This window comes from Xiphias gladius, chromosome 19, assembly GCF_016859285.1.
Source record: "Xiphias gladius isolate SHS-SW01 ecotype Sanya breed wild chromosome 19, ASM1685928v1, whole genome shotgun sequence".
In the NCBI taxonomy this organism is placed as follows: Eukaryota; Metazoa; Chordata; class Actinopteri; order Istiophoriformes; family Xiphiidae; genus Xiphias; species Xiphias gladius.
This window is the reverse complement of record NC_053418.1, coordinates 2,239,098-2,675,020: the sequence shown is the minus strand read 5'-3', so window position 1 is coordinate 2,675,020 and position 435,923 is coordinate 2,239,098. Positions and strand designations below refer to the sequence as shown.

Sequence of the window (435,923 nt, the reverse complement as noted above, 5' to 3'; positions counted from 1 at the left end):
AAAAAACCTGAACTTTGAGTAGCAGAATTTTTTTCTTGTTCCCTACTTTCTTGTTCCCTACTCCGATAATCATTTCACAACCTGTTGCATTCATCTTGCGATCTCTTGTGGGAGTTCTGACCTCCTGCTTGGTGACCACTGCTCTCTGATGCGCACACTCAAATAATGTTGTCTTAAAGAGGAAAATATAAAAACCGATTCGGTGTCTTTTGCAGTAGGGGATCGTCCACTGTACCTTCCTCACCGCCGCCTGTCATTTTGAATTTGAGCATGATCTGAAAAGGTCATGCCATCGCCATTGTGACTGCAGACATTACCACTCGCTTGGACTTTATTAGGCATCAAATGGGCACGGCTACCATTCACAGTGATTCATAAGTCATCCCAACAAGAACGTTTTACGTTTGTGTGTACTGCATTTAATTGAGCCAGGACTGCGTTGTGTTCGCGGTTTTGCGTCGACACCAGGAAGTGATTTTGGGGCCCCATCTGACAGACATCTGTCACGTGCTCATTACGATGATAACGGAGGCCGCGAGTAGTCTGAGGAGAGAAAGAAGAAAGAAAAAAAAAACATCCTCCCGAAATCACTGACAAGGCCGTAGTGGAAGTCGTCAATGCAGCTGATGAAATTAGATAACACAAGTGTAATTTTATAATGAAAAACAAAAACGCTGATGTGCATTTGATGCAGCAATTAGGGGGCTGCCTAATGATGATAATTTGAATTTTAATTCTGAAACCACTAGTGACTGGCAGAGTCTATCAATTACTGCATTAAAACAGGCCCCAGCTGCAGCAGCCACGGCAGCCGCCTCCCAAATTGTCGTCTGAACTCCTGTCGTCTCCTCTTCCATCGCTCGCCGGCGTAATTGCAGTTTAACCAGTTCATCATAATCACACAACAGTTTCCCCTCCCGATAGAACGAGGATGTGATTTTCCCTTCGGAGTGTGTGGCACGGTGTGTTTGTGTGTGCAGATGGCTGTCTCGAGATGTATACAGATGTGTGCGGGTGTGTGTGTCTGTGTGTGTGTGTGTTTCTCTGTTTCTTTGCGTGTGTATTACAGGCTAATAGAGTGTTTAATTTAGATGGTTAAAGCTAAACTAGTTTTAGGTCCAATGTTGTTCACCGTTTCCTTTCACCGTGATTTACGAACACGTGTTATGTCCTTCATGAGGTTCCACAAAAAGCAGAGTTTATTGTATGTCATCAGAGTTGGGACAGTAAAATATTAAACTCTGAGCCGACATCAGCTTCTGCTTTATAGAGTTGTGAACTGGGAGGATGCGCTGGTGCCAAAAGTTATTTTCACCACTGCAGATTTCAAAGTTTTCTTTTTTTGTGGCCGGATTTTATATTTCTTTTAGCCTCCTCCACCTTTTCAACGTGCACCGGGCGTAGGTGACACGATGATGCAGTATGACCACGCGCACACGTCAGCATATACTGTGCGCTGTGTCTCCCCCACACCAAACGGTGCGCCGCTAATTTTTTCCAACCTAATTCCTGCCCTGGTGACATTCTCTTGCCATTTTACCCCACCCTCACCGCAACCCGCCATACTACAACCTCAAAGTCAAATTAGAAAATACCTGGGGTATTACAGAGAAAGGTAGAAGAAAGTAAATAAATCAAATACAGCTCTGAATCTGTTTTGTCCCATTGCCCATTCTACGCACTGTACATGCACACAGAACCATGGTAAAATTCAGAGGAGAAAAAAAAAAGACCATTTCAGAGCTTTCTTTTGATAATATCCTTGATCTTCCTCAACAAAGAAACACAGACACCCCCTCAGTTATTTGACAGTACTATAGGTTTATGTTATGGAAATCACAATTTATCTTCATTTCTGAGAAGTAAAGTTTTTGTTATGGCGGATGGCTCAAAAATACTGCGAATGCCCATGAGCCCGACCTGCTGTTGCTGTGAAAAAGAAGCCGCACGGAGGTGCGAATCTGGGCTGTAGCAAATTCAGAGAACGTTGCTTTGCAGCTTAGAATTCATCCAAAGCTGACCCCACATCTAAAACTCCAGTGAACTGCTGAATGTTTTATCAGGTTTCTACAAAGTGCGAACTTGAGCTTCGGCTCGTCGTCAGCAGTGCATGCAGCTGGATTTAAAGCTTTGCAGTTGGATGTTTCTTGCCAAAATGCACCTTGTACAAAGTAAACCTCCCCAACAACATTTATATGTGACATTTTTATTATTGTGCCTTTTACTTTGTATCAAAGAACCAGATATTTTCCATCGCAGTTGCTCATTTTTCGGACTAATAATTCAACCAGGAAATACTTGTTCCATCCACGATTTGGAAGTGGTCCAACACTCAGTCACCAAGCAACGTTTGTGAAGAAAAATGAATGGGACTTTTACTTCTGGAAACCCGGAGACAGGAAATAACTGCTTCCACTTCACAACGCTATTTGAATGAGTTAAACTGAGCGCAGACCTAATAGGAAAGACTCCGGTGATTGTTTAGAGAGGGTACCCAATGGGGACCAAGTCTGGCTGTGGTGCATCTTTTAGACTGTGTAAAAATATTACCCACTTGTAACCAGTGTGCATGTACAGTATACATCTTGACAAGTATGCAAATAGAGAAGAGTTTAAAATCTAAAAATAGGGCTTCTGGATCTCCTCATTTGGAAAAACTCACTCTCCTCCCTCGTCTAATTTTTTCCTCTTGGAAAGAGCAAAAGCAAATTTCAAGGTAGAACAATTCAAGCATGTATATCTGCATCTCAGCCACATGCCACTTGGCATGATCAGCATTTCCACCGCGGGCCGCAAGCAGGAAGACAAACAGGGAGAGGGTGTCACGCCGAATACCAACCAGGGCGAGCGTGGGCAAGCACTCCTCACTTACTGGCCACTGGTGGCGTTGGCGATCTGTAGGATGAAGCTCATACTGCTGTTTCAGGCTCTGTAAATCGCTGCGGATAGGAGCATCAGCTGAATGCCCGCGGTGCCAGAATGCCTCTGTTCAGCTGAGAGGGAAAATATCCACGAAGTCTAGTCAGTGTGCACACCACGGTAGCAATTCATTGATGATACGCAATGGGATGAAAAGAGAAAGAAAAGATGGATCCCGTTTTACATCCTGCGATGCGTCCTCCATTCGTGGAGAGACTAAAGGACCGACTGGAATTTTCAAGATGATCCCGAGAGATTGTTTGAGCGGTGCTACGTCTATCGAAAAAAATATTGAGAAATTACTATGCTTCCTGTGGTGAAATGATACTATTGCTCAGAGGACTGTCAGCCTCTAGTGGCCTCCATTTGGAGGGAAATACGCTGGATAACTCTATAGCACAAGATAGGTGGAGGGCACTTTCAAAATGAGCAGAGCTGTATTCTGGATTGTTTCCTCCGTCAAAAGAGAAAACATATTTGCCTGCTGTGTCTTGTTAGCTGGCAAGCTAGCCACCGACACATTAGCTAACTGTTGGTGTAAAGTGTGTCATTTTTAAAAAAATCCAATTTAATGTAAAATAGTGGCCAGCTTCTTCATTTAAAAGCCCGGATTTCTGCACAGAACCAGGTCTTATTTCTAGCAAGATCCTATAAGCGACAGGATTATATTTCAAATTTTCATTTTTTCTGATCTGCCCCTGTTTTAACTTGATGTTTTCCACTTTTTGCTGTTGATGCAAACTCATCACTTGATCTGTCTGTTGTCTTGATAATTGGCATTTCCGCAGCACTTACGGCAGACAACCGAAATCACGCCATATTCACGGCTCTGCTGCTCTGAGCTTCTCCTTTCGATAGAACTACTGATTTTATTCGCTAATTACTTCCAGTCACTTTCACTTCGCTCTTTTTTCGATCACTGTTAAGTGCACACTTTCCTGCACAGATGTTTCACATTTGAAGCCCTCTAGCAGCTTAAACCTTTGTTTTACACAGCTCTCATTGGCGAACAGCCTTAATTTGTTGATTCCCAAATGAAAACGAGACAGCCTTGGAGTTGTTAGAAGGCACCTGTAATGCAGCTAGACTAGTTGCCTTTTCCAGGCTTTGTGCTAAGCTAACGAAACATTACCCCGAGCTACCTGTTTTAATGAAATCACAGAGATGAAATTGATTTTGATACTCTGATTTGTCTTTCTGCAAGAAAGAGCACAGCGTCAGAGTGTTCCTTTAAATACATGCACTCAAGCACTTGCGGTATGAACACACACACCATCCTAACCCTTAACTCAGTGTGTCATTAGTCCTCCATAATCATAGTTTTTTTTTTAAATCACACCACATTTCTCTCTCTCCCTCTCCAGCAGACATGTGTGTTGCGCTCGCTTCCAAAAGTTTCCAGAAGAGCAGACGAAGAAAGAAGTCGGGAGGCTGGATCAGCTGGCCTGTGATCTCCTGTGCGAGCCAAGCTGTCTGATTGGCTGGAGGGCTGGAGGGCCATCTTGCCTCCCTGGCAGGCAAGTGGCTCAAGCAGTTTGGTTGGTTAAGGAGGTGTGTGTGTGTGTGTGTGTGTGTGTGTGTGTATGGGGGTGAGAGGGGGGTAAGAACTTGGAAAAATAGAGGGTGAAAATGTGTGGGTGTTGGAGTGTTGGGAGGGGAGGGATTTATGACTGAGAACTGTGAAGATGAAGAAGGGATGGCTTTTCAGTGTGTGTGTGTGTGTGTGTGTGTGTGTGTGTGTGTGTTTGCATGTGTGCATTGTAGCATATGCGTGTTTGACAGTACGCGTGTGTGTGTGTGTGTGTTTTTGAGTACATGCAGAGAAGGGAATCTGCAGGCCCTTCAAAATCAGAATCTGTAATAGGCCAATTGAAGGCTTTAAAAATAGTCCAAATTTGTACTTTTTTCACATTGTAATGGCAGAATTAAGACAGAATGGGTTACAAGTACAATCTGTAGTGTGTTTACTGGACTCACAATTACTTGCTTTGCCTTTTTGTGGTTGTGCCACTTTCATATGGTTGCATAAGCAAAACTGGCCTCAGAAATGTTGTATCTTTTTCTGGTTTTGTCTCCATACTTTGGCCTTTCAAGTTGGCCTGAAGCTAAACTCCAGAACTTTCAGATACCTCCATGTAAAAAAAAAAAACGACTGCAGGCATGTCGGTTTAAGTTTCCTTTGATTTACTCCTTCTTAAAGAGTGACATATTAAATGGTGGGAGCAGCACAATCTGCACACGCGAGCGGGCTTGCTTGTGAGAAGTGAGAAAACCAGATCATCTCATCATCATCATAAAACTGAATGTTTCAAATGCCTACTGCTTCATCTGAATAGAGTCAAAAAAACCAAAAAACTATGAGATTGTGTTTTATAATTTGCTATTGATAGTGCTTGCGTGTACATATGTCTACCTGTGGTTTGGTGCAGGCAGACGTGTGTATGGACCTTCCTACACTCTAACATGCACAAACATGTACTTGATGTGAAAAACCGGTTACACTCTCGTTTACACTCTTGTTTTTAAAAATGCTTTTAGGAATTTAGTCAATTTTCCCGCTTATTTACCCTTTTCCTTTACACCGTCAAAAGTATGTGGACAGGGATTTGCTCTCCCGTTCAGCTACAGGGGCTGGAGTGTTGGACTGGGTTGCAGGTCGGCACTCCCGGCTCATCCCGACTGGGTTGGATGGGGTTGAGGTCAGGGCTCTGCGCAGGCCAACCGTTTCTCTGTGGACCTGGATTTGCGCACGGGGGGGGGGGCGGGGGCTGTCAGGTTGAAACAGGAATGGGCCATATGCTGCAACCATGCAATATCAGGGAAACACACACCGTTATTCCATCATTTGTTCACGCATAATTTCAAGCTAGTGATCCCTAGTGCTAACCTTGTAGTCTCACCAGATAAGAAGCCTAAATCAGCTACTTTTGTTGTGTCACGTATTTATAGCCGTCATTTGTAACCAAGTGAAACCAGATCCACACAGTGATTAGCTTCTATAAAATGAAATGAAATGATTTCTTTAGCGTCAACTAGTGGAATTTATTTCGATGCGACTGCCAGCAGTGGCGCTTTTGCAGCCATTCCGCCAGCAGTTTGTTGACACGTCTGTAGCATCACGGTATCATCACTGTCAGGAATTCCCAGTGTCTCCGATTCAGGATCAAGTCACGGGCTGATGTGAACGGTTCTACCCTCTTGACTGCTTGAAATTAGGGTTTAAACGATGCGACGTGAACACAGCAGTATCACAGTAATCTTAAATATCATTGAATGCTCTGCTATTATGATTTCCCTTTATTGGAACTGAGGGATCCAAGCGAATGCCGCCCACCTCCCTCTATTTGTATCCTATCTTACATTACAATTGAAAACTAAATGTGAAATTGCATAAAATGAATTTAATCCTATACATAGGTCTACATCTTTTGCTCTTTATATAGAAAATAAAAGTGCAGCTTTATATGGAAATCACTTTACAAACCACCCATGGAGAAGCATTTGTTTGTGGACGGCGAAATATTTGTGGATCATGGTGTATTTTTGTGGACTGCGTGCATGTGCAGCAAACCCGTTTCCAAACCTCAGATGGTGAAGCAGAGCCTGTGGATGGGCGGGTCAGAGCGTAGCAGCAGGCCAGCGTTGGCTGTGCTCTGGGCTGTAGCAGGGACACAGCACAGACTGAAATGTTAAACCAAGGTCCTTTGTGTTATTGCTGACATTATGTTTCATTCCCTAATTCCCCCCCGGCGTGCACTTTTGATGATCGTACAGCACACACAGACACAGACACTGAGTGGGCGTAGTGCAGTAGGACAGATAATGACTAGTACTTGTTCCGTAATAGCCGCTAACGCCAGAGCAGCGGGGGCTTTTGACCCTCCTTCTTCAGCTTTCCTCATCTTGAAAGACATCACTATCCTTACCTCAGTCATTTCATAGTGCCTGTGAAACGTACTTTTACTTTTTCAGAGTTCTGTTATTTTAAAAATACAGACTTTACAGTGTCATTAGTAGCCTAGCAAGGCAGTTTGAGCTATCAAAGATGCTAAAAATTAGAATATGGATGGAAAGACACTGGAATAAGAGTAAAACTGAACGTTCTCTGTGTTAGTCCCTCTGTGGAACTTGTGTTTCATACTTTACAAGAATGAATGACAGTAAGTGGCTCACTTGGATACTGGCAACTCCAACTCCTCAGAGAAAAAAAGCTGCAGTTACAAGGACGAGGGAAGAGCATTCTGTCAAAATGAAATGAAATGAGCCAGTGCTTTAAAATCCCAGCGTGAGAAAGAAAAAGAAAAAAGAAAAAAAAACGGAAATCTAAGTTTCCAAGAGACGTCAAGCCAACCTTACAGAAGGCGAGCTAACATTTGACGTGCTGTATGCTCTGCGCCTGTGCGACACTAATGACAGTACAGACTGTATTAGTAAAGCCAGAGACACTGCAGACTCACCAAGAAAACCAAGCTGACGTATCACATTACTCACCATACACTTTGAATCTTCCCGGGTGGTCTGATTGCCCTGTACGCTCGGACACCAACTTGAACGTGTCTGACGAAATGTTGAAGCTGCGGCTGTAAAGTTGTCAGTCCGGGCGAGGACATTGTGCGACGAGCCCAGTGGCCGACTGTCACAATGGTCTGTCATTTATCCAGGACGGACACAGCTACACACAGGTGATGGTTTGACACCAAACTCTGATGACCCGCCATTTTTTTTTTGGTAACTATGACCAAAACTTTAATCCTCAACTTCACCCACGTCGTGTCAGAATACCTTAACGTAAGAATGACTGACTACTAATTAACGTAACATTAAGCCCATGAACAAAAGCCGGATGCCACCCAGATGTCGGCTAACTTTATAGTGTGATCAACAAAGGTGAGCGTTTACGTTCCATTCATTCGATGTGTTGTGTCTTTTTAAACCAAGAAAAGTGCACGAATGGACTGAACTGAAGCCTTCACTGTAACTATTGGTAAGTTACCTTTGCGTAAACAGAGAAACTTCAGTTCTGCTCAAAGCGGCTGTCCGCACTCGCTACCCACCGGCTTTGCACTTTACGCCCATGACGGCGATGCGGGGAGCGACTTTCAAGGCTTCGGGTATACGTTCCCCTGACTCAGATATTCAAGTCTGCAACTGTTCATTAGAACAAGCGCCGTCAGAGTCCACAGTGGTCCTGAGAAGTACGGACACCGATGCTGAGGTGCTGCTTTCGTGACATGGACAAAGGCGTAAGACCCACAGCGGGTGGCACACGTTAACGCGAACGGCTGCACATTATATTTCGGTCCAAGACAACAACGATACAAACGACAAAAGTGACCTCAGAGTTGTACAAGTTCCGTCAGAATCGTTACGGCTAATCACAATTTAAAACTGAACCGCAGACCCGCTAACTTAACCTTTCACAGTCTCCAGTGGCAGTGGTGTCAGTCCCTGTGGTTATGTGGCTGCGTGTGTGTGTGTGTGTGTGTGTGTGTGTGTGTGTGTGTGTGTGTGTGTGTGTGTGTGTGTGTGTGTGTGTGTGGTATGACATCATCCAGTGTGGGGCTTTGTTGCCGTGACACCCATGGCCTTCTGGAGCCCAGACACCCCCCGTGGAGACCTGAGAGACGTGTCACCTTGATCACTGTGTCCCCAGGAGACTGCCACCATGCACACACACACACACACACACACACACACGCACACACAGACACATACGTACACAGTGAAATTTAAATTACTATGGGGACCACTGACTACATTCATTCTATAATTGTGATTAGATATGTTACTAATAATAACTCTAATATAAACCTTAAACCTAAGTAACTTATAGTACCATAGCTTTGGAAGAGTTTCCTCAGCTTTCCATCCTTGTGAGGACAATTGGTCCATGTAAATGCAGGAAAAACACACCCACATTATGTCATTATGTTTTCTGCACATTCACTCACCTCAAAAAAGTTAAAACAATTTCAAATACTTTTTAAAGTGTAAAACAGGAAAAAATAAAAGTTCTTCTAATATTTGTCTGCTCAAGTTTTTCTAGTCATTAAAATATACTTAAGTAAACCTTGGGGATTTTCCACCTATTTTAGTAAATATCAAGATAATTTTACAGATCATTTTGGCCAAGATGACTACACTGTAAATACTGACACAGATTAGATTATAAACCCTGTGAGGACATTTTGTCACGGCAGCAGTACGAATGAAAAGGATTCTGGGTGCAAAGCATTAAAATGATATAACAAAACAGAGGAAAACAGTGGAACAAATTGTCTGTTATAAGCACGAGCGGTCTGGCTATTTAAGTCACCTACTGTACATTGCGTCCAGTGGATATTTACACATATGAATGGATATATGAAAAGGCATCTTCTGGCTTTGCATGATCAAGATGATTTCACGGTCCTCAAATCAATTAGGAGCCAGGAGACAATATGGACGTTGGCTGGTCAGCGGCTGCAGCCTCCCAGTGGGGAAATCTTCGTCTTCTCTTTCCAAGCACGACTTCCAAGGACGGGTGTGATGTCTCGCAAGTGAAGGGACGGAGGGTGGGAGGGTGGCGGGGGTTGGGGTGGTGGTGACGGCGGCGGGGTGCAGTGCTCTCCAGAGCAGCCGGTGTCTCTCTTGTGACAGGTGTTAAAGTTTGAAATGCCAACCCAGTGCACTCCAGGCGCAGGTGTGGAGAATATGTCCAGGAATAGTCAGATCCCCTGTTCACAAGTCTCTTGGCACCGCTGCGACAAATATCGCCCCTGCTGAACAACTGGAGACAATGATACGTGTCACCTTGGGTTCTGTTTTTGTCTTTTGTGTGTGTGTGCTTCCTACCGCTGAACTTGTTTGGATGGTTGCTTCAGGCTAGTGGTGATTTTTTTTTTTTTTTTTTTACCACAAGAAAATCAAAGGTGAACAACTGCCTCATCTAAGAGGTGGTTGATAGTGTCATTAAGAAAAGGACAGAGGCTTACTGGTGCCTGTATTGTCATTGTAACAGACCAATCCCTAATTCCCAGCATTTTCTGCTCCTCCAAAGATTTTCCCTCGTGTCAGGCTGAGAAAGAGCTCTAAAACATAGACCACGTTGCTCTGGGGTTGAAGCCCTTTGTGGCAGATTGAAGCGATGCAAACCGAAAACGGAGCAGAATCATGAAAATGAGGTGACCAGAGGTGGATGAGACTGACCAGTGCCAGCGCAGTGCGTGGATTTAGCTTTTACTTGAAGCATGGCCACGATGTAAACATCACTGTGCTCACAATGTTCTAAAATCATGGTGAATAATAATAACAATGCGTTTCCTTTTATATAAGCTGCTGCAAAAATTGCTCACTGAGTCTGTCCTTAGCATGATGGCGATTGCAAATGGTACATAAGGCATTTGGAGCATTGACCAGGTGAAAACATGAGGCTCGGCTAGAGAGAGATATCTGCCTTCCTGCGCCATAATTCGCCACCTGACCCGACTCTACACCTGTTAAACAGAGTTCAGTTTTAGCTGAGTCTGAGCTTTGACGTTGCTCCATGTTAAGGAACAATCTCCATATACATATATATATATATATGTATATTGGTAGACAGGGGCAGATCTCCATTTTAATTGGCTTGTTCTATTTCAGTAACATCATAATGGATCTAACTAAAGCCTAAGCGGTTTCCTGATGTTCAGGCAGACAATGTTACACTCTAGACCCCAATAAATTCATCGTAGTACGCCGTTCCTTGTAGTTTCTGACAGCTGTTGTTACAGCAGCTCATTTTACCGTTTACCCCGATGCCTTACTATCCTCACATTAGCCTCCTGACCACAGTCTCAGTGAGGCGACAGGGGCCTCAAGATGTTTTCAAATCTCTGCTGCTAATGTCTTGCTGGGGGTGGCCATCTGTTTCTGCATCTCCCACCGTAGCCGCGCCGAGGATGGGCTCCTGGCTCCAGCCTTCACTCGGCTTCTGTTGGGGGTAATAATGTGTGCCGGTTCTGGGAGCCCAACTGGTGTCCACGAGTTTGTCCTTTACCGCCACTCATCCTTGTCCCAGTCACGCCACAGCGAGGGCAGAGAGCCATGCCGTGATGGAGTGGACTTCAGGGGGCTGCTTTTCATCGCTGAGAGAGGGATTCTGGGCAGCCGGAGCGGAGTCGCTCTCTCCACGCTGCAGCATCTCTCCTCAGCATCGTGTTGTTGGAGTTTTGTCATCTTACATTTTAATTGAACATTTTAGGCTCGTGTCATTACACTCTTATCCGGAGGGACATATTCAGACCATGAGCACAGAGTCTATTAAGGTTTGGGGGTATTAACACAGTGAACACTGTTTTGGTGTGAGTTGCAGGTGTAAACGTCCCCGATTAGATTCACTTTTAAAACCGAAGGGGGTTTTCCTGTTTTTAGAATGTGTTCAGCTACTGTATTAACATCTTTTGTGAGTAACGTCTCCCACGTGTGGAAGTCACCTTTACTGTAACCAGTGAAGCGTAACGGGAAACGTAGCTGCAACACGCGTAGACATACGGCGTACAAGACGTTTTCAACAAAATGTAGCCCCGTTTCAACCACTGATGTCGTTTCAGTTCCAAATCGCAATAACTCTGTTCCCTGTCACGTAACTAGATTAATAGTTGAAGGAGTTAGTTGTTGCTCAATAGCATAATGGCATAATACCGTTATATAGCTGCAGGGTGTTAGTGGGGTTAGAGGGTGACTTAACATTTAGCCGACATGTCTCCGGAGATTTCCACACCTCACGTTATAATCTGGTCTGCACTTCTGGAACAAAACCATTAATCCTCTGGATTTTGAGCAGTCGGCGCAGAATTTGGCGAGCATTTTTTATTAACTTGATGTACTTCCTGTTTAGGTGGCATGTCGTGGTGGGATACAACGCAGGGAGACGTCCTTCAAAAGTGTAAACTCAAAGAGCAACGAGAGACAGCGATGTGATCGGAGGGGGGAAAGTCAGAGGGGCGGGATTGCTCGGGATCGCCCCGGTAACCGGTGCAGGCAAACATCCCTGTGATCTTAAATTGCAATTTCTGGTGGAGCGGTGTAAAATGAGATGGGAGAAATAACCAGAAAAATAGAGTAGAAAAGAATTAGTTTGATATAAGACGGTAACAGAGACTTGCCGGAGGAAGAACCAATGAAGATATCCAGGTTTTTATCTGGTTGTCCACTTTTTTATGGTTTTATTAACCTCAATCAGTCTATTGCATTGGGCTATTATCACAAATATTATGACGTCTGTAAAGGAGCCTGTAGAGACTAATCTTTTTTGCAGCCTCCATTAAGTTTTATGCAGCCTGGTTATTTGTTTTGCTCTTAACCTCTAGTTCCTCTGGCCGGTCGAGGAACGAAAAAGTTGGTCCCGAATCAATCCAGCCATCAATGGAGCAAAGTCACGACTCCGTCTACGGCCCCCGCTCCTGCAAATGTGCTGATTTTGACACGGAGCGGTTCAAGAGGTGACTCAAGCCATAGATCAGGGTAATTGTGGCATTAGGAAGCAAATTGGACCTAAAATAACCAGATGCAGGGGCAGATAGCCCCGTCCCACTCCAGCAACGGTTGTCCCAAGTTCAAGGAGAGTTCAAGAGAAGATACCGTAACCCCACCAGGTCTGACTCCTCCAGAAATTATCTTCACAAATATACGATTTCCGAAGGGTGTAATTGTCTTCACGCTTATGGTCATTCGTGCCTCATTTCATTTTCCATAAGTCTTTATTTTCCTTAGCCTATTACAGCGGCATGTTACGCCTACGGTCTTTTTTTTCCCCCCTTTTCCTTCAGTTTAGGAAGCTTTCCCCTGAAAACTCCTGTCAATATGTATTGTAAGAGATGGCGGTCATGTCGGCTTTTACGATGGCAATAAAGAGCCGCGGCGCCGCCCACCATCGACCCCCCGCCTCCTCCCTCCTCCCGTCCAATCCCACAATCCCTCCAGCCCAGCCCTCACGGAGAGAAGCGTGGGATCTGACACTGGCCATTAGGAGGCCACTGTCCAACGGTTTTCACCTCCGACATCAATCTTCACCATTTGCTGGTGTTTACTGATGTTTTTTAAACACGGCCCCTGACAGGAAATCACTGTAACATGTATTCCAGCGTGTCACTGTCATGTTGAGGACTCAGACTCTTAATAATGGAGGCGATATATTTATTATATTTTGCCTGATGTTACATGTACAAAAAAAAAAAAATGAACAAGTTAAAAAGTACAGTAGAGGAAAACATTTTTCTTTCATTTTTACCTCAACGTTAGGTGTTGACAGTTATCCAAGCTCATGCAATACTATCACTTTACAATCAGAATTTTTCATTTTCTTTTTTTTAACAACTGACGGAATGAAAGATGTGGATTCAAATTCAGGAAAATCTTTATTTTTACGAGTATACAGTAGTATACGTCGTAGAAATAAGTATTTTGTCAACCAGTATACTAATTACCTTTGATATTATCCATTAAAACTATCCTAATTTGTTTTCATTTTCTGCTTGATTTCATTTCATTCTTTCTTTTATTTAATGGTGGATGCATCAGTTTTGCAAGAAATCCTGTAAGCTGCGTCGTCTTCTTAAACGGCACGTAATTAGTGTTATTCATATAAACTATCTGGTGCTACAAACTGCTGGATTACTTTTAAGACAATTGCAAAGAATCATCCTTTCAATTGCATCACTTCATTAGCTCCTACAATGGGACAATGAGTCCAATTACCCAGAATCCCCATTCCCGCTCTCTACGGCTCCATCTCTGACCGTCTGCGGGGGCTGGCTCGGTGCCAGGGTGCATTCAGCGTGCTCTGATTCGCCGTAATTATCTAAAATGTTCATTATTTTGCTATTTATTCAGACAGTGTGACAGCATTTAAGTTTTGCCCAGTTTTCATAAATTCAGACAAGGCCAGAGGGAGAACGGCTAAATAAACGGTCCTACAGATCCGTTACTATGGAAATGTGTCTGCAATAAAGAAAAAAAATATATATTTTTTATGGCAGTTTGAATTAAAATATTTGAACATATCATTTTCCCCACTACAAGACTAAAAAAAAAAAAAAAATCTAGTTTCCCACCTGACAAACAAGATGTGTAGCCATCAAAATATTAGTCATCCTGTCATTAGTCACTTTGACAAAAGGTCCAGAGAGGAAACCAAGCTTGACGGAGCTTTTAACATGAGAGTAGGGAGGAGTGGGTTAGAGGGGTCAGGGTGAGGAGGGCACGGGGAGGTGGGTGGGGGGCCGGGGGTCCGTGGCTTTAGGCAATGACTAAAAATCTCCTCCCGCCGCGGCCCACAGCCTCCTGCTAATTAAAGTGATACAACATCTCACAGGCCAGTGCGCACATCTAATGGGCTGGGTGAGGCCCTCCTGCCTCATATACTCTCACTCTATAGCTATGATCGCACACACACACACACACACAGCTATCCTCCTGCCTCCAAAGATCATGAACCCAGCATGGTAGCACCAATCAAAGCTCCTAATCCTGACTCCAACATCTAATGGGTTTCTGACCTTAAACAGGGGCCTTTTCATGTCTTTGGGCTCAAATCAGTCTGTTACACTGATACAGAGACAGATACGGGGAACAGGGCAGGACCAGTACACATGCCGCTGTCTGGCCGGACGGAGTAGTACGTGGCGTAAAAAACAACAGAAATAACCAAGAAAAAGAAAGGATCAAGAGCAAGACCTAAAACATTCAGGTTTATAATGTTTGTAAACCCGAATCTGAGTTTCATCTCATCCAGCACAGGAGGAAGAGCTTGTAAACATTTAGCTGAGGTTAAAATGCAAAAATCATCTGAGTTTGAATGATGAGGCTTTTAACACACTACAACAGTGACTGCAGTGTTAAGTCATTGTGTATATGGGCCGTTCAGGATCACATGTGAAATACTCACTGAAAAAGGGACGAAAAGCAGAGAAGACCAAAGCAACACTTCTCCAAAAAAAAAGACAGATATAGAAAGAAATATAAGTTTTAAAAAGTTCAAATTAAAACAACAACAAAAAGAAAAGAGGAAGACAAAAATAGTAAGAGACACAGGATCGAAAGAAAGAAAATATAAGGCAAGAAAAGGAAGGACAGACACTGCAAAGACAGGGAAGGAAGCCAAGCACAATGGCCATAGTGTTATTACTCCGTTTGGGTATGGATGGCCAGGATCAAAATACTATGAAGAAAAGAAAGGAAAGAAAGAAGAGTATTCAGACAAAAATACATACAAAAATACAAAGACTGAGAAACAAAGAGTAAAAAGACAAAAAAAAAGACAAAAACTGAGAAAGAAAGAACGAAGGAAGGAAAGAAAGAATATAAAAACAGCAAGAAAGCAGACAGTAAGGGTGGACTATAAAGAAAGAGAAAGACATTCACTAAGGACAGAAGGACATCGCAAAGAGAAAAGTAAGATCTTAAACTAAAGAGACATAGAAATACAGTGCGTCCTAAAGGAAAAGAAAAACAGGCAGCCAGCAGAAAGACAGGCGTACAAATATCAATACAAAGAAAAGAAGAAAGAAAGAGAATGAAAGATAAACAGAGAAACAATAATGGACTTCTGAGATAGAGACGGAGAGAAAACAAAGAAGAGGCGAAGCAAACGCTCATCAAACAGCCTGTGTTTGGTCATTTGGAAACTCTTCTTCTTCTTGGATGATGTTCCCTTGAACCCAGTGTGTGTGCCCGCGCGTGTCCGTGCACGCACGCACACACGTTGGCTGCCACGCCTCGCGTTTCGTCTGCCAACCTCAAAAATGAAGTGGTCAGCGGACAGCTTGGCTTGTCACAGGAAGCAGTAGGCAGCCATGCCACATGTAGCTCAGAGGACAGGCCAAGGAGGGGCGGTGGGGAGGACCGGGGGGGGGGGTGTCTGGGAGGAAAATAAAGGGGATCGGGCCGCAAGGAAGCGTCTTCGAACACCCCGTAACCTGATCTCATCACGCCACATCTGTTCCGCAGTGAACCTGTGAGGCGCAGGTGCTCGTGGGTCGGTGTCGTCATCCATATTTGATGAGTGTTGCAGGTTTTCTGTGTTAAACTTGAATTTTACACTGGTTTTTTTTAACTACAAGGCTTCCTCCAGCTCCCTCTCCCCCCTACGTCAATAATTAACACTGAGCTTGTGCTTTCTCAGTCTATGGACTGGGACGTAATGCGGTAACGCTTTACAGAGGGCAGCACTCCGGTGTAGTAACTCAAGCCGTAGACGCCAAGGCCGATTCTCCGAGTGTATAACCACCAGATGCTTGTTCTAAAGCCGTCAGTATGCTTCAAACGAGGCGCGTGTCGGACGGTCGGACAGCGTCCACGCCTTTCGTCACTTCACTTTGAAATGAACATAATTCTATAATCACACCGACTTTACACAGCGCTTGACCCAGTGTGACGGGGTGTGAAAGGGTTTGAACTTCCCTCTCAAGCTCTCTTTTTTTTTGTTGCTGCTTCTGTCTGGCTTTTTGTGCACACGACAACTCCATGAATGCCTTCGAGGAGAGATTGAGTCGAATCTTTCCCATTTCTTAGTCACACATCTATCCCTCTATTAAGACTATTAAGGCTTCTCGCTAGCGAAACAAGATTTTGGAATGGACGTGACTGCAGCTTGATTTCAAAGGCTAACCTGCTATTAAATCAGCTGGTGGGGGAATGTTCTCCCACTCAATCGTCCAAGATCACACGAGAGAGTGAAAAGGTGTTAAAACCAAGGGTTTGTTGTGTCGTTTCGGCATTCCCCTTTTAAAAAGTGAGGGAATCGTAGCGACCATGCATTAACCACCCCACCCCCGCTGTGGTATGACATTACAAAATGCTTCATTCTCGACCATAATTATTTGGAACATGGGTGGTTCATAGTCTCAGTCTCAGTTAGTAATGCCTCAAACCGCCTGAGCTCTTTGTGACACAGAGAACATAAACAGTTCGCTCAAGTGCTGCAGGATTTCCTGTCGGACGCCAGAATGAGGTTTTTCCCATGTGGGTCCACGTTGACACTGGTGATGTCGGACGATGCTCTTCCCGCATTCATCTGGCGTCTACTTCTCATATTACCACACTCACCACTACATGCAAATGGAAAAACAGGGAGCAGATAAGGGTGTGGCCTGCAGACTGGATGCAGGGGGAAGCCCCTAGCCTGACTCCAAGAGCACCTCTATGGCTCACAGATTAGCATGTCGGGCCTTGTTTGTTGGGCCGTGCACAAACAGACGTAAAAACGACAATTTGTCGTTTAAGGGAGATAAACATAGCGGCGCTACCGTTTCTCAACGGACACTTCATCAGTTTGCCCTGTACTTCTGGGCAGTGTCGTCGCTGGTTGCCCGGCAACCTCTCTGTGATGACAAGACTCTGGGAAGTCACTGCATCTGGCTTTTGTCCACCAAGAAACAGCTGCAGCACGTGACTCCCCCTTTTCACTACCGGTTGTGTACAGGTTAAACAAACAAGCTTCAACGGTGTCGGTAAGTGTGTTCTTGTACTTCGGACAGAGCCAGTCTTTATGCTAAGCTAAGCTATTCGCCTCCTGGCTCCACCTGCGTACTTATCGATGAGTGGTATCAATCCTCTCGCCTAACCCTTGGCAGGAGAACAAATAAGTGTCTTTCCCAAAATGTTCAACTATTCCTTGAATTCAGTCTAAACAGTTAAATCTGGACGTTGATGTTGCAGAAGTGCAGCAGATATTGCGTAAAAGAGGCTCCATCTGCACCAGACTCTGGCATTACTGTATATTATTATCTCTTCTGACTGCTGTAACAGCAGGAGCACAGCAGCCTGCCCCCGTCTGTACGTTGAGGTGGCATTCAGACTCAGAGGGCTCCTGTAATTGGGGAGACAAAGAAAGAAGAGCTAGCGCGGTTTTAACAATCCCACGTCAGCAAGGCCCAATCAGCCGTGAAACAAAAGGGACCCGGTGATTTATCCAGCAGTGGGGGGTAGGGTGGGGTGGGGTGGGTTGGTGGGAGGGGGTTTGGGGGGGGCAGCAAGGAATTATCCGGAAAGGTCATCCTCAATTTCTGTCCAGAAATGATCTTTTCCCACTATGTAATAAACATTTATCTGATCCCTTTATTGGCTTTATTAGATCTGACAGTTTAGTTAAGCCATTTCCAGTCGCTGCCGCGGGTCGTGACAGTTAACGTTGCGCAAAAAGTTCCACTGCCTAGGTTTGTATTCACTGGGCCGAAAGGGGCAAGGACAGTAGGTCTGGTCCTGGCATTATTACCACTGTGAAACGAAGGCTCTGCAGACCTGCTCATGCACATTTAGGTGCCCATAAATATCCCTCCGGCACATGGCAGAGCAGAACATCCAGACACCGGAGCAGACTGGGTGTGGCGTTTAAGCCGAACATCTGAATATCAGTTGTGATTATCGTACAGGCCGCACTTGTGTAAGACGTAACTGGGTTAGACAAAATAATGTCAACACCTCATGGCGAAAAGACCTTCAAAGTGATTTAAGCTACATGCAGTTCTAAACACGGCATCAGATGCGGATGGTATTTGGTGAGTGGCAACTTCAGTGGGCCGCCACGAAGGAGCAAAATCCAACAGAGCTTTCAAGATGCTTCCAAAATGAAACTGTTCATTAAAACCGACACATGTTTAATCTGCATTCTGGATCTGGATTAAAAAAAAATACCTAAGGTGAAAGGCAATTCAAGTAAGGCAAGAGCAGTAATTCAAGAGATTGTTAACACAGAACTTTTTTCTTTAAGTCGCGTCTCACCGTGTTAAATTCCTGTCACACCGGTTTGTTTTCACTACCTCCTGTGTGTGTAAGAAATAAAAAAACAAATGAAATAGAATCGAAGCAGTGGTTTATCGTGGTGGATGTAACTAAAATGTCCCGGGTCTGATTCTGACATCAGCGTATGTCTACGATCCGCCGGCGTGTCGTTGAAACGCACAGACCGTGTCTGAATGCACAGCGTACACAGCCCGGTACGCGGGTGGAGGCAGCGAAAGCATCCCGCCGTGGAGTGATTGGCAGAGTCTTCACGAACGCCGATGAAGGCTGCTCTAAGACGCTCTGCTGTCCTTCTGTAAAGACAGCCAATCCCGCCGCTGATGCTCGCATCAGTATGCAGCGATAATGGTGCGGTTGCAGAAGCAGTTGGGGTTGTAAACAACGTCTGTCATTCAGTTTAATAGACTTTGGGGCATTGTAATGGCTTTGTACCGCTTTCACATTCCCTGCACTGAATGCGTAGCGCAAAGTGTCGGAAGATCATTTTACCTTGAAAATAGATTAAATAAACCTTTCATCTCTTTCATAGCTCTATCTTCAAGGACACCCCCCACCCCCCACACACACACACTGAAACTGCAGAATATATTCTGTCTCTATTTCAATCATTTGTGCAGGCAAATGACAAAAGCCCTTTGAACTTAATTCTTATTTGTCTATTTGAATGTCTTGGCATTTACTCAGCTGTCGGCGGGTGAAATGCAGTGCATCTCCGCCACATTACCGGCCGCCTCCTTCCCCTGCCTGACTGATAAGAACACCACATACGGTATTTTCAAACCTCTCCCAAATAATGACCAGCCTGTGCGCCCACGTTCCTAATATTTTAGAAGGTGCTTCTTATTAGCGAGATTTATGATGCTTCCACTTCGCCACTCTTGCGGTGGACCAGCCACCTCAGAATTAGTCATCGGCATCCCAAGGTTAATTAGGTTGATCATGTCTTTAAATAGCCGGATCATCATTGCTCTTCTCTCCCGCCCGGCTCTCAACTCCCCCTGGTTCCCTCTGCCGGAGCGCAGCAAGACCGCTCATCGGCTGGGCTCCGATTCAGGAGCTGTCAGGTTTTTTTTTTTTTTCTTTTCTTTCTCTCTTTTTCTTTTTTACCAAATCCTGGCTGCCAATGTGGGGCAGGCGGGCTAAGTTAGCGCGAAAGTGAAGTTGTCACTCAGAGACAGAGGAGGTGCGGTGCGGTGTGGGCCGGAGGAGCTAACGGTTTGCCTGCGCCTCGCCTCCAATCCAGACCATCTGTGGCCCCAGCTGGAGTGCCAGCGATGGTCTGGCACTTGTACCGCGCCATATTTACAGATCTAAACACAAATGGCTACTGCCTGATTGTTTCACGATTCATTAGTCAGACAAGCTCGGCTCTCGCGCCAGCCCAGCTGTTACAGAGTAAACCTTTGTCACTTAATAGGGCTGCTTATTGCCTCCCCATCAAACGTATTGATCTGTGGCCCTCCCCCTTTAAGGTGAGGTGACTGGGAGCACGGGGACAGACAGGAGGAGGAGACAGTGACATGGTGGGGTCAAGATGACATACAGAGGGTCCATTAAAACACGATCCACCAGGAGACATGTGGATGAGAACAAAAAAAAATTCAACAATTGATTTTAAGCAGCTTTTTCGTGTCACATGATGAAAAGCTCTGAGGACCTTGAAACCACTGGAGGTTCCCTGAAGCCATTTACGTGGTCTCTGAGGAACTTCTTCACACTTCACCGTGAACCAGATTTTACTTTTAACCAAACACACAGTTTTTTTTGTTTTTTTGTTTTGTTTTGTTTTGTTTTTTGCGAGTGAGGCTTACCTGCCAACTTTGAAACCTTGAAAAAACCTCACGAGAGGCTAATGCTAAGACTAATACTACAGAAAAGGTCCACTGGTTTGCACCGCTTTCCGCCAGGTTTTGCTCTAAAAGTAAAAAAAAAAAAAAAATCAAGAAATTACCCCAAATATGCTGACCTCTGCGGAGCCGATCCCAGCTGACACTGGACGAGAGGCGGGGTACACATCCTGGAAAGGTCGACAGTCTGTCACAGGCCTGACACTGAGAGACAAAACAACCAGTCACGCTCACGTTCACACCTACCGGCAACTTAGAGTCGCCGGTTAACCCAACCTGCCTGTCCTCGGACTGTGGGAGGCCCGAAGAGAACACGCAAACTCCACACAGAGACTTCTATTAAGTCAACTTAGCACATTGGACAAAAGTATGCGGACAACCCTTCACAGAAAACTTTGGTATGTTGGTCTGGGACTGTTTTCCATGGTATGGGCCTCTGGTTCGAACTGAGGGAATTCTCAATGCCACAGCACTCACTGATATTTTAGACTGAGAGTATGCTTCCAACTTGATGGCAGCAGTTTTGGGGAAGGCCCTTTCCCGTTTCTACATGAAAACGCTGCCGTGCATAAAGCCTGACTGGGCCGCACAGCGCAGTGATCGCAACCCCAGTCCGACACCTGCGGGTTGAACCGTAACGCTGACTGTGAGCCGGGCCTTATCACTCGACGTCAGTGTTGGACGTCAGTAATGCGTCCCGTGGTTGAATGCGAGCAAATCCCTGCGGACGGGTTCCAAAATCTGATCCTTTCCAGAAAGGTGGAGGCTGTTGTGGCCACAAAGCCACGATGTTGCAGTGAACATTTCTACCAGTGGGACGCTACTAATGTTCAGCAATCACACAAGGGCGTAATGTTCAGGTGTCCAGATACTTCTGTGTATTTGTGTGGCCATTAAGTTTATCCACACTTTAAAAAATTGACTTCTAATGCACTTTGGCCTGAATTCTACTTTTCACAAACTAGTCTTTTGTTTTCTGTTTCTGATGTGAAAGTCGGGTGGTGGTCCGGGCTGTATCGCTGAAGTGAGGTTGAGCCCAGAATGGCCAACGCCAAGGCCCTGCAGTGTCTTATACAGAAAGAAAAGCAGCCCCAGCGGCATGTGCGAGTGGCCCCCCAAAAATGAAAGCTGTCCTCAAACTTACGGAGCCATTCCTTAGAAGACAAAGAGAGGGGCAAAAAACAAAAGAGTCAATCCTCAGGTCAAGCGTTAAACGCCGGTTGTTGGAGGAGGGTGTATTGATTTCACATTAAGAGCACGGGGACGGCCTCAGCACCATCAAAGTAATTCACTGATCTGGACCTCAAAGACAAGCTCAGCTATTGGCTTTCTGCCATTTTCCATCGCGCTCAGTGGAATCTATGAACGCCGGCTGAGCGTGAGGCGTATGGCGGCCTAAACGGCAACATTGATCCGGAGGCATTTTTGTGCCAATTTGTCACAGCGGCCGATCACAAGGGCGAAGAAATGAGACTGGTTAAAGGTGGAGGTGGGCGCGTTCAGGGGTCAGGTGGAGGTGGATAACAATAGTGCAGAGAGGGAATTCCCAGTGGAGCGATGAGGACCGGATTTACCCGAACACCGGGACATTTGTATCGACTTGCTGTCATCTCTGCTACCACGTCTGTCTCTCTACAGTAAATGACACGTGTGCGGTAGAACAATCATTACACGTCTCAGAACTTTAAATACCTGATTTAATTAACATGTTATTAGCTAATTAGTGCATGTTGATTAATGCTCTATTAATTCTCCTCAGACCCAATTGAATCCTCAGTGGCTATATTGTACATTAAAGTGGCGAACGGTGTAATTAGTAGCCCAGGCTCTGGCGGGTTTGCAGCTGTGCAGAGTTAAAATCATTTAAAATCAAACCCAAATTTCTTATTGTGATGTTAGTCTGGTTCTAAACGTTGTCTAACAACAGTATTGTCCTGTGTAAATTGTGTCTGCAGGCATTTGTGTGCCTTCTTGGGAGCTCTCTGTGTGTTTGTACATGCTTCATTTTTTTTTTTCAGCAGTAGTGGAAGAAGTATTTAAATCATATACTTAAGCAACAATAACAGTGTCACAAATAGTACTCTATTACAAGTAAATGTCCTGGATTACAAATGCTCTTTCAGCAAAAGTGCATGAGTAGTGGCAGCGAAATGTGCCTGAATTTCTGAAAAGTACTGATTATGCAGAGCCACATTTTTCAGTGTTACATTATCATATTATTGAATCACCACCATGTATGCGTTAACATGAAGGCAGTGCAACAATATTTTGTAGCTGTTTGAGAAAGAGCTCAATTTAACCATTTAGTTAGCGAATGATCATATTTGATGAATTAACCTCAATCTGCAAAATTAGCAGGAACTACGGTCGTGTGAGTATGTGTATAAGACAAGGTGTCCATGCAAATGTGGGTTTGCATATGGGCAGGTGTTGAGGGCGCGCATGGCTGTGTGTGTGTGTGTGTGTGTGTTTTTCTATGTACGTGTGCGTCGCTTTTCTGCTCACACACACACACACACACACAGCTCAGGCTTTGTACAGCTGCCGACCCTCAGAGAGGCGTTCTGGGGGCAGCCCGAGCCTCCAGTGCATCTATCATCAGGCTGACAGGGCTGCCGTCCCCTCACACTGTTCAGAGTGAGATATTCAGTATGGCTGCTTAGGAAATAATTGATGGCGTGCTTCCTGGTTTTTAAGGAGAGCAGCGGTTAGACGGCAGGCCAGCGACGAGCACTTTTAACGTGACCCATAAAGCCATATGGAATAACAAAGCGCCCGGCTCCCGTTTGGGTCTTTATTCAGAGTTTCAGAGAGTTACCCCTGGAGTTGCCTTTTTTTTATTTTTATCTTTTTATATCAAGCAATGACGCCTCGCCCCTGACTACCGAATTGTTTAATTTTTCAGAAGCTGAAATTTATCGGACAAGCATCTGTGCAACGCTGGCATTTCTGCTACTGGACGCTTCTGGTATTTTTGAGCCATAACTACTGCAGTTTGCTTCAGTACTGCTGGGAAAGGCGGAGACCGACAAACCTTCCAAGTTAACTGTTAACTGTCATTGCAATTCCATGCTTGTTGATCAGAAAGATCATTAATAAAACAAACAGTAAACCAACACAAGCTTTACACAGGCTGCCAATGTCCTTCAGGACAGTCCTCCTAACTACTTCCAAGAGGACAGATGGGAGTCCTAAACAGATTTCATTAGTCCAAAATGAAATTAAAAAACCTTGAGGGCGGCAGGGTTGGAAAATGTTACAAGTGGAGCAGCTATTACTTTCTTTGTCTGTAGGTGGCATCGTTGGCATGTCTGCGTTTGTAGGTCTAAACTGCTTCTGCCAATAATTTTAATTTCCCATAGGGGGTGCAGGTTAACGGTTTTAGAAATGATGTTCCCCTTGTGGAGAATTTTAACTCCACTAAATATGAGTGAGTGAGTAACAAGCAGTTTCATGAGCTGCTTTGCGTCTTTTTTTTTTTTTTTTGTTGCTTCAGCACAGATGAAAGGATAACTTCTGCTGAAATGGAATCACTGTCACTGGATAAGACACAAGAGTGTGTTTTATTGATCATGAATTTAACTTTTCATTTGTGAGAAGAGGAATGTGCTATTTCTAACTTTAAGAGTTACGTAGCCTCGCTTTGAACGTCGGCGCCGAGCTAGGAGGAATTTTGTGGCTTTTGGGACACTAATGGGTCGAGCAGTGCTGCTGCTGACCAGCGGATCAGCCCCCGCACAAAACGGGACGTACGACGTTAAAGTCCTCACCGGTGAGAAAATCAGTAGATCTAAACCTGTCACGCGCTGCAACATGCAGTACCAAAAAAGTTCTTTGTGTTCTGTCCCAGAAAAAAAACCAAAGAAGAAATCGTCTTGGCCGGACTTCTGTATCGACAGAACATAGTGAACAGTAAAGTGCGACGCCTTCAGCGTCTGCGCACCGTCTCTCCACTTCCTGTTATTGTCCAGCATGTTTGAATGGCGTCTGGAGCCCACTGCACCTTCCCAGCAGATGGACTGCAAATATGGCCTCTGATTTATCTGGCCACTGATTAACTGTGAGAAAACAACACTCCACCAAATGTGTATGTGTATGCGTATGTGCGGTGGGTGCCGTTGGCGAGGAGGACGCTAATATATTCATGAAAATGTATTCATAAAAAATGATAATTGTGATCGAAGCCCCTCCGTGGCTCCGAGGATGAGTCAATAAAAAGCAGGCAAAATTGATAGGCGCCTGTTATATGGACAGCACTTGCAATAACAGATGGGGGGGCAGGGGGGGATGGACTGTGCACGGGCACCTGATTGATCACACCAAAGTGGGTGAGTGTTAAAATGTTACGCAACGAGGTTTTATTTCCCTGTCTAGCACGGCCTCATTATGCACGGTTGTTCTATGGTGAGAGGACTATTTTGTTACATCTATTTTGAGAATGCCGCACATCAAATCTTAACACTCTCCATCGTCATTTGCTTGTTATCTTGGGCAATTAAGTCGTTTAGGGTTCGTCTGAGGTAATGCCGCTCACTATAGGCGGCGACGTCGGCTCGCAGTGTGAATGTAAAGGTGTTTAACCTGACACAGGTTCCTACTTTGAGATGAGTTTGCAGTCTCTTTCCTCCACAAAGTTGTTTTTTTTTGTTTTGTTTTGTTTTGTTTTGTTTTTTTACTTGTCAGACTTCAGCTCCCTGGTTGTGTGAGCGTTTAGCGGCGAATTGGACAAGACTCAGACATAGATGAATGTCAGCCATTATCGCGGGCGGCCATTTGTGCTGGTATTTGACTCACTAATGATCGTCTTCCAGGCGGGGTTCATCAGCTTCACTGCAGAGACAGACACACACACACACACACACACACACACGCTCAGAGTCGGACTCAAACTTGGGGCCAATTTGTCCCTCTAGTTTATCATTTCACCATAGCAATCAGCTCATCCACAAATGCACACCCTCCCACTTTGCCTTTCTCATGGACTCAGTCAGTACATGTCTCTTATGTGTTTTGTGAAAGGGGTTTTGGCAACTGGTTTTACGGTGTTGCAGGTATGATATCAGGCCTGGTCCGCGTCAGCCTCGCGCGGTGGCAGGCCCACCTGGACCCAGCACCTGCTTCTGTCGCCGGACACGGCAGGGTGGTGAGTGCCGGGAGGAGGGTGCTTGTTTATTTGTGCGAAACCGTGGGAATAAATCACCAGCAACTGAGGCTGCACTGGGATAATAAAACTGTCTTAGTAAGCAAATGCCACAAACTTTTAGTCGGCCAGACTTTATTATTTTTCAGAGGCAAGACTGCTGTGGAGCCAAAAAACAAAAACAAAACCCTCATTGTTGGTGTTAGGTTTGGGTGGTCAGAGCCGAATAACCAAACAATTTCAGAGAACAACTGAACTAATTGACCAGTAACTGTCAGAAAAGGAGCTCTGGTAAAAATCTGAAAATTGAAATATACAGAAGAATGTGTTTTCAACTGTAGCATTCAAGGTTAGCATGCCACCTGCTGTGGCTAGCATACCTGGGTAGCTGCCGGTAGGTACGGCTAGCTAGAGCTTGGCAACGTAGTAGCCTCACAAAGCCAGTCTGAACAAAAAAGCAGCCGTAGCTGATTTGATTTTGGCCACTCGGGAGCAACAGAACGAGCTGAGAACACAACGCTGACACATTATCACCTCATATAAGTGATATGTCCTCCAACCTAAGCGACCATATAGGTCGTTTGTCCCTACCCTCAGATACGACCCGTAGGAGCGAACCAGCGCCAGGCGTACCAGCCCTTTTGTCGTCATGGTAACAACAATAAACATAAACACAAACAAGGGTTGTCGCAGTTTGTTCAGGTTTAGGCACAAAAACTACCTGGTTAAGTTTAGGAAAAGATGATGGTTTGGGATAAAATGAGAACTTCTTTAAGGTTAGAGGACATCTGTCGTCATGGTTACCATAATAAACACACGGTTAGGGTCATGGGTAAAAGAAATGACGTTGACTATCGGTTTGACATGGGACACAAAGTGAAGGTCCTGTGTTTCGTCGACCCATCCGTCCACTGCAGCCTCCTCCTAGCGCGAACTTTGTCGCTCTCTATTCTACGTCACCTGACTTCCTCTTTTGCTCCCGTCATGATTACCACGGCCACTAGAGGACGCCCAACAATAAAAGGGGATTATGGGTCATAATGCTGTTTGCACAGACGACCCACGGGGTCATTTTCTGCAGGACGACAGCCTCAGCAAAAGTGCTAGCAAACAGCTGCCCGTGTAAACATCCAGCCGACATGGAACAACACCAGCATCCATTTGGAGCTGTATGTCTAGCCACCTGGCGATTGTACTGTAAGTCAGATATTCACTCTCCTCGTAAGCTCTGAAAACACACGGTGTGCTATATATTGCCTTTGAACTGACCGCCAGCTCAGCATTTCTCGACTCCCAAACCTCGTGAACAAATACTCGGCGTTTAGTGTCTGAAGTACAGCAAGCCTCAGGTGCTCGGCCCCTCTTCGTGATGACATTTATTCAGAAACCAATTCCGTTTTATAGTCAAGTCAGGTCAAGGGAAAATGTATTCCAAGTCCCAAATTTGTCTCAGATGGCTTTATAATCTGTACCCTCTGTCCTGACGGGGGAAGGTGGAAACTCTGACAACATGTTTTAACAGTCATAACACCTGAAACAAACGGTGACACGCTTATCCAATCAGTTGCACATGTTTCAGTGACCGTCAGTCATTCCTTGTTTTGGTTACTTGCTGATCCAATCTATTGCTAGCGAATTTTTAGGGCACACCCACTGATGACACCATGACCAAAAGTGTCAGATGTGTTTGGTTTTCATGGCATAGTTTGACTTTAGGGCATCGTAAGTCACGAGGAGGTAGGAAGAGCTTCTTGCTTAGTTGAATTTTCACCTTTGTTTTGGGGTTTTTAGGCCCCGTCCGCTGGGGTCTATCCAAACTGGTCGAGGTTCTGTATCCAGAGGAGCTCTCTTGAGTTACTTCTCAGCTGCTTTTTCAGTGGCCGATCAAAGAAACCTCAGGACATCACTGATATCCAAATTCCCCTCACCCTTTTAACCATTGTATGTCAAAAACCAAATGAAGCAGCAGATCACAGCAAAGTCTGAGGCTACTTTCAAATTCAGGCTTTAGGAAATTTTTTGACCGGTAGCTGTAGCATTGCATTCAATAGTAAATCGCTATGTTGCCGCGTGTGACCATCAAACACATGTTTGGTGGGAGGGGAGTGTGTGGGGCACAGAGAGCGAGAGAGAGAGAGAGAGGGCTGGCAGCGCTGCCTGAGCCCTTCAGTAAGGTCAGCTCGCTCGCCCCACTCCAAAATATCCCTGTGAGAGAGACGGGGGAAGTACATTATACCTAATGATTCCTCGCCAAGAGTTGCTGAGTGCTGGGCATCAGGCGAGAGAACAGGGGGAGATATATGGCCAGGACCCAGGAGGAGAGAAGGGGGTGGGGTTGGTGGGTCGGACTGTGAGGGCTCTATGGAAGTCCCTGGTCAGTGAGTGGTCAGTCTTATATGAAAATGACTTTAGCTTTTGTATGAATGTTTTTGCATCAAAGCCACTGCCAATAATTTTTTTTGGAAAAACAGATGGAGCACCCGGGAAGCCAAATGGCTAACCTCAACGTCCCCGATTCGATTCCAGTCCAGACCCCTGTTGCATGTCATCTCCCTCTTTCTCCCACATCGCTTCCTGTCAGCCTCTTCGCAGTGGACCATCCTTCGCCGAATCCAGAATAAACCGAAATTTTTGCATTTCTGAAAATGTGTGATTAGAGCCATAATATGAATAAATATCTAAGCGTGTTCTGACAGAATTTTGACATTGAGATATCATGGTTCGCAGGCCGGTGTCTCAATGTTTCAAAGGTCCGCTTCTGAGCTGTCAGAGCCCCCTACCACTTCTCGTGGGTCTGGCTCAGGTGCGATCACATGAGATTGGATCGAGGCATTCGATGCAGCAACCCAGGAGTCTTTGTTTCGCAGGTGGGTTTAACCACTGATGTGATAAAAGTGGACATGGAGAATTTGATGCTTGTCACGGTGGAAGAAACTCTCTGAAGACCGTAATGGCATCCTGAAACTGTGGGGTATTTATTTACAAAAAATCAGAGAAGCTATTTAGGCTCTTTTTCAACTGCTGCGACCTTTGATATTAAACAAAAGGCCAGTTTCAGGTTGATGTATATTTGTTAAACACTTATACTGCGTATGTAACTTACAGTACAGGCAGGCACCCAGAGGAACACAGTCAGCTGTACCCTCCAGGCCCTTCACGTGAAACAAACAAATGCATTGGTCGTAACTGCTTCCTGGAGCGTTTCCTGATCTGACGCCTCTGTCAGCGGGATGACATTGTTTGCCAGCGTCTTCAAAAACCGCTGAAAGTCACTGTTTTTTTTTTTCATCCGACATCGCTACGGCTAAAGCAGGGTAGGTTTAAGCACAGAAATGACTCGGTCAGGGCCAGGTTAAGGTTGCGGTCACGGCTGAAAGAAATCAGTGTTGACTGCTGCTCTATGATAATGCTACGCTGTTCGCTCCTTTGCCCCTGACGGACACCAGAATTCCCGCGGCCACAAGAGGGCTTAATCCCTCCGGCGTAAAACACACAGTTTGTTGTTTTCGGGCATTTGCTGAAATGGCCGACGCTGTCGTTTTTCTTGGGAGTGCAGTCTCGCACACGCTCATACACGCACATATCCACAGCTTGCCTGAGAGCAGCTCAGCGGCACTCCAGCACAATGGAGCTACATGAACAAATATGAATATTTAATATTTAAGTGTTGATATTAATTATTCATATAACCGGCACTTTGCAAATGGATTAAATTAATTATGTTGATAGAATTAGACTAGATTTGGAGGTTAATATAATAATGTTTGTATTATATTTGCGGTAATGGATTCAGAGCCATCTCCTATTAATTGGATTGATGACAGTTCAAAACCGCCAGGGTCATTTGTGCATCACCAAGGCTTTACATTAGTCAGGCTGGATCAAGTGTCTGCATGACTTCTATAAGAGGAGATGCCAGATAGAGTCTCCTTCTTCTGTAGCCTCGAGCGTGACCCGGTGAATGAAAGGAGAGCACGTAACAGCAATTCGACTGCGTTTCTCGTTAAATACCATGGATTGGATTAACACCGTCCTTCAGCATTACACGGTAAAACCAAATTAGTTTTATAAGGTGTTACCAGACAAGTCAAATACTGTGTGTAACCAAATATAACTGAACTTTTACCGACTACCGCTGGTTTTGGCTCCATAAAGATGAGCCATCACAACTGAAGCGCAGCAGCTAAGCCTGTTTTACCTCATTCAAAAGGAGAGTGAAACCAGGAAGGTGCCATATCAGCCCAATTGTGCAATCTGTGCTTGACTGCTCATGAAAGTTTTGGCTTTAGAACGGCGGCGTCCGGGGCGGTCCTGCCCAGAAACTTTACACCAGTGGGACTACGCAGCGAGAGACTGTTGGCTGAGGGGACTGTGAGTAAAAGTCGTCCCACCTTGGACACCGGTGTTGTCGGCATGGCTGTGAAGAGTTAAGAACAGGAAACAAATGTCATTGAAACGTGGGGCCATCCGGGTGGCCCAGGGGTCTAAGACTGTAATCGCAACGTCCCTGCTTGGGTCTGGCTGCTGACCTCGTTTCTTCCAACCTCTCTACCATTTGCTATCAACTCAACACAAAAAGGCCCCCCCCCGACAAGGAAGAGGTCACATTTTTTTGCGCCCGTGCGTTCGCTTTCGTGATGTAAGGACGTAGTGACGTCCTCGGAGCTGTGGTTCTCGCTGTGAGCTCCTGACCCTTCAGGGAGGGGGAGGGGGAAACCCGGGAACAGCCTCTGCATTAATTAGCCAATTCGACACCTTCTTCAACTGAACAACAGCAAATTGCCTCCCCATACCCACATTTTCTGCTCTTCAAAAATGCCCGCTCCTCCTGTCGGGGTCCCTGGCGGTTGACCTTTGACCTCTCAAGGCAGTTAGGCAAGATGGTAGGGAGACACATTGGAGAGTAAAGATGTTTTATTATTTATTTTTGGATATTTTACAATTTCAGAGCGGCAACATTTTTCTCAGATTTGTCTTATTCCATATTTTGAACTCTGTATTGTCAATTTGGCCCAGCATAGATTTTTGCACCTGCTGCCTCACTTTTATACCGTTAACATTTGAATTCATATTATTCCAACTCCGCTGATGTTTTGAAACCTTCTTTTGTTCTTTATTTTCCTTTTGTGCACTGCTCTCAGGAGGCTATAGACTTAATCGTTGTGCTCGTACAATGACCATAAGAGGAAAAACTTAAATAAAGTCTTGGAAGGTTATATTCATTTGCTGACAAATGAGGGTGATATTGGCTGCTCAATGAACATCAGCCAGTCACTGCCTCCTGCCTCTAAAAGATGATGAAGGTTCTTCTGTGACTAAAGGTTCGTAAATACTTTTAAGTTTTTAGTTTCAATCTATTTGTTTTCAAAATTGTTTGATGAGGTTTCTGTAGAAAATACATTTTTTTAAACAAACCCAGTCATGGGACCCAGAGTTGGGGTTTAGGAGGTTTTCGATATTCCTTTTCAGTATATGCCACTAAATTGGTCAAATTTGAAAAATGCAGAGTATCACAAGAAAGTACCAGCGATCACCAGCTTCAATCCAAAGACATCAGCACTTAAAAACCCTCATCAGTCAAACTCTAGTCTCAAGTGGTCCTGTCCCTCCTTCCAGCGCTGAACCAACACACTTCCTCGCCTTTAAAATCATATTACATCTGCCGAGGACCGCGTATAAATTTTCCCTGCGTCTCATCGGGGCCCCCCGCTCAGTGCGGCCTCTACTCTGACTGATATTGGCTCATCATACTTAATCTAGAGTGAAATTTCCTAGTCTGTGCTAAATGACTTGCAGCCTTCACAAGAGAGGAGATATTTATTTTTCTCAGGGCTAATGACCTGTCCCCCGGACCCACCCACTGATGGTTATTTACTAGGGCCCAGATGCTTGGGCTCAAAATGAGTGGTAATGTCAGCGGGCGCCATCCTTCATCGGGCCGCCCCTGATTGAATCCGAGTGATCCCATTGACATTGACTCTGTGACTTTTAAGGCCATTACCTTCCACCGCCCACGATGATCACCTCATCATTGCTTCCGAGCTGACAGCTGATTAGCAACAAATTACTGACAGGAGAAGGCTCTGACACTGGGTGAAAGAGGTTGGAGTGTGTGTGTGTGTGTGTGTGTGTGTGTGTGTAGAGTGAGAGGTGGAGAGGGGGTTGCCAAGGAGTCAGGGGCCTCCTCCTCCTCCTACTCCTCCTCATCACACATACACACACAGAGTTAGACACCCTGAATGCACTCAAAGTAATAGCCGTGCCTTTACCGCTAAGCTCATGGTAATGTAATAAGCGTGGAGGGAAAACGCCAGGGCTCATACGGTTATGCCTTCCTGCGACGAGGACACAAGCAGCTGCTCCTCATTGGTGGAGAGGGACCGCACTTCCACTTTCCGGCGCTTAAATATTCCAGAAAACTGCCCTCAGTTGGAACTTTACAGAAGCGGAATTAGGGTTGTATAACTCTCTGTGGCGGTGTTCCTCAAGGAACCGTCTGTGTTTCAATGTGTTTCAAACTCTTTCACATTTAAAGGGTGTAGCAAGCGAGTTCATTAAATTATAAAAGGTCACACTCAAGCAGCTTTATCTAAAAAAACAGTTACCATGAAAAGTGGGTCATGAAAAGTGGAACAAAAACTCAGAAACTTTGTTGGCAATGTAATTTAGTTAGTACTCCTGCAAAAATCCGAAATGCACAGCCTTGTGGGTTTATTTACAAGTTCATGCCCATGAACCAAAGTTGCATATTCATCTTGTATTTATAAAATGTATTGACTGATTGATTTTATTTCATAACTGTCTGACCGCATGTGCAAAGAGAAAAACAAAAACAGCTGAAAAAAATCCCATTAGAAAAGCAAAAGCTCTTTATATAACACCTTTCAAAACATCAGCGCAAAGTGCTCTACAGAGCGGGAAAGAGGAAAGAGGAAATAAGAGACACACAAGGCAAAATGTAAAATCAAAAACACAAAGATCGAACCACAAAACACATTAAAAGTCACGAAAAAATAACATGACAAGTAATCAGTTGGTGCTGAGTAAATTTGGTGGAATTCCCCTTTAAAAGTTGAGCGTAGTAAATGTTGACCGAGTGCGACCACAGAGCATTCTTTACCTTGTAATGGTCAAAGGCTCCTTTGGGACACCCAGGGCCACATTGGGGTCTCAATACGAGGTAGCACAGGTGCTGTGATATTTATTATTAGCAATTCTCTTACCTCTTCGCTCTTATTTTCCTACTATAAACCTGAGGCAAGACTACGCAACTTCCGCAGAACAGCGGTCGCCGCGGCGGCGAGCTGCGATCACAGGACATGTGCATCTTTTGCACAGCACTAACAATTGTCTTGATTCTACCTCCTCTATACTATAATACTATTAATATTTTTTAAAACAAAATTTGTGTTAACAAGCAACCTGTCATTTTTGGGCTGCTGTTTCTCAATATTCTGACTTAATTCCTTCAGGGATTCCCCCGCCTCCCCCCCCAAAAAAAGGCTCCAGCCGGTCATAGACATCCACCTCCTCCTGAGGCACAAACAAATCTCCCCCGCCTCCTGGAGGAGCATCTGTCTGGGCCTCCAGCCCTCACGGACCAGAAAAGATGGCGGCAGATGAGCAGGGCGATGCTCCATTTGCTGCCAACAGGATCCATTTTTAATGCTTGGGGGCAATTTAAAGCCCCCTTTTAATTACACGTAGATCTAAGTGTACCAGGAGTCATGGATGGAGGGAATGAGGAGTGTTTGAGGGTTCAGTTGCCTCGTAGGTGCTTTTGGTTCTGGTCTGGGAACCACAGTGAGATTTTGGAGTTGACGGCTGACCTCGGCACTGCGAGTTCTTACAAAAGTTTAAAGTCCCAGAAGTGCCGGGGAGAGGATGAAGTGGTCTCCACTTACGTCGCTCGGGGACAGATACGGGACTGAACTGGCTGGAAAAGCACTTTCCTGCAATTACAGAGGCAGAACGTCTCACATCGTCCCACCGGTGGATCGCCATGATGGGTCAGGGCAGGTGATGTTAAGAGATACTGACACGGGCGGCCGTTTACCTCCCAGGTGCTCACCTGAAGGCTTCAGGCTGCCGTGAAGTCACATACAGTAGGGGACCAGCCGAAGACTTCGGAATTAGTCCTGCAACTAACAATTGTTTCCATTATCGAGTCATTTGCAGATAATTTCATTGATTAATCAGTCAGCTGTTGGGTCCACAAAATGTTGTAAAATGGCAAAAAAAATCTGTTTCCCAGAGCCCGAGGTGACACCTTCCCACACTGGGGGAGTCTGAACAAGCTCGGCTTCGGCATTCGTTGCTTGAAAAATGACTGGTGATGATCGATTATCAAAGTAGCTGGCGCTTAATTTCCTGTCCCTTGACTAATCGATTCATCAACTAATCGTTTCAGCTCGATCTAAAACTAACACCTCCGCGTGTCGGAGACGTGTTAGAGGCAGTGGTAGGTTTAGAACCAACTTGAGGGCGAGTGAAAAACACTCTTTCTTCCCTCAGAAACAGACTTCTGATGAGCTATGATCACATATAGTTTGCCTTTGCTTTCTGCTCTCAGTGGTACCCAGCCATGCGTATAGATTTGGATTATTTTATAATCTGTCTGATATCTGTCTCTCAAGTTTCTGCTTCCACCCTAACACAGTGGAAGTGTATTGAATTTAATGTGCATTGTTCACAGCATTTAATAATTCAAAAGTCTTTCTTCTCAGTTTGAGCCGGAGTCAATCACATATGTGTAACTACACGCTGGGGGATTTGGATTATCTGTGTGCTTAAGAGTACACTGGCTTTTTACTTTGGGTTTGTTGATGCACACAGAGTGTTGCGTCAAAGACAAGGAATTTCAACTAGTAACTTTTTCAGTAATGACTTTCTCTGTGAATAATTGCTAATCGTTCTCAAAAACAAAAAGGTTTGAAGACAAATCTAAGAAGAAAGCCCCACAGGTTGTAAAATGGCTGAATTTACCAAAACAGAATTGAGGGCCAGAGAATTCCCGTGTGTGAAGAGACCTTTGAGTGCAGTGTCTGTTCGGAAACGTTATGCTAGACGCCATCCTCTGCATTACAGTGTCTCTCTGTCTGTCCGCTCCCTCCGTCCCAGCCTGCTGTAGCTGAACTGTCGCCGCCGCGTTGCATCATGGTCACTGTTTGATCAGCAAGCGGGCCGCAGGCTGAGGTTAGCCGGGGCTTACACCCGGTCTTCTCAGTCTCTGGCCTCCGAGAACGTCAGGGCATTTAAGACAGTGATGAAGCCTTCCCTCTGGTGGACTGGGTCACACTGGCGTGTCTGTCACTTAGCCCTGGCTGACTCTCCCCTCTCTGTATCTCGCTCTCTGTCTGCCTGTCAGGATGGCAGATGACAGCAGGGGCCACCGGGGAACCGCCGGCTCCCGGTGAAGCTCCATTTGCTGCCCTCCGTGGAGAATCCCCCCAACCCCCCACCGGCTGTATTTCAAGACCGTCGCACTGCTGTCAGGACAAAGACGCCAGCAACAAGGCGAGGCCTCTCCCATAAAACATCAAAAGTGTCGGCTGCAATGAAAACACAAGTCAGGAGGGCCTTGTCAATCCTTAGAGCCCTGTAGCCCACCGTCGCTATACACAGCTTCCACGCTATTCATTCATTTTTCATGCTGCACAGTCGGTGATCCAAAATGTGCCATCTATTCCGCGGCTGACATGTCCAAACGTCTGAGTTACCGTATAACGCTGCACATAACGGAGCTGTCTGAGAAAAGTTTTATGGTATGGAAATGTGTTAAGAGCCTCTGTGATGAAAAGAGATTACGGGGCCAGAAATGACGCTAACACGAGCTCAGCGCGTGCTTTGTTGTGGACATTCAAAGCCTGTTTTACACGACACTAATATTGAAGTGACGTGCTCTCGTGTTTCTATACGTGAAATGCATCTTTAATTGCTGTGCCAAACATCTGAAACCCATCTGCAAGTAAGTGTGTGTAGCGAGGCTTCGTTGTTGAGCTTTTCATTTTTCAGGTCCAACACATTTCCTAGTTTACAACATTGAATCATTAAAGTGTAGTTCATAGGGTTTAGCAGCGGGGCATGTTTAAGTGTCCATACAGAGGTGCATTTTCAGGTGTTTTAACATAGCAGCAAACCAGCGCAGGTGTGATACCGAGCACAGTCGTATGGTTCAGTGTGGGTTTGGATCGGCTCACCATGAGGGCAAATTCAATTTCATATTTGACTTGAATTACAGTACGTGCGGAGACTGGGGCAGTGACCACTACCTAGGGCAACTGAATCTGCATCTCACGACTTTCATTTAAAGGTACCCTTTGGAGCTTTTCTGTAATCAGATATTTTCCCATTTAGTTTCTCTCACCAAAGCAACACACTGTCTAACAACCGATTCAACAGATTTGTTGAAAATGTGCATTTCTTTCCTCATAAACCATTTATTAGGCCATGAGATACAAACAAAACAGGGACCTTTTCATAAAAAACGTGCTCTATAGCACTTATAGTGGTCAAAAACTTCCCAGACTACCTGTAAGTCTCTGGTGAAGCACAGGTACAGAAATCTCTGTTGCTGTCCTGAACCATGACCAGGACAAAAATAACCTTTTATCGCTTTTTGTCATGTCTCCCGTTTCAGAAAGACGTCTTATTTCTGAGAGACTGCGCTACCAGGTAAAACAACAATCTTGTTCGGTCGTTTGTACTAACGCTGGATACAACGTGCTGTAGGCTGATGGCAGGTGACATCCAGGGGCCATCCTCTGTCTGTATTAAAGTCAGAAGTAGCGTGGCGTTGTCATTCCGCCTCAACAAGTCTTACAGAGGTTGTTACGGGCAGGTTGGATGGACAAAGTGTGTGACTTGAATCGTGGTTTGTGTCCTGTCTCCTATCCAAAGTCAACCCTGGTTTCTTTTAACCTCAATCATATTTTTTTATTTGCCTAAAACTTAACCAGAAAATTCGTATTTGCCATGACCAAATGCGTCCCCTTATCTTCCCTTAGTTTTACAGGTCTGTGTGTCTTCGTCCTGGGTTTGAGGACTTGTTGATTTTTGGGTACAGAGACCTTAACACGCGTACACGCACGCGGTCCAGTACTCACCATCAAGGACAACTTTTATTCCGTAAATTCTAATCCTGACCTTAAGGGCCCCATGAAATGACATCTGTGCTGTACATCCATCATGCGATGTCAATCAGTGTTTAAACAGGATGTTGGGTCAGTACGTAACAGCGAGGGGATCAGCCTGATCGGCTCCACTGGTTGGCATTGTTTAGGCACACTGAGCTCTTATTTTCCATCGTTCACCGACATTTTCCCATGATGTTAAACTCTCCAGTTGAAGCGGTCTTTAAACATCGACACCACATCAGCACTACATCCGCCAATCGATAACCCTAAACCCAAGTCTTGACCCTAAAAGAGCCCCGTAAGGAAGTGAGGACCATCCACAATATCTTCTTGAAGCAAAAATGTCTTCACTATAAAAGGTCTACAAGTCACCCTGGCTCTCACAGAGATAGAAGTACAGGAACACACACACACACACACACACACACACCACCCCCACGGAGATGAATCCTGTATGCATTATGTCCAGACTGACACGTCAAGAGGCCCTAGATTAACTGCTCCCCCCTCCAGACTTCCTTTTATCCCCTCTGTTCCAGGGGCCACGCTCATTTACATAAACAGATAATCCTTGATAAAAATTTCCATTAGACAAAGGTGAAATGGATCAATTTCTGCTGCCAAGATAAATCTCACGTTTTACACCGACAGGGTCATTACACAAGCCACATTTCAGGAATAATGTATTTAAAAAGTCCGCCGATAGCGGCCATTTCCCGCTTTCCAATTACCTTTAAGAAAAGCTTATTCTGTGGACAATAAAGCACATTACGGCACAATATGATACAGTCCATAAAGATCAGCGTGTTTGATGAGAGGTTAGCGAAAGCTCAGCATATTTCGGGGGGGATGTCACAACCCCGTGGTTATCGCTGACACCTCGCTGTGCTCGCCATGCAAATGTCCTATTACGCCCAGTCCAAATAGATTAAGAGGCCTGTTCAGAAATAAACAGTTTTTTTCCTGTTTTTTTTCCCCTCTCTGCAGTGAAGGTGGAAAGAGAGAAAGATGGGGGGGGGGGTAAGGTTGGTTGGTTGGTTGGTTGGTTGGTGAGGAGGGGGGAGGTGGATTGACAGGACAGTGAGGTGATGCCACTGGTCCGGGGCAGGGAGGGAACGGAAAAACTCATTAGTTTGCTACCACCCCAATTCGCCGCTCCGCCTCTGACCTTGAGACTTCCACTCCCCTCCATGCCCTGCCCACTCACCCCCACCATCCACTCCCCCAACCTCAACCCCCGCCTCCTATTTTAGGTGAATCACAGGCCAGGGTTTGGGCGGACAGGGAGTCAGACGGGGGGGGGGGGGTCACTGGATGACGGGTGGCAGCCAAAGGTTTTAGCCGCACCATAGAATATTTCAACCGGTTTCCTACAGAAATCAACTTGTTTCAAGAATTTTCTAGAAATTATTGCCTGTATCCTGAACGGAACTAATGATACTTGAAACAAGTTCATTTGCATTTGCAACAGGCTGAAATACTGTATCCAAAGGTTCATTGTCGACCCGAAAATGGCAGTTTGACAGAAACGTACTTGGTTTTTCTGGAAGCTTTCCGCCACATGCATGGCCTTCCTCGGCTGATGGCATTTGCTCCGTTGACGTGGATGGTGTACCTGACATGTGGCCACCTGTTATCACATGAACTTGCGGGCAAATTCCCTCTCCACTTGGGCACGGAGTCTACTCATTTCTAGCAGAATGCCTTTGTTACAAATGGGAGACGTGGATTTTGAAAGACACGGGCATTTACCAGGCAGGGAGGGTGCTGTCTAGTCGCTTAATGGAAAATGTAGGATCCAGAGTTTTGCGGTCTGACCCATACTAGGGAAAAATCCGAATATTTGAGCCTCTGCTGCTTCGATTTTGACCTTTTTGTCTCATGTAAGTCCATCAAATTTGTACAAGTACAAGACTAAATCACTGGAGTTCCTCTCTAAGCAGAATGTGTTCTTCATACTCTTCTTCATACTCTTCATACTCCGCTCAAGTACAGTTGTGATTGCAGGACTGTTCATTTCCGTGGACCACAGTTACAACGCGGCGTTTGTGCTTTTATGCACCGTGAGTACTGCTGTTTGGTTTTTTTTGTCTAATCTGAGTGAGCAACAAAAACCATGTGAAGCACATGTTTAATCTCTGACCTGCGTTATATTGAATTAATATGGCTGCCATGATCACACATGGGTACAAAAACTAGATCCAGAAAGGCACTCAGCCTACACGTGCATGGTACTAGAAGATTCAAATCCTGTCAGCGTCTCAGGACATGACAGAGAGAAGAAAGATGTTTGACAGCAAAGATGGAACCTAACTTAAGTACATTGACTTCTTCACTGTACTTACATAAGTAACATTTTTAGATACTTTCGCATGAGAATTTTCTTTCCTGATTTTCAACTTCACACTCCTGCTGCATTTCAGGATAAAGTATCCTTTTCATTCCGCTAAATGTGTTTGTAGTCACTAGTTACTTCTCAGATTGAGTATTTAAGCCCGCAGCAAATCCGCACCTGATGCATTACTTTATGTTTCACCACCTAGAACATGTAGTAGTAGTAGCATATGAGCTGTGGGTCTTTATCTGCACCACCTACTGCAGACTAGCCGCAACATTAACATAGTGCTTACAGGTCAATGCGTCCATAATTGATAACAGGTTGAAAGGGGTCAATCTGCATGATGAGCACTTCTCACTTTTCTGCTAATGGCTTTGTCCTTTTTCTAAATAAAATTTTGCTTTTACTGCTGATGGGGGTAATTTTACATGTTCATATTCAGTTCAGTCGAAACCTGAAGCCAAATACCGTAACAGGACTGAGTTAAAAACAAACGAAATGAGTAGCGTGTAAAAGTGAATTTAATGTCATTTTGACATCACCGTCCCTTTATATCGTGACAGTTTAAATCCTGGAATAAAGAGCCAAAATCAAAGTCAGATATGACCACAAATTTGGAAGTGATGATGGATGTGTTTGTGCCTGTAAGAGATCCAACGTGACCACTCCTGAGGTGTCAGGTTGAGGGCTAACCACCCCCTCTATCGCTCTGTCTGTGTCTGTTTTTCTCCCTTTCTCTCCATTGCAGAGGCAGAAAAAATCCCTCTGCCATGAACAAAGTGTCTCTCTTTCGTCCTGGCTGCCTCGCTGGCTGGAAACCCAAAAATCTCCTCTCCGCCCCCGACCCGAGGACGCACCCTTAACGTCTGAGGTATTCATTTTGCATTGCGATGCGCTGTAATTTTCCCTGCGCGGCAGCATGTGCTGTCGACTCACAGGGTCGAAAATGCCCGCAGAGATGTGGGAGGAAACAAAAGGAATCATCAGCAGAGAGATCTCCTCTGTCCCTCCAACCAACCCCCCCACAACACCAGGAGACATGAAACCTATTATCTTGATGGGATCAGGCAGCATCCATCTTAATACTGGACTGCATATGATGACAATGATGACCCTCAGAGCAACATGCCACCAGCTCGAGAGCTCCCTGGCCGCAGGTTTGGAGCAAACGCTTAAAGTCTTCTTCTTTTTTTTTTTTAAAGCCCTACTTATAAATAGGCTCATGTTGTATCTCAATTTGGTTTAATCCAACTGTGAATTATTTATCAAACGGGATCTATCTGCTTGTGCGTCTGTCCATCCACACATCCATTTTTTATCATCCGCAGGCCCCAATCCTGTCATTTCCTTAATCATAACTTCGATTATTGCCCTGATCTAATGCACCAACTTTTAATAAATCATACCAGTGGAAGCAGCCCCCAATTGGTGTGTTATTTATTGTTGGCCTGATGCGGGAGCCGGTTTTCCGGGGTCTCATACACTCAAGTTCATGCAGGGAGTTGGTCTGGCTATGGAGGCCCGAGACAGAGATACCATAGCACCACCTGCTGTCTTGAGAGGAGAGCAGGGGCTTCATTTTCCTCTCAGTCTCGTCCCTGATTCATTGCTCCGCAGCTGTGAGTCTTTTGTTGCAGCCACACGCTGAAACAGCAAGTAACAACAACTGTGACTCACCAAGGTGTGTGTTGTGTGGTTCCGGTGTTATTTGTGTTCGCTTCTGCATGTGAAAGAGGAACAGAACGAGTCAAAAGTAAAAACACAGAACAGAGGGAATCCATGTGGCCCAGGGGTTTAATATGCTGACCGTGTAATTGTAATATCTCCAGTCTGAGTCTGGCCACATTTGTTACACGTCATTCCCCTTTTCTCTCTCAGCTCTCAACTGTTATGCTGTCGTACATTAAAAGAAATTAAGAAAAAAAAAAAAATCCCCTCCACAATCTAAATAAGAAAGTAAAAAAAAATAACAATTTCAAATAAAATCAAATTTAAAATACATGCAAAATCACTAATGCTTGCATGAAACATTTTGGTTTTGATTTTTAAATATTTTTAATGATTGGTTACAGATTTAATACCTGAGGAGGTGAAGAACTAAATTGAATGAGCAGAAATACTTTGAAATATTAATTCTAATGATGACAATATTTATCATTGCAGCACAGTCAGCAGTGACAGACACATCGGATTCCTCGGTCTCATGTTGTTTTATCCGAAGCGGCTCGCGTTCAAGTGTGTGGCCGTCCACAGCGGGTGCAGAGTGACCTCCGCAGGACGCACAGCGAACTGCAGCCTGACGCCTGTCACTGAACGATCACCAGTGATTTCCAACAGCGGCTCAACTTCATTTATTTTTACTTTCTAGTTACCGAGGCAAGGGCCGATACGGGGGGAAATATCTGGTGCATCTGATGGATACGATGGAGTGGCACTGAATGGGAGTCTGTTAAGATGAACAAGTTTTTTTCTCTTTACTTTCAACTGATCCATCAGTTTTATTTTATTTCCAAGTTAGATTTATGCAGCAATTAACATCCACGAGTTGGATAGATTTCACTGAAGAGGCTGGTCTTTATTACCCACACTCAGAAAGTTAGATTCTCATATTCACAAGTAATATCTGGATTAATTCTCTCTCCAGCAGACGAGGAATATATAAGAGACGTCACAAATGACTGCAGTATTTTCCCGCGCACCGTCTCGTATAATTTGCCTGAAAGACCAAAGAATGAAGATCCTGTTTGTTTTTTACAGTGCAGGTGATGGAGCTGAAATGCACTGACGTGGTGACACGGAACACGTTTACGTGAGATTGGCTCACTGCTGGATTTAACCTAGAGGCCGGGTGTTGCTTTTTGACTCCTGCGCCACATGCCAACAAGCTCGGCACGGTGACAAGCATTCGTCTGGTAGCATCTCTAAAAACCTAAAATTAGGATATAAAGAATAACCCAACCCCGGGGCCGTGGCCAGGATTTTAGACATGCTGAGACCACGAGTCCAGATTCTCCCCAAATCCCAAAGACAGGTTTGATTAGCTGCCATAAAGCTCCGTAAAACCTTCCGATAATCTCTATGTGTTTTTATCACTTTTAAATTATTCATTTCACTTTTTGATTAAATGCCTGTATATATTGTTTTTGTACCAGAAGTCTAGATCCAAAGCCTCTCAGCCGATAAACTGTTTCTAAAAACAGCCAAATTTGAAGACAATAGGTCTGAGACGGAGAGAAAGATTTTTTTTTTTTGGGATCTCACGCACCTGAAAAGAAATTAATCCTAAAAAAAAAAATATCAGCCTTCAAAACTAGCATGAGTACTTTGTGAAAAATTGCAGAATTTAAATGTAACAGCCTCACTTTTCCAAAAACAATACTAAGGTTGTTTTTCCCTACCTACTCCTGTAAACCAGCAGGGACTTTCACATCTTCTGTAGATCCAAATGTCACTGCACAAAGTCAACTGACACATAACAGTTTCAGATTTGTTGTACTGATATTTTTTATTTTGTAAATTGATTAAATATACATGCTATAAGATAATCTGTGTAGGAAGGAAGCTGTGCATTTATTTAGCAGTTTTTGTTTATTTTGCTCTCGGAAGAATTTATATACAAAATCATGACAAAAATCATCACACGCTTAAACACTAATAAAAAAAGAAAACAAAACGTAAATCGGATTAAAAATATCAGTGAGCACAAGATTAAAGTCCTTCAGGGGAATGAGTATCTCTATCATTCCATTAGTGAGGTGCATAGTACTGGAAACAAGTCTTTCCCAGTTCACAGGTGGTGTGAGCCAGTTTTACAGCTCACCTAACCTGTGATTTGGTGTCATGGTTGTTTACTTTGAACTCAACGAAGGATGTTAAATAACGTACTGCGTTTTTCTCTGCTGCCCGTGTCTCAACAAGGTACCAGGAGTACGAAAAACTGCATGTCTGCGAAAAAACATTAAACAACAAAAATCTTAGCATTTCAGTTTTTTCCACATCATGACAGACACCTGCCGCTGCAGCATTTGAGCTGCAGCACTTACGTGGCCCCCGACCCGAAGCAAGTTGGTTCCGGTGAATTGTTATTGTAAAGGTGGAGAGGTAGATGAGTGCAAGTAACAATCATAAAAAGCTTTTTTGGTCACAGGGAATACACAATTATATCGTTTTTTAATCTCAATCTTCTTTGTAAAACTCAAGAAAACCAATCTGCATCCCATGTAACCCTGCAGAAAGAGGATAACTGCAGCAGCGCATATGTAGGTCTAATCTACAGTCAGTTTTATAATAAAGGGCTTATTCTGGTATTGTTCCGGAAAATAAAAAAAATTAAATAAAATATCCCGCATACATACTCTTTGTGTCAAAAAGCTTTAACAGTTTGTCTGAGTGATGGGGATGGGCTTACCATTTCTGATCCATTAAGGATTACCAGCAAGTTTTGTCCAGCTGCAAAAAGTGCAGCACATCGCAGCAGTTGTTGCTGTTGGAGGGAAGTAATCTCATTCCCAACAGCAGCTAAATGTCCTAAAACAACCGCCCCGTCCTCCTCCTTAATCCCTCCACTGTTGTAAAAATTGTTTTCGCTTTTCTTTGGAATCCTGGGCAGGAATTACAAGACAGGGAACCAGATGTATCTCCTAAGACTAAAAAAAAAAAGTAAAAGGAAGCCCAGAGATTAAGACTAATGCCTTTCAATATTGTTATACAGCTGAAACTTTTCACAAAAAAAACAAAACAAAACAAAACAAAGTACAGGGAAAATAAGCATCAGTGCCATTAAATTCCCAGAAAGAGCTCAGTGGCCCAGCTGCTACAAGGATAGATTCAGATTCACTGCTGGAACATTTATTGATGCAACATTTCATTTTTACCCCCCCCCCCCCAATTTGTGATGTACTGCTCCACATTTGGCCTCCAAGCAGAAAAATGCATAATGGTTTGCATCATTTTTGTATGATGTTTCTTGCCTAATAGCAGCTTGGTTTTTATTTGATTGAACTGTTTACTCTTTGATTATTTATGTGGATGAAACATTTTGGGAAACATGAGTCTAAGTGTTTCGGGGTTCAGCTCAGCGGCTCATTTCCACCCATAGTTTCAACACAACTAAAAACCAGCAAAACAGAGAAGGATATTCAGAAACAAAACTGATGTTTTTAATGTTCTGATTATCTTAAATAAACAATACAATCAACCAGTTATTAAATACTTAATACCAATTAGGTAGAATGCCCTCATTTGAGACTTACATGGTTACAAGTCCTTTTTTATATTGCCAACATTCAAATGTCAACTGAATCGATACTGTGGTACTGTTGGTACTTTCAGCAAGAACTCTGTAACCTTGTTTAAAGTCCAGTATACATACTGTATATTCTGTGTGTCTTTGTAGCTTCATTTAAGTTCATTTGATGAGCCTCTATGGGCATTTTCTTCGGACAGAAGCTATTTTAAAAAGACAATGCAAATCGACAAATGTCCATTTTTCTAAAAATGTTGGAAGTGTTTTCAAATTTCTCCTGAACTGCCACCAAACGTAGTTTCTGGATACCGGCAAATTTAAATTGAGAAATAAGCCTTGCAATTATGGAATCAGGGTTAGAAGTTTAGGGAGGCGGTGAGTCGCATTATCATCCAGATCATCCACCGAAATAAACCTGAAGCTAGAAACATCATGCAGAGGTAAAAGCATGCTTACTTTTATGTATCACCCAAGTTAACACCAGTCCAACAGTTCTCTGTTTTCCCAAATATTTCCACACTTGAAAATTCTAGTGAAAGCGTAATGGTGATGTAGTGTTTTTTCTGAGAGGCTACATTCACACATTTTTTTAGGTTGTTTAGCTCGGTGGTTAGAGGTTGGGATTGAGGGTCATTTTCTCTACACACACAGTTAGTTTTCTCCCACAAACTGTCACCGGTAAGAACCAAAACAACCCGACAGCAAATGCTGAACTTTTTCCGACGGATCAGCGTAGTCGCGAACAGAAGAATCTTACGTAACGTCGTCGTTTCATGGATGAGCTTTTATAGCGCTATGAGAACCTCATGAAGGGGTTCCTCAGGGAGCCTAACTAGGCTCCATTGCAGTTATGATCGGAAACAATAAGGTTCCTTCCCATTAAGCATTCATGTTGTGATTTAGTGGTCTTTACATCTAGGTTACAACTGGGTTTTTTTTTTTTAGACATCTAGGTTACATAAAACCTTTGTTTCAAAAGCTAAAATGAAGCAGGTCCCAACCACATGTTGAAATACAGACACTGAAATGCTGTCATGTGCATTTTTAAAGATGTAAAAATACTTTAATTTTCAGCCAATTTTGGTCAGTTTTAACGTAGTCGAGACTGAATAGACCTCTTAAATCGCAAATTGCCAAATCACTACTTACTGGGTCCGCGGTAATACAAATATTACATGTACTGTCACCAATCTTTTTTCTTGATTTTTGGTTCTGGTTCATCATGCAGTGCCCCTGTTTATAACGGAGGCTTTCTCAGGTTGGTTCTTTTCAGGAACATGTACACAGAATATTTTCACACTCCCTCCCTCTGCGGCAGTCTGATTTCACCCCCAGCTCTGTGGGAAGAGCAAAGAGCTGTCCCCGGCACTTTGTGTCAAGGCCTGAAGCACGGTCAGCCAGAGACATCCAGACATCCTCGATGTGAGGAGAAGAGAATGGGAGAGGAAGAGAAACTCAGTGTGACACAGAGGGGGATGCGGAGATGGAGGGGTGGGGGGAGGAAAAGGCGAGGCCGCATCAGACAACTGCCGAGCTGCATCCAAGTGTCAGTGTCCCAAAATAGTGGCGAGCAACGACCAGACTGAAGACACCAAACAAACAACAGCTCTCAGATCAAGTAAACATCGGCTAACGCACAGGACACGACAAACTGTGAAGCCTCCCTCTGTCTTCCGGTCTCGTTAATCAGAGCTGCGGAGAAAGCAATCTGAGGGGACACCCGTCCTATTAGAGGAGGTTGCAGCCGTCTCTCCCCTCCTCTGACCGAGGTCCTAGCAAACACTTTGCCTTCGAAAAAACATTGACAAGCTCCCTCTGTGCGGTGCTGTGTGGACACAGAGGACAGAGTCTCGTCTCCAGCAGATGTCTTGTGGCGCCGACTATAAATAAAGCCAATGAGACCAGCCGGCCGCTGACGAGCACAAGCCGCCGCGAGGCCGTGTTAGCTTTGCAAAGGGCCTGTCTAGTCTTGGCAAGGCAGCGGAGCTAACATTTGGCGGGCCCTGCACTGAAGCCCGTGATGCCTGTGAACTTTGTGCTCAGGGTTTGAAAAGAAAATAAAGATCTTAGCCCCGAGATGTGAGGTTTTGTCAAAGCTGTTTTCCAGGTAGGGGCAGGTGGGAGAGAAAATTGTGGAAGCTGAGGTGCAAAGAAGCTTGGTAGGAAGGCGCCCAAAGAAAACATTAACATGGATGCAGTGGAAAACATTTCATGCATTGTTAATTTCTCCTTGTTGCAGTAACATATAGTCAATTTAGTATGTGTTTAACATCAGCGAGAAGAAGTATAACATCTAAATGTATTTACCATAACGTAATGTGCCACTAAATGCGGGGCAACAGCCAGAGAGGAGCTCACCAGTGTAGCCTTGTGTTTCCTTGATGACCCTGACAATCCCAAAGGACATTGCTAGCCCGGAGGCCTGTCTGTCTCTATTTAAACCAGTCTAACAGCGCCTTGTTTGGAAAGGAGAGACTTTCACTTGCCAAGACAGTGTAGGCAGCCTCAATTAAGATGTAATGCAGTGCCATTTTATTGCACATTTCATAGCAGGATGCACCCACAGTTAGTGCTTTAGTAAGAAAATATCCCAAGTCGGCCATAACATGGAACACTTACTGTATCTCTGCAATAATCATCACAAATGTGATACTTCGACACTGATAAAACGGCCGATTCACAAATCACAGCCTGCTTCTACAAGAAACATTCAGAGTATAAGTAGGAGTGCTTTAATTTCATGTTCCATTACGCGCCACCTAAGCGCACAATTACATCAAGGCGCATTTCTCTACGTTAGGCCTGACAGAAAAATGGAGGACAGAAATCAAAGCCAAAGATTCAGAACAAAAAAAAAAAAAGGCTGACGACAGATTGTCACAGTGAATCAGTGAGGAGTCAGGAAGAAGGTGCTGGGGCGGGAGAAGGGGAGTCGTCCTTATGAAAACCCTCCGTCAGAGTCCGCCGAGCACAGTGCGTGTGAGAGGTGCGTCCTCTATCATGAATGCGCCAGGGTCTGATCCTTAATCCTTTTTAGATGAACAGCTGGAGTGATGGCTCCACCATCCTAAAGGAAACACCCCCAAACCCAAGGAACTCTCACAGCAACAGTCTGACCTCTGTAAAAACGACACTGTAAAAACACTAGATGTTTTACTGATATGCTGTGGGAGGCACTAATTGTGCGTGATATATATATATATTTTTTAACATGTCGTGTCTCATTTGTTTATTCAGGACGCAAACAGAGTTGTAAAAACAGTTTATGGTGTTACAGGGGAATCACGGGGTGCAGTGACTTCCCTGATTCTTCAGCGATGAGCCCCGGGAAGACGGATAACCTATTGTCAAGAAATACCTCCAGCACTTAACCCCCTCTAAAACTAGAAATTGCCATTTTAACATTCCTGTTGGTGCACAGATTTAAACAAACGAGATACAGCGTGTTAGGTGGGGAGCTGTAGGTCGGTTTTTTAAAATCTGGACAGAACCAAGCTAGCCGTTTCCCCCTGCTTCCACTCTTCAACGACATCCTGACTCCAGCTTCACGTTTAATGCAAAAATATGAAAGTGGTATCAATGGAAGAAAATGAAACAGTGTACCCCCCCCCCCCAAAAAGAAAACCAATTCCTTTAAATACAGAGGCAATACATTCTTTGTATGAAGACATTAAGGTCTTAATATTCAAAAGAAAGGTTCCAAACTTGGGTCTTGCTTTCGTGGTTGAGGCCATCGCTTCTGTCACTAAATAATAAAACTGTAATCACCGAGTAAATGGATGAGATCTGGGAGCGAGGTGACGCTGCTGGAAAAGAAGTCTGCCGGAAATTTTCAACAAACCCCTCGGGTTAGCGGAACTTATGCTGACGAGAGAACCAACAGTAAATTTTGTTTTCCCAGACTGTTGTAAACATCCATCAGGGTTTACGGTTTGCCATACGTACCGTGGTGGTGTGAGGAAATGAAGCATTTTGAGGCCGCTCACTTTAAGCTTTATTTCCAAAAATCTGGCTCAGCTGTTGGTTTGTTTACAGCCTCTTTGATTGTCTGTTCGTGTTTCTTGTTCCGTGAGACTTCATTTTTTAGCGATGTCACTGTTGTCCCAGATCTCAGCATTTATTTTGGTGATGTTATCATAACTGATAGAAACGATGGAAAAAAAGCTACAAAAATAAGTTGTAATAAACTGGAATTAAAATAATAATAGTGTATTTTGTTGGTCGTGTTGGGGATTCTGAGAATCGCTGTCCCAGTTAGAGGATGTTAAGATTGTTTCAAGGCATATTTGTTTGATTTGCAGGGATCACAGCCTGTGTAAGACAGTTAAAGTGGGCGCTGCTTCTTTGTTCCATTGACAACATTTGGATTTCGTGCCTTCTTGTTAACTGGAAAAAAACTGGCAGCAAGAAGAAAAAGCCAAACTCCAGGTTTTACAACATCTCCTAAGAAACTTTTTAAATTTCTGCTTGTTTTTCCATTTCCAACAACTGAAGTCAAATGATTAATTCGGGGAAAAGAATACAGAGGGAAAAGACATACTGTACATTTTGCTCTATGTGTGTTGCTTAGTTGTAAACAGTCTTCCTGTCACATTCATTTGTAGGAAATTACTGCCAACTGCGAGCCCACAAAATCAATTAATAACTCGAGCAGCGACTGCAGCAGCAGGAGATTCTTGTTGTTTGCCCTTGCATGCACGAGTTACTATCTTAACGTGGCAGCTGACACTTTGCCAGAGTGGATGTGCTGAGAGGTGTATTAGAAGTGATAATGAAGAACACACTTCCACTTGAGAATGAGGCAATTAAAGTGGGGTGTAAACAGCAGAGGGAGGACTGAGTGTGACTTCACTCCTGAGGGAATCCTCTAACATCTCTCACACCTGAGAGGTTTACGGCGAGCGCCCGTGATGAGGATTCCTGATGACAGTTAGCGACAGGAGGATGTAACACAGTGGCACGGAGCGGCGGGATGACAGCCAGGAGACTGAGCGCTGCACCCAACGGCCTGCATTTAACATGGGCCACGCTTGCGTACTCCAGCATGCATTTCGGTCTCTGCTGTTTCAATCATGTGACATTTCCGAGGTGCCCAGGGGGCTACGTTACACGAACACACTCCTTGAGTGACCGGTGGCGGGTTGGGAGATGCTGATATGTGAGTACAACGTCCTCAGTTCAAGTCTGACCGGGGACTTGCCGTCAGAAAGGCAAAAATCTCCAAACAAACACTTCGAAAAAGTAGTAGTCTGGAGAAAAAGTCATGGGTCACAATTAGTGATAATGTTACTTCAGCAACAATGATGGTAGCACTGCACTGTGCATGTGTAGCACGTTCTACCCCAAGGGTTACACGCTGAGAGACATTTCTGGAGGCCCTTTTATGACTTGATGTAGCCAGTCAAACTTAGTCAAACTACAGAGAGAAATCCTTATGAGCAAGGAAGAGAAAAAGAGGAACAGACCTACCGGCACACTCGAATCCTTATCGCGGCGAGTGTCTCTGTTGCTGGTCTGACACTCAGGGATGCAGGCAAATCTTGTATACCACAGTAAAATGATATCAAATTATTATTAACTGACTATTAATAACTGACAGAGGAAGCCACCAACCAGTGTGGACATTAAGATGCCGAAAAAGACAGTCCAGGGAACTTGTTTCAAGCCATAAAGTTTACATTGTTACTTGTACTCATTACGAGATTAGTTTTGTTTGTTTGTTTTTTTTCATGCTAAACAACTCCTTTGAATCATTTAAGTAGGACAATATCCTTTTTTTTTGGGACACTCAAATATTAACAGAAATAACTCTTGAGCTACTGAAAATTATGTGAATATTTTCTTCCTCGCCCTAAAATCCAAATGTAAAAATGTGAAGCATGGCAATGTAGGATTAATATTGAATTTTGTTTTTGCTTTATTTGCCGTGTTCGTGAATGGTCGTTCAGTAAAATTCAATACCGGAAAGAACGTGTTAATTTAATTGCTAATCTTGGAAACTTTAATTCAACAAGAAAACTATCAAGTCAAGGTCCACTTGACTAACGATGTCCGGGGCTTTCAGCTGCATCCCGGTCTTCGTCAGCGGAGTTGACTCAGCTGACACGGGTCTGGCTTTGGGTCTGTTGTTTTTACTCAGGCAGTCTTTGGACGCACTGGGGAGGGGGGGGGTCCATCATTGATGACGTCTCTGGTGATTTGGAAGATGTTGCAGCCGAAACTTGATAAACACTGCGTTGTTTTTTTAAATCAGTTTTAACATATGTTTACAAATGCGTAGCTCGTATTATAAGCCTAAAAATGGCACAAACTGCACATATACCAAATTAAAAGGTGGGTTTATTGTTAATTTAACGGCTCTAAACAAAGCGGCTTGTTAGCCTCTATTAACGTTAGCCTGTTTAGAAAGACTCGAGCTGTAGTTAGCGACTAGCTACCAAACCGCTCTGGAAATTTTGTTATTTTGAGATTGACTTAGGTCTACGACTGTATTATTTACCCGATACGACTTAATTTAAAATGGTTTCTAGTTCAGTCGGTGCTGTGGACAAATTCGTCTTATAGCAATTTACAAAGCAAGCACGTTGTATCAGTAAATTAAAAAGTTTTAACGTCGGCGAGCCAGTGCTCACCATTGTAACACGGTAACAGTGTATAGTTGCAGTGTAACAGTGAGTTTAGCCAATATTGGTAGACAAAGACTGGGAGTGGGATTATTTCTAGAAATTTATATTTAATTGATAAGTGCTTCTTGGCCTACAGGTTGCTTAGTGAATTAAAGTTTGGATGCCAAGACTTCTTAAAGAAGTCTTGAGCCATGTTCTCGGGGTGTTAGTACGTAAGGCCGAAATTTGTTATTTTAGTGAACGGCGTTTGGCAGTAGTTTTTCTCCATACAGTTTCAGCCGAACGGATAAGGTGGAGATAGGTAACGTAGGTGACATGAGATTACATGCAAGATAAGTCGGTGGCAGCACCTTTTAAAGTAGCCAAGTAATGCTAGCTAGCACACAAATAACATGGAGAGTATCGTTTTTACCTTGACGTTATGCCATGTTCTTCACTTGTTGTACTCAATTATCACTGAAAATACAGTAAATTCAGTAGATTGGTCTCTAATTCTTGCTCCAGTGGACATTAGGAACTCTTGTATCTGCCGCAGTGGCTGTTAGATCTGTCACACTTACAAGCCACAGACAAAATGTATCAGCATTAATTGGTCAACCGTGCTATAATGTTTGATTAGACTTGTTATGTAAGTCGGAGCCGAATTTGGAACTGATCTGGATCTGACTTCTCAGCTTCAGGTCAGATTAAAGCAGCCTCTGCAGGCCCAGCCATGCCTCAGAAACTCCAGAAGAGCGCCCAGACAGCACACTACATCGAGCTGGGAGGTTATCAGTACTGGCCTGTGCTGGTGCCCCGAGGTATCAGGCTGTACACCTACGAACAGATCCCAGTGTTTCTAAGAGAGAACCCTTACATCACAGATGGATACAGAGCCTACCTGCCCTCCAGACTGTGCATCAAAAGGTGAAAAGCTTCACTAACTAGTGACTTTCTTAATGAATTAGTGACTTTATTATTTATCTTGTCATACTTTATTATTCCCCAAAGGAGAACTTCCGTTTTCTCTTGCCCACTCCTAAGGGAAGTCAAAGTGCAGAGTCAACTGTTGTGATCAGCTAAGGGATTTTCAAATCAGCTGTTCCTTGCATATTCCACGCAGTGCTTCACTGCGTTATTAAAATTTAGATCAGCACTTTCATTCCCCCCCGAACCACAGTAAAACTGCAGAACACTGTTGATTTGATAATACAATAGAAGAGGAAGATGATTTCCTTACAACAGTTTTCTTTGTTTGGGTTCCTCTGTTGTACTAGTTTGCTTTCTTTATAAATACTTCCTAAAAGAGATTGATACACTCAAAGATGGGGTTTCCATTTGCCTTCTTAAGAACAATAGTTAACAACTGATAAAGTCAGCGACTTAGTTGGATTTTGATTGTGAAGCAACAGAAGTTTGTCAATTTTAGAAGCTAATTACACTGAATTTTATTCTTGATCCGTGACAGAGCAGAGGGATTGACTTTCTGCACGTTAGCACAGCGTGGAGATGTTTGGATTTAAATACTGTGGACTTTGCGGCTGAGATTGCTGAGATTGCTGATCTCAGTCTGTGGTAAAAGATGAGTTTCGGAAAAGGAGAACTGACGTATTTTATCTGATTTTTAACAGTTGTAAATTCTCTGTGCAGCCTCTTCATTATGTCCAATGAGACGGTGAATATCTGGAGCCACCTGTTGGGCTTCCTGCTCTTCTTCTGTCTCGGGGTGTACAACATGGCCTCAGTGCTGCCGGCCTTCGGTGCCTCCAGAGAGGATTACGTCATCTACTCCATTGGGCTCTTCTGCTTCCAGGTACAGGACTGAGTTTTCCAGTTTACTTCAGCCATGACGGTGGTTAGAATGTCATGTCACGTCCTCCGTTTCGCCGGGTTGGCGGTTGTAAAACCTATTAGATTACTTGGCTGATATTTCATTAAGGTTGTGCTGTGGTTAAGATTAAAGCTGGCATACATTTATTGTTAATTAATGACTCTGTATGGTGGACTATTATGAATACAAAAACCCGCACAGTAATTGTTCCTGTACTTAGTCAGCCATTCTCAAATGTTGATAAACTTGTTGGGTAAGATCTGTGCCCCTAATTATGCCAATTAATAAAGTCTGTTGAATATAGAGACAAGAAAACGGCAGTGACTGAGCCACTGGTGTCAGTATCATGTCGATACTTGAGTTTTTCACAGTGTTGCAGTGGATTCTGCAAATTAAGAGGCAGATTCAACAAGACTTTTCCTCTTTGATGTGATTTAAAAAAAACGTATTGAATACCTCTCATTTATAAAAAAAAAAAAAAAAAAAAAAAGGAGAAAAAAAAAGAAGGATTAATGGCAAAGGATATTTCAGGTCTGTTTCTGTCATCTTCACATTTAACCAGGTTTACTTAATGTTATGTTTATTTTATGTTGTGTTGTCCGTTCCAGGCTCAGTTACAACAAGGTGTCTCCTTGTGTTGAGCAATGTGGTGATTTCAAATTAGCCAGATATCTTGTGAAACAGTTGTGTGGCGTTACCTTTATCTGAGAGGTTACAGAATAACAGCAAACCTTGCTCGAAATATTGGCAGATAATCTTAGCAAATTAAAAATAAACATGGCCTGACAACCAGAGTCCTCACGTCCAATGATCTTGCTTTGCATATCACATCCTCTGCTGCCGTAATGCCTGACTGTCTCCTTGTTGTCTAACGTGGATGTTACATTACTCAGGTGTGTATGCTGTGTTCGGTGGGTTACCACCTGTTCTGCTGTCATCGCTCAGAGAAGACCAGCCGCCGCTGGATGGCGCTGGATTATGCCGGTGTCTCCATCGGCATCCTGGGCTGCTATGTCCCCGGAGTCTTCTACACGTTCTACTGTAATAATGTAAGTTCATCTCCAGCCTGCAGTTCACTTCTGTGATTCGTCAGCCTCCAATATTTGCACGCTAATCTAGTTTTCTTTTTTATTTCATCTTTATGTTGACAGTTAATCAGATAATTCACCAGCTACTTCACCCCTCAACGCTAAAACTCAGGAAAGATAAACTTTGTTGATCCCACACAGGGAAATACAAGTGTCACAGCAGCGGAAGTACAACAGCAGGAGTACAGTATAATGTAGACGAGTAATTAAAATATTCTAATAAGCAAACGGTTAACCCGCGTACCACATAACCACAACGTCCCCGGTTTGATCCCAGCCAGGGGCCCTTGTTGCATGTCATACCCGTCTCTCTTGTCTCTTGTCTCCTATCAAATAAGAGCAAAAGAGCCAAAAAAAAACATCTCAGAAGACACAAAATGGAGCATGAAAAAATTAGAAATCAAAGGTACTAAACACTACATACACATGTATATAACTATACTACAAAGCCTATTAAGACAAAAATAGTCAGAAATAAAATGATACGAGGAAGTTGAAATAAATAATTAAATATAGAACCTGCTCTTGACGGAGTCAAATTGGATAGCAGATGTCTTGTGTCTACATAATATCAGTATTTGCTCGAAGGTTAGTGCTGTCTATTGAACAAAATGTCAGATTCTACTGAGCAAAAAATTGCCTGATTAAGACTTCACACTAGTGAAAGTCGCACTGTTTCTTGCTGTCAGTACATTTGCAAAAATGATTAAATTTACTCAGGGATTCAACAGAAAAAGCATTAGGCTTTAAATTCATAAGCAAGGTCAGAGTTAAACACCCCTGATGGATTAGTCACAAGCTTTGTCATACAAACCTTATTTTTTTTATTTGCTTCTTTTCCCTACCTCCAAAATCTCAGGAAAAACTATCAGGCTGCTCTGACTGTGTCATTGTTCACCACGAATGATTTTTTTTGATATCTTTCAATACTAATGCAAAAACGGTCCCCGGGTTTTGGTACTAGCATCAAATAATATGTTTTTAAAATGCCTTTACTTTGAGAAATATAAACGTTATTCTACATAACCCCTTTCTTCAGTTTAACAAAATAGCCAAGTCCTCAAATGTCAGTCTGTGTAAATACATCCAGACGTAACAGATATTTTCCTTCATAAAATGGTGCAAAACCGACAAACTTCTGCAACTTCTTCTCTTATCACATGGTCCCCCTGCTTCCCCTCATAATCAGACTGAATACAGCCTGACACGGTATTTTCTTGAGCCAATTTCTCGTTGAAAGGGGGGATGTTTTGTTATAATTTGCCTCGTGTAAACAACAGTGGTTACAGTATCCCTCCTGCCAGTGTAATTTTTTTTTTTTTTTTTTTTAAGTCAACATGGAAGCTGTGATATCAGTTGCTTGCTCTTTCCGATGATAATTACTTTTCAGACTGCGATTTCCTAGGGCAAGAGTAAACTTTAAATGAAAAAATTACAATATAAATTGGGAATGATCTGATCGGAAAATGATATTTTGGTACTTCAGTCTTGACTGGTACCAAAAAATTCAGTGAGATTGGATACCCAGCACTATTTGCTGCTCATATCAGTGGCGATCAGGGAATTGAGGCTTATTTTACTGTTACACCTACTGCAGTTAGATGCATATTATAGATAATGTAAATATGGTCATGTGTGAGAGCATTTCACATCTAACCATCTAACCACAGTCTTCCCCGGAGACTTTTTAGCTCAACATCCTCGGCCTTTGAGAAGCAGTAATTGAATAAAACTGAAGTGGAGCTCACAGTCTGGCTCTGCTGATTGACTCATTGTTCCTGGTGAACAAGCGACACGACACCTTCGCCGCGCTCGCCGTTTGGAAAACAGCTTCTGATGACACAAGCCAGTTTCAGCTCCTTATTCCAGCCGCCCACCACCATGTTTTTTTTCTCTTCCGTTTTTTTTTTTTGTACTCCTGAAGTGTTTGGCTGTGCTCCTTACTGTTCGCTTTCCCCCGCATATTGGAAGCGGCGGGTTAATTTGCCCCCAGAATGCAGCTGAAATCTGCTCCAGCCCAAACCAGATGGCTGCGTTCACGGAGCGGTCCGTCACTCCTGTTCCCCACCATATGACGTTCGCAAGTCTGGGAGCCGTCTCAGCGAAGAGGCCCCCCCCCCCGTCCTTGCCAAGACTGGGGCTCCGCTTCTGGGTGGCTCCACTCCTGTGGCAAGCCAAGTCAAAGAAAAACTGATTTTTATATTTAGCCAGTCAAACTCTTGTCTCGTCGGAGTGTTTTAGAAATGTAGCTTTGGAGGAGAGAACACGGTGTTTGTTAAAAAATTTGGCTGGAGCCGAGCGGGGCCTTGTTCCTGGTGCAAATTTATTCACTGTGAAATTCAGCAGGACTCACCACATGAGGACGTGTGACTGGACGGAGGCCTAAATCCACACTAATGGACAGAAGGGACTGAGACAAGGCTGTCCAGACTTTACACAGTTACTTATAGAAGTTTAAATATCGAAGGCAGATCTGAGGACTCGCTGCAGGTTTGCTTCATATTTTGATGTATATGATAACAACAGAAACAGTAGTAGGGTTTTTTTTATTTATTTAAAAAAATTTTTTTGGCATAGATCTACACTGTTTTTTCGAGGAAGTTTTTTTTATATCATCATATGCCTATGCAAGTAAAATAAACACCTACATGAAATGGCCTAAGGCGTAAATTAAAAAGAGAGACAGAGAGAGAGACAGACAAATTTAAAGGAATCTTTAAGCTATTTGAATCACAGAAAGCAGCCCAGGGTTGCAAAAAACCATTATTTTGATTCATGATTATTTGAAGATATAGTGAAAAATGTTCATCACCAGTTCCCAAAAGCCAAAGATATAAAATTTCCTATGATATAAAACTGAGAAAGAGCAAAATCTCACATTTGGCATTTTTTCTGGATAAATGGAGAAATTACTTTCTGACAATGGATTCATTGACAAATGGTTTGAGCACTTAAAAAAAAAGAAGCTGAAATCAATATTCTGTGCAGAGGAGAAAAGCACCGAAGTAATGACATGTATTTTAAAACACAAGGTGTTCATGAGTAGATTGCAGAGTCAAAAAAAAAATGCCATGATTGTGTAAATCCCAAGGTTTTAAAAACCGAGTGTTAAATTCAACCAATGGAAGTCTTATTTTTCTAATCATGTAATAGTGGCTTTCTTTGTGCTGCACGTTCACTCACAAGTTTTTTTCTTTATTTCCTCCCGCAGCCTGTTTCTACTTTGAACGTGTTCATTGGCTGTTTCGTGTATTCTGACCATGGTAACTGTTGTACTGTATTAAACTACGACGTAATATATAAAACCGTCACACAGTAGCCTACCGTGGTGAGTGAAGCTACGCTAAACTATGGGACACTCAATAAAGAAAATGGTCTTTAATGATAAATAGTACAATGTTGGATAAAATACTTTTTACCTGCCTTTTTATTTGATTGTTTAGAATAATAAATCATTCCCTCCTCTATCTCCTTCACTCTTTTTTTCTATCCAGTTTTCTTCACCTCCTTCCTCTCCACTCTTCCTACAGGGATTAAAGCAAAAAAAAAAAAAAAAAAAAATTCTCCTGATTGATTTTTTTAAATTTATTTATTTAAAAAAAAAAAAAAAAAAAATTTCCCCCCTCAGACCAATTCGTATTCCCCACCTACAATTTGTAAAACATTCCCCCTAGACGCCTGCTGAACAAATAGCAGGTCGAATATGTTTGATCAAAAAGGATGCATTGTATCTGTAGATGGCATGGAAGTCTACATCCAAGTAGACTGCATGCCTACAAATCAGCCACCTATCACCTGCTGGTACGGTTCCGAAGTCACCTAACCCCACCCCCCCAGGTCCGACCCTGGGTTACCGCCCGGCTTTAAAAGACGTTTGTGGCGATGTTGTGGATTCACTTGACGCTTGCTAGTGTCTGGTCGAGTTTTGCGCAGCAGTTTTCACTAAAACTAGGCGAGCAAGGGGTTAGTTGTGGAAGAGGAGTGATACGAAGCTGCTATAGCGAGCAGCCAGCCCCCTCTGTTGGCCAAAACGAGCGCAACGGCAGACGTCTGCCCGTCTGCTCTGCTGCTTGGTCTTTCTTTCCCGTCTGTTTTCAATCCATAGTTAAAAACTGGGAAATTCTCTGGGACAGGCCAACAAAAAACGGGGACTCTCCCCGGAAAACGGGGACATCTGGTCACCGTCTTTTAGTTTGACTGACACAGTGTAGGTGTGTGTGTTTAGATTATTTTGTGTTTCACTCCAGCAACTGTTTGAGTGTGCTTTTCAAGAACTCGTTAAAACTCTTAAATTGAGCCTGCAGGAACCCGCAAGATGTAGCTGGTGTGAGTTGACCCTTCGACCTTCCTGTCCCTGCAGTACTGGCGGCAGGTGTACCTGGTGACGGTCCTGGCCATGATCCTGGCCGTCTTTTTCGCTCAGATCCACCCCCATTACCTCAGCAAGCAGTGGAAGCAGCTGCGCTCGCTCATCTTCTGCTCGGTGGCCGGGTACGGCCTCGTCCCCACCGTCCACTGGATCTGCATCACAGGAGGCTTCTCCTCCGAACTCGTCCAGGTGAGCACCGCCCGCCTTGCCACAATATACCAGTAACTTACTGTTGATTGGTCTCTAAAAAATAAGCAACTCTTGCCAACATTTCAACTCACCATTTTTCTGGAGTAATTGTCTTTATGTTATTTAACCTGGTAGCTCATTCAGCAGGGCTGAGAGTCATCGCTTGACGTTGTGGATGTTTTGTCAGTTTTGTCCACACACTGGTTAAATAAATATTTCTTTCCTTCAGGCTTTTGTTCCTCGTGTCCTGGGGATGTACTTCATCGCAGCATTAGCTCTCATTTTCTACGTTTCTAAAGTTCCTGAACGCTACTTCCCAGGTGAGACGGCCGTTTGATTTCCTCTGCTGTTCAGAGCGACTTTTTTCTCAGTCACTCCGTTCTTCGCTCGTAATTTTGGGATGATCGGGACTGTTTGGAACAACTTATTGCTCCATAGTTGATCTGAAATGATCAATATTAAATCAACTAGTGACATTTTTGGAGGGAAATCTAAAACAGCTTTGAGCTTGTTAAGCAATGTTAAAGATTTTGTTTCAAGTCACTCGAAATCTAAGTTTCAAGCATAAACATCTCCCTCTTGTCACATCTGAAACATTTTTAGTGTTGCAAGGTTTGTGTGCGGATCATGTGAAGGATGATGTAGCGCAAGTCTTGAATTCAGTTATGAAATCTAAGTCTGTATAAGTAAAATTTTACAAAAGATAAATGTTAAAGAACCCTTTTCAAACTGCCTGTACATACAGTACTGTATTACATTATATTCCAAATCACAAATGATCTTTCGGTCTGTGTCGGGACTTTGCAGCCAAATTAAAACTGTCAGCCTCTGGTTTTATTTGCTCCTCCTGTGGTGTTGCTGCAGGTCAGCTGAACTACCTGGGCTCCAGTCACCAGGTGTGGCACATGCTGCTGGTGCTGATGTTTTACTGGTGGCACCAGTCGTCAGGCTTCATCATGGCGTACAGGCACAGCCAGCCCTGCCCCGACGCCCCCCAGCACGCCTAGGATGCTGCCAAGCACCCTGGGAGTCCCGACGCTTTGAAACGGTAAGCAGCAGCTCCACCATCACTGCACTCAACTTAGTAGCTATGAGGAGATATTTTACAGTGTAGCTTTCATCAGGCTTTACTGTTTATCAAGTACTCAGGGACAAACCGTCTAAATATTATAGTTACCTCCAGTATAGTGTGAAATCGGGCTGGAAGGTGGAAGCGCAACTATTGTCATTCAGCGATCACAGTGACTGAATGAGAGCATGAGCCTCCAGTCGTTGTCTGGGCTGTGTAGATTGAAATAAGAGCGATTAAAACTGAGAGGTTTCAAACCATCAGTTTGGGTAAAGTCACTGTGGAAATGTCAGAAACTAACATGGAGATGAATGTAAAATGTAATAAAAAAGAACAGAATTCACTCTACAATTATGCTTAAATGTTTTGTTTCGTCTAAGAGCCACAGCGGCTGTGGATTTAAAACTTTTTATAACTCTGATTTAAAGTTCACATTTAGAGTTTGAAGATGTGAAATACTGTTCAATCGGGCGTCACTTTCTTTGGCCACAGCAGCGGAACCAGCTGTTAGGATTAATGTTGGAATTATTTCAGTATCAGCGCCGATACGAGCTTCTGTAAAACCCTTTTTATCATTTCACAAATGAAGCCAGAAGATGAGTTTCTTAAGCAGTTGTATGAGCTCTTTGCCTAAATAAAACGTAGCGTACGAAGATTTAAATCAGGAACTATCTGGTCAAAGCTTCGATAAACAAGACGACTAATCTGACCCGACATTCATTCACTTCCAACACATACCTGACCGTTCTCCTTAAATGCTCTGCCTTACAGACACAGCTTAATTACCAAAGTAGTACTGAAGCGCAACACCTGCCCCCTTGTAATGTTTTTAATTGTTGATTCTCTCGTGGTTTGAGCCAGTTGTTCCCTCTCTTCAGGTTGGTGAGTGGCTGCGGCGTATCAGTTCAATCCATCCCAGTGTTTCCACAGATGGACACGTTCTTACCTGTGAGTCTCTGTGAGAAGGGGGGGGGGGCTGCGAACAGGAAGCAGACCTGCGACCTCCAGGATGTGAAGAGCGACATGTGTCGAGTTCATATTTTTCAAGATAAAACGGGACCTGTGAGTGATTGTAACAAGTCACAGCGGCTAAAACAGTTTGTTTCCAGGTTGTCGCCGATAAAACACTGAAACTCTGCAGTCAAAGTACAGAATCCGGACGCTGTTGCGCTGCGTTCAAATTTACGTCGGTTTAAAACCAGTTAAGGCTCAACAACTGTGCTTTTTCTGCATTTGTCTGCTTTTCACAGACAAAGGTACAAAAAGCGAGATTCAGGGTTGGCAGGTTTAGTCAAGTAGCATTTTCTTGTTTTGTTTTGTTTATAGGAGATCCCACATATTTCTGTAAGTGCCTGTAAATAAAAACATCATGTAGCTCTTGATAAATTAAATTAACTCCCAGAATGCCCAGGTCCCGATTGTATAACATTTTTTTTTTTTAAACTGATTTTTAAAGGTTTGTAAACCAGTGCTTCTTAATCTGAGAAGTGTTTCCCCCAAGAAATCAGTTTTGAATTCAGTTCCATTATAATTTTAAAACAGCGTTTTCTTTGATAATTAGGCTTAACAGCCTTTAAGCTTCCTTCAGTAATGAATCACACAAAATGTCCTTAAAGGGGAAAATGAAATGTTTTAGCAGTTACACTAAAAGAATGGGTGGATGTGAGTGAGCAGATCAGTTTTTAGGTTGTTGTGAGCTTAAATGGTTGAGATATGTTGAGTTTAACTCGACCCAAATCATTTCTACTGGATTTGTTTTATTCCCGAACTATTAAAATCTGTTTGTAGCAGCCTCATAGTGAAACCGTGAGGTACTTTCTTAATGAGAACAAGCAAAAACTGATCAGTGTCTTTCACTTTCATTATTAAGACAGAAAAACCAAAGACTCAGAAAAGCTCAACATTTTGTCTTCATCGGTTTCCTACATTTAGGTTTTTTTCATTTTGTCCTGAAGTGCGAACAGTGTTGATGTCTCTGTTTTCTTCCCGCTGAGTGAGACAAACAACAGATTGTTTTAGTCCCAGGACGCTGAAATGTCGTACTTTGAATACAGGTACTACAAAGACTCGTGATCTGGAGAAATGCGAGTAACTGACGCTTCAGAATTGAATGTTTTTTCTATGTTCTTTTGTGTTGGGCCACGTCGCCTCTATGTTCACTAGCGGAATCTTTTCTGTCTGAGAACATTTTAAGTACAGTTCGATTAATAGAAAAAAAGAAGAACTGTACTGAATCCACAGTCACCTGACAGATAAAACTGCTGTTCCGTTGGAAATTCTCGCCCTCACATCTCCAGCCCTGACCAGCCACAGTAGAGTCGAGTGGACAGTTTTTCTTTTTTTGGGTGTCAAGGATCAGCTCAGCTAATGTAAACTAATACACATGTCTACACTACTCAGCAGTTTGTACAAAGAGTGTGTTAATTCCTTGTACACTAAAAGACACACATACGCAACCAGAAAGCAGAGAAATTATATTCTACAGACGCCACATTGTGCAGACATTTCAGGGTTTTTTTTTTTGGTGTATTAGTTCTGAAGCTGGGAGGAAACCGACCTCGTAGGTCTATTTGTACTTTGATTGTATGAAATGATACGAGGTGTGCGATGTCGGGAAACGAAAAAACCTGGGAAACAAACTTCTGCCAATTTCAAATTTCAATTGTTTTGAGCATTTATTGTGTTTCCTTTCAAGGATTTTCCACATCCTGTTTCGTCTCGTGATGTACCGTCACCATGAACAACCGTCAACTTCTTTTTTTTTTTTTTTTTTAACAACAGAAAGAGCCGCTCCATTTCGAGAGTTTCCCTCATCACTGTGCTCAAAAATCAATCGATGTATTCTGCATGTGGGCATTTTGAAGTCTACGAACTGTCAAGTTAAAATTAGTTTGAAATCGGGACAGTTTTGTTTTTAAAGATTCAAGCACTGATTTCACATTTTAAAAACCTATATCTGTACGCGTTGCAGTTTGTATTGCAACTGCACTTTTTCTCTGTACTGTGCAGCCGTTATCTACTGTAGATTCATATGACTTCACTCTGTGTTAAAATAGTTACGACATTAGACTTTGTTTTTGAAAAGTGCTTTTTCTGCCTGAACCGATGAGAATCTTCCGCTCAAGGTCAACTCAAAAAGTGTTTTCAGTCATAATAACAAGTACGTTTTCTCCAGCTTATTTAGGGTGATGTGCAATGTTAAAGGTCAACTTATTTTGTGTGTGTGTGTGTGTGTGTGTGTGTGTGTGTGTGTGAAATGGTTTCATTCTGCAATGCAAGGCATCCATGTTGGGGAAAAAAGCCAACGTAGCTAAACTGCTCGAAAATTTTTGTAAAGAGTCTTAATGCTTAAAACATGAATGCATATCACATTAGCATTACTATTTGTCGTCATTTAATAACCATTGGTGTCCGGTTGGATGTTTGCCGTCTCCTTTTGGAATGAAAGTCCTGTGTTTTCTGTGCGATATTTAATGTTTTTAAGGTTTAGACCGAGACAAATGTTCTCTGGGGTTCATTATGAATCCGCTCTGTGCTGTCTGTAAAGATTTCTCTAAATAATTGTCTTTGATAAGCTCTTGTGTGTCTGAGACTCACTTTGTAGCAGCGAAAATTTTGTATCTTGACTTTTCATACCTGAGCCATCAAAACGTCTGAATTTGACTCTAAATAAAATGAACCGTGTGCTGTTTAAAAAGTGTAAAACCCCATTTGTTTTAAATTCCACTTTATAGCATCCACCTCAAGCTGCACTGAGATGAATCTTATTTATTGCATCAAACAGCAGGATAGCATGATAAATACAAGATTTACCCTGGTGAGAAAAAAAAAAGAAAAAAAGATGGAAAGTACTTGTATCAAATGGTTCCACTGGTGAAAACACAGCAACCTGCAGGTTCAATTCAAACAAATGTGCCGATGGTTGTGTAGGTAAATGCAGTGCTTAAGGCCGTCGATGTAGAGCACACAGAGCTAGTTCATGGAAGAATGAAAAGTGCAATCATGAAGACAGATGACCTGAATGTTACATCACAGATTTCTCAGTCGATCCTAAATGTTTTGTTTTTTTCCCCTTTATGAAAATGCCAATTTACCTCATTCTGCAGAGGAGAGACCTCCGTTAAAAGAGTAAGTCTGCTGATATTCCACATTTTTTTTCCGTCAACAAATCCCATGAAAAGGCCAAAACCATTAACATATTGATCTTACTAACAATTATTTCGTTGCATCCAAGGCATCATGAAAGGATTTGACTCCACTGTCCAAAAAACCGCCCCACATATCCCGTCCTGCTGCTGGAGATACTCACGAGAGCAACAAATGTGGCTTAATCCGCCACTGAATACAGTCCCTACCAGATGCACCATTTCCTCCCGCTGGAGTAATGTTGGCTAAAAATCACAGTTCCCAGCTGTTTTAGGAGATTACCGAGCCTTTTTTCGAAATAAAACTACATATTAGTGAGTTGTTTATAATTTGACATTTTGGGGGAAAAAGGACTTTCTTGCTCAGACTTACATGAGAAGATTGATACCACTCTCACATATGTACTTTTAATATGAAGCTAGAGCCAGAAGCCAGTCCAGCGTAGCATAAAGACTGGAGATAGGGGGAGACAGCGAGCCTGACCCGGTCTGAAAATAAAATTAAAAGAAGTCCACCTAACAAAACCTAGGTATGATAGGGGTACCTACCTTTTCAACTAACTCTCAGCAAGAAAGCGAATAAGCATATTTCACAAAAAAGGTCAAGCTGTGAGCCACAGACTGGGTAGTGAAGTCAGTAAGTGTCGAGAGACGGCCTAACACATTAACGTAACTTTGTTGTCTTTGGTCTTTTTAAGGGTATTTGTTGACAGAAACAAAATATATAGAATACCACCGGCCTTGTCCTTTAACTGACGGTGCAATACCCATTTATCCTTACGAAATCTGATGTTTGCAGCACTTACATTGCTGAGAAAATAGCAGTAGAGCTTGAGAGTTTCTATAGCGGTCAGAGTTCTTAAAACACAAACCTAGACTAGTGATCTAATGTGGATTTATGTTTTATTTCTTCCTTATTACTAACAGAATGTGATGAGTTGTAACTTAATAAAAAATTAACAGTACTTACATACAAGTTTACTGCTAAAAAAAAAAAAACAGTTAAGAGCCTAAATTTAAACTTGTCTCAATTAACAGATCAAAGTTTTTAAGGAAGTACAATAAATCGATCCCTTCTAGTATTCCAGGTGTAATGCAACACAAGTCAAGTCTACTGTGAAATTATGCATAGAGAGAGGTCTAATGAGGATAAAACAAAGTGGTTAAGGTCATCTCTCAAATGATTCCGACACCAAAGGCCGACGCCGACCAACTGTGTCGTATTTTCCGAGGTACTGTGCAGCAAGGCAGAGCCGAGCTCAGGTAAGGCTTTCTGGTGCTAAAAAAAAAACAAAACCATATTGGTAGATCAGAAGGCAGGCGATAACAAGCTTTTTGCAGCGAGTCAAGCGGTCAAACGTTGCGCTTATAATCACAGTTTGATTTTTTTTTTGAGTGGACTTTCTGTCTCTTCCGGTTCAAACGTCTTTGTAAGCATTAAGATTCAGCATAAAAGGCCTCTCAGCAAACAGGTACAGCTGAAAGATATGTGGAAACATCACTCACACTCCACAGGATTTAGGTTTTTGTTATTGAAACCGAGAGCTGTAACAAAATGTTCTCAAAAAAAAAAAAAGAAGCGTTAGGACATCATTAGCTTGTGTTTCCATGACTGGTTTAAAATGATCCCAAACCAAAAAAGCTCAGGGTTTATTTAACAGCAAATGGCAGAGTGGGAAGACGCAAGAGAAGTCACTGTTTCGAGGGAAAGGGTGCAGCTCCGAACGGGTCGAGCTCCACCGGCTGTGAGGGCGCCGGCTGCTGCTGAGGTCCACTGTGGATTACCAGTTCTGTGAAGGGCACCGCCCCAAAATCATCCATGATTCGGCCTTCTCCAAGAGCACTGTGAAAAGAACCCGTCCAGGACTTGCCATTGGCTGTGCCCATGTCACCCTTACTGTCGCCGAGGCCTTGAAACTGGCTGTTCCGGCATCCATCCTGAGGGTGGAAAGGTTTGGCGCCGAACGGGTCTAAAAGGGCTTCGTCTACTGGCAGAGAATCTCCTTTGTCTTTCCCTTCAGCCATGGTTACATCAACACTGATGTTCTCTTTAGAGTCAGAGGTGCTAAGGAACTCGTTGCTGCTCTGCGAGTCTCTCCGGCCGACCTTCTTGTGTCTACGGACTCGCTCAGGTGTGCGGTAAGTCGGCTTGTTGGTCTTGCGCCCCCCAGTGGGCGTGCCGTGGTGCCGTTTGCCGTTGCTGCCGCCCGCTGTGGCCTCTTGCTTGGTTTTCCTCTGGCGCGAGGACAGCTTCTGGAGGCTGCGCTGCTTCAGCCTCTGTTGCTGAGGACTCGCCGACTCCTCAGCAGACGGCCGAAAGAGATCGTCTGCGCTTCTAGAGGTGATGGGAGGCGGCGCGGTGGGGCCCGGCTGGAAGGGAGAGAAGCCAAAGATGTCAATGCCCTCGGGGGAAACGGGTGGCGTTTGACCCATGGGAACATCACTGCCACTCTTTCCAGACTTGGAGAGGTTCCGGTTGAATGGCGCTTTGGTAAAAACATCGAAGTCATCTGTAGCTTGCTGCTCGTGGCTCACTTGCCTGAAAGGCGCTTTGGCAAAGATGTCCGTGCTCTCTGGGGGTCTGACCGGCGAGGATCCTCCAAGGAAGGGAACAGCACCGAAAACATCCACAGCTTCCACAGATTCCACAGCTGGGGCAGCTCTTGCTCCGCTGGGCGACTCGGGAGGGGTGACCAGCGTCATGGCAGAATCTCCTTGAGGATTCCTCCTGGCAGCAGCAGAAGCCACTTTACCAGCCGGAGCTTTCTTTGAGCGACTCTTGACTCTGCTGGGGTCATAGTCAGAGTCAGAGCTGTGCTTGTCATAATCCTCCTCGCCCTCTTCCTCAGAGTCCATAAGCAGAGGCCTCTGCCCTAGATTCTCTGGCTCAGTGTCTTCACCGTGCTCACTGTTCAGTGCCTCGTCCTCCTCTGGCTCTTCGTCCTCGCTGCTTTTCGGTGAAGGAGGGTCAGACTCAAAGTCACTGTCGGACTCTTCTCCTGGTCTACAGTTACTCTTTCTGCCGGATTTGTGCTCCTTGGCTGCTGGCGGCTGCAGATCTTCAGCAGCGGTTGAGATGGGGGCCGGTACGCTGACTTCCTCATGGGTCTGCTCAGTCTTTATCACATTGGTACCTGCAAAAAAACCACACACGAGTATGAGAGTTAAAGACGTTGCCAGTTTTCTTGTATTCGTAATAGACTGGATTTACTGGAATTTGCATTTCAGGTTTTGACCTCAGACCATTGCAGATGTTTTTGATTTTGGATTATGAAAGTTTTAAATAAAAAGGATGCGTGAGAAGGAGAATCTCGACGCCAGAAGGCTTCATTGGCTTCTTTGACTTATGTAAGATGTGGCATTACTGAAATCAGGATTACTTGGCTTCCATTTCGATTTCTCCAAGTCCACAAATACAAATCCCAACAGTTTGTCTAATAATGAAGCAGAAGGAGCAACGAAGAAGAATCACAAAACTCAATATGGTCTAAAAGCTGCTCTGACTTCTCTACTCTGACCCTGCAGTAAGAAGTGCAGGCTTACAGGGCGAAGAAATAAGATGCCTGGCTTTTCAAGATTCACAAAATTGCTTTTAAATTCAAATCTCTTGGTAAAACGATTTAAGCTGTCAGTCACTTCCTTCAGACTTAAAAAAACAAAGCTTTGTTCTGTAATTACCACTCCTCCTGCATTTCTATAAATTCTTACACATATTTGGCATTTGATGAAAAATTTCTGCCTTTATTTCCAAGAGATCTGCATAATGGTAACTTAGAAATTAGTCTAATTAGCAAGTGGATAGTCTCCAATTATATTGAAAATAAATTGTGCCGTGCACAATGAGCCAATTTATTGTTCCCTACTCGTGGAAGTTCTACATTAGAAAACAGAGAAAGGACCCCTGCTGTGAACACGAAAATGGAAACCTCTCCATGTCTTGAGCCATCCAAACTGGCAGGACGTGATGACAGATTAGCCAAGAGCTTTGTCGTTGACGCATGAAACAAGGCAGCAAGAAAAGATAAAAAGTCCCTGGAATAAAATATAATTACCCGTGCAACCCAACTGGACCCAGATGATAACTTTTAATCACGTTCACCTCTCTAGACTCGGGCGAAATCACAGAACAATAGAAACATCTTTAATCGTGAGAGAAGATGTCAGACAGACACACAGATTTGTTGGGGGGATTACACGCCGCATCTGATCTCTTAAACATACAAATAAAGGGGGAAAACTTGCGTGTGATTGTTCACTTGTCTCAGGGAAGATGAAATCCGTTAGAAAACGTCTGACAGCGGGGCAGAGGCTTAGAGAGGCCTCTTCTCTCACGGCACATCTATTCCTGGACCCAGATTGATTTGATGAAGGATGCTGAGGAGCCAACATTTACCAGACTGGGTGACCCTGAACCAGAAGCTTACTGAAAACAAATAGACCGCACATTGTACCAAGTAAAAACCAGTCTTGTTCAGAGCAAACTGGGGATGATGGCGTTGACTGCCTAAAACACTGGGAGGACAAAGCTCCCAGTAAGGCTCAAAAATATTGAATTACACAAGTCCTTAAAAAAAAATCAGCCCACATATCTGGGTAATGTTTAAGTCATTAATCAAGCAGTAAATGCAAAATGTCCCCTGCTTCTAGCTTCCCTACGGTGAGAACTTCCCGTCTTTCGTTTTTATATCATTGTAATCACATTTTTGTGTGAGCCGGACCATCAAAACAAAACAAGCTATTTGAAGATATCACTTCAGGGGCTTTTATTTTGTGTATAACACTTTTCCTAATCACAACCACATCGAGTGCAGATTAGAGGTTTGAGTCCCACAAAGTGCTCCCTCTGTTCTGCTTCAGACGCTACAAGGGAGAATCTCATTCCCACAATTTTATTCCAGCAACTCCGTCGCCACATAAGTAACTTTCCAGATTTGAGGTTAACGTCTTTCCACTTTTGACACAGAGGAGGATTCATCGTGTCTTCGAGGAGGAATATTTAAGTGTTAAAGGACGATGTGTAAAACTGAAGATGGCCTCGGTCACTTTAAGTAAAAATACTGGACCTATAACCGGGTCCAAATAGTTTGTTATTATGGCTTTAGCTAAACTGAATCTCTGCCTGTTCAGGCTTGAATGACGGGATTAGATGGACTAAAATATCAATAAGCAAAGCAAAGGACTTATCAGGGTCAAATATGATTGGAGCTGATGTATCCTTCTGCAGAACGTTTGGTAAAGGAGAGAAATATTCCAAAACCCCAGGTCACCGTAAAGTGCATCATAAAATAGCTGCTCTGTGTACTTAATCAAATAACAGCCGGTTAATGTGATTGTCATGCTCAGGGCGAATCAGTTTCAGAATGAGAATGTAAATTATTTACGTAACCTGCTTCAAACCTTTTTTGAAATATAGATTTTTTTGGCCTGATTGGTCTTTTTTTTTTTTTTTTTTCCAGTCTCAAAAACGCATTCTGATGCTTCTGCCAGAGTTGATCCGTCTTTAACGGTGCGTTTCACACAAATTTGCACAAGTGAAATAATACTATAGACGGAAGGAAACAATGAAGGGGGTAAACATGAGGAAATTTAGGTCATCAAAATAAGGTCATGGAACCTGTATCTGGGCCCGTCTTAAAGCGTAGTTGGAGGGGGGGGGGGGAGAAAAACAAAACCAATCAAATTTTGGCAGAACAATGTTAAAACTTAAACGTACGGCACTGAACTTGTTTATCACCATCGGGGCTTTAACACGAACAATCTCAGTGTAAGCTGCTTATGTGTTAATGTTTCACACAACCGTCTTTTTTCCCCCCAGGACAAACACGGTCAGCGTTCCTGTGCGTTCACATTTGTTTTGACCGTCACCTTGCCTGCCGTGTGGGGAGTTTTGTTTGATTGGACAACAGAGAGCTCACATAAGAGACAGCCATGTCAACATCAGGAACATCTTGCTCGCGGTGTAGTGGTGGAGAGACGCTAAACTTTTCAATACTTTAAAGAGCTATAAAAAAGGAACCAAAGTGAATATTGATTTTGAATGTTTTTTATTTATCTGTAACATTCTATAAAGAAATACATTCACACTCACAGTATGATACAGGACCTTTTACATAGTCTGCTGCAAAAAACAAAGATATGTATAAGACAACTTATTGATCTATTGGTTTTATTCTTTCTGCAGGAGAGGTACCAGGAGCTGCTGATATCTAGTACAACTAAAACTGAAGAGCTGTGACATTTTTCAACACGTCTACTGAGAATTAATTGAAAGAATAAAAGTTCCCAAACGTTTAGTGATCTGGGGCCTCTAATTCCTCAGCAGAATGTAAAGCTGTCAAAAACAAATGCTTAGAAAAGGGGGAAACCCCGAGACAGAGAGGAAGAAGCACAGAAAACTTGCAGATGTAAACAATATATAACATCATATTCAATGTCTAGGTTTGCTTATTCATCCCACAAAGCCTGGGACAATGGTTCATGTTTCCTCGCACTTCAAGAAAGGGAAAATAAAGTGCAGTTAATGGCTCTGGTCGTCCCTACATTTTCTTTTTGGCTTTGATGGTTCACCTGTCCAAACTAGAAAATCCATCCACCAATACACATGAACAAGATGTTTCTGAGTATGGCTGTCTCACTAAATGACAAAATGAAAAGAAACAACTCAAATAATAAAACAATTCAACTGAAATGAAGCCGAGTTTTTTTTTTCCACAAAGGCCCGAAAAAAGCAAAAAGCAAGCGGTGATATGAGCGGAAACATGTAGTGGAACAGAGCCATCGGGCAACATTAACTCTTATCTTTAAACTTACCTTCGGCTAAGTACATTAATGTGTATGATTCATGTCTGCGTGGACGACTAAGATGGGTCGCTCTCAACTGCTGCTCAAAGACGGAATAACGGCAGCACAATGAGGATTAACAAACATACAGCCCTTTAGGATTGTATGGATTAAGTCGAACGAAAAAAAAATCCAAACGTTCACCAATTTGTCGGATATTATCAGCAGGCCCTCATCAAGCATTCCCCTCAGCACAGGCTAACGTTTGCACTGCAGAATGCGCCATCAGCCAGTTGTGTTTAACATAAAAAAATAAAACAATAATAAGAAGCACAGCTGTGTACTCTACGCACGGTTTAGAGTAGCGGGTTGTTTCAGTTCTCATGAAAGCTCTGTTGAGCTGATCTACACTATGTCAGAACAATGCTTCTCACATCATCAGGTACAGGGCAGGGGAGTAACCCGTTCCTCCAAACTCTGGTATTTTACCAGCCAACACACTGTCTGGTGAGAACTCTGAGACTCTTGGCTGATCAGGAATTCTACTCTCATCGGTGCCAGATGAAGGGAACGGTCATTTGGCCGAATACTGGCTTTCTAACTTCTCTCCTTTAAGCAAAACTCTGAGAGCTGAGGAAAAGCAAACTGCTGCTCAGTTCCATTACATACCATCAACTCTTTCACTGAATATCATCTTGAGACAAAAACGCGACTCTTTTGTAATCACCATGGGAAAAAAAAAGCTCTGTCAGCTTTGTAGGCAAGGTAAATAAGAATGCCACACAAAGGCACTTTGTATCTACAAATGGAAACCTAAGCGACTTCCACTATGAAAGAAACCACTAGTTTTCTTTAAAAAAAGGCTAAATGCTTGATAACTGTGACAGAACAAACGGAGGACTCGATTTCAAATGTGCAGTCACACCACCAGCAACTTCACTGCTGTCATACCGTTGGTTGACAACTGACCTGCCGCTGCCAAAAGAAAAAACAGCCCAGAGGTTTTTAAAGGGACTGGCGTGTAGGAATCTGTCGGCAGAACGTGAGACCATCCTGTCAAACTTGGCGCAGTCTCCGGGCCTTCGTTACCGCCCGACACGGCCGCCGGGAGTCACCGAAGTCAGACATCGTTGAACCCGGAGCCGCTCAGAGGCACCGCTCCCCCGCACTGGCTGAGTTAACTCCCGGCGGGCGAAGCCAAGGAAATGCCAGGGAACCGTGCCGGTCGAAGGCCCGTCGTCCGATGCCAGGTCTGACGACACCTTGCGCACCATCCGTGCAAGACTGTACAATGTCAATGTGACGCACGTCAGATGGCGGGAAAACAACTGCATTGGACATCACCGGCGCCGTTATTTCTCTTTAACTCTTATTTTACTCAAAAATGGCCCTCGCAATGTCGCATCGGCCGAAGTATTCTGTGTCATAGCAGCGTTCTCACTGCGAGAACTTCGCCCGTCAGAAAACTGACACGTGGCCGCGTTTGGTCGCCAGAGCTCCGCGTCGGCTGTCGGGAGGCCTCGCCGCACAGCGAGGTCCGGGACCACCGATGCTTGACTGACGGGCAGAGACTTCACCACCTCTCTCTCAAAACTCTGCGAAAGTGTCCAGGACCCTGCGGTAGTTTATAGACGATCGAGTGGTTCGAGAGGATGGAGGCGAAATTATGAAACTAAAGCTCCAGTTACAGCAGCTCTGCCCGTGAGAAGTTCCTGGAAGTAAAACACAAACATCGAGAGCCGATCGAACACCAGCGTTGCGACCGAAGTTCGACCAAGTCAGGACACGGAGACGCCACCGGAGACAATAAAACCTGACTGCTGTATATTAACGACGGGGTGGTTTAAAGTTGCTGGCAGTGTGTTTGCATACTAAGGGGGGATGTTGAACAGCCACATAAATCACTGATGGCGCAAACACAGGAAGCTAAGAGGCTGGTCCAAAACTAGTCGTGAATTCTTTCATGCCAGCCTGTAGGAATGAGATCCAGTCCCAACAAAGTGGGTTCATTTGATCTTTCAGCACAAAAAAAGTCCCTTCAATCTGTTTGCTTTTTCCTTTGATCCAATTTGAACTCAAATAGAATTTTATATTCACTAAGTCATGTGAAGACGATAAAATAATTTCACACTTACATTCAAGTGCTTAGAGGGTTATATTGCATCGTTGTCTTGTCTTATTCTACTCTAAACGGTAGCCACTGGACTTGCATTAAGCCTGCATGGTAAAGGACACAAGATGAATTCACTGTAGAAAGGACAAAAAAAAAAAAAAAAAACTACTCTCGCTCTCCTCTAGAAAATACCTAAGCGTTTTAGCGTTGATACCGTTTATCATTAAATATATTCTATGAGTAACAAACAGCGTTTCTAAACGGCCTATCAAAACAGTAACCAATTCACATTTAAGGAGCAGGAAGAGTTACAGAGGCACAGAAGCTTATTGCTGCCACCGATGCAATGTATGTAGAAATACTGCACTTTGATATTCACATTGTTATAGCAAGGCTAGGATCTGTGTCGGGGTTGAACCACATGCGGGCCGACTGGTTGGTTAAGCCAAATGAGAACTGCTTTTCAAGTTATGTAAGAGCGGATGTCAACATCGGCCTCCACAGTAAAGTGCACGGTCCACACGAGAACATTTGAGGCTTCATCTCAACATTTTGCAATTACTTGAGGAAACCTTGCATCGCGGTTTCAAGGGCCGAAGAGGGTCAACGGTATTTTAATGTAAACAATGGCAAAGAGCCACAACTTTGGAAGTTCAAGTGTTGTCTTTTTTACCCCGGTCGGGGTTCATTAGTACCAGGGTGTCCCCGTAGTGACGTCTGGGTTAAATTGGTATTGGTCAGACACTCTGGAAGTGTGTGACATCGAGACGTGAGAGTGGAATTTTTGTTTTTTTGTTTTTAAACCAAATTAATTAGGACGTGCTATGAGTGACTTAAAATGACTGAAAAAGCCTGAGGAGGAAGGGAGGGGCTTTGACAGCTTTCCTGTGAGATGCCAGGATAATTAGACCGGCTCAGTTCCAGACACAGGAGTTTGCAGGAATCACCCGACAGTCATTTCATATGCAGGAGTCGTCTCAGTCGGATGGAGTCACAGCCCCCGTTCGTCCAACTCAGAGCTCAGTCATTAGAGCATCCGAAGAAGAATCAACATGGGCAGAGAGTGAGCAACAGGTAGTTGACAGGAAAAGTGTTTACTGCTGGAGGAGCAGCATTAGGGGCAGAATTTAAGGAGGGAGAGAGAGAAAAAAAAACAGGATCGGGCATAAACCTTATACCCAAAGCGACATCCACCAATTTTATCCACCTGTGTTCCTTGTTGGACGCAGTGAGTTGGAAGTTTTTGTCACCAAAGTTTTTTTATGTACTGGGGAAAAGGGAAAAAAAAAAAAAAAAAAGTAATTTAATGCAAAGTTCCTCACCACGAGGGTATGCCTTTTATAGCCTGCGTAGCTAGACCTCTGCGTCTTAGTACCTTGCTCCGGCCATTTGATCTAGACAGGGAATGTAACCCCAAACCCAGGCAGAGTCGGCGCCGCGCTCCACCCGGTGAGCTGTACGGGAGACTAACGCTTCTTCCGGCTTGCATAAAGGTTCGTTACAGCCGGGCAATTAAAAGTGGTCACCACCAAGCCCAGTATTAGAAGTCGGAGCTGATCGCAAGTGAATTCAGGAAGTGGTTTTACCAATTAACTGATGCACGTGCAATGCCTGCTTTTCTTCCTAACTTAGTCACAAGAGAGCACCTTTTCATTATATTTTATACCGACAACAGAAGCACGTCTAATCTGCTGACTGACAATGGGAAACAAGACAAAAATCTGACTGATCATTGGTTTTCTTAACGCCCCACTGTGGGGTCCGTGTGGCAAAGGAGCTCCTGACTGGAGGTCAGGTGAGAACAGAAGAGCTGGACAGGGGGCAGGAGAGGGCAGAGAGGGGGCAGGTGGCTCCACAGTGTTGGGTCCTCATGGTAGAGACTCCTCTAAGACTTGCCTGCGCTGGCCACAAACGGGACCGAGCCGAACAGGTCCTCTGGTGGGAGAGGCTTGGCGGTGGAGGCGGCCGGCTGCGGTCGGTCCGTTTCCACACTGGCCGTTCTCTCCAGTGGCTTGTCTGCGTGTAGAAGGTCACAGGGAGAAGATACTTAGATCATCCACAGCGGTGACACCTGGATTAAGTTTTTTTAACAACGCGGCTCTCTGAATCCATAAACATAAAATCACTTGTAAATATGAAATTGATTCATTTCTTTTCCATTTAGACAATTTCAAATCATTAATAAAATATGCTGTATCCTATTGTGGTTGTCTTCAAATACCTAGTTTTTGGTTCCGGTACAAACTCACAGTTTTGACGATATACGCAGAAAAGCATTCCTAGAATGCAAACCTGCAAATTTTGTTATTTTACCAATAGCATATCTTAAGATATGTACAATCTGCAGCTGGATATGGAGCAAAAGACAGCGCCTTCTTTTTTTCATTCAAGTTTTGTAGACTTGATTCCACCTAGGCCACTGCTTAACAGACAATCTATAAAACACCGGCACTGTACTGAAAACTTAATCTCACTCGGTGGTCGTGAGGGGGAAAAGTAAATCAGCTTATTTGTTCGAAGGTGTATCCGGTGTAAACATGTCCCTCTTTAAAGAGCAAAAGTTGAGGAGTAAATGGGTCACTTGCTTGCTCTGAGCATGTCGAACTCCCGGTCAATCAGCTCCTCCTCGGTCAATTCGGAGAAGTTGTCCTCTCCGAAGGGGTTCCAGCCCGACATGTCGGGGGGGTTACTGACCGTGCTGTTGCAGCTCCGAGAGGGCGTGGTGATCCCGTCGGAGGCAAGGAGAGGGTTTCTACTGCGGAGGGTGGACAATGAAACACCATGTTATGGCCGGTATCGACCTGCTGCACACAGCTTTGTCACAAGAGCGACACCGGATTATACTTAAAACCAAAACCCGGAAGGTTAAGAGATTTCTGCTCTCTAGAGAAAAGTCCTGGGCATGAGGAGGTTTGTCTGGGAAAAGTTTCAAAAAAAAAAACAAATCAAAATTTATGCAATAGGCAAAGTGTTGTCTTTCTTTGATTAAATTTGCTTTTATATTATATTCCTGTTTTTGTTTTAAATAATAAAAAGGTCAGTAAAAACAAAGATGTTACAACGTTACAGTTTCTTACATAAGGGAGAACTAAGACCTGCATTGTTTCTGCAAGTTCTTTAAAAAAAAATAATCCTGAAACACTGTAGGAGAGATGGTATCACAATTACAAATCGTGGTTCCGTGATTCGGAAACCATGGGGTCGACTAACTTAATAAAACAAGAAAGGCCACAAAATGTGACTAAATGCTCCAACAACTTTCCAGTATGTGGAGCTTGTGCCAAGAATTTTGACAAAAAGAAATACTTCAGTGCGGTTTCGTCATCTTACATCAACGAGACAATTTCTCAGCTTCGGTGGAATTCTATATTTTTCTTTTCATTCTCAGTACGACTGGCACTTGAAAGGAAATATTTCACCATGACCTAATGCAGTAGTTAATTTGTGAAAACTGAAATCAGGACGTGGAATGTAGAGGAAAAACGGGCTACTCATCCAAAACAAAACAAAAACAAACGTCTAAAAATTTCACATCTGGCCTAACATGAACTTGAAATCAGTTAAACTGACTTTCATACTGACTTACGTATTACTGGTTCTATGGGCATAGGAAGATGTTTAACACCTTAGAAGTAAATAAAACTGAAACCTGAGCATTCTGTGACCATGTTCAATTGAACATTTTTTGGTTTTATTTGGAAGTTCCACTGATCTGGTTTACGGCCACGGTATTTAACAAGGCTAACCGGTAAAGAACAGGATCAAACATAATGCCAATACTGGACTAGGTTTCATTTTGAACACTTCACCCTTGAGCCAACACAATGAGCTCAGGGGACGTTACCTGGGGTTAGTGTACGAGGGATCCACAGGTGATAGCCCCCCCATCCCCCCCCAGCAGCAGGTGTGTGTGTGGTGGTGGAAAGGAGGGGAATCTGGGGGGAAGAGGAGAGGGGATGGGAGGGAGGGGGCTGCTAGGGGATGCTGCTGCTGCTGCTGCTGATGATGATGTTGGTGATGCTGCTGTTGTTGCTGCTGCTGCTGCTGCTGCTGCTGGACAAAAGCCTGTTGGTACTGGTGCAGCTGTTAGGGAAGGGAGAGAGGGAGAAAAGGGGGAAGGGAATGAGGGACGGACCTTTGATTTCATGGCGCACAATGATGGCAACAAGATGATGAAATGTTGTTAGAAACCAGTTCTGGATTTGGAAAGCTGGGGACACAGTGGAGGGAAGAGATGAGGGAATGAAAGTCAAACAGCACGTAGGACACCGACACCGAACAATCGAACCAATTTCCAAATGCAACAAGGTTCACCTCAAACACTGGCTGACAAGTCTAAAGCTACTTTTTTGGCCACATGGAGGCAACGAAAACGAAATGTTATGCCTCTAACTTCTATTCCCTGGTGTACCGAGGAGCACGGTTGCAGTTTTAAAGGGAGGGTCACACCAAGTATTGATTTGATTTAGATTTTTTTTTTTTTTTGCTTACTGCACAAACAACATGTTTGCAAAAACTGCCTATTTACACATCAGGCCAACATGGATCAGCATTATCTGGACCATACAGTAGCTGTACCATAAACCAAAAACAGTGAGCTAAAAGAGGCCAAATAGCCGAGTAGCACTGCACAGGTCTGTGGTCCATCTCTAAAACTGACCCCCTTTCACATCACAAAGAGAAATTCAATTCATGTTCAATTTATAGATATAAAACACAAGTGCATTTCGGGTTGCGCTTTGTTTTTGCTGACCTCTGTACTTTGAATGCAGCAACTTCTTACTGGCCAATGACTGAACAACACTTTAGTGCGCAGATCTGTTCCTTTATGGACGAAACCAGCAGAGACATAACACTGATAAATGGATCCTCCCTACGTAACATTTTCCCCCTGATAGATCTCGATCTGACTTTGTCAAAGAGGCTCCTTCTCCATTAGAGAATTCATATTAAAATCTTTCTAATTTCAAAAATCTGCAGCCGGAACAAAACCCATCATCAACCATCTGTCTTAACTTGGGACCAGCAGGGGCACTGAGGACTCTAGCAGCCTCAGATATACAGTAGAGCAGCACCATGCAGGCCTTTGAATATAACAAGGATTTCTATGTGAATTCTCTAATGAAGATTACGGGAGTCCCAAGTTGAAACTCACACTATTTTACATGTTTTTCATCATTTTAATGCTTCTGACCATGTTCTTAATTTTTTTGTTGTTGCTGCATCCTGTACCACCCATTTCCTTGTTTGTTTTTTTTAACATGGAAAAAGAAAACACGTCACTGTTGTGCTGTTAAAGAACTGCACAAACAAAGTTGATCTGATGTTATCAAAACTTCATATTACAAGTTTCCTTTCACTTAGCAAAGCTTTGTCATCACAATAAGGAGCGGGTTTAAGATCACAAAGAAAATGCTGCTTTTTCAACACTTAGCAGGTTTCTTGGGAATAAGAACAGTAATTTTGAGAGGTGCTCTCTTCCCCCGTCTGCGAACCGCCTCATATGTCAGGATGCAACACAGAGGAAACTGCTGAATTTCACCCTCTGTTCAATCCCCTCGTGGCTTTGCTCAGACCAGATTGCCACTGAAATAAAACAGATGGTACACATTCGGTGGGAAACAGACTAAAAATTGCACCGCCCCAACAGTGTGCATTTGGAGGACCTGTGTTTGTGTGTTTGACTCAGTAGTTGTGTAAATACTAGTTTTCTGAATATTTGGACAGAGTCAGAAGGAAGTTTGAGCGTCTGCTTCCAATGCTGCTTGGCACAGACGTGAAGCGATGGGACCGAAGAGGACTGGCTGCCAGTGTTTGGAACAGAGAGAGCAATTTTAGGCCATTCTGACATTAAATGAAATATTCAGCTCCGTGTTATTTCATGCTGCGTCTCCATGTGTTTCACTGTCATTTGCTCAAACTATTTATTGCAGTTTTGGATAAAATCTTCTGTTCTGAAATTCTGTCGTGATTTTGAGTTAGAAACATCCTCGAATGCTTGAATGGGCTTCAACGCTAGCAAAAGCAAATTCAATTTGATGGATGTCTATTTTAGCACGGACAGCAAACCAAAAAATTCAATCCTTGACAGGTTTGGTACCGGGGTCAGACCTCTGACCGAACTCACCATGGCCGCGTACTGAGCCTGGGCCTGGGCCTGAGCCACCTGCTGCTGGTACATCGGCTGCATCATCATCTGCTGTTGCTGCTGGAGCAGGGCCTGCTGCTGCTGCTGAAGCTGGAGGGACTGCTGCACAGCCTGTTGGTACTGAGGAGGGTTGTAAGGAGATTAAAAACCTGAACACTTCCTCTCAATGACAGTTCCGGGATTCAACCGACAGAAAAGCGGTGGAGCACCGACTTTGACTACAACAGGGAAATGTTGTGTGTTTGTGGGAGTGGTGGATGTACCTGGAGGTATTGGAGTTGCTGTGCATTTGCATGTTGTTGCTGCACTGCTTGTTGTTGTTGTTGTTGTTGTTGGTGGTGATGTTGCTGTAGCTGCTGTAGACGCAGGTCGCCGGGCTGTAACTGCTGCAGGACTCGGTGCTGCTGACTGCTGGGCTGGGGCTGCATGGACGGCTGCCCTGAGCCAGGGGTGGGAGCTGAGTGGACGAGTTGGATTGATGGATTTATTACTTTGAACATCACATCAAGCACGAAAGCCAACAGAGGTAAACTGCAAACTCAAAGCCTGTCATCACAGTCATCGTAAAAATTCAAAGCATAAAAATAGATGGACAACGAGTGTATGGACATCACATCTGCAATACTTGAGAATACAATCCATGAAAAGTCTTTTAGGTTCTGACACCTGTAAATAGTAGTGAGTGAAAGTACCATTTAAAAACTGCCATTTCTTGAACTTTGTTTGTCAAAAAGTTACCAGACCCTTAAACAAACTTTTGCATTTGGTTTTCTCTACTACATACTCACATATCTTCCTGTGGTAAAACAGGTTTTAGTTTTCTGACCTTATGTGCATCATATCCAGTCATTTCTCACTTTTTCCATTCATTTTCTTTCCCAGTTTTTGTGAAGAGATAAGAACATACCCTCAACACAATGGAAACTTGTACAGATAAAAAAAATATCAGTCCCTCGTGTTCAACAAACCTTTCTGGCCGTTGCTCACGGGTGCTGAGGGCACGGTCATCTTGACAGGGGTGACAGTGTTGGCAAGGGGCAGGACGTTACTGTTTGCTGCCTTTGGCCTCTGTCTGGGAGCTATTGATGTTTCCGTGGGCCCGACCGAATCCGTTATCCTGGAAAGAAGGATTCAGAGGTTGCGGTTTTGTTTTTCCTTGACCGATACCAATGAAGTGTGTCCCTCAGTGTCTGATGTGTGTCCTGCAAGGTTTGCAATTTCTTTCGTGCTGATGTCTAATGTGTTGTCTTGCCCGGGTATGTGTTACATTAAACACCAAACAGTGATTTTTAATTTATTCCTTTTCATTAGCCTAAAAAATGATTCTTTAGAGTAGACAAATGCTCTTCATCAGCCTTGGGTTTCCTTTTTTATTCTGTTTCGTACAATTCATTTATCAGTGCCAGTGCTTGTTTGTATATCATAAGAAAACTAAAATAAGCAGTACCTGGCTTTTGTCATACTCTTCTTAGCAGCGACCTCGCTGGCCGTTAGAGGCTCTGGGAGCGACGTTGGGATGGGAGAGTTCTGGGGAAAAGAGCAGGAGAATTACGTTAACAAGAAAATGACTGCAAAGGCTAAAGCCACGCTGACTGCTTCATTCCAGTGACTTACAAAGAGATTTGGCACTGGACAGTCTTTTCCAGCTAACTTGAAGGCAAAGTAGGACACTTGGTAAATGTCTGGTCTCTTTTCCTGGTCTGGTTCGAGCATATATCCTGGAAAAGACAGAGAGGTCATTTCGTACAGCACGCTGTGCCAAACAAGACTGGCCACTTAATTCTAGTTAATGTGCATCTTCACGCTTTTGCCACTTGGTGGAGCTGTTGGTCAAACAATTAAAAAAAAGAAGCTCCATCACAAGGGAAGTGAAATATGTCCATGCCTGGTTCAAACAGGCCAAGTTGTGTAAATGCATAATAACAAAACTAAAGACAGTTAGAGAGCGCTCTGTGAGCCGAAACAGAATATTGTCAAGGTAAAAAAGCAAAACAAGAGTGTTTGGAAAATTACAATCTAGCTCATGACAGAAAATACACAAAATGGAAAAAAAAAAGAAAAGAAAAGAAAGAAAAAAAAGCAAGCTCCTTCTGGAAAACCTGACGGTACAAATTCTCAAACTTGTGTGGTGCATTCTGTGCAGCTGTATTCGAAACTTTACTTCGACATGGTCAAGCCCACAGTAAAGTTCCAGTCTGTGGCCCAATGTGTGTCTAACAAATTCATAAATGAACTGTTTTCACAATATGCAAAGAAGAAAGCTGCCCTCCTCAAACATGCCTTTTCTACAACTGTCTTTCATAACAGTATAAACTAGTGATTCACTAGAGCAGTGACTGAAAGTAATTCTGAGGTAGTAACCAACCACTCATTAGAATACACATCCGGAAATCAGTAATCTATGTTAAACCACCCCAACTTACTGATTAAGCAGTGCAACTTGAAGGAGAATTTGGAGTTATCTGGAACAATAAAGGTTCCGTCACATATGGCAACTTGACTCTCCCCAAATGGAAGTGCGAAGAAACACAGCTTGTACAACAAGCATCCAAGTGCCTGTGGAGAAAACAGAAAAACATTCTTGAAAAAAAAACACCTGGATCCAGTGAGTTTTAGTGGTGAGTATCACTTGAAATTTTCAATGCCCGTGCCCGAGTTTTGTTACCAAATCATATTACCCCATAAACGTTTTTCAATATCTTTGACAATTTAAAACATGTTATTTCTCACAAAAAAAGCCAAACCTCTCACATGCGTCACGGCTTAAATTTTGTCTCAATACACGTTATATTTTGTTTGGTACTAAGAAGGTATTGGGTTTCGATATTCAGTCCTAGTAGATACAGTTGAACAGTTGAAAAAATACACATTGTAAAAACAGAAACTAGAGCTGACAACCCAGACAAGACTTGGGTTGTCAGCTCCCACACTGGTGAGAACTTAAGGTACTTCCCTGACTACACTGAGACTGAAGATCAGACCCTGAAACCTTTTTTTTTTTTTGGGGGGGGGCGTGACATGTTAGTTACTAAAAATTAATGCGGTTTCTGCTCTTACAACTATTGCCCTCCTTCCTGATCCAAGGAAACCATTTTCAAACATAAAATACTATTTATACTATGGCTTGGCTGAATATTTGGTTATAATTTAAGTAGAACTGAGTAGGATCTTACCCATGTATCATCATATCTACACGAATCACACAAATAACCTATTTTGGATTCAAAAGGGCAACTGTCACCAAGAGGCAACAAGTTTGCCGGTGTGGAAGATACAGCCTCTAGGGAACAATTTTAACGGATGAATTATTACTGGTTTCAAACGGCTGGTTTCTAATGTTCAAGTTGTTTTGAATCAAAGGAGAAAAAAGATCGTAAATCAAATTTCGCTCTCCCTTCACCAACAGAAGACATAGGGAGTCTATACACCGATGAGCCAAAACACTATGACAACTCACAGGTGAAGCGAATGATATTGATCATTTCGTAACAACAGCGCAGGTACAACGACCCGATTGGCTTCGACAAAGGCCAAACTTTTATGGCCAGACAACTGGGTTGGAGCATGCGCGAAACAGCGAGGTTACTCCTGGTCAGCAGTGGTGACGAACCAGCATCGAGGTGTATTGGAACAAGTCCAGTCCACAGCGGCTCCACCTCGCTACTTACTGGACTTCAAGGGTCTATTTCTTAAGTCTTGGTGCTAGATATCACAGAGCCCCTTCAGAGGTCTTGTAGAGTCAAGGCCTCAGCGGGTCGGAGCTGTTTTGGCGGAACACGGAGGACTAACGACGTATTAGACCGGGTTGGTCGTAATGTTTTGGTTCGTCATTGTATATGTGACAGAGGCAAAAGATACAAGAAGTAACTAGCACGTTATTCTTGTCTTACAGTATACAATATGTGCTTTTTCAAAGCTAGAGGGAGACTTAGCTGCGGTACTCTTTAATACTCACCATATGTACAGGAAATGCATATGAAAAAATAGACCTCTACAGCCACTTAACATGTCAAGTACAGTCTGTCCTAGAGGGGAGGGGAGTCCCGACCCTGGCAATGTTGGTGCCTTTATAACCCACTGAGCTGGACAGGACTGCTTAGCAAAGAATTAATGTTCCTTATGTCACTGGCTAAAAAGCTGCTTTAAAAAAAAAAAAAAAAAAAAAAACAGGCACAGAGCGTGCTCCCCTGGCAATATGGCTGTCCAAACAAATCCACATGCAGAAGTGCTCTGCTCCGAAATCATATTCAGTTGGCACTATATTTGGCTCGGGCATCTTTTTGCTGATGATGCAGCTGGAGATGAAAGAGACTTTGGAATTAGCCACAGCGTTTAGGGAATGTTTTCCTTTAAGCTCTCTAATCTGAAGACAGATATTCTTCACAGCCCTCTACTCAACAAGCTAATCCACTCTGATATTAAACTCCTAATCTGAGTCGAACAGCATTTCCACCAGCAACCCCAAAATGTCTGAATAAATGCATATGACATTTGTGCGAAGCGCAATGTACCAAACGGCAGATTTTCAAACATGTGGCTAAACATAGAACAGGAAGTCAGATCACAGAGGGTAGCTAACAGGAAGCTGTCATCCTACGACCAGAGGCCTATTTAAAGTTTCCATCGGTTCATTTTCAAATGTGTACATGTACATAACTGTAAGTGCAGACTGATAAATTGAACCAATGTAGCAGGAGCATTGGAGTAAATAACAAAAGACCAGTTTCCAACAGTCGTTGGGTGGCAGCTAGACAATTAACCAGAGCCACAATTATCAATTTTTAAGAAACTTATTTGGTAGCAAAATAATAAACGATGCATCTTGCACACTTGCAAGATGCATTCCTGCACACTGTCGGCACACAATTTATTAAAGAAGAGGCTGCATCTCAGTCATAAGTTATTAAAATTAATCTTTTGAAATTAATCAGATGCCCACAATGACCAAAAGATCGATCGACTGATAATTTTAGAAAATTTTGCATTGTTTGCTATACTCAAGGGTAAAATTAAATCAAATCTTTTTGGAGGTCTCATCATTGTGTGAAAAGTGCCATTCAGCTGACCTACTCCAAAGTTATGGCTTGCGTGCTTAATTGTAAGTTTTGACATTTTTAAAAACATAGCGATAATTCAGACAAATCCAGATCCTGTTTGTGTGCATGCGTATATGTGTGTGTGTGTGTGTGTGTGCGTATGAGGACAATAGCTGTGAAGAGCAAAAACCACATGAAATAGTTTTAGCTAACATCATCACCGCCCAATTGGTTTTCACCCTTGATGAGTTTGCAGGTCTGACCTTCATAGTCTCAAGGTAGTGAGTAAAGCACCGTACGTTCTGACCCCAGTCTTGTTTCCTTTCTCTTTCTCTTTACAATGCGCATCTTTTCAGCTGTTGGATACTGTATTTGCTAGGGCTGAATGCTGAAACTCAATACTTTTTCAGTACCAATCAGTTGTGCTGTGCTGTGCGTTGTGTGTGTGTGTGTGTGTGTGTGTGTGTGTGTGTGTGTGTGTATTTCTCTTGATCATCTTTGAGATATTTCTACACTTTGATCTGTTGTAAATTCAACTGATTTGACATGTTTTGGAAAGGCACACACCTGTCTATATACGGTCTCACAGCTGACAATGCATATCAGAGCATAAACTGCCTGCAGAGCTCAGAGACGGGACTATGTCGAGTCACAGATCTGGGGAAGGCTACACAAAACAATTCTGCTGCATTGAACATTCCCAAGAGCACAGTGGACTCCATAATTCTTAAATGGATGAAGTTTGGAACAACCAGGACTCTTCCTAGAGCCGGCAGCCCGGCCAAACTGAGCAATCAGGGGAGAAGGGCCGTGGTAACAAAGGTGACAAAGAACCCTATGGTCACGCTGGCTGAGCTCCAGAGATCCTGTGTGGTGATGCAAGAGACTTCCAGAAGGATAACCACCACTGCAACACTCCAAAAATCGGGGCTTTTTGGCGGACAGAAGCCTCTCCTCAGTGAAACTTTGCAAAAAGAGCACCTAAAGGACTCTCGGCTGTCAGAAACAAGATTCTCTGGTCTGTTGAAACCATCCAATATAAATACATCTGCATCATTTCAGCTGTACTTGTATTTTTAGATCTTGATTCAAAGTTGTAAAACAACGGAAAATGGAAAAGTCCAAGCAAAGTGCAAACTTTTATATGCACAAGGTGTCCCATCAACAGCTGTCTTTATACGTTGGCTGTTTAAACTCCCTGGGTTTGCAGTGCATCAATTTACACTGCTCCTCAAAATGGCTGCTGTCCAAGCCATTCTTGCCACCTCTCTACCTCACACCTTCAAATCAGCAAAGGCCCATTTCACACAAGCTTATTGAGGCCCTCAAGTAATCCTAATTATCTCAAACGGAGAGAAAACATTGGTGAACATGCAGCAGGGAGGGAGGAAAAGGATGAGACGGAGTCCTGGCTCTGTTGTGAATGATGTTGCTCAACGTTTTATGAGGGAAAAAACACTGTTCGAAAGCTGGTGGAGGCAAACAGCCTAGAGCGAGCCAGGGAAAGAGACATAGGGCAAGAGCGAGAGAGATGAGGACCCCATCGAGGCAGAATGACGCCCGGTACACTGCCAGGACAAAGCAGCCCTGCAGCCCTATGTATAACACACATAACACAAATACTGTACACACATGCAAAGTAGTATCTTACCCATATATCAGCTTTAGTGGTGATGGCTTTCCCTGCGTACAAGTTAATCATCTCCGGGGCCCGATATGACAGGGTTGTGTACCTGTGAGATACAGCAACAAGAAGTGGTCAATGCCAGCTCAGTGTTCAAATGACTAAGCACCAGTGGAGCAAAGTAACTGAGTATATTTACTCATGTTTTGTACTTGAGCACAATTTTTACGTACTGGTTTCTCATTTAATACTATTTTATACTTGTACAAAAATCACACTTTAAAGAGAAATATTGTATCTTTTACTCTGTACATTAATCCTTTATTCTCTCTCTTTCAACTCTGTTTTTGGTCTCTACCAACTCCCAAGGGAAATATCTGGCTCTTTAGCTGCTAAATGTTCCACTATGTTCACCAGCTGGGAACTGCCTTTGTTGTTGAGCAGATAGTGTACAGTGGGTTTTGTTGGAGCTCTTTGCTGTAAACATCTGCCTACTGCGGCTGAAAACAACACTATGAGAGCAGTGAGAGTGAACCAAAACAGTAAAGTCGCGAGCCGGATAGCTAAAAAATGAGCTGAAACTCATAACGAAACTGTAACGTCAGCATAGCAGCTTTAATATTGATCCAATAACACTATATAACATACACTGCAATTTCCCTTCGGGATTAATAAAGTACTATATCTAATAAGCATTCTGAAATGGGACATTGTGCATTATTAAATATTTCTACACTTGATATTTTGCTACCACTTCTGTAGTTTTGCTGCAGTAAAACTTTAACATGTAATGGAGTATTTTTCTTTTTTGATTTTGCTACTTTGACTTGAGTAAAGATTATTAGTTTATCATCATTACTGCTGAGCACACTTTTCTTTGATAAAGCAATATGTGCTTCTGTTTACTGACATATATATATTAAAAAAAAAAAAGAAAAAAAAAAGACCATAATCTGTCAGCAAAGTTTGGCCTGTTCACTTCAACATTTAAGTCATTCTGATAATGATCAAAGCAGCTGGTTGTTTTTTGGAATAAAGACAGCTAAGCTATGAAAATATAAAGATCGAGACCACAGTTCAGAGGCCTGACGGTTTCTGTATGAACACTGTCATGAAGGAGGAGAGTTTACACTCAAGCATATACTGCCGATAAGCACCACACATTGCACTTTATTGCAGCTGTAAATGTGGGAAAGTTGACAGGCCAGATCTCACCGGACTGCTGTGATTTGAAACTGCACAAATAGAATACATACACTGCTACTACACAAAACATTCCCATAGCCAACGTGCAGGGTGAACACAAAGTTCCGTCACGTTTACCACCCCCCAATACTCCATCATCTGCAACAGATCAACAACGGTATGATTGTTTGCAGTAGTGTGTATATTTTTGGTTTACTTGAGTAGAGTTATGCGAGTGTATGGTAGTGCAGCTCCATATTTGCTGAACTGAGGTAATCTGATCTGCTCCCAGAGTGACTTTCAAACTTACTCTTTTACAAATAAACAGACCCAGAACTGCAGCATGTTGCGTGCAGCACCCTTTTTTGACAGCATTGAGGCATCTTGCCAAATTTGGTTTCATAAGGAGTATTCTGCTGGCCATTATGAGTTAAGTGTGAATATGGCAGGCTGATTTGTTGGCCTTGGACAGGGCACATTATAAGATTACCCGGTTAAGATAAAGGTAACACTTTTGCTTTCAAGGAACTGAGGAGACCCATCAACTAAATTAAACTGTAAAATTATTTCGGGCTTTCCTGTTTGCGTTTCCATTGCATTTTGAGAAGCGTGAAGTTGAGGCACATAAAACCAATATTTTGTTACAAGGCAGTATCTTTTGCACATGGCACAATGCATGGGGGTTGTATTGTTCTTCTTAGTTTGGTAGTTTGGTGTTGGTGTTACTGTTGGTGTGATGTTTGGAGGAATGCTGGAAAGGAGATGTGCAGAGTCGGCAATGGAGTGAAAACACCAGAGAAGCTGAAGGTTTTTTGAGTGTTTTATGGTTAGATTTCATACTTTGAAAGTAACTGCATTAAAACTGTCAGAAAATAAGTTTAGGCATAATTTCTCCAAATCGCCTGCTCTCTTTCATGAGAACAGTCTCTGTTGTTGTCTCACTTTTTTTGGACTAGTTGAGAAATCAGCTCTGCAACCCAGTTAACTCATATTAAACACGTTTGTAATAAAACGTCCCAAGAAATTTCCACCAAACAACCCATGTTATAGTAAGCTGGAGGCATTAATTTGACTAGTCATTGGCATTTGGTAGTGTAAACTCTCCCTCGATGGATCCTGGGCCATTTACTATCTCCAAACTATCTCAGTAGCAGAGACTATTTGGGGGGTCAGGAACTAAACCTGAAAGCATGTTCCTGCAGGTGAAAAGCAGGCAAAGTTCCTGAGTTTCTTCAGGTTCAGGTGCCTGTTGTGCAAATGGACCATTATATGGTGGTCATTTTTGGTAATTGGACAGCGTCAGCTTTACACGCCACTTTGACGGAACACTTCTGTGGTCTGGCTGCTGGAACAACACAGAAGCATGTAAATATTATGGTTTAACCAACTACTGCCTTGAGTGAAATGACTAACATGTCTTTCAAAGACAAAACAAGAACAAAAAAAAACAAAACAAAAAAAAACCTTACTTCTTGATCTCGTCCTCCACAGCAGTAACTCCATCTTTATGTGGCAGCAAAACCTTGTGAGTGGCACTACCAAAGTCACACAGCACATAATTTCCCTGGTCGTTCAGCAGGATGTTTTCAACCTGGTAACGGATCAGACAAAGATTTCGGTTTTTGTTTTTTTTTTTTAAATGGAAAAAAAAACATTAACAAAACATATCAGGACAACACTAGAAAGTCAATTATAAAAATCAACATAGACCAACAACATAGACTTTGTCTCGACTAGCTGATTTGGAGACAGTGTCACTGATGTGAAGCACCTAAAACCTGTCCCAACTAATATCGTCCAATAGAAGAGCTGCAGCCCAGCACTTTTGGACCTGCATTTGTAGTCTAACCTACATCACCTATGGGAAAGTAGCAGTAGATGTTAAGCACTGAAGATGCAGACATGTCAGTATGCCAGGAAAGGAAAGTTACAACTACAACTTTTAGGTGTTATAAAGCTGTGATTGAGGTTTCAAATTTTACATTTTAAACTTGCTCAGACAGTCATCCTGTGTCCTCTGGTCTCTGTGATTGTCCTCCAGGTTTACCTTACAGACCTAACCCGCTTTTACTTGACCAAAGAAAAAATGTTTTGGGGTTTAGGGGAGTAAAAAAAGGAAAGTAGAAGTATTCATTAATTATTTACTGCTAATGCTGGTACAAGTGTCTTATGTTTAATGTCAATTCTCAAAAACACAAAGAAAACAATATATATTGAAACAAAAGAGGAAATGTCAGCTATAACTTTCTTTGTTGTTCTCCGCAAGTTTAAACTGCTCCTGCTATTTATTTGTTTTACTCTAGTTTCCCTTTAATTTTTCATGTGCAGAATTGGTCTGCCAATGGCCAAATGGGCTCCCCCTATGGAAAATCTGCATCCTGTATAGTTTAGCAAAAGCTGCGGTCGTGATTGAGACACATCATTCCAAAGTTTCATCAAAAACACATCAGCTGTGACTCTGACAAAGTTTGTGACAGACAGATGAGCAAACAAACAAGCTGAAGCTCATCCCCAATTACATCATTATGGGCATGGATGACAATTAGTGGATAAAATCACTTTTAAAAACTCACAAATCCCACTCCCACACACAAAACTGATTTAATACACAGTGACTGAGCAGAGAGACAAGCCCTCATTATAGTAATTCTGCCACGGGAGTCTCATCATAGCTGATCTGTGTCCCAGGAGACAGGAGGCAAATTTCAATAACAAGTCAGCCTGAAAACAGATGTTTATTATTCGTATATCATCAGAAGTGTTTCTTTTCGGGGATTTCAGGCCACGCTTTTTAGTTAAAACTTTTATTGTAGCGCCAGAGCAGAGAGATTCCAAGCGTGATTAATAACTAAAAATACCAGAAAAGAAGTTTATAAGCAATGACTGAGTAATTGACAGAAAGAAATTAATGCAGGTTGAGGAAAGTTGGGAAACAAGTAGGAAAGAAAGAAGGAGAAACAGAGAGAAAACAAACACAAAGGAAGGGCAAACAGACGAGACTGGCTGAAAGTGCAACAAGGTTATAAGATGTAAAATGTAAAAAGTGAACAGCTGAAAATAGAAAGCCAGTAAACTATTTTGTAAGGGATGTGACACAGAAGAGACCAAAAAGAGGATCCAGAGAAAAAGATGGGTGAACTGTCCAAGGGAAAACTGAGCTAATGAAAGCAACACAGAGTGTCTCAATACTGTTGACAGCTCAGGGTTAAGGGGATTTTTTTTTGCACTCTCACTTTCCCTTGCTATGCGTGACTGGGCCTCCATGGTCTTTTGTGTCCCTGCAATGTTATGTAAGCCACGTAGGATGAACAGATACACAGCGAACAGAGGACAGGCCTGTGGAGCTGAAGGAACCACTCTGTTTAGAGGCTTGTCCAACTGGACAGAGTACAGCAGCCCACAGTTGGGGCACTGAGAATTCAACCGGAGTGGGAAATTACCACCGGCTTCCAAGCATCACCCAAATGAGGGTAAATCTGGCTTGTAGCCAGCCTTGATTTGAAAATCTACCCTAAAAATCAAGTCAGCTAAAAGTTAGTGAGGAATTACAAGATGTACCGGCTACGGTGGCCTGTACAAAGAGTAAGTTTGGTGCTCTGGCAGGAGTAGGTAGGTGTAGGAGAAAGAGGAAAAGGAGGTGAATGAGCAAAGAACAGTGAGGTATCAGACAAGAGGAAGGAGAGGAAATAAGAGAACAAGCTGGCAAAGGAAGCGGGGGAGCATAAGAGGAAGCAGAGGAGTTAGAACAAGCAGTGAAGTGAAACCAAAGCGTTCTTTCTTCTGCTGACCATGCGGATTTAAATACGTGAACTTTTTGAACATCATCTGACATAAAATTTAATAAACAACTGTTCAAGTGCAAATCTACAAGTTACTTTATGATTTTGTCAACATGTTTGGGAATCCATTACTGTTCTGTTTGTGCAGTGCACCACACTTCAAAACTTGTCAAACAGTATGGGGAATTTTGAAACATCTTTTCTTTTAGGAACGGATCTTTTGACAAAGTTTGTCTGTTAAGAACAGTGAATACAGCAATTTACTAACCCTACCAAAATTAACATCTACAAGGTATTACCATTACATTTTATGTTTAGATTTTGGCCTGAGGCACTCAAAGTAAGCTAGCAGCTTGGGTTTTAGTGTTTTCATTGAAATTATCATAGGGAGTTATGATTACTAAAGATTTTTGTCAAAGGTTAGAGTTAATTCCTAAACAGTTAGTGGATTATTCGATTAGTCACTCAGCAGATTATTTGACAGCAATAAATGATTTAAGTCATTTATCAACCAGAAATTCAAATTCTTTGGTTCGTGCTTCTAAAAAGTCGAGGACTTTGTGCTTTTCTCTGTTAAATATCTCCTTAAATTGAGATTCCTTGGGTTTTGAATTGTTGTCCTGACAAAACAAGCAATCTGAAGATGTCGCCTTATGCTCTGGGGCATTGTGATGAGTATTTTCTGACATTTTATAAACTAAACTAGAAGTTCCATCTAACCAGTAGATGTCCTCTTGATAGGACAGAAGAAGGAATGAGGGAGGAAAGAAGATAATTCCCTTCACCTTTAGGTCTCTGTGGATGACGGGCGTCTTGCATTGATGCAGGCGGGCCACGGCCTCACAGGTGTCACAGAAGATGTGAAGGACCTCGACCTCACTGAAGCCCACATTCAACCGCTGGTTCATCTGCCTCACCACCTGACCCGCTGCATCGGAGGGGTTGAAGGACAGCTTTAGGACTCAACACAGGTGATCAGTTCAGGCTGGGAAACAAACAGCAGCTAGCATGTTTGCTGTTTTGACCCAGTATTTTCCAACTGCGTGAGTTTTCAGTTTTCCTGTATAAGTATTTTTACATTCAGGCTCTCAAGCGGAACTTAATCTGATTAAAATTCATTATTTACACTAGAGCACATAGTACCTAAACGCTTAAGTCTCTTGCTATCATCACTGTAAGTCAGCCAAAGCCATATTTTGTGTAACCTTAACAACAGGTCACAACAAACATTTAAAAAAAAAAAAAGGAAATGTCATGTGTTGTGTACATGACAGTATCTTCTGCTTTTAGCTTAGTAGCATGTTTCAAGGAGAAAAACGTGTGCCCGAAAATTAAAGCAAAATGCAACGGCAAAAACTAAATACATTATCATGTAAAAGCTTCATCTAACCATCTGATTATTATCAGTAACCAGACTAATGTTTGAATCTAACCTTGTCCAATGAGGGTAAAACCTCTCAAAATAACCTTCAAAGAAGACAAGCTATGCCAGCAAGCTGCCATGATCAATAGAGAGGCCACACAAAGGACAGAGGCAGCAACAAAGCATTAATTATTAGAAATGTTAAAAAATACCATACCAATCCATGATCCACTTCAAACTCGATAAACTAAATGTGGATAGTTGGCGAATGCTAGAATGTATTACCTGATGTGCACAATATAAAGTTGGCTTTCATTTGGCAGGAATTGCTTTCGCTTGCAATGAACACGTAAACACAAAAATGCATACAACTCAAATTTGCCGGAAAATTAAAAAAAACAAAACAATTTGGTATATTTGCCCCAGTAACCTTAACGAACCCTGACCCAAATGAAAATCAGAAGTCATAGGTAATAAAACAGAAACCACAACTTCAATGAAGCTGAAATGTGAATAATAGAAAACGTGTTGGTCATGTTATGGCTGCAGAACGTGTGCATTTACAAACAGAGAGACCGTACCTTTACAGTACTCCATGAGGATCAGGACCTCCCAGATGCTGTCTGACACAGCACTAATTGTGGAGTCCAGGTAGCCGACAATGTTCTTATGGCCTGACAGCTCCTTCTGCAAACGGGATGAAAAGATTGGAGTTATCAGGACAGAAAAGGTACGGAGGTATTCAAAAAGCACTGAACAGGAAGAAAGGAAGACCCTACTTAATACAGAAGCTGTGCATCTCTAGAATTTAATTGCCAATAACCTACCAGGGCGGACAGCAAGAAAGAATAAAGAATAAAGGCTTAAATTTTGCCTTGCGAGTCCCTATGACATTTGTTTACAATTCCTCCTGCAGGGTTTTTCACAAGGTTTCTGTAGGGCTTAGGGGCTATGGTGGCTTCCATGGGGCTGGGGCTGGCGAGTTGGGCATTGTGCACTGTGAAAATATTCTTTTTCACATAATTTTGGACCATTACCAATTCAATATTTATAAAAACACAACACGGGTTGTCTTTCACAGTACTCTCAGGCATTAGCAAGAAGAAAAGGGAATGTGCTCAATGATGAAGTGAGCGCTATGTGCTGAAGTAATACTTCGAATTTTGTGAATGATTGTACTGTGCGTCATACAAAATAACTTACAGGGAATGGACCTGAACTACAATTTTCTCTTCCTACGATAGCCATCTGACAATGTGACCGCGTTTGGCTGCTTACCAAAATGTTTGTTCAGTTGGACGTCTGTAGACAGCTCACTTTCCCAGTGGCCACTAGTCAGCTGACTGACTGACTATAGCAGCTTGATTCTTCTCTCACTCTCATTCCTCTTGCATAAATATTTTTCTCTGACAGTTAACATTTTTCAGACTGTCTTTTTGAGCAGAAATAAACCAGAGAGAAAATCTGTCGCTGTGGTTTATTTTTGCAGTGAAGACGTCAGAAGACGTTAAGACCAAGTTTTCACTCATCATGAATTTATTTCATCTGTAGCAGCAGAACATGGTACACCAGCCTTCAGAAACTCCTGCAGGTTAAACTGGACTAACCAAACACTTTTAAGACTGATTAACTCTGAGAGACTCGCTCTAGTCTGTGTTGAAAACACTCAATAGCCTAGCAGCATAATGAGGCTTCAAATAACCCACATAATGCAACGCTCTGTGAAAGACCGTTGTAATCTGTTGTAATGAATGAACACTTAATTATCTAGTCCTGAAATATAGGACAGCCCCCACTTTTTTATACCTAAGGTTCAGAAAAAAAAAAGAAAAAAAAAGGTTTTTCCATTCATTCGGTTTAGGCGCTGTATAAAAATGCTTAAGCACTGCACTTAAGTTTTATAATGGCAAGAAAATCCTGTCCTAGTTTTACTCTGTATGAGCTAAGGAAAGTTAATCTAAGGAAACTCCGTCCAAATAATCAAAAGACCAAGGAAGAAATACTGCTGGTGACTGCATCCTTAGAGAACACATCCCGAAAAGTTCACCATCCAGCTGAATTCAGTCCAGCCTCGTCTTTGCAGTCAAGCTACTGTGTGGCAAGAATGCTTTTTGTATTCTTTCATGCTCTTACACCATGCTGATCTCTTAACTCCATTAATATTTCTCAACTTGATTAATTCACTGCATTAAAGCATCAGTGTTTGTGTTTGTTGGGTGTACAATCCCAGCACGAGAAGAGAAACTGCAGTGTGCTGTGGAAACCGACACACCTAAGGCAATGTCCCAAAAGGCCAGAACTGTGTCAATGTCTAAGGTCAGCAGTGTGTGTGGGTCTGTGTGGGTGAGTATCACACATTGTTCCAGCTGATGAGGCAGTCAACAGACACACAAAGCTGGCCAAAGAGCTCAGAGTGAGCTGTTCACTGACACACTGGGGTCAAACGTTCAAGACGAGAAACCTGCTGTTGCCCGAGTCTTCCATGTCTGGCAGGTTACAGAATAAATGAGAATATTTAACTTTGAATGACATAAAAACACCTTGAATAATCTGCTGTAATCACGAGTACCATGTCTGTGCGATAACTCAAACGTATTTGTCAGCGGACCGGGTGCATTAATACAGTGTCACCCAACACATAGCCAAAAGATTTTTGCTCTTTCCGGCGTGGGAATGCTAGAAAGAGGATGGGTTACAGAGATTGAATGATGACATTTATATGCACCTTGCTTTGTGAGAGCATGTGTCTTCATGAGGGCTTGTGTCCCATCTGATAAAGGAATTATTTGCTTAAATTAAATGACTGAAAACCGATAATGCCCTCATGAAATTTTCAGATTATTAGCACAGCGTCTTCGAGATCAAATTAAGTCCTCTGTGCACAAAAAGTGAGAGGAATCCGTTTTCCAGCCAAGAAAAGATTGGAAGGAACAGTGGAATATAATAGTTAAGCACAGGTAATAATATATCTTAATTTCCTGTTCCATGATTTTATTAGTGTCAATAAAAACTAATGTGCAATGAGCATATTCAAAATAAAGATTTTACAATAAAGACAAGCGGGAAGACTTCAGCTGAGCTGAGAGATGACATCTCTAACCACAGCGACCAAACACTGTGATGCTGCTCTAACCATGATAGTGATCTCTCTCTTGTAGACATTCAGGTCCGGGACGTTGTTGACATACATCCTTTTGAGAGCGCAGCGGACGCCGCTGTGCGTACGAGCCAGAAACACCACTGAGAAGCCTCCTGGAAAAACAGAGTGACAAGTTAGCACTACATCAGCATACTTAAGTCTTTCAAAAATGGGAATTACTTCACAAAGGTAATGGTTCTGAGGCTTCAGAACATGACATAATATGTGGGAGAAACTTTTTATTGACAATTGAGAGTAAATTTGGCAATGGTCACATAGGATTTGCTTCTTTGCCTTGCATGAAAAATAATCTTTGGGTCATGTTATTTGTCTAATCTAACTAAATTAGTCTAATCTAACCATGTACTTTACTTGTACATGGTTAGATTACACTAACCAATTTCCCGACATCATCTCATTTCCCCACACAGATTTCTGTTGAGCTCCCAATGAATATTTTCATGCACAAGCGCTCCAGTTGTGCTGCTCAGTGGAAAACAGACATACGCAGAATTTTCAAAAGCTGAAATATTAACATCAGCTAACTACCATCTCATGGGCAATAGTCTACGCTCATTTAGCTTGCATTGGCCTAACTCCAACTGGGTCTAATCCTGGAATAAATGAAGCTGTCTGCTTTATAAAATAAAGAAAGGTTTTAAAAGAATGAGATATGAAGCTGAAACTGCCCGGGTGAGTGGATTTTTGGTCTTACATGGGGTTTCTGGTGTAGGGGTAGACTGTGTTGACAAAGACAAAGGTGTTTAGCTGGGTGCCAGTAGCTCTTGTCACCGTCCTGTGTCCGTCTCTGGGTGAAAGGACACTAGCACTGTGACGGAACAGTCCTGTGTCTCATTAGAAGGGGTTCACTGAGTCACTGAATGGTGGGCATCAAAGTCCACCGATCAGAGAGGAGAAAGAAAAGATCTACAATGGCAGGCTTGTTCTCTAACAAGTTACTTTAAGTCATCTGAAAAACAGCATGGGTTTGGATTGGGAATGAGCAGAAGGGGCGGGTCGTTAAAGTGACCAGTGGGCACAAAGGCCTTCATTGAAGAGTCCATCAACGCTACGTTTAAACAAATCTCAGAAGTTGTGTTGTTATGGGGGAAGTGCAAAATAAACTCAAGTACAAAATAATTCATGCAGGCTAAACCTGTGTGTTCCCATGGGGACAGTAAACAGAAGATAGTGGACCTGAAAGTCAGGCAAAGCAAACATAAACAAACTGAAGCATAGTGTTTGCTTGTATGTTGTCACAACAGTGAGAGTTAGTGAAGCACACATTATCAGATTAGAAGGGGTGACTGACGCTATTCTGCAGTACAGAGGAATGAACAGGAAGCTAATGAGACAAAAGACAAACTGCTATAGCAGAGCTGCAAGTGGCAATAAAGCGAGGAAGACTATTCGATAGTGTAAATGAGAAACCACCATGAACCATCCAAGTGACAGTTCATTTTGACTGGGTCTGGTGTAGTCTGTTCTGTCTCGTCTAGTTTTTTGCCACTGGGGTCTTAGATTAGCAATTCAACTGCTGACAGTCACAAGGTCATATAGAAAAACAATAAAAACTGAACAAAGTCAATAAAAATACTACTACTGATTGGACAACACATCAAGCAGCTTATAAACAATATGCTGATGCTGCTGAAATGGGTAAAATACACAGAAAGATATCAAAAACTCATTGCAAAGGACACGAAAACACAGGAACAGAAATGTGTGTGAATTAACTGATAATAACTGATAATAAATTTAAATATCTTTGATGCAGGTGGGAAAAATGAATTAAAATTAGTCAAAATAATGTAACAGAAAGACAAGACAAGGTTTGCTGCATGTATGAATGGAGCTCCATAGCAGTTATATCCCCAAGATATAATGGAGACAGAGATTCTTCCAAGACAAAGTACAAGAGCCAAAGCTGTTTACACCTACTGGATGCTGTTCATTGATTTGCATTGGTCGGCGCTGTGCACTAAGGTCAGCTTGATGGTCACTCCAAACTGATGTACTGGACTTAAACTGATTTCCTGTAACAAGGCAGTTGAGTACAGAGCCATCCAGCGACTTGGGGATGGGTGGGAGTGAACTTTAAGCAGAAAACGGAATCAAATGACACAGTCTTGTTAAAGAACTGCTTTTAAAACAGCAGGATGCTGACACTCAGTCATATGTGATGCAAACTCTGCTTTATGACCCTGACGTATAAAGGAAAAATGTATTGTGTGTCATCTTATGCAAATCTTAAGCTTTATGTGCTTCTTTGACACAAAGATGTAGGATGCAGACGTAGTAAAGATCAAACTTAAGGCAACAATGTAGGCAAGATGATGTGGGGGTTGCTTAGACCGGATACCAGATTTCACAAGCCAAAATCCATTTGCTCGGGCAAAGAGCCAGGAGGCTGAAAAGAGCAGGCTGTTTAAGAATGCATGGACAAGAGATAAGGGAGCAGCTAGCCTTCACTGAAAAACAAAAAAAATGAACAAACTGGGGAGCTACACTTAAGATCCTAACAGCAAAATCCACTTCCACTGTGTTGCCCTAAACCCAGTGCAGACTACAAGACATTTTTTGTCAGACTGTTCTCACGCTCACTTGGAAGTGCCGAAATGACTCAAGTGATCTCAGATAAGGTGTACTGATTACAAGATTATGCCTCTCCAAGAGATCTAACAGTGACACAAGTAATCCGCTCATTTCTTGTCTTGGATGCATCTCCATGGTGCTCCAACTAAAACTATCTTGTTTGTCTACAATAACCTACCAAACTCTCCGTCATTAGCATCTGGGACGCCCACAACAGGGTCAAGATGTGTTTTAGAACCGCTTGAACTAGATGACCCAACATGACAGATACAAGCAAAGATTCTGTGCCAACTCAAGCTGTTTGTGACAAAAGTCACGTAATGTTCATTAGACTTCACAGAATATAGGCACATCCTCAAACTGAATTCTTGACAATCCTTCCAGTGATTCCCTGTCTCTAGGGGTTATCTGTCTGTCGTTAGAAACTGACTAATTCACCGACCCTGGCATCCTGTGTTGTGTTTCCGGAGGGGAGGTGGCTTTTGGAACTTTAAGAGAAGACAGAGGCCTCAGCCCAGGCCATCCTACCAAATGCTTCATGTCTGCCTGCTGGACTGCTCTTGGACTGACTGGGGCCATATGTTTCAAGATCAGGCTCTCACTAAATCCCCACCTTGGGCCTTTTGTTGCGTCCCACAACTATGCCAGCCACGGAAGTTGTACGCTATTGAGTGTATTATCTTCTTGAGTGGCTCTTGATGGGATGATTTGTTGTAGAAGGTTTGTGCCGAGCATACCAACTTGCTGGACAAATGAGGGACCCCTAAACAACACAAAATGTCCCTCACTGTACAGGCAACTGGCTTCAACCAATGACAATAACAAAGCTGTCTGCAACTAACTGACACTGGATGGATGCAAACATTTACAAAAAAAAAAAAAAAAGACGTGCATGAGTGGGGAATGGAAATACCATCATATGTACAGACTCAAAAAAGAAAAAAAAACAAAAAACAAACTGGGCTAGGCAAGAGCAATGACTGGGATGCTCATGTACCCACAGAACTGTTTTTTCTAATGGCAATGGTGTATCAGAAATAACACAACAAGGCTTGACATCAACGACTTATGAAAACTGAAACTGTGTTTCATAAACACAGTCTACAAAAACACCAGATGGGGGATCTCATCCCAGTGATCGATCAGATCACTTACCCAGGTGTCTTCCTAAATGTTTTCTCAAAACCAAATCTTGTTTTTTTCCAGAAACTACTCTTGTCAGTGCAGGACAAATGGTTCTCAGCCTGCTTGGCTTACAAATCTGTGTTGATGTGACACCTACATACAACTATGTATATCTGATTGACAGTTGCAGCATGGTGAACTCTGATAACAAATTATTATTTTTAGTATCTCTTTGGATGCTGTATTGAAAATTAATTCTTTTATACAAATAAAAATTAGGGTTGGGCGATGTCTACTGACATGGCATATGACGATGTGTACAGTGAAACATGGCAATGGACAATTAGTCACATCTCACTGTTATTGTACCTCACCTCCAGCTTGTCTGTTAGCTGGCTGCAATGTGGAGAGGGGAAAAGAAGCACTTCACCATAGGGACAGGGTCAGTTGTCAGTGACAGTTGGGAGTAAAACCCCAGATTCAATAGGCCAAGAAGAAAGGAGACGGATACTGACATTAAAGCCTGGTACTGAGCAAGGGCTGTAATTACTGGAGAATTTTTCCCCAGCCCTGCATCCAGCGCTAGGGACCCTGACATCACTGCAAAGTCTGACTAACTAGGACAGTCACAGGCAGCCTACATGACAGCCTGTGGAAGAGGCTTGAAAGTGGATCTCAACAGCCTATGCAAAACAGATACTCAGCATGCCTTGTAATATAGCCAAGAAAAAAAAAAACTTCAGAAGTGGTAGTGGGATGCTTAAATGAGGGAGGATTAGAGGATTAAGTAATAGTTTATAGATTCTGCTCAGGCAAAAGGCACAGATGTTCTCCCTCTGAAGCATGATGTCATCTGCGATAACAGACCATTCTCTCATCGACTGTCTTTTTCTGTTGACCTTTCTCACTCCGTCTCTTTCACTCTGCCTCTTACTAAAATATAAAGCTGTGGGTTAAAAAGTAAGCTTGATGTCTTAGCTTGTTAAAAAGCTACAAACTAAGAGTATAGTTCAATTGGAAGTGCCTCCTTCAGCCTTAGATGTGCTTTTAAGAGGGGAAACTGCCATTTCTTTTTGGGAACATTTGAAGCAGTGTGAGGTATTTCCTCCTGGAGGCCCCCATCCCCTAACATGAACCTACAACACTTCCCCTACAAGTCCTCATAGTTGTTATGCTTGAAGATAAGTTTAAGTATCTTTAACTAAAGCTGCATGTGGTTGCACTGAATTACAGAAAGTGTGAAGGATTTCTCACCTTCATTTTAACAGGCAAAAAAATTCAAATAAGTAAAATTGGTTATCTGAATAGTGGTATGACCTTTCTGTTATGTGAATTATAACATTTTTCTACTTGAAATGATTAAAATGAAAAATCAGGTGAGAAGTACAGGTTGTGCTTTGCGGAGCTATTCGCTGTTTTCCGTGCCTCCTTCACCTTCAAGTCTTCTCTTTGTCTTCTTCCCCAACTTCCCCTCAAGTGAGGCTTATTTCTGAGGAATTAAACTTGGAAAGGGATCCCCTTTTGGGTAAACTCTCAAAAGGAACCCTGCGGAAAGTGTATAATTATCGAAATATGTTCTTTTCCATCTAAAGCTAAAACAACAGATCAGAACTCTGCACTAATTACTGTTGATCATTTGAATTCAACGCAACGTTGGCCTGAGGATTTAGGCTGCTAGTGTTGTAATCATCAGCCACTCTGAAAAGAAACTTAATATGCATTGACAGTAATAAACCCTTTCTGAAGTACCGTTCATACACAGATCAAATATACTTCACAATAAAGATGATACATTAACTTGGATAAAGTCACATCCAAGACAAACCACACTTTGCTAGTGGCCAGCTTGGAAATGGCTTGGAATTGACTGCTGGTTAACATGTCTTAATGGGCCATGTTTCAGTCACTATTTCACACTTGTTCTCTTGTCTCTGACAACAGAGACAGAAAAACATGTACATGAGAACAGCTTTCTTGGGAATCCAGCTGTGTTAAATTACTGTATATGTGAGCACAGTCAGTAGGAGAGAGGCAAACAGATAAACAGCTGGAAACCGGCTGACACTACGCAGAATGCAAAAATGACGCATTGACATCATGAATATGCTTGTTAGCGTATTACGTTATCTAGCTACATTTAGCAACTTTTTGAGCAAGCTTTAGCTACTTTCCATTTAAAAGTAGTTGTTTACAGTAGTTCCATAACAGTTTTAAACTATGTTCTCAATTTCACACATTGACAATACATAGTCTGGCCATATACTAGGTTTTTACCTAGTCTTGTTGATGTGGAAATGCATTCTTCTTGTGGACTAATGGGTGCCATTTTTCCACAGTAAATGTAGGAAATGGCTTTCCATTTACAGGTTTCGAGGTCTTTGCCAGTTTGCCGTGCTGTGCCAGCTGCTCCTGCTAATTACCAATAATGACTTTTTGATCCCCAGCGCTTACGCAAATCCTTTGAGATTTGGTATTATACAGTCTAATGCGGGAAGGACTTTTGTTCTTCGGCTGATTAATGTAGCGGCCAAACATGCCATTTGGTAAGTGTGAAACTTAAGTTGCATGAAACCTGCATATGTCAAGGCAGCTGCATGCATATGTTTCAAAATGTAAGAGCAAAATATCTGTCCGTTTCATACTATGAATCAATATGATGGTTAGGATGTCTTATTTTCATCTACAGCCCAAACACAGACCATCCAACCTGAGATTTTACACGCCGTGCAAGCACTGACAGACATCAGTTTGCAAACATCAAGCCCTTGTAACCCACTTTAGGCTAGTGACTGTTAAGAACACTGCTTAATCTGTTTCACTTGAGTCCTCAAAAGTTACACTATAGCAACACTCAAAAGCATCAGTGGCATAGGTTGTGGGCCTAAAAATAGACATGCACTCGCTTTTAGCAAGCGGTTGAGAGATTCTGCACTCTGTGAGCTTCTTCCTCAAAGAACACCACACCACCTTGTCAATTCTTCTGGACCTTTCAAGGTAGAAAACCTGCCTTGGCTTTTTTTTTTTGACAGATAAAGATCTCCTTTGAAAATGGACAGATTCTGACTCTAAATTTATTGCTAATTAATTCTTTAACGTGTCATGTTTTTTGCATTAAACAAAAGCACAGATTACATTGCAGTCTGCGTAACTAACACTTGTTAGCTATCATCAATTTACTATAGTGGAAACTGGAAATGCTACAAAAACTCTCTCACTTAAGTTTGCTCTTTCAGCAAAGTCTAGTATGCATGGCCATGGTAAGGAGATAACCAAGGTTGATTCAGGTCAGATATTTTTAAACACTGAGAGGTGAAGGTGGCCATCTGCCTAAACACAGAGGAGGTAGTGGGATGCTGCAAGCACACTGGACTAAAATGACTGCATTCAGAAGGGTGAAAACAGCTGATAACCTCAATCTGGCAAATGCTCCAAATCCCGGGACTGTCACTTGGTCATAAGCAGCCTGAGCGTGCTGATCGCCCTTCAATGCTTTAGAGTTTTCGAAGACACAAATTTCACTATAACTGTGTAGAGTCCAGAATTTTTCTTAAATATGGATCAATATGTCCTTATCAGTACGAGACTGATGAAAAAATCCTTCCAAAGTTTTTATTCAAATCTTCACTGAAAGAGATAGTTTTAAGGAATCAAAATTATTAGGGATTCATGGATTATGATAGTATCTTATGAAGCTCTGTTCTGTGAAACCTTTCAAATCACCTTTCAGGAACACCTACTCTTGTAAGGACACTCAGTTCTTAAAACATCCACTAAACAAAACAAAGGTTTTAAATATAATCTCTGATTCTCTTCATCACAATTACAGGTATATCTGCTCTGAATTCAGCACCACACTGCTCTCCCTCACAATGAAGAGGTCACTTTCAGCCCGCAAGTGGCTTATACATCTGTTCAGTACCAGTGCAGAGTCTGAGCAGGACAGCATTGCACGAACAACCGCTGCCACACTATTTCTTTCCTGTTATGAAGTATTGTCAAAAATATGTAAATCTGTTTGGCCGCAGCTTGGTGGTCACAGGGGCAGGAATATAAGGGGATTCTTCATTAGGTAGCTTTGCAAATTTCAAAATAGTTTCATTGCAATATACCTTGTACATTATGCAGTATTATGCATAAATGTGGTCATTTGACTTGTATCTTGGACTGAGTTGTGGTACCAACACCAACACTCTACTTTTATCAACACTTAACCTTAAAGGTGCTTTAGGTGTGATTTTGTTATCGCTACATAGCCAAAGTTAGCATTATCAGCTGAGCACTAACCAGTCTAGAAGAAATGGTGACAGTTCAGCATCAAACTTTACTCCTTTACGAGCTACTTCTTCATCCTCTCATGGTGGACTGAAGGCAGGCTGGATGGTACAGTGACTCACTATCACAGAGTGGTATTCGGAGACAGGACAGGCCAGGGCTAGCTGGTTAGCATGCTAACTTCCGTAGAAGAAAAGAAGTAATAGAAACAGAAGCAAGAAACAAGAGTTAAAATTGGTGTTGCTTTCCACCGCTGGAGACAGCGCTTGGCGAGTAAAGGAATGAAGTTTGATACTGAACTAACAAAGTTTCTTCTAGTACTGGTAATTAAACAGCTGTTCCTGCTATCATTGGCTAGTTAGCGATAGCAAAAACGTACATATAGCACCTTTAAGGAATATAAGCATTTTGTACAAAAGCCTTTTTCTCATTCAAAACACAAAATCCAAACTTCTCAAATGTTAAATATGGTCTAAGTTGTACGAGAACTTTGTATACATAAATTACAGTGTAAGTGGCAAAATTTGGATCAGAAACTGTCTGATTTTTGAGTATGCAAACAAGATTACAAATCTGACCAGACATTTAATGTCAGCTTTCAGTACATGACTACTCTGGGCTGCTACCGACACACGCCAGTCAGTAACAGAAAAAGTAAAACCCAGCCCTAGATTGTACAGAAGTGAAAATTTTCGCCTGCTACAAAAACGGTCGGAGGGTCACATCCTCTGAGGCTCAATGATAAACAAAAAGCAAATTTCATGGAAATCTGGCAATGGGTTTTTGAGATACCTTGTCATTTACCAAGTGTTGGTCAAGTGGAATTTGGTGCTAGATGAAAGGCTGAGAGTCAAGGTTGGTCAAAACCAGCCACTGGTTCAGATATGTGGGTGACACGTCGGTCAAAATTACGACCCAGGACACAAGAGGATGGCGGGAACAACAGCTTTTTTAGACTGTGCCGTACACTCTGTAGGGACAGGAGCCTCCACATTGGAGTATACAGGAAACCCATACATACAGACTAATACTCTACCTGAAGGATAAGGAACGCCAGGTTTTTTGAAAGAAGAGTGAAGAACGCTATCTACATAACAGTATAGAAACCATCCCTCCAAGGAGGAGGAGGTCTACAACACCACTTATCATCCCCCACCTACAATGCTGTCCTTTCATCCCTTCCCAGGAGATTTAGCAACCATGCATACTTGGCCTCAGGTGATTCCAACGACTCTAAGGACTGTTGATAAAACACCCAGGAGCACTAACAACAAACCAAGTGACAACAATGGCCTTGATAATAACCTCAAAGAATAAACATGGTTAGTATTAAAATCTACTAACAATCCTGTCTGTTAAAAAAAAAAAGCATATTTAGATGAGCCACAATAATAATCAAACAGCAAAGCAGCAGTGGCAGTGAAGGAAATATTAGTTGGGAATACAAGCCGAAAGAAGAACTTTGAGTAAAGCCTTGTCGGTTTTATTTTAACTACCACAAATCTAACTGACCCATCTCCCTCATCACGCACACCTTAATTCTGGTGTACGCAGTAACTCCTGCCTGGCAAGTGGCAACCGCGAACACCACTGCAGAGTGTTTGTGGTATGCCTCACAAAACTGCCACAAAACAGTCAACCTGGACTTCAATTCCTCCTCCTTATGCAGTTTTCATCCTTCCACTCTGGCCTGTTTGCATAGCACAGGAGCAATTAATTTCATTTCGACTCTGATTCAGTTGAAAAACGCACAGCACTTTAAAAAGACAGCAAGCGTGTCAAGAAGTCTTTCTAAGAAACAAGTCTATATAAGGTAATATGAGGAGGTGCGGCAATGACTACGTTTTTTCATTCTGGGCTTAGTGAGCTGGAAGGTTCTGGCAGTCGGCTCTCATACATCTTACCTCAACAGTGTTTACAACTGAAACGACAGACACAAGTGGCTGTGCTTTGGCAGCTCTAAGATGAAATTGGGAACGAGACAGAGGTGCTGCTGAAGGACAAGGATATATGAGGGTAAAAATCTTACAACAACACGGGCAGTTGTGAGAAAAAAAAGTTCAAATTCAACACCATCCTGACATACAAATGAAAATACAAGAGGAAGAGGGAGGAGGGAAATGGGTGCCTTCTTTTTCTCCTTTGTTTTCGGATGCTGTGTTCGAAATCTCTTGCCAATGATAAATATCCATTTTAAAAAAGAAAAAAAAACCCAAAACAATTCTTGTGACGTGTGTGTAGCATTTAGGAACAGTAATTTTATGACATAGTTGTGTTTTGAATTAAATGTCTTAGAAAGCAAGTTTTCAACAAGGAGAATGATGGAAGATAAACACAGTGTCCATCAGGTTGGGGGAAAGAGCAGTGAAAAGGTCAGAAAGGTGGAAAGGATCAAGGTACAGGTGCGTCTTTGGAAACAGTGAGAAAAATGCAGAAAAATAAACAGCATGTGCAATCGACTCTACCTTTCTTTATGACCGTAGGAAACAGCAGAAGCCTAAAGTAGTAGAATACCCCCAGACTGCAATGACAAACTGTTGTAATTTTTGTCAATATGACTCTACACTCAAGCAAAAATTAAAGAAAGGCAGGTGTCAATCCAGGTGAAACCACAAAATGTTATGGTTGTGATGGTGTAGTCAAGAAATGGAGTAAGCCCTGCGCCCAGAGTTTACATGAACCTCTTCGGTTTTGCAAAGATGCTAAGCAAACGTCACAAAAACCTGATTAGCCTGCTTGGGCCAATTTGCAGTTCCTTCTATGTATTTCATGTGCTAGTTTAGTGAAATTAACGGAGCAGGTTGCACAACCTACTTTCCAGGCAAATTAGCTCTTCCTAAACTTAAAATGCAGTCGCCAGTTTGCACCACCAACATTGCCCAACCTGACCTTCAAGTAACATATTAACAGCTTGTTAACATACTGTCAATTAATGCAAGTTTTAACCACATCCCTTTGTATCAAAAAGTATAAAGAACTGAGTGAACACTGCCAAAAAAAAAAATGTTGTTGTGATGTTGAGAAAGTCAACAGGTAAAGCCTATGTGGCACCATAAATTAGTCACCCTAGCTACTGTACAGCAACACATTAAACCAGAGGTACAATTTTAAGCTTTAGATAAGGTTTTCTTCTTTTGCTTTATGTGAGTCAGTCTACTTACAGTCTACTTAGTCTATTTAGACTTAAACTTTGTATCTTACAGACCAGATATGGCTTGTTAACTGACACACCTGGTCTGAATCATACAGGAAACGACTCAGACGACGCCGGACGCTGACCATCTTTAAGGATACGTCAAAAATGTATCACAAATGTAAACAGAAATCTAGCCTCAAACGCAGCATTCATCATCTCTGTTTGTTGCTCAGTCGCACCAAGCCTTGGATAGAAAGAGCTGAAAACAACTGTGCAAGTGACTTGATCAAACTGCAGAATCCCACAGGAGCAGCAATAAAACATGCATAGCATTACATAACCTACGTTATGTTATTGTATTCCAGTGTACGCCACCCAAAAAGCGCACAAATCAGCTTCAAAGCAAAGCCTCAAATCCCAGCCGTCTAAACTGAAAACCCAGAGCCAGACAGCCTTAAGTCAAGTGTTTCCCTCATTCTTTTATTTGATTATCAGAAGATGCCTTTGCATTCTTTTCCATAAGTGTTTATAAAGGAGGACTAGAAGAATAAACCACTCCTGTATTGGACAAATGTTTTTCGGGTTCCATATACCCCACAGCAAAACCAGAATGACATGTTGGCACCAACTTGTCAACAGTGCTCACAGCCTCGGTCATTAAGACTGAGGCAATCACTCATCAAACCCGACTTGTCATCCAATCGCGTGTAGTCATGCACGAGTCACTGTCATGCAGTCAAGTGTGCTCGCACAAGCCTGTGATCAGTTTCAAACCTGTACTTAGTCTCTGTGGAAAAACTGACCTTGTCTAGGAGCAGGCCAGGACAACATGTTTTTTTATTTTTTTTATTTCTAGCCACGAGTCATGGAGGCTTAGTGACAGGTCTGAGCAATATATTGGCATTTATAATTTAGCATCTAAGACAAATAATATCTATTGCAGTTATCAGAATATTAATTTCAATGCTGACATCAAAACGACAAATTTGCTAGCTCTCTGATGACAACCTCCGACTGACAATTTACCCAAATTCCAAACCCACATTTGGCTCGATGCCCTCCTCAGATCAGGCGCTGATGAATTGGTAGAAAATCATTCATTTGCAGTTTCACAAAGAGGGGAGGGGCGGCAATGCAGAGAGGCAGATACAGAAGGCCTCAATGAGCAAGCACAAAGGCACCGATACCCATCACGGGACCAAGCTCTGCATCGTACCAGCATTCTTTCTAGGGTGCTAGAATAAGACAACAAAGGGGCACAATGTGCCTATTCATCACCAGTACAGTATGCTAATAATGTAGATGGGATGCATTCTCGCTGCCCTCCCCTGGCAGAGAGGGTAGATCAAATAGGTCATTCAAAAAAACATTATCAAGAGGAACGCTCTGACTTGCAGTGCAATGATTGATGAAGCCTCTCTTAAGCCAAAAGAAAAGACAAGCAAAGCAAGACCTTGACTTTTTTTTTTTTTTTTTTTTTTTTTTTTTTTAAATCAAATTACAGCGTTTTGTGTGTAAATAACTATAATCAAATAAAAAGCATTTGATGTTTGCAAAAGGCATTTCTCCTCCGCAGGGCTTTGTGATAATCTTTTTTTTTTTTCCCGCTCATTCATATTCATTCTTCTCAATATTCAGTCATTGTTATCGTTTCACAAAATGTAGTTGTCCAAGCAAAGCATAATAAGAAAACTAAAAAAAAAAAAAAAATGAGCCATTCAATTCATTGGTTTACACAAGATGAAATGAATGCCGCATTATTTTTTTCATTTGAGCCTCAATTTGATCACTGTACATTATTTTCAATAAATTTGTTAAGGCAGGAAAAACCTGAGAAACAGAGTGAAGGAACATAATTGCAGATGCTTCCTTACGGAGTTTTGTGTTGAGCTGTGTTCAGACAACAACACTGTTTAAAAAAAATAAAAAAAAAAATAAAAAAAAAGCAGCCTCCTTCTTTGAATAACAATAAAAAAATAAATAAATCAATAAAAACACAAGGTCATCCAGCAAAAAAGCTGACTCTAGCTCAACTTTGACACCATGCAATGTGATGTCATCCAGCGAGGCACTGCGTTGGCCAATCAAATGCGTGCAATAGGAAACAACTGTGGCTTTCCAGAGTTATAAAATCTTATCTTGTGCTGTTCCAACACAGTTCACCAGTGCCCTCAACCATCACTGTAAAAACACCCAACTGAGGGAATATGGTCTTCAATCACTCCATCTTGGAAAAATATTATTAATATCATGATACTGATATCAACCATATCACTCAGTAAGCCACCGAACTGTGTCAGACCGCAGTAGATATCTTAAGTATATTTACTTAACATTTGGCTTTAGCTTTTATTTATTATATTCTCAACGCAAACACAGCTGAAGAAATTCAAAACACAGAGCTTATCAAATGCACTTCACAAATTCTTTTGGCAAATCACGTAAGAAAAGTGAACTGTAACCGTTATTTGTTCTGATAAAGTTGTTCTGCAAATTTCTAGCAGTGCAGAGGCCAGAAGCCTGTTTGGTGAATGCATGGCATCTGTCCAGATCACAAGTGGCAAAGGACAAGGTGAAAAAGCCACGTGTTCACTGTGAACACAGCAGCTGTTTGCATGGAAACAGTGTTTGCGTTTCTCCTGTTTACATGATCTGTGGCTTGTCGTGGTCAGGGAGTCCCAACAACCGAGGCTGAAGATCTTACACCGCACTCATCTCTTCAGCCCGCGACCTTACAGAGCACCATTATACAACCCAGTGTAAACATTTCAAGATTTCGCTGAGAGCAAGCAATTGGGTGAATTTCTGTGAAGTCAGCGTGTTGAGAGAAAAAGTTCTCGGTGCTTTGTTTTGTGACAGGCACGTGTTACATAAAATGCAAAGACACTTCTCAAGAGGACCAGTCAGCTGAGAGTCAGGCCAACTTTGAGGCTTTCACTATGAAGAAGGTTGAAAAGATGCATAAAGTCCACAATCTCTGATGCTTAGAAGATGGTTGTGATCCTAATGAGATGAGGCAGTGAGGGATTACAACCTTGCTGTTAATTTGCTTGTAAAACTGCAAACGAGGGAAAGGAAACCACTGAGCAAAGGTCTTCCTGTTAATTAGAAAGAAGCAGTTAACCAAGAGTTTACCGACAGATGCAAACGTGAACCGTTTGTCTTGTACCTACAGTGTGAGGCAGTTACAGCAGTCACGTAGCAGTCGTGGTCTGGTGAATAAATGACATAAGGGCAATTATGCACGTTAAGCTGACAACAAGACATGTTCCAGAGACAGTTATCTGTTAAATGCTTACCGGCTGCTCAGCAAATATCCCGAGGATATATTCCGAAATATTCACGGGTTGGTGAACTAACGTGTATATGAGAAGTGGGAGCATGTGAGAGCAGGGTCCCCTCATATTAACTATTTTAAAATTCTAAAATTTTACACTTTTCCAGACTGTGTTTATTCATCAGGAATAATTTAAAATTATTCTTCACAACAAGAGGTGTGCGTAATGACAGAGGCTCAGGAAATAACAGTTCTAGCATGTGTCTAGTGTGACATCTCAAAACTCTGTTAGGCTTTCTGTGCAAGTACTAAACCTTTCCAAACCCATAATTTATCAAATTTATTTCTAGACATTCCCAGAATTTCCAAGCCCTGACAAGAAACCCCGTACAATAAGAGTTTGTGGATAAAGGGTGACATGCTCACAGATGCATCCTGTTCCTACATGTCATTTCTGTGTTCCTCTTGGAGACGGCATCAGATAGAGCTCAAGAAAAACCACAGAGGCTAAAGGGGAGTGGAGGGAAATAACTATGTTCCTATTCAATGTGAGAACTGTCCAGCACTGCAGATATATCACCGGAAAAAACAGCTAACCATATGGTGTCAGGAGAACTTTTGAGCTTGAGGCAAGTTTCATTTTGAATATATTGGTTAGAGATTGTGATTTTTGCACTGCTTTGAACAGGGGTACCTGTTCATTTCAGTGTGTTTTCGTTGGTTTCTCTTCTCCGGCAAACTTTAGTCGTGGGTCTGGCTTTAAGTGAATCGCATGCTTTTCATTAAACTGGCACAGCTGCTGGGTAAAAGCTGAATAAGGGAGTGGGACATCACATGATTCATTCAGTACCTAGACATCAGTCGCACAAGTGACCCCATGCCACACACTGTCCAGCAGCAGGTTTGTCGGCCTGATAAAGCCTATGCACACCGATTGACCAGCCTGGATGTCCTTTATGAAAAAGACAAAATGGATCCCGGAAACTAAATGATGCAGAACACAGGAAGAAATAGTTCAATATCAGCATCAGTTTATACTGTGGTTTTGACTTGAATCATTTTGTCATGCAAAACTTCCTGAGGAGGAATTACTCCTGTTGACACAGCACCAGTTTCACTTTACACATAAAACTTCACCTTATGTTAGATTTCTGCAGCTGATTCAGATTTTTTTTTTTTGCATTTCTGCTTTATTATGACTGGGATAGTAGAGACAGACAGGAAAGGCAGGTGAGATTCAAACCCGGGACGCTGCGGTAAAGACTTAACACGTGGTACATGCTTAACCTGGCGAGCTTACTAACTGTATGTGTGAGTTCAAATGTCACTGTTCTCTCCTGGGCAAAAAGAAAACCTGAATAACACTCCAAAGTTTGACGCCTGATCCACAGTTACATGGTGGTCCCTTGGCCACAGTAACAGGGAAAATCCCAAATTTATTCCTACGCTTTCGCCCCCTTACCAACCAAGCAGGTCTTTAAATAGAACGAGACCTCCAAATGATGGCTGGTTACCCAAAACCTCAGCGAAGAACCAGCAGCAGTTGGGTGGTGGTTAGAGGGCCTGTGATGCTGAATGGGCAGCACATGGGACCAGCGCTGACAGAGCACAGGGCTCCACTCCCTATGCATTCGTGACACCATCAAGTGCTACATTTATATGAAATCCTCCTCGAGGTTTTCATGTAAGTGTGTCTTTACATCATGAATGTGAGTGCAGCTGTGGTGGTTTGGAAGAAACTAAATGATTTAGTGTGGTTACTGTAACTGAGTAGCTTGTAGCTTGTTCTTGCATTTTCTAGACTATTCTTCTTGGCAGTCCTTTGATTTCTGCTTAAGCAAGTTCTTACTGAAGTATTGCACTTGTGTTGTACACCCATTAGAGTACAAATGCTGTGTAAGTGGGTCTCTAACACTGAACTAACTTGCTGCACTTTATTCCACTTTAAAAATACAGTTTGAAATCCAGCCCTTTCCCTCTTTTGTTGCTAATAAACAGTTAGATTCACTCTGATTACATTTTCAATTCATTTTCCAAAGGCTGTTTACTCTCTAAGATTTTACACCTCCCACTTTCACTTCTACAAAGGTTTCAGTAAAGTAACAGTTCATCTGCTCCTGTAGGACATCTCCATTTCTGAATGCAGCAGACGCTGTATGTCAAATGAAATATACTATTATATGATTAACTGTGCAGCCAGGACGGGCCCAGACAGGCTCAGGCACCCGGCTCTTACCTTGGGGCAGAAAGACGAGCAAAGGTCACAATGTAACCTTGTGTTCGTGGTAGCAAAACCAGCCACAGTCACTTCACATGATTCTAGGATGACACAGACGCATGACTGCTTGCAGGAAGCGTTGTTTCGTTTTGTTCTGGTTTTTATTTTTGTTGTTTTGGGTGAGTGAGATCAGGTTTACATTCTGACACTACAGCATCCTTGCAGTGTTGTGTTACTTGAACGGACATGCTTGTCACGTCTGAAAGGTTTAGTTCGCGTTTTTTACTTAATACGACTTACAAGGAATGATTATGGTTTCTGTAATGAGATTAGTATGCGGGCAAAACATTTTTTTTTTTCTCTTCCTATGACCATGGTTTCCCTTTTACCCACCTGAACTCCTACAAGTTTATATTACTTGAGCTGACCTTGACTCACTAAATACTCAAACAGAAGAGACTGAATTTAAGTAAGCAATTTGTTGCAAAATGCAAAAAACTGCTAAACTGTCTTTCTAGCACTGTCATCCCTTCAAAGAAGAGCCCAGTACCGCAGAGCGATCTTTTGAAATCTGTTGCTCACTACAGACTAAAAGATATTTGTGAATATTATTTTGAAGAGTGAAATTTGACAACATGTTTCTAGTAATGTCTCATCAGTATTACCTTATTCTGTAATGAAGAGCATAAACATATGACTAGTTCATAGTAAACAAGAGACCCTAACGACTAACTGGCTGAGCTGGTTTATCTGGGTCAGCTCTACAAATCAAAGGATTTTTCCAGTTAATACACTGTGATGCCACTGAACCATTTGTGAAAGAACAGCTGTTTTGTGAGGCGTGTTTGTTTCCACACTTCCTCATTTTCTGCTTGTCTGACTGTGCACAGAGGAGATTCTCGTTTCTACATTTTTGACCACAGGGCTTTTTCTTACACTAAGCCATGAAGGAAATTTCTAATGTTTCCAGGAAGCCTGTCGACATCATCAAGGGCTGTAGCCACAGCCATTGCATAAGTCATCCTTTACTTCTTTATCCAGCAAGCGCTGTTGTTACTTGTTTTAATGTTGCAATCTAATCAAATTTGTATTCGTTATCACAAAACTACAGTATTTCTCAACAGGCCTAGGAGAAATCAGTCTTCATCATTTCAACGGTAGTAAGAACAAAACTTTTTACATTGACAAAAAAACAAAAAAAAAATCCTCAAGGGACAAAAGCAGACTGCGGAAGAACTTGAGTGAACATGTTGGACAAAGTGTATTTTAATGGCTGGATCTTTACATGCTGTATGTTGACACAGGAGGCTTGGACCTTTGTTTTGAACACCCCCACCCACCCCCGGAACAGCTGAAGCAGGATGTAAACTAAAGCTGTATGGGGGGGAAAAGTTGCAAGTTAAAATTCCAGCCATGTACCCAAATCCCCGGTGTCCCAGTTTAAGTACCAAAGCGCTCAAAGCCTGGAAGAGGGGAGCGACCCATTTCAGCCACTCTTCAGATCATTTTCTGGGGAAATAAGCAGATGTTTGGGGAAAAAACCGAGTCTTTACTGTGGAGTGCAAACCAATTACCGACCCATAAAAGGAACAAAGCTGGAAGAGATGCTTCACGGCTGTGTCGGTCACAGTTAGTCCCTCCAAACGGGGGATGACGGGTGTGTCCCAGAAAGTACAAGGGTGTTTTGTGCGAGGAAGGTCCGACAGCACAATCGCTGAAATGTTTAGCTACTGTACGTACCTTCTGCAATGAGCTCCTCCACGGTGACCTGATACCGGCCGACCGCAAACACTTTCCCGAAGTAGCTGCTGACTCCGGAGCTGGAGCCGGACCCGGACGCCCCTCCGAGCCCGCCGCTTTCGGACTTTGGCATTCTGGAAAACTTCTTCATCCTTTACTCTCTCTTTCAGTCCGCCCACCAAAATGCAATCCCCCCGCTTGGTGTTAAATTAACCGCAGAGTCCAATTTAACTCGGTTGTGTCCGACGTCCCCTATCTACTTATCTGAAATATTTTCTTCTCCTGCATGCTCCGCGTCTGGTTCTTCTGGAGGGACTACTTGCTGTCGGGTGACACGACATGAAAGTACAGTTGATATGCAGGCGTCACGGTGGGATGAACCCCGTCGGTATCCCAAAGCTCGTACCACTGACAGCATCCACTCACAAACGGTCAGAAACAAAATGTGTGATAGGTTCGTTAGCTTATGTGACACATCACGCTAGCTGGATGCAGCCGTCGCTAGCGTGCGAGGGCTCAGCGGTGTGCAGTCAGGACGCTCCGCCAACAATGAAAAAAGGGGCAGCGGAGAAGCACAACAATGCAGCTGGCAGCGGCGTTGCTAACACCTCCTCCGGCGGCAAAAAAAAAAAAAAAAATCCTCAAGGGACAAAAGCAGACTGCGGAAGAACTTGAGTGAACATGTTGGACAAAGTGTATTTTAATGGCTGGATCTTTACATGCTGTATGTTGACACAGGAGGCTTGGACCTTTGTTTTGAACACCCCCACCCACCCCCGGAACAGCTGAAGCCGGATGTAAACTAAAGCTGTATGGGGGGGAAAAGTTGCAAGTTAAAATTCCAGCCATGTACCCAAATCCCCGGTGTCCCAGTTTAAGTACCAAAGCGCTCAAAGCCTGGAAGAGGGGAGCGACCCATTTCAGCCACTCTTCAGATCATTTTCTGGGGAAATAAGCAGATGTTTGGGGAAAAAACCGAGTCTTTACTGTGGAGTGCAAACCAATTACCGACCCATAAAAGGAACAAAGCTGGAAGAGATGCTTCACGGCTGTGTCGGTCACAGTTAGTCCCTCCAAACGGGGGATGACGGGTGTGTCCCAGAAAGTACAAGGGTGTTTTGTGCGAGGAAGGTCCGACAGCACAATCGCTGAAATGTTTAGCTACTGTACGTACCTTCTGCAATGAGCTCCTCCACGGTGACCTGATACCGGCCGACCGCAAACACTTTCCCGAAGTAGCTGCTGACTCCGGAGCTGGAGCCGGACCCGGACGCCCCTCCGAGCCCGCCGCTTTCGGACTTTGGCATTCTGGAAAACTTCTTCATCCTTTACTCTCTCTTTCAGTCCGCCCACCAAAATGCAATCCCCCCGCTTGGTGTTAAATTAACCGCAGAGTCCAATTTAACTCGGTTGTGTCCGACGTCCCCTATCTACTTATCTGAAATATTTTCTTCTCCTGCATGCTCCGCGTCTGGTTCTTCTGGAGGGACTACTTGCTGTCGGGTGACACGACATGAAAGTACAGTTGATATGCAGGCGTCACGGTGGGATGAACCCCGTCGGTATCCCAAAGCTCGTACCACTGACAGCATCCACTCACAAACGGTCAGAAACAAAATGTGTGATAGGTTCGTTAGCTTATGTGACACATCACGCTAGCTGGATGCAGCCGTCGCTAGCGTGCGAGGGCTCAGCGGTGTGCAGTCAGGACGCTCCGCCAACAATGAAAAAAGGGGCAGCGGAGAAGCACAACAATGCAGCTGGCAGCGGCGTTGCTAACACCTCCTCCGGCGGCAAAAAAAAAAAAAAAATCCCTCCCGGGAACACACCCAGCCCGATAGCCCTCCGAAAGTAGCCTCCGAGTTGTTAGCTTCACCGTGACTTGTTCGCTTCACTCGGGCGAAGCGGCTAGTTAGCTCGATAGCTGGATAGCCGGATAGCCGGATAGCTGGCTGCGGTACTTAGCGGCTAGCGAGCTTCGCTAACAGCCACAGCGGTTGCTCTACCCCGGGCGCAGGTGGGCTAACAAAGTGGGAGCCCGAGCCTGATGCAAGTAGGCGTCCGTTGCTTGTCAGAAATCCTCCGGCCAAGTCGTTTTCGTCACGCTCCTCTCTGTCACCTCCACTTCCCCTGTGTCATTTTCGTTAAACTTCTCGTGACTCCCTAACCGTAGACTACAAAATAAGTGGGCGGTTTGTTATTTACCCAATGAGAGTGACAACCTAACCTGACGTGGCCCCGCCCCCCTCTATTGTTGTGATTGGTGTAAGTGGAGGATGTATGGACGCCCATGGATGCCAGGAAGAGAGAAAAATAAATGAATGAAGTTATCCCTGAATTTAAATTTCAAAAACAAAAAAACACTCGTGATCAGTCAAAATTCTGAGATACTAAATGGAAATTATGAGATGAATTATGAGATGCTCATTTACATAGTAAAAATTTGGCTAAGTCAAAACGTCAATCTAATATCTTGAAATTTTGACTCATTAATAGCTCATTATTTTGACTTGGAAAGTCAAAATAATAAGATAGTATTATAATAGTATGTTGACTTACTAAGTCAAATAATAAGACAGTAATCTGTTGATTTAGTAAATCAAAACAATTATCAGTACTCTAAAGCTGAAATTGGCAAAACTAATTGGCAAACATTTTGACGACTGATTCATCGTCTGAGGCATTATTTTGCTAGTTTCCCCACTTGTCTATGATAGCAAACTCAACCTCTTTGGGTTATTATTTTGACCTACCAAGTCTTACTATTTTGCCTTGGTAGGTCAAAATAGTGCCACTGTTCCTCGCAGTTCTCATAGTATCTCCATAGCCAGCATAGAACCAACATACAGTTACTTTTTTAAGGAGGCATTCATCACCCGTGGTGTAGCTATGGCCCTTACGTCCATAATGTACTGCCTCAAATCCTTGATTTTATAGTAAGTCAAAAAAATAAGACATACTGACACAAAATCTTGACTTAGTGAGGCCAACTTTTCATGGTTTGTTTTGGTATTTTTTGATTTTTTTTTGGTTTCACTTCTTGGTGGAAATGGGCTTCCATACCAGGCACCCAGACAATGCTCATCTATAATGGGGCAGCGTCAGTGACAGACAGACTGAGCAGTTTGGTTGAGGAAGGAGAACACAAAACAGGCTGGAAAGATGCAGTGCATCGAAAAAATAAACAAACCTCGGGCCGGTCTGGAGCAATGTGTTATACTGATCCACATTTATAATTCTGCTCATTTTTAAAAATCATTATCAAAGCCCCGTCTTCTGTAGCCCCATCTGTATCTCTGCTCTTCCTGTAAATCACTGCTGGTCCTTTTTAAGGCAGGGGTCACAGCTGTTACTTCCTCAGTAATGCGTGAATTGATCTCTCGACACCCCCTTCAATTTTAATGATCATCCGCAGTGGAAAAAACAATCAAATTTTTCACCAGACAGGGCAAATGAGGAAGTGGTGTGACAGCTGCCTGCAGGCTTTGTGAACAAAGGCATGTGTGTGGGCTGGAAAATCCACCACAGTATTCTGCAGGCTTTTCGTTCCTCCACAGTCTTACTTGTGCAACATCAGCCAAAGTCACCTCTGTCGTCTATACATCGGTTGCTAGAGGTGGAAAACGTCCTCTTCTGTGGGTAAGTGGTCACGATTGGCACATTCAGGTCAGTGGTCATAGGGGGGAGCACATGGCTGAGATGGGGATTACATAAGAGATGAGGAGGAGCACAGCGGGATCACGTGACTGCATAAACCCCCATGTCTGGACACATCCTGCCTAATGCAGGGGGGAATCTTTCCTCTCTGACACACTTATCGTTGTCTCGCTGTCTGTGAATTGTATGCTGCCACCTGTTGGGTGCCTGAACACCCAGGAACGTACAGACAGATCATCATTCGGCAAGTGGACCGGTTGGCGGGCCATCCACCCCCGCGGGAGCGCCTTTGAGCAGAAAACCTCTACCGGTTTCCCGGGCTGACCTCTGACCTCCTGGAAGTTTAGAGCACAGGCCGCGGGGAAGTCTCCCGGTGGGCGTTTAATTCAAAACAAACCAACAAAACTCGCAAAATAATGCTCTGCCTTATTTTAAAGGCCCTAAAAATGTATTTTCTCACTATGAGTGATCAGGTCGTTTTCTGCCAAACATTTTGGTTATCTCACGTAAGAGCTTCCTGTATTTGTGCTCTTGACTGAGCTCTTCTCACTGGTTTGCAGTACATATTTGTACAGATCACAATTTAGCAACATGCGCTGTAAATCGGAATCTGACAGTAGCCGGTGGGTTGTCTGGTCGCTCTCGGTCAAATCCTGTCAAATCACAACCCCACAGTCCTGACGAAGAGTGTCAGCTAAGCTTTTTGATCATTAGTAAACACCTTCAGATGGGTTTTTTTTGTTTTTGGTTTGTTTGTTCTAAACTTTGATGTTGTTTACTTGGCTTCACGAATATTAGAAAAAACACTTAAGATTTGAAGCCTGGTTTTCAAGGGCTTCAATGATGTTTTGATGCCGATGATAGTTTAAGAGCGATGAACGGATCTGAAATCACTTGAGCCGAGCTGAAGCGAACTGACCGGAGACACCAGGTGAGAAACGGTGGGTTCAGGTTTCCTGGACCGAAGGAGAAAGTTTGTCTCGAATAAACCGCTCACATAGCAAATATAACAATATCTATATATATATACATATATATAGACTAACAAGCTATTTGCTACAACCTCTTTTGGCTCCCAATCTGTGGGTCAGGACCCCGCAAGTTCTCCTGAGATCAATCTTAGATGACTACAGGGGCGAAAAAGAAAAGCTTGTTACAAAATTATGTTTATTATTCGTACTTCTTCTCGTCCTACTGGCTTCATTCACCTCGCTGGGCCTCTAAAAATCTTTCCGATTTGAAGAGTGTCAGAGGGGAAAAAAAAAAAAAATCACTCAGACCGTAACCCATGTATGATAAAGGGGTCACAAGTCACGGCTGTAAACGGCTCACAAGCCTCAAGGGTCAGAGACCACCGACTTAAAACCTGCATGCTGATCCGTCTTTACAAACTTATGTTGTGCCCACAAGTGTTTAAATCTTCATTAAACTTCATCCATACTAATTACGTCTTGCTGAATTTTGAGGAATTGCTGGCAAAGCCCTGGGTCCTCAGTAGTCCCTAGGATCAGCCTGGCACGCAGTCTCCCTTCATCCTCGCACACAGTGAACCAGTAAAGTGCTTCACTGTACCGACCGTGGTGCTGGTCTGCACTGTACTTCTGAATGGCAGGCCGGTTTATAAACGGAGACTTTCTCCCGTGAATAAAATTGCGGAAATCCGCAAACAAGCTCACATTTCCTGGATTCGTGTCAGGAGGGATAAAAGCTCTGCTCCCGAATTCTGGTCTGTTACACTTCACACTTGGCACCACGCACCAGTTTGGAGTCCGGAGCGCAGCGAGCGTGGATGAACTTGGCCTGCATTTCCCCGCGTTCCCCCCCGTGTGTTTCGTTTCCCTCCCGCTGCAGCGCCACGCGCGTTGTCACAGAAGATACGGTCAGGCGTTACAGGCGTCAAGCAGCTACAGCGGTGCCTTAACACAAGGCCTCCCCAGTGTCGTAACAAAGCTACCGGTCCCCGTGGCAGGAAAATGAACAAGGGTGTTGTTGAGTACCACAGAAAAAGCATGAGCTCCAACGGCGATACTATAGGAATGTGACAGAAAAAGTAAAGACACTCACACATGAGAGAAGTACATTATGAACTCAGTGGTATGAACAGAGATACCAGTATTTGAGCTCCAGCATAATAGGATTAATTTCAGAAAAACAAAATAGTTGTTTTTAAAAACGAAAAAGAAAAGAGGTTTTACCATAATATTTTCATTTCTTAGAAAGAAAATGATAATTTCTTATAGAATACATGGTAGTAAAGCAGTAGGCTGTAATAAGATAACTGAAAACTGCAGGGTCACCTATCAGCATGCGTTTAAGAGTTTATAAGTATTTGCTCATTACTCATCGAGAGGAGCACTGCAAACCCTGTGAAACAGGTGTATGATGTTTTCTGCGGTCCTGAAAATGTGAGACCCTGCTAATGTCGTCAAGGTTAGATCAGCGCGTGCTCTGATTCTACAAATTTAAAAAAACAAAGCCTGCGTTTGTGGGGGGGTGAGGGAGGGGGTGCAGTTGGAACGACGAAGGCATTCGCCAGACAGGCCGGGTCTAACAAAAACACGCTGTCAGGTTGAACTGTGGTAAGTGTAGGATCCAACGTTTTTAGAACCTGACCCATAATAGGGACTAGGTCCCAGAGTCCCTAAGTCAGGAGATATATCATGACTTTTATATGTCAGTAAAGTAAATAAATCAATAAATGCCTTTTTTTTCCTCACAGAACAGACTTTATACATATTCTATTGAAAACAAAAGGGTTTCGAACCAGGGTTTCTCTTAGCTGCAGGAGGTGAATAAGAAATAAAGCAGTGTGGTCGTGGTCCCCCCAGATCGAGATCCAGTCAGGGTTTTTTTTTTTTTGCTTCACTCTCTCTGTGTGTGGTTTCACAAGAGTGAGGCGGTCACTGATGTTCTGCAACGCACAACCAAACACCGCTGAAACATATTTTAGTAAAACCGAGATTGAAGCACAGTAAGCCTGCGCTTTAAGCGAAGGATCCCTTTGGTTGGTGCACATCCTATTCCAACCATGTTTGTCGGGCTCTTTAACTGAAAAAGTATAAAGTAACATTTAGTGGAAATACTCAAGTAAAGTTCCTTTATCTCAAAATTCTATCCACCCAAAGTAAAGAGTACGTGTACTTAGTTACAGTCCGCGAGACATCAATGCGTGAGTAATGGGGTTTTTGTAAAAGTGAAAAACAACATCTTATTAATCACTGTTCCGTCTGCAATGTAACAACTCATCACTAGTCTGAAAATAATGAATGCACCATTTTCTAAGTTTGCCTTATTGTGCGTGGAGTGGAACCGAAACACCTTCTAAACCCGTCAGGGACAGTATGAGAATACCGTGTCATACTATAGCCTGCCACAAAGTGGGTCACGAAGATGGCATGTCTTAGCCCAAGTGTCTCAAAAGGGGTTTTTTTTGTGCCGATAACGCCTCCGACCCCCTGTTTTCGCTATCGTACTGAGCACAGACACGGAGGCCTGGGACGTGTGCGCGCGAGCTGTCGGAAGATGAAGACGTATAGCTGCCGGCCCGCGGCCTTGCTTCCTGTTTTCCCTCGGCGGAGATAAAGACGGAGGGGGTAGGGGTTACTTCGGCTTTAATGAGGAAAATGTCTTCGCCTCAGGGCTGTTATCCCCCTCAGTAGACTGTGAGCGCGTCCGGCCTGAGTTTTACGGTCGGATGTGAAGACGGGAGGTGCCGCAGAAGGACGGCGAGTAAGTCGCGACCAGAGGCTGCAGCTCACGCGTTTCACAGCATAAATAAAACATCCAGGAATCTATGAAACATAATATTTCCTCTCTAGACGTGAGCGGGCGACCTGGTTTTTCTCAGCACTTTGGTTCAGTTTTGTCCTTGAGAAAAGCCACCGAAGGTCCACTCACACAATTGTTCCGGAGCTTTCGACCGTATTACATGGTCTCTCGGCAGGTCAAGTTTGCTTAATTGTCAAGAAACTAGGTTCAAACCTTGGGCCTTGGTTGACTGGCCACTGCCATTGACCCTTGTGTATTTCAACTCTTCCCTTATATTATCATATCTGTTTTTAATTTAGATTATTTTCATGTGTGTGAATGAACCGTTCATGTGCATTTGTGTTTTCAAACTCGCTCGCCTGACATCCCCCTTTCAGGGACTAATCAAGTGTGTTTTCAATTGAACCGAGTTTTCGGAATTGGAAACAGCGACTGACAAAGCAGTCTCAAGGTTCGCTACCTACTCACTGTTTTGTCATTTAAATATGAGAACTTGCAGGAGACGTCGGCAACAAGCTCTTACCGGCAAGCGAATGTCTCGCCAGACGTGGGAAGAAAACTCAAGATACAGCATCGCTGCGTTTCGTCCACATCCACATCATGAAGTTATTTGTTAAAAAAAGGACAGAGTCACACAATAGTCAGGTTAGAACAAATCAGACTAACATTCAGGTTATTTATGATTATGTACGGAGGTATATTTTTGAGTTATAACATTTTGTAATACTGTGTTAAGTCACATTTTACTGCATATTCCTTTTGTAAAGTCTACTTCACTTTACTACGCTTTTCTTCTTTAGGAAGAATCAGAATGTTTTTCTGTCTTTTCAGGAAATATATGAGAAATTAAATCATAGTTTACAACAATAATAACTTTGTTATATCATTTAGCTTATTATGTCATGTATACGTGTTTAAAAATTGCCTCCACTGGGTTTTAGAGTTTAGTGAAAGAGGAGACAAATGTCCACTTTTTGACATCTGCGCTCCCTTGTTGCTTCTGCTCGACGAAACACGTTTTCTGGCAACAAGGCTTCTTAAACTCATTTTGGGGGGAAACATCTTAATTTCATCATTTTAAGTGAAAGTTCATCGTCTTGAGTTTAATCATTTAAAGGATACGTCCTCTACATGTGTTCCCATCTTGGCGCCAAACAAGAACCAAGTTAAGTTCTTTGTTCTAAAAAGGAACCAGACATTGTTTTCCTCCATTACTAGTTTTCAGAGCTGATGTCACAGTTTTCAGCAGCTGAAAGTGTCACTTTGCAACAAAGCTCAGATTCTCAAAGAGGAAAACAAGCTGCGTTTGGTTCCCGCAGCCCCAGACTCCCCTCGGGCTCCTGTCATCCTGCTCGACGTTTCCAGTAGGAACTTTTCTGTGAGGGTTCCGTGGGAATTAAACTGTGTCGTTGATGGGTTTTATTGTGGACTGGAAACATCTTAAAACCTTGATTGAATCAAACTGAAATTAAATCATGTCTGAGCAGGAGTGACACCTTGTAATTTATTGTGGTGACTGAGCCTCTTCACATTTCGCACAGCTAAATGTGGCTCTGCTGTTTTCATCTTCAGACAGACTTAGCTTCTGTGCCTCGTTTTGTTCCTTCCCCTCCACAAGGCCGTCCTGCATCACTAAACCCAAGGCTGCCGCAAATGAGACGCATTGATTTTGTCCTCCCACCTGTTCTTCCTTAATGGATTGATTGAGCGTGCTTCAGTATTGTCCTTTAGCCATTTGCAAATCAATTATACTGCTTAGGTGAGCTGAGCAAAGGAATGATAGCAACGCTGAGGTCATCGACGTTCAGCATTTCATTCTTATTATAGATTATTTAGCTGCATCTACTGTCAGGAAACCAAAGCTCTGACCTCTGACCCAATAACTTTTGGCTACTTTCCATGTACTTTTATATTAACTATGTATTTATTCTTCCCAGTCAGTTGTGTGATTTGTGGAATTTGATAACACCTAAAAAAGTGAAATAAAATGGGGATTCATGAGGGAAAAGTTGTGTGGGTCTCCCCACAAATCAAATTTTTTAATACCTTAAAGGAATTTACCCTTATTGATAGATGATATGAGTATCATATAGTTTTTTTTTCTTTTTTTTTCTGTATGACAAACAGCCGTTTTATCTCATTCTTATAAACAAATGACGACTACGCTAACGTTGCATTATTCAGAAGTTTGGATTAGCAGCTCGTTCGAAACTATATTTTACATCGTTATTACAACAATCAGGAGATGTGGCTGTGGGGAAATCTGATCACTGGACACAGCAGGGAAGAGGGAAATTATGATGTATGAATAAGACGAACAACATAGAGCAGGAAACGGCAGAAACGAGATCGATACCCATGTGACCGAAGGCAATAATAAATGATAAAACGCTGAGAATATTTGAAAAGCGTGAAATTTGAGCAGTTTATAAATGATTATACACTATTAAGATACAACACAGTGTGTGTATGTAATACATATGAGCATAAATTGGCCCAGTGTTTCTAGTGTTTAAAAATGACTTATTGAAACATGAACAGAGTCGTGAGTTTACGTTTAAAATTTAACAACATATATAAAAATAACAATTCAGGCACATGATTCCTGAAATACACAGAAGAGGACAGTTTAATTTTGGGATTGTGTATGTTCGTTGGTCGACTGAATTTTGTGTGTTTGTTACAGGCTATTACGCTGTGTCGCAGCAAGTTTTTTTGAGCGATTATTTTGAACATCGATCCACCTGCTGAGAGCCCACGGTAACGTCTTAAAATGTGTTGTTTGGTCCGGTGTGCTGATGGAAAACAGAGAAAAGGCAAATATTCACAACTGAGAAGCTATAACTAGGGATTCTTCAGCTTTTTAACTTGAAATAAAAACACTAAACATTTATGTGCATCTCCTATGATGATCAAGTTGGGTAAAAATCTTCCACGGATCTCCAAAGCTCAGATTTTCCCCACATATGGCCTCCGTAAGCCTCTTGGAGCCCCCCTGGGGTCCTCAGACCAACAGACCATCTAAGGAGCTTTGAAACCTGCCGCTGAGGCAGTGGTGCCACCCGCTGGCGACTGCGATGAACTGCCAGACAGTCAGTATGTCAGTGTGTCATTGAGAGCAGACAATGAGCAAAAAAACAAACAAACATTATCACCAGCAGGGTTTCATAACGTGGTTTATTGATTATGGAAGTTAAAATTATATCAGAGCAGAACAGTAAAGAGATGGATAAGCAGGTAACAAAGAGGAATAGTGACACAGCAACATCAAATAGGTTCATTTATGGAGTTGGATTTCCTGGAAGTTTAATGTAAGGAACTATGTGAAATGGTCCTCACTGACTAGTACGAATGAATTTCCTCGAAAGAAAAAGCTCCAGTTAAACTTATTAAATTGTTATTTATTCTGAACTGCTTTGCACTACAAATTGTATTAGCAAGTAATTGGAATTATATAAATCAAGTTAGTGTAACTTGTATAAAATTACACAGTGCTTTGTAGGAAACCTCCCGGGAAATGATTAGTACATTATTCAAAAACAGATTATTAAAAATTAATAATCCCTTAATTCGGTTTTATGTCAAAATTTTGAAAAAGCTATTTATATATAAATGTTGAGTAACTGTTGCGTGAACAACCAAACCGATGACTGATTGATTTGTTTATTGTATTTACAAATTAGTTGGATTTAGCCATTTAGTTAAAGAATGATCACAAAGTTATGAAAAAAAAAAACCCAAACCCTCATCAAATTGCCATCAATTACTTTCCATCCATTTATGAATATATTTTATAATAATTTAAGTAACTTTCTGATTCAAATTAAAAGTTACAGAGATTTAACGTCACATTAAACAAACTGGACAGAGCTGGACAAGCTTATCTCATATAATGAAGACCTTCAGCACAGACTAACTCATTATTATTGTATAGAATTAAACAGAATTCCCTCTTCAGTGTGTACTGGCTGCAGTACTACTGTACAGCAGCACTTTAGCTGTAACATCTTCTACATTTGGCCAGTTTATGAACAGGCAGAGGAAAAAATAACCCCACGAAAATGCAAATAAAGCTACGAAAAAAAGTTGGTCTTTTGGTGGTGGCTTCTCTTCACGACAAATAAAGTCCCTGTGCAAGTTTACAAGTCGTTTCCTCTTGTATTTTGTACGAAGATGAGCGGAGAAAGCGGACACTCAAGGTGAAGGGTTAAAATACGGGAAAACTGAAGGAGAGCGAAAGCGAGGAAAAGGACAACATGTTGATGTTAGGACCCGTAATCTCCTCCGCAAGCGTTTAGCCTTTTCACCAGCGCCACCTCAATCAGACCGAAACACGACAGTACGACTTCAGCCAGCGCTGGCTGTTTTCATGTTGAAAGATCCATTTTTAATGGTTACATGTAAGTTCCAACAGCTGTCTGTTGCCCTGAGATTACAAAGTAGTTGCCAGTAGTTTGAAGAAGAAACACACAGGCAGAGTAGAAGTGAAAGACCGGAGGCCTGGGGTGTGAGTCCCAAGCAGGTTTCCTCTTGGCCTCCGGTGGAGAGTGAGCTAGTCGTCTCCTCCACAGATGGCCTTCACACAGTCACCGTGGTCTCCCGACAGATCGGACTGGGGGACACAACACAAACGGGGAGAAAAGCGTCTAGCTGTCACACTCACCGCCACGTCCCGCATTTTACAAAGTCAGCTTAGTTCAACTAGCTTTCAATTCTCAGTGGGTTTTTTTTGCTAGAGAAGGTTGTTTGATTAGTTTTACTAAATGTGACGCTGTTGTTTTTGTCCTTATAATGAGCTAAATGTGTGTTTCGAGTTCTCTGCTTGAGCTGTTTTTAGGTTTTTATGTCCAAGTGAAGTTTCAAGTCTGTCAGGGAAAGTCTCGAGTCATTTAGGACGTCAAGCCTTCATCGGGAAGTTGGGAGTCTCTGAAGTCGTTCAGAACTGAACTAACAGTATTCTTACATAGCTAAGAGCTTGTTCTCCAGCAGTGGCCAGGTCTTTCCTCATTGTTCTGGGATTTTACCTGGTTTCTTAGCTTGAGACTTACAGGTTTTTGCTTCTGAATCTCAAGTCAAATCTCAGGTAAATCAATTCTCACAGCGTCCAAGTCCAACTCTAGTCTCAAGTCCTTGTTTTTGTGATTTAACACTGCATCGATTCAAAGTCTCTACTCTAAATGTCTGGTGCAATATTGGATTGCTTTGTTAACATTCAACAACTACAGCTCCCATGAGTCTTAGCCATAGCTGCCACTGTCAAAACCTCAAGTGACTGTAGTTGTTGAAAGATAACAAAATTGTTTTACTTCTGTTAAAAGGACAAAGTGCTTAGATTTTACTGTGTGGTACTGAAGTACAGCTTTGTACCTGGCTAACCCATGAGCTACAAGAACGTATATGGTAGTAGAGGAATCCTTGTCTTCACAATTTCACCTCCTCTTAATTTCCCCTGGGCTTCATTATTCCTGTACATAGCCAAAAAACAAACAAAAAACAAACAAACTGATGTTCTTATCCTAACTCGGGGACCTTAATTGAGCCAGTAACACTTTCTTATGCTTCCAGAGCAGCTCTCCCTCTACGATATGTGGATAGACACCTGTCAGAGCGGCTACAACGGAATACAAACTTCCCCCTACAGCTAAAATTAACAAATGACTGGCTGTTTGCTTCAGCTGCTGATTCACTGCCCCAGTTGTCTTTCAGTTTGCCTCTAGGGTGTCTTTTGTTAACTCTCTGATGAGTTTGATCAAGACTGGAGACCCAAACTACCTGAGCAACCAGACGATGCAAAATAAAGGACACAACCTTTAACACATAGAGTGTTGTTTACGGAATCTTTTTCATCCTTCGCCTATGAGAAGTTTTTTCGATTTAATGAAATCGCATCGAGTCTCATTTAAAACGTTCGGAACAGATTATTTTTGTGTTCGTATGAAGAGTCGTTCCGGCCTCTTTCCATCTCACACAGCTCCAGTTATCCAGCAGACTAGTCATTTTGTCTCAGTACAGTCTCCGCGTGTTTCAGAGGACCCTCGGGCTCCTGCATTATTCAAGAGTATTTGGCTTCACAGACATCGGAGTGGCTCGCCCAAGAAAATCAAGCTGCTGTCAATTCAGGTCAGTGGGATCGTACTTCGTGTTCTACTGATGGATCGATCCTCACAGACGCCAGCACATTGGCGGAGCAGGCTCAGTCAAATTGGAGCTCCAGAGACCAGTACAACCCTCTGCTCACACTGGATTTGTAGTGAATTTGCAGTGGGTTGTCGCAAAGCGCGTGCAGACAAGATTTATGGGTGGATGCTGTAGCCGAAATGTACCGGGATGCACCCTGTGCCGCCTGGTTACTACAGCAGCGTATGACTTAATTCAAACTTTGATTTACTGAGTAAGGATTCGGAGGACGAATACCAGTCAATCAAAACTAAAACAGACCCTGGTGCATGTGACAAAAGGAGGGGTTCCTCACCTCGATGGCTGAGTGCAGTGAGTAGCTGTAGAGCCTCTTGAACTCCGCCTTAATGTCCCGCAGATCGGTCTCAGACCGACTCACCATGATCCGGTTCAGAGTCGCCTCGTCCGTTCCGCCGCCCTGAAAGCGGGATTGGTAGAGCAGCACCACATTCTCACACTCGTTTTCGCTCCCTTTCCCCAGGCTACTACATCCCAACTCTAAAGTCTCAAACAACCATTTACCAGAATTTGTAACTTCGAGTGCTGCAGATGACAGGAGGAGCAAACTTCAATTTATTTATGTATTTATCATCATCATCATCATCATCATCAGTAAAGTTACATAGCTGCTACAGTAGAGACATGTTATGTCGAATTTTTTCTGGTGTACAGCTACACAACATTAAACCAGTTACTGATTTTAATGCTGTGGCTGATGGGTGTATATACTTTCTGTACTCTCTTTGTATAGAAGGAAATATTTTCTTGATTGAACACAGCTTTGATGCTATGGACTGGACGCCGTACATTCTTTTTACAGCGATCGGCAACTGAAAAAGTGCGATAAAAACAGTGTGTTCACCTTCATGCTCTCATACAGGCGTTCTGCAAAGTAGGCCGGTACGCTCTTCACACATTTCACTGGAGGAGTGACAAAAGTTGCAAACACCACCAGGATATAAGCGACATTTTTTACATAGATGAAAGGTGAATGTTTCTCTTTTTTTTTTCCCTCATTTTGTCCACATACTTTTGGCCATACAGCATAAGTGCTATAGAGCATATCAATAAAAAGACTGGTTTACCTATAGCCAGCAGCAGTTCCTCCAGCTCTCCTGACATCTCCCCTTCGATGCTTTGTTGCAGGGTCTTTCCACTGATGTTCCTGTACTCAACAAGAGCTGCACAATAAAAGGGCAGAAAGAGGGTCTCACTGTGCATTTCCAGACACTGCAAGTCCAACATTTTTTGTGAAAACACAATATGATTCAAATATGTCACACTTTGTCTGAGTTGAGGTACGCTTCTTTGGCAGAGGATGTCGATAAATTTAGATTCGTCTGTGCCCCACTTTTTCTCCCCAGCATCGTAAAGAGCCTGGGTGGGTAGAGAGAAAAAAATAAATAAAAAACAAACGGTTAAAGATGGAATCAACACAGAGAGAGACAATCAGCGTTTGTATAAAAACATTTTCTCTACGAAGACGAGTTAAAACACGCATCATACTGCACCTTGGCGTCTACTTTTGCCGTCTCTGTATTCACAGTGGCGCTCTCATCCCTCTTACCCTGGAAAAAACAAAACTTGAACTTAGGTTACATCAGGGAGCGTCAGGGAGTAAAAGGAGAGGGTTTTCTAAATTCACCCAATTTTAAGCCTTTTATATCCCTCTTTCAAAACACTGAGACTGTAAAGTAAGCCACTGGTGGATCCGCGGTTACAAACTCCGAGCAGCCACATTGTGTTGAGTATTTGCGATGATTGCTGAACCTCATTATTATAGTCATGTTTTCTCCTGTTTGTCATTTGTGACACTCTTTTCTTTCTTAACTATCATTTTCATTTTATCTTACACATTTACATATATCATATTTAAGTACTGTTTTTTTTTTCCTTTTCTTAATTTCTCTTGGGGGAAGAAAACATGATGCGTAATACGGAAATATGACCCGATTCCTACAAAATAAAATTACATATATAAAAAAAACGTGTTCACTTAAACCAGACTGTGAGGTACAGTATGTTTTACTTTTTAAATCACTCAATTTTTGCACACCCATTTCTCCACACTGTCTTGCACACTACGGGTCTCATGTTAGCTAGATAAGACGTAATTCTGAAAATGGATGCACTGTTCACAGTTTGCCTTTATATTGCAACGACAAACCTCGGCCAGGAGGAGCAGTGCCTTGGAGAAGTCTCCGGAAACTTCCCCCCTCAGGTCAAGGGTCAACTGCTTCTCCGTCTCTGTGGAGGAAAAACATCCAGGATACAACAGGAGATTGTGACATTTTAGAACGTAACAAGACATTCATCATTTCAGCAAGTTTTTCAGTCTAATGCTTTTGGATGGTTCGCCACAGAATTTGTTACAGACATTCATTCTCCGACATTGACAATATTTAGTCTTTCTGTATGAAAAACACTAACTTAAAAAAAAATATCTACAAAAGAACAGTTCCACTATAATTGTGCAAATAAATTTTACTGCTCTAACCATTTTTATTAGGATCTTTAGAATGAAGGCTGCTGACAGTCTTTACCTTTCAAATAGACGTCGCAGAGAGCTTGGATTTGTTGGTTGGATCTGGATGCAAAGATTTCAATCAAGATGCCGTCTTTAGTTCCAGCTCCCTACGATAACACATTGCGTTACTTTCCCACATGGAGCTAACTGTCTAAACTGCATTTACTTCAAGAACAACAACGAGTTAAAGGCAGACTAAGATTTAAGATCACTGGCTTTAGTCTCTCAAAACAACATGTCCACGGTTTGAAAAAAGGCTGAATGAAAATCATTGGATTCTCATATTCTACTAGTAGTTAGATTGTTTAAATTGTACATTTAAATGACTGTCGTTGTCCTGAATATAAACCTTATTTTCTGCAATGACGAACGTGACATTTTGGTTGTAATCAATCTATTGACTTCCTGTATGTTCTTACACATATCCCTTAAAAACCACCTAAAAAATAACTGAATTGCCTCTTGATCTGTGCATACATCTGGTTCATTGTACAGCTCAGCTTTCCTTCTCATTGCAGGTTGAGGGTCAGGCTGATTAAATAAACAATAACTTAAATTAACTAAACACTAATGCAGAGACAAACTGAGGAGGGTTGGAAAAATGTAGCGCTTAAATACAACTGTCGTAGCCCTTAAAGGTACTCTTTCCATGCACATTTAACTTTAACGTTAAAAATAAAAGTAAGGAATTGCTAGGGGGCACATTTAAAGGGTTATTTTACCTACCAGTTTGGTTATGTGGCTGTGTAAAAATCTTTTTCAGGAAAAAGGCCTCTATTCATTGGTAAAGCTATTAAATAAAACTTGAGGCAATGATAAAAGTAAGAAAAACTGACTCTCATGGCCCGCATCACTTCGTGGCAGTCGTACGCTGCCGGAGGGGTGACGAGTGCCACCAGCAGGTCCTCAAAGTCACCGTGGGTGTCGCCTTTCAGGTCCTCCAGGAGTGTCTATGACGTAAACGCAGCCCATCAGTTTTCAAAGAGAAGCCTACTCATATTTGTGCAACGCACAACCACACCCGTGCAAATACACACTGGCCTCTGGCCTTCAGCTACACGCAGGCTCATTACCAGAGCACACACAGAAACCGTGATTTTTTTTCTTCACGTCAGAGCTTCACAGGACTACACGTTAAAGTCTAATCTTTTGGAGCTTGAATCGAATCAAGTGAGCAGGAACAGATAGTAGCTCTGGCTGAACACATTTATTTCCCTAATATAAATGATTCATTTCAGATGTTTCAACTGCAACTGCAGAACCGAACTATCTGTTCTACTGAGTTAGGCCAGTCTTAGTTTTGCCTTTTAGACTAGTGTCAATATGAATTAGAGTTGAAATAAACAGAAACTGAGACTCATTATTCTCACAACTTAAGCAGCCACCCTAAATTCCGGCTGTCTGGCTAAAAGCCGCATTTGAATTACAACCGCCGGTGACACCTGCCACCAAAAATGAGGAAAAACTAGCTCATAATGCGCGGAACGCTAAAAATGCTGTGGAGTCAGCAGCGAGAGGAGAAAGGGTGTTGAGAGAACCTGTTCCATGCAGGTTCAGGTTAAAGCTTTTGTTACAGCTTAGCAGCCATGACTCATTCTGCTCAAACATGCATTTCCCACGAACACAGGCTCATGGCTCAACACAAAATAAGTGCAAATAGAGCAGCAAAGAAAAAAAACCCTCCTTTTCTGAGCTGGTGTGCGTTGCTGGTGCTGTCTTAAACACAAACACAATCTGTAACTCACGGTGGATAAAGGACAACAGGAGTGACATCTTACTCTGCCAGTGGCTTCCTGATAAGCTTCACAGATGAGCTGCCTCTGATCGTTGCTTCTCTGGGTCAAAATGTCAATCAGGATCTTCTCTTTTGTGCCTGCGACATTTTTAAAAAGGAACCAGAGGGAGGCACATCAATAAACGTGACAAAAATGAAATAATGAAAAGTTTATACACACACACACACTTGCAGCGTCGAGACCGTGATTAACACCAGGAAACCTGGATTACGGGTGTTGTGGGGAACATACATCTGTTAACCCAGTCACATGGTGGGGACTTGACTTCCTTGACTTTAGGGTGAAGACTTGGTTTGAGGTTATCGTAAGTTTAGGTTTAAGGTAGACGCACAGTTTGTTATTCCCCCTCCGCCAGGGGTCTCTCGATCAAAACAATAACAAAGACGTCGTGAAGTAGCGTGGGATCATGGGAGTCGTCGTCTTCACCACCGCTGCCAATGAAAATGTGACTCAGGCAGAACGCGTAAATCACAACTTATTAAATATTTAGTTTATAACCGGGCTAAGTTTGAACCGACGCACAGCTGGTGCAACAGGCTGACTTGTTAATTATGTGTAACGTATCCTGCATTTTAAGTCAGTGCCATAGACATGGTTTACACCAATAATTGCATGAGCACAAAACCACTGGAATAAACCACTGACGCCAACGTCATCCACACAGGACGCACCACTCGGTATTTAGAAAAGGAAGACTGTTGAATTGAACACAGATATTGCAAAATGGTTTCTGTACACTACATTAAGTGTAAGTAACGGCTAAAACACGATAGTCTATCATGTCCTTTCTGTCTCTCTAGTGCTTCTGTCGACACGTGCATACGTCACAGGGAGGCACCGAGAGATCCTCACTGGATGTCTCCGCGTCACCCATGAGACCATGAGACCTGAAAAGTTTGTCGCGTGGCGGTGCCGTTGGGGCGGGAAACCGTGCTGTCATCCCCAGCTGCCGTGTGCGCACAACACGAGATAAACACCCAGACCCACGTGGCCAGCACACCGGTCTCACAGTAGCAGCGTTATAATTACGGTTGGCTACTGCAGCCACCTCACTCCTGTTCCCTTCTTTAGATAGATGTTCCTTTTGGTAGAAATGAGTGATTGCAGTTATTTTGTACATTTTAAAATGATTAATAAATATTAAATAATTAAACTATTATTATTATTATTATTATATGTATTATATTGTTCCATAGTGCCTTATTCATAAAGGCACTGCATGTCACAATAATGGTGAGAGCAATTACAGACAGAATAAAACATTTTTTATAAACATTAGTAGACATTTATTTATATCTGAATCAAAAAATAAATATTGCTTCTGTGTAGAATTTGTGTTTTACATTGACTATTTACATTTTAAGACTTTGTTTTGTGTGTTGTGGTAGCAAATGTGCAGAAATAACAGTTTGGTGGATGAAGTGACCTAATAAATGAAAAACAAACAACAAGCAGTCCAGCTGGTTCAGTTGACCGGTGAGTTCAGAACACCGGGGTTCAGAAGAACGAGATTCTAGTTCAGCGCTCGTCTCTCGTGGTGTAGGGCTGGGCCCTGTGCGGTGAAAGACATTGCATTCAGATGAGCAGGAATAACTACAATTTCATCTCAGAAATGTACTGACTAAATGTACTGGCCATACCAGCAGTCAATCAGTCAGACTTAAAACACCACCACCATCTTTACTCTGCAGACTTTGCATGGCTACAGATCTCTCATTCTCCCAGAATTCCTTGATTGCTCCTAGGCGGTAGGAGTCTCGAATATTGAAGAAGGTGTCCTTCCCAACAGAGCCCATGTTCATGTAATTGTACATGGTTTGATATCTCGCAGTAGTTATTCCCAGACAGGAGCCTGTTTGCAGCCATCATCAAGTCCCCTGCCTGCATTCCGTATCTGAGTGTGGGCTGCGAGTCCCACGAACATATCTGGTGGCCAATGGAACATATCTGTAAGATACAGATGCAGTAAGCTAGTGATAGACATACAAACTAATAAGTCACATTCAGTCACATGTGTGGAATAAAGAGGCAGAATGGGCAAACCTCTGAATCAGAATCAGAACCAGAGACAACAGGCACAAGCAATTTGGCAAGCTGAGAAGCCCATTCTCAGTTTAAGACTCCTTGTCAGAGTTTAAAGGTCTTCTGCAAATCACCGTCTACAAGACAAAACCACCCCCACTCTATGGACAATGTTTGTCCTGCCAGTATTCTCAGTCTCGGACGGTACGCCTACGCACATTGGCAGTCACAGAACAGTACTTAATCCCGGAGCGAAGCAGCAGATGCCAGGGATTGACAGGATTTACATCTGGCTGCCTTTGAAAGCTCACAACCTGGTTCCTTGGATGTGAAAAATTTACTCGTTCAATAAACTCGATTCTGATTCTGACAAACCTTAGACAAATGGATGGGATGTAGTCCTCATCAGAAGTACTATCTTCACTGGCTGTTTCCCATGTGTCGTCATCATCTGGGTCTTTCCAGTCAATCCTGCAAAAAAAAAAAAAAAAAAACCAAAACAAACACTCAGTAACTCACTGGAGTACACACACACAGCTCAAGTGTAAAACAGTGCATCAGAATAATACTCACACTGTGTTTTGAAGATCAACACTCATCTTAGAGAAGCTAAACAAAACACAGAGAAAGAAAAATATTAGCTTATAACGGATGGATAACACTGGCCTGGTGGGGAAACGAGCATGCACCACGCCGGCCCTTCCTGGCTCGCGACGCCCACCCCTGGTGTCTATCTTGTAAGAAAGTACTGTATGCTACAGGAATTTAACACACAGCTTAGTGTTAGAATTTAAAACACTCAACACCACACTTCTTTAAATAGCACCACAGCTAGAAATCACCTTTCATGTAGGACCCGTTCTTCTATTTCTGCCATGGAAAGGTTTTCAGTTCCAGGCTCCAGAGACATTCAGATAGTTCAGCTTTCCTTACCTGCGTGATGGTGCCATGGCAGAGAGGCGGCGCACAGGCATCCTGGGTCTCTTGCTAGGAGTTGAAGCGGACGGTCCTCCTTTTTGGTAACTGTTCAATTTAAAAAAAAAATTTAAATAAAAAAAAACTATTTTTTCATGTGCCAGCAACTGATAATGCGTAACTATAACGACAACTGTAACTACATCGATATAACACGTCAAAACACATCTGACTTCACAGGTTAAGAAAACAAAAACAGTCAACTAATGTGTAGCACTCAGGAATAGTAAGGTCTATTTTTCCCACAAAGGAGGGCGGATTAGTAAAATGCTCTCTGAACATATTTTCTATCTGTATAATAATAATAATAATAATAATAATAATAATCTCTCTCTCTCGTGCTGAAAAACGAGTTAGCTGTCGGTATCATCCCACTGACGTTACTAACGGACAGCTAGCTAACGTTAGCTAACCCAGCAGACTGCCCTCAGTGCCCGTGTTTCGATCACGTCGGCCAAACGGGTGCTTACCTGTCTAGCAGGACACACGCGAGATCGGCGTCTCTCTGTAGCCCCAGCTTGTCGCGAAGCTCCCTCCACCTCGGAAACGCCACGCCAATATTTACCCGCGTCTTGGCCCGCTTCTTGTCCCATAACCTTCTCGGGTCGTTCGCCCGACCCGTGCGTTTGCGCGTCGCGCGAAGAGCCCCGGCGACCGAAAGCGCAGCCGACGGCAGCGAATAATCGTGATCCATCGACAACCAACCGAGGGGGAAAGGCAACGGAAAGGCAACAGGCAGGCAACAGGCAGGCAACAGGCAGGCAACAGGCTGGCTGGCTGGCTGGCTTCTTCTTGTTGTTGTTGTTGTTCTTGTTGTTGTTGTTGTTGTTGTTGTTGTTCTTGTTCTTCTTCCTCCTCCTGTTTTTCTTTTTTCCCGCACTCGCTGACGTTTGTTTACCGTGGGGTTTTTTTCCGGCACAGGGGCTATGACGCCATCGACTGGCGACCAAATGTAACGGACCGTTTGCCTTGATTATAAGTGGGGCTTTCTCTAGGTCCGAGAATTGTGGGAAACATTTGGGCTCATTGGGGTCAGTTTACTACTCGACAAAACTTTATAACATCGGTCTCGTCGCTTTTAGTCATTTTAATCCAGAAATGCTACATATTATACCTTCAGGGTTACAAGCGGTTACGGTTTTGGGTATTGAATGTAAGCCAGTGTCATGTTATCTGAAGTGATGGAATGTGTGTGTGTTTGTTTGAGAGAGTGTGTGTGTGTTTCTACCAATTCCTTCGATGGCCGTCCTCAGAGCCTCAGCGTCGTCCCCTGCATCAAGGTCCGCTTTGGGCCCGATGGTTCCTCTCTCTCCAGGCTGAGGAAAACGGTGACATTCACCAGCGTCAGTGTGTATTTCGTTTCCCGCGGTTTTCACCACGTGTGCAGTGACAGGTGTCAGTGTTGGACCTACTTTGGCTGAGGAGGAGGAGGAGGAGGAGGGAGAGTCCACGAGACTTTCCAAGTCATCCTGCGGAGTGTTGACACGGTTTTGTTTAAAATGTGGGATCAGTCAAAACCTCATCAAAAGATAGAAGCACAGAACTCGCCTTACCCATAAAGACGCCATGATGACTACAGAAAAGTTCCTCTGTAAAAAAAATAAATAAAGAAGACACATTCGGAGTTAAACTTTATTGTTATTTTGTGATTCATGGTGACAAGCTCTATGTTAGCACCTCCATTCTTGTCAAATGTGCTGCCAAACTACATTCATAAAACAGCGCATTTTCAACAAGCGTCAATATGCAGAAATTTCGCGCATTGTTTCTGGTACTCAACGCGGTTTACCATAGCAATTTACTGTTTTTTTAATTTAAACACGAAACACGTTTAAATAAAAAACATGAATGATACCAATTTTAATCCACTGCACCACAGTTAGCTTGAGCAGCGCCTCGCGCAATAATGTTATCATTGGACTTCAGTTTAACTTGAACGCGGATTAATCTCACAGGAAAAAAGGTCCAATCTCGAGAATAAAGCCAGAGTTCTGGCGTTGTTGTGTTGCCCCCAGGTCTGCAAACTGATTCCCAGACCACTGCTGATTTTTTTTCGAAAGTTATCTGTGCTGCTGGGACATTTAAGGACTTCGAGGCAGCCGCATCAAAACTGAAGTCTTTAATAACGATAAATAAATAAAAAAACAACAAGTATCATCAAGTCGAGTTTATTTGTGACACTTCTGTCAAAATTAAAAAAGTTAGTGTAATCACGACCTTAGAGTACTCTAGGGTACTTTTTTTTTTCCATAGGACGTGTGATATAGGATTTCTGTTTAGTACTGTCGTGTATCATCTGTCAAAGTGTTAAACATCCGTGTCGCGCTGGCTCATCTCCGGTAGGATGAGCTGCTCTGCCGAATAAAACAAAAACAAAAAAAAAACAAACCTTCCAGACTCAGTGAAGGAACGTTACACCACCGTGGAAATGTAACAGATCCAAAAAATAAATAAATAAAATTTACAACAGCAAAAATACTACTGGAAATAATATGATACGCTGATGCTACAGGAGACAAAACACTAATTCACGGTAAAATAAAACAACCACATATTCACGGTAACGCCCCCGAGAAACACGAACAGACGACTGGGTTTTTGTTTGGTGAAAAGACAGGAATTTTTTTAAAAATGAACTACGATTAAGATGCCGTCAACTTCGGAAGTATGCAGTACAGTTTTATGGGAACAGAACGAATACGCCGCGTTTTCCGCTCAGGCAACGCGGACTTCAGCTCGCTCTCAACCCGCAACTCTGCCACTCCGAAGATTCTTCCGGTCACCGCGAAACGCCAAACGAACAAGAAGTGGACTGACAGAGAACAAAAAAAAAAAAAAAGGGTTCGTTTGGGAAGAAACCACAGAAAACCTCACCTGGATGCGTGGTCTGAAGCGGACTCGTTTTTCCGCCACACCTGAAATCCACCTGAAGAGTCAGCTGGCCACGCCCATTCAGCACAGGCAGGTGCTGCCTTCAGGGACGGCTCGTAAACCTTACGTTTGACCTCTTAAACGCTTGCTATGGAGAAGAATTAAATCACTCTTGATATTAAGCACAATAACCGTCATTCTTTAATTACTCATCCTATTTCACTCTTGGTTTCGGTTTGGTTGCTGTTTTTTAAAATCTGCCACTTCCTCGTTATACTTGTTGTGTTTTTTGATCTTGGCATTTGCTTCTCTAAACTGTTTAAAGTTTTTCTAAACTTGATTTTTAATTAATATTAGAAAAACTTTAATTTTATTGGCTTTTTTACAGTTAATTCTACTTCACATTCATTTATTCATTATCTCCATAGTAAAATTCTGTGTGAAATACTAAATAAAATTTTGAAAAAAGGTTTTGACAGAAAATTACAAATAAAGAACTAATGTGAAAGCCTTTACCAAGAGGGTTTGAACAACTTCCTGAGATCCTGTAATCCTTTAAGAAACTCAAACCTGGAAATCAACTCTTTACTATAACTGAAGTCAACTAATTTTCAGTTTAATCCTCAGCTTTGATTTGTATCCCAAACATTTCTTCATCGTCTTAAAGACTCAAGATTACTTGAGGCATTTGATTTTAAAATTTAGAAATCCATCCTCAACAGTGAATAGAAACCAACTTTATCAAACTTTTTAAAGACAGCGTGACAGAGTGAAAAATGCTCAATAGGAAAATATTGCCTGTCACTTTCAGCACCAAGCGTTGACAGAATTCCTACTTTTTCTGTCCCCAAACGTCAAATCCCATTTTGTTGAGTTACATTAGCAAATTTCAAAACTACTCACATTTGACATTTACCCAGCAGAAGTTCACATTGTTAAAACATTCTTATAAAAACTTTGAAGAAAAAAGAAAGCGAGTGTCCTCTTCACCGCTGACAGAGTGCAGCTGAACAGAAAACAACTAGCCAAGGTAAACTTTAAATACAGGACAAAAGCGGGTTTCAGAATTCTTTTATTACTAAAAAAGGCACCAAATACAGGCATCATAATGATAGCATCGTAGTTATTTTCCACAAAATGATAGCACCAAAAATATAATGTCATTTCCCAGAATTCCCCGTTCCAATGTTGTCTGATAGGCACACAGTTGAAAGAAGACAGGAGGTGGGATCAAAGGGGACGAATGGAGAGAAAGACCTGTCAACAGCTCACATGAGAGTAAAGTTTTTTTCTTTTGCAGTGTTCTCCAACCAGTGTCATACACTTAAAAAATTAAAAATTACAGTGACCTTAACATCATGGGTACATCTGTAGCTGAGTGTAAGATAATACATCATAAGTGGGTAAGATAATAATATATAGACGAAGAAAAAAATATCTGAATGAGATGTGAGTGCGTGTAAATAAAAAAAATACACCTAAGTGAGAGAACTTGTGTCTTTGGGCGGAACAAAGGCAGGCAGACGCACATCTCTTACAAAATACATCATTTAAAAAGTGACTATTTTCATTAGAACAGTAGTAAGGCTAAAGCACTCAGTCATGTGGACGGGATCGAGACCTTTGTTGTCCAAGCGGTGGCGTCCGATTCGTTACAATCACGTGGACGTTTCCGACTTCTCGCTCTTGGAAAAGAAAACACTTTGGATGATTCGTTTTGAAATTCGTGAGGAAAATACTGCATGGCACTTAATATTGGCAGCTGTCAGAGTACAGTACAAACCAAAAAAAAAAGAAGACGAAGAAGAATTTGTGTTGAAACAAGAAGAATTATCCATTTGTTCAACGTGACAGTAAAATGTCTCTAATTAAGGCGTGAAATACACATTTTTTTTATGCAAACAAAGGTTCCTGCTCATGAGGGAAGGATTAACAAAAGGTTTATGGCATAATTGCACTTGAAAAGGTATCATTCGTTTTCGTTATTATTTACACTCTGCACTCATTCAGCCTCAGGCGATGGCAGCACAACGTACGTGCTTAATACTTTCACAGGAGTCAGAAGCAGCTGTAGCCGAAAATTAAACTTTTTGTTCCGTTTAGCTTTTAGAGTTACGGTAATTCATCTGCAGAAAGAGTGCACGATAGCTGACGGACAACGAAACAGAGGACTTCTACACTGGGCACCACCCCACAGTAGTGACATTAAGTAGCAGTGAAGGGACTCAATACAGCAGAGAAGCGATTTTGTCGAAACAGTCACCAGTGTCTGAGCTACCTGTCACCGTTTTGGTGCTAAAAAGGATGTAAATGTCAAGAGCAACAGTAATGAAAAGGACGACAGTTTCAGATGGAGTTTGGTTGATCAGACGCAGATGTTTTGGATGCTTCATGCAGCTCAGTGGTTCGTGGATTCCTGAGGTAGCCCAGTTGCGAAACGATTAAAACGCCGTGTAGCTTTCTGCACTTCACAATCTTCCCTTTTTCAAAGCAGTATAAAAATACATCAGCCAAACATCTCGTTCCTTAAGTACAAACTTTCTTTTAGAAAATACCTTTTTTAAACTTTACTTCCTCCTCCTCCTCCTCCTCCTCAGTCTTTCAGACCTCAGTGCCGTCGTTGAGGTTGTTGTGGAGCTTGACCTCCAGGTTGACCTGTTTGACCTTGGCCTTGCCGTTGGCCTCCTGGTTGCGGTTGAGGATGTTGATGTTCCTCACTGTGCAGTGTTTGGTGCTGAAGTTCTTCTCCACACACTTGTCCATGCACACCTCCACCTTGGTGTTGAGCGGATACTCCCCGTACATGTTCGGAGCCTTCTTGCTCTTCTTCTTGGCTGACCGCCGGCAGCGCCGGAACAGGAAGCAAAAGGCCAGCAGGACCAGGACCAGCAGGGTGACGGCAGCCACGCCCCCGCCCACCGAGCTGCCCATGTGGGCGTTAAAGGTGGCGGTGGGCCCGGCCTCCAGGTGGAGCGACTTCATGTTGGTGCCGTTCTTCACCTGGTCGCCCTCGTTGTCGTAGATGAGCGACTCGTCGAGCGTCAGGCGCCCGCTGCGGTCCACCAGGTCGCGTTTGGGGCGGCTCAGCTGATAGGTCGCTGAGCGCTGAATCCTGGGGCTGGACCGCGACTCTGGGCTGATCACGTAAATCACCTGCAGGTACCACTGGTGCCCCGCCTCCACCTGTCAATCAACAGAAAAAACAGAGCGAAGGCATTAGCTATCGAAGGACCCTGTCCCATTATTTCAGATGCCAATTCATTAAATTGGATCCCATGTGATGGATTTCCATTATTTTCTGGTTCATTTTCTTTAAAGGCCAAACAGAAAATCATCACATACACTGTAATTCTAAATTCAATTACCTGTTAAATGAACGAAATTAAAACATTACATTCTTAAATATGTCGCCGCATTAAACAAAGAATTTCCCCTTTCCCTTAAAAACCTACCCTTAAACCTTCTTTACCTGACTTTCTGGCCACTTAGGGACAAAGGAAACAAGCTATAAATACATCAACATGTTATCATCTTGTACGTTGATATGGAAAACTTGTTGGCAAAAGAGATGCAAAACAGATACTCATCCAGCAGTCACGGAGCAACATTAGCATTCCGTTGGAGTCTTGTTTGTGTCCATCTGATGAACGTTAGTCTAATAGTCAATCTCTTTTTCTTCAGATTTCCTCTCCTCCAACTCCCGAGGGGAATACCTGGCTCTTGGGCCGTCAAATTCCGCCACCTTTGCAGGTAGTGGACAGAGGGATTTTAGAGCTTCTTTGCTGAACAGGGGGGCCTGTTGCTGCTGACAACGACCCTGATGAGAGCGGTGACTGAATCGAGAGATAAAGTTGTGTACCGTGCAAACAAAACGATGAGCTAAAAGAGGCTCAAAGGCTCTGCAGAGTCGGGTGAAAGTTCTCTGTGGGTTCGTCACTATGAGCAACACCTACACAAAGTCATCTGATCCCATTCATAATATAAAAATAATGATGGCAGCAACTTTATATGTAGAGAGCTCATGCCTTGAAATCATACTACCCATTACAGTAAATCAGGGTAATATATATAAATATTCAAAGGTTTCCCTTCTTCCTCAAGGAGGTAACCTGGTTGGAACTGATGTACTGTATGTGCACTACTGTATGCTGAATTTTAAACTTTTAAATTTACTTTGTTCTGGCTGCCACGAACCGTAAACTTTAAATCCGGTAACAGCAAACTTGTGAGAAGCTAGCGATAAAAGGAACTCAACAATAAAACTGAAATCAGGTATGTAACATGAGCTCATGGTGAGCTGACCTCATACAATTAAGACGTTAAGTCTAGTTCCCTATGAAAAATATATACACGAGAACTTAAATTAAAAAAGAAAAGGTTTAAAGCAACATGACTCAGTATCCCTCAACAGGTGCAGAGGTCTGACTGTCCCACAACCCCGACTCGGTACTGTACTGCTCAATACAGATGCATCACAGGCGACTCCACACACCTTGTAGAGCGCATCGACCTTCATTGTGAAGCCGTCCACGCCCGGCATGGCTGTCATGGACTGCAGCTCCAGGATGTCTGAGGCGAAGTGAGCCTCGAAGGGGACATCGTGGAAATATCGGTCACATACGTCCGGCTGTTTGCGATCCTGCACAGGACACGTAAAGAGAGAAGGTGATCAGAGCTCTGAGCACCTGGAGCAGAGTTCAAGACCAGATGTCTGGAAAATTCAGCTCTGCACGCTTTTCTCTGGGCTGTGTTGTGAACATGAGACGTAGCGGTATGATTATTTTAAGTAATTTTAACTAAGTATTTGTGACATCACTTTCACAGTACACACTGTAACGTTGGTTCTATAGTGTAGTTTATTAGAAATCCAGCAATAGTCTGTACATGCAGGAAAAAGCCTGTTGGTTTGTTAATGACAGCCATCGGACACAAGAAAGAGGAAGGTCAGTGATTTCACTCAGGCTTTGAATATCTTTGAATATCAGGTGCCATCCCACTGAGGGGTGGGGCTGGTCAGACCGGTGTGGCAAGTAAAAACAAAAAAAGAAGAAAAAGAAAAGGGAAGAGATGTGTGTGTTGTCGGCTGAACAAAAGAAAACCTAAATATTTGTACCAGCAGTAGGAAGCGATGCTTGAGGTGCTTGTTGGGCTGGATGCAGCCGTACTGCGGCCCCTCATTGTACAGCGTCCCCGTGGGGTCAAAGAAAGGAACGTATCCGTCCCTGCCGGTGCAGAGGTAAACCTTCTCCAGCTGCAGTTTGTAGGCCGCGTTCAGGTTCTGCTCAGGGTTCCAGAGCACCCTGCCATACAGAGTCTGGCCTGCAGGGGGCAGCAGAGGGACAGGTTTTTCTTGTTATTTGCAGAGTTTATGCTGTAAAAAAAAAAAAAAAAACAGACCTTCCAGATCTGCCACTTATTATTATCTTGGTGTGCCCAGTTTTAATTACTTACATCATGGACTAAAAAAAGCTTTTCTTTGGCAGATGACACTGTGAATATAATGACTAATGTCCAATGAGAAAATAGAAATAACACTACAGAGAATTATGAAAATGGTGAGTAAGGTCAAAAAGGGACTCTTCTAAAATTCAGCTTGTTCATCAATAGAGCTCTTTAAATATCCGTTTGAGGAGGATTAGCTCCGTTTTAATTGAGGAAATACCCATGGAGAACGCTCCCTTGTAGTCCATCTCGGCCATAGAGACGTCAGCGGTGGCCGGGTCCATCATGAACACCTTCTCGTTGTTACACAACTGAAACTCCGTGTTGAGGGAGTAAACCACAGGAACGGGCCGGTTGGTCTGCTGGAAGGCGATCGGCACCAGAAACCTGAAAAACAGAATGGTTCAGGTTCAGGTTGCCAGCTGTTCTTTCACCTGCTGTCCCTGCTCAGACTAAGACCGAACTCAGGTTGGACGTCCGGACGTCTGAGAGTGACTGTATTAGAATTCTATGCAGCTGTATAACTGTGCAGGCTGCGTTGGGACATACTTCTCTGGCGCGTGAGCCGTGCAGGACAGAGGTTTGTCCCCGGGGTCGATCCAAGGCTGAGTGGGCTGGACGGTGCAGGGGACCAAGAAGACTGTGTACTCTCCAGAATAGTCCTTCCTGTTGAGGGATACGCATTAAGACAACACAGAAGGACTATTACCACAGTGACAGACACTGAAGAACAAAGGGGTTGAGCTAGAAGTCTTGTGAAATCCAAAAGTGCAGAGAGTCAGGAGTCAAATCTGTCGCCTGAGGATTTTGTAGGCTGTCCCTACATGTTCAACGATGAACGTATCATCAGTTTTCATGCTCCCTTTGTTAATATTAAGGGGTTTTACCCTCATGTAGAGTTCCTAGGCTCCCTGTAAATGTTATAAAGATACGTTTTGGGAGCAGATACCATCTCAAACCATCTTCTCAAGTTGTTTACAATCTGTCCATCACAATCCTTTGCTGGAGCAGAAATAGTTGGAAACGTTGACTCGATCTGAATAATTGAAAGATGTTATTTTCAGCCGATCTGAACGTCTCTCAAGGTTTCCAAAGGTTGTAAAGCAGCAATGCAGTAAAACGTCCGGCATATTCAGTTTGACTTGTTGTTTAACTTTCCAAGTCTGTAAATGTCAAACAAAATAAAAACTGAGGCAAAATTTAGAATTCTTACTCAGTTGAGCCGTAAAATTAGAAAAAGTCTCTGTGTCACCATTAAGGAAAGTTTTCAGCCAACATTCCCAACCCCGGGTTACGGCTGTGAGTGGATCTACTGACCTGCTGTAGGAACTGGTGGCCCTCCACAGCTGGTACGGAGAGTCGAAGGTCTGAGCGCTCCACAGGAGCTGCATGTCAAACTCGATGCCTCCGAGGTGGTCGGGGGCCATCAGGTGGGACTTGTGGCCCGGCAGGGTGTGGTGTTCAGGGACAAACTGACCTGGAGGAGGGAAACATGGAAGAAAAATATGAGATAGAATGACAATGTGTTTTTTTCTTCCACTTGAGTGGTACTGACTGGCTGAGTGTATTCATCTATGAAATTGGCTGTATTAATACAAGAAGAGATGCTTTCTAAATCAAAACCAGCTAAATAAGGACTCATCTCGGATGCTAACAGCTGGAATGCTATGGGTCATCTTGTGAACCGACCTCTGAACTTTGCATGGGTTTTGAACTCAATCACCAGTCGTCCATCTTCTCTGATGTAAATCCTGATGATCTGAAGTCTGGCTGAGAGGACGCTGTCCGTCTGGATGCCTGCGGACATTAAACACCAGCCAAGGAAGCCAGAGGTCAGGTCAAGATAAGAGCAGAGAGGCGCAACATCAACGGGATACTGAACATTTCACATCGGGTGTCAAAGGTTTGGAAACATGGGTCAAGTGCATTTCTAGATGATTCCATAAATGAAAGTTAAAAAAAGGAAACATGTCAATTATAAAGTTGTATATTTACATTTGCATCTCGTCTCCTGTCCCAAATCCAATATAACTACGGGAGACTGTACTCAGAGTGAGCAAAACCACAATATACTATATAAACTACAGAACGTAGATGTCGTACACGTGCAGTCACCATGTCAAGCCGAAACAGAAACCATCATTAAATGTGATGATGAAACCAGATTTCACATGGCGGAGTAAAATGACTGCAGCGTGTCGCGTGTAAACATGAAGCAACTGTACACATGTAGAAATCCCCATTCACTGAACCTCTTCCGATCAGGTTCCACAAAAACTGCCAGGAAACACGAAGAGACTTTTCTGTGTCTTTCAAAAGTTACAATAAATATGTGGTGGAGTCTCTAGATATAATGTTTTGGAATACACAGATTTGGCTAAACTGAAATAGGTAAATGTAGATCCAGAAGAAAAATGCACAATGGGAGACTCATGCTAACTTTATATTATGATTTGCTCATAAAGATTTTCCAGTTTCTCGGGTCTTTGCCGTGTTCAGTCCTGACCTGTCCTCCAGAGGACGGTGTCGTAGAAGAAAGAGAACTCCATCTCGGTGTGGTGCTCCAGAGACGCCCAGCCTCTTGGTGCCGTCACGTAGATATAGGACACATAGAGAGGAACCTGAACCGTCAGGAAGGACTGAGCCGAGTCCCGAACCTGGAAGAGCAATAGCACGCTTCAATGTTGGTTCTCAGCCGGAGGGATGGAGCCCCTCAGGGGGTCACATCAAGATTTGAGCCCTACTGTGAACGGGTACGTTTTCTCGTTGATTTTTTAGTCTTTCATTTGACTTTTCAACCATGATCTTACCTGTGATTGATGGTCACAAATAAAAATGTACAACTTATTTCTCCATATTTCTCCTACACTCACCACCGAGGACATTATACCTTTTGATCATTTGTTTTTCTTGTATGTCAGCAGTTTCTAGGAAACTGGAATTCTTTGAGAGAAGCCTGGCTTGACAGATGGGCCTTGAACGACATAACTTGACAGTTCATCCCGACCTTGGAAACAGCAGCTGGCAGAACGGTCTCTAACAGTCGAGAGCGAACTGTTAATCTCAACTTTTCAGCCAACGTGGACGAAAAGTCCTAAAAGTGCTCAGAGTAATGTAAGGTCTGAACATCCACTGTTCCATGACAATTGACCGAAGTTCCGCTGATGAGGACTGTGTGATATGATCAAATCATAGTACCCCCAAGTGAGTAGTGGACCACGTGTGGGGATGGTTTTGTAAACAACTGATTTCATTTTGGGGGTGATTCACACTTAGACTTTCACCTGAAGAAAATTATCATTCTAGCTTGAAATATAAGCACTACGCATCTTTAGGTTTAAGACCAGGTTGGAAAGCTACTCAGTTTAATTATCTCCATAGTTAAGTAGTACCAGCTGGTAATTTCGCCCATTTTAAACTGCAGGGACACAAAGATTTCCTCATATATCATATAGTCATGTCTGGCTGATATGCGGTGGTCACAGGGAGTACCTGGAAATCGGCGGTGACAGAGCCCCCACAGACGTCGATGAGCTCAGTCATGTCGTAGTAGGCGTCAAAGGTCCAGATGCAGCTCTTGAGGTTGAGGTGCTTGTAGAGCTGGATGCTCTTGGGCTCCCGGACGTTGGGGTTGAACTGGTAAGGGCGGTCGTAACCCGGCCCCAGGGAGATGCTGTCGTAGGACACATCATCCAGGAAGCCCGTCTCTGTGGGAGAATGTTGTCAAAGTTTGCATTGGCTGAAACAGATCTGAAAAATCTTTGTGTCACGGACAACAGAAAGTGAACATTTCTGATTTAAACAAGGATATGGTAAAAGTTTGATCGCAATTCTAACGGCACACAACAAGTACCATTGTAAGTAGCTGTATAAACAATATTCCTGCTAACTGCAGAATTACCTGAAGATAATTCTCCCTAAAACAGAGCTAAACATGAGTTATAGTAACTACAAACAAGCTACTCGGAGGAGGAAACACGTTCTTTAATCTGGTTTGGTTATTATTTTCATTTATCGGGACACATTGTGTGTATTATCACCTACATAAGTCCTCAGACTCTGTGGCTTAAACTAGCAAACCTTGTGAAAACCTGGCTGCCCATTTGTTTAAAACTTTAAATGTAAAACATCGTGTAAATGATGTAGCTTAATATTCTGCAGGTGTCTATGTTTCATTTCCTGTTTCAGTTCCCAGGGGGGCTTTGATGTTAAGTGGATTCAGAGGAAGTCCGTGACCGCGACTGACCGGAGAGACCCTGCAGGTCTTTGAGGGTGACCAGGTTGGAGCAGACGTGCTGCTGCCTGTAGATCGACTCGGACAGCAGGAAGTGCAGGTTGTGCAGAGGCATGGTGGACACCAGGGGGAGCATGCCATCCTGATGGGGAATCTGCACTGAGATATGGATACTAAACGGGGACATACAGAGCAGAGAAGAAAATGCATCAGCAAACAGTACATAAAGTTTGGTAAAAAAGCTCCAACCCTACTATCCAATTAAAAAACCCATCATCCACCCGTCCCTACTCACCGGTTGGGGTGCTCCTTGTGCTTGACATCCAGGTATTTGAGCGTGGCGATGAAGGACTGGGCCTGGAAGCCTCTGGCGGTTCCCGTGGTAACGGGCGTGTGGCAGATGGAGCCCTCTGTGCCGATGGTGGCGACGTTGCTCCTCAGCGGCGTTCCGAGGTGGCCAGCTTTATCCCTGGCCTGAGCCACGCAGCGAACGTGGAAACGCCGGCTGAAGTAAATACTGTCCAGGACCTGAAGGAGACAGGAGAGCAAGCAGAGTGGAGAAGCAGTTCAGAGGGGTGCACTGCCCAAAACGGGGCCTTTTCAGCACTTTCATGAGAGGATAAGAAAGGAATTACAGGAATTATTCTGGGTTTTTTTTTTACTGTCAACAAATCCACTGAAAAGACCAAAACCAACATCATGTTAGACCTTCTCTCAACACTCTCTGACCTCCGTACCCTGTCTGAGCTCTCTGCTACGAGCACATTGCTTCCTGCTGAAGACATAAAGCTCTAAAAATGACTCACAAATACATAGATACATTCTTCAAAATGCCTAGTGATTTTTTTCACGGTAATGAAGGAACATGTTACTCCGTGTAACAGCGCGGCTCGCTGATTAGCGTCATAATCCCCTTGCTGTAGTGCCGTCATTACATTTCTAAAACGGGTGCTGAGTGAATTTTACCCGACAACTTTATCGTAGAATATAACAAAACACTGGCAATGCATTTTTAAATCGATAATTTGATATTTATTATTTAAAATTCCATTTGGCAGAGTGATTATTTGACCCAAGTGATGGAAAAGGACAGAGTGACAGAGCTAATAGTATGCTAGTCACTAGCAGCACATGGTTAAACTAGTAACTGACAAATGCAGTTTAGAAATACTGTGTCTCAGTTCTATAAAGTCTTCACTATAAACTAATCTCCATTTTACACTTTTATACCACTATTGCCTATTAATCCTATGAAGCAATAAACAAATATTTCTTTAAAGATTTTATACTTTATTATTTGTTTTCCAAGATGTACCTGTTATACCTCCGTCCATGGCTCCGGCTAGCCCCTCCTTTTATGAATTGCGCACTGCATTGTGGGACGATAGTGTCCATCAGCAGCCCACTTAAAATAAACTGAATTTAGCATGCACTTTGACATCTTTCAGTAGAATTAATTAGTCACTTTTCTACATTTCCAGGGTCAACACACTGCATATTTAAAGTAGGAGCTCTAAACTAGCCCCGCAAGCCTACAGTTATCTTGCTAAGCTAGTTAAACTAGAGAGCTATCCTTCTGGCCTGTCACAATAATGAATGTCGTGATCACGAGCGAGTCATGAGAACACAAGTCACCGTTTCTTACCTTTTGGCCAACTCGAGCTCTGAGAAACATAGTCTCTGAGTTCGGTTCCAGCCAGTGAGAATATTTCTCGCTCTACATCAACTCACCATATGGTTGACGCTGGTATACGGGGTGGTGTCTGTGACTGTCTCGAAGGGGGACCGCGCGCCGTTGGTGTCGGTGGGTGCCGCCACTTCCCAGGAGAAGTGAACTTGGGTCTGGTTGATTCCCGCCTCTTCACAGTGCTCCTTCATCACAGAGTACTTGGGGTAGTGGGGGTCACAGGGGGTGACACAGACCAGAGGGTAACCTGGAGAGGGAGTCTTCTTACTGCCTTCCTTGGTCACCTCCTGGACGTGATCATAGTCAGCCAGCGAGACCACCTGAGGAGGAAGGAGGACGGTTAACGATGGAAACGAGACGGGGAGGAAAATTAATCCTGCAATCCAATTTTCTCTTCCTCTTTATTTCATTGTTGTTGTTGTCTTTTGAGAAGGCCCAGGGGGGCACACACAACACAGGAGATGGGATTCCTGCTGAGGTGCTAAAAGGCATTTTGGGGTAAAATCACCCGCCACTTAATGTTTCTACGGTACATGAACATAGCTGAACTGACGTATTTATTGGGAGTGCTTCTGGTTAAATGCATATGAAATTTAAAAGCTGTAAACAAACGCCTGAAGAAAAAAGCTGCCCGTGTTTTCTGCTGCTGTTTCGAAGTTACTGAATATGTATTAGGGGAGAGGCTTGATTTTGCTCAGAGTGGAGATGTTCCTTGTTTCTAGCGCTAAAATCACGTTGAGCTGTCAGTGCTGCAGGGAGCCAGACATAAGCATACGTCCGCTGCTGTAAACAAGCAGGCAAAGTCACTAAAGTCCTTCAAAGAACTGCTTACTAGACTCCCTGTTCTAGTTACTTCTACCGCTCCTGCTTTATACCTTTGTGTTGTTTTGTGAAAAAAAAGGATCCGGAGAATGTGAGTAGTGGTTTCCGGATGAATTAGCAATGTCGTGGCTTCCGTTATTTCATTTAAAGCACAGCAACAGCACAGAAGTTAGGTTGAAGTTTTCTCACAATAGGTGGAGCAGGGAGGATAAGGCTGCCTGCAGCCTCCTGGTCCAGAATGGTCACCGTTGCCATAGTGATCTCTCCGAGCACCGCCTCCACAGGGTCATCGGGGCCAAGGACCAGTGAGAAGGACTCATGCCACTCCCTGTCCTCATTGGACAGAATCTCCACTTTGAACAGGATATGGTCCATTCCTACGAAATGAAGAAATAGATTTTTGCTCCCAGTAAAAACTATCCCTCTCATACGGCTCCCCGCTAACATCCATACGAAATCTCAATCCGAGATGTACAAACATGCAAAGAATAGTCTCTTATTAATAATAAGTTGTCTGGAAATCAGCTGTTCTTCAGGTTTTGTCACATGCGGGTTTTCAGCACTGACCGGGGATGAATTTCAGCACCCGGCTCTTGGGATTGTAGTCGACTCCAGACTGGGCCGATCCGTCTCGTGTGCTGCAGCGGATCTTGGAGGTCCGGTCCAGATCCCCTCGTCGGATCACTTTGATGTTTAGCACCTCTATGCCGTCCGGACCAGGAGGCTCTCTGACCTGATAGGACGCCTGCTCGAACTCAATGGTGGGAGCTGGAGGAAAAGGAAAAGATGAAAAGTGACAGTGCTGCCCTCTGCTGGTTACTTCAGTAGTTGTCACTGACTGAATATTGTGCACATACGTGAGATAGACTCTGTAGCCACGTTATTTGTTACACTTAGCTGAACTGAAGTTTAGTACAGCAGTCTTACAATAACGGCTTCTCGTTTTCGAGGCTGAAATTTGCGCTGCTGTTGAGTGATGTTACACTGAAAGCTGTTTCCGATGATTTGTCCACCCCATTTTTATCAATAAGTGTGGACCTTGAGTGAAGTTGGCTGTTGGACTAGACTAAGATAGTTTTAGCTCGGTGTACTTACGGTAATAAACTAGCAACTGAATGTATATACAAGAGATGTGGGAAACCATAAGATACGAAGATACAAACAGAGATGTTTAAAAAATATCTTCATCAAGGGGTTAACATTGCTTATAAATAAACAAAACAATAAACAATAAAAGAAATGTGTGGCAAAAGCTAGGATTTAACCAAACCCAATGGTCAATCGGGATTACCACCATTAAATAAAGAATTAATTTACAAAAAACATTATTGAAAAGTTATGTTAATAAAAAACTTTTTACTACAAGTTTTTCTACTGTTTATACAAATGTAGTTAGGGAGGGACCTGCATCATATTTGCAGTGAACACCATCATATCTGACGTTAAAAAATATTGGCCAACACATAGGATTCTGTCAATATACTGCTAGGACATAATACATGCAGCAGACTTAAACTTACATAGTACAAAACTGATTCCTCTTCAAAAGTTCAGTGGATGCTCTAGTGTGGAATGTGCATGTTTCCCAAAAAAAAAAACCCCCCAGTAAACCAACACCACAAACTGGGTTTGTCCAGACAGTTTTTTTTCTACCGAACTAAATTAAAGTTTAGCATGAGCTCAGTGGCCAGTGATCATAGTGTATCTGCTCTCTGTGAATCATCAGGTGACCCAGCTCCTGCTTACCATCTTCAGCATTGGTGATGGTGATGGTGACGATGTCGCCCGTGCCCACCATGGCGCCACTCCAGTGGTCACCCAGCGGCGTACCCAGGTGCACCTGGAACTCCTCTTCAGGCTCGAAAACAGAGTCGTCATTGATGTGGACCGTGCAGTTCTTCACCTGGGCAACAAAAAAACAAAAAAAAAACACAATAAACTTTAATGGGCAAGTAACTGACCACAAAGATACAAGCAGACGAACTGACTTCTGACGGAAATTTTGGAAAAAATTCTACCTTCTCTCCCTTGAGGAACGTGATGCGTGACTCATCGGCGTTTGGCCTCTCCTCGAAGTCATCCATCACCATGGCAGACATGGTGCGGGTGAAACACCGCACTGACGACTTGAAGGATAGGTCGCCTGTACGGGTGATGGGGATGTGGAGGACGCTGTCCTTCTCCTTCACGGTGTAGGCACTCTTCTCAAACTGCATGCTGGGAACTGAGAGAGGGCAGGATTGCTGTGAGGAATATGACGGTAAATTCTAAATACTGGTCAATACTGAATTACCAAAGTGTGCGACTGGAAAAAATGAAATGCGTATTTGATTTCAAGTGGATGTTTTAAAGTCTGTGACACTTGTGTCGGTCTCTGTATACGGTCTTGGGTGTGAACGTACTGTCCTGGAACGTGTCAGTGATGACGACATGGGCTTCGTAGGGCTCCTGTAGGACAGCACCCTGCGGAGAACTGAGGAAGACCACAAAGGACTCGGATCCTTCGATGGACGGGTTCTGAATGTCGTCCATGATGGTCAGACTGCAGGTCTGTAAGGCCACAGTATTAGCAAGGTTTTTTATAAAGGTCTCCTTTGCAAACTCGGTGTACCCTATAATGTTCTCAGCTGGTATGGAGGAAGGAAAAATTCTTTATTTATTCATTGGTTATTTGGTTTCTGTCTCGAGTTTTGTTATGTTACTGTTATCTGTCAATCAACCAGATTCACTAATGACAGGTATGTATCGCAAAAGGTGTCACCAGGCTAAAAAGATCCTGGTATGCCTCTCATACTGCCTTTCACGGACTCCTTGGAGACCACCTTGAACATCTTTATCCAATCAAAAAATGTTATTCTTGAAGAATAAATGAAGACGCTGCCTCAGTTTTGCCGAATAACTACTTCTAGATACTTTTAAGTTAACATAAAATGTAACAGTCTGACGCTACGTTGCAGGGATTCTCTCCTCACCTCCTCGGTCTTCCCAGGTTTAAACTCCACCTTCTTGGAGCTGGGGATGTAGTCGATCCCCGGGCTGGCCGAGGGGGGGTCTGAAGGTCGAGTAGCGCACCACACTGACGTCAGCGAGGACAGATCGCTGCCGAGGCGCAGCACCGGTATTTCAATTGTGCCTGAAGTGTGGAGATAAACAATGAAAGGCAGATTTGAAGATTTGGAAAGACTTCGGATTTCCGTACTTTCAAACCATACATGTATCCTGAGTGGCATAGTGTAGCTGACTACAGTAGCCCGTTGTGCTAATTATCATAAGAAGCTGCCATCAATCCAGTGTCTTCGGCTTCAAAACATGTTCTCTTCCCCGAAGACAAAAAATCCCGTTCCTACAATTAACATGTAGATGTCCGGGGACCATGCCTACATTCTGTTTCTTCAGTAGGTATTTTTAGAGTGGGGGGGGTCCACCCTCTCCTAAAACTCTGCTGGCAAGAAATTAATGCTTACGCCCTTGGATGTAGCAATTATGAAAACTTCCCTTTCCAAAGACAGTTCTTGCTTTCAGTCTTCTTTGCTTCTTCCTAATTTCCCCACGGAAATCGTTACATTTTCACATTTCTCTAGCCATAGCAGCCCTGCGACATCTGAAAAGGCGGTCTAACTTCATTTTTTCAAAGCACTTCTCTCGGTGAGAGAGACAAACGGCAAAACTAGTTCAGGGCAAGTGCAGAGAGTTAAAGGGAATCATACGGTGGAGGTAAGGAAACGGCTCATACCAGCGTCTTCACTGAAAGTAAAGGTGGCGTTCCCGAGAGAAACAGTCGATGCGTCGTTGGGTCCGTCGATGACGACCTTGGCCACCGTCACGTCCCCCGTGCGGGCATTATCCGAGGTGTCTGACAGCACCAGCTCGAACTCCTCAGAGAGCTCGTACTCGCTGTCGTCGATGAGCTTAACGTCACAGGTGGACATGCTGACGCCGGGGCCGAAGACGACGCGGTTGTCGCTGGTCATGCCGCGGCTCTTGTAGTCGGAGCCGGACTCCAGAGCGTGGAGGCTGCTGCCCTGAGCCGACTTGGCTACAGTGTAGCAGAGAGCGGACACGGTGCTGGACGTGTCACCTGAGAGGAAATGAGGCAAAAGAGGGGGGGGGGGGGTTCACTGCTGGGCATATGTTGGCTTCCACATCTCTCCTGCACTTGACAAATACAGCTTTGCATCGCTCTGAAACGTGCGACTTTTAGAAGTGAACAGCAAAGCATACATTCAAAGGGAATTGCACCAGAGCAGCTTTTCTAACCATCTGTCGACTGATTAATCAACAACAATGAAGTCAAGTGGAGTCTTCGACAGCGGATGCAACTGTATCGCCATTTGGCATCTGACACTGAAAGCTGATGTGGCTCACACTCATGCAGACCGCACATTCCTTAAGCGTTTAACCGGGTGTTGTTTTCTTTAACCTTTAACCTTCTGAACTCTGAGGTGGTTCATCTTTACAAACTGAAGCCGACGGTTGTAGAAAATTCGCAGACCTTCCCTTTTAAATTCTAGTCAAGATCACAAAGATGCCAAACATGTGGGACTGAATCGCGAGTAAATTAGTAAAAAATGATGCACAAAATGTCTCGCATTGTTACCTTTAAATACCTCAAATATTCAAACAGGCATTCGGGCGTGAACACATCAGTCAGTGTAACCGTCATATAGCCTTAAAGAAGCAGATGTGGAATATATATGCAAATATGTCAAATATGTGAAAGCAACATATAGAGAAGTCTCTTTTGGTTAAAGAAAAAAGGGAAACTAAATGGGAATAGTCCAAGAGGCTGACATGGATGTGATTGCAGCTTGTGCCGTGTTCCTCACCTTTTCTCTCGATGGGGGCGTGGATGAATCCGCTGCTTTCATTAACATGGTAGGTCTTCTTATCAAACTGCAGCGTGGGTTCGTCCTCTGTGTCGTTGATGTTGACGACGGCGCGGGTGTTCCCGCCCAGCAGCGCGTACACAGGCATGCTCAGCTCCACGTGGAACCTCTCGGTTCCCTCAAACACCTTGTCATCGTTAATGACTATGGTGCACACCTTGGCGTCCTCACGCTCATCAAACTGTACCTGTGAATGGGGGCAAGAGCAGCGACGTCTTTCAGAATAAAATTCAATTATTGATTAATGGTAATGATACAGGGGGGAAAAAAAGAAAAGGCTAAAAGCAGGAGAAACAAAACTGCAAGGAAGCAGGAAAATGAGATTAATGAGCGTTGTCCAACCAAAATAATGGATGGCTGCTTTCTAAGGTGAAAAAACAACAACATTAATAAGACAATAAAAGATAATAAAAATCCAAGGTTACCTGTCCAGCATATTCTACATAGTCCTGCTGGCCTGGACGCGATCCGACGCTGCTAGTGGAGGTGGCGCTGCCCTGTTCCGTGCGGCAGAGCACGATGGCGTACTGGTTGAGGTTACCTGTTCGCTTCACCGTCACCGCCACCGTGCCGGCTTTCTCGCTCACATTGTAGCTGTGGAACCATCAGAGGAAGTGAGAGACGATTTTACTTTAACGAAAAAAAACCAAAAACAAGAGCAAGGACGCTGGACAGGTACGGACTGGTAGGACGTTTGGAAAATAAAGAACAGGCAGACGTTGGCTTTGGTAAACACCTCACACATAACACAGACCTTTTGTGCTCAAAGCTGATGAGGGACCACTGGATGTGGAAGACGTTGTCGCTGACCACGTTGGGTTTACTGTCCTGGACCAGAAACTTGAAATTGTCCATGGTTTCCTGAGCGTTCTCCTGACGCAGCACGTAGCGTATCAGACCCAGGTTGATATCAGCTAGAAAGGAACAAGCTCAGATTAATAATGATCAAACAGTGGATTCCTTTATTTCACTGATTCAGTTATAGTTTCTTCGCATCTTTTACACTCATTTCGGGTCATGAAAGGGGTGGGGGCCTGTCACGCATCACACGCCGGGTGTGAAGAGCATGAAGACACCCTGCTGTCGGTCACCAGTTTACTGCAGGATGGGAAAAGATATATGTCTGATATCAAGATAATGTTTTGCCGGAGAATGTCAGAGACATTCCAGCGGGCAAGTTAGGAGGCAGAGCCAGATTTTAAAAAACTGTCCTAAAAAACAATGAATGCTGATATTTACCCAAGGTGCCACTTTGACCTTACTGTGCGGTAAGAGAGAATGTATTTTCCCTGAAAGAATGACTCCATAATTTGCAACCTCCTGCCTTTTCTATTACTTGAGAGAAATAGAAAAAAAAAACCAGAAAATGAAGATGAAAGTCATCACCGGCTCACAATTTCTGCTCAATTATACTTTCCAACGGAGGTCGTAGCGAGAGGAAAATACTTTCTAATTGAGGGCTGAACGCTAAAAAAAAAAAAAAAGGTTGAGAGTCCCTGTGCTAGAAAGTTGTTCAAATGACCTTCAGGAAGTCGAGAATAAATGCTTACAGTAATTAACAGAAAACAGCACTAAATGGGACCAGACAGGTTAAAGAATTTATGCAATAATACCCAGAACAGCCATATCTCATAGCACATTTTCAGACTGAGTGCAAGCAATATGAGAGTAAATGTTAATGGCATAATGTAGACAGACAGTTTGTACAGGGGAATCCCACCCACTTTATTCCCATATTTTTCTCTCCCAGGTTAAAGGTTTATTTCAACCATTGGATTTGTTATCATTACGAAAATTATGTTTACAAGCTGCAAAATCGAGAATGCGACACGTCAAAGTGACTGTTTCGAGACGCTCCCGGGCCTAGAGGATCAGCACGCCACAAAAGCAGGCTGACGTTGCTCCCTGGCTGCAGCCCAGAGGTGAAGATCAGCAGAGGGGAAGATGAGGACACAACGTTACACCTATTTTACGCTCGCGACATGAAACACCGGGACCAGTAAGAAACCAAGCGGTGGGACCCCCGTACCTTGTGTGAACGTGGCGATGGGGCTGCCAGGCTTCAGCTTGCTCTCCAGGAAGCCGTGCTTCGGCTCAGTGGTGATTTCGTAAACCAGCTGTCCGTCATCTGTGTCTGGGTCCATGGTCAGCAGCTCCTTCTTGGTGATCAGGTTGGTGGCCTGAGGGACATTAAGCAGAAGTTCCTCCTATTACCTGCGCTCTAACCACATTTGGAACAAACATTATTATTATAGTTTTTACACCACAGACATTATCTACGGTCTAAAGGAAAATGAGCCCTTCATTAACTACATCTGACTCCTGTAAGGTAATAAAGTCCCTAACTGCTGCACTGGACCTGGATAATTAAGGGCAAAGAGAGATGCCATTCTAGATACCTTGACTGTCAGATGTGAACTCTCTGCTGCGCCACCCTTCAAGGGGTTTCGCAAACTGAATGCAGATTGAGATCCTGGCAAACGTGTTGTTTTTTTTTTTCAGAGCTCAAGTGGGTCGATGAGTAGAGAGACTGATCTTCAGCTGTCATTTTGGCTCAAGGGCCCTTGAGGCAGCATTTGCCACGGTCACACCCACCTGGAGCACTTCGTTTCACCAGAAGAGAAACTTTTGGTGAAAAGGGGGTGTTGCTATGCCAGTGTTAAAACCCCTTGGTTCTAACAGCAGACAAATATAAAGGGATTCAACTGTGTACTGAGCTTGTAAGTTCACCACGTACCGTGGCCGGCAAACATAATTCTTACATAAACCACAGGGGGTACGTTTTTTATTGTTGAGTATTACAAATAAGCTTCGGCTATAAATGCTGGAGTATGTGTTACTGGTGCATGCTGCTTACTTTCTCCCCATACAAACAAACATTAAATTCTTTAACAGCGAATTGGAGAACGTGTCGAGGGACTCCGGTGTGCGCCGCGACGTCTCACAAAAAGAGCTGACGCTCAAGCTGCGGCTGGACGGGGGCTGCCGCCACTGGAAAAGACTTTTTACTTCATGATTATGAAACCCCACAAAGTGTTTCGCTTCATTTTCAAGCTGTTAGAAGTGGACGCAAAAGTGTGACATTATGATCATTTGCCTCAGTGATAAATCACCCAGGACTCAATAACCTGCAGTGCAAACACAGCACAGGCTCAAGATAAATGAAGTGACATCTTTACAACATCCATAGAAATTAATGGGTTTCGTGTTGATGGGGTCTTTAAACCAGCAGGGGGAGCAAGTAAATTACACATTATGAACAAACAGTGATAGCACTTCCCTTTGCACTTCAGTCTGTCTCACAGTTAATAGGATACAGTGGGCTACAGAATATTCACAAAGAGCTGTGTGTGTTGGAATCATGTTTCTCAGGCGCTCTCCTAGAGTCACTTTTAAAAGCTTTATTTACTTCAGCCTGCAAGCCAGCCCTCACCTCATTCAGACCTTCTCAAATTGTCCAGTGAAACAGGTCTTCTACTGGTGAAAAGTTAAAGTTATTAAACGACAAAAAAACCCCTCCATCGCTGGGCCCAGTACTCCTTTTTACAGCTATTAAACCTCCCCATTAAAACAGAACAAAGTGTATTTGAAGATGTTTATGAAAAAATGCCACCCTGCAAAAGGAAGATTTGTACCTTGTTGTCCATGTACTCCAGCCACTGCAAGCCCAGGTTGGTGACAATACGCGGTGTGCCATCGTCAACCGGTAAAATATCGATCTTGAACTTCTGGGGAGCGGCCGTCACTATCTGGAAAACCAAAGAAGACATAAAAAATAAGCTCTCGAGGATGGTGGATATGCTTTTTGAGGGGAGTTTAATGGACGGCAAAAAGGTTTTGACTACTTAAGCCGTTTTACACCCAACACTCCCTTTAAAACGCCTGTCGAGCCAAACCATAGAAGGAATCGATCGTCTCTGGCCACGGAAATGGTTTTGGTTTTAATGGCCAAGGTTCTGAGATATCTGTCCCTCGGATTTCTGCCTAAATCTGCCTGAATAAAATGTCAAAATCTCTCCCCCCCAAAAAAAAAAAAAAATCAGCAGCAACATGTGATTGCAGAATGAATGTCCTGAATAATGTACAGACGTCACCTCCAACAGTTTTCGCTTGAGCTACTACCGAACAGAAAATGGAAAAGTTCTCATGAGCTGGATATAGGCTGAGTGTAACCACGTGAATGTGACAGAAACAACCTACGGGTCGTCACTTTATTTGATTTGTCCCCCATCAAACTCTGAGGACAGGCAAAACCAGATGAACTGCTCCGGTCTGACTGGTTACTACATTGTGTCCGAGGTGCATGAGGGAATATGGAGAGAGCCGCCTTTGACATTTGCCCTTTGAAAGATGCATTCATCCACACGGTTCATAGGAGCTCATGCATTATTTAATAACACCTCAAACACCGGCGGCGTTAATGCCACAAACTATCTTCTGAGCTGCGGAGCACGTGTGACCACCAAATGTCATCAGGCCTGAGAAGTGTGTGTGTGTGACTGGGGATATCAGTACTTGCCGGCTGTCATTCAGTTTAATCATACGGACTATCGGTGGTGACAGGTGGTAGAGGACGGCTGAGAGAGGTGACTAAATTGTCAAGCCGAGGAGTCAGTGCACCCTGAGGTCGCTCATAACTACTACCACCACAAAGCTGACATTAACGCGCACACACGTACAGTTTGTTCATACTGCTGTCACTGTGAGGACACTTATTCAATACATTTCCAGACCGGCGGCCCCTGGTCTGGCCCAAGAATGAACCACTGAACCACAAGGGTCTGCAAGATGATGCTAAGGGATTACAAGGTGATTACTGGGGTAAGAAACAGGAAAATAGAAAATGCTGCTGCGTAAGTTTTCCGACTTTTCTCTACTTCCGTGTTTCCCTTTTGTGAAACGGTGTGAAGTTTTAGCTCTTCGGGCTTCTAAGAATTATTCAAATGAAACAATCTGCGAGGATAAAAGTTGCGGTGCTTTGTGCACATTACGTTTTCATTAAGGACTACGAAGCAATAACGTCCTCCCTCTCCAAGAATATTATCCCTTTTTAAACATCCCCACATTTTCCAAAAACGTCCCCACTTTCCAAAAATGTCCTCGCTGACAAAAAAAAAAAGACTATTAGAATAGAATGTTCTCATTTTGCAAAAATACCCTGACTTTCCAGGAATGTTCCAGCTTTTCAAAAATGGCCTTAATCTCCAGCGCTATAACCAGGTCCTCACAAAGACACAAAGTATAGGCACACACACACACAAAATGCTGATTCACCCCCCCTGTCATAAAAAGGTCAGAGCAGCGTCTACTCACACACACACACACACACACACACACACACACACACACACACACACACACACACACACACACACACAGATACACACAAAACACTGACCTTCAAATACGAACACATACACACACGAAGACGTGCACCCACAAATGCCCTAAATCTGCTACTTTAATCATCTAGCTGTAATAAAAATGTCAGGACGCCGCCTCATACACACATTAATACACAGTCTAACTGCAAATTTGGCCTTCCTGCTGTGGTAAAAATGTCAGCGCGCACACACGCGCGCGCCACGCGCTCGCCGGTACCTCTTTGCCGCCCTCCTCCACCACGAAGAGCAGGTTGGTGCCGTCGGCCACAGTGAAGGTGAATCGGTCCTTCAGCGAGTTGGAGCCGTCGTGGTTGTAGCTGATGCGGTTCTGGTAGATGTCGTCCATGGTGAAGCTGCCGGTCTGTCGGTAGTGCTGGCCGTTGCTCGTGCGCTCGATGGCGCCGTGGCGAGGGGCCTGGACGACGGTGAAGACGACGGACTCCGCCTGGAGGAAGTTGTGTTTTGACAGAGTTAAACGGGGGGAAAGGAAAGGACGAGAGGTCAAAAAGGGAAATGGAAATCTTTTTAGTTTTAGGTGTCATACAGTTTATTATTTTGAATTAATGTTAAACAATCATAAAAATCTGGAAATCTGTTGAAGATGACCAACGGGTGGCATTTTTCCCAACCTGAAAAACCTCTCTTGCACTTCCTGTCCAGTTGCTGGCCCTATTGTTGCGTCTACCCACATGTAAATATAATCCGCAGTCGAATAATTTCAGTCCTTCGGCGGCTACTGAATCGCCTCCCTGGAGATGAAGAAACCCTCTAATTGCTGTTGAGTGGGCAAGCCGGGCTCTGAGAGGGGAGCCGCACTAATCAGAAAATAACTCCTGGAGAGCACTGTGTGGCGTAGATTGATGGGATTAACCGTGTAGGACTACGCTTTACGCAACAGAAAATAGTCTTTGGAAAGTGGCCGGAGAAAATCAATCTTTTGGAGAACAGCTGGCTGTTGGAACCACAGAGCCCAGCTTACACAGCTAAGCTGCAGATCACCGGCTATCATTTTGGAAGGCGACTAAATAAATAAAATAAAATAAAATGAATAAATAAATAATGACAGTTGCTTAAGATTTTCGGGGATTGGCGCTGCCAGTGTCCTACCTCGGTGTCTGCATCTGTGGCCTTCAGCTCAAACTCGGTGATGGTCTTCCTTACGCCCTCCTGGACCCTCATGCCCGGGACCTGGAGCAGAGGCAGGGAGTCGTCCACTGGTTTGATGGTAATGTAGAAGGTCTGGGCGACCTGGAGACAACAAAGACAGTACAATATGAATCCCTTTCGAAGCAAAATAGAAGCGGAACTCTTCCTCAGTAGTTTTCATATCACTTTTTTCCCCTAAGTTTTATGAGTTCTATCTCTCCAAGGCAACAAGGGCTCATTTTATTTCCCACTTGTGCTTCAAAGATTTACAGTGTGTTTAGGATTACATTTGGCCCAGTCCAATGAAAATCAAGTTTCGGTGATTTCCGGATAGACTGAAGATTTAGAGTGTTCCTTCACGGGTTGATTCCTTCTTCTAAACTACGTTCACATTTACTCGAGTCTGTGATGAAACACTGCATGCATTATATTGCCCTAAAAACAGAGTAACTGTGGATACCCACTTCATTTGCATTCACACTGCTGAAGCCCCATATTAGCATCAGCTGAATGCATTTTTGCACATAATTAAGACTGGATCTTGTCCCCCATCACTTTGGCTGGAGTCGCTGTAGGAAGGGATTTCTTCAAAAGCCAGTGTGTATGGGAGAAACAATTACAGCGACAAATAACTCTTCCTCTATACATATGGGAGTTTTGTTTTTAAAATCCAGTTGAATAAACCCCTTTAACAACCCACTGGATTATCTTTAAAAATACATTGTCACAAAGCTCGAAACAGGGTTGTTCTTCTTAACCCATGAAAACGTTTCGGAAATACGTGGTCTTCAAAGGACGCCCGTGATCTGTAATGTTATTTTCAAAGTATCGAACCACTGACGCCAAGCGTTGATGGAGGTGGTGCTGAATATGTCAAATGAAATCTGCCACTGACTGAAAACCTCTCAGTGTGGTGCGAAAACTGTGTGCCGTCACTTTCTATACCGTGAACCCAGGCGGGAATTCAACAACTCATCTGTGGTGGGAGCTTTAAAGCCCTGGAGACACAACCCACATAACGTAACCCAACTGCAGTAATGACAGAAACTGTGCACCGGTGTGCCCTCGAGCAATCCCATCACACCACACACTTAGTTACACTTTCTGCTGTGGTATCACTTTAAAGTGCAAAAAAAAAAAAAAAACCCTAACCTAATTTTAATGCAAAACACTGGCGATAAATATGCAGCGCTTTTGAACGGGCCTCCCAACTGGAGCGAGGAGAGTTAACAAAGGTAAAAGCACCAAACCACTTCACAAACACTAACCACTACAGTGGCCACAAAAGCCTCTCAACACTGCAGTCAGCCGGGCATGAAGGCCAAATGACCTTTTTCACATGTTTACTCAAGTCCTTGTGTTCCTCATTAGTCTGGATTAGCAACGCAGATTTATGCATGAGGAAAACTGGGGGGGGCTTGAGGGGCTGGAGTGCCACTTCCTCAACACTCGAAAAGCTTCGGGGGTTTGTTAGATTCTATATATCGTGTATCATCAGGTATCACGAAACAATTCCTCAGGGCACCTTCCCAAGCTCCCGCAGGTGGCGGGAGCTCAAGGGCGGGATCAAACGGAACCAAACCACCTTCATGGGGTCTTTCTCATTCTGAAGGGTGTTTCCCTCTCATTCACCTCGTTAGTCCCGTCGGACACGGTGAAGGAGAACTGGTCGGCGTGTTTCTCCTCTTCGCTGGTGTGGGCGTACTGGATGCTGCGTGATGCCAGATCGGCCTGGGTGAATGTGCTGATTCTGGTGCCTGACAGAGAAGAAAACAGGTTGTTAGCCGAACTGGAACAATCGACAAAAGATCGTCTACGCAACCTTTCTCTGAACACCAACACACTCATCCTGACACACGCAAAATCATCATTATGACCTCCGTTCTTTCCGTCTTTCTCTTTGAACAAATGCTGCCACATGAGTTATTTTCTGCACAATTCTTCGGCGTGTTTTTGCATAGTAAGTTTTGCTTTTTTTATCTTTTCTATTTTGGCATCAGATGGTTTCATAATCCCCCCTTGGCACTTCATCTCAGAGCTCACACTGTGTTCTTTGTCTCTTCTCCCTTTTTTTTTTTTTTTTTTTTTTTTATCATTTTAATGAGCAAATAAACTAAACTGAAACTAAAGTAAAACCCATCTAACGAGGCTCCAGCTACTCTTCACTCTCGGACACCTCCACGGATTAAAAGCCAGTGGGAAACGTAATCAGATTTGATTGCAACAATCAAACATCGTTCTGTGTGAAACTACGGAGAGAGAACGGAGTTTCAGAGAGGAGACAATGCAGTGCTTTCGCTGAAAACTCAATGTATTTATGGATACGCGTATGTATGTACGATGAAGGCAAAAGAGAGAATGGAAAGAAGTTCAGTCAAATCTCCATTTTCCCTGATTTTCATCTCTGATATTTCACTTTTATACCATTTCATTTTCACAGCAGACAGTTTAAAAAAAATCCAATTTTACAATATAAATTGCTATTTTAATACTAAATAGGCGTAGACAGGTTTTTATGCTTAGGAATGAAAACATGTGATTTAACAGCTTTTACCATTAAGTGATGCTATGTTTTAAATTATGCAGTTACTGTTTGTTACAGGCCTGTCACTGTATGAGGGGAAATTCAGTAAACTGTACTTCCAATGCTGCCAGGGACTCTGAAGTGAAGGTAATAACTTGTTGCATATTAGGGCCCAGGGATGGCATCAAAGTTATTTCCCTAAGCAGGCAAGATGGATGGAAAGTTATTTCCCTGTGCAGATGGGAGAAATTCTCCAGAATAAAACATATAAATAAAAAATAAAAATAAAAAAAACCTCCCACTGAAGCAGATCAAACATTATACGAGGAAGGCAATAACTTGTTAAACATGTCGCAGAGGCCTTCAGGAAATGGAAATGGAGGCTTTCCGACATCCATCTTCTTCACGTCAACTTTTGACACAGCGAAACAAGCGGAAGTCTACGGTCCTCCTACTTTGCGTCATCAATTCCCCGGCTAGAAATTTATACATCGTCATAATCAGGACCGACAGGGAGGGAAACAGAGGCAATATTCTCAGTCAGTGATGAAAGTCCTGCCTTTTCCACCTTTTGTATTAAAGGTAATTGTATTTTCCGTTCCATTTATCTCAACAAGAAATGGCAGGAAATGCTCAGTTTTTGTTTTCCAGAGACACAGGCTGAATGCTTTGCTGCTAAACTGTTGCGTGTGCAAATCTGCTTTAATTCCATGATATGAACTCGGCAAAAATCTTTCTTATTTTCACACAAAGAGTCAATAGATGGACAGCCTTTAAGAGTTATTTGCTCAAAACCTACCAGAAAGTTGGGTAATGTGTTGGGTTTAAGGTTAAAAGGTACGATGCCTAATGGGGAAGGGGCAGGTCAATAGTTTTAGGTCAGTACAATTTTAATACAACAGCTTCATTACTAATCACTGCTATTATTGCTACTTGTAAACTAGCGCGCATGGTTTCAAAAACATGCAATTTTTAGTTCGATAAATGCTGTGCAGAAGTCTGCTCCTAAAAAGGTCGCGAAAGTTGCTTGAAATGCGTCAAAACTCTAACTTTTAGAGCTTGTTTTGGACAGAACACTTCCCTTGGAAACTCAAGTCTAAATCTGTGTGTGCAAAAAGAAAACCTAAAGTAAAGAGGAATAGCTGTAGCTGTACCACTTGCTCCAAAAGAAAACAATGGCTCAGTGGTAGCGTAGCAGTTTTAAACACCGTGGTGCATAGTTGACATTCAGTTTTACCGTCCGTTGTTCTACAGACAAAAAACAAGACAAAACGACCGGGAGACTGACAGACTGACTGAAGGATGACGTGCAAAAAACATGTTCTACACATTCTGTGTTAGTCTGGTGGTCTTGCTGAGCTGTTCTTGTCACATTTGGTCCCCTATTACTTGAGCAACTACTGGGCTGGTGTCCATTCATTGGTGTCCAACTGCCTAGTTTGTCGCACATGTCCCACAAAATAACACTTTCAAAGGCTCGGTTCATTTCTAGCCCGTCCTTTCCGCCCTCTATATGGGCACTCTGACCTTCTCCTCTCTCAATGATGATTCAGAGGACCACGGTCGGGTATAACAGGGAGAGAAATGTCTTTAGCCCTCGTACTATTAAGCCGTTAAATGCTCATGATGAGCCAGCTGGTGTTGAGTGTTCAGCGACGATGGTGGTTTTGTTCTAGTCACATGACGGGAAGATGCCACCGCAGGACCACTGGAGTCTTGACAGAAATTCACGAAAAGCCGAACTCCAGGACCAAACGACGAACCCTGCATCTCTTTCTTGGCATATACATCAGGGCCCTGGACGTTTTTGTACTTTTGTGAAAGTCCGAGCTACACATCCTACTCCAAACTTGCCTCTGAAATAAGTCACAGTAAACGTAGCACGAAATTGAGGTGAGGAAGATGATCACAGTCTTGGTTTGTATGATGGGTGCCTTTTGACAAACACTCCAGCCGAGAGGGATGTCACAACCTCAGCCCGTTAATAAGCTTTTTGAAGACTCGGGGTTTGAAAGTGGGCACCGAAAGAGACCATTCATCTCCCTGTGCTCTTACCTTGACATTCCTGGTAGGCAGACGGCCTATCGCAGAGGAGCAAGTGTCTAGCTGATGTGCGTGTGCGCACGGAGAGACAGCCTGGCTGAATGGCTAGCGGTGATTATCCAGAGCCCCTCTGTGGCTCTGAGGTGAACTGATGCTTGAAGATCGGAGAGCAGTGTTAACATCCAGCTAATTAGCATGCTGCGAGAGCGTTCAGCGATGTGGGGAATCCATTCAGCCGCGGCAGAAATGCTCAATAGCACGGAAGCTTGTAATCACCTCTTTGTGGTTGGAGGATGAGTATTCTCCGGGTTTCTTCTACATGTAATTTCACATCAGCATTTTCTTTTTGGATTTCAATTCTCTTCTAAAAACAGTTCATGGGAGACAAGAGAGATTTTTTTTATTTATTTCAAAGTGGGAAAAAAAAACTCACTGTGCAGAGGAAATGTGCATTTATTAGCTTGCTGTTCTTCAAGAGGTTGGAAATACACTGAGCACAGACGAGAAATTTAGTCAAGGCTGCAGTCTTTGAATGTATCTGTGTGTGTGTGTGTGTGTGTGTGTGTGTGTGTGTGTGTGTGTGTGTGTGTGTGTGTGTGTGTGTGTGTGTGTGTGTGTGCAAAAAGAAGCAGGAAAGAAAGACAGAGTGTGCGAGCAGAAAGAAAGAGTGTCTATTTTGAAGGAGGCAGCGAGAATACATCAGAGATAAGTGAGAGAGGAACTGGATGGAGCAAGGCTCATTACACTTCCTTCTTTGTGTGTGTCTGTGTGTGTGTGTGTGTGCGTGTGTGGGCGGGTGTATAGTTAATTATCAAAAACAGAATGAACCTTTCTGTATTTGAATTAATGGTATATTAGTCTGGAGAAAATCCAGCAGATTCCTCAATGAGGGAATTAGTATTTTTCTGCTACTACCACACACACACACACACAACACACACACACACACACACACACACACACACACACACACACACACACACACACACACACACACACACACACACACAATTACACCTGCTTATATTCACTATCTATGCTGGGTGCATTTATTCTCTAAAAGCATCAAGGAAACATTAACATTGGTCTTTGTATTCCATAAAATATTACTTTCACTGTCTAGACAATTTCTCATTTCTCACATCCATTAAATGTTCTTAAATAAAACATGTTGTAGTATTATCACAGGTTTGTTGGAAGAGCTCTTAAGTGTTTCTCACAAAAGATTCACCTTGCTTAATATGCAGTACACAAAACCACTGGCCCTTTCCTTTGGTACGTGACAATGATGTCCTTGAGCTTGTTAAACGTGTTAGATCGTACAGTTTTCAATGAGCCTTTTAATTGATTCTATTTTTACACAGAGTTTGTCAGTTGTCATGGAAATAAAGGTCCAATTTCCATTTTTCTTCTGAGCAGTTCAGCGGCTTCCCATTCATGTTCGCTTAAAAGTTGACGCGTGCGAGACAAGGACGGTGTGATGTGATCGAAAGCTCGAGGAACAGTTGCTAAATCGACTTTCAGGTAAGAGTGGTTTGTCAGCACCGGTCCAAGGTCAATAATGAACACAATTCACATGCCCCCAAAGATGTCACCAAGTCGACGTTGTGCAAGCTGGAAAATCAGCAGGTCTTGAATCGAAATATACAAAACGCAGCAGACACAAAAGTACAGTATGGCTAGTTTACAAAGTACCACACGGCGTGTGGTTTGATACTGCCACTGAGTTGGACATTTACATATTCCACACATTCTGTAGCGCCTTTCACATGCTGTGACGTGCGCAGTAGAGAGTAGAAAGAGAAAATGCAATTGTGTCTGTGAGACACTTTCGCAATTTTCGTTATAAATCTTAACTTTTGAGATTCAAAGTCAAGTATGAGTCACTAAAATGTTTTCCACCTCTGCCAGATGCAGCGGACACGGTGACGTCTTTTTCATGTTAAACTGCTCTCCATGTCAGATTCAACTCGCCGACATTATCATACGCCAATGAGAGCGCTGTAACGTGGCTCCACTGTGAGCAGCGCAGACACGGTACACTTGTGTATTTCGGTTCCAAAGCCTACAACACAGATCTGGCGTTGCCGTCGGGCTAGAAACCCGCGACGTTCCCTGCCTACCTGGGTTGGTGGCGTGCTCCAGGTGACCCAGGCCTGTCTGTTTGGTGATGCGGTAGATGAGCTCGCCTGGCTCGCTGTCCTGGTCGCTGGCCGACAGCTGCAGCGTGGTTATCTTCTTCATCGAGTTTTCATCCAGCACCAGGCCTTTGTTCACCACCACAGACGGAGGAAGACGGTCCTCTGGAGGAGAGGAGGAGAAGGTTAGTCACAAAGAAGAGGAAAGGAAAAGAGGCCCCTCTAAGCAAAGATTTAGTAGTAGGACCTTGGTGGCTTTTCCTGAGTTTATAGAAACAATTCATCCAAAATGAGATAAAAATATTAGGACTCAATTTCTCATTCTGGTAAAAGAAAAGAAGAAAAAAGATGGGCTGAAGCAGTGGAGGAGAAAGAAGCTAAAATGGATTGAGAGAGGCAGCGGGGAAAGAGAGAAGATAAGAGGAGCAGGAGAAATTGCGAAATGTCACAAGTACAAGTACAAAACTGGAAAAGATTAAATTGTGTGGCGGCACAGGAGGGAGTAAGGCATATCAGGAGGTCTGAAAGAGTGATATGTGTTTGAGGGATTTTGACAGAGGGATTAGGAAAGATTGAGAGAAGGGCAGGGAAGTAATCAGAAGGCAGGAAGAGTGGTAGGAAGAGATATGAACCGAGAACATCACTGCAGTCACATCTTAGAGAGAGGAAGATAGAAGAAGTAAATAAAGGGAGGGAAATATACAGCACAGGATAAAAATTGAGCTGGGAAAGATACGAGAGAATCCGGACGCTGTGAGGGACGGACAATCCTTCAGTCTCCAGCAGCTTCCGATGCAGCTGCTGCTGAAGTCTGGATTTTAACCGCTGAGCCGTTGCTGTAGTCTCCAGGCGGAAGAGTTTGGAAACACAAAGTTCTGGTGTGTTTTCAGTCGTCACAGGCGACAAGGAGCAGTCTACTACCCAGCTGATTGGGAGACATTAAGTTTCGTGATACGGTGGGCTACTTTTGCATGGACTTCTTTCGTTAATAGCAGCAGAGCGGGATACAGAAACAACCCTGACAATGTCTCAAAATATGGTGGACATATTCAGAACAAAGTACCACGGTTCATTTTTAAAGTTATCTTTAAAACTAAGCTACAGTTTTATACTGTAAATTTTAGATCTTTACAGGCTCAAAAATTTGGAAAATCCCCCTAAAACTGTTGTGCATAAATCAAATCATCAGAGTGAAAATACGCACGGAGACGCTCACTTTCAATAAAGCAATAAATATCAAGGCAACAACTACATATTCCTTTCATCAACCATTTACTTCATACAGTCTCAAAATGTTCCCAAAGGGACCCCTTTTTTTGACCATCAAAGAGTCAAAGAGTCAAGTTATGAGGGAGTGAAAGTTCAGAATGAAAAGGCATTTTCCTCTGTATAAGTTAACTTCAAGTGGCAATCTAGAAGATTTTCTTTGAAATAAATGTCTGTTCAGTCACTGTCTATCGCTGAACGAGGTCAAGCAATGGTGACTGAGCCTGTGGCCCGCTGATGAAAGGACTGCGATATATATATATATATATATATATATATATACGGTATAGCTGCATTATTACGAACTGGGTGTCTGTGGCGACGTCCCCAGAAAAAGCGCTGTATTAAGTTGCTGCTAATGGAAGCCGAACGTTTCCTACTGCTGCGGCTTCACATAAAAGCATTTAACCAGGGAAACCCAAGTTGACCTTTATCATGAAGCAGTCAGAGGAAATGCAATGTGTTTGTCAGTGAGCTTGGCACTTACCGCTATCGTTCATCAAAAATACAACGAAACAGCGCTAACTTTTGGCACGTTTGGACAGCGGATCAGCTTGAAATACTCCAGGGAGCAATGGAACAAGAAGGAGCAGCCGCGGTGAGCTGTTAGATTAAATTCCCAAGCAGCGGCTTGTACAGAAATCGGCTCTACACACTTCGTATTCAGGATGTGTCCAGGTTACACGCGGCACATCGGTAAGCATGGGGATAAATCCGCAGTAATCGCCCTATCTTCTGCACCGAATGAGGGAACACTTCAGCCTTTATTATAGTGCTGCAGGCAACAGGGTGGAGGAAACCCTACCGAGCACACTGATGAAGAAGGACTGGTCGATCAGTTTGTTGCCCTCTGGATCAACCAGGTTGAACTTGAAAAACAGGCTGCCTCCCTTCTCTCCTTTCTCATGGCTATACTGCAGCAGGCCTGCAAGACAGACACAGGCAATCAGCGTTAACTTAATGCTGTGTTGCAGCTTCATGCACAGCTTGGAAGAAAGTGCTGGAAAAAAATCATTACCATATTAAACTGCAGACACGAGCAAAAACATTGCAGTCGAACGGACCATTAAAGGCAGTTTTGAGCATCTTCTACTCCCTATTTCACTTTGAGTCACGTGGTTGGATTTGGAGGGAAATCTGCTGAACTGCTTTGAGCCACGTAACAGTTAGAGGGCGCTGTTCCTCCACGGCGAACAGAGAGAGAGCTTCCAGAGCGACTGTCGGTGGCAGAGGGTGGAAGAAGTTGAACATCGCTTCAGACACCTTTCTCTCTTCATTGAAGGCAAGCAGCCAAAAATAGTGAGTGGATTTATGGGAAACGTGCTTTTAAATTTGGAGAAACACCAGCGCTAACAATACCGCTGGTTTGATATAGAGGCTAGCATCCATAACCAACGTGGTCTTGTTTATTTATAATAACAACTACCAAGGTTGATCGCAGTTAATTTTTTGATGTCTTTTGCGCTTTCTCCACACACGCCAATTACTGTCAAAATTGTCTATGCACGAAAAGAGATGCTTTTGACCCCAAGGTCCAAACCATGACGGGTGTACATCACCCTACCTCCCAAACCAGCCCTTCAAGGATAAAGCAAAGACCTCAACAGAATTACACAAAAGAAAAAGCAGATGGTTGCAAAAACAATGGTTACATCTGTACAATTAGAACACAGGAGAGTGTGGAGCAAACCTGAGGAAAGTAGGAGAAAGACGGAAGACATCAAGGAGAAGACAACGGAAAGAGAACCATTTAGAAAACAAGCTGGCACCTTTGTTGACATCCTCCTGTGTGAAGCTCTGGACGGGACCTTTGACAGAAATCTTCTCCACACCTCCGCTCTCGCTGAGCTGGAGCTTGCCGGCCGGAGGGTCTTTGGTCAGGACGTACCTGAGCTTCAGGCTGTCCGAGTCGATGTCTGTCCCCTTCAGGTTCTGCTCTGTGATCTTAGACGAAGATCCTGAAATAATTCCGAGAACTCAGATGCCTTTATCTCCCTCTGAATGCATACTCTGTCACAAAATAGAAATTCTCGTCCTTGATAAAACACCATCCTACTCACGATGCCAATCCTACGTAATCTTCCTTTACTCGCTATTTAAGCATTTTGTTGTTTTGATTCTCCTCCAAGCTGAGTTTTGATGGACTTTTCTTTGGATGAGATTTTTTCTTTAAAATTAATTTAGTTTGTTGTCTAACTTACAGTCAGAAGGTCGGCTTTCAGTGAACCCAGATTTGTAAAAACAAAACTTGAAGCCAGTGAAAAATGTGACTGTGTATTCAAAACATTTAGAAGATTTTCAAGGCCTTAATTTAAGACTTTTTTTTTTTTTTTTTTGGCAGGAGTCTCACCGGCCGGGAGCTGCAGGCCTCTGTTGACGGTCATTCGGGGTCCTTCGCTCCTCCTCACGTCCATGGTGAACTCCAGGCGGCCAGTGTGCACATGGATGCCATCTGTGAGGGTGAAGCCCATTTCGTCTGCACCCCCGCTGACGGTTTCAGGTGTGTAAACCAGCAGCTGGTCCAGGACGTCCTGGTAGGTGAAGGTAGAGCCCTGCGTGAGGACCCGGCCGTTCTCCAGCGGCTGAGAGTAGAACTGTCGTCTGCGGAGTTTCCCTGTGGGGAAATAAAGAGATTGATGAAGCTCTGATATGGAAGAGGGTGCAGGTGTGTGTATGTGTGCACATGATAATAGTAGCTAAGTAAAGAAGCACCTCAGACTGCATCTGGTTAAGTGCTGTGATTATTTCAGTCAAATGGAGGATGTTTGACTTTTTCACGCAGTACATGAAGGACAAGAAAGGTCTTCGTAGAGACTAATGAGACTTTTCAGATTCCACTAAATTACACTGCGTCTTAAATCAAAATACAGGTTTAAATGGGATTTCAGCCGAAATCCTGGAGCATAATGAGAGGACACGCACTCTCACACACTCTCTTTTCTTCCTCCTAAGCATACATTTTTTAAATATTTGCAGTATAGAGTTTCTACGTTGCTTTAAAACAGAGCCTGGGCCGAAAAACCCCAAACCAAAACAAAACAATGTACGGTATGTTTCCTGATACCTAGAGGTAGTTCCTGCTTTTACTGGGTAGAGGCAGCGGAGAGATAACGGCAAATGAGGCGAGAGAGAGATGGAATGTCACGCAACAGGGGTCGGCATCCGGACGCAAAGTTGCAGTTCATCATTGGCGCTTTAACCTCTAGAACATCAAGTGCCCACCCTCCCCGGGTTATCGCTGTTTAACATTGAAACATTAACACATAAATTGGGCTGGTAACGTTTAAAAAGTTTTTTTTGATACCAATTCCAAAACGATGTGGATGCAATTAAGAACTTAAGAAAGAGTGTGCACACAACTTAAGAAAAATCGGCAAAACCATGACTTGGACAACACCTGTGAGTAAAAAAAGGCCGTAAATCTGGGCAAGCATTCGATGCCAACCGTCAGTGTGACTCGGTGTCGTTTTTCAGGATTGGGGTCGTTGCTAAAGTATGAACATTTCTGATGCGGATTCTTTAAATATTGTTGTTAGAGAATTGTTACTGAGTAATTTAAAGGATGAAAATAAACTCGTCGGTGCTCTCTGGAGGACAAACTGCAGCATATCTGTAGCATTTCCACACTGACATTCCTCGTCACGTATTGGCCGACATATGTGATACCGATGTATCTGTGACGAGCCAAATTTCAAATTGTAACAATCTGTTATTCAGTATAAATCTTGACTTATGCTGACGTGAAACAACTGGTATATACTGCAGACTGCACATTTTCCTGTTTTTGTCATTCCTTTCACAATTTTATTTATTTTCAGTATCTATTAGTTGATTGATATCTTTATGAAAATGAATTCCAGGACTGACGACTGATTCATTTGCTTGGCACCTTATGCAGACACACAACAAATTTGATAGGATGAGGCAACTTTGTGTGTTTGTGTGTGTGTGCTGAAGTGTTGCAGCTTCCTGACATCTTTGTTATGTTACGAAGGCTCTATCATTCTCTCTCTCTCTCTCTCTCTCTCGCCGTCTCTCTGATAAATTGTCCTACATGAAATCACTCCTCTCCTCCTCGCTGTCCCATCAGCTGTACACGCCGGTGGTTTTATGGCGGTGGTTTCAGCAGCTGCTTGATGGTGCTTCTACTGTGGCAGGTGGGGGAGGTTGTGTGTGTGTGTGTGGGGTCTGTTATGAGGAACGTCCCAGAGCAGGTGTCTGGCGGGGCGCTGGACAAATTAGAGAGGTGGAGGGGTTGAAAATAACACCCACAAGTACCAAATGGAGGATTTCTGTTGAAAAAAATCTGAGGCTCATCTGCTGAACTGGCTTTTAGAACGCTGTCATCAAAACCGAAAAAATGTATTTCTTTCCGTTGTTTAAAAAAAATTAACAGTGTTCAAACTAGAGGTTTTTCCTGAGCTGAAATTCCTCGTCATCGTCACCAGATGATAAAAAAAATACAGGTTGGATGAGTTTAAAGGAAAAAGGAGGGATTGCCTCTTGACAGCCACAGGGTCAAACATCTGGATCCGGATCCCAGGCCTCATACTGGTTAAAAAAAAACTGATTCCAGGAGTGAAAGCTGGAACAATTCTATTTAGATAAGAAACAAACTTGGACATCGGCTAACATCAAAACCCTTGAGGAAATATTAAGTTTTTTTTTTCGCTTTCTGCCTTCGTTTAACGAGAGTATCGAATTCATCACATTGATTATAGGCATCACAGGTTTTCTCTTTTCAGACATCACCATTAGAATCTCCAGATCATAAGCAGTCTCTGGCCTTTGGCAGCACACACTGCCTGACCACAAGCCAACTAAATCAAAGTAAAACATTCACTTTTAGGAGCCTGTTTAAATTAATCGGGCAACCAGAAGCCTGTTACTCTACTTAGTGGAACCATTAAAAATGTCCCTGCTAACATTGGCTGAAACCAGAAGAGGGAATGTTTTCCCGACAACCAATATTTGAAACTATGTTTAGTAATTCCTCCTGCTGCATCCGTCTCCCTGTTTGTTTTCTTTCTACATGACTCGAGCATCGAGAAAAAGCCCGTTCTCCGGTTGGCTCCAGCGCTAGCAGCTCTAGCCACCCATGTATGAGGACTGGTTGACTTTACTAAAGTCTGTTTCCTACGAGCCACACGACGCATAGTCTAACTGGCTCGTTGATATTTTTCTTTAATGCAAATTCAGCATTTTTAAGAATCATTAAACATGAACGTCAAACTGTCACCGACATTTTCTTGATTTTTGTCTGTCTCCTTTGACGTTATTCCAAAATGACAAATCTCTTATTATTGCTTTTCACGTTCTTGAAATCTTCCTGATTCTGGACACGTGGCTGAAATTGGCTGAGATGATATAAGGCTGAGCAAGGAATATATTTCTGTCCACTAAAAAACTGACTTTTGTTTTTTTTTTGTGAGACAATCTCTTGTAGCCCACCAGGCTTTGGCAGGCAGGAGAGAAAACTCAATTTGAGATGGTGAGGGGACGTCAGGAAAACAGAGTGTTTGGAGGTCGGCTGATTTGAGTGTGTGTCATGGTGTTGTGTGCTGCGTGTGTGTGTGTGTGTGTGTGTGTGTGTGTGTGTGTGTGTGTGTGTGTGTGTGTGTGTGTGTGTGAGGAATGGCTGCAGTCAGCTTGCGGTGCTGCGGCGGGTGACCAGTGTGTTTGTCTATTTGGGTGTCGGAACTGAAAGTTATGGGTTCACAAGTGTGTGTGTCTGTGTGTGTCTGTGTGTGTGTGCCCATGCACGTGTGTGTGTGTGTCTATGTGTGTTAGTTAATCTCTATCATCCTTCCTAGACACGCCCCGCATAACTCTCTACTGCGCTGTTTATTATTGTTTATTAGTTTGTGGTATGTGTGTGTGTGTGTGTGTGTGTGTGTGTGTGTGTGTGTGTGTGTGTGTGTGTGTGTGTGTGTGTGTGTGTGTGTGTGTGTGTGTGCGCGCGTGTGAATGATGTCACAATTACTGGCAAATGGCTAATTAAAAATAACCAATGTCCCGTAAACACTTGAATACCTAAACAAATGCACTTTATGCCGACAGTGTCTTTATTTATACGCATTCATCCGTGTGCCGCTGACCATTTGTCTGCTGTGATGTTTTTGTGAATGATAATGAAAAGTTAATGCAACATATGATGTGTGTGTGAATGTCTAACCCTGGCAGCAGAGAGTCTCCACTCATGCACTATAGCTACTGCGTCTTTTGTTCCGTGGTGAAACCAGTTTGACGCGATCTCACGTTATTTCTTCCAAACTGTGCATGAAAAGAGAAACAGAACCTGTCGAGCTCAGAATCCAGTCTATCCTGAATCCTATCTTCTTAAGGGCCGAAAGGATCAATTATCTTAAAACTGTTTCAGAGAGGCGTTGGTTCAACTTAATGGTCTTTTTGGTGCTGTCGAAAGGTGCCTCTAATATTTTGTCCAACCCCATTTATATCGATGAGGGTAGACTAAATATTCAAAGCACGCTAGAGTGAAAGGAAGGCGGGCTTTATTGCAGGCTCGTTGTATTAGGCCGCGATAGTTTTAGACAAGTGCGGCAATTGCAGGATGCAAATAATACTAAGCCTGTACAGCCTCCGTGTGTGCTGCTGTGGGTGCTCACCATAGGAAGGAATTCTGATGATGGTGAAAAGGATCTCGTTCTCTGGCGTGTCCTCGTCGCGGACGCTCAGGGACGAGTTGGTGATGACGACGCCAGAGTTTTCCTCCACGTGGATGCTGCTGACGGACACCAGCGGCTCTCTGTCCTCTTTGCTCTGCTGCGGGAGGGAAATGCAAACCACTTGCTGAGATAATGACATGCCCCTGGATTCCCGCACTCACGTGGATGTTTTGCGTTAATAATGTACGTGATTTAAAAAAAAAACAAAAACAGAACACACACATTATTGTTTGTTGAGACTTGAGCACAAGAGAGAGATTCAACCTCCTGTTGAAGCCTCCTCAAATATTGCAGTGCGGTTAAGAGAGATGACAACCTTCATTTAAGTTTGTCTATAAAATCACTCTCTATGCTCTCATTCGTTTCTCTGGTAAACGCCCGCTCTATACTACCACCTCTATGTAAACAAACACACAATTTCTCAAACACGTGAATACTGTAGTGTATGCATACAGCTCACGTGCGAGAACACACACACACACACACGCACGCACGCGCGCACATACACGCACACGCACAGTCAAGGCAAACTTAACAGCTCACTGACAGCCTCATCAATTCAACTCAGGACTTAAACCAGGCTTAGGTGATGGATTGGGATGCTGAGCGTGGAGATAAAAAAAAAAAAACAACAACAAAAAAACAGGGACAGCCCGAGGACAGAGCTGTTTTTATTTCGCTTGGATGAAATCCCATGCAAATCGAGGATGGTGGTTTAAAGAAGCTGCTATGTGAGGCGGTCCACCCTCAAATTACTAATGGAGCATGCGGTTGTAATGTCTCCCTTCGTCTCCTTTCATCTGCGCCGTCCAGTCGAAGCTTAAGCAGCTCAAATTTTCACTGATGTCACAGAGCCGCTGCAACGCTCAGTGTGTTTTCGTCCCCGGAGTGAAGAGTTGACACGATAATAAGTTTTTCCACGCCGCCGTCGCCAAGCGCCTCGCTCCTGGGGGAATGTTGGATCTCTGTAAATATAACTATAAAGAGGACGGTCTAGACCTGCTCTACATGAATCGTGCCCTGAGATAACCTCTGTTGTGATTTGGCGCGGTGTAAATAACATTCAATTCAATTCAATTAAGTATGATAACCAATTCAAATTTTTACTCCCCTTAACCAACGAGACATTTCTCCAGAGTGCAGACTTCCGCTTAGTAAAGTCTCTTTTAGCTGTTACTGTCACCGTCAAAAGGATACTGGGGTTCCAGAGTATCGATGACAGAAGTATTCACGCAACAGGAGGCGGTTCACGGTGATAATCGCTGCACTGACGGATGTGCTGGAGGAAATGTCCTGGAATCACCTGCATTTCTTGCCGTTAGAAGCACGGACGTGTACATACATGTGTCCTGATAGTGACATGACGTCTAAATTTATAGGTTTGAATATATTTTACGTAAACCCTCTCATTCACGATGTTTTCAGAAGCCGCGGCCCCCAGGAAGCAGTTACCTGAATATCAATTTCAACGCTGAAAGCCTCCGTCTGGCTGTGTCCGTCGCTGATGTAGAAGCTGAAGACGTCCTGCCTGGCCTGCGCTTTGCGCTGGCTGTCCTGGACGTAGAAGATGCGGTCAGATGTCAAGTCCTCCACAGAGAAAGGCACATCGGGTGTGACGACCCGCGACCCGCCCAGCGAGCCTCCTGAGGGGATGGGAGGGCAGGGAGACGGGTGTTAGAAATCAGAGAAAAAGTGACTGACATATCAACGGACGCTGAAGTTTGCATAGGTTCCGTCACTTTGCTGCTGCTGCTTCCGCTGCTTTCACAGTGAAATTCCCAGTCATCCGTATCTGCAGGGGTAAGGCCACGTTAAAAAGAGCAGTTTGTACACCGCGACGTTTACCACGCTGTGACACAGAAGTCGTGTGCCTCTCAGGTGGCCAGTTACCAGGCCGTCGCTTGTGACATCTGACAGTTGGAATGACTGCAAAACTCGCCTTTTTTCCCTACGCAGCCTCTTTATTCCACTTTAGTCAGAACTGTCTGGCAATTTGGATGCAGGATAGATGCGCCGAGAGACTTTTACAGTTCCCTGCCGTTTCTCCACTTGGGCTGTGATTACATGAGCTGGCACTTGTGACATTAAAGGAGAGTGGTAATGAACGTACAAAATTATCCCCGAAACCTCAGAAGTTTGAGACAAGGTGTGAGAGTCGTCGTCGTCACAAAAGACGGATGGCTCCGCGGTGAGCTGAGTCAGGGCTCTGCAGGTAATAGCTGCTGTGTATATCTGTGTCTGTGTTTCAGACGCAACAGTAAATCACCTCACACCTCCATTACCTGACTGTTAGCAAGGTGAGGGAAGGGAGTCTCTTATCTGAGTAGGAGCCCTGGCAGAATCGTAATCGGGACAGGAAATCACCTGCAGCCACCAGAGAGACGCAGGGAAGTTTTGGCGGCGTCATTTTTTGCTCTGTTCTTAAACGTGCTGGGCTATCTTCTGATTTCAGAGCCGCAGTAGAGACGTAACACTGCTGACATCTCTGTCTATCTCTGACCGAACAAGACTAATGAAAGCTGCGAAAGTATACATGGGTAAACAAAAGGAAATTAGTTGTTCAGGGGCATGAAGCACTGATGCGTTGAGCTGAGCAGATAAGGAGCAGGCTGTAATATTAATCCGAGAATTCTGGCAGTTCGTGGAGAAAAATATCTTTAGCAACTTAATTTCACTCCTTGAAGTGTTTCTGAGACTCTAAACTTTAAAGAAGTTTAAAGCGGCTTTAAAGGAATACATCACGGAAAATTACCTTTGTATTACACATATTTAATATGGATACTGAGTAATTATCTCAATTTTGATGAGGAAAGTGATCTTTGGTAGCTAACAGACAATGTAACCGAATGAAGCACAACCAGGTCTGTATTAATGTACGTGCCAGTTAAGAGACCGTACACTTTATTGTGTTGAATGATATAAACGAATGAATGAGTGATAGATCATTTGATAAAAACTCTAATGCCCCACTGGCTGTTTCCCTAGGTTGTTCTCTTACTTCACAATACTGAGGAACCCTGACAGATAGTTCCACTCATAGAGACTTTCCAGGAGCGGGGCTAAAAACAAAGGTGTTTGTCATGAGGAAAGGCACTTGGGTCATTAAAGTCAAAAGGGCTCACCCTCTTGCGAGTATGAATGTGGTCGGCAAATTAGATGCGGGTCTGCCAATTAAATCATCTTGCACCTATCTTGTTAGTAAATTTTGACAATTCAGCAATAAAGGACAGCCCACGTAGTGTTCAAAAAGGAAAGGGTTCATCCTCTGGGGAACAGGAGTGTGTTCAGTAAAGTTCATGGCGAGCTTTCTTATTTTCAGGTAATCTTTCCTTTAGGGGTGTGTGGAGTTTATTTTATCATCTGAAACACGGGCCCGAGGGTAGAGGGTGTCACATGTTGTATAGCTCGTAGAACGCCCTGAGACAAACCTGTAATTTTAGGCTGTATAGATAAATGAATAAATCTGGCCTGTTGGTATCAAGATGTCTCAGTCTGGACTAAAGTCATTTACATATGGATGGACTGACTAACCAACATTGCTAACTTCAGTCTACCTCAGTCTAATAGTGCATATTTATCATATAAATGTGCACATTTATGTGTCTATGCGTCTTTAAATGCTTCTGCGCCAGCTATAAATATTAAAATGCGTATTATTATTAGCCATGTCTGTGATGCGTCCCTGTAAGTGTGCCTGCCTCTGTGCTAGCCATACAAATGTAAATGCATAATGTTTCGGTGGGAGCCATTTTGCATATGAATACTGCCTATGCGCGTAGGTGTGTATGCTGTTCAGTATATTGTGTGTATGTCTGAATAACTCTAATGTAATCAAGCAAATGCACAACATCAGCATGTGGGTGAATGCCTTTTGTGTTTAGATGCATCTGCACATCGACACAAAGCCTGTGGATGCTGGTTTTCTGCTGAGGAAAACGGCCGACACAGTGACGGTGACACCGGCTGGCCTCCCCCTGTGCCCCGGTGACAGCGGCAGTCCTAATCTGCTGAATACCAATGACTGTTCCTCCGCTGCCGCAGCCTTCAAGGACAGTCAGCGGGGACGTGGAGGGAGAAGAGTGGTGCCAGCTGCTTATCTACGGCAGCAGACATCATAAATATCGGTCTCCATTCATTTATCCCTCATTACATCTGCAGATAATTCTTGCATGTAATATGGCAGAGCCTCATTGGTATAACTGTGGCTTCACATCTTTAATTTTTAGAAAAAAGAAAAGTGATGCTTCACATATCAACTAAGTATGGAAATTCTTGGCTGGTTCTTCAGTGCTTGCAGAGTAAGTTAACACTAAATGTTGGCGCTGGTGGTTTGTGCTTGGGTTTTAATGCTTTTTTTTCTTTCTTTATTTGAAGGGTGGCGCGTAACAAAGGTAACAAAGGTTAGTGGCTCTTTAACTTTATGTCCACTTACTGACTTACTTCAGCCGCATCTCCCAGCCTTCGTCAGCCGATTGAGTTTGCCCAGTTGTAATGGCGTTGGTTGGGTCGTGATCTGGGTGGGGATCTTCGGTAACGTGATAATATCAGTTGGATTTTATTACGTGGCTAGAAGACTCACACTCAGGTCATTTGATGATAAGCGAGCGATGAAGACCGTGAGATTCAGTTGACAGCTTTGGAGAGTGAACCTTGAGGTAAGATTTTTTTTTTTATGTGAAGGTTTTATTGTTGTTTTTAAAGCTTCTTATTGTTATTTTTGTTTTTAATTTTTTTAAAAGTGGCATTACAGCAGTTTAGTATTGAACTTCCATACGATATCCTGACTTTCAGTCTCAAGCCCCAAAGACGCAGGATTCTACATCTCCCATGATGCAGCACCCTGGTGTCTGTCATTGGACCATCTCTGCTTCCCACTGAGCTTCTTCCAATTCGGTGGAGTGCTGTTTCAACGTGAAGCCTCTTTTAGCCCGGTAAACTTTACTTCTGTTATCGCGCGGCGGTTTTTCTGTTGGTGTGATCCTACCTCAGAGATATGGATGGTCAACCGTGCTGCTTTGTACTGCATGTAGCTCAAAAGCTGGAGTATGCGAATCAGGTTACTCCAGACACTTTCATCCCTTCAATAAAGATATGAATAGGCTACATATACTGGTTGACCTCGTTAATAGTCAAATGTATTATTTTACGGTATCTATCTTGCGCTGTCATTGCCGTCTGCATCTACATCCAAGCCTTTTATTTGATTTTTGAATTCCATCCTGCTCTTGCAATGAGACATTTTCCCAGTGGGGATCGGTTCCTTTTCAACTCGCCTCACCTTTTTCATTCTTCCAAACACTTCCTCTTGGGGACAGAAGTACAGCAGCAGTTGAGCAAGCATGGAGTCAAAATTGGGACTGCAACAATTGCTCCATCTGTATCCGGCTATTTGGCAGTGCTAATACACAACATAATCATGCTGCGACAGATGGCATCAGCACTGCAGGGAATTCAACCGGCAGTGTGCGTGTACGAGTGAGACACAAATAGAAATGTGAAAATGATTCTGAGGAACGGAGGTGCGGCAATGTAGATCAGTACGTACAGTATGTTTTGTTCATTCATAACCTGTGTTTTAACCCTAAATGAGCATCAGTAAAGATGTTAGTACTGGCCAGAATCAGTTCACTTTTCTGCAACAGCGTTCATGCTCCGAAGATCTACAGCCCCAAATCTGAACCGGGCAACACAGGGGGTTCTCACCTCTCTTGGTGTTTTCAATGAAACCATATTTAGGAGGACTGACGAGCCAAACCAGCAGGTCCTTCCTGGGTGTGTCCAGGTCTGACACTATAATGTGATTGGTGGACAGCTGCACACGACCGCCTTCCTGGACCTAGACATAGACGTTGAGGGAAAAAAAACAAAAGAATGAAAAAAGGCTTGTAGACGACGTGCCTTGGAATCCACAAGCCCTGAAACAAGCAGTTACACAGAATTTAGTAGGAAGTCCTAGTTCTCCTGCTTGAGTATTTTTTTATTTTATTTTTTTAAATCAGGTGGTTACTATTTGTTTTTTCTCATACATTTACATTCTTAATGTAACTCAATGGGTAGATCACAGCAACCTTTCTTAATAAAACCACTGCAACTCTCTAACCCTGTTTGTTTTTTGTCTGTCGAGCACGTGAGCATTCTGGCTGTTGCCTTTCTCTCTCCCTCTCTGTATTTTCTCCTTTCTGTCCTCTCTTTTCACTCAGGCTCTCTCTGTTGAATCGCCGGCCGTCCGGGGACCTCTCTCTCCTCTGGCTTTCGGCGCCTCGCTCCAGATGTTTTGGATCTGGATGTCCGTCCTCCAGGATTCCAAGTCTATTCCTCGTCCTTGTCTCTCTCTCTTTCCCTTACGTTAATGTTGATCCCTCCTCTGTTGCTCTTCCTGAGGTTTCGTCCATTTTTTTCCAGTTAAAATGTCCTTTTTGGGGAATTTTTCCTCATCCGATTCGAGGGTCCAAGGACAGAGGGTGTTGTATGCTGTAGAGATCGTAAAGCCCATTGAGGCATAATCTGTGATTTGAGATATGGGGCTATGTAAACAAATCTGACTTGACAAGAGCATGATTTGACATATGAAACTGCAGGATATTTTGTTGACTTCTGACTGAGCCGATGAGACATTTGGTGGACAGATTAAAGCTCAAAACACAATTTACACGTTTTTGGTGCTAGTCCTGATCCGCGTTTTTTTTGTCTTTAAAGAACTTTGTTTTCCCATCCAGTAATTATGGAAATACTGAAATGACAGACTTTTTTCTAAATCCCACGAGGAAGTCTGAGGGACCAATAAAGCTGGTAAATTATTTACTGTGCCATGAAGTTTGCACTCTTTTTAATTTCCCAAAACAAATCACACTGCTACCACTGGAGAAATCCCACGTCGTACTTTATTTTGAAAGTGTGCTCGCTTAGAAAAAGAAGGTTTTTTTCCCCCTGTTCTCTGTCTACAACTGAGAAAGAAAGGCCTCTCGGCTGACTAAAGGAGATTTTAAAACAGAGACCTTTTAGATCTGACTTCATATCTTTCAGGAGGTGCGGTTCTGCAGTGCTGAAACAGGATTACTCCCGGAGGGACGCTCTACGGTGAACACCAGCGTAACCTTCACCGATGTGTCAATCACAGTCCATCTCAGACTGAGTGGATGCTTTTCTGTGTTCCCTTTTACAAAAGTATGCTCTCTTCGGGACACACAGAGGAAAGGAAGCGCTAATGCTAGCTGCTGAGATATCTCCCAACGAGGATGGTCCGACACTAACTATGGGACAACGTGTGGACAACGTGTGGACAACGTGCGGCAGCATGCCACGGTGCTCTCTGCTTCATCTGTCGCGTTGAAGACTCTTTCTGACCACAGCAGCTGCTTTAAAAAACTCAAAGGAGTATTAAGGATTTCCGTCTCTCATGAGCAGGCAGGGTAATATGGGAGGAATAACTGTGTGCAGTTAGCAGTACATGTACTGTACCATCCATGAAGTTGTAATTTTTTTATATATATCATGATTATATTTAGAATTGGGCCTGCGCGTGTGTAGATACTTGTGCTTGTGTGTGTTTCTATACCGTTCTCAGAAAGGTAAATGTGCGATATAATATCGCAGAATATTCTTCATGTGTGAAAGTGTGCATACTACCTTGATGCCACTGCGGACAGTAACCACCGGCGGCTGTCTGGGCGTGGAGGTGATGGTGATGGTGCACATCTGATTGTCGAGGCGATTGTTGTCTCCGTCGTGGACGACAAAGTGGAAGACGTCAGTAACTGGCTGACTGCCCGTCTCTAATGAGGTGATGTACCTGTAGACGGAGATATCGGTTAGATTTCTTCTTCGATTAAAGGGGGTCTCTAAATATTTCCAGTGTATGTTAATAACTCTTTCGTTTAATGCAATCATTCTCTTTTAGTGAATACATAAATATCTGTTTATGTGTCTACTCCTGGATTGAAAGAAAACTTGGGAAAGCTATGCTTTAGCACTCCCACAACGATACAGCTGCTAATCTCTGCAAAGCACTAATAAAATTGAAATCCATACTGGTATAATCTTCTCTAATCCCATTTAATTCTCATAAAACAATTCCCGGGTCTTGTTTGTACGAGCCAGCGCCACAGAGGCAAAACTGATGCAGGCGATTTGAAGATTGCCCCCGGAGATCATCCTGCGCCGAAGCTAATCAGGGCCTTCATTATGGAAACGATGCAGTTAGTATGTGAATATTTATATTTCATCTTAGCGCCTCTCATAGGGGGACTCACTACCTCTTGCAGGTAATATCAGAGTGATGCTAATTGCCATTGCTTATACCATCAGGCTGAGTCATTGAGCGTAATGGGGAAAAGGGCACTGAATTATTTCCTGCTAACTTGTTTGTTTTCTTACTGGGTTTTGGTAACGTTAATGTCTGTGGAGATCTCATCTTGTAGGAAAAAATGTTAGTTTGTAGGAATAAACAAAATGTCTCCACAAGCTATTACCGCTTCCTCTTCTGCTGAGATGCCGAGAGGAAAATGATCCCAGCTGACTCAAACTGCAATCGGAGTAATTGATCATGACTATGATCAGCAGGAAGAACCCTCGAAGCCTTTTTATCCCCTTACAGAGTGGAATCGACACCAGACCTTTCCTTTCAAACAGCCTCTTTATTAACGGCTCACAAATCCCGTTGGCACCTCCGCCAACTAGGAACATATTGCTCTTGTCCTGCAAAATGTCTCGACGTCCGTGTAAGTGGTTTTCATGTTTTTAATTTTTTTCTGAAGTGTTCTACTCTCCTCTATGGATTCATAATATTGCAAAACACTTTTAAAAAACTGGATAAACTCAACATGCCTGCAAGGTGGAAATAAAGTCCTTCATTCTTTTTTTTTTTTTAAACATTTTACTTCTTCTAGTTCCTTAAAAAGTTATCATCATGAGGGAACTGTTAACAGAACCCTCTTAACATTTTTTTATTGTAGAACTAAAAAGGTGCTAATTCGCTTTCTCCTCATGAACTTTTATTGCTCATACAATGATGGCTTCCGGAAACCAATAGGGGTTTTTGAAAGTCATTTTTTTGGTTGGTAGCTGCAGGTTTTATGCTGATATTCTGTTTTTATAAGCCTCTAAACTAGCATTTAAACCATCACGGGAAACTAAAACCCTGCACTGGAACCAAGGATATTATTTTTGGCAAGTTTTATTGCAAGTTTTAGAGACTCTTCCCTTGAAGCTGAGGAGAATACCTCACATCATAGTGAAATGAATTTTTTTGGTCGGCCATCTGTTATACAAAGAAGAGGAATGAAAACATGCTTCAGGGTGTTATCACAGAGCACCAAGAAAAGTCAAAGGCCAACACATCAGTCTAACCTTGAGTGAAATTTTGTCACAGGTCGTAAACCAGTATGAGGGGCTGATCATAAAATCATCTTGACTTTAGATTTGGTTTTGATGTGACGGCCTCTTTAGGTTTGTTTGAAGCCATTTACATTGTCTTCCGCATCTTAAACCTCTAATTTTGTTCAGGGTACCAGCAGGCTGCCTGCTTCCCCTCCTACCTGATCCTGTGCTGGTTGATGTCCTCCATGGTGAAGGAGGAGTACTCCCTCAGCTCCTGGGGCTCCTGCTGGGACTGGCTCCTGGTCAGGATGCCGTACATGGGCACTGACACCAACTGGATCCGAATCTGGTCATCTGGGGACGTGTTATCCTACGTTTGACAAAACGGAAGGGTTCAGTCTATGACTGAGATATTTGCACAACACAACCCTGACTTACAACTTACAACTTTGGACTTTGAAATATAACAGTGTGATCCCAAATTCATCAAGACAGTAAACAAACCTCGAAGGGTCTTATAACCACACATTCAAACACTGCAATGACAATTACAAGCTTGTCAAGTGTAAATATCTCAGGTAACGGGTAACTTAGATTTAGCAGCAACTCGTTTTAAAAAGCTCACTGAAAGGAAGAAAATTCTAATTGCTAACAATATCTCATTGTCACAACTTATTTTCTTATGGAAAACTATCGCTAATACAATATGGATTTGCTGACTCCTTTGCTAAATGACCCAGGAAGATATAATATACTTCAGCGGAATGTACAGTTTACAAATGACTTGCTTGCTAACCTGCGAAAAGGAAATGTCTGATGTAACATGACACCAGATACCAGGGGTTGTGGTAGTGAAAAATATTTACACATACAACATTTTGATGTATTTAAAAAACATACTACACTTTTCTCATCATCAAAAAAAGCTACTTGTCTCTTAGATGACGTTGATGCTAATCGTTTTCACTGGGCTGCACGAGCATTTTGCTCACCAGCGAAACCAACTTCACCGTATAGGAGGACAACCTAAACTCACATCTTGACAAACTCACCATATTCAAAAATGTCTTTCAAAAATGTCTTTAAAAACGTTTCAACCTCATGGAACGGACCTGACGGAACCTCTGAAGATGGTCGCTGTTGTAGCTAGCATACGTGTCACTCACCGTGTAAGCCAGGTGCGAGCGTCTGATCACAGTGCTGCTTTTCTCGCCCACTTCCAGCGACAGCGCGGCGGCGGGGTCACGCTGCGGGCCGTCGCCCCCGGCGCCCAGCACCACCACCTGCACCACTGTGGTTGCCATGGAGATACCGTCACTGACTGAGAAGGTGAGGGCATCGTCTTGGGTGGAGAGGCCGGCGTGTCGGTAGAGCAGAACGTTGCGGGTGACGTCGCTGAAGGTGAAGATGTCACCTGAGGAGATGGAGAGGATCTGAACAGGGCCGTGTGTCCACCTGTGTGTTCCTGGTTCTGTCCTAAGGGTTAGATTCCTGGCATATTTCCATGTATTCAGTCATCTACGTAACCACTGAGTGTGTTCACCGATCTGCAGGTTGAGATTTGAGAGCGACTAATGTAGCTAATGTCTTGAGAAACGAAAGGAATCAGTTTGAGCAAGTGGCTGGGCTCCTTTTCCTGCTACCGCCTGAGCTGCCCGCTATCGTTTTCTTTCCCGAGAGAATATAATAACCAACAGGTAAAATGACACGAGCCTTTACAGCCAGATGTAGGTGCGTCCTTTTGAAACGTAATGGCTAACCATTATTTACAAGTGCCCTTTGATTGATTTATTTGCAGCTTTATGAATAAAAGTTGAATAAAATGCAAATCACATCTAAAAATTTGGAGGGGATATTCGTCCGTCTGCGGTGTTAAGGTGGGGGTTCCTCACACTGTACATGTAATGCAGTGTGTAGGAGAATACTGGTTTTTAACAAAAAGGGGAGCATGGATGGTCGAAAATTTCAAGAGTACGTGTACAAAAACATCGAGAATCACAAACCCTCATCATCCTCCAGTGGCCAGAATCTCTCAACAGAGCTAAAGGAAAGCAGATTTTAAAACTGAGACCAAATCCTCGGCACTTATAAGTTTACTTTTTACCTCGGTCATGTCCACACTGAGTATAGTTTACGTTTGTTTCGTGCTTAGTCAGCAGTTGTGACAAATAAAACCTGTTATATGTCTGTGTTGCGCGTGTGTGAGTGTATCGTCTCACCATTGGTCATGCCGGTGTGTGTGCTGCCATCAGTCTTAATTAGCGCTCCATGGATGGGAGCTTCCACCAGCTCAAACTCCAGCTCATCTGGAGCCGTGTCAGCGTCGCTTACCGCTAGCTGCTGACCGCCTGTAGGCGCGCGCACACACACACACACACACACACACACACACACACACACACACACACACACACACACACACACAGAGAGAGAGAGAAAAGAACGGAGAGGCATTAAGAAAGATGAAGCAGGAGAATACACACAGCTTTTTCTCCAGTATTGTTGATCATCAGGGTCAGACTTCAGATTCTCTTATCGCACACAGACCACTTCATCTCTTACCGGACCTCTTTACCACAGGGCCCTCTGCTTGGAAATTAGCATTAGTATCGCGTATTTGGGCGTATGTGTGTGAACGTGTGTGTACGTGCGTGTCTCACCTATGGCGGCCTGTCCTCCCAGGCTGACCTCCAGCAGCGGGTCCAGAACCTGAAACACCGGCGGCTGCTGGTGGTTCGAGAGGGGCAGGACGGCAAAGTCCAGCTCCGGAGTGGTGTGTTCACCGTCCGACACTGAGGGACACGAAGACACGCGCAGATACAGGCGTACAAATACAAGGACGCAGACATGGATGCAAGCAATCACATGAAACATGAAAAGACAGAGAACGAACACACACAAAGAAAAGCAAGAGAATTAACAGACTTGCTAAAACAAACGCACACCTCTGATAGCAATAATCTCACTAGCTCCTTCTCTGAGGAATGTTTTTAAAGAACGAAGCTGGGAAAAAAGAAAATTCAGGCGCAAACTTGCTATGGTCATTAAATATTTTTTTTGGGGGGGGGTGTTAACGGCTCTATGGGCTCCTCTTGTCACTTTACGTGCACACATGATAATAATCAACAAAACCAAGAAGGAACATCAAGCCAATTATCACGTTTGGATATAAAAAGAAAGGGAGATTGATTAAGAATGACAGAGCAGGAAAATTGTTTGTATCACATTTTATTACAGCGAAATTGTGACTAGACATTCAAATGAGCTCATTTAAATGTGTATTTCCTGTTTGCTTCTGGTGAATAACATGAATATTAAAACGAGGGAGCTACTAAGAGAGTTTATATTGTAACTTTTTCTCATTTTTCGATGAACAGAAAAGTGCTTGTTTATTTTCACTATGACAGACAACGTTGGAAGACAGGAGCATCTTAGGCATCATTTTTGTGCACAGCTTTTTCTTATCATATCCCCAGAATAAAGTCTCGGGGTATTTACCTGTTCAACTGATTGATAAATGTATAGTTTGTAAATTCTATTCATTATAAAGATAAGCATTGAAAACTCTCGCAGGAATATTGTTACTTTTTCAAGAAGCACTGAGTCAAATTCAACACTTCCACCGTTCATTTTGCTGATTTTGTTGGACCATGCCGAACATAAAGACCAACAGTGGATTATGCTGCAGGAACTGTTTCTCTGGATATTTTGATACTTGATCAACAACCACTATTCTTCATAAATGAAAACAAAAAAAAACAATGAAAAAAAAAACCTTTTCTCTGGCCTGTAATGCAGCAAAAACACGAATATTATCATTATCATTATTATTATTCCATGATTTATGACGGTGTGACATTTCTGTCGGATTTCTGGTCTCATTAGCTCACTTTACTCTGGTGTGATTATCAGAGGCATAAGTGTAGAATAGTCTAATGCTTCACTGGGTGTCCCGCATTCACATTCATTTACACACGTTGAATTGTGTTTGGAAGTATTCTCAGCAAAATGTACCCGAGGAACCTTACAGCTATCCTGTGTATTATTTATTGGACAGCCCACACACTGCTCCTTTGCACAGCCTTGAACTGCTGATCTGTATAAACAGATTAGACCCGTACAGTATATTTGTTTGTGTGGGGGTTTGTCGTTTGTCTGTGTTTCTAGAACTATTTACTCTGTGCGTAACAGCCCCTGTAATATGTCTTTCTACTTTCTTCGCATTTAGTATTGCGCTACATGTGCTGCGTGCACGCAGACTGAATAAGAGTCAAATTCTCTGTGTGTGACAAAGTTAAGTTTCAAAATTTAAACTACTCGTTGTGACGATTGGCCCCAGATTCAGTGGAATCACTGGAGCTTTTACATGGATTATTTTTTTGCTGGTGCAGGTGCTACTCACCTAGCAATGCACGCACTTTGTGTGTAAAGTCTTGCTCTGCGCCGTAACCATCATTACCAGCCGTCGGTGTAGCGCAGGGCCGTACTAAGGGGTTTTGCATTAATGCTTGATCTTTCAGTTTCTCCAATAATCGATTAATCATTTGAAAAATGCCCCATCATCCAATTACCCGAGGAAATTGGGCTTTAAATTCCCAACAGTCCGAAAATATTCTGTTTTTGATTATGTAAAGAGAAAAGCAGCAAATTCTAACAATTGAGAAGGTGGAACCAGAGACCCTTTGGTTATTTTTGCTTGAAAAAAACAACTCAATGAATAAAACAATCAATCAATGAATTAATTAAATTGTGCTCAATCAACTATTCGGTTAATTGACTGATCATTTCAGTACAACATTTCCCTCTGAAATATAGCATAGTAGAAATTCAAACCTGCAGACACAGTATCTCAGAATCGTACATTACTTACGCTTTATCCTCTGTGCCACAGACCAATAACTGACTGGTGATAACCGTTGTTGAACTTTCTACTGGGCACCAAGAGAAGCCATCGCTTACTTTGAGCCCTTTAAAACCAGAACTGAGGTAGGATGGCTGGATGGAGGATAGAAGCATCTGAGACTACTGTATGTGTGGGTGCCTCAAGGCATGAACACCCGTAAACACACATTTCTCAAACAGATCCTGCTACGGGGCCAAGTTAGAGAGCAGCGTCACCTCATCAAACATGCAGTAAACAGGAGAGCCTTGGTTTTATCTGCAGCTTAAAGTGAAAGAGCCGGAAGAGAGAAACACAGATGATCTGATGACAAAGTCTGATTAGCGTGGAGGTTATAAAAGTAGAGGACAGTGGCAGTGGTGGAGAGGAGGGTGGAATGGCAGAAATAAAGTATAGGAGTGAAGACGAGGGAAAGAGAAGGGAGATTTAAGGTGGAGAGGAAAAGAGAAAAATTAGGAGGAGATGAATGTATGAGCTGAGAAAAGATGAAAGAAATACAGAGAATAGAGGAGAAAAAAGGAAAATGAGAGGAAAGGAGTAAATCCAAGGGGAGGAAAGAGAAAAGACATCTCTGGTGAAGATTAAAAGGAGGAGGATGAAAAAAATGCAACAGGGAAGGAGAGATCAAGGGAGAAGAGGAAATAAGAGAAAGATGGAATCAAAGGTGAGAGGCGCAGAAGACAAAGTGGAAAGGAAAGGAGGGAGCAGGGGAAATGTGGTGAGAGAAGAAGAGCAAAAACAGAAGAGGAGAGAGACTGAAATTAGAAGAAAATCCCACAACGGTAGATCAAAATGGAGAGCAAAAGGAGAGGACTAGATGGACGGAGAAGGGGAGAGGAAAGAAGACATGGAAAGGAGATTGAGGAAAGAGAAGACGGGAGAGGAGAAATATGTCATTTGGAGAAGGAGATGGATAGAGGAAACGGAGAGGAAGAAGTTAAGACTGAAAGAAGACTGAGGGTGACAGTGCGAAGAAGACAGGAGGTGAGAGGGTAACAATGACGAGGAGAGTGAAGAGGAGACATCCAGGGTAGAGGGAAGAAGACAGGAAGAGAGGACTAGGCACGGATAAGGAGGAGAGGAAGGACAGAAGAGCAGAGCTTGAAGAGAAGTGAGACCAGAGGTATTTACCTGTGAAATAGACGCTCAGCGACTCCGGCAGACCTGTTGGGGTTGAAAAAGAAAACTGTCAAAGCTATGATGATGCAAAAGTAAAAAACAGTGGATTTAGGCAGAGTTGACAGGGTGTTGCAGTGAATGAAGCTTTAATGCATGAAGCTCAGGAGGATGATTCACTGATGCAAAGCTTTCCACTGGAGCTCCACAAACCCAGATTAAGAGAAACTACAGTCAGCTTTGATCTTGGATTACGGATTATTTTTTGGACTGTACGTCTCTTAAAAATGGCAAAGATTTCCTTTGAAAATGTCTCACGTGTCCTCAACATTGTTTTTAAAACGGCTAAACTCCACTCTCCCTGTTCAAATATTCATCATTTACACCAAGTTTATTGTCGATAGCCTGGCGACGGAAAACATGATCCAGGACTTTAGGAGGATTTGGAAAAGGTATATATGTGTATATGTATATATATATATATATTTATATATATGTCTATATGTCTATATACTGAATACTATACTACTACTATATATACTGAATGATGAGCCTCAAGATTGACAGATCTCTAGCCTTGATCAGTAAAAGGAAAAATATCACATTTTATATGCCAGGATTTCATCAGACACTTCCTGTTTCAGAGAAACTTGACTTCCGCCTTGATGTAGTCTGAACTGATCACGGACGACAATCTTAAATCTACCTCTCCCCTACCTTACTTGTTAAGCACCCTCTCGTGCCAAACTATCAGCTGCTGAGGGGCAGTGAAGGCTGGACACGGCGAACGGCCACTGAAAGCCAGCGCAGATGGCGTCCTTCACTAAACCCTGCCTTTCTCTGGTGGACACCTTTCAAACTCCAGCCTCTAGCGGTGTAACAAGCACCTCTAGTTTCGTGACGTAGGCATTCTGTGAAAAGAAAAATGTCATCGCCAAATCTAAAGCTCCAGTTTTTCTCAGATGAGAGAAGCCATATAGAGGAGTAGTAACTCCCTGTGCCTCCTACATTGACCTTGATACGTGAAATCAGTGCAGTGCCCCTTTAACAAAACAGCGACGTGAAAGACAGTAGGGGACATATGCAATCGTGTGATTTGAGAACCTTCAGCAGCTCTGTGAACAGTGAATGAAACGCCAGGGGGCCTGTCCGAGTCCAGGGGCTTTATGTGGTAAAACCAGGAACCCGACAGAGTGGCGGGAGGCCGGGATTACTTCGCTGGTCTCCACGGAGGGGGCTCGTGGTGGGTGACGGCATACTGCTCACCTAGAGATCGAGATGTGGCTGCTCGGCACATGAAACAGTTCCAGAGGTAGACCTGGCCGCTGCAGTCGTTTCACATCAATTCTACTTGATTTTCCAACCGTATAAATCCGAAGACAATTTAATATGGTAGCGACTCTAATGCTTAAGTTTTACGGCCTGGAGCCGACAATCGACCAGGTAGGACACTTTGCTTGATTTTGGGGAATACTGGATGTTCTCTCCATGTACGGTAGCGGCCAAGCTGTCCAACTGGCCAGTCTCCCAGGACCTACACCGTTGCCCAACGACACAGCTTGCAGGCTCCTAATTCGAGACCCGGTGCATTATACAGGAACTGAAGGTTACTGTTTGTGAGTGTGAGCGTTTGTGTGTGTATCTCACCGATGAAGGAGTACTGGTAGAGCTCCTGGAGGTGTGAAGGGGCCTGTGGTGGTCTGTAAATGATCTCGCCGTTGTTGACGTCGGCCTGAGTGAAGTGCTTCACTGGTCTGTAAGGTCTGCCCCGATGCTCGATCGCCCCTGAAAACAAACGGCGCGGGGAGGAGATTCAGTTTAGTCCCTGCTGTGGGGAATTCATCCTGCATCTGCCCACAACTGGAAAATCAGACACAAAGCCAGTCTCAGCGGCTCAGTAACACTTAGCAGGGGGGAAGCTGGTTAGTTAATGCTACGCCGAAGCAGGGTGAGAAAGACGGGAGGTAAGACGTGAAAAGGTTACTATTCAGAGGCATCCTGACGGCAGCAGTAGACCTGCCAGACCTAAACTATCCCTGCAAGATCGTTCCCTAGCCTGTTAACCTTCCAATAGCATAAATGCCAAGGTCATAACTGAATGAAATGTAGATGTCACACCTACCTCTATTTCTTTACTGTCAATAAACACAGAAAAAAAGCTGAATGCAGAGAAACTTGAGTATTTCATGTGCTGAAAATCTGCACCGATTACAGGCAATTGATGGCATTCTGGTTTGCAGGTCGGCTGCATGCCCAAGCCCTTTTCTGTTCTTCGTGGCGTTAGGGCATGAAATCGGTGCAAATACGGATCATACTAAATTCTCTCACTTTCCTTGCATTCGAAGGCTCAGCTCTTCTTGACTTTGACAGGACCACTGTGGCCGAATTCGACCAATAAGGTCGTTTTTCCGGCTCTGAGAGATGTTGGCGCAGACCGGCTCACTTCATGCCTTTATCTTACGGAAGAATTCACAAAGCTGCTGCAGCGTTGAGGAGATGACTTCGTGTTGATGTGTGTGCAGTATAATACTGTTTGTGTTAAAACACAGCCCCTCGGTGCCCGGAAAAGAGTCCCCAGCACTCAATGACTGTAAAATAATGACTGAAACCTTGGACTTATTCAGTAGTAATGCATCTAAACTCAACCCGCATTAACATTCCATGTGACAAAGAACTGGATGTTGCGAGGGTCAACTCTGAATTTCTGAAAATGAAGCGCTTATGAAAAATGTTTCCGTTTTATCTGAAGCCGTCCTCCTCCTCGCTGGCTCCTATCAAAATGATTTCCACATACATTTGTCAGTCCATTAGTTGATGAATTTGACCCATTGTGAATCGTTTTTGCCGTTCATTAGACGGCATCATTAGAGCTGAAAATGACACACCAGCCTGTCAGGCGGTTCAAAGCTAAAATGAATGGCTCATTAAATTCAGCAAAAAGGAAATCAACACTCGTTCTCCTAAAAGTCCAGACTCAAAGCCAGTAATTAAATCATTTTGTAACTGACTCGGACTCATGAGCAAAAGATTTGCTAGTTTCTGGCTGATTTTCCCAGATGGGAAAAGCTATATCCTGGCTGAACTCCTCCTAAATTTTAAATCATCACCTTCTTTTCTAAAACTTATTTTCATTCATCCAGACAAGATTTTGTAGATGTCAACTGTCTGTCGGCCCTAAGTTTTCCACTTCGATACCAGGAAGCTGGTATGCAAAAATTTGGACCACTGAGCAGCTCCACTAAAAAACTGTCATTGACAGTGCCTCGCTCGTAAGTGATAATTAATGAGGATACATTATATACATTAACTTCTCCTGCTCCGCTTCAGTTCGGAGACGGGAACCAAACTAAAGCTCAGGAGCTCACTCACTCTCTCGCTCTAATTATAAGACTCATGCCCATTGATACTATTTCGATTTTAATCCTTCTAATCATTTCAACACGGTGAGGGAAAGCCGCAGTGTGTGTTTGTGCGTGTGTGTGTGTGTGTGTGTGTGTGTGTGTGTGTGTGTGTGTGTGTGTGTGTGTGTGTGTGTGTGTGTGTGTGTGTCTCTGTGTGTGGCTGACCTTGTCCTGACGGCAGGGGTTTGGTGATGTTGTAGATGAGCTTCTCGCTGGGAGTCTCAGAGTCGACGAAGGACAGAGCCGAAGGTGTTATCTCTGTCACCCGATCCTCCAGAGCCTGGACGCACACGGGCCGATGTATACACACACACACAAGCACACACACACACACACACACACGCACACACATGCGCACACATGCACACACGCTGAGGTGAGAACAGAGGCGAAACAAGCGCTACTGTATCCTCCAACTCTGATTATAACTGAGACTGAGGGATCCACATGCGTAGAAACTGAAAAGAAACCACACAGGCAGGAGTTTCCCTGCTCCTCACAGCAGCTGCAGTAGTTACAGGGTTCCCACTATGTTTTACAGAACACATTCTCCAGGACATTTCAAGGACATTTTGAAAAACATTAAGACTAATAATATAGTCTTAAAAAGTTATAATTGAATAATTAAGTTAATGTTAACACTAAAACCAGGGGAGTCTGAAATCCAGCAGACTAAAGTAAGTCTGACTTCAGTAATTCATAATTTAAACTTTTGAAATAAGGCTTTCAGATACATAATGCTCAGATGTATACGTCTAAGTTCTACGCCATAAAACCTCAATGGCATGTGCGCAGGACCAAAACCTGTTAACAGCAAAGGAATCAGAAATGCCAAGCTGTCGAATCTCAGAGCTTGAACTCTGTACGTTTGTGACCACTTTAAAAATCCGTCATGGGTTCCCAAAACACGATCTGCTAGGACTGAAGCATCAGCTCGCCCCCGAGCAGAGAAGTCCATGTCGCTGCCTGCTGTCGAAGAGACGTGACACAAGGCTTGTGGCACTGGGCAGAGGTGCAGGGGAGAACTGTATGTTTAATGTGCTGCTGCTCCTTTGGATAATAAGAGTTTTCTTGAGAAAAAAATAATGATAAATATAAAAATAATAATGATAAACTTTTCCTATACAACCCCTTGTTTGACAGAAGAATACATGCATCGGTATACAGAAGTCTAGGTTTCCATGAGGCCTGCATTAGTTTACCATTTTTCTTATTTTTTTTTTTTAATCCCTCACCGTGAGCTGTAGGTCACAGTCAGGGGCCAGCTGGGGGAATCCTGGGATCTGAGGCAGGACCCCGATGGTGAAGGTCTGGGCGTCGCTCTGTACGACCGAGGCTGCCTCCGTAGAAACCTGCAGACAATATTAGGGACTGAAAACCCTGATCAAATACGCTCAGCACAGCTAGACGTGCCCCTCTTCGCTTATCTTCCTCCTCTGCTCACGCTATACTTCTCTCATCTTGAAGTTGAAGTCTGAACGCGCAGCACATTATCTCAACAAATGTTTGTTTTTCCACTGCAAAGTGGCTGGTGCATTGTGCATCATTCCAGGGTGACAGAGCTGATGACAGGCTCTTGAGAGTCACCAGAAGTTAAGATACAAAAGAAAATAATGATAAAGCAAGAGAAAGAAATAAATAAAAACAAGCTGCGGTCCAATAACTGTGACAAATGTGACGACAGAAAGTGAACCTGACATCAGGCTGTGCTGCAGGAGTGAACCACAGAGGGCGAGTCTGTCTCTTTCTATAAATCACTGTCTGCACCACAAGAATATTAATGAAGGAGATGTCAATTTGAGTAGAATTCAGTGTAATGATCTCAGTGCTCAGCTGACCAGGTTTAAGAACCGATCTCTAACCAGCAGTTAATACTCTCATTAAAGCAACTACACTTTTGATCGCTTTTGAATGACTTTCTAATATCCATGAAAATCTAATATAGGAAAAAAAAAAAAAAAAAAAAAATCAAAAATATTATATAAAGTACATGAGAGGACACAGAAGGAGCCTCTGAGGGTTTGGTTAAGCAGCAGGTAGCTCAGAGTGTGACAGCAGCGGACAGCTGTTTCTGAACCAGGACACAAAGCACAGCTCACGCTGACGTTCCCAACTTTCGATGAAGTGAATCCAACACAAGGATAATTTCCCCACTTTTCCTTTCATTCTCAGAACCGTTCCTTTTTTAAACGCTGTCTGGCTTCCTCCCCCAAGGAGAATCTGTCTGGCTTCTGCTAACAGCTGCTGTTAAGGGGCTATGTTTTACATCCGCATGCAAATGTTTAGACTTGAACAAAAATAAGATTCATAGTCCGTGAATAGGTTCGAAAATTCTACATGTATTGCGAGGGATTGTATTATCCCCAGTTAATTAACCAGATAATTGTCAATTTAAAATCTTTTATAAGCAGTCAGTCCATGGACAATTCGCCCTTTCTTGCTTCAAGCACTTGTAGTGTGGCAGTTCTTTCCTGGATAGCCAGGGCGAATGCGTGTCTTTTGCGCGGTTTATTTACGACTCTTAGGAGTGTGTGCTGATCTGCCACCGCAATGGTTAAAGTTTGTCTTTGAAAACTCAACCTACATGAGGGTCAGGAACACAATCTTTTTTAGCTGTTGCCGAATTCCCCAGGTAACGATCGTGGACATAGTCAGAGGAAAACTACGTTGACTGTCGCTCCGAACTGAGGAACAGCAGTCGACCGATGCATCCACCCAATCCGTGCAGGGCCATGACAACAGTATAGGCCACCGCTGCTGAGCAGTCACAGAAACGAGCCCCACAATCAGTACAAGAAATCTGCCTTCACCAGCAGAAGAAGCTTGTCCTCTCTGGCCCGCTCTCTCTTTTCAGTCCTTCTCCTCTCCTGCAGTGTCCCTCTCGAGCTCTATGCTGAGGCTATGACCTTTGACCTCTGTAATTTTTTTGCTTCCTTGTAAAGAATTTGAAGGAATTAAATCAGAATTTAATTAGATTACGTTAATTGAATTGCTGATAAGTGATGGAGAAGCAGCTGGATCAGTCTAATCCCCTTTGCCTGCTTGTCTGGAAGGAAACTAGTTTTTGCCCACACTGCATTTCTAAAACTATTTTTCAGTTCAACTTTTACATCAAACTGTGTTACTGGTGCTCTGGATTTTCTCTTACTCGAGCTCCCCGCAATACGTGTCCTGTTTTGTCCCCCCAGAAGCCCAAGCAACAGCAGCAGACTCGGTTGTTCATTCCGAAACCGCCACTTACTTATTCTGCTGCTGCGGCTGGTCCCTGTCACAGCGGCGGCATTCGGAGGAAAGAAAGTTCAACAACTTGTAGTCAGCTCCGTCAGTCAGAAATAATGCAACACCAGCGTGAAGCCCGGAGTCAGCGCCACCAATCACAGGGAACATGTTACCGGGAGAGGCAGCGCTGACTCGGCTGGATTTACGGAAGGGGGTGTTGTAGCCGTAAATAATTGATTGCGCCCTTGATTCCATTCAACACGAATGACATATACGTCGTAGGTTCTTTGAAGTGAAATACAACTTCTCCCGTCGTCTGGAGTGAGCACTGTAAAGCTGGGAGACGTGAGGCCGTTGTGTCCTGTCCACTGGCATCCGGTCAAACGAGCTCTGACAACGCGTGATTGCATTCTGGCATGTCTCCTCTCGTTTTCCCTCTGGAGCCATCACGGTTCCTTTTGCAGAGCAGCTTTAAAAACTGATTTGAAACTAATTTGTGTGTATTTCATTGGATTTGCTTTCCAACCTGTTTGGCCCGGTGGCTTGTACATGCGCTTTCAGGGGCAAAAGTGGTATTATATTTAGAACCAGGGTAGGGGCTATGCTTTTCTCAAAGCTTCGCTAATTAGTTTTCTGTTTTCTTTTTTTTTTATTAAAAATGATTCAAATGAATAATGACAAATATTTTAAAAAAAGTAGCAGCAACTCTGCATCTCTATGGAGCTTTTTAGCTTCTTTTAGCTTATAGTTTTGGTTTATATGGCCCATTTACTGTCCAGGTCAGCCTCAGCTTATCCAGCACGTTTTCCAGAACATCTAGCAGCTAAAGAGCCAGATAATTCATTCTCAAAATCAATGATAATGTTGCACTGTGTTAGCTTGCTGTGTAAATATGCAATTGTTTGCTAAAGGATTAGCAACAGCTAATGCTAATTTATAAGAGCTTAAATTTTATCCTAATGTCCTGTAACTTAGCTGTTTTCTCTTTCCATCCTTTTAACTCAAGTAGTTTTAGGGCTTTTTAGGAACATTTTGTACCTTTATTAAAGCGCTGACGATAGACAGATGACAGGGAATGAAGGGAGAGGGAGATGCAAAACAACATGCAGTTAAAGTCCCTGGCCAGATTCGCAAGGGAAGCTGCTGCCTTAATTCCTGGGCCACAAAGGTGCCCCTTTCTCAAGCCACACACATAACTTGAGAAATATTCTATTTATTTATTTATTTTAACGGGATTCATTTATAGTTTTAGTGTCTGGTTCTTGTGTTGAGTATTTCTTAAGACAATCCTTCAGCCAAGCGTGAGGGAAAAAAAAAACGAATCAAATTGCCATCTCTCCGATTTGAACAGGGTTTTGATTTGCAGATCCAGAAGTTTGCGTATGAAGAAAATGTGTGCGTAGAGGGCCGTACAGCCTACTTCCGCTCGGCTGCAGAGCTCCGAGTTGCCGGAGCAGAATGAATTTCGAGTCAGTCAGTTCTAATTTTTCAATAAAAAGCGACAGTAATACCATCCTTAGATATCGGCACCTCCCACAAACAGCAAAAACGCTTCCAGCAGTTCAGTTTGTGAAGGGGTTTCGCTTTTCCTCGCTTCTGCTCTTTTTCTGCTTCCCATCAAAATGATGAGACACTTGAGAATTTAATTTGAATTCAGCACCGTGTAATTGAAATGCATTTGCCCTGATGGATGGGGCCACAATGTGGGGGGCTGGATGGAGACAGAGAGAGATCATTAGATGTAGCTATAAGCTTTTGGCTGCCTCTTTTGTTTTTCTAATGGAGTCTATGTGAAGTAGAGACTGGCATAAAAATGCTCTAACTGCGGTGTGATGAATGCTCAATCGGTTTTAGTGGGATTGCCTCGGATTTGGAGCCAAACGCAAGTAATTTGATATCATTAATACTAATCAAGATAAGTCACCATGGGTTCATTTTGAAAGGCTATGAGTCACACAAGTTTGGTGCCAAGGACTGGACTGAAGCAGGGGTTAAAGTGGCTTTTGGCAGGGGCCTAAGATCCGCTGCAGCAGGGGGCCAACGACCCACATTATTGTGTATGAAACTGCCAATCAGATTTATTTACTTATTAATCAAAGCCGTTCCATATTGTACCGGGCCACTCTAACCCCTGGAACGAAGGAGACGAAATCCACAGCTAACACGGTTAAGCTGAGGAGGAAATAAATGAGAGAGGATGAAAAGGAGACACATCTATCTAGCCAAAATGACAGGAACACACATAAGACTGTAAAATGGTTGGTCGTTAATACAGTCTACGGCGCAATGAGCAGACTGTAACTTCTCAAGCCCAGGAACAAAGACGGAGCAACACGTTTTACTGGTTCCTATAAACTGCAGTTTTATGTACGTACAGCCATACAGTTTCATGGTTAGAAGAAAAATAACGGAGAGGCGGAGATGCGTGACAGGAAGAGGAGGGCGGAAAGAAATAAATCAAGCCAGAGGAAGAGATGTTGAATGGATGGAAAGGTTGAGGACTGGAAAAGAGGGGGGGGGGCGAAGAGGTAAACACAAGGGAACGTCGGAACATGAGTGTGAGCGTGAACTTCAAAGAACGCTCCACAGAGACAATGAGAGCACAAGAGAAAAAACAACGGACGACAGCTTGCATCTCTGTCAGCGTCTCCTACTCTTTTCCTTTCCGAGTGAGTCATTCATACCAGCGCCTGGAGGTTTTCTCTTCTTCACAGTGTGTTTCTTTTCTTTGATCTGTTTTTTGAAATTACTTAATTGTACAGTAGTAGTACTACACACTCAGCAGTGAGAAAAACAAGCTTACCATGTGTTTATCCTGCCAGCGTAGTCCAGAGCTTTATTTTTATTTTTATTTTTTGTAGTTCAAAAGTTCAACAAATACACGTGATATTTCAAGCCCTCTTTTTTTTTTTGATGCTCTGGTTTGCATTGGGAGGATACTCCACTCCCAGTTTTGACGGTCGGTGCTCATTTCTGAAACGCTCCTCTTTACTTCCCTGAGATCACCTCTATGCCCATCGAACAAACGCTGTGGAGGCTGGAGTTGCTTTGTTTTTCAGTGGATTGCACAATTAGTATAATGTAATGGTCCGCCACGGTGGCTGTGACTGCTCATATGGTGTATCGCCTGCTCTGATGAGCAGCCAGCGTGACAAATTTATATTAAAAATATGATGAAAGAATTAATTGTCTTGCGTTATGTCGTTGGGGCCAACCAACTGAAAAAAAAAAAAAAAAAAAAGAGAGAGAGATCCCCAGAAAATGCAAAAGTTACTTTAAAGTACCTGAGAACCCGTGTAAGGCAGCGGGTGCAGAGAGCTGAACCAGAAAAGAAGCATGTCTGCTCCGTCAGATGCCCCGGAGACAAATGGGTGAAAAACGCAGGTGAAACACGTCCTCTGTGGACGGAGTGGAGGAATCAGCACTGACCTGGAACTGGAAGGAGTCGCTGCTGGTACCCCGGCCAAAGTGGCGGTACCAGACCGTGCCGTCGTTGACGTCCTGCTGAGTAAAAGAAGTAGTGGCCGTAAAGCCGCCGTCGTCTGTAAGCGGGGGGCGCCAGCCCTCTGGTGGGCCGTCAGCTGGCATGGACAACAGCAGCACCTCACCTGGACAGAGACGGTGGAGGTGACCAAGAGTTTCCTCACAGTTATCATAAATCACTGCGTGGTCCAGTCGTATTTGTCTTAACAGTAAAATTAAGGATCCTGCCGGGGCTGCAGGCAGAGGTGCCGTGGTTGGCCGAACCAGCACAAAGTTTGGGTTATGGCTGTGATGATTAGCTTAGAGATAAAAATTCAAACATTTTGGGTTGAGTTCAACGTCAGAGATGGCTGGAGCTTGGTTAGGATGTCCACGGTCCACGTCCACAGTTTAAAATTACTTTAACAAAATGATTTCTAGTCTTGAGGAGAAGCTCAAAGTGAAGTACAGTTCATATCTTGAGCCAACTCAGAGTCTGCTTGATTATGGAATATAAACACTTGAAAAGTATCCAATTATCCAAATCCTCCGAAATATGAAAAAGAACGTTTTCGAATCTCTTGGAACAGTATTACATGTGCCTGAGTGTTGAGGAGTTTGTACCGTATTTAGGTTGCCCATCCGAGGCGAGGATGGTGTAGACGATTTCATCGGAGCTGACTCCCTTGTATTCTGCCTGCAGGTATTTTTTATCCAGTCGCACCAGTCCTCCTTCTTTTACCCAGGTCATGGGCACGGACAGCACAAGCGGAGAGTCGGCAGCCTGAGTAAAAACAACCACCAACAAATATGTGTATTAACCCTCATAACATTTGACCAGCTTTTCTCACACACTGTACAAAACCTTTCAGGATAGATCCTTTGAAGCCATAACAGCTGTTAGACCCACTGTGAGATCCAAAACCTCTGGGAATATATCTGCGGTGGGGGGGTCTGGTTACAGCGGCTTAATTTCAACTGATCCGAAGACTAGCGACATACGACTGGGTCATTTTTCTTTCCTAACCAGCGTCTGTCGGCTAATTTCCCCAGGACATTGTAAGATTGACGAGATGTTTAGTCAGTCAGGTCCAATCAAATTAGAAAAATAAAATTCATCACCTCCTGTTTGCAGATGCCTTGTTTTTAGATCGAATAGAAAAGTGTCCAGTAACTGGATGGTAGCTTGAATTAGGCATAGGTGCAGTAGCATAATACAGTGTTATTTACATTAAATTTACCTCTAAACACAGTAAACTGAGCAATATATTAATCATTACTCAAACTGAGAAATCCCATGTGAAATCCCTGTGGTGTAGGCACTGATGTATAAAGAGAAACAGTGGCAGACTCTGTTTTGTTCTTCAGGTGCAGCCTGCCTTCGGTTTCACTTTGTGTCGTCACAGACTGTGCGGCCTGTTTTATTCCACATCTGTTGTAACCTCAGGTTTCCGAGTCCCAGGAGCCCGTCGTAAAGCTCTGTCAATCAGCAGCGGCGCTAAGCCTTCAGTCAGAATTACCTGGTCACAGAACTATCGGTCTGTGGTTTCTCGGTCCGGGAAACGACAGCACAACTTTAGAGTCAGACTCATTTTTGCGGTGCTGCGTCGATCCACAGCAGACTAACTCGTGGTTTTTCTCACCCTCCCTCCAAAGCAAAGAAAAAAAGAGCACGATCGGCTACAGAGAGCAAACAGAGCTGGAGGATGATTCAGTGTCGCTCGAGGACATTTCAGCGGGGAGGATGCCTGCTCTCAGGGAGGTTTTCAGACCAGATCTCTTACTCAGCTTGTCACACTGCTGTCTGAGTAAAAAGAGGTAGGACATTTTTCTTGGGCATCAATAAAATCAACCTGCTATTTATTCCGTAGGCAGAAGCTCCACATTTTACATCTGGATGATGTCATCTAGCTGCCAAAAATTGAAAAAAACTGTTTATATTCACAGATATTGCCCGAGCACCTCTTGACGGTAAGAAAATCAAACCACATATACATCGTCACGGCGAACACAGCGATGAACAACACGGGACGTTTGTACCATGTCGATCTTCGAATACTAAGTAAACCAAAACATTTTGCAGAAATCAATTTTAAAAGAAGAAAACAAAACACACTTTGATACCATTTTCTTACAAGATACACTTTGCATGATCGGCCTCATAATGGAAGCCATGTTGTTAAAAAACCCCTTTGCTGGTGCTTATCCTCCAGTGGGAGCAAAAAAAGAAAAGCCCCAAATGAAGCGTTTTTAACCTAATATGTAGATGTAGGGCATCTACACCAAAATACATTAATTAGCATCCTATTAACATAACTGAAGAGTTGATGGCTTATTTTAAAATGAGAGAGTTAGTGTTTATAAATGGACTGCCAACATTTATAACTGCTTTTTTACACCCCGCCAAAGTGATTTTTCAAAAACTGGCTTCCAACTCGTCTCTTGACCACAAACGATTTACTAACTATTAGTAAAGCAATTCGTTACAGCCTACTAACCTTTTTGTCTTATTAGAGATTAGAACTTAAACTCTCATAAAACATTCACTTGAGGTCAACTCTTTATCAAGTTCTTAGCTGAACGCACACAGTTGACCATCTACTGCCGGAGAGAATCAGTGCAGTGGCATAAACACTTGTGGCAGTAGGTGGTAACAGATCACAAGAGAGGTGTGTGAGTATGACTGTGTTTGCACGCACGGCGTCTGTGTTTGCTGATAGCAACCTAGAGACCGTCTGTGGCTCTTCTGCCTGCTGCTCGGCTGATCCAAATCACACTATTTCAGCGGAGTAGCAAAGAATCGCAGACGAGCGGCGGATTGCCGAGGAGGAGAAAACACATAAGTCAGCATGGCAGGCTTTTAACTCAGAGGACCACATCATCCGGGAGATTATCGAGCTCCCCCGGAGAACACCAAGGTCTCTCAAGGACACTCAGACCCAGAATCAGCACACTCTTCGAAATAAAAGCGGGCAGAGGACCTTTTTAGATTCACAAGTTTGCCGATACTCCTGATTTCCCCAGACCTCCAACCTTTTTTGACTCTTTGTTCTGCAGCTGCAGCCCCATTTGCTAATTTTCCCAATTTTTTTTTATTCATTTATTTTTTGTTCCTTGGTTAACGCACCAATCTAATCCGTTTTTTTGAGAGTGAGATTTGTGTTGCCAAATTAGATAGACGAGCAGTCTAATCTCCGTCAGACAGATGCGAAGAAAATGAAACGCTGATGCAAACGTCTCTGCTTTTTGACCTCTGGGAAAGCAAGAAACTGAATTGGCTCGATTTAATTATAGATTGACAAAGTATAGAGAAGGTGGAAAAACAGATTGTGGAGAGAAACGTGAGATCATGATTTAAACAAACAAAGAGGAAGAGGGTTGCAAACTACATTAGAGAAGCAGTCAAGAATCAAAATCCACTTAATTCAAGTTGGGAATGGTGCTAATGAAATGTCACGTTGCTCAGGAGACATGTCTTCAGCTCCACCAACAATCTTAGGACTGTTTTACTTTAAACTAAACTTTTTTCCATTGGATAGTGAAAAGAAGATCTTCTATTTTTCACAGTGGATAATTGTAAGTTCTTAGTTTTGGATCTTACATGTGATCATGTCAGCGGCCCGGAGAGTTTGCACTGATACTAGTCCCTCTGAAGACCTGACACACTAAAGATTTAACTGAAGAATGAAAGCAAAAACATCCAAGTCTTGAGCTGGAGGTCCTTAACCTGAGAGCAAATGATATATTGAAGCCCTACATTGTCACGCACGTTGTGACCAGAGGTTACAGATTGCATTTTCACTCGGTTTTAGGAAATTAAAACTCATTAAGATTCATTAGGAGTCATTTTTCTTTAATACTTGTAATCTTTTCCATTTACCTATTGTGTGGAGTGGAATATAAGCGAGAGGTGGATGGGTTGTTTGTTGGGATAAGTGAAGGCCATTAGGCGATGGTCCAGAAAATCATTTTTTTCATACTGTAATGTTAGCTGAAATATATTTTACAAAAAACTACCTAGACAACATTATTCTTCTCCTCAGCCGCAGTACTTCCTAGAGCAAATGCATGAAAAGTGCATAATTAGAGACCTTTACAGGGCTTTGAGTCAGCAGGCCTGAGATGGACTCTAAGTAGAGCTGATGCTGGATGGAGAGCTTTTGGCTGCATTCCACAAAAGCAGAAATAAATGACTTTGCCGAGATGGAGTCGGTGTCATCCATAAAACATCGTCTGGCTGCTGACCGGGGCGGTCGTGCTGTTGTAATGACAATGACGTTGTCCCCTCTCATATTTCCACTCGAGCTGGGGCGAGCGAGACGAGCCGATGGACTCGGAGTAAGTGAGCGTCACAGAATGTCGATTCAGCCCTTATCTGCAACACATTTGAACGTAATCTCGATGAAACATGCCGCCGTGGTGTGTAAAATGACAGAGCACATGGCCAAAGTAAACATGGGGGCTGTGCAACATTGGACGCCGGCTTCAGCAACAACAAATTAGAGCAATCTAAGATCTAATTGCAGACTTAGACTAAGAAGCATTGTTCCAAAAAAACAAAACCCAAAATAAATAATTGTATTTCAGCAGCGATGAAGACAAGTGCTCGGAAGGAGGAGAGCTAAGCTCAAACCACTCAGCCTCCCTCTTCTGTTTGACAACAGGGCTGAGCTATTAGAAAAAAGTTAGATCAGCAAAAAAGAAAAAGATAACAAAAAGAAAAAGAAAAATCTCATTCCCTTCAATTTCTGCTGGGGAACAGAAGAGCCTGAGGGTCCTTCCGAATCTCAAAGCGTTCTCCCCAAGACAGTAATTGAAAGCCAAGGGCCCTGCTTTCTATTCAGCTGAGCTCCGGCTCAGCTCAGGGCTGGGGCTCAGGCGAGAGAAAGTCCATCCATCAGAGGCTCATTACGGGCCTGATTAGTCTCCTGCTTTAGAGCTCAGCGATCCAGCCTCCGGGAAGTCCATTGTGCCTGGCACGGCCTGGCATCGGCAGCCACTGCTGCCGCCTGGATGGTGGCCTGAGAGCGCCCTGGGTTTGTTAAGAGTCAATAATCACTCATTCTCTTTTCCTTTCTTCTCACCCTTTTCTCGCACTGCTCTCTTCCGTGGCACTCTTGGCGGATTGGTGATCTACGCGCTTGCAGCTTATTTCAGAAGTAGTTTCCTCAGCTCGATACCGGCAGCACGGCGCTGACGCTACATTAGACTCGGCACACTGGCAGCTCCACTTGGCATCGCGAAGGTTTGAACTTCAATTTGAACTCGAATATCCGGAAACGTGAGTAAACTGCACGCAGCATTGTTCGTGTTTACCGCCGCTGCTCTATGATGCAATACATCGGAAGGAAAAGTAAAGGAAAGAGATGTGGTGGTGGCGCACTCACTAGCTGCAGCTTACCAGTAACTTTTGGAATTCATTTTTAAGTATGAGTGCGCCACTTCCGGTTTCAAACTGTCTTTACCCAACATCAGAAAGTATGCTCCTTGAAAACGCGGTTACTTTTTCGTGTATTAATCTGAGAATATTGGTGCACACCATCACACCACTGAAACCAGGCCTTTCTCCTTCTCCTGTCATGCTGGAAAAGACAGTATTGCTGCAGTTGTTGCTGCTCTACTCCCTGCATTTCCTTACTTTTTACTCTCTCTTTCTATTCTGCGGCAATCTACCTGTGTAGAGGAAATAAAAGGCAAACAAGGAGGAAGCGGTGACAACAGCGCTAGTGGGACCCGCCCAGAGGCCCTCGATTTAATCAAAGGCATTCCCTCAGATTTCCATCAAGCTGTCCATCCCGCTCTGTCCAACCAACGACAGAATGCAGCATCAGGACATTTCTCAATAAATGGATGCTGGTGTGTGTGCGTGAGTGTGTGTGCCGTATCGTATTGATTTACAGAAGAGGAGAATGCAGAGGAGTTGAAGCGCACCATCTATGCGCAGCCGGACAAACAGAGCTGCCCTCCATCACCCAACGGCGGCGACCCTGTGAGCAGAAAAAAACCCGAGGAAAAAAAGCACCGCTGAAAAGTTTCTCTGCAAAAGTATGACTGGCACACAACGAGGCGGGTGTTGTTTGGTATCATTCGAAGGTTCCCTCGTCAGTGATATGAAATCTAAGCCCAAGTTGACCCCAGTGAAGTTACTACCACTGACCGTCGCGACAGAAACCAGGAAGACACACCTCTGGAGTAGCATCTAACGTCCGACACGCGTGTGTAGGTCAGATAGAACGTGTGTGTGTGTGTGTGCGTGTGCAGAGTTTAGTCATGAGAGCTGACTTAAACCTTCGACCTGACTGAAGACTGAGAACTGACTTTGGCTTAATGCTGTGAGACTTGACTTACTTGAGATTTGACTGCTCGGAAACTCGGCCCGACTTGTGATTTGAAAAAAAGACAAAATCGAAAGAAAACAAAACAAAAAAAACACTGGAGGGCCAAAACCACATAGCTTATGTATTTAATTATTAATCCTATAAGGCAGAGTGTGGCTGAATTATGTAAACCTACTGTACGAACAGAAAAAAAATCAGTAATGTTTTTTTCATAATGCTCAGTATATTTTGAGGATTGTTAACTCAAATACTTAAGATTAATATTAATGCTTTTTTATCTCTATATTGTACTATGAAGCAGGGGGTACAAGTTTTTATGAAAATTTCATTCAACTGAACTGAGAGGACCCGTGGTCTGAGCTTGTGAATCAACACTACCAAAAAAAACGAAACGCGGTTGCTATTGTTCACATTTCTAACCTTGACTGCAATTGGTCAGAGAAACCTTGAGACATGACTTGGGCATTGCTCAAAAACCTTAAAAACCTAGAAGCCTCTCTATGTTTAGTGCATTTTTTTTTTAGGAAAGGTTTTGAATATGCTGTTGGCAAAACTCATGGTGTATCAAAACCTAATAAACATCTTCAAAAAGCTTCAAAGTGAGTGTATATTTTCATTTAGTTTATGAGTCTTAATTTAATGGTGCTGCTTTCACCTAAAATGAGGTGTCAGAACTGAGCTGGTATAAAAATGGGAAAAGCTTCTTTTACTATATTCATGTGCGTATGTAAATCAGTCTGTCAGGTTTGTGTGCGTGTGTGTGTGTGTGCAGAGTTTAGTCGTGAGAGCTGACTTAAACCTTCGACCTGACTGAAGACTGAGAACTGACTTTGGCTTAATGCTGTGAGACTTGACTTACTTGAGATTTGACTGCTCGGAAACTCGGCCCGACTTGTGATTTGAAAAAAAGACAAAATCGAAACAAAACAAAACAAAAAAAACTGGAGGGCCAAAACCACATAGCTTATGTATTTAATTATTAATCCTATAAGGCAGAGTGTGGCTGAATTATGTAAACCTACTGTACGAACAGAAAAAAAATCAGTAATGTTTTTTTCATAATGCTCAGTATATTTTGAGGATTGTTAACTCAAATACTTAAGATTAATATTAATGCTTTTTTATCTCTATATTGTACTATGAAGCAGGGGGTACAAGTTTTTATGAAAATTTCATTCAACTGAACTGAGAGGACCCGGGGTCTGAGCTTGTGAATCAACACTACCAAAAAAAACGAAACGCGGTTGCTATTGTTCACATTTCTAACCTTGAGTGCAATTGGTCAGAGAAACCTTTAGACATGACTTGGGCTTTGCTCAAAAACCTTAAAAACCTAGAAGCCTCTCTATGTTTTGTGCATTTTTTAGAGGAGAGGTTTTGAATATGCTGTTGGCAAAGCTCATGGTGTATCAAACCTAATAAACATCATCAAAAAGCTTCAAAGTGAGTGTATATTTTCATTTAGTTTATGAGTCTTAATTTAATGGTGCTGCTTTCACCTAAAATGAGGTGTCAGAACTGAGCTGGTATAAAAATGGGAAAAGCTTCTTTTACTATATTCATGTGCGTATGTAAATCAGTCTGTCAGGTTTGTGTGTGTGTGTGTGTGTGTGTGTGTCTGTTTGTCAGCAGCGGATGCATGGGTCACTGGTGTGTGTGGACAAGGTGATCATCCACACTGGGAGACCGACGGTTCGGCGGGTTACACCCCCACAGTCCGGTGCCCGATCCTTCACACCAACAGCTCCCACCCAGATTCTCACTCGAACCTTAGACCTAATCTTAACTTGATGTTAACCCACACACAGCACTTGGAGGATGTTCTCACTCTCCAAAATGTCCTTACTCTGAAAGTCAAGTACACACACACACACACACACACACACACACACACACACACACACACACACACACACACACACACACACACTGATGTCTTTGATGCTTGTCTCTCTAAACATCTTCAGTACTGGAAGAAGGGTCCAGCCCTGTCTCCCGTTCTGCTTGTGTGTGTGTGTGTGTGTGTGTGTGTGTGTGCGCGCGCTCATAGCTTGGTAGCTGCCAGATTGCCCCCCCCCCTTCGGTCACGCTGGAATGCACTTGTTGCCAGATAATTGCATCCTTGTCATAAAAACCTCACCAGGAGTGATGACAGAGGGGTGATAATGGCTGCCGTTTTAACGGCCTGACCGCTCTTTCTGTAACAGTGGATGAACGTGCAGGGACCAGCCTGCGCCTCCGGGCAAACTATTTTCAGGGACAAAGTCAAAAGAGATCGCACCACACGGACACGTCAAGTGGAATCTGTAGGAATGCTACAGTTCAGGCAATTAAGGATCCAAATAGGGCGGATGTCAGCGATGTTTAGACAGCGGTTACTGAATAAATAATGTAACTCAAATGTGCACAGGAGTAAAAACATCAGGGATATTTTTTGACACCCAATATTATCCATTTCTTACAACTTCTTCAAATGAATAATACCTTTAATAAGCCGCTTTGCAGCTGAGACAGAAATCTGACCACTGCAATCTTGTGAAGGAAAGATACGGAAACTAGTCCCTGATCTTCCTTTAATAAATCGAACACACATGAGGCTTGGCATTTATGAAAATTTAAACCCGTTATAACTTGAACAGTATTTTCACTTGGATTTAATGCTTCTACACATAAAAATGTTTCCTGCTGCCAGAGGATGGGTCAGGATATGTCTCCACAAGTAGAAGGTTGACTCTAGAGTGGGTGGAAGTGCAAGTGAAATTCTGACTATGCTGCTGATTGACCAGAGTCCCCAAAAAAATGATTTAAAATTTACAGGAAGACTGTAGAATGTAGTAAATGCAACTCATTTGAAAATCAACAGAAATAGATCACCTGTTTCTTTTTTTGGACAACTGAAAATGTTTTTATACCCGAGCCTTGCGTGAACTTAGCATGTAGCAGATATCGCAATGTTTCATTTGCTTCTACTGTTATTTCACAGTCATTTATTTCAGTCTCACTTTTTACTGGATTCTTTGTGAATTTCTGCACTTTGACTTATTCCCTAAGATGTTCTGTTTGGGAAAAAAAAAAAATCAATAGCTTTTTTTTTCTCGACTGTCTGAATCACGGTCTGGAAACTATAGTTGGTGAAGAGACGCTGGAGCTTTGAGGTGCAACACACTAACTTGGCCCAGCTGTGTAACATCCTGGAAAGAACTTCATCCAGTATTAACTGAGGATCAATGTGGAAGTTTTGCCTCTGCAGAGGTGTTTGAACTGAGCCACTGAGGAGCAGGACAACTCTAAATTAAACACCAGAGAGCTTTTAAAACACTTCTTTAAATTGTATAGTATTGTATTTGTTGTTTTTTTTTAATTATTTATTTGAAAATGTGTTATTTATTTCAAATTTTCAAAAATGCTTCGACGTTTGCAGCACCTAGTTTTTGTTGTTGTTTCGTTGTGTGCTCAGTTTAAGCCTTGGATGTAGCCAATCTAGAAGTTTTTCGACCTAAATTGTTGTTGTTCTTTTACATGAAGGGGAAAAACTATTCAAAAAGAGTCTGTCTAGCCTAGAAACTGGTTGGTTAACAGACTCTAGACCTGTGTTATGGCAGGGTCCTGCTGAATTACATGAAATAAACCAATTCCGTCAGTATTAATGCAGGTTAAATGCAGAAAGCAGTGAGTGACCTCTACGGCTGCTAATATGGTACTTTTGAAAGCATGAAGTCGCTATACAAATATCAATCATCAGCCCTGAGGCATTAATCTCCCATCCTCCCCCTCTGTCCATCCTACCTTCTGATTGATGTGGACTCGGAGGAGAATGTTCCTGTAGCTGTGGCCGTCGTTGACCTGCAGCACCGCCCCGTCCTCCGTCCCCTCCGAGCCGTCGTGGATGTACTGGATCTGCTCCCGCGACAGCTCCTCCAGTTTGAATCGGCTGAGGGGCCGGTCGCTGTGGAGACGGGTGAGCCGGCCGTGGCGGGGCGAGTCAAGGACCATGACCAGAACATCAGCTGGGTTATCGGGGTCGTCAACCTGCAGGACCGACTTGGTGATGGTTGCCAGGGCAGCACGGCCCTCCACATGCAAAGGAGCGAGAGTCATGACCCTTGGAGGCTGGAAATGATTCAAAGAAAAAAGGGAAGAGAGGCTGGGAGTGAGAAAATTCTTTCATTACAACCTAACAGATATGACAGACAAAGATAGATTCGATTTCGATGGATTGCAACACCTTGCTTTCAGAGTAAAAAGCAAAGTTTAAGTGTTGAAAATGGTAAAAACTTTTCAAGGCTGGCTGAGAGCACAGCCAAGACACCCAAACTGTCAGATGATGATGAATTCTCTCCCAGAGGCTCAGGGCATGCAGGCCGTCGTGTCCTGCTGCTGAGGAGATGAGGAAGATGAAGGTAAGGGGGAGGTTAAGCAGGGCGCCTCATTAAGCTGCACTCAGACATACCTGAAGCCTCACTGCGGCTGAGGGAAAATTTCAGCTGGCTGACAAAGTAATTTTAGGAGCACCGGTGAGAGCGGAAGACCTCCCATTGTGAGCAAGGATATGACTTTATCCACAACTCACTGTGTGTCGGCCTCTGTCTGTCTTTGGACCACTGTGCTTCTAATAAAGGGACTGAGGATTAAAAGTGCAGAATGTGGATACTTGTGAGACCATTTTGGCCGGTCCGCCATTCTTTGAGAAAATAATTAGAACTTGGATTCTACACAATTCAGTTTCTTAAAAAAGAGATTAAGCTCCACTATGGGATATTTCTGAAACAATAACGGAATGGAACGAAACTTGCAAGTGTTAGTTACAGTCAAGCTACTTATAAAACCCAAGTTTCGTATAAAGCTTTATGCAGCCATTTCCAGAGAACAAGCTCCGAAATGTCCCCTGTACAGCACCTACTACGGCACCAAACAGAAAACGCTAGCAGGTAGCTGGTGAAAATAGCGGAAGGTGTAGTAGCTAAAGAGCCAGATGTTTTTCTCAGGTCTGTGGCATGTGTAAAAAGGCATTTTTTTTTTAACCAGCCATAACAACTGCCAGTGGGATATAAGGGCTGTTTGTTGCTCTGTCTGTGTTTCTGCCCACTAGTGGTAAAAAAATAAAATTATCACTTAAGGCAGTTTTAATGGTTAGTTTACACAGTTTTGTATGTATAGAGAATAACTGAATATACACCCTACCACCCCATAAGTTTTTACAAACTGCAAATGTACCTTTTTTTTTTCTTCCACAGTTTTTGAGACTAAAATAAACAAATACTTGCCTACGCATACACGACCTTTAACTTCAGAACTAGTCAATGAAAAATGGGATGGGTTGGAAGTGCTTTTGACTCTTCTGTGTGTGTGTGTGTGTGTGTGTGTGTGTGTGTGAGTGTGAGTGTGAGTGTGAGTGTGTGTGTCTGTGTGTGTCTTTGAGTATCTCACACACAAAACAAAGAACATTAAAAGTAAAAGACAGAGAGAAACGGCAATGATGCAGATCTTTTTATCACGACTCCCTGCCAAAACATTTGCTAGCGGCCCAGATTGGCAGCGACTGAGGCACAGGAAGAGATGCATGCGCTGTCTCCGCAGAGACGCCACTCTGTCACGGCCCTGAATCAAACCAGTCGTCAGGCACGGAGCTCCGGGCTGCTCGTCCTGACGCAGGGCTTGGGTCCAATTCCTTGCCCTCGTTGGCTGCTGGCTGAGCTCCAGCTCTTCGCCGTTAGAGCAGCGGCTTCAGCAGAGGAGGACACATGAAACAAGCTGGCGCCAGAGTGAGGAATGACTTGTGGAGGGTCATACACACACACACTCTCACTGTGTGTCTTTGTACCAAAGTGACCTCTGGCTGAAATTGCTAGACAACGAAGCTTAAAAACACAGAGGGAGCATGTTGCTATCTGCAGCCCCTTGCCCGTTGTGTTCCGGTGGGGGCCGAAAATTTTAAACGTCAGAGGATTTATCTACAAGAGACAGGCAACTGGGCCCTCAGGCGCCCACCTAAATCCTATGTCGTCACTGCTGCAATTCGTAGGAGGAAAACAAAAGGTTTTGGATGCGTTGGTGGGGGCTGAAAGTGGATGTGTGTGTGCTGCCTTTAAATCGTGCTAAGACATGCTAGCTCACTAAAGGGAACCAGCAAAATCTCCCCCTGAGGCAGACGAAAACAAACTCAAACATAGGCACAGTCAGGTAGGAGGGCCAACCTTTTATCCAAACCTTTCAGGTGAGGGAGAGGTGAGGTTCATATTTGGGGGAGAGCTGTCGTCACTCATGGGGCCCTTGGAGCTCTGCAGTACTTCAAGAAGATGGAGAAAGCTTTTTTGTGCTGTTTCCTGGGGGGTTTTTCATTTGCTCCTTATTTTGTTTTGCTTTTCCTACTGCGTTTGTGCTAGATGGTATTCACAGACACAACGGACAGAGTGGCAACATTTCCCAAGTCGATTTCATCCCTGTCTGCCTGTAAGCCTCTTTGGTTTGTAACAACGCCTTTTATCTGCAACCGTTCTTTCATGTTTTTGTGCCAAGCTCTCACAAAAAAGACTGCTGTTAATCTGAACCCATGGTCAAAAAAGAAGTACACTGAAGTATAGTGCATTACGTACGGTGTATATAGTGCACTGAAGTACAATCATCATGGTTTTATAGGACATTTTTGTGCTATACTTTACACCCCTATTTTTCATCAACAACAAAAACCCAAGGTAGAAGATGACTTGGTATTGACTGACAGCGAAGGGCATCGCAGAGCATCCACAGCAAGGAGAGTTTAGTACCAACGATATCGCCAGAGCAAAGCAAAACGTTTCAGAAACTTAAAGACTGCAACTCTAAGATGAAAATGTGGGCTACAAAATACTGTGTGCTTTGCGCGGGTGAGACCTAAACTGTAGAAATGCCATCAGCACGTATCAGGCTCTTAGGATCTTTTTATCAAACGAGGCAGCCACTCCTGTCAGAGAGGGGGTCTGCAGCTCAGATCTTTCATTCCTGAGGCTAAACGCAAACTAAAGTGCCCGCTGGCTGGGGATCTGATGGGGATTTCAATCAACATTTTCTTCCCCCGCTTTTAGTTAAACAAGGAGGCTGAGCAAGCACAAACTGTCTTTTTCTTCATGCCATCCTGCTTTGCAGTCAACCTGTTCAACAGTGCCTTTTTTTTATTTGTATTTAAGAGCAATATACAATGTAGTTTGCTCGTGTCAGCTCTGGCTGGTACAAACTGTGTATCTGTGCATTCATATTAACTTAGACATATCCTGTCTCCTTACATACAGTTTGTGGTGTTGCCGATAACAAGCTAAAAATCAAAAATGCACTCAGTGTGCACATTTCCAAATCCGTTCTGTAAATGCTAGCTGTGGTCCGGACATGCCGAACGGTTTCTTTCAAAGCAAGTCTGCAAAACCGTGAAATTTCCGGAAACACGGGAGACTTTGTGAAATACAAATGACAGGTACGGATAAGATCTATGAGTTCAAGAAAAGGCAAGGTGATTTTATGGTTATCTTTCTCTGTAACAGTTACGGCACAAATAGCTTGAACAATGAGGACACTGAAAGATACATCAGTGTTTGTGATGCTCTCAGACATAGAGTGGGAGCAATCACAGGAGACTCTGTGGCTGTGTATTTCTTATTTTGAGATGTTTTTGACATGTTTGTACCTGTATTTTTTGGGAGTGAAGGAGTCACTCAAAGATGGAAAAACAGCACAGTGAGTCGATACTTGTTTTCAGAGAACTCTGTACATTGGATTGACTTGGAGACGACGGAGAGGTAGCCACCTGAACAGAAGACAAGAGTGACATCTCGTCTCGCAGAACCCAACAGCTCCTCATACTGTATCTACAAGACAATATGGGTCCCCGGTGCCTTCCAAATGACCCAAGTGACTGTTCCAGAGATGACTCACCTTAATAATTCAGGTCTCATTAGGTTTAGGCATCTAAAGCTACTGGGTTTAGGTTAGGTAAGGATTGTTGTAATGGTAAATGGAAATGTTGACTGTTGGTAGGAGATGGGAGGCAAACAGTGGTTTCCACGTTCAAAGAGAGACACTTTGCAGGCTCCTCTGTGGAGTCGCTTCTGGTGCAGGGAAAAAAGTCTGAATGCATGTGTCTGGCATATGTTTTTTTTGTAAAGAGTTTAGCTAGAGCATTGGTCTGCATTTGCCTGGAGATGTTGGCCACGATGCTCAGGTGGGTTCTCTGTCGTCCAAAAGAAAATAACATCAAAATTTTAGGTTTTTCTAACGTTCAGGCTGTTCGGTGTAGACGAAGATGTAAACACCCAAACACCATGCAAAGACTTTACTGGCTGTATGAATTCATCTTATCTGAATTGAAGCATATGTACTATGACCATAACATTTGTAACAGTTTCTCTGTCTTTTGTAGATGCATCATTCGATCATTCCTTTTTGTCGTTTTGCTATATCATATTCTATGTGAACAGAGTTGTTGATACTGTTGTGCAGCCATAGGAAGACAACCTTTTTTCTCAGAGCGGAGCCCAGGATTGTACGTGACTGCAAAAAGGCAGCAGAATGGGCTGAAGCAATCCAGCCAGTGCTTCCAGCCAAGCTGGAATTGCTCAATACACTGAGGATGGAGGAAGAGGAACTGGCAGACGCGGCACAGCTGTTTGGAAAGCTTTGGGTTGAGGACACAAGTGAGGGCCTGGACGAACATGAGAGGGAATCAGTCTTGGAGCCATTCAAGTTTGTATCCTACAGCACTGAAGACGTGTGGAAGTTCTGTGAAGAAATTATAGATAGCCAAGGGTATCTGGGGCACTGTGAATACCGAATGGACAACAGTCTTTTTACAACTAATCACTCTGAATACAAATAGTAGCTCACTTCTATTGTTGTTATATGCTGTGTTTGCTGAATAGAGGGCAACTGAACGTTTGATCATTTTTTCAGTTTGTGTGGTTTTGGCTTCGTTTTGTTTTTTTAATGAAGAACTTAATAATTCACTTTGATTAAACCATAAAGAACACAGAGCTACGTCAGTGTATTCTAAGATAAGCCTTTTATTGACCCCCCCGTGGCAAATTTAGGTGTCCCTGCTGCAGCACAAGGTCAAAAATAGCACAGGCATGCATTACTCAAGCAATATACATAAACCTAAGCCAATAGTGCAGTACAGTCTAAAAGTTATGCATAATGAGTAAAGTAGCAGCAAAGCATAGTATATCGACTGTAATAGCACACAACATAACAGTGTCTATAACATGATAAAATTAGACATAGGAGGTCTTATCACATAAATAAGAGGCTAATTATTTTAAGATGACAATTATGGTTTAAGTAACTATGCCTACCTTTCATGTGTGCCGCCATTGCTTGCATAGTTAAAATATTTATCGGCCCATGTCTCTTTCAGAGATCTTCAGGTTTGCAGCCAAGTAGACATACCAGATCAGTACCCACAGCTGTCGATCTTTCATATTAAATTTGGCTGAGTGCGGTAAAATGCCGTAGCATGTTATTCTTCAAAAGGAAATTCTGAATGAGAAGTGTGTGTGTGTGTGTGTTTTTCAGAGAGGCAGGAAGAGAGCCCTAAGCTCCAGCTGTTCAATATACAAGCTTTATGTTTTCCAATGAATTTATGTCGCCAGGCTACGTGGACTGAGTCTATCTCCTGTTTTGACAGAATATCAAATCAATAGCGGGAATAAATAAGATACTGTTGCTAATATATGTTGCTACACTGGCACAGATGCCCACGTTACGTCGTACGTAGACAGAATAGGCTAAATCAACACGCAGGTTACGCTACATTAAACGTATTAATAGTTTTCACGTTACAATGTTGACTAATTCATTAAATATAAATCAATGACAAAATCCTTTACACCGGAAGTGTCTACACAATTTCATTTTCTATTTTTTGTGTATCCTCGGGTTGCATTTCCTGCCCTGACAGTGGAGCCGACTTGGCGGCGGAGCCCGCACCGGAAGCGACCAACCGAACCCACCTTCCCGAGAGGTTTTGCAGAGCTATTTCAACATCGTACCATTTATTTTGCTCCTCAGAGAGAAAAGTCATTATTTGTCAGTAAATTTAACCTTTCAACAATCCAGCGATCCTCTTGCTTTTCCGGTGACAGCAGTGCTGGAGAAACGCAGGAGTAACTCCTCAGATATTTTCTAAAAACATCACAAGTATAATCTTCCATCACAAATCCTAAACATCTGGCCTCAGCTACTTTCGCTATGACTTTAAGCGTGAACACAACCTACACAGAAATTGTACAGATACTAATATATAAAACTAACCAGAATAAAATTCTGCACTGGTGAAGAAGTTAACACAAAGGTGTTATGGATTCTTTGCATAAAAAAAGGCTGCTGTGTTAAAGAGTGAAAATCAGCTGCTGTAGAAATGAGCTAATCTTGAACTAGCAGAAAAGTGGTGGACAAAAGTGGCCAACCAGTTGTCACTCAGGCAAACACAGTCAAACACAGTCACCGAGGTTGCATAAGCTGCTTCTGCTAATATTGCCTGAGAAAGTGGAGCGATCAAGGGATGGTGCAACTGAACAGAGAGACTGTGGCTCCGCTCAATCACCGTCGACAAACAGCTCTCTGAGCTCTGTGTGGCTGGAATACTAATTCACTCTGGGCCAACTCAAATCCTAAGAAAGGAGCAATGTATGCCCATGAAGTGGGTTTTGTCAGAGCAAAGACCTTGACAAATACAACTGTCTGCAGTGTTGACTAAACACTGACGAGGACATGGCGCCAAAAACCGTCTCAGTTGTTTAAATTGCACCTATTTAATGTGCAGGGTTTTAGGAGCCCGGAAAAGTTTCCCTACCTGCATAGACCATATTCATCTCTTCATCTTTTCATTTCAGTTGTTTGTTTCAGTTTTTTATCATTCTATTATTTACACTAAGAAACTTTACTATACCAAAGCCGCCTTTTAAAAGAAGACACTTTTCTTGGAAATCTGTGGGGACAGATTTGGATGATTTTGTTTTTCCTGAGAAAAGACAAATGAAACATTTTCCACTCAGAGAATTACATCATTATTTGAATTGGTTATGCACGTTTTCAGCTCTGCTGTGTTTAATCAACCATCTGCCACTTTGTCTCGTCAGCTATGTAGTTTCTCTGTTTATCACTGTCTCACGCACACACTGAGAGCAGCGTAACACAGCTGTCACACTAACCCATCAACAAATCACAGCGAGGCAGCCTTTAACCCCTCGTTCCTCGTTATTTTACATATTTGTGCCGAAAATCAGCGGTCAGCTCGACAACAATCCCGGCCTGCTGTCAGGCGGCCATCGGCCATTGCCGGCCCCGGCGTCACCCCCCCGAGGACAGGGTCTCGTGACAGTGAGTGATGAAGATCAGCTGGGATGGTGCAGCAAAATGAGAAATGGCTACTCTCAAAAAAATGGGTTGTCACATTCACCAGCTTAACAGTGATCGTAAAAGCTGCTATCGCTCATATTTCCACGTTTTTCATCGTTTTTAAAAACGGATTTTTTTACTTTATGTTGTTGACTATATGTCTATTGGGTAACATGGCGGCCATATAGCAGGTCATCAGCTGACAGATAGATAGATGGAATATGCCGTTATCTTGTATTGAAGGGAACCGGTGATTTAGCCACTGATTCATCTGACTGATCGTGTCTTCAGCTACATAATACGATCAGGTAGGTGAGCCTACCGTGTAGCTGGCGACGTAAATATACTATCTAGCTGTAAACATTATCAAATGCAAATATTTTCCCCATAGTCTTTTTCCAACTGTCAATATGGGACTGAAGTCTTTCCGAGATGTAAAAAAACAAAAAAGACAGAATAGGATTTTGTGGGCTGTTTGACATTCAAAGGGGGCAAATATTCAGTTATTTAAAGCAGATCCATTGAGATCATAATAAAGTAGTGCAAATTGCTAGCGCACGGAAAAAGAAATTCTAAATACTAATTTCTTTGTTTTGTTGATAGAAAGTGGATATGTCTCTTTGTTCTACCACCCTACGTAGGAGTAGACTTCCGGCTGTGTCATTTTTATCCGTCAGTTCTTAACTTGTGTTGTGTGAGGATCTAAAAACTAAATGTTAAGCAGTGTCTTCACTGTTCATGTTTGCAGCAACTTGCACAAAGTTTGCATGGCATTTTGAAGAAAGTTTAAAAAAAAAAAAAGGAGCCCTGTAGAAAGTGTCTGCGTATTTATACCGTACCTGCATTGACACGGCTTGGACTTGGACTGTTTCTGGTTGAGAAATCAGCTGGGGGTCTGCAACACGCAAGGTGAACTCGCCAGTCCTACAGAAAGAAAGAAAGAACGAAAGAAGAAAGCAGAAAGCAGATCGTTTAAAAACCACCCTCAAATTAAGGGGGGGTCAAAGTTTGTTCCCTCTCTCTTTCCTAGGCCCACTCTTGAATGAACAGGAGCTGGGAAACAGCCTTTAGGCAGCCCTCCGGGTTCCTGGGAAAATGAGCCTAGTCATGAGGCCAGTCATTAGACCTAATCACCTCAGTGCCGACCGGGGGAGTGGAGGACAGCAACCGACACATGAACGAGCACACACCAGCCCACCTGCTCGCACTCTTATCGTCACCAGTACGTCCTCTCCCCGTGCCACCTCGGCATCATCAAAGACAAGGCTAATTACCCACAACTCCCCGGGGATGGAGGTGGGACAGGGCCGACTGCAGCTGAAGACAGAATGACTGAGCAGGTTGTGCGTTTAGTGACGACTGAAAGGAAAACGTGGCTACGAGCTAAAGCACGGGAAGTGTTCATAAAGGTACTACAGTAGCATAAATATCGCTTTGTTTATTTTAATAAACTGAAATAATCTTTGTGAACAAATGAGTTCTGTTAAACATAGCGCTTTTCCAAAATGAGCAGTTCTCGCCACAAATCCTGTTGCTTCCTGTTCATTCAGTATCAAGGTTTCACGCAAATGCCGGAAGTATTGTGCTGTTTATGTAGTGTGGAGTAAGATGAGGGTGTAACGCATTTGACTTTCAACACGTCCCGCTCTGAGCTAGAAGACATGTTTACTTCTTTAAAATATTAAACTATGATGGTGATGATGATGATCTTTCCCCCACCTTAATTAAAGGGTCAGTTATCTAACCTTGTAAATACCTTAACGCACTGTATTTTCCATGTGCGTACAGTCGGATAGATGAAGGAATGAGAAATCAAAAATGCTGCAACGGAACATAATCCAGTGATTGGATTGTGACAACAGCGGGTGTGATTGTAGAGCCCTGTGCTTTTAGACGTGCCATTTCTAAGAAGTCAGTACCGTCGTGATTTAATTTTAAAGAGTCTTTTATGTTTCATGTCGCATATTTAATTGATGAATGCATGCTGAATGAGCATGCAAGCTGTTTTATATAAAGATGGGCTGGGAGATAGAACCGTAATGAAAGGCTTAACGAATGGTTTGATTATGAAAACGTTGTGAATCGTATGCTGTGGCCTTCACAGTCACCGGATCTTAAGGCAACCGAACACCCACGGGGGGAGACTTTGGAGCAAAGTGTTAGAACGCGCTCCCCACTACCGTCAACAAAACGCCAAACGCGACATGGAAAATCTACGGCAGGGAGAACTGAAGCTGTCCTGGAGGTTTCGTGCTCGCCTAACACCTCGCTTAGACTCTTTACGTTGGTTTTTACATTCCTTTGTTACCCATCTGTAGATGTACTATCTACCTTTCAATACTGGTAGCCTAGCTACGGGCCCATACACACTTGCCGTATCAAGTGGAGATGGAAAAGATGGAGAAGATGGAAAAATCTGACTGCAGTCTGTCTTAGTAAATGTATGTACTAAGACAGATTTTATAAATGTTTATTGCAAATTCAGCTGCTGTTATCACGAGGTAAGAGGAGACAGACCATGGATGTGTCAGGGGAAATTGGACAGTGAGTGGCTACATCCACAGAGCACTTACTGGGAAAGTGATTGTACACTATGGGAGAAGTAAAGATGACGTATGTGTCTCGGAGAGGTGGCTACGTTTGCACCTGTTCGGCATCTGGCTAGGATGTGTTCAGACCACCTCCTGAGATTTGCATCTGGTGAAATCTGGTTTGAACAATCACATTTTCAATCCGCCTTGAATTCTTTTTTTTTTTTTTAAACTTGGCTCCTCTGAGACTGGATAGCTATCGAGTCCGCAGCATGAGGTGACTCGCAGGCTCTTGTAGCGCTTTGACATCATTTCGGAGCCCCACTTTGAGCAAGGCAGTGTCTCTATGTGAAACTTTACCCAGCATACTGCAGCTGTACCTCTTCAAAATTCACCCTTCACATACCACACTTTTACAGCGCTTTTCATCAGCACTACAACTCTTTTTTCTTAAATTACAATTTCCGGCACCAAACGTGAAATTTGGCACAGCTTTAGCGCATTCGCCTTGGTAAGAATAATTATGGTCCATTAAAGATGTGTTGGACAGCTTATTAAAATAACATAAGGGATGTATTTCTGAGGGAAAAATGTCACAGTGCTTCTAAATCTCTTTTTATGCACACGTTATAAAAGTGGCTATAATATTTGTTGTATTCATTGGATATGAAGGATGGATTTTTTTCATGCAGCCTTGAGACGAAAGTGGCAAAGCTTTTGATCCGTGTGTGTGTGTGTGTGTGTGTGTGTATAAACGTGCTGTAATGGTGAAGTATGCCCTTCTAGACACAAAGTACAGTTGGTGTCTGTGTCTTGACACTTGTCATGTTCTGCTGAGACGTGAATGAATGGAAATACCTTCTTTTGATAATTGAAATGAGTTGAGTTCATCTCATCCCGCCACATTTCGCAATTATACATTATCTCATCCACAGTGACTCGTAGTGTGTGAGTTGGTATAGGATGCTTTGCTGTTGTGTTGCTCGACAGCATTTGGACACAACGTGTTTTTTCTCTGTCGAAATCAAACCTGAGAGCATTTGTTTTTGGCTCTGTGTCTGCAGGCATTATCCCCCACTCCATATAATTTGAAAAATATGGCTGTAATATGCAGATTTAATCTTATTTGGGGTTTTATGTTTTACTGTCTCCATTAATCTAATGGCTCACAACTGGGCAGTGGACCATATTTTGCTAATTCGCTGGCATGCTGCCGTTTTGGGCCAGACCGACGGAATCAGGATTGACTAATGTATTTTGATTGGCTGAACAGACACTGGGCTCCAACCCAAAACACCACAGGCTTGTCACAGGAAAAAGCCACAGCAGAACAGCTGCAGTGAGGGGAACTGGCTCCACGCAGAGCTTTAAAGAGGTTGCGTGTATTCCTTCTATACATATTAGCATCCTCATTTATCTACTGGACAATCAGACCGGGGTCAAACGCAGTGAAAATGCAGAATATGCAAATTTGGCCGCATTGACTAAAAAGTGTAACTGTAATGCATCTCCAGTCTATGTGTAGGTTAATGGAAATGAACTTTCCAAACCAGGTAGCAGCATAAATCAAACAGGCGGCTCAGACAATAATTAAAGCAGCAAAAAATTGAAATGTCAGGAAACTCAAGGATGGAGAGGAGGGGGACAAAGTGTTGGATGTCAACTTTAATGTTAAAAGAGAGGTGGCATGTGTAAAAACGTTGACAATAAGAGGAGAAATTCATCTTAATACCAGATGTGCTTTAGGTGTTGGGCATAAACTGGATCGTGTGGGACGTTACACCCACGCACTGTTACACAGACAGGTGACAGATTAAAGGAAACTAGAATCACCGACCTTGCGGTTGTCTGCCTCCAGCAACCAGTCAAGGTGCAGTTTGCGTCCATGTCTGTCCAGACTCACAATGTACGTAGTGAAAAAAATTAGAGACATCCACGGACGGACGTACAGACGGACAGCGCTCTGACTCCGTCTTCAGAACACCAAACGAGGACATATCTTATCGGCGTTCTTCGCTCCGGTAGAGTTCCGCACTCGGAGAATCTCCGCCAAAGAGCAACGAAGCTGCTCTGGAGGCTTGCGGTGGCCCAACACCTGACTCTAACACTCTACTGTATGACTGTTCTTCTTCTTATTTGATACCAATCTCTACATCTCCTGTTGTTTTTCCAGCTTTTGAATGTGCATCTAATTCTACTTGAATTTGTGATTTCCTATCTTTCCAGAATCACAGCCACAGCCATTATGCTATATCAAAGACTTCTTGTGGCTGCGTTACTTCCCAATTTATCTCCTTCTCCTGTTGGCGAACAGTGGAAAGTGGTCTCTGCCTGTTAGATCATCGTGACCACAAGGTCATTTTTAACAGCTGAGCGCTTCTGGGTAGATTTCTACCTCCTACTGAATCACATCAAACCCACTGACCTGGCTTTGTCCTTCTGATGTCTGAACCGGACCCGGCCAGTTCTCAGCTCTGCCCAGGTGAAGGTGTTGTCCCTGGTCAGTTCCCGGCCTGCCTTCCCTCGGCCTCCCCTCTCTTCTCCTTCCTCCCCACCGAAGAGAACCAGCCTCCCATTGCTCGGGCTCTTGACGAGCTGGAAGATCAGCCGCTCGGACGGGCCGTCAGGGTCCTTCACTTGAAGCAGTGTAGGGGACAGCGGGGCGAAACCGCCAAGGGGAACCAGCAGGGAACCGTTGACCTGGAGGGCAGGCGGGTGGGTGTTCACTGAAAGGAGGAGGAGAAGAACGACTGAGATTAATTGTCTTCGGTGCTATTTTCAAAGCCAAACTGAACTTAAAAAGCCCCGGTGAAAAAGTTCCCACTTCTCATCTCTGAGGCGAATCACACACAATAAAACACACTGTGCTTTAATGATTCCTGTGAATCATTTGTACCAGATAAGTCTGATACACGTAGTCACAAACAAGATTAAACCAAATAAGGGGTTATCAGATATTATCAGAATAACCATTACAACTTATTAACAAAGTGCAAATATAGGAAGGAAGAGAATTACTGACGACAGGTTTCAGGTTAAAAACACTGTAAAGAACAGGAACTTCTAAAATTGCTTGATTATAGCAGATGTGATTAAAATAAAACATTCAAATGTTTTAAGAGAGGAAACATCTACTGAAAAAAACTGTTTCAGAGGATATCAAAGGAAAATAAAAGCTGGATCACGCTGTAAGTGAGAGAAGAGGACAAGAGGAAGTGAGTGTGTGTGTGTGTGTGTGTGTGGGAGAAATGGCTGGTGAAATACGAGAGAGGCATCTCGATCTCGGCGTGGCATTTCAGAGGTTGGCTTTAATTGGATCAGCGCTTTTGAGAGGACACGTTGTAATGTCATTATGTCTCCTCTAATGATGCCAGCAGGCACTTTCCAAAATCTTAAACTTTCAGCCATACAATCAAACTCAAACGTGAGAATACGTGTTCAATTTAAAGCGCTTGTTTCTCAATTTCCCTTTTTTTGACTGGCAAAAATGAAAAAGAGAAAAAAAAAAAACCCAAAGCAATTTCTTTCCAGGCTATTTCACTTGATCAACTTGTGGATTAGTTTAAGCCTACAGGCTGAAAAATGTTCATTATTTCACAAGAACAAAGCATTTATCACAAAGGCCACACGAGCATATATTTCTCTATTAGAATTATGCTTCGTCACATTTCATAAATCATCTGGCATCCACAGCGTGCCCCTGGCGGCCCGGGGCTTCTCTACCTGCCGGTTGACATCCGCTCTTTGAACAGAAGAGCGAAAAGTAAAAGTACAAGACTCCGTCTAGTGACCTGTCCCTGCAGGGAACACATCTCTCAGTGTTGCTCAGGAGAGCCCATTATTATTGTTTCACTAGCAGGAAACTCCTAATGTCTGACAGTTAACGGAGCAGTCTGTTCTCCCCCAAATTTCCAACTACTAAACAGAATGAAAAACTTGACCTCGGCCATTCCTGTCGGAAGAGGAGCCAAAGAGCAGAAAAACTCTTCTACTACTGTGACTGTAGTGGCCTCCAATAGTTATATTAAAACTATTTTTTGTCTTTTATAACAGACCTGCAACGGTTTTATTTTGACATCGGCCTCTGAACCTCACTTATCGATAGTTTCCTTATTTTAAGAAGCTGAATCAAAGAGGTTTGTGTGATGTGAATGCGAATGTGGTCACTTGTAGTGATGGACCCACAGAGAGTGATCGCTAGCTCTGCGGCTCCACAGAGCTCTGTGGCCCCGGGAGTTTGTGGCGACAGAGAGGAGAGTGAACATTAGACTTTCACTCGCGAAGTGGGCAGAAACACGACTCCACCTGAATCCTAACTTTCACTGCGTCCGGTAAAATGTCTGCTGTCAAATGTCTGGTTGGAAAGAAATGTTCTCCTGATTGTTTGTCAGCTCGTTGTGGTGTTTTTTTGGTCGCTGCACAAAAAAATAAGAAAATAAATAGATAATGCAGGAATTATTTTAGCTATGAACTTTATCAGTCTTAATTGGTAACCGGCGGAATTATCCCAATGTTAAAGCTACAGAAAACTGAAACTCAAGGCTTTTGCCGTCAACACCAGGAAAATGCACCGACACCCTTTAAATTTTTCAGCTCCACTTCCTGATCCAGACACTCCGCTCTAAAGGTGAGCTCAGACAGAATGCAGAGCTGATCTTAGGCAACCACGGTACACACAACGTTACTGGAAAGGCACAAGTGCGAAATGGGAAAACTGTGTCTCAGCCGCACGCTGTCGGGGTTGTGGGGTTTTTTCTGTCAACTGCACCGCTGTTTGCCTTGCAACCAGCCATGTGGATTCGTTTGCATGTGACGTCTGGAGGTCGCCTGCATTATTTATGAGGCGTGTCCTGATTTCATTTGCATATGATAAAAATGCCCCTGTCACTGGGATATTGGAAATTCTGTCACATGAGACACACTGTGGTGAATTTGTAACATTTATTTGATATTTCATACAACCTTGGATGTTTTGGGCGGTACAAAAAAAAAAAAATTCATACAATATTAAGTTTTGGATAAAAACTGAACTCTAGATCGAGTTTTTTGACACTCATGTTTCAAATAAAGAGCAATAAGCTAATTAATTATAGCAGAGACCCAACAGAGACTTCCAGTATTTCTCCGATAAATATCACTATGCTGGATTCTGGACGAGTGTCTTCTTGACTTTAAGCTTTTGATTCACTTTGTGCCCATCGATAGGAGCACCGACAATGTTCAACGGATACGCACTGTCAGTTCCTATAATGAGGGTGGAGAGAGTTTTGACAGCCCAAAAATGCCAGTATTGACCGGATAACAGTTGAGTCAAAGATACCGATCGACAGCTCCTAGCTCTGTTGACCCTCGACTGGCAGTCGTGGTCGTTTTTTGTTTTTTTTTGCTACGGGACGCCGACCACTCTTCACGTGGCACGTTGAACAGGTAGACATCACGTTCTCACCGAGGCAGGTCCTGGTCTTCTGGTCGGCGTAGTATCCACGTCCACAGTCGGGGGTGCAGTATCCTTCGATGAGGTAGGTTTGGTCACGACAAGCCCTGCAGCGTCCCACCCCGTCGCACAGCACACAGTCAGAGGAGCAAGCTAACGAAGACACCCATTAGTCAGAGTGTTACAAGGAATGTTTTCAAAGTATGTACACTTTTTTCCCATTAATTATTTTTATTTGTGCAGGTATTTTTTCGGATGTCATTTTACCAAAACTCACAATTTGCTTGTCATACTTTCATTCTCACATTTCTGCTTAAAAGAAACTTAAATTCTAAACAGGTAGGACAAAATGTTTCTATAACCTTCATTTTCTCAAAAGACATTACAAGGTCTCTTACTTTAATCTTAACGTCTCTTTATTTCTCAATGTTAAGCTAAACGGATAAATCGACCCTTCATAGATACCGTATTTTGAAATCATGTTGCAGACTTAACAAATACATGAAAAAAAATATTACAGGTCAAAACAAAGTGTAAACTCTTACATTTGCAGATTTGGGAGGAGGCGTCCAGGAAGTAGTTTCTGCCACATTCCAGCACGCACTGACCCTGCAGGGTGGCATACGGAGGCTGGCATTGCCGGCACTGCCCAGGACCTCGACACTCCACGCAGCGCTCGTCACAGCCTGGCAGGGACACGGACGCGCACCGAGAGCGTTTAAAAGGGAGATTAAACCAAAGCGACATGCCAATAATGTGAAGCTGTTGCTTCGAATGGAAGAACTTAGACATTACAAGCTAGCTGTTTCAAATGTTACTCACAACGCACATTTGCCTCATTCCTAGTTTGCTGTGGATTATATTTACATTTCAGTGATGAAGATTTGAAATTTTGGAGAATATCTTGCGTATATAAAATGTGTTACTGCTGTATTATAATGACTATACACACATGGCAGTTCACATAAGACTAAACAGGGGCTGCAGAGCACTTTAAAGTTCCTCACAAGAATCTAGATCTGAGCAGTGAAAAGACAACCATACAGACCACTAGGCTGAGGATTCATGAAAAACACCATCAGTGCTCATACTTGTAAAGGGGTCTCTCAAGGACGCCTGTGGGTCCCCTGCTGTTGATTAACTGTTAACCGTAATAAACAGATGGTAAAAAATATATCTGGAAGGCAACTTCAAGTGGTCACTGATGTGCAAATATAGTAGGAAAAAAAAGCACAGTTGAAGGATTAAATCACGCGGCTACAATGAAGCCAGCTGCACATGATGTTGGTGGGATTATCTGCTCTTTGTTGGACTGACCGAGGCATCTGTCTCCATCCTGATAGAAGCCAGGGGAGCACCCCTGGGTGCACACTCCGTCCTGCAACACGTATCCCTCCATGCACTGCAGGCAGTCTGTCCGCAGAGGGCCTTTACAGGAGTTGCAGCTCCAGTCGCACTCTGGAAACGGGATGAAGGGCGAGGGCATGAGGAGGAGGCGTGTGCAGGGACGTCGGGATTAGGAGTGAGGGGGTTTTGAAGGCGAAAGCAAAAGGTGAGAGCAGAACGGAAGAGAGGGAGAGAGAGAGAGAGAGAAAAGGAGATTAATAAACTTTTTTTCAGCAGGGGATTTATTTTAAACCTTTTCTCTCTTTTCACCTGCACATCTGTTGTGTGTGCGCTGTGCTCCATTAATATTAAAATTTAACACAATTAGGACAAATAAAACCGTCTGGGTTTGTGTGAGCTTCTAGGTCTGTATTAAAATTTATGCGGGACACAGAATTTACAAAGGAAGAGACGATTTACCATGCATTCTCAGCAGCTGGAGAGATTCTACACCAGGCGGCAGTATACAGAATATACAGTTCCAATGCTACACATATAGTTCTAACAATGACATGCCAGGGGGTCTTCAGCCATGCTAGCAGCTCTGTGAGACTGCGATGCTCTTTGTAAAGGAAACCAAACTGATGAGATGGATAAAAGTCCAGGTCCTAAGTTTGTTTTTCATCTTTAGAAGTCACGGTGAGGTAAATTAATAATTAACTGGCCACAGTAATTGTCTTTGGTAATTTATATAAAAAGCGTTTAACGTGTTATGAGCATTAAAGTGTTACTATTTTATGATATCCTCACCCACATTTACTACCATTCATTCTGTGGGGAACAGGAATGTCTGCAGCAAAATGCCAACGCAATCTGTTCAACAGTTGTCCAGAAATTTCACTCACGATCAAGAACCGTCAACCCCCTGGAGGAAAATCCGAAGAACGCCAAACTCAAAGGGATACGGTGTCTGGGAACCATGAATATCTGTATAAAATGCAAGGCAATTCATCCAGTACTTGTAGACATTGGAGATGTGTTGTTCTTGAGGAAAGTAGTGGACCGATCGACGAAGCGATCAACTGATACCGTTATTCCTAGAGCCGCGCCGCCATTTTCACTTCCCAATAGCACCTCTGCTGTTTAACCTGGTAAATCTTTATTTTGTCAGCTAATGAGCATGACTGAGTAATTGCGAACTCTGCAGTCGTTTTCTGAGGCATACGGCGAGGAGAAGACAACTCATACCAACAAATTAGCATCGCTTTTTCTGATGGTCAAATCCTTAAAAGGGCATACTCTTTGACCACTCTGTAAACACTCCACCTCCAAATCATTTAAGAGTTTTTGCATATTCTTCCTCATTTTGTCTTTAAGCCGACACGAGAGGTAGTTGTACATCTTAAAGTTCACGTCCTCACCTGCTACCTTTTAATTTCTTAGGTGAAGTGGTCGAGTAGAAAGCAGACTAGTCTCACAAATAGAAAAGTAGAGGCCTCCACAGGGTTTTACTGAGGATCCAAAGGAAGCCGAGAGGTAAATTAGGGGTAAATCAGGAAAACATCACTGATAAATCGAAATGAATATAGGTTGTTGGTGGAAGTGCTGATGGGCTTCTCATGGAACTCTGAAAGTTCTTCTGTGGCTGCGAGCCGATGGCTCCCAGAGGTTCCCCAAAGCCCTTTTACTTTTCAGAGAGCAGTTAGCAGTGCTGGTCTCTAACGCTCTGGGTTCATCCAAGGTTGAGTGGATTATCCAGGTAGTGGCTGGGGGGATGAAGACAGCATCGCGAGTCGGATGGCCAACGGCACCTGTCGAGACGGGAGGCACTGCTAGCTGCCTCACAGGAAATCAAACTGTGTGTCTAGCCACTAGCAGTTAGCTCAGCTGCTAATCCCGTAACAGACACGGGTAGCGGTGGGTCCAGCTCAGGGGTCGGCTCTTTTGGGCCCCTTATACCAGGAAAAATCTCATTACGTTGAACCAAATCGCTGATAAAGCGAGGTCTACGAGGTAACATTTTGATGGAAGTAAGCTTTACGTGAAATGGCTTTCTGTGAAATTAGAGAGGATATCTGTGCTGAGCCAGCATGACAACACAGCTGGGTTGTTTACATTCTGAACTTGAACCCTGTCTGGTCATTTTTCTTTGAGATAAGCATAAAGGACAATTTTCACACATCTTATTTATGAGTTAGCAATAAAACGGAGTCAGATTCAGCCTGACAGGATGAGGTCTGGGCTGGTTAGTGGGTAATTATATTAAAGCAGATATTGCGTGCACGATGAAAAAAGACAAGTAATTCAGTACGGACGTGGATCCTGTGAGGCTCGTCCATCAACTTCTCTGTGCACAAGACGATGTAATAGCGAGTTTAAACACGCACTCAATGTTTAGTATTTGCATATCTGGTCCCAAAGTTTTTTACATGATCGATGGAACCCATAAACTCAATGTAGCACACTGCAGTGCATGCAATATGGATGGAGAGTGCTTTATGACTATCATAAAAAGCGGGCCCGCATATCCTCATTGATAATCTATGTTTGCCCCGGCCTTCCCCGTGCCCCTGCGGCGTGTGTTGGGTTGTCACGGAGGATGGAAGCGTACCTCTGCAGGAGCGGGTCGTGGTGTTGAGGTAGTACTGATGGGCGCAGCTGTCATACTGGCATTCCCCAAACAGCAGCACCTTGGCCGGATCGAGGCAGGATGTACAAACTCCCGCCGCCTCACAGGTCAGGCACTGGCTGTCGCACGCTGCCAAAAAGGTCAACAATGAGGTCAGGGTGGATATGCCATCAGAGAGGTTAAGCTCACCAAACACTGGCTGAACGTGGCTTTGTTGGACCCCGGGATGGTCTTAAATAACACATGAACACTTTGCTAATGGGGTTTTATCAAGGTTTACATTTGTGGTAAGGATTTCTGAGTCACTCTCTTTTAACTCACCGCACAATTTTGTGCAGTATTTGCGAAATGATGAATTAGCTCTTCGGGCAAGGATTCAATATAATATACAACAAGGACGCAATTTTTCGATTCTGGTTGTTTAGCTGCTCGTTAACAGGATATCTCAAAATTACCCAACATATTTAAGGGAACTTTGCTAGGTGCAAAATTTAGAGCATTTTTGAACATTCTCAGAATTCGCCCTAGAGCTACTTCACTTACTTGAGTGAAAAACACTCTGTCACACGTATCCCACGACTGCCTATCGCTATCTTTTTTTACCGAGGAGGACTGAGCAGCCTTGTCAGAGGTGAGCATTGTACAAGTGCTTTTTAATTACTAAAGAAGATGCAAAAGTTGATTGAATTTGTTGTGCATACCGGGTAGCGTCATGCGTCATGTTTTCAAGACAACGTAAGGCTGAATTCAGTCAGAAACACTGCATACGTGCATAGTACAGATGAGAGTCTCAGAAACAAAACGAGCTGGTATTTATTACAGGACCGCTGTACTGCCTAGTGTTTCTGTTATTTTGTCCACCTCACGTAACTCATTATCGATCTCATCAGGTAATCTCAGATGTAATCTCAGAGGGGTCGCTAGCTTATATCTCTGGCCCTTTTCAATGTATTTGACGCCCCCCGTCAGCTGAGATGCAGTGGTGGTACCCCCACCTACCCTGACAGACCCTGTGACCATTGTCATAGTAACCAAGGGGACATCTGGGAGCACAGAGACCCGACGGCAACAGAACGCTGTCGGCAGGGCAGGAAGTACAGGAGAGAGGCCCCTCCCCACCGCAGGCCTCACATGACGGATGGCATCCTGGGGGGGGGAGAAAAAAATAATTTAGGTCATGGGAACGACATAAAGTTAAAGGAATACGACGGAGTAAAAAGTGAGATAAAATTGAATAATGTAGCGTAAACACGATGCAATAAAACAAACGATATCACCACTTGAAGGTGAGGTGCAGAGAGGACAGTGAAATAATTCAGCGTTATTAGGAACAAACATACCGCTGAACCACTGAAGATACAGATACAGAACATAAGGAAGTCACTATATTAGATATACAGTATAAACAGTATGCGGTTATATGCACACTGTGAAAATCTTGAAACTCTTAGAAAAGTTGGAAGACTAAAAGCTGCTGAAATATCAAGTCCTTGATTTAAAAAAAACAGCATGCAAAATTCTGATTAAAGCTACATTCTCCAGTTTAAATATACATATTCATAACCCTCACTAATCACTATCAAGGGGCTAATCATTCTGTGATTGCTCTGCTCCTCACACTCTCCACCCCCCACCGCCACACTCTGCTTATATCCAGAGCCTTGCATAATCATCATCCACACCAGAAAATGGCTGAAAAACTGGAAGCTTCAAATTTCACTCTGATGCGACAACACTCATCGTCGGGCCTGACGCGACAGCAGGAGCAGAGAGGGGTTACCTGACCACGTCAAAAATGTTGTTTGGTTGCATGCAACTGCAGCGGTGCACGAAAAAACAATATTCGATTGTCCGTACGCAAGCGCGTGTTCTTTTTTTTCGTGAGACTCCTGTTTGGCTCTTCCAGCCGGAAGTTTTTCTGTTCGCTCTCTGGTTGTTAAATCCGTGTGCAGAGATACAGCAGCTCTGTGCGGAGGCAGCTACCACTGCTGAGACGCTGAAGCACGGGATGAAAAAGGATGACGATGACGATGAGGACGAGGACTAAGACAGTGACCAGGTTAATGAGGGCCATAAAACTAATGTGACTAAGGAAGATGAGGAAGATGCAACTGAAGAGGATGAGGATGAGGATGATATGGATTCGAATCATTAGGAGGGTGATGAGGATGATGTGGGTGATGTCGACGATGATATATTAAGGATAGAAATGATGATGAGGAGGAAGATTAGGATGAGGAAAATGATGATCATAATGATGACGAGGCGACAATAAACGTGATAATGAGCAGACGATTTGGAGGATGAGGATGATAATGATCGAACTGAGGAGGAAAAGGGTGATTATGACAATGCTGCGGATTGTGCCGATGAGGAAGTTGATGAAAACGATGAGAACTGTATCGATGAAACTGAGCAGGATCAGGGTGAGGAGGAGGATGAGGATGAGGATGACGCAGATTGCGCTGATGAGAACAATGACGGATGACAATGATGAGGATGCTGATGAGGAAATCGATGAGGGGTGATGGGGGAATGTTTAGGTTGAGAATGATAATAAGGAGCAGAATCAGGAATTGGATAAGGATGAGCATTGTGGATGATGGTTATAATGGGAATGATGATGATGATGATGATGATGATGGCACTCTCAGTAATAATGACTACAATGGTGCCTATGCTGGTGATACTCTAGGCTAAATAATGCTAAACCAATGATGAGTAGAAAAACCCTCGGCTGTCTCTGTTGTTTTCTCTACTATCGCTATAAGCGCAGAGCAACTGCTTACGCATTAATATGCATTAATACCGGTTTCCTCAAACATAGTAAAACCCTCCAAATCCTAAAATCTGCCCCAAGCTTACAGTCATTGTTTTGAATCTATTTGAAACTCAATATACAACTGAGCTTCAAAACGTCAACGGCGAGGTGGGAGGAAGTTTGAGGATTTGGTGTACTATTGGGCATCATAACAAAATCAATGATTGTATCCGCAAGTTGTTTTCTCATGTTCTTGTACAGCCCGTGACCATATCCACTTCAATTGATTCCTCTACAAAATAATAAAGATGAACCTCTGAACATGTCCCCCTGTCAGACTACATGCTTACTTATAAAGCAGAATGTTTCCTTTAATAGCGGCTTTGTGTTCGGTGTTTCGGGGCGGCTACGGCCCGACCTCTGACCTTGTAATGTAGGGCATAAAGGCAGAGGAGCAGAAGTCCTTACTCATGCAGGCCCCGTGCCAGCCGTAGTGGCCCCGAGGACAGCGAGAGATGCAGTGATCGCCTAGCAGCCAGCTCCTCGGCATCTTGCACCACAGACACACACTGCCGATGCCCGTCTGGAGGTCTGCTGTGCAGCGCTGGCAGTCTGAGCCACACCCTGCAGGAAGGACACACACACACACACACACACAGGAAGGAGGAAATACATGTCGCGAACCATTATACTGTGCACAGACAAACATCAGGCCAACAGCAAAGTCACACTCGTTAACACGCCGCTAGACTACACTACTACACACTGCTTGTTCTGACTCCTCTTAAAAGTTGTTAAGCACTTTAACAACTGTCTCAGTCTCAGTGTGTGAATCATACTTGCCCCGAAGTACTAACAAACACTCATTTTAAAACGTGGTTACCGCATAAGGTTGGGTATCAGATTTAAGGGCAGGGAAAGGCTATGTAAGAACTTTTCAATGAAAAAAATGACAAAATTATTTTTAGTCGGTGGTTTAAATCCAAGGTATAATCCTTGGATGCTAAGTTTTAACCTGAGGACAGAGACTGGGCCAGAGAGCTAATGAATTTTTATGCATGTGGTTGTAATATTTCCATGACACACCGGGATTTCCATCCATTCACTTAGAGAAACCTTTCGATCTGTATTTACTTGTTCTAAAATCTGTGGGCTTTTGATGGGGAGTGAAAGTCAGTGGAAGGCTTTTTTCAAAGCAATGCAAAATAAAACAGGTGAAGACATGAGCAACGATGATCACACAAAAGAAATATGTTAATGAGGATGTCCCATTTAGAAATACTGCAGTTTGGTCATAACATGCCCTCATCAAGCCCAACTAATTACTCTTCTGTGAGAAAGATAATTGTTAAAGAAATTCTGACTACAAGTTGAAAGAGGAGACGATACGTGGTGTCTGTCTGCTATTCCTCCTCGACGTCTGTCTTTCCCCGTGTCTCTTACACCTGTCAACACCCTCCTTTACCTGCCTCCTACCGACGCAGCAAAGGTCGCCCAGAAGGAGCCGAGATTAGCAGAACGACAAAGAACACCTCAGTGGTGTTTTTATCTGATGGTGTCTGGCTGGCACAGTGGCGGGTACCCTAAAGTTATCCATCCACACTTAGATAACTATCTGCGGTGGAAAGGAGAACAGCGGGGCTCTGCAGGTGAAGAGCTGTCTGTCGGCCAGGTGAGGAGAACAGATAAAGAGGTGGATCACGTGGGGGTATTAGAGAGAAGAGAAGCGGTAAGACCCCGAGAGCAGCTCTCTTTCTTTGCGTAGGATTAACACAAATGAGAAAAGACCGGAGGGATTACAAGGTGAAAGCACATGGATATCAAGCCATGTGACAACAAGATCCGGATTTAATCAGAAAATGCCACAGGTGATGGTTTTCCGAGGTTTTTGTTGGCCTGCTCTTTAAAAAAATAGAGGAAGATAAGGACGAGGACAACACTTGTATTACACCTTTAATACAGTTTTAGAAGCTCATTTAACAGTTAAACAGAAGGAAAGATGAGAAAACAGATGATTTCAAAATTCAGAATTTGAATGCAAAGATAATGAAATAATGTAAGAACTGCACTTGGAGCATTTTAATGAATTTTAAACCAAGTGTTCACAGGATAAATACTAAGACACGGGAAGGAAATAAACTTCTACTGCTACTTTTTCTATTCTCATCTGACATAAACTAAAAAAGAGTGGGTGTTTTTTAATATCTCTTTGATCTGTAAACACAAGTGTGTTATATTTCACTGTTTCCATACCCTGGTTACACACTCATACTCACATGCTCACACACATTCACATAAATTCACACTCTGTACTTTCTTAGACTATTACTTTCTCCATTATATAATATTCTATTAAAAAAAATATGCTGCTTAAATCGGCAGAGCCAGTCTCCAGGCTTCACTCTCGAGTCTTAAAAAGTGAGGATCTGTGGTTTTAATCAGCAGAGGTGAACTGATAGATGGGAAATACTGATTAATAATGACGGTGCTTCATATTCTCGCATGTCACCCTGTAGCCCAGGTTTTAAGTGTTGAGCTCTACGTGACACATTTTTAGGACTAAACGTGACTTAAAAACCAGCCAATGGAAGTTTAGGTTCGAGAGGCGAGAAAAGCGAGAATCTGGAAAGTAAGCCACATTTGGCAATGCCAACTTATGCAAGTTTCTATCGGTAACGTTTAGGTTCAGGTTTTCGTTTCTTTCTAAATCGCTGCTACATTGGAGGAATACGTCTCTGCATATTGATTTCCGGGAAAAAGTGCATGTTTGGCACATATTTTCACGAAAGGTCGAGCAACGTATTCTATTTATGGTGTATTTATGGTAGACTTAGGTGGTACACTTGTCAAAGCTGGTTAAGGTTGGGATTAGTTATTTCTGGTAACGGCATTGGGTCACATTTTCGCTTAGAAAACCAGTTTGGTGAAGTAGCAGTAGTAAAATACAGCCGACATTTCTTTCAGCACATATAGCTACTACACCGTAAACCGTTTTTAATTAAATGGGAACATGTTTTGATCTTTCTTCACGTGTCTGACAGCTGTGCTTGTCGGCTTGTATATTTCTGAATAGCTGACATTTAAATCAGACAGTGAGATTATTTCTGCCTCCAGAGCAGCTTTTCCCTCCGAGAAACACTTATAGAACTTAAAGTCTAATCTCCTGAACATGGCATCTGCCCAGGTGAGTCACATGCTCCGTCTGAAGCAGAGCCAATATCAACAGAGGGGAAAAAAAAAAAAGAACTTCCTCTCCGTCGTCTCATATCCACACCTTTCACACCACATCACTTTACAACGAAACACGTATCAGCATTCCTCCTGCCAACGCTCTGCAGGCGATCCGGCTCCGGGGGCTAAACAAATGGCAGAGATAAGATAACTCAGGCGTCAAGCCTTATTGACTGTGAGGACCAAAACTGAATATAAAACTAAAATGGTATTGATTTGGGTCCCTCAGAGTCCCTATCTACGGTGTAGTTACCATTTCTGGAGCACATAAAAAGGTGTGCTGGAGTTATATATGCATGGCATGCAGGCTGGACGAGCATATTCTCTTGCGGGACAGATCCATACGAAGCTTTTTCCTATACGGCGCTTTCCAGGATGCTTCTCCTGCATCTCCGGCGACATACAGAGCAGAAACTGCCGTCTTTAAGCAGAGTCGTAGAGGAACATCGGGGCTCCAATGTCTCGCAATTAGTTGCTTCCTTACGACTTTGTGCAGTTGAAGCCTCGGTGCCACAGTAGCTCAGAAGGAAAGAGGGGGAAAAAAGTGGGACATCATATTTATTTGATGGTACAGGCTTAAGAACAGACGGAGCACTGCAGAGAGAGAAGCTGTGTGGTCCTCTGACGCTGACTTCACCCTGTCTAGACACGTCGCCCCAACAAAGAGCGGATTTAAGGATGCAGCTCTTAAAGAAGTTCTACTTTCTTCTTCACGCTCAGATCTGAGTCACTGTTGGCTCAGTCCCCGAAAAAGTTCCGCACTTCTTTTAGACGCCAGAATTAGGATAAGGATTGGTCCAGAAACTGGTCGGGAGACACTTTTTTCTTGTAGTACAGAATTATAACTTTGCTCCCCCACGTCAGGCAAGGGAAGGCCTGCATTCATGCAGAACGGATGCAGAACAAACTGTGTGTGAAGAGAAAAAATTCTACTGCACAAGCGAGGGGCAAGTGCACACAAGAACATCTGTGTGGACTTTACATGAGTAGCTGACATTTAAAGAAAAAGAAACTTGGCAAAAAGTTGGTCGGCAACATTTAATTATGTTGAAATCGTGTGAGGAAAAGCAAAAAGCTGCCTTTTTATGATGAAGCTCAAAGTGTAGCGTTAAGGCACAAAGAGCAGTACATCATGTTCTATTGAGCTCTAATTAGCTCTGTGCCCGAGTCTCTTCCTCATGAAGGAAAAAAGAGGCAAAAATGGATTCAACCCTTTCAGAGACGCAGGGACAAATATCTTCCCAGAGAAAGGTATTTTGAGTTTCAGCCTCTTGCACATTTAGTCAGTTCCCTTCTAGTGAGTGATTTTGTTTCACCCCTAAAATAACCATTTAGAAAAAGTCTGCATTTTATTTGTTCTCTTTACAGCCAGCAGAGGTTGGAAGCGAATCTCCACAACCATATTCCCTCTACCGTATTAATTTTTCTTCTATTATATCATTTTGAGTAAACAAATGTCTGCAGGATAGATGAAAGATACAGGCGCTGGATCGTTTACAACGTTAACCGCTGTAAGTATTAGACAAAGCCTCCGTGAGTTCAAACGCGCCTCAGCTCAGGGTCAAATTGAACACAGGCACTGTTGCTGCCTGTGTTACGGAGAATAAATTAAACAGATCTACACGGCGCTTGTGAGTTAGACTGCGACTTCGCTTCGGCATTTCCTCTGATGAACTGATTTAAATGCAACAAAAGACAAAAAGATAAAATGCTTAAGTGAGAACGCTCCAAAGGGCCAGAGATGTTAAACACCAAACCCGTTTCCCCGTCAAAGTCACATTTTTTATTCTCTACTCAGCTAAACTGAGCTATAATGAGCAGTGGTCCAGTAGGATGACTGATTTTTTTTCCCGGTCAAATTCATATTGGTCTTCAGTGTCAAAACACGAGAGATGCATGAAAAGAGACATCGACAGCAACTGTCACCATAGGCATCGACGTATCTTAAAGGTGTTTGAGTGGAGGGTTTTGATCCACTACTGACCCGGCAGAGATAAGAAAAAGAACTGTTCAGGGAAACTCTCTTTCATTTGGACTTTCAGAGCCCGGATCTCCAACATTTCCTTGTCGCTGGCTCTTCGCATCAGAAAAGAAAGAGTTAGGACGAGTGAGAGTGAGGGGCAGCAGCTTGGAAAGGAAAGTTAACATCTTTCATACTGCTGCTGATATTACTCCTCATGTTAGACTCCCATCGCATGCCTCCAGTGCGAACATCAGATCGATAGGAACAGCCAAAATGGTGCCCCCCCATTTTAATTTTGAGAAAAATGGCTTTTGTTTGCGTTGCAGGTCTTGAGTTGTACATGTTACGTCAGATCGTTTGATTGTTTGCTTACATCAACTTTACAGTGACACTGGTCTGATTCTCGTTGACACTCAAAAGACATCTCGTGATTTGTGCTTTTGCAGAAACGCTGATACCGTCAAATATGAGTCCAACTAGCGTTCTTGAATGGAGATACAGACAGGAAGAGACGGAGCAAGACGGAGAGAAAGATGGACAGGAAGAGAATAAGTAGAGACAGCCAACAATGAGACATCTGCCTCTGATGGCTCCTCTTGTACGAACTCGTGATTGAGAGTGAAAGCCTCATCGCCTAAGAGGTTATGTAGCAGCGACGGTACCACTGGTTGGACAGAGGTGATCCAGGGCTGTGTGTGTGTGTGTGTGTGTGTGTGTGTGTGTGTGTGTGTGAGAGAGAGAGAGAGAGAAAAGGGTGCGTGCATGAGAAATAAAGTGAGTGTGTGTGACAGAAAAAAGGGAAGAATAAAGCATAAGAATAAAGAATGAAATGGAATAAAATGGATTAATAAAATGTGTGCATGTGTGAATCTGTAAGAGAATTAGTGTTCGAGAGGGAGTACTGTGTGTGTGTGTGTGTGTGTGTGTGTGTGTGTCCTGGCCATGCAGAAATGATGACCCAAGAAATTCTTTTGCCCAGAAGTGCCACAAGGCATCTTTTATTAACTAGAGTTTGGACGAGCTCGACCCATTTGAGATTAAGTTTGTGTGTGTGTGTGTGTGTGTGTGTGTGTGTGTGTGTGTGTGTGTGTGTGTGTGTGTGTGTGTGTTAGCAAACAAATATGTGTGTTTAACCATGCTTATCTGCTTGTGTGTGTGTGTGTGTGTCTGTGAGCTGAAATCTGGTCGCAGATCCAAACAGTGCATGTCATCAAAAACCTGTAATTAAAAGTCAATGCGTCTATTTTTTCCCTCAGATTCTGTTTACCCCCCTGCTATCTCCTCCATGCTGGCTTCCCTTCAAGTAAACAAGGCCTGTTTTTAATCTGCAGCCGACGGTCCAGACAGGTAAAAACTCGTTTCATTAACCAGCGAGAGGGAGCGTGACAGTGCGAGCTACCTTTACACACAAACGCTCCAATCTCACCTCTTCTATTTATCTTCTGTCTGGTAGTTTATCACATTTTGCCTCCCAAAGACAAACAGCATTTCTTGTGCGTGATGAACAACAGAAGCATGGCGTGAGGTGTGAAGCAGCTTCTATCAAAGGTGTTTGTTAGAAAGATCTAAAGAAAGCTCGTCTTTCTTTACGAGACGAGCTTCTAAAGAAAGCTCCCCCGAGGTACGTTCACGGAAAGAAACTTTTTTCTCCAGTTTGCTGCGGAGAGGGAGGAGCCATGAAATTAACATCGCTACAGTTTCATTTTATGGCTATAAAATTATAGTTTTAATGCTTTAATCTTCATTTCCTCCGTCAGTGTGGCATGGCTCTAAATACAACTAAACACTTGGTGAAGAAGCTGACCAGAGGCCTGAACCAGAGCGGCAGAAAATTCCAAACGCTTCCTTTGTTACAAAGTGGAACCAAAACTGTTTTTCAAACTCGACACTGAATTTGAACGTGAACCGTTTTTTTATCAGCAGGTTTCTCTTTAGCTTCTGAACGCTGTTCGTGATGCACAATATGTAAGTTTCTCTCAAACTTCTCTCCTCACATTTTTACGTACACAGGCTTGTATCTTCGTCATAAAACTTTTTTGGAATCAAATAACCGGATATTTTCTTATGTTTTGCACTAATGATTCAACCAGTTTTATCTCCATCCAAGGCTTCAAGTGCTCAAACTGTCAGTCACATGAGTATGTCTATTAGAAAATAAATAGGAGTTTCTCAGATGCCATATTATTCCACTCTTATGATTTATTTCCAGCCAGCTAATTGCCCATCTGCAACAGCTGCTATAACTCAAAGTAGGTGGATAGACCTGCTGATGAAAGCCTTAAGGTTTGTTTTCTGCCAACTGGTCTGACTGGACCGATTTTCTTTTTTTGTCTTTTGTTTTTTTTATTGAGGTAGAAGAGTGAATCTGGACCGACACCAGCTGCGATGAAAGATTTGGGTGAAGCTGTGATTATTGGCGTTATTCAGAAAGTGCTTGGATGGATTTGTCTGCCATAATCTCAAATTGGGCAACAAATTCCAACAACATTGGTTTAAATTCTTGTAATCAAAGGCTACTCCATCAGAGAGAAGGGGACATGTGGATTCTTTCAGGATGGGTCCTTGCAAGTTTCCGATCAGCTACTGCAGTTACTCCACCGCTCTTTACTTCGGCTTGCGGCCTTGCAGATCATTTTAGACCCAATAGTTCAAATGAAACAGACTGAAGTGCAGTTAAGTAAAACGTATCAATTTAGGGACATCAATTTTACAAAGATGGTTGGTATCTCTCTTCAATAATGCAGGTTATTGTGGATACAGACACACCGACGATCTGTCTCTGTGTGTGTGATCCGACAAAGCTCAGCGGGCAGAGCAAGGCACTAACCCCGCTGGAGTTGGTGGTTCTATTCCCCACCGGGGCGACTCAGGCTAACAATACAAGCACTCACGGCAGTGGGTTTGATTAAAGCTCTGCGCAAATGGCATACGAATGTGCACAACGCCATCCACACGTCCAAACACAGATACATTTAGACGCACAAGCCGACTTACCGAGGCACTCTCCTGTGGCAGCGTTGAGGAAATGCCCCTCCTGGCAGCTCGTGCTGCAGTAGCCGCTCTGTAGGGAGGCCAGCGGGGGGCAGGAGTTGCAATCGGCCTGGGAGGGACCGGAGCAAGTCTGGCAGGACGGGTGGCATGCTGGGAGGTGGAGGCGGGAAAGGGACGCAGGAGAGGGATGGAAGAAAATGGGTCAAAATAAGGTAAAAAAATAAGTTAAAGCAGAGTAAAGTGAGAGGGACATAGAAGACGAGAAAGGAGGAATGGAGGTAAGAAGGGATGTAGGAGGCGTAGAGTGGGGGAATGGAGGCATGGGGAGGAGGAGACGGTTGAAAACAGAGGGGGGGAGTCAAACAAAACACTTTAATAGGCATGAACACCAGCTCTCTCCAAGAAAATAGAGAGAGTGGAGATTTCACACAGGGGTGAGGACCAGCTTCCAACCTTGAGAATGAGGGCGTCTTTGGAGAGGGGCCTCCGGTCCTCACCTCTTCATAGTGAGAGTGTTTGAGTTGTTTGGGTTGTGCTCACAAGAACGGAAGCTCAAATGTGTTTATGCTCTCACCTTGGCACCGGTCGTCCTGGATAAAGAAGCCTCGTGGGCAGGAGGTGACACACCGACCCTCGTGCAGGCTGGACGGGGAGGGACAGGACGTGCAGGTGTCCGCGGTCGGCCCAGTACAGTGCCAGCAGGAGGTATGACACTCTGAAAAGGACACAGAGAACAGTGTTCATATTCACCGTTGTAAACAAATAAAGCTGTGGCCCGGAGACAGAGTATGCTCAGCCCCAAACTGTGCCTCCTCCCTACCTTCCCACTCACACAATAAGCAGAATAAAATGACAAAATTACTGGACAACCCATTTCGAAAATACGCCGCGTCAGTGTTCTTTTGCTGAATCCCCTGGGAAGCGTTTTTGTTTGTGGAAAAAGAAAAAAAAATTCAATCATTTTTTGTATTAAGAGCTCAGAAGCAACCCGGAGCGTACCGTCGAAGTGGGACGAGAAGTCAGCTGAGGGCAATGTGGATTTGTTTTTCTGTGTGCTGTGTTACTAATTTAGCTCTACTGTAGCAGCAACGTGGCGGCATGAATGCATCAAAACTAAACGGAGGACTGCTCTTAAGGGCTGATGAGTTGTGCACCTAAAAATAGTTGCAGCCTGTATGTATCTGCACCTGAACTGCAGCCAATTTTCACAGCTATTTTTGTCATCCTGCTCCTCCCCTCTTGGCCTTTTCGGAATCTGATTCTCGAGAGCCTTCGGTCAGCTGCGGCAGCTAGAAGTCATGTAACACTGAGACGAGGCCAGCGGCCAGCTCCGCCAATCAGAAGTTACGCATTAACACCAGAGTCAGCGCCAGCTCCGAGAGCCTGGTCCAAGACGGCCACACGCCAGCAAAGACTTCTGAAATATGCTCTACTTCTCCGTTTGGACTATTTTGTTTAGATAATGAAACAAAACTTCCACAATGATCCTTCTATGATGATTTATATCTGAATATACAATTTGGAAATAGTAAGTGAAGAGGTTAAAGTTACATCGGGTAAGTTGGCCTCCAAATGGCAGCGAGGATTCACTGTCTGAAACTTAAAAACTCAAAAATCATGTAACGTGTTATGAGTAAACCGAACGCGTCACGCACGTGCTCAAGGCTCGGAGTTTTTTTTCTTTAGCACCTGTTAAAGACAAACACATCTGATATGCCCTTAAATACACCAAGAAATGCAGCAGGACAGCATTTAAAAGGAAACTCATGAATACAAGAAAGAAAAATTAAAGTTTGAGTGCAGTTATCGCACAATAAATGGCACTGAATTTAATTAAAGGAAATACACTTGGAATTTATTAATAACAGAGACAGAAAACTAGAGTATTTTTAATTTAGAAGTTAAGAAACATTCAACAATCTAAGATAAAGTTTCATTTCCTCTTGATGGAGAGCTAGCTTGATTTATAAATTCTCTCTTTTTAGGTTTTGAACACAGAATTTTATTCCTGAAGATAAAATCTACAGGTCTGTGCTGTTCTTAATATTTAGAAAAGTATTCTCTTATGCCGCCTTAAACTGGCCACTATTACACTTTTCCATCGGTATTAAAGTTTGCTTTATGTGTGAAGGGTTTGCCGCGACATTCCTCTGCTTGTTGTCTTTTTTTATACTTGGCTTCAAATGCGTGCAACCTCCCTGCCCCTGGGTTTTTTACCCCTTTCCCTACATGCTCCCATACCCTTCACCCCACACCACAGCTGCCCCGAGGCAGGGCCCTTTGTGCAGCCTTGGACGTCTGCTTTGGCAGCATGAAGACAAATAGCTGAGCGACGCTATCAGCTCTGGCAGCTGAGCCGAGCCACAAACCAACTGGCTGCTGCTGCTGGTGAGAAAGAAAGACAAAAGGCCTGTCACCAACCGGCCAGGAGCACCAAGTATGTGTGTGTGTGTGTGTGTGTGTGTGTGTGTGTTTATATGTGTGTTTGCACTCCCTGACTTTTTTTTTTTTGGTATATTCGCGCTGAAGTATGTGTGTGTTTATAATTACTCATCTCCGGATTCCTTCAGAGAGCTGTCAGCTGTATCCGGGTCTTGGGTACACACTTCGCGACAGCCACTGGCAGGAACAGACTGGTGCTCTACCTGAGCCAACACCGCAGTGTGTGTGAGTGTGTGTGTGCGTGTGTCTCTCAGCCTACAAAAACAGTTAGCCTCTGGGAGCACCTCGGTGTCAGGGCGACGACTTTGCAAAGTCACATCAGTGTCACCTGAAGCGGTCAATCTGACGCCCAGTCATCGCCCGCCTTCTCCCTGCCGCCTACCCACAACCCCTTTCTTCTCCCTCAAATATGGCAGCTTAATTGGTTAGCTGCGATGACAGACTGTAAGGTTTCGTGATTGAGTTTGCCATCCACCGACGTGCTCATTCATCCCTGAACACGCCACCAACACGGACTCAATTTTTGCATCATCTGTGTGACATAAACACACATTCAGCCCACGCTGCCAAACAAGCTACACACAAACCTTCATATTAACAGGCATAAAAGAAACACACACTCTGAGGCGCATTAAATAGGTGTCCTGTCAAAGTTATTTACTTAATAAGAGAAAAGATTAAGAACAACAGGCGGCCCCTCATGCTTTGATTGCAGCTCGGATATCTAATTTGTTGCATGGCGGAGAGTGCACATTGATTCCTGTCGAGCCCAAATTCACGTGCGCAGGCATCCTCATCGCACATTATCTGGTGCACGTGTTCAGAGAATCGGATTCATTACTTTGCTTTGTGCTGATAGGGCCGCAGTTGATGCAGTGAATTTTATTTAGGGGTGTGATGCCTTCAACTAATGATCCTCCCGGGACAGCGCGGGGCCGGCCATTACATTAGTGCAGAAGAGAGTTCGATTGTGCTGCACAGCAGCAACACAAGTGAATGGTTATCTCTCATTGCTCCGAAGGGTCTATCGCATCGTTCACATTGATTCTGCTACGTTATGATATTCTAGAAGTTCACCCGGCCCTTTGAGCTCTGCCCTCTAAACTGCTTCCTTAGCCGACCAAATATGATAGCTGTGGGATCTTCATCTCTCCATCCCTCCACTTCTTCGCCCCTTATCCCTGCTCTTGCTCATGAGGAAAACAAAGCGGACAGAGAAGCCTGGACGTACTTTTCCCAGCAGCTTCCTTCACCTCTTCTGCGTCTCGCTCTGGATCTCCCCGGGTCAGCCACCCCATCAACTGTGCTGGGAAAACATCCTGTCCTTGATGGGGGCCCCAACTACCAAGACTGTGTTTTTTGTAATGCAAAAGATCCTCCTGAACCGCTGAGCTCTTCGAGTACAGTGACACCCGGCAACCCTGCGAGCAAACCTCATCTCTTCCGCTTGTATCTGCAATGTCATTCCCTCCGGTCACTATGTAAAACTTGTGCCCGAAGTTCAGACTCAGAGAGAAATAAATTAAGAGACTGCCCCTCAAAAGTTAAGTTTGAGGGTTTTTTTTGAGCTCAGTAATGTCATCAGGCTTTGAGGCCTCGGGTTGGGTCAACGCACCAACCTGGTCGCAGGAAGAGGGGCCAGAAAAACGGACATTCACAAAAGCGAAATATGATTCCGATTCAGAGGGAGTTTCTATATTCAGAGCTAGATTGAAAAATCTGTGTGTTTTTCTACTATTGCCCAACAAACAACAACTGCGAAGCGCTGAGATAAGATGAATGTCTCAGATATTCGGAAAAGTGACCCAACACAGCGCCGGTTTTTTGTTAACCCGTCCTGCCGCGCTGCAACTCAACCTGTCCACCGAGCAGCATTAAATCTTCTACACACCGGGCTGCTGACTGGAGAGGACAGGGACTTGCAGCCTGGAAGTTGTTTTCCGACAGCCGATAGATCCTCAGCTCCAGCCCACTTAATGTTTACATGAGTGTGCATGTTTGTCTGTGAGTGTGTGTGTTTGTACATAAACCCTGGAGTCTGTGCGTCTCATGTGCATGTGTACACACTGTCCTCCTCCCCCTTCAGGACAGAAACTTGCTGAGAAGGTCTGTCAGAGCAACACGCACACATGCACATCGACACAAACCCGTGCGACAGCCTGCATTGTTCCGAGCTGCACACTTGAACCTACTGACGATCCACTGAGCAAAACCTTTGTCACTGAGAAAATAGGCAGAGTGGAACAACTGATTTACGTGGTACTGTGAAAAGAGCTTTAATGACATGTCATGTATTCAGCCGATGCCCGGCCCACCATATCTGTTGAGCCTAATTTAAGAAGCTTGCAGTGAAAGCAAACTTGATAAGTGGCACTTTGTCAGACACAATAGCTGATGTACGACATAAGTCTACGCCGAGACAAGCGGTACAAATCCAAATGTCTGTATAACAATAACAAAGCCTTTTTTTTCCAAAGTGTGAGCAGAAGAAAAAACAGAACTCCCGTGTTTAACTTTTTATAGGTAGCTGACACATAATTCAAAGCACATCGCTGAACACGCAGCTCAAATCAAGTCGGTTTTATCGCCCAGTGCTTTTATTGCCCGTGGCCTGCGTGCGTTTGACATCGCACCCGGCACATGGGCGAGGGCAGGGTAATGTCGAGCATGACAGCAACACCATACATTACATTTTGTTGCCCTCTTCCTCAACAAATGTGTTTTGAAAGTGTAGTTGGGAAAATGTTTTTCAGAGAGCAAAGCTAAAGGACAGCTACTGGAAAAAGGCAAATTAATACTGGTGCAATGACCACTATAAACTGGGACCAGTATGAGTTGAGAGTAAAGTGACTCAGTTCTACTCAAGCTTAATCATCAACACTGAATTTAGGGTAAGATTGAGGTACCAGCACCTCTGTGCTCTGGGCAGTTAACCATCGAAGCAAATTCCGACCAGCTGCCCAAAGGCCTTGAGAAGAGGCCGTTATCGCTGAAGCCATGACAGGATGCTGTAGTTAGCGGCAGAGAACATTGCATCAGCCATCAACAGCGGCGAGTACCGTTTCCCACCGATCTCAGCGTCAGAGGCCTCAAATCAGGTATTCATGTTTGAACTGACTGAGCACTGAGAGGACTGGATCAAGGAGGCGCGTGAGACAGGGGGCCCGGTACCAGGAGCTGGTAGAGCAGGGTCAGAGGCAGGTAGGGAGGGCGCTGCATATCCATATCAGTGGGATGCAGAGGCTTTGCTTGCCGCTCGCTTAGCAGAGCCTCTTCACTGCTGGGAATCACGGAGCCAAAGCAGGGCTCTCTTAAGGATCACATCAAAGGCTGCCGAAAGAGCCTCCAGATGGCCTTACTATCAGAAAGAGTGATCAACGGGGTAGTGCTGCTGAGACACAAGTTAGGGTCTGATCTACTCTGGCCTGGCTCCTGGGTTGGAGCGTGCGCTGTAGCAAAATTACGTGTCCATTAAAGGTCCAAGCTGCTCTTTGACTCCACTGTCCACACTTCTTGCTGGTTAATCTGATTTTTCTCCTTTTGTTATTTACTGTGTATCTCGTTATTGTGAATATTTGCTTTGCAAGCTCTGCAAGCTACAAACCAAAGTTCCCGTTAGTGACAATAGCCTTAGGCTCTAACTTAAAACCTCAGGTTCCTGCATCGGCTCCATATTGATCCCAGGCAATCAAAGAGATGAATGGGTATCAGAGGAAAATCCAACTACTACTTATTGATTTGTAATTGTCTTCTCCAGGATGATTAAGGAAATGCAATACTGCTGACGGCTTTCTATTCCAGGTAAACAAAATTTTCCCTGGTGCTTGGCCAACTCTGAACTTAAAAGTAAACTGTTGTGAGGAGACAAATCATGCTACTATCAAAATGGCTTAAGGCTCAATATCCCTAACGTCAAAGTGGCGCAGACTCACGACTGCTCTTTGCAGGAATACATTTCTGCTCAAGTGTAATAAAAAATGAAGAATTCTACTTTCTGTACCCAGGCTGTTTGACTTGATGTATTATAAAAAAGGAGCCCAGACGTTACAAATATTCATAATTCTAAGGTGAAAAGCGTGCTAACTAATTTGACGCTTGTAGAATCGTTTTGTGACTCCTAAAGAATTCCAAATCTCAGTTTGAGAACTACTGTGACTGCCAGAAAAACCACAAGTAGGTTTTCACTCTTGGTGCTACTCACTTTACTCACATGGCAAGCAACAGAGGAATTGGGGAATAAGTCTTAACGAGAGAAGCAACCCATTGCAGTGTTTCAAAGCTGAAAGAATCCAGGAGCCGTCAGCTGACAGGAAACTATAACAACATTCCTCGGGGCACCCTGTAATTGACATGATCACTGCACTGCATTCACACCCTGACACACAGCTGCTGTACAACCGTAAACAGACAGCAAGAATTTTTCTGAGGCACCCTGGGAAAACCCAACAAAACTACCCAGAGTGCAACTTTCCCCATCTTCAAACTCCGCTTATTTGCCATGTCACTCGTCTCCTACATCCCCTCCACTGGGAGTTCATGCTTTGAAATCAAAGAAGTGGGATAGGCAGCAAAGCCATCCATGCCCCCACATCTCCAATGCAGTTTTGAGTTTTCACGGTAAGTAACGGTTCGATTCAATCGTGAATGCAGTACTGAAGCTCTGTATCTTATTTTCATTTCCCGAGGGTCCAGCTATGCCTGTGCTCTACATAATAGATGGATACTGCAACACTGCATGTACCTATAAATCCGAAGCTCTGTATCATGTACTGAATCTTAGGGAGATCACTGTTCACATCCTGTTTCCTACAGTCTATACTAGTTTCTTTCAACCATGACCTCTTCCTCACCTTTTCCAAGTAGTTTTTGTGACTAAACCTTGGCCATGGGAGATTAGAAATCATTCATATGAATAATTTTTAGACTCAAAAAAAAAAGAAAAAGACAAGAAAGCAGCCCGACTTTGACAAGTAACCCATGAAATCACATGGACTTTAGCTTTTTGCCTGGGAATTGGTTGATATTTTACCCAAGTAAGCTGTAGTCAAGTAAAAACAGAAAGCGACATATAAAATATTTGGTTCAGAAGTTACAAATGAGTGTAACTGCATCACAGGAACAACATAATCAAGGCACACCTGGTAGCTTACATTTGTTATGAAGTTGAATTTAAAGTAATAAAAGCACATTCATTATTTCTGTGAATTGACGAAACTTACTGTTACTTTGTTTAAAAATTTAAAATGGCATTCAATTCGATGAAGGACACATAATGATTTGTTACGAACACAAAACACAAGGTTGAGGTCCGACTTAGCAATTGTTGGTCTTAACTTGGGACTTCACTTCATAGTCAAGATGAGAAACCTACTTGTGAGCTGAGAAACAAAAACCTCTGCCTTTTGTGACAGGCGTACGCTTTTTGAAAGCCACTGAAAAACGATATCCTTGTCCTTCTGAAAGGGGCAAAAGAAAACTGCCGCAGAGGTCATTTTGAAAGGCAATGACAGAACAATCGATTTTGTGGATTAGTTTGGAGGACATGTTGGATATGGTGATGCAAAACTGATACCCTAGTAGTTATTCTTGAAGGACAACAATAGAGATAAAATAAAATGGCCGACAACAAAACTTTTAACAATTATAATAGAGTAATTTTGTTTCCCAAGACCAAAACAAAAGAGTTCAACATCCTTCTTCCTCTAGATCCGGGTCACCTCCATGTCCTGCACCTCACGTTATCAAAACCACTCGTACTGATGCACTCACAAGCCCTTCTCTCCCAAGTAAGTCCTTGAAATTCAACTTTCATGTAAGCACCGGCCATAAAACCGCTGTTTGGCAGCGTGTGACTTATCTCATGACAGGTAACAGCAGCTCCAGCAGATGGAAAGTAGAGCTGAACGAAACGCCAGCGTTGGCGAATGACTTGGCTGTGCTCGAGGAAGAGACAGCAGGTAGAACAAATACCCTTCTCCCTGCCAAATACTGAAAGCGGTGTGGTCAGTGGGCACAAAGACTGAAGAGGGAGCTAAGAAGATGGTGGAGCGGTGATTGTGGTAAATGGATAGAGTTTCACAGCACACAGTTGGAGGTACGAGGGAGGTAAAGAAAACTGATTACGGTCTTTTCATCTCCCTTTTCCTCTTCGTTGTCGTCGTGCTTCGCTTAAAAATACGAAACAAAAGATACCTCCTGGCATTCTGGCAAGGAGGTGGTAGTTGCAGTGGTGTGTGTTACTGTGTGTGTTGGTAGTAGGTGATAATTATTTTCACTTGACAGACTACCCCTTCAAACTTCAAACCCACCTTAAAACTTAGCCCATTACACGCACAATTTCACACTCACAAACACCCTAATCAGGTGCCTCCACACGCACTGTCTTCCTTCTCCAAAGAGAAATCCATCCACACAGGTCTACACACGCACGCACGCACACGCACACACACACACACACACACACACACACACACACACACACACACACACACACACACACACACACACACACACACACACACAGAGTGCAGTACAGCACATGGATATGTTATAATACGAATCAACATGGGGATAAAAGACGGGACAAAACCTGAATTTCAGTGAACATTTGGGCTGCAACCACGGACTATTTCCATGACTGATTACTCCACTGATCATTTGATTAATTCGACATCTCATTTTTTCATCTAAAAAAATGTCCAAAAATAAAGACAAATGCTCATTGCAAATTTCCAGAGCCTAAAGTGTCATCTTTCAATGGATTATTTTATCTGACAGCAGAAATCATTTTCAAATCACATGAAAACAGATAATCAGTCATTAAAATTGCTGTCCATTCATTTTCTGGCAAGTCACTGACCGATTAATTGACTAAATATTTCAGTAATAGTTCACATTGTACAAATGAGGGCACAGCTTGCACAGGGATTAACTGCTTGGTTGAATAAACAAGATTTTGTTTGCGTTGTCATGGATTTTTCTCCGTTCTCTGATTGAATTTCGTTGCTTTCGTGTGGGTTGAACAAATCACATCTGTGGTGGTGATTCCCTAACCTGTTTTAAAAACCCAGAGTGACTGAGGATTGACTTGCTAATTGGCTTGATAACTTGTGAACAGCCATGACCGGTAACACCAGAGCTACTCTGGTCTCGGCCTTGCAGACACTGCTTCTCCCGAGTAAAGGAGCAAGTGAAACCAAAAAACTTCACGTACTCACCTCTGCATGTCAGCATTTCATCCAGGAAACTGTGTGCGGGACATCCAGCTGCGCAGACGCCGTGCTGCCGGTGACTGGACTGTGGCAGGAGGGCTTCCTCTGGTTTGAGACAGCGGAGGCAGTCTGAGGCCAAGGGTCCCACACAGGAACGGCAGGACGGGTGACAGTCTAAAAGCAGGGGAGATGAAAGGTCAAGAGGGAAGGCCGCCAGTGCCGGAGAATTATAAAGCACTTTTACAGGCATGTATACTTTTGAAAAAACTTAGACATAAACTCTCACTGTGACAGGTGTTGTCCTGGGAGTACAGTCCCTCCCCACAGGCCTCCACACACTGGCCTTGGTGGAGAAGGAGCCCGCCTGGACACTGGGTACACTGGGACACCGAGGGACCCCAACACAAGGCGCAGGAGCTGTGGCAGGCTGAGGATATAAGGCAAAGGGAAGAACTGAACCAGAACAGGTGGTTCAAAGATGGCTAATTTTTTCTCTCTTTCACAAATTTCTACTTGAAGGGCATTATAATCCTTTAATAGATGATATGAAATATGGCTACGTAGGTAAGCCTATGTACCTGGCACGCATAATCTTTTGTCATAAACGTGGGCTTGTGTAACTTCACGTACGTGAGATTTTATCCACATGTATTCGAAATTTCTACACCAGAATAAATGGCATAAATTAATGTTAAAAATGTATAAATAAATAAATAAACACTAAAAACATCTTATGCTAGACTGAGAAAGCAACACATTGCTATGGGGGTCAATCCAAGCACAATGAATCCCTTTTTTTTCTGACTTTTTGGAAAATTGCTCAAATTGTGGTCAAAGTTTGCACATTTGGAGGGAAACATGCTTGATAACGACATTATTAATTCATTATTATTTCCGACAACCTCGAAAAACACTATCAAATCTACATCTCCGTGGCAACGGAGCAAACTGGGCCTACTCAATCTGCAGATTAGTGTGATAAGGTCAAAAGCTCCAGAAGAAGTGAGTAAGTGGACCTTGAGTCTTGACAACTGCTGTTTTCAAAGTCAAGAATGACCTGTCAAGCTCGGTCTTACGTTGTAGCAGTCGAAAACTTGGCCTACCTCGGCATCTGTTGTGGTTGTCCAGGTAATGCTGAGTTGGACACTGGGTAATACATTTCCCATGATGCAGGGCGGTCCCTGGAGGGCAGCTCATGCACTTGGGGTTGTCAGGGAAACAGGAGGCACAGGACGAATCACAGGCTGTGAACCGCAGCATGTAAACGTTAACGGCTTCTTTGCACTGTGCTCAATTTAAAAACGAATGAATTTTTCTCGAGTAAGAGCAAGGTCTCTTATCCCGAGTCTGCGAAACACTGAACCTAACTTTGTCTTTTAATGAGGTCCCTCATGAAAGTTAGTCCAACTTTTTGCATCAATTGTTGGCAAATATGTGTTCATTTTTTGATCTAGTTTGAACCGTGGAAAAAAAAAAAAAAAACTTAACAAGCTGATGGGATATTGTGTATAAAAAGTCTAGTTTCAAACAAGCCACAAAATGTCCAGAAAACCAAAGTAAGATTTAGCTACATTCCTACTTTAGGGCGCATGCGCGCGCGTGTGTGTGTGTTTGTGTGTTTAGTGGTCCATATGACATTTTGACATGCAAACATGCCCAAACAGATCTTTGTTTCCATATAAACAGAGGCTAAAAATCAGTATTCCTACGGCATGCTGGTTGGGACAAAAAAGGAGACCTATCAAATCTTGCCCAGGAAACCCTGAGGAGGAAAATCGAGAAATTAAAAACCCCTCAGCTCTCTCCAGATGTTGACATTTTAAACTAGGCCTCAAAGCGCAAACTGGCAAGTTCTAATGGATTTGACCTTATTCCAGAAAGTTCCCCAGGTTCTCCTCGCTGGGTGCCGCAACTCGTTCATATGAGCTGCAGGAAAAGAAGAGCCCCCCCCCTCAACTCCTCCAGGTGGTTTTAACCAAAGAAAGAACTTAGCTATGTGTTGCTAAGTTCACCGTCGCCCTGAGGGAGGCCTATTCTTGCTCCTCTTCTTCTTACCACTCAAAAATAGAAACCATCCATATTCATGCAGGATCTTTTTCTTCAGAGAGCTTCTGGATCCTCATTAGTGGAAGAGAGAACTGCTAATTATTGTATTTTTTTAAATTGTTTGTTTGCCAACTCTGGCTACTGCTGACTTATCATTCTGGCACCACATGGAGCGGATGCTGGCGAGAAGCTCCACAGGGAGGCTAAGAAACAAGCCCAAACAAACCTTCACCTCCTGTTCACCGCTAACAATAAACCTCTTATTGTCTCAGATGGTGTTTTGTTTACTGGATACTGCACCCGCACGTTCTGTGACATTTAATTTGTCTGTTTAAATATCAACTTTCACTCCTCGTGAAGGCAAGCTGCAGAGCGAACACATTTCAGATGGATAGCCGCAATTTTGTGAGTTGCTTTTTCCTCTTAAACTTCTATCTAGCCTGACATATATTTTCGGACAAAAGATTTTAGAATTCCAGTAAAGTTTCTGTTGTTTCGTGCTCCCTTTTTTCCTCTTTTTGTGTATAATAGCCAGACATGCAGACAAAACGAAGTCATATTAAGTTATTTTCAGAACGGCAAAAATTACATTTAATTGCAAATTGTTCTTCTGCAATTTGAGGATTGTGAGGTAAACAACAGTAAAGACCTGCGCCATTTTGCAGAAATATTTAACAATCACACTTGGTAAAATCTTCCACAGAAAAATCAGACAGTCCAATCACTGCACTCACAGCGGCAGAAAACAGACCCCATAATGCAATGCAGAAACAACACGGGTCTAGTGTTGATACAGGATGCAAGGCACGTTGTGCTTGCTATTAGTTTAGCCATTTCTGCTTGCATGTACTTTATATGCAGCTCCAGCTCCAAAAAAAAAAAAAGGAAAACCAAGTTGATTTTGTCGCCAATTGAAACACTTTGCAGATTTACATGAGTGTGTGTTGGGTTTGTTTGTTTTTAATCACAGACGGGAAATTTATCCTTAACAACTGGAGCTGGTCGCGGTTTTAAATTGGACTGAGGCCCAGCTCCCGTCAGGAGGAGGAGTATTCCTCGTACTCCTAAAATCGTAATACTGAAAAAAACCTCCCACGGCATCAGAGACACATCCTCTGTTTTTCCCGGCTACCTTGTAGTATGGATGTGCGTCAACTTTACCGTGGCAGACGGCTTCCTGACTGTAGAAACCACCACCACAGTCTGGGACACACTCCCCTTCTTTGAGCAAGGCGGCCGGGTCCGAACAGGACACGCACTCCCGCTGGCTCGGCCCACGGCAGTCTGAGCACGACTCGTGACAGTCTGGTGAAGAGATTAGAAAAACACTGCGATCGTCATTGCGATAGATTACGCATATCAAACCCCTTTCAGATCTCTGCCTGGAAGCTGGGAGAAACAATTCAACACATTCTAGAAAAACTATATGTCTGGTTTGCAAAGATTACTATGTGTGAATTGTAGCGAATGGCATAAAAAAAATTGCGAAAACACTGACCCTTTACAAAACTATTTCTATTTCTTTAAAGGTCAAGAAAAACTTTAAGGTTGTAAAAAAAAAACACTGAAATCAAAAGAGATAATCAGGATTGTGCAGCAAGAAAAATACGAACTACAAGATTTTGTGGAACTTGTTTATTTGTGTGTGTGTGTGTGTGTGTGTGTGTGTGTGTGTGTGTGTGTGTGTGTGTGTGTGTGTGTGTGTGTGTGTGTGTGTATGTGGTCAGTGGGCACTGGTAGAACAAGCATTAACAACAGCACAGACGAATATTGAGAGCAGGAGGCTGAAGGGCAGAGCTATGTGGGGAGTTCATGTAAAATATTTAACGGTGTATGTGTTCGAGTGTGCCTCGGGGGGGGGGGGCAGAGACAGAGAAACAGACCACCATTAAGACACACACACATCCTTGCTTTACTATATGCGTGGGAACTCCTCATTGACATAATACATTCCCTAGCCCCTTACCCTAGCCTTAACCATCCCAACTCACCCTAACCGAAACCTAAACCGAATCCTAACCCTAAAACCAAGTGCTCAACCCTCAAACAGCCACTTAAACTTGGCCATCGGACCCCACCATTATAGTGGGCTCCCGGTTTTCGGACACAACAAATAGGATAAAAGAGGCCAACAGAACAGAACCTATTTCAGGACCAACCGGTACGATCACGTTTGATTTCCCAGTGGCTTGCAGAGTGAAACCAGATGCCACAGCCACTGCTACAAAAAATGCACAAAAAAAAAAAACGAAAAGAGAAAAACAAACTGTAAGGAAAACACAGGTGTGCTCTGACAACTCTGGCTCGGTTACAGCTAACTCTGGCACCGACAACACTGTTTACCTACCAAATTTCTGATGCACATTCTCATGCTGCTGCTGTTTGGTTCCAAAAATTACTTATGCATTAAGGAAATCTTTTTAGAGGGTGTCCACCCCCTTCACAAAGAGTTTTTCATTCGTCTTGGATTTTCTTTCAATTATGATGCCTGTCCTCCACACGTACACTATTTTCATCTTAGTTACAGATATGAAGGGATTACATCCAGTACAAACCACTTTCAATCCACTTTCTTTATTGTTTGTTAATCTTTAGATAATCTTGCATTGGCAATCCTAATTGTTGACCCCAGTGTCAGAAAAAAAAAAAAAAAAACTGGATAATGGGATTTTTGGAAATCCCACGGCAGCCATTAGACTGGAAATGGGTTTGAAAGTGCTTGCATACAGCACATCCGGCTAGTTTTTGGTTTGTAAAAGCAACGTTCTAGAAAGTACATAACTTAGAAGTGAAAAACAACGGCCCTTCCTGAGGACTGTTTGTGCTTCAGTTTCTCCAGACCTCAATGAGATTGAGGGCTTCCTCAAAACACAATCTTAGGAGGACCCATGCACGTTCCTAGTGGATCTTCCATGGGCTGGTGCATCCTGACAGTACTGCCATGGTCCTTTGGTGGAGTTTTCCCATACCGAAACGTCCTTTAAAATAAAATGCTCTGTTCTTAACACCAACAAAGTCATTTTTTGTAGTGATAACCCCAACATTCCTATTGGTTCTCTTTGAATCTCTGCAAGTCTTCGGTTTTAAGAGTGCGTAATATTCCGCTCCACATTAGATAGACGCTTCACAGTGTCATCCATCATCTCCTGTAAAACAGGCTGGGTGCGAAGCTGTAAGGAGTGGAGAGCTAGACAGAGATATGTAGGTGAAAATATGTAAAGCAATTGGGGTCAAAGGTTAAGGAGTGAAAGGAGAGAGACAGAAAAGTCAAAGTCAAAGGTAAGGAAAAGGCTGAGGAAGCGAAATGAGGGGAACTCAGAAGGCAAAAAACGTGGGCATCAGGACGAGGGGATATTCACCCAAGGAGAGTGCAGTTAATTTAATCAGTACCATTTAAGAAATGCTGGTGGAAATCTCACTCAATTAGTGTGAGATGCAAGAAATTAACTAAATATGATATTGCAAAAAGTTGTTGGAAAACAGCGTGAGGCGAATCTCCTGATCCTCCCGGCGCTTTAATAAAGATTTTCCTCAGGTAATCAACCTTGGTGTCTTCTCTCACTCTCTCTTCATCCTCCTCTTCATCATCTTGAAAATTCCCCACCAGGAACACAACCTTGTCTTTTTCATCAAACACACACACCCCATCCCTCTCACTACCAATGACACTTTATTTCCAACACGGTTATGCAGGTTGAGGCATATTTAAACAAGGCTTATTAAATAAGTGTGAATTCCCTTGTTATTTAGCTATTTTTATTCTCCTCCACGCTGAGCTTTGCGATCACTGAATTTCGGCTGTGCAATTGACCTCTCCGTAATGGAATATTTTACCATGTATTCAGTCCTGTTTGTCAGTCTTTTAGGTCAGCAGGGTAACTCAAAAACTATTCAACAGAAGTTGAATAAAATTTGGTGGGAAGCTAGGCCAGGTGCCACAGGAGCACTAATTAATTTGCGGTATGAATAGAGACACCATGAGGCCATTCATAAAGGAGGCACTGTCTTTTCACAAGCCTCTCAGTAAAGGTCATTTTCAAGTAGAGATTTTCACTCCAAATTTGGGTTGTAACATACTAAATCTCCTCTTAGGCTGCTCAGTCCTATAAGCTGGTTATTTTAATGATATAAAGTGTTTGAAAATGTGATCAATATCTGGATCTTAACGTACATTAACATGCCCACTGTCTGAAATCAGCCTGATTAAAACAGCGACCATGATTTTTGGAGGGTACGAAAAAAAATTCCTCTGGGGAATCAAAACAAGCACTACTGGTTGTCCCCGGGTTGTCGCTCCTGCATGTCAGAGGAAAACTGTGTGAATGCCGAACCTTCCCCAACTTTTCCACGTCATGCCTCAGGGAGACTTTAGCTGCCGGGAGACTATTGGAGAGCACATCCACAATGGCCGACGTCCTGTTGGGCCTCTAGTGTGTGAATCAGTACATGTGAACGGGCGGCAGCTTGTTGCAGTAAAAGGTTTCCCCGTTCCCTATGACATGACGTTAAAGCACTACCTGGACTTGAAAGCGATGCGTAGAAACACATCACTGGGGATATTAACTGCTGTAACCTGGCAATGAGAGAAAATGACAGGCCACTCAGAGCCTCATGTGTAAAGTGCGTTGTTGACACTAAAAAAACGCCCCACCAGCTTCACTCTTGTGAGAGGCCAGAGCGGCGTTATACTCTGAGTCAGTGGGTGTGAACAGGGAGTCAAAATCACGAGTCACGGCCCTTTAAGTTCGCCGTGCTGCTGTAGCGCCACCTGTAGATGAAACACCACAGGCGATGGTCACTGGGAGCTGATACATTATGTGCTCTCTTACCTTCTTAGTGAGACAGTTTAATTTGGGTTTTGTTTATCTCATCCACACAGATTGTGCCTCCGTCCCGTCCTCTGCATTTCCATCCCTGCTATGTATTCAGCTTCAGTAAAGGGCTACATACAAGATGACTATAAGACTGTCTGGGAACAAAGGAGATTTGTATTATAAAATGAATTGTAAATCCCAGTGTTTTCAGTCTGCATAGTCTTTCAGTCTGTGCATTGTGCATGCCTGATACGATTGATACAGCGTTCATTATTTTCTGTTTTGTCCCGCTTTTTTTTTTGTCACGTTGTTTATTATGTGCGCAAAATAAAATGAAATTCTACTGATAGAATCAGTGCTTTCCAACCTGTACTTTGCAGTCAGTCACCCTGTCTTTTCTCTGTTGGTCTCTCATTCTCTCTAAACTTTCCTTTCCGTTTCTTTTCTCTTCACATTCAGGGTGAAAAATTACCACCAACCTCCAGCCAAATCGAGTTTTTCACAGTTTTTACTGTGGGTGGATAAATCAGTCTATTCTATCAGCATTGGATTTAAATCACTGACACCAGGTGATTTAAAGGACCACACTGGTGGTTTTGGCATGTTTTAGCCCATTGACTACAAATCAAGGGCACTTTATATTACCGAGGACAACTTTCAGAAGTGTACTATCACTTTTTAGATTGATTTTCTATCTTCCAGAGAGTCAGTGGTTTCGGCACACGTCTAAATGAATTGAAAATGAATTTTAAGAGACTGGAGAAATGCTTCATAAGATCAGTAATCTTTTACGGTGGATATATGTTTCTTTGTTTATGGTCGTATTCAGCATGTGTGAGATGTGAAATGGTTTTTCTAACCTTGTACATCAAGTGCCTGTGTGACACTCCAACTCTGAAAATTTTGAAGGGAAAGAATGAGTAAACATGGACGCTGAGAAAGTCATTATGTATCAGTCATTTCTTGCATGCAAGAGGCCATTAAGCAGTTTGGCAGACCAAAAGTTTCCAGAATAGCCCGGCGCAACGTTGGTGCAAGGCGACGAAGATGAAACTTGGTCAAAATTAATGGCAAGTACAGCAACTGTGCTCTGTGATTGATTACCTATCTCATGCAGGTTTCAAGTCGCAGCAAGTCATTTTCATATTGCACTGACATGCCTGGGAGGTAGGAAATCAATCTAAAATTTCATATTAAGCTCTGAAATACAGATGGCAGTAAAGTACACTGGATTTTGTAGATGGAAGGCTAAAACATGCAAAACTAAAACTGAGTCAATCAGTCATTTGCAAGGGATTTTAAGTGAAGGACAAACCGAAATCACAGACATCATCAGGTTACAGCAGAGTAACCTTTCTTGTTCAGTTCTTTGCGAATAGAGTTAGAGTTGCCAGTGAGGACTGGAACCTGTCCTTGACTGGGACAGGTAGACTGACGGCTGAAATAGATCCTTGGCCCACTGGTCAATTTTAATGCTCCTCAGCTCTTCCCGTTTCCTTTCCCTCATCTCCCCGTCTCTCTCTCTCTCTCTCTCTCTCTCTCTCTCTATTACTGAAGATGTGCACCCCTCTCTTCCCATGATGCTCTCTTTTCTCTGCCCCAGCTTTTTTCTTGCCTCAGCCCTCTGGCCTCTCTCGAGTTTCGCACTAGATCTCTTGTCATCTCTCTTTCTCTCTGTGTGAGCGTGTTGGTTTCTCTCTCTCAAGCCTTTGTTTCATCTGTTCACACCCATGTTCAATTTTAACGTCTGTCTTTCTAGCTGTCCTCTTCTGCTTCTCGGTGAGTTGAGGGTTCAGAGAGGGCCCATGATACCTTGTCTTTAAAATGAGATGATTAGCTGTCCTGCCGAAAATTGCGAAATTAAAATATTTGTAGACATTTTTTTTTTCTAACAATATCCACTTTCCCTTTCAGCTGGGAAATTTTAAACTATTCTTCTTACAGATGAAGCAAAAAAAAAAAAGGCATTTACTAGCATTCTATACAAGATGGGACTCCTACATTTATATGACTAAGTCACTCCACACACACACACACACACACACACTCCCTCTCCAAAAAATGTTTATAGCAGGCTAGGGGATTACACGTCCTCTACCTTGCTCCTTGCAGCAAAGCAATTTATTTTTCTGTGCAGCCCGAAGCGAAAAGTTATCAGCAAATGTAATCCTAGCAGGCCAGTTGCCAAAAACCTCCTCTAAAGCCTATTCTGCATAAACCAGGGGAGGTAGAGATGAATGCACAGTCACACGTTGCAGCGGATAATCTCCGCTCCCTGTCCTCCTGGGACGAGCAGGGACACGCGAGTACTGCGCTGGCGTGGTTCACACCCCCCCGAACCTCGAGTGATAAAGCGAGATGGGAGGAGAGATTCGGCAATTAAAGCATGGTGAAGGCTGCTTTGGAAAAAGGAACTGTGTGAAATACATTTTAAAAAACCAAACAAAACAAGATGAGAGCTGTTTTTTTGAAAATCCCTCCTATTGGATTGGGATCGGATATAGGATCAGGTTTGCACTTGAATGTTTTTTTTTTTCTGTTATTCAGATGCCTGTTCACTGAGAGTGAAAAGCCGATATCTTGATTTCTTCTTGAGCAGCTGCAGTCCAAAACCGCTGCAGAGCCACAGCCATAACTACGATACAGCCAATATAGCAATTTAATAAAATCAACTAGCTACTGTACTAGGCTGTTCCTTTCGGCCTTTGGCTCGATGAGAAGGTCCACGCTTAAGGAAATATTCGACACTGCTATGTCAAGGCTTTCATTGGAAAACGTGGGTAGTGGGATCAGGAGAAATAGTGCTGGCGTCACTGTTGCCTCAGCTCCCGACCACCACGTTCAGAATGAAACTGAAATGCTAAAAATCGGGCGATACGGTCAAGCTAGTATCGATTAAATCCCTCCCACCTTGTGTGACATTTCACAAATCATACCTTATAAAAACAGCTATTAATGCCTAAGGTTTTCGTGTTCAGAGAAAAAATAGACTGCGGCTCTCACAGAAGCATTTAGCATTCTCAGGTGAAGTGCGAGTGAGAGGTCATGATGCAGACAGAACAGCCTTCGTACAACCTCACAGAGCCGAAAAGACTTGAAGGAATTTAACTGCCATCCAAAATCAGCAGTCTAGTAAAGGAAATGTAGATCGGTTTTCTCTCTGCTTCGTCCTCTTAGAATAAGGCAGAAAATAAAGAGGACAGCTGGGTAAAGACGTGTTAGCTGCTTCTCTTAGCTTGCGACTGTGGTCTGAAGTTTTGTCAAGTGCCACACTGTGCGCCGGTCAGATGTTTCTTGTTTGCTAGTGCTGGAGCTCAGTGCTGCCCTCCCCTGATCCGTGAGCGTCTGTAGGTGATGGAGTACAAAGTATGAACACAGTACTTTGCATGTGCCTTTCAAAGCTAATTATCTTGTCATTAATTCCAATATGTGCCCAGACGCTTGCAACTGTACAAGATTACGCTAGTATGTGTGTGCACCAGCTGCCTGGGTGCTGCACTGTGCCCTCATGGTTCGGTTCGACCTTTTGGGCTCCATCAGCACAACGTTATTAACGAACGATCATTCAATTTTTCGCATGTGTGAATGAAGTTCAGTTCTCCTGTGAATTGATTTTCACACCCAACCCTGTTGTGCAGAATTTCTGCAACCATATGTTGAAGCAACCTTATTGCCAGACATAAATGTCAATGCCGGAGGATTCCGCGAAACCCTGGATCACATTCGGTGCCGAGGCTTTTTTTTTTTTTTACGCCAAATGCCAACATTTTTAACTTTTTCACTGCCTACAATATCTCCACATGGCAACTACAGTATGGTTAAGGTTAGGGAAAGATCATGCTTGTGACAAATTGACTGTAGCTAGGGTAGGGTTAGGGTTAGGCCAGTAAAACAGTGGCTTATGTTTGGTAAAAAGGGAAATGTTAATTGCAAGTCTGTGACAGGACACAAAGTCCGGCCTCCTTCATGGAAGTCGAACGTCCTACTCGCCGATCCATCAGTCCCACCTAAATATACTCTCAGTCCGCCCCGCTAAACAAAAGGGGCACACTACTTTCTACGCTGACACTAAATGTACTGCTTTAGAAATAATTCATACAGAGCAAAATCGTCCAATAGTGACGTAAACTTAACCAGACCTCACCTACAGATCCAGTAGACCAGAGGAGACTCATGAGACATTTTTAGTGGATTTTGTTGTTAATGTCTCTGTAGAGGTACCGTACGTCTCTACCATTTCTGTCTCTCAAAGAACTTCAAACACTGCTATCTGCTTGCTTTAGACAGAAACACAATTACTCTACTTTTTTTTGACTCAGCACCTGAACGAGATGGATGCGCATTTGTTTTTCACACTGACTGTATGTTTTGGAAGAAAGTGACAGTAGCAAGGGTGTTTGACAACGAAGAAATCAGTAACGAGGGGATGTACTGGACTAGACATAGTTTACACTGAAAACATGCCCACGTTTCTTATCCTTTACTTTTTTTGCTCTCTCCCTTCCTGATTCACACGAACATCTCATCGGGGGTTGTACAGTTTGAGCAGCAAACCAACTGTGTCTATCTCACAGAGCCATTAGAGACGACAGGAAGAAAAAAAAGAAGGATATAGGGGTTAGAGAGCACAGAAAAAAGGAGAGAGGGGAGGAAGAGAGGATCTTATCTTTATTATCCAAACAACAACCCCCCATGATTTTTAACAAGCTGACTTTGAACACATGCACAAGCAGACAAAGTAAAGACTTTAGTCATACACCAGAGGCGTTAACAAAAACCCCAGGGAGGCCCGCAGCGACACACTGGGCTCTGGGAGGTCCTGGTCCTCTGCCAAGAAATGCTTCAATCCGCCATTAATGTCTCCAGCACCTTCCAAACACCTCACACACTTAATTATTCCGCATAAACAAGTGTTGGGATAGGAGTTCATTCAGGTTAAGTCCACCCTAATGGTATCGGCCCAAGCACCCACTCATCTACCGTCACAGCGTTTATGAGTCCCACTTTCCACTTCTGCTTTTTTGCTCCCAAGCCAGTTATAGGTTAAAAGAACCGGTCTGCTGACTAGTGGGCTAAGACACACAAGGGGTTTGTGTTGTGAATTTGACACCACATTTGACATTATTTTCTGCAGTGTTAAACCTGGATGGATGCAGGATGAAGGCATGACAGGGGACGTCTAGCACAACAGCTGCCCCCGTATTCATTGGCTTTTACTGTGCAACACTAGAACTCTCTGCAGTATTAATGCAGACTAGATGCTGGATTAATGCATGAGAGGGGATTTCTTCAATGGATGCCGCCGGAGTATATGGCATCAAAGTGGAACAGAGGCAGCATAAATGCATGAAGTGGGATTTCCACAAGGGGTCCGTACAATAGCTAGCACTGTATACAGTACATGAAGCTGGATGGATAGAGGAAAGATAAGACGGAGCCGGCTCTCTACAATGGCGGCTGTTGTCTGTCCTATCTAAGGCCATCCACGGGAGCTTGTGCACGGGAAGGTCCGGAATTCCAATCCTCCTGACAGTATTCATTAGGTGAATAGGTGTGAAATTGAGCTGCAGAACTGACCGGACTGTAATGGCATTGTGGTTATTCTCTGCTCTCTCACTCCCTGTTTCTACCCATCACCCCCCCCAGGAGTCACGGTAGGTCTTCCCCACTCGATGGAGGCGCTCGGCCAAACTGTTCAGCGTAAATTAGCTTCCCCACGGGGGTTTAGCTCACTGAGCCGCGGCTCTACTTATTGGCCCGGGCTCTGGAGCGCTGGGTGACCTTTGAGGTAGATGAGCTGAGTAACAGTAGATGCAGACGGCCCTCGTTGTGTATTTATCCTACATTAGCACTTTATACAGTGGGATCCAGTCGCCCCTCTTGCTTTTATGTCAAGCCTGCAGAGACTCTTGGTAGGTTATAAAACAAGAACGCCTGCACGCATTTTATTTGGGTTTATTTGAACAGTGAAGTCAGTCATTGGCATTTCCTTACCTCCGTACAGTTTTAATGAAATTAGTTGCTCTACCAGGGACTCAAGACACCCTAAATAAATAATTAGAGGCTTTGACAATAATAATAATAATAATGCCCTTTTTTTTTTTTTTTTCTGTTTTTTTTTCTTTCTGTTTTTTCCTGTGGGTGTCAAGTGATTGACAGGAGTCAGAGAGCATAGCATAATGCAGCGGTACCGATATTAAAACACACTCAGCTTGGGCTGAGTGAGAAAAGCTAATTAAAACGGCAATTTTCGAGTCAATTTAATTTTCAATTACCAGTCAATTTTCTGGCACTAACTGGTTTTCGTCATGTTCTTTTTGAAAGACTTTGAATAGAGACGCCAAGAGGAGAAACAAAAAGGAGAGGGGGAAATATTGACAGAAACTTTCCAAACAATGTCCCTGGGGAGGTTGAGCCAAAGCCGCAGCAACAGTTCAGTCGTCATGCTTCTACAATCTGTACAACACGTCGGCACATTTGGCTGCTGAAGTGTCTCCAAACAATGACTGTCTTTGGCCTTTTCCGTCAGTCGGGAGAACCACAATGCAGAAGCAATAATACCTCGACCCTCAGAGACTCTTCTCCTTCGTCACTTCATAAAATATTCAATCAGAACATCCACTCAAAGTTATTCAGAAAACCAATCCACTGGGGGAAAAAAGTCATACAGAGTTTATTTGAGGTCCCCAAAACACTGATGCACCAACTGTGGAGCCTCACTGTTGAACTGCTTGTTGCTAAACTGTAAATGCACTTTCTGCTCCACTGCCAAGGGGCTGATCTGAAAGGAGCTGACTGAAAGGTACTAGTGCTCTGATTTTGTATAAAGAATTGTCAGAATTGGATTCTTTGAATTCTTTGGCAAAGTATTTGATAACAGCAGCAGAGACGAGAAACATTTGCAGACACAAAGCACAGAAAAACAAAGAGAAAGGACAAGGAAAGGACAGCAGGAAAGACAGAAGACATCAGAAGAAGAGGGAAAGTATGAGAGGAGGTGAAACTGCAGAAATAAGCTGTTCCACTTGTCTTCATACACATCAGCCAGTTTGGTGCCTGTTTAATTCCACCACGGAGGCTAATTGATTCCATGTAAAATAGCAACAACTTCTTTTTCAAAAAGAGGGATATCCAAATCATACATGGATGTACGTACATATTCAAATATTGTAGCTTATATGGAATTATTATACATGTCTAAGATGTACACATGAAAAAGACACAAAGCTATAATGTTTCATAAATCACTAAATATGTGTTTAAAAGAAAAATGTATAAAGTGAATAAAATTAGAATCTGCAATATGTGACTATTATTGATATTTAAGTATAAAAAATATAGTAATATATACTCTACATTTAATCTTTATATATGGAAAACATATTTCCTTTTTATAAGTAGTAAGATACATAAGATTTATTAAAATTGCAAGAACATAATAGAGGACAGTTAGATTTGTTAGTCTCCAAATTAATATTAATTATGACAAATGAAACTGTCTGGTAAACAAGAATAATCTGCCATCAGTCATCTGACTTAACCTCATCTCATCAATTTTAACCCGAATTTAGCAAAACTTCCAGAGAAATGTAAACAGTGAAACATTCGACTAGCTAGGCATCCTTGGCACTAACAGTTCTGTTGCATTTCATCCCTCCCAGTGTTACCTTCCCACTTGGTACACCTGGTTAGTGGTTGAACCTGAGCCAAAACACCATTTTGACCACCACGGTGGCCTCCAGAGAGCAGAACCCAATCACACGACATCCTGTGATACTCACAGCGGCAGTGTGTGTGGTCGTGCCGGTAGGAACCAGGAGGACAGGAAGCCAGGCACTGGCTGCCATCAGCACTCAGCAGAGGCAGCTGCGAGCCACAGGACTGGCAGTCCCACCTGCTGGAACAGGTGGCGCAGGATGACTGGCAGGCTGTGGGGGAGGAGAAGAGTCTGACTGTCAGTCACATCGAAAATGAATTTTCTCTTCCTATCTGAGCTTCCTTCATGGGTGCCTGTCATTGCTTAGCCCGATCATGGTGGAGGGTAAAGAAGCCAGAAAAACCTTGATGTGCAGTTCATCAAAGGTGAAGCCAGTAAAATACTGTGGGGGATTTTAGGTCTCTAGTTATACTGACTGGGACATTCTTGGACTGTGGAGGGGAGACTGAGGGTCCCTGAGGAGATTATTATTATTGGGTATTTCAACCCAAAAGTTGCTCACAGTCGGGTCTTCTTGGCACAAATATTTAAAAAGGGGGGAAGACAGGATGCGAATCAACTAAATGATATGTAAATATTCTCAGGAGAGCGTAAGGAGATCACGACTAAAAGAGCCGCACGTTTCCCTCCTGGGACAATAAAGACGTGTCATCATGGGGGGACAGTGCTGCTTCCCATATAACACGGCCCCTATTTTCTTGAATTCTCTGAATTCTCTGTCGACATACACCATCTGATGTTTTTTTTTTTGGTTTTTTTGAATGCTACCTTTCTTGATGTTGATATTTTAGGGTTCCTGATGGAGTGATGACTTTCATTTTTGGGCTTGCAGAGAGAGTGGAGGCAGGTCAAGGTGGGTAGCAGCAAAACACAGACGCTGCTGTAAATAAAAACTAGAAGAACCAGAGGAAGATTCTGCATCCTATCTATAGCACCAACACCATTTTTGAGTTTTGCGCATTAAAATGTTCTACTATTTAAAATTGGACTATATCTGGTTTGTCTGCACATAAGTATGTGGCACAAAGTGCTGTTAGCAACAAAGCACAAGAGTCAATCAAGTTTTTATTGATTTAATCATTTCATCGCCCAAAACAAAGTTGAAAAAAACTTATGAAAAAGGTCTAAGAGTAATGTGGGGAAGACATCACTATAAAACAGAGCAGCAAAGGAAGTTGTGCAGATTACATTTTGTTTTAATAAAAAAAAGAAAAAAACAGTAATGTTCCCGTTGAGAAGAACTGTATTACACAGGGAAATAAGAAATGCATTATTTATCCATATATTCTTATTAAACACATTCTATATACTCTATAAGATTGTTCACTTTGGCAGCTTGACACTAATGGTTCTGTTTGGTGGAATGTAAGCTACTTACAGACGTCGCCAAAAAAATATTAATGAAACCAGGGCATATGGAAAATTTGAGAGAAAATGCAAAGAGGAGGCAGATGTTTTTTAATGAGAAGTCTCAAGATTACAGAATAAAAAGCAACTAAATCCCCTTTAAACCTCACAGCCACCCACTCCGTCAGAGATAGGAGAGAAGTGGAGATGTGAAGGCAGAGGGAAGAGATATCATGGTGGCGACAGAGATGAAGACGATGATGATAGAGAGAAACACAAACAAAGGAGAGACCGCGAGATGAAAGGACAACGATTCGTCGAGAAAAGTGAAAGACATCTGGACAAAAGGAGGAAACGGAAGAGATGATCTTGTCGCTCACAATGTGAGTTCAGGCTCGCAGCAGAATTTCTGGCCGCCAACGTTAAAATAAGTTAGTTAAAATAATTAGAAATCGGGCTGCGTGGGATGGACTGGTGGTTTTATTGGTTTTTCTAAATAGTAAACAGGGGCCACACTGATGACTCGGTGTCCAATCCACAGCTGACAAAAAAAAAATATATATATATATATATATATATATATATATATATATATATATATAAGTTTTGTTTATTTCTTTTAGGAAACGTCTGCAAAAAAACCACCCACCATTTAACCTCACAGATTTGTGAGGTTTAACAACCATTTGGTGAAGAAAGTGTTATCTGAATGGAATCAGTTTATAATTTTATTTATATTAATCACATATGTTTCACATTCTTTGTAATGGTATACTGAGTGTTGCTATTCTATTAGTTTTACATTGTCTTTCTGATCACACGTATCTCTAGGCTGCGTCTTTGATCCATTGGGCTGCTGCTAAGGAAGCAGGAAAGATATTTTTAAAACTTAGAGAAGCGCTTCCCTCGTTGAATAAAGTTGGTATAACACCAACTACAACCACACAAAATCCACACATTCAGGACCCAAGCACCCAAGCTTTATATTTCTGAAGTACAAGTGTGGAAACACTGTTAAGGATTCAGCTGGAAGCATTAGTAGCTAGGCTTCGAAGTTAATTCCTTTATCTGTGCCTGATAGCTTTACGGCATCGGGGCGTTTGCTGTTTAAAGCCTCATGAAGAGCCGTGGGCATCAAATGTCTGGCTCACAAGGAGAACGGGTCAATGGGATGAGATGGCGGATGGTAGGAGTTCAATGCAGCAAAAGTAAAAAAAAAAAAAAAAGAGGATTATGGCTGTTGTGGTTCAAAGCTAAGTCACGGTGGCGTAGCTGGTTTTTTCAAGTCAGGCGAACGCGACCACAAACTGGCGCGAACACCCATACACGCAAAAAAGGATGAGGAGGAAAACATGCACGCACGCACGCTCGGCGCAGATACGGGCAAACACGCGTACGCACACAATCGATCCAGTTGGAGCCACTGTTGCATTCCTCGAATTTGAATGCGTGTTTTCTGCGGTGCTGCCGACACACGTCCCGTGCAAACCACAGGGGGCCTCTGTCGAGCTTCCAGGGGGTCACCAGAGAAATACAACCTAACAGGGATCTAAATTTCCCATCAGCGATGGACATCAGACACATCACCATCACTGGGAAGAGTGAGCTGCACTGACTTGGTCGTATTCTGAGCTGACTGAGTTAAGATTCTGAGAAGAAGATGGGCAGACTCTCATGCGGCTCTAAGGTTGAACAGGTAACCTGTCTCTGTCTCCATTACTTTTTCTGCAAAGCCGAAAGGTTGACAGCTACGTCATTCTTTGCCAAGTGGAACCAAACAAAAAAAAGACAAAACATCTATTAACGACTAATCGGGAAAATCCCTGCACTAGTATCCAGTTACAACATGCTGGTTTACTTGCAAAGAGCATTGTCTGCCATATAAAAGTGAGATAAATGGAAGATAAGGGACAGTTTTGAGTAATTATATTCATGTATATTGAGTATTTAAAAGACAGTCCTACCTGCACATACTCGTCCTTCTGCATAGTAGCCAGCTGGACAGATGGACAGACAACGTCCAAGATGGAGGAAGGCCTTTGGGTCCCTGCAGCTCTCACAGTGGTCAGGCGTCTCCAAACATGACAGGCAGTCTGCGTGACACTGGACTGGAAAACACACAGAGATTCAATATGTTTGCCCTTACTTAAACACAGACACACACGCGCAAACACATACATTTCTAACATTCAATTTCACGCGAACTTTATTCTATAAATCTCGGCAGACACTGTTGGATACGGGACTTGAAGTTACCTACTCGCTCCCTCAATGACGCCCACATATTAACATTTAATTCAATGCAAATTCTGTCGAACAGATTTGGCTCGGGACTGAAACTCAGTTAGCAGAGTCAGAGAGATTTGATTTAGCACAACCACACACACACACACACACACACACACACACACTTTAATTTTTTAACAAATTTCATCCAGTACATTTGGTTCTACAGTCAGACTGTGTTAGTGGTGGTGGTGATGTTTTACTATGTAAACACTGCCCTTCGGGGAGTTCTTGAGTACATCCACAGTCTTCTACTGTCAGCCAGCAGCTCCGCTGGAACATTTTGTGATGAAGTGTTTAAGTGCTTTCCCTGCCCACACTGGTTCCCAGTCGGTCCACCATTTTATCAAAAACTAATGAGCACATGCCTGATTCTCCACTTTGCTGACCAGCTGCACCTAAAAGTCATTATTCACTGAGTAAGCCAGTGTATAACCAATATTTTCATTAACCAGATGTTAGGAAAAAAGTAAAAGCGTCATGATCCGTGAATAACTTCAGTCACCCAGGTCATAGGATACTGAACCTAGAAAGCACCTCATTGCTGCTTCTATGACCATCAGCTGGTGACAGTAACCCTTGTTTCAGCACTTCAGCATCAGTTATTTCTGTCCAGTTACAACAACCCGCAGAGTTTTGACAATCTCATCTATGCCCGTTGCCATTTCTGTGACCCTTTTTTTACTGGTTCTGTCCCAAGTCTGACAAAGGTTTCAACGGTCAACTGCTTTACCGCCTGGAGAAATAGTCACCACTGATCACGATGCCAGACTTTTTGAAAATTAGCGGACAAAATACGAGAGGCGGGAAATGATTCAGAGTTCAGGAACCACGCTAAAGTGTGCGACCTCACAAATTTATTTCCAGTTGGCCCATTTTTCTCACTTTTCCTACAGCTACCATATATTGCATTAACTGTTATCTTGTAGAAGGTGGAGGGAAAGATCATTTTTAGGTAACTTTAAATAGAGCTGTTGCCCGACTACACTCCCCAAACTACTGCGAGGACGGGAACCATGTTAACGCGAACTACACAGTATCTGCAATATTGGCGAATAATTTGACCCCTAAATACTTCACACTAGATGAGACCTACTCAAATTGGTCGGCACTGATCACTGTGGGACGACTTTCCTTAGGCATAACTGCTGACTTATGCCAGTTGATTTTATAGCCAGAAAATGTTTCGGTCGTATCAAGAAGAAACTGGATGGAGGATTCTGGATCTGAGACCAGGCAAAGACTCATCATGTAGAAAGAGTTTGTGTTTTTTTCCACCTGCTTGTGATAAATAATGGAAATAAAATAGGGGGAAGGAGATCTCCCTGCCCCAGGTTTTTCATACTTTACCACAACCCAATTAAGGAAGCCCTCCACAAAAACCAAGCTTTTCTAAAACACTGAATAAAAAAACTCCACTCGACCCTATCAACTGCTTTCTCGGTATCAAGTGAAAAGGCTGCGACTGCAAAATTATCCGTATGACTTAATCAGCAACATTCTCAACGCTGCCGGGACTTTCCTCCGACTTATCTTTTGTGTAATACATGTAAACATCCACAGGTCTACATGCTGAATCAAAAGAAAGAAGTAAATATGAATTTAAAGAACGACATCATTGTGGGTAAGCATCTCGCAGTGTTGCGATTCTTCTGAAATGCACACATTTTGCATGACTTTCCATAACTAGGCCCGAGCACTTGTGACCTAAAAACTTTATTCCTTCTGGGTTTGTTAGAGTTGTTTTTTTTATTTTCAACTAAGGAGAGTTCTGAAGGCGTAAACAGTCTGTTTCCCTCTAGTTTACTATGGAGAAAAGTAGCTGAAATTCATCCTTAGAAACAATTAATGTATGTAAGATGTAAGCAGAAACAATCCTGCAGAGTCACCCAGCCGTCAAAGTTTCTGCTATCCACTGGGTTCTCTTGAAAATTGCCCGGCTTTTCTTAAGTCTGAAATACTTGTCTCCAAAATTTAAACTCTCATTTCAGAAGGTCGCACAACTCCCTCCCAAAAACCCTGTCAGCATCTGAAACTGCACTATCGAGGACGGAAACACTGACACTGACGTATCTGTCCCGCAGAGCAAGCGAACGCACGCAGCTTCTCGTCACTTGGTTGCACTGTGGTTGCTCTACTCATTATGTGAATGCATTGAGCGCGCAAACCGCTAACCGCCTGTAGGAACGTGACTGAGGGATCTGACTGATGTGACAACTGCAGGAACGGGGCAGAGAGAGAAGGAGGAAGAAGAAAAACAGAACAGAGAAGAAAAGACGAGGAGGGGACTTACAGGAGGAAAGACTAGAGAGAGACTAGAGGGGTGGGGGGGGGGCAGGATAAAAGGTGAAGGAGTTGAAGAGAACCGAGAAAGACGGAGCGGAGACTTTAACCTTGATGGCCAATAAGACTTTCAGTAAGCCAGAACATACCGTTCTAAGTATCTCCATTTGTCCTTTTTCTCACTCCGGCACCCCCCACCATTCCCTTCCTCTCTATTCTTTATCCTTTACAACTTCCCTTTTTTATTTATCCCGTTCATTTTCTTTCCATCTGCCATCAATTCTCACTTTTCGACCTCACTTTTCATCCCCACATTCCACCGTCTTTTCACTGACAGAAAGGATGGGTGAGAAAACCTTGAGCTGCGTGCTAAAGCGAGAGCGTGTGAGAAGGAGGAAGTACCGTGAGAAAAGTGGGAGATTGAGATACTGAGCAGTGCATGTTCTGGCCCACTGACTGGCTCATTGGCTATTACAAATATCAGTCAAGTGTTTATCTCTCTATTCAGCCGTGGCCAATGCTTCAGCTAACGATAATGCAGGAATCCCCTGCATATATTCTGCTACCCACTGCGGAATCCTTCCCCCTCGTGCACTCATCTTGCATCTATCCTGAACCCTTTTTCTGCAAAGAAATCCTTCCTGAATATTATACAGTGGAAACAAATGAGTATATTTTAATACAAAACTCCACCTGAAGAGTTACAAGATCATTTCTTGTTTGCTGTGACGGCTGAGAGTGAACCAGAATTGGATTTTTCCCTCTTGAGGATAAAGCCACATTACAGCACTAGTTCAACAATCGCACTCTTTGATATAAGCCGCTGTTTACAGAAGGCTGCCTTGACGCTCACACATTGTACTTTAATTTCCTCACAAGCGTAGCGAGCCAGAATCCCTGAAGCCCAAAATTAAAAACTACAGCCGTGATTAACAGCAAATTCGTATGAAAACAACTGATCCAGAGGTGTGGATCCAGGCAGGATTAATTGCATAGCCTCACCTGATTATGAAAGACGGTGGATTAAGAAATTCTCACTATGTCAAACTGGAGATGTGTTGAATTTAGCAGGAACAGTGTCAACCAGAAACATTAGAAAAATGTATGAGAAAATAAAAGTCCCCCGCCAACTTGATTGTTAGCACAATCTTAACCTCCAACTGAGACTGGCTACCGGACAAAGTAGCATGGAAAATGAAGCGATCTGCCAACCACATCCAACATTTACCAGCGTTTGCCTCGTGATTCCTGGTAATTTCACACCCTGATTCCGACTAAAAAGGTAGCGCAACATTCAGTAATTCACCCGTGCAGCCCTCTGCCAACTTTTCAATCGTGAGACTCTTTATTTCGAATAGGATCAAATCCGTTCGATTCTTCCAAACTCTGCTGAGTAAAATAGATGAAATAATGATGAGGAGATTAAGTGACTAAACTGTGAGCTGGATTGAGATTTGTGGAGCTGTATTTATCCAACATGTCAGAATCCCTCCTGGGAATCACACTGAAAGTTAAACCAAAAACAGACCTACCTCAGAGAAGGACTTCAGATTTATTTATGAAGCTTCCTACATGCACTTTAAGAAAAAAGAAGGGCTACTCCTGGGAGAGAGTGTCATGTCTCTGTTTCATCACACTCTTTGCTGCAAAGTAAGTAAGCTGCAATTGAAATGATATATTATGGTTTTTCTAGTTGTGGTGTGGAGTTGTAGATAATGGAAAATTTTGAAATGCAGACAGTGTAGGCAGCTAAGTAACTAAGTTACCTAAGTTATGCAAAACTAATCAAAAATGCAAATATGTGATGGCAAAATTAATTAACACCTTAAATCTCACAATGTGGCACTTGCAAAGCAGCCTGTCAGTCAACGTTGTCAAGCCAATGGCTCGAAAATAAAGGTATATACAAAATAAAGGAGTAGGAAATTTAAATATGTCCGTATGAAAGTCCCATTCATATGTAATACAACCATGTCATTGTTATTCCATGATGTTATTTCCGTGTGTTGGGCAAATGAATGAATTTACACATTATCTGAGGCGCCGAAGGAGTCAAGTCTGATGTAAGAGTCAAGTCTGATGTAAGAGTCAAATCTGATGTAAGAGTCAAATCTGATGTAGTATTGCAGAACTGTTGCTTCTGTCAAACACAAATTATCACTGTTGAAAAGCTGCATTTTCCCTGCTGCCAAAAAAGCATAAGGCTGGGGGCTGTTTGGGAAAGGAGTGATCGCATCCTGCGTGAGCTGACTCACAAAAAACATCATCTCTTATGACAAGTTCGTTGTCATAAAGAGTCCCCAAAACATCTTCCCATCAACGTAATGTCTCCGACTGAGCACCATCTCCCCGCATCTCCCAACAGCTAACTCCTTATCCTAAAAGTGGTTCCAAATATGCATCGCACTGAAAATGGGTACACGATAACCATACCTACGTAAAAAGACTCATTTGGGTCAAACCCTGGCAGAGGGGATCCGCATCTGCAAGTATGAAGCTCACATCTATAGCCGTTCCCCTGAGATCTGAACACAGCGCGACTCCTAGTTATGGCTCTCGGCTGTGAGGCGCCCAATGCGAGGACCTCTGGGCCCGTGGACAGCCAGAGGCTCAAAGGACGATTTACAGTTCAAGTTAGAAGAGGGAGAAAAGGAGAGCATGTGTTTTTCTTTGGCCCTTCCTCTATTTTTAGCCACAAACTAACAGTCGGGAAATCCAATTCCCAGCCAGGCAGACAAAGTAATGCAGGGTTAACGAGCGAAAACACGAGTCTGTTACCCGCGTCGGTATGTAAATATAAAGCAAAGTGGGTAAATCGTGTTTAAATCATTTTGTTCAGGCATGTATGATGGGGTATGAAAACCATCACCGCACAAACACATGAGCACACACAAGCCGAGAAGCCATGACGGGTGCACATGTGCGACGTCACGCAAGTGCAAATTATGGAAATCAGGCTCTTTGCAATCATTCGCTCAGGCACAGATGATAATCGCTGTGTACACATGCACACTACATTCCCCATAGCTTTCATACGGTAACACACACTTGCGGCGCTGCACTTAACAATCACACATGTATACACAAGAGGTATAGATGTTTTTCTCTCCAGCAGTATAAGCCCTACATATATATCGAGTGTGTAAAGAGGCAGACAGAGAGGAGACAGAGCCGATGGAGACAGAAAGAGGCAAATAGAGAGAGTCAATGGATAGTATCAACTCTTCTGCAAAGAATTTGGGAGAAGATTCCTTGAGTGTGTTTTAAGCTGATGGAAAGACAGAAAACTGTAGACATACTGTTTATGTATTGTGAAAGAAAGAGAGGAAGAAAGAAGGAAAGAAAATAATGCTGTAACATCTAATCTTTGCTTATTTTGTAACATATTGGATAATTTGATTTAAATAACTCAGACAGTTATTTAAATGAAACCAATGTAGAAGTTTGGAAGGTTGAAGAAGGTGGTACTTGGCGGAACTATTAACAAAATTATAGATTGATCTTAAAAGTGACAAGTTGCCATTGGACACTGCTTTTTGGTGAAAACGATTATGATATGTTTTAATGTAAAGTCTTCATCTGAAAAGTGACTGGTAACTGTGGCTGTTAAATAAAGGCAGTGGAGTAAGAAGCGAATGTACTCTGTTACTTTCCACCACTGCCCGTATTAGGAAATTAATAGCCGGGGTTTGACGCAGGCTGGTTGTCGGTCTGTCCTCGGTGTTTCCAGCACAACATTTATGTTCGCTCCTCAAACTTCTCAAATGAATTCCTTATTTACCCAGACATGATGCCGAAAACCACTCGGTGACGGTTAAGGGAACATCCTTGTTATGGTTAAGTATTAGAAATGCCAACAGTGACTTCTGCTATTCCAGGAGATGAGGAAGATGAATCACTGGTATCAACCTGACCCCTTGTCGACCACCCAGACCTCCGCACCCTTACTTTTTCGTTGCACCACATCAATGTCACGATAAATCTTGCGCTGGAACTCAACGCTGCCATAAAGCTGCCGTCGCCATCGCAAACTGCCTGCATAAGAACGGGATTCATAGGAGACCGATTTGCTTAATGAGTTGGAAATTAAATGAATGGAACAGCAAAGCCACGGTGCAGGCCTGTGAATGTCATTAATAACCAATGTGGTGTTTTGTTAATCCGCTGAATTAAACATAACTTTTAGTTGAAATCCGTTTTTTTCCAATGAACACGCTGGGCCCTCAGATGCGAAATTAACCGGCTACTTCAGGATACTACATTTTATAGGTTTCCCCCATCGTTTACTTGGACTAATTAGTCTATTTCCCTGAGAATATACAGTGTTTTTGGCTTTTAGACATTTTAATATGCTGCTGCGGAGAAAGACGCTCTGAATACTAAAACCTAAGAGAGCAAGAAGACTGTCGAGGGACACAGACACGCAGACAACAAAGTAACTTCATTTAATCCATCTTCATCAAGCTATTGTCATCTGAAACACTCCATTCGTACGGTGCAATAAAAAACGGCTCCCTCGTCCAACTGTAATTATTCACTCATGCAGCCAAACTTAATTGCAATTCTTCATAAATCTAAACAACGTTATCCTACTGTTTAATTGCCTGTTGGGGTATTTATCGATATGAGAAAATAACACAAGTTTGTTTAGTTATAATTGCTGAGAGTCTGCATACCCACTTTCAGTCAATGAGACAAATGGATCAGCGTTTTTTGTTTGCTTTTTTTTTAAGGACAAAGCTGAAACATAAATGCTTTGATGTGACTGCGTGGCTTACGGGAGGAAATTAGTTTAACGCCACACTCTAATGCACCTGAGAGCTTTTTTTTTTTTTTTCCAAATTTGTGGTATTTCCTGTTGAAACAGGTCGAATGGAAAGGAGGAAGAAGAGCGTTAAGAAAATCAGCAGTAGAAAATCAGTCATTTTTATTTGCACCCTACTGGGACTGAGGTCACTATTACAATTATACCATATCATAGAAAAAGCTTATTTTGCATTCATTAATTGTTAAATAGGTGTAATATTCTGCCATGGAAAATTGGCCAACAAATTGAAAGCCATTTTTCTTTTCATGTATCTTTGAGGCCCCAGGGAGGCAAAGAGTAGCACGGTCTTCAGAAACTTCTCAACTTCAAATGATGCCTTCTTTGTTTGAAAATTAACTGGGAAAATCATCCCATCAAACAACAAAACAGACCCAGGAATTCAAAGCACATCCCCACTGCCTGTTTTTTTAAACAGTTTGAATTCGATGTTGATATTAACGAGTATAAATGAATGTAAATATGACAAAGGGCATTAAAAAGTACCGTCAACGAATCAACTGCAGATGCACAAATAAAGGTTTAAATCAAAAATAAAAGCAGTGACAGACTGAGGATAGTTTAGATTGACTCTCCGTGACTGTTCCAGTCAGTCTTCAGGCGATTGCATGCTGAAACATACAGAGCAGCTTGGCCAGCACTGCCCTTCTCCCCAAGGACAATGAAAACTAGAATGCAAATGTGATTTGGAAGGGGGCATAGACGCCGTGTGACATTCACATACTTGTTCGCCAGTCAGTCATACTTTTAGGCCTCTGTTGTCAAAAGGCATTCTGGTATACGTATGAAATCTTTAGGTAAAGCCGAATATATTTAAAAAAAGACATAAAGGACGACTTCAAAACTCCAAAATAAGTCAAACTGCGGTAAATATCACAGATTTAGCGGTGTGTTGGACTATCTGAGGGCGGATTCTTCCTCGAGGCTGCTTCAAAAGACCTTCAGCCTCAGAATTACTCATCCAGGGGGTTTATACGGACACCAAAACGAGTAGACTTTAAAAACAGGTCTATGTTAAATGAAGGAGGGACTTTAACCTGGCAAAGTGACCTGCAGACACAAAAAGACAGAAACCTCCGTGAAGTGTGTGCTGGCAAAGAGGGAGAGCGAACGGGCGAACGGGCTTCGACAGAGCGACAGGAATGTTACAGAAGTGGCCGGTCGCGCACGCCAACGTACCTTGGCGACACTCAGGGCAGCACCGGCCCTCCCGGGTGGCGGCCAGGGTGCCTGGTGGGCAGGTGGGGCAGGAGCGCAGATAACAGGTCGCCTGGGCATCACGGCATTCACACTCGCGGCAACTGCCGTCCGTCCACTGGGCCATGTCCTGAAAATAGAGAGGGAAGGTAGAGAGACGGGGGAATGAAAACAGAGGAGGGAGAGTGAAATAGAGGCAGAGGCTGAAGTTCTTATCATGCACAAAAAGTGTGACTGTGGCATTTACAGAGACTTTTACAGGGGATGGACAGACTGCTGAAAACACCATTAACGGAGGGTTTTAACCTTGAAAAAGCTGAGTCACAATTAAAAAGGAAGCCACATAGACCAGGCGCTAAGCTGAATGCTAATAAGCTGCATGCGTCCGTTTTAAAAGAAGCCTCGCAGTCACGACTTTTATATTCAATGGGGTCCAGAAGTCGGAGACAACCTGGGAAAGTGGTCTGTACGTTTTCAAAGCAGAATGAGTGAACCGACCGTCCCACTGAGGACAGATAATTGGTCAAATAGCAGAAATATCACAAAAATGTATTTTATGCAGAAAAGTGAAACACCGAGACTTTTTCCAAACAATGCGGGTGGCGGGTCAACGTACACGGACAAGGACGGACACTTCAGATCACAGAAGTAAATCAAAACTCTACTGAGTGTCATGGGCAGTCATGAGTCTTTTATAGCAGGTCTCCCATTCGCAAAACCACTTGTGGCACAAAAACCTGCAGCCCTGAACAACACATGAAACACAACCTTCAGTTCGTTATCCCATCCGGTGTGAAGGCCGGCATTCACAGTTGTGTAACGGCTGAGGAACATTAGGTCATTTAACAGATCACATATGTCAGTGAGCACAGTCGTGGAGCGCGCTCGCGGCACGCCCTCATGCGCACTCTGAATGACAGGCACGCGGAGAGGGCCGGTAATGAGACAGACGGAGGGCCGCTGAAAACTTAATGGATTTTTCCGCGGCCGACCAGCCCACATTATTAAGTGTTATACTGCCGATCAGATTCATTTATTCATTAATCTAGGGGGCCAGAACGCCGTTCCACCAGACCGTTCCGGCCCACTTCAACCCCCTGGGAGATGAGAGCATAAACATCAGTCTCATGTCTGTGTGTTAAGTACCCCCCCCATCCAATCTCCAGTCTTATGCCAAGCCAGGACCAACTTTGGACAGAGATACGGTGGCATGGTGCGATCTCTGTGGGCGTAACGATGCTGGAAAAACCAAAAGAGATGTTCATGTTGTTTGCATCTTTTCGTCTCGTGGTTCCATCGCTGCGTATAGCATTTCTAACCGCGTCAAACGTCAGGGGCCTCACCACTCACCGGGACAGAGATCGGCTAGCGCACCAGTTTCAGAAGGGAGCACGAGAGGAAACAAAAGAACCGTGCACATTGTTTGTCCCTTGTGCTCACGTTATTAATGCAAGTTCAGCCTTCTGACTTTCCTAAGGTAAAATCCCTTTGGTCAAACAGCACTGACCCCGTATTACTTCATGTAGATCTTACCCAGCAATCATAGCGCATCTGATCCGTCTTGGGCCTCTGTTTGGTGGGCTCTTAAATGGTACAAGTGAAGAGTTCGATCCCACGAATCTGTCGATGAGACTTTGTGGTGCACTTACCTTCTGACATCGTTACCTGTTAGTATTAAACACGAGGATGACAAAGTTTGGCTCTGCTGCAGTGTTAATTTCGGCGACTGGTTTTGATTGAGTTCTAGTCTTTTGATGAAAATGTAGTTTTAGTCAGATTTTATTCATTTGATTTCTGTAAACTTTACCCTAGTTTTAGTCAGAGACATGTTAGTCTCACTTTCGTCATACATTCGCAATTTGGATGTTTTCAGTGCCTCCTGAGGCTGCAGCTGTCACTATCTTCGTGTGGAGTTACCATGGTTACACGCGTTTGCCGTAGTACAGACCGACTCACCTCAAAGTAAATCCGCTTAACATTTCCAAACTCTGTCTGTCTGAACAGAACAGCCCTCTCTAACCTAATCTGCGTTCCCGCAGCCACCTGTGCTGTTCACTGCAGAGCAGTGAGCGATTCGGAGGCGGGATTCACTCGCCTGGTCACCCAGAGGACGATTTAGACGGACCGCCGACATCAATCCCGGAACTTACTCACGCCTCCTGATAGCAACACTAAAGATGGCCGACTGAAAGTAACGTTAATGTCCCCTCCACCTCTTTACCAATGTCGGCCTGCTGCCTGCATGTTATTCGCAGTTTGTCTCGGCAGTGGATTGTAGATGAACCTAGTTCATGAATCCGTTTCCTCAGAGAACAGGTAACATCAGATGACACTGGTGACAGACACGTGACTCTGCAAGGAGGCTCTTGTCAATAGCAGGGCAACAGGCCAAGTGGCTAAATCATCTCCTGAACAGCAGAGGAAACTGTTTGAGGAGATATAGTGTGTGCTCCCACAGATGCATGCAGGTTGTTAAATAAGACTCTGCATTAATACACGTCCATTTGTCCGTCTTTCACATTATTGTTTAGTTTTTAATAGGTTGGCGCAAAAATGTAATAGATTTCATCATAGTTTTCAAAGGTTACTTGTTATTCGGTTTTAGTCTTGTTTTCATTGTGAATAAAAGGTTGTCAACGAATGTTTTTCGTCTTAGTTTTCGTTAACACTGCTCCGTTGCTCTTTATTAGATACTTCATATTCATATCTGGTGCGTTGATATTATTTTGTCCTCCACCTTTTTACTCTGGCTCCGTGCGATGTCAAACAGAACAGGCAGCTTTTATAACGTACGCATCACCAGCATGTTGTGTGTGTTTGATCATTTACTGATCTACTATATTGTACGTTGTAATACGGTTTTCCTATTCGGGACATAAATTGCTTGCTAATGTGCCCTTTAAATTAAATGTAAGATAAGTGTTAGACAAACAATTTATCACTCTATAACTCATTAGGTTTCCCCGCTGAGATTTTAATATCACTCGGGAACTCGAACCAGTAATCATCTGGTCACAAACTTGCGTCTTTAACCTTTCATGCAAACCTCTCCCAACAGACAAAAAAAACACAAAAGCGGAGACACCCATGTGTTAATGTGTGTAGGCGCTTAATAAGTATGCAATATCAATCTGTTTTTGTTTACCACTGATACGATCATTTCTCAGGGAGACAAAGAAAAATCTGTTGGAAAAGGACAATAGGCTCTCTCTCTGCACTTGCTCCGGGCCTCGGCCGTGGCTGACCGTCCCGCAGCATTTCATGAGCATTCCCCTCCGGCAGACAGTGTAAAAAAAATTCAAGCCTTTGCATTCTGGGTTTCCAGGACTAGCCTATAAATAATTAAATTGGCGACACTGTAAAACATATGGGCCAGAATAATAAGAGAGAGATTCCAGTTACAGGCTAAACAGCCCAAAGTAATTTGATGGCTCTATCCTAAAACACACATTTAGTCTGTCTCACCACAACTTTAATTATCAGTGTTTAGAGTTAATATTAATATATTTATATCCGGCTTAATAGTGATGTGTTTGGTTGTTTGTGTAGCAGCCTCCTCTGCAGTGAGACTTCTTCTTTCTTCTGAGAATAGAGAATTTATAGAATCCCCGTAGCGTCTCTGTCTCACCCACACAGTTTGGATTTCCTGCCTGATTTTGCAGTTCTCCTCTCATGTTCGTGTGCAAATGCACTGAAAGTCAGTTCTAGATGTATGATAGAAGTACCTTGTAGGATTTCCCCTCGTACACACAGGAAGGTTTCACAGAAGAACACTCCAGGCAGCACTTCCCCGGCAGGTGAACAAGCTCTGATCCCTAAGAAAAAAACATTTAAGTTTTGAGTTGATTCTCTGGCTGACATGAAGTTACATTTCATCTGCAGAGAGATTTAATATTTAAATCTACAGGGAAAACCATAATAACATATACCGTACAGCACAAGAGAAGCCCACAGAGCCACAAAGACTCAGCAGTATGAGTACACAAGGCTTTACGAGGCACATCTTGGATTTTGAGGAGTATAAATAACATTCCCATGACTTGATTCAAAACCATCATAATCGTCATAATGATCATGATTCATGCCAGCAATCTCTTGGGTGAAAACCTTGTACCTCCACTTTGTCAACACTGGAGGAGTGTGAAAATCTGCCTTCATTTGCGAATTTCCACCAAGAATTTTTGATTTTGTTAGCTTTTAATAGCTTCACAAGCCAGGAGTCAAACAATCTCCTCAGCTTTCAGACCTCGTAATCCTTTCAGCAAATGAAAAATAGCTAAACTGGGGTTATAAGCTTTGCACATCACAATGGCAATTTGCCACTAATGCAATTTTCTGACACTAATCAAAAATCATAAACCCCCTAACGTAACTGCACCCCAGTGCCGTTTTCTGCCTATTGACCCACACTTGTCATTAAACCCATAACCTTGTCTTAATTGTTTTGCACACTGACACACACACACACACAGGTTGAAAACTGCACGGCTCTGATCTCCGTAGCAGAGTGACCTTGCTCAGTTCAGAGCTGGACGAATTCCAATTATGCTACTTACAGCTAATGACACTTAACAGCTGTAATTATCGCCGTACAGTATGATTAATGAGGGCTTATTTGGTCTTGGCAGGCGATATTAAAGCAATACTATTAAATCTTCTTGACATAAGAAAACATTGGATGAGGTGTTGAGCCGATGTGGCGCCAGAAAACGGGTCATGTTGGAGGATAAAGGTAACTAGGGGAACACCAGCTAATAGCCATAACAAATCCTTTGTTAGTTTTGTCCCAAAAAGCTCCCACGTCCAACGTGCTACATTCCTTCCTGGGCGAGTCTGAAACGCATGTCCTCACAATGCTACTACCGATGCTTCGGTTGTATTCATATGAGGGTGCGTCTACTTTGAGACGGTAGTACTGTGTTAAAAAGATGTGATGCATTCAGGGAAAGCCTTTAAGGTGCGACGTCAGGCTGGTGTAGGTTTAGTGAGTGTAGGTCACATTACCCGTGTCTACTGACAGGTTCTAGTGGTGAAACTGACGCACAAGTTTCCACACAGATCATCAGGGTTTCATCTTGTCTTTCAATTTACTTTAATCTTAACTGAGTGAATTATCTGTGATGGAAGCAGCCAACCCTGTAACCTCAAATGATCACCACTCTTCCGATTCTATCAAACCTGGATTTCTTTCTAAATACAAATGAAGGTAGATACATCAGACCTTGTGAATTGGTAAATTTCACCGCAGCACATGTAGGAATCTGGGAACAAAGCAAGTGTGACATCTTCTATTAACTTTTCAGTGGCCCATTCGAAGGCCGGGAAATGGGGTTTTCCGGGTGCTGACGTGTTGCATTTTCGGGGCAAAGGTTTGAGAACCAGGGTAGAAAAGCTTGAACTTGCGGAGCCAGCTTGTAAGAAGTTCATCTTGCTTTGCGCTCAACGTGTCGAATGAGCTGTCTCTCCATGTCATGTCTACAGGAAGAAAGCAATAATCTCACTGGTCAAGTGAACTTTCAGGGGGTGGAGCTTAATTTTTATCGAGATGATAAAGGCTTTTAGAAAACCAGCATTCTAGCAAACTAGCATATATCTAGCTTTAACTGATTTCTACTTGGTCAGCTAGGCTAGTGAGCAAACGGAGACAACTTAGCATGTCTAGACGGAGATTTCATTCCATTACCGTTTAGAGTGACTGGCTTTATAATAATAGCTTCATTCTATCTCACCTCCTATTTTTTTTCCCTAATCATCGGCCTAAGCCTGACAGCAAGACCGGTACAGTGTTGAACAAACCCAAGGGGCGGTGCTGGTGAGGATGTGAGGCTACTGAGACGGTGTGGAATCCAATGCCGTAAATCCAGTCTAAATAAAAGACATCCAGGAAGTTAAAAAAAAAACGACCTCATAGGTCGCCCGTGCGAGCAGCTTATTACAACCCATAGTTACGTTTTATTGTTGGGAAACCTCTCGGCAATAATGATCGGAGCAAAGGAGGAAGTCAGCAGAGTAGTATAAAGAGAGTCGTATAAAGAGCAACAATGTCCGCGTAAGGAGGAGGTTGGGGTGGATGGATGTGCTGGCGAATGGGCTGTTCCTTTCCCGTGTGGTAGTTTGAACGATCGTCTATGGTGTTTCCTGTATCCATGACCATTCAACAACCTTAGCCATGTTTATTATTGTAACCATCACAACGAGGGTCCTCTAATCTTGAGGAAGTGCTTATTCCAACACAAACGACCTAGAAGGGGTTGTTTCTGTGCCTACACCTACCTAAGCCGGGGCTGTTCCACACCCTTAACTGCTTGTTTGTTATTGTTACAATGACGATGAAGGCCCGGTAATCCTCGGGTCCCTGCGGGTCGTATTAATGTTACCGTGACAACAAAGGTCTGGTACGCCTGCCACTGGTACACTCCTAAGGGTCATATTCAAGGGTTTTAGGTTGCAGGATTTGTTGGTCTGACAGTTTATCAAACGCCAAAACACTAGTTTATAATACTACAACTACAGGGCTTTACAAGTCCGGAGAGGTATTTTACAAAGTAATCTACTTGGGATGCGTACTTGTATGTATTTAATTGATCAAAGCCGCGTTTCTTCAGCTTTTCTGTCAGACAAGCTTGCATTTTTTATTTATCTATTTTTTTTTTACATAGTCTGTCAGTCTGAATACCATTTATTGTTAATTTAGACAGAAAAACTGTAGCTCACTAACATTTAACAAAAGTTCTGCCCCGAGTATGTTTGTACACTTTAAACTAACATCCACAGTTTCCAGACCTACGGCCTGTTTGGCCTCTCGGTTTCTAATGACCTTTTTTTCTTCCAGGCTCACCTGCGGGCATTCGACGCGGCCGCACTCGGCCCTCTGACAGAGAACCTGACCGCGGTCGCAGCTGCAGAACTCGCAGCCAGTGCCGTTCCACATGTCTCCGTGGTAACGCACCATGCCCTCGTAGAGGCAGCTTCCCTTGGCAGCCGTGCATTCATCACAGCACTGACCAGAACGCTTTACTTTGGTCTGACCCTGCAAAGAAAGCAGTACAGTGAGTTTAGGGTTGCTTTGTTTTTGTTTTTTTTTTGGTTTTCATATTCAGTACAGATGATGGGAATAAAGGAATACAAACTGAGCTGTAAGACAAGACAAAAAAAATCGAGGAGCTTATAAAAAAAATGCTTTTTTGTGTGTATGTGCATTTCAGCAGAGAGAGATAAGAGGATGGAGGAGAGAGTGTGTGTTGCATCATTTGAGGTAAAACCACCACACCAAGCAGTCTGGACCATCAGACAGTTCTTAGGACTTTATTTGAAAGCGCTGACAGGTGCAGATTTAATGAAACTGCATCTGTATCTCATGAAGACAGTAAACGTTATTACAGAAAACTCCACCGAAAGTTCAAAGTCTATCCAAATGTTGTCAAGATTTTGTGAATCACCGGGGTCCTCTATCCTCTTTTTTTTTTTTTGTCTGCTATCATTAGTGGAGGGAATGGTCCGTTAAAATGTCCTCAGCTCTGCGGAAATCAAAGCTGAGAATATTTTTGTTTAAAAGAGACATGGAAACTTTGAGTGAAAGAGCAACGTGCTTCAAAAAAGGTTTCCGCTGGCTTCACAGCAACAGCATGAAACCTGATAAGCATTTCCCCAAACCCCGTGTTTCGGCTTTAAAGGTTTTATGAAAGCGAGGTCTGAACTCTATGCTTTTGATTGCTTTGTGTGTTCAGTATATAACAGAAATAGTGTGTGGCTGATTTTTACACTGCAAGACTGAAATCAGGATTAAAACCGATTTCAGCTTCATATCCTCTATTTAAGGAATTTGACATTCCCCCTTGCATCTTAATGACGTAAACCTGTAGGTGTTTGAAAACACATTCAGTTTTGCAATTATTTAAAGAGTAATGAGCAGACTTTTTTGTGTCACTCAGGTCAGTTTTTTAATCACATAGACTCTTCAATGACTTCTATTGTTTTATGGTGTTATTAGTGTTTTTATACGGCCTTCCTGCAAAAGGAATATATTTTTCTCTTGTGGCGCAACAAAGATCTAAGTTAACCTGAACTGTTTATGTTAATGGTAAATGTTGAGTCTCTTTTCTACAAGTAGTTTAAAGGATACGACCATGAAAAGATCGAAAACAACAATGAATGAACTACTAAAATGTATTGTATGTGTATCCAAAGCCTGATGTGTCTTATTCCTCTGTACCATGGAGCTCCATTGTTGTCCACTACTATTAAAAACAGTGAGTTACACCGCTGCACTGGGTGACATGTCCTTTCATTAACATGAACACACACACTCTAGTTTTGTCATTTATTTTTGACACAATCCCACACACACTGTCCTGCTGCCCCGAAACACTCACTACAGCACCAAAGGTGGATTAATCCTCCACTTAAAATGGTCTCCATCAAATGTACTTTTTAGCTCTGTGTATGTAATGCTTGCTAAAAAAAAAAAAAAAAAAAGAATGTTTTGGTTTATGTTTTTGTCAATGCATGAGTTACAGAAACTCAGCCATGCATTTAATTCAGCCAAGGTGGACTACTGAAATGGTTCCTCCCCAAGAAGACAGAGCATTAAACACCTGCAGATTTACACTGGTTTCCTGTTTGGCATAGAATAGATTTAAAGTGCTGCTGCTAGCTTCTAAGTTACTTAGTGGCTTAAGGCTAAAATCCATTTTTGATATGCTTAGAAAATATAAACTTAGTTGGGCCCTTAGATCTTTAGTCAGCCGGTCGCCTCCAGTCAGAACCAAATGCAGTGAGGCTGCATTTAGCAACTCTACAGAACTTTCTGATGATCAACTTTTGCCAGTTTAATATCAAAACTTTAAACTTTTCTTGTGTGTGCGATTGTTTACACAAGCTACACTGTGTTTTTATTCTCTTTTTATTCAAACTGGGTCAGTTTTTCTATTCGTAACTGCTGAGTAACTGCACTTTAACTTCACTACGACTTTATCTCCCCTGTCTATGTAACATATTTAGTCTATTTTTTGTTCTACCTTATTTTTTACTTGTCACTTGTACTGGTGTTACTATGTATGTGTCTGTGCGTGGCCCTTTAATGTTGTGTTGTGTGGTCCTGACTTCACTAACAAGAGTTCCAGCGCAAAATGGAAGGTGAAAATGACATTTGCATACAATTAACAATTTAAACGTCAGCTTATGTTGGTACTTTTGTGTGTGTGTGTGTGTGTGTGTGTGTGTGTGTGTGTGTGTGTGTGTGTGTGTGTGTGTGTGTGTGTGTGTGTGTGTGTGAGAGAGACTGTCAGGCAGGGAGCAGAAGACATTTCTGTAAGGTGCTGCACGGTTACATCTCTGCACCCATCAGGGTTTCAACACAATGGCAAATGTATCTGGTGATTTCTGGATGAAATTGAATGCCTGTGTGCGCGCGTGTGTGTGTCTGTGTGTGTGTGTGTGTGAGCGAGAGAGAGAGAGAGAGAGACTACCCACCTTGTCACAGCTGACGGGCCGACAGGTGTGCGTGTGGCATTTAGATTGACCCCGGTCGCACACACATGTGGTGCAGGCGTTCTTCCGCCACTGCTCGCCGTGCTGCCAAGATACACACAGGTACCCAATTTAGGCCATCTCCAAACAAGACACACACTTTTACACAGTCTTACGCACGGTGAATCACAGGCTGCGTGTGGGAAATTCAAAGCTCATTTGAATCCAAAGAGTGTCTTCTGTGTGGGGATTCAGAGTAGGCAGCTCGAACAGTATACAGATCTACAATGGGCAGACTTTGTTGTCGGGAGCAAATAGCAGCTATCAGATGGCAACGTAATTCTCCTTAAGTTCAAGACGTTTCAAACAAGAGAGCGCGAAGACCCGAACTCTAAGAAAACAGAAGCAGCGGTGAATCTACCGCCTGCACACACTCTCGTCAGGACGCCGAAGTGAAGTGAGGTTGTCCCACAGCCGCTCCGTGCCCAGTGTCTTTCAGACCTTAAATATATAATCAGTATAAATTTGGAGTCATATTCCCGTAGCTGTCAGATTAAATTCTAGCTTCCTTCCTCTTTCAGCTCTAACTACCTAATTAAATATTGACTGAAGCCTGGAGGATGCAAATTATTTCATTATTTCACAAGAAGTCATTTTTCACTGATATAACATTCATTACAACCATTTATTAAAGCGCTATACAGCATTTTGTACAGCTCTCTGAACATCACTAACCTGTGAGAAAGGTTCCTTTGTATAAAATGTGAGTGGTTCATAATGGACTGTAGCACACATCTTTTTAAAGGGCACTGAAGCTAATATTTGGGTCGGCCCAAGGTCAAACGGCTCTGTTCTCCCCTGAATTAACGGACCGATCCAAAGAGGTCTGAATAAGCAGCTCCGAACATTTTTCATGTGAATAAAGCCTTAATCTTTGTAGACATTCACTGCACACACAAACACACACCAGTTCATACACACCATTCAGCCACGACATGAAGCCCGGTAACTGGTTTCAATGTTGAAAGACTGTTATATCAATTAATTCCGCATAAGCCGTGTTATCAGTCAAACTGCATCTGAGCAAACACTGCCCGTGTCATACCGGCAATTGCCCTAACCCCAACCCTAAACCCTCACTTTTTCAAATCCCAAAAATTAAACAAATAAAGTGAAGTTTACCTGTAATCCTGTTAATCAGCTGAAAAGCTTTATAACTTTGTGCCCAATTAAACCATATAGCCATTCACACACATACACACTGCTACGTGTGCGCATGGATGTGCGCACTGTATAAGGACTGAGGCTGTGCATTTGAGACCAGACGCAAGGCAACATAATTCATTCTCTTTAATAAATCACAAATTGAGACGTCCCCGACACTTCCTGACACCCTGAAGAAGAAAAACACACATCTGAAGAGTGAGCGTGTGCGTGGGCGGGCGTGCGTGCGTGTGTGTGTGTGTGTGTGTGTGTGTGTGTCTCAGAAGATACAAACACACATTAGACAGAATGGGACACTCTATGATCAAAGGTGAAACTTGGCATTGAGCGAGAGAGGGAGAGAGAGGGAGAGAGAGGGAGTGGGTACGTGAGTGTATACTATAAACACAGCACGGGAAAGCCAGAGCAGGGCAGATGAGGTGATGCAAGCTGAGATTAGAGAAAAAGATAAGTAGAGAGGAGCGGAGAAGGCTCGGACTGCTTTCATCTCAATATCAAAATACAAACACACACTTTCACATACATGCACATGCATGTGTCAAAGTCTCCCTTTCATCAAAAAAAATATATGCTAACAGACAGTGCGGGGAAACACAAAATACTGTATAAAATATGGCAGGTCACATAAATACAGATTTATGAGCTGTCATCCACATCCTCCAACACATTTAAAAAATCACAAACACACACACTTTTTATGGACACAGTAACACTCACGCACACTGGCTCTGCCCGAGGCTTTGTAACACGGAGGACTTACGCACACACCTACACAATAACAGGTGCACATAAACACTTTTTAAACTCAAACAAACACACACACACACACACACACACACACACACACACACACACACACACACACACACACACACACACACACACACACACACACACTCACACACAGGTTGCCCACCTGGTACTGTTTCCCAGCAAACAGACAGGGGTTGGACACACACCGAGGACAGCATTGGCCCGGCTGAATCACCAAGTTCTCATGCTGAGGGGAGGGAGAGAAAAACAAAAAAAAAAACAGTCAGACTAGGTGTGTGTGTGTGTGTGTGTGTGTGTGTGTGTGTGTGTGTGTGTGTGTGAGAGAGAGAGAGAGAGAGAGTGACTGGGAGAAAGAAAGAAAGACAAAGAAGAGACAGATGGCCCACTGTAATAGAAGAGTACAAATCTACATGCTCTTTCTGTGATATAATATCATTCTATTACACACGACATTGTAAATACAAGCCGTGACAATATTGTCAGGCAGGCTGACATTTTGGCAAACACAATCTTACCGAGAGTTAAATGAGGTCAGCATCAGTTTCATCTCTCTGCCTCCAGCACAGCATTAGGTGTTTGCCCTATTTTGTCACAAAGTCTGGAAATGGGGAAACTGCTGGTGTACTGCTGCGAGGCACACCCACCGACAACTCCAAACCTGCCTCACTGACACATTACATCTCCTTTATTTAAGCTGTGTATGGGAGAGAAATGCCAATATGATGAAGACGGAAAATAAATCTATAGTGAGGCATCCCACAGGAGATATTTCTTGACCAGGATCAGCTGGGCGCTGTGACAGCACAAAGCATCTCTGCACCGTGCCGAATGTGAGATACATTTCCAGCTTTGACTGAGTTGTAAGTCCACCATTAGCAAAACCCAGCTAACTCTCAGAAGGATAGGCAGCAATAATGATGCTGCTTTGGATTTGTTGGAGTTATTGATTAATCTGGCCATTATTTCCTAAATGAATTATCAACTGTTTGGTCTCTCAAACATAAAAAAAATAGAGAAAAACACCAATCACAATGTCCCACGGCTCAAAATGATGTCCTCAAATTGCTTGTTTTATCCAAACAAAGACTCCGAATCAAAAAAAAATTTAATTTACTATTAATTGTGATGACAACAAGGAGCAAATCATCTTATTTGAGTAAAATATTTGGCATTTTTGGTTGAAAAATGACTAAAACAATCAATCACCGAAATGGATGCAGCTTAATTTTGTTCCAATCGACTGATCAACTGAGAATTGCCACTTTAGTGGAAGGTAACCGTCGTGTATTTTTATGGCTAGCATTTCAGACAGAATATTTTTTTGTCCAAGGAGGGTAGTGAAAAATGAGAGCTCATTTTTCTCCTCCGTGCTGTCCCGTGCCGCTCCCGTCAGCCGCGCTCCTGTGGGAGCCATGCTGACCCTCCACGGATTTATTATAATGTACCTCATTTAATGATAATATATAAGCTCCAGTGCGCTACAGAACAAAATTAACTCAAGAGACGGGTCTGTATTTATGAAACTTTGCTCCAAGCAATCCAGCAGTAAAGCGGGAAGCGAGCAGAAAAGAGGGTCATCTTTGTCTGTTTCTACACAGACGGTTCTTATTCCCATCCTAAGAACAGGCGTAGAAGTGTGAGATAGATAATCAATTATGTATCAAATTGATTGTCTTCAGCACTGACTGCGAATTTCATGGCAAAAAGGCACATTTCACAAAGTGCCAGGCTGTTTCTTTTTACATTCATGCCAAGAGGTTAATTGAATTTGTACAAATTGAACTGAGATGAACAGACACGCAGCACCGTTGTACTTTAACTGGCCAGTGTGAATATTGAAGATGAAAACATCTCTCAAAATCGTGTTCTGCCATTATCTCACCGGTTTGCAGGCCACTTGCTGACACTCTGCCACCGAACACTGGACTTCCCCACTGCTGCAGACACATCTGGAACAGAGGCTGGGCCTCCACTCCTCACCATCCCTGTACACAACTCCCTGCCAGGAGCAAGACTCTGAAACAAACAAACAAACACACACACACACACCGAGATAAACACAGAATGAGTAAACAGTGGGAATGGCTGTCAGGTAATGAGCTGAATGTTCAAGCACTGTTTGCCAACACACTCATTGATTTACAGTCAGTAAAAAAAAAAAAAGGAAAAAAAAGGCAGTTGCTAATTAGCTGCTAACTGCTGGGATGCATCATCGCAGCTCCAGGACGTCATTAGAGTCAAGATTAACCTTTCAGCTCCGCTGCAGCTGCTCTGTGCACTCTAAACACTCGGGGTTTGTCGCGACAGCACCCTGTCTGATAACAGACGAGATGCCACGCTAAACGCGGGGCCCAAGCATACGAGGGATCTCTTAACAGGGGTAATATTTCTTAATTACTGTACCTTGGAAAATGACTACCTGCGATCACCTGTGATACTTTACTCTTAGTATGATGATACGCAACGAGCTATAACTAATATCTGGTAGCAGTATTATAGTACACCACCACACACAAAAAATGGAGGTATTATAATTGTCACTGCAACCCTGAAAACATCCATCATGCAACGGTTTGAAAAGCTTTTAAAGGCATACCTGACTAAGAATTGCAATGGGAACATTTGCACTTTGATTGTAGTCCTGTGTGGATGGATGCATCTTTGGGTGTTAGAATAAAGCCTTTGGACTCATGGTTTCGTAAAGCAACGAAGGAAACTGATAAATTACATGTATTCTTTTGGTATCCAAACACAAAGGAAGCCATTCAGTTCCACGATGCACCAATGCCGCGGTCCACGGCCTGGGACGTTCTGTGTGGTGACGTAATCTCTGCGGTCCGGAGTGGCTGGACAAATGTGCTCAAGGCCAGAGGAAATATGATCATAAAAAACCTCTTTGAGGTTTAGGGCATGTTTGCACGTGCCAGTATTTTGTGTTGTTCTGTTGTGTGTCACTGTTTAATAGCAGTGCTTATGCATTTTGCACTACGTTGTGTATTTGTGAGATTTCTTTGTTTACTGGCATGCATTTCTTCAAACAACAGTATCCACGTAGCAAGTGAGAATTCAGTAAAGCTGCCCTTGAGAAAGGCACTGGAATATAACTGAAAAAACGCTGCAGTCAGTCAGCAGTAGCAGCCTCAGGTCTCTGCCAATCTAAATGTCTGGTGTTATTCATGGGGGGGTGAAGCAGGGCATCGTTGACAAATATTAGGGGGTTTTTATGTGCCGCTTCCTGTGAGTGGAGAAAATTCCCCAGAAATGACAACTCTCACTAACATGCATTTGGGAAAACATAGTACGTCTGGTTTCCTATCTTCTAGGCAGAGACTTGAAACGAAACTCGTGAACATTTAGACTTTTAGTTTTGGTAATAGCAACACTAGCGTAGCACGGTAATTCTGTTTCAAACAAGGTCAGTTGCGTAATTCATGCATTAAGGGAAGCATCGGCAGCTGAGGGTTAAGAGTTGGCACTGCATCCACACACTATAGCCAGGCTTCCATCCAACCGAGCGCAAATTTCAATTCAAATTCCAGGAAATCATCAAAAGAAAAAGCAAATTAATATGGTTCTGTTGGTTCGTTGAAATAAACAGATGGTGACTCTAATTCTTCGGTCGGGTGCAGGTAACAGGCAGAACACGCAAAACAGGTCTAGCAGCGGCTGCATCTGAAATCTGAATGTGCAGGTGATCATGAAGCGGTCCTCACCCCCACTGCGGCCACACTTGGGACAGCACTCCCCGGCTGGAATGAATGGGCTTTCACCCACAGGACAGCTGAGAGGGGGGCAGGGGCGACTGCTGCAGGACACACTCCCGCCGGAGCAAATACACACCGAACAGGGCGAGGGACTCCACTGGCTGTCAGGCTGCGAGAACCAGGGGAACAGAGAGACATACGGTTGCACACAGAAACACAACAAAAGGGGAAGAAAGAGAGAAAGAAGCAGGTAGAGAGTGGGATGAAGAGAAATTTTTTCCTCTCTGTGGACAAGACGAGCCTAAGCCTGAGTGACAGGCGAGAGAACAGAGTCACAGAGGGCAGAGAAGGCAGAGGAAAGATGTGTCAAAAAGAGATCATGGGAAGAGAGAAGAAGAAAAAAACAGATTGAAAAATAAGAGCGTGTGCGTGGGGAGGCACAGCGTGAGAGGACATTACCATCACATTTGCAAACTGAAGTTCAGATGTCTAATCTCAGTGTGGTTGAAGGAGGGTTTGAGCAGCTGGTTTATCTGCAACGACAGCTCGGGGGTAACGGTAGTCATGTTGGTGATCTTGCTAGATTCAGAACTGTATTCATATGTGTATATACTAGTGTTAAGAAGATGCCTCAGGGTAACATATTATTGTAAAACCATGAGGATGTTTCTATACTGTGATTGACAGAACTGGGGTGTTATCTCTGGGGTGTTAATTAGAGTTAGATATATCTCTTATACATCCATTTGTGGATATGCGTTATGTGTTCGCTGCTGTTCCTTCGGTCTAAATGAGATGTCAGCATGTCGATGTTTCCTGCAGTCAAAATGACAGAGGTGAGGATCGGGCTTCATTTCATTGTCTGAGATGTCAGGCTGGGAAACCTGCATTAAAACCTTTGTTACCCTGCATGAAATACAATATCATTACTAGTCTGAGTTTTAATGGAGCATTCATCTAAAGGCTTTTTCACCCTGGAAAGATTTATGTGGCAAACATTTAAGCCTTTTATGGTGTCGGTATACAGCCATTGTGTTTTTTTCTTCTTTTAAATGTTGAAAAATCACAATCTGTCTGGAGCCGTCCCAGATTACAGTTTGATGTAAAAGAGACAAACATTCAAATATTGTGACACAAAATATAAAATAAAAAAACAAAACCAAAAAAAATACTCTTGTGCTTAATGTATAGGTTTTCAAAAAACATGCTTATGGATAAAGGCATCCGTTGTCGCATTAAAAAAAAAATCTCCATCCTTTGTGACCTGGGATGTCTGCAAAAGGCAAGGATGCTTAATTTTTCCAAACTGTTTTTTTCCTGGGAATGGAGCAGCAGCAGTAGCGTGATATCAGCCCCGGTCCTTCGATCAAGATGTGCCGCAAAACCCTCAAAAAGCCATGGCTCCTCTTCAAACTCCCACTCCTGACTGTTCAGATCCATGTAAAATGCCACTTCAGCCTGGAAGCAATGGCAATGGAATCTCCAAACCCAGCCAAGAAAAAGACTTGTTTCTCTTTAGGACCTGTATTGTCCAAAATGGCTGCCAAAATGTCAAGCTCATTAATCGGGAGGACACTCGATGGGAAATGAACAAGACAGCGATTGTGGCTTTTGTGAGGCGGAGGCGGGAAGGGGGCAGGTCTCTGGAACCAGTCTCTGGAACCAGTTTTTCGGCAGAGACCAAATTGAATTCATGAATCTGTTTAAATGGTAAATGGGTTTAACCAGCTCGGATGTAATGTTGTTCAGGATTTCCCACCCAATGTCATCCAAAGCCTTTTTTCGAGTACCTTTTTGAAGTATTTTACAAACAGAGACAACAAACGAGAGAAAAATACCAGACATTCCAAAATGGGCATTAATGTGCTGCCATTACAGCCTTCATCCTTGTTTCAGGATTTCCAGCAGGTTTTGGAACCATTCAACCACAAGAGCATTAGTTCAAACACTGATGTCGGGTGAGGTCAGGGCTCTGTGCGGGCCTGTCCAGTGCTTCCACGCCAAACTGGGAAAACAATCTCTTTATGGAGCTGGCTTGGTGCTTGGGGGCATTGTCATGTTGAAACAGGCTCTGGAACTGTTGCCACAAATTTAGAGGAACACTGTTGTCTAAACTATTATTGTACTGTATGCTGTGCTTAAAAAGTATAACCCTTGGCCACGGACTCTTTTTTTAGATCGATCCCTAGATGTTGCTCCTTTGCGTGTGCATTATAACATTTATTAAAATGGTCAGATGATCAGGGGAAGAGGAAAGAGAACATCACTTTCACTTTCACTTACGCCATAGACGACTCCTTCGTACTCGCAGGAACCCTGGGACATGGAGATGCACTCCGGGCAGCACTTGTTGGCAGGGATCCTCAAACGCTCGCCCTGTAGAAGAGACAAACACATATGAACAAGCACACATACGAACCCAGCATTATCAACACAAGTACACGCAAATTACCCCAAGACATACACAGAAAACGGATGTGGCTCCTTTTAACCAGCACGAATACAAATATTGTCTTATTTCCATGGAAATTAACCAACATGCCAGACAAACAACACAATGGAACTGACAATAATGAATAAATGAAGACTCCATCAGGCCTGCACAGCATGTAGAATACAAAGCGAGCGCGGTGGAGGTATTACAAAACATATTACAATACAGATTCACAACGCAGCCAGGCTACCTACACGCCGTAATTGAGGCTGAATGTGTGGCAGGAGGCAAATGGGATAGCAGAAAGGGCCGGACGCAGAGCCAGCACATACTTTAGACGTTATTTATTTCCGAATACAAATGATTTAGAATACAAAAAAAGGAAGGGAGGAACACAATTTGTGCGAGGTGAGAGAAAATAACCCCCAATTTGCTTCAGAGAATGTCTTGTGTCAACAGATAAAGAGAAAAACAAACTACAATGGCAGAAGAATAGCAACTAAATGTATAAATAAGGGGTATTGAAAATGAAAGATTGAGCTGCACAGCAGGTAGCGGTTCGCCACGAAGAATCAAATAGACCAAGGGTTTATATTGTCAGTAATCATCTACTAGCACGCAAAAATTTAAAATAGAAAAAAGACCGCCAGCTGAATTTGAAAGCATCTGGAAAATGTATCTGTCACGACAGTCATGTTGTGCTAATAAATTAAACACTAATAACAAGAACTTTTAAATGTTTCCATATAGAATATTATACTCAAATGATGTTTTCAACAAGGTTTTTCAGCCTCTCTGCTGTCTCGAATTTAATCATAAAAATATGCCTATAGTAAAAGAGTTTGACCCCATCTGATGTTTTATTGCTGCACATAAAGAGATGTTACAGTCTCAGAAAGAGAAGAGTTCATTTATCACATGGAGTGCTGCATTCTTACTCAGGGTTTTCTAATCTCGCAGTTGCTTTTGCAGGAAAATAAAAAAAATATGTAGGTGTCCGGAGCTTCTCCGAAACAGTGAAGAGGAGACAGTTAAATTGAGATTTACTAGCCACTTTCCTGCTTTATCATAAAATAATGTGAACCCAAACCTAACAGTCTAGTGGACGGTGAGCTCACCTAAAGTCTGACCTTCCCCTTAAGAGGTGACGTAGCTTCATATGTTTATGGAATCCATCGTATCAGTCTTTGATTTTATTAAGCTTTTACTAATTTCTTACACGTGTTACACGTTAGAGATACAGGACTTAAATTTCAAATGAAACCGCAAACTGCAAGACTTAAATTGAAACAGTTTAAAAAAGGGGGAAAGACGAAAATGTATAACTAAGCACTTATGTATGAATCAGTGAATAGAAAACATGCAGAGGTAGTTCCCTCTATTTTTATTGAAAGGTGAACAAAATATTTAAAATATCAGGCACCTGGATTAGAGCTGCAACAATTAGTCAATTAATCAATTCGTGGCTCGGAAAGAAAGTAATGATTAACAGTACAGGACAGAAACGTTTCGGTGATTTTTAAATTCCAAATGTCCAACATTTACAACTTCCAGACTCTCAAGTATGAGAGCTGCTAGTTTTAGTCATGTGATTTTTGAGTGTTGGTCAAACAGAACATGCATTTTAAGTACGACACTCCTTGTGTCGTTATTCACTACCTCTCTAATCGATAATGAAAATAACCCATAGTTGCAGCCAAACTCCGAATTTAAAATCTGACCTTTATTTGTAGACTATGTGCACAAAGTATGATCTCGTCCTTTATCAGTATATGTGCTACTTAGAATATGCTATTTTAAGCAACAAAGATATGAGACGCACTGTCCGGACATAGACGTCTGCGGTAGACGATTAACCCAGAGTGTAGAACGTTACAGAAATATTAGGATACTCCGGTGAAATTTAGAAATGGATTTCAGAAAAGTTGGTGAGGTGGGAAAACTATGGAAAAGGGGAAATTTAAGCTTGTAGATAATGGCAGTGAATTTCAAAAGAAAGCCTTTTAATCAGAGACGGGCAGATGATAAAAACCCTAATAGTTTTTTATCACGGTGTAGGTGAGTGGGAGTCACAATTTAAGAGCTTTTTAAATGGAAGGAGCGCACAGTTTGGTGAGCATGATGACTAATTTTTAATTAACAGCGGATTGCTAGCCGACAGAGTGGAATTCATTAGGCATTGATTGCTGGCATAGCTCGGAGTGGGGATTGGATTTGATGCCGTCACCGCAGGCCTCACATTTAAATCACATCTGAGGAGAAGCACGGGGAGGGACAGGCAGATAGATGGAGTGAAAAAGAGCTATGAAAATGGGTCTCTGAGAATTCAAATGAGCCAAGAAAAAAAAAAAGACAGGCTGGAACTAACAGTCTCTGAACTGTTGTCATTGTGCCAAATTAAACGGTGCAATCGGCGAACTTGACTGCAGAGCAGTCTATCAACTCATTGATTCATGTTGTAAGGCCAACTCACGAAGACAAGCGATTAAACGGACCCTTGAAAGAGCATCTGAACTTCAAGGTGAAGTTTTATTCCCTTACTGTTACGATTCCGGGTGCTATCCAGTGGCTTATTTAGAGCATGTTAATTTTGACAAAGCAATATGTCATGTAGCTGAAAAATGTCCCTCACAACATCTACATACGGAAAATTAAACCGGGTCTGCATTCTTAACCAGGTGAACCTAAAAACTTTTAATCATTCACTACCAGTAAAGTTTCAGTCGGTTGAAGGTTCAGGTCTGAAAGTGTTTTCTTAAAAGCAGAGATGCGCTGGAGGAAGAAATATTCTGATTGTATGATTAAATCTAGGTACGTTCCCAACCACCAATCTCTCTGTCGATTAAACAGTATGTTTAGACTAGTCAACTAGTGTAAAAGTAAGAAAACACTCAGAAAACAGTCAAAACTGAGCACAATTTAATCGGGAATTGAGCAGGATCACAGCGTCTGTCATATCGGTTTGCCTAGTGTGGCTACCTTTAGCATGTGTTTGCCCCAGAAGACTTCTGTCCTCCGAGGTTACCGTCCACATGCCTGTGCTGAATGTGGTTACTCGTCGCTCCGGGCCGAGTGGTTACATGCCAGTTTATTCTGACGCAGCCTGCATACGACCTTACTTTCATTCCCTGGATCAAAATACTCCCAAATCCGCGCTGGTTTTACGAGACGTCACCCGTCCCGCTTTGCACCCTGCTGGTCAACAAGCATTAGCGCAGGACAGACGGGGGCTGCTGTCTGCTGAGGCTTCAGCCCCGGCTAATGGCGGGCAGCTGCGTAACATCTTAGGCTCAACAGTTAACAAGCGCTGCACATTTATAAAATGTTAATAATTACTTTAACCCACTAGTATTTCTATAATGTAATTTAAAATGAACCTGTTCTACCTAATTGGTTTCCTAATTATATATTATTGTATATTCTTTTGTGTTGCTGCATTGTGAAATGGCTGCCGTGATATAATTTTGTTTTAGTAAAGTAAATAAATTCTTTAAAAAAAGACATAATTACGGAAAACGCTAAAGTTAAAAGATGAATTTATTTTCTGGCAGGCTTAACGGTTCTGTTGCAGTCTGAGTCCACGGTCCTGAAGGTCATAAATAATGTTCAGTTTTTACAGAGACTGTTTAGAGAGGTGTTGATTCAACTTCACGATAACTTCACGCTGTTGAACCGTACTGCATTGTGCAGGGAGGTGTTTTTGTTATTTAGCCTACCCTCATTCATATAAAGGGGGTGGACAAAGTAAGGGAAACACCCGCTAGGTAAAAGTGACGCTTAAGATGCCATACGAGACTATTGCTTTCTGGCAAATTAACTAACCTTCTTGTGTTTCAACATCATTAATGCTACGAGCTATGTTTGCTAAAAAGGGCTAATCGAAAAAAATCTTAAATGAAAACAATTTAAATGAAGAAAATATATCATAAATGCTTCTGACTGAAAAAAAACCCACGCTAAGTTAGCTAGGTTACCAATAACTAAGTTAGCCTAACTTACATTAAAAGCTAAACCTGAAAGTGAAGCTTAAAAAAGCTAGCTAACAGGTGAAAGCTACTACTGCTAAACTAATGTTACACTATGTAGATAAGCTAATTACCTAGATCGCTTAGCTTTTAACATCATGAATGCCACAGTTACAAAAAAAAGAAAACTCAATTTTCATTTGAAATGAATGCATCTCGCCATATTGCGCTTCCTCTTTTTGATTTTTTTGTTTTTTTTGTTGGCTTTTTGTTTTGTTTTTTTTCTGTTTTAGCTTTCCAGAAACCTTTTCCAGTTGTTAATTGTTCTCAAAAAAGCCACAGTTCTTCTTCTTTTTTTTTAGAATAACAAGAGCCTTATCCTTTTTGTTACTCTGGATATAAATGATCTGCTATAGTTTTCTATCCAGAAGTCAAAATGCACCCCCCACCACCACCACCACCACCACCACCACCACTTTAAAATGTCTTACCCTCTGGAAGTCGCACTGTGGGTTGGGGCAGTGGGTGGGCTTGCAGATGGCCACGTCGCTGTAGCAGGTACACTCCTGACACGACTGCGGTCTCCATGATGTGTTGTTCTGTCAAAACAAAACAGACGTGAAACATTACAGAGGGCAGGGCTTGATTCATCGCTGCAACAAAACAAAATCAATCTCGTAGAATCTCCACTATTATATTCCTAACACACCCACATGTCATCTTTATGTTGACAGCTGGGGTAAATGATAGGAAACATTTAACACATGGCCTCTTTGTGCATATTAATGTGACTGGTTAAAAGGTCTGTAGTTTACTGCCTAGCTGTCTGAGAGACTGCAGCATTTTAACTATTTACCTCATGAGCTTTTCAGAAAAGCTTGAAAAAGTTTTCTTTCCTCATTTGCCTGGAGATTAAAGTTAAAATGTGGTTACTGGTCGGTTGAATCTTCCTTTGTTTCTGCTGCTTAACTTTCCAAAGTGAGTTTTTTTTTCTTGCCCAATTTTTGATGCGATTTTGATGCAGGACAAATGTAAAAAAAAAGTGAGGACTACAGCAATAAGCACAGTATAGTATGTGATAATAACACATAGTGCAGATTTACAAATGGACACAAAGAAATGAATTTACGAAACAATGGTTTAGAAGCACATTCAGGGGAACAGTCTCCATTTCGGCAGCTTTATGCTCTATGAGGTCCATGATAGCCGGGTAAGGTTTTACTGCTCTTTACTGCACCAACTTAAGAAAACCATTTCATACTCTTATCATGCTCTATCCTTAAGGCCGTAAAGCACTGAAAGATTTCTGCTGCAGGTGGAGTGAAACTGCTTCAGTGTTGATTATGAGCTTTGAGCCCCGTGGCCAACTAGACGATGAGATAGGGCAAAAAAGGCAGAAAGGCTCGAGATCACTTCTCCCAGTTGGCTGCACCCTCTAGCATGCCTGCTATTTGTCAATAGCTCATAACACTTAGCTGACAGTGTCTTATGGCTAGCTTAAAGGCAAAGTCAAATCAATATTCCAGCGCCTGCATATGCTCAGATATATCATTTTACAGTCCATAAATCTGATTAAGCCGGACGATTAATAACCGTCTCATGACGGGAATATCCACCAGCAGCTGTGGAGTGGACACTTCGTGGCAGACAGTGACTGTCACCTGTGGAGGCTTTGCTGCATTTGAGACGCTAACTAAAGTAGTATCGGAGCATTCATTGGCTAAGAGCAGATGTCTAATAGGGTTGTTTTATAGACATACAATGTCATAATTTTGCTCTTTATAACCAGTGTTTTGCACATGGAGGTATTTGACATTGTGAGGAGACAATAACATGTTAAACGCAGCCCTAGATCATGGCACGAAGAATTTCTGGCAGCGCACGTGGCTAATTGTAATAATGAACGGAGTGAAAATCCACCGAGCAGGGTCACGTAACACATTACACCCTGTTACACTTGTAACAGGTTGGCACCCTTTGAGTCCAGAGGCCCTAGAATCAAGCCATGTATCCAACCTGCATCAGTGCTTAATCAGTTAGTGGCCACTGTAGAAGTCTACCAATGCTCACTGCTTTAAAGGAATATTCCAGATTTATCAAAACTTGGTTCCTATTTTTGTGGTTTTGGCTATCTTTCCTGTCAGTAATGATAACATTTTCCTCGCCAAAGTCATTGGTAAGATCGGGGAACATGCCGACGGCACTACAACAAATTCCACCCGGGCAAGAAAACAAGCTGTCATATGATCAGACGGGTTTTAAGCAGGTCGACAGTTTATCCTGATTATCTAAGCTGCTATTTTTGGACGTCAAACTGACAGTAAACACATCTGAAATGTTGGCAGTGATCCTTCATTATACAGGAAAACTGTGTGCATACAACTGTAAGTTGTATGTTTCTCTTCGAAATAAATTTGACTAACCTGGAGGATTGTTTCCAACTGATGGGAAAATTATGAAAATATCACCCAAGTTGTTATAAACTGCAATTATCCTTTAATTCTGCTAGTATCGCTGAACAAGTAAATTGAGTTTCTGTGAAAAAATGACAGCCAAACATAATTGTTACAACGACTCCTCTTCGTAATTGAATTAAAGTACATAAGAAAGTCATGCAGTAAGCATTCGGTAGAATGTGGGAGTCGCTATGGGTCATGTTGAAAGACACAGACAAAAAGGAGAACATCACAGAATGAAAATTTAATTAGGGAAAGCAGCCAGCTGAGGTAATTGCCCTCCTGGAGAGAGTATGTGAGCTGATATGTTCCCTATAGTGTGGTTTGAGCTAATTATATGTCGAGTTTGTGGGTGTGCATCTCTGCACAGCTGTGGCCAGATGTGTAATGAAGTTTATGTAGGGGCAAACATGTCATAGGCAGTCTCTGCACACAACATTAATGTGCTAGCTCAGGGAAGGGAGGGAGTGAGCGATCTTCGGAAGTAACAGGAATGTGCGTGTGAACTGAATGCTGACGTTTTCCCAGGAAGGCTTTCGTTCCCTGTGGCAGACACTATTTAACACAGGCCCACACAGTCTGAGGAACAAAACAAAAAAACAAAAAAAACCAGATGATGTACAGACAGAGGATACAATGGGTGCAAATTAACCTCTAACTCTTGACTGCCCCCTTAAATGTTCTTAAATGAATAGTTTGGCATTTGGCAAATTTCTCGCTGGATCATTTTCAATTTTTCAATATGGGTTTATACATATCAGAGCATGTAAGAGAAAAAAATTTAGAAGGTTTTCAGGAGCCTTCAACAATTATCCCAACTGCAATCACAAAAGAATCCAGGTGGGTTCCTTGACGAAGCCTTAAAGAGGGGGTATTAGGGAAAACAAAAGTTTTGAGTTGGATTGCGCCTTAAAATGATGTCAAAATAAGAAACAATAATGATAAGTAAGTAACTTTTCTAATTTGAGGTCTAAATCAGGTTTAGGGACTGCCGGAGACAGTTTTCAGATATATATGTAAACAGAAGGGGCGGGCCAGCAATATTTCCAACCAATCAGTATAGATGTTCATAAACAACGATTAAATTATGTTATCTTACTTGGAGACCACTGCAGAATATGGTAACAAAATGGCCTTTGGTCAAATCCAAACAATGGTTAATGGGGGAAAAAAAGTCAGCAGTGTGTCACAATTTAGGTGCAACATCAAACAAAATTGAAAGTTCAAAGGAGAGAAGCAAACGGGGGTTAAAGATTCAGATTCCTTTCAGCTTGAGTTGAAAATGTTTTGAGTAAAGCGAAAGCCCAGAGGGTCGTCCTGCACGGGTAAAGGGGACCATGGAGACTGCTGTCTCACTCACGGTAATGGAGATGAATGTGCTGTAACCAAGCAGGGACACCCAACACATCCGTCCATTCAGTTCTTCACTCTGCTTTTCTGTCTTTGCAGTTATTGAAAGCTGGAAACAAGACGTTCTAATACAGGAAAAAGCAATCCGGCTAATTTAATGAGTTCTGACTACAAAGAGCAATTCACAGGACAGAGGGAGATCAGTTTGTTACGCTGAGTATACCAATCTCTCCTCCGTTTGCAGATACCTTCCCAATGGCCTTTTCTGAACTTTAAATACCTTCCCCAAGTTCCCTGCGCGAGGTCCAGTGTGACGGAAACATTCCCGCATGGATCCACCAGACCAACCAATCTCAGTGATGCTCTCCAAAGTGGCGACAATCTTTTATTTTTTCTGATAGCTTTCTAACAGATTTCCCTACGAGGGGAAAGATGTTCAAAGCAAAAGTTGAATCTTCTGATTGGCCCAGAACAATAGAACTCCAGGCTACGCAGAAATTCTTTCTTTTATGAAAGTGGCTGATATAAAATTTTTATCCATGGAAGTGAAAGCCAGAAGATTGATTCAAGAAAGTTAAAAACGAAAAAAAAAACTACAAGCAACTGAAAAAGCCATTAAAATTACAAGAGAAAATACAACTACTGTATAATTACAAGGGTTAGGAGTTAAATTGGTGTCACGGTGTTTTATGAAATTTTCAATAGAAAAGAGAAAAAAAACAAATAACCCCAGCACTCAAATCTTTTTAATAACAGAGACAGAGGCATTCCTATTTTTCACAGATTCAGAAAACTGATTTTACATTAGAATAAGAGTTAAATTAGAGTTTTTGGAATTTGACTTTGAATTTGACTCAACAGCAGACAGGTGTCTGAAATGCACTGATGCCCCACTTGAGTCTCTTAAAGGGGCAATGTTTAAGATCTGGCCAACTGTTAAATTCATACTCCGAAGACAAATAGGGGGCAAAATATTACCAGGAAGCCGTGGTGTCCACCCATATTGCAAGAAACAGGGAAATGCCCTCTTTGCTCTCTCCCTCGCCCTCCCCTTCCCCTGTGCCATAGTCGGACTGGCCATCGGGCCCACAGGGATTTGTCCCGGTGGGCCACAGAGGATCTTCTGTCCGGCCCTGTGAGTGTTTGGCTGCCAAACTTGCATGGATCGGGGAATGGTGTTTTCCACACAGGTTTACCTTGCACTCTGATTATGAAACTGGTGCGTTGTTTTCTTCGGTTACTGTTAGCCTGACAACGACGATTTCACACCGGGTCTGCCCAGTCAGGCGCAGCGAAGATGTAGCAGCAGCATCAGTGGCTGACCTTGAGGAAAGACTGGAGAAACGGATGCAACGCAACCCACTTGCAGTTACTACTTCTTCGTCGTCCCATGTTGGACAGAGGGCAGACTTGAAGCAACGGTGACTCACTATTGCCTCCTGCGATATAAAGTGGAATTATCAGACGAGAGGGGCAGAGGCTAGCTGGTTAGCATTTTAGCTTCAGTACATATCTCTGCAACGCAATTCTGTTGATAATCGCAGTTAATTTTTGAATGTTTTAAACTAAAATACTTAAATTTTGCCCCTTTAAGTCTCTTTTACCTTATGTTTAAACTGCCATATTGGAAACATTTATACTGTATTTCTCTAGTGATCAGAGAGACATCTTTAAGAGAATAAATAAAAGAAGAAATAGAATTCAATGTTGCCCCGAATGTAACTGCCCCTTTTACATTCAACCTTTTAATATGTGTACACATTTATGTGTGTGTGTCGCACTGAATACAGCATTTGAGTGTGTTTGTGTTTAGGTGATGGGAGTTTCAGATGACGTTAATAACTTGTAAATGTATATTTTATGTTTGTAAAACAAGAACATCACGTGAAAGATATGGATTGCTTTGACTTAAATTGGGTAAAGAGGTCATAGAGGTTAATAATAAGTCTGTGTACATGCGGGTATGCCCTCAGAAATAAGTTTCCTGTTAAGGCTCTGTGGCTGCCATTCATGTCAGTCGATCTTTCATAATAGAGCTGTGTAAAATTAGCCCTGCCGCAAACTCTGTAAGTGGTTTCAGGTTTGACTGGACTGAGTGCCGCAGCTTAATCGGCGAGTCCATTTCAGCCCAGGTCTCAGGGGGGTCAAGGAGGTTGCACTCAATTCCAAATCCTCATCCTGTTTACCTCTTGAATGGACCACAAACAGAATGGGATTGACCCTGATTTCGCTGTAACAACGGACCTCTTAAAGTGGCTGGGGCAAGGGAGCAGAGAATTCCCATGGAACCTAGAACTGCTATTACCTGACCTCTCCCCCTTCTGCTCTGACAAGTCAGAACCAGGGGGGCTATACGGCAGACAGCAGCGTGAGTGGTAGCGGCCATTCCTCCCCTCCTCCCACTGAGATCGTCCCCTACAGGGACCCATACCTAGGATTTGTTGATTAAATGTCCAAAGAGTTGAGAGCTTATTTCATTCTCCCCTGGAGAAAGTTCTGCCTCAGATGTGATTTAGGACTGAACCAGCTCAGCCAACACAGCTGCATGTCTCCAATTTCATAAAGAAAAAAATAGATCTATAACTTTCACACAGAGTACATCCTAGTAGAGACCGTTATATAGGACAGAGCTAAGTCTGAGTTTTGCACTGTGGGCCTTTGGCTGGTAGGTTGTCGGTTGGAATCCCAGACAAATTGAGTGATGTGGATGTTAAAGTGAATAAAGACAGCGTCTTTCTAAGCTGAGCCAAATCTAAGGAAATGAATCTAATTAATCATATTAAACGATATGTAAATACTTGAATGTATGGGATTGCCGAAATGCACACAAAACATTGGGACACTACACAGCTATCCCAACAGAGCAGATGCTCACTTCAAACAGGGTGCCTTCAAATGGAGTCATGTTTCATGTTTACAAGAAAAGTCCATATGAATGACATGAGAGTACAACTAATGATTATTTTCATCATCAATAAATTAATTCACTCTACAGAGTGTCAAAAAAATATTTGCCATCTAAATTTGCCAAATTCCAAGGTGATGTCTTCAAATTGTCCGGCTAACAGTCCAAAATACAACAGTTAAAATCAGTGGAAAGCAGTTTACCCTCACATTTAAGAAGCTGGAGTATATGCATATATTTGGCATCTTTTATTTATAAATTACTTAAAAGATCAATCAACAAAAAAAATTAATCAGCTAATTAATTCAGCAATACACCAGCTCCCAGTTTTTGTGTACCCTGCTGTTATTTTATTTATTTTTTTCAATTTTTGTTTTTCCTTTCCCCAGCAACAGCGTTCTCCCAAGTTTATCTACTTGAATGCTGGGCTCCTATGGTCTGTCATTTACTTGATGTCATTTGCTGGAAATACAGACTCCATTTGAAAGCAAACAATAGTACTAAAATTAAATTGCCTTTATGAACTCATTAGATTAAAGTCCAAACAAAAACACTTAAGCCGTGTTAAAATATTTGATTAATTTTTCTGGTATATTGTTTATGACCACCCTCTTATCATACTTTATGCTTACTCCTTAACATCAAGCAGAGGAAGCACAGGGGACTCTGTGTTATTATCAGTTAAGTGGGAAGTTGCAGCTTTAAGTGCAGCTTTAACCTCCATTACTCTGTTCAGCAGCCAACATCAGAAGACTGTGGTCACACTGGGAAGCTCCCAGTGGGGAGTGTGTGTCCCTGAATGAAAATCAGGCGGGATGAAACTGAAAAACAATTTGCATCCTCTAGTCAATTCTCCCTGAATAAATAAAGAGGGGAGGGGAGGACTCAATGTCCCCTAGACTGGGTTTAAGCGGCAGATTTAACTATAAACCGATAGAGAACAAAAAGCAGAGTCAAACATTAACAGGGTTCAGTTTTGTGGAGGTGTCAATTACACTAGTTGGACTCTCCCTTTCAAGACGTGGGAGTGTGAAAAAAAGCAGCCTGCCAGGCTAGCAAAACGTAATTGGGCTAAAATTGGGCCAGGAGCTGATAGAAAGCAAAGCTATTACTGAGGCAAATTCAATCTGGGGATGTGATGTCTTACCAAGACCAAAAAGCTTTGCTGCAGACTGGGACGCTTCAGACGGCTGCAAAAAACAATTGAGCTTCTCCTCCTGGGAAACAGGATCCTGTCAACACAGCTTTACATCTACAGCCGATCAACCTGATCACACTACACAGCTGTGTCTACTTCTTTAACAACAACGTATAACTGGGTCAGGTTTCAATAATGTAATAGGGTATTAGAGGAACTGGGTGATTTGTCCCCAAATCATTATAAGTTGACACATTTACTTTGACAGCAAAAAATTAACAATATTTTGTTCAACATGACCTTACATATCTGAGAACAAAAGATCTGTCACACAGATTATATTTAAAACATACTTGTAACTATTAAAACTGGGATTTTACATAATACCAATCACTAGGGGGAAGTAATTCATGAAAACACAAACACTAACTTTATAATAATATTAAAAAATGTGACGTAAACACGTGTGCAGCCTGACAGATCTGCTGGAATTGGGTTAAGAGGTGCTTGTTTTATGCCTGAGAGAGCCCCAGATGGACAGTTGTGGTCATTTGGTCACATATACACGGTCATGTTAAGGTAAGCCTGAAAGTTCGTTTTTGATATCGACGGCAGTGGTTCGATGAAACAATCCCAACTCAGTAGCCACTTAGTAACAATCACTTTTGATTGATTCATTCACTCTTTTGTCATACTTCGATTTCAAAGGTCAAAAATTAACTTCCAGGCTTAACTTTTAAGCCAACACTGATGAGAAGTCCTAGAAGGGCTGTGGATGAGCTCTCATGTCAACAGATCCATCTGCATGGCAACCAAGGAAACTCCATCCTCTGATGAAGTTTTGTGCCATGACTGATAACTCTGGAAAAAAAGCTAGGAAGTGAACCTTGAGCTGAAATTGCTCTAAAACACATTCAGTAGTCGCAACTAAAATGTAGTCTGATTAATCTACGGCAGGCTGAATGTATGGCGTGGGCGTCTGACAAAAGACTTCTTTTTAACGTTGCAAATTTTCACTTGTTCAGGTTCAACAATTGAATGAGATGCGTAGGGTGTGCCTGCAGAGGGAAAGCCCAACCTCACACTCGGGGGGCAATACTAGCGCAGAAAGTAGCTACGGTTGGTCCAAGAAGTCACTAGATTTGTCGCTAGGTGGTTTTGTGTAGAAATCTCCCTGAAGGGGTCTGAAAAGTTGGTAAATCTAGCGACAAAGGCTCTAAGTTGGCAACACTGCCTGTGAAAGAACCCCCGATGACACAACAGAAACTGTTTGCCCGAGTTTATTTTGAAATGACAACAGCCAATACTCTGCTGACCGACCAATGGTGTAACCTCAGTACTCACTCACTCACTCACTCACAATGGCATTTACAGGGCTGGTTGACAAAGCAGTAAAAGGTTGTAACTTCAAATAGCCCGTCCACTCTTTCTCAGTATCACTGCCTTTTCTCAAGCTGCCTCTTTGAATCCTTGGTACAAGCAGGAGTATTAACATTTCCGTCTTTAGAGGGCAACAGCTGTGCTGCTCCCATCTTACCGAACAAGTCCCTGCTGAAATGGATTCAAATGCAGTCATTGGCTGCCGTTTAATTGCTTTACCCAACAACTTCCCTCAATGCTGGCCAAGCGATTATACGCTAATTTCTTGCGAGGCAAGCTGTGAAAGCAAGCAAACTTATGCTGCTGCCCAACTGAAGGTCACCTAAAACTATCACAGCCTCCGTCAAAAAGACTGATTTGATCAAAGCATTGGCAAATATTCAAAGCAGTCACAAAGAGTACAGAGGTAACTCCTCAACTTCCATAGCTGTCTTGTGTGTTATCCATCATCTGACGACCAATACAAGCTATTTAGCAGCTGAGGAATCTGTATGTGAAGCAGGAGACTGTGTGCTCTGCCACAGGGTTAGCATTGTTATGCTAATAGCCACACGTATTCATCTGGGGGAAAGGCACAGTTTAAAAGTTGTGACTTAGCTCAATGATTCATCTTTCCCACCATGCCTCCAGTCCAATTAGAGGTCCTGCTAGTAAGACATGACAAATGACTGGCTGATCGTTGGTCTCCCAGAGCCCATAAATCCAGCTGTCTACAATCGCCTTGCCATTGCTGCCATTGCTCCAGCAGCCAAATATCAGCATCGAGCATGTAATGGGTTCTGGATCGTCAAACAGATGGCCCAAAGAGTCCTCCAAGAAGAGAGAGAGAGATCAGCACTGAAGCCACACGGTCACGAAAGAAAAAGAAAAGCTTGTTTTGTGAGACTGAGCTGCTTCATAAATATATTTAAGGAGTGTGTCAGTGATATGCTTGAAAAGATTATTAATTTGGCTGCAATTTAGCTTAGAAACAACTGCTTGATGGCAAAGATTTGAGTCACATCAAACCATTTTTATATGATGCCACAGAAGGAGCCAAACTAAAATAACGTTGGGCTGTTCTGCTTGGATTATTCCAGACTGCAATAACAGTCCCTGACCCATTTAGGAGGGTCAAGAATAGAAATGCACACTCACAGCTCACCAGTTAATATTTTTGAACTTTCAAGACACTGAGCAGCAAAAACATGCAAAGAAACAAGCTACAAAGGGATGCAATTTTACATAAATCATAAAATAAGGTCAGAAATATAAGGGGTTTTATTACACAGCCAGGTGTGATTTAATGGGAAGGTTTTTGTTTTTTTCCCTCTGCAGCGCTGCGATGACCAGCACACAAACAGAAGCATTTAGCTCAATAATTCACCCCCTCTGTCACGCCCATTAGCTCTAATTGAAAATCCATACCTAAAGTCCATCCAAAAGCTTTAACACTGCTCTGAAAATTGGTGCTGCACTTTAGGTAAAATTTGATTAGAAATTTCAACATGGGCAAGATAAAATGACAAGAAACAATTTTCTGCGAGTCAAAGAAATCTCACGGGGATTTAGTGTGAGGAGCCCGAAATGAGAAAAAAATGAGGGAAAGTGACTGGGATGCAGGTGAACGGAGTGTACGAAAAGTAAATAACACATTTCATCTCACAGGCCTGTGGTGATACATAATGCATGCTGCTGGCATTCAATCTGAGAAGCTTGTTTTCTTTCATTATATGCCTTTTGGAGGAGCTGGCTGATTCATTATCTAGTTTATAGGTTCCTCACTGACAAAACTCATTTACATTCATCCAAAAAGATCTTGTGTTGAGGCCACGTCGCATAATTCGGAATCTGTTGGACAAATCTAATCTAATAACCTAATATGTTCCCATTTTGTTGCTCCTGCCAGCCCACAGTCCCCCACCAGCTCCCATACTTCGGACCCATCGCTGTCCCTCCCAGCTAACACGTTTCGACCCCAACACTGGACATCTTAGCAGGGAACATTGTGCAGCCCTGAGAAGAACAACAGCTTTTAGGCTAACAAAACAAGAGGTAAATAATTCATATATGTAGATAGCTTTGTGAGCAAGCCTTTGAAGTCACTCTTTCATTGTTTTATCCACTGTACAGTCCTGAACATGGGGGAAAGGATGCATTAAAAGCGGCTCGCACCGCAGGGATTCTCCTGCAGGTCTGACTCAGCCCTGACATCCATGTGCATGGTTTTTTTTTACGGTTTTCAGTAATTCTCCACTCAGGCGTGGCAAAAGTAATGTTAGGTGATGCAGCCCTCCACCTCCCAGCTACAGTGTAACCAGGGATTAGAGGCTGAGCAAGTTTCTAAATCACTGCTTTCCACCTCAGAGGAATGCAGAAAAAAATGCAACTTGAGTTAAAAATTAACGACGAGTGATTTCTGACCCATTTTGATGCCTCTGATTGCTTGCAGGGAGCTTATGAATCTGTAACCAAATTTTAATTTGGGGCAGCTGTGAGAAGAGCTGGAGCGCCATGCTGCAACACAACTGCAATTCTGTTCTGAGAAATACCAGCTGGATAATGTTTCATCAAACTGCTCCTGTAACTTCAGACCCATCAGACAGAGGAAAAGGGGAAAGGCCATAGGATTTCCTGCTGGCAGGATTACTAGCTGGCACTCGCACACGTTTACATGCATGATGGTTGGTGACCAGAGTCATGTTGCACATTCCCAGCCAAGGTTTAACTTTAAACACAGGCTGCACGAAGCGAAATGAGTAGCTTTAGGCTGTACACTGTTAACAGTTGAACCGGCCCTTTGTCCAGTTAGCTCTGTGTGACCTCTTCCTCTGGTTGTAGGGGAGAGAACATCATGTAAACTCACTAAAAGATCAAACAGACAAATAGAAATACCGTATAAAAGTCCACCGCTCACATTAGCTCCTTGCCGGCAAGGAATCTATAATGAATCTAAACGAATCTAAACAAAGTTTTCTCCTTCTCCCACATCGGCTTAAACATTAAGCTAGTGCGGTTGGCACTTGCTGTCACCTCAGAGAGCTGGATTCCTGTGTGCTGGAGAATTTTTGCAGGCTGGTAGGGGGCTTTTTTTAATCTTTTTTTTTTCTTTCTTTTTTTGCATGAAATTGGTGCTTAGCATTATTTTAAAGAGCACACTCCAGATAATGTAGAGCTATAAATGTATCTGTACGCCTTTCAAGATATCATCCCACAATCTGAAACCCTATAAAACTGTCATATGCCTCCTGATGTAAATTTAAAAAAAAAACAAAAACGGGTCAAATAGTCAAGTCAAGACAATTTATTTATAGAGCACATTTAAAAACAACAAGGCTGAGAGCACCAGAGTGCTTTGTAGAGAGATTCAATTATGGGATTATATTTGATTGATGATTACAATCAATCATACAAAAACAGGGGAATGATAAAATAAAAAAACACAGACATAAATAAGAAGATGTAAATAAGAGGATATAAGTAAATTAATAAAATATCCATGCTGTGCCGAAGCTGTCACTCTGTTGTCTACAATGGCCTCACCCTAATTTATGATGTCAGAGAGCCCGATAGATCCACCCTGACATCACCCCGCCAAAAAAATGAATCCAAGTATGACCTGAGGATGCACACGTGCCATCTTCCTCGCTTTGCTCACCCAAACAAGCATTTGTCCATAAAAACAGACCAACTAAACAGACAAACAGTGAATGAGACTGATCGTTTAAGCACCCTTTCAGATAAGTAGACACCAGCCTGCTCCTTGCAACTCCTGGCAGGTCGTAAACCCAGCAAAACTTTCTTTTAAGGGTGTAAAAGGGCTGCGATCGTTTAGTTAGCAATGTGCAATAAAAAAAACAAACTTCCATGGCAGGTGCCTACATTTGCTCTCAGAAATATGACGGAGCCGCTTCGAGAAGCGGCAGTTGATTGAAGCTAATTTTAAAGCTCGTAAAGCAAGCGTGGAAAGTTTGAACATCGCTCTTTATGGGTGTAAAAAGACTAGAGAGACCAGCCGGCCAACACACACACACACACACACACGCACCACGCACGCGCACACATGGAGGAGGATGTATGGATTACCAGAGGGGCATCTCTCCGACAGCTTTAGCAGCCAAGAAGGAACCTGACACAGGAAACAAGGCGTACTGCTGTCTGAGTGAGAAGAGCAGCAGCTGGCTGTGTGTGTGTGTGTGTGTGTGTGTTAGGGCCATCATCTAGTTTATCACCGTGTATCACCATGAATGTGTGAGCATGTGCTGACCAGGAGAAGGCAATTAGGGCAGAGCTAAGCTGAGAGGGGCAAACGGCAAACACACCAGCTACACTAGACCCAATCACACACACTACCCAGAAGCCTTGGGCACAGACGCGCGCTCGCCAGCACTCCACATGGGTCGCCACGCTCTCACAGAATGAAAGTACGCTGCACTCAAACATGAAGTGCACTCTCTCGTTCTCTTCCTTTGATTTGTCCCTTTATATCTGCACTTGTCGGCTTTCCCTGTCACGGTTTTGAGTTTCAGTCTGCTCCCTCATCCTTTCATTCACTCAGTGCAGTTGTTGGTGCACACATGTATGTGTTCTGGTCCGTTTCCACTTGCTCTCGGCCAGATTGTCTTTGTGCCACGTGCCTTAGGGTTCCAGCTCTCTCCTCTATGCCTGCCTGTGTTGACCCTGATTGTGTTTTGGACCTTGCAGAGGCCCAACCATTTGTACTTTGTTTGCCTGCTGGAGTTTTTGTATTCTTGCTTTCTTTTCTAAGTAAAGACTCTACCTTTACATCTGACTCCCGAGTCATGCTCTTATGTCCCTTTCCTGAGAACCGTGCCAGTCCTCTGTCTGTCTGTCTGTCTGTCTCACTGACTGTCTGTCTGTCTGCCTGGACACAATATCAAAAAACATCTGTACGATGTAAATTTTATACCGTCGAAGTCGACAAACACGATGCGATGTCAGCTTCGTATTTTGTTACCGTGCCACTCGTGGCTTTCCCGCTATCTCAGACAAATTCAGCGTCTCTGTTACCAGGTGAATGACTATGACTATGGTGTAGCGTCTTCTTTCTGAATGCGCCGACAAACTTAGGATTCGGTTCGGATCTTGTGAGAGCTCTGATTTAAAGTATCACTACAGTATGTTGTACTGTATAATATATATGTACTGTATGTACATGTATAAGGTCTATATTTGCAAAGCTCATATGAACTGGTTTTCTTCAGACCATGTCGAAAAAGTGTTGATTCAACCTAGTCATCATTCCCGAGGCTGTTTGTGACGACACTGGATTTGCATTACTTGCAGTAGTTATGTACACTAGAGTTGGGTAATATGGACAAAATCTTCTAATAGTGTAAGTACTATGGGATACTGGGATATATATCGTAAATTATCGGAAAATTCAATCGGAAAATCGGATATACTGTACAACTATATTTGTATATGCAGCAGAGAACAGACATGACGAAGAGCAACAGTATTGGAGGAACATCAGCTTCAAAGTTAGATTATCCAACAATGTTTATGCTACTGGTTGTCTAAACTTGCTATATCATACGTGTCATATCGCTGACCATTTTCCTGACTTTTAAGCCTCAACCCACTCTTCTTAGCGGCGTGGTGGGCGGTGGACAGCAGCAGCTTGGGGTTGTATACGCCGGTAGGATCGGAGGTAGCCGGCGGCGGCGTGGCGCACCGACGTTGCCGGGCGGCAGCCGCGGCTGCTACTGTAAGTGACTGGCTTTGTTAAATCACACATTTTATCAGATCTACAAACCAAACAGAGCATCTTTTATACACTTTCAAAATGCTCTTGTTGGACCACTGGACTGATCATTGAAAACTGGATAAAGACAATTCCACTTTGGTGAAATCCGACACTGAAATTCAGCTGCAGTTTCACAACTGCTTCCCCCAAAGACTTCGAAAGCCAGCTACTGTCCCCAGCATTGACTGGAAGTGTGTTCAGCTCACTGCATGCAGTAGCTGTGCACCCATAACACGCATTTGGTGAGGGCATCTTCTAATGTGGACGACATTGTTTTATATAGATCCATTTCCCCTCCTAAAGACTAGCTGGAAGAAACCGACATGATAGGGGGCTGGCGTTTTTACAGTCAGTGCCGGGAGAGAGGGAGACAGCATACAGACACATAGGGAGAGAGAGAGAGAGAGAGAGAGAGAGAGAGCAAGAGTCTTCACTGGAAACCACTAAGAGGATTAACTACATATGCTCAGCATTACCACATCACCATACATTTCCCTTTTCAAACCAAATACAAAACAAAACAACCTGCACTGAGGATGTGTGTGTGACTGCTGACTGTGAGGGCTTAAGCATTTGCAGGAGTCAATTTTACCAAAAACACACACACACACACACACACACACACGTACACACCCTGGTGTTGGTCCTTTCTGTCTGCTATTAGTGGCTTGATTAGGATAAGTGGAACATGGCTACTGTTAAAGGAGCTAAATGGGCCAAAGTGTGCGTGTATTGATGTGTGTATGTGTGTTGTGTGTGAGTGGGTGTTTGTGTATAATCCAATCTCCCTTCTCCCTGCTTTATAATTGGGTTTTGTGCAGCAGCACAGACCCTGGCAGGATCTTCCTTTTGGGGAGGTTCTGTCTACTTTCTTTTTTTTTTTTTTGTGAGAGTTGGGGCACATTGCATACTCCTATACAAACCCCCTGTTTAGCTTGCTCACACAAAAACACACACACACACACACACAGGCTCTCCAAACACCCCTGGCAACAGCAAGCAAAATACTTCTGCAGTTTCTACACAGCAAGACGTTATGTTACAAGCATCAAGCCGTGTACTTGTGTTAACAGGAGTACTGGCTGGCACTATTCAGTGTGTGTGTGTGTGTGTGTGTGTGTGTGTGTGTGTGTGTGTGTGTGTGTGTGTGTGTGTGTGTGTGTGTGTGTGTGTGTGTGTGTGTGTGTGTGTGTGTGTGTGTGTGTGTGTGTGTGTGTGTGTGTGTGTGTGTGTGTGTGTGTGTGTGTGTGTGTGTGTGTGATACAGCTTAGCCCGCTGAAGTGACTGATAATCTAAGTCTTTTATCCTGATTTTACATTTCCAGTATTTCGCTGGCAGGTAAATCCAGACCCTAATACAGACACACTCATTTTTGTCACCTACGAGGACTTTGCGTTGATTCAGTCCCCAGAGGTTCACCCTAAGCAAAACCATAACTAATGGTTATATTGCCTGACCACAACTCTAACGCTAACTTTAACCCTTAAACCAAGTCTTAAATCTTAAGGGTTAATGCTTTACTTTGTGGGGACTTACTCTACGTCACCAAATGGGAGTTGAGTCCCCATAATGTAACTGTGCAAACAAATTTGTGTCCCCACAATGTCATTAATACAACGAACATAGGTGAAAACCTTTTGGAGTTTGTCCATTGACACTGAATAAGGAGTACAACTACCGTTTATTTTTATTATTAAAATACGATTAAGTTTCCTTGCTCCCAGACAGATCGAGTTTATAATAACACGAGGAAAAGGAACGCTGACAAATTTCACATTGCAGAAGCTGGAAACTGCATTTGCCTGTTTTTTTTCCTATAAATTATTTAAAACAATTATTCGATTATTCAACTCTTTGCACGTAATTTTTTTGGTGAGCTTAACGATTCATTCTGACCTTGGAAACAGCAGTGGACAACACAATTTCAACTGAAGGTCCTTGCTTTGGAGCTTTGAAACGTTTCACCAAGTCTTCGTCATCAGACTGGGTCAGCTCAGTTTTCATGGAAGCGGAGATGTTCACCACGCCTCATGATTTTGGGCACCTCTCCGACTTCTCATCCATGTTGCCCAAACGTCGACCCCGACAAAGGATGACTGAACGGTTGAAGAGGTTGAGGAGAAGCAAGTAAGTGGACCTTTTAGCTGAGACTGTTTTGTCATCAATCCGTTGTTGATTGACAGATTGATTGATCTACTGATTGCTTCGGCGATACGCTGAATGAATGAATCTATGGGCTTAGGCCTTTTTTGTTTAACTTTGATTTGAATGTGAGAAAATGACGCAGAAAATGTTTCCACGTCCCAGAGTTCCAGGAGATCTCTCATTACTCAGTGCCTGCGGAGCAGCCCCGGGATCTGACTCTACAAATGAGTTGACTTTTATTTTAGGTTGGATTTTTCCTCACAAGCCCCCAAAAAAAATCCTTAAGGCAGCAACAGGTGAGAACATCCATCCATCGAAAGCCAGTTGATTTGCCCTATTTATCTAATTGATCCATTAAATAAACGCAGGCAAAATACATGAAACTGGAAAGTTCAAAGTACTATTCCAGTAGTGCTCCTGAGCCAAACTGAACCAAATGAGTGTAAAAATGTCAGAGCATGAAATGGTTCAGTTTTACGTGTCAGAGCCTTAAAATTTAAAGATGTTTCAAAAATTGGATGCGTGAAACATGTCAATACACGCGTCTAACAGTGGTTAATGACTGTTTCTAAAATGCTCTAAATGTGGGTGATGATGAGAACGAAAGCTTGATATAGTTTTTCTTTTCTATTTTTACTTATCCAGTAATTCTAAAAATAAATTCAAACAGTCAAAATAAATTCAAACAATAACAGCTTTGTTCTTCCTGTTTACCATGTGCACGGATCTAATGTACGTTACCACAACAGCATGACAACAGCTACTAAACGACACCTGACATGTGACCCAATAATCTTCCTCAAGACATCCTGGAGACACGCTAGAGTAGAAAGACTCTGTCATCTTTAAGGTTCATTTCCATCTTTTTTTACTTTATTGACTATGCTCTCCAAGCTACACCTCTGTTCCTTGCTGCTGTATAATGACCCAGTGTCCCCCTCAGGGGTCAATCAAGCTCGTCTGATCTGATATCACCTTCCTCATCTTATCTTGTCTCATTTCATCTGCAAAAAAAAAAAGCAAAAGCTGGAGCTTCATCTGATGCTCTCTCTCAAAACAAAAATACCAAAAACGTTTCATCAGGTTCCCAAATGTAAAATGTTTTAGTTGCACTATCTAGATCTTTCTTCGGGGAGGACACCTTGGAAACCCAGATGTTTCTCTAAGATTGTTTTCTTTTTAGATTATGCACTTAAAACAGAGCTCCGTAAATATACAAAATCCCCACCTTTAATTGACCATCTCAATATCACAAGAGGATGTCGGAAAAGATTCACCTCTTCATCCTTCTCTTGTCCACAGTCGCCTCCAGCTTTTCCTGCATCGATATGGATACGAATTGGTTTCTCTGCAAAAGTCTCCTGTGTTTGTTTGCAGTTTTTATTTTTCTCATTTTCTCTTGGATGGATTGCTTCTTCTTTTCTTTTTTCCATAAGACCCCTGTGGCTTTTTTGAATCAGCTGAACAAGCTGTATGTCTTCTCTCACTTGGCATCATTTGCATGTGTAAATAAGCCAAACTGACGACCTAAACCTATAGATCTTTTTACATTAGAAACTTCCCCGTTACAGGCCGTCGCGCCCCTGCGGATTTGGGAGGAGAGGGAGAGAATCAGGACGAGGTGGAGTTTGACTGCGGTCAATTAGTCCGGAACTATGATCCCAAAGGGAGTGATGGAGATCAGTTGAATCCTGGACTTTGAAGGGAAATCTGTGAAAAAAGCATGGACTACAGACGTAGTCTGCGTTTGATTGCGTCTGTGCATTTATTAATCTTGCTCTGGACCAAAACTTTGGACAAACCAGCAAACCCACCAAACGACATTTAAAAAAAATGTCTGTGGAAGCTCATCACATGGGGTAAAACAAGAAGCAGAGTTATTGAGATATATTTTAGTCTGAACCTACTGATCCTCGATCCATGCTGCTAGTATGGCCAACAATATTTGGAACGAGAATTGAGTTAAATCCTTTACACAGCCTCTACTGCAGAAAATGTTCCTTTAACTTCTCCAGACATTTCATTGACCTGCAGATGACCTGAATACACGTACATGTGAATTTACCTCTGGGAGTGTCAGCAGAGTTAGAATTGACTGACATGTGGTTTTCCGGCGTATCAGCCCCCGGAAAGCTGGCGGAAGAAATCGAGTGTCTGCATCAGTCCAATCACCTTAAACTGTAAAGGTCAACGCCTCCAATCAATACCCCTGAGAGAGCAATTTGCATTCATCGCCTGTCAAATGAGCAGAGCGCCTGGACCGGAGGGCAACTCGGCAGAGAGAAGATGACCCGACATTACTTTAAGATACTTGTTGAGAAGGCACGGGACCCCGAGAGAACCAGCAGAACCTCTTTAAGAAGAGTTCAGGGCTGATGGAGCTACTTCCACAAATCAGACAACAGACGCGTTCCATGGCGAGGAACCCCAACCTCCTGAATTCACAGCTTTCAGTCTATTCTCATATTTTGTATTTTTCCTGTCATCCCAGTCATTACTCGTAACAAAACTGTAATTTTTTTGGTCTTTTCGGGGGATTTACTGACGATAAGAAAAATATGGACCATCACCAGAGTCATACCAGAGGTTCTTAATGTCTCTATGTTAGTAAAAGCCTTAGTTTATCGACACAATGTTGCCATATAGGCACAAATACTTCATCACCAGCAGACAACCATCCCAGTAAAACTTCAAAAAGGCCTCAGTCTTTTAATTATTTATACGCACACAATACAAACCGACGGGAAAACTCAGGCTCCTGTAACGGTTCGAAGTCAATACCTCAAGTTTTCCTTCATTCTAAAGATTAGAGGAGAGGCTGCTTGAACAAAGCCCAAATGACATTCTAATGAATTAATGCAAGAGCGGACTGAGGAACAAAACAATATTTAGGTCTTTACTCTGGGGTTATAAGAATCGATTTCGCTTGTTCTATCCCTTAAACCCCTTCATTTGCAATATAAAACGTTTAAGGCCTTTTCAGGTAGGAAGAGGATTTGCTCTCTTGTGAATATTAAAAAAACATGTCAGACTTTGTTATAGAAGGTTTATCGTGTCCCTTATTATCTTTGACTTGATGAACTACATTTTCGGCTTCCCATATTCCACAAACGAACATCTTATCAAGAATGCCATGGAAAACTAATGGCCTTTTGCCAGTGGCACTGCTCAGTGGGAATCCTTGTTATTTCAACTTCAGTCAGGTGAAAAAGAAAGTCGGCGCAATACCTAAACATGCAATTCCTGAGCAATAAAGAGAATCCAAAATCAGAGAACAGAGGGGCTACACAAGCCGGTCTCTCCATGAATCTTTAACTCAACCTGTACGTGTTAATGAATTCTGTATATTCTTAGCGGCAGTGGCATTTTATTCACTCCATGTAACTCCAACATACGAGGGACACATTTGACCGTCAGGGAAAGCTTGAATTAACAATGAAACGTCACGCTGTGCACCGCATTTTGATTCCATGCCGAGAATCCGAGTAGGCTCCACCACAGCCTGAATTTCAAATAATGCTGTGCAATCCACACAACTTCCCGCTCTTGAGATACGGTTTCAGTAAGACTGAGCAATAAGACCATCCTATAATAAAATGCACGGCAGACGGCCTCTGACAAATGTATTGTGAATGCCCGTGTAGAGCTCCCAAAGTTTTCCGTAAACTCAAAATGTCAGGCTGAATTGAGCGTACGCGCAAAAACATTTATAAACCAAAATGACGCACAAATCATTTCAAAATTTCCATTTGATGTAATAGCACAGCAATATAGTGTAAAAACATCAAGAATGTTCCCCTTAAATGTCCCTCAAACTGTATGAAGTCTCAGTCAGAGACACAAAGTTTTGCGCATCAATTTACTCTCATTTTGCTGCACTTAAGCACAGCACATTTGTCCTTTAAAAAAGAAATACAACTTAAAGATGCCTACTTGAATAATAAAAGAAAAAAAAAGAAAATCAGGAAACGAGTTTTGGGTTTTCACAATGCTTGTCTGGTCTACAACCAGGACACAATGTTTGCCCTCTGACGAGTCTGGGGAGTGAGTCTTTCCTGAAATTTGTTACGAGCCATGCACACGAATGAGCGGCCAGCACGGGTTCTAAGATCCCCTTCAAAACAAGGGCAAATTGTTTGACCGTCAAGCTCCACTTAAATATTATTTACATGACAATGGAACTCATGACTCTCTGCGTAGCGAAAAGTGTCCCTAGTAGTCACAGAATCACAGAGAGCCGTATGCAGCTGCAGAGTCGGTCTGCAGTGGTACTCGGCAACTGTTTGCTGACATTGTCGTCGTAACAACTTTACGAGGCAAAAGTAAGTCAGACGTCCTGACAATAGGTGACAGGCAATGCTCCGGTGACCCTCGAGAAAAACCAGAAGCAAAAGTGCCGGCTGAGGGGATAAAGAGCCGAGGAGAAAAAAGGTGTGGGGGATATTTTTACCTCAAGACAGGAACAAATTAGATCGTATTAGAGCCAGCGGAGGAGGAAGACATGGGAGAAGGGGTGTGTGGGATAGGGTGACATGAAGTCATTCTTCAAGAAATTAGATTTTTTTTGGTGACAGGCAGGGACGGGAAGTTGCTCTACTGTCCTGAAATGACTTTTCTCTCTCTTTCATGCAGTTTTATTATTTCATCCTGCACTTTTTCTCTCAGTCTCTCCCGGACCAATACACTCACTCTTAAAACAGAAAACCCTTCAAAATGGCAGTTCGGTGCTTGGCCTTAAATCTGTATTTCATGTTCGCGTGTAACCGGACGGTGCTAATTCAGTTAGCTGAACTCGTCCCACTGCAGTGGCCGCTGCTGGCCTGAGCAGGTGCTCGTGTGAATCTATGACAGCCCCGTCCACATTTAGCAAAGCTCTGTGACGGCTCCACGCACTGTCCCCTCCGCCTCCGACCCGGATTATTTTGGTGGCGAAGACTTTCCAGGCACCGGTGGAGAAAACAGCTGCAGCCGGGCGCCACGAGGAAAAACGCGGCGGCTATTTTAACTTTCCCTTTGTAACTGAATATCAGGGCGGAATAAAGTCAGATGGCGTTGAGTCGTCTGGGCAGATAGATGAAAACGTATATGCAAATATGTCTTGTCAGTGTTGAAATCCGCATGTTCACACAAATAATGGATTAATAACACACATCAGTGCAGTAAAACATTCCTGACGGCGATTAGAAGATGATGGCGGCGGGCAGGCATCCATTATGAATCACATGATAGCTGCCTGTGGCACGGCCTACATCACAGCAGAAAACATGATACTGCAAGCCAACTATTTGTGGCCTCATAAAGGAAACTGCCAATGTGCCGTACTCTATTTATCTGTCCTGGCTCAACTGTTTTTCTGCCCCGGGGAAGAAAAGAGAAAAAAAAAGCCATGGAGGCGGGAGGAAGATGGTTTGAAATCCATTCTCAGTCAAAACTGAATATTTGGCACCTGAACCACAGCAAGAACGGGGCCAGACGGCACCTAAGTATGTTTAGTCAAGTACTCGTGCTTTGCTTGAGTGTTTCCTTTTTCTTCTACTTTATACATCTACTTCACTACATCTCAGAGGGAAATATGGCCCTTTTTACTCCACTACACTTATCTGACAGTTGTAGGTACTAGTTACTAAAAGTTTTTAATTAATATTTTACCTACAAAAACACATGATGAGTTTATAAAATATGATGCATTGTTAGTTAAGTTAGATTTAAGGTTTTTTTTCTGTAAACTATTTAAATTGGTCTCCACCTCAACCACCTACAACCCTTAAAATGCTGCGTATGCTTTAATGCATTAGTGATATAACATTCTGAAAACAGGCCTCTCTGCAAAATAAGTACTTTTAATTTTGATATTTATATACATTTACTGATAATACCTATTTACTTTTAAATTAGGTTGTAATTTTGAATGCAGGACTTTTGCTTTTTACTTCACATTGCGGTACTTTATTTTATTTATCCATCAGGCACTGCCCACATCAATTAACACCCCTGTGACGTAAATCTGCGAGATTTTGCCAAAGGGGTCCATTTTCATCCGCAGCCCCCTGAGCAGGTTGATGTTAGGGTTGGGTAGACAGGTATACAGCAGTGGAATTTGACAAGAAACCTAATATATCGAACCTATGAATAATAACTTTACAGCAGCAGACAAGGTTAAGGAGACCCGAGTACTTATTCCACCACTGCTGTAGAGTTTGTTTCGTTCCGAGTCATCCGAGGATTTTTCTAGCTTGTGCAGGAGCCAGAGTCAAAGCCATCAGGCTCCCACCCAGTTTCTATTAACTCCGGGTGATAGTTTACATCCTCATGTCAATCGCTAGTCACACTGGGTGAATACTGCAGCTGTCAAGAGGCCAACATTTGAAAATTAAAATGCTTGCAGGGAAGAAGTACCTGCAAGGTGATTTGGAAGCATATTTAAGATGAAATAAAACTCAATCAGAGTGTTGGACACATTGCGGCACAACATTTATCCAACGGCTATGGTTACAGGTTACTTGTTATAGCTTTAACCACTCAACAACACATGAAGTAGTTGCACTCCACGGCAAACAGTTACATCATGCCACTTCCGTGTAATTGCATCAGAAATAATAAGAATCAGTGTCACTGGTGATGGTCCAGGAACACCTTTCTGCCAAAGACAGCTAAAAGTAAACGGAAAACACTGATTGCAGGAAATGTTTTACGAAGACATTCTGACCCCCCCGACTCCAGCAGAGTCAAAGCCACCGTGCCTCGTTCCAGTTTCTATCAACTCTGCACGATATGACATCAGTCAGTTGTCACACACGGTGGATACCGCGGCGATGGTGGCGTCAGCGGAAGTGCAGCTTTGAAAGGAAAGCAAACAGTCCTTTTTGCATTTGACAAGCAAATGTGAAACATTAACTGGGGGAGCAGTTTGAGGTAAACGGAAGCGTCTTAAAGATCATGCTGAGCATCATTTCTGTTCTTGGGTTTGGATCCACTAGGCCTGTTTTTAAATTCCGCTTGTGCTGAGATCAAGGGAATTTAAAACCACAATTCATCCAGCGTTAGCACCGCTAGTAAATTTCCGCATTGTAACGCTGCGAAAAACTCCAGTGTCTTTCAACTGTCTCGTTAGTAGAGCGTTCACTGCCATGTTTGACAGATGAAAAGAAGGCACAGCATGATTTTTTCTTTGCAGTTCCCTTTATGGATTTAGAGAGCGTGAAGTTAAAAGTGGCAATGTCAAATGCATGCAGACTGCAGAGACAACATCTGTGAAGAAGAAAACCAAAAGTAGCCCACGAGGAGTCGCGAGGCCCTCGAGTGAGAAAAAATATAAAAGTGGAGATGAAATCGAAGATGACTTTTTCACCTTGTCGACTAATTCTACATCACTGCAGCGACACAAAAAGCATATTCACACATTTTAAGCTCTGTGTTTGGCAGTGATGTCTTTCCTTCCACGAAAACATTATTTCTGAATGGATGTGTCCGCACAGCACAGGACTCTGACATGGAAGACCACCGTTCCTTTCCTACTTGAAACCAATAGTCGTTGGGTTTTTTATTCAGCCACGACCGTTCCACAATCTTAACCGCACGTCTATTACTGTAACCACGATGAAGAGGGGCCGAAAGGTCAACGTCTGCAAGCCAGCACATCCCTTTCATATTCCCTGAGTGGCTGAAACAACCAAATAATTGATAAGTTGATCAACAGAAGGCAATTTTGATGCGTGATTAATTGTTTGGTGGTTTCAGTTTCTGGGTTTTGAGAATGTTGCGCTTTTCTCCGTTTGATATCATTGTAAATTGAATGTCTTTGGATTCTGGACTATTCGTATACTATTTAAAGATCTTGTAATGGATCGCTCAATAATGAAAGAAATCATTGGCTGAAGCCCTACTTCCTTAGCGGTAACGTTAAAATGTGGCTTCTGCTGCTACTGGGGGGTTTTGCATTTTACCTCCATGCAGTAATCTACCCATTGTCTTCTCCAGGCAGCGGCCACCACAAACAAGCTCTACACCAGACAGCTGACGGGAGGAGCATCGAATCTGTGAGGTTTCCGCGATCGGGGGAGCTCACTGCGGACTCATGTGACACGGCATGCCGCCACATGCCATGACGATGACAGCAGGGCGAGAACGGACACTGTGATGAGAGCCGGCATTAGCCTGCGCTTCGGGGACACACAGCAAGGGACGAGTCTATCACTGAGGGATCACAACAAACATGCGGCACTGAATACCTCTCATACAGGCCGTTCGTTTCACGGGTCTATGGCGGCGACACGTGCAAGGCCAGTACCAGGACTTCTTTCTCAAGTTTTAACTACCAAATGTATGCGTTCACATCTCTCATCTTTCATGTTATTTCACTGTAACTTTTATCCATCCATCCATCCAATAGTTATATAGGTGGGGGGGGGGGGGGGGCAATGCCAGAGGCGGAGTACACCCTTGACAGGTCGCCAGTCTTTCATATACAGACATACAGGGAGACAAACAACCGGTCACGCTCACTTCCACACCTACGGGCAACTTAGAGTCACCAATTAACCTGACCTGCACGGCAGCAGTGCTGACCACTGCACCACTCTGCCGCCCTCGGCATAATTTGTCATACATTTACAAATAGAATCCATTTGGACACTCATGCAAAGGGGGGGGGGGTTATTTCAAGAGCCTGTTGCCAGGGACCATATTGGACTTTGGAAATTAATGGAGCTGTACTGGGAGAAAATGAAACTCAGATGACAAATAATAAGCAAACGGTTGTTATGATAAGAAATATGATGCAAAGTTTTATTACTGTGTTGCAAGGCTTGCTGTTAGGCAGCCGACTTTCAAGTCCTGCAAATCAGAGTGTCCCTGAATGCGCCAACAGTGAGACTTTTTAAAGTCCAACTGATTTACAGCACGACGACAACCTTGGAAAACAAAAGGCAACAAAAGTTTCACTGAGAGGAAGTTTCACGCGTCGCCGCGGCAAACTGAAGCTGACTGATACCAGCGGCTGCCCTGAGAGAGGGAAATCAATCTAAAGCCACTGGGAAACGGTCGGCTGTGACGTGACGTACGTGCTACAGAATGGTTTGATTCAAATCCGTTTTTTTTGTTTTCCATTGCTGAGAGAAAAATGCTCCAATGGCAGTTGGAATGAGCCAAAACTCTGAACATACGGTTCAGTGAAAAGTGAGTCAGCACTGGTAGTTAAGTGGCAATGAACCTGACTCTCCGTTCCTCACACAGCCAAGCACTTTATCTTAGCCTCGTTTTTTATTTGCTGTAGTATTTTATGCAACTTGCTGTTGTGTTTTGTACTGCGTGCGTAGTATTCGCACCTTTTAATATCTTCTATAGATTTACTGTGTTTTTCTTCGCTCTATCCTGCCGTGCCGCATCAACGTCTTTTGAACTGAACTGAGCTGAAGGTAGGAAACGGTCTCTCCACTGAGCTTTCGATCTGGAAACATCACGTTGGTGTGATGGATAAGAAAAGGCGATGATGATGAAAGAGACACCTCAAATTTTTGGAAATAAAGTCGTAATATTTTAAGAGAGATGTCATAAGATGACTTGTGAAATCAACTTTATTCTTGAAAAATGTTTCTTTTTCTCAAAAAGTTATGATTTTGTTCACATATTCTAAATTTGTTTTGTAAAACTACACCTTTATTCTCATACTGTTTACTTTTTCTTATACCGTTACGACTTAAACATTGTAAAGAATTAGAAAAAACCTTTTCTGAAATCTGATTTTATTCTTATACGGTAACATTACACCTGCTTTCTGAAAATACTTTGACATAATTCTAAAAATATTAGATCTTTTTTCTTCTTTATTCATATGTACTGTTACTGTGTCACGTGTAACCCATGTGCCATTTCAGCGGTATGACACAGACATTTAAAAATGTTCATTGGTCCGTCCACTCGGTCACCGGGCCAAAGCACGCAAAATCACTGATATATGGTCCTTGCAAAGTGCTAAATGGCGGCTACGCAGTTGTCAGCAAATCGACGAAGGTTCAAAGGTGGAGGAGGTTCAGAACAAGGTGAGACAAGCCCTTCCTGCCGTGCAAACCCAGCGAACGCAGAGCAGCGAAGCAGCAGCGCGGCTCCGTCCACGGCCTGTCACACGAGAGAAATCTCACTCAGGGAGGCAGACAGGCAGAAAGCTGTAATTTTGCCCTGTTATCAAGCCACTGCCGACTGACGGCGCGGCTCGGGGACGTTTTGCCCCCAGCGAGGCATTTGGAGCGGCGCAGCAGATGCCTGGAGGCAGAACAGCGCCAGCTATGTGAAATATGTAAACAACTGGCAGCCTTGAGTTAGCAGAGTCACGTCGGTCTCTGCTGCTGCAGCCTGCAACCGAGGCCAAAAACTCTCCCTCGGACACGGAGAGAAAATCGATATTAGATCATCATCTCCAGAGCGAAGACAATATAAATATCCTGTTTTGTATGCAGAGAGCTCGTTTTTTACAAAATATTGAAAAACTCCTACAGAGAGCAATAAATTAAACGAAAAAACCTACACACTAAAATCAATTTCCAAAAGGGGGGGAGAGAAAGAGAAAAAGCAGTGAGGAGGTTAAAAGTTCAGTGACGTTGCCACACATGAAAATGGCACCAAACTTTATCCACAGCTGACTGGATACACACAGTCTGTCGTATTTCAACACAGACTCATTAATTCAAGTGAGCGGCAGCCCCAGCTTAATTCGTTTCTAACATGGCAGAGCCTCAGCTCGTCAGACCCAGACTGAGTTTCAGAGGATTTCAGACCTTGGGAGGCTCAGGATTCATCAGGGAACGCTGTGGTGTGAGTGTCAGAAGAGCCATCAAGCACCTGATTAGTTGAAAAGGTCTGCCCATACCTGACTCTCATCTTCGTTAGCTCCTGTATAGTATTTGTCTTGGTTGTATAGTATTAGGTCACGGGATCCATTCCTCACCATTATACTGTTATTTTTGATGTACTGTATCTTTCTCTTTGTCACTTTAAAGCAGGACTATTCGACTTTTGGTCAAACGGTGGGACTATTTCTCGGCCGGGATCAGGTACAGATTCAACAGCCAAGATATAACGTGCTAACTAGTGAGGTTTAGAGGTGCTGGTGGGCAGGTGTAGTCGACTTTGTGGTTACCTCTAACCACAGACGGGGCTGTGGATGCGAACCCCGGTCTCTGGTGTGACCCCTGTGGGCTTTGTGCGATGAGGTCCAACGGTTTTATCTCCTGTCAGAGATAAAACCGCACGTAGCCTTCTTCACGCGTGAGAGCTGATGCAAAATGTGCGATGGACAAACCCCCAAATGTTTCATACATCGGCGTCCTCGGACCCGAGCACATTCCAGTCGTGGCTCTCTGACTGCATAGTGGGGGGGCTTCTGTCCCTTCCTGGCCTGGTAGATCAAAAGGAAACTGATCTTTAGATCCCAGCTCCTGAGTTTTGTTAGGAAAAAAAAACAACAACAAAAAAAAAACGTCACTCACCATCTGCCACCTGCCGGCAGCGTCTGATGGCCACTGCTTTTTCTTGAGACCTGGAGCACATGACAGTTTGCTCTGTGCCTTCTGGAAAGAAGCAGCAGGTTGCCAACAGAGTGAGCTGCCCCCCACCTTTAATCAGAGCTCCGTCCATCTGACCCAGCGCTCACATTCATCCTACCACGCCATAAAAAAATCTCTTAAAACATCTCTGATAAAACCAGATTCATCATCCTAACCCCCTGCGGAACCACTTTCTCCTTGTTGTACATCATTTCTTATAACCTCGCAGCTCGGCGTGCGTAGGTGAACGAGATCCAGCTCTTGGAGAGTTCCCAGTCCTCAACCCCAGGCGGGTGTCACCGTAATCAAATAGACGAGCTGAGATTTGTCTCCTCAAAAAAAAAAAAAAAAAAACACACTCTTATATTGGCAAAAAGAGCTTCGGGGGCGGGGGGGGGTCTCTTTCAACTGCTGTGGAGGAATAAATTGGGCCTTTAGATGAGCAGAACGGCCTTGAATCCGAAAAGATGAAAGAAAAGAAATCAAAGCACGAGTGGAAACGTTCTCCTCTGCCAGGATGTGGTGAAGTTCGTGGTGGAAGGAGGACTCCCTCTGATGCAGTCAGAGTCGCCACACGGAGCACTTTCAGACTTCACCAATGAGTTGAGCGTTGAATTGAGGATGAAACAACTGAGACCATGGGGCAGGCGGTCAGGTTGCTAGCATTTCCCCACATGAACGTGGGTAACAGAATACCTCTGGCTCCATAGTCTGTAAATACCCACTATCAGTCAGATCCCCGACATGTGTGAGTATGTGAAGGGGGGCTCTCTTCAAAGTTGGACACGGCCGAGGTCAAAGGGCAAAGTTAAATCCAACGGTGACTTTTAATGAAGGCTTCTGACCTCTGGACCGGGCCTTGCGGACACTGGCAGCAGATGAGTTTAGAGACTGATAGGACGGGTGTCTGGACGTAACAACAAGCAGTGACAGCTGTGTGCAGTGTGTGACGGGCTTAGTGAGGCGGTTTCGGAATCGACGAGAAATCCCAGTTTCTTTACTTTCCTCCAGACCTGCTCGTTCTGAGTCAGTTTGGCCTAAATCCGAAGCATTTCCAGCTTCAGCAAATGCATCTTTGCTTTAGTTTGTGCAACATATAGAGCAGCTCTACAGCTCTTTGGCCTTGTTTAGATCTTTTTTTGCATTCATGATGAATCTCAATGATGAATAACTGCATTTAATGAATAAAATACAAATAAAAATCATTTGGTGACGTAAAATACAGCCTGACGGCAGGATTATTCAAATGAAGTTGATTTCTTTCTCTTTTTTTTAAACACAAATGTTTGACAAACATTAGTCCAACAATTTTCAGACTATCGTCATGAACAGACTCTAATCTGGACACTTTTGATTCTTCCATCAATGAAAACAAACTCACCCGCACTGACTTGCTGAAAGAGTGTGAATTTTCTAACGCCCGAATTTGATGGCTGCTTTGGAAGCCCGCCATTTATGTCAAGTTCTAATTGGATAGTTGACTGGCGAAGGCCCAGCGCCGAAACCCTCTGGTTGAAATTACAAAAGACTCTTTGGTGCGTCAGTTTTCACAGTTCTTTGGTCACGGGAGCCCTTCTTCTTGACGGGTTAAGTAGCGCGAGCACTCTATTAGACAAATTAATCTTACATTTGGTCTTAAGTAGATAAGGTTCTCCTTGTAAAAAAAAAAAAAATAAAATTGTTCAGTTTACATCAATCAACATAAAACTTAAAACGCTGAATCTGGAAACCACTGCTTCCACACAAACGGAGAACGGAAGAAGAAGAAGTGTTTTAAACTTTATTTAACTATGAAAGCACCTGTGATAAATACAGCGCCGTGAACAAATCATGTGTTGACTTTATCATTAAACACCTCAAGATGAAGAGACTCCCCCGGTAACCGATTGCCCCTCCTCGCCTTTCCTGAAGAGGACAAACACAGTAAACTTCTTTTCTATCGGCCTTTTGCCCTTTCCACTGTTGGCCATCAGCTGGAAACTGGGACCAGAGCTCCTCCACACTGAACCCTGTGTTCTACCACATCCGATGCAGAGCGGCGGTCTCTTGAGGCCGACAGTCCGCTCATTAGGTCTCATCTGTTTACTGTAATTACACTAATACCCCAAAATCTAACAGGGCGAGGATTCGCTGATGTCAGAAGGCTTAATTTGGCACCGCGGCCCAGTGTTTCAGCCGGAGCTGACGGGAACTCCTGACCCCGGCGTTCCTCCTCCTCGACCCGCCCCCTCGGGTTCTTCAGAGCAGCGGGGAGGGGAAAGGGAGGGGTCGAGGGAAGGACGATCATCGTCCTGTGGTGATCCGAGTCCACACAACACACACACGGACTGACTTAAATCTAATCCTTCATGGAGAAGTGTGCGGTGAGGAAGGCGAAGGGGGCGTGACATTCACACACAGGCTGACTAATCAGATCTATCAGGCATCACAACATCGTGTCGCACCTGTGGTTATAAGCAGATCTATACACAGCATCGGAGATATTTGTCTATGGTGCAGAGTCAGGAACTTCACTCATTTAAAGCAGGTTTCTGCAGGCTTCACCCAGACTTAAGACTTTTTCAGGCCTTTCCAATACAACAGAGAATGGGGTTTAATAATCCGTTTCACCATCGCACCGGCCGCAGTACGAAAGATTCCACCGAAAACCAGCGGGCATGACGAGGCCTCAAAGGATTCCTTAAATGATCCCCGTTCCCGTCACACTCTCTCAGTTCTTTCCAGCTGCAACGATAATGCCTGATGGCATCTTTAAATGTGACCTGGATGAGCAGCAGGAAGTGGATGGATTAACTGTTAGAAAAATGACTACTTAATTTACATATTTTACATAAGGTCAGAGGCTCTGGGACAATAGCAGCGGGGGGTTTTCAGTCCTTGCTGAAATCTCATTACAAAAACATTTTATCATTAATGTTACTGCCCATGGCAGTTTGTAAAATCATTACCTTAGAGGAAACTGAAAAAAAAAGCTTTTTAAGGCTTTTCGAGACCTGTTAATGTGTATTTACTTAATTATTTTAATTCTGAGAGAATTTTTAACTTTTCACTCCACAACATTTATCTGGCTGTTGGAGACACTGGTTACTTGGCAGATCCCAATTTTAGAGTGAGGACACCTCGGTCGGCCGGCTGACATGAAATAAACCCTAACGTGAATGAAGACCACGCCGATCAATAAGCCCGGCGGGGCGCGGGGGAGTGACCACAATAAACTCTTCCTGGAGGGAGAGCAGACCCGTAGCCCGCCGGTGGAGGCTGGGGGTTTCCACAGGCTGTATATCCAGCAGCATCGGGCGGCGACGTAGCTTTCAGGTGAGCGGTGTGGCGGCAGGCATGGAGCCAAGTACGCCACCACGATTCAAAGGGCACGTTGGATTTTCAGTTTTGCAGTTTACCACCTGAAGCAGCTTGCAGGCTTCGCTACGTGATTTACTTTCGAAATGACACCAATTCTCCCCCTTCCTTTCTCCTTTACCCATTCTTCAATCCTTGTCTCTTTTCCCCCTTATTCCCCTTCTCTCATTCCGACGTTCCTTTCTTCCTTGATTGTACCTTTTCGGTGGTTGCTTGGGAACAGCCTCACCATGTCCCAGAGACGCCCAGTCAGTGCTCATCTTTAAAAGCAGTTTTAAAATGTACTAGTTTATGTGGCATTTCCTGAATCGGTAGCTTTATATTTTTTCTGGTTTGTACAAATTCGCTCCTTCTCTTTTATATGTTGTTATTCGCTCCCACTTCCTCTTTCTGTTTTCTTTCTCCTGCCAATTGTTTTATTTTGAAAAGTGCGATATTCTTTCTTGCTTCTCTCTTTCTTTCTTCCTGTTTTCTTCCTTCTTTTCTTCATTTTCCTAGTTTCCTGGAGATTTCTGTCTTACCTGACAGCAGAACTGACACATAATCCTCTCCACTTTGAGTACTTTCCATACTTGAGGAGGCTACATTTCCTGCTACTAATTATTTTCTTTTATTTTGAATGCTGGACTTCGGCGTGTGCTTGAGTTTTTCCCCTCGTTACTGCTTTGGTCAAATCAAATATTTCATTTGTTCTTACACCACTGAGGATAAGTCACTTGAGGATAAGTCCAGAACTCCAGCATGAGGACGACACGTGGAGATGAAAAATCATCCCAGAGCCAGACAGGAAGTGGAAGTCAACCCCATGCATCATTCGCTGCTGTCGGACACCGAGGCTGATGTGGCGGATATACTGCTGTTGTTTCTAACAGGGCCTTCGCCACATCTTACGTTTCCTGTGCCAACGGGAGACGGGGCTGAAATAGCAGCACCGGTGACCTCTCTGTGGGAGGAAAGAGCGGCACAGGTGGAGAGAAGGAGTGGGAGGACGCAGCCAAGCATGGCGGTACAAATCATCTGGCTACCTGACAGGTGACTGCAGAATGTTTCTCAGGCCTCAAGAGGTCCGCGGGTGGGGTGGGGGGGGTGGGGGGGTAAACAGGCAGCGAGAAGGCGCAGCAGTTAGCGCAAATGTGGCAGACAGACCGGAGGGGCACTAGTTCAAGTGGCACCTGGGAAAATCCCAGATACCAAATCAAAACTACCATCAAAGATCCCTTAAGAAAGGCACCTAACCCCAGGTTGATCCAGATGTAGTTGGGTGATTTTTTTTGACCCAAACTTTGCTTCCAATCATACAAGCAGCACAGTATACCAATTTTTCAAATGTTGGTAAGTATTAGGAGGAATACAGCACATTGCTTCTGGAAATCGGAAAATTGTAGGAGAACTCCTCCCAGAACATCTGCAACAACAGTGATACATTGTTCCAGGGTTTTAAAAACGCGTACTGTTGTCAGTCCAGCCCAGGTTCAACAGGTTTGTTCTTTGAATGGCAGTGACTGATGTTGACTTGATGTCACGCTATGTGGTTTCAAAAGAGGGAAACAAGGCGTGAAATCCTTCTTCTTTTCTATTTTCGTAAACAGAAATAGTACATGTTTGACAATTTCACCCATAAAAATTCTTTGTCCTAATCCAACAGTCTGATATTTTGGAAAATGTGTTTGCCGAGAGAGAGATGAGAAGACTGATACCACTGTCATACCTGTCCGTTACGTATGAGGCTACAGCCAGCAGCCGGTTAGCTTAGCTTAGCGTAAAGACTGGAATCGGGGGAAACGGCTGGCCTGGCACTGGCACTGTGCAAAGGAAACTAAATCCGCTTACCAGCACCTCTCAAGCTCACTGATTATCAGGTATTTGTTTAATCTGTCCACCAACCAAAAACCACAAGCTGCCGTTTGTTTGTTTTGTTTTGTTTTATTCGTGTTTGGAGAAAAGTCTTTTATTTTCTGTAACACTTCAGAGTGTATCATCAAGTTCAAACCATGGTCACTCAGCAAAAGGCAACGATACAAGCTCCCATCACTAAGACACAAACTATTTTTCATGCTCTGTTTGTCGTCAGTTGAACGCAGTCAGCATGTCAGTTCATTTCTGACCTTGGAAACAGTTTGGAAAAAATGATCCTAATTCAAGGTCCACTTCCTAGACCATCTGTTATCAGGTGACCAGAGTTCTACACTCAGGTCACGTGATGACAACTGGGCAAACTCCCTCCGCTATTAAAGACCTTCTGATGTGATCGAAAGCTCTAGAAAACGCTAGTACGTTAAACCTCGAGTTAAGATTATGGCATCAAGTTTGGCCGACTGCTCGGTCAGTTTCAGGGAGAATTTATACCCAACGGCATCAAGCATCAGTATCGTTGCTGTGTTTGTAGTGGATTTAATGCTTTACGACAGCTGAACTATTAATAAGGTCCTGTTATTCAGTTCAAATGGACACCAGCCAGTCAGAAACAAGAACAGCCCAGGGCAAGGGCATTAGAGGCACTTATGACTCCAGAGAACTGAAGCAGACAAGTCTACGGGGCTAACCAACCCAAACAGCTCCAGGCCTTTTTATCTTCTCTTATCCACATTTCTGTACTCACTGCTGTCCCTCGAGGAAAAACCTTTCACTGCTCCAGATGGCCGGTCGGCTTCTGCCTGGCAGGTATCTCTGTCTGCAACTGACTTTAAGTGTCGGTGCGGCGCCGAGCCTTCGTGCCCTGAAAATCTCTGAAACAAAAAGGTGAAAAATTCCCTCCATCTGGCAGCGCTCAGGACGAACTCGGGGCATATGTGCCAAGCACTGACCCGCTGCTGCAGCCCTCATCTCGTCCACAACAGTGAAGGGCAAAACTTCAGCAGGACTTTAATTGTCAACCAGGGGGAAACAGCTGCATTCGTAAGACGTTTGGGAAGTAATTAAAGCTGAGTAGAAAGACCACCAGCTGCGCAGAGGTTGAGGATTCAAAGAACATATTCGGCTCCGTGAGTGGCTTACATGGTTTTCATGCTGTAAAGGCCAAACACATGGACCCACAGTATGCTGAAATGAAAAAAAAAACAACCGGGATGTTCTACAGATAGTTGACTTGACCCGAGCCGGCCTGATTCTGATGCTCCACATTAGCATACATTTGAAATAACCTCTAAATTCCTGGTGAAATAAATCTGATTAAAAATGAAATGTACAATCGTTGGAGGAAATCTTGCCTGAGATTCACTGATCCTTTCGAGACACTGCGTCTCAAATAAGAAAGAAATAAATATCCACACTTGATGAAAAGTAAAACTGCGACGGCTGGCAAAAGTCAGAGCTAATGTAGGAGATGTATGAGTCATCTACACCCGAGCTACAGTATCTGGTAAGTGACAGACAGTGACCTGCTGAAGGTCGCCAAAGTAAAACCAAACATGTCTGCTTTCTATGCCGCATGAGATAGCGACACTACGAAACAGCTTTCCACTACTGTTGAGCCTAAAGGTTCATTCTGAACAGAAATTAAAAATAAAAAAATCTTAACTCCGCATCCACTTATTGTTTTGTTTTTTTTCCAGAACTTCTGTCTCGAGTCTGTAACTGCGTCTGCCTGATATTTGGTGACAGTAAATGCATCATAAAACCAAACCAATGAGCCCAAAGAAAAAAAATCTCCCCAGAGCTCCAGAGGCTGGTCGTAATTCTATCTTGTCGCTGCGAGCAGCCTCTTTGGCACTCGGCATTGCACAGAGTCCTCTGATTCATTGCTGATAAAAAAAATTATGTACAGTGTTTCTGAAATAATTAGTCAGGTAATCAGTTATCAAATCAATTATCAAGCAATTATGCCAAGCCTTCGCTGGCACAACCTTCTAAAGTTTGATGATTTGATGTTTTCATCCTTTTTATATAATTGTAAACTGAAAATCTTTGGAGTTCGAACTGTTGTTTAGACATAAAGTAATTTGAAGACATTGACTTGGGCTCTTGGAACTCGTTATGGCCATTTTAAAATTTTGTTTTATTTTGTTTTAAATATTTGTGGACGAAACGATTATTTGATCAATCACAAAAATACAGCTCAACCAATCATGAAATAAATAGTCCATCGTGAGAATAATCCTCAGTCACAGCAGAAGTAAAAGTAAGTGGTACTTGTTTACTCAGGAGTTTGAAAAAAATGGAGGTGAAGCGCAGTGAAAGAGAAGCACCTTAGCAAAATAGATAAGAGGGAAAAACAGGAAAAAAAAAATCTAATTTATTAAGTAAAAACTTCAAATTATTTATAAAATTAGTTATTATCTCAGTGATGTAATTACTGCCTGAATTTAGCCTCCTGCTTCCTCTAACACTGAATCTCCAAACAGCTCTGCAGCAGTCAGCTTCCGCGGGAACACATCACTGGCGTTGTGTAAAGAACAAAAATCAAAGCCGGGTCACTGACTTCAGCTCAGACAGGATGATGTTTGCACAGCCCCCCCCCCAAATCCTTCCCTCCCACGCTGGAGGGAGAGAAGGATGGTGGTGGTGGTGGGGGGGTGGACTCCAAAGACCAACTCCAAAGTGTTGTGGGAGTAAACAACAACATGAACTCCTTCTGTCGATCAGTGCGAGTTCAAAGCCTCCACACAAAGCCGGAGCCGTGCGGATCGGCCGACCTTGAATTTCATGACGCTGCCGCTTGTGCGTTCGGGCGCGGACGGAAGGTGTACGGGGGTGTTGTTTCGCTGGATGTCAGTAGTGCATCCCCCTTAAAGGAGCCGCGGGTTGGCTCTGACTTCCAGGAGCAGGCCAACGCTGTAAACCTCTTACGGGGACCGGGGAGTCACTCTAAAGCCAACAGGGGAACAAATGAGGCTGGACAAAAGCGTATTCTTGGAAGCCGTTTGGTCACTTAGGAAGCACTGGGAGGACTCCCAGAGCACAAAGGCCTCATTCATGCCCTCTTCTCTACGACGGCAAGGTTTTTTGGTCAGAACTCATTGGCAAACATCCCTTTGTCCTCCACATTTGATGCAATGAATACAAGACGAAATAAAAAAGAGTCTTTTTCTTCGATCTTGTCTTGTCTGATGTCGCTTATTCTTCAGAGAGGAGAGTAGCTGGTGCTCGGATTAGAGCCGAACCTGATCATGTTTCCTTCATCCTGAAGAAAATAAGCGTTAACGACGCACAAGATGCTCCGGACAAGGCTGTTTACCTCCCTGATGAGAGCGACTGTCAGCCAGGCGGCTTTAAATTCTGTAAGACAGTGTAAAGATTTTCCATTAGAAGTCAGATTGTCGCTGACATATGAGTAAAGGTCCCGTGAGGAGGTGGGAACGGAAAGAAAAGTAAACACAGAGGAACAGAAAGGACAGAAACAATAAAAGGAAAGAATAAAGAACAAAAAGGAAAGGAAAGAAGGGGAAGTGAGTGAAAAAAGGAAACTGAAGGTTAGAAATAAAGGACAGAAGGAAAATTTGAGGAAAAGAAAAGGAAAAAAAGGAGGAAGAGAAGACAGGAAAAGACAAGAGAAAAGAAAAGAAGTGAAAGAGACAGAAAGGGGGAAAGAAGAGAAAAGACGGGGGAACAGAGGGAAAGAAGGAAGGAAAGAAAAACACAAAAGCCAAGTAAAGAAAGGACAGGCTGAAAAAAGACAGGAAAAAGAATATATTTGGGACAGAAAATGAAATGAGGATGAAAACGAGGAAAAAAGAGGAAGAAGAACAAATAGAAAGAAAAAAAAAGAAGAGGATTAAGGGAAACAAGGAAGGAGAGAAAGTGAGAAAAAAAGGAAAGATGAAAAGTAAAGGAATAAAGGAAAATGGAAGGAAATGATGCAGAACAAAACGAAAGAAAAGCAAAGGAGGAAAAATTGAAGAACAGAAGGTAAGAAAAGGTACAAAGGAATGAAAGGGAACGGAAAGGAAAGAGGGGAGAACAGAGGAAAAACTAGAAAGAAAAGAAGGAAGGAAAGGTAAAAGGCCAGAGGATAGTAAAAGAAGAAAAGGGAGGTAAAGAAATTCTGAGGGAGAGATGTTAGAGCAGAAGGAAAGAAGGAGGTAAGGAAAGATATTTGCTGTTCGGCTCTTGTCTCACGTTGAACACGGAATCTGACTCTGCAAAGCGCCAACCGCACAGATTGAGATTTAAGGCTTCAGAATGCCACGACTTGGACTCCGGATATATTCACTTCACCGTCTGTCTCCGTTAACTGGGAAGGACCTTCATCCTAGGTCGTCCGTTCGGCTTATTTTATGTCACATTCCTGCTGGGCCTTCTCGACCTCTGTCCTCTAAAAGCCGCATCCCTGGTGGTGCAGTGAATCCCTCCGGATGTCCGAGGAGGCCAAATGCATATTTCCGTCCGGTGACTTCCACTGTCGGCGCTCCACAGTCCTCCTCCTCCTCCGCCTCCCGCTCCTCCCTGACGCTCTGTTGATGTTTCAGCCTGACGTAGTCTGCGAAGGTCAGAGCGGAGTCATTCAAGAGCCCCGACAGTTCGAGCTGCGAGTCCTTGTCCGGCAATGATCGGCCCGCGGAGGGATGGCGGCACTGGAGACACGGACGTCTCCACGGCGCTGTCCTCGGAGGCTGCATGGCAGTGGTTTCTAACACAGGGACTCCGAAGACTGAGACAAAATCACATCCTGTTGGCGGTAACAACGGAGGCCACGCGTCAGAGGGAAACATGTTTATCTGACAGGGATGGTTACTACAGGAGTTAGTTTGCAGATTCAGAAGATCGAGTTTAGCTCATAAAACCACACTATCATTTTTCTTTCTCTTCCCTTTTTCATTCCTTCATTTGTTTCCTTCCTTCCTTCTTCTCAGTTTCCTTCTGTTCTCGCTTGTTCTCTTCTCTCCGTTCCTCCTCTTCTCTTCTGTCCTTCCCATCCCTCTGTCTTGAAGTGCGTGTTTACTGTTATTTTAGGCTCATCTGGATTGCAGGACCTTATCTTGCTGTGGTGTAGATTTCCATGTGATATTGCTTTGTTAAAGGATGTGTCCGCCTCCCACCGCTGACACGACACAAACTTCCCTACAAACCTGTTTCTTTCTGCCTTTTTTTTTTTTTTTTAAGCAACAGCCTCACATCGACAAGAAAAAGCACGTCATTACAAAAAGACAATCTCTGGTGAGAGATGGAGGAGAAGCAGAGTCTCGTCTGATAAGGACAAGAAGGATGTGGGGGCCTTTCACTTGGCAGCATCTTCCCTCTCAGCTCCTGCTGGGGGGGGGGCTTCTCCTGCCTCCCTCACTTCACTTCAGACAAACAAAATACGGCTGAAGGGCTGAACTGCAGCAACGTCCCCCCCTTTCCTCCTTCGCAAGGCTCCAGTCCAGGTCTCCTGTTGTGGCTCGGGCCTGGTTGACTTCCCTAATCCTTCCCTCCCTGCACGGGGCTTTGGAGAGAGGAGAGGGCAAAGCCACTGAAGTGCCACCATTAGACACGGTTCAGGTTCACGCCTTGCTTGCTTTCCCTCTTTCCTTCCTTCTTTTCTTCCCTCGTTAATTCCGCTCTTCTTTTGCTTCTTCAACTAATCTCAAAGCACAAAAATCCCCAAACCAGCTACTAGTCTACTACACAAGTTGTAGATGGTTCAGGGTCGCGACTTCTCTCCCTCTCTCTCTGAATTTCTTTTTCCCACATTTATTGTCTTCCTTCCTTCATCGTTTGTTCAACTGGCTTCAAATCCTCAAAAGTGGGAATATCGAGTTTTCACACAATATCAGAACTGCACTGTAAGATTCTCCTTCATTTGTACTTTTGGTAAAGGAGTGAATTGTACCACAAATAGTTTATTTTTTATTAAAGTAACAATCTGCATAAAATGCTTTCACCTGCAATGCAGTACTTTTCATTGTTGTATTCAGACCTTTACTGGATGGATTTTTTTTTTGGTCTTTCATTCTCTCCTTCTTTCTTTTTGGTTTTTTCATGGAGATCAGCGAATTTCATTCAACACTCTTCTTCACAATGAGTACTTTTACTTCAATATTTGCACATTTTACTGCACCGATTTCCTCTCGAGTAAAGGCAGTACCTCCTCGTGGGCCCACTAAAGTGTCCCTCTTTACGCGGACTGCTGCTTGTGTGGCGACCCGCTGCCTTTTTCGCACAGCGTTGTTCGTCTGTTTTATTGCTTTTTATTGTTTTTAAATCAGCGTTTTGTGTTCATTCATGTCTGCTCTGCTCTTTTAATGTTAACGAACACATATTTCTGCCGTTTTTACTTTTCACGTTTTTAGTTTTTTACTACTTTCATCACCGTTTCAAATCCACGAGCCACGGATGCACGCAAACTGTCCCGGATCCTATGCTGCTTGTTACTGGGACTACATGCCACCTTTGGCTGGGAAACCAGGTGCTAAGGGAATTCCTATTAAACCAGCGGGACCTGCAAACTGACCTGACTAATAATGTATGGAATATTCCGGCAGGGTTACTCTCCCAACGTCCAAATAGCAAGGAGACGAACCGGGAAACAGAGCGGGAAAGCCGGTCTCAGAATTAAACTCGGATAACGGGACAATAAACACAGACCCGAATCTTCTGTTACCCTCAGCAATGTAGGGCCCCTGAGAAATAAGGGATGAACCTCAAGCGACTGTTAACTACACGCATGTACACAGAAATGCTTCCATCGTGGCGTTCACGGAAACGCGGTTTGACAGTCGCATCGATCATCATATGCGGCTTATTGGCGGTTTTGGCAGCCCGTTAAGACTTGATAGTGACAAACCAAGCGCCGGTGAAACACACAGTGAGACAAGAGTGGGAGTTTGTTTTCACATCGACAAGCGCCGGTGCTCCACAGCCCTCATTCGTGAGAGTCTGTGTAAGCCCGATTTAGATCTCTTGGCTGTGTCGCTCCGTCTTTTATCTCTTTGAACGCATCATGAACACTGTAAATACACTGGAAATGATTTCACCTGATTCCCCCAGATTTATTCTGGGAGATTTTAACCACTGCTCCGTGGGAAAAAAACAAAAAAAAATCACTGAAAAGACTCACATGTGCCACACGTTTTGACAGGGCACTTGACAAGTGCTACGGTTACGGTCCAGACGCCTACAGATCTCTACCCCTCCCTCCTCTTGGAACTGCTGATCATAACCCCACTGCCCTTACACCTGAGAAAGCGGTCGGGTCTTTGACACAGTGGACAGTGTAAGGCAGTGACGCGCTAAGGGGGGGTTTTGAACGTACAACCTGGGACGGGTTTTTAAGATGAGATCTCACAACAAACAAAGCAGGTTAGAACTGTCTCGCCCCTCGTATCCTTCTGTGTAGACAACACCATCCCTACGAAACAGTCACCGTTTTTCCCAACGGGTCACAAAAGGCCTCAAAAACTATTGTCAACGAAAAGAAGAGATTGTTCATTAGTGGATCCGCGTTGGAGGAAAACAAAAGGGAGCAGGGAGGTGAAGCAGAAAAGCTGACGTCGCTGATCAGGACAAAATCGAACCAGAATTCAAACAGGATAATCTCCTCGCAGCCTGGCAGGGGATTAAGACTACGGCAGAAGTTATCTCCATGAGAGACTTCAAACCCGTCTGTGTGGCTGGGAGTACCGATGCATCCCTCCCCAGTGATCTGAATTCCGTCTACGCAAGGTCTGAGAAAGATCATCGATCACAAATGGCAGACACCGTCAGCAGCCTGACTCCGGGTGACCCCGTCACTATTAACGTGGTTTCTGTGGTAAGCAGCTGTTCTGGAGCCGTCTAGCTACTGCCAAAGCTCCCACAGTCATGGAAACATCCCCAGGAAGAGCAGCCCAAAAGACCTGAGTGACCTCAGGACCCATAGCCGTCTCCGCCCTCGTCACGAGGGGCCTTCGAGAGGATCGTGAAAAGCCGCAACGCCATCGCCAACGCCGCACACGTGGACCCTCTTCAGTTTGCATATCGCGCTAACAGAGGGGGTCGACGATACTTGACTTTTCATACTGAACGCTGTCCGAGAACACCTAGAGGGCCGGAGGGAACCCCCCAAGGCCGTGTCCTCTCACCCCTGCTCTTCATGTTGTACTCTGATGAACGTGGGATCCGCCACCCTAATCGCCACCTAGTGACGTTTGCGGACAGTGCTGTGCTCCTACCCCTGCCCTCGGGCCCACTGCACGATCAGCGAGTGCTGCGGAAAGCCCAAACCGTCTTTCAGGACCCCACCCGGGTCCGACACGGGGCCTCTGAAAGGTTTCCCTCTGGCAGGCGTGGAACCTGCGTATACGGTGTGAGGCTGCTCGCCTGCCAAACTCGAGTCCGCTCCTGGCCCCCTCTTTCTCTCCCGCCTGTGTAGGGGTTAGTCCCTACACACACACACACACACACACACACACACACACACACACACACACACACACGCACACACACTTCAAGGCATGCACTGCACTGTCTCTGTTTGTCTGTCTTGTAGTGTCTTACATGTCCCGTTTGCGTGTCTTTCACTACGTCTGCATCAGGAATTAAATAACGTCCATAAATAACGTTTTTTTTAATTGAATTGAATCGAGTGAACAGCGTTTAAAGTAATGGTTTAACGTGTGGATACTTCACTTGGATACCAACACTCTCACAGCTCACTAATCAACACAAAGCATCTTGACAGAAATGAAAAAAAACAGGTCTTTTAGTTAGTTGTAGCGGGGGTTGGTTGCTGGAGCTATTTCTTGACGAACAACAGTGAGATTAGAGGCGTTAGTAGCCGTGATCTTTAACAGGCTGCCCCCCCAGACACAGGGAGACACAGAGCGAGGGTATAAGTCATCTTTACAGGGATAAATCTTCTGAAAGAAGGCAAATGAGCGAATTTCCCAAAACATTAAACTGCTCCTTTAGGATCTGAGACTTTTACTTTCATTTAAGGAAATGCCACGACCTTTACTTGCGGGCATGCCATATTTTTACTTCTACTCAAGTAAATGATCTGATTTCTGGGGAAAGGGACTACCTTTAGTTTGAGCCACAGTTCGCTGCCACAGCAATAAAGAGCCAATACGAAACAAGGATTTTTTTGTCCTCGTTACCGTGGAGTCTGTATGAGGCGGAGCCCTCGGGCACCTCTGCGCTCATTAATGTGCCATTGTCATGGGGCGCTGCAGGGCAGGGAGGATCTGGCTGCTCAGGCCTCTAAAGGCTAATTTACAAGAGAAGCGGCAGCCTCGGGATCACGACTGACTCATCGCAGCCTGCTATATACTTTCTGCTTAAAAACTTCCTGCCCTCCAGTGCTTTGATTCCCACCAGAGCAGTACCGTTCCACAGGACTTGGAACGGTACAATGCAATTAAAGAGCTGAAGTGAAAATATCCCAGGAGCATCAGTCACCATAAAGCACACGGTGCCGTCCTCATCCCGGTCAAAGACGTGAAAACCAATTTAACGGTCGCGCGCCGATCTTCAAGAGGATCGACTGATCTTCACAGGAACGCCGTGAAGACACTGTAGGTCTAACGGCTTCCTGCGGCTGAAATTAGAGACTTGTCAAATTTGAATAAACGTGATGTAATATGACTAAAGAGGAAAAAAAAAAAAAACACTCTTTTCACTTTTACAAACTTCTCAGTTTGGAGAGAAACATGAATAATTCATAATCAAAGTCCTGCCTTTCAATATGCTGCAGCGCTACAAAGATGAAGCCTTTTCTTGTTTCATCTTTCATATTTACATTTGAGGCATTTAGCTGATAGATACTCGTGTTCAGGGTGACTTGAAGTGGGTGAGAAAACAGAGCTCCAGCTCAGTATAAACATGTTTTTCCATCGCTTTTTAAACTTGGCTTAAGATGGAAATGCTCATCACATGCATCTGTGTTTGATGTTGCCCTTCACAAAAAACGGACATACAATAACTCCTGTTCTAATATTTAGTACTTTATGTCGTACAAAATCTATCATCTAGCGTCAAATACTGAACCTGCGAGGCAAGAAATGCAAGTTTTTGGACTTGTGTCCAAAAATATTCATTGTTTTCTGTGCTCTCTAGTGGAGCGGGACCCCGCAACAGTGAGCGGCAACAAGACATGAACACTTTGTCTGCAGCAGAAGAAGCGGAAGCAGGTATCAGGATGCTACGGTGTACGTGAAATGCACCTACTACGGCCGGTTCTTGGCGGTATTAGGGTTTGACACGCTGCCCTCGTCCCTGCACACAGAAAACATCGAGTCACGTCTGCATTTTGTCAACATTCCGGCCACTAAATGAAACTTGACTGCGATCCGTCCTGCGGCCCGAAAAAAAGGTACATTGGCCAGGCCAGTATTAGCTTATCGCAGTGACTTTCGACAGAGCCAGGCCGGTCTGTGACAAGAAATTGAAATAAATGAACGCCCAAGACTCGTTTCACGTAATAACAAGCTGTATTGGAAGAACTTTGTTTGTGTACCAGAGGGCAAAACACCCTCTTACTGGGCATTCAGACTAAAATAGTCTACAATCCAATGCTAATAATGGTAACAACTGTAAGACAGTTGTAAAAAAATTAGATGAGATTTAGTTCTGTAGAAAACTAAATGTTTTCTGTGTGCAGGGACGAGGGCAGCGTGTCAAACCCTAATACCGCCAAGAACCGGCCGTAGTAGGTGCATTTCACGTACACCGTAGCATCGTGATACCTGCTTCCGCTTCTTCTGCTGCAGACAAAGTGTTCATGTCTTGTTGCCGCTCACTGTTGCGGGGTCCCGCTCGAAAGACAGTTATTTTATGCTCTGTCTTCTATCATATTTGATTGGCCAACACGGTGCGTTGTGCGGATGATGGTGCAATTATGATGCAGAAAAAGTTGAACCAGGTTAAACTTTTTTGCCGGGTCGCCATGCGTTTTTCATTTCGAGGTATTGAAATAAATGAGGGGCTTGCGTTTTGTCAGGCAGGGCTGACCTGTAAAGTGCTGTACGGCCGTAAAGTGTCTTGGCGAGTCCTTGTCGTGGTCACAGTTCTTTGAGGAGAGAGCCCTACGAAGACTTCAAATAATGTGAGCCTCTGCCTTGACAATCCAGTCTAGTCGGGCATAATCAGTTCAGCGGTTTTGCGTTTGTGAGCATGTGCTGTGCGCGTGTAGAACCACCCTGTCCCAGATTACAGTTTTCCCTCCATTCAGCTTCACGCAGCCCGCCGCCACCGCCGGGCTTCACTACTTGCCCGTCACACACCCACACTGGTTCACAGAAGTAGTGCTTACAGCAACCGCAACCTTTGTCGTTGCCTCTTGCCACTATGTCGTAAAAGACGACCCTTCCCTCTTCAGGTGGGGCCTAAACACAGGCTGTACGCACTCGTGTCTGGTCACTGCCGTGTTTTGCGCCACAAGCAGACCTGCTCATCCGCGGATTGAAAGTGCCGACGTTCATGATGCAAATACGGCCTCGGACAAAAGTTTCACAGCTAGGGTGTAAAATCAAACTTCTGATGCTCTTTTACAAACTATAGATCAAGCACAATTTTAATTTTTTAAAACAGATATCTTCTCATCTAGAAAACTTCCTCGCAGAAAATACAAAATCTATTTACGCACTGAACAGTGCAAACTAAACACGCTTATCCCCTTCAATAAATCAACATAATAACAATGTCTCCATCTGGAGGAGCTCAGCAATCAATATCTGGTGGAATAACAGTGATTCTCAATGACAGCTTTCATATGTTCTTCTGGCATGCTCCATCAATACCTGATCAATACCTTATTAAACTCAGATGCACTGCTGATGGAAAGTTAACAAACACAAGGGACAGTTGCAGAGTGGAGAGCAAATTTGTGGGCTAACTATGAAAAATGAAAAACACAGCATCTACTAAAAGAAGGGGGGGGGGGGGGGGTCAGAGGCTTTAGGTATTTTCTTTCCAGGTGTGGATTCAAAAGTCCTGGAGTTGGCTAGGAAGTGGACCTTTCGTTAAGAATTGCTTTGGTCAAACTACTGTTTAAAGGGCGACTGGAGGTTTGCTCTATAAAATCATCAGAGACCAATGTGACATCTTCAGATTCCTTGTTTTGCCTGACCAACGGTCCAACACCCCAAAATACTCCATTTACAGTGATATAGAATAGAGAGCAGCAGCAAATTCCTCACATGAGAATCAAGAATCAGAGATTTTTTGGCTTTTTTTTTTTTTTTTTTGATAAATGACCTGAACAATTAACTAATTATCAATTCTGTTGACAATTATCTTCTGTCGATCAAATGATCAATGAATGATCTAGTTGTTTCATCAGATTGCACTTATTTAGGACTGAGACTATGTTCGTGATGATGATTAGTTTCAATATAAATGAATCTGGTGTTTATTTTCTTAAATTATTTGTTTGATCTAAATTACGTCAGAAAAAAATGGAAAGATATGTATAAAAATTTACTGAAGCCCTCGACGATGTTACAAAATCGTTCATTTTTGTCCAACACTTCGACTTATTGTGTGTACTATGGAATAAGACAAAGAAAAGCACTCGCTCCTGTTTGGCCTTTTTAGCAAAGCTAGCGGCATCACTCTGTGGCTGGACATTGATCCGTCGATCCACCGCTTTGATCCAAACTGAAATATCCCAACAGCTATTCGACGGCTTGCCGTGACAGTCGGTTCAGACGTTCAAGGTCCCACCTCGGGAGGACTTGTACCTTCAGTTTTTCATCCAGCGCTGCCATCGGTTCATGTTTTTACTTTAACCAGTACCTGCCGAACTAATGACATCCACATCATCCCCCTCCGTACTTTGTGTTTAGTGTTAAACAGCAAATGCTAGCGTGTGACCACTCCGAACCGAGGTGGTGATCAGGGGTAAGCCTAACGTTAGGTAAAATCAATCTTCTAAGCATTTCTGATCTGCTCTCAAGAAACACTGTTAAACGTGACGAGTCTGCTGTAACGGTTGAATGTGCATCCTCTCCACCTCCGGGACAGTCTTCTCCCTGACCCGTAACCTCTCCGCCGCCTCACTAATCGTCCCAAATTACCACTGGTTGGGCCAAAGACGTGACAAACCGCCACGCTTTCCCCAATTAAGAGGCTTTGGGCCACAGGTTGGAAATCCTAACAAGACCCCGGCACCGTGAAAAGGAAACAAAAAGTGCCCCCCCCCCACAAAAAACCCCCTCCTCCCCTTCCTCCTCTCTTTTGGTCGAAGGCTGCACTCAATAAAACCCAAAGCTGCCCCATTTTCACCTGCTCCATTCAACTGGTCTTTTGTGTGAGCCGAACTGTGTCAACGCTGGCCTTTCCAGAGGTCACACGGGGCAGTTTCTCAATGCAAGGGGGACGTTTTAAAGCCCTAAGCTGAGGGCTTTGGTGCACAGCTGAAACGTGCCGCGAGAACCGGGAGCGAAGTCCGTCTCCATAAGTCCTCCTGTGAGGAAATCTGTCGGGACAAGCAACTAAACTACAGGCCAATCACGTGTATGAATTACGTTAATTAAATTTTCCTCCGGCAGTTTTTCTGCTTACTCTACACTTAAATTCTGATCAGAAAATCTGAATATCTGCGTCAGCTAATGCCGCGTACAAGCACACTAAGGGCAATAGCGATAAACCTCATTCGTAAAATTTCCGGGGGCAGACGTACGAAGGGCTTTACAGACAGTAAAACAAAAAGGAGTGAAAACTAAAGAGATACGCAAGAAAGCAAAAGTCAGAATTGGATTTTTCATTGATGGTCTTATAGGGATGTGAAGGAATAGATCTGCAGTCTGAGCAAAGTAGCTAAAACCAAGTCGGAATCTGTCTATAATGCGGAGTTTAAGGGTGTGATTTAAAAGATGACACCGAAGGATCTGTTGCTCCACATCCCCTGTTCTTTATCCCTTTCCTCTCATTTAGGATCATTACGTCTGAATTCCTCGCTCAGGAGCAGTAAGGACACGAACATGAGATTATGTATCTGCATCTGTGACATTCAAAGCGCTGAATGCCACTGATATCTCTTTTCGTAAATGGGTACGCTCCAAGACTGCTGATAGATTTCTGACATCTTCCTCCATAACAATCCATCTGAGACGTATAAAAACTATGAGTGCATATCCGGAAAAATATGAAAGAAGCAAGAAGCAAGAAGCAGTAATCCACCAGAGAGAGGCGATCCAAGGGTTTGTTTCTGAGGAACAGAACCGCAGCTGTTTGAGAAAATTGTTGAACATAGCTCTTCATCATTTCACAAAGAGGACAGGGGACCTTTTTTGCATGTCTCCCCCATGTTTCCTGTCTATTTCTGCCGCTACCTTTCCAATAAAGGCAGAATTTTGAGAGAAAAAAACAAAACAAAACACTTTCATCATTTAACTGGATGTAATTATACACATTTTCAGACAGTCTATCCTGGAATGCCTTGAAAATGTTGCACTTAGTTATTCACAAAGCGTTTCAAGTTTTCTATCAAAGCGGTCTCGTCACATCACAAGTGTTTCTGGAGCTGGGGAGATTCCTTCTGCTCCTGGCACTTTCTTTTCTCATCAGGAGAAACAGACTCATCACTGCCTGAGGGGCCGCATTTTATTTTGTAATGCAAAATAACAGAGTGTGCAAAATATTTCGTTTTTTAAAATACGCATATGAAACAATGGGTTTGCAAAATCCTAAACTCCACTTTTTTGGTCTTTAATGTGGCAAAAAATTTCACCGTAGAACCGACAATCTCTTTAACTAACAGCTTTCTTTCAACCTTCAAACAGAGGTCTCTGCATGGTTGTGCCATTAAGAGAGATATATATATCTATATATAGATATAGATATCTATATCTATATCTATATATCTCTATATCTCTCTATCTCCCTATATCTATCTCTCTATATCTATCTCTCTATCTCCCTATATCTATCTCTCTATCTCTATATAGATAGATATGAGGGCTCAGAATAGGTCCCTGCTGACAGAAAAGCAGCCAAGTAAGACGCTTTCGTCCACTGCCTCAGAAATAATGATCTCCATGAGAAGCTCTCGTTTCTCCTATTCATGAGCAGTAACCAAAGTCAATGGAGGACACCGCTGCTACTCTGCAGGCTCTTCATTAGGACCTGGAGCAGCCTGTAGGAGTGTTATCAGCAGGATCAATACCTCTCTAGCATGGATTGCAGCTCTTTTAACGATACATTGAGAGGCAGACATATAGCAGAAAGTCGGCGTCTCGAGCCCCCGCGACCTTCTTGCCTCTGGACTACCAGTCTTTTTGTTCCAGCTCAAAATACACTCCCACTTCCTCTAAACAGACGTACCTATTTCCCACCAGTGTTACAGACATCTTCTGAGCTCTCCAGGATACTGCCCACCTGTATTTTTCACCCACACATGCCAGAGAGATGAATGGCTCGGCCGACTAATGACAGATAACGAGAAGCCCAACCTCTTGTCTTTTTTTTCCCAGGCTTTGCACCTCACCTTGTTTTTACTGCTACAAATTACAGTGGAGTCGACTTTAGCTTTGCACAGGTCCAGATGTTGCATGGCAGCCTCAACGCCTGAAATTATATTACTGTTGCTCCACTGCAGCACTCTGCACACCAATTGCAGCATTGAGAGTTAAAGTGGGTGTTTGCAGAGCAGCTCTGCTGCTCTCCAATGCAGGAGGTTTGTGTTTTTACAGGCTTTAATGCATCAAAACTCCAACATCTGCTTTAAGCATTTCCAAAGTGTTACGTTTCATATCATAAGTAGTGGTACATGACGAAATTAGTTCCGAGAGAGTGGAACACATTACCAAACCAACCGGGACCAACTAACCCACAAAAAGACGCAACAAAACTGCTAAATTTAAAGCTTTATTGATGCTCCGAAAGCTCTAAAAAGCCACTGTCCGCTAAATGCCCGGCAGCAAACAGCAGACGAACTCAGTCAGAGACAGGCTGGTGAACACGGTGGAGCATTTAGCAGCTAAAGAGCCAGACATTTCCCTCAGGAGCTGGTTGAGACCAAAACCAGAGCTAAAAGAGAGGAAATACTGGACTTAGATCCATCAGGTGGACACAAACACCGGATCCAGATGAAGGATCGTGTTGTTCTGTACCTGCTGAATGTGGAAATAAGCAACTGTTTGTTAACAAGTTCAACATATCACCTGCTGCTCCCAAGCATCTGCTATTGCAGGTTTAAGAAAAAAATACAAAACAACAGCAAGTTCCAGCTTCTAAAAATTCCTAAGAAAAAAAACAACATTTTTAATTTTAAATTAAATCAGACAAAACAAATAATATGACTGTCACCTTGGGCTCTAGGATTTTGTAACTTGTTGCAGTGCCTTCTGTAATATGATTCACATTGTCCTTTTTATTCCCAAAACCTTCTATTTAAATGACTGATTTTTTTTTTCAAAGACATACAGGTAGGTCTGGGTAGCAAAAACCCCAATACTCTTTTGAGTATCCGTATCTTTGATCACATAGTGCCTGATTAAAATCTAAATTTTGCCAATTTTTTGGCAAAATTTATTTTATTTAGACAAAGTTCTTGCACCGCAGCTTGTGTTTAGACGACATTGAACATATGGGAACTTGGCTTTTTTGTTAAATGAAAAAATGGGTCTTGACTCTGATGAAGACACGGTAGTGTTGAAAAGTTGGTCTATTTGCACTATTAAACGCTGCAGATCAACCGGTGTGTTCCAGTTCATTTTACCTCTGATGTTTGCTGTCCTTGTTCTGAGAAGCACCTGATTCAGCTGCACATTGCTGGAAAATGCAAGGACCCCAACCTTAAGCCCTTTTCATTGTGAAAAACATGTATTACTCAAGGTAAGGTACTCAAAAAAAGGGATGTTTTTGTAGTGGCCCTGATGGTTCTGTATTGTATAACTACCAGCATTGCAAAATGCCAAAATAATACCAGCCCTAGATACAGGAGTTGGTGTTTGTATGCAGCCTGGGAGGAAGCCCTGTGTGAGAGACGTAATTCAGGTCAAAATATTCCATTTCACTCTCTGCTGTTCATAAAGCTTGCGAGACTCCCATCTGGGTAAAAGATGAGATTATGCTTTCAGGCCTGGCCAAAATCAGAAAAAAGCAAAAAAAAATGGAAAACATAAAAATTAGATTTTGTGATAAGATAAAACTGACTCCACGGAGCCCTTGATTTGGATCAGAGGGCTGTCTGAATCGTCTGAACTCACAGGGGAGTTCAGCAGTCTTGGCCATCAGCCAACACAGACCTGAGCCAGAAGACAGACTGCACAAAGAACAACGACATTCCTCACAACAAAGAGCCAGTCGTCAAGCTGCTGTGCAGAAAAGAAGGAGGGGGTTGACGGGTGACAAATAAAAGATGATGACGAGTGCGCGGTGCCGGCCCGTTTTCTTTCAACAAACTATCAAATTATGGCCAGAGAGAAACTGAAGTAATGGCGGGAGCGCTGCGGCAAGCCTCTGCGGCCACCGCAGCCTGTCTTTGCGCAACACACATCCTTCTCTGATGCCGTGTTGCGTGTGTCTACACGTTGGCAAAGAGCAGACCACAGGATGCATTATTCAAGTTGAAGATGGCTAGCACGAGAGCTTATGTCTCTTTATTCAAACCGCAAGAGACAGCTACGGGAAAAACAAAACTCAACTCAGCACAAAGCTGCGGCGCGAGCCGAAAATCAGCCGCGGAGGTACAGTGGCACTTAGAGGGCACTGGGAGATCCTTTGAAAGATCTTTTTATTGGATCGTTTCTTACTTTTATCGAGTAGAGACACAATTCTTGCATTCATGTTTAGAAAAAAGAACAAATGACAGAGATACCCACCACGATGGCCACAGACGTGGGCAGCGGACGTGCACGTGTTTCCGTTAACAGTATACAACACTGGGTTTCTGTTTATACTAAACAGGGTGTCTTGGCAATAAATGTTCACACATGCATCCAGTCACGAAGTCGTAAATTTCGGGCTGCACTCGGACGCTTACAGGCATCGGCGGATGACGCAATGTACATCAGGCGGACTCTCCCGGCTTTGAGGATGCAGGAAATATCCTTTGTGTTGGCAAGAAGAAGTGGAACTCCATTAGCATCTAGCATCACGTAGAAGTCTTGCATTAAATAGTAAAGTATCCAAAGAAAGAGCAGAGTTTAGTTTTGATGTTGGCTGAAAACCCCTTGTATCATCAGTTTGGGGGATTTTCATGCTTTCACATCAGTTAAGCAAAAGACATTAATCAGAGAAATAAGAAAAGTTATGAAAGATGGAAAGAAGGAAATAAATATGTAAATAAGGAAGTAAAGTGGGAACCTCATGATTATAATAATGATATTTTCTGAGCTTATCTCACATTGCAGATTCAGATTTTACACTATATACAAAGTACATATTGTAAGACTGAAGTCTAGTGGAGGAAAGCAAAGTAGAAATGCTTTGTTTTAAAGGAAAATTACAGTTTCATATAATTGGAGGGGGGCTTTCATAGTTTTTGTTGTTATTCGGGCAAATGTACGGAAACAAGATTCAAACAGTAGTAACATCTGATGTTACTTAGTATCTCTGAATTGTGAGACTCTCTACTCTTACCCCACTACATTTACACAGCCAGGGAAATACTGTAGTATGTACTGAACTATACCGTTCTTCTTCTCAACTTCTTTTGTCTCTCTTTAATATCCTTTCCTTGCTCGGCTGATGTAAAAGCTTGAAACTCCTTCCAAAATAAAATGGAAGTTGTACTAAACCATAATTTTCTGCTGAAAGCAGTACTTAAACAAATACACTCCCCACCTTTGCTCTCTCCCTCTGGGAAGGTCGAGGAGAAAAAGGTGGGTGGATCGGAGCTTAAACATGGAGGAGGATGAGGGATAGTCGAACTTGCTCGGCGATACGCTGTGGCACTGTTTACACTAGATTAATGATTGCTGGGCCCCCTGGAAGGTTTGAGGAGGCGACGGGGAGCTGTGCGGGTGTGTTTACCTTTCTGCAGCCGTCGCCAGGCTCGAGGAGTCTGCTGAGGCCAAACAGCGAGCAGGAGGCGCGGGGGGCACTGCGCTATTTCCAGTGGACAAGATAAAGGATGCCTATGTTGCTGTGCTCAGATGTGGGAGGCATGGGGCACCGAGTAGCAGTGAACTCCTGCTATTATTGTCCCTCCAGGCTTATTGGTGGCATTTTAACCCTGTGGAGACAAGAATAGTGCCTCCCTCTATTTTTCGCTCAGACTTCAGCATCCAAACTTTCACCGCGGCTTTGCCGTGCATAATGTTCCATTTACATCGGCGCTCTCGTGAAGCTGACAGAGCGGAGGATTAACTGACGGTCCAGTGGAAATCCAAACTGTTGTTAAATGGTGTCCTTTACTTTATGATGTCACACAGGGAGAGCCAGTAAAATTTACTGGATGGTTATTGACAAGGAGAATATTTTGACAGTGCAGGTGAAACGAGTGTGGAAGATTTAACCGTTAGCCCGTCGTCCGTCACAACCTGACTACACGTGAAGACGCCATTCATTGCTGTAGAGGCTGTTTTAAATGGCCATATTATTTACTACATTTTCATCCACCCAGCCATCAGTCACAGCACACTTCCTCCTAATGAGGCTTGTTCCATGCTTTCTGTGCGGCTGCAGATGTGCCCCGATGTTCCCATGATAACCACGCTCCCGTGAACCGCAGCACTTAACGGGCACTGTGGGATAATTCAGCCCTCCGTATGCCTTGTATTATGCTTTATCTCTAATTTCTCTGAAGAAAGGTTAATGAACAGAGACAGGCATTCGGTTAATGTGATGTGCTAGGAAAAAAAGCAAGAAAAAAAAAAAAATTCAGAGGTACTGCGGGAAGGTAGTGGCCCCAACACAGGACCAATAGATAGTAATGGTTGAAGAAATCACCTTAATGGAAAAACTGATTCATATATTGAGGCTACCAGAAGCACAACTGGGGTGAACATTATGCAAGACTAAAAATGGCAACATCAGCACAGAGCAGCAACTCATTTTTAAAACATAAAAAATGTGAATGGATTTCCCACATGGTTCTTTTTTTGGTTACTGAGATTATTAAATGTTGCAAATCTCCTGCCAACATTCTCTAGAGGCAGACGTACTGAGACACATACTGAGGGCGGGAAAACCGTCAGTGTCTTCCATGCAATTAAAAGCCACGATGCGCCGGGTCACCAACCTAAAATCCCCTCGCTTAACTCCGAAGCCAAACTCCTGACCCCCCTCCTCCAGTAAGGATTTTGTTTGCCTGGCGCTCTGGCACCAAAACGACGGACAGCCCGCCGAGCAGCGGCGTTGCGTGGGTAGAAACCCTCAATAAAACCCCGACGGCCCGACAGAGACAGGGCTGTCAAACGCCCGGCGGGCGTCACCGAGCTGGACGGCTGACTCAGCCCGTGGTGTCGCAAGAGGCGAGAAGGCAGGGAAACTGGGACATGGAAATGTAATCTTTCCCCCGTTATATAAAAGCTGCGATAAAAGAGGCCCAGCTTCACATCACGGTCTAATTGCAATGAAATTATTTGATGTTCTGTCCGCGAATCGGAGCAAACAACTTACGGCGTCCCCCTTTGTCCGTGGCAGATCATCAAAAATTCATCCCGTGTTCTGGCTCCGAGACAAATGTTCGTGCTTTTCCTCCAGTTCAGAAAGTAAACCGGTCGTCACATTTACGCACACACACGCGAGACAAACACTCCTATGGTTTTGAAAGCTCCCCAGCTGACGCTCATGCAACTTCTCGGTTTGCTGCCGAGTTCCTCTTTTGGAGCGCTCACAGGAATTTAAAAAATGCCCTTTTTTTGTCGCAGCCGCCATCACACAAATCTCTCGCTCTTTACAGCCCGAAATAATGACCAAGACAAAAGAGCCGCGTCATCCAGACAATGAGGCGACTGTGACAGTAAATGTTTAATGTCCCCATTCAGTCACACATCGTTCGTTCTCTCACACCAGGACGAAACAATAAACCGGGCGGCCGGGGTCAAGCAGAGTGTCAGCTCTTGTTCTCTGAGGAAATCGACTCCGGATTATGGATCAGATTCTGGCTAATTGTTTTCTGGAGTCGCAGGTCCATCATCTCTGAACTTTAAATTCATCCTTATATGTCTTCTTAACCCCCCCTTTGGGCAGGACCCCTAGCAGGCTGTCAGGGCACTTAAAAGGCCTCAAAGACTCACATGATGTTAAATTCTGTCAACTGGCTTCCTTTCACAGGCAAAACAAAGCTTCACAAGCTTTTAGTCTTTAACTCAGACTGGCCTGTAATAAAATGAGTCGAGGCATGTTCCTCCTCTAACTAGAGGGCAAAGATCATTCAAACACACCAGAGAGTTTGCGGTCAGTTTTAGCTGGACTGGCGTCAGTATCTTCTCTGTGAACAGGAAAGGGTCGGTGGATTATAGGCTATCAACTGAGAAAGAGGATTATTAGAAGTGGTTCCTCCTGTCATTTTGAAAAGGACACATCTAGTTAGGAAAAGTCGTGAAAACGGGCGAACTGAAAGCTTTGCAGTGCTTCCGTGGTGTTTAAGCGTCTCCGAGCAGAGCCGATTTAAAAACAGTAGCAACATGTCTACAGCTCATTCTGGAGCGGTGAAAGAAAACTGAAGGTTGCCGGGGTGAAACCCCCCAAAATCCGTGAGCCGGCATGATGGACGCTTTCCACTGCTCGCCCTCCCTTTGGGTGCCACGGGTTTTCCCAAAGGATCCCGTTCAGGAGTTCAAAGTTTAGATTGATACCTTCACTCCAGGTGAGGCTCTAAGTACAGAAAAATCCTCTCGCTGTTATTGGTTCCCATGAAAACACTTAGAAATCTTGGGTTGTAAAAAACATCTAGTGGCCCCTGGTGAGGCTTTAACCTTTTATAATGTGTCTCCCTGTTTTATTCCTACTTCACTATTATTACTCGCTGGCATTTGTTTGAACGTCCGAACTCCCAGTGTTAAATGTAGCCACGACTGTTGCCCCCAATATTCCCAGGCTGAAACCAGGATGCCATGGCTACGTCGACGCTAGCTTTTTCCAACAATGCGGACGCCTGCGGGTGGCTTAAAATCCCGATGATTTGTAATTGTGCGGGATCTCTGGCTTCTGCTCACCACAGAGTCGGCTATTTGTTCATTTTGGAGCCAACGCAGGGAGTTTTTGATCGACGAAAACAAGTCGTCACGCCAAGTCCGTCTCTCTGGTATACATAAAGGTTTTTGTTTAAAAATCTCAACAACTTTGAGGGGAGCAAGGACGGGTGGGATATGCAAATCCAGCCACTGCGACCTGCTCAACTCAGCGCTCTCCATCCACGAGAGGATGTTAACAAAAATGCAATGGAAGTGCCGGGGAGAGATGAAGTCAAACTCACTTGCCAATCATGAATAAACACGCAGCCACAAATCTCATCAGCAGCTTCAAATAAGAGCCGGGAAGTGAAAGAGATCAATCCCCCTGGTCGACAGTCCAACAAGCTTTTCTATTTTCCTCTTCCTCTTATCAGTCGGGCAGGGAGCCGAGATTGGCATGGAGGGGTGGAGGAGGGCGGAGGGATCTGTAGTGTTATCCCAGCATCCTCTAGGGGTGAACGGGGAGGCAACTGGCTCGGATTTCTGCTGAGGGAGGCAGCGACGTTCAGGTGAAGCGGGGAAATTAAGACATCGACAGGCCGGGTCTGGCTTCCAACATGTTACCCCGAGGCAAACATCCATCTCTGCCTGTCATCATCAGCTTCATCTCGCCGGCTGCGAATCCACCGGGCTCCTTTTAGTAAGAGGTTAACCGTGCGGGGTAATGAGCACAGCCTGAAAGATAATCATACCGCACTCATAAAACTCTCTCTGACAGACTGAGGCGCAATTATGCCACTTAGCTTTAAATCTCCGGGAATTTTACACCAAGGCTTTTCCTGTCATCGATTTGGAGATTTACGCCAATCATACACAAAAAAGTACGAGATGAGAATTAAGGCAGATCTCTGATTTTCTGTTCATGTCTGTTCATGTCAGGGAGTGCAGGTGAAATTTCCATATAAAAACGTGTCTGTCTTTGTCTTCACTATCCAATATCTATTGGATACAGTGACGGTTTCACCTATATGCACTTCGTCAACAAACGACAGAAGAGGGAATTAGCGGCCTAAAAAAAGTGATTTGATTGATGTTGAGGCAGGACACGTTTACTTTGTTAACGTTTCAATGAAACCACGACCTTTTCCTAAACCCCAGCAAAGTGGTTTTTGTTGCCTGAAACCTAACCGCAGACGGGAGTAGGGTTGCAGCCCCAGTCTCCACTGTCAAAGTCCTGCACTTTCCCCGACCACTGTCCCCCTCGACCACGTTCCTATGGCTTCCATGCACAAGTCAAGTCAATTTTTTTTTTTTACAGAGCGTATTTAAAAACAACAAACGTTACCAAAGCGCCGACCACTTCATTTTCCGGATAAAAAACCCAGCACATTCCAAAAAAACGTGAATCGTGGCTGCAATTACGTTTCCCTCAAAACATAACTCGCAAAACAACGTAGTAATATTGAACAGGATTTTTACGAGACAGAGTTGGAAAGTCAGGCTAACTGCACTGGACGAAAATCACCGGTTTTACATAATCGTCCAACACAGTTACTCGGATCCTGTGCCGGACAAACAGCGCCGTATCCAACAGTCGTTGTTTGCTCAAACACTTTGTTCATTCCCTAACTTCAAGGAAGTGGCTGTACTTCCCTAAACCTGACCAGCCCATAACCACCGAACTGGCAGATCAGATGATCAGAATTTTTCTGATCTGGTCTTTTGGAAAGACATTGAAAAACAGCCTATTTTGTCCTTTAGGTGTGCGACGTTGTCGCGATTCCGATAATTGATTAGTAGTTGAAAGACATTGTGAAGTGAATATCTTTGGGTTCTCAACCGCTGGTCAGGTAAAAGGAACAATGTGAAGACGTGGACTCCGACGCTAAAAAATTGCGATTCGAGTTATTTACCTGACATTTCCGACATTCTACAGACCAAAAGCTGAACCGGTTACAGAGACGATAACCTGACATAGTTGCAGGCCTAAACCCAAAGTAAGACTGACCTTTGAACTGTGACTTGCTTCAAAGTGCTTCCACATTACATTGCCCTTCTGTCTCCCCCCTGAGCCTCTTTAACTCCTCACTCTGCCTGCTGTCTGTTTGCCTTCGTCTCACCTGCTGCACCAATAATCCAAGACAGACACAGGGCAAAGCGTGGTTGACCGGGGACCGACTTTCCTGGTAGGGAAAACAAAAACTCCCGCGAGCGACGGCAAACGACGGCTCCTGGGGGCCAACGGTTGAAGAGGAGGGTAGGCCCGCCCTGACCAGAACCCTCGCCGTCCCCTGCACGTCTTCGAGGAGTGGGTCCTGCCAGCGCTGCTGACAGCCCGGGCGTCTGCTCGGAACATGGGGAGCGTGTTAAGAGCTGTGGGGAACTTCAAACGGAATCAGAGCGGTCACTCACATGGATTTTGGGTCAGGGAGGGTGCGGAAGATAATTGAGGAATTCGAAAAAAAAATAAAAAGAAAGCTGCCTGTATATGAAGGATATTTGGCCGTTAACTATCGAGAGCAGGTCCGCTGAGCGCGCTCAATCTTTTAGAGCTGCCTCACCAAGGTAGCTGTAGATTCACTGCCTTGCTTAATGGCACAGAAACAAAGACCAGTGTTCACTCCCACCACCGACATTTTCACGAAGGCTAATAAAGCACAGAGTGTTCAAATGTACCATCATCGTTTTTAACCTTTCTTGTGTGTATCAGCCTCAATCTGAAGATGCCTCTCTGCAATTTAACTTTTCTGTCAAAAACACCCCAGAAATGTAAAAATAAAAACTTCAAAACTCAAATTTCTGAGAAGAGAATGTTTTCATTTCTACTGGAAATGTTTTAAAACCCAGAATGTGAAGCCAGCAGGCCAGATATCACAGTACAAAGACTTTAAGTGCACTCTGAGAACTTCAGAGTCCTTCTGGTATGAATGTTGGTTACTGTCACGTTTTATTCACACGTGCATGAAGCCTGATTCACGTGTTGGATATTAACGCAGCTCTTCGTTTACTTTTTCTCTTATTTTGCTGATGAGCTGATTAAAATATCTTGTCTTCCACAAGTTAAACAAGGAAAACTAGATATTTATTTTTTATCCACTTGCACAGACTTGTCCATTCAGGGAATAAAAAGAAATGAGATTAAAAATTTGGAAAAAGACAACTTTTTTTTTTCTCAACTGATTCATGAGAGACTGATTTTGTTTTGTTTAGCTCTTTGAATCCCTTCAGTCTTTTCTTACAGACAAAATAATTTTTTTAAGCTGTTGTCCCTGAAGATGGTCTCATTCCTCTTACTGTATTCAGGTCAGAAAAAAAAAGGAGGGAAGCCGAGATGAAAAAATGAGCCCTGTAGACAGCAGGCTCGAGATCTGCAGCGTGTGCGAACACGGCCGTCTGAGCCGACGGGGACAAAAGCTTGGCTCAGTTTAATGCTTCTCTGGCTAAACACTTGTTGCTCCAAGAGCCCGCAGGCAAAGACAGAGGAAAAAGTGGAGCAAGAAAGACAAACCAAGGCTCGGAGGCTGCACGCTGGTATTTACAGATGTGACGCAAACTGGGTTGAATGGCGAGCTGGAAATCAAACACTCTGAATGAAGTGGGAGACAAAAGGCCGACGACCTCCCAGACCCTCAGCAATGAAACTGTCAAAGCCACCACCGGACGGCCTGGAGGTTTGGGGGAGGGGGTCAGAGGTGGGGAGGGCTGATGAGGAAGGGGAGCAGCTAGCTTGTTTGTTTCCCCATTAGCCCGGCAGCTGGGTGTTTGCCAAGGGTTGCAACACTTCACTCCAGTCCTCCACGGCCCCGCATTTCTACAGAGAGCTGGTGGGGGGAAAAAAGGGCTTAGTTCCAGTCGAGGGAGCATGGCAAGCTCTCATTTAGCTCCAGCAGCACTGCTTAGGCGTGGGACAGTGTCAAGCAGAGGGTCTCAAACTAAGGATCAGGGTCCTCTGAGGGGTCATTACAATGAAAGACGGAAAAAATACGTTTATAATACTCTGATTAATGCTTTTCGTCAAATGAAACCTACTTGTACCTCAGACCCTTCCCTTTTCAGCTTGTCTTAGCTTTTCCCCTAAGGCAATGGTCAGACCGGCATTTGCACTTCAGTGAGACTCCTGCATTGGCACACCAGGGGCCTCAAAACAGACGGAGAAAAAAAACACACACACACACACACACACACACTCCAAAAAAACCGAGCCTGCAATGCAATTCAACATAGTCCAGCAGCACACAATCAAATATCAATCAATCATCTTCCCACCTATACCTGCAGCAACCCATCCGCACCGACAAAGCCCCCTGTATGTTTTTCAACATAGTGCTGTTTTCAATCGAACAAGGCCTTAACCAAACCTCCTACGTGCCCATTAGGCGTCCCCTCCCCCGGGTAAGGTCGTAACATCACTATAGAAAATTTTTTTTTTTAAAAACCTCACAATTTGGGTGATTTGATCAAAGCTTGTACATGCTACGAGTTAGCCAAGGGCTCAGTCTCTGGGCAGATGCACTGAGACAGACTGTCAAATCATTATTTTATGATTCAAAGTCATCGGACAACGTAAACATACAAATCAATGACCAGTGAGCTGGAAATCGATGCGAGGATGTTCCAGCCCCTTAAATGCGTCTCAAGAGGAGCTGAGAGTGAGGAAGCTCAGGCAAGTCAGTGTCTTCACATGTATCCAAACCTTCAGGAGAGCAGCATTTGGATGGAGCGGATGGAAGGAATTTGTGTTCACATACTATATCTACATTACAGGTGCTGTTTTCCATGTAATCTTCCAATGGTGAGACATTGGGCCTAAGATTTGAAGAATTCTAACCTGTAGCGCCTCACGGAATAAGTGTAAAGGTGTCTTGAAACTTTAATGCTTCTATGCAATCTAAACCAACCTCGGTGATGGACACGAAAATAAAACAACACCGTTTTTATGCTGCACTGTGCAAGTTTGTCCCCTGAGAAAAAAAAAAGGGGAAACTGCTGCTCTGGCTCAAAAGTACGAAGGGATTCGAGATGCAAGAAGCAGTTTAGCTTTAAAAGCATCTTGAAAAGAGCAGGCAATGTAGGCACTTCTCAGCCTCGGGCCACTTAATAATTCAGATGTGGTAGAGTCACGAATTGCAAGTCCTCAAATGATCTATTTCCGTGTGTCCTGGACCACAGTGCTTCTGAAAAGCCCCTTTTCTCCTGACATCAGCGCAGCCGGCGCTCACTTCATTATGTTGGAAACTTCACACATCACAGGAGCAGGGAAAACCTCTCAAAGGGCTGAACGGGGAGGAACAGGATGTGCCGGGCTCGGAGCGGGGGCTCATTTGGAGAAATCAGGACTCAGAATCCACCAAATAAAGTACTCGGTAGGCCAGGCAAGGTAAAGAGAACTCAGTGCAGATTTTAGAATCTGCCACTCACGAACAAGCCTTGATGCCTGACCTGACTTGAACGGTGGCAGCGGTGGAAGATGCAGCACAACACGTCTCAGACTGAAAGTTGAACTTGAGCTCGAAGTTGTTTTTTGATGTCACGTTGACGCTGAGCACCGAGCGCAAACGACCCCCCCAACCGAGTCAAAAGTTTAACTGGCATCGGGACTCAGTTGCCGACAGAATCTGAGGCTCTGACAGGTAACGTACAGGAGTTTTCTTTAATCAAATGTAGGTCTCTCTCTTTTCACTGACAATATCACAATACTGACATTACGACACGGCAAATGTATGTAAACTCACACATTACGCACGGTCCAATGTACGCCCAGTAGACGTGTGTGTGTGTGTGTGTGGGAAACATGAAGTCATGCAAAACAAAGAACTTTAATTCCCACCGACAGCACAGCCTTAATTGGAAATGTCAGTGTTTTCAGTCATGGGGCATCAGGAAGTTGGTGCTGGCAGAGTGCAGGAACTTTCTGAAGAAAAATCACGTATGAAATATTGATATGCAGCACGATAAAAGGTTCATCTGTCATCCGTGACATCAGAAAAAATATTTCACAGACCGGATTTGAATTCAGATTTGTAAAATGACACTACAGTGTGCCCACAATACGATGCCACTGAAATTCAATAAGGTTGAATTATCGCCAGCAGTGACTGTTCTGGCACAGTGATTGAGAGGGACAAAAAGAACTGTAATGGCCACTTGCCACCACAAAAAAAAAAGAAAAAATCACCAGAGGAAAAAGAATATAAAAGGGAAAGTTATGACAAGAATTTATTTTGCATAGAAAAAGGAAAGAAATTACGTTTCCCTGGAAATAATCTCATCACAATGGCAGATTATTCAGCTTGTGAAAATGAGACTTTAGGACTCAGTAAGAGGCTAAATGTCTCGTTAAGACCGGTGCTCTCGGCAGTGTGGCCTGAACGGGTAAATTAAATTCACATTTCAGAGCCAAAGGTCACCGTTTGCAATTTAAAAAAAAAAGAAGTTAAAAACGTCTTGATCCGAGCAGTTTATCCAGTTTAGTTTGAAGTCTGCGTTCCCTCCTGTCAGGTGACCTTACCTGACCAGAATTTCTAATCAGGCTGAAAGTAGAGAATGCTGACACATAGGACTGAGGTGGGGCCGGGTCCCCGCTGTCACACGTCCCCCCTCCTGCCTCGCTTTTGTCCCCGCCCGTCATCCTCAGACGGAGTTTTTCCCCAACCCCTCTTTCTGTTTTCCTCTTTGCTCCTTCAGTACTTTCTCCCACTTTCCGTGTTTTCCTGTTTTCCTGCTCTCGGCTCCCTCCTGCAGTGTGCCTGTGGTGCATGGCTCACCCCTCGGGGGGGGGTCTGACTTGGCTCTTCCCTCTGATCACATGGTCGGTTTGGAGCCCCGCGAGGCAAACGGCAGCGTGCGCGCCAGTCAGGGGGCGACCCGGTTGTCACAGAAGAATCATCGCTGCGGCCCGAGCTGCCTCGGAAAAGGCAGTTTTTCACCGTCAACAAGCAGTCTGATCCTATTAGCGCTTTTAATGTCATACTTCACCGCCAACCCGTTGGGTGCAGCGTCGATGGATGTGAATACCCGCGCCGAGGATATTAACCCTCGGCACCGAGGGAAGTCAGAGATAGGCTCTCATGTATCTGCCTCAGTGTACTCTCCTTTTAATTTGAGTTTGAGCTGGGGTTTTTTCTTTTTTTTTTCATTTTCCCAGTCAGTGTCATCAAACTCAAGCTGCGAAGCGTGTCAGGCAGCAGCAACCAGAGATGCTCCAGATCGCCTTGGTGCGCTGCAGTCACACGTGAGCTGTATTCGTGTATTTCGGGTGCTGCAAAATTACAAATGGAGGTTTACTAAAAAAAAAAACAAGAAAACTAATGGAACTAAACTAATCGTGTGTTAAACTGACTACAAACAAACGCACTTGAATAGGTGAGGGAAATAACGGAGGGGTAAGTGGTCGAGGAGAGAGAGAGAGAGAGAAAAAAAAAAAACATCCTCGGGCAAACTCAAACAAGTGACGTTGTGATTACACGGCGAGCGTCTCAAACCCCGAGGCCAGCCGGACTCTGCTCGTCCATTACATTTATGATCCGGACACTTCATTATGTGGTATCATAAACACGTCCAAAACTGGAGGGTGACATCGTTCTGTGGGAATGAAGGGGTAGGTACCGCTCTGTGCTGTCGTCCTCAGAGAGAACACAAGAAATGGGAGGAACCTACATGTCTTTTTATCATTTGATTTATACCACATGAAACAGGAATATTTATTATGGAAAGGACATATGATTGTTTCGCTCGACATGAATCCATTAAAAAAAGCTGCCATGCACATAAAGCCTGGCACTAACCACAACTACAGCCCTGCGACCTGTGTCTAAGGCACCGCAGAGAGATGAGAGCGGTTCAAAGAGGCGAAAGAATTTTTTCTCCCCAAGTGCACGACGGCAAAATTCATTACCTTTTATGGTTCACCGTACTGTAAACAACGTACATGTGCAGTGACGTGTGCATGATTGGCATCGGGTCATAAACTCAGCAGGTCTGAAATCAAAAGCACACTCTGAATACGACCACCTCTGTTCAGGTTAATGTCCTGTTAAACTGCCTCAAAGCCCAGACCCCCTGGTGACGCTATTCACGAGGTGCCCTACATTTCGATTCCGACAGGAGCGGCAGCTTGCAATGCCAGCAATTCAAGCCTTGAGGGGCAGGTGATGTACCTGGGCATGGTGCTGCATATGCTGCCGAGCCCCGCTCCCCTTCCCCGCGGGCCGGGCCTGGTGGCACGCTGCCCTGCTGCAGTAGGTCAGGGCTTATTTAGCTCTGTCGGGACGCATGCGGGACATGTGACCCACGGTCTCCTCGGCTTCACGCCGTACAGCCACTGCGTGATTACAGAGAACCTGTGCTCCTGGTTGTGGGAGAAAGATGCAACACTTACCCCAGTACTTGTGTGCATTTTTGAGCTACTGGTGCTTTCCACTGTTCCTTCACCGGTTGTGGGGGGGGGCACTCATGCTAACCTCTAATGACAGGACCACAGAGAGGGCCGGTAAAGTGACAGACAGGGGCTGGTAACCACTTCGTGGGTTTTTTGACACTCCACCGGCCCACATTATTATATATGAACCTGCCAATCAGATTTATTTACTCATTAATGGAAGTTGCCAGCCCACTTTTACCCCTGTCTGTCACTTTAGGGAGAAATCTGGCAATTTTTTATTTCAAAACACGACTTTACAAAAATATGAGATATGAACATAAAGTACCGCAAACTTTTCAGGTACTCTACAAAAAATGTGTTTCAGTTTGATGACAAAAGGACATTTTTGACATTGTCTATAGAGCTTTACAGCCCTTACTCATCGAGCCAACCATCAGCCATCATTGGGCCAGCACTGGGCCACAGTTGAACATCTGTGTCTGTCCCTTGACGTGATTTTTTCAGAGTCTGCCATTATTAACGGCTGTTCGGTGTATTTGAATGAGTTGAATAGGCAAATTTACAAAGCAGGTCATTGTTTTGAGTATGTTGAGTATGAGCTGACTATGATTATTATATTGTTATTTCACTTAAACGGACGCGGGGGTATTTTCCTAAACAGAAGACTTTCAACAAAAGTCTTTTCGTTGCCTCTCAGGGTTTGATTAACGCAACAACTTCAATATCTATGATTCACTACGAAGACTGGCTGCTAGGATTTCTGGCCCTGCCCCCTCCCCTCCAATAATAGTGTATCTAAAGATTAAGTCAATTAATCAATTAGTACAACGCCACAAAATTAATCAGCAACTATTTTGATAAATGTTTGAGTTATATATCAAGCAAAAAAGCCAAATATTTGTTGGTTCCAGCTTCTCAAATGTGAGGATTTGCTGCTTTTGTCTGTTTGAAATCAGTGTAAGTTGAATATCCTTGGGTTTTGGACTGAACAAACATTTTGAAGACATCAGGAAAAGTTGATCAGTCTGCTCAACATTTCTATCTGCAAAATCCCTCCGGAGACAATTCCTGTTCTGTATAATATCAGCTCTCCGAGTAAAGAGTTTCAGATCTCCTTCGTCCGGTGGCAGCCATGTTTAGTACGTGACGTCAGCGTCGCAGTTGACATGAGCTGACAAGATCAGGGTGTTCAGGATGACCCGAGGGTGACGTCACTGAAGACCTCTGATTACATCCGGACGATTCCAGGCTCAACCCCCTCTGCCGGTCTGGTCTGACTCATCAGGTTACAGGGGCTGGAGCTGGGAGACGGCTGACGTGTTGACTGGTTTAGTGCAGACGCGGAACGCCAGCCGAACACCGTCAACCCCGGCCTCTGCAACTCGCCAGGAGAAACTGAACCGATGAGAAGGTCTGATCAATGCAAACCGCTTCAGCTGTGCGAACTAGAATTTTACCTGCGGGGAAAAGTAAAGACTCGCTCTTCTGTGTCTACATGTCACTGCCCTTAATCCGTGTCACACACGTGAAATCACCAAAGTGTTGATGAATATGGGTTTTTAAAGACCAAACCAATATTTCAGTTTCTAAAAAATTCCAAAAACCGATGAGCCTAACACACAAAATTTTAGTCTTGGCAGAGCAGAAAAAAAAAAACCCTTCTGATGAAAATCAAGGGTGACGAGCGGCCTTTTAAAAGAATGCAAAGAAAATAACGTGATTCCATTTATCTCCATGTAGCTGTCCCCAAGCCGGTGCCGCCGTCATTCAGTATGCAGATCGGACGCTGTGGGACTGTTGCGAATCCGCTGTTTGACGTTGACGTTTAAGGCATAGCAAGGCCGGGTTACCTGCCTGAACACTTAACGGCCTCCCCGCTGAACGATCAGACCGCTTTTTTGGCATCCGAACTTTTGACTGGCTGTCTTGGGAGTTTGAGCAGCTCCCTGATCTGATTTTCCACAGGGCTGCTGTCAAAAGATCCACTCTAAATTGGCTGATATTAGTTTTATTCGAGCAGAATGTAAAACGTTGCTGCAAAAAAAAGACTGACCACATTGCCCCGCGCCCTCCCAGCTGTCTGGGCGTCGATCAAGAATCACGCCGTCCATCAGGAGACACTGACTGGTTACGCAGGTTGTCGGGGAAAACATTTACATGCACCGTGCTGGGCTGGTTAATGTTAATCCACATATACAGGCAGCAGGTCAGTCGTTGTTTTTTCCCCCACAGTCAACCTTATTTTGAACTCACTGATTTTTAGTGGTCAGTCTTGACGCCACCTGTTCCATTTTTACTTTCCCTGTGTTTGTCATGCACATGCGACCATCTAAAAAGCCATTGAGACGCCCGGTTACCCGTAGACCGTATATCCAACTCGGTAAATCAGGTTTCTCTAATCTACAACCCCGATTACGTCAACCAGGTTTCTTGTTTACGTGACGTTTAAGAAATCAGATTACCGGAGAGAGCCAGCGCTAACCCGGTGCCTGAAGCGAATGTAAATGCACTGATGGGAAAGTTCCCATCGACTCTTACTGTAAACGAGCAATCAAACTGTTCAGCGCGAGTTTAGAAGTTGTATGTTTTGGCAGAGCAGAGGGGGGGGAATACAACATGTTGTGTGAGTCAGAGCGACATACAAAACGAATAAAATTTTATCTCTTACACGCTACAGAGAAGTGTGGAGATGCATGAAGTGATGATTTGGTTATTTTCAGGTCTAAAAACATTTTAAAATCGCTGGAAAAACCTTAGAAAAGCACAGGAAGATACTGCTTTTCTGCCTCAATATGCTTATAGCCCGTGGTTTTAAATGCCTGTCATCTCACATATTATATAATTGTGCCTTTATGTTGTTTTTTTTTTTTATTTAGCCGTCAAGGATGATCAGAATGAGCTTTGTTCGTGGCTTGGCAGAGTTGTTATTGGCATAAATCAGGCTGAACACCGATTTTAAAATCAAATAAAGAAATTCAAGTCTGGAAAAAGAAGAAAGAGGAAACAGATCATGTGTGGGGAGGCAGACCTAAACCACACAGGGAGGCCTGAGGGCTTCTATTGAGACCTTCACTTTAATCTGCTTTTTTTTTTCTCTCCATTTGTTCTATCTGCCCACCACTCCAGGTGTTGGGGGGGGGGGGTTCTTCACTTTGAACTCCAGTAGGGCCTTTTCCCAACTGTGTCCAAACATGCTGGGACGTCCCACCTGTCTCCCTGCCCTCTCCTTTTCCCCCACGAACCCCGCCCCCCTCCTCCTTTCCCTTCTCCTGCACCGACACTCTCCCTCCCCCTCTTCCCTCCTAAAACACCAACTGAACCGTTTCTGTCTTTACATCCTCCAACAATTATCCCCCCTTCAAAGCCGGGGGAAAAGTAACACGGGGAGGCAGGATGTGTTCTTGTGCATTTACAGGATCGGAGGTAGTTGGAGGTATGTTACTGCTCGCTGTTTTAAGCTTTACTGTAATTATGCTGATAACACAGCAAGCACAAAGCAGGAGTTTGTCATTTTTCCTGCCTGGGAACCACAACTCTACCGCTGAGAACCGTGTTTAAGGATTTTTAAGAGAGATTACCAGTTGTTGCGAGAGAAAAGTGGTGTTTTTCTAAAGTGCACAGCAGCAAATTTCATTCCCTCTTACTTGGCTTCAACCAATAAGAGGAGACAGAGATATCTTGAGGCCTAATTACCCCAAAGTGCATTCTGTGCTGATGTTGAATGTTTTAAACTGCTCAGGGTTTTGTCTTAAGATGGAACAAAGACTCTCCACTTAAACCTGGCTGACAGATTTCTTTCAGGGTTCTTTCAGGATTCCCCATCCTTTGTGGCGGAGGGAACTCAAATAATTAACTGAAAAAAATAGATCGGAAAAACCGTAGACTTTTCAGAGTCTTTTCATGTAGCTGCGTTCGGAAAGAAGCTCACCTCTTATTGGCAACAGATGACATGACTGGCTGACAGCTGATATTAAACAGCTAACAGTCGACATGAAACATTAAACAGTACAGTGGCAAATTAGTCGGAAGGTGGGTAATTTTATTGTTTGGATGAATTCAAATTTTCTTTTGATTCTGCTCATGATCTCTGCACACTATGTTCTCTCTATAAAATATATGAAATAAATTTTCAAACTCTGCCTTACTGTGCTTTTTACAGCTCAAAGTGACACTACACAGCCAAAAGTATGCAGACACCCTGGACCTCATACAGCTTCTTCACGGTTTTGTCTCGGCCCTGTAACTCTGGAGACGGTAGATCTGATATTTTAGACAAAAGCGCTTCCAACTTTGCGTGAACAGGTTCTATTTGTCCCTTTCCTGTTTCAACATGACAATGCCCCCCCCCCAATGCACAAAGCCAGGTCCACAAAGACGTGCTTTTCACAGTTTGGTACGAAAGACTGGCCTGCACAGAGCCCTGACCTCAACCCCATCCAACACCTTTGGGAAAAACTGGAACGCCCATCCGACACTGACAGGAGCACCAGACCTCAGATGCAAAGAGCCACGAGGATCCATATGATTTTACTAGCCTGTGTAGTGGCTAGCAGCTCACTCTCAGTCCCGCTTTGTGGGGCTGGTCCCGACTGTTGCGGTCCAGCCAAAAATGATAAACTATTATTCCCAAAAAGTCATGCTTACCAGAAACCGTGGTCCACAACGGCCTGTGGGATAATCAAATGCCATCCCTTCCTGTTGTAGCAGGGTTGTCCCTGGGAGAACTCGTCTACTGACAATGGAAAAGGAGTCAACTGCCTTTTTTTTTAAGCGGGTTTACGCACAATTTTAAAAAACCCGCCTGTAAGCGCTAATTTTGGTGTAAAAAGGGTATAATGCTCTTGTGAATGGGAGCAAATGCCTGCAGGTAGGTCGCAAGACTGGAGGCTGTTATAGCAGCAGATTAAATCAATCACGTATCAGTGTAATGTTCAGGCGTCTACACACTTTTGCCCATGTACCGTAGAAGGAAAGTGAAAACACTTGGAAGTTCAACTCACTGGGCTGGTTTGTGTCTTAATGACGTTAGTGGACAAGCCTCGGCTGCCTACGCGAAGGAACGAGGCGATTCCTCGTGTGTCGACGCCCTCGAGCCAAACACGACGAAATCAAACATTAATATTAAGTCTCAAGCCAGGAAACGAGTATCCAGCCGCAGAGTCCAAAGAATAGCACATTTCAGAGCAAAACCTTGGGCGTCCGCCAATACCCAGCAGAACCACAGGAATAAAGTTCCTCTCAAACTTCTTTCTAACCCCGGTGGGAGCCTAACCTTCAAGCGGCGGAGCGCCGGCAGTCGGCGGCTCTTCCTGTAGCGGCCGGGCCCACCATCGAACCACATCATGCGCTCTCATCGCCATTATCATCCGCGAAGCCAGTATCCGGCATGCATTATAGATGAGACACATCTTCTCGGCTACATCTTAGACAACAGAGGATGTGCAGCCGTCCCTACTGATTGTACATACACCTTTATCACCTATCCCAGCACACACACACACACACACACACACACACACACAAAGCAGCTACAGCCATCACTCACACTAACCTGCTTATGGCCCTTTGAATAATGCATGAGCAAATACCCATCAGGCTTCACAAACGGACTCAAGATTCTAATTCTGTGAGCGGACAGGGAGGGAATCTTAACCAGGACAGTGAAGTATGGGTGCACCTACCGCGAACAGCGATCCCTCGTAGACACAAGCTCCTAGGATGACACAGAAAGAAGAGAGGGGGGGAGAAAGAAAGAGAGCGTTAGCTTTAGGGAGTCCGGGACGGATCACACCTTTGGTATTGATATGTCAGGAAACCGTTTTTTTTCTTAGAGATTATGTAAACCTGTCAATAAAATTCCTGCAGACACTCAGGGCAAGTGGCAGCTCAGCCGCGTGAAGGATGAGGAATCGATTCCAGTCAGACTGTGGGATGCGAGTTTCTCTAAGCCCCGTGTGTCACGAGTGTCAGTGCCGTGCACTGTCAAACTCTGAAATCATACAACTCAGATCAATACACCCCTGCAACACAGAGAAGGCTTTCGGAAAAACAAACTAAGAAGCTAAGCCGTGAGGTGCCCACACGCTGAAAGGTCCTATGCTACAGGAAATCAGATTTCACCGATACTTGTGTTGTTGTGTATACATCTAACACAAGCCCAACTTGACCATCAAATGAGGGGGGCACATCCGAGCAGGTATATGCTGTATGTTCTAGCGAAAGCAATGCCCCCACAAGGCGTGCTTAGCTTTCACGTGCTAAACAACAATGCTAACCAGCATTTTGCTAGTTCTAGCCCAAATCTCCGAGGCAGATTCATCCAAAAAGTCTCTTAATTTCATAACGATGCATAAAGCCTACGCTTCTCCTCACTATGTCTTTATGAAAACTGATGACGACTCTCGCCTGTGGTGCCTGAACACCCTAACCCCTCCTACTTTGCTTCCACTGTTAGCCGTCCAGAAGTCACCATTGCATCGCTTTTTCGTTTTGTCTTCCAACTCTTAAACCGAGCATTGACCCCCCCCCCCATTTACATTCAGTGCATATCGAGCACTCGCCACTCGCCTGGAAGTTTTACCCAAAAAAAATGTACAGCATCTTCAGACCGAAGTGGCAGGACGCTGGTGACCAGCTCTGCTCAATTTGAGGGCTAGAACTGTTGATACAACACAGACAGGCGGACAGAGGTGCGCCTCGGCCCAGCCCTCGCAAACCCAGACTTGAGAAATCCGAAACCGCCTCAGGGGGGAGAGTACAGCAAGAGGTTAACATTTGCCATAACGATCCACATGGGAAAACAAGAGTACAGTCACGGCTGTATTCTCATACACGAAGCCCCAGAGCGAGTCTGTTTGTGTTGCTGCTTGGCGCTGTTGTTAATTCATCTCTCTCTATGGGAGAAAAGCGTGCGCTGCAAAATACCAATCTGGCAGTTTAATCAGTTCGGGGCAGATATACAGGAGTGGTTTAAGGTTGCAGTCGTGCTGCTGAAGAAAATTCTCTCCACGAGCCAATTAGTCGTTGGGATTTTAAACAATTACCGGGAGTCAGTTTGACTCGGAGACAATAATTAACACATCGAATGACGGTGGCTTTGAGCGCGTGAGTGCTGATTCAGTGTAATCCAGTTTGCAGATTTTGTTTATGCAAATATGCGAGAGGGGATTTCTGGCACGACTTTTTTTTCCTTGGTACCAACATGCATGGAAATGACTGGCAGTATTAACGAAACTGTTCTATCAGGAGACCGGCACATTTCAGCTAACTTGTTGTGGTTTGAAGCTTTGGGTTTTTCCCCTACACACCATCATTAGTAAGTAACTCCAATGGCAACAATGCCTCTGGCCTTTTTTATTTCTTGGATTTTTTTTTTTTTGAGTAACTCTAATCTTATTCCACATATTGCTTTACGTTTTGGCTTTGGCATAGTCTCCCTATGGGGGGAGGAAGGGATTTCCAGAAAATTCTAAAAAATGTATAAGTTTTGAACGGAGGTTTGGTATGTGGCGGGAGATTAGGGAAACCAGAGATAAGAAATGTTCATTTTTCATTGACAGAATCTTGACATATCAAATGCTGTTTTCTGGCGATCGATACTTGGACGTCTCGACAGCTCCAGTCTAAACGAGCCGCATCACAGGGTTGATCCTCTCAGCCCTCGGAGGAGAGACGCATCGAGGAACGGGTCATCTGAAAAATGAGAAACTGACGAGGCCTTTGCTTGGCTTGACCCACGCTTTGTATCTCGAGAGTTTCACAATGAAGTCGTGATCACGAGAAAACAGTGCGGTGTCTCCAGGTAAGATATTTCAACTCTAACCTTAAGATGTCATGCGTGATTATTAGAAACCATGTCCACTCCTGGCGTCTGTGGAGACCAGACCAAACGCGAAACATTTCACTACGGTCGCCCTTAAATGCCGCCCTCCTCTGCCTTGGCCTCACAGTCGGGTCTCTTTCCCATCACACAAGAATCCATTCGACGGGGTTTTTGAAGTGGAGGCTTTTAAGGTCGTTGTTGACAGTTTTCCAGGGATTGTATTTGAACTTGTAGGTAGGACATGCTTTCCATTGAAAGGTATCATCTACATGCGGTCGTGTGTCTCCTAGACATTGAAGACACTCTGTTTGGTCCAGATTTGCCTGAGGGTCTAGGCCTCTCTGGACCTGCCAAACTGCCAAAATCGATGCACCGTGGGGTAACTTCAAAGCTCGAGTTCGAGGAAGTCTCATTTAAAGAGGACAACGATTCTGCAGAAACCTCAGCCACATTTCAGCAGCGGGCAAAGGAAACGGAGTCTTGAGACCAGGAGGCCCTCTCCTGGTCTCAGCATCCTTCCGGCGAGGGAGCATCTCGTTTTACGACAGTTTCAAGCGCTGCCAGACAGATTGGACACGCACCGAGGGGACGAGGGGACGACGGGGTGCTTATGATTTGGGTTTTTAAAAAAAGAAGAAAAGAAAAACTAGAAAAAAAGAGGGAGAAGTCTGAGGCCAGGTTCTGCTGCTGCGTGTCAGCAGAGAAACTTCAACGTAGAACCCGACTCTTTAACAAGCAGGGGTTTGATAGGAAGACCGAGGCCAAACCTGGACCAGGTCGGTTCGGCAACAGCTGCGCACACCTGCTCTAGACCCTCCCCCCTGACAACCTTATGCATTGTGAATCCATGGATGGGATATTGAAACGTCAGCGAGGCCGAGAGCGGGGTCGATTCCCGAGGCGTGTTTAGACATTTGAGGCGGTTAAAGTGCTCGACGGGGACGCCCGGTCCGGGCGAGTCTCACGCGTGGCCTTCCCTGAATTCGGATTCCCGCGCGGTGTGTTGACGCCGACGCGCTCGCCTGGGAGGCCGTGGCCGGCGGGCACGCACGGTAACGCGGGTCCGGACTTTACTCCAGCGTGGCGCGCTCCCTGAACGGGCTCCTCTCAGACCGGCTTCGGGGTCTGACGAGAGCTGCCCCGGTGACTCGCAGGTCAAAACACGCGGACCCCTCCTGCCAACTTGTCGCCACAGAGTCAGCAGGTTTTCTAATACGTCTAGATCCTTTCAGCAGCCTCTCGGTGGCCATGGTTCGGTGTCAGGCGGGTCCTGACTCCACTGGGTCTTAAAACATCACATGTGACTTTAAAAACCATTGAGCCCCGGTGTTGACGCGGGTGTCGAGACTTCTCTTCACCTTCCAACTCAGTGCTTTCGGGGATGCAACGACCATCCGGACAGATGTGACTAATCTGAGCACGGGTGCCGCGTTCATCCCGGATTCAGTCAGAAATCCCATCAAAGGGAGGTTCGTGGGACACGTTTCTTTTCCAGGAAACAAGCAAAGCAAACTGTCGAAGTGGAATCACACCAACCTCTCCGTTAAATCTCTGCTCTCGCCCCGGGAAAACAATAACCCGCTCGGGGGGTCCCAGAGCAGGGTCCCAGCCCCCTCCAGGGGTCCTTGAGGGAGTTCCAGGATATCCTCAGCAATTCGAGGGATAAATTACATCTACTGTGGCCTGGATCAGTGGAAAACTTCCTCATAGAGAAGGAAGGCACAGTTGTGGCCACAACTTTCCCTCCCCTACAATGTGCAGGCTGCACGGATTGGCGTCTCCGCGCTGGAAAAGTAGCCGACGCGGGACTAGATCCGATCAGATCGCTCTAATGTGAGAGTGCGTGGTGGTCCCCGATAACCCCTGACCTACATAACAACCCCAACAACTGGCTGGGTTAAAAGAGACCAAAAATACCAACCATAAATCCCTCGGGGGACGGAGAGGATCCCCGCCAGAGCACCGACAAATATCCACCATCCGCCCATGGTCGGAGCCGAGACGGACCTTAAATCCAAATCCAGTCAGGAGGGAAAACGCGCGACGTGTTTGGGTTTCTCTCTCTAGCTCAACCGCAGGCAGTTCTCTCTGAGCATTATCGGGGTTCCGATGCGCCAGCAAACCACCGGGAAAGCTGCAGGAACCTTTGCAGGGAGCGGAGAGACGGAGCGCGCCGGGTCCGACTCCTGAGCGCTGCGCTCCGGTCTGGAATGCAGCGCAGTCCCGAAACCTGGAGAAGTATCCACCTCCTCTCACCCCGCCTGCTCACTGCTCTGCCGGCCGGACGCCAAACAAAAAACAAAAACAACCAAAAATAAAAAACCCACAAGATGCAATCGGACCGTCCGCTCTCCGGCAGCAGGAGCAGCCGCCTGGTCGCTTTTAAAAGCCGGGACGCATGACGGAGGCAGGCGGGGAGGCGGTCGCACTTTCTGCGCTCCCGCAGCGAATGGTGCGCGGTGTTTGAAGTCACTTCTTGCGGTGCAGCGGTCTTCTTGTCCTCCCCGAGCCCCCCCCCCCCCCTACCCGACTCCCTCTTCTTCTTCTCTTACTTGTTCGTCCTCTCCTACTCTCTCCAGGAGGACGTCCCACCGCTCCTCTGCTGCCCCCAGCCTCCCACCCACCTCGCAGATACCATGATCCCACGTGGTGGGGGCTGAAACACTTGGGAGGGAATTGAATGTGAGGTAGATCTTCAGGTGGACTCGACATTTGAATCCCAGTTACAGCAGGAAATCTCAGCTAAACGACAAATAAACGAGCGGTTCTTCCCACAGTGTCTCTGTGGAGTTTGCACTCCCCTAACATACCTTTCCCACCTGTGGTGTCTTTAGAATGATCCTTTTGTATTACCAGAGGGACTTCTAGTGCGTCCCTGGCACTTAATACTCACTTATTAGGTTTTTTTTATGGTGTGTTTATAGCAACCTTGAATATTTGATGGGGTTTTTATCCCCCGTTAATCCTCACTGGTCTCCTGTAGGGAGTTCGTGGTGACCTTTATCTCACTTAATGGCATCTGATACCCTGGGATCGTCCCTATTATATTCTTAAGCTGTTCCAATGTCTCTCTGTGGCACTTGAGGTGTGGGATATTGTGTTTGTATGCTGTAAAGCAGTGCGTCCAGACCAAGAGGTCTCTATAGAGGAATCTCAGGGGCCACAAATTGGCTGCCAGGTTGGGAAACAAGGAAAAAAAAAAAAAAATGTTCACACAAAGTGATGCTTATTTTTTTGGAGCCTTTTGCGTGCGGCTTCACTTCTTCGGGCCTCTCGAAAAGGATCCAGATCAAAACGTTCCAAGCGGGAGGAATCCCCTCGTGCAGCTGGAAGCAGACACGTGCGACTTTTCTGCTTCCAGGAGGGGGTCGGTCTTTGGGGGCCACTATTTCAAGTTGCCCCTCCGATCATCATCGGCCCCGTGGAGCTGTTGTTCAGGGCGTAGGAGCAATGATGCCGGACTCTACGGTGCTTCAGCGATGTACTGAATTAAGGAATCACTTTCACAAAGCCAGGGGGACTTTGTAGAGTTTTGATAGTGACCTAATGGTCGTTTTTGGGGCATTAAGTATCACTAGAAACTAGAGCTGGAGGAAGAGAAAATCCTTTTCTATTAAGAGCCAGACCTCAGTAGAAAGTGGCCACGTTTGTGGGATATTGATAAAGAAAATGATCCAGATCAGCCACTTCAGCCGCATTTACTCCTGGAAATCTGCGTTTCTACAGACGGTGAAATGCAGATTTCTCGACAGCGAGGAAAAAGTGGCTCAAATGGGAGTTTTGAACCAGTTTTACTCTCACTTTAACCCACCTGAACATACCTGTATCAGCTGCTGGCTCTCTACAGTGTTCAAATTATGTTGCCAGAGCAATGATATCCAGCTCTGTGGTACTTTAGGTGTGATATGTCGTATTTATACTTTATAGGGTATCACTTTCACAATACTAGAGGGACTTTGTAGGCTTTTTTTTTTTAATAGTGACCTAATGGCATGTTGTGCGTGGTATGAAATATCACCATGAACATCCCACAATGCTTTTGACATTTTTTCATTAACGGTAGCTGCGTGGTCTGAGTGAAAACTCCACTCAAAGTTTCTGAGGAACTGAGAAAATACTGAAGTGATAAAAGGCTTTTACAATAACTTTGTTGTGCGAAAACTAACTTTTATTACGTGTTGTGTTACTGATATATTCTGCTTTGGTGTTATATAAATTTTAAAGTGTGTCTGAGATGCCCAATATCAGTTTTATACCATAACCGTTTAAAATATTGTTTAAAGTCAGTTTATAGCTACTTTAACATACTTTATCATGTTTCTACCCCCTGTTATTTATTTCTATCACATCTCCGGTGGGGGTTTTTTTTTTAAACTTTATCTCTCTTGATGGCATTTTTATCCTCTCTGGTTACCATTGTTATATAATATCTCCACGTTTTAATAAAGCAATATACTGTATATAAAATGTAATAGTGAGTTTTATTATCGTTATTTACTCGTGGGTGCTGTATATTCTAATTTTATCTCCAATCCTACAGGTCGTTTGTAAAGTTTTTTTCACTGACTGTATATTAACAGCCCTTTTAGCTGATGTCTGTATAATATCTTTCTAAACTGTAGAGTATACAGTAGAGGATGTGTGCAGCTCTCTCTGTCTGTGAGTGTAATGTTTAATCAGAGGGAGTGCAGGACTGAGATTCCTCAGTGTCACATGGCAGTAACCTGATCTCCACTCGGGCCTTTTGTCCTCTGCCAGAAACAGGGATCAGAGTCAGTTTTGCCTTTGAACGATCGTTCGTTGTGCTGCTTTAACGCTGCTGCTGCTGCTGCTGTCTGCACCCTGCGACTATTTATAACCACAACCCAGTGACGCAGCGGAGGATTAAAATAATGTGGGTGAACCCCGACCTCAGTTCTGTGATCAGAAAAACCTCGGACATGACCAGAGGTCAGTCAAAATAGGAAGCATTTGACCCACATCACTCGACACTTTATGCCGAGTCTCCTGGTGATTTAACTCCGACACACTCTCCTCTCGCACTGAGGTCAGATATAAGAGGGTAAACTCAGGTCAGGTGGGTTCACCCTCTAATACATGACTGGCTGTGACCATTGAGGACATTTTCACACCAACAGTTAAAAGATGAATAGCATCAATTAGGTTTTGTTTTTTTTTTTTCAAAGTCAATCATCATCAGTTTCCTTTCTTATCATTAACGGTGCTTTTTATGTCGACTGTAATGCTTACTATGAAGTAACTGTTCATGTTAATGTGTTTTTCAAATGCTTGGGGGGATATTGTCAGATTAGGTGGAAAAGGAAGACAGAAGTCTTACTCAGTTCATACTCAACTATAACCTTAGTGGTCTGAGTCCCAAACAACACTTTACTGTGTGTGTGTGTATATATATATATATATATATATATATATACATATATTTTACTGTATATATACAGTAAAGTGTTGTTCATATACACATATATGTCCACATATATATGTGTTTGTTGTTTAATATTATTCGTATTTTGTTGAATTCACTTATGTCTTGCTGTCTCCATGATGTTGAGATCAGGTCTCTGTGGGGGCCAGGCCATCTGCTGCAGGACTCCTTGTTCTCCTCGTCTCTGAAGACAGTTCAGTCTGAGTCTGGTTGTGGGTTTTTGGGCTCGCTGTCCTGCTGCAGAACGACTCTGGACCAGACCAGACGTGACGGTGTTGCGCGATGGAATCCAAACATCCGGAGTGCCCAAACCTTTCGAACAGTTCTTGCGGGTTTTCGGGTCTCTATCCGGGACATGATGTCATCTGTACAGCGTGGTCTGAAATAACAATCGTAAAAATAAAATATGGGAAATCAGGATGACAATATCATGAACAGTTTGCAAACTATGTGAAGAATAGAGGCCTGTAAGAGTCAAAATGGCCACAAAACTAACAACTTTCTGAAGTTAATGTTTGTCAGCAAAAAAACTGTGAAGTCAGTTTCATCATTTTGACTCTCTCCCCAATTTTCATTGCCTCTATAGTCTCTTCTCTCTCCTCAACACTGCAAAATCCTATCACATTAGCTGCTACAACAGCCTGATTCCCCCACTGGGCCCTATAAAAGTTGCAACTTATCGCCACCTTTAACTCACTATCAACCTGCACAGCGTCAGAGGACGGATCTTTGGTTGGTTGTGCTAATTCAGCACACGCAGCCGGAGCAGACACCTCGACTCTCGCTGTGGTTTGGGAATTCGTAATCTTGTGATACCTTTCCAAAAACCTGATGTATGTTGGTGGCAGCTCACACTAACTTCCCGAGTTGTGCGGAGCTGCAGGTAGTGCAGAAATAATGGCTTTTTTTTCTTTTTTCGGCTTTTGTAAGAGCAAATCTTGGCCTTAACGGGGCAGAGAGACAGCTATAAGAATATTAACCCAATATCAACTGGGTTCAGTTAAAAACGGCTGGAGGAGCTTGAACTGGAGGACTAAAATAAATGAATGTTTGACCTAAACTTTGTCTTTTTCGGAGTTAAGACATCAGACAGGGTTCGGGTTTTTATTCATGTGGATCTCCCAGCGAAATCCTCTCAGACGTGCTGCGATATCTACAAAAATCTCCTTCACTGGGTTTTTCCTTCAAGATATGAATGTTGACTCAGCGAGCCCGGGGTAGACTGGTAAACTAATGAGTCATTTCAAGGCCACTCAGTAATTTTGAGCAGCTTTTAAAGCCCCATTTGTTTTCCTCCAATCCAAGAAACCTTCAAAAACATTTTTTTTTTTTTTTTTTTAAAACGCCAGCAGGAACCGTTGTGCACACACATATACTGTAATGAAGGTTGCGGGATAGTTCATAAAGTATGAAAGAGTACGTATCTATTATTGAGCAAACCACTCGACTTGTCCTTCGGTGACAATGTTCACATTTTGGATGATTTTAGCTGCAACAGGTTGCAGGAAGCCCTTAATTCCTCTCTACAGGGGTCGGCAGAACAGCCTAAGTCAATACTGCCTCCTGGTTTTCAGATGGCAGTACTACACCTCCACGTCAAAAGGGCTAAAGGTTTTGTGGACACCCAGACGCCGCCCTCATGTGTGGTCAATTCCAAAACCACGTACATCCACGAGCTGCTCTAGCAGCCTCCACTCGTCTGGCTTCTGGACCTGGCTGCAGGGATTTGCTCCCATTAGCCCCCAAAGGAGATGGGTTGAGGCAGGGCCAGATTAACCCTCAAGGGGGCCCCTATTGATCCGCGCTACACATGGCAGTTTCATTATTTCCCCACGGCACCCAGAATCCAACCACTATTGTACACCTGAAGTGGTTAATTGATTAATCAATTAGTTGGTTTACAAACAATGAATTAGGAACAATTTTGATAATTGATTATTCATTTAAATCATTTTTTAAGCAAAAATGCCAAAAGTTCTCTGGTACCAGCTTCTGCAATGGGAATACGTGTTGGTTATCTTTGATAGTAAAATCACCATATTTGGGTTTTTGACAGTTGGTGAGACAAAGCAAACTGTGAATGTTAACTCGAGTTTCGGTGAATAATTATGGGCCTTGTTACTACTATTTTCTGACATTTTACAGAACGATGATTGAATGAAGAATGATTGTCAGACCCGCTGACAATGAAGAGTTGTTGGTTTCAGCCGTACATTACTTCTGTGATGGAATACTAGTACTTTGTCTGAGGTTTTCTGTGTGTTAATTACTTCTTACTAAAACTGAAGCAGTTGGCAAAAACTACAACAAACTACCACATTATGAACTAAAACAGTCCTAAGAGTTAAATTTGAGACAGAGTCCCTCGACAAGACCGGGGCTACTAGATGGAAGATAGGGGACCCATGAGAGTTGACATTGCACTTCAGTGGTTCAAATTTCAAATGAATCTGTGATTAACCAAATTATGTAGATCCAAATGAAAAGGAGTAAACCTGGGGCTCTCAGGTCCCCTGGGCAGTGGCCTGCTTTGCCTGGTTGGTAATCCAGTCTTGGTTGAGATCATGGGCTCTGTGCAGGCCGGTCCAGTTCTTCCACGCAAAGCTGGGAAAACCATTTCTCCATGGAGCTGGTTTTGCCCATGTGGCAACTGCCATGTGGAAATCACAAAGACACAAAGACAAACTGCTGCCGCCATAGAGTTGGAAAAACACTTTGGACAGAGGTGTCCAAAACAGGCCTGAGCAGGAAGCTTATTTTTTTTATAATGATGAACATGAGAACTGCTGGCCATTCAGGAAGATCTCCAGGTTTGTACTGATGTCAGTTCACAGACTGCACAGAAACTTCCTAGAACCTTGACGTGCTCGGCCTCTTCACACGCGACGATAACGTGAATTCATCCTAGACAGGGGTTTAATGATTTTACACCAGACATATTAGATCTCTTTTCAGATCACGGACTGTTTCTCCTAAAAGACTGTTCTTAATCTTATTCAAGGACTTTTGGAGTCTTAAATCTGGAGAATCGCATCCATAGAACACAGAAATTCACGTTTTACAGGGTTTTATCAGGCAAAATGAAATAGTTTGACTACATTTTTAATAGATTTCAAATTGAAAAGTACTCTAAGTTAGTTGAAGACCACAAAACTGAACTGGTCACGATTAAGACATTCCCGACTGAACAATAGATTGAACAATAAATGGAGAAAAATTAAAAACGGGAAATGAATTCTTAAAAGGCCATGGGGTCGATCTGTGTTGAGGACATACAAACTGACGTACTGTGCTACCAAACTTACACTCACAGAGGTTAAAGAGTTGGATTTTTAATACTCTTACACTTATTCATTCAGATAACACACTCTGAACTCTGGACAATAACAGTATCGACTGATTTATGGGCTCTAGTTTCCTGTGGGTGATTATTAATGAAAGTCACTTTCCCGTCCTGGTCGCCCTGTATATGCTTTTACTCACCCGGGATGTTTGAAAACAACAGGTACCACTACCGAGGAGCCAAACTCAGAACTAATATTTTATTCAGCACATCAATTTATATACAATCTGAAACACGTCTCATTCCTCCTTCGTCTCTGCCGGTTTCAGTAAGACATCTTCACTCCTGAACCACAGAGCTTCGCTGGTGTGACTGGCGATGATCGCCCGCTCGATGAAAGGTCCTGAGGGGAGGAAGAGGAGGAGAGAGAAGGAAAAACATTAAGATCCAGATAGGCTTGCTTCAATGTGGTGAGAGAGGGAGGTGTGGAGTTAAGAGCAGGGGTTGGAGAGGAATTTCTAAACCGCTTCTCGCAAGTGAAAGAAGCCTTCGCAGGATGATGCTGCAGGAGAGGAACGACAAAATGGCAGACACGATGAAAAGTGCAGACATCTGACTGAAATGAAAGCAAAAGGTTCAAAACCGAGGGTTTGGTGACGTGAGTTTTGCAAAGCCAACACTATTATTTCTAATTCAGCCAACAATTCAATGAGGCTGCTGCTCTTCTTCTTTGGCATTAGGGCAGAAATTTAATATTATGTTCACTATCGGCTAATCTATTATCACTTCTGATGAACTGTAGACTGCAACTAACATCCTCAATTAATCTGACGATTATTTTCTGGATAAACAGATTATTCCTTTCAGTTGTAAAATGTCAGAAAAGATTTCCCACAGCCCATGGAGATGTCTTCAGATGTCTTGTTTTGTCCAGCTCACAGTCTAAAAATCCAAAGATACTTTAGTGCAATGAAGACGAGCATCAAAGCCGGAATCAGTGAATTTTTGTTATTTTTGCTTAAAAATGACTAAAGCAATTATCTGACAGTCAAACTAGCCGCAGATTAATTTTCTCTCGATTGACTAAGCAACTAATCAACTAAATGCTGCAGCTCTAATTAAATGATTAATTGTTCATTCTATAAAATGTCAAGAATGAAAACAAGTGCCCATCACAATTTATCTGAGCCCAACGTTCATTTTAACGTAGCAAGTCTGATAAGCAGCCAAAAAACACCTACTCATTTCATTAAGACGTCAAACGAGAGAAACAACCACATTTTTTGCATTTATCATTCTGTAAGAAGCAGATTTTTTTCTTTAAGAGACTCAAACAACTTAATTAACAAACAACACACCCATGAGTAAGAATTCTGTGGCTTGAAACTGAATATGTAACTGTTGCAGAGCTATATGGGATTTACAGCTGCAACTAACAATTATTTCCATCGTCATTAAATCTTGATTTGAAGGATTAATCACCAAATAAATATATAAAGCAGCAGTCAGAGCAACGTGAGACACTGAATCTCAACATTTTAACTCAGGTCAGGGGTTCAGCAAAGCGGGTGAACCACCACTGGGGCACTCTATCGTCTGAAAATGATTAGTGCTGGTGCCAACACCATTACGATATGAGTTTCAGCACCTCTACTAAAATGATACACTTTGAGAAATACAAGAATCAATAACTTCTGTTCAGTGTTGTCTTAACATGAACATCCGTAGCTATTAGAGACTAAAGATTGATCTGATCCGGCTTCTTATGCCAACGTTCAATCCTCTATGCTACATGCGACGCCTCTCGGTCAGTACTCAAAAAGCACTCAGGTTGGACATGTACCCAACCCTGCCCATCACGTTTCCTCAAGAAATGAATGCTTTTCGAGAAAGAACTAAACAGCTGATTCACAGAAACACTTAACATTTAGAATCAAAAACCCAAAATGAGAGACAAAAGATTTTTTCCAGTCTTTCTGGAGCAACATTCGGAGAGAAACCTCCATCATATCTGAAGTGAACAGGACTGACTGAACAGTCTCGAACCTCTGGAACGGGGCCGTCGTAATCCTGGTTAACCTGTCTACACTTGACATGGACCAGCACTATTGAGGCATGACTGTAAAAATATGTTGTGAGGAGTTCTTTAGAACATAAAACAGTCTCCCACGATAAAAAAGCCAAAAATAATAAAGACCAAAAAGAAGTAGTCTGAAAACTTCTAATACAAATCCGGCTGAGCATAAATTTGGATAAGATTATGTCAAACAGCTACTTTCAATCTCTCACCCACTCATCCTCTCTCTCTCTTTCTCCTTTAAACGTTCCCAAATCCCCTGCAGTCTCTCTTTCCTCTCACGTATTTTAAGTATTTTACTTATGAATAGTAATTTCAGCATCATTTCCACTGTTGTCCATGTTCTCTGCATTCAGGTCTTTATTTGTCAGCATATAGTTGTGCTTTTGTCATGAATAATTCCCATAAGCCCCCGTGGGGTTTTACTTTCCCTCACCCACACGTTGCCTTTATACTCTCTTCTCGGTTTTAAGCGTTTATCCATGAAGCCTCCTCTTGTTTCTGCCCACGCTGCAGCCATTAGCGTCTGTCCAAATTACTCTTTAAAGGACGTTAATGGAAGTAAGGAAAAAAAAAAAACTCAGCTCTTACGCAGCTAAATCAAGTAAGTAACGGTAAGTATTCCACATATTCAAATCTTCTCATCCCTGACTTCTGGGTGCACAGGTAATTAAATTCTGCCTAGAGTCCTTTAGCGCCTCTTGTCGGGAAGTTGAACTGCTTCGTAATGTTTGCTGGCACCAGCTCAAAGAGAGCTCTCCGCTGACAGAGTTCAAAAAAAGCCCAGGTGGCTCAGCTTGACATACCGCCTTCATCGCCAAAAGCCGCTCTCCGATGACAATTACGGAGCCGGAACGAGCCACTGAATGAGACGTGTCACTCAGTTACTGTAGCGCAGAGGGCCCTTTGGGCGGCCGGGCGGGCTCAGCGGAGCGTTAACACTTACAGACTTACAGGGCGAGCGGTAAAAAGTCCCACAGGGATCATCATCAGACTAAAACTGCACACCCTCAAGTTTACCGTGAGCACTTTAAAGAGAAGCAGCTGCTGTGAGTGCAGCCACATGCTTAGCGCAGGGTTTTCTTCGGTCTGAAGCAGGGTGAAAACGTTAAATGACCTCGGCCGAGGGAGTTTCCTTTTTTTGGTGTCATTTGATTCGATCTGATTTGATTTGTTTGTTTGTTTGGTATTTAGCATGAAATCTCAGAAACTATTTTTTCATTGAAAGCCGGTGGACAGTTAGTCAGATCTGGATCAAGATAAATATTTAGGTATTTCAGGTCCATTTGACCAGGACATATAGACAAAAGTGTGTGTAGATGCAAGGGCAGCTTTTTTTTTTTTAAATCAAATTCATTAAATTCTATGATTTTAGATAATAAAATACGTATTATGATGTTGACGTTTTTCTTTCTCTCTTCTTCTTTCATACATGTGTTACCTGAAGATGTCTCTGTTATATTTTCAAAGGTTGATTTATAATGGTGTCGAGTCATCCCATGTGGAATGGGACAAATGTTTGGCACGACACAGAAATAAAAATGAACTATCTAATAGAGGAGTACATAAGGACAAGATTCTCACTAGTGATTCCTTCACTGTTTGCCGTTGTTGCTTATGGTGCATGATTTCCCATTTAAAAAAAAACATGATTCATCATATTTATTTATTTATCTATTTATTTATTTATTTATTTATTTTCCTGTACAGATGTTTTTGGGGAGTTTTTCCTCATCTGGTTCAATGGTCTAAGGACGGGAGGGTGTTGTATGCTGTGCAGACTGTAAAGCCCCTTGAGGCCAGTTTTTGATTTGTGATATTGGGTTATACAGATAAACCTGACTTGACAGGAGTGGCTGTTGAGGTGTCCATCTTTAACCATGCCAGCAGTGCGACTATAGGGGTGGCAATGTGTCAGCTACTTGTCAGCTACCTGTAGACACACTGTGGTAGACAAGGTTTCTACCACTACGCTCCAGACTGAAAAATTTCAACAACTACTGCTTCTATTGGCAAAACTTTTGTGCAGACATTCATGGTTCCCCGATGATGAACCCAAGTAACGTAGGTGATCCTCTGACTTTTGCTGTCGCCCCCCCACCAGGTCAAAATTTCAACTTGTCCAATGCTTTGGTTTATCTTACAGTCTGGTTTTCTTCACAACGAGCAGTACATCCTCACAGAGCCGCTAGCCTGGCTGTAAACGCTGGAGGCTGTGCCTCCTTTCAGTTGCAGTCATGTGGCCCTGCTGCCTGTACACAGATTGCCATATTTTTCCTGCATACTTCAAAAACAGACACCAAGTTTATTTCCCGCCAGCTGTGGTAAACAGCTGTACTCTGTTCACAAAGGGACGACACAAGTAGACGACACATCTGAAAACAGGCAGCAGGGTTAGTGGGAATGCTGCTTCAGACTCAAACAAATGAACCCAGTGTGTACACAGCCTTCATCTGAGTTGCCCTGAGACTTGATGAAAGATGGCTGAAAAACTGGAGAGAGAACCATTATTCAGTGTTCTGCTGAAGAGACACGTGCTTGAATGGAAACATGGCTCTAAAGAGAGAGATTCAATATGAATGGGAAAGTAAAGAGTTCTTGATATGAGAAGTTCCAGGTGGCAAAGGGCAGCTGGTTTTAAAACATCTTCGATCTGTGTATCTGAAAGCTCTGCAGTTTATAACAGTGAGGGCACTGTTAGACATTTTATTTAGCAAGCTCAGAGTTAATTATTTTTCTAGATCATTTAAATCTCTCGCTCTAATGAAGGTCAGTTAGCTGATGAATACACTCTGAATCTTTTTATTGATTGGAGAGTGGAGAAAATGTTCAGAAACTGTCTGCTGCTCTGTTCAGTTCTCACAAGCGCTGGAAGGAGAATGACTGCCTCAGCAGGGCAAACCGGGGTCATTTTCATTCTGTGTTTAAAGGACCATTCCTTGACTACAAGTCATGTATATTTTACATTTTACGTTTGAATGCGTGCTGCAGTTCGAAATCTCTTAAATTGTTTTTCCATCACTGTAGACAGCCATTAGTTTCCATTCATTCCTTTACAACATGAGAATCAGCAGACTCACTATTTTTGCCAGTTTGACATTACTGTTGTGTGGCAGTGCAGTCGAACTGCATAACAATAAATTAATTTTGACAAGAATTCATGAAAAAATGTTCTTGTCAAATAAAAAAACAATTTAACATACAGGATAATCATTCTGTCACTCAACTCTTATCCCTGCATCCCAGCAAAATGTGGATGAAAACTGGCTCGTTTTTCAATAAAACACGAGTTTTTGTCAGAATACGGGTCTAGTAACGGCAGGAAACGTGACTGGACAGCCAACTCTCTTTTTTGGGGAAAAAAGGATTAAAACACTTGTTTAGGGAAATGCATCAGAACGCCTGGGGGGAAAAAAAAAAAATCACAGAAAACACCTGGCTGTCGTCTGCATGAGTTCGGCTACAGAGCTGTAAACTGAACTAGAGAGGGGACTCAAAACCAGCCAGCAGACAAAAGCTGGCATGATTTGAAAGCTTTTCCTCTCTAACAACAGTTACAACCGCAAATAAAAATCCATCACCAATGTGTTATGTTACTCTGGAGAGCTGTGAAACAGTGACAGAGAGCTCATCAGTTGCTCTCGACAAATGGAGAGCAGCCCTGAAGTGATTCTGCGTCAGTGGTTAAACTTGTGAGTGGACTGGTGGTGTCGGTTTTAGTGAACATACCCATATTGGCCGGTCGGTGGGAGCAAACATCAATCAGGATAGTCTGCAGGTTGGCTAAGATGTGGTCTTTGGGCATGTCAAGCTGTGTAGAGGAGAGAAAACAGTATGAAATATAGTCTTGCTACTGTAGCTTAAACAAAGTGTATTTATATTTTATGTCTTTGCTCGTCTTTTGCTGAAACGTCTGTAATCTGCTGTCTCCTTGAATAAATACAACTGAACAAAAAACACGTTGCCATGTTCCTTTTCATAAATGGTGAATGATTTTGCGTTTTCCTGCACTTGATCATCATACTCATGGTACAAAGCGTAAGAGAAGGCAACTGGACCCTTCACCAGATGAAACTTTCTTAGTGATTTTTGAATGTATTAAAATTACTTTTTGATCTTTGTCTAGTCAAAATGTAGCTTAGCTGAGCTTTTTTTTTTTGCAGATGTTCAGCTGTTGCACCACTGCAGATTGTACTGGACTGAGCGATTCCCTATGCATAGTGTACATACATACATAGATGCTTGTGTGCAATCGTTTCCTTGACGATAGTACGCACTGTGGCATGTATCAGGGATCCAAGTCAGATGTTTAGTTCTTGTGTTCATTGTGTATTGTTTGTATGGACTGATACGTCTGTTTGTATTTAAAAGCACAATAAAAAATATTGAAAAAATTATTGCCTAAATACACCCCGACCTTTCCCACAGTTCTTGGCGGGATGCACAGATTTTATGTTCCAGTTTCCTGTTGGCAAAACAAACTATTACTTGTTTAATCAGGATTTCGTTCTTAGCTTTTAGTATTTGAAAATTTAAAACGTAAAACCGCCTTTTCCCAGGACACTCAAGACCACAACTAACAATTATCTTCATTATCAAATAATCCACCAATTATTTTCTTGATTAATCCTTAAGTCTATAAAATGTCAGAAAACTATGAAAAATGCCTCAATCTCAGTTTCAGAGTCTGTGATGCTGACTTCAAATGTTTAGTTTGATCGAACCTACAGTCAAAAACCCAAAGATATTCATTTGCTATGATAGAAAACCAGGAAATCTTCATATTTGAGAGGGCGAAAACTGAATTTGCTTTTCCATTTTTGTATTAAAATGATTCAAACAATTAGTCAAGTTTCAAAATAGTTGCAGTTATTTTTCTGTCCATCACCCAATCGATTAGTCGATGAATCGTTGCAGCTCTAACGGCTATAACAATCACACGTCATGTATGGTTCTGCTGTCAGTAACGACGTACCATGGCTATCTGGGTCCTGACGTAGCAGTCGCTCTCCACCATGTACTCATGACCGGTTTGAAACAACTCCAACATCTTGGGAATATTCGTGCCAACTGACCCTGGGTGTCAACAGAGAAAAGAATCAATCAGCAGTAGAAAAAAAACAGTATTGTCCCCATTATCAGAGACCGATATAAAAACAGCTTTAACTTCTGTTAATAGGTATAAGGCTTAAAAACCTGCTTTTGTGAATAAAAGTAGGTTTTAAATCCTTATACCTCTTCGTCCCGCAAGTTAAGCTTCAATTTGGCGGGACACGCCAGACATATGTTTTGACCCTCCGCTTACCTCTCTTGCTCTTTGGAAACTTCTTCCTCAGTTTGTTTTTCAGTGGTACAAGCTTCGGCAGTACATCTGGAACTGCTACGTAGAAGTCTGCTGAGATCTCGTCATCTAAGATCTAGAAATGAATCAAATCAAGATTCCATGAAATTAAACTTCAAGACTCCTGCAAGGTGGGTAAATGACATTTACATCCAAATACAGATAAGGAGTCTGAACGGCAAACAACAGGTGGAGCAAACATTGTTGACAGATTTATAGGTCGACGCTGATCTGTATGGGCCCATATAGGAGGTGGGTTTGTCCTTCCTGTTTGGTTCTCTGACAAAATTTCACATTACGTTAATGATTTGTAGCAGCCAATAAATAGGTGAACATGGCGCATACAGCAGCTATCTGGCTTCTGACTCCTTCACTTATAAAATGGTTGTTGTCAGACCACTGATACAAACTGCTAATTTTGTAGCAGTGTGTGCTGACTTGTAAATAAGATTTACAGTAGACGCTGACGGAAATGCTGGAGTACCATAAGCTGATGGAGACTCAAAGACAACATCAACGGGAACTTTCCTTAACAACAAAACAAACTGCAGCCTTGAAAATGACCAAGTTGAAATGTGTTTACATATGGAACAGTCTGAGCACAAACTAAATATTATCAGCTTTTCTAAATTGGTATTTATTGCAGTTACTGTGACGCAAGAAGTTTCATTTCTACATAGCCAGTGGCAAAAACTCTTCCATACCCTTTAATATTGTTTCTGAATTGTTTTAACTTGCACACTGCTTTTTTTTCTTATTTTGTATCTACAGTATGTGATGTGTTCATGTGCTTTGTGTTTTACATCTTGAGTTTCACTGAAGTGCAACCAATTGTTCTTTGCGGAGAAATAAAGTGATTGATTGATAGATTGATGGGTGAATTCAACAACAGCGCTTTCAAGACACAGTCTGGTGTGGACGAGGTTTAGATCAAGGAATTACAACCTTAACTGCCCTTGTGACTTTGTTAGTTTTACCGCATAGCTCAGAGGTTTGTGTGTGTGTGTGTGTGTGTGTGTTTGTTTAACTGTGTGAATTTGAAATAGAGCCTTAACTGCCTGCAGATCTTGTGCCCTTCAAATATTTAATAACAAAGGGAAACAGGACTGGATGTTGTGGTTGAAATGAATATCACATTATCTCTATTCGTCCAATACTGATATATATCACAATATGACCATCGTTTGCAAAGACACATATAAAAATAGCCCAGCAGACATTAAGTGCAATGAACTGTGCTTCACTGTTATACAGTGCATCAGACAAAAGCCTTGAAATGTCTGAACCAAAGACTTTAATCCCTCGCATTGTTCATTTTTACTTTGCTCGGTCTTGTTGATTCGGAAAACATATTTTGTAACAGGTTAATTCATTACAAGCATACTGCCACGATACAATTCCAAAGAGAGTTGATGGTTTCATCTAGAGAGAAAAAATAAACTCGATCTGAGCGTGCTGTATGTGATGTACCTTTGTTTAACCAACTCACCGGCTGTATGAGCTCTTCCCCTCCAGCAAACACAGCTCCGTTCTCCTGAGCAACTTTAACTTGATTAGCATCCTGCAGAGAAAACAGAGACAACGTTGCCCATTTAAATCTGATTTGGGAGTGTCAAAGTCTGTAGGACCCCACCGCTGTCATTTGTTATGGTCGTTAAAATGCACATTTAAGTCACAACCCACAACCTCTGCCGCTCGACAGGAAGATTAATCAAATCCCGCTTGTAGTGTAGGTTTCTGTGACCAGAAAACAGCCGCAGCCCGAGCCCATTCATTACAGACAAGTGGGGTGACAAATAAAATGTGCTGCTACACATCTGAATCATGCTCAGACATTAAAGCAACGGACAATCAATTGGCTATGAAATTAAGATTCAGTGAGGCTGGAGGAGAGGAAAGGAAGTTTTTACCTCAGTGAAAACTAAAACTTTGTTCATCTCCGTCCGGAAGGGGTAAGGTAAGTGCACGGTGCTGACAAAGGAGTCGACTTTTTTCTGTAACGAGAAAAAAGATTCAATAATTACAGTAATCAACACTTAGCGTGCTCCAGGTAAATAAAAGATTTGGGAGAACACACAAGAAAAAGGACGTTGTCAATCATAAACCAAGTTTAGATAATCATGGATTAAATGTATTCCACCACTACTATAACTTTTAATTTCTCTGGAGTGTACTTAATTCATTATGCATTGGAGCTTTGGTTTTGCACAGTTCTGCAGAGTCAGGGAGATGAAAGTAAAACAGAGTCTGTCTCGTGTGGACATGCTGTGATGTGAAAACAAACTCATGAGGTTTTTATTGGTCCGTGTCACACTGTTTTTAGCTGAGCAACTGCTCATGTTGCAAAGCTTCATGCTTTAAATATCACTGATTTGTGTCGGCAAGGTGACAGCAGTAACAGCCAGAGTGGGAAAGTACCCGAAGAAAAGGCCAAACAAGTCGGCCGAGTCGGTTAAAATTAGTCTCTGAAAGACGCTTTGGCAGGTGATCAGCAGTTATCAGGACATCCTCATCTATTTTGAGGATCCAGCTACTTTCTCAGGAGATTACTCGAAATCTGTAGCAATGCTGATGTGACCATTTAGCCATTTAACCCAAATGCATTATACAGACAGGTGTTTCTGTTATTTTGCCGACCCCATTTATATCAATCAGGGTAGGTGGTTAGGGTTACAAGGGCAACGAGTTAGTGTAACTTTAGGGCAGCGACTAATGATTATTTCCATTATCAAGTAATTGTGAAATTATTATTTCAATTTATCAATTCATTAAAATAATTACAGATTATTCTTCTGTCAATCAACAAATCGATGAATCGACTTATCCTTTAAGGTGTAGCAATTTTGAAAACCTTAGCGCAGCAGTTAAATGTTGCTTACACAAAGCTCTGCTAAAACACAGGATGTAGTTCTATAGAGAACGTGGGCAAATAGCTAGCAACCACATAACCTGAGTCCAGTTTTAACCAGACAAGGCTTCAATGGACTACAAATATCACCTCGGAGTTCTTCATTTGGAATGAACAAATCCAGAGAGAACAGCCACTGTGTTGATGCTGTTACCTTTTTCTCCAGTTTCATGTCTAGCTTCAGATCGATGTAAACAGGCTGGCTGTGGGGAGTGAAGTCCAACACCTGGAAGTTCTTCAGCAGGTCGACGGCATCAGCTGCATTGTAGATGGTCCTGGGGTAGTACCTCATAATGTACACATCATCCACAGGTGCCCACGACGTCTTGCCATAAGGCTTATGTCTGTTTGTGTCATCGATAACCCTCTTTTCTTTCTTCACCTCCTTCTCTGCGACCTCTTTCTTGTCTTTCTTTAGTGCCCTGACAAACAATAAGGGAGATGTTAAACTGAGAAATATTTGGTTAATCAGGCCTCTTCCTTTATCTTGTCTTGATTTTACGGATTACGTGACATCACTTTTTATTTGCTCAGAGAACAACAAACTTGTTATAGTGGACATCCACATGGGCTAAATGTGCCAAACTCTCGGCGGGTGAAGCAGAAAAAAAATCTACAAAGTCAGATAAATTGTCTCTGGATGAAAATCTTTTCACTTGGGTTTTTCTTAAAGAGTTTGTGATCTCACCTGACAGCTGCAAATGTCCTGACAGGGAGAGTCCTCTGTGCGGTGTGTGAGACCCCCGTGTAAGAGGGACCGCTGGCGCTCAGCAGCTGCCTCTGACATCCTGCTAAAACTAAAAAAGGGAAAAGAAGCTAAGAAAAGGAAAACAAAGGGTACAAATACCTCCGTTTAACACAAAGATGCTGTTCTCTCTTTTCTGTGGGACAGAACATCAAACTGTATACCAGAAGTTTGAAACGTTTTTTTTTTGTTACCTTATAAAAGGCACTTTGATTTTGCATAAACCACCAGTGCACCATTGACTATCTGTTTAGTTCCACTGGAAGATGTCATGCAAGCTGGTGCAAGCATAAAATAAAATCGGCTTGGTGTATTGGATACGTCTAATAATGACGTAGAGAAATATAAATAGATATTCTAAAATATGACCTCCGTAATTTAAATAATGCAAAAAACATTTAAAAAAATGTGCAACACCCGACTTGAGTTGATCTCCTATGCAAAGATAACAGTATTCACCAGGGCTTATCTCTGCCAAACAGAAGCAGACTGCACCCAGTATTCCTGTTATTTGCATGAAACTGGAATAATTTGCTAATATTTGCCTGTGGATGAAAATCTGCCTGTGCCAGTGTTATTTTATCACGGTGTCAGTGTGAGCTTGTTGATTTGCAAGACAAAAGGTGTCTGAAGTTCTTCATAGCAATAATTAACATGCCCCCCAGAGGTACTTTTAAGTTTACCACCAACAGCACTTTTCGCCAGTCTCAGAGTCTGCGGTTGATTCTAAATATTTCTGTTTATGATAGCGAATACATCTCGGGATGCCTGGAAGGACGTGTGGCGGGACAAGCTGACTCGTGTAGGTGTGGTTGTACATCTGTGTCTGGTACATCTTCACCTACTGTGTGCAGGGATCAAATCAAATGAGGTAAATCACGTTTTAACAGGAAAATGCAGGTGTCGTTGCTATTCCCGAGTCAGGCAGAGAAAGACGATAGCAATCCGTGCCGAGTCTAAGCTGCACTAATGCGTAGATACAGTTTTCTGCATTACTGCTGTTTGGTTCTTGAACTTCTACGTTCAAAAGTGGGGGTCTTCTCGAAAGAGATTTGGCAGAATCTACAGCCCCACGCATTGACCGTTTGCCTTCGCTAAAATGTTTCGCCCCGAAACTTCGTACAGGAATGTGACGCTTAAGGACATAAGGTTCAAAACAACATTATTTAAACCGATTAATTGAATCGTTTGTGTTAACTCCTCAATTCGGCATACATATGACCCACCAAACATCACTTTAATTTTACTAAATACCTACTTTTTAAAAAAACGCCCACCACGACGTGTTTTGATTCAAGGGCGCTCAGCAAAGACCGATGGATCCGCGGAAAAACGGTTCATTTCGTTTAATTAAAAGTTCCCTTGGTGATTGTATTAACGCCGAACTAAACGAAAGATATAAGTAATTCAGATATAATCATAAGTGAAGTTTTTCCAGTGCGGAATTATTGAATAAGCAAGGAGACAGTAAGAATTATACATATTTGCGATGTGTTTTGCGATCTGTACTCTTCAGCCAAGCGGGCTAGCTAACAGAAAAGCAGGCAAGCTAATAGGCTATGGCTGTTTTGCCCTTTAACCGAAACAAAAGAAACAAATAAAAAGCCTGAAGGAATTAGTTTATGCTTCTCTTAGCAAATACATGAACGATTTTTATTGTCAGTTAAAAAGTAAATTAAACCAAAACAACTGACCTTTCCACACGTTCCGCGTGCAAGTTGCCATGTCTGGGAATGCCTTTGGTCCGTGTGAAAACGACGATACGTTCTCAACGGTTCCCATCGAGAGGAAAAACCGAATCTCCATTCAAACATGGATAATCCATGGTTACATTGGCCGTCGGGAACCACACAGAACTTGCGTAAAAATAAAAAAACATCTATGAGGAATTGTTAGGGCCCAGTCTTATATTCGGCTTACGTTGTTATACAACTCTTTACTTGTTATGGGAAATGTTTGACTTATAGTAAAATTTAGTAATTTTCAGAATGCAGTCATGTTTTTTTTTTTTTTTTAATTAATGGAAGATGTATTTTCTTGGTGGATCAACCACATGCCAATTTTTTCACCCTCTTCCAGATATTCTAAAAAAAAAAAAATTCAAAAAAGATAAAGTGATGCCCGCTGCATTCTGTGTATCTGTCTATATAAATCCCATTAAAATATTTAAAGGAAGTTTGGTAATAGTGTCTTGTGTTTTATTTTATTCGTAATACTGAAAATCAGTTCATAAACACATTTGCAAGACTTGGGGTGACAGGAGAAAGGTGAAAACACGGGTTGCCTGCTGCGTGTGGACGGGTACGAGCGGAAGCCGCGTTTGTTGTTCTTCCTTCTGTTTCCGAGACGTTCAGGGTCTGAACGGGTTCAACAGCCGCGACTGCATGTCTCTACCAATTTCCTCAATAAATCGTCTTCTACCGCCCCCGAATGAAGGTAATGTCAATTCTGTCTTTGCTCTTATACTGCGGACACTTTACCCAGGCTGTCTCGGGTCAAAATCCAGACTTGAATCTGCTTTCATTCGTACCAACCCGTCTCCCCCGCAGTCCGCCTCGGTGAGCCCGGGCGGCGTGCGCCCTGGAGCCGCTAGCCAAAGAAATCCAGCGCCGTGCTTCGAGCTCGCTGAACGGTTGACCTGTTTGTACTTTGTCTTGGCGCTGTTTTAATATATTGAACATCAGAATATGTAGAGGCAGACGTAACCAGAGGGCGTGTTTACCTCGCTGTCAGGTGTGACAGCTGGTGAGCGGTGGGCCGAACTTCTCCTGAACGGGGCCCAAACGTGGACGTACGTGCTTGTCACTTTTGACATTATAGCTATGTTTGGATACTCGCCTCTCAGCTGTCGGTGCAGTTGTCTTACATTTCTTCCGTCCCCCCCACTCCCCCACCCCCCAAAAAAAGAAAGAAAACTCCCGCTTTGCAACAAAAAAGAAAAGAAAAGAAAAGAAAAGAAATAACTCCCCAGTTCCTGAAGTAACGGATTCAGGGTTTACCATAATATTTGGGTGATCTGCGACAGCCCCCAGAGTCCCGACGTTGACATCATCTCCGGCGTGCGACGACTTCGGCTTCGTGCCCGTGGCCGTATGGCTGTGACATGAGCCGGCAGTCCGCGGGCCGTGCATCCGCCCGCGGCGCGGTTACCGCTCACTTGTGGCCCGCTAGTGTGTAAACAGGTTATGTAAGTCGTCTCCAAACTTATTCAACCCCAGTCAACCTCCGGTGGTGGGAGACCGACTCGGATCCGTTGCTTAAGTAAAAGTACCAATACGACAGTGTAAGAAGAAGAAGAAAAAAATACTTCATTACTATTAAAAGTCCTGCATTTAAGTACAGAAGTATCAGCAGCAAAAGTTACTTAGGCATTGAAAGTAAAAGTACTCATTTTGCAGAAAATCACCCCATTTATGACTAATGTCATAAATTGCATTATTAACACTAATGCATGTCTGTGTGTGTGTGTGTGTGTAAGCAGCACGTTGCTGCTGTGGCTGCCGGAGGTGAAGCCAGTTTTAGCTCATTTATACACGAATTACATTTAAAAAGAAACACAGCTAAGAGCGGATTTTCATAGCAGAGGTCAGAAGTCAAACGGGTCGGAAACCACAGGCCTGGCTTCGTAAGAAGCGCGTTGTAAATGTAAATGAATTCCATCCCACCAGCGCCAACCTCATGATGGCCGGAGGCAGAAGATCATCCACCAGCTGTGTTTCCCTTTGCACGCCTCTTCTGCTCACACTCCTGGTGTTCAGAAAAGCAGTGGATGTTCAGAAAGTCGCGCAGTATTAATATGTTGGTGACACATGCCCCTCGAGTGTGTAGGGAGTTTAATAACCCGCAAACCCCTGGTGCATGCTGGGACCTCCTGCGGCTTCTAAAGGACAAGGGCTGCATTGCTGCTAATAGAGCAGGTGTGATATTCATGACATAAGGAATAATTGGCAACTAGTGTGATAATCCAATGATCGTGTTAGTTTCCTATCGAGCACAAATGGCAAACTTTCCCTGGCTCCAGCTTCTTAAACGTGAAAATGTGTTGCTGTTCTTTGTCCATATAGAATAGTAAACCGAATGTCTGTGGGTTCTGGGTCGCCCGAAGACGTAACCTTGGACTCTGGGAAATTGCAACGGGCACTTTTCAGTATTTTCAGACATTATAGACCAAGCGATTAGCCGGGGAAAATAATCAGCAGGTTATTAACTAGCGAGAATAATCGTTAGTTGCAGCCCTAAATTAGAATCTGAAGTGATGTCTCGTCTCATATCATTACACACACTGTACAAGTATCATACTGTTATGTTTGAAAACATTCATTATGTGTACCTGCTTGGGTGAAAACATGTCCTGGCTACTTTTGTGGCACAAGGGGTGTTAATAACAGCAAAGTATGTTGCATTACAATGTCATAAATTTACTCTCAGTCTTAGAGTAACAAAGGTAGTGTAAAAAAGGGCTTTCCCAGAGACAACACACATCCTTTTCTGAAGTGCAGGGCTGTAGACAAGATCCCTTCCGTGGAGTCCAAATTAGATTGAAGACCAGCTCCAATTTAGTAGGAGTCTAGGCCGAGATCAGGGCGATTCAAGTTCTATTGCAGGCCAAAACGGGCGCGCTTCGGTCGGTCTGCTTCATCTCCGTACCCTGCTCTTCAAAGTTCAGCATCTGCAGGTTGAAGCCCTTTTTTGAATTGTTTTTGCTTCTGTTCGAACTGGGAGGAGTAGCTGAAATCAGCATCGGGATTTTAATAGGAATATTTCTCCGGTACTGATCAAAAGTTTATTTTTCTTGCCCTCATCACTAAGTGATTTCTCCGTCTGGAAGACTAAAACAAACACCGTCTGACTGATAATCAAAGGATCTAGATGTCTCCCACCACCGTCTCAGCTCTTCATAGAGATGCCGACTTGTCGTGACTGTCCTCCGAGTCGAGGCTTTGTTTCATTCCCATGGTGGGAAATCACCTCCATCCAGCAGCTGCATGCCAGTAAATGCTGTCAGAGGTCGCCGACTCCAGCAGCTTAAAAAGGCAGAGAGTCATTTCTTTAGTTCTTCAGATTTTTCAAATATCCAAACGGGATGGGAAAATAATTTGCAGGTGGCTGGAGAATTCTGGGGGCTTTCCGGTCATCAAGGCCTGGGGAAAAAGTTGATATGAACTAGTGGGTGTTTCTTAGCTTTGCTTATTTTGACCGACGTGTTAGAGAAAGAAAATCTGGTCTCTTTCTGGAGACAGTGTGCGCAGCAAACGCACACCTAACTTTTTATGATGGATTATGTTTGTATTTCACGGTGCCAGATTATTCGGCTGAACAGAATAGAGGCAGAAGTGTTTCCACAGATTTTTCCTCCAAATCAAACAGAACATGTAGTCGTAAACACACCACGATAAGTACAGGAGCCTTTTTTGTCGTAGAGCTGAAACAATTAGTTGATTTTTTTTGATTAGTCGATTGACAGAAAATTCATCAGCAGCAATTAATCGATGTGCAATTTGTCAGGCTAAAACTCCAAACATTCTCTGGTCGCAGCTTCTTCAATATGAGGATTTACAGCTTTTCTCTGGTTTATATCGCCGTAAACCGAATATTGAAGAAGTTGTCCTGGGCTCTGGGAAACTATGATGCACATTTACAGACTAAAAATCAGTATAACAGTCGAGAAGACAATTGGCAAATTAATAAAAAAAATAATAATAATCATTAATTGCAGCCCTAGTGCGCTGATTCCCAAAATATTGCTGCCACTTTTAAAGACCAAACATGTTATTACAGTACCAGAAAATATTTTTTATTCTTGCCAAAATGCTCAAGTATATATTTTTTTTATCACTTACTAAGTATCACTGTTTTATTTTGTTTATATCTGAATTAATTTTAAATTAAGCTGAATTACCTGACATAATGTTTTCCTTCATTAAGCTTTTATAATGTTAAGTATTATTTAGCCATTTTTAATCCTTGTCACCTTTTTTTCCTTTATTCAACTTTATGAATTCCAAAGCCTTTTACATAGAGTTCAGGATTATCATTCAATCTGCCGATTATCTTCTTTATTCATCGCTTCGTCTTTCTGGCCATATGATTTTAGAAAACAGTTAAAAACGCCCCGTTTTATTTTCCCACAGCCCAAGGTGGCATCTTCACGTGTCCCGTTATGTTGACAATCAGTTAACTGTTAACGTATGACGAAGAAAAGCATCAAATTCTCACGTATAAGAAGCTGAAATACAGTAGTTGCAGGTTAACTTTCTGTTGATTGACTAATCGATTAATCGACTAATAGTTGCAGCTCTTCTTTAGTCACATTTTTAAGAGCTTTTTATTTATCCATGATTTTGTTTTTATTGGCTGTGGGGTCATGTTGCTCTTTTAAGCACATTAAAAAATTGAGGCCACCTTAGTGCCACCCGATGAGTTTTTCTTGGTTTCTGAAATTAACCTAAAATCTCCGTGTTTTTGCTTTGTTTTTCAGATTAACAGGTATGCCAAAGGAAAAATATGATCCTCCAGATCCCCGCAGATGTTACACCATCATGTCAGCCGAGGAGGCGGCCAGTGGGAAGAAGTCTCACTGGGCAGAGCTCGAGATATCTGGTCAGTCTAACTAACCACCTCTGGGTCTGCTTCCAGAAAATTATCCCAGCTGAGGCCTTGAAGCTCAGGTGTAAATACGTACGATCTACAATCTGTGCCTAAATAGCAGGGCTCTGGGTCCCAAAACCGAAAGTCAGTGCCGAAAATGTTTTGCAATATTAGAAAATTAAAAAAAAAAATGTGGATGAACAAAATGAACGATAGTGGACCAGATGATTATTAAAACAAACAAATATTTTAAGTCAACATCCAGGTCTGAGGCAAAATGGTCCAATATGTCAGAGAAGTTCTTGAAAAAAACAGTATGGTAGGCTTCATACTGGTTTCCTATATGCTGACTCCAGTGTTCCCAGTGCTTGAAGGACGAACATTTAAAAATGCATAAAAGTCTTAGTTTTAATGAGTGAGATGAAGCAGAATTAAGTTTACAGTGTTGTTCTCTGTGTGTGTGTGTGTGTGTGTGTGTGTGTGTGTGTGTGTGTGTGTGTGTGTGTGTGTGTGTGTGTGTGTGTGTGTGTGCGTGCGTGCTTATTTTTCCTTACCTTAGCGAGAAGCTTCTTGACATGTTCTGTCCCAGTCACACTGTATTCGCTGTCTTTTATTGATGCTTTCCACTCTTCGTATGTGCGTGCAAAACTGCAGCTGAGCTGTAGTTTCTAATTTCTCGTGTAACTGAAACTAGCTGAGCAGCACATGAAGCAATAATGAAAATAATCATAAGCTGCAGCCCCACTGAAAAGATGCCGGAGGGTTTTCCTTCCGGCATGTTGCTGGTTAGATGACTCCTAGTTAAGCTCGTGAACATCTGTAAACCGCGTAAATTAACTTATTTTGACGGCAAAATCTCTGATGTTAATTGACAGCTTCAGACAGAATCACAGGGCTGCAGAGGTTTACAACTGAATGAACTTCCCCGGGCCGATTAAAAGTTAATAATTAACATAGAACCAGGTGTTCAGCAGGTTTCTGTTGTAGTCTCCTGATATCAAGTACTTGGTCAGTCTCTCTCACCTCCGATATAACGGAGATTCCTTCCTGATTGAAGCTACGGAAGAAGGATGTAGAAATGATTTTTTCCATCTTGTAAATTCTTTATTAAAGTGCAGTAATGGGTCCCAGAGTTCTCTACCCATGTTGGGTTATTCTGCCGAATTCCATCAGTCTGGTTTTAATTGTGGGTTTTAGTGTCACATGATGGTCTAAATGCTGTTTCATGTGGTTTTTCACCCTGAAAAGAATTATGTCCTGGCTGAAAAGCTGAATTTAGATCTTGTTTTGGCATGAGGAGGTCAAAAATTAAAATGGCTGTTCTGTGCCCCGGTTCCCAAAGCTGAGACACAGAAGTCATGTTTTTCCAATGAGATCTGAAAGTCCTATCTTTTCAAAGACAATCCATTGTACCCGTGTTTGTTTTGACACAGGGCGGGTGAGGAGCCTGAGCAGCTCGTTATGGACGCTCACTCACCTGACAGCACTGCACATCAATGACAACAACTTGACCCGCATCCCGCCGGACATCGCCAAGCTGCCCAACCTGGTCTACCTGAACCTGTCGTCCAATAAGCTCCGCAGCCTGCCCGCCGAACTGGGCAACATGGTCTCTCTCAGGTTGGTCAGCCGCTGGGCAAAAACAGTGGGGTCGTTCCCGCCCAGGGGAATCCAGAGATACTTTTAGGGACATCAGGGACACAACAGCAGTGAAAACCTGGGCAGACAGAATTCACTGGAACAACATCATCCTTTCACTGTGTCTCCATTAAGAGATGATATATCCTGGATATTCAAAATAGGATTTTTAAGTACGTCGAGGGAAGTTAACTTCTGCAATGGGGCTGGAAAATATGGATAAAGTCACAGTATACAGGAGGTATACTGTGACTTACTGTGGAGGGATACATAGGGATTTAAGCAGTTAAACAGTAAAATATCTGGAATTTCGATTGAGAAACTGTCTTACGAGACAGCAGATGGTGTAATAATATGGTATAACATAATAATAATCATTAAATAAATACTGGACATATCAGGGTTTTTCATCACATTGATGCATGAATCATGAACATCCTATATCACCATGACGCAGATCTGCTCACTAATAGGTTACATTGCATACACTGGCCTAATATACAGGAATATTTTTAGATATTAACTGCCTCTGCGTAAACAGTTCAGGATTTCCCGTGGGGAAACTAGTCAGTGGAATTAGTAAACTCTGATTGTGACCAATTTTCTCTGGTTTTCTCAATTTCTAAATGTCCAGCATTGTGACATGCAGCTCTGACTAATTTATGCAAAACCAATATGTATGTATTGTCACATCAATACACTTGAAACACTGTCTCAAGGTTCAAAAAGGGGAACTTGCTACTGAAAAGACTGAAACTTTGGAAGTTGTCCATTTAATTGGATTAACTCAGAATGCAGAAGTCTTGTTCGGATGAACTCTGGAACACATTTTTGCACGGGAGGAGGATTGTTGATTTTGTCCCCCATCACTTACACTGGATCCACATTAGTGAAGGATCTCCAAATGGACAGAATGAACAGGAGGAGTCAGCCTTGTTTTAAGACAGACTTTTAAAAAATGTGAGCCTGTTCTTTAAATATCTGAAAACGTGCCCTTGTTGTGTGATGTAGCGCAACGCATTGAGCAACCCTATTGCGTAGTCATTCCATTAATTTGGCTGAGCTGTTCTTTGAAGGAAATGGTTGCGGGATTGACGAGGGTTGTTATGATAAAGATGCCGTTTAAACCGGAAATAATGACAGAAGCATAGATCTGAATTTCAGATGTAATGTGTGTTTGGCTGAATGTAATAACTTAGAACTCCGTGAATGAGTTTCATTGTCTCTGCTTTGTAAGTCTGCTGTGTTTGGATAATTCTTTATTTGAAATGGAAGCAAACAAACCTGGCTACCAGTTGGCGCATTTGCTGACATTTGTCCAATTGCCCGACGTTTACGCAAAAGATTGAATTTTGCTAATGACTTCATTTGTACAAAGCTGTCGTTTCACCTAACAGCGTATATTTTGTCTTGAAAAACAAATTATTCATTCAAAGGATTATGTGACAAACAATCCCAAAGCACAGGAGAGAAGTGATCAAAATCACGATGATTAAAACATAGTGACCAAACACTGAAAAGAAAGAGGAAAATTATAAAATGTCTGGCTTGGGAATAGTTTTCCCGCTGGGCTGAGAGAAGCGTCTCACCTCAAAACTGACAAACAAACCAACGTGAAGATTGACAAGCAGAGACACATTCCACACAAGTGGAAAACTAAATTGAAGTGAAGACCAAGCAGAACATGGTAGAAGATGTTTTGACACCAGTAAAAATACATCAGTGACAAGGAATTACCACGTTGTTAAAGAAGGTTTGAAAGAAAAGACTGGGACACCAGATACTGACATCTTTGTCCCCTCTGTTGCAGGGAATTGCTTTTAAACAACAATCTTTTGCGAGTTCTGCCTTATGAACTTGGGAGGCTTTTCCAGCTACAAACCCTGGGGCTAAAAGGTGAGTCTTTTCCGTTATTATTTCCATTATTTTGGACCGAGAACTCTGTTAGATATTGTAAATTAAATTCTGACAGTTTTAAATTACCACTGTCAACCATATCCGTGAATTCTGGCCGCACCCAGTCATTACTTGGTGATACTTTTCCAAAGGCTGAAAATACCTCAAACGGAGACGAATACGCGAGTTTCCCGCTTTGCGCTTTTATATTTAATTTGTTGCTTTTAATATGGCTGTTTTGCAGGAAACCCTTTGTCCCAGGACATCCTAAATCTGTACCAGGAGCCGGACGGAACCAGAAAGCTTTTGAACTACATGCTCGACAATCTAGCAGGTAAATGGCTGCGCCGCTTCACCTTACCCCACACGACTGTTTATCGGAACTCCTGCATATTTAACTTGCAGTTTATTGTAAACCTGAGCACCCCAGGTATATCATAGCAGGTATACCATTGTGTCTGTAAAGGACAAATGAGCACTGATCCTTCTATTCCCCCTGCCCTGCCCTGTTTCCAGTGCACCCAGAGCAGCTCCCCCAACGACCTTGGATCACTCTGAAGGAGCGAGACCAAATGATCCCCACAGGTAAGGGGGGGGGCGTTATTGCAAGTTACACCTTCAACTTAACCATAAATATGTCTGACTGTATGTGATGTAAAGTACCAACAGTGTAAAAATATTCTATTGCAAGTAAGAGTCATCCACAGTTTTACTTAAAAGTAAAATACTCAAAAGAAATGCTGGCATCAAAAATATACTCGGATTGTATCAAAAGTACTCGTACCAGAGATCACAAGTAGACATTGCTTTGTTGTCAGGGCTCAGGAACCACACTTCACAACACAGAAAGCGGCCTTAAGTAGCGTTGTCGTGATCTTTTTCTTTTGGTCAGAATCCCGGAGCAGCCAGGTTGGTAAACATGAGCGAGCTGTGTTTAGTTCACTGACATCGCCTGACCGGATTTCTGCTTTGGAGGGTTTTTTTTCCCTGCCACTTGCCAAGATTGGAAGCTGCCCAGCTGTCACAGCTTTAGATGTTGGCCGTCAGTTTGTCCTGAAGACAAACGAGAGGAACGGATAAACCTGTGTCAAAACAAAATAACTCTTAAGGGCCTATTGGAGCAGTGAAGTAAGACGGTGTAGAGTTTCAACTGGTTGTTGTACTAAGTTGCCAAGCAGATAAAACTCAGTCACAAATCTCATTCTGTATTTATAAAGCACATTTAAACAACACAAGCTGTCCAAACAGCTGTTTTGGAGGCAAGGTTAAAGACGTGATCTGTGATCACACTGAGACATAACAGCTGATCGTGTAAGTCCAAAACCTAAAATATGACAACGGCCTTTTTCTGTGTGTTTTAATTGTACGAACAGTCCTACATACTGTAGGTCTGAACAGAACCAAGAGACTGTGCTTAAAACTACATCTGGAGCCCAAAAAAAGAAATGGCCGATAAGATAAAGAAAAGTCAAAGTGCTCAAAGTCGACAATGGAAGATGTATTGAATTTAAAAAAAGGCGTTTTTTTGGTTTTTAACTAACTTTTAATTCATTTTATTCTTGGGAGAGTCATTACTTCCCTTTGTCAGATCATACTTGAGGAACACAGGCTTAAAATTAAATCAGTAAGTGAGGAGGAGACGTGTGCCTGGAGAGATTCACGTCTATTTTCATCCAAAGTACGAAAAGTGGATAAAATGATTAAGTCAAATATAATCAACATAACAGTAATAATCCGCAGCATTTGCACAAATGTAAATATGTGTTTCTACTATCTGTTGCTGATTGAGTCTAACATCTCGGTAAATTAAAACTTTGCTATTCTGAGTATTCAAATCATTTGGCATTTCCTACGCTCTTCCCCAAAGCTTGTTAATACTTTGTTAACGTATCTCCTACATCTCCATCCTCCCCTGCAGCCGTGTTCACGGTCATGTGCTACAACGTGCTGTGCGACAAGTACGCCACGCGACAGCTGTACGGCTACTGCCCGTCCTGGGCCCTCAACTGGGAGTACCGGAAGAAAGGCATCATGGAGGAAATCACCAACTGTGACGCCGACATCATCAGCCTGCAGGTAAATGAACCTCTGGCCTCGGAACCAAGGGCCTCTCCGCTTCAAGAGAACATTGCCTTTACGTTTCTCTCGTTACATTTTCGACTTTAAGTTGACTTAAAGACAGCAATGAGAGTAGGAAAGGTCAAAAAGTAAACTACGTCTCTCAAAAGACTGAATACTTCTGTTATTACCTCTTGTGTGTATTTATTGCATTCCCTCTTCCTTCCCTGATGTAATGGATATAATTAAGAAATAACAATGGGAGCAACTAACAATGTTGCTTTTGAGAAATGAAGTTTACTACCCCGGACACAGTAGATGTGTCTACACAGTCCGGTCAAACGTAAGGCATTCGTTAAATTTCATTTACAGTATTTGACTATATAATTTTCCACAGATCATATCGGTTGTTTGTCACGCCTTTGTTGCAAGTGTTATGAAATTTCATACTCATTTCGAAATCATCTTCGCACAGTCGGAAAATATTGTGATCGTTTTTTTATCAGGGAGTTAATCTTTTATCAGTGGTAATTTCTTATCACGTTTCACAACCCCAGTGTAAACAAGTCTAAGAGTCTACAGCCAAACTCATTAGGATTCATCATCTTAGAAGAATGGATATCCGCACCAACTTTTGTACTAGTTCATCTGGTAGATGTTGATATGTTTCACAGGATAAGTAAAAACTGCAAGAATCACCAAAGTTACTAGGATTTATCCTCTGGTGAACACAAACTTCTGTATAAAATCTGATGGCAACTCATCTTAAAGTTGTTCAGATATTTCGGTCCGGACCAAAGTGGTGGGGTGACCGACCGACATCGCCATAGCTAGAGGTATGCCGCTAGCATGGCTGACAACGAAGGCGTCAGTGGACCACCCAGAGTCCATACGCGTGTTCTAACTGTTTAAAGTAGAAGAGAGACCGTTAGGCTTTCCGTCAGACTCTGCAACAAGAGGCGAAACTTGCTATGCACAAGTAAACCGTACCTGCTTTTGACCTGCTGTGACTTGTCATGATTTACGGTCTTCTGAGCTCCAGCTCACACGTGGCCTTTTAATGAGAGGAAGGTCCCTACCCACCATCTGCCCTTTCACTGACTAATGAATGAACAATGCCAGTCCTAGCAGAGTGAGGCTGATTTATTGGGACGTTCAGTGTCTTGTAAATATCAGATTGTACTCTCTGTACTCTCTCTCTTTTGATAGCAGCTGTGCAGCTGCTATCAACTGCTCAGATCGAGTCAGAGCCTCCAACCGTTCTCCTTCAACACAACATAAGTCATTGTCAACTTAAGTAAGTAAGTAAGGAAAGTTTATTCAGCACCTCCCAGAGAGCAAAGCCACAAAGTGCTTCCCAAAAGTAAAATTTTTACAGATATTACACAATTTACTGATTAACTGTCCTCGGTTCAGGTTCCAGCTCTCACAATAGGAAACTGTGTTTACTTTCCATTGGCCCTTAATGTGGCTTCAAAAATTCACCTTCGTGTTTAATCACTTTACAAGCTTCCGTACGTTTCAGGAACCTCCAGTGGTGAAGGAAATTTGGAAATATTTCAGTATCTTCCAGAAGCTGAGGAGTTCTAAAATGAGAAAAACGAATAGAAAGTCGGAAAAATTTACAAAGAGCGTCAGAAAAGAGTCAACTTCACTTACAAATTGTCAATACTGTCTGACAGCAAGTGCAATGCCATTTACTTAACATTGCCTCCTTTGCACATCTGGTCTTCATCCTTATTCTATGTACTAGGGGCAAAGTTGCATATTTGTACAGCGTGCGTGTCTGTTCTGCGTCATGTACATATGGAGATTATGTACCTCTATTGTATGTATGTTGTACGCAGCTGTGTGCAGCACAATTAACGAAATCTTATCTTATTAGATGGCATTTGGAGGCCAGATAAATTAGAAATCACTTCTTTTAGCTTTTAAGGAAAACAATAAATCAAATCAAAATGGAAAGTTCTTCACAAGTATATCCTACATGGGTTTGGACAAAAGCCCAAATCCATCTTTGAAATGGAAAGTTACAGACAAGTCTTGGATTTTTGGATCAAAATGTACGACGGGAACCTTGTTTTTACGGTGGAATTTTTTAGAACAGAAATACTGAGTTGATAGAGTTGACAAGTGGATATGAAAACATTCAGTCTGTCTAAAAACATCTGTGTTGCTGTTGGTTTGTTTTTTTTTGTTTCCTTTTTTTTTTTTGACTTTTATGGAAAGGCGTCTTCAGGACGGAGCAGCCTCATCTGGATCAGGGAAATTTGAGAAAACTACTTACTAACACCTTTACTCATGCATTTCATTGACTCTTTCAGATGACTTTTCTCGCCCTGTGTGTCTGCAGGAGGTGGAGACAGAGCAGTACTACACCTTGTTTCTGGAAACACTAAAGGAGCGCGGCTATGACGGCTACTTCTGTCCTAAGTCTCGTGCCAAACTGGTCTCTGAACAGGAGAGGAAACACGTGGACGGCTGCGCTGTGTTCTTCAAGACCGAGAAGTGAGTTTAAGAGCTTTACTTTTCTGACTTTACATAACATGCTTTATTGACGTTTCCTGTTTGTATTGAGCGACGTTTAGAGAGGTGGAGCTCTGTAGGAGTGACTAAGACCACATTGTGTCCACATGTGGTGTAGGCGGGATGCCTACGGTTGCTCACGCTTGCTCACGCTTGCTCACGCTTGCTCACGCTTGCTCACGCTTGCTCACGCTTGCTCACGCTTGCTCACGCTTGCTCACGCTTGCTCACGCTTGCTCACGCTTGCTCACGCTTGCTCACGCTTGCTCACGCTTGCTCACGCTTGCTCACGCTTGCTCACGCTTGCTCACGCTTGCTCACGCTTGCTCACGCTTGCTCACGCTTGCTCACGCTTGCTCACGCTTGCTCACGCTTGCTCACGCTTGCTCACGCTTGCTCACGCTTGCTCACGCTTGCTCACGCTTGCTCACGCTTGCTCACGCTTGCTCACGCTTGCTCACGCTTGCTCACGCTTGCTCACGCTTGCTCACGCTTGCTCACGCTTGCTCACGCTTGCTCACGCTTGCTCACGCTTGCTCACGCTTGCTCACGCTTGCTCACGCTTGCTCACGCTTGCTCACGCTTGCTCACGCTTGCTCACGCTTGCTCACGCTTGCTCACGCTTGCTCACGCTTGCTCACGCTTGCTCACGCTTGCTCACGCTTGCTCACGCTTGCTCACGCTTGCTCACGCTTGCTCACGCTTGCTCACGCTTGCTCACGCTTGCTCACGCTTGCTCACGCTTGCTCACGCTTGCTCACGCTTGCTCACGCTTGCTCACGCTTGCTCACGCTTGCTCACGCTTGCTCACGCTTGCTCACGCTTGCTCACGCTTGCTCACGCTTGCTCACGCTTGCTCACGCTTGCTCACGCTTGCTCACGCTTGCTCACGCTTGCTCACGCTTGCTCACGCTTGCTCACGCTTGCTCACGCTTGCTCACGCTTGCTCACGCTTGCTCACGCTTGCTCACGCTTGCTCACGCTTGCTCACGCTTGCTCACGCTTGCTCACGCTTGCTCACGCTTGCTCACGCTTGCTCACGCTTGCTCACGCTTGCTCACGCTTGCTCACGCTTGCTCACGCTTGCTCACGCTTGCTCACGCTTGCTCACGCTTGCTCACGCTTGCTCACGCTTGCTCACGCTTGCTCACGCTTGCTCACGCTTGCTCACGCTTGCTCACGCTTGCTCACGCTTGCTCACGCTTGCTCACGCTTGCTCACGCTTGCTCACGCTTGCTCACGCTTGCTCACGCTTGCTCACGCTTGCTCACGCTTGCTCACGCTTGCTCACGCTTGCTCACGCTTGCTCACGCTTGCTCACGCTTGCTCACGCTTGCTCACGCTTGCTCACGCTTGCTCACGCTTGCTCACGCTTGCTCACGCTTGCTCACGCTTGCTCACGCTTGCTCACGCTTGCTCACGCTTGCTCACGCTTGCTCACGCTTGCTCACGCTTGCTCACGCTTGCTCACGCTTGCTCACGCTTGCTCACGCTTGCTCACGCTTGCTCACGCTTGCTCACGCTTGCTCACGCTTGCTCACGCTTGCTCACGCTTGCTCACGCTTGCTCACGCTTGCTCACGCTTGCTCACGCTTGCTCACGCTTGCTCACGCTTGCTCACGCTTGCTCACGCTTGCTCACGCTTGCTCACGCTTGCTCACGCTTGCTCACGCTTGCTCACGCTTGCTCACGCTTGCTCACGCTTGCTCACGCTTGCTCACGCTTGCTCACGCTTGCTCACGCTTGCTCACGCTTGCTCACGCTTGCTCACGCTTGCTCACGCTTGCTCACGCTTGCTCACGCTTGCTCACGCTTGCTCACGCTTGCTCACGCTTGCTCACGCTTGCTCACGCTTGCTCACGCTTGCTCACGCTTGCTCACGCTTGCTCACGCTTGCTCACGCTTGCTCACGCTTGCTCACGCTTGCTCACGCTTGCTCACGCTTGCTCACGCTTGCTCACGCTTGCTCACGCTTGCTCACGCTTGCTCACGCTTGCTCACGCTTGCTCACGCTTGCTCACGCTTGCTCACGCTTGCTCACGCTTGCTCACGCTTGCTCACGCTTGCTCACGCTTGCTCACGCTTGCTCACGCTTGCTCACGCTTGCTCACGCTTGCTCACGCTTGCTCACGCTTGCTCACGCTTGCTCACGCTTGCTCACGCTTGCTCACGCTTGCTCACGCTTGCTCACGCTTGCTCACGCTTGCTCACGCTTGCTCACGCTTGCTCACGCTTGCTCACGCTTGCTCACGCTTGCTCACGCTTGCTCACGCTTGCTCACGCTTGCTCACGCTTGCTCACGCTTGCTCACGCTTGCTCACGCTTGCTCACGCTTGCTCACGCTTGCTCACGCTTGCTCACGCTTGCTCACGCTTGCTCACGCTTGCTCACGCTTGCTCACGCTTGCTCACGCTTGCTCACGCTTGCTCACGCTTGCTCACGCTTGCTCACGCTTGCTCACGCTTGCTCACGCTTGCTCACGCTTGCTCACGCTTGCTCACGCTTGCTCACGCTTGCTCACGCTTGCTCACGCTTGCTCACGCTTGCTCACGCTTGCTCACGCTTGCTCACGCTTGCTCACGCTTGCTCACGCTTGCTCACGCTTGCTCACGCTTGCTCACGCTTGCTCACGCTTGCTCACGCTTGCTCACGCTTGCTCACGCTTGCTCACGCTTGCTCACGCTTGCTCACGCTTGCTCACGCTTGCTCACGCTTGCTCACGCTTGCTCACGCTTGCTCACGCTTGCTCACGCTTGCTCACGCTTGCTCACGCTTGCTCACGCTTGCTCACGCTTGCTCACGCTTGCTCACGCTTGCTCACGCTTGCTCACGCTTGCTCACGCTTGCTCACGCTTGCTCACGCTTGCTCACGCTTGCTCACGCTTGCTCACGCTTGCTCACGCTTGCTCACGCTTGCTCACGCTTGCTCACGCTTGCTCACGCTTGCTCACGCTTGCTCACGCTTGCTCACGCTTGCTCACGCTTGCTCACGCTTGCTCACGCTTGCTCACGCTTGCTCACGCTTGCTCACGCTTGCTCACGCTTGCTCACGCTTGCTCACGCTTGCTCACGCTTGCTCACGCTTGCTCACGCTTGCTCACGCTTGCTCACGCTTGCTCACGCTTGCTCACGCTTGCTCACGCTTGCTCACGCTTGCTCACGCTTGCTCACGCTTGCTCACGCTTGCTCACGCTTGCTCACGCTTGCTCACGCTTGCTCACGCTTGCTCACGCTTGCTCACGCTTGCTCACGCTTGCTCACGCTTGCTCACGCTTGCTCACGCTTGCTCACGCTTGCTCACGCTTGCTCACGCTTGCTCACGCTTGCTCACGCTTGCTCACGCTTGCTCACGCTTGCTCACGCTTGCTCACGCTTGCTCACGCTTGCTCACGCTTGCTCACGCTTGCTCACGCTTGCTCACGCTTGCTCACGCTTGCTCACGCTTGCTCACGCTTGCTCACGCTTGCTCACGCTTGCTCACGCTTGCTCACGCTTGCTCACGCTTGCTCACGCTTGCTCACGCTTGCTCACGCTTGCTCACGCTTGCTCACGCTTGCTCACGCTTGCTCACGCTTGCTCACGCTTGCTCACGCTTGCTCACGCTTGCTCACGCTTGCTCACGCTTGCTCACGCTTGCTCACGCTTGCTCACGCTTGCTCACGCTTGCTCCGCAGCTTGCTCACGCTTGCTCACGCTTGCTCACGCTTGCTCACGCTCCTGTCCACTCATTTATCGACATCAATCCCAATCAGCATGACTGTATGAAAACAGTTGTTAAACTTATGCGAGATAGTCGCAAGACGTTACGGCTACAAATCTACCACTGTACATATCCTCATTCTTAAGTTTCAAACATGTGGAATTAAAAAACATTATCTGGCTAAAAACTACATTACCATTACATACTCGTACTTTTATTCAAGTATGTTTTTCCATGCAGGACTTTTACTTGTAATGGAGTATTTTTGCATTGTCGGTACGTGTTTGGTACTTTTACTTAAGTAAAGGAACTGAATACTTCTCCCACCACTTATTATATCTTCGGCTGAAGAGATGATCCGGTCTCACCCTTTCCTTTATTTAAGGCAAGGTTTTCAGCATCTGCGACTGGAGCACAAGTAATTAATGACATTCCTAAAGGTCGGCAATGCAACAACATTCAAAATGAAGATATGTAAGTGACACAAACTGAGCACAGGTTACGCTACAACTCTAACTTCACTTTGACAATTTTACAAGGGCAGCGTACTGTTCATAGTTCGCCTGTGGGTGTAACATTGTTGAAAGTTAATAAGCAAGTAATAAGTAAGTTACATGATGATCTGCATCCCGTCGGTCATGATCGTTTGTTTTCGTGAACGGCCCGAATGACGCGCCGCTTTAAATGCTGCTGCTGCAAGGAATTGTGGGGCGGCATCATCTCCTTCCCTTTCGTAAAGGACAGTCCAGTGTATCCTACGCCGAAGGAGACAAGACAGGGAGCCTCGAAGCTCCTCTCCTTAGCATTTAGTGAATTCGACCGGCTCTTATCATGGCTGCCGCCTAGACACCTCCGGCTCATTGCGCTCAGTTAGGAACCTTCCTGGGCCAAAAGTGACTGTTAAAACGCAGCCTTTGTGTTTGTCAAATAATCAGAAGTAACACAGGAAAAGTTTATCTGCAGTAATGTCTGTTTTCCACAAGGTGTCAGGTGTAACTCTGACTTGAAATCCCCCAGATGTCAGTCAATGGCTGAAGAGAGTTGTCTGTTGTATGTAGGACTACAGAATAATTCTATTTTTTATAAACGTATGTTTTACGATGTCGTTGTTTTAGGATGCCTTTGAGGATGATCTTGCTCAGATTGCATCTGTTTCATAAATCTCATCTATTGTGGTTTGATTCTGTAACCATTGAATATCAGTTCCTTAATTCAGTTCCATGCATTTCACATTGACATACGTGTACAGCAAAACTTCCCCTTTGTGGTTTAATTTTGTTTTTATTCACCTTCTGTAAATCTCCATCTTCCTTTTACTTAATTTAATTTTACTGTCTCAGCACTTTTGAGTTTCTTGATTGCAGCAGAGCTCTGCTCTTTTACGTAACCAAAATAAGAACGTGTTCAGGTTTTATTGGGGGTGTGGGGGTTTTTACAAGACTCCTTGGATTTTTTTTTTTTTTCTTTCCCCCCCCAGATTTTGACATTTTTAGAACTCCTCTTAGATTTCTGTCATCCTACCTAAATAATTTGTGGAGGGTTTTTTTTTTACTTTTCTTGAACATTTTACCTCTTTTATCAGTGTGCACTTAATTTCACTTTTCTTCACTCCTTCATTGGCTGCATACCCGTGGCATAGTCCAGTTTTTTCTTCTCTGTTGTCAGGCATGAAGCCACCACAGGAGAGGCAGCTGATCCTCGTGGCCAACGCCCACCTGCACTGGGACCCCGAGTACTCAGATGTGAAGTTGATCCAAACCATGATGTTCCTGTCAGAGCTGAAGAACATCGCTGAGAGGGCCTCGGGCTCCGTGGCGACCGGCTCGCCAACCGCCGACCCGTCCTCCATCCCCATCGTCATGTGTGCTGACCTCAACTCACTGCCCGACTCCGGTAGGACTGTCTGACTCTTCAGAAGCCTTAGTTAACGTTTAAGTCTCACACTCAGTCTCTTGGTTGGATAGTCTCTATGTTGGTATTAGGGATTCAACACTGGATGATAATAACGTTATTTGCACATTGTGATTCTCCTAAACTAATAAACTGTTTAGTCTCTTCAATACATTCGTTGATTTCAGTTTCCCTTTCAGCCAAATCTTGAGGCAGCTGGACACTAGGTCGTCATCAGTGCCTTGATCTCCATGAAATTAAGCACAGCAGATTTTGGGGGCATTTTTAGCGTTATATAAAATAAGAGGGATGTTCTGGATTAATGTGGTGCACCTTAACAATGAAATCTTCCCTTTGTAAAGGTGTGGTGGAATACCTGAGCAACGGAGGAGTGGCCGAGAACCACAAGGACTTCAAGGAGCTACGCTACAGCGAATGTCTGACCAACTTCAGCTGCAACGGCAAGAACGGCAACTCAGACGGAAGCATCACACACAGCTTCCAGCTGAAGAGCGCCTACGACAGCAATCTGATGCCTTACACCAACTACACATATGACTTCAAGGTAAAAACCTGCTCTATGTGGTGCACTGTTTTTTTTATTTATTTTTTAAATTTATATCTAATTTGCTCAATTTTCAGATGCAGACTGTACAAGTTTAGACTTCTGGATCTATTTTCCTTCTGGTACAGGCCGCCATTGGTTCCCATTCACTTCTGTAAGGTAGAAAATCATCTAGCAAACTCTTGAGACTGGCACTGCTTAAGTGAATTCCAAAACTCAAGCAAGTTTCAAAAGTCTGTCGATAGATTTTCAGATTGCTCAAAATGGACGTAAACCAATGGATGCCTGGAACAATATAAAAATACATTCAAATTGGCAGAACAGCATGGTTTGGAAAATGGATAGGGATAATAAAAAGAATGTGTTTTGTAGTAACTGAGCTGAAACGTGTAAAACCACTGGTGTGGTTCTTCATGCTGATTTACGGCCTTGAAGACAAGTTTGGAGACCCGTCGTAACTGCGAGAAAACAAACTGGCTGAGCCCCCCGTCTCCCGATCATTGCCTTTGTGCCCAAGTTTTGGTTAATGTAAGTATCGGAGGTTAAACAGTAATTATTTACCGATTGAAAAGGGGCTCAGGTACACTGCATGTAGAGAGAAATACACTGATCATACCAAGCATCAGCTCGATTTCTCAACCAAAGTCTTGAAATCTTGAACCCAAAATGAATGCTTTGCACCAAAACCAAACTGTCTTTGAATCTGTCTGAATCACCCTTTTAACTAAGGCTGATTTGTTGCCACGTTAAATATGCAAATGTCAACGGTTAGAGGACTGTTCACCTTCGCCTTTGACTGGAATATACAGTAGTTGCAAACTTTTGGTATAGTTAAGCGTCAGGTTAAAGGGAATACAGTTCAACAGTGAGAAAATAAAAGCCTGATACGAGCTGATGTGCTACAGTATTAACCATAACCTAGATTCATATATGTGGAAGGTTTCATATCCTTATGAAATGAGTAGTTTTGCTGTGGGTGATGCCAGCGCACAACGTCACAGCTCAGCGTTTCTAAAAGCTCTTAAAAGTCTGTGTTCGAACCTTCACTCGCCTCAAAGTTTGTAGTTTCTGCTCCGGTTTTCTAATGAGTCAAGCAGGCACTTCTCACACAAATTAATCGCTTTTCTGCTCCTTGTTTTTAAATTATTAGCAATGGTTTTTGAACGCCTTTACATTAGTATAAACAAATTGACTCCTTGGATGACTAATTCACGGTGAGAGAGGCAGAATGAAATGAGTCAACTCTTCAATGTGCAAACATCCAGTGTTGCAGGTGACTCACGGCAGACCAAAATTTTGTTGCCCGCAAAAGTATGAGCTTTTATGTGTGAGAAGTTCTTTCCCTTCACACGAACAAAGCCATGGACCTCTCTGATATCTGACTAACAAACACAACAAAGGCAGGGCTGTCACAGATCTTTACCTCCAGTTTTCATGCCAGAGACATCGTGACAACTATCACATCTGTTTTAGCTGATAAATATGCAGGTTGAGAGTGGTGATTCACCGTGGACTGGTTGCTCCACTTTTAGAAGGCTCATAAACCAGAACATTTTATCAAACATGTGTTCTTCCTCAGGTCTTTCTATCCAGCTTTTTTTTTTTTTTTCTCGGACAGTGTACAGGATCTTTCCTTCATCATTTGTCCCATGGGCGATTTTCTGACGCACGTGTCCCTTCAGATTCAGCCAAGAACGTAAATGGACGTATTTTATACAATATACAGTGTATATTCATCTGACACTAACATTTTTTTCGCGGTCTTTTGAGAAAAGTAGTGAAGTAGAAAACTAAAAGCAAACTAAAGCTTCTGTGCGCTCTCCAATCTCTTATTTTGGAGTAGTTCTTTGGCCGTGAGATAAAAGAGTTTAACATTTTTGATCATACAGATGGTACGCCAGGGACATTTCCGAACCCTATTAAGGCAAAGTTGCGGTACAGCTGCTTTGTGTTAAAGGTAAAGTCCGACATTTTGGGAAATACGCTGATTTGCTTTCATGCTGGGAGATGAGAAGGTCGACATCTCTCTCATGTCTGTACACTAATTATGAAGGTACTGCCGGCAGCTGCTTTGCTTAGCTTCGCACAAAGCGTGGAAACAAGGGGAAAACAGCCAGTGTAGCTCTGTCCAAAGGTAAAAACCCCGACTGCCAGCATCTCAAAAGCTCACGAAGTAACCAGTTAAATCTTGTCTGTTTAATCCATACAAAGACCGAGGTGTTACAACAACAAATCGCTGTCTTACTGGAAATGCAGTGACGTTCAGACAGATCCGGGCTAGCAGTTTCCCCTTGTTTCCAGTCTTTGTGCTAAGCTGCCGGTCTCCTGGCTGCAGCTTCATGTTTAACGTACACACATAAGATTTGTATCAATCGTCTCAAGTGAATTTCGGCAGGAACGTGAAAAAGCATATTTTCCGAAACTGTTCCTGTGACACAAAGTTTGAGAAATACATTTGAAGAATGGGTCGTTTTGTCACATTCAAAAACGGGATTTTAAAAGAGGAAATTTCTGATCAGAATCTGATCTGCTTCAAATTTCAATACTCGCTGATATGGACACATTTCAGTCACAATCCAAACATAATAAAGTTGGATGCTCGGCCCTAAAGCTCTATCACATGATGTCCTTGTGCCTGCAGGGCGTGATTGACTACATCTTCTTCTCCAAGATCCACATGAGTGTCCTGGGCCAGCTGGGACCGCTGGACAGCCAGTGGCTCATCGACAACAACATCACCGGCTGCCCCCACCCCCACATCCCCTCGGACCACTTCTCCCTGCTGGCCCAGCTGGAGCTGCACCCTCCCCTGCCCCATCCGCTCAACCCCCTCAACGGGCTGCACCTGCCGGTCAACAGGTAGTGCAGCCTGAGAGAGCCCCGCCCACCCTTCTTACCCCACGTCCCCACCTTTTAAACACTGCCCCCCCCCCCCTCCCCCAGCTTTATACAGGACCCTGTACAGTTTACCGATCATGTTAAAGCTCAGACATCATCCAACCCTATGACACACCTACCCAGAAAAGGAGTGAAGTATTCGCCCCGTTTGTTGCTCCTTTTTGTGTTTTTGCACACTGTACCTGTTTATGTTTTCTTTCTCCCCCTGAAAAGTCTTGATACCAAATGTTGGGCTTGGGATGAAGCTGCTATGGTAACCCCCCATGTCAATTGTTTTAGTTTTCTTTTTTCTTTCTTTTACCCCCCTTTTTTTTTTCTTTTTTCTTCGCCTTAGATATAATCTTGACTGCTTATAGATTCTGCAACCACAACAACAAACCTTAACTACTACTATCAACCTTTTTAAGATAAATCTGCTACACAAATGTCAGCTGAGTAGCTGAATTTCATTTGGGTTTCTTCTCTCGTTTCACATAGCTGTGAAATAATCTTTTTAGAGTAAAAACACAACATAACATTAATGCTGCAGCACAGCATGTACTTTGTGTTAAAACCCACAGTTTATAGAACTGGAACCTGACATCACTCCCAAATTAACTTGACAGGTATTTTAATAAAAGCAGTAACACTACAAAAACAAGTGAATCTAAGGCATGAATGTTGTACGAGGATGTGAAAGGTTTGTTTACATCAGTACCTATTTTAAATTTTGATCAGCATCAAGAAACACCAAAAGACTTAATTCAATTATATGTGAAAAAAAAAAAACCTGCGATTTTTAAGGTTAAAAGTACTGACTGGGCATTTTAAAAGTAATGTAATGTCACTGTAACACTAAACTGGTGTGTTTCATACGGGAAATAGAATATGAAATCATCTCATGTCACAGTTGCGGGTCTTATGAATCTTGGTCATATCACAGCACTGATAATATTGATGATGCACTGTTTGAAGGGGCTTTCAGATTGACACCTGCTTTGTGGAAAATAATGAATAACATCCTGTCAAGTCAAACTTTTACTGGATCACATTTATAATTTCCACATCGTTTGGGATCATGTCGCCTGGTCTAATTTAAAAGAAACAAAACAAAAAAAAAAAAAACCTGAAAAGGATGCGGCCTGACTCATCTCAACCTGAAAGCCGCCTCACAGTACTGCGTGGATGGTACTGAGCGGCTGCATTCGGCTGCAATCACTTCTATGAATTTCTCCTTCTGCAATACGGGTCTTGTACCTTTTCTTTGATCACTGCTAAATGTTTTACTTGCAGAGGCATCGTTTTCATCTTCATGCCGATTCATGCTCACTGTAACTCGTGAGTTTTCTGCAGCACTACGAAGTAACAAAACAATCACTTCAGGCCAAGTGAGCCCGAAAAATCCTCAATCTCTGAGAGCGTTGCAACCAAATTACCCCCTCCCCCCCATACTCTTTGACTTTCTTTGAAAAAAAATAGTTGAAGACATGAAATATATCCGTCACACAATCCTGGCATTTACCAACGATGCACTTTACACTTTTAGCTTTTGAAGTAATGCTTTTGAACATCTACGGTCTTAAAAGAGTATCGCCCTTTTTCCCCATCACCCGACTGGCCAAAGAATCTCCCCAGAATGAGTGGCTTACGCTCTGCGGATAATAAGATAATATTTATTTATTGGTGCCAGAGGAAAAAAAAACTTCCTGAGAAGAATCTGCTAGGGATTCGTGACCGGGAGCCGAATGTATTTACCAAAGGCTCGCTACGAAATTGATTGTTGGAGCCTCTCAATGCCAGATTCCTGTGGACTCTAAACTTTGTATATTTGTGTCGGAGGATTAGAACTAATAGCCCTTTATGTAAGTTGTAACTCAGGGCTATGCTATGCACCGAGCAGTACCTCTCAAACTAAAGACTCTCAGAGTCACATTGTACGAGCAAAACCAAACAGGAAGCTATCGTTCTGAACATCCTTAATAAGCACAGGAAATGTATGTACTTACATACACATATGTTGTTGTTGCTGTTGTAGTAGAAGTCCCATGTCTTTGTGCATTTTTGATAAAACTACTGCTGCACTTTTGCTCCGTTCCCAAAATTTGGGAAAATTCAAATTTGTCGAATTTTTGAGTCGCCAGAAGGTGCAAAAAGCGTTCGGATAAATTCTGTTTAGAGACACTTTGGAGTATTAAAACATCATCACTCGGTTTTGTTTTAAGGCTTTTTAGAGAAGCTCAGTGCGGGATCGACAAGATGAATGAATGCTGGGGTAGGACTGGGTATCGATATTAGCGCCAATAAGATGCAGTGCATTAGTTTCAGTACCTTTTTTTTTTGAGAAAACAAACACATATTCCTAGAAAGCCACCCGGATCCTTTACAAAAGGGGCCAAGCTTCTCAAATGTTTAACGTCGTCTAAACCAGTGGCTCTAAACCTTGGGCCTGGGACCCACACGTACGGTCGCGATATAATTAACGAGGTAGCTAACAAGAAAAATCGAAATCGTGTTTATTTTCGGGACTTATCTCCGATATGTACTTTTTTTCGTACTGTGTAGTAAGTGTCAGGCGTCAGTACAACTGCTTTGCCTAAAACAAAAAACAGTCTCAAATCGGCAACAAAAGACTGGGAATGCGATACCTGGTCTGTCGGTGCCAGCTTTCAGTACTTGACTTTTTTTGATACTTTAGAGTGCAACTACTGAGGTTTGATACCCAGCACTATCTATGCAGAGGGACTCTGTAAGAGCTGCCAGCATATGCACTCACAGTGTTTAACACACAGTATCTGGCACGTTTCATGCCGTAGTGTCTAGTAGAACTCTGACCTTTCTTGAGATCGGATGAGTTAGTCAAAGCATTTTGCTCTGTTCAGTATTTGAAAAGAAAAGCCATAATTATTTTTCGGGATGAATGGTGTCAGCACAGCACGGCACCCTGTAACCTCAGCTTTAAACCGCATCCAGACCAGTGTAACTGGCCTGGACCGGGCAGTATCGGCTTGGCTTCAGTTGCGCGTGATTTGACTCTGACGAGTACGCCTCCTGTTTTGGAGAAGTCGATCTTTGTGAGCATTTTGAGGCCTATACTTCACTCCTGAACTCACCTCACAGGGTTTTTTCTGATTTTTGTACAACGGCTGTACATAAGTTAAACTGTCCTCGATGACAGGGCGTCTTTCGCATCTGCGAGGGGAACGTACCATTCTCCAGATAAAGGGGCGTATTTTTTTTCTCGCAAATCAAAGGTGTACTTGGTATCGTACTTTTTTCTTTGCCCGGTGCACTAAGATCTCATATGTGAATACCACCTCCACCTGTCTCGAATACTCTTGTAGAGACAGATCGTCTCTGTCCAACTTTCTTTTCTGAACTACGGGCATTTTCTGTCTCTAACTAACATGCAGTCTTTCAACTGGTACTTTGTACAATTCAGTATTACCAAGTTTTTGAGAAGAAAAGATAAATGTTCTAGGTTTAAAAGCAGCTTGTCTTGATGGCTTTTATTTCTCCAGTTCACATTTAAGTGTCATCACGAAGCCTTTTACACTCTGAGATGATGCTTAATCAAAATTTCTTTTTTTTTTTTCCCCTTTTTATTTGATGTTTCCCTTCCGAGTTTTCCCAAAAATGGCTTTCCAGATCCCTTTCACCTGTGTCTTCACACGCATCATCCAATATCCACAGCCACTTCTTTTACTTTTTCCACAGTAATATCCAACTATCATTACCTGTAAGCATTTGACCTGTTCATTTTGGTTCTGTAGAGGGCACCTCGCATACTTTTTCTACAAACAACGTGCCTAGTTTGTACAATTTCTTCAACAGCAGCACTGCCCATGAGACCGAGACGCTCAGAGATTAACCCAGCGCCATCATCCATCCATCCATCCTTCCTTCCATCCTTCCATCCAGCCATCTTTTCAATCCCTCCAATCCTTCCTGAACCAACCTTTGGGGATGTGATCATGAGGAATTGAAGCTGAGGAATAATTGTTCACCTCTGACTGGTTTCTGTATTTTTTTTTTTTTTTTAATCAAACAGCTTTTTTGTATCATTGTCAACAACAAATCACTAATTTCTACCAGAGATCTGAAATGCACACTCTCACTTGTTTGTGGTTTCCCTGGTGTGTGTGAGTGTGTGAGTGTGTGTGCGCGTGTGTATGCGCTGCAAACAGATAGGTGTATTTTCCATGGGATTATCACGACCGCCATCGCATGCGATTTCTGAATGTAAAATCCTGTTGTTCAATATCTGGCCCTGGTTTGTTTTGTTTTTTGTTTTTAGTTTTTTTCTCCCACTGTTCAGTTTATTCAGCCTAGGTTTATAGCAAAGTGGTCACTACATGAGGTTACGAGTCTTTGGTGGCCAGTAGGACGCCCAGCAATGTTGACTGGGGAGCGTGAGGATTATCTGACAAAGTGTCAAGCATCTGGATGAAGGGGGGGGGTTGTCTTTTATCTGCTCTAACGTGTCGACTTTGACGGCCTCCTACTAGGCCAGGTCGCTCCATCCAAACTGGGAAACATGAATTTGTAGGATACTGCATAAACGTTTTCAACCCAGCGTATTAACCTGTAAATAAGGCCGTGGAAAAGGAATTCAGTAGCATGACACCGAATAAGTCTGATTAAATTCGAGATTAGGCACAGTTTGGGTTGAGCTGATGCAACCTTTAAAATCAATGGTGTATGGAGGATATTTTCAGTAGATCTTGACAGTGTCTGTTAATTTACAGTACTAACAGGTTAATGCACTGGTTAATTTGCTGAAATTAGGCCATTATAAAATCAGAGTTGGTCTAAAAAGGGGAAAGGCAGAAACTTCAGTCTCAAAACACTTAATAAACAATCTCGACCCGTCAGTTGGTTGTGACAGTTAAAAAGCAACTTTCAGTTATTGGTCTTTCCTTCAAAATTGTCATTTGAGCAATGTGGCATCTGTCAATTCTAAGAATGAGAAGAATAAGGAATGTCAGGCTCTTCTTTCTGGGAAGGAGAATTTCTTTCCTCGGAGCATTCCTAGAAAAAGTATTTTAAAGTTGCTGCCTTTAGGCAAGTTTTGCTTTCTTCATGTGTAGTGAGTGAAGTGAATCTGGGTGAGGACCCTCTGTCACCAGCAGTCACCAACAAAGGTGCTACATTATTTCTCAAGAGGATTTTAAAGAACTGCACTTAAACCTGTTTTATGTAACTAAAATGTTAAGTTTCTGTTTCCAGACCAGCAGCTCTTCACCACACTGGTTTTCAGTCCTACCAGCTTCCTCCAGAGACTGGAGGAAGCTGTGAACGCGTGTTCGCCTGGAAGGAAAACCTGCAGCTTTTGCGGTGAAGAGCTGCTAACGTTAGACACAGCAGGTCATGTACTGTGGAATCCAAAGTACGCATCGTGTTTGACAATTAAATGTCAAAAAGGTGCAGAGCTGCAGTGAGACATGTTACTGTTCGCCTGCGAGCACGAGTGGAAGTTTGTCTAATGTCGGTGGCGGTGCTGACTTTGTTGTGTTCGTCTGACTAAAGCAAAGCAAAAATACAGATCTAGCCTTTGTAGAGGTCTTTTTCTTTTTTTTTCTGCGAGCTGAGGTACTGCTGCACAATGCAGTTTGATAAGTTTAAGTGAAGTTGTGTTCTCAGCTGTGTTATCAGGCCAAGCATTTTTGGGGGACCTTTGACACCCTCACCCTCCTCCCAAGAAACTGGATAAATACAAATGAGTGAATAAATCCATCAATAAAAAGATTTAAAATCTGTGAAAGGTACATTAATTTTCTTATTTTTTTATAAAAGGTAACTAAACTGCTCATGAAATATACCTTACTTAAAATCAAAATGTTTACAGGATGTTTCACCACTGTCAGATGAAGACCTCCTCTCTCTTTAATCTTCATGCTTCCACTGAATTTAAAGAATGACATTGTCCTCCACAAACCTATAAATTTGTTAGAATAATTAATGAATTTCATAATACTTTAACAGTATTGTAAAAGCACTTTTCTAAAAAGAGTTACAAAGTGCAACAGGGAACAACAGGGAAAAGAAACAAATAATGAATCATACCAGAGAATTTGTTTTGAGATAATAAATCCAGAACTTTCCTCCCACTAAGAGCAGGGTGTTTTCTCCCAGCTTCCACAAAACTGAAATTTCTGAGATGAAAGGTTTTCGCCCAAGAACAGTCACTTGCTATTAGCTTTTTTGGGAGCCCTAAGATGCTACTCGTTTGTTTGCAGGCCAGCATCTGACACTAACAAATATGGATTTGAACAAGTCGTTTAATCATAAGAACAGACACATTTGACATTACAAACGATGGCTAAACACAAGAAGGTGCTTCTGAAACGTCCCCGCTTTCTGAACAAACAACAGTAATAACCAGTGCCGGCGACTACCTGACCTGGCACGGGCGGCAGCTCTGCGCTGCTGGAGCTAAACCCCTTCCCTCCCCTCGATGCTAATTAATACACACCCATTTAAAAAAATTGCAAATAATTGGTCGCAGAAATGTCAGTAAGCTGATATTTACATGAATGAAGTGAAGGACTTCTACAAAGGCTACAGCTGTATTCGACGTGTGTGCAGTTACGCCTCAGTTGAAACCAAAACATGCTCAACAGCACTTGTGTCATTGCTCCACACCCCGACACTCTCCCCCACCTCCTGTAGGCAATAAACATGTCACTTTTGAAGAGTCTTTTTGTCTGTGCTTTATTTCTTTGCGAAAACTCAAGTCACGGACACAACACAAGCTTGCCGGAGATAACAGCGCCATCTATAATGTCATCGACAGCAGGACTGGACTGACGTCAAATTTACTGGAAAGAATTGCAGACCATCATAGTTACAAAGAACTTGTGCATCGCGTGATGACTTTTTATTTTTTTGGAATGATCGGCTTTTACATTTTCGTGGTGTTCGATAATAAAACGGCAACATCAACACATTTTTACAGTTAAATTTCAAAGTAGAATCTGCGTATCAATGGTGCAATAATGTTTTTTTGCCTGTTTAACAACTTAATACATCACACACTTGAAAAAAAGTAAAACAGCACAGTTAAAGAGTATTATTATTAAATGTTAATACTTCAAGCATGTAAGGAAGCACTAAGACAATATTTTTGTGTAATTATTGTCATTTTTTCAAAGGATAACAGTAGAAAGGCCAATCTTTAGAAGAAAACTACAAACTGAAGGTGTACAATTCCTCCTACGGTGAATTCACAGCTTGACAAACTTAAATGAAGCCATTTCTATGTCAAATGTTACCACACAATGCCATTAGAAGTTAAGGGTGGAAGCAGTGGTTGACTGATTTGTTATGTCGGAGGCCCCGTTTTTCCTGTAATTAAAACAAAAGAAGAGAAGAAAAATTAACCAAAGACCAGAGTGAAGAGGTTTAACTCAGAATACCACAACAGATACAGTAGCTTAGTGCTGTACGGGGATCAGGGATGAAATAATGACCGAGCGGAAGATACGATTAACGGATTCTGGCTAAGTGCAGATTTTTATGAGCGTTATCACAATAACGGATGGCGAACACGAGAGAAGGCCCGTCCTTTGGACACACGCTGACATGGCAGAGGGTCCGACAAGACGTCCACAGGAAAAAAATTTCCCGTAGGAAAAAAATACTTTGCACGTTCCGATTTAATCCCAGTGCTTCCAAGTTCCGAAAAGCGTTCCCCCAGCTCACTGTTGAGGTTTCCGAGTTCTCGGTTCGGTTTCAAAACCTCAACAGTGAGACGGAAGGATATTTGGGGGTTTGGTCCCACTGGTGGCTACTGTAACAAAATGAGAGCATTTTCTAAACCAGTTTCAAAAAACTGATCAGAATCTGCTGAAAATGTTTCGAAAGTGTGGAAACCAAAGGCGGAAACAAGAGACAACCCAACGACTACATCTCCATGACCACCACCATACACTCGACATTCGACTTTTATGCCTGTCAGTAAAACCGTCCAAAACCCATAAGAGAGAAAAGTAGCACATCTTTAAGAGGCTTGTTTCAACACTGTTTTTGAGAATCTAATCAAGACATCGTGAACTGAAATCATTTTGGTTCGATAATATGTTCATATCATGTTGATGTACAAGAATACATTACTTTTGCAAATTCCTGAGAAGCTCGTTGACCCACTTCGCCTCTGGATTAATGCAGACTTTGTGATTGTTCTTCCTGGTGATTCTGTGGAGACAGAGGGGATTCCATTTTTTTTTTTTTTTTTTTACGTAATGGTGGAAAAATTCTCACATTACACATGTCTGAGTAAACCTGTTTCATCAGTGGATGATAACACAGCTTCAGTCAGTAGATGTGTAGTTTGATGTAATAGTAACTTGAGTTTTCCCATTTTGTGCAATGCTGTACTGATACCCAGTTACTTTCACTTTTGCTCCGAGGGCCCATAACTAACGAGGATACGTCTGTGTGCCACTGGGACACTGCGAACCTGCATCATAGCTCTGATGTCAAACCGGAGCAGAGGTGTTTACACACACACACTGTACCCAAAAGAATAGTGCAACATTTTGGAAAGATGCTTATTTGCTTCCTCGCCATAAGATGAGAAGTTCGAGACCACTCTTGGAGCCGGAGCCTGGCGGGGATTAGCTCAGCTTAGAATAGAGGCTGGAAGCAGTGGGAAGCAGCTCGCCCGGCTATCTCCAAAGTTCAAAAATACATTCGATACGACATGTCCATTTGTGAGGCGTAGAGGTGCTGGCAGGTGTATTTTTGAACTGTGGCAAGACCCAGACTAGCTGTTCCTCCCTGCTTACAGTCTTTGTGCTAAGCTAAGCTAATCGCATCCTGGCTCCAGCTCCTTCCCTCACACAAGGACTTGAAAGCGGTATCAAAGCCAAGAGCCAATTCCCAAAATCTCAAACTACTGCTTCAGGTACAATTTTAAGGTACTCGTACTTAATGTGAATATTTCTAATTTATCCTTCTTTACACTTCTCCATGACATTTCAGAGGAATATATTGTACTTTTCATTCCTATACAACCACTACAGTCACTTTGCAGATGAAGATTTTTAAAAATATATATATATAAACTGTATATGATCATTTTATAAAATATGTGGGATTCCTATATTTAAAACACCAAAAACTTATATAAAATGGAAAACTGAAACTTAGCACGCTTTGCTAATAAGAGCAATTTGTTTACCGTGGTGGAAATTCTGTAAACACGCTGGACACAGACTCAAATTAAGCACTTTTTTCATTTTCTATCACATTACTTTTTCTTAAATCAATCGTGACTACTCACATGATTTCAGTCTGGCGGCAGTGTCCTGAAATAGGGATCACCTCAATTTTCCTGATGGCCCGAACAGGGATGCCTTGAGAGGTCGTCCGCATGCAGCGACACCCACGCCTGGGAATAGCTGTGAGAAATTCAGATTAAAAACAGCCTTTGTCATCTCAGTCTATGAAACTGAAAAACTTTACTCAATGTTTTTTTTTTTTTCAACCACATCTCACAATCTTCTCAGCAGATAGAGTTGGACCGACATTACAAATTCATCACGTAATGTAATTATGGAACTTCGGTCATGTGACAACAGGTGGTCTAATGCCCATATGATTAAACTCCACTGACAAAGAAGCATCAAGAAATGGGGTTGAAAGCTCCAGAAAAAGCATATGGGCCTAGTTTTTCTGTTCAGGTCAAGATCAAGAATAAATATTCACACTCAACAATGTAAACTACTTACTTTTACCTATGATATTAAAAGATTGACAAAAGTTTTGCACTTTTATTAATGTACGTGCATTTTAATAAAAAGTAGTGTACTTTGATTTGCTTTACGACACAAAAATGAATAGTATAAAATCAGGTCACATAAAACCAGATAAAAGAATTAAAGGTTAAAGTGAGAAATAGGAAAAATATGTTTGAACAAAATTAATATAAAAAATATGAGGAAAAAATCTAATAAACAAGGAAATCAAAGTCTAATAAACTTCATGTTGTCTTATAAACAAAGACAACATGAAGTGCCTAAAAATATTCAGGCACTTTATGTTGTCCAGCTTGAAGATCAGTAAAATATCACTGTATGCAGACAACTCCTTATTGTTTTGTTAACGTTGGTTGCACAAATTACAACAATACTAAACTCTGAGGAAGGCATCCTAGAGACTGGAAATCATGTCCTTAACTGTTCTGAACATAAAAAAAGTTATAAAATATAAAGTTACCGTGCAGAGTCGTGATGCAGCAGCAGAGAGTCACAGCAGCCAGGAGGAGCAGTGGTTTAGGCATCATTTTGGTGGTTGTTTTGATCTTTCAGCACCAATGAGGATGTGAGAGTGAATGGAGTGGAGTCTGGGTTTATAAAGCAGCAAATAAGGAAGTGTTTGTAGGAAAAACGTACTTTTTTCCCTTCTTGACACAACAAAAGTGTGGCATTTTGATGTGTTGTTTTTTTTTTTTTTTTTTTTTTGCTGAATAGCTAAATTTGGTTTTCCTTCTTTGGGTCTGATCTATCAACCAGGCCTTCTTATCACTGCATATCAAATGATATAAAGGTGCTACATTATCTTATATGCACTCATCGTTTTGTCAGCACAGTTTTTGAACACTAATGCCACATTTTCCCCATGTGGGATGGAAGTATTTCTGCCATCAGACAAGTTGGAGTTTCACACTGAGTGAAGAATTGTTTGGCACTGATTCATATTTATATGAAAAAGCTAGTAATTACAGTCTTTTAGCCTTGAATGATGGACTTTAGCATTTCTATATTATTATCCACCAAATCTGATGTATCTGAACTTTTAGAATGAAAATGACATTTCTATTAGTCATCAACACTCGAACACTGATGTAATCAATATATTCACAATTTGAAAATGTTAACTTCTATGTGACGTATGTGAAAACAACCAGAATCAGCATATTTTTTAATCTGGTGCACCAATCAGCAGGACAATGTGGTTTGTCAGTGACTTGCAACAAGCAACGATAAAACACCTCTATGGTTCAGGTTGAAACTAAGTGGTTAAAAGCAATGCATTAGTTAGTAATGCGTTACAGTAATGGGATAACTGTGGGCTGACTTTTTCGGTTGCATAAAGCTACCCCTGATGGAGCTGATAGCTGAGTAACGAAAGTAAAGTAAGAAGTAATGTAACGCATTACTTTTGCCTCTCAGCACTTAATAAAGTAATGTTATTACAATGGCTTTGTCAATGAGTAACGTGTACTGAGGAACTGATGACAGTTTTCATGTGACTTTCCCCAAAGTCTGGGAATCATCAGCCAACCATTTAGCTTGTTGTGATTCAGGCCGACAGGTCAGAAATTATTACTGGCCAGGTTTAGGTAAAAGCCCAAGTGCAGACTAGACACAGTGACTAGTCCGTGACAAGCCCAGACGGATGGGTCGGTGCCTTGAACGCCGTCCTTGTGTGGGACGTGCAGAGATTTTAAAACCTCCAGTGTGTTCACTGGTCCAGCATCAAAATGGAAATGACAGCAAGAAAAGGTTCATTCAAACTATGAACTGTCTTCTCTTTTAGTTTGGTTTATCGGGACAGATAAAAATGATGACACCATTTTATGTTGAGCTGTACCAAAACACAGCACCTAAATGTCAACTAGGTAGAATATATAACAAAAAAAATCAGTGTCCTGTCCTGTCCTGGCAAGAAGACCAGACAGATATGAGACACGAATTAAACAGACCAGAATGCAATATAGCCACAAGATGGTGCATTGCATCTGCAGATGGTTTTAAACTTTAATGGAAATGTTTTTATGGGTCTAATTGTCTCTTCGAATTCTCAAGGCATCCTCCCCGACGAGCTGATTTACAATAATTCATACCTGCGACTGACTCTGAGAGTTGCTTACAGATGCAGAGAGCGCAAAGAGCATCGCTGCTAAACTGAACTCCCGCTCTCAGCATTTTGCCTGCAGCTGTTCACTTAAAGGTACCCTGCCATTTGAACTTTGCCCAGACTCAGGACCAGCTCGTGACTGAAGAGTTCCATCAACTGCGACGGGTGTCGAGCAAATCCAAAGCAGCCTTGTGGAAATGTGGCCCCAGGAAAGTGTGATCATTACTGCATCAGTCTGTGTTAAACGTGGCCATAATCAGGACCAGAAAATATTTGGCAAGATACTGGAAAGTACCAAGAACCAAACTTCTGTATTTGCCTCGGAGGTCCCGGACTAATGACCACATCCTTTCTGGTAAGTAATTAATTGAGGGGACTGTTATCACCCCCCAAAATTAGCCTTTAGTTCCCCTTTATGAAAATAAGATGTATAAACCAAGATTAAATTTAGATGAGCTCAGTCATGTATGGCAAATACCGAGCCCTGCTTGGTTCAGAGTGGGATCCCCCTGAACATCAATGCGATGGCTTTGGCGGTCAAAGGAGGACATTGCTCAAGGTTGAATTTTACATGCATGTTTATATTTAATAACTCGATTCCCAGCTTATTAAGTGAATCAGTCTTAAAATGGGTGCTCCGGGAGTCCATGCTCTAAGTGTGAGACCTACCTGGGATATTTTTAAAATTATTTTTAAGAGTTTCCTGTTTCAGATAGAATAACTGACAGTGGAGGCCCACAAGAAATATGGGTGTGCACTATATATCGCTGTCTGAAAGAGAAGAGAAAAGATTCAGATTGTTTCGTTGTGCCCGAGGGGACGTGTAATGGCACAAAATGCATTTTGTGCATATAATGCAGCATTTGACACGTAACACATTATTCCTTGTGTGGCTCCAGTTGTCAGGATCACACGTCTTATCTTGTTGTTTGTCATAAACCCCATGGGTTTAATTTTTTCTTGGTTTTATTTTCATCTCGGACTGAGATACGCGGATACACTCTGGGTTCCGGCTGTTCAGCACATCATCTTGTTATCTTGGAAATCCTTCGGTGAAAGTGCGTTGCTGGGAGGAAGTGCAACTTCGGTAGTTTGAGGGCACGGAATATTCATTTCAGGAAGAAAATTAAGTCGTTCAAGGGAATAACATATTAAAAATGACTCATTTGTGGGAATCATTTAACGAAAAAATGTACCATGCGCCTCCGGATCGTAATCTGTCAACTTGTTACAGCCGCCAGTTACCGGCTGTACTTTTATTACGGGTTTTCCTGGCTGCCATTGTGGTGGCACATTGGCCATCACATTGGTTCAAGCGCAAATTAAAGTTAGTATTAGTTTAACTCAGGTCAGTCATAGTTCAGGAACTACTCCAAGAATGATTTTGGGAACTGAACCTCAGTCAGCGCTGCCCAGTTTAAGTGCATCAAACACTCTGACCTCTTCCCATCATCTGCGCTGCGGCTGTTTCACTCGGACGGCTTGTTCACACAAGAAAAACACGATGCTCCACCCAATACTGTAAAGCAACGACACAAGCTCGACATACAGGATAATGTCAGATAAATATTTTTATAACGGATTTTGCAACCGATTGCACCTCTTATCATATTCAGCATTTTTCATTTCCCATTTTTCCCCTTTCTCAAGAAGTTAATTCAATAGTTCAAAATCAAAGTTTAGGAAATATTTAATTGCAGCTCAGCTTTCTGATACAAAAAAAACCAAAAAAAACAACAATGATTATTATTACGTTATTCCAATGATTCTGATTGGTTAAGAGCAGGACAAAACTAGTGTTGGCACTATTTCTGATTGACTGTGCTGACACATTCAGAAGACTGATCGGGCAGCCAAAAGTAAAATAAATTAGAAATTAAAGCTAGAGTTGCACTTGAGTGAGTATTAAGGACTATTTGGATTTTTTTTTTCATTGTTATCACTTGTTTCCATCATATCCAGACATGAGGACAAAGCAGATGACGAACAACCAGACAAGATGTGTGATCGATTCTTATCTTTTAATTTTAAGTTTGAATTTTATATTTTGTACAAATAACTGACTATTGACTGAAACGTAATCATCACAACGCAACCAAAAATGAAGAGGTCAGAATCCAGGAGGGCCAAAGTGATCTGACAGTAGCTGAAATGAACAGAAAAAAAAAGCAAGAAAGAAAGGGGAAAATATTACTGCATTAAATAAAAAATGATTTCCTGAGTTACACACACACACACACACACACACACACACTCAAAGAATTCCAAATAACACCAAAAAAACATCATCTCAGTAGTAAACAGGAAACGTATGGTCAAAACATTAAATGTGTGAAATCTGATAACTTTCAGAACTGATGCTGCATAGTTAATAATGCAAGAATGTGCTGAGTCTGGTTATATTTGTTACTGTGAAAAACGATTTCCCACTGTTGTTCCTGTTATGATGATTATTACCATTATCATCATCATCATCATTATTTTTATGACTTTATATCTCTATTCGGAGCTTGCATTGTGCTATGTTCCCTCTCCTCCTGCTTTCTCTCTGTGGGCAGACCCCCCGCCCCAGACCCCCCACCCCACCACCACCATGAGGCCGGTTCTGTTCAAGGTTTCTACCTGTTGAAAGGGAGTTTTTCCTCGCTCGCTCATGTGGGGGGGGGGTGTTGGGTCTCTGTAAATGTAACTGTGAAGAGTCAGGCCTAGACCTGCTCTATGTGACAAGTGCCCTGAGGTAACCTCTGACTAGACTCGACTTCATCTTTTACAGGGATGGAGTAGTATCAATACATAGATGTCATTTTTTATCATTATACTGAGTGTGATTAATTCCCCACCAATTCCGAGCAAATGAAGATATTTATCCATCAAAAAAACCATTTTTGCCATGGAAACGCTGGTCGGATGGTGTCACTGATTGTTACCATGGAAACTCTGATCAGCAGACGTGACTGATTGTGACCATGGAAAGAGCTGCCGTGCTGATAGGGTGGCTAACTTTTAAGTCTGTCCTTATTCTTGTGATTTGATCTAACTAGCGTGTAGAGAAACTAATATTTCGAAGCAGATTGCTGTCCCCAAGGTCATATACTGTAATTCCTTTCGCACGGCATTTCGGACTGACAGTTGCTTGAGCAATTCATGTTTCCTTTGAAAAAGTATATTTCTCTACCAATCCCTGACGTGGATGGAGGGGTGGGTGGCTGTCCAGTTTCCAAACCCTAAATATTACTCACTGACCCGGGAGACTTCTCTGAGAGTCAGATACGCTGAAATCCAGCCGTCAAATTCCAAGTATAGCAGTTAACTGAGTAACCGAACAGTATTTTTTGGCTAATTTGACATCGGAAGAGCAAAGTCAGTTCAGTATCTCAAACGTCTCACACAGATCAAGGCGGTAAGGATTGCAGAGATGCAACGGTCAACACCTGCATCGCCCTCCAAGGCTCTTCTGATCTCATTACTTGTCGGTGGATCAGTGTTTTGGATGGTGATGTGCACTTATGAACACGCGGCTCGGGAGAATTACGTTGATTATCTCACGACAACGGATCATGTCAAAGCCTGGGACACGTTAGATGGTCGGTGAACGGCCGGTTCCTCGTAGTCAATGCGTCGGGTGAAGGGGGAAACGGGCGGTTGTAAAGACCCGAGGGACTTCGACAAAGGCCAAATCATTACGGGCAGACGACTGGGTAGGAGCATCTCCGAAACGGAAAGGGTTAAGCGGCGCTCCTAGTCGGCACAGTTCACGACAGTAATACTCACCACCTTAGGAGGTGACCTACTCAGACACAACACTGCAGGCCCATAAAATATAAACAAAGAATCAAATGATCTGGGAGCAAAGTGAATACTGGACTAACGTAACAGACCCGTCCAAAATATCCCTGTTAAACCGCTCAGGACCCCAGGACTAATTCTTCTTTGACCTTAACGCCAAATCTTTTAAAAAAGGAACTTAGACAGACTTCATTTCATTTCTTTTCAATTCCAAGGTAAAACAAAACTTTAAGGAAGTCTATAGAGACCTTGTGTTACAGCGAAAGCAAAAGTAGAGCAATGGCATACAGCAGAGAAAAAGCAAGAAATCACCCTCGACTGCAGATGCTTCCTCGTGACAGGCCCTCACAAAATTTAACCAACTCTGTCTTCTATTATTAGCGTGTTTAGGGTACTGTACCAGAGTGAAACCAATCTGACTACCAACAAAAGAAACCACTGCATTTCAATTTCCCGACATTCAACATCAGAATAGAAAGGTCAGACCACGCAAGGAGATACTGCTGAGTAAAAAGTGCACCGGAAAGCTGAGTGTTTAGTACAGCGAGCACTGAAGCTGGTTGAATTCAGCGTTTTGCTCAAGAATGCAACTGAAAGACAATCGCTTTGGCTTTGTTCACTGCAGTGCAGGTGATTGGAAGCTGAAATAGCAGAGGGACAGTTCTTTTAAAAAAAACATGGAAAAGTGTGCAAACAGTTGAGGGGTCCCAACAGTTTCTGAGGCAACTGAATATAGAATTTGTACCGGCTGAAAGGCAGAGAGGGACTAATCCTGCCATGGTTTGGAGTTGGATTCCCACTGTGGCCAAGACAAGAGGAGTCATCCGAATTTAAATGAGAAAAAAAAAAAAATATGACCGTGTGTACGTGGAAGGTGTCACACAGGCTTGGTTTTACGGCGCGTTTCCTGGATGGCTCAGTCTGGCCACTCCCGCTCGACATCGCGCTGATGAGGTCGAGGAGACCGGCCAGACTCTCACGCTGCGGGTCCACAAATGTCAGGGCCGCCAACTGCTGGTGGCCGCGGCTTGAACTGAAAAATGGACGCAGAAACACGAATTCCGTGTGTTGATTGAATTTCCAGATCCGTACAGTAACAAAATTAGCCTATAGAGACCAGACAGAAAAGATAATCGCCCGACGTTAGCCCATTCCCCTGGATCAAACTCAAATACTCACATTCATCCAAACCAACTTTTATCCCCGTTACTTTTTGTCGCATTGTAACAGCATCAAACTACCTCCTAGTGGACATAGAACGTCGAGGACAACTAGTAGTACGACGGAGCATGGAGCGAGAGGGCCCCCACTTTGCTTCTCTCGACGTACGTGCGCCGGTGACGCGACGCGCGTTCTGACCGATGGTCTCTCATTGTTCGACAGATGCACAGGTGGCAGCGACGCAACAAGGATAACAGCGAAAGCAGCGGAGGAGAAGGCTGCTAGCGAGTAATCGTGGACGCAAACAAGGCAGGGCTTCAGAGCTTTTCCGAATGTTTCTGTGCGAAAGAAAATACATTCAGCGCAGATGTTAGATCTCAGGGAGACACAGAATGTGTTTTAGCGAAGAAGTGAATGTAAATGTAACTTTCATTTATCCACAACACTCCTCTTGGAGTTCTTTTTAACCAAAATAAAAACACCAAACAATTGTGTTGTTTTTCTGCAGAGAACAGCCCAGGATTTGTATCGTGGAGAAGACTCTCTGAAAGGAACCAACATCCAAATAAGAAGAAAAAACAAGGAGTTTCTAGTGCATGCATTGGACAGTTTTCTTCTCTCTCATTTTCTTTGATATCTAAACCCATTAGACAAAACTAATTTACTTCAGAAGCTCTGGCTGCATTTTATTTGTATTATATTGGCGCTCTGAGGGGATGCGCCACACCATGAAGAGGAATTCCTGTAGCGGCGGCACCGATGTGGACGCCGTTTGACGCATCGCCTCCACATGCCCACACTTCCCTGGCTATTCCATTCCCTGCTCTTTCGTCTGCACTTTGAGAGCCTCTGCGTGCGTTCTGTGTATTTCTGCTGACAGAGGGCCTCACTGCGTGAAAGATGTTCCATCTTCAAAAGTCAAGTCTTAACACTGTTTCTGGTTTCCACTCGAAAACAAATAAATTCCCTGGTTTGCTTCTTCCTTTGAGGAAACTTTCAACCACTCACTGCGGCGCTCACACATCTTAACTGCCAGTTCACAGTTTCTCACTGGTGCTAACGAGCAGGATCATGACTCACTAGATGTACGGAGGCTGCTACGCTTCGAAGCTGCGTAGATCAGCGCTGTCAAGATCGAGAAGATAAAGCCGTAGTTAACATCTCCATCATTTTCAGGTGCAAACCGCAAGTGTGCTGTGCGTCAGCAGACGGCAAACAGTGCAAAACACAGAATTTAAAAAAAAAACAAATTTGTCGAGTGTGAAACTAAATAAAACTTTTACTGACTGTTATACCACAGAAATACGTAGATTTTGTGCTGCAGTGGCCGGAAGGAACTTTATGAGGATGGCAACCTGTGTTTTTGGCTTCGAGCGACCGAAAGCTCAGTTCCTTCAGGATTAAATTTCGTACATTTGAACAATGTGACTCCAAGCCTTGTTGTGTAATGGTGCCCACACCACAGGGAGCACCCAGAAGCACACTGCGTGGCCCTGTGTTGACCGGTGGCAGATTATGCATCGGATGTTGAGAAGTTAAAGTTTGAGAATTTTCCCAGTTGTTTCTCTGTTCAGCCTGCACACACCGCGGAGATCAGTGCCAGAAGGACTGCTTGTAAACATGCTACGGTTTCTTTTTTTACTTCTTTGGTACCTAGAAAGCTTGAGACTAATTTGGATCACCTGCAGATTGGAACTTGAGTCAGGCAAACAGTGTTTTTTACTTTTCTCCTCTCTTACTTCCTGCCTCCGCCGCCGAAGATGCTGCTGTTGAGTATTTACTCGTCATCTTCCGCAGTGGTCGGTTGCTCAGCATCCACTTCTGGTTATGGTGGCCTCCTTAATGGACAGACAGGAAAACTGCATCTAGATATACACACACACACACACATGTTAAGGATACACCTAGCATCCTCAGTGACCTTTAAGCTTCTCTGTTGAGGTTAAAGTGGGGCAGAGCTGTAGCGCTATGCAGGGACTCTATGTACTAGTAGGAATTTCTCAGATTTTCGGACAGATTTTTTTCACTTTCATTACTGAGACATGTTTTTTTTCACTCCAGGACCACAATGCACCAGGTCCGGATCAAAAACCCCTACACCTAGACTTGTCAAATCTGGCCTAGTTCATCCAAGACGAGCTCAAGACTCTTTGAAACACAGTTTTGTATTTGTGAAAACCATCTATTTGTGAAAACACCGAGAAATGAGGGATTTCACTGCTTTTTTCGCAACTAGATCACATCCGTGTCCGGATCAAATACCCCAGCTTGAGACTCTTTAAAACAGTTTAAAGAGTCTTTCGCCTCTCTGGGATAATCTAGTCTGGATTTGCCGAGTCTAAGCGTACAGGTGTTTGATCTGGACCTGGTCTGATGAGATCTGGATGTGAAAAAAAAAAAAAAGGCAGTGATTTCTCCCTTTTTTCCATTTTCACAAACCTATAAGAGTAAAAGGTTTCACAAATCTGAAACTGCGTTTTAAAGTGTCTCTGGCGCGTCTGGGAAATCGCCCCTTTCTTGTTTTCACAAATAGAGTTTTTAGCACATGTGAAAGTGGGTTTCAAACAGCGTTGAGGCTTTAACCACAGTGTATAACTCCCTTTCACAACTGGAGGAGGTGTAAAACAAATAGCAGAACCGGTGACTCAGTATCATCAGTTAACTTTCCCCTAATCTCAGCTTCGTGTGAGACAGTACATCAATAAACATCGTTTCTGAAAAGGGAAACGCGCAGAATATCACTGAAGGCTATCGATTAAACCCAGCATTAATAGACAGTAGCTGGCCTGCTAACATACAGCCCGGCGTTGGTAAATTGACGTCAGGGCGGCCCCCATTAGCTGAGGCTGCTCGACCAGTGCTAGCCTTAGTTAGCCTGACTGACGACAGCTCGATCGCGCTAACTAATCATTAACTAGACATCCAGAGTTACGTGCAGTTATCGCCTTTCCGGTCCAAAAACAAACAATACAACGCATGAATGTTAGTAACCACAGCCACGTCTTAAATTTAGGAGAGAAAGCTCACACGTTCACTCGCTTCTGCGCGGTCGACGCCGTCCTCACTAATCGATTAACTTCAGCGCGACCACCTCACGTAACTGGCCGGGAGGCGTTAGCGCCAAGGATTTACGCCAGGGCCCCATCGGGTAATTGAGTCAAAACGCCTGTGCGAGCGAACACGAACTGTCGTTGGTCCCGGACCTGGACTGAACTTTGTCCAGGACGATCTGGAGACATGAGCCCAACGATCTTTTGTCACATGAGCGGCATTTGGAAAAGGGGCCATTATTTTCTCCAACGGACAAACGGAAAAACCAGATTTTAAGACCTCGCACGAAGTCAAAACCAACTCCGAAATAAAATCAGGCAATTAAGTGAAAAGGTAACTAAGTACTTTTCCTCAGCTGCTGTACTTGAGTACACATTTGAGGTGCTGTACTTGTACTTTACTTGAGTATAATGCATCAAGAATTACAGTCCACTTTTGGTACTTTAATGGCGCTGATACTCCTGTATCTTTACTGAAACAAAATACACCGTGGAACTGCGATCTTTACTCGAGTACCAGCCGACCACCGAGGCAGCCAGAGTTTTCACCATTTCTGTCAAATGAATGCTTTGTTTGACTGTGAGCGGATTCTCCGTCGTCACCGTTTCAACACTTCCACCAGCCGCGTTTTGCTCTCCGATGGTGGAGCTTGGGAAGTAAAAGAACGACCCACAGAGTTGACTGACTCCGCTTTTCTGGCCTGTGATGCTGGTCTAGGCTCAAAATAGGCCGTGACCCCCTTTTCTTACCTTTATTACCGGTGTACGTGGTGGCACTCAGCCTTTGAAAACAAAGACCAGGCTGTGGTGGAGAGTAACCAGGCAGGTTTACTCAAGTACCGTACTTAGGTACATTTTTAAGGTACTCGTGCTTTACTTGAGTATTTCCACTTTACCCCGTTTTATCCTTCTGCTCTACTACATTTCAGCTGGAAATATTGTACTTTTGTACTATTGTACTACATCTGTTTGACAGTTTTAGCTATGGGATATTTTTCAGATTAAGATTTTAACATCCAGCTTTTCAACGAAGATTTTTGCAATAATGATGAAAACATCAAGTACAATACACTGTGAAACACTGCCTGAGATTGTCCCAGATGCCTGTCAAGAGTAGCTTCCCCCCCTTTAAGCGTCTCAGACAGTTTTGTTGAAATATCTCTAATTATCCAAAATTTATCCAAAAGAGAAAAAAGTCAGAAAAAGTGAACGTACATTCATGTAGCAAAACTTTATTTTTTATTCTCCCCTCTCCCATTAATCGTCCCACGACCCTTTAGATTTATGTGGGGGCCGCTTGTCTGTACATGAAACTGCACACGGGTTTCCATCCAATAATGTTGTGTAGAGCGCCCTCCACTGTTGAAGGAGTAGAAATACAAATATCTCAAGAGATGGAAGATGATGTGAGCTGCATTTTACACACCCCCTC

General features: G+C 43.3%; 8 protein-coding genes across 12 annotated transcripts; 2 read left to right on the top strand and 6 right to left on the bottom strand.

Moving 5' to 3' along the window:
* Positions 1-50,495: 50,495 nt before the first annotated feature.
* On the top strand, positions 50,496-63,219 carry paqr3a (progestin and adipoQ receptor family member IIIa). Of its 3 annotated transcripts, none has more exons than XR_005709571.1 (9): positions 50,496-50,716; positions 51,684-51,915; positions 52,639-52,801; positions 53,713-53,868; positions 58,268-58,465; positions 58,695-58,785; positions 59,330-59,513; positions 60,413-60,482; positions 62,230-62,301. XR_005709571.1 is itself a non-coding variant. In XM_040155909.1 (8 exons), the coding sequence occupies exons 1-7, from the start codon at positions 50,656-50,658 to the stop codon at positions 59,470-59,472; spliced, it is 1,044 nt and encodes a 347-aa protein (XP_040011843.1). In that variant the 5' UTR covers positions 50,496-50,655; the 3' UTR covers positions 59,473-59,513; positions 60,413-63,219. The 3 variants fall into 3 exon arrangements, 1 of the variants encoding a protein (XP_040011843.1); XR_005709570.1 differs by having other exon boundaries at positions 60,413-60,596; XM_040155909.1 differs by having other exon boundaries at positions 60,413-63,219.
* Positions 63,220-63,272: 53 nt separating this feature from the next.
* On the bottom strand, positions 63,273-113,828 carry bmp2k (BMP2 inducible kinase). The gene is made up of 16 exons (XM_040155908.1): positions 113,210-113,828; positions 94,841-94,959; positions 92,289-92,394; positions 91,130-91,272; positions 88,035-88,156; positions 85,408-85,489; positions 81,144-81,276; positions 80,335-80,438; positions 80,168-80,247; positions 79,689-79,837; positions 78,984-79,177; positions 78,700-78,840; positions 76,417-76,655; positions 75,158-75,327; positions 74,469-74,588; positions 63,273-66,813 (listed from the first exon to the last, which is right to left on the bottom strand). The coding sequence occupies exons 1-16, from the start codon at positions 113,358-113,360 to the stop codon at positions 65,372-65,374; spliced, it is 3,495 nt and encodes a 1,164-aa protein (XP_040011842.1). The 5' UTR covers positions 113,361-113,828; the 3' UTR covers positions 63,273-65,371.
* Positions 113,829-124,293: 10,465 nt separating this feature from the next.
* anxa3a (annexin A3a) lies at positions 124,294-137,097 on the bottom strand. Of its 2 annotated transcripts, none has more exons than XM_040154912.1 (14): positions 137,006-137,097; positions 135,685-135,720; positions 135,544-135,600; positions 135,360-135,447; positions 131,117-131,211; positions 130,175-130,288; positions 129,355-129,445; positions 128,979-129,058; positions 128,323-128,379; positions 128,095-128,188; positions 127,897-127,992; positions 127,674-127,732; positions 127,107-127,229; positions 124,294-125,246 (listed from the first exon to the last, which is right to left on the bottom strand). In XM_040154912.1, exons 2-14 carry the CDS (start codon positions 135,697-135,699, stop codon positions 125,187-125,189), a joined length of 1,029 nt encoding a protein of 342 aa, XP_040010846.1. In that variant the 5' UTR covers positions 135,700-135,720; positions 137,006-137,097; the 3' UTR covers positions 124,294-125,186. The 2 variants fall into 2 exon arrangements, with proteins under 2 accessions (XP_040010846.1, XP_040010847.1); XM_040154913.1 differs by lacking the exon at positions 137,006-137,097 and adding an exon at positions 136,808-136,938.
* On the bottom strand, positions 132,445-134,897 carry si:ch211-40k21.5 (uncharacterized protein LOC100332117 homolog). Of its 2 annotated transcripts, XR_005709498.1 has the most exons (6): positions 134,602-134,897; positions 134,090-134,179; positions 133,730-133,765; positions 133,532-133,627; positions 132,775-133,081; positions 132,445-132,686 (listed from the first exon to the last, which is right to left on the bottom strand). XR_005709498.1 is itself a non-coding variant. In XM_040154915.1 (5 exons), exons 1-5 carry the CDS (start codon positions 134,823-134,825, stop codon positions 133,003-133,005), a joined length of 525 nt encoding a protein of 174 aa, XP_040010849.1. In that variant the 5' UTR covers positions 134,826-134,897; the 3' UTR covers positions 132,445-133,002. The 2 variants fall into 2 exon arrangements, 1 of the variants encoding a protein (XP_040010849.1); XM_040154915.1 differs by having other exon boundaries at positions 132,445-133,081.
* Positions 137,098-138,097: 1,000 nt separating the features above from the next.
* Positions 138,098-373,440, bottom strand: fras1 (Fraser extracellular matrix complex subunit 1). The gene is made up of 73 exons (XM_040154916.1): positions 373,019-373,440; positions 368,957-368,988; positions 299,467-299,574; positions 294,860-294,952; positions 292,586-292,745; positions 290,755-290,888; positions 289,015-289,098; positions 286,878-286,979; positions 284,245-284,436; positions 281,132-281,221; positions 277,389-277,536; positions 268,780-268,923; positions 265,533-265,679; positions 254,099-254,242; positions 251,995-252,135; positions 251,178-251,318; positions 250,898-251,065; positions 241,813-241,953; positions 241,242-241,388; positions 233,522-233,677; positions 231,292-231,438; positions 230,275-230,421; positions 227,655-227,795; positions 226,883-227,023; positions 226,350-226,490; positions 223,329-223,629; positions 219,212-219,296; positions 210,798-211,121; positions 201,298-201,457; positions 200,641-200,819; positions 195,228-195,344; positions 194,158-194,272; positions 192,239-192,376; positions 190,607-190,639; positions 187,236-187,367; positions 186,795-186,923; positions 185,742-185,989; positions 184,794-184,945; positions 182,887-183,049; positions 180,964-181,096; positions 176,713-176,903; positions 175,201-175,357; positions 170,925-171,188; positions 170,344-170,532; positions 169,380-169,499; positions 167,294-167,473; positions 162,236-162,360; positions 160,565-160,705; positions 159,675-159,902; positions 157,709-157,822; positions 156,103-156,253; positions 154,828-154,987; positions 154,499-154,667; positions 154,014-154,260; positions 152,921-153,265; positions 152,160-152,320; positions 151,590-151,737; positions 151,206-151,411; positions 150,934-151,090; positions 149,755-149,955; positions 149,377-149,564; positions 148,410-148,685; positions 146,974-147,206; positions 146,691-146,851; positions 145,937-146,151; positions 144,951-145,101; positions 144,134-144,241; positions 143,762-143,921; positions 142,994-143,110; positions 142,665-142,831; positions 142,116-142,321; positions 141,495-141,641; positions 138,098-140,185 (listed from the first exon to the last, which is right to left on the bottom strand). The coding sequence occupies exons 1-73, from the start codon at positions 373,083-373,085 to the stop codon at positions 139,604-139,606; spliced, it is 12,030 nt and encodes a 4,009-aa protein (XP_040010850.1). The 5' UTR covers positions 373,086-373,440; the 3' UTR covers positions 138,098-139,603.
* Positions 373,441-380,063: 6,623 nt separating this feature from the next.
* On the bottom strand, positions 380,064-392,735 carry mrpl1 (mitochondrial ribosomal protein L1). The gene is made up of 9 exons (XM_040154566.1): positions 392,589-392,735; positions 390,838-390,946; positions 390,304-390,571; positions 389,152-389,235; positions 388,731-388,802; positions 387,206-387,317; positions 386,876-386,976; positions 385,630-385,711; positions 380,064-380,226 (listed from the first exon to the last, which is right to left on the bottom strand). Exons 1-9 carry the CDS (start codon positions 392,698-392,700, stop codon positions 380,123-380,125), a joined length of 1,044 nt encoding a protein of 347 aa, XP_040010500.1. The 5' UTR covers positions 392,701-392,735; the 3' UTR covers positions 380,064-380,122.
* Positions 392,736-393,206: 471 nt separating this feature from the next.
* Positions 393,207-421,311, top strand: cnot6l (CCR4-NOT transcription complex, subunit 6-like). Its single transcript, XM_040154623.1, has 13 exons — positions 393,207-393,330; positions 397,373-397,494; positions 398,916-399,102; positions 400,931-401,016; positions 401,261-401,350; positions 401,533-401,601; positions 402,935-403,092; positions 405,428-405,582; positions 410,318-410,354; positions 410,839-411,193; positions 411,553-411,755; positions 414,397-414,614; positions 418,464-421,311. Exons 2-13 carry the CDS (start codon positions 397,383-397,385, stop codon positions 418,498-418,500), a joined length of 1,707 nt encoding a protein of 568 aa, XP_040010557.1. The 5' UTR covers positions 393,207-393,330; positions 397,373-397,382; the 3' UTR covers positions 418,501-421,311.
* On the bottom strand, positions 421,304-424,972 carry LOC120804867 (growth-regulated alpha protein). The gene is made up of 4 exons (XM_040154567.1): positions 424,851-424,972; positions 423,916-424,033; positions 422,745-422,825; positions 421,304-421,976 (listed from the first exon to the last, which is right to left on the bottom strand). Exons 1-4 carry the CDS (start codon positions 424,915-424,917, stop codon positions 421,916-421,918), a joined length of 327 nt encoding a protein of 108 aa, XP_040010501.1. The 5' UTR covers positions 424,918-424,972; the 3' UTR covers positions 421,304-421,915.
* Between the last annotated feature and the right edge of the window lie 10,951 nt (positions 424,973-435,923).

Excerpts from the sequence above, each read along its gene's own strand:
- paqr3a (XM_040155909.1), top strand. The coding sequence starts at position 50,656 with ATGCGTAGCTCGTATTATAAGCCTAAAAATGGCACAAACTGCACATAT. Across the intron at positions 50,717-51,683 it reads CACATATACCAAATTAAAAG|CTTCAGGTCAGATTAAAGCA; the intron begins GTGGGTTTATTG and ends CTGACTTCTCAG. Across the intron at positions 58,466-58,694 it reads TCTCCTCCGAACTCGTCCAG|GCTTTTGTTCCTCGTGTCCT; the intron begins GTGAGCACCGCC and ends TCTTTCCTTCAG.
- bmp2k (XM_040155908.1), bottom strand. The coding sequence starts at position 113,360 with ATGAAGAAGTTTTCCAGAATGCCAAAGTCCGAAAGCGGCGGGCTCGGA. Across the intron at positions 79,838-80,167 it reads AAGAGTATGACAAAAGCCAG|GATAACGGATTCGGTCGGGC; the intron begins GTACTGCTTATT and ends CCTTCTTTCCAG. Across the intron at positions 66,814-74,468 it reads CCCGTTTGTGGCCAGCGCAG|GTACCAATGTGATAAAGACT; the intron begins GCAAGTCTTAGA and ends GTTTTTTTGCAG.
- si:ch211-40k21.5 (XM_040154915.1), bottom strand. The coding sequence starts at position 134,825 with ATGGATCACGATTATTCGCTGCCGTCGGCTGCGCTTTCGGTCGCCGGG. Across the intron at positions 133,766-134,089 it reads GCCATGGCACCATCACGCAG|CTTCTCTAAGATGAGTGTTG; the intron begins GTAAGGAAAGCT and ends TGTTTTGTTTAG. Across the intron at positions 133,628-133,729 it reads GTTGATCTTCAAAACACAGT|GATTGACTGGAAAGACCCAG; the intron begins GTGAGTATTATT and ends TTTTTTTTGCAG.
- anxa3a (XM_040154912.1), bottom strand. Across the intron at positions 130,289-131,116 it reads ATCAGGAAGCCACTGGCAGA|ACACTCCTGGAGGACCTGAA; the intron begins GTAAGATGTCAC and ends TTTACGTCATAG. Across the intron at positions 129,059-129,354 it reads CTGCGACGTCTATTTGAAAG|AGACGGAGAAGCAGTTGACC; the intron begins GTAAAGACTGTC and ends TTTCCTCCACAG.
- fras1 (XM_040154916.1), bottom strand. The coding sequence starts at position 373,085 with ATGGGCGGATGGTGGATATTTGTCGGTGCTCTGGCGGGGATCCTCTCC. Across the intron at positions 230,422-231,291 it reads TGGTCACAGGGTCTGTCAGG|CGTGCGACAGCCAGTGCCTG; the intron begins GTAGGTGGGGGT and ends CCTTTTTGGCAG. Across the intron at positions 176,904-180,963 it reads CATTGAAAACACCAAGAGAG|GAGGCTCGCTGGGCGGGTCG; the intron begins GTGAGAACCCCC and ends CCATCCCCTCAG.
- mrpl1 (XM_040154566.1), bottom strand. The coding sequence starts at position 392,700 with ATGGAGATTCGGTTTTTCCTCTCGATGGGAACCGTTGAGAACGTATCG. Across the intron at positions 390,947-392,588 it reads CACGCGGAACGTGTGGAAAG|TTTTAGCAGGATGTCAGAGG; the intron begins GTCAGTTGTTTT and ends TCCCTTTTTTAG. Across the intron at positions 380,227-385,629 it reads CCACCGACCGGCCAATATGG|GACCTTTCATCGAGCGGGCG; the intron begins GTATGTTCACTA and ends TCCTCCCCTCAG.
- cnot6l (XM_040154623.1), top strand. The coding sequence starts at position 397,383 with ATGCCAAAGGAAAAATATGATCCTCCAGATCCCCGCAGATGTTACACC. Across the intron at positions 401,017-401,260 it reads ACAAACCCTGGGGCTAAAAG|GAAACCCTTTGTCCCAGGAC; the intron begins GTGAGTCTTTTC and ends GCTGTTTTGCAG. Across the intron at positions 403,093-405,427 it reads CCGACATCATCAGCCTGCAG|GAGGTGGAGACAGAGCAGTA; the intron begins GTAAATGAACCT and ends GTGTGTCTGCAG.
- LOC120804867 (XM_040154567.1), bottom strand. The coding sequence starts at position 424,917 with ATGATGCCTAAACCACTGCTCCTCCTGGCTGCTGTGACTCTCTGCTGC. Across the intron at positions 424,034-424,850 it reads CTGCATCACGACTCTGCACG|CTATTCCCAGGCGTGGGTGT; the intron begins GTAACTTTATAT and ends AATTTCTCACAG. Across the intron at positions 421,977-422,744 it reads CTTCTCAGGAATTTGCAAAA|GAAAAACGGGGCCTCCGACA; the intron begins GTAATGTATTCT and ends TTTTAATTACAG.